At 40.2% G+C, this 576,716-nt stretch overlaps 1 protein-coding gene across 5 annotated transcripts; it reads right to left on the minus strand.

Moving 5' to 3' along the window:
- Positions 1 to 20,986: 20,986 nt before the first annotated feature.
- Positions 20,987 to 423,602, minus strand: PARD3B (par-3 family cell polarity regulator beta). Of its 5 annotated transcripts, XM_050340094.1 has the most exons (24): positions 423,410 to 423,602; positions 399,275 to 399,376; positions 306,230 to 306,398; positions 289,047 to 289,153; positions 260,992 to 261,083; positions 245,458 to 245,544; positions 241,784 to 241,909; positions 236,856 to 237,211; positions 235,075 to 235,214; positions 234,172 to 234,300; positions 219,669 to 219,854; positions 213,612 to 213,782; positions 210,257 to 210,386; positions 205,026 to 205,125; positions 202,885 to 203,000; positions 195,025 to 195,045; positions 191,257 to 191,301; positions 161,853 to 162,059; positions 160,647 to 160,875; positions 119,100 to 119,210; positions 102,257 to 102,553; positions 71,977 to 72,112; positions 51,426 to 51,505; positions 20,987 to 25,713 (listed from the first exon to the last, which is right to left on the minus strand). In XM_050340094.1, the coding sequence occupies exons 1-24, from the start codon at positions 423,527 to 423,529 to the stop codon at positions 25,359 to 25,361; spliced, it is 3,612 nt and encodes a 1,203-aa protein (XP_050196051.1). In that variant the 5' UTR covers positions 423,530 to 423,602; the 3' UTR covers positions 20,987 to 25,358. The 5 variants fall into 5 exon arrangements, with proteins under 5 accessions (XP_050196051.1, XP_050196054.1, XP_050196052.1 ...); XM_050340097.1 differs by lacking the exon at positions 245,458 to 245,544; XM_050340095.1 differs by lacking the exon at positions 195,025 to 195,045 and having other exon boundaries at positions 423,410 to 423,601.
- Between the last annotated feature and the right edge of the window lie 153,114 nt (positions 423,603 to 576,716).

The raw sequence follows: 576,716 nt of genomic DNA on the forward strand, positions 1-576,716 counted from the left end.
CTGCGCTGCCGTCCGCGGGTGCCGCCGGCCCCCTTCCATGCCCACGGCGCAGGCAGGAACCAAACCCGGTGGAAATAACGGCAAAAGAGCTGTTTGTGCGAAGGGAGACACCCAGAAATTGTCGGATGGGGGAGCATCAGGACAAGGATTGTCCCTGCTCGCGGGCTTTCGCCGCTGCCGGTCGGGACCCAGGAGCGCCGAGCCTCGGCCAGAGCCGCCTGCCAGAGCGGGGAGCGGGAGCGAGAAGCACATGCTGCCTTGCTCCTGGCACCCGCGTTGCGGTGCAAAGGCTGCTACCACGGACAAATGCAAACCCGCCCCGGGACTGCACCGCAGTTGGTTTCCATGCTCTAAACCCGTTTTCTGCAAGATGCTCTTTAAAAACACAAACCGAGAACAGCGTTCACATAGTCAGTCTAACAGTGCTCAAAAAGTTTGTTCGCCTTTGATTTGAGAAGGTTAGGAGTCCCTGCCCGGGCTGGAACCGCCGGGATCTTGCGTTTACTCCTCTCTTAAATTCACAGACCGCAACAGGCTGAATAGTACCTGGCAAGCTGGGGCTAACTCACACCTCCATGCTGTTTGAGAGGTGAAATTTCAAAGCATAGAAATGAAATGAGTCCTAAAACCCAGCATCAAAAAGCTGCTTAAAAACAAATTATTTATGGTTTTGATCAGTCTCTAGATTATAGATTCCGACTTTCAAATAAACAAAAGGATTAAAGCTACGTTATCTCAGTTTTTTTAAATTGGTAATTAGTGAAAAGATACTGGCATGTGGCAGAAGTGAGATACATCATTGTGTGGGTGAGAGGGAAAGTAAGAACGTTTCACTGGTATTCATTTAGGGTGATGAGACTAATTATTTTGTACTCTGCTGTCTATCAGTTATGGGTAGCATCACCAGCTCACGTCAATGAAATCACGATGCCAACCTGTTTAAAGCGCATTCACACGACACAAATGCATCGAGTTCCTCTGAGGCCTGTGGAAGTTCATTGACAGCAACAGATTTGGCCTGACAGACAGATCTGATATTTCAGCCGTTACCCCGAGGGCTGTAGCATCATCTTCCTTCTCTGTGTTTTGATACCTGATTTTGCATCTTCTGCATCTCAAATGTGCTCCAAAACCTGCTGAAGTCAATGCAAAGCCAGTGGCAACAGAGTCTACTGCCTTATATATTGTATTTTGACGTTGAATTATGCAACTATTATTTACTACTCGCTTATAGTTAGACTACTATCAAGCTAGCAAAGTGTGATTTTTTTGTGTGTATAAATAGCCCTTGCAAACCATAACACAGATATCAGAGCGTAATATAAACCCACAGCATGAATCATTCCTCTCTTAAGACACGCATGGAAAAGGAAGAGGTTACCAAGCCCCATCTCACGTACGATAGAGCACAAGGGCAGTATTTCTCCCCATAAGTTCAGTTTCCCCTGATTAAGGCCAATAGAAGAGTGTAAACACAACATTGCACTGAAAACAACTCTGATCCGATATTGAGTGAAGAGAAGATAACCCTAGGAAAGAAAATGGTGATGGGAAATGAAGGTACCTGCTGCTCCACAGAGGTTTCTCTCAGCTGTTTTTCAATAGCTCTCCACAAATCCAGCTCTCTGTTTTAGTGTCAGACCTCACGTTTCCTCTCCTCAGCATGCCTCTGTCAGGAAAGACAAGACACAACTACAGTACTGGGCAGGGAGACTGCAGTTTCTACCATTGCAGGTGTTAAGGGCAGGATGATAATAGAGCTGGTGACACCTACTAGTCCAGTTTAGGTACAAGAGTGTCAAGAATAGTTCTTTTGGGAGCATTTAAGACTCTGATCCTCTCTCAGGTTTGAAGGCACTGAGCACCAGGTGATGCTGTGTACCTTGAACTTACCTCTGCCTGTTTCCAGGGGTAGCTGCTGCTGCTGCTGCTGCTGTGGGCATTGCTCTGTGCCCTAAGCAAGGCTGGACCTCATCGGCTTTCTGTGCTGGGAAGTCCTGCTTCTGCCAAAGGGCTCAGGATTCTGGTCACTGTCCAGTTGTCCTGTGGGTATTTCAAACCCACAAGTAAGTGCTCACCAAACCCATTGGGAACTGCAGCATTTTTCCATGTCTGTATGTCAGAAACATCCACAAAACCTCAGTGAAAATGAGACAGTATGTAATTTAATGGTACTGTAATATTTAATGTACCATCTGCATTAAATTTGGTTGAAGGAATTTTGCAGCCCAAGCATTAGTCAGAGCTGTGTGATGCAGTGAAATTTCTCCCATCTCTCCTCCCCTCCAGCAGAAAGCCTTTGCCTCCTCAAACACTGTCTAGTTCCCTGCTGCTGACCCGAGGGCCTGCATACCTGGGGTTTTCCCTGGCTCTGCTCTTCTTTTCCCTTTAATTGCAGCTTCTTTTAAACATTGATCATACAGCCTCATTTATTTTCAGTCACAGCTTCCTTTTTCTAAATGAGTCCTTCTCTCCTCATGAGCTGACCATCAGGAGGTGTCTGTAAAGTAGGAAACCCCCAAGTTTTTCCTTAGAGCCTTTCTCAATCCTGATTTAAAATAAAACACAATTAAAACCAAGGCGCCATGTATTCCCATAACCTTCTCTGGGCTCCAGAGTAGCTGGACAAATAGGGTGTCTCCCCCAGTTTTATGTCAAAACATACTATTTCCAATGCAGATCTTGACAGCCTTCCAGAGAAAACAACACGGCAGGACTGAAGCAGGGTTAGGAATGAGAGCAGGGAAAAGTGATACCCAGCCCAGATAAAACCCCAAGTATTGTCAGTCAGCAGGAGAGCAGGGACTCAAACATTTTTGGCAGGGTATCCAAGGAGTGGGAGGGCAGGGCATGGGGCAGACAGTGTGGGTTGTCTCCCAACTCCTCACAGGACCACAGACTTTTTTTGCAGTTTTTCTCCTTCAGACAGCACTTTGAGATCCTCAGCTAAAAAGCTGTAAGTGCATCATATAAAATGTTTTTATTAGTCTATCAGGTGCACGATTACAAGATCTCTTTTTATAGCCACAAATAGCCAATAATTACCTTAGCATCCCATTAGTCCTAGTCTTCAACCAGACTATTTGCTGGGGAATTTGTCCGTACTCAGAAAGCAGGCCAGTACCCCAACTTGTAGAGAGCAATTTGGCACATTGCATTCAAGTCCATAAACTTCCAGTCTAGAGGTGGCTTAATTAACAACCTGCCCTGTTAATTTTTCATGGAGAGTACTATGTCTGCTAATCTTCTAAACAGCAGCTGCAGAGCAAGCTCAGAGGCTGCCTCTTCAGCTCGGGGGGTACTGTAGCAAGCAAGTGCTTGCCCACCCCCTTACTGCCCACTCACTCCCACTCCTGCCCATCCCATTACTGCCCACTCACCCGTTATTGCTCCCCTCCTTCTAACATGTCCTCCCCCATTTTTCCAGCTGCCAGACTGTCTGCGAAGCGTCAGGGAGCTCCTTTCTCCCCTTGGCTCCCCTGCTCACAGATATTTTGTACAGGAGGAGCATTGCTGCTGTGCAGAGGCTACTCCAGTGCTCAGGCTGCCCCGCTGCAGTGTGGCCTGAAGCTCAGGCAGCTTTGTGGGGCCCAGGTCAGTACTGCCCTGCTGCAGTGCCAGGAGCTGGCAGAGGGCTCTGGGGAGAGTAGGAGAGCAACCCTGCTGCAGGAAAAATGAGGGGAGTGCTGAGACAGCCAGGAAAGAAGAAATGGGAAAAAGGAGGAAAAAAGCAGAGGTAAAAGGAGAGAAGAGTGGAAAAGGGAGGTGGCAAAAGAAACAAAGACACAGAACAAGGGGATGGGGGAAATGAATAAACAGCAGAAAACAAGGAAGAGTACAGAGGAAGCAAACTAATGGAGTTAAAATCCATCATCGGATTAGCAGAGAGAGGGAGAGCAATTCCTCTTGGCTCTGGAGGTGCTGAGCCGTGGGAGGGGTGCAGACTTGCTGCTGGGGGCTTGCTCTGAGCAGCAGCCTTTGCTAGGGGGCGGGCAGTGGTGCCAACAGGGGGAGGAAAGCCCCTGCATCTACAGAGTTAATAAAAAAAGCTTTCAGACTTCAGCAGACTGACTAAATTAGGTGGAATATAAAGGTGCTGTATTATTTCTCAATACAGCAGTGGTATGAAAGGAGGCAATGGTTTCTTTTGAAGCAGCTGCTGTGTAATCCAGGGCTTTCAGGTGTACTTCAACCAAACCCTCTCCTGGTTTCAGCAGGTTAACTTCATTAAAAGCTCCATCTACTGCTTTAATGTTCACTAAAATCCCACTGGGTGGGTACATTAGGCAGAAATAACCCCCACAAGATGATTGCATGCTGTTGTTTGGCACAGTGAATGGACCTGGAATGGGAAATGGAGGAGGGGAGCAGGGCACACAGTGACCAATGCTGGAAGGACAGATCCTGAGTCACTGGAGTGTGCCAATGGCCTGGCCTTTTTTCAAAGGGCATCAGAAGGCGCTGCAGCAAAACCTCAAGCCTGCAGGGAGCCATCCCTCCTGACCCCATCTCCACAAATAATGCGCTTGATTCCCTCTCTGCTTTGATATGCTCCTTCTCCACACACTCACTGGTGCTGGCCCAACAGCGAGGAAGCTGTTGATCCTCCACAGCTTCTCTTCACCTGCAAAGAGGAGCCCATGGAGCTGTAAAGGCCATCTGCTCCTCCAACAGACCCTGGCAATTCTGTGGGCTTTGCTACTGAGGGCTTTGAATGGAGCTTGAGTTTCTTACCCCACTGTAACTGTGAGGTGCAGTTAAGTCTCTTGAAAAATCAAATAACCTCTTGCTAGTATGAGGTGACCCAAGCTCTCTGTGTTTGACTGCTAAAAGCACCCAAAATGGCCCAGTGACCATGGTTCCTACCTGCAGAGCAGCACATGGTCAGCTTCATGGTGGAGAAGCTCCACCTGGACCACACTCCAATTAGGATCAATAGCAAATTTTCCACAGACGGAATTAGAGGGACCCATTTGTGGACCTCTACTCAGTTACAGCCACAAACCAAGGGCCTCATTTAAAGACTGCTGAAGCTGGTGGGAGTTTATCTGTCAACTTCACTGAAGACTGAATGTGACTGGATGTGACCCAAGTGGTTGAGCCCTGCAAAGCCAGCATGACATCTTTAACTGTAGAGTGCTGCTGTTGGCTGCTGGCGGGCTGGCTCCCATATGTGAGTGTCATGTTCTGTAGTCAGCACTTACAGGGCTGTGTGCTCAGTGTTAGAAAGGGCCATGCAACAGTCTTACTAAAACACCTCCTTAAAAATCCACAAATTCTTAAACCAACAAGTCACTTAGACCTCCCCCTCTCCTGAAACTTGGCAAATAGATTCTTAGGACAGAAGCTGTTTCTTTTTTCTTATAAACAAAATGCCATTACCATGCTTTGGCTCTTGGCTTGATAGATCCTGGCAAGGAAATGCCTGTGTATATTTTAAAGGGAATTCTCCTTTGCTTATCATGGTTTAGCTTTTGACCTCACCCTTCTTCCCCCTCCCTCCCCATGCCCAGGCGCATTCCGGCGTTGACTTCCGTGGTGGTGGTGGTAAGTTGCACAGCCCTCCCAGCGACTGGGGTTAGACACTCCCTCCAGCAGATAGCACATTCTTCTGGAGCACTGTCATGGGGGAAAGCCTTGAGCTATGAAAGGTTTTCTTTCCCTTTTAATCTATTATTTTCTTTGATGTTCATTTTAAAATAAATTATTGTGCCTTATTTGTGTTATAGTACCTGGCTGTACAAGGACTGGGACCTCTCTGCTGTCCAAACAGAGAGTCAGAGACAGTTCTTGCCTCAAACAGTTTACAATCTGAAGAGACAAAGCAGACAAAAACCAAGAGCCAGATACAACGTGGATGACAAGCCTGTGGATTACTTTTGCATTTAGTTAAGTTGTAAACTGTTGAGGGAGAGATTGCCATTTGACTACGCCTGTGAAATATCAGAGGTAGGAACTTCTGATGCTGCTGGATACCCAGTTGTTTGGAGATGGGTTTTTAACACAGAACACTTAGGTGACGATGTCCCAGAAAGTCAGGGATTCCTAAGGGCACCACTGCTTTTCACTTGATGTCACCTAGCATAGGTCAATGACCTTAAAAAGCAATCTCATAACAGAAAAAGCCATGTATAATCTGCCAATAAAAGACAGATGAAAACAGATCTAGAGGATCCCAACTGATAGCTGGAAGCCAGGCTGAGCTATTTTCATCATAGCCAAGCACTCCTGTGTTTTGAGAACATTTCAAAGCATGTTTGGCACAGAACTTAAGTACATGCTTACCTTTCTAAAAATTTCTTAGTGTTGCTATGATTTTATTGGAGACAGCTCTGCTGGATGTATCAGCTGAAGATCATCTTCATAATCCTCCCTTTGACATATGTACACATTTCAGGTCAGACCTCACATTTATGCTGCTTCCTATACAAGAAATCTCTGATCTCGTAGGAGCTCTACTGCGCTTCCTTTCCCTTTCTGTGAACATTTTGAGTCACAGTCCTTTCCCTCTGGGGAAGGACTGAAGAGTAGATCTTTTTCCCAAGAGGTGTCTCCCCTCTCTCCTCAGGATCCTGCACAGAGACTCCATTGATTTTGTAGTGTAACTTCTTGTGGAAATCATTGGTGCTGAGGCTGCTTCACAGTCAGTAGGGTGGCACTGAAGTCCGAGGCATCGAATAACTGCACTAGATGGTGCTCCAGGGAACTGGCACCTGCAGAACAACAGTCAGGAAGCAGACCATTTTCTGGGTGGCTCCTACAGCAGGGCAGTGTTTTCACTCTGTGCTCAGCTGCCTTCACAGGGTGTTAGGAGCATGTGGGCCTCTGCAAATTCAGAGTGCGCTTCTCAGAAGTTCAAACTTAGGGCTTACCAGCAAGAATTTTCTTACGTAAAAAATGCACTAAAATAACTATTATCAAGCACTCCGAAATGAGGGGGCATGGGGTGGCCATGCAGCTTCAGATTCAGAGAATCAGTAGTAGGTTCTTTTGGTCTTTCTGAGCCAGACAAGTGACCCAGGACCCATCCCAGTGTAACCCTGTGGGCAGTACTGGACCTTTCCCGTGGCAGTACCAGACCTTTACTATACTTTGTTTCATTTCCACGTGAGCAAAGTGGGACTGCTAATACCTTTCCTCTCCCATCCCTTGTCTGACTTCTCTGCTTGATGTTGCACTCCTGAATGGTCTCTCCCCATGCACAGCACAGTGGGTCCAATGGCTACTGTAGTACAAACGATCCTCAGCTGCAGGTTTTTCTTTTTCCTCCTCAGTGTGCTACATTTATCAGCATCAACCATGAGCCCAGCACTGTCAGGCTTTCCCTTGCTCTCAGCACCTCAGAGCATTTGGGTTCACAAATCTTGCTATTAATAATACATTGTGCAAAGTTGGTACAGAGCTCAAAGTTTTCCATGTGTGTGCTGCAGTTTGATTGTAACTACGGGTATCATTATCATCAAAGAGACTGAGGAATGGCAGCTTTTAGTTAAACAAATGGAAAGCTGTATTTAGTCTCTTTTGCCACATTGTGATAGGAAAGAATAAAGGCTTTTAAATATATTTTACAGCTGCCGTTTCTTAGGTTTTTCTGCCTTACAATAGTCTTCGTGATTCTGACTGGGAAGTTGTTGCAAAAGCTTTTTGTTTTTAGTCCTCCTATTGAAATAATACATATTAATTGTCTCATTCCTGAGTTTTTTGTTGTGGTTGGAATTTCTTCACGGGGGGGGAGGAGGAGGGACAAGCTGTAAAGCATCAACAGCTGAGAGAGGATGCCCTGGGTGTGCAGTGAGAGAGGATGCTTAGATAACACACTGCTAGCAGAGCGTGAAGGAGAAGAAATGTCTCCCTAGAAAGTGAGAAGACAATTGGAAGAGGAGGCCGGGTCTCTTTGTGTGGAGCATGGCAGAGACAGAGCTGGGAAGGGGGAGCTGAAAGAGCTCAGCAGGGAAGCCAGGTGGGAGCAGGGACAATGCTAGAAAGGAGCAGCATGAAAGCATAGTCTTTGATGAGAAATAAGATCTGGACTCGTCATACTGTGGCCACCAGAAATGAATATCAATGAAGCAATTAGTTCTGTGAACACTGGGACAAATGAACACTGCTTTCCTAGAGGTGCTTAGCATGTGGTTGGATCCACGGATGTTTAATAAAAGTTCAACTCAGGTTTTTGCTGTCGTGATGGCACTAACATGGTCCCTCTGTCCTATCTCCCCTGCTCTTTTTACAAATCTTGGAGGAGGTCTGTATTTCTGATGAAATTGCCCAATGGTTCAAAAGTTGCTGTGGCAGCAGCAGAGAAACAAATGGTCATATACCATATATAAGCCTCTTCCTTACACACTTAAGCTAAAAGTATGTCGGTATATCCTACTGCATGCAACACAGTGCTATCCCAAAGGGCTACACATAGTTTAGGAAAGCCATGGTGGTTGCAGTTACCCCATTTTACATGACACAACACAGAAATACTACATCCATTCCAGGCAGGGCAGAGGTCCCCATGCTCCTCACCACCACTCACCTTGTTCCTCTGTGCTCTAAGAAACATTTTGACCTCTCACCTGTTGAAAAACATGAAAGCAGTGGCTTTCTCTTCCAAGTGCTAACCAAAGATGCCCAGAAAAGTCCATGTAAGCTCCCTTCTTCTCTCAGCTCAGTCCCATAGCACAGCCCCAGGTCCCATCCACACCAGGTTCTGGGGGGCTGTCACCCAATAGAGACTGGTTACAGTGCTGATGCCAAACAGAAGGTGAGCAGCAAAGACGCCCCATCTGTTAAACACATGAAAGGTGAATTGACGTGAGCTCAAGCCAAGTACTGAAATGTAGCTGTGAATCTGAAAGCTTTGTTCCAAAGAAACGAAGTCCCACTTTAAAATAAGTCCAAAAAAATCCCATCCTGCTTCCACTGAAGTCAATGGCAAAATTCCCACTGGTTTAACCAGGAACAGAATCAGGCCGTTTCTAGACAGATTTACAGCCAACACATGCTGTAACGCTTGCAAACTGCATGTGCTTACTTCTATTTCCATCCATGTTAAAAAATTATAGCAAATGCCTATGGATTTGTGCACATGAGTTATTGTGCTGCTAATGAGAGGAAGAATTACCCGAACATGGTTTAGATGGTCATCTGTTGCCAGCACAGATGAAATTGCTGGGTCATTCACCGGTCTTGTATTGCTGTTCATGCCATTAGCATTTCCATTAGAATTATTGCAAAATGTAACTAAGTTTCTTTTTCTTTTCTTTTTTTTTTTTTTTTTGCGGATGTGGAGGGGACTGTGTTTGTAATTAGTGCTCCTAAGGAATTGAAACCTAAGCTGAAGGCACACTCTTGTGCCACACTGCAGCCACTAATGGGACACTCCTCTGACAGAAACACTTCTGCTTAACTGGAGCAGTAGGAGAAGTTCTAGGTATAGAAACAAACAGAAACAACTTCTCGCAGCTGAAGGCCTCTACACTTAACGCAACACGCTCATGCACTAGAAAGCTTTGCCTAATTCTTCCCCACATACTCCTTGCTTTGGGCAGCTGAGTCCATCCCTCTTAAATGTTAAGAAGTTTGCAGCCTAAACCTCACACAGATCTTGTGTTTCAAAAATGCTGCCTGCAACGAGTGGGTTTCTCAGAAGCTGCTGTGTGCCAGTCCCTTTGATAACTAGACCTCATGTTCTTTGCAGCTATCATTACAAAAAAAAAAGAAAATCATTGCATGGCTGAAGCTTCCCTCCCCTCACTCCTCCCACTCAGAAAAAAACACCATCTATTGTTTTCCTGTAATTGATCAAGCATAAACATTCAGCTCTACAGTTTTACGACTAATCACTCTACTTCTAAGACACGTGTTCGCAGCTATGCAAGGCACCAGCTGCTGTCATTCCAATGGATATTAATTTATATTGTCTCCCACTCCCGTCCTCCCTGTGAGGATGCACAAAGGGAGTGGGGTGGTGGTGGGGGTTTTAGATGAAGACATCTGCTTGAAAGGCAGACAGTAGCCGTGCTGCTGAGATTGCACCTGGATTTTCACTGGAAAATCAGACACACTAGTTGCTTCCTGGCACTCCAGGCTTCAGTAATCACACAGGGTTTTGACTACAGTTATTTACTTATTTACCTCTCTCCAAGGGAAATGAAATGTCTGGACAGAGGGAGTGTAGCAGATTTCAGGAGCAAAACAAAGCTGATTGAAATAAAACATCACAGACGTGTGGTACAGCAGCAGGGGGTGAGGAGAGGGAAGGCTGAAGGCTCTAATTTTGTCCCCTGCAAAGGTTCTTTCATGATGGTTGGCTATGCTAAGCTCCTCTCTGGAGAAGCTAGCAACTGCCTAGGCTTGTGTGCAGGATGAACCTGATATCTGTAGCCTTGGGAGGAGGATGTGGAGAAGAGGAAAGAGGATTTGTTGGTTGTCCTTCTGTGACATCTCACAGAGACAGACAGAGGTCAACACTGGTGGCTTGAGCCAGTGGCCCTGCTGCAGCATACAAATTTTGTCTCCCTCTCACCCCACAGTCACCTCCCAATAATTGAACTTAAAAGCATCACACACAAATTCACAAACTCTCGCTATCTGCAGTGTGATGGCCACAGCCCTGCACGCAGTGGGCACATGGGAGGCTCACAAACCACCATGGAGTCTGCCACAGATCTCCTCTGGGGTTGCTGAGAGCTGCTTCTCCTTCAGCCAGCACCCTGGGGTAAAGCCCTGAGCACAGGGACACACCTAGACAGCCTATTCTGCTAAAGTATTCAGATGCTATCTCGCAGATAAAACAAAGCTGAGGGCTTGATTGTAAGGGATATGAAAAATTTCTTTCTCCTAAGAACAGGGCTGTTTCCCAATCCCTTCATGTTTGGCAATCAAATACCAATGTAACTGGGGTCACATTACACTAGGGCAGTCAGCTCTAAGTGCATACTGTGTTTTTCATGTCCCATCCTGGTCTGCTGTGTTGTGTTGCTGTTTCACCCACAGAGGCAGCACTTGAAGACTTTTCCTTATTATTTGCCTTGTGATTTTGCTTCGAAGCCCTGATCGAGGCTTGGGTCTGGTGCTATCACATCCTATGCAAATGACTAGTGAAAAGTTTACTAAGCAAAGAAGTTGGTTAAGCAGCTGTTCTGTGGCATTTAATGACACTAGTAAAGAGCTGAGACAGTAGTGTGCAGTTCAGATGTGAGGTGCTGTTTGCCCAGACTTCCTGCAGCAATTTTTCAAAATAAAGAACTCGGCTCAAACTGGAGACATATTTCACTCCTTTTAAGACGTGGATAGACATGAAAGTTTGGCATTCTTTTTTTTACAGTGTCTGAGCAAGCAGGGTTTCTGAGACAAATCTAAAAATCCTTTCTTGTTATTACATTACATGCCTGAATTCCCACTGCTGTATACCACATGAAGTCACTTACCCTCTGCGAGGTGGTGTAAAATAGTGCTTCTGGTGCAGAATTCATATCCAGGCATGCCTTATTTTTTGACCAAGGTAAATGAGAATGTGGGTGTGACATCTTTCTTCCCTGTTTTTTTTTTCATTAACTTAAGCTGAACCCATTGATTCTTTTGGTCACCTCAGAGCCTGTAGTTATGGGAGGTGACACAAGCATTTGGCTTTTGCTCTGCAAAATTTTCTCCGTTCCCTGAGCCCATGGCTTTGCTCCTCTACTCTCCCCTCAGGTCTCCAGAGATCTCTGCTTCCCCAGGGATATGCTGGTCCTGGGGCACCAGCCATGTGAAATGTTAGTGTTCCCTCTACATATACACCTTTAAGTAAGTCAAAGTATTTGGGAAAGAAATGTTATTTTTAGCATCCCTGTTCCTTTGCCACAGCCACTGTGAGGAAGAAGCTAAGGAGCACTGACCGTTGTGCCATTAGACAATTTTGATTGACTAGTCCCACTAAAATGTATGACTCCTCAAAAATTACGCTGGGAAGTAATACATTTTAACAGACGCTCACCACCCCCTTCTTTTCTATAAACAGAGAAGACATCTCGAAGGGGCAGGCTGCAGATGGTATTGTTTGTCTCTTAGTGACACTCGTATCCCAGGTTGAAGTTTCATGGGTAATTGTACCCAGGCCAGTGGAAAGACAATATCTCTGATGTAGCATCCATTTAAGGGGCTGCTTTCTAGCTGCTCTCTTAGGCAGAGACCTAAGGTCTCGAGGCAGATCAGGGAAGAGTCATATGTTGCAGTCTCACGTTCCCTAAAATTCTTCCTGCTGTATTTCCCAGTTCATTACCCACACTTTCTGTCAAGGTTGTCCAGATTCCTAAGTGCTCTGAGTCAGATGATATTGGGATGATTTACTGAGGGTGTGAGATGACAAACAGACTGGCAAACTTTTTCTTGTGGCCTTGGCCACTCAGACTGCTTGGAAAGAGCTTGGGGAATGAAAAAGGCTATGCTATGAAACATGCATAGCACAAATTTCCACTGTTCCAGCCTATTCCATCTGTATCTACACAGAAATCCTCACAGAGCATGCATACACTGAGGGGAGAAGCAGATTTTTTTTTTTTATATTGGATAAACTCTGAGATGTAAAGCAAGATCAAAATCTCAGAGTTTGCCCATACACTGCTCTGTTTACTGCACCCATGCAATACAACTCTGTGTAGAAACCTGTATTTGAAACAACAGTTGCCTTTTTTCTGCTTACCTGCATTTTGGAGTGTCAGTGATTTCTGTGTGCAGCCAGTGCTTCCCTCCATGCAAGAGTCTCTCTCTTGAAAGGGTTAATTGTGTTGTGTTTGTAAAGATCTTGGAGAGCTCCATCCTGCAAGTGCCAAATCATCTCTTTCTTGGTCTCACTTCCAAGCACTACAATTCTGTGGGCCAAATGCAAGTTACTTTTACACATACTGTAGCTCAGTCCAAGGGAGAGTAAAAATGCAGCTGAGATCTCCAAGCCCTTTTCTACACAACACATGGCACCCTCACGCTCTGGGGCTCTTCTGCAGGAGGGACTCACGTGGGTCAAGCTATTGAGGCACCAAGGCTATGGGGACACCTGTTTTAGGAAGGCACAGAACATCTGTAAAACAGCTAAACTAAACACTTCATCCATCCTCCAGGACCTCATATTGCAGAAGTGGAAGGGGGAACTTGACCCTCCAGGGCACAGGAAAATCCCCAAGTGCCCATGACTATGGACAGACTTCACAAGTGCCCAGGAGAAGCAGAACTGAAAGATGACCCTCTCTGTCCTTCCATCACTCTCCTGTCTTCCCACTGCCACCAACACCTCAGCATCTCTCCACTTGCACCATGGCAAGAGGGGTCACAAGGGACACAAGGAGCCTCTTTCACTGGCTTATCACAGGAGATGCAGATGAATAAGTGGCAGAAGTAGAAGGATGTGCTATGATGCCCAGCACTGCAGGGCTCAGAGTGGACATGGACCTGCTGGAGACAGGAAAGGTTGGGAGGAAGGACCTACCTGGAGAGGTTCCCACATTGCTCCCTAGACAGGGGTGAAAGGCTGTAGAAAAGAAGAGTGGAGGGCTGGGAAGGGGCCAGGCATGGTGCTGCAGCGGGAACCTCCTCCTAGTCAGTGTTCAGCCATGTTAGCAGCTCGCATGCTTGACCCTGGCTGATCAAAGCCTCAATAGGACACTGCCTTCATCTTCCTGCCCTGTCACTACCAGCGGGGGCATGAGTTATTTGTCTTTTGTGTGTGAGGCCCTCCTCCTGGGGACCTCATCTTCCCTCTAATCAAATAATCAGATGTGTTTATTGTTGTGGAAATCATGCCCTCCCCTGAAATGCCTGACCAGCAACAGCTTCCTGGCTTTGTCTGATGCCTGGATCCCACCTCTCTCCTGGTGTGGCCTTGGGGGGCTGCATGGGGGCAGCCAGCTGCTCACACCCAGCTCTGTTGTGCCTCTGAGGGAGGGGACCCCAGCAGACAGGAGTAAAAATGCACCCACGTGAGCGTTCCTCTCTTCATGACCAACCTCTGCCAGGGGAAAAAATCAGCCACATCCCAAGAGGAGGTTTGTATACTCGGCACTGGAACACATGAGTGAGGGAGAGGATAGCCACAAGGATGGAGCTTCCCCTGTCTCTGCACAACTGGATGAGAAGCCTGAAGGCTCTCCTTGCCTGGCCACAGTGGCTGTGGGGCATGCCATGCCAGCTGTGCACCACAGCCGGTCCTGCAGTGCCTTCTTGCCCTTCTGCAGCCTTGGCTAGGGGGACTCTCTGCTGCAGGGCCCTGCTGCTAAACTGTCTCATCTCACAGGCTCTCCTGCTCAGCCAACAATGTTCTTAATTTGTTTGCTGACCCCCTTGTCCCTTAATACACGTTTCATAATCCATATTTTAAAACTCTGATCCCATATCCTGTCAGGAAAAGAAATGTCCTGACTGCACAGCACCAGTCTAAATTTTTTGGGTGGGTTTTTTTTTGTTGAGTTCTTTTCCTGTGTTTACAGTCTCACAGTGCAACATTTATTAATCTGAGGATAAGGACAACTTAAAACATCTTGGCTTGTGAAGGCTGACAGCAGGGGTAATAGTAAACTGAGCCCATGGTCTGCATAATAATCTGCCAGTGCTGGCACAAAGCGCCAGGGCAGCACGGTGGGGCCAGGGACACCCACAGGCAGCCTCTGGCAACCCTATTGCCCTCCCCTGCACACAACCCTCTTGGACATGGCAGGGGTCTCATGTTTGTCCACCTGAAGCTGAATCACTGTATCTGGAGCCTGCCTGCCTTGCACAGGCACCCACTCAATGTGCCTGTCTGTGCTTGGCATCTGTTGGGCCTATTTCATGTTTTCACCCCAATCAGCGTTCTGGCTTGTGAGCTGAGGCTCTAGCTGTAGAAAGTGTGGGAGAAGGATAAAATAGAGGAGAAAGGACCAGAGTGAAGTAATTGGAAACGTGGGGGGTTTTAAATAAATAAGAGATTTCTTAAAATAAAAGGCTTAGCAAATTAAAGCAGACAAGCAGGTTACTGGGCCTCTAGAGAATAAACCTGAACATCCTGGGCACACAAAGCATCAAAGCATTCCCCAAAGTAGAGAGCCCTGAGAGCTGCCCTCTGGGCTTGGTACTCTGACTCAGTCCAGTGAGGTTGTCAGTAAAGCCTGCTTTCATTCCTGTTCCTGAGAGCACATGGACACGCGTGTGTGCCCAGGGCAGTCTTGTCCCCACGCTCTCTCAGGATGGGGCTGCTGATGGGTGTGTCACTGGCTTTCTACACCTAAGCACAAATCCAGCTGGACCCAACCTCACTGAAATCCATGAGAGAACAAGTACCTCTTGTTCAGCATTAACATCCAAGAGGAGATATGTAACCAAACAGCCAAAACAAAAGCTGCAGTCCTCAAAACACTGCCCCAAACACTGCCTGTGCAGGCCAAGGGCTCCTATTGTTCTCCCAGAGTCTGCAGGGCCAGGGAGGACCTGAAGCTGAGCTGGCAGACAGGCTCCTCTCTCATCTCTGAGGCTCAAGGAGCACCAGCCAAATACCACTGCTGCAGGCCAAGCCCATGACTGATACAAACTGTGTTGCAGGGTGATGTGAATCATTTGCTGGCATCCCTGAGCCAGCCCCTTCCAGCACGACAAAAAAGTCCAGCACACCCATGGTGACAGAACCGAGGCTGTGACAGTAAGCACCCTGACCCTGCTTTAGGACCTGCTGGCTGCCTCCTGGCTGCCCCCTGTCCTGCTTTCACAGGAATTCTGGGGAGCAGCCCTCTGACCCGAGGAAGCCCAAGCAGAACCTCAGCATGCCCTGCACAGCAGGGCCCATGACTGCGCTGCCTCCCTGGCACCCTGTATTCCCAGACCATGGAGGGGCCTGATGGGTGTGTTACCTCTGGTCTGCAAGAGGGAGAGGGGTCTCAGGGATCCCTAGTGACTCCGTGTGTAAGTAATCCCAGGAAGGAGAAAAAACACAACCTATGTGAAACCTCAAATTTTCCCCTCCTTTCCTAATGCTAAACACAGAAGAAAGTCCACAGGCGAGAGTCTCAGGAATTCAAACTTCGGTGAATGCTGTCTCTGCTCTCAGGAAACTTGGCCAGAAGTAAACGTGCAGAGGAATGTAACTGCTGCAGAAGTCGGTGTTTGACTTTTCAAATCCAAGACCCTAAATACAATGCACTCTGGCTGTGATTTAGTGTTCTTTTCTTTTCTGTTTTGCAGCAGTGGCAGTTTAACCACACTCCAACCCATCCTCAGCCCTCAGCCTTGTTCCCCTCACCGCTCCATCTGCTCTGTTGTGCCATCAAAGCAATTTAGGGGACTGAGTTGGGAAATGATCCATGTAAAAAACAGCCCAGCAAAGAAAAAACAAGTCAGTCTTTTTTTTTTTTTTTCAATAGCAGTTCAGTTACCTTTGTCCTTTCACAGCAATGAAAATCCCTACAATTGGGGAAGGAGAAAGGACATGGGGATTGTGATGGAATCAAGTGCTAGGAGGGAGGGATGGGGCAGGAGGGGTAGCCTGGCTGCACAACTGCATTAAATGCATGTTGGACTGAGGCCTTATTGTCCTCTTGTTATATATAAAGAAAAATGACTGGCCTGGAGGGCTTATTTACAACAGAGGGGAGAGAGGAACAAAGAAGGAGGGAAGCAAGGAAGGACATTCTCCGTGGTCAGGAGGATGTGTGCATATGCCTCTGTGAACAGACCAGGAACACCCTTCTTGAACCCAACATTCCACTAACTGAATTAGTTGAGACTTATTTGGCAGAATTTGAATACAGAGGTGGAAAGTGAGCATGGCTTACAGTGCCTTTGATTTCCTCTTCTTGCCAAAATAACCAGTAGGCTGTCAGGCAGCAATCTTAGGTTTACGCAGCCTCAGAGCAGCCTCATGTCTGCTCTAACTTATGCTCTGGTTTCAATCTCCCTAGAGGTGCCACCCGCCCTTCCCATCCTGGCCAGGCCAGTGAGTGCACTGCTGTTACTCCACAGCCCCAGAGCCTGTCCAGGAGTGCTCACCACTGCTGCAGCCTTGCAAACCCCTTCCACAGCTGGGGCAGGCACCTCCCTGCAAACTCAGCCCACCTCTGCAAATTGTCACTTACAGGAATGCAGGCATTGGAGTTACATGTAGCGTGTGGAATTGCTGCTCTGTCTGGAAATTTCCTCCTCGCTTTGCTGCGCGTGGCTCAGTGGGTCTGTACAATCATCCACTCGTGAACCAGCTGGTCACCGTTTATATTGCATACTCGCTGTACCTACTGACTCCTTCACAGAGGGGGAATGGCTAGAAATAAGTCAGAAATAAGTTAGACAAGTAACCTGCTTTTAGATCAAAAGCTGCAATACCTAAGTGTGTATATATATATATATATATATGCATGTATGCATGTATGCATGTGCATATCTATACCTAGGAGGAAGTAAAGGCTGGTTTATTTATTTTTATTTACTTATGAACTAGTTTCTTCATATTTTGTCTATTTTGTATTATCTTTTTATTCCTGGAAAAATTATGGCAGATGAAACCCCTTAAAATTGTAGCTTGCTAGTTTGAAAATCTAGGCTGCAATTTTTTTTTTTTTCCTTTGTACTCTGGATTGAAGGATGTGATGTATGAAAACTCCAGTTTAACAGAGCCTAGAGATTAAATCAGGTAAGGTTTTGGCAGAGAAGCAGGTACTTCTTCCTAACCAGTATCATGAATTCAGAGAAGAATGGGGTAGGTTTTAATATAAGTTTATTTTTCTTGCAATGAATTTTAATTACAGTTTTCATGACTGCTTCTGTGATTCATAAGAGAAAATTAAAAACCTACACCTTGAAACTTATACGGCAAAGCTGCTAACATCTCACAGCTCCTGGCATTATCTTGGAGAACCCTTCAGTCCTGTTTCTATGCCACATTGTTTTCCACACAAAATGTATTTTAAATAAAAAACACTGAATGTTCATTCCTTCTTCATATCATTTTTATTCATTATGTGCTGGAGGCAAAGGGCATGTTTTTATATGGAATCTTCACTGAATGTCTTATTTTGCAATTTTACTCTACTGTACATATTTCCCAATAAATTATTTTCTTTCAGATGCAGATATTCTCCGGGAAAAGTGAAGCAGGGCTGTTTCCTCTACACAAAAGTTTTTCTTTGCCATGAGCACAGCCAAGTTGTCTGGCTTGGGTTAGTTTGTCAGGCATATTTTGGGAACGGTTTGAGAATTAATTCTGTTTTAAAGACTATAATCACCTTTTTGGCCCTTGAAAGTGGTTCAGGATTTTTGTGCAAGGCCAGCAATAAAACAGCTTTTGCACACGTCAAAGGCTTGTTCTAGATAAGCAAAAAGATGGTGGAGATAAAATCTGTATCTTTCTTGCAACCTGTATCCACAAAGCAACTGATTCCAAAGTGGCTGCAGCTTGTCCCTGAATGTAAGGAAGGCACAGTCCCAGCCTGCACTGTGCAGACGCTGGCCCTGGGGGCCGCGTGCCTTGACTCTATCGCTTTCAGGTGCCAGTAAAATTACTGGTGTTGGTTACCGACACTCACAGATGGTGCAAGGCTTCTCAGTGGTGAAGGCAAAAGTTGTGTTTGGAGGTCAGCGTGGCTTTGGGGACATCAGAGATCAGGGGGAACTGTGGATGGAGGAGGCAGTTAGGAAATGAGACTTTGTAGTGTCGGTGGTACCCAGGGAGGTGAACAGAGGTGTGTGCAGAGCAGGCACTGAGATCTGGGTGCCAAGATGTGATCTAGGGGAGGGGGCAGTGATGTGTGACAGGTCTCTCTCTTCCCATACTGGTTGATGGGTTTCCTCAGAATTCCTACTTGCCCTTCTGCTTCCTCCCTCAGGCATGGGTAGCTTTGTGCTGCAAACTGGTTTTGATTCTGGACATAGTGGAGGGGTCTGGGATGCAAAATGGAAATTGGGGAGCAGGAGTCAGTGTATGACAAAGTGCCACCTTCCTTGTTGGTCCATGAATTTCACACATCTGGGACAATCCCCTCTTCTCCCCACCACTTATTTCCTGTTCAGGTCTGATGCTCCCTCAGCCTCCCTTCCCCTTTCCAACCTATTTTAATTTCTCATCCCTTTTCCTTTGCTTCAATTGGCTCTCCTTGTCACTTCCCACTCTCTTTCTTCTCACCTCTCCTTCCCCATTCCCAGAGCAATCCCATCTCTCTGGTTGCCTGTGTCAGACATTCTCTTCCAGCCCATTGGGAAAATCATCAGCCAAGATGGCCTCCCTGGAGCAGATCCTGTGCTTGGGAATTAGGATCCCTTCTCAGTCTTACTTGTTTCCCTACTTTCCCAAGGCATGCCTCAGTGCCTCCACATCTTCTCTGCAGGGAGGAGCACACAAAGCATAGGGAGTCTGAGCAACCTCCTCAGGAGGCCTCCAGAGCCTTTGAGCCAGAGGCCTCAGGGACTTATTAAAAGCCCTGAATGCCTCCTGGGAGGGTGCAGGAGCAGCTCAGCTCTACTTCAATCTTGGTAATGGTATTTTGCTTCCTGAAAGCCTCCCAAGCAGCACAGCTGCCATGTTCCTCATGCCTGAGAGGCTGCTGTGCTGTACCCTGGGTATTGCTCAACTGCTGCCACGTTGCAGCAGGTCACTGCATTTCTGCTGGGGTAACCCAGCTCTGAGACCCTCCATGCAGAAAGGCACTACATCCCACTCTGCTCACAGCACAATACAGGTCTCAGGAGGGTGCAGTCTGGTTCATTAAAATTAATTAACAATCAAATGGCTCCATATACTTCTTTATGCAGACAGAGCAGTGACTGCAAAATAGATTTTCACTTGAGCCCAGGTCCCAAGGAAGTGAGCGCTGTCATGGGGAAACCACAGGAGATCACCGCCAAGGCAGAAGGACCACCATCTGAAACTGTGCTCACTGAGTTTCCAGCTTCTAATACACTCCTACTTCATCTTTTTCTACTCTTTGTACGGCTCCAGCAGAAATAAAAACAGGTATCATTTTTATTTGTTCAGTTTTTAGCTGTGTCCAGTTTTTAGCTTGCACTTATGAGTGCAAGTTATGACCTGATAAATTCTAAAATTGGCATCTATGAGAATTATAATTTAATACATGCTAAAATTGACTGACTGTTGCCTCTGAACAGTTTTGGCCATAAATACCAAGACCTGCATTTAAAATGTTTTGGAGTGTAGTACACATGTATTTTTATTGACTCATTACTGCCATTTCTGCTCTACCTTGTGCTGTAAACCTGCAAATTTCTGTCTCTCTGTTTGGTTCTTTCAGTCTTTCCTTTTTCTTTGTAGTAAACTAAAATTTCCCTCTCAGAAAGGGTTCAGTCTTCCTTCTCCTTGTTCTAGTGACTTTTCACTTAAGTATCTGCTATTTTGAAAATTGCTCCATGTAACGAAACACTCTTGTCTGAATCTCAGTATAACCCATAGCTCTGATCCTACAAAGATTTATGCTTGTGCATAATCTGTGAAAAGTAGAGTCAACAGCTTCAATGAAATTACTTATGCACCTCAAGTTACGTACCTGTGCAGAACTTTCAAGGAGTCCTAAATCTCTGGCAAGGCAGTCCTGCAGCCATCCCAGCTGGCTTGACCTGGTACCTGCTACACGGCCACACAACACCTCGGCTGACGCCAACAGCAAGAGAAGAGCTCGATGTTGAGATGAAGCTGTCTGGGGAACTTTAGCAATGAACATGCAGCTGCCTAAGATGAAGTTCTCCAAGATGTCAAGGGACTTCTCTCTCACTTCTCTTTTCATTCCTGGCTATGGAATCAGGATTCAGGGTCTACCACTGAAGACAATGAAGATTTGAGAGGGAATCAAGCTAAGCCCTGTGATGCATTTTTTTTCTACAGAGCAGTGTATGGCTGTTGGTTCCCCCCCCCCATTTTTTTTTTTTTTTTAAAGTCATCTTACCACTTCTGATCCATCCTGGATCACACTTGATCTTCTAATATCAAATCACATCCAGGGCTGTGCTTGACTTCGTAGACACAAAAAAGAGAAAGACTCTACATACAAATACATAATCATATATAGTCTTAAAGCCTTTATTTTAATGCAAAATAAAACAGGTAAAATTTATATAGCCATATGTAACAAAAGATCAACATTTTTGACGTGGTACTAGAAAAAACCTCTCGAATTATGTGTCAAATTTCTCCCCCAAAACAATCACATGTGATTTTTAAATCAGTTTCACTTAAACACACAGGTATTGTCAGGATCATAATCATCTCTCTCTCCCTCACAATAACAGAGTAGTTACAAAGCCTTCTCTTCTATGCAGACATAATGAATAGTGCTTCTGATTTTGCACATAAGGCTTAAGGACCCTGCAGAACAACTGTGACAGAGGGCACAGGTGTGGGGCCCTTTGGAAGTGCAAAGCAGCCCCTGCTCAGAGCAGAGCGTCAGGATGCGGCCCTGGCAGAGCAGTCGGTAGGATTCACTCACAGCACTAACTCTCTGATAAACAAATCTGTGATGGCTGGGAGGAGGAGGAGGTAGCACAAGTCATCTGTAAAAAAATTAGGCAGCATGTGAAGCTATTTCTAGATCAGGAAGCTGGAGTGAATTGGAATTCAGGGCTGCATGCACTTTTTTCAAGGCAGGAGCCTTTTTTTTTTTTTTTTTTTTTGATGCTTAGTTCTCCCCCTTTTTTTCCCCCAAAAGGGCAATTGATACTTCTTTATGCATTCAAGGGGTGCTTAGAGACTTCTGCATCATAATATATCACAGTGGTAATGTTGACTTGCAGGCCAAGATCATGGCTCACTAGTGGGTGGTCACTCAGAAAATCCACAGGCTCTTTTTCTATCTCTTAATCTTTCAACTGCTGGGCCTGGCTGGCCCCATGCCAGAGCCAGAAATGCAGGCTGCACGCCACCAGCTCAGGAAATCAAAGCTTCCAGCTTCACATGAGCACGGGCCTCTCTCCTTCTTGTCTTGACTCCTGTTCACACGCACACTTACAGCACGCTGATCCTGCGGCAAACCCAGCTCTCCCTTCACACCCACTACGTCAGTAACTTTACTGCTGGACTGGCACATTTTGGATGAGGGAGTGTGAGGCAATTACGTGTCAAGAGCATTTCAGACTCATAATTTTCCCAAACATATGGACATATGGGGAAAAGAACAACTTGTTACTTAACGGCTCTTTTGGATTTTGCAAGTGTGTATTTTCAACCGTCAGTTGTAGCACCTCGTGAATTCTGCATGGTACATATTTTTCCACAATATGGTGCTAAAATCATACATTTTACACTGCAGAAAATCTGACTATATATACTGTAGTTACACATTATACTTTTGAAAATACCGTATCCCTACCAGATATTAAACCAGAAAACACCAATTTTCTCCCAGAACAATGGCTCCAGAGATTGATGAAATGCTCTGTAATACTTTTTTGGTCTTGTTCCCCCAGCTAGGTCATACTGTTCTTCCTCCTTAGCTCCTTACCTGTAGGATGCATTCATATATTTTATACTTACAGCACTTCTTTTTTTTTTTTTTTTTTTTTTTTTATTGGAAGAAGCTCTCCGCTGAGTTCTGCTTACTGAGCAGAAGCATCATTTAATAACCTGTTGGGTAAGATTAACAGCTCAGAAGGTGTTTGTTTGATCTGTCTGCCTCAACCAAGTGGAGCCGATGCAGTCACGGAGAGCTCTTAAGGAAAGATTCGGGTTACGGGGAGACAATTGCACAGGTCCTTCAAAGGCTATAAATAACCCAGGAGCTGTTTTCATCCAGATTTTATTTGGCCCTGGCTCATGAAATACTGTAAATAAGTTCTGTTCACTGTGCTATGATGCCATTTGAAGGGTTAGTTCAGAGTGATTTACAAAGGCAGTAGCTTATATTCAGAGCTGTTCTTAATTGTGGCCTGGCTTGATAAAGCCACTGTCGCAAACATATTAGTTTCTTTACAGCTGGATCAAATGTATCAAGGGTTATATTTCAAGGAGGGAAAGGAAAGTATTTTAATTTGTTTTTGCTTCACTTTCAACAGGCCTTTATAACACCAGCAGCTATCCTGCGGCTGCCAGGTCCTGGCTGAGTATCCTACAGCATTTAAAACTCTCTGAGAGAAGTACAAGGCTGTGTAAAGCACGTACATGACAGGCAGAGTTTCCTTGGGGAATCTGCCTTATTTATGGAGGGTACTGAGAGACATCCAGCTTTACATCCAACCCTCCCTCCAGAGGTTTTTCCCTCCTACATTACTAGGGAAGAGGGCAGAAAGAAATGAAACAAGAACCAAACGCACTTGTTTCATAATCGGTTGCATTCCTCTCCCTCTCCCACTCCCACCAAAGCTTCCTCCTGACTGGGTTTAAAGCTGTGCCTGCCCCTACCCCAGGGAGTCCAGCCTTCCATCTGAATCACAGAGGTGCTCCCCCTACTCAAAAGCTGTCTCCTCTCCCCTGCTTCCCAGCCCGGCTGGTGGGTGGAGGTTGGTGTCAATGCAAACGCTAGAGCCTGCTGGCCAGTCAGGCAGCTGCAAGTACTCCTCATGCCTCAGGGTTATGCCAGTCTCTCACCAACATCAGCAGCAGAGAAGAAACGTGGGCTGGGATTAAATGGTGCTTCTCATCAGGGTCACTACCTGCTGGTGGGAGACACTCCTAGCAGGACAAACCTTCCTGGTGATATTTAATACCTGGGAAATTACCTATGCGATTTAATCTGTTGCATACCAAAAGTGTCAAAAAGACATCAAAGAAATCCTTATGCTTAATCCTTGGCCAGGTCACAGTCTTTTCCTGATGAGGAGAGGAGGCCAAATGGTTTAGTAACACTCCCAAAAGGCAGAAGTCGAGGAATTAAGGACACTTGGAAATAATATATTTCTAGGTCACATGACTGCATGGTTTCCCTGTGACAAAATCCTTGAGACAGATCTCTAAGCACTCACAGCCCTCTTGGGCCAGGTTGCACAGGCCCCTGTGGCTGGGACATGCATTTCTGACCTCTTCCCAGGTTGGCTGGCTGCAGAGCACGCTCAGGCTGTGTGGGGCAAAGACTCAGGCATGTACCCCAATGTCCTGTTCCCCTACCTGGCTCTGCTGTGCTGCTGGCGCCTTCTCCCCACCCTCACCTTCTCTTCCTATGCACTGATGCAAATAACTTGCTACAAACAGCTATTCTCTCCTCTTCCTCCTGGGCCCCAGGGTCTTGAAGGAGTTGCTTTCTTGTATTTTCCTTCATCCCTTGCTGCGAAAAGCCCCTTCCCCCACTGACCTGATGGCTGGTGGCTGCAGGAACTTGTAGTTTGGCACTTAGCACGGCAGGACCAGGTGCTGCCAGAGGCTGAGCTTCACTTGTGGACTGAGGGTGGTCCCACACCAATAGGTGCCTTCCCGTGGCAGCAAGCAGCCAGGGCACAGCACGCTGCTGGCAGGCACTTCGCTGGAACACTGCCCTGATGGAGCCAAGGCAGCACTTAGAATGCTTAAGATACAGTAACTTAAGATGAATTATGGAGTTCATGCCCACAGTCACCTCTTCAGCCACTTCTTACAGGCCAGCTCCACTGAAACCCCAAGAACGACACTTCCTGACAGGAGCTGAGGATCTGATCTCCAGGGTTTACAGTTGAAGAGTGCACACTATATAACTAAGGAACATTCACAAGCACACACACACAGACACAGTTCTCAGGTGGCTGGCTGGCTGGCTGCCTGTCCTCTGTGAGCCTGCCCAAGCATAGAGGACAAAGCTTTTTGTCTTACTCCGAATGCAGCAGTGCAATAAGAGGAGACTCTTGATCACAAACTGCAAAAAATAAAGGCTACAAGATAAATGCTGCCACCACCAAAAAGAAAGAGGAAGACAGAGACCAGATGATAAATCTGGAACTGCAGCATCCCTAAAGCACAGAGCTGCTGGAATGTGGCCACTACTTCTGTGGTAGTCCCTTGTCAACTCATGATCACACACTGGATTACACAAGATCCCCAGCTCCATATGACATCCCTACTGCATGCTGTGTTCTCACTTAAAAGGCTTTACAATAGCGCTCTGAAGTAAACTCTGGTGACTCTGCTGCCCTTACACAGACAGCTATGTACTGTATAGGTGTAACTGGTTATTCGGTAAATAGCCCTGAGGTGTATTTAGTGTTGCGTTTCATTTCCAGCAGCCACTTTCTATTTCTAAAAGGAATTAAAAGATACACAACTGTCTGGTACCTCACATACTCAAAACACTTCGTACCTCACGTGGCTTTTAGTTCGCCTGTTAGAAAGCACCTACGCTGAGCCCAGCTCAGTAAGAACGACTCCAGGTCTCGTGTGCCATTCTTACAGGCAGCTATGCTTGGGAACAACTCTACAAGGATGATGTCCGATGGGACTCCTCCTGGGCCGTGCTGGCGAGTCCAGTGCATGGCTATACAGCTGCAGTCATGGGGTTCTTCTGCCTGGGATCCTGCTGCTTGTACTGGTAGTGGTCTGGACTGGTCCCACGGTGTCGGACAATTTCGTGATAAGCTGGTGCTCGGTGGGACTGAGGAGGGGAAGGTGGCACGTCCTGCCGGAGGGGTCCTTTATGCTGGTTTGTGACGGGCTGGGCCGGGTAATACTGGGGGTACCTCAATTCTGCCACTCTTGTGTCTGGCGCGCGGATGTGGTTCCCCTTAGATGGGTGGATAACAGGCTGTCCTCCTTGGTAGTAGGGAAGATCTCTCTCTTTGTATGTTACTCGTGGCCCTGTTAAATATTCTAGTGGCTCTGCAGGTCCACGCCTGAGGAGGAAAAAACATAATAAAGCACATAAAAAGGCAGTCTACTAGGCCAGTGATACATTATTGTACTTACAATCTATGTTTACTTTGGGAAAGGAAATGCCACCTCAAGCATGACAGGTCCCAATGAATCAAAAGAACTTCTGAAGGATAACAAGCCTCCCACCTGCACGCTACAAAAGTCAGTAACATCCAGGACACTGGAGGAAGGGTCCAGCACACATCACAGCCCTTTTACAATGGGGGAGCACTGAAGCCCTTCAGCTCCCAAAGTCAGTCTCCTGTGATCCATTTGCCATAATGGAAACAAAGCTCCTTTAAACAATGCATGTTTGACTGAATCTTATCTAGCCTGAGGATAAACAGATGAGTTGGGTCTGCAAGTCTGCAAATCCCATAAGCTTTACATGCACAAATATTCGCACTTTCCAAGCCATTTCCCACTATTCTCTCCTAACATGTCAGACTGTAAAACTTTCCAAACACCATAGTTGGAAAAACTGGAACTCCTGGAAGAAACACTAGGGATGTCAGGCTACAATACCTGTGTTTAATGGGCAAGCTGCCAATGGGGTTTCAAAAAACCTGTAATCTAGAAGGCCTGCTATTACAACAGCCCTGTAACTTGTCTGCATCAGTATGGATCTGACAGCCTCTATTTCGCGTGAAAAGCAACACGTGAACGTGTCGTCCCTGAGGATGTGCCATGGAGCCCTCTCTATCTTAATTTCATGATTTGCACTAATGAAGCATTGATATTTTTTCCTAGTACAACTTAACTTGTGATACTTTTAAAATGGCAAAAATAATTGTTCTCACAGACATGTCACCAGAGCATGCCCAAAAGTTCAACTCAATTAGGAGTTTTTGCCTGCCTGACTGCAAATGTCTTTGCACTTTAGGCAAAAGCATCCATTGAGAGCTGAAGGAGGACAACAGGGTTTTGACCCAAAACAGGGGCTGAAAGTATAAATCAGTTACACCTGCTCTGCGGCTTTGGTACTGAACTCATCGACTGTTTAAATATTCTTTGCATAGATCATGAAAAAAAGTCATTCTGGTACAGCAGATCAGGTGTTCAAAATTTGTCAATGACTCTCTTGTTCACACAAGCATTCTCCTCCTTTCTAATCTGGGCTCCCAGACTTCACTGAAACTTGTTTAGCATGTAGTAAAACAAAACATGTGGTTTTCTGCTGCACTCATTTAAGCCCATGGGGTAAATCATGGACACAGGCAATGAACAAACATTATCTGCCTTGAAATGAACCTACAATTCTCCTCCTGGAATAGCTTAATGCAAATGTTTCCTGTTTAAAATGGAAAGAGCAAAAGTAAGCATTCCAGGCCTTGGACTTTTAGGACCCTGTGCTCCCCAGAGACTTTCTGCTTTAAAAACAGAACATTATAAAAGACAGGCACTCCCAGCTTCCCCCCCTCACCTCCTGGTGAGACAGTCCAGACAAAGTGCTGAAGGGCCTGAAGCCACCCTCTGAGATACTAAACCACTCTTAAGTGCATGCATTGAGACAACTGCTGTCGCTGCTCACACACCTACGCCTCACAACAAAGTCTAATTTCCACAGAAGGCCAAAGAGCTGCTCCATGTATTTCTACGTGAAGTCTTTTTCACTAATCAGTCCCATCACACTCAGCTTTAATTCCTCTGTGCATAAAAATGTACTTCCAATCATAAAAGACTCTGCAACAGTAGGAACTGCTTTGTGTCAAGCAGCACACCAACAGGAACAAATGTCAAACCTACACCCATCACCTTTTAATATAAGGATAATACTCAAAATCCTGTACATTATGTTTTAGAGGATGTTCTCATCAGCAGCTATAATCAAGCAAATTCTTGTGAATCACATTACCTGAAAAGCAAGGTACCTTTTGCACAGAGCTCTAACTGAAACGTTGAATTATTCTAAAAAAGAACGATTTCAAGATCAATTGGTACAAAAAGAATGGTTCAGAATAGGACTGAGCTACAAACATCATGTACTGAGCCTTCAGTACACAGCTCAGGCCTCAACTGACACAAGAAGCTGCAGGAAAAAAGAAGGATATGTTTTGCCATCCAGCCAGAAGAGCAGTTCCCGGGAAAGCTCAGGTGCTGCAGTTCTAGGAATCAGTGTGACACTGCTGCCACAGAAGATGTTGTGTGCAGAGGGTAGTGCATTCAGGCTGCTATGACCTAGGACTGCCCAATGAAGATGAGCCTGACCAATCAAAGTGTGCCAGACATGAAAAATGGACCCAAGCTGCTTCAGCTTGTGCCATCAGGTCTCTACTGCTGTTTCCTATCCTACCAAATCCAATCCACCATTGGTTCACTTACAGGTAACACCATCTGTGGTTGTGTAAACCAACTGCAGATGAACATGTGAGAAGGGCAAAATCTTTCTTTAAAAAATAAAGAAACATCCAAGTTGTTCACTCTCAGGACCAGCTACCCTTCTCTGAGGGTGAAACATCCACAGGTGGTACAATTCTTGAGTGCCTTCCCCAGAGAAAGGACTTAGCAGCTGGAAGGAGAGGTTGCACACAGAGATCAGACTTGAATCCACTTCAAGAAAAGCCTGAGAAAGACCGAAGGCATGTGAGTTTTTTTAGCAGCCTTAGGGGTAATAAAAGCAAAATCTAATCAATGATTACCAGAACTCTTGCACGAGTAAAACTTTGGGAAGCACTGGTAACTGCCCAAAAGGCTGACCCTGGACAGCATGACTGAGGGAAATTTCTCAAAAGATATCTACACGACACTCTCCAGCTCACTTCCCCATGTGATCCCAGTGGGTGTTACGTATGCAGATACACAAGCTACAATGACAAGACTTTTCTTCCCTGTTACGCCCAGCAGAGCACGTTGGAGACGAATTATTTCCTGAGGATTCGTTCTTCCCCATCTACCAGCCATGCCTGATGAAGTCCATTCCTAGGAAGCTACTCACAGTGCAGTCAACCAGCCAGCCTAAAGAGTCTCCACAAACCTCTGTGTGACAAGCCTTAAAATACAGGAAAAAACAGCCCTTGCCTCCTCAAGTGTGTCAAATTAACCATAAGAAAGTCAATCTTTTTAAGGTAGAAGAAACAGCTGCAGATACCAAGCTCTGGCTATAGGAATGCTATCACCCTTAGCAGTTAAGTCTGGGACACTGGGGGCAGCAGGGCTCCTCTGAACCAACACCCTTTTCACTTGATAGCCCATGTTGTAAAAGTATATGCTGTTGTTTATCCTTAAAGAAATTGCCATAGCAACTCAAACCAAACACTTTCTACTTGGCAGCCCCTTGTAGATGCTGTGCTTGTTTCTGGCAAGAAGGAAAACAAGTCCCGCCTTTTCACTCGGCAGACACTACCACCTCTGAGGAGGCCCTAATGAAATCCTTCTCCCCTCTCTCACTGTTTTTGTTGGCTCCTGATGAGTTCAGAGTTCACAGGGGCATATCACACCTCCCAAGTGACCCACGGTGTGGGGGTCAAACCAATAACCTCAAGTGGAAAATCAGTGACCCAGGGGAGTGATCAAAAATCCACAAATTGGGTCAAGCAGGTCCAGCCACTCAAAAGGACCAGGCCAGGAGTGTGCCCTCAGAGAGGACATGCTGGGTAGGAGCTGCTCTGACCGTCAGCTGTTTTCCAGATTTTTGGCCAGTTGTTTGACCTGGGGATACAGTGCAACTAATGGCAGACAGAAGGCAGGGAAGCTGACACAACATCCTGGGAAGTCACTGATCTCAGAGCTCAAAAACTGGTTTTGCTGATAGTTCAGCTCTGCTGGCTCCTATTAGAAAGTGCATTATGGATGCAGGTCTAGCTAAAAGCAGAAGCTGCTGCTGAAGAAAGCACTGATGGGAAAGGAAGGAGAAGCACCAGGTTCCAGAAAGGAGAGAAACTGGCAGGGCAGTGTGAAAATGTACTCCTCAAAAATGTCACAGACAAGGTGCCCCTTAAAATGGTTTTTTTGTTGGTTTTTTTTTGTTTCTTTTTTAACTGAGAGGAAGCAAAATCTCACCTTCCCCTGCAGGGAAATTACAGTTCATACACACAGGTGGTTGCAAGTGTTTCACTGTATCATTTCATATTCTGGATAGCAGCTCTACTGGTTAATTGTCTAAAATTATTTACCAGGTAACAACTGCAATCCATTTGGAGCATTAAGAGCCAAAGTAGCCTTGTCCAAATAAAGCAGGCAACTTGTGACTGATGTTCAATTAACGTGTTGTTATTTTCTCTATGACAAGTAAAGCCTAAAGTAGTTTGTTTTTCTATCTCTGCTTTATTTATCTTCCAAGCACGGAACAGAAAATCTAGTATTTTCTGGTTTTGCTGCAGAATTTTCAAGAGCTTCTGGGTTTACTTAAAACTGAACCACAGGATTTGGAGTACTTAAGAAAGGCTTCTTTTACCCAAAATGTTATTGAAGTTAAACAGGTTCAAAAAAACCCAACTAAACAATTTTCGCTTTCTGCAGTTCCTTTTTTTTCAACCCCCTGTTTCAGTAATTCTTCAATTGCAGGAAATCTTACAGAGTAGACTGGCCTAAATACCCCATGCTTCAAAAAACAATCAGAAAAAAAGTAATTAAATTTCAGGTTTACTGCATTTCATGGATAACCCCCATTTGCAGGTCACCTTTAACATCAGCCAGGAGACACATGCTCGGGCTATCTAAAACGAAAGGAAATCAAAATGATGGTCTAGCTGTTCGTGCTGTGCCCCATCACGTTGGGGGTTTGAATTTCATCATGACAAAGAGTTTTTCTTCCCTCTATTCTATAGGGAGAGTCACAGAGGTCACCCTCTTAGTACCTGGTAAAAAGCAAGGAAGGGAATGCTCTCTTCTTACATCACTGTCTCCCTCCTTGCTGCTGAGGGAATATTTTGCAAGGGATATAATCTCACATGAAAAACTGTCTTCTTACTTTGTCAGGGAGTACTTCTTGAAATAAACTTCAAAGACAGCCACAGACTAAGTGGCAAATGGAAAGCCCACATTTGGCTGCAGTCTCTTTCATGTCTAAGCAAGACATACAGAGACTCTGGGTGATGGCATCAGGCAGCTCAGGCTGTGATTAAAGAACAGGAGAAAGCAACAAGGTCCTATCTGGGTCCAAATTCTCACTGAAGAACTCTATTGTATGCACTGTGATTGCATGCTGTTTGTTCTCAGCCAGGAGGATCTACTTTTAAAGAAGAAAGGAGAAGCTGATGTAAGAATTAAATTATGCAAGCAAACAATCTTACAGTATCAAATACATTGCACTGTGTCTTTATGAAGCTCTTCTCAACATGCACTCAAAACAACTGGCTGAAAACACCACATAGTTCCATTCTCTCCAGATACAGTATTAAAGATACCACAGTGCTGTTTGTAGTCAGTGGCACTAAGAACTTCTGTTGCTTAGAATTTAATGTGCATATAATGTAGAAAAAAAAATAAAGGAAATTTTAAATCACTGCAGGTTACAAAAAAAAAAATCACTGCATGACTCTGAGCTTCATTAAAGTTTGTACCTTAATAGGTGAGATACTCCTGTCACAAATATTCTTTGTCATTTCAGACCAATACTTCCCATAGCCAATGAAGGTTTTGCATTTAAAATCCACTGGGGATGAAATTTGGTGTTTTAGCACTGGGAAGAATCTGCAGCACAAGGGAGGGCTCAGTGGCTGCTGTCTGTGAGCAAGGCTTGTACCTCTCAGAAGGCAGCAGATGTCTAGCAATGTCATACTAACCTCAAACACACCATACATGATTATTTATGGGCTGAGCTGATGGAGGTGTTTCCTTCTCCTGTCCTTTTATCAACAATACAAGGCTAAAAAATCAGATAACGTAAATGAATACAATCCCTGGCTCTCATGTAGCACATGCCATGCAGAGAGAGCTGTTTTTAGTTTGAGGACTGTGTTTGGAATTCCTTCAGTGTCAGGTTTCCAGTTACCAGACCCTCATCCCTGGGCCAGGCACGACTGTGGTTGGACTGGATTAGCAGAACACTCTGCAATGTATATTACATAGCTTTGACTTCTACAGGCTTTGTAGACCCATAAAAATAATGATCACTTCATGACCTGCATTTCTGGGAGGGAAGAAGGGGAGGAGTGGTAGGTGTAAGAGTGGAAAAATCTTTCTTCCCTTTTGAAAGAATTCCTATTTGGTTTGCATTTAGAGAAGGAGGGATCCATATAAGTTTGTTTCAAATTCAAGCAAGAGTACATTTCAGATGCAATGCAGGCAGGCCTGATTCTCTCCCCTTGCATGCAGTTTTGCAAAATTTAAGTGGCATTAACTGGCCTGAACACAAGAGTTTATATGTACAGTTTCTCTCTCTCTCCAGTAATACAGCTTGAAATATTTCGAAACAAACAGCTAAAGCACCACGATCCCAGCAGGTAAGTGCGTAGATATGTTTACTCTAGTTGAAGTCTAGCCTTAAAGCAGCTGGAGAACTAAGTCCTTTATTGTTTGCAGAGGGCCACATTTTGAGAGGTGTTGGGCCCCAGCTGCTCCCTGAGCAGTTTTTAGCAATTGGAGGCATTTAGATGTCACACTCGCTTTTACACCTAGGACCAAGCATAAAGTTTAGTTAGATACTAGCTTTCCTTGCAGATAAACAGACTGAAGAAACAAGTGTAAACCAGGAAAACATCATCTGACAGGTTTAAAACTTTACTGTAAGATTATGCAAGATTTCTTTTGACAGCATGAACATCGTATTTTGCTGTATGCAAATAGATTGTTCTCAATCCTTAATGGTGCAAACTCTGTCACAGATTGGTTAACATCAGAATTTAGAGTACCATTTAATTAAACTCCCTCCCACCAGCAACAAAACTATAAAACAGTATCGCTCCTTTGCTTCAGCATTAGTTTATTTTCCAAAGTAGATCTCAGACCAGCTTCTGATAATCCCATCCTGCAGGCAAAGCTCCCCTTTCTTTCCTTCCCTAAATCCAACCTACAAATAGAGGAACTGCGATAATCAGGATTAAAACCCTCGAATCAACAGCAGCAAAACCCAAAATGTGCTAGCTGGTGCTCTAAAAATGCCCAATAAGCATTCAAAACAACCAGTGCAATAATCCTTCCTACTCAATTCCTCACTTGTTTTGTTCATATGCTCTCAGGCATGGCACATCTCTTCTACCAGGAGGCATAAAATAAAGTAGCACCTATTGAACAAGACATCCTTATTCTGTGATCTCTTCAAGCTTAAAGGGATCTTAAGTAGATTGGTACTTTAAGTAGCGAGTCATTACAACATGTGTCATTTCATATGTTACTCATTATTCAACACAACATAATACCATGTGAGTCATTAACCTCTTGGCATTGGTAACCTACTCTCAATGCTAAGCAGTCATGCTTGTTGCTCAGGAACCCCCATGCTCCGTCGGGGAGAGAGACCTGGCTGAGATTTTAAGGTCCCTTTAGTCTTTTGTTTTGCAGATCAGTGGGGGCCAAAAGCTCTTCCTACAGACTAAAAGAGTTCTTGGCCTTTGGTCTCTTGAGTCACGTTTCTGAGATGATGCCAGCCAAGTTACGTTGGAGGGGAGAAAACTTTTGAAAGGACATGTGTCTCTTAAGCAGCAAGAGAAGCAAATGCTTAGGTTTCTCAGTTGAATTTTGCATTTCAAGGCAACCTGAAACTAATAAAAAAATGTACTGAATGCATGGGCAACTGCTACCACTGGGGTGAGATGCTGAAGTGAAAACTGTGCTATGGTAATATTTGTTCTGTGTTACTGTGTAGCAGCTCCATCAAACATGAGGACCCTGCAGCTCTGCACGCCATGAGAAAAAAAGCCAGCTACTTCCCTCAAGAGCAGGCGATCAGTGAGATACAGAGGCAAGACCCCAACATGGGCCTCAGCACAGCAGCAGCACAACAGCCAGAAATACTATCTGGATCTCTCTGCCTCATCCTAACACCAACTGCAGGTCTCTGCTTTTCTGAAGGCTATCAGAGTAAAAATTAAAGGTCCTTTGGTGGTACAGGAGCTTTTAATTTGATTTAAGGGAAATTCTGCTGCTATAGTCAAAATCCCTCTTCAGAAGGAATCGATCCCACTCCTCCCGAGCACGGAAGCCTACACCCTTCTATCCATTCACAGCACTACTGCTATCCACACTGGTTTTGTGAAGTGCTTTCAGAAATACTTAGACCCAAATTCTACCCTGATCTCATTTTTCACATGAAATTAATTTAAAGCACAGTGACCATTCAGCTGTGCTGTTCAAATGATTTTCAACAAATAGCAGAAATCATTAAAAGAATCTTTCTAAGTAATAACAACCTGGGCCCAGGTCTTTACTTAGCCGCTGGGACCTTAACATGCTGTGTGATCTTTAGTGGGCTAGTAAAAACCTCTAAGAAGTGGTTATTAATGTTATTACCAAGCTTTTAGGCTTTTTTTTTTTTTTCTTAGAGCATCTCTCATTTAAATTAAAGCATTCCTCACAGTATTTTCTCCCATTGGCATGATAAAGCATGGCTGTCAATTCTGCCTCCAATGGCACAAACTGGGTAGTAAAACCGTGCTCCGATAAAAAAGGAAAATTATTTTTGAAACTGATTGTAGCTGGTCATTTTTTCCTCCATTTTGTTTCTTTCTGATCCAGACATTCTGCTAAACTCACTGAGATGTGTCATTCCCTTTTTTCCCCTTTGCAACAAAGGCATAGCTTAAGATCCAGAGGAGAAGAATGGCTACTTTTTGGGGGCTAGAGGGACCCTAAAACCAAGCAGCTCTTATTTCTTTCCTCAGACAGTATTTCAGTCCCCATTGTTCCCCTACTGCTCATGTACTGATTTGCTCCTATACAGCACAAACAACCTGTAAGTACATCCCCCATCTCTGTATTTTCTTTTGTTAGAACTGTTCATTTCTATACAGGCATTAGATAATACATTTCCTGGCTTGCCTAACTCCATTAACACTCTGGTAACCACCCATTTTCCAGCCAGCCACTAAACACCACCTTTCATAATCAAGCTTTAAAGGCTCGGGGCGTGATAAACGGCTGAAGTTGTAACTTTACAGCTGCCTCTACAGAAGTGTGTAAATCTCTAGATTTGGATAGGCAAATCAGTTAATTAGACTTGCATTAAGTCACAAACTTTGCGGGTGCTCTGACAGCAGATGTCCTGAAATTGAGCTTCAAATAACAAGGGTCAAACCCTCAATCCCACCGGGCTAGCAGAGACGGAAACGTCCCACCCGGTGCCCAGAGAGCAGTAGCTCTGACTGCAGCTGCTGTGACTTGCAGACGGCCGCAAGCGCCCCGCGACTGCCGCCCGTTCCAGCTGTGTTTATGCTGGCTTCTTCCTTCAGAGCTTCTACAGTTACACCAACAGCAGTGCAGCTGCAGCGAGCACAGAGACTCCTGACTGGATATGCTCTACCTGCTGCCTGTGGTGGAGACAATCCTTCTTTTACTACTCTGCATTTTCTGCCTGCTCAAAGCTCTCAAAGCGGGACCCACAAGTTGCAGGACAGAGCGCAGCTTCTCCCCTGTGGCTAAGGAAACTTTACGTGGATGACCCTAAGTCCTGTTAGCCAGTAAATATTCAAAGAGAGTGCTGAGATTTGGAGCTGCAGGCCACCAGCCTCTTCAGGGACACGGGGAGTAAGAGGTTAACCTTTGGTCGTGAGACCCAAGGGCCTGTGCTCCACCCCTGCACGAGTTATCTGCCCCTTGCTGCATTTAAAAATACTGTATGTAATTAACTGTTATCAGGTTGTTAAGCAGTGTGCTGAAGTGTGAACTTATCATTCAATTGTTTCCTTTATTTACAAAGTCCCTGCCATTCTCTGAGGCGGCAGCCTGGGACAGGCTGTTGACTTGCTCAGAGGAGGAGAGTTTAGCATACCAGATTCTGGGAGCAGAAGCAGATTCTGAAGTGAGACACAGACGTGAATCAGCAAACACCCCCTCAACATACCCTGCAGAATAGCTGCGCTTGAATGAGATGCTTACACCACCACTACCAAATACATCACTGTAAGATTCCTTTGAGACTTGAACCACAGAAGAGAAGCACAGTACAGCTCCAAACTCTTTTTTGGGCACAGGTGGAGTTTTTACTCACAGATATGATATTAGCTTTAATGCCTACAGATATACACAAGTCTTATGTTCCATTCACAGATTAAGACAATATAACTGTTGACTTTCATACACTTCTGGGCTCAGTTCTTCCTTTTTTCATTTGCAGGGCTTTGTTTCTTTAAGCAAATCTGGAAGTCAGAGGTCATCATGTTAGACCACGGCTGCAGATGGGTGGGCATGACAACAGGACAAGATACCACATCCACCACTGTCTTCTCTACCTCAGCAAGGCCTAGGTTTGGATTCCTGGAGCCCATGGCACACACCATGTTTTTTACCACTATCTCTTTCTGGCCTGGCTACTGTTCTCTTCTTTGCTTTCTTCCCCAGCAGCATGAGCCCTGGCAATGCCAGCAAGGAGTCCAAGATGAATAAGACATCATCAGATCTATGTGATTTTCTTCCATGCATTCTGGGTCTGGGGCAGCACCATGCACCCAGAAGGACTTACTAGCATGGTCTTTGGGAACTGGTGCAATCATCAATATTCCAGATCTACGTGCATCCCCTCTAACACTTGTAACAAACAAGATATGTAGCTTCTAGACAAATTTCTTCTGTGCCATCTGCACACTATGCTGCATGACAGATGACAAGATAAAATTTGCAACAGCAAAGTCCTCAGAGCACAACAACCATTTAGAGAGAGCAAGTACAGCCGGTTGCAAAAGTTCGATCAGCTTAGTCATGTATCTGGAACAAAAGACATCAGGATCCTGAAGCTGAAAGAGGAACACACAGCAGAAGACGGAAAAAGAATTCTTTAAAGACACATCAAAACATGCATCCTTGGCAAAGCAATGTCAACAGCTGGGAACTAGTGATACCTTGCAGAGGTGACAGCACAGCAGTTGGAACACAGGGGGCAAGCCAGCACTGAGATAAAGAGAGGCTTTGGACAGCACCACCTGGTATAGGTTTTAATTTCTTTTGAATGTTTACATACAGAATGTATCAAGGACTACCATGTGCAGTAGAGTCTTATGTGCAAGACATGATACTGTCAGCAGCTTCAGCTGACATTACGATGAACAGCACCACAATCAGAGAGGCACCCCTACTCCACCCAGGAGGGCTACTATGGTCAGAAAAAAGAGAAGGAATAGTGCTTCCTGATATGAACCTGGTAAGAACCTGGCAAAGATTCCAGACAGCATGTCTCAATTTGGCTGAGGGAAAAATTTTTAAATAAAACCACCCTCTTAACTTGAAACAATCTTTTACATAATGAATCAATCAATTATCTTTGCTCTAGTATGTTCAAATCAAGGGAATCATCATTGAAAATAACAACCAATTTATATAGCTCATTTAAAGCCACAGTAAGCTCAGCTGCTGATTCACTAATGAACAATAAAGGTCACTACTATAATATCACTAAGTATTTTCAGATTGTGTGATGTGATAGACTTGAAGTGGCATGTTCATAAAAAAAATCAAGATACTTTGCAGGGGGAAGTAAAGATGGAAAGAGATCTGTGCTCTGCATAGATACCAGACGGAGAAGAGGGAATAACTTCGATGCAATGAGGAACTTCGTGCCCCAGACTCATCTGGCCTCAGCCAAAGCCTCTGGATGTCAATGCAAGCATTTCAGTGATTGCTGGATTAGGCTCTTGTATAGGAGAATGGGATATGAAAGGGGAGGAGAGGGCAGGGAGAGAATGAGACATCTGTATCCTGGAATGAAGTCAGGAAGTTAAGGCCTGACAGCCTTAGTCCTCAAACAAATAGCTTGGGTGCTAGATGTGGGTTGCTGAAATGCCTCACTCCACATGGAAACATTCCTTTCCAGTTGTGTCTTTCAGGTAGTCAGAAAAAAAGACTGACGAAAATGCGGTTAATTTATTTTTGACTCTTTGAGTGCCCATGATCTAGAAAAAGGGAAAATATATGCAATTACTAAGAAACAAGACATTTTACCAGGTGAACAGCACACCTCTACTACATGGATGTTACATCTGCTTATTTTACATATTAACAGCATGGCAACTGAGGCAATGTAGTGAGTGGAGTGTGCCCTAATCTGCAGCATCACGTCGGTGACTATTATCAGAACCAGATGTTTCAGAGGAAGCTGCAATTAGTGGGCAATTAATAGTCTGCACAGGTCTTACAGCACAAAACAACCTCTCCTTTCCTCCTCAGATGCTGACTCAAACCAAAGCAACTATTAGTCTCAGTCCAGGTTTGCAGAAAGGTGCAGGTTTCAGAAACAAAAACATTTGATGGCACTTGTGTACTTGCAAATGTTGATACAAAACCCCAAATATAATAATATTTAACCTTGACAGACCTACTGTTTGAAACCCAGAGGCATAAAGCACAATATAGTAGAGAGAGCCTGTGGAGAGTTGAGAATGATGTCTTTGCCAAATCTCAACGTTAAATCTTCAACGCTGACTTGGGTTCCTCTTAAAAAAGGACATGTGCAAATCAACTTCCAGTAAGAGAGGATATTCTTTAAAAATACTTTACAACATTTCAAAGGACCCTCTTTTTAATGATACAAAAGTAAAAGAAAGAAACTTCATGTTATATTAAGCAGCTACGATATAAACCATTACTCAAGAACATCACTACAGTTTTTAAGTCAGTGAAAGCACAAAGCAGCAATATCATTCTGAGGACGCAAAATTGTCTCTGTATACTAAAGTCCCTTGAAAAACTTACAAAACTTGTGGTATAAGCTAGTACAACTGAAAATGAAATGTCTAAGGAGGAAAAGACCAGGGTTAAAGGTTCTCTATTGATTTTTTTCCCCCTCACATTGCGATTAAAGTGATCTCAGCTGGGACCTAGAATTACAGATGTAATTATAATTTCCATTTATATTTTTAGACTGTGTACAAAGAAGTGTAATAATGGACAGCTGAAAATTTTCCATTGTCCAATGTTTCTGATGAAATCTCTGTAAAACCGAGTACCACCACAGTAATCTCTCAATAATAGAGCTTGCTTCAGATGTTTGGTGACAAGAGAGAAGGGAGAGCTGTTACCCCTTCATACAAAGAAATCAAACCAAAATGACACTAAGGTTGTTATTCCCCTCAATAATACTAAAGAGATTCCAGGTTAAGACTACTAGCGAGTCTTTTCAAAGAAAAATTCAGATGATTCATTAAATAAGCTTCCTTGACATTATTTACAAGGTATTTAACAAAAAAACCATTGCATTAAGCAGGCATTATTTAAACCACATAAAGTGCAGAGAGTGAAAAAAAAGAAATTAGTCCAAGTACTACTGCTTGTCTGCCATCTGTCCTCCATGCTTTACAGTGCCTGTTTAAGCCTAGGTTTCCTGAAGGCCTCTGATACCTGAGCAAATGACTGCTATTGAAAAGCAAAATTCAAGGTAAAGCAGGTGCTTAAGTGCTCTGATGGATCTGGGCCTAAAAATTCAAGTGTAAACCCCAACTCAATTTCAACTGACTAATTGAATTTGCCTTTATTTTTTTTTTTTTTAATTCCCTTTCGTTGCAAACTGATCTGCTCTGTGCTTTCTGCCATCCAGCGTGGTGCAGTCGGTACCGCAGCACAGCCTGCACCACCGAGCTGCTCCCACTGGCCATTCCAGAGGGGGCTGCAGCACGGCATGTTGTAAAGGCATCCGTACAGAAAATGCTCAAACCCAGCACTGGTGTGTTCAGGCAGCCTAAATTCAGCCTAATTCCCTAGTCAGTGAGAAACCCAGGTGCCTTCAGAGACCCCATCAAAGCTAATTAGAAGACTACCAGAAGACTGCGCACAGAGAAGTCGCATGGGTTTTCTGAGCATGGCTGCTGGGATCCTCAGAGCTTTTAACTGATTCTGGAAATCTTTAATCGCTGAATGTATAGTTGTAAAGTGTGTTTGCTGTTTGAGGATCTCTAGAGGAAGGATTGTTAACATCCTTTTTTCTACTTGTTTTGTCCCAGCTGTTGTGTTGGGTGGTTGAGTTCCATTCACGAGCATATCACTATTATTTCCTTCAAAAATCACAACAAAGGGAAAAACTGTGATCATACCATGCTGCTAAAAACACAGTTTTTCTATACTGAAGACATCTCAATTCTCAGTAAACAAACATCCTTTTCCTTAAAGCACAGTATCTCAAATTAAACCAAAATTTATAGCAAAAATGCTTAATGAGGGACCATAACCTGGTGACATGTGGGTATATACAATAATTCACTACCACCTAAATCCAAGAAAAAAACCATTCACATGGATTTTCAACTGTGAAATCCCACTGAGATTGGTTTTGCTTGCCAGATTTTGCTATGATCTACAACAGACTTCTCTCAAAGTATCCCTCTTCACCTGTAAAACAACTTTTCTTTAAATGAAGAAAAGTGCCAGCTACTCAATATTCAAGGACCCGCTTTGGCTCAGGGTTTTGCTTGATAACCTGGGCTGGTTTTTGTTCACACATTTCCTGCCCTCTGGATGGAACTCTGGCTGCCAATTTCCAAAGTGCTGTTTCAGGCTATGTAGTGCACAGATCCAATCTCCTTGCTGAATTACATCTGGGGTGGAACAAAAATGGCAGATAATTCGCTTTCTATTAAAGTTAACACTCTCTTCCACTTGCTTCCCACGTATATTATACAGTGGACGTGTTTGCATGTTCTGCTCTATTTTTTCAGCTGTTGCAAGCACATGAGCTATCAATTACTCTCTGTGCAGAGAGAAGATGGTGATTTGAGGAACAGCTTCCAGTTTACATAACTCCTCACCTCATCACTGCTCAAACATTTAAATGAATGCTTTTGGGCAAGAGGCCTGAAGCAGAGAGATTCTTTAGGTGCTCTCTCCCCTGCCATTTCCCCCTTCATTGTATGGTTAATCAGAGCAGCATAACTCTTTAAAACTAATATTTATTCAAACAGCTGTAGGATCCCATCTGCTCATGCAGAACAGAGCACAGAACCAGTGGAGGCCACAGCAACACCACTCAGAAGCCAGCAGAAGATACGAGTTCTGTCAATATCTCTATAGACAGCCTAAGTTACATTTGGCAGACAAAATAATTTTGAGTACAGCAAAGACACTACCATCGTCATAAAGATGTGGTTAAGTTTTTGACATATGCATTATGCTATTTAATACATCTCCAAAATAAAGCTTGCTGAAAGTCTGACTAATGGTCTATGTGCTATTCAACACCAACCAAATGCCTACAAAGTTTTGCTGGCGTGTTCCCAGCATATCCATGACATCTTTACCTCTGGTAAAGATGCTCAATATCTTATGTAGATTTTCTCAAATAAGCATCAACAAAAGAACAGTATCACTGTGCATCTTATGCTTGTTTATGCCATATTTGAGAGAACTGTTCTAGTAGAAAATTTTGCACAGGTGCTAAATGGCAAAGTGCTAATTTACATAACTATTAAATGCTAGAACAATGCAATCTTTTCCAAGCCTAGAGATGAGGGTAAAGATTCTCAAGAAAGCAGGAATTAATCTTGTTAAACAGGGTACTACAGGAGTTTTAGCTCTATGTTTGCTCTTAACAAAGTTACTGGTCCACAACCACTAGTGATCTGAACATTTGCAATTCTTCAACAATTGAATTATGTTAATTTTTAAGGAGTACTTTTACTTCACTTATATTTGTGATAAGATTGGATGAGCTGAAGAACAACATATCGAGCAGGGAAAGATGTATTCCTTTTACTAGGATCTCCAGTCTGGAAACTGCTAACATTGGTGGGCAAAAAAAACAATTAACCTAATCACAGCTTATCAAATTACTACCAGAGTGACCCAGACAGCAAAGAAATCAAAGAATGTGCTCTAACAGTGGCTGCATTTCACTCTAAACCTACTGCTGATTGCAATAATTAGGAACACGTCCATGGATTGCAGTGGTTCTGGACCAGGTTCATTCTAGCTTCTACAACATTTCTAGTTGTTACTTAAGCTGGATCAACACATCCAAAGCATGACTTTCTAAAGCATCATAGTTTAAGAGCAACATAAAAGCCTTTGGTGAATATATGAGCAAAGGAATTTGGACAAAACCTTCTAGAATTTAGACAATTCTCTTGATAAGTTAAAGACTTCTGTGCAGAGAAATTAAATATGTCACCTTCTTATGAAATGGAAGCATTTTGGCTGCCAATTGTATGAGTCGTGTTGAAACAGCTGCTCTAGCAACTGTTTTTACTATTAAATTCTTTAGTGATTCTCTTATTCCCAAATTAGATACCTCTTCCCTTTAATCACCAGTTTATATAAAAGCTCTTTCCTCACAAGGCAGGGTTTCACCAAGGATAACAAACAACAGCAGGTCTGCTTAAGGCACTGCCCTTGTGTTTCTCTCCTGCTCACATCTCCCCCACCCTGTTCCTCGTTTCTCGGTGGGTGGCACACTGAGTACTCACGACTCTGTCCCCTACATGTTTGTAAAAGAACACAGGAGTATATTTGAGGTCGTCAGATTTCACAGCCTGTCATTACCTTGCAGCGTGCAATTAAGACTGTCCACATACAATTCACTTCCCTACTTCATCATCCTAATCTCCTTTCCTCTTTCTAAACGTGTACATAAGAATACCTATAACTGACTCATTTTCAATGGCTTGCTATTAGAAGCCTGAAATTTGCCATCGTGACAGTACAACGTCCTTGTTCTTTTTACCATACTTCCTGTAGGGTGGTGGGGTTTTTTTGGTGTGGTTTTTTTTTTTTTTCCTGAGCACGCTTTGCAAAGATGGGACAGAGACAAAGGAATGGGCTGAGAACTAATATGGAGAACTAACTGCAATCTGCCTTTGAGCAAAGGGTGCCATTGCAAAGCTGCTGTTTGCTCGCAAGAACACAGCCGAGCAGTGACAGAACATACAGGAGGTTCACACACAACACTGAGAGCTGCAGGAAGCTTACTCAAAAATTCCTGATCCGACACCCTCAGAATAATACATATTTACACCTGATAACTGTTGGCTTCCTACACTGCTCCTTTGTTAGCTGTTTTTAAAGCACGTTTGCTGACAGCCATCTTTCTGCCACACCTCCAGACATATTTATCAAGGGAATGGCAAAGCCAAGAACGGGAGTGAAGTTGTCTTACTTGACAATGCACTTTCTCACCTCTGCAGCCTAGAGCCTGCATTTTTTGATCGGTTTCTGAATTATAACCCAACATAAGCAGCAACATTTTTATTCCAAATATCCATACCTACAAAGCAGTCAGCTGAGCTTCCCAGTCTGGTGGTCTCCTGAGCAATTTCAATATCCATCTCAACAATGCAACGGAGGCATTTGCATTTTGGAGCACACATCTTATTCCCCAGGTTTCACTCAGCCCATCACTCTGTTGATGCATTCTATGGGATATATCCTTTTGGTTTTTAATTTAATCTTCTTTTTAATTTGCATTCACTTATCTTTTTTCCACAGATCCTTCATCTCAACCTAACCATTTTGTACTGACACTTCTTTCTTTCATTAATATTTTGTTCCCTAACAGTTGTTTTGTTCTTTTACTCACTGGAGGCATAGTTAATACAGCTTTCTCTTCTGAGGCAATGTCTCCATGACTTCATTAAATTTTATATTAACTCAAGCCCTTTTGTTCAAAGGCAGCATTTTCCTCCATCTCCTGTATTTTTAAGCTGAATTTTATGCCCTTAGTTTGAGTGGGAGGTCCTTATGCCTGATTATACACTAAAATTCATACCAGATCCATGTTTTCTGTAAATGTGACACTTGAAAGTATTTTTATTTACTCCGGATAGTATGTCCTTGCAAAAGGCTGGCTGTTTAGTTTCAAAATATTAATTGACTTTTTAAACTATTCCATATTGCATTAACTGGCTTTTTGCTATGAGGAGTTGACTGACTTATTAGGAAAATTGACAAACCCCATCCCTGTCTGCCTCCTTCTACACTTCCAAAGTATTCTTCTGGGACATCTGGCTTTTAGTGTTTTTTTTCAAGCTATGTCCCAGTTGTTACAGACATTTTCTTTGGTCAATTTTCTTTAGTTATTCCCATGGAAATTATAGAAGTGGTCTGACGGCTGCAATCCATGATTGATGTCACGAACCTTGACCTTTCTGACTTTTTAAAGTATACTTTTTCAGTATTTAGACATACTTTGGCTTGGATAGAGCCATCACATTCATTTCAAGTGATATTTCTATTTTATTAGAAAGCTGAAGGTATGTTTTACAACCAAATCTCCTTCCTTTTGTATTCACCAGAGATTTCTGAAATTGTGATTCTGTTTACAAGTTTCTTTATTCTTTTCAGTCAAATCTTAGAGACACAAGACCATTTTTTGGAAGGTCTATAATACATTGACCCTTTTCTTACCTGCTCTGCTTTTAATGCCCGAAACTCTCCCTGCAGAAGGCGTAACACAGGTTATTTATGAACTCTGCACAGTTTTGGAAAAATGTGTTTTGACACCATATGTGAAAAAAAGGCCTTCAGACTTCACATATGACACTGAGGTGATACTGGTACCGTGGCACACCGCAGCTCAGCAACTGAGACTGAGATGAAACAGAACTAGTTGCAACAGAGCACTTCCAGCTTTCTGCTGCGTGTACATATCACAAATCTGGTCCTGCTAGGGATTTGGACTCTGCCCTTCTCGAAATAGGATGACCTTCCTGACATTCTTAGATGCTGGGCAGTTTCCACAGTGATCAGTTTTATTATCTTCCAGAGTTAAGAAAAGTTAGTTAAGCAAATTTTAAACTGTTTGAAAATGGATTTAAGCTAATCTTCTCATGAGCACATCAGCTTGGTTCTCAAGCTCGGGCTCTAGCATGTAAGAATGATCTTTTTTTCTTTGCCTGTATTTCATCTTGGCTGGTTTATTGCAACGTATCTTGGAGGTCCTTGAGTAGGACCAGCATTTCCATTAAAATTGATTCTAAATTCACCTGCCAGCACTTAAAACCCAACTAAAACCATACACATATTTCATTTATAATGAGATCACCACACTGGAAGATACAGACAGACAAGATTTTGCTGCATTTTCAGTAAAAGCACAGCTGTCAAGATAAAAATCATATTTAAAAAAACATTCCTGAGTTACTGATACTACTTTAGTTGATTAAAACAGAAGAGAAAGTTAATAATCAAGTATACTGAAGAATGTATCCTCTGAATATTATTTATATTTCACATGACTAGGGTGATAAAGTTAGGTGGGCCATTCATTTTTTCACTCAACTTAGTTTTAATCCTATTTAAGGCTCCAAATTATCAAGTCTTCTTAGCTTTGCAATTATGTCAGGGGAATATTAAAAAAATATGATGAATGTAAAAAAAATTAAAAAGACCATTTACAATTGTTTCTCAAATATTCCTCTGGACAATTTTGTTTTAATCAGTAGGAGAAAGGAGGGAGATAAGGCTTTGTTCAGCTACCTGGAATGACAAAATATTTTCCCATGTGCTGCCCTTCACTGGTTTCCACCTCTTTGGAGGAAAATCCTGGGCACTACTAAAAATGCCGTTTATTATATTATACATTGAAAGTCAACTGGCTTGCTTTGGAGCTGTGTAACATATATCCAATAACATTGTTTCACTGACAGAATAAAACTTGGGTGATTCTCAACAGTGTTGATAAATTATTTCATTACCATTTAAGTTTTCGCACTCCTCCTTCCCCTTTATGAAAATATATCACAAATGCTCTTTTTAACCAGGTGAGCAATGCTCCAATTTAAACAGTACTAAAAGGCACCAGTGGCATTCCCTGCATCAGCATTGTCACCTTCTACCTGCCATAAAGCACAAGTTTGGGATTAAAAAAAAAAAAAAAAAGACATTCAGTAGAGCCACATAATTAAATCAACTGAAGAGAGGAACAGTGAAAAACAGAGAGGCAGGGTGTTACTAAGGAGCATCCAAGAACCAAGAAGGTCTCTGGCAGATAAGTTGGCAGGACAGCAGCTGTGGGACAGAGCAACACTGTCACTGAGAACCCCTGTGCCACTGCGTGGCACTTGTCAGGGAAGACAGGTCAACATCAGAACCAACCAGGACATCTCCTCCTTCAGCTGATGGCCACAACCCTGACCACACTGCTGGGTCAGTGCTGTGCAACAAACTCTGGGACACCAAGGAGGAACGTAGATGAAGTACACAGAATAAGAATGGGGTCTGATTTTTTGCAACATGGGATGGAATAAGTTAAATCCAAGTGATTCAAAGCAAAAAGAATTAATTGTGATTTAAACAAACAGGAAAGGAATTTTGATTTAAATAATTGATTTTAAACCTTGCTTTTTCATCTGTGGTCCTTGGCTAGACAATTCCCAGAGGCTGGGGATGCTCTGACAAGTTGATTTTCAGCTAATTATAGTCTGCACTAAAACTGTGATTTCTTTTTTGTTAACCAGGAGAATATACCATATACATATTTAAGTAATGTCAGTATATTAATTTCAGATTCTGCTAGACAATGGTGAATGATGAGCCTTATTTAATAGACAATTAACTTTTTCTCGTGATTTGTGTCAAGTCACTTTCTGATGATGTTTTTGGGATTCAATTAAACTACAGAAATCCTGCATTTTGAAATACTCTTGGTTAGTAAAACAAAGGCAAGAACACTCAAGTGCAAGAAGAGGCTAATGAAACCTGCTAAGTAATCTAGTCCTTATATTTGAGGAACCTTATCTCTTCATGACATGGGTATTACCACAACTTTGTTTTTGATCCAAAGAGCTGCAAATGTTTTTGACTTAACTCTAGAGGCTACCTCATAAATTGACTGCAAGGGTACTCTGGCCCCTTGAGTCAATGCTGTTTTTTCATGCTCTAAAGTGTGCTTAGTCTATTTAATTTATTGAAAGGAAGGTTAAAAATACTCAAGGGGAGGTATTTTTGCAGGCTTGGCTCCTAAAATCTAGCAGAAAAAATATTTACCATAGTATCTAGAAACTGAAATTGGGTAATGTCAGACCTCAAGAAAAAAAAAAAAAAAGGCAGGATCTCTTTAAACAGTAAAATAATTAACCTCTGAAGAATGTAATGTATTCTCTACAACGTGACATTCTAATTCCAGGTTAGATTCTTTTGTAAATACATTTATAAAAGTAATGCAATGGATCAAAATTGAAATTTAGTTTGATGCAGAAATGTAGAAGGTCTTGGAGGGCTCAGGCAGGGTGATTAAAACTGTCCTTTCTGATATCATACCTAGAAATGGAGAGTGTGCTGCTTTTAGCTACTGCCTTAGAAGTGCAAGTTACACGGTCAACCTGAACAGAAGCTTCCAGCATGGCAATACTATGTGCTGCCACTGTATGGCAAGGCTGGTTCCTTAATACACTTCCAAGTTTCCCAGTTTCGTGATTGTGAGCCAATTAGCAGTTTGCTCAGCAGTCCCCTCCCAGCCACAGCAATACAGCTGAGCCCATCTACACAGCCTGAACTCATTTTTCCATGCTAGCATTTCTTTTCTAAAGCTCTTACAGCCTTTCTGTTCCCACCCCTTTTCTTGACAAAAATGCATTCTTCAATAACATGAGGATTCCAGAGAAAGCCTGAAGTGCTAGTTTTCCGTTGGAATCAGCATTTCTTACTGGGAAGATGGCTGAGCTTTCTAATCCACACTCATCACGTCACCAGTGTGCCGTCTCAGTGTCTGTCAGTCTGCTTTTGGTCACAGCCAGCTTTTCCATCAATGCAGAAAAGAACGTGTCCTTGAACATGAGATTTCTCCAAACAAGGCTGCCATTAGCAAGACTGTGATTTACATTAAGACAGACTTCCATAAAAGCAAGCTCAAAAATAAAACTATGAACAAATAGAGCAGCTTCAGCTTCATATCTGTTCCATAGCTCCATCAGGAAAATATGCTACATTACACCAAGAAAACAGGCATTAAAAATAATTTAAAAGACATAACTGTTTTTCTGGCTCCCACAGCCTTGCCCTGCTCTTCTTCCCAAAAGAAGGGGCTAAAAGGTATAAGAATCAAGCCATTCTCCTCATAAGCAGGAGGATTTACAATTGCTTAATACTACTACTCTGCACTACTTAGCTGTAGCCTCAGGGCAACATGTAAGCACTGAGTGCAAAGAACTGTATCTCTCTTGCAAAGCCTTCCATTCTGCCTTTCCCACTTTGCTGCCTTTCGGCAGACAGAACAGCACAATGCAGTGAGAGATGAAGACCTGCCACTCTCCTGCCACAGCCACTTATCATCTAATTCAGATGTTTGCCTCTGTAGACATTTCCAGAGCAAGTCTACAGGATGGCATTATTTTACCTAGAAACTTAACTACGCACCTCAGCTCACCACTCCTTAGGCCAGTCACATACAAAGCCTTTCTCCAAAGGCTGCTGCTTTCTGTTTTCAGCCGTTAATTAAAAATGTAACCTTACACAGGAAGAGATCCTCCACTCAAAGGCAAAAAGGGCGTCACTGAGTTCAGAGAGACCAAGACACTGAATTTGCTGTTGCAACTACCGAAAAGGCAAACACATTTGACAGCTGAATTCCTCAAATATAGTTAATACAGACTTATATCACCTGAATTGGGCCCCTAATATATAGACTTAAATTAGCAGCTTCAGAGAAAATCAGAAAAATATACCAAGAAAAAAATAAAAAAGGTAAAGACACAACGATGTTTCAAAGCTTAGCTTAGTTTTCTACAACCCAGCAGCAGATTTGTTCAGATGCTGCTGGCAATCTGACTTCTCCTTCATGCAGGATGCATGCCTTTGCAAAGGAACAGGACAGTGCCTTAGGGGCACCATATATTCATAAAGATACTTGGCAGATGAACATTCCTCCTTCTTGCTCTCTGGGGAGGAAAACCAAAGCTCTCTTACTCTGTCTGTTCCCACACACACTGGCATAAGTCCTGCTGACTTTCAGGTGAGCAGAACAGTTTCACTATGCAGGTCCCATCTACTCTTGACATAGCACAGATCCCCTCCTCCCTCCTCATCCTGTGCAACTGGATGCAGTCCAAGTGCTTTCCTTTTGTGTGCCACACCAGAGCAACATGCAAAGGTCATATCCTCCTGGATTCAACACAATATTGCAGTAAGAATTTGTTTCCCAGCATCTACAACCCTCATCTGAAGCCTCTTTGAGTATCTCTTATTAAACTGGGCTTAAATGGCTAAGTATGCAGACAATTATATACCAAATGAGGCTTGGTGGTTTCACCACAGTGACAGCAGGAAAAATCAAGAAGTGAATAAACCCAAAGGCAGGAAACCATGAACTAATACTAAAATGCTGAGGAGAAGAAAGTTACTCTTTTGAGGAAATACTACCTCTGTATTTCTTTCTACATTCCATTTCTTTCTCTTATTTTTTTTTTTTTAATAATGCTACCCATTACAGTAGTTGTCATGGATCCTTCACTGAGAAGAGGTTGGCAAATGGGTGGCTTTTACCTGGATTCCTCTACACTCCTGGGCAGTCAGCCATGAGAACAAAAGAAATCACTCATTTCCATTAGTGGTTGGCAATGAGACTGCATCCCCTTCTTCTGGATTTAGACTTCACTGTAGCAATCTACTCATTTGTGACTGCCAGGGCTTAATTACTGCAGGAACATGAAACTGCAAAACGTACAAAACCTAAATATAAAAAGCAGCAGCTGATTGCTGGACTGCAGGCACACCCAAGGGTGTGATGTCCCAAAGCTCTGTTCCTGCCAGGGTGGAAACCCTCTGGAGACATGGCAATGGCATGGCCTGTGTGCAGCAGTGCGAGTGTTCGGGCCAGGAAGCACACACAACCCTGCTGAAGTGCAGGTCTTCTCACTCTCCAGCATAATCTCCTTAGGCACTGAGAGAAAAGACACTCTTCAGGCTGATCTTCAAAAGCTTAGTGAAGATTTGGATGACTTCCTAAATGGGGAGTTCCAGCCAGCTACATACTCAAACTTGTCACAAGAGCTAGAGAGTTGAGTTTCTAGCAAGTTAAATGGAAGTTTGGGCAAGAACACCGTGAAATTCGTGATGCAATTCAGACTAATCTACTTTAAAAAAACCCAACAAAACAAACCCCACAAAAACACAGGTTGTAGAGACAAGCAGTACACACACCTAGGGAACATGCTGAGGATGCAGCAGTTTGGAAAGGAACAGGATAGAAGGAATACTGAGAACACCTGCTACATAAAGAAAGGGTGTGTCTGCATCTGCACTGTTGTGCTCACTTCTGGTCATCCTCACTTGAAAGAATACTGGTGAAATAAAAACAATTTTGGGAGATGGAAGTTACTCACTGGAAAATTTCCATTTTACAATGCTTGAAAAAAATATAGTTGATTTTCTTAAAGAGAAAATGAATAAAAGAAGACATGACACATGAATACGAAAATTGCTGTAGAGAGTTATACTGGGCACCAACTATTCATTTAGTCTCATAATCCACAAGGAAGTACTCAACAAAACTGAAGTTTAAAATAACTAAAAAGAGCATGCATATTTAAATTACACCTAACTAACGTGCAAAATCACTGCTAAAAAAATAACAGGAAACATAAAAAAGATGTCTATTTACCCAGAAAAGTAAGAATATCCCTAGTCAGACAGAAAATACACACAAGACACACTGCTGTTAGAAAAGCCAGTTAATGCACAGGACTAATCTCCAGAAAAATGGCTGACACAAATATAATTTGAAGGCAGTAACTAACCTGCAGACATACCTCTCATGACACCTTTGAATGTAAATAGCTCAGTGGAAAAACAGAAATCAGCAAGAAGAAACAATTCTCTGATTTCCTAAATACCAGCAGTACTTCACAACAAAGAATCTCTTCTTAATTGTAAATAGCTATTTATGCTGTGCTTTTACAAATTATTCTGCTTGTAGGTCCAGGAAGTAGACTGGGCAACCCCTCTGAGGACCTGCCCAACCCTCTAATTCTAAAGGTGGGGTATTTTTCTGTTTTTGTTTTCCTCTCACTGGTTCCCACTACCTCTTCTAGCATCCTCTCATTCCCCTTTCTGGCTTGCTTTATCTTACACTCCGCTATTAGAACTCCCATAGAAACGGGACTGAAATCTCTGAAATGCTTCCTTTTTGTTATGCCCCACTGGTTTCAGACTAGAATTGCTCTTCATTGAGTTGATAAGGATTAAAAATTAAAAAAAGCCCTCAGAGAATTTACTCGCATTTCCACAGTGTTCAGTTAAAGCACAGAGATGCTCTACTGGAATAGGACTGCTCATCAGACAGCCCTTGCAGCAGCAGTGGGACTTCAGGAGCTGTGGCTGCTGTAGTGGAGGCTTTCCACAGCAGCACTCTGTCAATGCCAGCTAGAATTATATCACTACAAACTCAGTCATTTATGCCCTGCTACGACCTGTTATAACTCTTGCAGAGCCAGCTCCCTCAATGTCATGTTCTCTACCTGTGGATCATGACTCTTGCTGACATGTTCAATGAGAGACCTTTCTTTAAAAATTCAAAAGTCCAAATTAATAGTACAGTTATAAAGATGGTACTAAATCAGCAGCAAAAACGTGACAAGACAAAACTACAGAATAATCTCTCATGTTAGAGGCAGACATTGGGTGTGGGCTGCTTTTCCTACCCATCGGAAGGAAGGTGAATCAGAGAGCGTGTGTACGAGGCTTGGTGCTGTACCTGGGTAAAGAAGCATACTGCCTTTCCATCCCCTCGAAGTGAAGATTGTATGAGCTCCCATCTGGACCCTTTCCAGGCACCTGTGGAGAGGAGAGTAATTAGAGATGAAGATCAATTATGCAGCCCAGCTACTAACAATGCATCTCAAAACGATAAGCAGAGAACACATGATGCTGCAACATGCCAAAATCAACAAAAGAAAGGCAGGGGCTCAAAGAAGCTCCAAATCCCATACATAATCTTATCACTGCTAACAAGAAAGGCTTCTGTATCAAAGAAGTGTTTAGAACAGGTACAATCTTCAGAGCCTTTCCCTCATCTGCCTGCTAGCTGGGATTCTCTCTCTCCTTCCCTGGCCTGCCTTCCTCCTAGAATTCAGTAACATGAGGACATAATCTAATTAAGCACACCCTTTCTGATTACAGTGGCATAACTACCTGAATCAGAGCTAACATCTTAGTCCCAAGTTTGCTTTTTCCCCCTCCACTTGCATGTTTTGCTTAACTATAGAATATGATATAAATGGGCTTTCTTTCATTCTTAACGTGAATCCAGAAACTCTCCCTAATGCCACTGCAAAGCTAAGTATCCAGCTGGGAGTTAAGTGCACCTATGATCATCTGGTGCCATTTCAGAAGTGAAGCATTAGTGCACTCAGTCAAATGCCAGCTCGCTACTTGGTTTGTTTTCAAGATGGCAACTGAAGTTGGCTGGGGAGCACAATTCTATCAGGAAGGCTCCACCGGGTACCAAACGGTGAACTTCAATGCTTTTAGCACAGAGGAGCTCTCCCAATTTCACTCACTCAATGCCTGCTGATGGCCCAAAGTGTTAAGAGCCTTGTTAAAATGGAGCTATTAGTCTTTTCCTCCATAAATGGAGTAGGCTCTGACTGCCTTCAGTGTTTCCTACATTAGTATGTATTCCTATTCCGGTGCTGCTAGAATCAGCAGTTTTATAAAGCAATATACTAAGAGGCCATTTAAAATCTCCTTTCCCTTTTACAGATTAATAGCAGAAAGGAAGATTTAATGCCTTTTCAAACATTTTTAACAATTCATTAAAAAGAAAGTAATAAATCACACCAAGCTTTCGGCAAATGCCTGATTAAAAAAAAAAGAGAAAACAAAAATTAACATGTTTTTTGCATTCTACAGGTTAGAGTACATTTTTGTCAGCCCTGTAATTTATGCACAATACACCATTTTCACTGAAGAGATGTATAAGCCTCTACAATGAGAAAGGTTGTGCGTTGAGGAGTAGGAAGTCCTATCTACCTTTACAAAGCATTTCTGTGTACATTACATAAACCACGTCCAATGCAAAGAGAGGCAGTATCCTTTGGAGCTACTAGGCATTATCTTAGGAATTACAGCAGACAAATATTGTTATGCACCTTGCCACTCACTGAACATGCAAGACATTCATAAGTGAAAAAAAAATTATTTAGTACAGGCCTCTTGCTAGCTCTCCTTTCTGTGACTCAAAACAGAAAGGAGTCCTCACGGAACTGCTGGCCACAAGAATAACCACCTCTGACTTGAAATGACCCATGCTTTAGCAGTGCCTGACTTTGGATGAACAAAAAATAACAATAATTGCCCTACATTTCAAAAAGAGGGCAGTAGGCTAAAGGGATAATGCATTCATTTTTTGCCACAAGAAAAAGTGACACGCAGAGAGACTTTATAAAGACAGAGTCACTTAGGTGAAGAGTCGCAGCCACTTTGGCTGTTCTTACACTGCTAATTTCATCAGGTTCATAAGTTCCATTAATTTCTCAGGTATGCTGGTCAGGGAAGATTTCTTCTGTTTTACAAAGAAGATTGAGGGGAAAAAACCCAAATATATGCTCTGGTTCACTCAGCATAAAAGCCACACACTATATGGTCTAACTGCGGCTATAGATAGGTTATTAATTATGTGCAACGGCAAAACGTTTATGAGCTGAAGGATGAGCCTGGTAGCTGTGCATTCACAACTCCATGTGAGTTTTCTGCACTCTCACACCTAACAGGAGTAACAGCAGCCAGGCACCATGAAAAAACACAAATGGATTCGGAACCACGCCAGCATTGAGCAGCAATCCCCAAACTTATACCAGTCACCAAAAATATAAAATATTTACATCACAAGGCCTTTTTGCAGCATGAAAACTCCCCTTTTCTGATGGTTTCCTACAGACCAAATAGAAGGCAATACCCCCTGCCAGGTCTGTTTGTATATATGATTTGAGAGACAGTTACCATAGAAACACCCTGGTGGTGGATACACAATTTTGCTAATTTGGATCCATTGAGCGGCTGAGTCTCCACACCCTATATAAAACCCCCAGTGCACTGGAAAAGCATGCTCTGGCTCTGCACAGCTAATTAAAGGCTCAGCCATTTCTTCTTCTTTCCTTTCTCCATCTGTGCATGCGACAGTAAAAACCTATCATCTCTCAGCCTGGAGTGCCAAAATGGTGCCTGGAATCAAATACTACCCCTGTGAAAAGAGAAATAGTGAAAATAGAAACACCTCCTTCGTAGAATTTATTTATGTTTCAGAGAGAGTCAAAGCAAAGGGTTCCTTTGCTGCCTTCTACAACAAACTAAGCTAAAAATTGGCACAAAAGGTACTAATAAGGAAGATCAAAATACTCCAGCTTCTCCTCCTTTCCTGAAACAGGACATATGTTGGCCCTCCGGCCAGGTGTGGAGGTTTTAAACACATAGTTAATCATCACAACATATCTAGGCAAGCAAACAGTAACCGTATTAAAAAAGGATTAAAACCTGGAAGTCCACATGGATGGTGACCATGAGGTGGCCAGCAAGGCGTGGGAGCTGACAGAAGGCACAGTGCCTAGCTGAGTCCCTATCAGAGGCAACTGGAAGAGCTTTTGAGCTCGACAGCTCAGTCAGTAGAGAGAACCCAACAGCAGAGGAAACACATTTCACAAATATATGGTAACGCACAACAGAAAGAATGATCCAAAACATGCTCCTGTATTTTTAGGGTTTAAATTAACGACATCAACTTAAATAAGTGCCATCATTATGAACAGTTCATCTCTTAAGAGCGGCCTCAACTAACAAGCAAAACATGAATATGCAAAAATAATGGGACAGTGATAAACACAGAAACAGCCATCATCCTATCAGTGCAATTAAAAAAGCAGCACGCTCAAATTGAGGAAGGGAAATGCTGTCTTTATCAAAAGACAACAACAAACAACTCATGAAACTTAACTGTTGCAAAGAACTGGTATGGTCAAGCCCTCTGTGGGATGTAAAATTAATAAACTGGACACACATACGAATCAAAAGAACTAACGTTCACTTAGCAGAAGACAGTAAAGCCTTTGACAGGTTGAAGAGAGGTAAAGCCTTGAAGAGCCTGCCATTCCCTCAATGGGAGAGTAGGCAGAAACCTCTGTACCAGCAGGTTACTCTTCTAATTGCCCCTTCGGGAATCCCAGTGAATTCTCTGGAGCACACAGCAGTGGCCACACTTGGAGACAAGGTACCAGAAAAACTGGAGAGATACCACATCCATATAAATCAATGCCTTCATGGCCAGGATTTTCTGTGTGCCAGAAAGGTGTTTTTTCTACATGGATAGTAACATTTTTGTTGTTCAAGTCTCTTTTTTAAAAAAACCAGTAATTTCCACTAGCAAACAAAATTTCTGTGATAGAAAGGTGTCACTTCAGAAAAAAAAATCCTATGACACCCCAGCATCTGTAATTAAACCCCTGCCTATTCCCAGCAGCAGAACCAGGCCAGGGGAAGTGCAGACTAAATGTCAATGTGGGCACTATGCACCGCTCTCCTCTCTCCAAGTCCACAGCCTTCAGAAGGTGACCAACAGGAAAGGCCAAAAGGCAGAGAAGAATGAGTGCAGACCAGAGCTCTCTCCACTTCCCTAGACAAATGGAATCCATATTTGTATTAAAACAGAAAACTGTAGGAAGATTATTAGTTTCACATTTCACATGCAGATCCAAAACAAACAGAAAGGGAAGCCAACTATATATATTAAAAAAAAAAGATAACACAAAAGCAGCGCAGGTGTCAGTGCAAGGTATGTCCCTGGCAAAAAGAGTAACTGCAGGGCACTTTAAGGAGTTTTCTAACACATGGAAGTGATAAGCTAGAAGAGAGTATCTTTAACCCGCTAATTCTTTCTAGGAGAAGGTCCCAGGAAAATAATAAAAAGAGGTGATATGAACCCGCACCTATAGAACAAGCCAGAAACAATTCTCTTAGAGCATTCAAATATCTGCAAATAAATTATAAAGCATAAGTAGGGTATACCTGCAAGCAGGTGTCTTGAGTAAGTTTGGGATTTGCCTACAGGAGAATTCTGGGGCTGCAGAATAACAATTCTTTAAGGGAAGGGAAAGGCTTTATTTAATCCTGAAGCTTGTGACTATCTTGAAAACTGTACAGAAAAGGTTATGAGGCTGTGTTTTCTTCCCAGGAGATACTGCATTTCATTCCCCCTCACCTGTCTTACACTGCCTTCCTCCTAGAGCATTTGTTAAAGGCTACATTACTATCTGCTAGCAGGAAAGCCTCCCTTGCCCCTTTCTTAGGGATCAAGGTGTTAGAGGTTGGACAGTTGTTGTGGTATGAAAAATAACAACTATAGCAATGTTTTTATGAAGTTTAAGCTTCATGAAACCAGAATTGACTTTTTCTTGTGCATCCAGACACAGCTCAAGGGGAGGGTTCCCACACACTGCAAACAGAAATCAGCAACAACTGCTTGCCCCTACCAGCGGAATTCAGCAGGACATCGTGTTTTCACCTGCGGCCCTACCTCTTCTCACATCCCACCTGACTCCCTGCTCCAGGTCTGTCCTGAGTGAAGTTGGCACACAGAAGACACAAGACCATGGGTACTGCTCATAAGGAAAAGAGCAGTGCAGAGCCACTTTCAGGTTGGCTCTCTCAGAAAGTTGCAGTTACTGCTCTCTCTCCTTCAAGTATCCAGAGCTGCATATAGAAGACTTCATCATCTTTGCCGAGATCGATTTGTTAAAAAAATTGTTTTAAAGCTTATTAACTAGCTATAGGAAAAACACAGGCCAGAGTCAGAAGTTTCCCACTGTTAAAAAAAAGAATAATACACAGTGAGCATTGCATTCAGGCTTATTAATTTTTCACATATATGCTAAATATCTCTGCCCTTTTGTTTTTAACTCTTTGTTTTTCCCACTTCTGAACAATAAGCCTCCCGAACATTTCAATTATCATTAAGATCAGAAAGAAAATTAGAACTGTGTGCTTCCCACTAAATAAGTAGCAATAGTATAAAGTTTTCAAGGTTGATATGATTTTAACTACACATTTGTGAATCCAGGGCAAAACACTGCTGACTCCACTGGAATCACACCTGACTTACTTAAAATTATGGGAGATCAGGAAAAGCTTATGAAGATAGGAGTCATGGGACTCCTAACCTTTTCACTTATTCACTGTGTATGTTCAGAAAAGTCACTTGAGCTTGTGCATTGTGGTTTTCTATTCACAAAAAATGGCATGATACTAACACTATATTTTATATGTCTGACATGCACTGTAAGACAGGAGCCACCCCGGGAAGGCTGCAGAGTGAGGCTTGTGCTCTGCCATCACCCAAGTGCTTTGAAAATGCCACCCAGCTTCTGCTTTTAGCCTGAAAGTCTGTGTATAAACATGACACATAGAACTGCTGCATTGCTTAGTACATTTTTCAATAGTCTTGTGATCATCTGTTAAAGGACTTGATTCAGATGCTGGTTTGACCTCTGTTCTCAAAGCTCTTCTTTTGTCTGTGAGCGTTTCTAATCACATGGGTTGAGATTCAGCATGCCAAAAAGAGCCGTGGTATAACGGAATTTGCCCTTTAACCTTCAGGTCTCCCCTCTGCTGAGACACAGTTGGTTTTTGTTTTCAATTAAGTGAAAACTGAAGAAAAACGGAGAGGTAAAAGTGGATTTGTTCCCCACCCTGGTCTCAATGTTTCATACGCAGGTGAAGTATCAACATTCTCCCATTTATTTTTTGCATTTCAACAGTCTGCCTGGTTCTGGAAATTTAAGAACACAATTTGACTCACTAACGCTTTCTTTAGCTGTTAAAACAGTTGGAGTGATGTAAGGCAGTGAACTGGATGTTCCATGTGAAATGGACGAAGTTGATCTATGGGATCTTCTTAATTCCTTACTGCTGTGATATCCTCATTATCCTATCCTCAAAGACCTCCAGCATTTCCACAGAAGGCATGTTTTCCTTCATCCAGCTTTTTTATGTTTTGCATCAAAAGGTAAAAATTAAAAATTCTACCAGTGTCCATGATTCAAAAGAATTTTCCTGATGTTTTCCTTACATACACAAAGAGGGATATATTTTGCTTTCCTGGTTTTGCAATGAAAGTTGAAACAGTGATTTTGCGTTATTATAACACTCATCATTTCTCCCTCTAATTTGGATGGTTTTTAATAAAGCTCCATTGATTCCACTGAAAGAAATCCCTCCTGGCAAAAGCAGAACACACACGCTGATTGCTAAATATGCAGCAATTATCATATTCAGCAGCGCACTTTAATATCTTATTTATAGATGTATCTATCTATAATTTGCTTTAATTAAGTTGCATTGATTTTAATGGCAGAAGCAGTCCTCAAAGAAGAGTCTAATGCTATATGAGCCCATCGGTACTGCTTTGCCATTGTTTGGATGTAAGACAGCACACCTTTAATACTTCTTTTTGATACTCTTAGTGGTGTTTTTCTTCGCTAAGTGGCTGCAATGGCAAACCAAGATGTTCCACAGGAACTCTCAAAACTACCTCCACCTCTGAAGAAAGAGAGCACTTTCAACTTCCCTGTTACAAACTTGCTCGTAGGACACTTTCCAAGAATAAGGAAGGAAGCAGCATCTTCCCAGCAGGTCCGGTGACATCTTGTGTTCCTGTTCCTGCTCCATTTTACAGATATCTTGGGAGTGTAATTGTTAGAGATTCTCAAACCATGGTCCAGTGTCTTCAAGTTTGTTTTGGATAGTGTGGCAACTAAGTAAAACTGTTTTATTTTCATGTCAACAGAAAATACAGGGTGAATAATTTGGGAAGGTCAATCAGTAGATAGCTATAGTTGCCTGTTCGCAGCCCAACCACAAAGTCACAGTCTTGCAGACTCCTAAAGTTCTGTTTTCTGGGCTCAGTCGCAGGGATTGTTGAACTTTCTTTTTGTTAAGCACATGCTCACTTTAAGCATTTTATTTTTTTTAATAAAAAATCTGGTTAATCTGGTTTAGAGATTATTCCAAAGAACATTTGATGCTATTAGGACTGTGACTGAGTTTGTCAAAAAACATCTTGAAGAACAAAAGGAAGGTATTGCTCACTAGGAGAGTCTCACAGCCTTGGTTTCTGCTGGGTGCCACCACATATCTTGGCCCTGATTCAGGAAAGCATGCTAACTACTGATGAGGGGGGTTTGTTTTCATTTCAATAGCATTTGATTCCTCTTGGAGGCATTCCCAAAGCTAACATACACCTGCATCTCTTGGTGGTTCTACCTCTGTTTTGGGTCAAAATACACAGGAAAAACACTTGCATCTTTGTATCCTGAACATGTCTTCACACACCTAAATGCAGCATTCTAGTCATGATGATTTTGGCATATCCACCTCTGAAGTAACTCAGTAAGATATTACTGGTTCATATCATTTGAGACTCTGTCTCAGAGACTACCGAGGTAGCTTTATAACATTACTTATGCAGATCTTAATGTCTCAATCACTGTTAGTATTTTTTAAAAGTGAAAAAATAAGTGCTGGCTTTTTAAATCACTGCCTTTTGGAATATATCAGCACTAATTTTATAAGAATTGTTCATGCTAAAATGCAAGGGCATGATCTCAAAGGAAAAGTGCCAAAGTAGCTATGCAAGTACATTTTCAGTTTCTGGTCATCATTTTTCATTCACTGATTATTGCTCAAGTGTTGATTAATAGTTATGTTCATGCTGCTAGAATGCATTTCCCTTGCATGAGAAAAACATCCTTGTCCAAAGGAAAAAACAGATAGTAATCAAACCATCCTTCCTCTTCCCCATAAGATACACAGACACACACTCCAGAGTCACTGATGATCTTTGTTTTGCTGGTGAGTAGGTGTGAAAATTTTCACTTAGAAAATCAGCTGTATGCAATCAGAACACTACTGGGTTGGTCGGACTGCAATGCAATTAAATGTTCCTCTTGTGACTGTCTCTCTATACACCTATATACTCTCATGTGCACACACAAATGTACATACTGAGTCACTGTGCCTTCTCCCTGGGCACTGAACACCAGGATCACTGAAAACAGCAGTGTTCCATGCTGGAATTAAGCAGGGCTGATTATCTCAGGATTTACTCTTCCTCCTCAGTAATGCCCTACCTCTTGTTCAAGGAGGTGAAACTAATGGTTTAGATTTAGAGGGAGCGGAAAATTCTCTATAAAGGCAATAGTCTGAGGAAATACAAACACAGATGGGAAGTTTAAAAGGGAAACAGGCTGTTCCCATAACAGTTTAAAAACATGGCAATTGCCTTAGCTTAGTACAAAACAAGCTCTCAGCATTTGCTGTATCTTGCAACGTTAAGGAGAGAAAAACAGCAAAGATGGAGGTGAAGCCAAAACTGCAAATCGTTTTTGCACAGCCCCACAAAAATAATACTCTGGTTTCTGAACCCTCGCTTCACGATCCCCCGATCCCTGGTGCTGGAGGACTATGGTTTCCTGTGACCATGCAAAATGAGATCATTTCCTGGCCTGTGTCCGTCTCTGTGGGTGGCTTCTTTTTGCCTTAGTCGTATAATATGTTTTGGTTAATTCTATCTCTTAATTGTCTTTAATGAGCACCAGATTTGCGACACCCTCACTTGCAAACCTATTCTCCAAGTAGAGGCAAACAGAGGCCCTCGAATTGAGAGAAAACCTTAAAAGCAGCAAAACAAAAAACCCACAGCACCCATCAGCATTGATTCTTTCCAACTACAAGGAGGCATTTCAATTGCTCTTCCCCTGAACCAGGCCAATGTAATTAATCTCTTCCCAGCCACTAAAGAGAATAACTTAACCTGTCACAGAGATACATTTGTGGTGCAATATGCAGCATACATACGTGTGACTACATTTCTAAAGCAGGTCTCCTGTAGCTGTTCTACAACACTGTGCATAATTCCTCCCCTCCCCATGAAGCCAGTCCTCTGCCTTAGCCTGTTTGAAAGTAAGCTGCTTCTTGTTCCTCCCAGTCTTGCATTCTTTGCTTCTCTTCTCACTGTAATTAGTTTACAAGACTATTTATCCAGATGATTACTGCTTTTAAATGACAGTCGTCTTTTCTTTTGCTCCAATTCATTGTTGTGTATCATTTTGTCTTGCTATCTGAATACTCAGTTCTCTAAAGCATTTTCTCATTATGTTATCTCCTGATATAAGGCATTTTGAAATACTTTATGAGAGACACTGTATGAAGTAAATTGAATTGAATTTTCTCTCAAAGTCACTGGCTTTCAGCATCTTTCTCTAGCTAAGTCAGCAGAGTTCTTGGCACCAATGCCAGGGTGTAATGGCCATGCTTTGCAGCCCAGCTATGAGCTTGTGTTCTTTTTAGGGAAAATGAAATGGCAGCGTCAGTACCTGGAAAGCAAACAGGGGACAGCTCAATATTTCCATTTATGATGAGGATGGCAAAACGAAAATGTTTGGTGAATTTTTGAGGGTTTTAACGCACACATTGAGATAATGCTATTTTGCTGTGCCTATCTACATCTGGTCTTGCTACTGAATGTGCATGCAGGGGGTATATGCACGTGTATGTCAGGGGAGAGAAGAGGGAGGGAAGGGGGAAATAGCAGGGCATGGAACTAAATTGCAGAGCAAGTAGTGGAAATAGACAGTGAAAAGCTTCCTGCAGGCAGGCAGCTTCACAGGGGAGAGTGAGCCTTTCATTGTCTATAAAATCATGCCTTGCTGGAGGTCCTGAAGAGTAGAAGGGGTAGCACCTAGAGGCAGTAAATCCCTCACTGTTGTATTATTGCAGTCTATGCATTTAGCTACTGTACAAACCAGCATGCTGCTTCAAGAAAAGAAAAGGAGGAAGAAGGGTGAAAATGCCCAAAGGGAAGAGGAGGAAGATGACAATAAAATTGGAAAACAACTCCCTGCTGCAGCTCTCCCCAAGAATACTTCACATCAAAGAAAAACTGCAAAGTAAATCATCATGGAATTAAAAGTTAACTCAACTCCTTCCATTGTGATTTGACACCACTATGGAACAGTACCTCCAGAATTTGAATGGTTAGTCTGTAGCACAGGCCATTAAATCCACCTTAATCCTGTTAAACATAGATGCCAATAAAGAGAGGCACTCTTTTCAATGGCATTGTGACAAAAGCTCTCCACACTGCAAATTCAATATGGTTAACAACAAAAAAAAAACAAACCCAACAAAAAACAACAACAACAACAACAAAATCCCAAACCTGGATTAATACTGAGCAAACAACAACATCAGCATAAGCAGGCTTAGAGAGAGGAATTGCGTTCCATATGCTGTGGCATCAGGTTCCTCCGGATCTTCAGATACCAGTCTGTAAATGTTACAGACATTGTTTCTCCTGCTTGCAACTGCTGTTGGGTGGCGACCTTCTTTACTTGCTGATACCAATTTAGCAGTTGGTACAGTTTTTCTGTGATTTGGTACTGTCTGTTGTTTGCTGGTACCAGATGGATACCAGATGGGTAACTGTGGGCAATGGTTCCTCTGTGTTCCAGTCCCAAAAATCACTGCCTATAGGGTCAGTCTTGTCAGTTGACTCCTAAATGGCACTTCAAAGCAGCATTCTGAAAAACCTCAACATCTGTTCCTTACTCCTAATGACCTTAAAAAAATGTTGCAGACATACTTTCCTTTAGCCAGGAGTTACTGTGCATCTGCAGGAAAAATACAACCTTACAGATGCCTGCAGCCATCAAACTCACTCCTCGCTAATGGCAGTTCCAAAGCCACCACCTCAACTCTGAAAGTCAGCGCTGAATGTGAAGTATAATCAATATGTTCTTTTCTGTGGTAGCTCCACAATGTAGGAGTTCAGAGATATTTCAAGGCATTTTTCAAAACAGGACTTTTAACAGTGAAGTGGAAGAACAAGAAAACAAAAAAAAAGTGCCTTTGAAAGGCAGCAGGGATACCTGAGGGCTAAGTGGAAAACATGGAGGGAAAGCAAGGAAAGAGAAAGTGATGGAAGAGATCTGTTAAGTAATAATTTGTGATTGGTCTTTCAAAATGTTGACCTAGTTGTCAAACTATAGACAGGAGCTGAAAGGTCAGTTAATGGTGTTGAATACTGCCTATTGCAGTTCCCTCCTATGTTATTCCATATGAACGCTCCTGTTTCTAAGAAAGCAAAAAAAGTTTATTTAGGACAGTACAGGAGCAATTTGGTAAATTCGCTGTATGTGCTACAGCAGAATGCTGTCTTCAGAAAAACACAGCTGACATCAAAGCATGTTCCCCACCCCCTGTCTTGCTTCATGGAGAAGTTATGATAAACAGGTTATGTGTTCCCTAAGGTTACCATGGAAACTCATTCTTTTCAGGCCATCATTTGCAAAGGTAAAATTTGCATTAAAATGTGATGGAATTTGATTTTGTGCATGTGTGTGTGAAACTCAAGTGGGGTCATGCTACCACACAGTATAGCTATTATTTCAAACTGGGGAGCATACACTTAAGAGAGAGATCTATTAATCCATGTAAACACCTCAGTGACCAAATTACAGTTTAATTGCTAACTTGACAGGTATCTTCCTAGCAAATTAAGAGAAATACATTGAAAATTAGCTTTAAACGCAGATGTAAATGTTCATACTGATCCACTGGTGGGTACCACTAGATAGCATTTTGCTAAATTCCCCTATAATCATTCCACAGGAAAGATTGAATTTAGATTGTCAGAATGGCTTTGTTTTGATGATGGCAGACCAGAGATGGAGGGCACAGGCATGTATTTCAAATTATAAATTTTTACCATATCTTGAAGGAGTTATCATCAAATTATGACATGTAGAATATAATTTGATATAAACCATTCTTACTACAATACAAGAAACTCTCGAATCTCCTCAGAATACAAATCCAAGTGACTCACATTGGTTTGAGTCACGTCATAACTTCAAAGTCAAAACTGCACTCTAAGTATCTCCTACTCTGACTTTTCTTGGAATACCTGGTGGTGTAAATCATAAACCTAGTCCAGGTTCCTTGAGAGTCACTGCCATTACTCGTTGACATGTGCAGCACTGATGCTCCTAACACAGAAATGCATTATTTACTGTAGTAATTTTGACAATCATTATTCCAGCCGAGCAAGAAAACAAATCAACAGATTAAACACAGAAAAATCTTACAATTGGTGACCAGACTGGATTTTAGAAGAGGTACCAGTATTTGTCCTCTTGCTCAGTTTCACGCATTCACAATTTACATGCTGAATTTGATATACTACTTTAAGAAATCTATGCTACCCTTGGACACTGGATTATTCACTTATCATCTGTCTTGAACAGCAGGACCCCCTTGGAGGCAGCAGGGCCAGAACTCATATTTCTGCTCGCAAGGAGGACATTCCAATATCACCTGGATTACAGAAGACTCAATATCTCCTGTGATAGAGGACTTACGACATACAGTTCAGCTGGAATGACTCTACTTAATATTGGACAACATGACACTTAACACAGCAGTCAGGCTATTTGATGAGGAAAAAGCAGCAAAAACACAGACACCAGAGTGTGTTCTTTTCCTTTCTTAGTGTTTAGTGTCAAAAACACTTGTTTAGTCTCAAAAAAACTTAACTAGTGACTCAAAAACACACAAAAAAAGAAAATCAAAATCAATCCTTCAGATTAATTTGCATGGTGCCATTCTGCATTGGGAAATTTCTGCTTACAAATTCAATTTAATAAACAAAGCAAGAACATTTAAGAAATTTTCAAAAAAACTCAACTCAAACAAAGATTAAATTGATTACTAACTTTTGCAGAACTTCTCAGAACTCAGCACATTCGATAAAGGAATGTAGTTCAGTTCGATTCCGTATTGAGCAAGAAAGAATACGCTAGTGCTCCTTTTTCCAAGTGTTTTTTAAGAGCCAGACTTAGGGTTGGAAGTTGAAAAGAGCTGGCCTTAAGCAGAACAGTCAAACTTATGTACAGCACAGCCTTACAGAGTAAATGGAGTTCTCTTTTTCCATATTTTGTACTTTATTTTAATGCAGTCTAGATATTAGATTAGCATCTGCACTACAGACCTTAGACTGGGAACTAATAAAGTTATCCACCCAATCTCGCCGTGTCTGAGTCACTGACTTTCTTTTTCATTTTAAATAATTATAACAATGTCGCCTGTTTGTTGAGAAAAATAGAGCCTTTATATATTCATAGATAATTGCTTATACCCAGCACCCAGCGATACATTCTAATTAGTTTTCGCACCTTGGCTGTGAAGAAATCTTGAACTTTTTAGTGTTTTTTAACTGCAAGACAACAATGTAGCCAGAGCATCGACACCCTGAGTATTGAAACTGTGCCTAGGATGGAATTTAACAAGAACTTCTGCTATGCCTTTTGCAGTGAGGATTTTTAGCAAAACTCACGAAGACCCAAAGCCTCCACCTCAGATCTTGTGCTGCAATAATGAGAATTGCTGCACAGATATACAACAGAAGAACTCAATCCAGAAATCAAAAGTAATCAAAAGTCCATTATTTCAGTTGGCTTCTGTCACATACTTAACTATAACAAATACAAGATCTGTGCTCTGTAACAGCCTCAATGACACAGTTGTATTACTTGACCCAGCTTCTTTCAAGCTCGACCCTATTCTGCACACAGTGGGCAATCGTTGCTGTTTGCCTCACTGAGGTCATTCTGCTTTCCCTGATGTTAAATGGACAAATTTTGCAGTCCTTTGTCCAAATCACTCTCTATTTTAGCGGGATGTTATCCCTAGCAGGCAGAGCTGGACAGTAACCAGCATCTTTAAGAAAGGGGGTGCTGACTGGGACAAGAGCAGCCAGAAAACTCTTTGGATCATTGGTATTTTTTAGGGAAGAGATTTCTTTTTAATCAGCAACACACTCAACATGAACATGACCCAGAGAGATTAAACTGTAAGAATTGAAAAGAGAAGTCAACTTTGTCAGCATCTATTTGATAAATACACCAGATACCTGGTAGTAAAGGCCAAAACTTGTGCCAAAGAAAGGGTAAGGTTTGAGGGCTGATCCAATAAATACCTAAGTGCATGCTTAGTTTCAGACATGAATTTCAATGGCATTACAGACTTGTCTTGTGATTAAAAAAAATGAGTGTTGTAGTAATTGGGGCCCCTTTCCAGAAGTTGTAGCAGGCCTCTTAGTAATGGCCTGAGGAAGAGGAGGTCAATTTTAAAAGGAAATCTACTTTCCCCCCTCCCTTGTAGTTGGACCCATGAGCAGCTGTATTCGATTCTGTGGTATGTGGGGCACTGAGTTGCTAGGGATCAGGATCAACCTGTCATGGAGAAGTACCTATCACTGAGCCTAAGTAAGGGAAGGCTCAAAGAGCAAATACTGGCTTTAGCAACCCCAAGAGTGACAGTGTTAAAAACTCAGTCCTCTTCCAACTTCCCCACGTGATGCTGGCCTGAGATTTGACAGTGTGCACACATGCTCAGGGCAAGTGGCCACACAGTCCCTATCCACAGTGATCAACAAGTAGGCAGAAACCTGTTAAAGCCTATACTGGCAGAAGCTTGCCAAACCCGAAGCAAATTACAAAGAGGCAGCTACTGTGCTATCCAGAACTGCAGTCAAGCCAGACTGCAGCCTAGCTCCAAAGAGGCTGTTTCTGTGCCCATTCAGCTGTGCCCCACAGCATGAAGGCTGCAGAGCTGAGGGCTGACTATATGCACAAATGCAGTAACTGTTCAGCACACTGAACAGCATGGGTTACCTGTTGATGAATTCTCCTCATCAATATAATTACCAGTTGGAGGTTTGTGTCTTGCCTCCCTTAAGATATTGGCAAATCAGGCAAAACACATACAGTGGAAAGCCTCTAGGGCCCTTTGTATCATATCAAGATGATCCATGGCAGCTGTCATGATCTCCATGATGCCCCACTCAAGTTCTCTGGGCAACATCAGAAGAACCTATCCTAACTGAAAGAGATATGATTGCAGTCACATGTGTTAATTTGGAATCTCTCAGTGTTGTGAGCCTGCAAGGATGGTCACAGCCTGGCAGCACTGCATGTTTTTCTCTGATTTCCTTCAACTACTTGAATGAAATACAAGAGAAATGCCTAATGTTTGTCCTTTTCAGAATCACTCCCCTGAATCGGAAAACAACAAAAAGCAGCTGTGTGATGGGACACCTTGTGGAATAGATGGCATGATATATTTCTGGAATTCACATAATATTGTAGGGTATAAAAAGAACCAGTGGGCTTTGCCAAGATGATATATGGCACCAGAACTGTTTCCCCTGGTAAATAAGAGCATGTACATGGTATATCCATGAAGACATGAGCATTTCAGGCTCCCCTCTGGTTCAGATAATCTGTGCCAAATCCAACGTTTGTGTAAGTAGGAATGACTCCAAACAAGTTATAGGAGTCACTCTTTATTACTAGTATTAATGGAAGTGAATTTGGCTCTCCTTGCATGTGCCATTTGGAATAGTTTATTTTTCACATGAGGTTTGGCAGGGACTTTTCCCAAATAATTTCCCCTCAAAACTACCCCCAGAAGCTGGCCTGTACATTTCAAAATCACTCTGCTTAGTCTGGACACCTCTGTAGAATACACCCCAATCTGAAATCTTCATTATGCAGAGCTAAGTAGTGACCATAAAAAGTTTTTGATTGGTAAGTTAATCATACATCCTAATAAAGTAATTTGCGTATTCTCTTAATTAATATTTTAACAACAACAACTTCTGATCCATGTTTTTCAAAGCAGCTATACTTTAAATAAGTTTTTGTCCTTTTTTTTTTTTTAAATTTATCGTTTTCTACTAATAGTCTATGGACTCAAAGTCTGGAATTTGCATCAGTTTCTGCTATATGGTTTCACATAGCACATAAAATTGTCAGCTTCTCCCATTGCGCTAGAAGACAGGAATGTTACTATTCTAGAAGTTGGAATTCTGGTTCCTAACCATGGTCCAACACAAACGTTTGTGTGTTTTGGGAACCTAACCTATTTGAAATGCAACATCCTGAACCTGGAATTAATTGATCATGAGAAGTACAAACAGCTCCTTATTCATCCTGGAGCAGGCACAGAACCTTTTGACACATTATGGAAAAATAATGCAGTTATTAATGCTCCTTTCTTTGTTCTGGTTGATTTTTAGGTTTGGACCCCTGCCAGGCACACAATAAAGTACTTGGCCTTTAACACAGACAGGCATGATTCTTCTTTCATACTCTCAACATGGAACTGACAAATCTCAGTACATTGTGGATTCGTTTCAATGGAAATGTTCACAGCTAGTATCCAGAGAGAGGTTTTCTTGTATCTTTAGGTTATTTACAATCTTGCAAATCTATCGGTAAATAAGGAAATGGCTTTTAGAACCAGCTAACACAAGGTTTGGTGCAGTGAAGCAGATGTGGTCACTAACAGGTGAAGAACTATTTGCAATGTGGCTGGTATTACATACAATCCTTGAACGTACATTAAAAAGATAAAGTTTCAAGGATTTACTGCCACCCTGAAGGAAAGAATTGACGTTTTAAGTAACTGGATTTGTACAAAGTCTGTAAGACAATCCAAGTAAATCCTCAAATAGATGATTAATTCCTCATTATTTAAATGCCCTTAAATACAAGTGCAGATGCTAACTGCACAGCTTTGTCTTGACAGCTCCTTAGCTATTTCTTATGATCTGCTATTAGACTGTGACTCTAAAGCCCTGAAAAAGAATGTCTGTGAAAAAGCCTTCCAACTCCTGGAGAGACTAAGTTCTTGAAGCTTAATGCTTCCATAGTTCTCTCAGGGTGTGACTGATACTGCAGCTATGATAATAGTACATAAACATCCTCTGCCTCATTCAGTAGACCCAGATTAGGTTTGTACTGGATAGATTCATGAGTACTTTGAATATCTGATGTCCCACTAAGACATGAGGATGTGTGCACATGCCTAAACTCTTTTTTGAGCTGATACATCATAATATACTCTAGCTGTCAGAAAATTTTAGGCTAATCTCACATTACACCGACAACAATAGGTATTTATTTTCCTAGACAATATTTATACTTATCATCAGCCTGTCCTCTGGTTAACTAGCTGAGGTTTACTTTAAGCCTTGTGATCCACCCTACAGAATTTGGTTTATCATTTATCCCGCTTGTAAATCTAAAAAGAGAGGGTGGGAGAAGGGGGGCAGGGGGCAAATCCAAAGGATGCAAAACTCAACAACAAATGGAAGCACAATGGAACTGGAAAAGAATTTCAAAGGATCTGGCTTTATAGCACAGACAGTGCTATATACATGCATCTGTTTATGGAGACACACTAAACTGAATTATTCAGTTCCTTACAAAAAGAAAAAGAACAGACTGTGGGGAAGAGAGAGCAGAATGAAGGCGCAAGAGAGCAAAAATTCATCCAGCAACAGATGAGAAGAACAGAGAAGAATTGGAAAATGGATGAAGGGGGGAGGAATGGATGAGAGAATAGCAGGCCTATTTAAAATGAATTTTTGACCTTATTTTTAAAACATTTATGGATCCCAATTGCCTGTCATGAGATCATTTCCCCCTACAATGCTAGCTTTTCAGCCGGCTCTGCACTTTAACTTGATTTATCCCGCTTAAAAAAGTAGATTGTTAGAAATACCCCTTGTATTAGAAATTCTGTCCCATTACAGTGTCAGCTAAAGGCCACTTGTCAATGTCAGCTTTATCAGATAGAAATTTGCCTCATGAGTACTCAGATACTATTTTGGAGAACAAGACCCAGGGTCCACTTTTGAGGCTGCTGATTTGCGATGGGATAGTGTCTTCTCAAATTATCCTCTGCTTTTCCCAACTTATCTGCATGTTTCATGAGATGGTGGGAAGCGATTACAGCAGCTGCTGTACATTAGAGAGACATCTTGTAGGAAAGTTGGCTTAGGTAAAACAGTTGACTGAGAAAAGCAAGAAAAGAACTAATCGAGTCTTAAAAATACATAGAGAGACCCAGTATCTCTTTTCCAGCTGCAGCTTCCCTGGTGCCATAACCTCCCGTGGGAAGGAAGAAAACTTATACCAGAAGGTTTTCCTCCTCCTCAGCTGTCTACTGACTCTTTAAAGGAAGGCCTGACATCCTGAAGATTAGAGTAAGTTTTTATTTATTCACAATTAGTTATCTTCACTGATGAGTAAAGATAGAAAAAAACCAGCAGTTGTTCAATCTGTGTTACCACAGTACTGCTGAGGGTCAGCAGCCTGAGGTGGGAATGATGGCTTTGCTTAAAAAGTATCTGGGAGGACTCTTGTGATAAGATATTTTGAGACATTTGTTTTCTTTTTAGTATTTTGATTCTATTTTTGTTCCTTCTTTTCTATCTGAATAGATTGATGTAATGTAGGTATTTTAACAAATTTCAGCCATGAGTCAAAAGAGAGCAAGCTGTGGCTGCAATATTTTCCAGACTAAAAGACAGTGCCTATGAAAACAAGGCTGGATGGATCAATGGGTGATATTGTTGCAGAGAAGAGACCAGAAGTCTTGGAAATTTATAAACCACTTTAACAAGAAGAACTGTTGCAGCAACAAACTTCAGAGTATTAAAGCCCTCAAGGTAAACTCTGATTTTTGAACCGACTACCATTCCTCACAACAAAAACATTTAAAAATATTCTGCACTGGAAGGACAAAACACAACAATCCTGGTGCCACTATTATTAATCATTTCAAGATTGAGATACTTAAAGCACCCTTTCAGGTGCTCTGATTAAGGACAACGTGCCTCACAGGAAAAGCAAAGCTTTGGAAATCAGTAATCTCTGGGCATTATACCTAATAGGAAAGGCTTAGAAAGGATTACCTAGAAGAAACCTTTGTGAATCTTGTGAAACTACACTGGACCGTAAATCTCAACCTCCTCTGAGGATCAATAAAGCTTTATCAGTTTCAGATAAGAAGTAGAAATCCTCAGGTTGCTGAAGAGGTACCATTGACCCAGTCTGAGGGCTGTCAGGACCCTTATCACAACACAGAATTTCAAGAGAAAGACACATTTGATGCATATTCTTATTTTAGTTTACAAAAGCAATTCAGAAAAAGAATAGCAGCTACATTGGCTCCCAAATTTGGTTCACAAAATTTAAGGCAGTATACTACAGTTAACTGCTCCAAGGAAAGAATTATTTTGCTGAAGATGACAGTTTTGGTAATTGAATCAGAGTAATATATACAACAACAGTTTTGGAGTTAATGAACAAATATATATGATAATTTATGTAAAAACACCCCTTTCAACTCTATATCTCTCTGTGATTGCAGTAAAGTCTAGTCTTGCTTAGGATCTTTTGGACTACAACCTCAATCATTGCAGATTTCACTTCAGCATTCATGCTGATAGTTTGGAGACATTAAACCCAACAGTGTTAGTTCAAACTTCACATGTATATAGATTCTTGAGATTTTAACATAATTCCGTGTCTTTTAAAACTAAAATTTCAAATTTAGCGTGAACTGCATTTTATTAAAGTTACATTTTTGAATGCTGGTTGATTATAATTACTTCCAAAGAGACAGAGTCCAACTCTGAAACCTGCTCAGGCAGAGCTCTTGAGTACCCATAGACTATAGCTATTGCATTTATTTAACACATTCAAAAATTTGGCATTGTTAATTTAATCTCTGATTCTACCGTGGGTTATAGGTTACTCTTCAGCAGAGGGGTAGATAATACATCTTTGTGTGAGTCCTAGGTATGTAGAACAGGGAATACAGCATGCCTGTAACATAACATAACATTGGTAGAATATTTTAAGATCTTTTGATGGGAGAGGAGCAAATTATTACATTTAAAAGTTACAGAGGCTGTATCATGGCCAGATTGCTACTGTCCAGCACGCAGAAGGAAGGGCAAAAGTAGACATGCCTCTTTTTCCTCCCTCTCACTTTGCAACTAAGCACAGGGAGAGTCTGCTTTTCCAATATGTTTATTAACCCAGAGAATCACTGGATGAACTGCAAGAGTATCATAAATCCTGCTGAAAAGCCCTGATGCTACCACTTGTGACACAGTTTGGCAGTGACTCTGTATCTTGGGCCTAAAGAGAGGAAACCTGGGCCTAAATCAAACACAGCGAACAGACAAGTTAATTTTAGCCAAGTTCTTGTTATTAACATTTTCTTTGGTGGGCTGGCAAATACAAGTTAAGCTGATATAGGATTTCTGGAAAACAAAACCAAACCTGCACCTTTCACTAACCCTGAATGTTTCAAAAGCACTTTGCATCACGCTGTGGACCTACCCAGCGCTGGTCGTAGTCAGACAGCTGTGTTCGTCCTTCGTCGTCCTCATAGAAAGGCAAACCTTCTCGCCTGGCCTGGTGGTACTCCTTCCGCAACCTCTGGATACGATCAGCATTCCCACTACCTGTACAGCCACTGAGAAAGAAAAACAAACAGCAAATGAAATAAAACTCCTGCGAATACACCTAATACCTAATACCAGGTAAACACACAGAATTGCCAGACCTGAGACAAATGGCTTATGTTTGATTCGCCTGACTTGCATGGTGTCCACTGTATCACCCTTATTTTTGCTTTCTTGTATTAATAAAACTGCTAATTGTGAACTTGATCCCTGTTTTTAAAAAAGTCTGTCCCTGTCCAAAGAACTTAACAATTCCAGTACAAGACAAGAGACAACAGATGGATGCAGACAGATGGGGGAGCACCAGAAAACTTTTAACATTCCAATGAGCAGCTATAAATGGCTGTCATATATTAATAATAACGATGATGATGATAAGCTGACAAAAAAAAAAGTTTCCTTTTGCTCCCACACTAAATGTGGAATTTCCCTAAAATTACATTTGTTCCAGGTAAAGACTAAACTATTATTCACAGAGAATCACAGAAAGAAGTTTTATGTTATAAAAAACCAAACTCCCTCCCAATTATACAAAGAACTCAAACATCAGCCATGAAAATACAGAGGAGGCAAGAGAGACAGGAAAGCACACTTTTAAATCCTGACATCACCTTTTTAAGTGGTAATTAAATGGTAATCCACTTAGTTATCCACAAAGACTCACTTGTATGCTGAACTGCATACACTGCAAACTGCTGTGGTAAAACTGGTGGAGTTCCTTAGTTTACCAAGTTAAATACATGCCTTTCTGTGGGTTTTGACCCCGGTGAGCTTTCTAAACCTTACAGCTGGATTTGTACAATGGTGGAATTTCAAGCTAGAACCTGGAAATATTAAATGAAGTCCTGAAAATGGCTAAGAATTAAAAAAAAAAAATCGATCGTATTTAAAATTAATAAATTAAGTTTTCTGCAGCTATTTCCAGCCCTGCTCTAGTCAGCACTGGGGTGAATACTGACTGTATGGCTCAGTAGCATTTACTGGCATTCATGGGGAATTATCATACAATAATTTGTGGCTGCTTCTTAACTCAAACCATTGTTATTGCAGCACATCATCATATATTCTCCTAATCTACAACCCTAACTCTGTCTCACCAGCAGTGGACTACAGAGATAGAGATTTATTCACATAAGCACAGACTCAGTGGAGCATCTTGATACACTACAGTCCCCTATGAGTATGCCAGAATCTAGGGAAGCCTTTTATAGGATTTGCATAGCAAACTGAATTTGGACAGCACATACAAAATACTGGACATAAACCTATCAGTTCAATAGTAATTAGTTTCTAGTATCTATCAGCAATCCAGACCAACTGCAAATTAATTGCCAATGAAGGGAAATTCCATGTAGGTTGCAAATGCAACTGAATATGCAGTCAGGATTGGAAATGTTTACTTGTAGCATCAGTATGTTTCCATGAAAAATCAAATTACTTTCCTTTCCTAGATCCTAAGTTATCCATCCACTATATTCTGTGAAGTCCCAGAGGTTTCAAGCTTCTCTGGCTGACTTACCCAAGTCTTCCAGGGCATATGAAATTTTTCTCATGGTCTGCCAAGACAGTGCAGAAAGCTTGCACGAACTCTGTGGACTACTGAGGGGGAAGAAAACGTATATTCCCTTTTCCCCTTTATTCCTTGCACAGATAAATGCCTCCGCTCCTTGCATGAATTCTTGTCAAATAGTGGAGAACCATTTCCAGTTTGCAGAACACTGAGGTGTAGCTAATGGGGACTATCACTTACAACAGTGAAGCTTGGTCCACAGCTCATGAGCAGTACAATACCGGTGAAATCCCCTGACTTTACTTGTGAGTACAGATAAAGCATTTAATTAGGGCTGCTAACCTACAGATAAGGCCCAAAGTATTGTCCCAGTTGCTTTGCCAACATCATTGCCCAAAGCAGCACTAGCTAACAGGGAAATGCTGAAATACAGGCAACAGGTCTAGTTTGATTCCAGCCCATCTGACTCCCTGCAGCTCTCTGCAAACTGTATTAGCACCTGCCACCAGTGCCCTAATGGCTACATACCCACCTTCTACCTCCAGGTATTTTGTCTGAAGAGGTAACCTGAAAATACCACATAGGTTGTTTTTCCCCCCTTTAAGTCTGAGATAGATATATTTTGAGACAGTAACAGCAGCCTGTGCTCCACTGACTGCAGATCTGCTGTAGATGAAATTCTTTCTACTCAAACCCATTAAGCCAGCAAGCAGAAGTGGTGCTGCAGAGTTCAAGTTGATGATATATATTACAAGACAAGGCCTGACATATTGTGCTTTGGCAAACCTTTGCCACATTGTATTAAAGTACCAACCCCTAACCATGAGAATGAGTAGGAACGTTTGAATGAAAGATAGCAGCACATGCAAAGTTATCCATCTGGATTAGTGTGAAAACACAAGCATAATCTCTGTGGAAATTAGCAGCTCCGTGAAGTCTGATTTCCTGTGCTTCTCTCCTGTGGGTTCTCTGGTGTCCGATAATGGTTCACACTGCAGCGCGTCACCCCAGCAAGAGCATTCATCTGGGCCTTGCTAGCAGGCTGCTTATTGTCATAAAACTTAGTGTTCCAGTATCTCTTGAGCATCAAGCCACCAGTCAAGTCTAGTTAAAGACAGCCAGTAGGTTCAGAATTTGTTAGAAAGGTGGGGTTAACAGGTCGGAAGAGGGTCGGTCAGTACAACCACTTCACTTTTTCAGGATACAGTTAAAGCTCCACAGGTTTTTTATTTTTTTCTTTTCTCGACCACAGTTTATGTAAAAGACATTGGCTTTTGAAAGAGCTGCATTCTAGCTTACCATGAAAATTTTACCCACTCCTGGGTAAAGTGAGATAAATATGATGCCCTGTGCAATGCTCATGAAACAGTTCTGAATTTCAAGTTGGCTCCTGACAATTATGTGAATATATGAACCACATTCAAACTCACCAGATGAATTCAATCAGCACTGTGCAAATATCGCATACATAATCTATTAGTTTACCCCAAAGAAACTGAAGCATTGAATTCAAACAGAATGAAGTCATCAGTAATAAAAAAAAGAAACTGATAAGGCAATATTAAAAAAACCCCAACACAATATTCCAAGATTTGCAGAGAAGATCATACATTGACTGTAAACTATTCTCCCATCTGCCTATAAATACATAATTAAAAAATATTGGTTTGATCAGATAGCAGTTCTCAGACAGGGAAACAGTAGATGAATACCAGTTCAAATGTTTCAGATGCATGACTATTTATACTGAAAAGGAACCTGAACTTACAGAGGAAATATAAAAACAATACTCCAATCAAAGTCAGTTTATATTAAGGACACTTACTGAAGCTTTTCAGCAAGCCTAGTAAACACAGCAGACAGGTTTCTTTTACAGTAGTTTTACATTTAATGCAGTGCTCCGTCCTTGAGGAGATATAAATATTACAGTTCTCATCATATCTTCAATTTTGTGCACACTCACTTCCCTGACATGGCTCCACAGCTGCATTACACGTTCTTTAGAGAACCTTGCAACCACACATATGTGATCCCCTCCACCATCACCTGTTGCCAGGATCTAATTAATCTACCCATGGACTTCTCTGTGTCACAACAAGACTGTAAGAGAACCATCCACTCTGCATTCTGCGACTGATTTCAGAATGATTTCCTAAAGTTGTGCTACATGTAAGGAGACTGATTCAGAAACAGCTGATACTGGCAAGTTTTAAAATAATGTCTAGGTGAGCGGATAAATCTCTGAGAAACTTCAAAAAGAGTTTAGCCAAGAGTCAGGTGCTGATTTCAAACAACAGCAACAAAATCTGTCCAAAATCCCAAGCCATAAACAATATTAAGAGAAGTTCAACAGTTCTTCAAAAATTAGCTGCACACACTGTAAGGTTTTGGTTGTTTGGTTTTTTTAAATCTGACATGAACATTGAAAAGAGGAAAAAGCACATTCCTGTCAGCCATTCTGTAGTTTTGTTAGATACAGACCTTAAAACCGAAACTTTCTTCTCGCCTGGGAGAAAGATGAAAAAGTCTCAGTGATGGTTCTGACCCTCGCTGTTGGGGTTGTATACCAGAAATCAGCATCCTCTGCCCTGTGCCTGAACCTGTTAGAAGCACTATGCAGGTTACACCTTGCCCACTGCGAATCCAAAGGGACCTGCTGTGAAACAGTCACTCAAGTGGTACAGTTGGAACAGCCAACCCAAGACAAAAAGGAAACCATAACGTGGCACAGACTTAGCTTCAAGCTATATCTAACATTGTGCAAAATATGACAGTGAAATTTTGTCCCATCATCTCTGAAGAGATAGATGAACAAGCACCATAGCAATAACATTTTATATCTAATATGACAGACGAGTTATTTTTTCAAAGAATCAAAACACCATAATCAATATTTAATATGTAAGGCTCAGGTTTTGCACAATAAAATCTCCCTTCTGTTCTTTCTCTGAGTTGCTAATCAGGATTTCCATCATTCAGGTTAAAATGACAATTTTAAATTAGTGACTTCTTGCTGCATCTTTTCTTGATAACACAAAATTAAAAACAAGTGTTGCACATGCAGAGTAAGATGAACCACTTAAAGCTGTATATAAATATACATTTAAGGAGGCAATAGACATTTTGTTTCCAGTGGTTTTCCTAAACACATTAATATTGCTTTTTTGCCAGCCACTTCTATCACTGAGCTGACTGTCAGCCCCTAAGCAAACATCTGGTGCTTCCAAGTTAAAACAAAACAAGAAAAAAAATTTAAAAAAATTCTTCTTTTAGAGAATTTTCCAGTAACAAACAAATCTAAGACAAAACGTGATTCATAGACTCTAGAAAATGGACAATCTTCCATTCACAATCTGGTATAAAACAAAACTAATTTTACATACTGAAAGGAACACAGTGGTCTACAAAGATGTACAGTATAAGGGAGTCCAACAGAGAATGTAGGAATATCTTTCAGTTAGAATAAAACTTTCATTTTGAAGTTATAACAAATAAATATTCGAGTAAGTTACTCTTTCAGTTCCAGCCCTTGTCTTTCTACTCTGATGTATTACATTGCTCATGAGGATATTTCTGCAACCTCAATAGTAAGAGGGAATAAAAAGAAAGGTGGGAAGTGATAAAAAGAAAATCAATTATAAGAACATAATTCTACAAGATTTCAGCTTTCATCTTTGTCACCACTAAGAGAAGGAAACTTTAGAGAGAAATGAACATTTGTTGTTTTCATATGCACTTGAGTAAAGGAATGGTATTGTAATGAAAGACTTGTCAGAAATACCTTGCTGACATCACTGATATTGCCTTGCAGGTTCCAGGTTCGCTCTTTGATTTTCACTCAAAGCCAGCCTGAGTTTTGGCTACACTAGATTTGGACACCTGTGCAAAGTGACTGGTAAGATGACTTTGACCTCTGTTCCATTTAGACAGGACTATCTGAGAAGGTCTGTATAGATGGGCTGACACAAGAAGCATTGGATGGATGTGTTTCTCTCTATGTACATAATATACATATAAAGAATCATAAATAAACTGCAGAGAAACAAATGACACTAAAGAAGCTATTTACGCTTATTTGAGTTTATCTGAACCTGTATATTCAAGTCCCTGAATCTGACTCTGCTTTACAATATTTTAAAAAAATCATAAATGTGCTTCAGTGGTACATAAGCTGTCACCTTTCAATTCTTTAGGCTAACATAAAAGCAGTACAACCACTTCTGTCCAAAAGGTCAAAGCCTCCTAGGGCAGCACATGACCACCATTTGTCTGGATGTAAATTGAGTCCTATTGACCCTTTAGCATCACTACTGACCTCTTGACATTAGGAGCTTAGTGGAAAGAGAGAAGATGATATTCTCAGGTTCCTACAGACTCATTAGGAAGAAAGAAGGAAAGAGAACCTTGCATGATATGAATTAGCAGTGTCATTAACCTTTTCTTTCCCCAAATAGCCCATAATATGTTTATAGTAGCCTCAAAAGAACCATTTGAAGATTGAGACCAACAGATTTGTATCACTTTCAGTTTTTCCAAACTGTTTATAAAATATCTCTCAGTGGCTTGACACAAAGCATCCTTTTATGTTTCCCTCCCTTCACATGACACACACCACCTTTTCCTGTTTGTCATGGCAGATGGCCTAGACATTCAAATGAGCATCATCTTTTCAAACCAGGCCACTTCTCATCTCCATTACTCTCCTTTGTAACTTATAGTTGACTACAGCTGGCCAGAAATAACAGGAGGTATACCCTAATTTGTTGTTTTATGGAAACAAAACTGGCATGCTGAGGCTTGACTTCACTGTAAGCAGACATGGTATGTGCTACTCTTAACAGAAACACGTTATTTGCAATCAAGTAGAAAGGAAAGAAAAAAAGGCAGCCATTTTCTTGTTTGTAGCCAGAATGTCATCTTTCTTTTAAAGAAAAGACTTATTCTCTTTTTTTCTTCTGAATGTATTGTGTGCCTCATCAAAGAAGGCAATCATTAGATTTTAACTAATAAAAAAAAAGATGCCTTTACAGTTCAGGCTGGTTAATGGCCATGTCTGTTTCTGGCATGGAACCAGTTTACTGCTGTCTTGTTGATCTGAGATGTGCACTTGTCTCTGAAGGGCTAGGAAAGCAGGGAGATTAGGGACTCAGCTGCTGACAACAACCACCACTTTCTATAAACAATACACAATGAAAATAATGAAAAACAGATTTTCCTGGTATTTTCAGTAGCCTCTAGACAATGCAACAGTTTCTGGTTTCTTCACTAAAGATGATATCAATTATGCCTTTTATCCATCATGCAGAAGTCACGTGTGAGGCATAATTGAAGGCCTTCTCTCCAAGGTAATTTCATCTGGATTTACACGGCAAAGTACTTAAATTGCCTTTTTTGGCACTTTGTGTTACAACACAGCTTGGGAGGGGTTATTTTACTTTACTGATGTGAAGCAGCTGGCATATTTACAATAGATAGGTCACATCAACACAGAGCAGATTTTCAACCCTCCAAACCCCATTTGCAGCAGCTTTAACAATTCAACAAAGCAAAAGCTGAATGCTGAACTGTTGGTTAGAAATGTAACTCTATTTCTTAATGGCTATCACACCTGCCTGCGACTGGCAGCTAGGTTTTTTCACTTGTAGGCTATTTCTTTTTGCAATAAGTTTATTCAACTTATCGCTAAAGCTGAAATAATAAGTACTTTACAGACTTCCAATGAATTAGCCATTCAACAGTCCCTCAGGAATTCTCTTTACCACACACAAAGCAAAAGCAGGAGGGAGAGAAGGTGACAATTCTGTGCAGTCTTAATTTCTGCACTCCCTTGTGAGAGAAGAATCAAGGGTCTAAGAATTTTCTCACAGTAGCTGCTTCTGCCCATGTTCTAAAACAGATTTTGTTGAAAACTACAAAGCCCAGAGTAACTATCCATTTTCTCCCAGAAATTACCTCTCCACGTTTCACACTAGAGACTATATCATCCTGCTCTTTGTTCACACATGCCAATCTATGCCATCGTTGAAGTGGAGGCAACTAATCCTCTGTGTGGATTGCTTTTTTAATACCTGGCCTAGGTAGGAAACTGAACCTCAACTAAAACAAGAAAAAAAAGTCTCTGTGTCTGTAATTCTGTGACAGATATAGCTTACACTTACAAAAAAAAAGATTCACACCATATGCAAAGCATCAGGGAAAAAGCACAGATCTCTGAGCCAAAACACATCCAACAATGAAGTTGGCTTTTTTTGGGTGTTTTTAATGAATGGTCACTACGAGGATAACATTAATCCAGCAACAGGACTTTTACGGGAAAAAAATACAAATGTAATTTATCTTTTTTAACTGTCAGCTGCATTTCCAAAGCTTTAAAGTCTGTAGCTTCCAGCGGCCTTTTGTCTTTCTGCCATGGCAGGAATATCTTGGACAGCTGTAAGAGCTTTGTAAGCTATCTTTCTCAAAATCCATTAGCTAATTCAAGGAACCTAATTAGAGCTGCCATTTTGATGGAGCATATTGAATGCTCTGTATAAACTAGTAACACCATCAATGTTTATTAAAAATTGCAAGAACCAAAGCTCTCAGTTCCATATAAATATTAATGGACTGATACACAATACTTATTGAAATATAGATGGCATTATGACCACAGAAATACACACAGGTATACTTACAACCCAGTGTGATGCATTTATGCACAAAGGCTGAAGTACAGAAGCAAAACCTAGGGACAATTTTACACAAACTGTTGAAAATTGACCAGCTTCCATTTACACTATCCTTATGTGCATTAAGGGAAGCGAAGCACACTAAAGATGATTTGTTTCTTGTGTTTTTCCTGAGCAGTGTGCTGACAATTTGGAGTGCATTTTGAGCTTACCTCAAGAATGCACTCCAGCTGGAACCATTTTATAGCTCCTCTTAAACCAGCCACTCCAATCACTGTACTTTGTAGACATCTACACATATTCCAGTACTATACTGTTTAAGGGTATCCAAAGATTCAAAGGGAATTTGCACTGTAGAGTTAAACTCCAAATTTTGCTGTAGACAGCAACAAAATCGGTGAAAGGAGCCAGACATCTGGAGCAATGCTTTCCTACTTTCTGCTGCGTAAAAGCCCAACTATAATGAAAAAACAACTCGCAGACAACGATACAACACATGAAATACTGACCATTCTAAGAACATATCAGAGACCTAATTAGGTTAGGCTGTACAAGTGTATGCCTTTGGCTGCAGAAATAAAAAGTTTTCTGGCTACTTCACAGCTTTGTTTTTAACTTGATACTTCATAAATGGAACTGCAGAAAACCTCATATGTTACCATTTCAATCTGATGTACACTTCCATACGCATCTAACAGTGCCTGGATTCTATTTATATGTACAACTAAATATACGTGCACAGAAAAATCATCAGATTTGCTACAGAGAGACAGCAGATGTTCTTATTAAGCCACTGGCACATGCAAGGTGAAGTGTGTAAGCCTTATACGGAAAGCATTTAACGTTCCAACTACAAGCTAAAGCAAAGCAAAGACAACAAATGAAATTACTTCTAACACACTTTACTATGGGGGAAAGCAAGGCAAAATGGAAGCACCACTGAGTGAGCTCGAATGACATAACACACAGGGCTTCTCACAGAGGGGTATAATCCATATGCACTCCTCAGAACATCCTATCTCCGATATAACGATCCCAAGTTCACTTATGCAGAATACATACCAAAATGACACATGAAACATTCAACAGATGTGCAAGAGAAACGGGTTTAATTGTATTTTCTGCACTGTAATAGTGCAAGGGGTTTAAAATTTTACGACAGTCTTACCAAGGGGACAACCCTGAAGGTAAACTCATTTTGGTTCTCTGATAGGGCAGTATTTCCAAACTACAACTGAGATCTGAGCAGTTTCATAGGAACAGACTCAAAAATCAAAACATCAGTTACTACTAGCTTCTCTCAGGAATTATATATGGCAAATTTAGCTTGTGGTTACTGCTCAACAAAAACCCTGCCAGACGCTGAAGTGGTAGATGGATTTTTGCAAAGTTCTGCTGCCTTCAAGGCCAACCCTGTCTTCCCTTCCAGCTCCCTCCCTCCTTGGGCACCTCTGCCTGGTACAGCTGGGCTCCTCAAAGTACAGTTGTTTTGTTCGCATCTGCAAAGACTGGGGAGTGCACATTCCTTCAACCAGCTTTCATCACATCGACAGAATTAAACACTTTATAACCAAACTGCATTTTGGGGAAGTATTTCTGAACTCAGGGGCCTAAAGTAAGCAGTATAACTTTATTACTTAATATAACTTAATATTTTGTATTATGTGGGCAATGCAAGCTCCTGGACTTCCAAACATGCACTGTTTTCCTAGCTCCTTCTTCTTATAGCTGCAGCTCCACTGCATCTCTGATGGGAAATTACTCCCACTTTTCCACTTGCAGAAGACAGGGTTGAATTTCAGGTGTTTAAGATTGAGGGTAAGCACTACTCTCTATTAGTAACAAAAAAACGTTAAATTAAAATGGAAAAAATGAAGTAATGGAATCTTCAAACTACAAAGAACCATTTCTTGGCATACCTTGCCTGGAAAAAGAAGAGCGAGCCTGTCTCTGGGTGTTTGGCTGGGAAGTACCAGAAATGCTAAAGCAAGTGTTCTGGTTCAGGCCCATCTCTGTCTCTACACAATGATTCTCATATGGTTTCAACTGCCATGTTTAGAGACACACCTTACAAGTCCTTTCACATCTGTTTTTGTCTTGCTGCCTCAATTCCCGGTTCTCATCCTGACGTAAGCTTTTCCTTTCATACCTTTCAGCCAAGGGTGCTGATTTCCTCCACTCATTATTGGCTTTCCGTACAAGCAAGTCTCTGTCTCGCAGGCAGCTCTCCTTTCTGCAGTCCTTGAGTCCCATCTCCCAGAAGCACTTCCCAAAGCAGCCTGCCAGTGAGGATGGGGTTTCAGGTGGCATGGGACACCCAACAGCACTTATTCCACTCGGCACTGTTCAAATGAGCGTGCCCATGTCCGGCACGTTAACAGGCATCAAACTTGCAGTATCAGTAAACTTCTCTCTACTCTGAGGCACTCACACAACATCCCCAACTATGGCCTGTCCTAGGACCCCCCGTTATTCTCTAGCTGCTCTGGCCTGTCCTCTGTTCCTATTTTTGTCTTTTCCCTCCACAGCATTTTTTAGTGTTTCGCATTTGAATCAGCTCATCTTTTTCCTCCGTGGAAGGGAGGGCGTAAGGATATGGGAACACTGATCACGACACCTCATCCTTCATTCCTGCAACAGGAGTCTCTTTGGTCCCTGTAGCCTGGAGAACCTATTGCTGGAAAAACATATATAGGCTCTGGCAGTTCAGGACAAGCACTTTTGTTGAAGTTAGCAGCCAAGTTTCTATCATGTGTGTGGGAAGTACTCTAAATCTTATAACTTAGTCAAATTGTCACCATTCAAGGGGTGGCAAAAGGCACAGTCTGGTGTAAGACTAGGCTGCGTTCCCTTCCAAAATATAAAGACCCCATTCCAGCGTATGGAAAGACTACAGATTCTTGTTGAAAGAATATATGCTGCTTCTTTTTACTTTTTGCACAGATGAAACAACCCCTTTTTTTCTCCTTCCAGGCCCCCTCAAAACAGTTGCTCATCATGTCTCACAAAAATTCAGCTTCAGCACTCCTCTAAATAGGCATTTTCAACCCAAATGGTTGAAGATTGTCTATTAACAGGTAGAAATACAGTTTTCCAATGGAAGTTAAGCCAGCAGCTCCCCTCACACAACAGGCATAGCCTGGGTTTCTGTGGCTGTCCCCCTCCCTGCCTGATGGGACTGTACACTCCACAGTCCAGCGGCTGGCTGCGTGTTCCTGAAGGCAGCATAAAGCTGGCTTGCTCCTGGCATCTGTGGGATGAGCACTCCTTAACAGCCCCCACAACACCTCTGAGGGTACAGCCTGGTAAGCACATACTACTCCTGCATGTGCTCCAGACTAAGCTGTAGTCAGCTTAATTAAAAACTTAATTGATGAGTGCTACTTCCTTCACTTGTCCATTAAGATAAGTACAGCACATGGACATTTCAACCCATCAAAGAAGAGAAAACGCATTAATTTTAGTTTTCTTAGAGCTGTTAATAAATCTGACACTGTCTGGCAGTTTTCTTCATTTCCTACCATTTGACAGATACTGTGATCACAAGTTACAGAAGATGTTTTTCCTCTGAAATTATCACTCTAGTAATACAAGCCAGAAGGAAACTTTATCAAGATACCAAGAAGCTGGGTATCAGTTTTATTTTTAACTTCATGTGGCTGGTTTGTGAATATCTCAATGTGATAAAAAAATAAATTCCATCCGGTACTATTAAAAATCACATCCACACAGAGACACATTACAAATGACTGTATTACAGCAAATAATCACACCACGTATTTATCAGTAAAAGCCAGTATCCCTCTCATATAATCAGCCTGGCTCTACTTAGACCCCTTTACTGTAAGAGCTCCTGCAACTGTTTTCTTCCTCTTTCTCTCTCTCAAATTGACATTTGTATGGAATCAAGAAAAATCTTCCTTAATAATTTTTCATTACTAATGGCTTTTTTTGGTATGTGTATTTGAGAGGAGGGAAGGCAAAGGGCAGGAAAAAGGAGCTTTAAGTGCTCTGCAAATTATCCTCCTGAATCTGGGCCTCATAAATCCTATCAAATGTTATATTTCATCAATAGGCTGGAAAAGCTTTTTTCTCTGTAATGATGAAGCCTGGGTTTAAAATTTATAGTTTCATTTTAGAAATGGACTATAAAAAGAGTCTGACTTGGCTGTCCATCAACTGTAGCTGACATTAGCAAGTTAGGTGTGGACTTTCAAAGTGTTATATGTATTTTTTATTTATTATACATGTACATACATATATAGAGAGATATATGAGGACATGTATATCACTGTGGGTTTGTGCATGCATAAATTCACAGCTGGTTTTTAAAAAATTTTGTCTAAAACCCCATTTTCTTTCAGTGCAAGAGGATCTGAGATATTCAGCAGATTAGATTGTGAAGTGATAAAAGTGTCCAGACCAGAGTTGGCTCAAAGATCTGCAGCAACACAAGCAAATTGCATTTTGCTGCCCAAATGATCGAGATAAAGTAGTTTAATTTGTTCTCATTCGAGGGGTAGCAAAATGCAATTCAGCAATGGCAGAGCAAGGCTCAGAGGAAGGCAAGAAAGATTTCAGTAGGCTGTGGGGAGAAAAAGGGAGGAAGGCAGGCAAGGACCAAAAGGTTTAAGGTGGGGGAAGACAATTAGCAAAGGACTGATAGACTGGGGAAGAGGGAGAGCAGAGCTTCTGCACCTCTCATGCATGGAAAGGAAGGAAAGGAGACAGCCTCCCCTGTCTTCGTGCAACTCACTACCTCTACTCCCGTTCCACAAGCCCTGGAAACAATTCTGACTTCCCAAAGCTCCTACTTGCTCTCCTGCACTGCCCATAGTAGGAGAGTGCTGAGATCATGGCTCCTATTCCTCTTGCTGCCACCACTGATGGGAAGCCACGTGGGTGCCACGGCTGCTCTCTAAGAGCCCAAAAGCTTCCTCTGGCAGCCACAACAGCAGCTTCCTCAGATGGAGGAGGAGGTAGTCTGTGCATGCTGCCAAAACACCCACTCCTCTCCCCCCTTACCACCAGAGCCAGGTCTGCAAACAGTGACTACTACTCAGTTCCCCCTATGCTTAAAAACAGCCTTAAAGATAACATTTCTGACAGAAGCATTACTGCTCCCCCAAATCCTCATACTTGTAAAAGGAAACTAAGTTTAAAATAAAAACCAGATAAATAAACTGACATAGCTGCAGTCAGAGAAAGTGAAGTTCCATTCTGAATGCAGGAGACCCCCATCTCCCTCCATCTGCTACTAAAAAATGTAATTTTGTAACTCAAAGAATTAATGATGGATTATGTGAAAACAGCAAATCAGATCATTTGTTGAAGCATTATATGAACTAAACAGAGGAGCAGTTAATCTAAATCACATGTGGGATGGTTATTATTGCGTGTTGCCATCATTGCTGCTGAGTCTGGCTGTAATATTGGTTTTGGTGGCAACACATAGAAAAACCTGAACGTCCTGTTCCTCATTATAAAACAAGAAGAAATCTCACCCTGGGGAACATGGTCAAAGCTGACAAGCGAGTGCTACAGAAAAGACCGAGCAGAGGGAGTGGTTAATGGCAAAGGTATTCTGAATCAAGACCAAGAAAACAAATACCTTCTTCTGTTGCCTCTATTTGGTAACATGAACAAGATGAATAAATAAAAGAACCAACCTACCACTGATGTTTAGGACACGTGTGTACTGTGGCTTCAGATCACTCCTGAAATTCCCGTTTGGGAGGATGTTTGCCAAGGTTCCTGTCACAAGCCCTGCTGGGGACAGCGGATGGAGGCACTACAGCAGGGGCAGCACAGGAGCCCAGCTGCAGCTCCTCGAATGCACCCACTGCAGCGGCTCTGCTCATTCTGGAGGGGAGCTGGCTACGCTCACCGTGGTCAGCGATGGCACAGGCAAGGGATAATCACTCATTTGGTATGATCCAGCAGGGAAGCAGGTTGGTCCCTATTTTGCAAATCAACATGTGTTCTGCTTCTAGCGCTAAGATTCCACTGTAAATATACAAAATACATTGTGCATACACCAACTGATGAAAATGAGGGGAGCTGAAACTGCCTGTACTTCCAAAAAAAGGTACTTGTATTAGTGCAGGGTAACTTTATCAAACCTTGGCATATCTCTGGAATTCTATGTTTTTTACTGAAAGGTGGCATATGAGTGTCACACGAGCAGAAGTTACTTAATAAAAGAGAATCTTGAACTCTTTCAGATTCATACTAGTTAACCCCATTCAACAATGACATGCAGGACACTAAACCAATACTGTCATGACAGCATTTTCAAACACAAATGCACTCTTCCAACAGCACATCAAGAATATTTCTAGCAGCATATTTTTTCTGTAATTTTCCTGTATGTTTCTCCTTGAAGGTTTCTAAGTAACCAAGCAAATCAACTTATTCTGTAATTCTTGGACTTTTTCAAACCTGAATTAACTCTTTTACACACAAACATCTTTCTGCCAGTCTGCAAAGAGAAGCTCCTGTTGCTGTTCAAATCCTTAATTTTTTCCTTTTAAAATCTTTTAATCTGCTTTTCCCCTCCCCCCAAGGATGCTTTGTTTAGTGTTGTTATTCCTTCTTTCCTTGTCTCCTTATTTCCTCACTTCTTCCCTGAGACTCCCACTTTTCTTTCTTTTTTTTTTTGTATTTTCCTTGAGCTCTTACGAAACCCTGACCTGTTTACAGATAACAACTCACAGAACTTAAGGGCTAATGTTTTACCCTCTACTCACCATTCTGTATCTGGCTGCAGTCATCAGTAACTAGAATTCATCATCATCAATGGATTTTCAGTGACATGCACTGTATCTGCTCAGATAATGGCCCCACATATTGCCTTTGAAATGAGGGTGTGATCACTGCTTAGGGATATTCTCAAGAGTCAGTAATTGGCATTGCTGTGGGACACGTTTGCTTCATGTTTTGAAGGCAGACCTGCAGAAAAGCAAGTTTTGAAGTTTTGGGTTTTTATGGATGGTACTGCGCTCTCAGAAGAACACACCAATATTAACCTAAACACATCACCTTTGGATTGGAGCAGGTCACTTGCTAGGTGGTTTGGACCACAGGGGAAGAACTGGCATATGCTGCCTCTGAAAGGTCAGACCAACGCATGAGGGTACAGATCTTTTCAAATTCTGTAGTGAGAGCCGGACTAAACAATGTAGTCTGGGGTGGCCTCACTCCAGCTTCTGACAGGTATTTTCCTTGCCTCCCTGTAATTTTGAGATGGCCTTCAAATCTTTAAGACCACCTCAGGAACACCTGCAGACAAAACACCACTGCAACATCTCCACCAGAGGTACAACTCTCTTTGCAATAGGCTCTGCAGAGATGCGTAATGAAAAGAGAGTCCTGTTCCTGTACACAGCAGAGCAATGGAAACAGTAAAAGCAGGCAGAGGGGCACAAGAAGTATGGAAATAATACTGGTCCACAGGATGCCTGACAGTGACACTTGGAAGGAGGCAAACGTAACATGCCTACACAGGCTGCAAAGACAATTTCAGAGTTTGTGAGCCTCAACGCTGTTTAAAGGCACTACAGACAGAATAGATATTTTTCTTTTATTTAGAAGAACTAACCACGTGATAGGGCTACTGGACAAACTGGACCAAGCTGTTTTGGCGTAGGTAACTGTAAAAAGTATGCACAAAACACCTGTGAGAATGCAGCCTACAAAATTACTATTGTAGGATATTACAGTGTAGGATACACACCCCTTCACTTCTCTAGTTCTCAGCTTTATAAGTTTGCCAACCAAGCACAAATGTGGACCACAGTCTCCATTCCTGGAGCAGCAGATAGATGGGTATGCTGTATCCAGTTCAGCTCTGTACACCTGTCCCAGCTAGAGAGGAAAGCAAACCAGCCCACCAAGACTTAGGAGAAGGAAAGATAGTTTCTGCCTGCTATATTTTTTTTGCAAATGTCAAAGTTAAAAACCCCACAGATGTGCTCTGTCACTAACTTAAGCACACTGACCGTAAGATTTTTCCTTCACTCATTTTTCTGCATTCAAGTATATCCTCTATTAATGCTCAAAATTACCCTTCCCCCCCCTCCCCTTATCTAATTCACTGCTCCCCATGGGATAGCCATTAAAATTGATTCATGAATACACTACATTTACAGGCAAAAGTGGGAACAGAGAAACCCCCTCCCCATCATGTCACTCTCCAGGAAGGAGTTTGAGACACATGGAACAAAGAACTCTCAACTCTCCTGGCATACAGCTTAGAAATCAGAATGTGATTTCCAGTCTTTATCTCTTGCTTCATTACAGACAATATGGCCCTTAAAACAGGCAATTCACTTTGACCAGTAACATTTAAGGCTTTAGCTTTTAGTTTTGTTTTTCTGTAGATTCCCCACTGCATAAGGCAGCTCCCCTCCCTCCTCCCAGTCCTGCCCCCCAGCCCCAGCTGCAGCAGTGAAGACACTTAAAGAATTCGGGCAGCTGGAGAAAATGTAAGACCCCAGCTCTTGGGCCTCATCTGTGTTTCACTCCTTTCACTCCTGAACATACATCTGGATTTGACAAAGTCATGCTTATCAGATAGATCAGCAGATAGTCTCCTATCTGTGCTGTGGTGCAGAATTAGGTCAGAAGAGCATTCTGCCAGCTTGTGTTTTGCTGTTTAATCCTACATAAGTAGTTGTGGAGACAGCAATAAAAGACAACTTATCACACTAACCAAATTCTTCACCCCCTAATCCTGGTCAATTTTCCAACCTTGTGAGGAAAATGAAATAAAAATCACACATTGCTACTATTTAACTGCACACTCCAATGGCATAAAATTATGAGAATACAAGCGAGGCCAGGAGGCAAGTTTATTTTATGAAAATATATCATGTTTGCAGGCAAATTGAATGTTATAAAAATAAAGTCTGAAGAAACGTAGTTCTCAACTTTTAAGCTGTCTTCTTCTGTGATACCATAGCTGGGTCTTCCAGCTGGCCTCACCAGATGGCCACTTTGGCCACCATCAGAATAGCAGTCTGGAAACAAGTGCCCTACAGCCCTGCCTCAGCATCTTGGCTGGAATATACTCAGAGGCAGCAGTTCTGTACTCACAGTTCAGAGATATTCCCAGTGCACCTGCTTAAGAATTCTTGAATTTTGGGAGGAGATTAAAGCCAAACGCTTGGTCCAGTAAAGGTCAAGGAAAATAACAGAACATTGGTTACTAGCTTTTCAATGTTAATCATCATTATTCCCACTAAAACCGCATTACACTAAAAACAACCCCTCCCCACACCAGCACACAGTATGAAGATCTGCTCAAAAACAGTATATATAAAAGAAAGGAATTTTCTCTTAAGCAGTGGGTAAGTTCAGCTGCAGAGGACTCCAGCAGCTACAAACAATTTTTGTTTCATGGAAGCTGTACAACCATTCCTCTTCTTACATACAACTGTGCAAATCGGTGTGTTAGTGATGCTTTTGCAAAGAGGGTTTGACAACAATAGAGAGTCCCCAGCCTACTAAATAAGAAGTGACAACTCCATTTGAAAGCTGTCTCTGGATGTGTTTTATGTGCAGAAATTATCTGTGACAGTTCAGATCAAAATAGAGTTTTCATTTCATGTGGGAGGTAAATGGACGATAGAATAGGTTACTTTAAATGCTGCAGTCTAGTCCAATTAATGTTTCAGACTTTTCCATATTCTGAGCTCTAAACTTCGGGGTAAAAAAAAAGGTAAAACTCATTTTGTCAATAGCATGATGCAAAGAACAGACCAAAAGGTAATAAAAGTGGTTAACAAAAACAGTCATGCAGAAGTATGACAGAAAAGATCAAGTTACAGTAACCTGGCTGTGAAACTAATAAGTATAAAACAGAAAAGAAAATATCACTTCATTCTTTCAGGGAGAACCAGGCAGGCGAATCAATTCCGATTTCCCATCTCAATCAACAGAGATTTTGCCAATTATTTTGGTGGAAACAGGACTTGCATATCAGTCATCTCTCTGAGCAGCAGACACAAATCCACATGCTTTTCACACTGTGCAACATAAATTTACAATTTCTAGCTTATGTAACTATACAAATGGTGCTTTATAAAAAAAGTCAGATCCTAGTTGTTCACGTTTATTACCTGTAAATCAATCAGTTGTTTCCTGACCCATTTTAAAGAAATGTGTTTTCTTAAAGGTCTGGAACCACTGCTGTGTTACTCAAGCACAACAGTGGCTCTGACGGGAGCTGTGCTGATACAGTGCCTGTAGCTTTCTAACAATCTTTTTCAAAGTCAGTGTGGAAACCAGTACTTGGTTTTAAAAAGCATGGCTTTTTAAATTTAAGTAAAAAGCACTGATAGTAGAAAAGGTATGGACACAAGAGTGAGTGATCTCATCCCAAACAAGGGCCCACGAACCTTACATAATCTGTTTTGTTTATGCCACACTTTAAACAATGCATATTTTGATCTTTTCTGAGAAACAGCATTTTTCTTGGCACGATTTTCAATTTCCACCCACTTGGAAGAGCAGGTGTCTTTGTGTATCATTGCTCAACCCCGGGAATAAAGAAAACATTTTAAAAACATGTTCAAATTCTTTTGCTAAAGTCAATGGACATTAAGGTTCCATGGGCATTACAGAAGAACAGACTACTATAAATCCACTGAGCTAGCAGAAAAACTGAGACAAATAGTTCAGAAGATATGAGATCTCAATATCTCTACTGGCCAAAGACTGAACACTGGTAATCTTATTCCTCGGAGGGAAGTTTTAACACAAAAGAGAAATTAACATCTATCTATGCACTAGGGTCTTGAAAAGAAAAACAACAGAACAATGAAGCTGCTCAGACATCTGGTATATTTGCCACAGCTAATAGTAATGAGATAGCAGGCAGAGTGCAGAATAAATGCAAAAAGGTACGAAAGAATTCTGTTATTCCAGAAGCCACACAGACGTGTAAAAAATACCGGTACTCAGACTAACGAGTCTAAATTTTGGGAGGAATTCTCAAGCATTTATCATGCTTAGATTGATGATCTGTTTGTAGCAGCATTCAAAGAAAGAGACTGAGACTTCTGCCTATTCAGTTTTGGAGCCCGAACATGTCACTAAGTGCAAGAGACTTTTCAAGCTCTGTAGTAAGGAGGTCAAAGCATCACCACTGATGCAGACAGTGGTATTTACAGAGAAAAGGAGGAAAAGATCAATCCCTTCCCCCCAGTCCCCTTTACTCTCCCCCTCTCTGAAGCAGCTGCTGCTTAAACATTGCCATTGTATACAGAGGCACAAAATAATTGCCTCTTGGTTTGTTTGTTTGGTTGGTTTTTTTCTCAAATCAGGGACAGCAGAAGATGTTAAAGGAAAAAATACCTTATTCAGGTGAAGGATTACAGACTGCTTGTCATTTGTGTACTACCAATCAATAACAATTAGGAACAGGTTTATTACTCTGAAGCTGTTCCCCAGTCCTCCTCCACAACCTCACACTCTCTTGCCGTGTTATGGAATATCTGCTGACATGTAGAGCAGGGACAGAAGGCCTCCTCTGTCATTATGCAAGAGCAGAGCAGAAGCAGTCCAGGTCCCCTGGTTTGCAGCACACTTACAGCACACAAGTGCTCAATTAAAGCAATCCTTTCAGACAATTATTGAGCATTATGGTGACTCAGGCATAGAAAATAGCTCCCCTCTCCCCATCTTGCCACAAGACCGATCGCGTTTTGAACATGCTTCCATTCCTCCAAAGGTGCACTGCTGCTGCTTACATTTCGATTGCCAGGCCACGTCCAACACTTGCATTAGAAACATGTTCCATGCTTAAACTTACACGTCAGTCTCAAACTAATTGTTTTACACGCACTTATGTAAATACTGTAATGATCATTTACGGTTTATTCCCATTTACAAGGTAATAACCATATCTAGAACCAAGCTGGGATCTAAGCCTAAGGGCAGAAGTGTTTATAACAGATAAACTCCACAGCAGAAGGACATGTTCTAGCTAATACTGGTTTGAGAAGAAATGCCCCTAAGATACTATTATGCTGAACAATTTTATTTAAGATTAAAATTAAGTGATTGAAGGAATTAAACCATAAATAGGTCAAAGACTGAATGATAAGATGTTGTTTGAAATTTTAAAACATTAGTTGTCCCTTTCTCGTTTCTCCTTACTGCTTCCAAGTCACTGGAGGGAAGGGGCTAACAACCCCCCAGAGTGCATGTTCAACAGAGGGCTGTGACACTGCAAAACTGACACACAACTACTGGTATATAAGTAGGAAACTGGAGAGAAACAATAAGGGGAAAAATAAATTAAGAGAACATCTATTTCTCTACAAGACTGCTATATTTATTTCAATTTTAGCACTTTCTAGAGGTATCTCACACTCACTTCTCTTGCATATTTTTTATCACGAGCTGTTTTTTTTTGTTTTCTCCACTTCAGTTTGGGGGAAAAAAAAAAAAAGCTATCTGTTTTGCAGGCAACTGAAGAGAATAAAATCTTTCATGCAATCACCCTCCACTGCTTTCTAAAAATGGTCTCCAGACATCAAGGACAAGTTAGTGATAAAAAGAGATAACTAGCACGGCTATCTGAAGCAACATCATTTTCTCATGCCCCTCTGTCCTAATGAAAGAGCTCACTTTCTCTAAGATGCACACCACAATGTAGTTTAAGACAAGTTGTTTCTTTCATTTTCTATAAGAGTCTAACACCACTCTCCACAGAACAGTCACAATTCTCTTAGACCATCCCAAGATCAATACTGATACCTTGATCAATGTCAACAAATGCTCTGCTGTGGCATGACCTGCCAGAGAAACTGCTCCTTAGCCACAGTACATGTGGACTCCAGATGGTGCCAGGTCTCCTCACGGGAACGTAAGGACAGTCACAGAGGTTCAGAGTATATACCAACTTAACTACATCAGAAGACTTGAGCTGATGAAACAATAAACTATTTCTTGGCTTACTGTGACCCCTTGGATTACTGGCTGTGCCAGTGGACTTGTGATCATGGATTGAAAAATAGCACGCTTCAGGGTTTGTCATCGACTGTACGCTCTGCACAGCTGTCAGACAATAATCACAATTATTCTCTTTTTATTCAGCATCCTGTTGCCTATTAAGCCATTTCCATCACATCTCATCAGTCCTCCCAATATTTTTGCTAGCACAATATTGAGTGATTTTCAGCTTTTCAAACAGCATCAGTTTTTACAGTTTTCTGCTACCCAAAAGATCCGATCTGTGCTTTTGCCTATACTTTCTGTCAACAATGCTGCCTATTAAGTACTTGGGTAACTTTTTGCCCCCGGCTTCTTGACACAGGCAGGGAACAAGGCTGTGGATAATTTTTAGGAGCAGTTGTTTCATCCTGCTATTAGATGCTTGAAACTTCCATGAGAAGGTTCCCACTGACTCATTCTGAAGTCAGATCTGTGGGCCCCTTAGACCTTTAATATCTTATTATGCTGGGATTAGGAGTAAAATCTTAAAGATTTGCCAGTGTAAACTCCAGGTAAACTGGGACTGCAGAAAAATCAGTGTATAGTAAGAATTCCCTACATCTTATGGATGTGTAGAGATGACAACAGTTTCCATTGTAAGCTTTCCACTATACAGTTAAGCTGTGTGAGTAGCATACAGACCTAAGTACTTTGGCTGCACATGAGCAGTCATACTGGAAAACCCTACCAGAGACACTGCATTGTTCCTGGTGGAGCATAACCTGGCAGTGCAGGCAGGTCTGAGCTGTGCCCCACGGTTCCCTGTGCTGCATTCTTCTCAACTGCTTTAAGCAGTTTTCCTGGTGATCTAAGAAAACCAGCTAAGTTTGGTTTCTGATATATTTTGAGAATATATGATAAGTTGTGGGATGCTGCTTTGAGACTTCCAGGACTCTGTTATGCTCCTCTCTGCTTTAATGAGGAAGAGGGCTGGGGATTGCTTTACCTGTAAGTTGGAGGAACCTGTCAGCACAGGTCCCGCTGACCTTAGATAACTTCAAACAGAAGTGAAGATGCTGAAAAAAATTCTCATTCATGGCTCCAGTCAGTCTATGTCCATTTTCCCTGTCACATCTAGGAGTCATTTCTCCATCCTTACTGTACAGGTATCACTACTCTTAACTAAAGCTAATTAGTGTTTTGAAGCAGTCCAGTGATAAACCTTTTTTCTTCCTCTTCCAAACTTAAACACTTTGTCCACAGTTTCAGACTTTGGGGAAATGATTCTTTGTGTCCCTCTAAAGTTGACTATTTTTTAAGAATAGTTTGATAACTAATTTATTCAATGACAGTGCAAAGTCAAAACAGAACTTGCTGTGAGTTCATGCCCATGACCTGGAGTCTGAACATACAGATGCTAATACACATGAACTGGACTGTGCTCCTCGTGTCCAAATCTTCCACCTCCAAAAAGCAGAGATTCATAATATTCACAGACTTAAAAGTCTAGCACAACAAAACCTCATGCCCTCATATTCTTGTCAGTTTTACTAAACCAAGATTACCTCTACAATGAAAGAATCCCTTTCTCCCATTTAACCAGCAGCAGCTAGAAAAAACCTTAGGAGAGGATTTTTTTGAAAAGTCATTTGGAAAGAGTGTGAGCTCCCTGAGGTCAGCAACCTAGATTCGCCTTACAGTGGGCTGCACAGCAAAGTTTGCACAAGGCCAAGTCACCAGGGTTTTCTCTGAACAACTTACATATCCAGAAGCCAGGAGATCATATGGCAAAATGACTATGTCAAGAAGCTAGGGGAGAAAACAGGAGATGGTTAATAAAAAGACTGGGAACTGGGACGAGCAAAAGGGAAAACAAATGAAAAACAAACAGTTTCTTGGCAAAGGACTTGCTGGAAGGACAAGCCTCACAACTGTGAGCAGCATAATGACCTTCTGCTTGTTTCTCTTCTGTCAGGGAAATGGGATTAGGTTCACATTCATCATTTAACCAGAACTGCAGTACAGAATAAACCTGACTGAAACATTACTTTTTTTTTTTCTTAGCTAGAGCAACTCAGCAAGGCTAATGATGGGGCCGAAGAGACTCATTCTGACAGAAGACAACCTGGAGCAATGAAAAGCTGGGTATTTTGAAAATCCTAAAGTGTATGAAGTTGAACAGACTACTGGAGAGTAGTGGGAAAACAGAACCACATCAGACTTAATCACATCCTTTACACTTTAATTAAAATAAGATTTAGCAATTTTATTTAAGATTACCAAATTCTCAGAGGAAATGCATTTCTCTGTCTGTACAGCTATCAGACAACTGTTAACCAGGAAGAAGAAAACACAGCACACAATGCTACATCCATCCATCCATACTGTGTATCCACTAAGTAGACCTCTTTGTTCAAGGAAAACATCTACTTATATTGCTTGCCTACTAAATGGAAATATCAAATGCTATTAGGGTTTGCACTTTTAGTATGGAAGTGAGTGGCCTATAAACAAGATTTTAACAGCATCTCTTTTGAACAACTCAGTTTAATTAATCTTCAGCCATTAACCATTCATTTAAAATGCCACTTACGAAATCTTAATTTTGCACATTATCAGCTGGTTCACAAATAGCTATCTATGAGCAGAAGTGTAACGATCTTCTCTCTCTTTCTTGGAGCTTACCAGCCTTATAGTCAATTCTGGCTTCTTAATTAACCCCACACTCATATTAGCATTTAAAATTAAATGGTGTTTTGTTAAAAAAATCATTCTGCAGAGGAAAGTTAATACACATTCTGCTGCTGGTTAAAAAGGCAAGTATGAGGTTTTGGTCAAACAACATCCTGCATAAGACGGAATTTAGCATTCCTTGCTCACACTAGGAAACACTCTATGGCAGAAACACATGCAAGGCCATATGATTTCATTCCAGCTGCATGGACGATCTCATTTTGTCTTTATTTGCACATTTAAGAGGCTGACAACACCATCTGCATTTCCCTCTGTATCCTCTGGTATGGTCTCATCTTCCAGTAACAGACCTGGCTTTCTCTCCAGGGACCTATCTTTTGCATTTGCATCCAAACGGCTGAAAGAATAGGACATTACCAATAAATATGCAGAATTAACGTAAAATAATTCCATACAGTAATATATCACATAAGAAAAGACAGGGCTGGAGGGGAAAAAAACCCAAGGCAAACCTGAATGCTTAACACAGCTGCCAAAACTCAGGCTCACCAGCATCTGCAGCAGGACAGTCACAAGGGAGTTGTGGGAGTGCAGTATATAAAATTTTACACATCTGTCAATAAGTGAGGTGATCCAAATGCAAACCCTAGCAGGCAGGATGCACGCAGGCAGATTTGTGACTATTCCTGACAGAATCTTTCTGCTGAAGAATGCATGGCCTCGCACAAGCATGCACACATTACATGGCAGCAGCAGCAGCTTGACAACTTCCTTCTGCTTAGACACGCTCTCAAGCACTCAGAGTCACCTGAGTTCCATGAAATTTGGGGTTTCCATGAGAAGAGGAATGACAGAGCTCAGGTCCCAAAGTTGGAAGGTCTGGATGAGGGGTTCCTGGGAAGTAGCACAGTGAACTCTAACTGTAAAGTGCTTTTGCTTGAATGCTATCAGGAAATTTTTCCTCCCCAATATAGGTGGGAAATAAACCTAAGGCTTGTTTAAACATGTCCCAGGCGGACCAGTTACTCAGTGTTACCCCCAGTGAGCAGAGGGAGTATGCAGCACCCATTTATCCTTTCTGAGGAAGAAAATTGCTGGTAGAATTAGGATAAAAAACCACAGTACAAGTGTAGCTTCAAATGGCACAACCTACACTCCCATGGAACTGGTGGTCAAAGGAGTTTCTGGACTGCCCTGCTTCCATGAGCTGGACAGCTCTACTGAGAGCACCCAGAAACCACCAAACTTCTCCTGTACTTGCCAATGCCAGTCTGAATTTAGCTGCTGTCAGAAATCTATCAGCCAGGATGGGCAGTAAGCTGACAAACATTAAGTTTCTGGTTTTAACATTATGGGGAACAGTGACCAGAATGCAGTCAAAGGTTCAGAAGGCCCTATGGTATATTTCAGAAAGAATAAATTGCAGAGGAGAGTTTCAGCGATGTAGAGTAGTATAGGACAGGCAAATAGAATAGATGATTTTAGGACACCAAGTGGAAGAGGCTATATGGTAAGAGAGAGTACACATCTTGCTTGTACTTGTCACATTTTGTAAATCAAAATATTCCAATGCATGGCCATAATTCTCTCTCCACAGTAATGCAAGGCACAGTGGCAATGGGCACGTAGACATTACACAGCCTCATTCAACTTCCACCTTGCCTCCATGATATCCACCTTAAAGAATAATCATTCCTGAGTAAAGGACCACCCACTCCTACAGCAGTGCATTGCTTTTACGCCAGTCAGTGACAAAAGGTGTTGTAAATGGATGCACAATGAGCAATGCCCATGGTGCTCTGAGAACAAGAAAACTTCAGTTTCTGGCTTTTGAGATGTATAGAGCTAAGGAACATATCTGGGTAACCCTAGTTTGCCCTTTTTGAACAAATCCTTTCCTGTGCAGCTCTGGATTCCTATGGCCTTGGACTGAGCAGGATGCCTAGAAGACAAGCAGTAAAAAAGGCTCCCTCTGCTAAATTTCAAAACTCCAGACCCTTTTTACTCTCCTCTCAGGCTTACAGATAGCTTATATTTGCCATCTGATTCCTCAGGACACGCACAGCAATGTTACCCTTCTGAAGGAGAGGCAGACTGCTCAGTCTTGCCCCTCTGTCTCGTGACTCTGGCCAGCTCTGAGGGCAGGATGTGATGGATATAGTTAGGGTTGCACAGAGGTATGGGTTTCATTTTCCCATTTTCAACTTTGTATGCTGCTAGATTGAGCATTCTGAAAGAGTGCAAGCTGCCATAAGGATGCTTTCATCCAGGAAGGAAGATCCATTTTTCAATTAATTAATTAACATTGCAGAAATTAAGATCTTGCACAGTGGGACCCAACACAGCATCTTCAAAAACAAAAAAAAAAAGCTGGATTAGACTGGGGCTGTGGGCTTTAATCCTGTGTAATAAAACAGTGACAGCTTTTTATTAGTATTTTTTTTTTAAACTGCAGCAAGATACAGCTCTGAATCTATTCTTGCTAAACAAAGACAAACTGTATTCGTTTTTGTTAGACCAGCACTTTGAAATTCCCCAAGATAAGACACATAAATAAATGAAGAATCATACTTGGCAATGAGTTTGGCATCAGACTTTCAGTGTTTCATAGTTCTGGGCTGAGAAAATAAGTTGAGCAAAGTCTCTAGAACCTTTCCAGAGATGGAGTGTTTGGATATACTTGACAGCACCATCTTCACAGGAGGAAAAAAGAGGAAATTGTTTATTCGAAATGTTAGAAAGGGTTGCACTGCGTGACATGCCTGACATTTAAGTGATAATAGTGTTGTGCATCTGCTCTTTTGGCTTTGGTCTGACACCTAGGCTCTGCCATGGTGCAACTTAGCACTGTCATGGCACAGCCTTGATGACTAAACTCAGAGATGTGACTTGCCACCCGCTCCAGGAACATATGGGCCACAGATCACACAGCCTCTGCCACGGGCTGGGAAACTGTACAGCGTCTCAGGCAAAGACCCTGCGAGCTCCCCAGCTGCACAAGGTGGCTGTGCAGGCTGCACCATCCTTAGGGATGCCATTTGCATTACAGAAAATTGTGGCTAATTAGAAATAAACAGAAAAATGCTTGATTTACAAAGAAATGTGTGATTTTGCCAGCTAATTTTTTTTCCACTCCAACTTAACATTCACAGAATACACTGATCATGTTAATGCTTTTGCTATATTCATTAATAAGGACAATTTACATTTATATAGCACCTCTCTTAGTTAAGAATTCCAAAGCTTTCAGCAAAATATACACAAAAAATTACTTCTATTTCACTGAATATAGTCATCGTTGGAATGAAAATCAACAATTGTGAAGCAGTGCAGAAGAACGTTACACAACAGTTGCAAATAAGACACAAAGCAAAGCCCCCAAAAACCCAAAGCAAAAAGCCCCTGAGATGCCAGATGTAAGTGGAAGCAAACAGGACGTTAGTACATAAACAGCAGTGTGAAGCAGGTCTCTGTGTGCCCTGAAGAGCAGAGTTGGAGGCAGCAAACATATACTTCATAATGATTACAGCAGCAGACTTCATACATGTGCAGCCTATTGCTTTTCTCCATAGGGAGGGACATTCTCACTTTAAGCTGTGAATTTACCGTGAAGAATGAACCAGGAACACTCGATAGATTCTGGTGATGAGAAAAGGGGAACTAAATGCATGCAAATCGTGAACAGCTCTTATCTGACCACTGAGCTTCATACTTTACAAATAGCCTCCGACTTCTAAAATGCATTAATTATGTTAATACATTAGTCTGCAAAAGTAATATAAAATAAAAATTTATTTCTTGTTTCAAATGATGAGTTTTAATTCTCTATCATAACGGCACATAACTGGAATTCTCAGACCAAAATGAAGTAATCTATTCTGTGTTCAAATCCTCCTTCTACCCCTAGCCCCATTTACTTTAGTCACTGATCAAGTCTCCACGCACTATATTACAACTTGAGAGTCACGGGTGGAAGAAAAAGCCATCCATCTAAAGTAAAATTAATAGCAAAACTTTGAGAGAAGGCATGCATACATTAGCAAGACCAAAGCATAAGCATTTACATGACAAATATGTTGATAAATGTTCAGCCCTACAAGCACAAAATAACTACGGTTTGGCTTATAAACATCCGTTATAGCCCTTTCCCATCATTTTGAGGCAGACAAGGTAGTTTTCATAACTGACCCTTGGAAGCAGGTTGTTTTTTTTTAATTAACATGTTACCCAGGGATTTTTCTTTCCACATCTCTTTCTCCTTTCAATACTCTCTCTCTAGCACAGAATGATTTCCTTGCCTGAAGTTGCCACTTTATTCGACAACTGTTGGCTGAGACCTCACGACCCACTGCATAAATTCACATAGAATTATTCATGTTTGGCACATTTCTGCTGGTGAATAACAACACCATTTTGTCTCTCAGACAAAGAAAATAAAGATTTAAAAAAAAAAACCAAAGGCAGCCTAATAAGAATTCCACATTTCCTATTTTTTTCCTAATCTGGATAAACAGCCTCTACAAGCCTGAGAAATTCAACAAAGCAAAGTTGTTGGGGACTGTTGGTCTTTCAGTACAGAATCAACACAGACGGAACAGGCTCTCAGCGTGATTCTGATCATGGGCTCAGCTATGAGGTAACTTTTCTTGCCTGTAAGATGTTTTCATTTTAGTTTTTCACTGAGTTATCATGTTATCATGCAGCTACAGCTAAATCCACGCTGAAATCCAGGATCCAAACACCAAACCCAAACTTGTTTGGGATGACAATCTTGTCCCCATAGCAGGTCAAGAGTTCATTCAGTGTAATCAAAACCACAATACAATTGATCAAGTAAAAGAGGTCAGAAACTGAAATTATGAAACAACTTTTATAACAATGTCTTAGTCCAGCAGAGTTACTGCTGCATGTATTTATATTTGAAAGATACGCAAACCTGAATTTGGACTCCCACCCGCTGGGAATTCTCATATCTTGGTTTATTGAGTTAGTACAAACTCAGGTTTTGATCCCTTTACTACAACTTTTGTGTGACTGCAGTGACAATCGCCTCAAGACTTTTCTAGGAAGAGAAACCAGTTAGCTGGCAAAAAGCTAGGATCACTACCTCTTACTTCATGCAGTAGGGGAAGAGTTAATAAGATGGAAGAAAGAAAAAAGCATTGTCATTATGTTTGGAAAGAACTCTACCATACTGGATTTAGGTGAGAAAGAGAGAGATACTTGGCCCATTCCCTACTACAAACTCAGATTTATGTCAGAAGTGTTTTATTACTATTTATAACAATGACTCAGTAGACATTTTTAAAGTACTGTGACGCCACAAACTGGAAACACTCCTATATCTGTGCTGACAAATTACTCCAAAATTAACGAGTGTGGTATTACATAGCACAGATTGAGGCTATGGGGAGACACTACAGACTGTAATATGAACTCAAAGCATGCACAATTCCTTAAGGTCCCCATGTCTGTCCTCTGTCAGCTCTTCTTCTCACATAGACTTGTATATCTTGCCCACACACTCATATGTTGGTTTGAAAAAGCCAACACTGATATATTAATGCCATAATAGTAATAGTCTCGTGTTCTTTTAGCCCCAAATTCCAGAAGCAACCAGTTTTAAAATTATCATAACGGTGGGTACATCACCAACTCAAAGGAATTTCTGTTTTCCTTTTAACCCAGGAAAAAACTTGACCATCTTTCTTTAATGCTGGGAGTTTGACAGTAAGGATTAAAAATTGTTCTTTCCTTCCCACTTAGTTATTGGAAAGGCCATGAAAGGCAATCAGTCTTGTGAAGCCACACTTCACAGCCCGCATAAAAATGCCATGATTCCCAGTCCTCTCCCCAAACTAATTGAAAGGGTGTAATATCACACAGCTGGGGAAAACTAAGCCATAAACATATGCAATATATAATACTATCATACAAAACCTGTTACTAATAGACACTTGATGATCAGCAGGATCGACAGGGATCTTGAAAACTGAGATTATTTTTGCTGCAGGGTAAGAACTTTTCCCAATTGAAAGAGGAAAAAACACTCTCTCAGCAGTGCAGGAATTGGACTGGAGTCAGTTCACTCATTCTGTTTGAGAAATATGGACTTTTCTTTAATGATTTCTGTTTGACTACTGCCTTGCTCAGATGCTCTGGGGTTACTGCTGCAGCAAATCATGGTTTTGGGTAAAAGAAAATCCATGGCTTTCTAGTCAGTAAATACAGGGGTTTGGGGCCTCTGAACAGTCCCATGTCTGACTCCCCTGCCCCTGCCTAGGCCCAGGCTCCCTCCCCAGTAAGCTATCATTTTATGTAAGGCCAGGTGGCAATATTACCTGTCACCAGAAATCTGGGGGTAGTGCTGCTTGTTTATTTTTGCATACAGTCCTTCCAAATGTTCCCTCTCCATTGATGCTGAAGGAGAATCACGTGGATATACAAAGGTTTCTGCTACTGCTGGTGATGATGGTCTGTAGATGCTTGCTGATGGATAAGCCTCTCGGAAGTGGTTTACTCTGGCATAATTTGGATCCACCTCATCATCATCAATGTCAGGTCCTCCAGGACCAGCAGAATAATCACTCAGGCCTCTCAGCTGCTTTTGCCGTAACTCCTGATGCTTTGCACCAATCCTAATAATGAAAAATAAAGAAAAAATACAGAGTTGGATCTGCTTCAACAGCAACCATCACACAAATTTGAAACACCAACCCTGAACCCAACTGTTTAGAGCTTTCAGTACACCATGAAACTGATGCCAGATAGAATGGTGCACACAGCAATCTTGTTCTTTATCTCTGGCAATCACCTTTGTAACCAAGGTTGGTCATCGTTCTGATGGAAAAAAATTAATGCTGAATATAGTGTGGCTTTTCACAAGCGTACATGAACACAGACAGGTTTAATTCTACACCTACCTTTCCCTTTGCAGTTGAATATACCTAACCCAATTCTGAAACTTTTTATCTAAATTAGCCAGTAAAACTGTTAGTGCCCCTTGGTTACTTGACCCATCTAGATTCACCTAAATACATTAACTTGTGAAAAGTGGATTAAATGTGAACGTAAATGGAGAGATGGCACAGTTGTCTCAAATCAAAGGACTGCAATTAATTTGCTGAAGATTTAATTTTTCAAAAATTTTATTTTGGCTACATAAATGTGGAAATCACGCCTTATTATATAGGGGATAGGGACAAAGTAAAACAGCAAAGAAATTAATAGAAACTTGACAGAAATGAATTGGTACATATAAGTGAATTAAAGACTGTTACTGGCAGTATTCCACTGTGATAAAGCCTTAAGTGGTATTACAAAATGCTGCTGCTAATCAGGGCCATTGTGCAATCTCTTTGGAATAGTAAGACATATTCAGGTAAATTTCAACCCAAAATGATATTCAATGATCCAACATTCATGCTGGAGAAAAAAAATGTACAGCAAGGCTCTGTGAGCTCTTCTGTTAACTACTTAGCTACTCTTCAACACAGTGTAATTAAGTGCTCTGAGACGGATCTGGCAGAATGCTGACCACAATATGCAATAAACAGCATTTACAGAGAACAACAGAACACAAAGAACAGAAGAAACACACAGAGATGCAATGCCTGACAGAAGTCAACATTTGCTATTGACTGTATCTAGAAGTACAATAGCAGCATAGAAAGAACAGTATGATTTGTACCATAGGAGTGTAAGTGAAAAGGGTCTAGTAGACTTGGTCACCCCAGTAAAGCTTAATGGCCTCAGGACTCTGCATACTGGAAAATGAAGATGTTCTGGAGAAAGTCTTTAAAAGGCATGGAGAAAAAGGTTCCCTAAAGAAACAGATGAGCATACTGGGAGCCTCTGTCTGACAGACAGGAGCTATTAAGGGTAGAATGTGATTCATACTGCTTATTTTGTTTCATTAGAATTGTATAATCAAAATAAATGCTAATACTTTTCAAATAATTTGTAGATGAAAACGTTCACAAATAATTCTAATGAGAACAACATGCTGTTCTACACATATACTTGAGTACATCAATGTGTATCACACATGCTTTCCAGTTACACATCTCCATTAACTGTGCTAGGACATATCTAGAGGTGATGCTAGTTTTTAACACTTAAAATGTAATCATACTTTACAGTGGGATGAGCCTGCATATATAATACAGTCCTTGACAATCAGGGGGTGCTCACTATCCAATCTGCCTTCCCTTCTCTCTAGAACTCAATGACCCTCTCTCTAGAACTCAAATGCTGTGTGCTCCACCCTGAGTACTGCGTGCAGCTTTGGGTGCCTCAGTGTAAAAAGGACATCAAACTATTACAGTGTGTCCAGAGGAGAAAAACCAAGATGATGAAAGGCTTTGAGGGCAAGAGCTAGGAGGGGCAGCTGAGGCCACTTGGTTTGTTTAGCTTGGAAAAGAGAAGGCTGAGGAGTGAACTCATCACAGTCTACAACTTCCTCATGGGTGGTGGCAACAGAGGGAGACATGCTGATCTCTTCCCTCTGGAGACCAGGGATAGGACACAGGGAAATGCATGAAGCTTCATCAGGGGTGCTTAAGAATGAACATCAAGAAAAGATTCTCACTGAGAGGGTGGCTGGTCACTGGAACAGGCTCCCCACAGGAGCGGTCACAGCAGCAAGCCTGTTGGAATTCAAGAAGTGTCTGGATGATGTTCTTCAGTCATGTCATATTGTTTTGTTTTAGGTTTTGTTTTGTTTCCTGTGAGGAGCAGGACGTTGGACTCAATGACCTTTATCGGCCCCCTCCAACTTAAGATGTTCCGTGACTCTAGCAAATACTGAACTATAAGAACCACGTGAGAGAATAACATCTTCCTAACACATCATTCCAGGCCAGTTAGTTAATTTTGTTTCATTAAGACAACATTAAAAATACTCACAAAGCCTTAGTGTAATTTACTACAGTGGTCTTAGAGATGAAAGGATAATAAGAAGAAATATGCTACAATCTGTCTATATCCTTAACACATACATTGAGGCTTCCTAAGAATTTCTTCTTTATTCTTTTTGGAGCTTCTCTTCCCTGCACAATCACCTTCTCCTCCTGTAATCGTCACTCCACTTCTCTTTTGCTTCAAGTTTTCATGCTGCATACAGTCCCTACTTTGCACTGTAATGGTGGCTCAGGTTGGGAAGGCACCATCCTCTTGTACTACAAGAACAGGGTTGGATTTCCATTGCAAAAAAAGACTGAGACATCAGTGAAGCACATAGTGATGTCTACATTGATGTTTTCCATATTTTATACATACAGGCACTTCAAGAGAAAGCCTCTTGCAGAAGGATTGATGTTTTACATGTCACACATGGGATTATGATGGAAGAACTGTTGGCTCCTGCACCCAGTGGCCAGTACAACCCAAACTGTAAGTTTGGTGGGGTCCTTGCCCTTGATTACTCTGCTGCTCTTCTACTAAAATGTGTGAAGCACTTGGAGCTTGTTGCTGTCTTCCAGGTTAACTCTGAAAAAGCATCAAATATTCTTAAAACCCTGGGAAACTGTGGAGTGCTTCATCCTTAATTAGTGACCAAAAAAACCTAAACACAGAATTCAGTGCAGGTGCAAGTTTTATGGCACACATGGGTACATATACACGTGCTACACAGGCATAAAAATGGGAGGATACTGCATTTCAAGGAATGGTTTCATCACATGTCAGTGCAGAAAGCATGGCACACAGTCTCAGAGTTGTCTCAGACAAGTCACAGCAGTTTCTCAGAAAGTGATAAGCCCTAATGTTCTTTGGACCTGTGCATCACCCGTCCCTAATATCACCTAGATATTAAGACCCCTTTGAAAGCAAGAGTAGTGCAGCACAGCAGCATCACATGAATCTTGCTTTCATGTCTGACAGTAAGAGTAATTTGTCCTGCTATCAATACTGGTATATTCTGCTCAACAAAAGCTGGAATTAGGTCACCACAATTTTCTTTTGTTCCTGTGAATAAGCCTAGCTTCTTCAACTTCTCCTTCTGAATGCAATCTTCAATTGCTGTCAGTATTATAAGTCAAATCTTCTCAATTATTTCCATTCTATAGACCAGTCAATATCAGGTTGTATGAAATTCTTCATGATCAGTGTTTCATCTTTTCAATACATCTATTATAATTGCATTAATATTTCTTGTTTTCGTTTTACTCTTCCCCACAAATGTATACAATTTGCTTGATGACCTCTTTTTCAGTTCAAACTAAATGTTCGACATAGGGAAACAAACTATCAGATGGCTGCTTTTTCTTTCTTTCTATTTACCTGTCCTTCCATGCCTTCTCATATGCTTTTCACCTTTGAAATTTCTTCACATTTTGTGAAGTTTTTAATTTCCTCACTGTATTTCAGCATCATGTTTTCACATAGTTTTAAATCAATCTTTTCCATAGCACATCCCAGTAGGTGCCCAGGAATTCTTTACTGAGAAAAAAAGAAAAAAAAAAAAAAAAAAGGAAAGAAAGTGCTGTTCCTTCTATCACTCCTATAATGCTGAGCCAACTCCACTAAGCAGGGTATTCTGCTATATCCCACTCTAGGCATTCACCATTTTTGCACCTCCCTCTGCAGCTCTCCTTATCTGAAACAGCAGAATCTTTACTCCCCATCACAAAAAAAAAAAAAAAAAAAAAATATATAATCTTCCAAATTAACACAGCTATAATTGCAAGCAGTTCATTGAACAATTGCCATAAGAGAGCCCCAGACTGGCAGCACAGGATAGGTCTGGTTAAACAACTGGTGCAAATTTGTGACTAAAGATAAAACATCACTCAGCACCACAATGCTGGCAGTGAAACCAGAGACGAGGAGGGGTACAGTTCACCCATCTGAACAATTTAGAGTGGCACTAAAGTTCTACAAACTTCCTGATGAGGGAAAGGGAAAAGAAAAAACAAACAGAATAAAGGGAAGTTAGATATATTTCCTCTTGAGTATCCCATATCAATCCTGCTTGCTCTCTTCCGCCACCTGAACACTGTGCTCTCCAGTTAACTCACTGCACAACTGCACCAACTTCCCTTAGCAGTATTCCTGTAAAAACAGAGCCTTGGCACAGAAGCAGCCAGAGGACAGGCAACAGAAGTGCTGTATCAAAAAAGGCCTTTTTTTTTTTTTTAACTTGTGATCCATCTTCTTCTCAATAGCATCCAAACACATATCCTATCCTAACCTTTCTCTACAACAAATAATTTCAGAAAAAAAATATAGTTTGATAAAATATACAACCTCAAGAGAACTACAGGCAGCATTTTCAAAACATGTTACATTTGTCGAAGTCAAATGAAGACAGGATCTATATACCTACTGTACTTCTGGAAGTGGGACCTGACATTTTGAAAACACTTCTCTACAGCTCGTGTACTGTTCAGCAGCACACCCCCAGAGCTATAAATCAAGGAACGTTCTCATTTATCCTTCAAACAGTCTTCCCATCTGACGTATCTACACAAATCATACATGGTGACTTCTCATGTACTAACACATGAAAAGATGCACAAACCTAAAGTGCAGCAGCCATGGAAGGGTTAACAGCCCAAACCGCTCCTTCCAGCTGCAGCTCAGACACACACGATTGAGTTACTGTGGCTTAACAAGTTATTGTGTTTCTGCCGAGCTACTGTCAATGACCACATATGTATTCACCGCCTGTGACAAACACAATGTAAAACGCTTTAGTCTGACATCAGTGACAGAGACACTGACAGGCAAAAGCTGGATTAGAAGGCTGCAGCATACGCAGAGTGAAGCAGCTGCAGGAAGGGATGTGGATTACCTCAAGAAAACTCCAGAAGAGCTGAGCAGAAGTGACTTTTGGAGAAGACCCAGAAATGCTTTTGCGAATGGAATGAGAGGGCTAGGAAAAGCTGTAAGAGATACTTCTCATCTCCTGGCCCAGCAGTTGGAAGCCGGGTGGGTGGGTTGCTAGTGGGTAACAAGAAAATGCTGAAAGTTCTAAAACTCTTTAAAAATGAAAACACAGTACTTAATGTTACCAGCTCAAAGAAGGCCAGGGTTGTTAAAAGCTGTGGAACCCAAAGATGGCCTTCAGTGGGAAACAAACAGTAAAACACTGCCTGCAGCCCAACATGCAGTTCTGGGGGCCCAACCAGCCCTGGCTCAAAAGGAGCTTTGCACAGTGAGTCACAGGCTAACAAGCCGTCACCTTGGATCAGGACAAAACTTGAAGATGCATATCCTCCTGGCTATGCCACCCCCAAGCACGGGACAGGGTGCCTGCTGCCCCACAGGAGACAAGGCTGCACTTCACATCACAACAGTTTAATATAGGGACAACCAACCAAAACAGGCCCACAACAAAAAGCAGCATCTTTCCTGAGGTGTTTGAATTCTTCACGTGCACTCCCCATGAACTCTAGATTATCCTGTTTCTTCTGACTTGCCAGGGAAAAAGTGATGAAAACTTTTTTTTTAAATTTACCATGCACTGACCATGTGCTTAGTACTGAGCAGAGCACAAAGAATGACATGCTTTGAGCCACACGGTGTCTATCTAAGTACTCAAACACAGGACGGAAAATGCAGCTGCTAACCAAAACATTGTATTTCACAAAGGGACCTTATTTATACTTCAGAGGAATACAGCAACATTTCTTCATGTGGTGGATTAAAGGTAACAGACTTCGTGCAAGCACAAACAGGTACGTGAATGAGCAAGATGCTGGCTAAGTCAGTGAAAGATATTCCTAAGGGAAAAGTATGAATAACAAGCAAAGACAAAATGTGTAACAGAAACAGGGCCATAGGTCTTTTGGGATAATTTCTGTTTCGTTTGCAAGAAGAGTAGCAGAATAAAATCAGGTAAGCGAGAGTGCATACAATCAGTTTGAGCTATACCTAAACTCAAGAGAGGACCCAATCCTTTAAGTCTTTTGAGATGACTGAGATGCTAAACATTCTTCCACTGAATTAGTTGTTCCTTGAGGTCTGTAGAATAAAAGCTGCTTCATTGCTTTTTTCCCTCTAATGTGACTCTCCCTGAGATCTACATAGCGCAATGATTACTCAATTTACATCTGATTTACTATCTGCTTTCGTGTCTCATTTACCTAATTCACACACATATTGAGTAACTGGTTGGCTAGAGGATAGCAGCTTATTTCTGTAGGAGGTCACTTAGATTTCCATTGGGTTTAATGTTTTAATTCCTTTTTAGCTGGTAGTAAAATACATTTTGGTAACTAAAATCTTGGGGTTTTTTTCATTCATTTACATAATAGTGGACTCAATATATTTTGCCTTCAGATATTCATAAGCCATAATCACTGATGGGAATGGGCAAATTTCAGCTGAATATCTTAGGAGGTAATTTCAGTACAGTGCTTTTAATTTTTTTTTTTTATTTTATAATCGTTTTTCAGACAGACATGGTCTATAATGACATTAACAATCCTATTCAAACCTGCATCTTTTATCATGAAAAGACTCATTTTTCTTTTTTTAAGCACCATCACCTAACAAAACTCTAGAGACAGGGAACTCTCATTGCTAAAAAAAGAAAAAAAACCACATAAAAAAATAAATCCACCTCTTGCCAGTAAATGGAGGCATCTGATATGGACTTATCAAGAATCAAACAATATCTATTCAGTATTATCTTTCAGGGTATTCTACTGGAGGCATAGTTGTCAGAAACATCTTCCCCATAAGCTATGCAAGTGTTTCTTCATTCCAGCTCATTCTATTGTGCTGGATTTGAACATCTCCCCCATAATTAGTATATGTAATTGTAAACAAGAACAGAAACAGTCTCAGAAATAAAAAAAGGCAAGCCACAAAATCAAGCGAGTAAGAGACTTCAACTCAGGGTAACAAGATAGATCTTGCAAGAGCATTAACTGCCCCAACAATAAAAAACCACCAGGACATAAAATATTACCTGTCCTAGATAACTACCCCACACCTGTAAATACTGAACTGACCAGAGAAGCTGGAGGGTTTTAAGTAAAAAAACGGAGGACAGAAAAGCTTTAGAAGGAGATCGAGCTACGCTGACCTTAAAATTTAAGATTATGACAAACCGAAGATGAAACACAGCCCTTTCATACCACAAAGTGAGGAGTGTGAGCTTTGGATATTCTTCCATTTATTTCAGAGGTGACAAGGAGTGATTACCAACTTACACAGGATCCTGCCCTCCAAAGAAAATCCTGGCTCTAATGAGGTCAGTGTGTTTTCCCTCACCCTGTGAACTTCAACAAGAACAGGATTTTACCTTTGCTGTTAAATCAGAAAAAGTTTTTCTGCCTCTCTTTTGTTCACATTAGTTGTACAGTGGGTGAAATGCAGCAGATTACAGAAAGCCAACTATCAGAAAAGACAAGTATATTATAGCCTGAATTTTACTGCATTATGTAATTTTCTTTACTCACAACTACCCTAGAGTTATTATGTTGAAGTGATAATATCAGTAAAATTTAGGTTGTAAGGAACCCTCTGAAGGTCATCCTGCTCAACCTCCTGCTGAAAGCAAGGCTGAGTGCACAGATCAGGTTGCTCAGTCTCCTGTCAACAGGATGTTCATTGTTTTGTGACAATGTGGATTAGAGAGTGGAAACATTCCAGTTTGTCAAAATTACTCTTGACATCTTTCACCTGAGATGTTCTGATGCCTTTAAGAGCTCCTCCTGCAAAACAGCCTTGAGTCTGCAGGAACTTTGCAGCCCATAGGTAAATTGCAGGCCCAGTTCTTAGTGCTGATTTAAAGGAATTCTCAGGCTGCTGTCATTTGTACTTTTCCATTAAAAAGATAAATAAGGTGCCGTGCATATCATATCTGAGTCCTTTTTGTGAACATTAGCTCATTCTGGAACAAATGATCACGAAAAGAGAAAGTAAGACTTAACTTTGCTTATATTTTAGTAATTGAGAATTTAATGTCAGGAATGCACACAATAACAATCGCAGTTAAAGCCATGTATTCACCTCTCCAACCTCTCCAGCTGAGACATCAAACTATATCAGAGAAGTTCATCAGATCAACACTGAACAAGCATAAAGTAAACACAGTATACCTGCAGAAAAACCATGGGGAAAGAGAGACATCCATCTATGAACTTATTCACTGTCAGTGACTAGCTCAGTTACAGCAATTGCTGTAGTAGGTATCAGTCAGAACCACTGAGGATTGTTAACACTGTCCTGAGAAAAATACCAGAGACACTGTAATGACCATGGGAAGGCACGACATTGATTTGACAGCTCATGAAAACCCAGCATTCACAACCATATGCAGTAACATAGCTCAGGACAGACCCAGGAAGACTGGCAGCTCCTGAGTCCCTGGGGCTGCGTCCTTTAGTAAGTGGGTATTCTTGGAACATTTCATAGATAGATACTCATAGCTCCACTTGCTAGTGAGACCTCATGAGTTTGCATCTGCAAACTCATCTGTATCTGCATAACCACCCCTGCAACTGCACAAACATTATGCCTTCATTTGAATGAAATTCTAGTAGTAGAAGGAACAAGCCTAGCTTCATATGATATAATATGATATGATTCCATGCACATTTCTTTATTTTACACTTACAACATTGAACCTGGAACCTATTGAACAGAATCTTTCTGTACAAGAACAGGAACAGTCTCCATCTGTTAGTCTGGGATTCACAGGTTGTTTCTAATTAACAGTCCTTGATTAGAAAGCAAAATTCAGCTTTGACTGAGCAGTCAAAGCTTTAAGACTTTCAGGTATTTTGGTTTAAGATCACTATGGAGATTTACACATGCAAACAGATTTCCTGTCTGTCTATCCCCATGAGTCGCATTCTCATTTTTATCCTGTAGTAACTAAGGGAGTCTGAGAACAGGAATTCTGTGCTGTGGCACTACTTCAAAGTGCATGCCAAAGATTTATGATAGACTGTCATAAATCTCAAATGGAAGAGCAAGGAATGAAATGCAGCTTCCAAGTAGTTCTTATGCCCTTATTGATTTCGGAGTGGGCAAGAGCTGACCTACATTCAGTACTGCATCAAAGAAATCCCTAGGCCAGAATAGTCTGTCTCCTAGAAAGCACTCTATTACTCTGCTTGGCCAGTACCCTGGCCAGTTTCTCTTTATTAGCCTGGCCAGTACAAGTTTCTAACAGCAGTATTTCTGGTTCACAGAAACAAAAAGCCCATCAAGTAATAAAGCTCTATTATATACAGAAAAGAACCACACATTGGCCCATTTAAGCAAGCAAGAGCCAGGCCATTGCTCCTTAGCAATTGCTCTGACTTTTTAGGTGGGCAGCTTGTGCCAGGCACAGGCTCCAGAGCAAACCAGTGCCTTAATGGAGGGCAAACCAAGAACATTAAATGGCTTGAATGAGAATTTGTGTGCTTACATTTTGAGGGCACAGCTATGACACCTAGAAAGTGCTATTTCCATCAATCTGCAACACCTGGAATAGTACTGTGATAGTTAAAGAAAAAGGTCAATTCCATGTGCCATTCTGCTATCAGTTCCTAATGTTCTTAACCTGGGACAATCTGAGATCAACTATAGACCTAATAGTGTCCAAAAATGCCCTCCAGCAGTAGAAAAGCCACACAGAGCAGTTCAGAAATTGCAATTTGGGTCTAAATGCTACAATGAAACCTGTGAAAGGTAGGTGAGATCCATCTACCTCAGCTACTTATAACCAAACATTAATCTCCCAGTGTTCCGTGGTAGGTTTTTATTACATGTTCTGGTATGCAGAACAGCAGCAGATCTAAAATGAGAATCATTCAGAATCAATGGGTTGGGATTAATCTGTCCTCCTGTCCAGTGCAAGCACTGCCACAGTAATAAACAGAAATCTGATAACTTCATACTGTCAGCACAAAATGAAACTATGACCTTGACCTGTGCAACAGCATCCAGTAATTTTTTCATAACTTCAACATACCATACTACACGGCTATGATCTAATAAGAATCTAAAAGTAATTAACTGGAATTTTTGAAAACTGAAGCCTTAATCAAATATGTATTCTTATCAGGGTTGCAAGCCAGCAATAAATTGGGACATTTAAAAAACTGGGATCCAATCCAATCCGTGATCTGATCAGGGTTCAATGGTTATAATAAATTGGGAGTATTAAAACTGGGATCACATCCAACACTTTATTTTGTCTAAACCACAGGACCTAGCTGTGCTGCAAAGTCAGGAATACTCAATGAACAGATATACAATGTTGGATTAACCCTTAATAAATAATGATGCACAAGCTCAGGAGTCCCAAAAACATGTGGTTTAGCACAGAGCTTAATGGTGAGAATAGCAATTACCAGCATTTATCAGAAATCAATATGAACTATAAACAGCCATAATAATGCTTTCAGACTTGGCAAGTGGAATACACAGGAACAAAAGCTACATGGTGTTGGCAACAATGTGTGCATGTATGAGTGTGCTCCAAGATGTACTATGCATTTAAAAAAAATCATACTTTGATTTTTGCAACAGTCTGAAATTCAACTTTTGATTCAAATCAATTTGGCTTTTCTACCATACTGCCATGCATGCAGCTATTGTTTTCATTTTGATTTCCAGTAACATACGAATTGTTTGTAATTAAATATAACGAAACAAATGCTGACAGAAAGGGAATGAAGTTTCACTCCCAAGTACTCTCTACTATATAAGTGGACTCTAAATGTTTTTATTCCTGTAAGATGCATTTCCTTCGTGCAGGGATCTTGCAGCTGCAAAATTAAACCTCTGTTTGCCAAATCTCAAAAACATGTGTATTGATTTTTTAACTATGGGAACAGGCAACAAGCATCAGAGCTGATAAGACAAGAGAGAAATACTCTTCAATTGCTGGAAGGTTTCTGAAAAGTAAAGGAAATTCAGTCTTTAGTACAAAAACTGAAACCATTTAATTTTACACAAATTTGAGATACCCTGTAACTTAAGCATTCAGTTCAGACATGCAGAAAGCAAGGGCCAGAAGTTCCTTCTGTTTCTCTAACACTGTACTGAAACCTTACTACTATTAAAAAAAAATTCTCAATTAATTCCAGTGAGAACTACAAAACCAAGACTGTTTTAACCAAACAACATACTACTCCCACAAAAAAAGTGCAGGGGATTATTTTTTACATAGGCTGTCTCCTTATTAACCAACACTCATGCTACTTTTAAAAATCATATCATTTTCGACAAGGCACTTAATTTTGTAAATTTTATTCTAATGTCAAGTAAGTGTTCAATTCTACCGGAAGAGAGACTTAGGGTCTTAGTAGGAATATTCCAGTAAAATAATACTAAACAAAGAGGGAAAAATAGTTTTCTTTCAGTTGATAGACACTTTACTTGCATTTGATAGGCAAAGAAATTATTATGTGTAAAACTCAAGCATCTAATATATTTATCCAGTTTGTTTTACAATGATTTTCAAGTGTTAGAAAATCAACCTACAACCCCAAATGAGTGGGAAAAAAATGAAAGAAGGGATCAAGAAAAATCTTTTTGAGGGGAGAAAGAGACAAGACCTCTTCCAGTACTGAATAACGTAGCAAACATCTTGTTGTTAAAATGATAAATTCTGAGTAATTTACACAGAACACACTAAAAATACAGATTTGAGTCAGCTTGATCAAAATAACCCTCAGATATAGCATTTGCTTTTTCCTTTTATGGGCAGATTCTCGACCTTTGGAGCACATGCTTTATTACAGCCAAACTCTTTGAAGCATGAACAAAACGATGAGTTTATTTAAAATAGGGCCTCAGTCCAATGATGCACGTGACTTGTGTCAGGAAGGACCAAACACAGCCTCAGAGAGCTGCATAACCGGTTAAGTCAATACTCCTGAACCATCATGAACTTCTATCTTTTTCCAGTTAAGTTTCAGTGACATTGCATTGCTGTGGCACAACGAAAATTAAGGGAGGTAGAGGGAGAAGAAGAAAATAATCTAGAGGAGGTGCTGAATTTGTATTCAATTGGACACAGCTAAGGCTATTATTAAAGAAGGAATGCCTAACATCATAAGTTCCTCTTTACCACTTGAAGTTTGCAGAAGTAGCAGTCATATAATAAAGTCTTGGCTTTGAAAAGAAAGGAGGCTTGGGGCTGAGGTCTGGAATGAATTCTTAGCCTGACAGGGACTTTTCAGGAACCTGGACAAACAGCTGCACTGCCTGCATGGCCGATTCCCACCCACAGGGCACTTTTTTTTCCTGCCAGATTTTCTCTTTTCCACCTCAACTCTAAGTGCTCAGGGTCAGGCCCAAGCTTCCCTAACAGCAACAAACACAATGAGACCTTGATCTTGGTGGGGATTGCTAGGGAATATAAGTAGTAAAAAAATAATGATGTCAGCATTTCAGTGCAGGATGTGGAGCTGCTTCAGAGAACTGCAGCTACAAGACAGCACAGAGAGTTGTACTGCAAACTGAGACTAGGACAATGTGGAATGGAAATAGAAATTACTAGGCTAGCTAAATAATACATTTATTTTCACTTTGGGAGGTTAAAATCTGAAATTTGGCAGTCCATAAAAGGAGTTCCCAGGCACTTTTATGCTGAGGACCAATGTGCAAGCAAGTCCAATCCTTTTGGGGAATTATCTGCACTACAGAGTGAGCACTGTATACTCTGTCTGCATACGCCTACTAGCTCTAACACATTCTGGATGTGCCAGACTTGTTGCACATGCACTGTTCAATTCCTTTTCTGTGCAAGCAGGAAATCCAACCTGTTCCAAGCCTGACGGACTTACACTCATGCAGCACACCTACGTAAGATCTGATGTTTCCTGTCAGAGCCAGAGTCCCCGAGTTTGTACAGCACAGCCAGCCCATAACTGGGCAGTGAACAGATTTGATATTTCTGCATGTTTAAAGCTTGTCAAGATTTCTGGAAGAAGGCTGCAGCCTTTACAGAAAGCCTATCTCTGAAATTTTGTGAAGCATTATTGTGCTTATCCAATACCGATCAAAAAACTCTGCAAAACTATGAGAGATGGCCTACTCCTGTAAACTGAATACACGCTTCCTACTGAAAAATATTTCTCAGCTGAGATCTTGGAACAGTTTTCTGTTTTTTTGGAGAGCTGCCAAGCATATATTGCATGCAAAACCAACATCCAAACCCATGTGAGTTCCACAGCTGCTAAGATGCTGAAAAGCACTTGATCATTAATCCTGTCACACCCAGCCCAAAAATCAACTACTCCAAACTCTTCCACTAGTGTCCAAAATGGACAACACAGCCTGTGAAAAAAAAAATAAAAATGGTGAGATGAAAAATCATAGTATCATTTAGTATGACAGATCCTGAAATCTTTAGGTAGTCAGCATTGAAGAAAACTGTTTGGGCAAAAAGCCTGACTTTAGGACTGTAATAATTTGATTGAGGATCTGAATGAGAACTTATACGGCTGATCTCGGAAAAGTAAAACTAGGTGCATGTTAATTCTAGAAAGGTTAAATGTTAGAAAAACAATTTCTATTTTGTTTAAGTTGTTAAAAACTTTCTACATTTCTGTAGTATTTTCTACTCTTACGCCTCTAATAGTTCTAACGTACACTCATTTCACTCTAAACAAGAACAGATTTGAAAATATGACTGTGTTCTACTAAGCTTCAGTGAAGCTTAGTTTCATAAATATGAGACCAAGTATGCAGGATTGCAGCTAGTGAAGTCATAGAAACAGATGATCTATGGTGTGGATGTGCCACAGGATTTTCTTTGCCAATACGTGCATTAAAATCTTGGACTTGAATTATAGAATTACTAAATTATAGAATTACTAAATCTTGGGACAGAGCTATAAAACTTGTCTTACTGAGCATCATCACTATGTGAACAGTCAACAACTAAGCAAAAGGACTGAATTACCTTCAAGTCAGGTAATGTTTCCTTAGTGATTTTCATCAATTTTACAGACAGTTCTTACCCACATACAAGAAGTAGCTACTTCATATAATTTTCCTCTAAGAAAATACAGTCTCTTCTGTTTTATGATCAGCTCAAGAAGGGTTCAGTAGTCAGCCTGTAGGTGGTCTTATGTGAGCAAACATACAGAGCCATGCTCTTACTTCATTAAGAAGCTGAAGCAAATTGCTTGTTTTTACAGCATATGCTGCATTCCTTTGAGGATAATATAGAGAAAATGTCTTCACTCTTCTGGTTTTTGTTTGTTTGTTTTGGTTTGTTTGTTTTTGTTTGTTTGTTTGTTGGGTTTTACTTTTATTTTTAAATTTGAATCCTCCAAACATATAAGATGTACTACCTGATATAAAAGGGTGATATTTCTATTCTTGTGCCTTACAGAAGAATCAAATAAGTGAGTTAAAAATATCATCTTGGTTCATCTACTTCTCAACACACCTGCTGTTCTCCATTTCAGTCACAAACTCTTCCAGGTCAAAACTGAAATCATTACTAGAGAAACCAGAATGATGAAGACATTGAGCTGCCAGTTTCTAATGCAGCCGTACCAAGTTACTGTCAATCAGTGACTGTAATTAAAAAAAAAGCATGCAATGCTAAAGAAATATTAAGAACAATTATCTTGTGTCCAATTGGAACGTTAGACCCCTAGACAGAAGGGTTCATTCCTTGCAGCCTGCCAACATTTTAGTAAATGACACTGGCCCTTTAACAGATGGGATACATGCTTCTTAGCTTGCCAGGATCCTAATAAAAGACACTGGCTTCTTTAAAATGAAGGACACATACCTCTCAAATTGCCAGTATCCAAATTGGGAGTCAGCAGTTTAAAATAAAGGCACTCATCAATCTGGCAAAATCAAGGACACGGCACAGAAATTTTAAAACAAATGGTACAAAGTTTCTCCTGACACAACTTAGATTAACTAAATACTTAAAACACTGGCTAAGCATATCCAGTAGCAGCACTATAACAACTAGATACCTCACTAGCTGTTAAAATAGAAAAATAGTAAAAATTAGCAGCAGACTTCAAGAGATTTACTTCTTTCCCCCATCAAACCCATTAGCTCCCACTTAACACTGACTGACACCACACTGACCACGCACTGCACCACTCAAATGGAAGTAGGGGGTCTCTTCCCTGGGCACTGACCAGTACCACAAAGGTTGACCCATGTGGAAACTCTCTGCCCAAAAGGAACCACATCTGCCTCCATTTTCTCTGCCAGGAACAGGATGCTCCAGTGAAGGGAAGAGACCTCTCAAAGTTTTCCCTGTGCCCTGACAGTGCACATTACTACAACTTGGGAAGTTTTACAGCAACTGTAGACACCTCAGGAGAGCCAGCGAGTATGGGCTCTTTAGCTTTTCTAAAAGCAGCCATCAAATGGAAACAAAGACCTTTCTCAGCATATCATGAAGTGCTTGTGGATGAGTTGGAGAAAGGGAGAAAGGAGTTTTCTGAACCTTGTTGTCACTAAGAAACTGTTCCCAGTTTCTGAAAGGTAGACATGGGGAAAACCAGAAGCTAAATTCTCTTTGACTGGGAAAGATAAAGAAGTTGCTAAGTAAGACTGGGCATAAAAAAGTATAGTACTTTTATGAACAAGACATACTCCCAGGGCCTTACTTCAGAAACACAGCAACTCACAGCTGGCACACATTCAGCTTCTTGCCTTGCCCACCTTGCTCACACCAGTGTCAGCAGACTCCTGCCTCTTCAGACTCAACCATTTGAATCCTCTTTCTTTCAGGTGTCCCTCGCCATACTCAGCACTTGCTGCATAGATATTTCTGCAACATGTGGCTTTCCAGAAAACGCTGTGCAGAACAGAACAAACCTACGTACAAAACCTAGCATTTGATGGCACAGCCAGCTGAAGCCAAAGAGGTCTGAAGCACTGGAAAACATGGCAGAGGCTGTCAGGAGAGAAGGGAGGAGGTTTTTGCTGCAGAGAAGTGGGGGGAAAAACTGCAAAATCAGATGGCCTTGTGAATGGGTAGAGGGGAAACCGGTGTTGAAGGAACTGATCTTCACCAGTTTAGCAGAAGTTGGGATCTGAATGCTGCAGTGAAGTGCACAGAAACTGCAGGAGAACAAGCTCCTGTTGCACTGAGCCTAATGCTCTGGGTTGCCCGGAGCTGACTGCCAACAGGCATGGTCTGGAACATCTCCAGCCAGGCTGGCTGGCTGTTACTTCAGGCAATCACTTGCTCTGAAGTTTTTCACTCAATGAACAAAGATGCTGCTGCCACTTACTCACCTTTCACGTTCATCTTTCATTTTCTCCAGCTCCTCCTCTTTAAGCATGCCCTGCTTTGGATTCCCCTTCTGATCTGCTTTCCCACTTCTATCTTCTTTTTTCTTTCCAAATCTGTTAAAGATATCAAGGAAGGAGTCATGAGGAAATAATTACTAGAAGAAAAACCAGTACTTATCTACCCTATACCACAGAAATTTTAAGACAATCAAAACACTGGCTTTTTATCTTAGTCACTCATAAATTTCCCACATTGCAAAATAAGTTATCAGTATTACCTGGGCCATATGCAAGAGAAAGGACCGATTACCAATTGATTTGGACCCTGTACTTTTGAAAGCAATTGCTTGAAACAAGGTTGAAAAGCCCCACCAAACCCAAAATGCAAGGCATTGCAGGGCTGGAATATTAATATGGCACACATTAAAGTGGCTGAAGGTTCTTTTTGCCACAGTCAGCTCTCTGAAACTAATCAGCAGTGGTTGTGGTGTCAGCACCCAGACTGGACCACATGTTCTGCTCTTAACAGTAACTACTGCCTCTCATTTATGATTTACCCTAATTTTTGGATTTGTTATTTGCTTAAATGAGGATATATTCAGAAAGAATAAAATCTATGTTCCAAGAGCACAAAACGAGACAGTTCATAGGAGCTCTTTTTCAAACTTCTAGGGTTTTCTTTCTGCCTAGTAATATACTATCACGTAATATTTATGCTGTGAAAGTCCTCCAGAGGCCTCAGTGGGCTCAGGGCTTCCACTGTTGTTTTATACACTGTACAAATATGCATAACAATCCTGCTTTACACAGCCTATAAGGGGTGGCTGAACTGGGGAGCTGCGTTTAATTTCTGATGAAGTTAGGCAGAATACTGGGGTCAAATATGCTCATTAAGTATAGACCAAAAGGTATATAAAGCTTCCCTCCTCTCCCCCAGTTTGAAATTCTCAGTTCCACAAGTAAATGATCAGCCTGTGTCTTCCCCTGCAAATTAATGCATCCTTGCATGCATGACAATAATGTAAAGAAAAGTAATTATTTTTTAATTAAAAATACTATATTGCAAACTAATTACTCTGACTCAAAACTGCAAACCCTTCTATGAAACCCTGCAGCATTGCCTTGGTGATATTTTTTTATTTTTCCTGTCAGTCCAAACTGCCTCAAGTGGAATAGCTGAACTACTGTGCATATACTTAAGCTGTAAATCATCGACTTTAGGTTTCTCCGCTGATGAAAGCAGAAATTTTGCAAATACCAAGTCAGGCTCATAAGCTAATGATCCCAATGTTTTGTGAATTTAATTAATAATTCTGAGTTTGTGGTCAAACAAAGTTTTTGGGGAACTCTGCCGCAGGTCTCCCAGACAATAAGAACTTTGTTGGAAAGGGAATGATGGCTGTGAGAGACAGGCGTGTAGCATGTGGTGCTAATAAAAAGGGTAAATACTACAGGAGATAGATGGTGTCTTGTATTCTTTGAGGGATCCTTTGCCCAAAACATACATACATCTCATCTACAAACAATCTTCAGTTCTTTGTTTGTGGTCCCTACTCCGTTCAGTGCTTCCAGAAATACAGCATACTTTGCACACTTTTGCTTTTCCTGAGTGTAGAGCAGCACACCAATTTCACTGCTGCTTTCTGAGTTCTAGTGGTTCCAAGAGACTGTGGAGTCACAAACCCCATCCGAAGGTGGTGGTGGCAGTGAAGGCAGCAGAAAGGAGACACGAGAGAGAGAGGTTGTGAGTGACATGAGCAGAGTGAGAAGGCTCGTAGCTATGAAATGACCCAGGCGAAAAGAAGAAGCTAGATACAACTGCATATATTGCTCTCTACAGAGAGGCCAGGCAATCAAACAGTAAGTTGCCTGGGGATGAGACCAGCAGCCTGCTCCTGGAACACCCCTGCTTTCTGACTCTTGCGCAGGCAGGGAACGTCTCACGGCAGTTTTCCCAAGAGGCTGTATTAGCACTTGCATCTTGGTCGTAGTCCAACTCTGGTACTTTGTTTATATTCAGGCTGCCTGGTTTTCTCCCAGAGTTTCAATTATGAGTTTGTGGAGTCTCATATTCGACTGTAGCAAGTATTGATTTTGAAAACATTATTCTTGGGCATTTTGTATTGCTGCAGGGAGTTGAAGTTGGATATGTTGCATACTCGAGAGAAATGTAAAAAAAAACACCCAAAAAATCTTTAACGTACATTCCTTTCAAGTCTAGATATTATTTCTTGCTTACTAGGGAAATACATTTTAAACAAAATAAAGTGACAATTTTGATTGCAGTAACTGCCAGCATGACAACTTCCAGCAAAAACAGTGCTGTTTGCTGGTAGAGCTGCTCTTGTCATAAAATTGGCACGTTCCAGTGTAATTATAAACTGGCAATAGTGAGTTGGTCTTGATGAAAACAACTTTTCTTGTTGTGCTGCATCAAAAGCAGCGTGGCCAGCAGGTTGAGGGAGGTGATTTTGCCCCTCTGCACTTGTGGGACCCCATCTTGAGTACTGCATCTGGCTCTGGGGTCCTCCAACATATGAAGGACATGGACCTGTTGGAGTGAGTCTAGAGTTAGGTCAAAAGATGATCAGAGAGCTGGAGCACCATTCCTATCGAGACAGACTGAGAGAGCTGGGGTTGTTCAGCCTGGAAAAGAGAGGGCTCCAGGGCAGACCTTATAGCACCTTCCATTACCTACAGGGGGCCTACAAGAGAGTTAGGGAGGGACTTTTCACAAGGACAGGGAGTGATAGGATAAGGAGAAATGCCTTTAAAGTGAAAGAGGGTAGATTTAGATTAGGTATTAGGAAGAAATTCCTCATTGTGAGGAATTGTAAGACACTGGTGGAAGTGTTGAAAACCAGAGTGGATGGGGCCCTCAGCCACCTGGTCAAGTGGAAAGTGTCCCTGCCCACATTAGGGGACTTGGAACTGGGTGATCTTTAAGGTCCCTTCCAACCTAAACCATTATATGATTCTACGACTGTTTTTTTGCTAATTTTGGGTTCAGATAGGATTTGATCAGGCTTAAAAAGTTTGAACTGTTATACTAAGTATGAAGCATATTGCTCAAGGCTAGGGAAATATTCAGATGTGGGTGTTTTTGGCCTCTTTTTGCACACTGCTATACCATAAAAATCAATTCTCTTATTATTATTGGTTTTCATTCCATTCTCTTATTATTATGTTTTTCAGTTCAACAAAATCTTGCACAAACATCAGAAAATAAAAGCAGCAAAAAGTTTAACACTGTTAAGAAAAGTGATATAATGTAGACAACATTAAACCACAAAGAACCCAGCATCATCTCTGCCTGAATTTATATGCCCTGCCCTAAAATTTATGGTCTGCTCACTGATGCATTCTAATTACCATGGACTTCCAATGATAAAATTAACTTCCACCCATTCTAATGTTGCATGGGTTTGTGCACTACAGGCTTAGTGGTTCTCTACTGCTTATAGGAACAACAACAAAAAGAAAGGTAGTAAGAGTACTTGCTGCCCAACTAGGTTTGATCACGTTGTCATTGATATCAGTGAGGCCCTACACTGATTTCATCAAGGACAGAATAAAATCTATTGTCAAAATTATACTATGGAATGAATCAAATCCATATGAAAACTGAATGGCTTTAGGATTCGAAATTTTCAGTTCTCCAGGTAACAAATAATTGAACTGTGATAAAATCTGCCTTCCGTATTAATACTATTGTCAGAAGAATAAAAACATTAATGAGAAAATGTATGATACACAAATTTTTAAAATGTCTGTTTTGCTATACTGTGCAGTCAAATTCTCTCAAACTTAATATCTGATGGATTTATTACTCTGAAAATCTTATATATCAATGGAGAAATATAACTAGAAGATGTAAAAACAAATGATCAGCTGTATCCTCTCATTCTATATCCATCTATAATCAGTTTATGTCAAATGAAACCACTGGTAATCGCAATGACAGTAAGGAAATAAATCCATGTCTTTCCAGGTTGAGTGACTGCCCCAGTTCTCTGATTATCCACTGTATATGCCTGGGAAGTACAGTTAAAGATGTTACAACCCTATTAACCTTAGTATAATTTTCAGTTGGAAAAGGTAATACTCCACCTACTCAGAGCATAGTCCTCCTGTAAATAAAAGCATAAAGGGATTTTCTTTATGTGATCAGACCTTTGAGCACTTCATCCTTATGGGAAAACCCACATGCGACTGTTCAAAACATGCTGTGCAAAAGTGAGGCATTATCCCGTTTCTATTAATTTCAAAGGGTGCCCTGCAAACAACTAAAATTTTTCCCCTTACAAACATTAAGGGAATAAAGTATTTGAATACCAAATATATGTTGTCTTCTTGCAGTATTTATAGCCATTCTGTTGGCTATAGCATTAAAGCATATGCATGTTTCCTTCCAAGGATTCTAAGGGATAAAAATGAAAGCAAGCCTACTACAGACCTGCTCTGTTATACTTGGGATAAATGTCTTGCATGCAAGACCTAAAACTGTGGTCATGGCAACACTTCGTTTCCGTGTGGAGCCGGGGGCTTCCAGATCTCAAATGTGTTGATATTTGCTTCAAGGATTAAAAAGCAGGCAAGTCTGTAAAGTACCAGACTTCTAAGCAGGAGAAACATCTGGAGGGTGGAACCCCTAAGCAGCTTGCTGACTAAATTCAGCCATTTGGATTTCTTAGCTAATTCAGTTACCCCAGATCAGGAGGTGTCACTGCAGTAACAGGGTACATAATGAAAGCACAAACATCTGTGGGAAAATAATTCAAGAGAGCCTATGACACAGTCAAGCAAGATGCAAAGCCTAACACTGTCATAAAATCTTTACATCTCCAGAAATTATCTGTAAAAAACCAGAGTGATTTGTAAAGTACATATAAGAAAAGCTCTGACTCTTAGTCATTTCATAGCAAAATGGGGAAAAATGTTGAGATTATTAAAGCATGTCCCTTATGAAAGACTAGAAATAACCCTTAAAATTAAATTTAAATGTGAGTAAGGATGAATGAGTGAGAAAGCAAGATAAAGATACTAATAAGGTATGATTTTCAGGTCCACACAGGGACTATAAAAAGCTTATTAACTGCCACTACTACCGTGTGTTTTAAGTTATTTTATCACTCAGCTTTTATGGCAGAAGAAATACTCTAGAAGCAGCGCTGTGCTTTGATTAATCACTTTCATACATACACTTTCACAGAGTATTAAACATTGCCGTAAAGATCCTTAGTGAGTCAGACTTGTTGGTGATTACAGGCCAGGCTCATTTTACATTTATGTTAATAGCAGCATTAATGAAATACATCTTTCACATTTTAGTGTCTCTCTAAATACCTAAAAGGTTTGTTACTAAATGTTTACTTATTGGACAGAAGTATGCCATTGAGTATTACACCAGTGGGACCAAGAGCTTTGCAATGGCTGAAAAAGCTACAGAAAGAAAAGAATGTGGTTTAGTAAAATAGGTTTGACAATTTGAGAGTGGAGCACACACAGCAAGGGCTGGGCAACACTCTTCAAATCTTCACCAGTATCCCAGAAGATGAAAGTAGCTCTGTGACCTGAGTTACACTTACGTTAAAAGGACAGCCAGGAGGGGTAAGCATCTCTTATCCTTGCCCCTCTGCCAGGCCCATGCTTCCAGTGAGTGGATCCCATTCCCTCTGTGGAGGATTTAGCCCTAGAAACATGGAGATGTCACCCCCGCAGTGTACAAGACCTACTGCAGCAAGACCTCCCCATGACAACGCCTTGTCCAGGAGCAGGTTTTGACCCAGTCTCTCTGCTTTGGCAGGGTGAGAGCAAAGCCCTGCTCAGATGGTGAACACAGGAGAGAGCCACTTCTGCTCCCTGCTCCTGGGTGGGTAGTGCCTCCAGTTCTGGGGAAAGGGAGAGGAAGGGTTAAAATGGGAACACCAGCACCACCACTGGACTGGGCAGTGCTGTGTACAACGCGAGTACTGTTGGGTAAGCTGGAAAAGAGATTTGGAAAAGTAAAGAAAAAAAAATCCCTTTTTAGCTAGATTTGGTGAGGTTTGCTTGCAGGAAGGAGTTTCCCGACCAGGCTGGTGCCTCCCTGGTTTCCCAGTGCTGGGGCTCATTCCCAGGGCAGCACCAAGGGGAGGGCAGCAAAAGGAACAGTTTCTTGCAGTGAACAACAGGGAAGCTTAGGCAACCAAAACCAGCTCACCTGAAAAAGGAAAAATGACCAAAACTCTGATTTATTACATCAGTGGAGGTGTACAACAGATTGTTCAAGGGTGCTGTTCTACAATTATTACTTGTATTTCACAAATGTAGCTAAACTTCATGAATGTGAGTATCCTCATATTTAGCATCTTCAAATTATTTCGGGAGATAATCCACATTATTCTAATGCTGTGAATCAGAGTAAAACTGATTATGATCAGCAGGAAGAGAGAAGGTTACGCAGAAATTGCAAATATAAAGAAATCCACCTTATTATGCTCCTCTTACGTCAAAATAAAGCAAACAAGTACCATTTTTTAATTTCATTTAATTTATTTTTTTATTTACTGTATCAGACTGCTGGAGCTAGAATAAAATGACTGAGCTTCCAGAACCAGTCTAATGGGAGTAAAACTTATCTTTCTAAAATTCTGATTAAACAAAACCTCCCCCCACCCGTTTATTTCTTTGATGCCCAAATTAGCATCTTTTCTGCAGCATGCTGAATTAATTAGTACAGTGACAAAGAATTAGTCCAGATAAGATCAAAGCTGAAACCATATTTATCTGGAATTTGAAATTAAGAGCAGAGAGTATTAACCCTCAGCACTTCAAGGAGCTTTCCACATGGCATACTTAGTGAGCCTTCCATGAGTTCATTCAAAATAAATCAACAGTGCAATTTTTTTTTCCCCACTGAAGTTTTGCTAAAAGGAAAATAGATTTGCCATGAAGTCTGCTACAATGCGGAACTGCCTTTAATGCAGACCCTGTACATGCTACTTATTATGTAACTCGTAGGCATCAGTAGAACAAAGCAAACAAAGCTGAGAAAAGACAGTTAATCACATTTGTATTAATGCTTGGATCATCACATTGTTCACAGTTTTAAGGGCTAATGAAAGAATTCCCAGCACTGACTCTGAGAAGCTGCTTGCTGTAACACCTCACAGGTAAATAATCCATAATCTTCAGTGGAGAGGGTCACACACAGAAACGAAATGTCAAACAGAAGCCCTAAATTACACAGAGAAGTTTACTCTGAGAGTATCAACCACGTGGACAGCAATAAAAGAAAATCTTCATTGCTGGTATCATTGCCTTGGATATTATCCGTGTTTCAGTATCAGATAAAAGACTGGAGGCTGTTTGCCATGGGAAATACAACAGGTGGATCTTCTGCCTAGAGATTTTTGCAGAACAGAGGCAGTCTAAATAATTACCCCAAAATCTTCTCACCCATCTTCCCAAAGCCTTGGAGCCCCATAACCTTATTTTTTAAATGTAGAACTTGCTCTTAATTTAGATAGAAGTACTATATATATACTACAACTCATTCTGGTAATTAGGTACTAGGAAATTCTTACCAGTGGGGCAGTCCCATTCATTTGTACCATATATCAAATCTTACTTCTGCAGTATAAAAAATGACCAAAGAAAACCCAAGGAACCTGACGGTACCCTAAGACTTGGGGCACCTGAGTTGGGAGTGGTTGTTGGAAAACCACAAAGTCCATCTACTGAACCAGTGGAATGGAATAACTCTCATCAACTACTATGTAAATATAGACAATAGAAGGCAGATGTTAAGAGTCATCCTTTATACTTCAAGGAACTTACTTTTAGACAACATGCTGAGGTAGTCTGAGTGCTGAAGCATTTATGAATTATTGTCTATTATTATCTGACCAGGAAATTGAATAGCAGCTGTGCATCTATTTCCATGAAATGATGTTTTAATCATCCAGTGACCATGGTGCTAGTCTTTTTGGTCACCAGGACAAGAATTCTGCATCCCACATCACATACACAACAAAAGAAAAGTCTGCAGTAAATGAGGACAGCTGTGATTTACAGCTTGATCAGAAGGAGGAAAAAAATCGATTTATGGTCTGTCCAATGCAACAAGCCCTGCCTGTTTGTCCACCAGACTGTGGAATTACCCTCCAACCAAGTAAGAAATTATTCCCATATATTCTTATTTGTCCCTACTTTCATACAGCATCAGTCATTTTCCCCTTTTGCTTCCACCTTAAAGGCAAATAATTTTTTCTGAAGTGAATACTAATTCTGTTCCAGACAGTGCAGGGAAATATTGCTATACCTATTCTGTAGGGAGTTTGCAAATGCCAACCCGCCAAGCCCAGAGGAACAGGACAATCACACCCATGTCTTGGGCACGGGAACTCCATACTCAAAGCAAAGGAAAAGGACCAGATTATGAAGCCCTTGACTGCTTTCTTAATTTCCATTTTGTAATAACCCATTTTCTCATCTCTCCACAAAAGGAGAAGAAAAGAAAGAGAGAAGTAGGCAGTTAGGCCAGTTACTGATTTTTCTGGAAATTTGTTATTCTCTGTCAGGTAGGGAAAAAAAAAAAAAAAAAGCAGTTTCTGACTGAGAACCACTTGAAGGTGGTCTTTTCTGGGAAAAGACCAACTGAAAGGAGCTAAAAGGTAACTCTGAGTTCCAAACATGACAAGAACAGGCTGCTGAGTTTCTTCTTTTCTGTTTCAGGTTTTCTCCTATGCTGTGTGTCTCTTTCCCCTATTACTAGCCACATGAACCCAGAATTCCCTGAAGTACCAACTACATATATATGTGTAGTATATGTATGTATTATGCATGTTTATCAGGGGAAGGACTTTTCATTTTTCTCCTAACTCCCATGGTATTTGGTGCTTTTTCTTAGTATTTCAGCCACTGATGAGTCTCCACTTGCACTACAAAACTTCTTGCTCAGCCCTCTTGGCTATGGAAAAACAACATATAACTGTGACATTATCTGAACTGCGGATACAAAACTCACGAGGCAAATTAAATATACGACATTTGCAAAACAAAACTGAAAACCCGCTACATTTGCACTCAGAGTCATGATATTTCGAGGTGTCAGACTTGCTAATCATCTCACCACTGCAGTGCTCACCTTCTCAACCAAATCACGTGCCTTCCTCCCCTTACATGCCACACTGGGGATTTGTTGGGGCTTATCTGACTTTCATGAAGTGAAACTGCACATTGCAGGTTCCAACGAGATCTCCAAGGATAAACATGACCCTTGAAAAATAGCAGGAATAGAGAGGACTCCTCTCCCTATGTTTTGATTGAGACAATACCCCAGACTTCATGAAGACTCCAAACTCTAAGGAATGTAGTGGTTCTAACAAGCAGTTAATGTTGAGCACATATCATCATATCCATTCTAAAATGAAGAAACTGAGCCATGAAGAGTAAAAATTACTTGCCCAGTTTAAAAGGTCCTATTCTCTTTGTCTACTGATCACATCAGAGCTATGATTACATATCTACCTGCCTCATTTTCCAACCAGATTGTCATGATGCCTTTTCCCCTTGACTATGTCCCCCACATCTCCCCAAAGTTCTCATTAATTTCATTCTTCTCCCCTAACACACTCGCTCTCCTCCTCCTTGCTCCACACTCCTTTCTCATGCCCTGCTGCTGCACTGCTACAGAAACACCCCTTCCCAGGGATTTCTGCTGGAGACTGCACAAAAGGAATGTCTTGGGCACCAGCACTCTTGCCTCTGAGCAGCAATGGGCAGTAAAGACGTGCAGAGATCTCTACAGTAGCTGAGCTACCAAAATGGCCTCGACTCTGTCTCAGTGGGACGCATTAGCCTGCGTTTGAGCTCAAGCTCAGTCTTTGAGAAACTCTGAACTAAGAGACAGTTCATAGCGAAGAGATGCTTTGCTTTCGAAGGGAGACTTATCAGAGAGAGAGGGATGGCTCTTAAAAAGGAAAGGGAGATTGTAAAGGCAAAGAAAAGACCTATGTTGAGTTGATTTTAGGTTTCACAATGGACTTTTAAAGTTAAAGCATCAAAAATTCCACCTCCCTGCCTCTACTATAGCTGGCATTTTTACAAAGCAGTAACATTCAAAACAATGCCAAAGTAAGAGAGGATTTACATATATACTGTATTTTGAAAGATGTGTTTTGGCATAACAAATAATAGATGTTTTTGCATTTTTTAACTGTCAAAATCAGTTCTTCTGATAAATAATACCTTCCCTCCCTGGCCTTGGCTATTGTACATTACTAATTAGACATAGTAGTTTGTGGTTAACATCCTTCCCTACAGATTTATTATTAGCTTGTATATTCTTTTCAGTAGAACTGTGCTAATGGTAAGGTCTGCTGGAGGCCAACTGCATGAAGCCACTGGGAGGAGAAATCTGTTTGCCTGTCAAAACAGTGGCTATCAATTAGAACTGTAAATGTGATTCCTTTAAGTGTCTTGGATGGTAGCAGAGAATTCCAGTGATGGATTAAGGGGATGAATCACTTTCATATTGAAATAAAGGAAGCTTTCAAACAAACAGCTATCTACATGAAACAAATTCACCACTATTTTTGAGCAAGTCTAGCAGAACCTGTTTGACCTGCCAAAATTCCCCTCTGCTATTTTCCCAGAAATCCCAGCTTTTCAGTGCTTTATGTGGCATACTGACAAAATTGATACTAGATTATTCTGTGGTTTTCTCACGAAAACTTTGCTTAGGATAGCTACAGTGATAGAAGAAAAAACAACGATGCTGCTGAAAGACATGATCCATAAAAAAGAACCAGTGAGACGATGCAATTCCACTGTTCACTGATTCGGGTTGCAGTCTTGGCACACAGATAGCAATTTCCCCTTTGATACAAGCACCCAGCTCTCATTAGCATCACTAAGAGTTCTATGGACACACTGATGGGAATACGTTCCCCCGTATTTCACAGGAAATTAACACCCCTCACTTGGGGACTGAAGGAGGCACTGTCTGTCACTCTCAGGCGTCCTCTCTGCCAGTTAATTAAGCAAAAACCTCTGCCACAACTCTCAAGAGGAAGCTCTTCCCTGTTTTCCTCGGTACAGCAAACCTGACACAAAGCAAAATGTCAGGAGAAGGAGCTCGGAAATGGTGATGTTCAGGGAAGACAAAGTTCAGCCTGCATTTGCCAAGCTCTTCTGCCATTAGGGTTTTGTGGATATTGAAAATAGTTATTAGAAATCAAATTGATTAGTTATAGCGGAGTTCAAATTTTAAGAAAGATTTAAGAAAGTATCTTCAGCTCTTTGTGGCTTTTGGTTGCTGGTTATTTTCAGCAGGAGTAATCCTAGATGGTACATATAAAAACCAGTCAGTAAGAACTGCTAACCCTCCAGGACCGCTATTTTCATGCCAAAAGAGTGACTAACCAACAGAGGAAAAACCAAAGGGCTCAACCACATTCACAAAACATGGCTCTGGCAGCTGAAGGACAACGGTTCAGGATAGGGAAGGTTTCATATAGTCATTAAACAACAGACTCCTCAGGCTGAGAAACTAAACTGAAGGTATTAAAATTTTTCCTCAGTGCCACTTTATAAATAAAGAATAAATATCAGAACTAAGTGACTGAAAGTTTTAGTCAACTACATGAACTACACAGCTCTGTCATATCTGTTTGCAAAAGTATTGCTCATGAACTATGAGCCAGAAAATGTCTTTGTCAGGTTTCAGTGAAAACCTGGCCATCACTCCTGTTTCTTGAATCTTAAAAGAAGTAATTCTGGTGTAATCAGATAAAGAAATACATTTTACTGGACAAAGTCTGAGAAAATCCTTAGAATAGTGTTTAAACCCACAAAATACTTTCAACTTTGCTGGCTATTACAACCACGTAGCTTGAAGTTGTTGGTGTTTGTGTTACCAGCCAGTTAATTTTTGTGTGACAATGCAGAAAAAAATCTATGCTTTCTTGTTCAGATACAGCAAAGCTTTGCTCACCACACAAGAGCTTTGTCTTCTTTTCTCATTGCCCCCACAGCTCCATATCCTACGGTTATATTCACTCATTCAGCTATTTGCAACACCAAACTACTGGTGCAAATTTTACCTAGTGACAAAATTGAGCACAGATACCTTAAAGATTTTGAATGTTATCAGTGTTAGCTTAAAGAAGTTAGTCCAAAACAGAGCTTCATTACGAGGGTGATAAAACAAATGTTAAATTCAAAGCCCACATCATCATAGAAAGCTGAAGAATCCAGATGAAGTCTATCATTCATTTCATTAAAAGTTTTGTCACAAGAGCTGCCAGTATCACTGCATGAATAAAAACTAAATGGTGTTGATAAAAAACTACTCCAGGGTGTACAGTCAGTCAATGAACTTAATTCTCTTTTGTCTCCAAACTGTGCTTGATACAATCACAATTTTTCTTGAATGTATGAGAGATTAGCCATCGTCCATCAAATAATTTGTAGAGAAAAACTCTGGCTTACAAGTTACCCATGAATTACTGAACACAATCAGTATTCATTACTATGAACATTCTGCTTATTCATCATCAACTGCAACTGATCACATGTACTGTTTCTGTTTCTTAACTTGATAAATCATTGTTTAAAAATTACCTTCACAAATAGAGGGGAGGAGAAGCCACACTGCATTTCTTGGAAAACATGTTTTGGCAATGGTCCCAAAAATTTGCTCCATAAAAAAACCCCACAACCATATGAACAAAAATTTCACCACACGAGTGCTCACAGTTGATGAATTACATTTAGCTGAAAGTATTTAATCTGTAAAGCAAACTAGAGACCCGACTGTGAAACAACTTGAGCATCTGCATTTCCATTTCTCTGGCTGCATCCTATCATAGGAAAGAGTGAAAAGAGTGCTTAATTTATCAACTATATGTACCACTCATCATTTGATTCTTCTATACCACTATTTATTTTGATTTATTAGATACAACATTTAAAACAGATTTTTTTGTCATGATAATCTAGTTGCCTTTGAAGTCTCATGCTATTGTTGTGTATCTAGACAACTGTAACAAAGATGTACAGTTTTAGATGAAGTTGCATTATTAATTTATAGTGCCATGATGATGTTATTTTGTCATGGTCCTATAACTAAAAAGCCCAGTTGCCTGGCCTCAATTTTGTTTTTCTTCTTATGTGGGCAAAATGAAATCCTTTTACCCCTTTCCCTCCAGTCCAACACTTTTCTGCCATTTTCTGTCTCACTTGTACATGGTTGTTCACTTGTACCACTGTCTCTTTTCCAGCTGCTGCTGAACAGACAAGTATCACAAATATATAAATATAGTCCAGTGATCCTTGAAAAAAAAGAATTGCAGGATACAGGAATATAAGGCAGAAATCATGGTCAAATCCAAGGTCCTGAATTTCAATAACTGGAAAACTGTACATCTGAAAAAAACCTTCCTCCAAGTCCACTCACAATAGCTGGAATTAACAGCTACATCTTTTGTACTGTTGGACACACTTCCTCTAGCAATTAGCTGGCATATTCTCTAAATAGGCAGAGTTGTAAAAGTCAGCTAATGCCCCAGTACTTCTATTGGAAATCTTTAACCAAAATCACTAGTATTTAAGAGATTGGTTGAAATTTGGTTCCAAATACGGTACTTTCTTCTTATGCAGAGGATAGTGAGAATTTAATCTTACATAATGCATCTAGTACTGTTCAAAACAAATGAAAAAGGAAAAGTAAAGACATGAAGATACCTAAAGGTTCTCATCTTGCTCAAAAAATATCCAGATGGTGGAATATATGCACCACTCATGATTTGATCCTGAGTCTGAGAAACAAAATGCCTGGACAAAGGAAGAAACTAAACAATATGTTTAACTGCACTGAGGTGCGAAATATTTGTTTTTTGTTGATTTGAGTATAAAGAAACTCAGATGTGGTATTTAGGTTTAACCAAAAAAGACAAGGAAAACATACACATTGCATGAACAAGCATCAAATATCTGCATGACTTCTGTTGCAGAGAAAGAATGTTGGCAAAAGAAAACATTAGTATTGAGATATATGCCCAATATCACTACTATCTCCGCACCAAATATCTTGACCTGCAAGTTGACTTTAGGTCTGTTAACTACATTTTTAAAAAACATATTTAGTGGACACCACATTCCAATTTGTCTTACTAGCACGCCTACTCAAAACCAAATATGCACAGAGGCATGAACAACACCCTGCCTGGGAAATCCCAGATAAGCTTTCCTTGTCCTCATGGTTCCAATCACAGGAAATGCTAAGAAATGTTCGTTTTCCTGAGGCAGGGCCAAAGGAGAAAGGTCTATTTCATTGTAGTCCATCTTCATAATTCCCCCAGTACATGCAATGTTTATCATTTTATAGAACAGCTGCTCAGAACAAATGCAAATATCATGTTTGTCCTCTGGTATTCAAGTTCTCACACCAGAGAAACTACATGTCTCCTATCAAAAAAAGAAGGTATTTCTCAGATGAATTATTTTCCCAAATATCAAACACATGGAGCAAACTGGTTGAAAAATACGAAAGAACTGCAACTTTATCAGGACATAGAAAAGTTCTTCTGAAAGGAAATCCATTCAGATAAATCAAGAAAGGTCTCCCTTATCATCACTAAACAGTAACTTGAGCTCAGGATTAAACTTAGCCAGATCACTTGTGCCATTGATAACCTATTTTTTTTTTAACCAACCTGTATAATATCCCCTGATGTTCCAGAAATAAAGTATACTCTTAGATCCCTTCCTTCCTGAATCATAACCCTATCCAAGAAACTAGTGTATTCCTCTTTTTCTGAACCTGATACCTAACCCCAAATCAGGACCCAAAAATAACACTGAAATCTGTATTCACAAGATGAAGAATCATCAGTCCTACTTAAATTCTTTTTATTACTGCTCTTCACCCTCAGCCTCTGGGTCCTTTGATAGCCAGCAAGAAGCTCCATTCCTTGAGTTCTCCTTTCAGATCCAAACTGGAATCTATTACCAAAATTGGCTCACCTTTGCCATGTCTAATCCATGTCACTGCAAGGTATCTTTGTCTTCACCCAGCACCTATAGAAGTCAGCTGGCATACAATTGAGTTCATTCCTCATTCCTGTTCTTCCCCATGCCCTTCAGGCTATTGGTAATTGTTTCAGGCTTTCCACTTGACACTTGCTCATCATGCTAAGACCAGCTGAGATCCTCCACTTGGAGACTGACTGGAACAATTTCTTTTCTAGTGCACTTGGAGAACTGTCAGGTCCAGACTTGAAACTGCAGTCAGAAGCTGATGGTGAAGTGATGCTCAGAGAAGAATATTCTTTAAAATTTTTATTTATATCTTTTGTATGTGATCAAGGACAGAGTGGGGGAGAAAAGGGAGCTGATGTAGATTGATACTACAGTCAGAAAGCATACAATAATGACTATGACGGGTTTCAAAGCTTTCCAAAGCTTTACAAGATGAACCCTATAACAAGGTAAGTGCTTTAAAACAGCACTAATTTGAAAAGCACAAGCTATCCTCTTATTTCCTGGAAAGTCATCAAACACTAAGACAGAAAAGAAGGATGAACTCAGTGGGATAGCTCATTGTTAAATAAGAACTAATCTGGTTTCTTTCATGAATTTGCCATCATGTAAACTGTGTGATCTCTCCACTCTATCAATAAAGCAAAAATTTAATCCATATGAATAAGTTAATGTATCAGTTTCTATGACTCTTTAAAGATCATTAAAGCCTGCAAAACTAAAAAAACCCTGACATTTTCAACAAGATTTTGCCACGGGTGAGAAACATGCCCCTCTCCCCACCCTTTCTTAATTTTGCTTATATAGCAGGATTTCCAAAAGCACAAAATTTGCCCCCCCCCAAAGCTAAAGAACCTGTCAGTTCTATCCTGCTGTCCCATGTGCTTTTTAAGGTTTTCCACCAAAGCAAAAATCACTTTTTTCCTGAAGTGTCTTAGAGAAGTGATTATTTCAGCAAGAGTAGCACTTCTGAACTGAAATGGATAGGACCCTATAGCAACAGATTCCTTTGTACTTGGAAGGAAACCCCATCAGCAAAACAGCAAAAAAACCCACAAGAATGGATGGTGGAAACTTCTTTAGCTGCCTGGATCCTTACAACTCTGAGTTTCTTCCATTTCTGCCTGTCACCCTCATCCAGAACAAATTGAAAGCAAAAAAAGAAAACCCTGTTGCTGTGCACAAGGACATTCAGCAAGTCTCCTGATCACCTAGAGAACGTGACAGGCCACAGGCTTAGCGAGCACTCCAGCTGGAACGTGGCAGCAAAGGGGCTGCCAAGGAAGCAGTAGGCTGCAAACAGAATCCTTCCCATAGAAATTGTTCTTCTGGGCAAAGGCTGCAGGTCTTGAGGTAAAGCCAAGGTTGAGGTAACAAGCTGTATAGCTACTAGGAGATTAACCAGTTTTCAGCTATGCTGCCTGAATACTGATGCACTGCTATCAACAAAAGTCATCATTGGCACAAGTGGAACTAAAATCAGAATAAACAAGGCAGTTTAGATCTGACATAAACTGTATAGTAGAACTTGCTTTCTGCAATGAGCAAATTGTGCACAGCAAAGCTGAAGAAAGGTGAATATAATAGATACAGTCAGAACTTTTTTGGTCCCACCTACTTTTACTTCAAGAAATCCTTAGAACTTGTCATCTGAACTTTTAAACCCCCTCCCCACATGCAAGACCATGTCTTGTTCAACATCACACTGAAAAAAGATGTTGCAAGGCTGCTGTCCAACTTTCTTTTTCAACATCCCACTCCTAGCAGAATGTGTTCACAGTGGAAATGTCTCACTCCACTTTTATCCAATGCCAAAAGTGTACCTATACAAATCTAGAAGTCCATAATGCTCCGTTTGATAATGATGCAGAGCAGGCAGACTTGACTATATTCCATAACTCTAGCCTAGCAAATATTTTCTCCTCTTACTGGCTCATTGATGGTGTAGAATTCTCAAGAGCTGCAGAGAATCAGCTGCAGTTGGATACAGGGGATCAGCACTAGCCACTGCTTGGGATCTCTCTCCCAGTGCTGTGCTAAGAACATATTACTCCCAGCTGCCTCAGATATTTTGCTTGTATTCTGCTTGTATTTTGTCACTGACACAACTGCAAAAACCCCCGATCCAGATCTTTCCCATCCTTATAATCCCAGTATCTCCCCCTTTACATCTTGACTCTGCAGCCTGTAACACTGGAGAGTTTCTCTTCTTATTATTGAAGCTTGCATTAAGTACTTGACCTTCCCTTCAAAGGATTCAAACGATCACCTGCCTGACACATCTCTCAAGCCACTCAGCACAGCTCCAGCCAACACATGGCTCAGCACTCCAAAAATCAGGGCTGGCACAGCAGTACTTGCATCAGCAGGCACGGGAGGGCAGGGCTGCCAGCCAAGCACACTGTGGGCTACAGCCAGAGACCAGCACCATCAGCCACCCAAAAGCAGAGCACACACAGCACCTTGAACCAAGCAGTGCACATGCAGCACAGCTGCAAATGTGTCCTTTCTCAAATCCCTTCTGAAGCAAAAGCAAACCAACTAGCCCAAATAGAGAATACAACTAGAAAGTTACCACTTACAAGTGTCAGAAATAAAGGAAACATCTCTTTTTCAAAACACTATTACTACCTCTCAGGTAGTTAGCCCTGCCTAGTATCAGGTACACAGGGAAGGATGGTCAAGACTGACTTAGCAATTTAAAGAGCTACTTCTCCCTGTCTAATTAAGAGACAATTAGTGATCACTGAAGTTATAATCTCCCCTGACCCTCACAGATGCAGAACACTGTAAGTCAGGAGGAATGGGAAGTGAGCTGTGGTGCTCTTCATGGTTGGGAGCTGCTTGCTGGCTGGAGACGCTGCAGGAAGCATCTCCATGACCAGGGCACAGGGCAATGAGCCACCTGGAAACAGAATCCTCCGTGCTGGTATGCATGTAAATGTTTGCCTACTTAGCTGTAAATGTATTTAAATATGCACATAATCATACCCATATGTAAATACTCCACATTTTGCAGTACACACTTATTTAAATATGTACACACTTAAATCATAGAAACCCAAGTAGGTGTCTAACTTCGCCCCTTCTCTCATCAATGTGGGCCCAGTCCAGTTCCTTACGAAACAAACTGGAATCTGTAAATCCACTGAACATCAGATTAGGTCTCAGAAGTCCCCAAGGCTCACTCCTGCACACACACTATCAAAATTCTCCAACAGCTTAATATTTCCAGAGGCCACATATTACAATGATCAGTTCAGACAAGGGAATATCAGGACACAGAAGCCTTGTGAGAGGAGAGGTCTGGGAGCTTCAGGCTGGTGAGAGAGGAGAGATTTCCGCCTGTGCTCCTTTCAGCACGTACTTTTTCATCAGATAAATATAAATAAGTAGTACAGCAGTTGTTTAGTGAGCAGCTTAGGGACATATTGTTCCCAGTGTCCTAATTTTCCTGACACAATTGGTAAATTTAGACATCTAATTAACAGTCTGTGCCATTTATCAGGTTACTTGTTGCTGGGGTTTTTTAAGGCCGTCAATTAAGCTTTCCATACCTTTGACATATTCTTCATTTCCAGACTGAGGCCTCTCAGAATGATTATGAATTCTTCTAACACATCCCCACTGTGTTTATTTGGGCTTTACACAGTCCCAGGGAGATGAACCAGGGTCATCTCTAAAGCTAGTCTCAAAGTAATACTGTAACACCTGCATGTGTGGGATGGAGCAACCCAAGCATGAGAAACAATGGAAGAATTTACAGTTCATCTCTAAAAAGTCAGGTGGGGTACAAGGTCATCCAGTAAGAGCCATATTATAAAACATCTTCATATTTGTTGACATTTTCATAATTCTATTTGCAAATCTCCCATTTTAGGCCTTGCTGTTACAGGCTTATGAGTGCACATTTTTACCTTTCCTTATTTACTCTCTTTTGTGTCAGTAGCTCTTGACTCTAACATGTAAGATTTCCCATAGGAAAATTTTTAACCCAGGTGGTGACATTATTAAATAAGTCCCTTTGATCACAGAAGGAGAAAACAAAAGTAAGAGAATTCAAATATAAAGGAAGATCTTTTACAAGTTCAATGCCACATGCACATACAAAAGTAGCTTGCAATGCTATGACAGATACACAAGTCTTGTTTTCAAAATGTCTTTGACCAGACTAATGCTGCAGACCTGCCTGAATCCTCTTTACAAGCAGTGTGTTTATTATTACTCGAGAGTAACAATCATATAGCATAAAAAGCATACCCCCTCACTCACTCTCCCCACACAGGTAATGTAAAATTGGTCTTCAATTTTATGCTTAGCTAAAAAAATACACCTAAATGTGCATATGCATCAATTTTCTGTAATGATATTCCAGTCTGAGAGATGTAGATACAGCGTGAAAAAGAAGTCCCAAGAAAAAATAAAGTTCTCTTCACCCCTGACCTGGATTCTGCTCCTGGACCATCCTGATAACTGTCAGAAAATTACTACCAGAAGCAGGCACAGGGAAAAAAAACTTTGCAAAAGTAGCTATTCATACCTGCTCAGATGAGACACAATATGTTTCTTTATTATGTCCGTAGTAACAACCCAACTAAAACCACCGAGGTAATTTCCTTCAGCAGCTTGTGTTGACGACATGAACCCTGTTTACAGAAATGCAGGACACTAAAAATCAAAAATGCCTGCAATGAATGTTTAGGAGGCAAAACCACTCCATAACATTATGCAGTGCCAAAGAAAGCTTCGCTACATCTTTCTTTTTTATACATATGCTTTAAATGTTCAATTTTTAGGGTGGAGTTGCTGTTTGCTTTGGCAGCTTCTATGAAGAAAATAGAGCGTGCAGCCCTCCCGTAGAACTGGAAGAAAAAATTCTGACAAAGTTTTTGTAGGAGATTAAACGCTTCGTAGTGAAAAATCCTGTCTGACATCAATCTAACATCAAGTAAGAAAGGCCTCCCCTATGCCTCTTAGCAGATCACCTGACCTCCTCTGACAAACAGTCTGACCTTACGGTCTGCAGCTCCAGGGCAGAGCAGCATTTCTGCTCTCCTGGGTCCCAGAGCCTTGGAAGGAGCCATCCAGAGCTACCCCTGCACAGTCTGCTGGGGAGCTGCCCAAGGGAGATGGGAGGAAACACAACCACCCTCCTCTCTTCCTCCACTCCACCACTAGCAGCATTGCTGCTGCCCTGTGGTAGCTGCAACCTTCTGGGAGAAGCCAGGGCATCCACGATCCTTAACTCTGCAACAGCTTTGAGTACTCCAGGCCCTCTGGAAAACAGTCTTGGTGTCAGGGTTGGGTGCTCAGGGAAACTGAACTGAGTTTTCAAAAATATCACTAATGCTCTTCAGTGCCTTCCTCCCCCCTTCTTGAAATATCTTTAGCTGGTTCAAATGCCTGTATTCTGCCTGGAAATGAGGGTACTTGGACATAATTTAGTAATAATAAACTGGGCAACCTATGAGTTTTAAGGCTTTCTGCTCCAATTCTTTTAGTAGCTTTCTTGTGCTACAGACAGATTTCTAAAAGAAAAGCAGTTACCCAAGTTTGCTGGAATTGTGTTGCACACATGCTGGGAATACAGTCTGGCTGATATAAAGAGATTTGTAGCATTTCCTATCAAGATGATCACATTGGAGATAATCACAGAACTCCAGAAATTCAGGTCATGAGGAACCTTTTTTTCTGAAAGGGATAGAACACTAGGACTCAAAATAGAGAAAGCATCTTACAAATTTAAGCAAAAGGTTGCCACCGGTGGCTAGTGAAAATCTACACCATGTCTTTGAAGAGAATAATTATCACTGGTTGCCAAGGTGAAAGGTAGCACCTTTGACTGCAGAGTAACAACTAACTTGGGTTAGCAGAAACCTTAATTGAAACCATTGTGTTTTACTCACTCTCTGTGGTTGATCATGCCTAGGGAGACTTCACTTCCTTCATTATATAAAGCGTGTGGGAGATAAATGGAACAAAAATCTCTAGGATAGTTAGGTCAGATGACATACACCACAGTGACACATTTTCCTCTATGAAGCCAGAAATTTCCAGTCCTCAGACGTGACAGATGTGTCAAGTTTACTTTTCAGGGAGAAAAAAGGTGCTGTTATAGTTCTGGCTAACCTTTGTAAAAACCCTTAATTCACGGAACAAGCGTGGAATCTTGCCTGGGAAAAGCTGATCTCCTGCTTCATGCCTTGAAGCTACTACATGCCTTAAGTACCCTGACAAGGTTTTGAATCAGACAATAAGGATGAAAGAGAGGAAGAGAATCTGTTGGGGCACAAAGAGGGAAGAGGGGGTGGGGGTGGGATGAGAACAGCAGATGGTAACATTTGTTACATTTCACTTTTGCAGTCCAAATAAGTCTAAAACCCAAAGCAACTATGTTGCTCCGATGTAATTAAGAACCTCACTAATATAAAACCCCTTTCTTTATGAGACACAGCAGAGTACAGAAGGTTGCCTCTGAATGGCCACTCCAAAAAACCACCCTAATCAAAGACACTTGCCAGCCTTATCAAATACAGATGTACAAAGTTTGAGGCTGCAGAACATCTCTGTTAGCAACAAAAATTGGCAGTAAGTAGTGGGTAGATTCAAGTACCTTAAAACAGAATGTAACTCTTTTTCATACCAAATCCTAAATAGATTTGGAGGTTCTTCAAAGTCCAAACACACAGAATAATGTTGAACACATGCCTGACTTCAGTGTACTTTTAACTCAAATTCAAGTATTTAATCAACTAGTCCAGACCAAAACTCTCTAGTACATGAGAAATGAGTATGAAGTACTGAACTTTGTGGTGGAGGGAAAAAAGCAAAAGTTGAAGAGGATCCAGCTACATTCAATGCACAAAAAAACGCCCAGTTTCTGCCACTGTTAAGACCTTGAAGACATTAGTTTTTATAGTTACAAGCATGTTCCAAAAAACTTATGAGGTGCTGCACTTACCTCTGTACTAAGAGAAAACACTCTTTTCTTTGGAAAATACAACAAAAAACTCCACTTTCTAAAACACATCATGGGTGTGTTAAGACTTCATTCTATATTATGGGTGAAGAATTAAGTACAGCTACCCAGAGCACAAAATATAACTCAAAAGTAATGGACTCTGTGATAAATTAAGACGTTCCTTTCATAGATTATTGTGCATTCCTGTCACATTAAGGCATTTTGAGCTAAAAAGCCAACCTAGAGATTGATTGGACTATTTTTTCAATAACTGAAGGGATTATATGCCAACATTTATATTCCAAACAGTTTCCTTAAACCTCATTGAGGATATTTTTCTGAATGTTAAAATGAAATAAAATCAGATTTATGATTAAGCCCTGCATTACCAAGCAAGCAAGTTAAACTTTGGAGCAATGCTACAAAAGAAGAAGAACAGTATGTGTAACTGACTTGTGTATTTGGAAAAAAGTAACAGTTACACCACTATAAATGTTAATATTCAAAAACTCCTTGAATCCCTCTACCTCCCAGCAGTGTTTTATTAATATATAATCCACCTTATATACCTATGTGGATGTTAAAATAACTGGTGTTGATAAATTTGCATACTGATATTTTTTACTAAAATTATTACAACACTCCCTCCAAGATAGATTAGCTAACCCTTAGATGCGAAAAAAGTCCACTAAATGAATTTTACTAGATATTTGTTTGCTCTTCAGCCCACTTCCTAACATCCACTAAGAAACTCAGCTGCCTGACCTATGCTGCCCAAGTTCCCTAAACGAATACTTGGGAGAGGCAAACGTACAGCATAAAACAGTAAAGCTAAAGAGATTACCAATTTCTCTCTTATTTCCTGCTGATCATTGCCAGACTATGTTTCTGCCCCAAAGTGCAGGCTTCATTATTAAAGATGGACAGAATACAAGCATATTCAGCGGAGGCCGGCTGTTCAGGAAATAGCTATAATTTGGTAAATAGCATAATAAACACTTGAGCATCCTTGATGCAATGGGTAATGAGCCAGTGCAGTCCTAAGTATGTACATAACAATGTTAAGATTATACTGTATTTCACATTATATATCTACACACACTTACACATGTGTAGACATGTCTGTATAATATTTGTTTCTCTCCTGACATAAATTTATTACTTTTCCCTCTGTACTCAACTAGTCATTTGTAAAATAAAGCAACATTTTACTTTCATTCTTTCCTCTTTCATTTCATTTCTAGTATACCTACATAAAACCATCAGAAGCTTTTGTTCATCATGGCAACCAAATGCATTACACTCTGAAGCACCAGAGATCCTGGAACTAAATGCAATCTCACAGCAAGTCATCAGCATGTCTAGAGCCCATGCAGTGGAAGGCGATTTAAATCCCCGGTCTGTTCTCCTTGCCACCATGGAGAATAATGACAAACCATAACATATCCCATTCATCTAACAGCTGAAAGGGTAATGAATTACAGAGATAATTCAGCCACTCATTATTAAAAGATTACAACATGAAAAATGAAGTGTTTTTTTTTTTTAAAGGCAAATGATCATGTTTTCATAAAATGCAAATGAAACTATACAATATTATCGATTCCCAGCTATAATGTAAGGGGTAGCTTTTAACAAAGCCCTCATATTGAATAAGATTTCAAGTTAAGAGTTCTCTAGCCTGAAATTCAATCCCAATTCATAGTGTTTTACTCTAAATAGTGAAAATACCAGTGTTTTTTAACAGGAGTCTCTAGAATTTCTTGTCATTTTTCTCTGACAGCATTACTCAGTTTTAATGAAACTGCAAGTGCACACAGCCAGTTTTGCTTAATATCATACTTAGTCCAGATTTAAACAACAACAAAACCAAAACTCCAAAAACCCAAACATAAAAAAAAAAAAAAAAAAAAAAAAAAAAAAAGAAAAAAAAAAGGAAAAACACCAGAAAAAGCACCCCAAAACCACTACCATCACCACCACAAAAACCACCCAAAACCCCCAATAACAACAAAATAATCACCTTAACTCCCCCCCCACCCTCTCTTCCCTGGAACACCCCTGCCCCAAGTCAGTCTACATTACACAGTGCAAACTATGAAAAATGTAACTGGAACAAAGTCTCTCCATGACATGCTGGGCTTTTAAGCCTTGCAGTCCATGGTTTCAAGTGAAATATCAGTGGCTTCATTTCAGAACAAACCTGTTAAGTTTTATAACCAAAAAAAGTTATTTATCAAACAAGCATCAAGCCAGCCCTTCCATCCAAAGGATCTGGTTACCCATAGACTTTGCAGGTTAATTCAGTGACAGATGAAATATGTACATAACTGAAACTGCTCCACATGTACTACGGGTAAATGCATGTTTCCACAGGAGACTACTCAATCATTAAATGCAGGACACAGCATCATCTAATATAAAGAGACTTTTTAATACAGAACATCTGTAACCTTTCTATCAGCTCCATCTAAATGTCTACCCAGGGTCAATTAAAAAATACCTCCAAAGCTTGATTCATAACTTTTTCATTTTCCCAAATACATTTCTGCTGTTTGCAGGATACGAATTGGGAGGTGGCGAGAGGTGGGAGGAGAGGAGAAGGTCTACAAGAAAAATTAGGTTGTCAGAAAATGTCAATAGTCACAGCAAATCTTCTGTAAATGATTTCTGAAAGTCTGTTTCACTTGATGTAGAGATGAACAGTAACAAGTATAATGCCAACTCTCATTCTGGAAATGAGCTGCGAAAGGCATCTGTGTACGGACACAAATTGTAACCAGTTAAGACACAAGAAACTCCTGCATTGGGACTTCTATGGGGCAGCCTTTGAAAAACATTCTTGGCCGGCATGGGCAGGGAAAACCTGGAAAGCTACTGCTACAGGGCTCAAAGTAAGGGAATGAAAAGTGATCATTTTATCTATAACTGCACTTCCTTTGTTCATTCATTCACATTACACAGTAGACTCCTTTTCAGTGAAGGATGGATGCACTTCTCCTGCTGTCCCTTGCCTAACAGGTCAGGCCACTGTTGTCACTGTGAACACAGGATGAGGCAAGGGGGACCCAGAGAGGGGAGTACTACTGAGGAAGCCCTTAAATTAGTACTCCTCTCTTTAAAGAAGACCCACAGCGTCAGCTTCACCTGTAACAAAATAAGAGGCATAAAGGAGGGCAAAGATATGCCTTGATTTTCATTTTTAATATTCCCTCTCCACTCCTGGAGGGTTGCCATTGTTCTTCACTACTTATTTTATCTCATAACCTTTCAGCTGAATCTGCTGAGTGGCCTTCCTATAAGTATGTCTTATTAGCCCATGATATTTGGTTTTACTTTGCCAGGGTTCTTACTTTCCTCAGAACACTTTGAATGCCACAGTAAATCCTACCAGATCCTCACAGGCTGCAATAGGGACTTGACTGGCCATCAGCATCTGTTTTTCACAGCCATGAGTAATGCCTTTTCAGAAGTTTATTATTACTACTACATATATTCTTTGGATCTCTAAGTTGATTTCCCTTTAAAGCTCTTTTTAGCTCTGCTTCATGTTCTAGAAATGTCACAGGTCAGATTTTTGGAATTAATAGCAGCGATGACTATACAGAAGAGCTTACATTTTTCAGTCCCATCATACACACTTTTTATTATGTTAAACCTTGGGTTCAGTAATCAGTACGGTCCTTTTCCTGAAGTACTATAAAATACCATTTCTCTTTCCTAGGATGGTACACTCCACTAAGCAATCAGAGTGGAGAGGTTACCAGTTTTTCCTACAGTAAGCAATTTTTCTTTGTTTTTCAGTAATGTCACAAATGGATTTTTTAAACTGTCAAGTTTTCTTGTATTTTCACAATAAGCTGTAAGGGGATTTTAAACAGAGACTCTTCAGACTAATATCCATCTCACTCCTCATTAAAAATGGTCTGAAAATGACAAGGTAGAATAAAAATGCACATTTTAACTGACCCAATCTTTTTCTTTTTCAGAATTATTCCAATAGGAACATTTTAGTTCTGAAACTGTTGTTTGAACCCAGGCAAGGTATTGTACGAAAATCTCAAAATTCCCAGGGAAAAAAAGGCTGTTTTCTCTCCTATCCAACACTGAATGCTACACAGCAGAAATAGTGTTTCACAGCTCTGCTTCCTCCGGGAATTCTGCCATATATTAAATAAATAAAATAAGTTTCTCCAATTTTATTCCTTTTAACTGTAAACACCAACAATGGTAATAAATGAAAACCTGCATTTTATTATTTTTTACAAATTACAAAGGCTAAATTCCATCTGTAATTATTCTTGTGAAACATCAGTCAAAAGAATGGGATTGTAAAGATGCAGCTAAAAGATGAATTTGGTCTCAGACATCTTTGTATACTGGTGAGAATAAATGAGTAGCAGAAATATCTCTAAGTTTAGACTGCAGTTTTCAGGATTATCAGTTAAAATGTATTTCTCAATTTAGAAAAAAATCTGATACTGAATTACTGGAAGAAATACAGAACCTTGATATACTGGTTTTACGCTCACTATTTGGGAAAGAAGTGGATCTTACGAGCTCTCACAGTCTCATGTTAGGATTTCCCCAGCAAGTCTGAAAAAATATTCATCACTCCAAAGTCCACACAGAACTGGGACTAGAGTTAATTCTCCTACACCCTTACAACTCAAAGGAAAAAAATAATTAATCACAACTTCATGCTGGCTTACTTCAATCTCACACCTGTATATGCCCAGGAACGCTTTGTGAGTCTCATCCAGTACAACACTTCCACGAAATATAGCAAACTTTGACTGGAAAATTTTGCCATAAAGCCATTACATGTTTGTATTTCTGTGGTTTAAGACCAATCCCTATCTCTTCACAACATCTGCCGGTTTTTATTTCAGGAAGAGCAACAGGATCAAGGATGTTCTCCACTATTTTGAAATAACTGTAGCTTATGAATATTTCCCAAACCCTTCCCTCTGATCACTCTGCTCTACCTCAGTTGGTATTTCCACTACATTTTCTGCAATCACGTCTGGTCTCTTGTGGAGCTGATCTCTATCCCTTCCCCTTTTACCATGAAACAATAAACACTTTTACCCTCCATCTCATCACTAGCCATGCAAATTCAGTCTGACCACTGGGAATTTTTTCTTTTGTCATTTAAATGCACAAACTGTACCTGTGCAAACATAACAGGTTATAAAACCCGCTTGTTACAGTACTTTATCAGCTCCCTTTGTTCCATGTTTGAGAACTGCTACTGTTTATAGACTTTGTTAAAGAGAACAACACAATTATTACAAGTCCAAGTTCCAAAATGGACAGATGCTGAACTGAAACTGCTGTATTAAAGGTCTGTAACGATCTTTCTTTGCTCAGTCAAATGGATTGTCATCTGTGTTGATTCAATGCAACTCCTCTGTGCCACTCAATACAATTGATCACAAGATGCTTTTATAAAGCATTTGGTTATCCTTGAAATTTGGTACCCAGGGGTCCTGGAGAATACCCACAGCTTGAGCTGTCCTTCAGTGAATACCTTTCTCTGTAGCTCATAGTAAAATTGTTGCTCTTCTTATCTTGCTCCTAGAATTCCCCATACGCATTCAGAGAAATTCTGTTTAAGCCTCACTGTCTCATTCTTGATAGCAACATCCACTTGGTAATTTTAATTAAATCTCATGGCTTCAATTATCTGTATACAGACACTGTACCAATTTAAGTTGCTTTTCAGCATGACTTTTTTTCCTTATCCCCAACGTTTTATTTTGGTCTCACTCTTCTGTTTGGTCAGCCTTTGAAACTAGGTCCTTGAGAAGGCTACCAACAACAATTTAATTAATTTATTTTTTTAAAGTTCATTTTAAGTCAATATTTACAAACCGACTGAAAACCTCATACTTCAGTGCTTAATCTAAAATCTTCTCTTTTTCCTTATAAATTAGTGCAACATTTTATGCAACCAATTTAATTCCATAGTTTTTCTCCTCTGATCACTGATGTACATGAAATTTCCTCTCATTTGTATTACAGATTTCCCTATCAACCTTTATATTGTAAGGCTTGTTGTAGGTCTGTAACTGCTCTGCATGGTGGTTGTTAAACAGAAACCTAGATGTTCAACACAATTTTCCTTTTAGTTTTGTGGAAACTTAAAGGTGGAGTTGGTCTAAACATGATTGGACAACACAAAATGTTAGCCCCCATAAACAAGAACTTCCCTCTACAGAAAACCATGCTCCCAGTTTCAGTCTGATTTACATTTTCTAAATAAAACATATAAGATTCCTCACAACAAAATCTGTTCAAGCAATGACAGCCCCAATTCACCAAGCTGTCGTCTCCCTGGAACAGTCACACTAGAACTTTCTATTGAGCTTTAATGACTGTGCAAAGTCATTACAATATTACTTCAATAAATATGGTATCAAAGCCAACAGACACCAACGCCATCACGAGCAAAGAGCCTCAGGAGAGTGACTTAACCTTTGACCAGCAAATTTGACCAGTTACAGGCAATTTGTGTCCCAAGGTACACAGCAAATGGCTGATGTACACAAAATAAACAAAGACTGAGAAAGACAATAAACTGACAGCCTAGATCAACAAATGGTCTTGGTGTCCTATGAAGCCATTAATACAATACTCTGTTAAATGTGCTTTTTTCCAGGTGTGGGCTGTTTCAACATCTTTGAGTGGCTGTGTGTCCTTGAGAAGATGAGGCAGATACAAGATATAGTGATGTGACAAGACTATTCTACTGTAAAGAAGCTCCTTTTAGCTGATATGGCCCTTAAGCACCTCCTTGTTCCCCTCCCCCAGAGTATTTAGAGTATGCAAACTCATAAATCCATCACCTCCTCTCCTAACCTTTCACTTTTTTCATTATAGAGACAGAAATAGCCTGTCAATGAAAGAGACCCAGCCTTTACTTGATATTCTGGAAATTAATTATACAATACTTTCAAAGATTTTTGTGCTAATACATCAATTTCATAAAAATAGAAGAACACAGGTAACAGGTTCAAATAGCAAGGGTAGAAAATGTTGAGTTTCTACATCTGAAGTGTGAATTATACTCATATACACAATCCCCACAGATGACCAAGAGACTTCTCAAGAGTTACCTGTGTATTTTAATTTTAGTGCCACTGTAGCCTTTTACTATGCTGTGGATGCATTTTTTTTTATTAAAGACCTAGAAGACAGAAGCATATATAATACAGCTGTAGTTTATTGCTTTGTTCTGGTGGATTGAGGCCTTAACACTGAGGTAAGTGTTAAGCATCTAATTATTCCAAAGCCCAATCCTCACTTTTTCCTGCTCTAGAGGATTGCTGGTTACTTCTCTTTTTGTTCTCTTTTTAATCTTCCCCAGTGAAAGATCATTTTGCCTCCACTTTCAACTCCATACAAGTGCATGGACAGGAGCTTACGGTATAATGCAAGTTTTCTGCAGCAGGTCTAAGGCCAGTAGTGATCCTTCTATCCACTATGATAGGAACATCATCTTTCAATTTCTTTAAACTCTAGCCTAAAACCAAAAAAGATTAAACTCATTCTCTCCAATCTGAATATCCCCACAAGATAGAGGAAGCTATTCTGGTATTATTCAAACCAGAATAAATGCTGGGGTGAACTAAATAAATATACTCTTATTGGAATAATTTTGTTAGCATACTTTAGACTGCCTAAAACTTCATGTGCTTCTAATTAGGTCACTAGAGCACATATTTTGCATGAGTATGGCTTTTTTCCTCCCCTCCAAGCATGAAGACAAGTGTAAGTCTTTGTAAAACACTGAAATATCTCAAAGACACAGATTTTAATAGTATTTTCCATGCAGGAGATGCAAGAAAACCAAATTTGCTTCATTACAGCACTGAGGACTAAAGCCAGTTATCCACTCAGAATTAGCAAGCTGACATGCCAAATCAGTTTTCACTACTCACTGGGTGGAACAGACTTCACGGGCAGGTCAGCAAATTGTGCAGTTTCCAGAGGATCAACACCATAGGATTTACAGGTCTCATCGTGCTCTTACAGAAGGAACACTGTCAGCATTCACACTACACAGATGTAAATACAACTTCCACTTTACGGTTACTGAAATCAGCAAACATCTCACATGTAGGAACAAAGCAATTAACACCACTGCTACAGGCAGAGAGAATTCAAAGCAAATCTATACCTAGAAATTTCTCTGCATATCTTCCCAAGCCATTTCAGCCCAGAGTTCCTGGAGCTTTGCCTGATCCTCCCTACAGCACCCTCCACTGCTGCAGATGACTGATGGTTTGGGAAGCAACAAATGACAACCGAGCTAAAACAGCCTAAATAGGAATTCAGTACAAAAGAGATGGGGCGGAGGTCTTCAGAGATGAAGAGGTACATTAACCTATTGCAGCACTTACAATCATAATAATCTGCCTTTTTAAAGGAAAGAAATATTTGCTAATTTCTTTTTGAGTAACTAAGATTAAGTCACTCTCTGGTGAATGTATATGCACACATAGTCAATAAAAATCTGCAGCTGTATTGTGGAAATTTTTTCTCAAAAGCAAAGTAGTGCAGTTTGATTTCGTGAAATCTTCATTTTGACAAGGTTTTATATAAAAACTTGTATTTTATAGTGCAAACTGCATTAAATCAAACAGAAAAAAAATCAATCATTTAAAACTATGTTTTGCTAAGATGACTAAATGAATGAAAGTGAACTTCCTTGAGACTCTTTCCTTTGCTGTCTTTTAGGGAGACTGAATAATCCAAGAGCATGTGAATGGAAACAAACACTTCCAAATGCAGAAGAGGATATGGAAAGCACATTTGTGTGTGTGTGTGGAGGTAAAAAGGAAAGCTAACTTCTTTGAATTGTTTATTTCCTCAATCTAATTTTAATTAAAACCAGAACATTAGGATGTCTGTTATACTAAGCTACTGTAATACAGATTTCCACATTACAGCATAAAAAAACTATACAAAAAGATGATAGAGGTAGAATGAACAGTGCCTGACTCATTACTCACTGGGGTTCTCTGACTACAAAGAAAATAACAAATAACAATGGTGGCCTTCTGTCACCAGAAAATAGCTTTACAATTCTATTTACATATTACTACCAACCAACCTGATGATAATCTGGGGTTAGTGTGAGGCCAGGTATTCACTCCTTTCAAATAAGGGACAATGAATGGCACAGGCATACAGCTCATTACTTCAAACCTAATACTGAAGTTAAATGCTAAAGAACTATAGCAGATACTTAGTGGTCTGTGTATCTTAGTGGCTTATATATGTACTACATATACACGCAGAGACAGACAATTTTTCAGTCAACCTTCAAGAACCACATATCTCAGAGTTCATATAATATATAGACAGAGGATGACAGGTTTTTTCATGTCAGCATTTGGTTAACATTTTATATTTGCCCAGTTTACTTTTTTTTTCTTCTTTACTGTTTCTTCTCAACAACAAAATAATGAAGTGGGAAGCTGCAAGAACAGAAAGGGAAAAGGGAGAAGACATCTTAATTTTCACCACTATGAATTATTCCAAGATCTCTAAAGAGCAAGATGAAATTCTTTCAAATGTCCCAGGAGCCAAGCCAAGATCCCAGAGATGTCATTTCCACCGAATAAAGGACGCAAGCAGAGGAAGTTTGTTTGAATGTAAATATTTCTGTGAGGAGAACAGTCAATAGCATAATTGGTAAATGCCAAGCAGCAACATGACCACGGAAAAATCAGAGCAGTTGCTCCTTATGACAAGGTGCAGAGTAGAAGCAACACCAACAGGGGACAGAGCCCAAACTAAGGAACTCTTCTAGGCTTATTAATGAAGGCTCTGCATAAGTTGGGTGACAACTAGGACAATGGACAGCCCAGGGGACAGAGTCAGCTAGAGGGAGGAGGAGAAAGTAAAAACAGAAACCTGGTGACAAACAAGCATTGTTGAGGCTGAAGGGCTAGAGGTGATAGGAACACCAGTTAACTGCTGAGTTAACAGCTGAACGAGCTAGAACTGCAGGGTAAGAATCAATCCTGCACCTTTGCCTTCACATCCAAACAAATGAGGAGAGGTGGAGGTGAATGGGACACAGACAAATACAGTGCAGAGCAGTAAGTTGTAAAGACCTTTTCTTACTTCTGGTGCACTGAGATGGAAAGCAGGAGCTGGGGCAGAAAGAAGACAAAACCTTTACTTCATCACTCAAGCCTTGGCAGTGCTCATTAGACATAGTGGAAGTTTTGCAGCAGAGACAGCTCTCAGGGAAGTTGAAGGGCCACATAAAACACTCTCTGCCCAGACTTGCTGCAACACGTTGCAGTAGGAAGCGTGCTGCTGAGACAGGCTGGCTGGTAAGTGTTTTGTGGTTGCTCTAACCACTGTGTTACCACACTGGTCAGCCAACACAAACCAAACCAGGAAGGAAACAAAGCTGGGGCTGTGCTGATGAGGGCAGGCGTGAGCAGTCACAACTGGATCAGCAGCGTGATCCAGAAGAGAGACTGATTTTTTTCGTCCATGTTGCTAAAATACTGGATCATTCAATATAATCTGGAAGCAACAGGAGTCCAAGCAGAAAGGGAAGAAACTTCTGTGGCCAGGTCTTCAGTGTGCTGTGTGAAAAGTGAGCAAATTCTAGACACTGTCCCACTGAGTGGGTTTAAGGTTCACAAAACAGATGACATCCCATATAGGGGATTTTGTGAAAGGGGAAGATGTTGCTAGTTTTCATGACGACAGAGTAAGGACATAAAGAAGAATAATCTGCAGAGAAAAAATTAGTTTGTCCATGCTAAATTTGAAATGACAAATCTCTATTTTTTCTAACATGACAACATAAAATCAGGGTAAAAGACAGAAGGTCAGCTATAATTCTGAGGCATTACATTCTAAATGCATTTTCTGAAAGTAAGAGTGTCTGCAGCAAAAAGGTAGTACAGAGAGGGGGAGGAAACCCCAGCTTGCCATCCCATGCACTAGCAGCAGTGAGACTGGATATCGGTGAGCAACCCAGTCCTCTGGGTCAAACAGTTCTCAACAGCTCAACAGCAGAAGGTTGAGCCTGAAAACCCGGATTGGCTTGCTTTGTTCTGTTTTTCCAAGGAGAGAACTGACCAAAGGTTGCTAAAGATGGATGGGAAGCAATAATGAGACAAGGTTACAAAGATAAAGAGGGATGCTAAGTGGAAATAAGACACTAGGCAACAGGAGATTAGCAAATGGGAAAAATCGGAATCCCTGGGGAAAAAGTAAAGGAAAAGACTAACTCTTCCTCAGAGAGAGATGAAAGAATCCTAGCAATAGAGAAAAATTAGTTTGAGCAAAATCACATGAAAGCTTGCTACTTTTTCGTTTTCATTTTCTTAAGAATAAAACTTTTTGCCTGCTGTATCGTTACAGGAGTAGCCAACTATTTTTTTAATGTATTTAATTGTTAACAGGTTTAGCTGAGCAATGGTAGCAGGAAGCAGGGAAATGTTATTTTTATTTTTTACAAACACAGAGAATAACTTTGGTGTAAGAACTGTGGTTCAGAGCAGCTGAGTTAACCAGTGATACGCAAGAAATCAGAAGCAGAGCAGGCATTTGAAACAAAGCCTCTCTCAGACTCTCTTCTAAACCTTTTCCTATCTAACCCCAAACCTAAAACCTTTCCTATCTCCTAAACCATCAAAAAAGAGGGAAGAAAGAGCCAGAATGGTTCAGGGGGTCAGTTTTTTCTGAAGCTAGCATACTTCATATGCTCTGAAATTGTGACTACCCCAAAAGGAGCTTTGTTCCTTTTATATGTCAGCAAAACAAAAGGTCAGCCTATTGAAATATTGGTCAGGTCTGACTTTCTTCTATTAATAACAAGTTGAGACACATTTTTTAAAGTAATAGTTAAATAAATGGCCACATGTCTGCAATCATTTCAACTTAAAATGTCAACTGGATTTGAGATGCCATGTGCATTTAATCAATGACTCTGCATTATAATATAAATATTACTTTGGTTTGACTGCTTTGTGTGGCATAAATCATAATTCAGTGAGATGAGTACATTTAATTTTCTCTACAGATGGCTGTTAATGGCAATACCTATTAAAATGGCACCTGCCAGCGCTCTGTAGTTAAGGAATCTGTCAGGAGTCCCCTCCTGTATCACTTCTCTGTTAATTGTTGTCTCTCTCCCTAGCCCCCCCATTTACCAAGTTCATGTCACAAGAACTACTGAATCAGAAAGTCAGCAAAAACCTGTCGAGTTTTTTTGGTCTCTAGGTAGAACTTACACTCCACACTGTATTCCTGAGCAAAATATGTATTTATTGGTTAAAACACAGCTCAGGAAGCCCTAATTCAAATTCTTGTGAGCATGACTTTAAACCCTCAAGGACCTTTGGCCATAATGCATCTGTACTACCCACAGAAATACCCAGTGTACAACAATTTATATCGGAAAATCTGGAATTCAAGTTTTATCCTCAAATAAGAGATAGATTTTAGAGCAAGTAATAGCCAACTATAGATAAACACAGTGCTGCAGTGCTCAGTATTCATCAGGAAAACACTTTGCTTTATAGGACTCTTCTTGCAGGAGGATTTCTTGGGAGACAGGAGACAGACACTTAGAAGAAACATGCTGCCTCCAGGAAATACCTGGAGTCTACTTTTAGCAGGTGTGCTATGCACAGAGGTCAATATTAAATTTAAGTAGAATAATGCACAAAGTTAATCCCTATAGACAAAGTACACTGCTTGGGTGTTTGGCTTTTTTTTTTTTTGGTTTAGTAATGGCTTGAATAATGATATTTCAACTTGAAGTGAACATGCAACTATTTCACAAAAAGCATGCTCCCTGCAAACAGTTTGCAATTTCGAGTCCTTTTAAATAGTCAGAGGGAACTTTCTGCTCTGATCTGTTAAGTAAATATAAATCTTGTTATCCAAGTTCAGTAATGAGAGTGAGGGGTCTATTCTTCTTCACTACACTTGCATACATCTAACGTTAATGAGATTTATGCATGCATATTAAGGGGAGAACAGATGCTTAATTAAACAAATCAGCCTTCAGTAGGCAGTCCACATGATCATTTTTAATACAAAACCCCCTTATTTTCTCTATTTGAGTCTGACTGTGAATGCATCCAAGGAGGAAATAATATGGTGGAGGAAAAGAGAAAGTCATACATGTAAAATAAAATGCTTGATTTTTTTAGTTTAAAATACTTGACAAACTTGAAGTACACTGAATTGATTAGGTATCTCCTCTCTCATGTTATTGCGCTCTTTAAAGCAAAGAGGAGTTTTATTTACTAATATATATATCAGAAAAGTGGGAATTTTATTAGGCAAAAGGAAATCAAGGCCCCTAAACAGCTCATCCGCCTCATTAACTGATGCTATCTATCAAATACACATGATCCATCCAGGATCATTTTCCAACTGAGGGCAAAAAACCCTAAAATAACTTTAGCCTAATTAAAACATAATTTATTTTAGCTGCATATTTTTAATCCATCCATGTCTATACTGATTTCCAGCATCATACACACATAAATACATTAAAACATTATGTGCACTGGGTATCTCCAAAAAGTCACATCTTTATTATTTGGTCCCTCTTCATTATATTGCTACCTTTTCTTCTGTAACAACTTCTAAGGGCAATGGAGAGAAGAAAAAAGACCCTCTCCATAAGTTATCACAGTGCCATACTTAGTGGAAGTCAATATCTGTATATTATGCTATCTACTCTGCAATACCATTACAGGCTCAACAGTGCTGGTTGTAAAAAGTATCATTCTGAGCACAAGGCCTATAATAGTAGTAATGAAAAAAGGGTCATTTCTGTCTTCCAACTAGAATGAAAAATTAAAATCACTAAGGCACTTAGCTCAAAGGAAAATTGGCAAATTAAAGGGACAAAAAATAAAATATTCATGGCTCATATTGTGAAATGGGAGGTAAATAATTTAAGATGAACTATTATGTGGGAAATTGCACTCTTTCTGAAGAGGAAAAAGCAAATCTAACTAATACACACGTATATATTCCTGCTTCCTGGGCTTGCAGTTACATAAATATGTGCACAAATACGCAAGTCATGGTTGATGTGCAGTATTGGTGGGGGATAGACATTTTCTCACCTTACTAATTTAGAAAACATTTGCTAGTGAAATAGTCAGGTTGACAAGCGCTGCTTTATATGAAGAAGGTTGGTTGTTTTTTTCTTCCTGAATGCAGCCTAGAAATGAAGGCTGAATGAGAGGGTGCTCTCCCACTGCACTCCATTTCAGCATAACTCTTTACTCTGAGTCACCAAGTACATACTTGCTCTTGCATTTTTATACCACAAAAAAAAATTATGACTTCAGCCTCCCGGTCTGTGCCTGGGGGAGCTACCTATTAAAATGCCATCGGTGTGGCTGTAGTCCATTAGCTATCTTACCTTCATACCCATAAAGCTGAAAGGGCTGCCCAGAATTTTTACTGTCGCTATCCAGAAAAGGTAATGGGAGAGCCATAGACTTATGTTTATTATACTCCAGCACTGTAACAACTGCTATGGGATTAGGATACAGAACAGCATGGCACAGCAGAGGTCACATTTCCCTGGTGATTTAAAGTTTCAGTCTTCTGCCAACTTAATTTAGAAACACAAAGCCTACCTTTGTTAGAAGAGAATATTTTGATAGTATTTCAAGGCATGGCAATTAAATAACTATAGATCACAAATTTAAAATCTGGAGTTCATCATGTAGCAAACTGAGGAATACTTTTTTAATTTATTTTATTAACCTCTTGGTTAGATCAGCTTTGCATTCCTGGTCCTAAGGATAACGTGCTTTCCATTAGTGTTCAGCATCAGCGATTTTTAACACCCTGCACCAACAGGTTAATTAACCTTCCAAACAGCCTACAGAGCCCACCTCACAAAGCTTTTAACAGTTCTGAACCAATGGCACTACACACTACACCTTTATTCAAAGGCACAAATATGCTGTTTCACTACAGTGTTTCTCCTGAAGATATTAAACACCTTCAAAAAAAGGCACAGGGAAGCTCATTTAAGGTCCAACAGTCTGTAAGACCCACGGTGCCTTGAGAGAATCAGTCAGCTCAGTGTGAGAAAAGGGATGAACCAAGAATCAAATGTGGCATTGTGAAATCTTGTTGATCTTAAGTGTCTGCACAGAACTCAGTATTATTTCTGTTCTGACAAAGATTCAGTATAGATGCTAGACATCAGCTTTTTCCTGAGACTCAAGTATATATTTACTTCACAGGTCCAATAATAGAAGTATTTAATGTAGTTGTTTTCTTGATATGCAATATCAATTTACAGAGTTGTCTGTTGCCTAGTGGTGGGCTATTAGTGAACAATGATGGCACAAAGAGTCAGAAAACATAAAAAAATAAAATATAAAGCTCTTTGGCCAGTGTTACATAAAATAGTTACCACAGTCAACTTCTGTTGTTCTTTGGACACACATACACACGTGCAGAACTAAGGCAGGCAGTACATGCATCAGAACCAACCAACCAAGGAAAACAAACACTGTGCAGTTGGCACCACGGTAAAATAGCACTTTGGATTATAGAGACTTAACTAGCCAGTATCATCTGCATTTCAAATCTCCAGTACATTAACCTACTTTGCCCCAAATGCCACAGTCATTAATATGCTGCAGCCAAGAGTTTCAGTTAATACGGGGTGAAAAAACAGGACTTTTTAAAAACAATGATTACAAAAATAAAAGCATGATTTCTTGATGGTCTCTCTGAATCACAGTCCCCTAAATAAAGCTTCAATCAAGGAAAAGCTTAGCAGGGAAGCAATCATTCTTCTTTTTGTATGTGTAAAAAAAGACCAGAAACTACAAGTAAATAGCAGCTGAGCAACAGATGAGGCACTAAGTGAAATCTGTTAGCAACTGCTAACAGCTTTGCTATTTTCTGTTGTTAAATTAAAAAAAAAAAAAGAGGCAAAAACCCAATGCAGTAGCAATTCCAATATGTTCAAAAATCTCAGATGCAAAAGACTAAAGCTCAACGCTTCTTGTACTACAGATAAATACTTGGGTTTGGTTTTAACATCTTGAAATGCTTTGTTATTGATTATAAGGCAGAAGCCAGCAAATTCACATGGCCATACCATCAAGGTAAAACTTTTTACAGCTGTATATGTGACCCAGCAAGTATAGCACAAAAATCTCACCACAGACAAGTGTGACTTTTTCAGCAGCTGTTTCAGCCTCAAGTTCAACTTTCTTTTATCCTTTGACTTTTTCAGCAGCTGTTTCAGCCTCAAATTCTACTTTCTTTTGTCCTTTACACCTGACCCCATGTCATTCGCCAGAAAGTGCATGCGTCTTAATTAGCATTGCACTTTCTGGCAAGATCTCAGAAATATTTCCATTGTCCTGGTCCTGGAGCTTTCACCACAGATGATCAATTCCTGCTTATCTCAGGCCAATCTTGACATGAGTTCAGCAAGTCAGTTTTTCTGTTTGGATGCGTCTACACAGCGCAGCAGCCCTAGGCAGGCACAGCTGAAACAGCTCTGAACAAAGCTGCCCAAAAACTACACACAGTATGAACGTAGCAGAACGGGGCTTCCAGCTCCTGCAAGGATCAATTAGTCACAGGGCTGCAGTCACTGGATTAGTTAAAAAAATTCATGACACTGCCCAGTCCCAAGCAGATATATCCTTTTCCCTCTCTTGCCAGTTGCCATTGTAACTTATTTTCACTTGGCTCTTTCTCTTCTGTCAGTCGAGCAAGAATTCTGTTCCTTTTTCCTCCTTTTGGTGATCTCACAGCACAACCACCACTGTATTTTCAACAGGTACAGATTCCCTTCTCCACTGAGCTTTCTGCTCCCTTACACTGTTTACTTTTCTAATACCTCCTAGAGCAGGTTCCCTTTCCAATTTAAATTCACCATGTCAAAAACTGAGCTCATCTCAGTTTCTATACACTTCTCTCTACTTCTTTCTCTTAAGCTACCAAGAATTAGTAGCCACCTTGCCTGCTGCAGAAGCTCACAACTTTTGTCAGCTTAAACTCCTCTCTTTCCTTCCACAGATGTTCTACCAACACAACATGCCAGTTTCATCCCCATAACGTCATAAAAAAATCTGGATGTTTCTTTCCATCCACGTTGCTAAAATACTGGATCATTCAAACCTTCTTACTGCAGTCTCCCCCTCCCCAGCCATCCTGGCACCCCTCACCCTTCACATCAGTACAAAACTCCAGTTTGAAAAAACACCTTTTGAATCTAAAATTTAGTCGGTATTTCACCCATTCTAAATTCCACCATTAGTTTCCTATTTTTTCTTTTAAAAACGTTCAGATTAATTGGCTTTGTTTTTCATGTCACACACAGCAGTTTCTCCCTGAAAAAATACCAGTCTGGATTTGATCATCTCATGCAAGACATATGGTCCCCAATTCTTTTGTAAACTCACACTGTTTTCTCTTGTTCGATCTTTACTTCACAGGTCAGCACCCTTCTTTCACATCTATCATAGCTGCGATTCCCTTGGACTCTTGCCTTTTCAAGAAGGAATTTCTTTTCAAGAACAGTTTTATAAATTCTAGAAAGAAACACCAGCAAGAACGCAGAACCCCTAAAAGTCTCCCAGCTGAACTGTTAGCTCTTACCTACTCCTCCTACTCTGTTTATTATAACACGCTGCTTCCATCTTTGTTGTTTTGTAGAGATTTGCAATGGTGTGGGAGAGAAATAACCATTCAATACCCATTCCTTGCTGCCATACAGATAAACATTATGAACAATTACTGTATGCTGGAAAGATTATCCATCTAAACCAAAGACAAACTTATGGAAAGAACAGATATATAAATCTCATGTACTATCAAAATGGGAAATATATTCTGAAATAGGGAATCACCAAGAATGGTAACCTATCATTCCCAGCTTTGTGTATTGACCATTATCAGAGTTTTTGTCAACTACAATAGCTTGTTTTGGATTCTGATGTGATTCCAGTGTTCCTTCTGGCTCAGGCATCATACCCCCCGTAAGACTTAGCAATTCAAACTTTTTGAATCTGCCATATATCTGTTATATATGAAACAATACTTATCCTTTTGCCAGAACTCTGTGCCACTGCCCTTCTCTTCCCTATTCACACCAAAGAGTTAAAAAGAGAATGAAAATAAGACACACAAGAGTCACCCACCTAATTATTCAGTGTTTTGACTACTGTTCTATGGTAAGCCTTATTTCTTTAAACAGTGTGAACACAAATGCATGTGCAATGCACCGGTGTGCATACAAGTCTCCTCTGTATTCCTAAAGAGGCCCATTTGAAAGCAGACTGGTATACCCACACGCCTTCATCTTAGGAACACTAACACCTGCTGAAATGATTGAATGCTGAAATTTGTCACATAAACATGCCTATATACTTTTGACATATCTCTACAGAGTTCAAAAGTTGATAGGACAATTTTTAGAGGATTCCTATTGCTGATATATGGAAGAAAATCAGTTAAAACCTTCCATGTTGATATAACACAAGTAATTTCACTCCAGAGGACATAGCACCAGAAAGCTGTAATGCAAGTTCATATATTAATGTCCTAATAAAGATCATTATCAGTGAATGATCTTGCAGATGAATGTCTCAGATTACTAGTTAAATGTAGCTTTGCCTAAACGACGACTGTGGCTTTTATACATATCTGCTTTGTCTACAATACAGCATGCCAAAAAACACCAGTAGCTGACATTAAGTGCTCAGGGTCACAAGTAACCACATGGTCATACTAATAAAGACTAACATAAAGACTAACCTTCTCCAGGCGACCTTAAATTTCATCACATATCTTATATTAATTGCAAAGATATATTTAAATGGAAACAATTAATTCCTCAATAGAGTCAACAGGTACCTGAGGCAGGAGTGATAACAACCAGAGTGCCTACAGCACCACAGGTTCCAGCAACAGCAAGGAAACAGCTTGAAGAACTCTGATGATTCCAGAGTATATAGCCAGGGAACAAAGAGCCAGAGAAGAAATCCAAACACTTGCATGCTGGGCAAGGAGGACAGTGAACTTTTGTGCACCACAGGCAATGGCTGAAGCTACAAAGCAAAAATTTTATTGTAGCCAGTGGTTTTCAGCAACGGCAAATGTTATAGACTGTTTACAGTAACACAAGGAATCCTGCTCTCCCTGCAGCCCAGGAAGGAAGATAAGCAAGGCAAAGGTCCGAGTGTGGGAGCGGGTCTTGTATTACTCAGAAATATTCCTCACAAATCCTTCCCCACCAAAACACACTTGTTTTAAGCCTGAAAACCCTGAATCTTTTCTGACATATGGGAATGCATTTCAAAGGCACAAAAAGACATTTTGTCTGCCAAATGTCTTCTGCCGCAGCTACAAGTTTGGTGTAAAAGTATAAACTGCTTTCTTTCTCAATAACATCAACATTATTTGAGTCCAAGTGAAATAATTTTTCCACTACTTTATGAAAACATCATTTGTTTCCTATCTTATGATGAGAATGGGTGGCTGTTTTGCTTTGTAAAATGCCATACCTCAACATGACACCAAAGCCTTTCTTCTTTTTCTTTTCTGGATCTTCATTTTCTTCCTTCCTTTTCTTCTCCTTGATTTTAGATTTGCCCTTTTTCTTCTCTTTCTCTCTATTTTTTTTATCTTTTTTTGCTTTGCTTTCTGTATCTTCTGTTTCAGGGTTCCCCGGAGGGACAGATTCCACATTCTGAGCTTCTTGACCACAGTGAGAGCTCTTATCAGAGAAACCATCTGCACAGAATGAAAAAGAAGCAGTGAGGATGGCTACGGGCCACTGAAATGCAAACACGTGAACTACAGCACGAGTGTCGACAAAGTGCTCAAATGACTCAAAACACTCATTTAATTAAATAATTTTAAAAACAGACTAAACAGATCTAGTGGATTCAAGCAGATTTGCATTGCCAATCAAATAAAGAGTTATTTTAGTGAATTGTTTTCTAGTTATTATTCCTGACTCAAAAAATCCTGACACGGTAAAGCACTATTCTATTTGAAATCTAGCTTGTTAACCTCCATCAGCTCAAGAAAACCAACGTGCTAGGACGCAAACATTGAGAGTTTATTTCAACATGAGATTCCGGTGACTGACATAACCAAGCTACGTAGCAAAATTATTTCATTCACTCCCTGGAATCTTTCTATTTCAATGGCTGAACAAGAAATAGATAAACTATTCTGTCTGGTTGGAGAATAGTTGTGCTGTTGCTATTTGGGGGGCTCAGCATCCAAGCACAGTTTTATGCTCTATGCTAAACGAGATGTATTTCCAGACTGGGGTTTATAAACCCATGGTGACAGAATGAGCAGCAGGGTGCTATCAATACACTCTGCCTTATCTACAACATGAAACAAATTTCCTGGTTGGAAAAGGGGGAATTGTAAAACAAGCAAGATAATTTTTAATGTAATCTGAAGAAAGCAGCTGCTTCTTGAAGTTGAAAAACATAATTATTTAAGGATTGAGTTCTAAATCCTCCAACCCACCCCTGCCCCAAAGGAGATCAGTGAAAGACTTTACACTAAACCCAGTCAAGGTTGGATGGGGTACTGCAAAGACAGCTCTATTGAGTGGAAGACGTGAGCAGCTTTTATAATGTGATCAGCTTCAACTGGACTAAATCACTTGCTCATGGTGCTTTATTAAGCTGGGCCTCAGCGGTGCTAAGTGATGGTGGCTTCCTCAATAAGTGCCATTAGCAACATACCCTCTTCTCCATCTTCAGGTCCATCGTAAGACTTGTCAATGGCAGCTCGGAAACTCTCATTGCATCCCCGACCCCGGACCACGTGAGGCCTGGGTCTGTGAAAAGGGAGTTCATTCTTCCTAACTTCAGCCACCGCAGTCTGAAGGCTCTCAAGAGAACTGGACTTCTTTAATCCCAGAGTAGGACCAAAATCTTTGCCAGAATAGTCTGGAAAAAAAATAGTTAAATTTTTATACCAAAAAGCAGACAGAGAAATTAAACTAGTCAGATACATTTAATTGTGTTCTTTATTACTTGGGGCCTTTGAAATAGTATGCAATCAATGTAATTTGTTCTAAAAATAACATCAAGTTAAACCTAGTTCAGCAGATATCCCCATTCGGACTTGGAGGGAATGGCACATAATTTACAGACCTGACAAAGTGATGTGCAATAGCTGGCTCGCTCTGCACCCCTGTAAAGCCCGTGCCAGTGATAAGAATGGAGTTGCTTCCTCCCACACTGCAGCAATGTCCAACTGGACACTGCTAACAGTCTCGAGGACAGCATTATCTTTAGACTCACAAAAATAAACACTGCTACACAATAAGGGTTTTGCTTTTTAGAACGAGCAGGTTGTATGAATGGTTGATATTTTCAAACACATTTCTCCTGTGAGAAGATATTATTAGTTCTCTCAAAGTCTTATCCAACCTTTTTCTTCAAGCTGAAACTGGTGCTGTGATGCCAACACGCACAGCAGGTTTTTCAAGAAACAAGCAAAGTACAGCTTAATGAAAAAGATGTTGCTGCCTCTTTCCTTGTTTGTAGGCTTAAGAAAGCACTTCATAGAAAAATAGAGCAAATACCTTTCCAAGTCTCCCAAACCTTCCCTCTCTATGAATGTTTGATTATCTGACCTTAGAAAAGCTTTATTTTATGGCAGCATTTGTGTTAATTAATATTAGTAAAATGATAGTAGAATAGGTAAAGGACAAAGTTCAATGCATACGTGCACTCCAATCAACGAAGAAACTCACAGTTTAATTGAAAAGCCTCTGTAGCATCTACTTAGTTTTTATATGGCAGAACAGTAAATGTGTCATAGAAACACTGAGGAAGAGACTTTGCCTTGCAATATGTCTTCTGTCTTTGAGAACACAAGTGCTTTTGCTTTCAACTTTTAAGTGATACTAACACAAGCAACAGGAGAACATAACAGAAGCCCTTCACCTACATGCCCATGTACTGTCACTCCTGAAGGGATTCAAGGGTCACAGAAAAGAGAGATATGTTAGTACTGTACAATGTGATTTTACCAATCCTACAGTGCAGGTAATTCTGAACTAGTAAAGTGTGATCAGTGAATTTTAAAGAGGAAAAAAGCTAAGACTTGGCACCAAATAAAGACTTGTCAGTAGTGCCTACATAAAGCAATTTACACTTCCATTGCATGCAGACTGATATGTAGCTAAAAACAAGTGGGGGATTGGGTGTATATGTGATAATGTGTGGAGACAAAGAAGTTTAAGGGAAACCTGGCTGCTCGGTCACACAGTGCAACCTTCTTCTGTTCACTAATTGCCATTCTGGAGATTACCATTACTGCCAAATTAGCAAGTGCTAACACAGAGTTAGAGAAATGACTTGCATACAACATAAATATGCTTAAAATCACTAAAAACTTGTGCATCAGTAAGAGGCACTAAGTAGTGCCTGTCTCAGGTTGGGAAGGAGCAAAACCAAGGGGACCATAATGGGGTAAAAGATGGCAAAGTGAAAGCCGTTGATCAGCAGAGAAAAAGTTTTCACATTTTTCAGTTGGCAGCCTGCTTTGGTGGACTGTTGGGCAGGAGACAGGGCACAGCAGCCCGCTGGTAGGGCTACAGGCACCAGCCAGGCTGGGCCAAAAGCCAAGGGCTGCCCGGGGAGTTGGGTAAAGGCTGTCACGGGCTACAGCTCCCACCTCTGCGGGCAGTGGGCACCCAGCACACTTGGTGCGTATCAAGCCTCCAAGGAGGGGTATCCACTGGGGATGGTTTCAAGGCAGCTACAGTGTCTCCAGGGAAGCACTGGCCATGGCCCTGCCTCCCCACAGCTCTGGGAGGTCCTGCAGCTGGTGCCGACTCCAGGCTGTTTCAACAGCCACCTGTCCAGCCAAAGGAGCTGTGTATAAAGCCCACACAAGGGTGTGTAGACATGTATCCCAGTGCAAGGTGTACTGCACTGAATTACTGCCTAAGCTCTATTACCTGAAAAAAAAAAGTCTCAGGTTAAATGCTGGTTGGTTACAGCCTGTTTTATATAAAGCTGAGCCAATTACTCAGACTGGAAGGCTATCCTTAACGTATGAAGGCCATTCCTACGGAAACCCAAGCCAACACCTAAAGTTTGGAGTGACACACTCACATGTTACACGGAACAGACAGCAAGCTGTTTGCTCACCCTCCCCACACACACTGTGACTCAGTCCTTAAGCACCTGGTCACACTATGAGGTGTCCTCATTTATTCAAAAACTTACTGAGACCCCTCACTCACAGATCAGTATTAAGCATTTACCTGACTCACTCTAAGAATGTAATAATTCAGTCTTAAACTTCACCAGCAACAGTGAGAACTTCATATTTTTTGCAATTCATCTTTTATTCCTTTTTTCCCCTCTTTCATCACAGGGCTGCAGCAATCACATATTAGAGCACAGCTATAGGTACAGGAGCTGAGGAGATTCCCTAAGCAGGAAGACCTGCCCCCCTTGCTTTCTCAGCCAGCATCCATTATTGGGTGCTTTGCAGAGAAATGCACAAGACTCCGTAATGGACAAGTACCACACCCCAACTAGGGAAATTTCCTTCTCCTGCCCATCCCAGTATCTTTTCCATTTCTGCACACATTTAGAACTGCCTTAAGCCTGAAAACACAAATTTTTCCTCATGGGTAAGAAAACCTCCAAACCAACAAATAAACAAACCCTCTCATCTTTTACAGGTTATTAACAAGCATTTCTGGGGACACGTGGTGTGTGTTTGTATCCAGCCCTACCCGATTTTGAATATGGAAATATAGTTTGGCAATGAGAAATTCAATTGTTTACTGTGCAAAAATGCTTCTTTTTATGAATTTTAAATCCTTGAGCCCGCCTTTTACTGCTTCTTGTAGTACAACGATAAAAAGCCAACTGAGGCATCCACTTGATTATTTTTATAAATAGTAAATTACTTTATGCATCTCTACTGAATTTATGAGAGAAAACAGCTGATGTCACCACCTGCCTATGACTGGCTGAATCCAAACTGCAGGTTCTTAGTGGTATCTGTAACTGATCATCCTTTAACCAAAAGATGCTATTACACATACCTTTATTTTCTGCTTAATGTCAACATGGCTAACACAGATATTTATTTTTTTTCTTAATCTAACAGTAAAAGTAAACCTGCTTTTTCTGTTCTTTTATTACCACTATTATTGGTTTCAGGTATTTCCAAGATTATCTTTTTGCTACATTTGCACATTCCTTTCTTTGTTTTATAGCCCAGCAGAAGGAAATATGCCAAAAGCAAGATGCCAGTCATGAAAAATCAAACGGAAACAAATGACACAGCCTTGTGGGCAACGCAAGCCACCCCAAAGGCACATGCAGAGAGAGTGGAAATAAGAGAAGTCATGAATCACTGCCACTCTATATGAAATACAGCTCCTAAGACACCCTAAAGAGTAAACAATTTATATATTTATCATTAACTTTGTTTTTCAGATAATGTTTCTTCTTGAAAACCAAAACTGTAGGAATATGTCTAAAGGAGAATATTTAGAGGAACACATCTGTGTGAGCTAGACTAATTTACTATTTATATTTTGAAAGATATAGTGAGATAAAAAATAGCTATAAAGGAAAAAAATAAGGAAAAGCATCACTGAGACTGAGAAAATTAGAATAAACATGAAGTTTATAAATAATTTGGCTCTGTTTTTACCACATTCCTGGTTCCTATTGCATTGCACATGATGGAGGTTCATGTGGTACTAGGGAAGAGAAAATGGTTATGAAAACAATGAGTCTTCTGCTCTGTGCACACTGGGATGCTGGAGAGAACACATGATTGCTTTTACCAGGCAAACAACTGTTTGATCATGAAGCACTAATGCTGACTTCTTTAGTGGTAAGACTCAGAGTGAGATGTGCCAACAGCTTCTAAGGAAGCAGGCACAGCTCAGTGCCTGCTCTGCTTTGGACACACACCCTGAATAACATTCATGGTGCCCAACTTGGCCTCACTGAACTCAGGTCTTCCTCAGCCTAACTGATCTAACTGCTCACTCCACAGGATTGCAACATAACATGGGGACTTAGATTACTCCATGTTCCATTCTTTCTGAAGCATTTTGTTTAATGTAGTTTTATTTATTTCTAGTAGGACTCACAGTATGCACAACCACAAAGGATTTCTTCCTCTCACTTTTATTTTTATATTCAGATACTTCCTCTATCATCAATCTATTCAATGCAGAGAATGATGTGGGAAGGAGGAATCTGAAAGCCATTATATCATTTAGCTTGTGATTTTCAAATGAAGAGCTCCAATACAACATTTTTGCAGAAAAACCTTTGATTACACTGTAGCCTTTTCTTCAACACTAGTTTATACAGGTAGCACAGCAAAGATTGTGAAGTGCTTGATAAAAAGCAAGAGAAAAATCACTATCTTGCACTCCCATATTAAAGACAACATACATTGTCTGGCTCATTTTATTATACCTCAATCCAAGTATTCCAAATTAGAAGCAGAAATACTGAACGCAGAACAACCCCACACCTGACAGAAAAAAAAAAATCTAATAAAGAGAAATCAAAGCATGGGAGAATTTAACAAGTTCTCTGATTAAAAGAGCCAGCTACATTCTTCAGATTTACAGATATTTCAATCTATTTTACTACATATAATGATTGCAATTTAGCCCACATTTGCACAAACTGCAATTTCAGCTATGAATAATGACAGTTCACAATTTGGGGCCCAGAAGGTATGCTGAGCTTTAGCCAGCTGAAGAGGAAATGCTTGGAATAAGGCAGCCATTTGACAAGAGGTGAAAATGCACTACTGTCACCTTAGAAACCTACGCTCATCTCACTCCTTTCTGTGGTTTTATCACTAACAAACAACCCTGCAACAACACTGCAAGGAAATGTGTTAGTATTTCAAAAAGAGTATGTACAGCATTAAATACGTCAAAACCGCTAACGAGTTCCACAGTGCAACAATATTAAAGCTAAGAATTAGGAGTAAAAGTAGAGGTTCAAGCAAAAGCCTCAGTGAAATGGCACATGCATTTACCAGGTCGGTGCTGAACGCTGAACAAAATGCAGCCGAGCCTTTCTTTGCACAAAAACTCTCTGATCTTCTCTGATGAAACCATTTATTTCCTTCATTTGGTTACACAAGTTTAACCTCTCACATAACCTTCCACTTCACAGTATAGCTCTGCATTCAGTGAAAAGTTTTCCTAGGCATCTGAATCCCTAGTTCTCCAGTAGATTAGTTTGCACCAACTAGACCCTCTAGTTGGTGCAAAGTGAAGCACTTGCCCTACAAAGAGGTCCCAATATAAATCAAGCTACCATATCTTCTACAAACCAGGGGCTTTCTCCTCAGGGATATTTATGCATATTGACTTCAGATATATGTGTTACAATCTGCTGGAGGAAAACTGCTATGGGAGAAGCAATTCAGAGAGGAAAAAGTCCAGTTTTTAGGAAATAGCGATTTCAGGTACCTTGTAAATTGATCAGTTCGGAACTGAGCAGTAGCAAAAAATATTCCAGTGCCCTGTGATTGCTTTACTTCTGCTTCCACACCTGCCCTCTGAAAAGGTCAAATCCAGCTTTAAAAGGCTGGAAAACACGACACTTTCTGAGATTATTTGATATAAATTACACTTCTCAAACTAAGACAACTTTTTTGCTCCCAGGCCAAAGTTTAACATGAAGTAAAGAGTCCCTGCACTAATATTTAAACAAAGTCACTTTTACTGGTATGAGACATTACCTTTAATTTGTGGGACAGATGGGGAAACTTCTTCAGCAGAACAGAAGAAAGCAAGCCAAAACTTAGGTTAAATTCATGGTTACGATCTACTTTGTTAAGCCTTAAGCCCACTTTGAAATAAGCTGTTAAATTATTACTCAGTCTTAGTCATTAAGCCTGAAATAATACTTTTTTAAAATTACTTATTTAAATCAGAAGTAACAAATTAGAACAATGCAAACAGTTCATATTAAGCTTTGTGTTTTCGTCACTAATTCAAAGCCTTTTTGAGTTCTTTACATGTGAATGCAGAAAGAAATTCTCTCATAATAATCATGTTATTTTCTTTTTCAAAGGGTGGTATGTTATTTCTATGCATCAAGTTTTGGCCTGGACACATTTTTATAAATACTTATATAATCTGCATATTAAAGATTGCTTTAAGCATTGTTCAGGGATTAATTTAGGCTATTGAAACAACAAGGAAGATGATCGTTGTAAAAGAAAAGCCAAGCCAAGGCAACAAGGAAAATACATTTAAATATCAGCAATTTACTTGCAATTAAAAAATGAATGTTCCTTATCTGTGAATGTTAACAGTAAGAAAAGAGAGATTTTGAGCAAAATAACCAGGAAAAGGATACCTTTTGCTAATAATGACACTGCTTTTGTTGCTTTTGTACACCTGCTCACACTGATCAGTGAACCCTACATGCTTGAGATATTTATGAGCTCTTTTTACTGCTAACCCCATCACCACCAAGCTGCCCAACAGCCGCTCTAATTTAAGATGCTCTAAATATCGTTGCCATGGGTGACACACGAACATGGAGTAAGGCAAAGCTCTGCTAATAAAAAGGCTTTCACAGCATTTCAGTCCTTGCTCATAAGTAAAGTTAAAATTTATGGCTTTTAAAATACTGGATCTGAGAGAGGTCAGGTTAAATGGCTGCTAGTAATAAAAGGAATCAATATGCCACAGCATCTGAAGCAGCCAGCAAACTAAATAAACACTTCATCCAAATCCACTTGGCCCTGAATTAAAAGAACATAAAATACTGTATTTATTTTGTTTGCCCTCCACCAGTCTGTAGTTTGCATCACTACATCCGCTAGAATTCTACACAGAGCAAGCAACAAACATATGTTGCCCAAATAGCAATTAAACTGTGTGTCAAGGCTAGGAGCAATTAACTGGGCATTAACCTTATCAGGAAACCACTTCTGGATTAGCCAGCTACAAACAGGCAAACATCTCAGTCTGGGAAGATTCTGCAACGTGTATTTACAAAAGCTTCAGAGGACTCAGACTTTCTGTCTCAGGCACATACAGAGTAAATGAGCCATTTCCAGTAATAACCCTTAATTCATAAACCCTGAACAAAACCAGAATCACCTTGTCCCGTGATTAGTGTGTCCTATTAGCATAGGAATGCAAGAAAATTTGTTCCTTACAGCACTTTAAAATAAAGCAGACTAAATAGTGAACTTGCATCTTTTGCTCCTAAGCTACATTTGGTTCAGTTTATAGATTGACTTTCAGAAGAAGTTATGAAAATCTATTTCCTTCTGTTTATCCATATGTATTTCAAAGGAAAGTACATAGGTTAATTTTCAGTTAAAAAAATTAATGCACATTTTGCTTGAAGTTGCCATCAGATAACGTATTAAAAAGGTAGATACATACCTGTAATCAATCCATCTCTGTATACACACAAACACAAAGGCCATTCACAAAGGTATGCATATTTTTGACATTGCTTTGTGGGTTTAGTAATATATGTTTTGAAACAGTTTTGAAAAGTTCATGCCAAAAATCCAACTCTTAAACGAGAATATGCAGAATTTTGTCAAACCTACTATTAACTAAGAGAAACAGTTATCCAGCACATCTCAAAATCCCTACAGAATTTGAAAGGATTATTAAGGTTTTCAGGAAAAATCCCCAGCAAAGGTTCCTTTTTATTTCCTAGTGAGATTTTTAAGACCATTTGAATGCTTATAAAGTTGATAACAGTATTTTATTATAGATGCCTCATAGTTGAATCCATAGTTGAAGTGATATAGGGTCTTTAACCAAGATATACTTTATAGGCTTCAACTTTTTTTGTTTCCCCTTAAACTATGCTCTGTAATGAAACTTCTCTCAGTCTCGTTCCAGAGATGAGGATTGTTTTTAGAAAAATAAAATCCCCCAAAGAATACACCTCTCTTTTGCCATATCTGAATAACAGAGGAATGGGAAAAATGTTTCCAGCTGGGTAATAAATTTTCCCCATATTAACCAATATACTCAAAAAAGACTGAAAGGAAACCTTTCAAGCTCTGCACTCAAGTAGGCTCTGAACTACATCCTTCACTGCAGCTTTGAGGGAAGGAAAGCTCAATTTCTACATCTACATTCCAGGTTCTTATAACATTAGTTGGATATATAAGATTAGTATACTTGGCCATAAACTTGTGCCTGAAGTACAGGAACAGAAATGCAGATGCACTCCCACAGGTACACGATATTCCATGTGCACATTTTCAGCAACTACAATGATCCCATCTACCAACTCACCAGAAGCTAGAAAGGAATATTCACACAGGCTCCTCAGCCTATGTGTTTAAATAAGTTGTAAAGTTCAGTAAGAAACTCGAGAAGATGGAGGGGTTTGTAAGCAGAGAGAACATAAGTAAAAAAAAAAGACTTTAGTACTGAGACCTATTTTGTAGGTCTTAAAACATGAAAAGTATTTTCAAGGCTTTCTTCCAGAAATCTGAATCCTTAGAAGAAACACACCCATTTCACGGAACTAACGGCAAGGAGATTTCCTTCTAAACAGCTGCAGCAAAGGATTTTGCTAAACTGTTCTGTAGTGTGCAAAGACACAGACTCACACCCAATAACATCTGGCTGCCTTTTTAACAGACATGATTCACAACTGGATTACACTCCCAGCCTTCCTTAAAAATAAAGACAAAATACTACTTTAGCCATACTGGTTAACTTTGAAACCTAGTCTGTACAATTTCCTGCTTTACACTTTACATATGTTTCGGCATGTATAGTACAACCCTTCCTTAAAAGGTTTGCAGCTCGCTTGCTAGGAATGTCATGATGTGTCATTTTAATGAAAAGGCTGTATTTTAAAAGAACACTGACAAGGATGCAAGACATCCAGTAAAGATGGTTGCAAAAATCTGTGTCTTTTGAAAACTCGTTCCAATCTCATATATTTAACAAATGTGCACCTAGCCCTTAATATTCTCCATAGAAAAGGGAACCTCCCCAGATCCCTACGTTTAGTTTTTCCTGCAGCAATTTTTAGTATCCTAGAGATGGTATGCTATTAATTACTGAGTTATGTGTTTAGGATCTTTTCAATATGCAGTTCTGCATTGCTACAATGTGTTTAAACAGCAAATTAGAAAAGTTAATAGAATTGCTGCATGGAACAACTTAGAATATGATTAACAGCAAATTAATATAAACTTTTCTTACCCATTTTTCTTGCCTGTGTACAAATGACATTACTTTGTTCCCTTTCACTAGCCCAATAAACAGAGAGTAGATTAAAAACATGCTCCCAAACATTATATGGTACCAGATTGCAGAAATGTGGGGTCAAAAGAGAAGAAATGGTCATTCCAACACTTCTTGATGATGTCCAAGAAGACCAATTGACCAATGGTGACATTTCTGGAGAAATTAGTCAAAATACTATCCTAAATTAAGATAAATTCCAAATGCCTCCAAGTTTACCAGGAATGTGAACAGCCACAGTGATATCTCAACCAAGATATTACAATACAGGTTAACACAGTCAAATAACATTTTAATACAGACAAATCCAAGACGGCATATCTTAGAAAAATAAAGGTTTCCTCTAAGCTGAGACTTGATATTACTAGACCAGAGCCTAGTTATGAGTAGATCAGGATGCCCTTGGATAATCAGATTCCTTATCAACCATGTCAGAAAACTGATACAGTACCATGGATCAGGTGCAAAACTCATCATGGTTGGATCCTTGGATGAAATTTCAAAATCTGCTATTACAAAGGTAGGAACAGGTTCTCACAGGAACCTGTGAGTTTTTTTCAACAGGAAGTAGTTTTTTTCAAACAGGCAGTTTTTCTTTTAAACAGACAGCAATCCAGTCAAAATACATCAGTACAATGAAATATCATAAATTAATAGTGAACTGTGATCTTGGCATAGAACAGGGTTCTAAGTAATTGATATGAACTACAATTTTCAAGAGCCTTACTCTAAGATCAAAGCCTAAGTGTGCCCAAAGTAACAAGGACTCCAGAAATGGAACACATTGGGTCATTCTCAATCTGGTTCAAACCTAGTAGTCAAATCCTCAGCTGGAGTAAATCAACACTTTTCCACTGTCTGCCAGCTTATAGCACCTGTATCTGTCTTTTGATCATTGCACTCTGCAAGCTCCATACTCTGGCATTACACATCCCTGCCCACAGAGAGTCTGGCAACAAGAGCTCATTCTGTGTACGTGACACCACGAGTGTCAGACGTTAGGAAGTTCAGCCTGAGGTGGAGTCAGAGCAGTGATTTGTAGATTTTAGCAATCCAGAAAGACATCTTCAGCTACACCCTGGTCTTGCTAAAGGACTAAGAAGAAACGAATGGGTTCATATGCCTTTCAGCAGGAACCTGTTTACTCTTTGAAAGTTCTGTTTTTACTTAGTTCAAGCAATCAAATGCCTGGAAAGAAGTAATAGCTTTAGAAGTATAAAGAGCACAAAGACACATCATCATAGATTATCAGTAGTTTTGAAATATTACTTTGAGCTTTAAACACATCATCATGTGAACTTTCTGAGGCAAGAGCACCTCTGCCAATTGCAGTTCACAAAAGTAGTTTGTTGCAGTCTTTTCCCTGGATTATTTGTTATCTTGTGTGTGCATCTGGTGAGTGCAGTCCAGATAAAAAAATAAAAATAAATATTTTTGGAAGATAACTTATCCATGTTACAGTAATTTTTCACTGTGTTCTTTTTCCTAGCTCTACGGCATTAAAAAAATTTAACAAGTATTTACATACTTCTAAAAAAACGCTTTCCAAATAGTGTGCTTTGATTTGTTCTGTTTCTTATTTTAAGTAATGGTTTCCTCCTTTGCTTATGTTTTGCTGGGTCTTCAGTCAAGACTGATGGAATCCATCCAAAATAAGATGGACAATGCTAACTGCTGAAATACTAATCTGCAGAGCCTTAATCACAGCTTTGGTTTTGGTTTACACTGACATTAACTTTAGCAAGGCCTGACCTCTATGCAGAACACCTTCACTGAGACAAAGTAATGACATAAATGCACAAAGTATGAGTGACTGTTGATCATCACCCAACCAGGAAATAAATCTGTGCACAAAGAAATGCTGTCAGATACACAGCTCAAATAAACAGAAAGAACAGGTATTTTTGTTACTCTTTTCTGTTATGCTAATTTGAGAGTTAGCAGGTTAAAAGTTTTCAAATTCTAATCATGGTTAGGCTTTGCGAACGAAGATTTGAGAAGGGCTCTACCCACGCTTGCTACAAGCAAATTCTAATATGATATTGAAAAAGACATATTGCCACTTAATACTCTGAATCATTTGCAACAATACCGATCTTCCTTTCTAATAATCTCATTTTGAACTTCATATTTTCTTTTTTTTTAAGACTAAAAGGATAGCACATTGATCCTCCTTTGCCCTCAGAATCCAGATATTGAGTATAAACATAGTTTACTTACATATGAAGGCAAATATATTTGGTTACATATACAGTCATACAACACAAAGGTATAAAACTTCATTGTTTAAAAATACGTTGATTTCTCATCTGCATTTCTAAATGCCATGACAACATAAAAATTATATACTACTCTTTGTGTTGGTTGCCCACAAATATTTTTGCCTTCTTTCTTTGACTGTGGACCAATATTTTCTCCACATTAAGAGGGAAATTTGGTTAATCTGTGTAATGCATGACATTCCATTTCCTCAAGAAGACAATGCATAGCAAGCCAGACTGTGTCTCAGTATAGACTTAAGGCAATCAATTAGTGAGATACTAATATGATTCTTAAAACTTCACACATATTACCACATGGTTCATCAGAACTGCTTGACAGCCTCTTCCCCCAACCTTTAATGAGCATGTCAACCCTCATCTTGGATAGTGAATGGAATTTACTTCAGAGCAGAAAACTAAAATCAGATTTTGAAACACTGAAGCTAATGTTATTAGAATAAAAAATGTAATGGTGGTTCTACCATATCCTTAATTGGCCCCCCTGCGAAAAAGCAGTCCCACAGGAAGGAGATGAACTACTAGTTGGGTTCAGATCTTGCTGAAAGAGTAAAAGAAAGAAATGGGTAATCAGTCATAATTTCTCTTCACAGTAATAACCCTGATAAACATTTATGTGAATAATATTTTGTTGTTGTGGATACTAGGAGTTCACGTGTGTTCAAAGGGAAGCAAGAAAACTCAAGAGAAGCAAAATCTATTGAAGATCTTCAGATAAATAGAAACTATTCTTACCTTCAGTCTTTAAGTCCCTGAATATTTGAACACAATGAGAGCTCTTGGAGAAAAGTAAGACAAACTTGTCATATCTTTGTATTTCTCATAAGACATTTGACAATATCAGAAAAAGGACACAGGCCATATAGACTTTTTTTTCTGATCCACTATTAATTAAGTATTAATTAATTAATTAAGTATTCAATTTCCTGGAATATGTTACACATGAAACATGTTCAGAATAACAAACAAGAAATGCCACCCCAAATAAAGATGACGCTGCTTCCTGTTCCTACCAGTTCTTCATTACAAAACACACAGAATCTCTCTAATCATAGGCCCAAATGCCACTGTACTTGGTGTTATATCAACTCCAAACAGAACTAATATTCAGTACCTCTGATAATTTTTGGATGCAAAAATACCCATATTCCTGCAATACAGGTTCTCTTTTGAGTGGCAAGACTATAGATCTCTGCACAGAATTCCCTTATGTTCTCTTAAACTGTTTTTGGCATTTGTTTATTTCAAGTCAGTTCTGAAAGAGTGGTCCCTTCTTGCCTAGATGCTCTTCATAGAATGGGTTAATTTTTTTCAACATAGATTATTAAAAAACCCAACAACCCTTAAAGCTGTTTTAGCACAGAAGCCCTCTGATTACAGGTTGGTGTTTTGTGGCAGCTTTAATACATTCTTATTGCTGACTCCGTCATTCTTCAATGTCTGTGCTCTTAACTCTAGAGAAGACTTAGATGATATTCCTGTATGCTAAAGCAGATCACAAACACTGCCTTCTAGTTCATTCAGTTTGATCTAAACTCAGTTACCCTGAGTAAGAACTAATATTGATATTGCCTTATGCTATATGACTGTTAAATTTTAATCACTACGTTTTCTTAGTCTAATTAAGCAATTAAACTGCTTAACTGAAATCTACAGGCAATTGATTTATATGAAGGTACTAAGAAATTCTATTTGAAGTTTAAGAACAATTCCTTACCAAAGGTTACAAACACATGAAAGCTCAAATTGCAAAAATATATTTCAGTATTAGTCATTCCAGTATTGTTGGAATTCTCATTGTTAATTAACGCTATTTACTCGAGCAGCTATTCCTGGCTTCCATTTTCTAAAAATCACTAATAAAATGAGAACTCTTTTTTGCTAATGCAAATTACAGGGCAAGTGAAGACTCTTCATGCACTGTACATGTAACTCATCATTAAACTTGGAGAATTATTGCTTCTGCTTCTTTAGCTACAAAAGCTTCCTTAAAAATATCTAAGTTCCCTTCTTCCAATTTGGATGATAAAGTGCCTTCTGTCACATAGGTCTGAAGGAGTTACTGTTTCAGACACGTGTTGTCACTAAGGTCTGAGGTACACTGATATGAGCAGGACTGCCTGGGAGGTCAGTAACTGCTCAAAAATGACAAGGGCAGAGTTCCAGTCTACATTTTGATCACTTTACTGTATCTTTTACTCTAGGCGAGAAGGTTCTTGCATCTCCGGTTGACATGGAGTACAAATCACCAGCTGACATGAAGTACTAAACATAAGGAAGAGTATCAGAACTTCGTCAAGATTCCCATAAAAAGCCCAACCAACCTACCAAAACCACCCCAAAACCACCACAAAAAGAAAGTTGTGCTGATCTGCATAAATGGTGCTAGGAAGCTGGGGGGTTCTTGTCAAACACAACTTCAGTGAACATATTATTTTGGCTTGAAGCCCTCAAGTATACATCCACATTTCTTAACACCAAGAATGTCCACTACCTACACCTCCCTCCTCTGTTGCTTTGGCATCTTGCAGGGTGAAGGACCAGCACAAAATGACACATTGCACTGTGCTGGCTGCTGAGTGCTCAGGTCAGAACTTCACAAGATTACTTGTGAGCTCTTCCATGAGGGGAAGAGGGGTAGAAAAGGTGAAACTAAGCAAGCAGAGAGTCTATGGGATTTTATAAAATATTAAGCACTTGCTCGCAGAATAGGAATGTTTTAAGGTTTCAGCTTCAATCTTTGTGCCCCACAACCCATGACGTTCCCCTCTCCCCTTTAATTATAATAGCCAAGATAATTAATCTTCTTACACTGTCGTTCTATTATGTTCCAAATCCAGAGGTTTGATCCAGCACTAGCTATTTAAACTTGAAGTGATTCTTTATAGCCTATGTGGTTTATAGACTACAGTAGGATCTTTCAACAGTATTTGTTATATCAATAAACATTTTTATTTGTTTACACATACAGTAATACTGTACCTACTATGTACTAAATAAAATGCATAATTTATTTGCATTTTCCCATCTGATTTTCTGAAAAGGCTCATAAAATTTTAATGAAAGTGGTTAAAGCAACAGACTATGTATTAAAATCGTATTCAAAAAATGACCTTAAAGGAGTACTCCTAAAATTGCAAAGTAAAGCACTTAGGCTTGAAAAATGCCGTGGTAGAGGTGTCCACCATTAACTTATTTCTCTCTTTGTGCACATTCTAATTGACTTACATTTTATGTCACAAATGCATCATGACGATTTTATTTACAAAACTCCAGTTTCTTTCTCTCAGTAAAGATCTGATCTTTTCTTTCACATGTAGAGCAATCCCCCCCACTTCATACTGAGCACACACTTAGATAGCTGCTCTGAGGTCAGTGGTAAAAAGCTTTCACGCCTCTTTCTCAAAACCTTAGCAGCAAGGTTTTTTTAATAAACATTAGTGACGTCATTTTAAGACAAACGTGTACAATCTGTGTCTCTGTGACAAGGAACTGAAACAGGAGGATGAAGATCAATTTAGGTTCTCATTTTAAGATTCTCAAGGCTTGATTCCCCCACCCTCCAACTCCGTTTTCTGAATATGTAACATCTAGCATGCCCTGGGCTCACAGCACTATTGCTGCTGACTTTGGTTGCCACCTGAATACATTCAGCACTTGTGCAAACCAATACACACCCCAGCCCGGCACCGAGGTGCAGAACACACCATCTCACTGGGTGTGGTTTAAAGACACCTTCTGGCCCCCCACAATCCTGAGGTACAGGAAGAGTTAGAAAATCATTTGAGCAGCACGTAAAGGCTAGAAACAGAAATGATGTTTCTTTTTCCCTAAGATCATCTACACCACTAACATCACATCTCCCAGCCAGAATAAACCAAACGGCAACACACCTTTCCACTTCAACAACAAATGAGGCGAGGGCTGGGCCCACCACCACAGCCTTCATTATCCTGAAGCAGATCCCTCTCATGCTCTGGCAGTAAAGTCCCTGGAAAGTGTTAGGGTTTGAATATATAACCTCACACCACCAGCACCCACAGAAAGGATGTAACTTGCCTTTGTGGACATCCTTACAGCCAGTGCTACCTACTTCAGACACTTCAAACCTTCAGACTTACGTTCTTCTAATAGAGTTTGTATATAAGGTTTCCTACATGTGAGGGTTTGGTGGTGGTTTTTTTGATTGTGGTTGGTGTTTTTCTGGTTGTTTTGTTTTCAGTTTGGTCTTGTGTTGGTTTTTGGTTGGTTGGTTGGTTTTGTCTGTATTTTAAAAAGTAGGATTTTTTATTGCACAGCTGGTCGCCACAATTTTTTTCCCCACACGGTTTCCAGATCCACTGTCCTAGATCAGCACAAGATAGTCTCCCCCTCTCTCTCAGTTATGTCACTCTTTCCCACACTGCATCCTCTCACATAGTGACATGGCCAATCTCTCTTTTTCCCATTCCCAGTTTCGTTCACTAACTCCTCCCATCTTCCCTAGTAGCTTGCTATCTCTAGCCATATATTCTTCCCTTTTCCTCTCCTAAAGAAAAACAAATATCAGAGTTATTTCAGGAGACAGTAAAAGAACAAGCTCTGTCAAAAAAAGCAAATAAACCCCACGCTTCAGTTGACACTTGAATGGAAAGTTTTACTTCAAACGGCTCTGGTTTCATAGAATCCGTAAGGGGATGTGTCACACATGACAATTAACAGGTGATAACATAGTGACTACTGCACACTACACCCATACTCTATATACAAAGAGAAAAGCAAAACCAAACCATGAGTAAAGGAGAGCAAAGGGTTTTTTTCTGAGACTTCATGATTTATCCATATTTCCTACAGAACAGCAGAAAAAAAAATGACTGCAAGAAATCATTTTTCTTCCGTATGTTTTCTTTTTCTTTAATGTGTTTGCTCTCTTACTATAAACTCAGACTGAAAATTATTCTTTGTAGCTATTTGGTGATGTACATTTCAGTCATAAGCAGTGAGTTATTTGATGCAAAGGCTGACAAAATTTAGTCCTGCATGTAATGTTCTTTTTATTCCCCCTCCCCTTTGAAATTAACCACTGTGCTATTTTTTTAGAAAGGAATTAAACTCCAGAAGCTTTGATCGAACAATTTTGTCATTTTGCTTTTGGAATTAGGCATCTGAGCAGATTATAAAGTAATAAAAAAAAAAAAGGCATCTGATTAACTACACTATATTGGATTTCTCTTTTATAACATCTCTGTTTGTCAACAGCAGCATTACAACTGGCAACTGAAAGAAACAACCCTTTTTTTGAACACAGGAATTTATGCCAACTACAGATAGCAACAAAAATTGTAATTACATGAAAGACCCAATCAAATCAATGCCTGATCCTCTCTTCTGGTCCTTCTGCACACAGTAAGTTAACTTTTGTTTCTATTTGCAATCTTTGTAAGTGCAATCACCCTTCAGTAATGGATGCAGACTTCTAGTGCTGAGTTCTAGTTCTGTTCTGTTTGTCCCTCTCCCCTTTGCCAGGTCCTGACCCCAGCACTGGAATGGACATGATCCCTATTTAAGCTTTCAATGCAGAAGAGTCAGGGTCTTGCTGTTACTATGGCACTAAGGAAACTAGCATTTTGAAATTGGGCTAATTGTAGAATTAGTGTCTTCCTCTCTCTCCTGCTTTGCCCCGAACCCACTAGTCACACGATACAGAATGGTTCCTTCCTATGCTATTCAGTCTGTGCACTTAGCAGCAACAGAACAGGAGAAGGAGATGATCTAGAAAAATAACCCACTCATATAACCCAACTGAAACATGCTGTGCAGCAACAGTCCATGGGACTCGACTATGCCCTGCATGCTCCCCTGCTTCTTGGAAGTCTGGAGGTGAACCTTTCAGGTCACAGATTTGCTCTCCTCACAGACAGATATCCATGCCACAAAAGTTTCTTTTAAGTATGAGAACCAGCTTGAAGACAGGGGAACTATTAAAGAAAGAATTTTTACAATAGAAGGTGAATAGTCAAGAAGCGCAGAATCAGATATAGATTAGCCTCAGTATAGATGTCACATTACTGGAGGGGGGGGTTGGAGGTAGGAACTGACATTTCTTTTAAAAACCCCAAACAAACACAAGTTTGATCTTATGTCAATAGGAATCTGCTGTGCAGGTACCAATCATTATGCTTATTACCTGCAGGTCATCCCAAACCCATTGGAAACTACATCACCCCATGCAAGACTAAATTAAAGCTAATGAAATGAAAAAGCTAAGTAAATGAAAACTTTCATCTATCAAGACATCAGTCAGAAAAAAGGGTAAGCACTAGAGAAGGTATTTTTGAAAGGGCAGCATGGTACCTTGGTCTGAGATAGAAGTGAATTACCTGCTGATATTTGATGTACCTCAAGGAAGTGCTTTCTACTCTTCTGCGAAATGCTTTCCATTTGGGTTGCCACTGCTACATACAAAAAACCCTCTCCTGCTCTGCTCTTAGGCCAGAAAAAAGCATTTCAGTAGGACACTTAATTAGGGATGATACTCTGGTTATTTTCAGAGTGCTGTGTAGGTAAGCACTAAGGAGCACTGCAGTATTGAAAGACTCACTAAAAATAACGCTGTTTCATGAGATATACAAATAGCAATGTAATTCTTTTCTTCAAAGTTAATTTCTGAGCCATATTGCACTGCACAGCTTTTATTACACAAAGATGTGTATTAATAAATAGCACAAGCAACCCGTTTTATACAATGAAGCCTCATTTCAAACACTGTAGCAGGCAAACACTGTACAAGATACTATTCCAGAAGTGAGCTGGACAAGAAATATCAATTACCTTCAAAATCCTTTTTATTGACATGGCAACATGATGGGACTTCAAAATAAAAAATGAAGGAGAAGAATCATTCAAAGTGGAGAATTATAAATGCTTCTCGGTCTGTATTCAAGTCTCAGAGGGTAATGCAAGTGGCAAATACACAGTATTACAAAATTAAAAACAAAAAAACCAACCAAACCAACCACAAAACCAAAACCCCAAACAAAAACACAACAACTAAATCTTCTGTGGGGCTACATAATTTTTAACTTTCAGTCAACTAGTTCAAAAAACCAAAAGTGCACCCTTCTTCTCTTCAGACAGTAGCTCATTTAGTTCAGTGCTCTTCTTTCTACATCTCATACTTCATGCTCCAAAATGTAAGTTAGAGGGCCAGATGTATTATCTGGGAAGTTTTCCAAATTCATTAACTCCTTGGCACCAGTGACTTCAGGATACCCGCTGCCAGCACTGAATATTATGCCCAGCAAAAAAACATCTCTTGGAGGGAAAGGATTAATAAAATGAGACATTCAGCAGTGGCTGTTGGTCTCTTTGGTCACAACAAGCAACTAAAAGAATCACAGTAGCTGCCAACACTGATCACAGCCAACTTTCACCACCTAGTACTCTGAAGGTCTTTCCTGACTATCTGCAGATCATTCACCACAAATGTTGAAAAAAACCACAGGTACTGCTTGCAGGAACATGAAACCAATAGTAAGAGAAAAGACTGGCAGGAAGGCTGTGACTCCAGCTCTAACTGCAGAGGGGGGGAAATGTTACACAGGGGTGCTAGAATCACACCATCACTTTCTCCTCAAGTACAGAAGATGCAGACTGAGCAAATTTGTTTTGATTTCTGAAATGGATGCAGTGCCCTAAAAACGCAGGAGAGCTGATGGATTCACTTGCTGTTTTCAGCTTTCTTCTTAGGGCCAAGGTAGGAGTTCCATGAAGGAAACAGCTTACTATCAGTCATGTAGGCACTTTCATGAGACATTTGTTCAGGCATCATCACCAAAAAAGCCCTCTAATTTAAAGACCAACACATAGCAAGAGGCCCCAAGGATTTTAAACTTGTTTTGTTGGCTGCTGTGCCTTTGAATCTCCACAGTTTCACTAAAAACACTATGATTTCTTTACATTCTTTATATTTCAAATATACTGTTTCTTAACCTTTGCTTAGGTCTAATGCCAGCTTTCTTGTTTGTTTTTTTTACCATCTCCAATCACTTCAAATTTAGTAACAATTCTTACTGCGTGTGATATTCCAGGATCCAGAGATACCAAGATGTCAGGTCCTAATAACCACTGCTGCAATAATGTAGCATCTATTATCCTGTGTGAAATTCTGCATTAACACTTCTTCTTCTTTCAGACAAAGCTTTATTTCTGCCTAATACAGCACTGCTCATGTAGACACATCCACTATTTACAAGCTCTCCTATGCTCGTGTCAGAAACAACCTGGAATACAAGGCATTAGGAAGTTCCAACTCAAAGCAGAAACTTTCAGCAAAGACAAGAAATGTGGCAGGTTCAGCACAGACCATCACAGGGGAAAGTGTTGTCAGGCCTCAGGAAGAGAATACGTGTCCCAAACAGCCTACAGCTGGTAACTCCTGCCAGCACCGCACCATTTACCAGAGAGAGTATTTCAGCTACACCAGGCACAGACTCTGCAGGCACACTGCTCCTTCAGCCCACTGTGGGCTGACACACACAAGGGAATTACCACACACAGATGACCACTTATTTCAAATACTAGCAGGCTTTAAGTGGATGTACTCATCACAACCATTAAAAGTCTGCACTTCATTTTATACTACTTAAACATTTTGGGGTTTTTAATACTCTCTTGACTCACTTCACTGAGTTCTGCACAGCAATACTGACCTAGGGGGAAAATAGCAACTGTGGAGTGTGAGCAACAAAACCCACCCCCCAGCATCAGCTAATACAATATTTGCCCAGAATCACTTCAGGAAATTAAAGAAAAAAAAGTGGAAAAAAAGGAAGTAGAGGAAATATGAATGTATCAGTACCTTGGCTGGAAAAAATTTCTGTGTGTTGCTTTTTCTTTATCCCTAGTCACTTTTCCTACTTCTGTATTGCAAAGGAGCTGTAATACTGGGTAACTGCTGAACATGAAATTTCCCAAGTCACATTTAACAAAGTTCCTATCCCTTTCTCTGCTCCTAGAGCAAATAATACTCCCCAAAGAAAAAGGTAATGCTATAATTCCCATATTATTGAGATGTGATTGAATACAAGTAAATCTTTCACCTCTGTTGTATATTTTTGAAGACTGTAGTTTGGATATCTGCCAGACCAGGCCTTCTCCTCTGGGAAAAGGCTGTCCTTACTGCCATGCAGACTTTCCCCCTCCAAGTTTACACACATTTAAAAATAAGGCATTCCTTCCATGCAGAATCACTCTTCAGCATCTTTCTCTAATAAACTAATGTTGCAGCTTCAGCAGGCAGTTCCTCTGCTATGTATTCACAGGGGTGCTCTGTATAGTTCCAGTCTGCAGGAACTTTAAAGTTTCATTTCATGCTGGTCAAGCTGATATATCTTACTTTGGTCCCCTTTTAGGGTACAAGCTTCCTTCACAGAAAAGTCTGAGTTGTTGAAGACTTTCCTGGTAGATGTACAAGCACTTTTGTTCTTAAAGAGGGAACATGAACAGGACTTTGTTGTTCAACTTAAGCGTTGTTTACTACACCTTTGTAGTACAGATAATTAACTTTTTCTGGATGAGACAGAGTGAAATTAATGCTTCTGCTCAACTCTTACAGCACCGCTTGTTCTCTGGTTCAGCAGCTTTCTGTGATCAGCTGGATTGAAGGAAACCCTACCCAGTCCCTGTGGTTCTTAAGGAAAATTGTCCTTCCTGTCTGAGCTCCCTGTTCACTCCATCTGGCACTTATGAAAGCTTCTCCCAGCTCGTCAGACTCAGCTGCTCCTAAGGACTGCTCAGTCTTCTCTCATTCCTTGGGACAGGACCAGGCCCAGAGTGTAGCAGCCCGAACAAGACTAAGAGACAGTCCGAGCACTTTAACAGCAAACAACATCGCAGTCAAAAATACACAAACCCCACTGTCACTGGCCATTAAACAAACCTTACAGAAGCTCACTTTCAGTTTCGACTACAGGACAATAAAAAGAGACTCACGCTCGCTCCCCAACTTCTTTTCTTTCAGCACAAAGACACCTCTGAAGATCTGCAAATCTTCTTTCATCCACACTTTTTCCCTTAGATGTGTCTACCAACACTCTCCACCCCAGTCAACTTCCTTCAGCTTAGGCTGATCCCAGGATCAAAAAATGTCAGTTACAAAACCATTCTTCTCTTCTCCTCAACTTCCTTTTTCTTGCTCCCTTGACTAAACCATAAGAACGCTATTCCTTTTTGTAGAACTATTTTTCTGCTAGATTAGCTTCCCACAACAGCTCATCATGCAATTATAAGAATAATAAAGCTGGCATAGAGAGAAAGGGGGCAGAAACATGTGGCTAGGCATTTATGAATACAAGGTTATCATGGGATCCTCTTCAGGAGACAGGAAAACATTAAGTCAATCATACTATTTAAAAAAAACTCAGTTAAAGACCCCTTGAATTTGCATTTGCAATGCAGTTGGTTTAAATTCAGCTCTGCTCCAGATCTTAAATCTCACACAAGAACAGTGAGGGAAAACAGGCTTCTCCTGCAAGTTTGTTATTGTTCTCAGCAGATCAGATCTATTCACTTTAATAACTACAGTTCAAAGAAAGATCAACGGACACTGCTTTGCCATATCTTCATAAAATGCACACTGAGAGTCACAGAACATAAAGCATTCATAAAATCAAAGTGAATAAGTGATTTAAGAAAAGATTCTTGCAATTAAAGGATGAGACAGCAGGGATGCTCTTGTTCAGTTTGCACAGGTTTAATGCCACTTTTAATCCTGGACCACTTGGTCCTGCTGCAGAGGAAGTGATTTTATTCATGGCAAGTAAAATAGCCTTAAAAAAATCAAAAAAATCAAAAAAATAAAATCAATGCAAGTTTGGCATTTGAATTTAGTAAGGATATAGTTCGACATGGCAGATAAGGGGATTTGATAGGCAGCTGCCTCAGAGTCACAGTTCTCACATCCATCCACTTGCTGAGTTTCTCTTCTACTGGTATGCAAGATTGTCTCTCAAATGAGTGGTTCAAGGAGATAAACTCAGCACTACTCACTGTTGTCTGTCTTGTTATAGTTCTTGGTTGGTTTAGCTCTCTCAACCATCTCCCCAGCTAAGCTGTGGGACTGGAATAAAGAAGTAATGGAAACCAGGCAGCTGCAGATAGGAGGTACGGTGACCGAGACTGCCTTTTTTGGCAGTAGGAAGCTTTTAGATCAACATCATAACATCAAACAGCACCCTCAAGTGAGGGATTTTTATCTACAGATGAGTTTCTCAGGACCTAAAAAACCAGGGGTCACAACAAATCATCATCACACAGCTAATAAAGTCTTAAAAAAAAAAAATAAAAAAAAAAGGAAAACCAGCTGTCATAGGAATAGTTACAGCTGGTGAGTTACTGGGGGCATAAAATGGTTCTTCTTGGAGTAAAAATGAGTGCTTGTTTCCCCCCATAGAGGAGAACCATCTAACTACATTATCTGAGAGCTATATATCAGCCACATAGACCTGGCAGGAAAGGAGCACTGTGAAGAGCCCCAGCCTGACATTCAGAAAAGATTTTGACCAACAAACAGCTTTTCACTAAAATTCAACAATACAGAAAATTCTGTTAATTTAGAGAAATGGTTTGAACCACAGGAACTGCTAAGAGTCCAGCCTTCCTTTTCCTGAGTCAGTGAAAAAGCAAACTTCTCATGTAGAAATACATACAATTTTTGTGCAACTAGCATTGTTAATCAAGCCTCCCCACTCCCTCCCAGCTTGAACCAATGAAGATAGAACAATATATAACATGGAAACCATTATACATGCTAAAAATAAAAAATAAAATCCACCACAAAAGGGGTAGCAAAGTCATTTTGGCATAGAGTATTAAGGATGTTAATGCATCATCCTATTTGAGTGGGCAAGTTGTGTTTGAAGAAAAGAAAAAAAACAACAGTAGACAGAGATTTGACCTGCAGAAAAAAAGGAATTATATTTTTTGTTTCTCAGCTGCGTGAGCTGATACAGATTCTCAGATGACAACAACTTATTTGAAATTATAAGTTCAAAGGAACACTTTATTTGGAGAATCATAATCAAAGTTGATAATGATGATAATAACACCACCACCACTACCAAAAGAAAATAATCATCCAGGGAGAGAAGCCCAAGGTGATTGTAACAGTAAAAGAGTGAAAAATCTTGCAAAAATATTCCTCACAATAAAACATCAAACATTACCCACAGCTTAACGAGGTAAAAAGCTGACAGAGGCATGGGTTGGGGGTGATTTAGCATACAGGAGGAGCATTATAGAAAGATACTTGCATTTGGTTTTGTGCCAGTCAAACTAAAATAGCACCAAGCATCGACTGGCTGAACTAAGGGAAGAATCACACTGCACAGCTTGCAGTGACACCACAGTTTACTTATGTCCAATACCCCAGCCAAGACACAAAGGTTAGGCTACACTGGTATTGTGAAGGTATCCTGCAGACTGCAAAGTAGATAATTCCTCTTCACATTTGAAAGAACAATTGATGCAGCCTAGTATTATGCTCTTATGCTCAAAGAGAAATAAAATCAACCTTTTTTCTCCTCTCACAAATGCAAAGATAAGTGTCAGATTCTATAGGCTATATGTTTTCAGTTAGTGGCAAGGTCCTTGTTTGGACAGGCACTTCACTTGCATACACCAGGCAGCTCAGCCATTTACACGAGTCTCTTCTATGTGGAGCCAGTTATTATATAAATCCTCTTGAACTCAGTTCTAAACCCGATGGCCCCCTTTGAAAAGCTCAGCTTTAATGACATCTACAGCAGCAAGAAGGTTTGTTTAATAAAATTACAAGATCTGGCACGAGGAGAGGAGAACAGCACTTCCCTATGCACCTCTTCAACACAATTGTGTTACCTGCAAATCAGAATCAAACCAGAAGTCAAACTTCTGGTTTGGTGCTACAGTGGCACCAGTCTCAAACAAGCCCAGCAGCATGCACTAAGCCTTCTGTAGTCTTTCCTAACCCCACCGTTAACCCCCACTGGAATCCTTGATTAAAACGAAGACTTTTGTGCTACATAAGCACTGGATTTTGCTGGTGTTGTAATAGCTCGATCTTTGCATAATTTCTCGGGCTAAAAAAAATAAATTGAATATGTTCTCCAGGTTTCTCTGCCCTTCCAAGTCCAAACTGAAGCTGTGGTAGTAAGCTTAGCCTTGTTATTATTCACACTTTTACCAGAATAAGCTTTAACACACTGAATTCTGTCTGCACCAAACTCTATTTTGTCCCTGTGAAAAACTACGCTGGAGTGCTTAAAATCACAGGTTATGTTTATATTTGCAAATTTAGCAGTGTCTGGCCACACCTGTGTTTATTAGAATTAATCATCTACTCTACAAAAGTCAGAAGAGCCCTTCTGCTCACACAAACACGTCCTAGAAATGCCTCTGGAGTTAGGATATGCCAGGCACGGTTTCTTGAGGCAACCTGAAGCCATCTTGCAGTGGAGGCTCAGAGCACAGATGGGGATCGTCCCATGTCACTCAACTTTAAAGCCAAATGGGACATTGAGCTTACACTTTTGTAGATGCAACCTGAGCATCTCATAGACTTATTTTACCTACCAATGTAACCATGGCTTTTGCAACAGGATGAAGAGCCTTTCCTGAAGGTAATGAAGCTTAATTTTTTTGTACTTTTCATACCCTATTGCAGTAGGTCATATAAAACTTCCCAATAAACCTAACTTTTCAGCCATTCCTGTGTCCTAAACCCTAATCTTAATCCTCATCCTTAGCCTAAACAAAACCTCAGTAAAATGCATTTAATGCAGAATACATGCTGGCATTAAAGGATGCAGAGAAACACTAAGACCTTTAACCTGCCTTACTCCAAACTCTCTCTGCTTCTAATCGGAATGGCCATTTAATTCCAACCCAGTTACCTACACATGAAGTAGCACAGACTGGAGGTCTACCAGAGGTGACAACACTCAGGCCTCATCAAATCTGACCTTGCAGGACTGAGCTGTACACCCACCTCTTTAAGCTTTCTTTCCCAGAACACAGGTCCTACCTATAGGCTGAACAGCAACCTGGAAACTGCACAGTCATCAAAATTAACAGTAAGGGGTAGAACCTGACAGAGGCATCCTTTAAATTATCCCAATGGGCCTTTTCCTACTCCAGTCCTAACCGCAACTCTTGACATAAGTTGTGGTTTAACCATAAAGCATTAACTCAAATCTAGCTTGGTAGCAGAGCAAGTCTGTATCCCTCAGCCTTGCTGGTACTAATCCATCGCCCAGTCACATGTTCCTCACATTGCAGCCAGCGAGAAAATAAGATCTTACTCATCTTGTCTCAAAACATAACCCCAGCCAAAAGCATGGTCTAGTGACATTAAAATAAAAATAGGAAAGCTTTTTTGACCATTTTGCTAATTAATATGTCAGAGCTCATAAAGACAGACTCATCAGCTTTTCTCCAGCACTGCATCATGTGAAAGAGCTGTGTCAGCAGAGACCTCAGCAGACAGTCAATACATACTAAAAAGTGTTCTAAGCATTAAATCAGAACACAAAATAGGATTTCAGAAAAGAATTAAATAGTTGCAAAGAATTCAGTACTCAATTTCAATATTTCATGTAAATCAGGTTTTATTTGATATGCAAGTCTTGCCCTTCCTCATGAAGGGTATCCTCCTAGCTGTCCTAAAATCGCTTTTCTAAAAAGCTAAGTGTTCATGAAAAACTAAGCTAAAGTTTGCTGGTTTTTCATCTTGGTGAATTTTCAGGGATCTTCTCTGCTTTACAACTGAAACACCACTTGCCTGCTTCTCATTCTCATCACTGGAATTGTCATACCATTGTTAAGCACATAGGAAGGTTACAGAGGACAAAATTCCTCCTTAGAGGATTTGGAGCAGATGCCTTACACACACACTCTGAACTCTGGTTTTTTCTAGAAAGGGATGAGTAGGCTCCATCGATACAGCATTCCAGTGCTTTTGATGATGGCATTGTGGAAAACATTCGCAACAGTAAGAACACCTGTAAGCACTGTGGGAATCTTCCATCCAGCAGGATGATGGACAGGTCAGGTATAAGAAGCAGAATTCACAGATGAATTTCTGTGAGGGTGACACACAGGAACAAAGCTGCAGCCATCTTCCCATAGAACATGCTTACACGCTCAGGCTGTGTCCAGACATACTTCTAAAAATCAAATCTACTTTCTAAGGGAAGAAAAAAGGTACTGTTTGTGGGTGCAATATATAAAGAGACAGATGTAGAGCTACAGATCCTCCTAATGTCTTGGATTTATGCAGAATTGTGATATTGCTTTTTGAAATGAATGCATGCCTCTAACTCCTGCTGCTGTTCAGTAACATGTAATATGTGAGGGATACAGTAGCTGTACCAAAAGCTGAGACTAAATGCTTGAAGAGCCACTGCCCCAGAAGGAATAGAAGGGATATTTCCCTAGAGAGAGTTACTCAACTGCATACTACAAAGAACAAGTCATGTTGAAGGAGAGAAGGGATAATTACATTGATTGTTAGTAGGTGATAATTAATTCTGTGGAGAAACACATTTAATTTCCTGAAGTCTAGAATAGGATGGAAACTCTTCGTTTTGTAATGAGAAAATAATCGTGTTTTGCTCCCAGCACGAGGAGCCGCAATGTCTCCCTGAGCACATTCCTAAGGTACCTACAGGAAGGCAGCAAAACCAACAGTGTTAAAACTAGAGTTCTGTGATGTGACTGAATGCCAGGAAAATGCACATATGACACATCATTCCAAAAAGCATAGAGTAAAAAGGGACCAGGGAAAAAGAACACCTGAACATTCCTGAACAAGCGCATAAAATAAATATTAGAATGGAAAAATGTGAAAGACAAAACTGCAGCTTGATTTCTCTTTATGAAGGGTTAGGAAACTGAACACAGACACATTTTTCAAAGGTATTTGAACAGTATTTAAAGTGGATAGGACCAAATAATTTACACTCTGACCTTCTCAGAAGTTAGCTAGCTCCTTTTATTCTGAAAGGGTGGGGGAGGAACCCAAAAACAACTTGTGGGATCTTTGTATCTATTCCTTTGGTGATCTGTTGACCACTGAGTTTAGTCCATGAAAAAAGATCCTAGGTACCTGTGAGAGGTCTATGAAGACTAAGTAAAGCAAATAAACCAAAGTTCAATAAACATAGTCCCACATTTTCATATAAAATGTGTAGGTGTCTTCAAACAGAAAACTTCAGAGTCACACTTTTCAAGAATCTGCAGAAGTGTGCAGAAGTAAGATCTAACATACTAAAAATGATATTATAAAGCTTAATGTACCTTTAACAATTGATTGCCAAAGAGTAATATTCTTACCAGGTTCCCCTCCAATGTTCTTTGATAGCAGTGAATTCCATTGATCTTTGGTAAACTGCACGATGTTGCAATGTTTGTAGCAATTTTTCTGAGCAGGGAAAAACCCAAGGGCAACACCCTTAGCTTCTTCAAGTTGACAAGATCATTTCTTTGAAGTTTTCACATTCCCAAAACAGAAAGTTGAAAGAATTTTTTCTTCCCAGGAGTGATAATGTTACAAGACACATGAACTATTCCCCGATTCAGAAAGAGAATCCAAGAAGTTCACAGACTTAGGAAAGATGCCAAAAAAATTTAAAAAGAATTTGTCTACTAAGTTCAGGAAAAGGTCTTCAGATAAGGAAAATCCACACCAGAGAACGAAAGAAGGACATCCAGTTGCACAGAGAAGGAATACCATAAACAATCGAAAATCTCATAGTCGACCTTCCTTTACATGAATTCTGCTTCTTAGATCTATCAAAGGAGTGGAAAAAGGCAACATATGATCGTGCTACAAAAGGGCAGCCTGAAACTTCAGGGTTATCTAACATCAGAAGAGAATGCTGAATAACTAAGGTTTTCAAGGAAGTTCAAGGTTTCTCACGTCAGCTTATGAAAAATTATAATCTTATGTGACATTGCCCTGAAAGTTTTTTAATACAACAACTGAAAGTTGTGCAAGAGCACAGTGTGGTTGGCAGAACTTATGTAGTAAGTAGGTACAGTAATGACAGCAGTAAAGACTAATTTTTTTTATTACTACGGCCTGAAAGTTTGAGAAAAAACAAATTATTTCTACTGCACAAGCACAATGAAAGGAAAAGCTTCAACACTCTTTTTTTTTTTACTCTGTGGAATTTTTTAGTGTTGTCTTCAATATTCCTGCTAACGGAAGTATAACTCAGCATAAGAGGAAAAAGCAAAGAAATACCTGTACTTTTACAAAATGTGTATTGTTTAAGTCTCTACACTCCACAAGATATGTTGCACTTGCCCTTATCTGAAAGGGCATATTTTCCAGTTTACAACACCTGCACTGAAAAATAAAGTTACAACTCTTCCTGCAAATGACTTGGCTACATACACTGCCGGGTTAAGAGCAACCCATAATTCATCATCGTTCAACTTGGAGTCAGTGCATACAAAGTAATGCCTTAATTTGCAACTCTCTTAGTCGCCACAGTTTCTGTAAGCTGATTTCATTTACTGCCCATACTACTTTCAAGTTGTTGACTTTTTCTCCAGAACAGGAGGACAGCTTACCCGATTTGTGTCCGGCCAACAAACCAACTTTGCTTTCATCTGCCACTGGAGAAATAAAAGAAAAGACACAAAGGTCAGAAACTTATTTAAATTCACAAGCCTTTGAAACACTGTCAAATTATTTCAGACACAGCATCCTAAATCTTTAAATTACAATAATCTGGAAAAAAGTGCCTTTCTTTACCTAATCCACCTGGGGTGCTTCAAAGTCCAAATATCTGAATCAAAGCCCTCTGAAACCAATAAAAGGACTACCAGCAGTCCTTGTGGGTTACAGATCAGGACCTCAGCACTTACACACTCAAAACTGAGTTGTCAGAAGAGCAATTGCATTTGTAAATAACTCATCTTGCCAGACAAATCACAGGGCATAGGAGAGTTGTAACATTTTCAGATCAAAGACCTCAACTGTAAAAAGAATCCAGATGTGGAAACCTTCCCATCTGCAAGACATCTCAGTGACTCACAGGACCTTCTGCAGACAATAAGCTCTCCAAAAACCTGATCTTTTCTATGTTTTGTTTTTATCTGCAAATCGTTAACTTTGTAGTATTTCACAACATTTTATAAAGATGTTTACAGTTGCAACAGTTTGCAGAGAGAGTAGTAGAAGAGCAAATTCTGAATGTAACAGAAGTAGTAACATTTGCTCAGTAACTTTACTTCAGTTTATTATCATATATCTCAAAAAACTAATTAAAATACTCTCCTGGAGGGCTGAGGGGAAGAACCAATCACCATTTCTTAAAATGAATTCTATGCAAAGAAACGGTGTTAATGTAATGTTAGGGATGATAAAACAAGTACAGGAAATGAATGTTAGGGTTGAAAGCTTATCCTTCAACTCTGCCTGCCCATGCACTCCCTTATAACTCGCCTTAAAATGTAATCTCTTTATATGATAAAATAAATTGTAAAGTCATACCAAAAATACTACAAATGCAAACTTAAGCTTTGCATAGTGGTCACCATAAAAGTTTATATAAAGGGTTATCTGCAACAAAACAAGAACCTGTTATTGTCTACCTAGGAAAGAGCAGTGCAGTAGTTACTGACATTAAGGAGCTACTACTGGGGAAATAATCACAGTAAACATTTTCTTATATTGCTTCCCCACTTCACTTTTAGGGAAGCTTTTACACTCAAAAATCAGCATCAAATTCAGGATTGGGATTCATAACTGAAATCATGAATCCACAATTGACCACTATAACTCTTTTCCACTTTTGTAATCAAGTTGTCACCTGATTATCAGTAAATTGACATAGTGTAGTTTTTTTGTAGGACATAGATGTTAATGGAGTGAGACCAATGCTGTTTGTAGCATTATGTAAAGATGCTGCTAAAGAAACCACCAGTGGGGCTAGAGAAAATTAGAAGTGCAACCAAAACTCAAGGCAGTTCTGCACTCCTTGGCCTTTAACCTTTCACCTAGTCCATGGAAATGATATCTATTTAGCTCCTTGCTCTGCAGCTTGATCCTATAATGCAAAATGACTGGACAAAAGTTGGCTCTAAGGATAGTTCAAACTCCTTTCCTCCTCCCTCCCCCCAAATTTACCTCTAAGCAAAACAACTGTGGAAAACTTTGGTCCCAAAGGTTAGTGTTTTGACAACTTATGATTGTGTGAAAACAAGGGATTATAATGGAAACTGATTTGCAACCTTAATTATAGCAGTCACTAATGGCAACCAGTATAATACATGATAATTACTCGGAGTAGGTTATGTTACAGTACATAGGAACTTAAAAAAAAAAAAAAAGTACCAAGGTTCACAGTATTTTTTTAAAACTGTGCTGATGGCTTGGCTTGCCTGAAACTAAGTTTTATATTATTAAAAGGGATAAATCCATTTAACTTAATCATACTTTACACACCAGCTTCACACACACAAATTAGATTTTAATACTGGAGGGAAAAAAGGAAGAACAAAATGATTAGAAAATGAAAAATAATCTTACCAAAATACAATGTTAGCATTATAAGTTTAAGCACACACATGCACAAAAACTGGAAAATGCAAATATTAAAGTTTTATATCAAAGTTGAAACAAAATATGTGTGCTCCTCCACAGGGTAGTTTTCATTTCATGGGATATTATGTTTAGGCAGTGCCTTCTAGGTTTGCCATCTTTCACTAAACTGAACAGGAGTGGCACAGACAAGTCCACTCCTTCCCTTGGTTCCTCGGAGAACAAGGAGAAGATAACAGAAAAACACAAGAAGGCTAACAGGAGATAAATAGCATGGATGTCAAAGTAGAAAACTTTGTAACTAAAGACTTCATTTAGGAAGTACATAGGACATCCTGTTCCAAAAAACAGCATTTGAAAACACTTCTCTGCACGTTGTTAGAAGTTGACGCAATCATTCAGTTGTGATGAAAATAGTCTTTCTCTAGATATCTGTCTTGGCCTTTGAAAAAAACAAGAACTAGGTGGAAAATTCCAGATTTCTACTAGCATTGGTCTTTGTAGAAAATCACCTGGAAGATGTTACACAAGGAAAAAATACCATCTCCTCTTAAAACTCTAGTAAAAAGAAATTCTAATTATTTTTATATTGCAACATCAAAAAGTAATTACATTGCAAATAACTATGAAAAATTTCAGCTCAAGAGGATCACACTTGGGAATGTGCAAACTGTAAGTATTTTTATGAAGACACTAGAATTACTATATATTCTTGAGCTAGAATTATTAAATGCATAACATTAAAAAAAAAGTGAAAACACCTAATTTGGGGACTGCAAAGAAAAAACTCAAAAATCTTGGAAGGACTCATGCAGGGGAGTAAATACATTCATAAATAAGACAACACTTCTCCTTAACTTGTGAATAAAACGAATACTTCCCATTTTGAAATGTCCTGGGAACTTCAAGGGATATTAGTTCATGAAGTTAATAATGTTTGCCCATAGAAAACACACTAGCTCTTTTAAAGTAACACCTATAATTTAGGAACCACGTTTTCACCACAGAAGCCAGTTACGTATTCACTGTCAGAACTCAAAGTAATTGCTGAAATGAAAGATGACGGAAGTTCTACGGCTATTTAATAAAAGCATGGACGTTTGGGGGACTAGCAAGACCACAGATTATGAAAGATGGAATATTACTAAACAAAACAAATCTGCCCAGCTGACAGCAAACAACTGATAGGGGTTTTTTTAAACTATGCCAACAACCACTACAGATAATAAAAACCCCAACTCTCTATGCCACGAATAATCAGATTTTATTAGTATTTCCTGTGGTCATATTGTGGAGTGCTGTTTTGCTTGAAGAAAATAAGGAGTATTGTTTAGCAGCAGTAAAAGCACCCAACATGCATCCATGTCCTTCCACATCATCTTCTGATTGCCCTGCTCAAGATAACCAAGGTAGCCATTCTATTTGAACTGTGTGACTTTCAATGGTTTCATAACAAGCCGTCAGTACTTTTCAAAGTTTGTGTCAAACTACAGCCCAGGCATATTTACAGGTCAACAATCTAGTTCCCAACTATGGTTCAGAGAATCACAAATCAATGCTGCTGCCTGCTGTGTTAAATGATTTCCCTTCTTTTGCCCAGTTCAACTGAACCATTATAGTATTTTTCCCCAAAACAAGGATTTACTTCTGTTCACAAGATACAGGGTACTACTATTCAACTTAGTGACTTTTTTATGAAAGATCAGTTTTGCACATTGACTAAGAGTTACTCAAAAAAAATCTTCTAAACATGTGAAATCACTTGGGTTTCTGCTGGACAAACTGACACGTACCTTTGAAGACCAGCTGCAGTTCTGCACTCAGAAAAGAAGCAAACAAGGGTTAAAATTACAATTAATGAGAAATAATGAGACACCAAAACACCAAAGAATTTCCTAGAAAACCAATTTCCTGATACCTTCATTAGTTAACAGGAGACCAAATAAAAGGTTTCTTATTGTACAATAATCAATTCACAAGGGCTGTATTCTCAAACTGTGTATATAAAGGACACTTCTGTACTTTTTAGAATCTATCAGTTTCTATGGTATAAACACATAAAAATAAAGCAAAGTCTCAAATTGGTCACCTTTTTTTTTCTGATGAAGTGTATCCTTAGCCCTTTCATCATAATGAAGGCACTGCATCATCAATTAGTTTTAGTGATAGTGCCAACGACATAATTCTCCTGCCATATTTATTTTCTTGGTGAAGCATTTCCCCATCTAGGAGTGGCATAAATCACTTGGAGAAACTGTCTCAATTGTTGGCTCACAACCACCACTTAGAAAATGCTTCTTCCTGTTCTAAGTTTGCCCCAAAGTACCACATACAAAGACCACAGGTTTTTATACTAAAATCTAGAATAGCAATAAAATGTGTGTATCATGAAGAGTAAACCTGCACTGTCTTAAAATATTTTCCTTCACTAATTCCCCCTCCCCACCTCTCCAGTGAAACTTCAATAAGGGCATGTGTTCTGGGGTCACAGATATCCACCAGCTACCTATTCTTGAAGGATTAGGAGTCCTTGATAGATTTCTGTTTACTTCAGTGCTGAAAAACACCAAGACTAGCAAAAAGCTTGCTCAAGGGGCAAGGATAAATTATATTTAGTAGTAAGAAAGGTAAACCTTTTTCAAAATGGCATCTAACACAACATTTGGGATGTCCTGTTTAGCACATTCAAAGGCAGGAATAAATCACATCCAATCCAAGATTCTGGATTCTTTTTCTCTCCTGTACAAGGTTTTCTCTAATTAGATTTTTCAGAACAATTTTGTTAGAACTGATTTAATACTTCAATTCAATTGTGTTCAGAGAAGATCCCCAAGGGAAACATCTTGTGTGTCAGCACATGAGAATGAAAGTTCTTAAGGTTGCATTCACTATTACTACTACTTGTTGTTGAAGAACCAGCAGTACAGTTGATCCTGTCCACTGGACACATTTAGCTTTAAATGGAAGCTTTTCTCCTCGCAGAAAATAACATTGTTTTACAATTTCCCAGCCAGCATGATATAAATTTCTTCACTTTCTTGTAGTGGTACAACTACTCATTCTTGAAGGTTACACTGCTAATTGAGGCCATCACGGTTTCTTTTACACTTTTGTTCTCTTCTCTAATCCTCTCTCACCTCAGTTCCAGAGAAACTGCACAAGGCTAAAACTCCCCCGCTACGCATCTTTCACATGTCATTAACACTTCTTCCAAACTCCTAGGGTTAAACTACAAGTTCCTAATGTAATCTGTCATTCACTGCTTGAAAACATTGATAGGGAACAGATTTAAGACAAACTTCAGACAACAGATTTGTAACAATGCTCTTAAAAGTTACTTCATTATCTTTCTTTATAGTAGGTATACATTAATGTAATTGCTATTTTATCCCACCAACACTTTAATAACTCAAACCTACACTAAAACAGTGTAAGAAAATACCACCTCAGCCATGGGTTACCATTTTCTCAGCTATGTCACCATCACAGCTCATACAATGTTCTCAGTCTGCTCCACAGTAAGTTTCCTCGAGTCTTAGACAAATTTCTACAAAACCAGTCCAAAAAGTTGATGTTTTCTTTTGCCCACTTCTGTCTCTATGCCACAGCTCATCGTCCCCTCAACTGCATCAATGCAGATTTGGTGTAAAACTGAATAACAAAATTAGCTGTGTTAAAAGTCTCTTTTCATACAGAATAAGCCTCATTTCAGTCTCATTTCAATTCAGTTCACAGCGTCCCTATCACTTCAGAAATTATTTTGTTTCACTTCCTACTTATAGATCTTACAAACAGAAATTTGAAAGTTGTCTGAACTAAGAAAACTGCGTCGTATTCATTTCTAAAAATTGATTCTGCAGAGTGGTCTCAGAAAATACACATCTAATCTGACATTACTAGAAAGTTACTTACGACATAAGCTAGAATAATTTTAAAGTCTCTCTTGACCCTTGATCCTAAAGACAATCACAGCCACAAGCAATACAGTTTTTCCTAAACCCATGACATTTTTGTTTTTGGAAAGTCTTTTCAAGAGATGAGTTGTTAAATTAGTCTTATAAGCCAGTAACATTGAAAAGACTGTTGGAATTCTGATACATCTTCTCCATTTCCTCATTAATGTTCTAATAAACCTAACTAGCTCTTAAATGCAGTTCTGAAATTTGTTTCAAGTCAAAGCAACCAAATAAATGTATTCCATACATACAACGTGGCTAACAAAATGACAATTTTAAAATATCAAACCACCTTTTGGTCCCACTAATACCATTACTCTCACTAGGGACCTCCCAAAATGTATTCTTTTAATTTTATCTGAATCAAAACATTGCTTAAAAGAGTAATCTCCATTAGCTCTGTCTGGTCCTCATTTGGCTATGTGTTCAGATATTTATTTCAGGATACAAAATTACACTCAGAATAACAATAATCTGGTTCAGAGCAAACCATGAAGCAGCTAATAGCATCTTGATTGCTTTTTCCACATCCTTCTGGATGTGAAATACTGGTTTCCCTTTGTTTTGAGGTGTTTTAAAAGAATGAACTGTAATTGAATGCAGCCGTTCACTAACAAAGAAATTAACATTTAGTTAAATATTGGCTTCCTCGCAGAATATCCCATAACTTATATCTTGCATATTTACTTGCTAATTATTCCTAAATACATAAGTTGGCCTATATTTTAATAAATACGCCCCAAGGTTAAGGGATTCCGAGTATGTCTAATGATGTTTTAGCAAACAATATTTCACTCACATTTAAGATCAAGTAAAGGACATATACATTTCTTCAGGCTATAGAGATTAATCAGTTAAGATTTACGGGTTTTTGCTTTTGATAGCGAAAGGAAGAGGGAATTAAGCAGCACCTTGGGATAGTGGTCATGGGTTATTATACCAACATCCTCAAATATCTACACAGTACGTTGGCTGAATTGATACGAAATGAAATTGCTATATATTCATATGATTCAATTTCATGTTGCTTCAGGTTAAAACAAGCCACACTTTCATGTGTTTGCATACAATTCCCCTGGCTGTAGTTTTTACAGTACATTTATGCATAGCTTAAATCACTCCTGTGCATAAAGATTTATGGAAAATAGGGGTGTTGGAAATGGATAATAAGACACCTCCTATCCTTTCATTTTCTTAGAGCACACCGATTTACACCTTCCAATACAAGACGAAAAAAAATTTTCACGTTAACATTGCAAAAATTACATTTTTAAGATAGTTAAAAGAACAAACACTACTGAAAATAGATTCTGGTAAAATATTATATAGAAATTCCTCTCTAGACAACTGTGGTAATGTAAGGAAAAATGTGTGCATATAGGAGACTGCTAAAAACAAAGGGAAAATCATCCTTCCAATGACTTGTATAGAAGCCATTGATTTCTTCATTTTTCATCTGCCCTGAAGTTTCAAAAAAAGTGTTCCACATCAGGGGGAAGGGTCAACACAACATTTATTTCTATGATTTTTTATTTTGTTTTACATATTTTTAACACTATGCTACAAGCACTAGTCCAAATGTGGCATGCAGTCCAACTCTGGTCAGTACAAACATTCACTCCAAGTCGGACTTTCTTTGGACCTGCACAAATTCTTGAAGTCACAGTTATAAGAAGGGTCTTTGCTTTGTTAACACATGGACGGTTGTGTTTGAAGAACAAAAAAATATATGCAACTGAGTGGATGTATCAAGTGCAAGGATTAGTAGAGGGGGGGCTGTGCAATTTTTATCACCACCAGGTTCAAAATAAAACTTTGTAAGGCAAAGAAAAATATGCCATAAGACACAGGAAATGAACTCCACCAGTGATCCAGAAAGTGCTGTCATTATCTCAACACAGCAGCAGGGAAGAACATTAGGACTTACAGCTGATATGAAACTAATCTGTACTCTATCGCTCTGAATGAAGCTGTAAATTTTGAGGAGCATTTGAACACCGTGGAAATGATGGATGCTAAACCAGGGAACCAGTCACCCTCCCTCCATATACTTTGCACAAGGGCACCTGTACATGTGAGGTAAGTTCTGCTCATATCTGCAAAACCAAAAAAATGATCATTACCACTAGACCTGCCTTTTTGTTGGTTTTATTTTTTGTTTGTTTGTTTATTTGTTTTCTACAACGGTAACTCAATAAGTCACACATGACATTGATTTTTGTTTTATTTTTTAAAATAGGTCGAAGCAAAGACAAAATCGTCTGCAAATAAAGTGAGTTCTTGAAATACACCAAGGATTCCTGCTATTCATGAATTCAGCATGACTTGTGTCAGTTCATACATGCATGTCAGGGAATGCACATGGCAGAGCACAGCACAGAGCCCTGCCCAAACAACCAGGTGGCAGCGGCTCACGTGCTCTGCTCCTGTCCAGCTGCCCAGTCACCAGTACGGAAATGCACCAAGTGTCAATAAACTAAACTACATCTGCCTTACTGGCAAGTAACCTACAGCTTCTGCTGCATGTGCCAAGTTCCTTTCATTGCAGGATTTGCTCTGGAGAGTGACAATGACAAATTGATGCAATGTGTTAGCAGTACTGAACAATTTTTGGTTACCCATTCTTATTACCTGAGATTATTCACTGAGGGTATTAATTTATAATATTATTATTTTGTAAATAGGTATGACTAAAAAATAGATTAAGCACTCAAGGTTTTCTGAGCCTAAAATATTTAAAACTGAAAAGATAAACATCAGTGTTAAATGGGTTTCCGTTGTGTACCCATGTAATTATAGACTAGTCTTTACTTAACAGATTTGCCTCTTGTGTACACATCAACCCTCATCAAAGCCAGAAAGACCCTTATTATACAGATCCACTACTTCCCTATTTTAGTGAATTTATTATTTTCACATATGGTCCATAATCTATAGTCATATCTGTATTCTTTTGCATTTAAAATTTTCTGTTACCTACCTTTGATGATCCTTTGGATGCCAATGTCATTATGTAATTCATATCTTTGTAACCTTATAATTAGGCAATGGAGGCATTATGTGCATTTCAAGGTGAAGTAAAATGTTTCATAAGTGAACAGCAGTATAGATTTCACATTTATGCCCTGTATTACACCAATTCTGTTGCCTGTTGAATCTGTGATGTTATTCTGTGTCTCTAGACCGAATCTCTGGGTGATTTCCTAGATCTGTGGAGACACCTGATTCAGAGACAACTTGGTTTGAAAAGAAATAAACTGCATCTAAGTCACATTTTCTAAGGTCTCAGACCTCTCCTCCTGCACTCCAATTCCGTGTTTTTTCTGTTCATTGTGTTAGATTTTCTTTTTTGAAGGGTCTGACAGAACTTGAGAACAAAAGAAAAGCAGTAAGCCAACAGCATTCCATGACTCCCGGAGAAGGAGGCCTAGCACTTCTCAGAGGGGACACCTCCTCTTTGTTACCAAATTTGCTGGAAGATGAAAACAGCAGCACTTTCACTTTTTTTTTCCCCCCCCAGCAAACAGTGCACTGAAATCAATAATGGATACACAGCTGCACATTGGGATGAGAAGTTATTATGGGTCATGACTGCAGTTAAGTAAGAAGGAAACAAAAAACAAGTCTTCTTTCCCAAAAATCTATTTTGGAATGTGAATTACATGAATGCTCTATTTGGAAGCACATTTTTATATACCGAACTATTGGGATTTTATTTGTATTAGAAGCCCTTTATATTGCAGTTACTTCCCTCGAGATTTTCATGTTTCTTTTCCATTTCCTGTTCCAGCCAGTGGCTTCTGCTTAAATCTCTCAAAAGCTGCAAAGTCAAGCATGGTACTTCACTGCTTGCTAGAGAATGACTGTAAAAGGTCCTAGCTTTCATCTTCCTCAGTTTTATTGTTTTTAAGCTATGTGCAAGGAATTTTACTTCATCTACTGTGATTTTTGAGACAATATGGTACAGTTCTCTCAGAGTGTCTCCAGTTCTCTACATGATTATCTCAAGTAATAGATCCATCTTTACATTTGTGCCTCCAATCAGACTGATTATCACTCCTTTCATTTTTTACTTTCAAAACAGAAGGTGCATTTTCAACAGCTACCTTCTAACAGGCAACAATCTCTGAAAGATCTAAAAGACGTATTTGTATAAATTGTTTATTTTATTTTTGCACCCAATTTTATTTTAGTTTGTAGCCACCATGATTTAGTGACTCATACATTCTCAAAGCATTGCTTCTGGGTGCCAGGAGCAGACTGCTTTATAGAATTTGAAGTCTAGGTCACCCGGCAGTTCTGACTGTGCTCTCAAGTGCACTCCCATGGCCTAATTCTACACTGGTGCTTGTGAGCATTCTTTCCAGTGACTTCTGTGGGAGCTGGAAGCCAACCTTTCTAAAAGACGACTCAGTAAAGTTGAACATTAATTTTTCTAGCAGACTACACACAGTGTATGTTGGGACTCAAGTCTGTAACTGCAATCATTTTTTGAGGAGCATTTCCATTCTTAAAAAAATACCTAATCCATTACTCTTAGTCAAAACAGTGGAACAGAACTGCAAAAGGGCTGGGATGGTCATGCAGTAGCATTAAAATTCTGCCTTAAAAACTCTCTTCAATTAATTCATATCCACTCCTATCCCACATTAATAACTGTCTGGTCCTTACATGCTATTAGAGGAGTAAACACATTAAATGTTACATTAAAATATTCCATTAAGATGACAATAAAAATCAAGAATAAAAAACATAAGACTGATCTAGAGCATTGCACAGAAAAACAAATCAGCGAGGTAACAAAAAGCTACCTTGAAACTATATATGAAATTAATAATTTTTTATTATCATTGTACAAAATCTGATCTAACAAAGCGCACAAATATATAATTAAAGATATCCTAATGGTAGGTCTCAAGGCTTCCCATTCAAATCTTGAATTTGGAAAAAAAAACAAAACAAAACAAAACAACAAACCAACAGATAAAATGTGGCAAAGGAGAATTAAAAGGAAAAAGAAAACCTTACTTGGTTTACTTTGAGACTTTAGAAGCTTGTGAATTTTTTCTTGAACCCTCATTAAAATATGTTTTGGTTTCCAGCTGCAATAACCCTTCAGTCTTCCACCTGCAAACGCTTTCCTGGTATTGAAAGAACCTTTTACTTTCTGCTTCACCCACCCTGCAAGCTTTTCTGCACAGCTCTGATGGGTAAAGAACCATAACCTTACACTCTTCAAGCATTTATAAAAATCTACTGCAAGGCTTTGATTGCTTGTGTTTGTCATTGGCGATGAAGAAATAAACAACTTGTCTGAGGAACCCTTTGTCCAGTGCAGTTTCACAATCATTTGTATTCTATAAGAGAAATTACTTTTGGTATTGCTGTTTTTGCTGCATATTTTAGACACCCAAAACTTGCACAGCAATTCTTTCTGCTTATATTTCTATCATTCTGGCTTTTCCTCAGCTAAGATTTCAATACAGTGGGCCTTTACCAAAAAACCCCAAACTTTCTTCAGCTTCAAGAAAAAGGATACTTGCAAATAGATTCTACAGGAGGCTCACCATTGTCCCTATCACTGTAGCTCCTCTGCAGAACTTACTCCCTGATGTTAGTGTTAAAGAAACAAAAGCAAGAAGGAGAGATAGGCTAAGGCTAAAAAGCTGACCTGTATGTCACCCCACCCCTTCTTACCCAGATCCATGCTTTTTGAGGCTTTCAGATTAATTGATTCAGACTGCTTGGCTGGTGTCAAAGATCTGAAGTTGATGTGCTGATCTGTTAAATGCACTGCTGAATTTATGATGGGGCTGCAGGAAATAAAATTTAAAAAAAAGATATGCAAAATATTAAGGCACCAATTCAAACCACAAGTCAACTAATTAAAGAATGCACAAATATACATGTGTTTCTTCCTCTAGTTGCTTACAGCATGCATTTTTAAAATCAGATATTGATCCTCAACTTCCTTTTCTGAGACTTAACACCTTCAGTCAGTTGTTTTTCATCACAGATGGAAATATAAATGTAAATGATTAGTAATGATTTTTTTTCCATTTTGCTAGTTCTATCTAACCCCTGCATTTCCAAATAACATGCTACAGAATGCTGGAAAAATACTGACAATATACCTGGATCAATTCTACTTCATCTGGTAATATAAAATTATTTTATAGCCTTGCACCACTTATGTAGAGGCTGGAGGTCTTATGGAGGGTGCCATGACCTTCTGAAGAATTCCAAAGTATCGAGGGTTTGGTTAGTTTGGGGTTTATTTTGGTTTAGTCTTTTTTTAGTTCTTCTACTTCAAGGCAAATTTCTAAACATTTCAAAATTCTGCCTGAGTGGAACTCCAAGTAACTTTCAGGTGTGGGGAATCGAAACACTTCAGGTTAATACATTTGAAATCTTCCATGTCTCTTTTTGATTAGAAACAGAAATTACTATTTTTTAAAATACTTTTAAGCAAAAAAAAGCAGTTTGAAAATTAGAAACATTTATTTCGAAACTGTTCAATCAAAAGGTTGGTTTTACAGCATCAAAATACTTTCCCAAATGTTTTGTTGAAATGCAGTTTCAGTGAAATCAGTATGAGTTGATACTGCAATTCGATTTCAAGAGAACCAAGTTCTAAATGGAAATACAATACAACACTGAAAAGGTCAGGGTGGGAGAAAGGGTCCGTAAATTCATCATCCTTGTAATATATTTAAGAGAATATTTTTCTCCTAGCTTGTTGAAAAAATTAGGAATGGATTCTAGCAAACAACTGTAGTTGAGAATTTACTGCTGAATTACATTAATCTGTGTAGACTTTTGTTTACCATGTCATATATATCTGTCTGGGACACCAGAAATTATGAAATTACACTACTGAAATTATGTTAGCAAAAACAAAATAGGAGAGTCTCACATGAAGAATTCAAGGTATCCATAATAAAATATATCTACTCTTTCAGACAACATGCAAACATTTAAGGGTAGTTTTTAATCCCATCCGTGCACACAAGGACAGACACGTGGCTAAAGTTTGAGCTGAAATGCATATTTTCCTAATATTATTGCAATAGATGCATGACTATGAAAACTGAGTACACAGAGATGAATAAACAGTGTTCAACACTGCATTTCAGCATCACAAGTAGGACAGGTTGAAATGAAGATGCTTCGATTTGAGTCCTGCGCTACTTGAGACAGAAACAGCCATCGTGAACTTCAACGTGTTTACAGTTTTTTCTGAACCTCCAAACTTCTGTATTTACTAAGGAAATTAAAGCTTTTAGCTGCTATCAAGCACACCAGCCTTTACAAAAGCATCTGAAAAATCTACTTAACGCACTTACAACTGGTAAAATCTTCATTAATTCTTCCCTTACACATTTCATTGCTCAGACTTACTGCAGATTCATTTTGTAATCCCAAGAATGTCTTTGGCTGACATAAGAAGATTCACTCTCCTACAAACTGTGTTTGGTTAGGACTTTTAAAGATTTAAGAGACTTCAAACTGCATTTACACATAGCATCCACTGCTACAGTTTTAAATTAACTTTTTTTTCTTTTTTTTTTAATAGAGATTATGCTTTGGGATTCTTTTTGTTTTGCTGGGTATCATATATCATGGAGAGCAGGCATACTGCAGCCTGTGAATAACTTAAATGAACACACTAAATTCTAAAATAACATTCCCAGCTTATAGTAAAGGATCTTGCAAGTGATGAAAAAGAGTGGTACCAAAAAAAAAAAAAAAAGATATTTTACAATCAATTAGAACTATTATCACAACCACTAATCAGCAATTAGTGCTGTAACTATTAAAAAGAACTGAAGTCCAACCTATGATTATAATTCTCATTTAGCAGATCCTCACTGGGATGTGGTGGGAGAGGTGGAGGGGTTTCGTTTTCACCATTGCCACGATCAGACACTGAAAACTCTGAAATAAAATTTAGAAAGGGGTTAAATAAGCCACAGAAACAAATACATTAGACCAGTTCACTGACTGATGACTGGACTGGAAGGCCTCAAGCAATGCTGAAAAGAATCACAAATTATTCAAATCCCTAAACTAACTAAACTAGAATTAAAATCACACCAAGCAGAAAATGTACCCCTTGGGATTTCCTGAAGAGTTGATTTCCAGATTTGCATATGCATAATTAAAGGTAAATATAGGGAAACTTTGTACTTATAGTGAAGTTGAGTGCAAGGCACAAATCGCTTTACTCCATTTGAGTGGATTTTCACTTCTACATAGCTGCATCCTAACTGATTGTAGGTTCATGCTTTCATTCCCTTTGATGGGGAACACTTATCTCCTTTCATGTACAGAAGAGAACACATTCTCAGCAAGAAGAAAAATTTCTGTTATTCTATGGCAAGAGAAGAAAGAGGCATTTCTTAATTACAGTCTTCACTTTCGTACCATTTTGGTAACTCCTCCTTTACCTTTACAAAAAGCATTCAGCTAACACCAGAAAATTACTCTTTACAAAGACAAACATGAACTACTCAAACCATTCAGAGGTTTGCTAAGCAACACCACTTACATAGCTGCAATATTTTATGAGACCGCCGTGCCCGCTGTAGGCAAGTTCATTACTGTTGTGTAAATTCACTTCTCAGTCTAAAGGTCTCATCTTAGAAAAAGTCCCTACATCTTGCAATGTAGAATCTGTTTTCGCCCCTCCAAAACTTACTAGGAAACATGGACATTTTCTTGGGTTTCAGTGGCAGGTAAGCAATCTAACAGTACTGATGGACCCCACTTTCACGGGGGCTGTTCTGTTGCATGGAATGTTGGTAGTCTTTTTGCACAACTGTGTGTGAAAGCACTAATCTGACTCGAGAGAAAAAGGGCCTACAAGGAGAGATCATGGCAGAAAGCAATAGGTCATATTTATTTGATAAGAGCACTGAGATAGTTCCCATAAAAGAAAAAAAGCAAACAAAAACCCCCAATCCAAACTAATCTACACCATTATCTCAAGGATCCTATAAATTCCTCAAGATTAGAATGACAAGAAATAGCTCCAACCCTGTATCTCAGGAAAAGTGTGAATGTCATCAGAAGAAAGTGAAGATGAGCAGATGAGAAAAGTTTTAACGAGACCTTAAAAAATATCAATTGCCAGTCTGACGTATAAACCAGATATGCTATCTAACACATGCACGCTGGCTTCTTGCACTGTGATCACATTCTTTCAGGTTTGAATGTAAGGACAGGAAACAGATGAGGAGTAAATGGCAAGTTCTCACAGTAGAAACAATTTAGAACAAAGGGGATCTCATACTGTTCAATGTAATTAAATGATCTGTAAGATGAATCAGAAGATGAAAATATTTCCCCATACAAAAAACCACTCAGAACCATCAAAAAGAAACAGACTATGCAATTCTGCAAAAAGATTGCAGCACAGGTAAAATTCCCTGTCAGAGACTGCAAAGTGAAGCACATGGGAGCAGGGGAAAACCCTGAGACATACATGAAGGCTGTTACTGTAGGGATTATCACTGGAACTGTATATTAGATGTGCACTGGACTGTTCTTTGCAGATATGTTTAGTGAAGTCAAAGGGAGACAGTCATTTACAAGTCCAAAGAAGTCCAAATACTCCAACTAGAACTCAGTTTTGAAATAGGATCTGAGGTTTCATTCTTTTATCTGAAAATCATGTAATACAGCTAAGAAACATATTGAAAAGGTAGCAAGGGTAGTAGGACACATGTAGAAGCATTACTACAAGGACCAAGGATTAGGATTGTTTAGTTTAGACTAAAAAGAAATAAAAGGGGATACAAGGGAGTCTTTGAAGTTGTAAAGGGTATGCATATGGTGAAAAGGAAGTTCTTACTATCTCATACACAGTAACAAGAAGATAACCAGTGTAACTATCAAGCAGCACACCTAGGACAAACACAAAGTGGTATTTTTCATGGAACTCATTGCTGGGAGAATGCTTTGGGAACAATTTTTTTTTTTAATATTACAAAATGTACCAAAAATTGGAGAGACAGAGCCTCTGACTTAGTAAGTCCCTAAACCACTGACTACCCAAACTAGGAAAGAGATACCTGATGGACAAAAAAGAATTTAAAAAACTAAAAAATCACACACACTTCTGCTGTGCTCAGCCTCTTTGAGCAGACACCTACAGCAAGAGGCTGAGTAAATCAGGTAGTTTCACAGTGCTTGAGACATCATTTCACCAAGGCTGTTTGGTGATGGGTTACCACCGGTATTTTTCTTGCAGTAAACAAATGTTACACACAGAAAAATGTCAAGATTTCCTTACTGGATTGGAAATGATCACAAGGGACTCCACCTCCCAGGAAAATGGGAGTAGAAGCCTGAGAGTGAGAGAATTTAACCTAAGGGGCAGTCACTGGTTCCATGTTCAAGACCTCAGGAAATGACCTTAACAGATCCAGGAAAATCAGAGGAATTTCTGAGCCACTGAGCAAGATGTACTCAATTTTCAGACACTACACAGAGTAACAGAATAAAAAAGATAAAGTGAGTAAAAAAAGATTCTGTCCACAAGACATATGCAGTGTTTACAAACAAAATCTAAAAATTAAATAAAATCACTAAGAATTTAATTTCTTAATATTCTATCTTGACATTGCCACATATGTATGAAAACAGATATGCTTGTACATCCAGGAGGACTCGGTCTATGGTAGTGGAGAAAGTTTGATTGTTCTACTACCTAAACTGAGAGATGACAGCATTTCCCCTATAAGTGTTTACAATGTAGAGTTGTAAGAAATATATTAGAACCTCTAATGAAACACATTCCAGTAATCTTTCAACACCAGAAATGTAAAGCTGCTGGCACTGCAGTATCAATTCTCAAAGAGGTTGTTCTAAAAAACACTGCGCAACAGCTTGGCAGAAAAAGAAGTGAGGACCTGAAGGCAGCAAGTATTATTCATGCAAAAATAGAACAAACACTGGCATTTCAATATTGGATCAGTATCCCCTCCCCCTTTATTTAAATATCCACAGGCAAGACAAAATTTAATGTTTTGGCTATAAGCACTTTTCCCCACACATTAGTTTTTCTTGCTCATGTATAATAAAGAAGACTCTTAAAACAGACAGCAATATTAGCAGGCCAAGCTTCAGTGTATTTTTGCTGAGTTTTTGTAAAAATTTTATTGGTAGGAGCAGTGAATGGTACTGGAAATAACTTATTAGAAAACATTAATTAGGAAAGTGACATTTTATTAAACATAATACAACTCCTGTCATTAAATTCTTACATTAGATTCTGTATTATGTTAAAAACCTCTGCTGTCTTTTATTATTCTTTGTAAAAATGTACCAACTGTACTTCTATATTCAAGATCTGGATAGCACAGTGTGAGCATGTATAAAGGACTGCTCCTGCCTGTCACTAGGAGCTCACTAGGCCTTTGACTCACGTCCTTAAACAGACACACAACCAAAAGCTCATAACTGAGTTAAGAGAGGATTGTGATCAGGTGTGGTGTTTTGCCTTTATAGATGCCTTGAAAGACTGATGACAAAACTGGGAAGACCCGGCCATGGCAAACCCTCCCTGTTCCAGCAGCACTCCAAAGCATTCTTTCCAAGCCTGACATGTTCTGTTCTGAGGCCATCACATTTCTTTTGCCATACTGCCTTCTCACCATCATTCTGTAAGTAAAAAGATGCCTATTGAAAATGATTTTATGATTGGGCTGCAAACTAGTCACTTTGATTTTTGGATTGCAATTGTAGAACCCTTACCAGAAAATACAACTCTTCCACACACTTCGTTTTGAATTTAAGTGACAAGTTACCTGTTGCCATTCACCTGTATCAATTACTCCAGAGCATTTTTTTATATGGTTTTTAAGGAAGTATTTAAAGGTATTTTTTCCTTTCTGATCCTTTGGTAACAACTAACTCTACAAGGCAGGCTAGATCCAAGATAGAAACTCCTTTTCTCCTGTAACTACAAAATCAGCATGAAATCCACACACGAGAAATGCAAGGTAGATCTAAATAACAGGATCTGATCTTGGAATATTTATAATGCTTCAGCCTATACCTAATCCTTTGCCTGGAATCACACTGTCAGAGTATTTAAGTCAACACAAATAATTTACCCTTAAATTCTATGGGAGTTTTTCTTGCGTTTTTCAGATAAGAGCTCTTTGGTTTTGACTAAAAGCGCCCCACACACTCATCACAGCAGCCTATGGAATTACTTTTTGCTGGGCACCCTGATTCCACAGCTGTCTAGGGAAGTGGGAAAAATCATGCATAATTCAACTACATCAAAGAAAATCTTTTTCTCCTACTGGAAGGTATTTAAGTATGTGCTTGGCTTGAAGGATGAGAGCACACTTAAAAGGAGAGGGGTCAAGACCATCTCAAATACTTAAAGTTTTCAAATAACTAGTACCTCGCTGAGTCAGGAGCAAATTGGACAGACAGTACAGTAGGCCATCAGAAATGAAAGAAGATGGGAAAAGAAGTGGCCTTAAAAGCTCTTACTTATATGCTTACATATGCTCGTACATGTATATTTTCTGTGCACAATGTACGTGATTACTTCATTTTTTTTAATGAGTTCATTAATATAATTCCAATTTGTAAATTAAGGGAATGTTTCTAACCTAGGAAGAAATTTTACCTCAAATCTAAAATAAGCACGTGTACTTTATGAATATCATGTTTTAGTATAAATTAATTTAGCTTATAATAACCTGGGACATAATCTAAAAATTAACTGCAAAAATCATTGCGCTCATTAAAGACATATAGAAAATAAACATTTTGACAACATATATTTTGCACTCATCATTTGTTTTTTATCCAGCCTTACGTGTTGGGGCAGCGAGCTAGAAACTGTTACTTAAACTGGAATTTGTGCCAGGAATCTAATTCACAACTTCTGAGTCAGCTCTCCCACCCTCTCTGGATCTTCAAGCCTCAAAGTAACATAGTGTGCACTTACTCTAATTAACTGCTTTTCTAGTGGTTTTGGATTTCAGAAAAAAACACCACAAAGCACTCTCTTTCAGCACAGAGAAGGATATCTAGAGACTACCTTGAATTCCCTCCTGAGGACTGCATGTTACGAATTGCTGAAGAATAGCATCGTTCCGTCGGGAAGCAGCTGCAAAGTTATGACTCCCATCAAAGGCTGATTTTTGAAAGACTCCCTGGTCTGAGCGTTCCTAAGGGAAAAACAGAACCACATGTTGCAACAAAAATTTCCATGTTCAACAATGCAGAAAGGCACCCAGCGCTGCAGACAATGCACAGATCCAGTGTGATGTCACGTGTTCACTGCACGCTGCTTCCTCTCAAACGAGAAACTGGAGAGAGCGCTGCAGAATTGCTGGTTTTGCTGACCGTGAAATAAGACAACATCTAAGCAATAACAACCATTAAGAATGATGCATAAAAATGAAGGATTTTTTTTTTTTTATGACCCACAACTGGCTTCATTCAAATTCTCCATCTGGGAGGGCAGCTTGTGACATTGTCAACACAAGAACACGGGCAATGCCAATGGTATTTTTCTGCCAGCCAGCTGGTTCCCTTCTCTCTGAGACTGAGTGCATATGTTCTGATGATCACACACTAGAACAGTTTTGCAAGTAAGGAGTTACACCAAACTCCCAAACGCAGGTCTTCTGGCTAGCAGCTAAACAAGCTCCTGCCACACCTCTAGTCAGCTTTTCTTTTGAGTCATTTCCTACCCCCCATACGTGCCATATCGCCTAATTTATTCTCCTGAGCAGTTGCTCAAAGGAAGAAAGTTGGGAAAAAAAATAAAAATAAAAATCACAGTTTCTAAAACTGGGACAGACCCAGAAAGACATTTCTGTACTCGTTATTCAGGGAAAACCAAAAACCCACACAGGGGAATATTATGGCTAGTTTTCAAAAATACTTTTATATTTCCTGAGATTTTATTTTTTTTTTTTGAAGGAGACTTTAACTGGCTTCTATTTTTAAACTGCATGTTCATCATGCCAGCAAATGTTATACTAGATATATTATTTTTTAAATTTCATAGTCACATCTACAGAAGAAATACTTGTATCTAACCCATGTAATTTATTTTTAAAACGATGCAGGAGGTGTAATGTATTGGAAAGTGATTGCCAGCAAACCAACACATAGGAAACAACAGCATGTTACAACACCTTGTTTTCTTTTAACAACACCTTGCAACCTTGTCTTTCAAGCTTAATAATAATAAAAAATGTAACTTGATAAAAATTAAATAATAATAATCATAGAATAAGAACAGTTAAAATAAACATAATAAAATGGCAAAAAGCACATCTCAGAACACAAACCAATGCTGGGATGCTCATGGTGACGATACGGCTACAAATGCAGGCTCAGTGGAAGGCAGAACATGCAACTCTCTCTCAGAGCAGCGTAAGTCATTTGAAAAGGCTATTCTGAACCTCTGCACAGAAACACACACACACCACACAGTCATTGACAACTATGTTTGTTCTTGCAACTGGAAACCCTTTAGTTTACATAAGATTCTTTACATTGTAAAGTCTGCATTTACTACTTTTCCACGGATACTGCTAGCTAAATTAAGTCTTACAACCTCCAAACCATCCATTGGAGACTTATACGGAGTGGGATAAGGAGCCTTAAATTAAAATCAACAACAAATCTGCTTTTTCAGCTCTTGGTAAATGACACAATCAATATCCCAACAACTGATCAGTAACCAGCCTAATTCGAGTATTCAGCTTATAAAACATAGCTGTCATGGAAGACCTCCATTAGTGTCCCGACCAATAAAAACAATAATGCATTTCTAAACATATTCTCCCTCTACCAAGCTGAGATGCAGTACTCTGGAAGCTGTTTTGGGAAAAGGAAAGAATGGGCAACAATGCATTTCTGCTGCGTTCTCCAGACTCAAATGGAATTACAATTGAACCTAAAGACTACCCTATAAAAATTAATTCCTGTTTAAAATGAATTTGATTCAATCAAGACCTCATTACGCATTCTTCATAGGGCATGAGTCAAGACTATTTACTCCCTTCATACATCTGGATAATATTCAAAACTATACACTTAACTACAGAAAGCAGACTCATACTTTTATTAGGTCAACCTGATTGATTTTGATTGGAAGGTTTTTTAAAAGAAAATTGACTTTTGCGAAATAAAGAAAACTTGCAGGAGTGAGCTTTCTTTGAAGGTGAGCTATCTTTCTTATATCACAAAAGTGCACAATAAATATAACATATACTCCATAATTCTTCCTTACAGCGTGATGCTGTCACATATAAAAGCAAAGCAAAAATGTGTTTTCATTTAACATATGCCAGATTTTCATCCTCTTCTTACCTGATATTTTTTGCAAATACACCCACAAACATGATTGTTTGCAACATTTTAAAATGTTCCAGTCATGCTTATTAAATAAGAAGATAGAAATAATACGTTGGAATTCTACAATGAGATTTATTACAACCTTAATTCATATCCCAAACATACTTCTATGTTCTTTTATTTTTAAGAACTGTACAGATGTTTAAAACATATTAAAATATTTACTCAAGGGTTAGAATTAAAACTGGGATGAGTAGAAAAGACAGCCAGTATAACATGGATATTGTCTATGTAAAGATGAGGAGAGACTGTGCATATGTGCATGCATGCATAAAAGAGGGAGCGAGGGAGATCATAAAACCAATCCTTTTCAAAATAAGAGGCAATTGGCAAACATCAGTTTATACAAGGTCTAGAAAACGTAATAGTTAAAAATGTCTTTCTTCACTTATTTTGTTATCTTACTTCAGCAAATTTTATGTTAATCAACTCAGAAACCCATCCTGAAGGGATCTTCATCTGATCAGGAAAAGTAAAATATTAATTCCTTGAAGGTCCAAAAAAAAAAAAAAAAAAAAAAAAAAAAAAAAAAAAAAGGAAAAAAAAAAGACAGGACTGGAAAAACACACTAAAAAAATAAAGCACTAATTAAACTGAAAAAGCAAGAGTGAAGTAAAATCCAAGTCACACTAAGATCACTAAGGTCTCTGACTGTAACAACAAATCAAGTCAGAATAATTTAAACAGTCTAGATCCCAGCTATTGCTTTGAGGAGGTAGCAAATAGTCAAAACTAGATCGACGTATTAATCCTAAACTAACCCATTTTGGAATCACATTTGCTTTTGTTCTAACACTTGTCAAATTAAAATAAGAGGCAACTTTTAGCCTGGTCTCAACAGGAGCAGCAAGACCAGGAGATATCAACCAGAACATTGTGTGAATCCTCTCTCCATAAAGACAAGAATTCCTTCAGCCAGGAGAAGCTCTCTGTGACCAAGACTTGAGCTATCATCCCTTGTATGCAAAACCACTGGGACTGGAAAGACATTTGTCTAATAAATGCATTTACTGCTTCACCTCTGTCTGCATCTCTAGTCTCCGGAGAACTACCAGCTGGATCCTCCCACGAATGTTCCCTTCCATGGACATGGAGCGCCTCAGTGTTTCCATGGCCTCGTGATTTGACTTGCCCAGCAGTGACTCCCCATTAACTGCAACGAGTTGATCATTTACTCGCAAACGACCATCCTACAAGCAAAAAATAAAAACAAAATTTTTTAGAAAAAACCCACAAGAATTAATTGTTAGGCAGAGGTTCTACATACAAGAAAGCAAGATGAAGACAATCAGATGTTGTTTTCTATAATTCAAGAAACAGGAGACTGCACAGTGCCGGAAATAACTTTGTGTCCAGTAATTGGTCATTTTTTCTTCTATTTACTACATTTTGTAAAGAGCTCATAGTGCAAACCCAAACAGAAGTGCATGCACAGACTGCTGCTTTTCTCACATGCAGTTTTATTCGTGTCAGTTAAAACCAAAACAAAACAACCAAACCCTCAAAAACAAAATAATGCAAACAACAAAAAGAACCCAACCTCCCCCCCAAAAAAGGAAAAGAAGCTTTTGGCTAGGTAAAAGGGTCCACACCACACCATTTCAACCACAAAGGAGTACTGCAACTTATTTTCCCTGCATTATCTCCTATAAGGTCTGTTAAGAAACAGCTTCAAAAATATTGTCTTACAGTCTCACTAGTGTCTACCTTGTCACAGTTACCATGCCACCATATGGGCTGGACTACTCAGTTCAGAATGGTCATTGAGACTTAAGCATCCTTATTAATTAATGCTGTCCCCATATTACAACATCCAAACCTGTTGCCAGTAATAAAATTAGAGTTGGGGCATATCAAGTAACCTGTGCTTTGAAAAAGTCATTCAGTTTCATTTGCCAAGGCTAACTGACATTTGTGAAGATAACAAAATTGTGGACACTGCTATTTTTTGATTTAGGAGTCCAATTGCTGTTGTCTTTATGATCTGTGATTTATTTCTTTTCATAAAAGCATGTGCCATGGACTTCTCTCTTTAACAAGAAAACAAGGTCTATATAATTGAGACACAAGAGTTTCTTTTAAAGCTTGTCAAGTTCACAACTATCAGGTTGGCATCAGACCCCAAAAAAGAAGGAGGAAGAGTAAAAAACTGAAGACATCCAGTATAAGGCAGTGAAGGAAGAATAGCAGGGAAAGCTCTTGCACAGGAATACACTGCTTGGTTAAAATTAATCCAGTGAGTTCATAGATTCATCACAAACTCTTCATAAGGCACTCATCCGAACTGTTTACATATTTCATGCATCTGAGTATTCCAAAATAAATACACTGATTGTCATTTTTTCTATAACTAAGATGTTCAATGAATTATTCTGCCAAGTCTAAGTCATTTTTGCTTGAGTGAGTTGCAGTAGCTGTGACACACCCAACTTTATACTAAGTGTTATTTTTGTTGGAACTGGGCATCGTTAGTACCACGGCAGAGTACAGACAACCACTGAGCTGAAGAAGAAACAGCATATACCAGACTCCAAAATAAACCAGGACGGACAAGAAGATGGAAAGACAGAATATGGAGGTAAGTCACTCAGTGAAGGGAAATAAAGAGAAATACAACTTTTCTCAGGAGAGTGTGGGAATGAAGGATAGAAAACAGCAATGCTGTTCAGAAGAGTTACTGAAATCTCTCCCACCCCTCTGCTAAATATTTCATGCCAACTTAAATGTACATACAGCCAAAGTAAGTAAGTTAACCCCACTGTTTCTCTACATACAAATGATGCCATCACACATGCTAAAGTTTAGGGAGAGAAGAGTTAACACTGTTGAACGGTGAATTTTATTATTTGCACATGTTGTAATTCCTTTGCGTTCTATCAAAATTTGCTGAAATGAATGGAGCTATTCACAGCAACAGGAGTTTGAGGAAAAATGGTGGGGTTTTTTTGGGAGTTTCTGTAAGGCTTCAGAAATTTTACAAGTCCTCATGTGCTCCTCCTACTGTCCCACATGTTCTTGGATTTCTTTTTTTCCTTTCTGTGGATAAACCACCATATAAATATCCATCAAAGTTTCTTTCTAGTGTACAATGTCAAACTCATCTTGTCATGACTACATCTGCTGACTGTGTGTATTCTTATATGAATCACTGAGCCTCAGAAAGCTCTCAATTGGCCCAATTTCTAACATTCCTTGTGATACTCCTGTATGAGACCTTATATTTAGGTACATTTTAATAATGTTAATTCTTAAAGAGCTTCTTGTGAGGCATCCTCCCTTCTTCCCACTCTGTTACGTGCAACATTTAAATGAAAAATTCAACATTTCAACTGTGATCAGAGAAAAAAGGTGTGCATCCTTTACAAATGTTGATCAACCACACTTGCTAAGTCACCTGTACAAGGCAGGCTGGAAGACAGCTGAACGCTGTTTTCACACAAGTTCAGGTACGAGTTATTTCACAGTAAAACCTCTTGCCATTTCAAAGACCAGGGGAAAAAAAATCCCAACGTTTAAAGAGTTTTCAAACACAGATTTTCACATCCCTCGTGTTATGGCCTGGTTTGGAAGCCTGAACTGCAAGAAAATCTGCTTGGCTCAAAACAAGCTAAATGTTGTTTTAACACATTTCCTCTTTCATCTCTGAGAGGTAGATTTCTTTGTGGCTTTTCAGCAGAAAAACAACATTTGGCATTTCAGCAGAACAGTTTTCAAATGCCATCTTCTGAAACCGTGAGTGAGCTATTCTAATAAGGGGTGATGTTGCTCCTCCCTTGCTTATTCAAAAAATGCTGGGCTTTTTATGAAGACTCACAGCAAGGGATAGAACGTACCTTCACACGGCTACCACATCCTTCTCACAGTCATTCACAAGACTTGGGCTTTTCACAGTAGAGCAGGAGGATATAATGCCGTGTTCTTCAAGGAGTTACGTTTTTAATCAATGCACTCCTAGTTATTTCCCTTATCACATCAATGACACTTCTCTCAGGAATTCCCTGATGGCATTTATCGGAATTATCCAATTTCCCCATTCACTGCACACAACAAGCAATGTTTACTGCAGCAGCACTCAGAAGGACCAAGGAGGTCTGGGCTACACCATGTCTGATTTGAACAGTGCACATGTAGAAAGTATTCCACCATTTCTTATAATAGCTCCACTGCAGCAGACTGCAAGTACCTGATCATCAGGAATGCACCACAAGTGAAAAGCCAAGATGTCTCGAGATGAACAAGGCTGAAAACCTTTAGGTTACGGAAAAAGATGCTGCCTTTAAACTCAGTCAAATGTTGGTCTTCTTCACATGAAAGGCTCTGCATAATTACAAATATCAAGTATTCTAGTAACCTCTTATCTCAGGGATGATAAAAAATAGACACTTCAAAAATTATAAAAGGATGTTAGGAAGGGACATAATGGTTCAATCAGCAAAAGCAACTGTTTTCATTCCTGCAGGATACAGTGTTAGAATACCAACTAGGAACATTAAGGCATTTTTATTTCTTTTGGTGTTGTATCAAGAGCAGTAAATAGAACTGAGTCTTACTGTAGCATGTATAATGCTTCATGCATTGACATTTTCTAAAATCTTTATGTAGGACAAAAAAAATCATCAACTACAAAATTAAAGAACTAAATTTTCCATTACGTTTTTTTACAAGTCCCTTACCATACTTTGCAATGCCACTAACACATCAGAGCCGGATTAATGTGCTAACTTATCAAAAAAACTAAAACACCAGACATTTGGTTCAAACCAGTAACGAGTAACAGTAACCAAACAAGATGGTCTGCATCTCGTTCATTACTCTTCACTCTAAAAAACACATTGGTAAAAGAAATGTAATGTATCAAAACCTTTATAGAGCATTAGAAGGATTAAGCATTTTCTTCATCAGTGAAAGAAATGTGTTGAAATTTGATGTATTACTTGTCTGCTTTTGAAGACAAGCAGTGACTGTAGAGACAAGGGGATAAAGTTCCCACTCATATTAGCATGATACACCAAAACTGAACAAATTTTAAATTCTAAATGCAGAAGTGAGAAATAGTGAGAGAATTCTCATGTCAGGGAGCCTTATGATTTCCTCCTGTGACAGTTTCCCAAGAAAATATTGTACACTGAAAAGCAAATGCACATGTCTTAATCCATAATAATCCATTTCAGAGAGTAACAATGAATAGCATGGGAAAATGCTCTGGACAACTACCAGCTGGAAAGAAAGGTTTTTCATTTCAAAACTTGCTCCAAGAAGAGATTTAAAATAAGGACAATAGGACATCTTTAAATATTTATGCACAAATATGTGCACACTTTTAAATTTGATACAAGGAATTTTATTAATTGTTAATACCCACTGATTAGGCTGTGTTCTATATAAAGGTCATTAAACAGAAGAAAGACAGCTGTTCTCCATTGCACATGCAACAGTGACTCTTAAAAGACTGCCAAAATGACTGCATTCTGTGAGCACTTGTATAAAACTCAGAGCAAAGTTTCTCTGAGCAGTTCTGGTTGAAGCTACAGCCTCAGCTACTGCCTCATTTGCTCTGGAGCCTCCCTTCAGATCTACGACCACAACAGAGTTCTGAGGGGTGGAAGGGTAGAATAGAGAAGGGGTCACAGGACCACAGGACAAAATAATCTTCTAGTCAAGATGACTAACTGTGCTGGTTTACTTAGGAGTGAGCACTGAAGTCCTGCTTTATTAGTCTGCAGACATCACAAGCCAAAATCAACTGCTCTGGAGTGGGTCACTATGGGGGAACAGAGAATGGTAATCACACAGAGCTGGAAAGGGTTGCCTTATGTGTCTGTGATGTGACCAGTCAGGCAGCCAGCCCTCTAGTGCTGCCACAGCATGGATCCAGAAGCTTTGCTGTTCAAAACAATGAGTCTATCTGTGGCAATACACACTGTCACTGCAACTGGTGTGGACAATTCCTCAGGGACACAGAGCTGGGAAAGCAAAGAGGGAGCCTCACTTCCACAGTTAAATGAGTCAGACCCTGTAGCAGACATGCACATAAATTGAGTTTATCCAGCCCTAATTTGGCCAACTGTGCCTTAACTCATTTCTAATATACACCGAGCAGATGAAGATCCAAGCTAGGACAGGTAAATAACAGAAGCAGGGAACTATTAAGCATTCAGATCAAAGCTAAACCCTTGATTATTGCTATTTACTAGCTGCTGTAAATAGATGATCATGAAAGTTTTAATGCTGTGAATTGTCTTACTCAGCAGGCTGATGTCAGCAGAGCAATTTACATACACTGAATTAAAAGGTATTTTTATGGAAAAGAAAACTGCAAGGAATTGCTGAGATAACACAAAAGACAAAAATTACATTATGGATCTACAAGAGTTAAACATATTAGCCCTGAAAGATTAGGTCTTTTGTTTCTAATTTTAAAAAAATTTACATTTTTCAAGTTGCATTTGGGGGAAAAATACAGTCAACAGATACTTTTAGAGACTAAAAAATAATTCAAACACTTTTCAATCATAAAATATACAACAGTCCTTGTACAGCCTTTAGAGGGAACAGAATATCTCACAGCACTGTCATTTACCAATTTAGTATTACCAATTCAATCCACCTCAGGAACAATGGGTAACTTCTGCACAATAGATGTCAAGTTCAGTCGAGACACATTTTTAGAATGGTGGTAAAAAAAAGTATTTCCAATTAAAAGAAAATCATAAGACAGTTTTTTATTTACAGGGACAGTGTAGATATCAGCTTCTCTGTCACTAAGCCTATTGGCACACAAACGTTTTTCCTTTCTGTAGGCTGTGGGGAAGCTGGAAGGCAGCCTCTACTCATAACTACATCCTTATCCTTCTTCCCTTTCGCCCTTTTCTGCAGCATCAGAATGTCCCCCACGGTTTCCACCAATTCTCTTTCACTGTGGTAAACCCTCCCACACACAACACCAGAACCACAGGACAAAATATTAGGAATGAGTGACCAGGGAGTTCCTTCCTAGAATGCTTATCAACAATTCAGTATTCAACATCGAAATGACAGAATTCTAACAGTCATCTTCTGATGTGCTTCTTCCGTACCTTAAAAGCAGCACCTCCGTGAATAACAGATTTGATGAAAATCCCAAGATCGGCTCCAGTCTCACGAGATTTGTTGCCTTTCAAGCTCACACCAAGTCCAGCAGAGCCAGAATCATTCAGAGGAATCTCAAAGGTCAGCTGCTCTGTGGCTTCTGGAGAAAAAATACTGCAGTTTGGCTCTCCTTTCTGTTGGAGAAAACAAGGATGAAAGCATGGGTGAAAAGATGGCATGAGTTGTATCCATGGGCTCATAAGACAAGAAATAGTGTTCTCTTTCCAGAAAGCTTGAAGAAGTAGCCTTATTTATAACCAACAATGCATTTAGCTGGCATTTTGCCACAAGATCTGCCCTAAAATGTTATTTCTAATGATACCTGGGAATATGCCTAAATAGAAGGTAAAATAGCTTAGTTCCACATGATATAAAACTGATGTTGCAGCAGAATATAGACAAGACATTTAAACACAGCTGCATTAAAAATGTAAGCCATAAAACTCTCAACGTCTTTACATGCAGCTCACAAACTGTAATGATAGTTCTACTGTTAAATCCCATTCCCCCCTGAAAATTGAGTTTCATCCTTAAAAAATTATCCTTCCCTTAAACCTGTCTGCAGAGGAAAGCTGGTGTAACAAAAGTGAGGGTGAGAATTGAAAACACAGTAACTTATTCTACACTAACTCCCTTTGTACATACTTTTACTCCATAGAGGTTGGATTGTTCGGTTTTTTTCTTTCTGGTATAGGCTGATCCCAAGATTTTCCCTAGATTAGATTGCTGTTTACAAGACTGCCAAGTCAAGCATCCATAGCTATGGAAGGTCAGAAAGGGTTAGGAAGGTCTTTTACTGTACACGGTATCTGCAGTTTTGTAGGGTTGTATGCTGTTGTTGGTGGTGGGGGAAGGGATGTGTGGTTGTTTGTTTTGTCATTTTTAAAGCAGGTTAGAATCATGAAATTAAAAAAAAATCTGCACAAATATTTATTCTGGCACATCTCAAAAATAAAATTAGAATAAGGAGACCTATTATGGAATAAAGTGTTCATGGAAGGTGTTAGTGGAAAAGACCTTATGCATCACATCCCATTTTATTCCACTCTTCCTTATCCATGTAACTCTAAGACAATTAATTAGCTTTTGTTTCTTGTCATCTGGACATTTTCTATTCTTTGAAACAGCGGTGTTAAAAAATGAATAGGAAAAAAACTAGGAAAAGGAAACACAGAGACAATTACAAGTTGAAAGATGACTGGGTGCTGCCTTCAAGAGTGTCAAAATCTTATGTTAAATTATCGAGTAGAGGCCCTATGTGAGGATACTACACATAGTGTAGTATCTGGGGCAATCGTCCTTTTACCTAATGAGGGCTCGTCTCCAGGGCCTAAGCTGCAGTACCTACAGTATCAATGCAATTGTCGGCAAAGCTGCCAGCAGTGCAGATGTTTTCTCAGCAGCCAGAGCAGTCCCATGTATTCAGGTATCACACTGTCCGATCGACAAGGAGTATGATACCAGAAATAAGCACAGAAATTAATACTGAAGAAACAGTAAGTACACCTTCATTTATTTCAGATGCCCTTTCACTGATGAGAAGCAACTACTGGCTAGAGAGGAATCACATCACCCAGAGAACTATGACCATCAATCTCAATCCCAATATACACCATGTTTAAATTTTTCCTGGAATGTAACTACATGATATTAAAGTCAATACAATTTGCCTAACTGCCAAACATAAAAATGACATAGCACCAACACTGACAATTGTCTTGATACCAGCATTCACCTCCAGCACCTGTGCTACTCATTTGTTCTTCTGTCTTTGTTCACAAGAAATATAGAATTCTCAGTTACAAATCCATCAGTTTTATTTCATAGCTGTCAGGATATAGACAACCTGAAGGTAATCCTCCAAAATCTATAAATTCATAACAACTGTGAAAAATATAGAATGGTAATTTCTAAACACTCCTGGTCTGACTTCAGAAGAACCAGTATAAGGAAAAAAACACTATTACTGCCTTCTAACATAAGCAGTTTGCATTTAACTTTCTCAAGGTTTTGGAGGAAGGATTTTCTGCCCAATCTCTCGTTTTTTCAAATTGCACACACTGTTGTCAGTCAATTCAGAAGTCTCAGATCAGAACTCTACTCAAATGGTACATCCTGTCATGATCTGGACAGCAGAAGTTCTTCTCAGGGCCCCAGGCATGTGATGCCTCCTGCCTTCAGGACAGGACTTGGTATTACCTTCCTGGTCCCTTAAGCAAGCAGTTCTTGTGTGCTTCTGCTGTTCTTTCACTTTAATCCATGACACTTGCATCAGACTTGTCCCTCCTCTATGTCAAAACTGTGATTTTGTCTTTCCCAATACCACTAGAAAAACAGTGAGGGGGGTGTTATCACAGGATATAAAAGCTCTCAGTGCTCATGCCTCTCTTAACCAGAGCAGTCACAAATTGCTTGATAATGCTGCCTCAATACAAACTTGGATTTCATATAAAACTGAATTTGGTCACTTTCAGATAAATTTTTAATGGGAATAGCTGAAGGTAATCCTTGGCACAAAGGAGATTATTCTGCAAAAAAAAACCTTTCAAGGAAGAGATTGCACAGTATTTTTGTCAAGAAAATTTTTGTATTGTTTTTGTTAACTTCTTTCTCAGGAGCATCTTACTTGTTTCACTCTGAGCTCCGAGATGCACATTCATTTCAGACTGAGGACCTCAAGCATTTGTTACCACAAGCTTGTAAAAAAACCAAGGCAACAAGATCTATACCTGTCCCTCAGACTAATATGTGAAAACAAACCAGGCAGATGAGCCTCACTGAATTTGAGTCAAGTACTGGGGAAAAAAGACTGACCAGGTGGTCACTAGAAGTCTCCACTGTAAACTTACTAAGATAATGGTATTACACAGTCCAATTTTAGATTCTGATGCAAACAAATTCTAGAATCATAGTCATTAAAAAAAAGGTTACAGAGCTGTTCAGTGTTCTAGATTTCCCAATCTGCTTTAACATAACCATGCCATGCATTAGCCCTTGCAAAGTAACTTACCACATCACTGCCTGAATGCTTGAATGTATCCAGCAGGACACCAGAAAAGTACAATATATTCTTGCCAGTATTTAGTTTCCTATGTTTTCCTTGGTACCTAATTTGGAATCTGTAACATTTGTCTACCATTTCCCTTGCTACAATTCTCTGTGAAACAGATAATTTCATCATATAAAAACCACAGTAAATTTAATTTAAGCTGCTTTTACCTACTACCAGGGAGCTCTGTAATCTTTTTTAAAGTCCTTCACAAGTTTCTTGTTCAATATAGTCAATCATTAAAAAAATGTCTCCTTCTCATTATTTATATTCAGCCTTATTCTAAGATCCAGAAAAAGCTTGTTTAAAAATAAGGTTGAACTCTGCCTAACAGTACTATCAAAATATTTGTTACCCATGGTGGAAGCTGAGTGACAATTCAATGATTGCACAGGGACAGGTAAGAGGAAAGAAGATGCACATCTACAAGTCAGTGATTAATTGATTGTAAAGCAAGTAAACTCTGTCTTTACTCCCTTAAAATTTTCATCTGCTACTCATTGTATGGCATCTGATAGCAAAGGCCTGGTAGTCAGTCTACAACACCAAGACTATTTGGTACAAACACAAGATGGAAAGCTTATTTGTGTGAGGATGCGAGAAGCAGTAGAAAAGAGCAAAAACAGAGGAGAAAAAAAGGGATGAACGAAATCTAGAAGTTTGATTTCATCTTCTACTTGCTATTTTGTTTCAAATTATTATCCTGATGATAGAGCTCTTCCTAAGAAATACCTTTTCGCTGATGACCAAAAAGAGCTCCAGTCATCCTTACGTTAGCAGCTCATCAATTAACTGCTTCATCTGGGCAACTAATGTAATGAATGATGGCCCCTGTTCCTAGAATCTGTAGGTATGAATATTAAATACTGATAGTGATTCACAGAGCTGGATTCCCACTGTTTCTATTTCCCTGACTTTGCTAAAACATTATCCCAAGACATCAATACTTTACAACAGAGCAACCACCATCAGTTGAATTATGGTCTGGTAAAGGAAATCCCCTCCAATGCACTAAACCTTGAATTCTATTAGAAATACTTCTTACCTCAAAATCATCCTAGAATCTAAATTCACTCAAATACAGAATGAATTAAATGAACTGCAACACAAATATGTTTCTAGTCTAGGAAAAAACTTACAGTTTAATGTTATAAATTACTGGGTCAACAACCACATCATGTATTTTCCATAACAGATGTATCACACCCCAGCAGTTCAGGAATTAAATGATAGTGTATCACTAAAGCTATTCCCTACTGCAGACATTGGAAAGTAATTGAATGGTAGTAGGATAAACAAGAAATCTTCACATAAATCAAACTCCAAATAGTCAAGTTATGAGTGCTCAAGATGGGTAAAGTTTTGGGATGGCCTGGCCTGTACTTTTCACAGAATCACAGAGTGGTTGAGGCTGGAAGGGACTACAGTGAGTCATATGGTTCAACCCTCTGCTCAAGCAGGGTCATCCCAGAGCACATGGCACAGGATTGTGTCCAGACAGTTCTTGCATATCTCCAGTGAGGGAGACTCCAGAACCTCGAGCTCCTTCAGCCTTTCCTTGTAAGAGAGATGCTCCAGTCCCTCAGTCATCTTAGCTGCCCTCTGCGGGACCCGCTCCAGGAGCTCCACGTCTCTCTCGTACTGAGGAACCAGAACTGGACACAGCACTCCAGCTGTGGCCTCACCAGGGCTGAGTAAAGGGGCAGGATCACCTCCATTGACCTGTTGGCAGTCCTCTTCTTAATGCATCCCAGGATACCGTTGTCCTTGGCCACAAGGACACTCTGCTGGCTCGTGGACAGCTTGTCCACCAGAACCCCAGGTCCTTCTCCGCAGAGCTGCTTTCCAGCAGCTCAGCCCCAGCCTGTGCTGGTGCCTGGGGTTATTCCTCCCCAGGTGCAGGACCCTGCATTTGCCTCTGTTGAACTTCAGACAATTCTTCTCTGCCCATCCCTCCACAGCCCTCTGGGCTATCAATCCCACCTTTGTACCACCAGCAAACTTGCTGAGCAGGCATCTGCCCCTTTCATCCATGCCACTAATGAATAAGTTAAACAATACTGGACCCAGGACTGAACCCTGGGGGACACCACCAGTGACAGGCCTCCAAACAGACCCTGTGCCATTGATTACAACCCTCTGGGATCTGCTGTTCAGCCAGTTCTCAATCCACCTCACTGTCCACTCATGCAGTCCTCATTTCCTGAGTTTGCCTATGAGGATCTTGTGAGAGACAGTGTTGAAAGCCTTGCTGAAATCGAGGCAGACAATGTCCCTCATCCATCCAGGTAGTTGTTTCATTGTAAAAGGCAAGCAGGTTGGTCAAGAATGATTTACTTTAAGTGAATCCATGCTGACTACTCCTGAAAACCTTCTTGTCATCCATGTGGACAGAGTCCCCTGAGTCCTCTTTCTTGCTGTTTCTGAAGACTGGGGTGACATTTGCTTTCTTTCAGTCCTTGGGCACCTCTCCTGATCGCCATGACCTTTCAAAGATGATCATGAGTGGCCTCATCAGCTCTTTCAGCACTCGCTGATGCATCTGTCAGGGTTCATGGACTTGTGGATGTCAAGTTTGCCTAGGTGTTCTCTAACTCAAACCTATTTGACCAAGGGAAAGTCTGCTTTCCAACATTCCTTTACCCTGGTTTCCTGGGTCAGAGATTCCCGAGGGCTGGCCTTGTCAGTGCAGACTGATGCAAAGAAGGCATTCAGCAACTCTGACTTCTCTGCATCCTCTGTTACCAGAGTCAGCCCTCTGCTTAGTAATGGGCCCACATTATCCTTGGTTTTCCTTTTGTTATTGATGTATTTGAAGAAGCCCTTCTTGTTGTCCTTGACATTTTTGCACAGATTTAATTCCAGACAGGCCTTGGCCTTCCTTGTCTCATTTTTACTTACTCTCACAACCTCCCAATATTCATTCCAAGTGACCTGACCCTGCTTCCATCTCCTGTGTATTTCCTGCTTACTCTTGAGTAATGACATGTGTCCTTTATTCATCCACACATGGCTCTTGCCCTCTTTGCCCAATTTCTTGCTCATTTCTTTCCTTTGGGATGGGTTCACTGAAGGCAGAAATACTCTCAAATAGTACTCTCAAATACTCTCAAGCATCAGTCTCCACTTCTCACTTTGTCCTTGCCACTGTTCACTTTGTCCTTATTGGGCAGTTCCTTCCCTCAGCTTTGCTAAATCTTAGCCTGTCATCTTTCAATGGCTTCCACAGCTGCAACAAGCTCTGAACAGTCCACTCCAGATATGAACATCTCTGTTCCCAGGTGTCTCTGCAGCTTGGTCGTGTTTGTTCTCTAATATTTATACGAGTCTGTGAGCCTCAGCTTCTGCTCAAAGTTCCTTGCTGGTTGTACCATCCAGATTCTAGAGAATTCCCAACCACTCTCAATTGCTTGGGGAAGACAAGGCTCTCTCTCTCCTGGACCAGAGGGCAGCCAGCAGATATTGTCTAAGGGGCAATCCTTGGCCTGGTGTGCAGACTCAGCGGTTAAACACAGCGGACAAACAACCAAACAGATACCATCCCTCACAAGGGAAATCAGGACAGGAATGTTTTAATCTACCTATACACCTGCATGGAACTCCAGTAAAATCAATTCTGACATTTACTAAATCACCACAAACCAGACAGAAAAGTTCAGAAGAGTTTACATGAAGGTGAGAGAATAGAGAGTTTGCTAGATTTGAGAGCAGAAAGCCCTGATAACATAGTACTAAATAACATGCAGCAGTGCAGACTGAAAACCTATATCCAAGGATACATTTGATTAATTTATCTTCTGCCCATGATTTTTAATTTTTAGAAGCATGTCTATACTGCAGGTCTGATTTCTTAACTAAAAGGCTATAATAAAGGATTCTTAAAAACAACTAAAATGTTACTGCTGTCACCAATAAATTCTCAGTAGTTTAGAGATCACACAGAATGTACTTTTAGCCTTCTCCTACTCCCACAAAAGAAAAAAACTGCTCAGTTCACCAATACAACCAGAACTGTAACCTTTGCATAAAGTACTGTGTATTTTATTCTTCCCATTTCTCCTTAGTCCACAGTTACATCTACACAATATTGTGTTAACCCTCTGTCTACCATGGGACACCACTTGCAGTTAGTCCTTTCATCTAATTTTACAATGCCTGGTCTCATTGACCACAGCACTTTTAATCTGTGGATTTATGATAATCTAATGCTAATCTCTCACTGGAAAGGTTGCCTTATTTATCCTTATTGTTCTTTTGCCAAAAGAGAAGCTTACAAAAAAAAAATTAGCTCTCATTTAAGGCAGGAAGGAAATAGCATTTGTTTAACACAACGAGACCTTTCAGTACCTGTCTTGTGCCCTTGACCAACACACTATTATGGCCTCTCAATATGCTGGCTGCCCCTTGCCTGGCTGCTCGTTTCTGATAAGAGATGTCAACTCCCTGGGGTGCCATTCAGAGCCAAGCGCAAAAGGCAAAGGACCCAGGAGGGTTAGTTTCAAAGGTTTATGAAGGAAATAAGACATTTGCATCCTTCTGCAATTACTTTCCGAGGAAAATACTTAAATTGTGGCACCATGTAACTATTATTAGCAGAAAAGCTTGAAAAGCTTGAAAAGAAGATACTCCCTTACCCTGTGCTCAATGTTCTTTCCAAGTGCTTCGCCACAATTAAGAAATACTTTGCTGACAGTTCAGTCATTTGCTCACTATAAAACCTACACTGTATTTTGCAATAGATATACTGTAATGCTGTTGAAAATAACACTCAAAGGTAATACAGTGTTGTAACCTTGTCACAATCTAGTACATAACTGAAGTCATTGCTGCATGTATTCATCTTTAGCATTTCTGACAGATGCTTTCACATCGGCTTCTTTAAAATCATCTGTACTCCACACTGCAATAAAAACTAAATGGTCACTAATGGCACACCCTGCTAAGACAAAAAAGTCAATAGCAAATCCACTGAGATATGTTATACTGTACTTGGATACTTTTAACATTAACACTACACTACAAATTTGTGACAGATAGAATGGGTCTGGTTTGAAGTATGTAGACTTGCTGGAATTAAAGCTTCAAAAAGTGACAAAACTGGATTCAGCTCTTCATCCAATGCATATACAATGCATTTCAGTTAATTACTTGATGTCACTGGACACATCAGAAATGGAGATTCTCCAGTTTGCTTGACATGCCTATTTGAGAACCCATAGCAGGTTTTACCCACAGAAATGGTCTGTTCTCGCAAAAGTTCTGTATTTGCAATTTGGTGTGCATTGCTCTTCAACTTTTAAAAACACAGTCTGACTTAACCTTTTAGGTTACATAATTGTAGGATACAGAGGGAGAAAAATTAACTAGTTCAGTCCTCAGTCAAGGCAAGTGTCACTGTGAAAACACCCATTTTCAGCCCACATATGTGGTTAGCCATGTGCTTATGCACCCTACTGAGCTGGAGCCTCATGCAGTTAATATACCTCGGCCCTTAGAACCTAAAATCTTATCACACATGAAGATGGAAGATTGTGTGCTATTTTCAGGGTGATTTAGGATTGCTGCTACTGTGTAATTTCAGAATATATTCTGGGCAAACTGGTCAGAACACTGTGATGTACAAATCCAACTCTCTACTCATTTTACTGGTTACTGTTTTAGAGGGATGGTAAACAAAGCAATAAGCAGTGTATAATTCTTTTATGTCTACTTCAAACACCACATGCACATGTTTTACATTAAGTCAGCCTAGGAATACTTTTTTCATGGATTCTAAAGCAGAAAGACTTTTGGAAATGTTCATATGGAATAAATCTGGTGACCCTTGTAAATGGCAAGGCATTACAGTTGCCACCAAGACTTAACAAATGCCCAAATACTTTGGTTTTATTCCATGCAAATACTATAGATCTGGATAAATGCATATAAAATATATGAAGACTCAATTTCTGCTAAGAGCCAGATTTTATATGCCTCTGTTCTGATGTACACATCCTTATGATTTCATAGATCAAAGTGGGCTGTCAAACAATTTTGGGCAACCTCAGATTTGAGACTGATGCTATCAAGTAAGAAGTTTTCATTTCCCAATGCTCTGAGGAAGGGTTCTTAAACTTAGGAGTTGTGGGCAGTAATCCTATAAGCAATATTATCTCATGGTACAAGTAATATTATCCTTTTCTCTCCTTACTTGTATCCACTCTAACTTTTTCTTTACCATCAGGCAGAGCACCATCAGAGGTTCTTGCAGGCAATGAGTTTTATGACCAGTTCTTTCAGACCATCCTTTTAAGGTTCCTCATATTTGCTGGAAAATAGGAAGAGTGGGATCTGAAAGACACATCACTGCTGGATCGTAACGCTCTGATGGGCTTGGCAGAGAAAGCAATAGCATTCCTGTTACAATAAGGTGTCTGCAGCCTCGAAAGGTTGACAACTGCTACCACATGGAAAATCATGTTTGCTGTGCTGGTAGTTATAGGGGTATTTCACTGCATATGAGAGATCAAAGAAGGGTCACTTTTTAAAGACACATGAATTACTCAAGCAATTTATTTCCCTTTGATAAATTAGGGAGTCCCACTAAAACCGGAGATCAAGGGACACTTTGTGCCACACGGGAAAGATTGTCACGTTCCTTCTTAACCGTGATCTCTTACTACTCTTGTAAAGACCATAGTAACTAATCAACAAACCTCAATGCACAATTTCCAGTACTCTAAGCTGTAATGAACTAGTAATCATCTTCTGAAACACAATGAAAGCTGAAAACCTTCAAGGGGCTGCACTACACAATGTTTTCTCTTTAAAAATATTCATTCATATATAGACACAGCCTACACTCTTTTCTCAACTATTCAAGATGAAGAGAAACTACAGGTCCAAAAATACATTTTCCTTCAAAAGCTCTCAGAAAAAACCTCAGGATTTAAAAAAAATCTTGATAGTTTACAAACTTATTCACAATGAAATGTGCCACGTTTATCCTTCACTTCATTATGCAGAACAATTCAAGAACTCCATCTTGCACATGCTATTAAAATCCAATGTATACTTCTTTTTTTCCTATCCAATTCATCTCCCTTTGAATAGAGATGGCACAACAGAATTGGTACTTGCTGGAATCCTGTTCTGACTGAAATTGTTTGCCCATCTCTGGGTAACTGAGCACTAGAATCACATTTTTGACCTACAAAAACAGGTGCAAAAATGGTTAAGTCTAGGCTATAATTTCACCTATTATTTCCTGCACATAAAGAGTCAAGCAACAATTAAAAGGAAGTAATAGAAATTAAGCTTTGATTATTAGAAACAAAAAGGCCAACTGGTTTTCCTTCAGGCATGTAAGTTCAAGGCAGTGGAAGGAATTAACTAGGGGAAGACTAAAACATAAAAGTTAATCACACGGTAAGTAGAAAAAAAATGCTTGATTGAACTTGCCACTCATCCTGCTTCCTTCTATCCTCTATAGTACATGTGTAAACAAAGACTTAAAGACCAATGCTCCATTCAATAAATTGTTGTTCATTTAGCTTTTGCTGTAAAAATGCTGGTTTGTTCCCTCTCACCCTACATTCTTCACAGATCAGTGAATATGCCAAGAAACCACAGAAATAGTGATTACAGTTGAAACTGGTAAGTCAAAGATATCTTTAGAACAAAAAAATAAAGCACATGCAAAACTTACACTGTATGTGCTCTAACTTACAGAAAATGCATGTAAGTATTTTTGGTGCTAAACTCTTTCTGGCAATTGCAGACCAGTCATGTTCCTCTGCTTATGTGCATCACATAGAATAAAAATTGCAAAGGGTCATGGCACAGAATGGGTTACACCAGAGCTGTTCTCATTCAAGTACCTTTTCTTTTTTTACCAATGCAGGGATAAAGAAAGAGAAGGGGGAGTAAGAGATCTTTATATCATTATTAAAAGAAATGGCACCTTCAAATCACACGTTTTCCCTAGAGAAAAACCACGATGCAACAAATACACATGATCAAAACACTGTATTTTCAAAACACAACAGAATGATAGCCACAGTTTGATGTGCATGCCATTTACTTTCAGAAAAGCTGGAAAATCTAAACCCGTTCAGTTAAGCCAGTTTCTCTCTGTAATATTCACCATCCTTTACACAGTTTAAAATCCAAATGCACCTTAAAGAATGCTCTAATCACCGACCACTCCGTAGACTGTGGTAATTAAGTGAATCAAAATCTTCCCCCAAGTTTTGGAATTAGCTCCTTACTTAGCTGCTACACTGTCAACAGCTGGCATGAATTACTGGGAACATTTGGCTAACTGGATAATAAGGAGGACAGCCTGTGGTTGGTCCAAACATTACTTCACTGATCTGCTTCAATGTATATATAAAAAAATCTCATTAGATCCTCTTTTTTTTTTTTTTAAGGAATAACAACCCTACAAAGATTGGATTTTCAATTTTATTCCCTCATTATGTGCAAACAATGTAACTGTATAACTCTCAGATGTTGCACGGGCTAGTGTAACCCAAGCCCCAACTCCTTATAATTTAATAATGCCTGTCTGCAACACTGATTCATCCTCACCCATATCACATCTCCACTGCTGTGGCAAAGCTTTACTGCTCTGAATATATTTTTCTAGTAGCTAGAAATTCATAAGCATAGATCACCGTAACAAAAACCCCAAACCCTGCTCCCATCTATCTTACCAAAGAGAAAATATTCATGAGACCAAGCTTTCTCCAAGCTGCAGCTTTCAAATTATATTATTACACACCCATGCAACCAAATGGCACCCACTGTGACTTTGTTACATTATTTGCTTTGTGCCCACGCAGTTATCAAATTCGATCCAGAAATCCGTGCAGAAACCCACTTCTAGTGGAGCCACATGGTCAAAAGAAGGTTTGTGCATGGCCTCTAATGGGTCCAACTTCCAGAGGCATCTCTGCCGCAGGAAGCTGCAGGGAATGGGCACATTTACTAGGTCCTTCTCCTTTTCCTTTCAATAGGAAACAGGGAGTCTAAAGAAACTATCTCTGATTACAATCCTGGACAACTGCTCAAAGCAAGAACGAGTCTGATATAAAGCAATTACCCTGTTATTGCCAGGCATTAACAAAATCCCCAAATATTCAGGTAAATTCTGCATGCATGTTACACAGAGCATTCAGTTACAGCTGTCCTTGAAAAACATTGGATTATCCATTGCCTTTCCTTCCAAAAACAAACATTTAAAATGCTGGCATTTTTCTCCTCTTTGATCAAAACAGTACTGTAACTTTTGAGGTAGAAGAGGATTAGTCCAATGTAATATCATGCCTAAAGCTAAAACCAAACAAAAAAAGCTAAACCAATTTTAATTTTTTTTTTTTTTTTAATCTTTGCTGAGACTGTTCTCAGACATCTCATGAATTCTAACAAGCATCATGTTAGCATCAACATCTGGTAGCTTAGTGGTATGGTAACCCACACTTCTGCTGCGAGCTACCAGATGTTGCTGAAGGGCTTTTTAATTTAGAAGGGCTGGGTCCATAAATTTATCTAATGTATTTCAGTAATTAACATTTGTATTATGTTGAACTTTGATTGGGATAACAAGAAACACAGAGCAGTATTAGAATTCACATATCATCACTGCTACGGTGAGGGCCATCACTTGTGCATCATTTTTTCACAGAGAAAGCAATCTAAGCGAAGGTCAAGCCAGAAGGATAAATGTGGCTACTTTCTGATTTCAATCATGCCAGTCATAAGTAAATCACCTTTTGAAAGGTACTTAATCCTTGCTGTAGAGACTGGAATTTAATAGCAGGCAATTGTGGCAGGTAAAAATTATAAATTGGTTTTAGATTCTTCCAGTCTTTTATACCCACACACTGCTACAGCGATTTCCAAGAGAATTTGGACTATGACAATAAAGAATAATGCATAATTTGGGGGGAAAGAGGAGAGGGAAAAGATGAATACACACTTCTTTAAAAAGTACATTTTCAAACTAATCTTCTTTATAACTTAAAAAATCAGCACAAAAAAACTGTTGACAGGTAGCCTTTTCAAAAAATAAGTTCTTATCTAAAGAGCTTGTGCAAGAAAAGAAATCCTAAACAGAATAGATAATTCAGTACTTTAAGATTCAGAAATTTCCCTCTGATCTACACAGACACTGACTGTACTAAACAGAGCAATACAATGACCGACTTTGGGGCTTTGGGAATCACCAACAACAAATGCCCACTTAGAAGGCTGAAAACTTCCATTATACTCCTTAAAAAATTGCACAATAAAAAAGGAAAATTAAAACAGAAATAGTTTTTCTAGGACACTTTACAACTGCTCTACTGCAGGAAAAACTGAGCACCAGCAGCACAACAGAAAAGGCTGACATGAGAGAATCTGAACTCCCCTCCAACTTCCTATCCTACCATAGGCAACCCTGACCTCAACAAGGTCCAAATGGTAACAAGGAAACAAGAGAAAAACTGTCAGCAGTGTTTTCTGAGGAAACATAATGGAGGATTTCTGTAGAAGATCCTGACAACAGTCTAAAGCCAAAGGAAAAGCAAGAAGGCGGCATCTTAAGAAAAGGATGAAGGCGGTTTGTGCTCTTTAAAGGAGATAAAATGAGACAAAAGCAGGAAATGCTGTCCTTCCCTTATCCTAAGAACTTCTTAATGAAAGGTCAAGTATAGCCATCAATCAAGATAAGGAAGAGACAACCAAAGGATGACCTTGTTTGAGGAGAAACAAGTATGTATCAGACAGCACTTTTACACTGATGCAGTCCTCTGTCTATGTGAGAGAAAAGAGAACACAGTTTCATGCCAGTGTTAATAAAAAAAAAAGTGAAAATTAAGCACTTGAGATGGAACAAAGACATGCAAGAGCCTGTTAAGTCAAAGACTAACAGCCAAGGAAAAGCTTGCTTCCAAAATTCACGAGGAGTGCAATGGAATTCTATTCCTCACCACTCCTGCAGTTGGGCACCTGGCTTAGGAGACATCTCCTAGGGGCAGCCACCCTTACTAGTTGGTTACTCACAAGCTGCAGGACTCACTACATGTGCTCTGAATTTCTGGTTTAAAGTTTGTTGCTTTTCTGAAAGAGAATAATCAATTTTCAGTTATGCTTGACCTCACACTTACAAAATTAATTTACAGTATTCCCCTGGGAGTTATGCTTATAATATGTCATTTTTGGGGGTGAAAACTCAGAATGTGTGAAATCGCATCTAAAGTAGATAAAAATCAAATATTCCTCAAAATCAAATGAAGGTATATACACTCCTCAAAAAGAACGCCTATGTGGCTACCCTTTGCTGGCTTTCTCTGCTGACAACAGTTCATTTCTATTTCTTGCCATAGTTTTAAAACAAGCAATAGTTTCAATTCTTTGGGAAAGAACAACAAGTTTACCAGCTCTCGAGGTAGAAAGGCCTCCTCCTGACGAGCCACAATCAAAGAGACAGTTTCCCCTTGCTTTGTGCTCCTCAGCATAGCCACCAGCTCTTCCTGGGTCCTGCCAGTGATGTCCCGTCCATTCACCTACCAGACACAAAAGCACAGAGGATGTCATATCTGTGAGTATGAACTGCCTTTCATCGTTTTCCCCTCACCTAACACAGGTGTCACTCAGTGGCTGAGAGCAAAGAACAATCGGCAACAGCTCCCACGACGTCTCCCCCTCTGGCCCTGCACAGATCACTTAACCTTTCCCTCCTCATTTTCACCGTCTGTTAAAGCAGCTCCGTAGTACTTACCCACCTTGCAGGGGGTTTGTGAGGCTTAATTAGTTTGTAAAGCACTTTGAAGATGAAAAGTGCAGAAACAAGACCTAAGTATTAAAACTGTTTACCTTAAGAGCTTTTTGAGGTTAGTAAGTAGAAATAACCCATTAGATAATGAGATTGTAACTCACAAGATATCTGAAAATTTTAAACAGGCTGATTGGAGAGAAATTGTCTTAGAATGAGCACTTAACTACCTTGATATTAATTGGAGATTTTTGGACTTGGTTTAAGAGGCAAGACACGTTTTGTTCCTAAACTGATTCATTTATCAGCTTGAAGAACCAAGATGTTATCAGGTTCCCCTTGTTCAAACATCCCCTGGATCCTTGTGAAAAGAACCGTTTTTCCAACTAGGTGTGTAAAATACTTGTTGACAAACAGCATAGAAACCATAAGACTGGCTTTTTTTAAACCAAGGGCAAGAACTGTAGTTCTATACATCAACAGTATGCATAAGGAAATAAAAGATTTATTACAAAATTAGCAATCAATATTCAGCAATGCAAACACAATGGATGTTTATCCTAACCTCCAGGATTCTGTCTCCTGACTGCAAACGACCATCTTTTACTGCTGCACCTTTTGGTAAAATATTCTTCACAAAGATTGGACCAGGACCATGTACTGAAGAGTCTCTCGTAACCACAGTGAAACCAAGTCCTTCTGGACCTAAAACGTCAGATAAAGAACTCCTAACATAAATTTCAACAAGCAAATGATGATCAACAAGCAAACAATGTCAGCAACGTATCATAGACACTCATTCAGCTTAGCTTTTAAAAAAAAAAACAAAACACAACAAACAAAAAGTTGTAAATGAGCCAATTTTCTGCAGGGTCTAGAGAAGAAGTCTATCTACGTCCAAATCTTCCTGCAACAGCTACAGATGGAAATACTTTTGGTAAGCACACAATAGTACAAAACAAGGAAGAACTCTCTTTTTAAAGCATTTGCCTTTTCGTTAGATTTAATATTAGCCTTCACATTAATGACAATAGTCTTTCATAGAATCAGAGCAATTGGAGTTGTTTATGTATGAGCATAAACATAATCTAACAGGTTTTACCAAAACTTGGTAAATGGGGAAGATGTCACATGATTTCAATGCAACTGCTAACAACGTGCTGTTAAGAAAGGACAAAGTGGTATTTCAAAGCTTCCATTAGTGAAGATGTTTGCTGCTTGGAAGCAAACAACTTCAAGTTTAACAGATAAATGTTATACAAAATAATTAGGAACTGAAGTCAATATTAGTAGGTATTGCTTATAAGCCATCAAAATCACCAGGAATAGCAGGGTTCATAAAAATCTTTTTATATTGCGCAGTATTACTACCCACGTGGTAAGTTTTCAGAGATCCTTCAAAGATACCATCACGTCAGTATCACACTGCTATAACTTCTAAAAATATAAATTAATGTTTCTAAATCAAAAGCATTAGATCTAAAATGGGGGAAATTCTGAAGTAGGTTTTGTTAGTATGAAGCTGAAGAGTTCAGAAGTAAAAATGAGTTAAGAAATAACAAAAATTAAGAAATGAGATCTTGATTGCATTCATTATGTGTTAAAAGAATAAAGTTACAGACAATTTTTAAAAGGGCCACTTCTATGATCAAATTTAACTCTCAGACAAATCAGAGACAGAAATTAAACAGAAAATATAAATGCTAATTGGGATCTGCTTAAGCACATTTTACTACATGTGCATAAACCTGTTACTCCATGCAAAGACAGGCAGCTGCAAGGAGCAGCAATTAAAGGCATACACACAAAATTCTGCCTCTTGACAGCTGAATAAATATGACAAAAGAAAAAAATATTTTCAGAAAATAAAAGAGGGAAAGATAGATAAATTTGTAGTCAACTTTCTGGAAAACAAGAAAGAGAGCAGAGTATACTTTATCTTTGAAGGAATGTTTAAACAGCGATGTGGTCAATTAGCAGATATGAATAAAATAAAGATCACCAGCAAACAGTTCAAATTTTTATTCTGTACTTTTGAAAAGGCTGAAGCATCTCTTAATATCACATGTTGTTAATGAAATAGCTTCCAGAAGTGTCTTAAAAATCAGTAAATCTGGATAACATATATCCCAAATTTGACTGTTTAGATATCCAATATTTCCATATACCCCAAAGATGACTGTTGAGAAGATTACTGTTAACATTCCTTTACCTTTTTTAAGTTTTGGAACTTTTAAATGGTAAATAACTTCCTTGTACTTTTAATGTCACTATTTGAATTAAAAGTTAACGTATCACTATAGGGAACATAATAGAGAATTAATCATATAATCTCCAAAGACTTACCTTTTTTCAAGTCTATCTTTATTTTCTTTGCATTTTTTTTATTACCAAAGCCCATAAGGGGAGATAGTGAGGGAGAAGATGGCTTTCTACCCAGACGGGGGAGGTTGGGGCTCTTAGCTTGTGGCAGCGTTGCCTGTGCACCTGCCTCCAAGCTGCTTGCTCCAGAAAGATTAATTGTTTTCAGAGCGGGTTTTGGATGAACAGGAGGTGGTATCTTTGCTTTTGGAACTCCTTCTTCGTTATCCAGAAAAAGAGGAGCGATAGCAGACTTCTCGTACTGCTCTCGGTTATAGGGAGGAAGGACTTCTAAGATGACACTTTGAAATTTCATTGCCTGACGGAAGATGTCCTGAGCCCTTTAAAAGAAAGGTATGAAAATTCACATAACGAATCAGAAAATCTGGACGAAGCCTAAAGTTGTTTATAGAGAATAAGACAAAAATTTACCTTACCTTCACATCTACATGGTCCCTTTTGTAAAAAGCACACATGAAATAAGATTTGTAAACTACAGCATTTACTTATATTTCAAGTAGGAACAGCGTATCTGTCAGAATTCCTAAGCTGCTATGAAAACGTATCAGCCAGAATAAACTAATGAACACAATTCTTCATTCAGAGCATCAGGAAGGGAAGTTCTGATGGCAAAAGCTCATCAAAAGACTGCTGAAGTTATAGCTTGCTATTTCTTTCAAATGCTTGTCCGTTACGTATTTTCTTCTTGGCACACTGAGCATTTATGATCAATTGTTCTTGTGAATACATCTACTCCTTGCAAGCTCAGCTCTCCGTCTTTTCCCTGAGTCCAGTCTAGTGCGCCTCAGATTCCTTCATAATCCCCAATGCAACTGCTGGCTGATTCCACAGCAATAAAGAAGGATAAGGGTATGGGATAAATGGACATTTTCTGAAGAAATATTGTAACTGCAAATAGTGCAACAGAAAAGGATGATGGCATGGGATGCACAGAAATCAGAAAAAGATCCTGTGACCAAAAAGGTGAAACTATTTGTGTGTCTCTAGATAAATTGAAAAATAAGTAAGTAGATATTACTCCCATATTTCAAGCAGTAACCTCTTGCTAACTGGATATGTTGGCCTCACTTAATCTGTCTTTACAGATGTGCTCAATTGCAACACCTGAAATTGTGTTAGAGCATTTAATACAACTGCTCCGCTGGATAATGATAGGACAAGGGAGAATGGTTTTAAACCAAAAGACAGAAATTTATATCAGATGTTAGAAGAAATCCTTTACTCAGAGGGTGCTGAGGCACTGGAACAGGTTGCCCAGAGTAGCTGCGGCTGCCACATCCCTGGAAGTGTTCAAGGCCAGGTTGGATGGAGCCCTGATCCGGTGGGTGGCATCCCTGCCCTTGGTGGGGTGGTTGTAACTAGGTGATCTTTAAGGTCCCTTCCAACCCAACTCTGTGGTTTCTGCAAACTGATAACATGGTAACAACACAGTGTTCAGGTTCCCATGCATTGCAAGGCAATTAAGACAAGTTGGCCAAAAGAACTGTTCATAAAACCTTCCCTGGATTTTGAATAACCTGCAGATTTGGTCAATCAGGCCACGTTACAAACATTGAGTTCCAAAAGAACAAATGAGACTTCTCTCTTTCTATGCTTTCCTTTCCTACCTCCTGTTGAAGTAGACAGATTTTCTTCCATTCTGTGAGTATAAACAGAAGTAGTAGCTGAAGCACATTTTGAGAATGAAAAATCAAGAACTGCTTAGCTGAATTGGGTCAAGAGGGGAAGTAATGGTTACATTAATTTTTAAATAAATCATGCGGTCCTTATAAGAACACTTTACTTACCTCCTACCTTTCTGTAGTGTGCTTGTCAGTCTAAATCAGTATTTCACTTGGCTTTGAATTTATACTCAGTTATGTAAGAGGAGTCAGTGTTGAAAGTACTTCTGCAATAAACATTTCTGTACAGTGATACAGAAAGGAAGCCACCACAAATGTTACGATCTTGAAAACACACCTACTACTTTCCCAGATCAACAGAGCCACAACAGTGCCTCTACCTTGAAGCTCTGGGTGGCAGGAAGGAGGGGCTGTTCAAAGACTGTTTTCTGTAGCATGAAGACATTGAAGTCAGGGGTCAGTCCCAATGGATACTGCTGTGGGAAAGAACCATGTGGGCCACACTGAGTGTATCAGCATTGGGTCAGAATAACCACATTCATTGACAGGAGACACTGCTAGAGAGAAACCTCAAACTTGGAAAAGAAAGGTAGCAAGGTTGTAGGAAGGTATTTGCTTGGTATCACCCTCAAGGATTAGGTTTCAGAGCTGTAATACCACTGTCCCCCAGTGTGCCTGCAGAGGTTATAGGTTATCTGTTCACCTATAACCCATGAAAATTTCCAAGGACAGCCCTTACCCTGATAGTAGAACCCCTGGCATGCTTCCAGCATAAGGATATAAAATCTTAAGTAGGTTTCTTTCACACCCCATCTTCATCCTTGCAAGTAGCCTCTTGGTCATATGTTACAACGTAATTTAATAACTCAGTTTCAAAAGATTAATATTTAAAATACATGCAAGAGAAAACATAAGATCTCCTTCAAACAAAAAATAGCGGGAATAAGTCAAGACATCCTATGGGAAAGCCTAAATGCAGTCTTCAGGGGCAAAATAACTGGCTGCACTTCAAAGAGAAAAAATAATGAATGGAGAAATTTACATTTCTTGAGACCCCAAATGCATACTTTAAAGAAATAAGGGAATCAGTTAAAAGAGGTGCTAGAAACTCTGCAACACAACAGAATGTAATTGAATAGATTAGCAGCAAATGAAAAAGCAGACCAACAGTCCCAGTATATAACTATAATAAACATGGGAATACAGAAAGTAGGTTGCTGCTGTTACAGCTGCAGAAGCAGCAATCATCAGGAGCAACACTAGAAAGTCTCTGCTGAAAACTAGAAGAGACAGCATGTAGCAGTCTCTGCTAAGTGTTAAAACAGTTTTTACAAGGGTTATGCAGAAATGTCAATCTGAAACTAGCCAACTGATTTTCCTCTCAAAGGAGAATCTGATTGCTATTTCTGGGTCAATAGTCATTGGGACAATACTTTGTCACATCTTTTACAATTACTGCATTTCTGTAACTTGGACTTCTGTCAGGTTATGTCATGCCAGATGAAAACTAAAAAGGCATATTCACTGAGATTAGTTTCAACCTGGAAAGCAGATTTTTTTAGCCATTCACAGTCAGGGAAGAGAGATGTTGTAGATGGCTGGTCTGGAAGACAATTCAGCAGAACAATGTAAGACTTGGGAATAGACTAGAGCTCATCCAAAATATTCCCCCCAGTCCCCAAACAGACGCTGAGTTCTCACTACCCACAGTTTTTCTCCTCAGATCCAAGGCCACTGCAACCACACTACTTGATTTTGTAACATAAGAAGACTTAGACCACCTAAATTAGGATCTGCTGTGAATTACCTTTAAGTCACTTTTCCCTCTCCCAATGAGAGAGAGATTGTCTAACAAGACTGGTCTCTCTAAGCTAGCTGTCATGGTAAATGTTTCTTCCAAGTCCCAAAACTTTTACACAAGCTGGGAGAAAGCAAAGTGTCCTGCATTTCTCATTTTGAAGAAAAGTCTTGACAGAGAAATGGAAAGTTTACTGCATTATTTCTAACTGCCCCAAAACGCAGTAATCTTACAGAAGAATATGCAGTCCTTCACTCCACAAACATCTCGTGGGATGAAAGCCTCTGAAGATTAGATTACATTGAGAAGAAAACACAAAAAAGCAAATATATTTGTAAAGAAAAGATCACATACAATTTTCAGAAGCGAGGCTTTGATTCAGTCAAAATCTCATTTGAGAAATTTCATTACAGAACTGCACAGGTGAGGAAACGAATGTTTTAATAAGATATCAACAATTATGTTCTGATAAAGATGATATCTTGGGTAGGAATTTCCATGGATGGAAGAGAATGGCACGTTGTACTGTATAACAGTACAATGCCTTTACCACCAAATACGCAGCAAGCTGTAACTGAAAAGCTATCAGGAGGCAAAAAGCACAGTTTCAGAAACAGGAATACCTATGCTACAGAACTACACTGCTTTCATGAGAACCTATTTTGCAAATATTTATCCCTAACTGTGAAATTACGTATTTGATTTTAGTCTGGAAGTCTTGAACATTTGGCTTACTGTTTAGAAAGTTAAGCCTTGACTCCCTTGACATCTCAATAGGTTTTTGTTATATTATAAACAATCACTCAGCTGTCTAAACATATGGATTAAAAGCAAAAACAAATTACTATTTAATTACTACAGCAAATATCTGTGATATTTGAGAGGCTATTCTTTTGTGTAACTATGTCACATTAATTGACAGACGATCAAAACAACCTGTTACTTAAAAAAACATTTGAAATAGATAATAAATGTCAACAGACTTTTAATAAAAGTCATAAGAAGTGAGACCTGCCATTTAGCTCAACTAATCATAGTTTGACAGTATTAGTATTTATAAAAAAATTAAATGCTCAAATAGCTGCAGTACAAAAAAAATCTTATTTCATTTGCAAAAGAATGTTAAAAACCATGCTGTGAAGTTGACTTATTCTGAAGGTCTTATGAGGGAAAAATTACAAGGAAACTACGGTAAAAATAACAGAAGCACTGGAAAGTGAAGATAGTGATTACAAAACCTAATGCTACTCAAATTAAGGAAGCCCAGTAAGTTCACTGAAACTACAAGGAGATATGTGTCCTCAAACTTCACCTTATTTGGAGGTTTCAGAAAGAAAATTGCAGTGTTTCTGCCACGTATCAATTCTACAGGTATTTTCTCTGAAATAAGTACAAATCCCCTTAAGAATCACTTAAACACAGCATTGTATAAAATCCTGGGTAGTTAAAAGTATCAGTAAAGCAGCACTTACTGTGCAAAGGTTTTATCTGTAAGGTCCACGTGGTTAATCTTCACAATGCATTCATTTTCATGGAAAAGACCATCACGCCTAGACCTGCTGTTTTCTTCAATACCACGGATGAAGAGTCCCAGCATCCTAAAAAGGCGAAAACTATCCTTATTGTGCTGATACAAACTTATAGCAAGTAAACATAGATATTTAATCTCTGTGTAGGAGATGACAGAGTAGACGGTTATGAAGTGCTTAACCTAGAGAAAGGATTTCCAGCTCACTTATTAACTAAAAAAAAGGGGATTCTAAGAAACACCAAGAAAAATTGCTGGACACTAATGCTATACCACTTGCTAGAACTTCAGAAGCATCAACTTCTGTGGGTCATACTTGGAGAAAACAGAGGAAAACACCTATATTTCCACTACAGTTAAAAATTTCAGTGTAGCTTATGCAATATTTTTCTGCCACTAAAATTACATTGCTCCAAAGAAAAGCATAAACAGATTAAAAGTAATTTTCTACTTTAACTATAATAAAATAAACAGGATTACAATAAGATAAAAAACAACTGACATTTCTACTTCTGAAAAGTTTGTGAAACCTTTTAGTTGCCAAAGCCCCTTGCTTTGATACAAGACAGTGATACTACAGACTCCTGTGGCAGGACAGCAGCAGAATTTTAAAACCCAGGTTGTTTGTTAACAGGCTAAGTGCAAATGAACACAGAGGTGCAGCACAGAATAATGCAGGAAGTGAACATGTGTGGGTGATGCAAAATCCCAGTGTTGATAACTCTGCTGGGAGCTCCAGGCTAATCCTGACCTAGCTGGAGCATCTCTGTATAGCAAACTATAATTCAACATAGATATACCCAATGATACCGGTACAATGCCCAAAAAACCCTGACAAATGTGTGCTTGTGAAGAACTTTTATAATCAATCTTTGTCCACTAAATTTCCATACCATATCAGCATCAAAGGCAGATGACCTTTAGAGACCATTTTCTATTGGTTAGACTCCATAAAATATTAATGTGCAATTTTCAAGGTGCCAGCACTCCAATCTCAAGACAGAAGTCTTGTATTTTTGTCTCAGCTTCATGACTGCCCCTCCTGTATAAGTCCATTCAACAGATTTGCAGCGTGCCATTAACTATTTCAAATGACACTATATTCACTGTGCATCTGATTTTAGGTTTACTGAATAATAAGGTTTAAAAATTTATGCTTGTGCCCTATCAATTACTAAGTGAAACCTTGGTTCCTAGTGAATATTACTTCTTCAAAATATCTAACAGGAAAAACAGTGTTTTAATAGCATAAAGTTTCTCTTGCAAACCGTGTTATCCTTCATCTAAGGACTCGAAAGGACAGTGGTGAGGAGCCTCAGCTCTTTTGATGACACCCAACTAGTGACAATCAAAAATCTAAATCCTAAGAACTAATGAAGTATAATTATTTTAAGATGCAAACCAATAAAAGTAGAGAAATAAAAGAAATTACAAATTCAGCTGGTTGCTCACTAATCCTATGTGCTTAGATGCTGGATCCATATAGTGCAATAGGACTGCCCACTTCTCTGAAACTTGTTGTGTGTGCTGTACTGACTGAGTAGCTCGAGTTATGTACGCTGTGGCAGCCTAAATTCATTCCTCCATTACTTTTTTCCACAGCCTCAATTTTAGCATTGTTTTAATGCACTATTAAATTTTAATTTCCTTTTTTTCATGATATTTAAGTGCAAAAGAAAGGGGGGAGGAAATTATTTCCATTACTTTTGTAGTTCTGTAAACACTAGGATTTTGTAAATTAGTATAGTTTTTTAATGACCTCTTAAAAAAACTTTGGTCTGTGGCAGCACAAGGCTAAAGCCAGCATTACCTTATTAGAAGACAACTTTACAACTGAAATACCAGACCAAGTTAGTCATGGCCAGCATGTCCCTATAAATTCTATCATTTTATTAACAGAAACAAAAGATGCTCTCCTGTACTTTCTCATGTTATGATGAGTTACAGTTTATACACGAGTCTCGGGCTTGATTAAATAAGAGGATCAAGCGATTTAAGTCACTCCACTGCTTTACCAAAGGTATCAGTAGGGTTCTGCCAAGGGTCATTAAAATTTCTAGACAACTGTCTAAATAACAAGTAGTTAATCTCCCAAAGACTCTTCTGCTCAAGGGATCCCCAAAAGCAATTGTAAATAGGGACATATTAACATGCATGCAATTTAGACCAAGGAATGCCACTTCTTCATGCTTTAGAGGCTGCACTCAACACAGTGATACTTGAGTACAGAACTGTATTTCAGTCACAATAATTACTGATTTTAATAGCTTGCAATTTCATCCCTTTTTTTTTTAATGTATGATCTTGAAATACAGTGTACACACTACAGCCTTCATGGCATGCCTGTAGAAAATCTGCATTTCACAGTGGGGTAACAAACAGAAGTGACTCTTTCAAGACAAACAGGCAGCCTGCATAGCCAAGGACACAATTCGGACCTCCTACAGTTCCCATCGAAGACCAACTTTCTTCTTGAGACAGTGATGACATTTTTACAGGCAGCAGGTGGACATTTCCCCTTTTGGTAAATCAAACAGTCTTAACTGATTTGGGTCCACTTACAGACTCAGATCTTGCCAAGAAAACATTTATGCACACAGAATTACAAGGTAATTCAATCCTTCACATTCTCTGTCCTACATGGAAGTTGACAAGTAAAGAAACATTTAAGAATTAGACAAATTTTACTTTTGTAATAATTGTCTTTGTGTTACAGGCAGCCATGTTACTATAAAGTAGAGTCATTTATGGCTCTGGCCATTTCCTATCTCTTATTCACGGTCTGCCAGGCTCAAATTAACTCTCTGGCTAGGCGTCTGTATGTAAAATTTCAGGCTAGACTTTTTTTTTAAAAAACACATCTGAGTTACGTAGCTTGGAAAACAGTTATGATGAAAATGCTGACACAGCCTTAACTACAGCACATCAATACGAGCACGCTGCTGTAATGGGCTTTTGTGATCCCAACGGACTACGTTAAATCATTTATAATTAAAGTAATTGCATTGTGACAAAGAAAAGTTCATGGTATAGTGCACATTTTATAAGTGCTATACAACCAAATCTGAGAGATGGCTTGAAAAACATGAGACATGAACAGGCGAGTAGTTTTTTGATTTTTTTTGTCTGATACATCCCTAAGGAAGGACCTATGCAGCGACATCCAATTGGGAAAATTCAAACAAAACAAACAATAAATTGGAACAAACAAACAAAAACCCAGCAGCACAACCAAACCCAACTAAACACCACACAAAACTGCAGTCTAGCTTACCATTCAGAGAATAAAAACAGAGACAATTAAAGGGACATACATGAACAAAGAGGTTGGTATTGACTGAAACAACTGGACTTGGTGCTATGGTTTAGTTGACAAGGTGGAGATCAGTCAAAGGTTGGACTCAATTATCTTGGAGATCTTCTCCAACCTACATAACTCTGTGTTTGCCTAACACAGAACTCAGGCTAGTTAATATTTTGGTAACAGAAAACAGTGTCATAGACCAATTCTCTTTTAAGTATTTGTTTTCCTTATATTAAAAAGTAGGTATTTGAAGACAAGCACAAGTGAAATCCTTTCATTAATATACTTCTTGAGCAATGTAGAAAATATCTTACCTTCCACTCAAGGATGAAAAGAAGGGCACTACATGTATTCCCAAGGGTCCACCTTCCCCAGAAATCTCCACTGTTTTTGTCATCTCACTAAAAAAGAGCACAGGGAAGCACATCTCATATGCTTATTCACAGAATTCTCTATGTTAAAAACAAGTTCCTGATTGATCAGAGGGTGGAAAGGGTAGAAAAAATATTTGACTCAGAGTTCACTAATACATAAAAATATGATGAAAAGTAAACCAGCTCCGTAACTCTTTAATTTTTTTTAATATTAGCATTTTTGTATTTTAAAAGGGAAAGAAATCAGTTACTAGATATTTTCCTAACTTAACTCCCAAACAAGTTAATTAGAATATTAAAGAATAAGCTTTCAAGTGAAGAGAGACTTCATCATCAAAAAAAAAAAGAAGGGGGAGCAGGGAGAGGTTATTCTACATGTCCTTAATTTATGCTCCACATTAGCTGCTTCAGTCCATTTCCCCATGTGGCCACATTATAAACATGAAGATCACACGTTAAGGACATCAAGCCTATAAGCAAATTAGTCAAATCATATTTAAATATCTTGATTTCTGCCCTCAGTTGCATACAGCCTCCCTGACAAAGAACAAAACTAATTGTAATCAAAAGTGCAACTCAGCTCATTTTATCAAGAAGTTTCCTTCCTCAAACACCGTTATCAAACCCCTCTATACTATTTCTGACAGATTTTTTTGCTGTTTCATTTCCTATTGAGTACAGTGACCTTATCTCTATTCTGGGTGATCCTCATTTGAAAAGGAAGGTACTTCAATTGGCTAGAACATTTAAAAAAAAAAAAAAAGAAATTAGTAGCATCTGTATTTCAGCAGATCACGCTCCTTCTCTCTACACTAGCGTACATCTTCTGTAACACCCCCTACCCTCAAATCCTACTGAACACCATCAGCAGGACCAGTGGACAGTGGACAGCCAGTGAGTATTTCCACTCGCATCAGAACACTCTGACACTACAAGCTACAAGCTCACCACGTGCACGCCAATCCTACAGCGCTGACAGAGCACGTGAAGCTGAACCAAATGGCCACTTCATACACTGCCATGAGTTAAAGGCTCAGTCTAACTGATCCAAGTGCAGGCTGACAGTGGGGAAAATACTTCTGACATTCCTCCAAAAACCATACAATGGATCTAGAGGGCACATTTCCAGAGTAAGATGACCAAGCTGATGCTTCCACACCACCCTGCCCTCCCCCCTCAAATTATTTTTCCCTAGTACAACAACCTCCTCTGGGATAAGTTGACTGTTTTTGCTGACCCACAGTCTTATGATTGTTTGATATGATGCAAGAATCAGCAAAAATGCACCAGTATAAGGAAAGACTCAGTGACCACCCCTGAAGTGGTAACACACAGTTACACCACATCAGATACAGCATAAAAACTCGTAGCACAGCTAAGTCCTCTCACAAGGAGCACATTTCCTGCAAATGACAGAGTTTTGGGGAGGATTTTTTTTGGTAAACTATTCTTCCAAAAAGGCCAACACTGTAATGAATTTATGTTCTATAAAAATGAAATAGAAGGACCCTGAGCAACAAACCACCACTGATCCCAATGTAACAGGTTTACATACTCATGCATTTATAACACAGGTACCATCGACAGGCATTTCCATTTTTTCTTTCCTGTATTGCCCCTCCTCATCAATCAAATTGGGAAATCCTGACAAAATCTTCCTTTAAGTTTTCTTACATATACTTTTTTCTAGGGAAACTAGTCAGAAAAGCTAATCAGGGTGGTTACCAAAAACCTTAACAATGAATTCATAGGAAATTAACTCCTCTTTCAGTTCCATCTTCTACTTCCTCCAATTCTCTTAATACACAAAGAAAGATAATTAAAGGGCACTTTTATTGTCTTTTGAACTTCCACAGAATCAAAACGCATAAGTAAAATAAGTAGTTAAACCCTATAGATCCAGAAAACAATCAGAAGTAGTGAATGGTCTTTCATTTGTAAAGAGAAAATTTAAATAAGTTACAGTTGTCCCTAGATAACCCTGTGTGTTGCTTAAGTATTTCAGGGAAGAGTTGTCTTCCTGAACAACTGTGAAGCAGAGCAAGAAGTTTTTTGAGGGCTATCACGACAGACAGGTTCACTGTCATATTACATCAAGGCATTTACAGTTAGAAGTAGGCTCAAAGCCAAAGGAAACACACAAGTGTATTCATGAATAATTCTGACATGAAATCTACACACTGAGAAAAGTAGGCTTCTTTGTGTAAACCAATAGCCCACATGTACATTGCGTGTTACTTTTAAACACTGGAGTACATCCTAAAACTTATGGATGTTCTAAATACGCAGAATAAGACACTCTGTACGCATATATTAAAAAGGGTACTTTGGAATTACAATTTCAATCAAAACTCTATGAATCTAAAGACTTCTCTTTCTCGAATGTGATTCTTAACTACATCTGAGAAGAAAACTTCCCTTCAAACCAACTTTCAAGAATCTTTGAGGACATGTTATTTTTATAATATACCTATGAAAGCATGACAGTTGAAAATTTAAAAACTGTGACATCTGGGATTTGGTTTTTTATTTGTTTAGCAACTTCAAAGATTAGAAATTCAGACAAATTTAGTATCATTCACTCATTCTGTCCCTCCCTGGGCAGGTTTAATCTGCCCACAAGAACAGCTGAACTCACCAGTGTACTATTCCACATTGGCTTACAGTTTATACTATACTGGAGAAAGTATTCAGGATTAAGGCATACCTGAATGAAATCCTAAATAGCATGAGCTTTACGAATACTAATTACTAAACTCCACAGGCACAAGGGACAAAAAGATGCTGGGACTGTTCAGTTTGACAGGGTCAAGTTAAAAAAATTTAAAAATGGAGTGGGAGAACGTAGAATTGCTTTCCATTGCAGGTTGATAGCTGTGATATTGACAACAGAGGGCAATTTACAGATTTTCTGCAATATGCAACACCTTTAAATAGCAAACCAATCCCCAAAATAGGAAAAAAATTAAATTCCAGAAGTTAGTAACCCACTAATGACATATTTTAAATCTCCCCTGCAAATCTGAAATGCCTTTTGCAGTAAAAGAAAACACAAGTCTGGCCTATCCAGTCACTGTACAAGTCATGGAGTCCAATTGCTAGATGGGAATGAGAGGCTGGAAGCACCGGTGAGCAATTCACAGGGGGTGCCTCAGTGTGTCACTGTTTGTGTCTCCTGCATGTTCTTCAAGGAGCAGACAGAGTTCCTACCTCAGAAAAGACTGTCCTTGCTGAGTTTGGAACCCAATCTCTGTGGAACACACACAGATATAGTCTTACAGCAGTCAAAATAAGTGAACTTTTAAAGAGCATTTATGTGAGTGAAATTTATCAGGACTGCAGGGTTCACCCCAACCAGAAACACAGCGCTCAGGTTCCTTCAAATGCACACTGGCACCTCCCCTCGCTGCGCTGATGGTGCCCCAAAGGTCTCCCTGAAGAGAGAACACCTTCCCAGCATGACCTGATCCAAGCCCACATTCTACACTGTACTATTGATTTTTAACCTGAGGGAGCTGTCATCATTTTATATTCAAATTCCTCATGGCTTGATGTTATTGATTTCTGACAGATTCTTTACCGTCTATCACATTTGTCAGGAAGGTTTGCCATGCATATTATTAAAGATGTTGATGAGCACTGTTTAGCAAAGAGAGAGAGAGAAGGCATACATGTGTGTAGTGAGCATGCTCAGCACTGGTGATATGGAAAGCAAAATTTAAATGGAGTGCTGCACATTCAGCAGTGCATGTTTAGTGGTGAATCAATCTGATCCTCAGGTTGGCAGTGTCCTCGCTGTCGAATACTATAGCTCCCTCTCCTGAAATCTGTATCAAAAATTAGCAGTTTGTCAGTTTTGCAGGGGGAAAAGATCTGTCAGCTGAAAGCTTCTCTGCAAACTAACCAACAACACTGATGAACTGATCCCAGCCACTGAGAAGTCAGATGTTTAAAAGGAAACTCTTTCCAGAAATAAATGTTTTGGAGTTTTGCAGCAGGGCCTGGTTCACTAAGGTACTTTGACCTTCCTCAGTTAAAAATGCTAGGAGAATCTTGGTAGCGTTTCTCTTGGAGAATGCAGCAGACACAGCCTAAAGTAGATTAATTGTTTTGCAACACACTGAAGACAGTACCTTGGAAAACCTTTCTGCATGGGTTAGTGGGCAAAACTTGTCATCACGTGTATGTCACAAGAATCTACCGCCTGAGCAAACACAGATCAAGTGTTTATCATTCCAGTGGCATTTTCCTTTACAATTTTACTCAACGCTTTCTCATGTGTGTTTAAGAAAAGGTACCGATTAGTAAGATGCCATATCTGAAAAAAATCTCTTAGTGCAGGATGTCAATGTTTCCCTTGCAAACAGAAAAGCACAGCTGATGTTCTGAACATGCTTTGTGGTGTTTTATTGACCACAGCCAAGTAAAAGGCAAAATAAATGTTACTCAAATGTAGAAAGTTCACAGATGAAGTTATTAAGCTGCATCTCCTTGCTTGTTTTACACTGTGCCTCCAGCCCCACCAGCCAATTCCAGCAGAGAATCCATCAACCAAAGGTGTTGACATTTGGCAGAGAGCACAGGCCTACAGGTGATGTCAAGTTCCCAAAGGGGACTTGAACAAGGAAGCATCCACGGATTGATCCAAATAAAGAGGGTGGTGACTCTGTCCATGTACTTTTTTCACAGACTAAGCCAGTACAGTTACTGACAGTAATAAAATATTTATACCCATTCTTCCAGAGTAGTCAGCAAAACTGAAGCTGTCAGACAGCACACTTCCCACCCACCTCCTACCCCTTTTCCACATTTTTCCTTCCATCTTTTCAACTAGGTACATAAAGTCTGTTGAAAGCCCTGAAGAAGAAACTGGAATTCCAGATATAATGTGGACATACTCAAATGATGAAAATCCAAACAATAAACAGGGATGGAGAGCACCCTGCAGGGAGAGGAGAAGGCAGCTGAAGGTGTAGTCAAGGATGATTTCCAGGCACAGTTAAGGAAACTGTTCACTCTTTTACAAGAGACAGGCAAGCTTCAGCTGCTCCATTCTACTTAACTAAACAAACCACAAAGTTCAAATATTTACTATGAAATAAGGTCAGAATCTTCCAGTTTCAGTTTAAAGAGGAAACAAATCACCTTCTCCAAACTGAAATGTGTTAATCCCGATTTTTTTTTCACACTAACATTAGTTAGTTCTCACACGATTAACTGTCGAAAAGTTTGGAGAGAAACCAGACAGCCTGCAGGCACCAGAGGTTTGTGTCTTTTTTGTCTTTAAATCAAGTTGTTCCAGTTCTCTGTTGTTGGACTAATGAAAGACACAGTAGGTTAAAGAAGGAAAATACAGAGAAGGAAAAAAATTCTGCAGCTACGCTTTAATTATGTATCTACAGTGCTTAAACCAAGGAACTGACCCTGACCTCTGCTAAAAAGAAGTGGGAAGACAGCAAAACAGAACATAATGAAAACACATAATGAATTATCTATGCATAAATTACCCTTTGAGTTCCAGCTAATCCACTGCTATTAAGCTAAACATCCACTTCCAAGCAGATTCATGTTTATTGTTTCTTAACACTGTCATTTTTACTAAAAAAAGCAAGGCTTTCAAACCCAGTATTTCAATGTACAGTGTGTGAAGGAACTCACTGTTAAAGGTTGTGACAAATATCTACCTGACAATCTATAGAGTATCAAGATCCTGTTCTCTAAAAATCTTTCAAATCTAGTAGAGAACATGAAACGGAAGCAAGGAGAAATACAAAGTTTTATACACTGATGGCATTAGCTTGGCTTCTTTTACCCTGAACATTATCTTTACCAGCAAATAAACAAAATAATTTTTAAAAAAAGCCACCTCTGGAATTTACAAGAGGATTTTCATTGTTTATTCCATTAAAAAATGTTCCAGTGACCCAATGTTTCAAGTCTCTCCTATAGCAAAGTTCAACTCTCAAAATGTCAAATTAAAATTTTCAGACTCCCGAGGGATACAGTCCTGAAAAGATTCCCAGTACTTCTCCAGTGAGATGTTTTAAGAGGATCCAGGCAAAACTTCCCACTAGCCTCTGAGTGGAGGAGCTAAAAATCCTCCCTATGGCCACTGGTTTACCCAACGTGCAACTCATTTCACCTACTTAAATCAGTGAACTGATGTTCTTCAAATGGAACAGCTTTCCTACCTGAGTGAGAAGTATAAAACAAGCCAAGTCTGGAGCCTTTAAATTCAACTGACTGGGCTTCACAATCATGAAATATTAATCATGGTATTCTTTTTTTTTTTACGCTTCCCTCTGAAATACCCATTTATTGGCTGTGCTTAGAGAAGGAACTCTGACCTCAGACAGGTTGGTGCTCAGATCACTTTTTTTAGCTGATGAGCTGCTATTTTGCTATTTTGCTTAAGTGCTGTAAGACTTTCAAGATTACCAAACTCAGTGGCAGGAAGGATTATTTTCCAAAGAAAGCAGCAGGGACAATATTGGTTTTCTTTCTTCTCTAGCATGGAAAAGCTTCCATAGCATGAAGTAGCTCACAATTAGGCTGAAGTATCAGATTTATTAACATCACTGAACATGGTTTATTTAAATGGCATATTTAAATGAAGGCTTAAGGTATCTTGACTTGGTGGTCCTTCATGGCCCTAACATCTTTGAAATACAACAAGAAAGATACCTGAATAAATCAGAATTCTAAGTAACACTTTCTTTCAGAATAAACAGTGTAAAAGGAGTCAGATACTAAGATGCTAGTTTTACTACTTGTGGACCAAAATAATTTTCTTATTTAATATTATTTTATTAATAAAACCTTCTTTACTTACATTCAATCAAATTAAATAACAGTAAGATAGATGGTCTCTAGTGACTTACTATTTTCCTTTATAAACCTATTACTCCTCATGAAAACACTTTTGGAAAAACAGTTTAAAAGACTTCACTTAGAAGAAAAAAGCCAAACAAAAATCAAATTCACTGCCTTAAAATTTAAATTCTCTGACTTTTATAATTCCAGTGAATTCCACAGAAATATGAACTAACTCTGCTTTTAAAAATGTGTTCAGAATTACTCTAAAGTTTCCTGTTTGAAGAAACTGAAATATATTACAATTACTTTGGCATAATTCACAACTTTGAGTAAAAAAAAAAATCTACGTCGTACCCATCTCAACTCTTGCAGGCAAAAAAAAAAGTGTTTTCTAAATTCTCCTTAGGATACAGGAACTACAAGTAAGGCATATTTTGATAAAATTATTTTACTGTGACTGTATTTAAAGAAAGGTTGATCATTTCTCCCTATTTTGGTTTGGTTTTCATTTATTTGGTTGGTTTTTCTGAATGCATCAATGTCAAGATTAAGATAACTAATTTAAAAAAAAAAAAGTTGTAACCAATGCAGAAAGATTCTTGGGAATATCCTGTTCTGGTCAGCTGTCCCTCTGCTCCCTGTCTGTTCCACGCTCTGATGTCAGGCACCGATCAGGTGAGTCCCTATCTATGTTCTTTACCACTTTTCCTTCCATACTCCTCTGTCAAGACAGTTTGCAGAATTCAGCAGAAATTGTAAGAGAGTTACAGAAATTTAACTTATTATTGACTGTTTTTTAACAATGTCAGAGAAGACTTGGCCATTTCAGAAAACTGAATAACTCTGAAGAACAGCACGGAGGTTTTTCTCGTTGTCAGCATTTCCAGTGGCCACTGAATTATGAAGATTAAAAGCAAACGAGTGTCACAACCTTCTTCTGAAGAATGCCAAATGCAAGCAGTGAATTGTTTAACTCAATAAACAATAATATGCTCTCAGAAAATTCCTAAGAGGACTCAGAGGGTCTAAACCACCCTAGTAAAGGCATAAGGACAACAGTAAACATGAGCATAGTGTGCACTGAGCTTGATTAATCCCCGTTACAATTTACCGAATCGAGAGACAAATGAGTGCATATATTTGGTGATGCATAATAATTATCTCAGGTGAAACAAGCTGTAGAAGTCTTTAGCAACATTAAAGAGAAAATAAGCATTAGCAACTAAACGAAGTTCTATACCTGCATGATGAACACTAATCAGCTGGCGTGTAACTGAAAGGCCTGGCAGGTGCAGGGAAAGCTGGAAGAGCACTCCAGTTCTTTTTCCTAATGAGACCATTCTAAAAATATGTACCAGTATTAGCAGGCAAGAGAAGAAATTGCAAAATGCACTAGGTGACAAGGAGGCCTCCAAAAGGGAGGAAAAAAACCAGACAGAGTGAGTTGAAAACCACAACTGTACCAAAATGATAAAATCTCCCAGAAAATAAATGAAATTATGACACAAAGGACAAGAAAAACTAGAAATTATCTCCCTTGTATAGAAAAGACTGATCTTTAATATGTTCTAAAAGAAAAGGTGATCCTTCTATGCAAATCCTGGCATGGCCCAGAAGACCAGCAAGTTTCAAATCCCTGCTCTTGCAACTTCCCCACAGGCTTTGGGTACGTATTCCTGCCTCTTTCCCAGCCCTCAGGTAGGTAAAATGGGAATATTAACATCTGTTTTTTCTGAGGTGTTTGTGAGTACAAATGTTCTCAGCATGCAGACACTGCTTATTTCACAGGTTTTATTTTATACCGTTTTGACAAACAACTACAAGGTGCAGAACCATAGCAAAGGATTATTTGCTATCATCAAAATCGAACCAGAGTAATTTGTCCCATTTTAGCTGTCACACACAAGTTTGCCATGTAACACATCTTAATTTCATTATACAATGTGCTATATATACCACTACAGTTCTGCAACAAACACAACATACTGGACAAAGGACTGAATTCCTTTACCTACCCAAAAAGGTGGGTTTAGCACAACCTGAATCACCAGTCAAAACTGAAATTTCAGCTTACAGTGAGGCAGGAAAAGAGCAGCATGGAAACATTTTGCTCTACATTCACCAGGTCAAGTCCTCTAATGCCACCACCGAGGACCTGACTGACCTACTCTGCGACACTGTACTGTAGCCTGGCCTGTTAACTTGGTGTAACAAATGCAATCTGAAAAATCTTTACTTTTCAGTTTCATTTCAGTCATTTAGAATTTTCCCTGTGATTTCAGGAACAATAAACACTGTTGCTCATTATTAAAACTCTTCAAATCATCTAATTTCCCCTCCTCTTGTTTCAGGTATGCAGCTCTCAAGTTTTACTGTATTTGCTTCCAATGCAGATTATAGATTTACCTAAGTTTCACTTAAAATTTAGATGGGTTCAAATTAAAGTCACTTCTCAAACTGTCAATGAGACCACCACCACCACCTTCAGAAATAGCAGAACTGGCCATGTCTATTGGTTATAAATGAAGAGAGGAAAAGGATGCATTCCGTCTGACTACTCTAGTGAAGCCACGTACCGGGAAATATTATAAATATTTGCTGTAGTTTTCACAGTGTATAAACACAGAGATAAAAATCTACTACAGGATATAGAAAGTAATAACCACTCAAAACCTGTTGGCGACCAGGTTTATGCGAACATGGACGACTGGAGAAAGAATAGAGACCAAAACACCAGTTTTGAAGCATGGAAGGTGCTGAGAGACAACTCGGAACAGAGACTCTAATAATCACCTCATGGACTGTTGCGCAGTAGCCTGTGTTTCTCTGTTAAACCTATTGCTAGGTTGTCTACCCTCCATTTTCCCTTTTTCTCCCTCACAGCCAATAAGCCCTGTCAGGCTTGGCAACACTTCCCCCATTGGTTAGTTTACCATAAGGTACTCTCCAATCATGTTCTCCCAAGTTTTCTCCTCCCCAGTTGACACCCATTCCTTGTTATGTAATCCCTGTTACCCTATAGAATGTAGCGGATTTGCATGCTCCGCCTTGTTACCTCCCCTTTTCCAGACAGTTCTTTCCCAGAGGGTATAAAGACCCTCCATTTTGTTAATAAAGTTGGATTAGCCTTTGGCTTCCTTGGTGTTCACACTGTCTCTGTGTCTTCTTTGTGGGTCACAGCTGCGGGTGAACTTTACCTTGGAGCCCTTGCTATTGCCTAACCTTCCACCTCACAGGGCAATCTGCAAGAACCCTCTCGCTAGTCTGCTCCTTTCCCAAAGAGCAAGGCTGCGACAAATGGCGCCCAACGCGTGAGGTTGTCCTGTGAGATTTTCTTTCTGGATCGTCTCACACCAACCTTCGCTGGGTATCAGCTGCGGGAGTTCCTGATACGCCGCAGTCCGGCAGCCTCCCCCGGCAGAGACTGGACAGAAAGTCCCCCTCATCGACGGAGCAGGCGACCGCCGAGAGAGGTGAGCTGCCGGGGAAGCCCCTACCCTCCCTAACCCGTCTCCTCAACCCCTATTTCGGCGTTCTACCATCGCTATGGGATCTGCTCTGAGAAAACCTGAACGCCCTCTCTACAAAAAAATCAGAGCGATAATAGATTTCCAGGGACACAAATATGACAAGGCTTCGCTTAAAGCCCTTGCAACCTGGATTAACAAACACCAGTTCTATCTCCCAGAGGAATTTAATATCGATGACTGGGACAAACTTGGTGCTACCCTTTGGAGGGCAGAAAAGAAGGGAGACAAAATTGCTGCCAAATCTTTAATTGCCTGGCGATTGGTCTACATGCTCCTTCAGGATCGCCAGAAAGGTGGACTCTCTACACCACTTGTAAATTCTGCTACTACACAAGATGGCGACCCTAAAAACTACCCCCCCTTCTACTAACATGGCGGGATCGACCTTCAGGGGGGAGGAAGGACAAAATGGCGCGGGGACAATTCAACACTGCATGTCACGCGACGATAATGGCGGCGTCGGGAGACACTTCGTCACATGGGGCCATGAGGGAGGAGCCGTGGGCGGAGTGGAACTCAAGGACTTTCGGGAGGGACCACCTCACTACACTCCCACTGATGTCACATCCTCCTTTGTCTCCGCCCCACATGATGTCATCAACACTCCCACACACCACCACGTGATTGCCTCCACCCACGTCACAATGCCACGCCCCGTTTCCGGTAGTAAGACCTCCCCTTCCGGAACAACATGGCCGCGCCCATACCACCGACCCTCAACACCTTCCAGCTCAAGGCCTACCCACCACTTCCACCTAGGCCTACCACTAAAACCACCACTCCACCTTTCCCTACGGCACCCGAAGAGCCACACAGGCCTGAGCCTCTGGCCAAGGCACAGGTCCTGCTTCCACCCGTGGCCTTCCAGAAATTTTCTTTTAAAACAAAACACGCCCGCCGTTCTACCATACGTCACACACATCATCACTCACCACCCTCACCTCCAAAGGAACAACACCAACACACTGTTAGACACACATTAAAGATCACACCACCCAGTCTTCCAGTGTCACCTACTAATTCATCCTTATCGGACACTGGTTCGGACAGTGAGGAGGAACCGAGACCACCCCCTCTTACACAAATTATTAAAACTGCTAAATCTAAACCATCTACATTTCACTCACGTTCCATCAAGTCCCTTACAGCATCCTCCCCTACCATCTCTAAATACAAATATAAAACACATACTAGGGATGCCGGGGACATTCACACTTTTCCGGCTACTGCCTCTGCCCAGGACCCACTTACACCAGGCCCTTGGGTGGATATTACCCATGAGGTTGTCGAAGCACAAGAAAGAGCGTGGAAGGTTTTCCATGAGCAAGCCTCACTTGCCGGAGACCTCGAAATGCTCCGAGCCTTTCCTATTGTCAAAGAGGACGGCCGACCACCGGAATGGCGTCCGATTTCTTACCCTGTTCTTAAGGATATTAAAAAAGCAATCACAGACCATGGCCTGAATTCCCCTTATACCTTAAGCCTCCTTGATTCTTTTTTTAACTCCTTCGACCTCACACCTAATGACATTAGACAGGTGGCCACTGCTTGGCTTCCAACCCTACAATACGCTGCTTTTGAGGCCGAATGGAAATCTCTTATTAAAAAATATGTCAAGGAGGGAGGAGATATTCGGGGAATGACTCACGAACAGGCCATTGACCGCCTGTATGGCGAAGGAGCATATACATCCAATTCTAAACAGGCTATGACCCACATCACACTCATCCACAAAACCAGCGAGTTAGCCTTCAAGGCCATCAAAAAAGTGGCCAAAGTTAGCACTAACACCCCTTCATATGCACTGATATTTCAGGGACCAAAAGAACCATTCTTTGATTTCGCTACTCGCCTGAAAGAGGCAATCAGCAAACAAATCAGTGACATTACGTCGCAAGACGTTCTTTTTAAATCACTAGTTGTTGAAAAGGCGAATGAGGAATGCCAAAAGATTTTAAGACCACTAAAAAATCCCACACTGTTGGAAATGATAGAAGCATGCCGCAATGTGGGATCTACAAAAGAGGACCTCAAATTAATTCTATGTGCTGCTAAAAATCAGTGCTTTAATTGCGAAAAGCAGGGACATTTAGAAAGACATTGCCCCGATAACCAACCCCCACAACCCGTACCACATAAAAATCTACCTCGGTTTAACTGTCAGAGGTGTGGGAAGGGGAAACATTGGACCTCTCTTTGCCGATCACTGACTGATGTAAATGGTGACCCTCTTCCACCAAAGTCACCGAAACCCCTACTTAAAAAACAAGTTACTTTTAACACTCCTCCACCACAACGCAAACTTGAGGATGATCAGGGAAACTCCTCCCTGAGCGCCAAGAGGGGCGCAACGACACCAAATACCTCTCTCAGCAGCCTCTCTCGAGCGCAGTCAGAACCGAATCTACACTGAGAGTCATTCAACACATTGCACTTTACCCTACCACCACTCTAACCACTTTATCGGGAGAAGAGTGCACACTTGCAACCATGCCAAACCAGACTCTTAACAAAGAGGAACACTATTTAGTTCAACCTGCGGAGGAAGCCTCATCTAAAGGCATCATTGCCCAAACAGAACTTCTTCGTGCTCGTGACACTAATATCTTTAACGTTTCCCTCCGAGTTCTCCTACCTCCCACAGAAATCTCACAGCAGGAACCAGTGGCGATTTTGATACCCATTTCCCGACTGTCCCAGCTGACGTCGGAGGCGAATCGTCCAGAGAACACCACCAAAACCGTTAATTGGACGACCACCCTTACGGACGCTCAGCCACTACTGACAGTAGACATTTCTTCACCTTTAGGCACAGCCTCTATTCGAGGACTATTGGACACTGGTGCAGATGTCACTATAATTGCCGCTAAAGACTGGCCAGGTTCCTGGCCGATCGAGGACACAACTGTCAATGTTTCGGGGGTGGGAGGCTCTCAGAGGCCTCAACAAAGCCGACATGTTATAACTTTTACTGACAAAGACCTTAATACTGCCACTTGCAAACCTCTTATTTTACCGTTGCCAACAACTCTCTGGGGAAGGGACATACTTGTTCAATGGGGCGCGACACTTAGAACAAATTTATAACATTGGCCACTGGTGAGCAGCTGCTACCCAAACTTAATTGGCTTACTCTCAAACCTATTTGGGTAGACCAGTGGCCCCTTCCCAATGACAAGCTGCGACAATTGGAAATGTTAGTCAATGAACAATTACAGTTAGGACATATCGCCCCGTCAACAAGTCCCTGGAACTCCCCTATTTTTGTTATCCAAAAAGCGTCTGGCAAGTGGCGGTTACTTCATGATTTACGCAAAATAAATGAAATCCTAGAACCAATGGGATCCTTACAGCTGGGGATGCCAGCCCTTTCGATGCTTCCTAAGGATTGGCCCATTGTGATCATAGACATCAAAGATTGCTTTTTTCAAATCCCATTACATCCAGAGGATGTGGATAAATTTGCTTTCACCATACCATCCCGGAATGCCGGAGAGCCGAATAAACGATATGCATGGAAGGTTTTGCCGCAAGGCATGAAGAATTCTCCTACCCTTTGCCAATTATACGTCTCTAAAATTTTATCCCCAATTAGACTCCAAAATCCATCTGTTATCATCTATCACTACATGGATGATATTTTAATTTGCGCACGATCTAAAGTTGAGGTTAATCAGACCCTAAATTCCATTGTAACAACTTTGAAATCCTTCCATTTGCATATCTCACCTGAAAAGATCCAATGGGACTCTCCATGGCAACTTTATGCTCTCTCGTACAATTGGATGCGATGAGAAACCAAACTTGTGTTGCTTAAATTTTCAGAATTATCCAAATGCGACCAAATTCTCTTATTACAGCATTACCGAACTAAAGAATTTACTCACCGCGGCTAAGGTTCCCAATAATTTTTACTCTAAAGATATTTTTGAAAGCATAAAGATCCCCTTTTTACCAAACTGGCTTAAGCAAATTTTACTTATATGTCTTTCTTCAGCATTTACCTATTCCCTCTCTTACGTTAAAGATTCTGTTATTAAGCGTATTTTCCCAGCTTCATTACAAAACAAAAAAGGAGGAGATGTTGGCGACCAGATTTATGCGAACATGGATGACTGGAGAAGAAATAGAGACCAGAACACCAGTTTTGAAGCATGGAAGGTGCTGAGAGACAACTCGGAACAGAGACTCTAATAATCACCTCATGGACTGTTGCGCAGTAGCCTATGTTTCCCTATTAAATCTATTGCTAGGTTGTCTACCCTCCATTTTCCCTTCTTCTCCCTCACAGCCGATAAGCCCTGTCAGGCTTGGCAACACTTCCCCCATTGGTTAGTTTACCATAAGGTACTCTCCAATCATGTTCTCCCAAGTTTTCTCCTCCCCAGTTGACACCCATTCCTTGTTATGTAATCCCTGTTACCCTATAGAATGTAGCGGATTTGCATGCTCCACCTTGATACCTCCCCTTTTCTAGACAGTTCTTTCCCAGAGGGTATAAAGACCCTCCATTTTGTTAATAAAGTTGGATTAGCCTTTGGCTTCCTTGGTGTTCACACTGTCTCTGTGTCTTCCTTGTGGGTCACAGCTGCGGGTGAACTTTACCTTGGAGCCCTTGCTATTGCCTAACCTTCCACCTCACAGGGCAATCTGCAAGAACCCTCTCGCTAGTCTGCTCCTTTCCCAAAGAGCAAGGCTGCGACAAAAACCAGAGGTGATATTTAAACCAAAGAAGATGATTTTAGGACTATATGGTTCAGGGAATGGTTATTTATTGAGATATAATACACAACCTAAGAACAGCCTCTATCTTAAGACATGAAATACCTGCAGGACTGAGTAGAAATCAAAAAGGGAGTATACAATAGTAGTATTATTTCTCCCTTACCCTTACACTACATACAGCACAAAAAAACATTTCATATTCATCAACAAGGGTAAAAGTCTGTCATGCACAAATATGTGCTTCAGTATATAAATCAAAGGATGGTGAGGGAGGAGGAGGAAGAGGCCATGGCAGTGGGAAACACCACGAAGATTCAAAAGTGCAGCTGGAATGAGAAGTCAGTCTTGTCTTGCATGCTGATAAATCACACTTAGGTCAGCACCAAACAGAAGATGTTCCTACCTGACAGGGAGTCGGGCCCTCTGAGCCAACAACAGTTCTGTGGGTCCAGTGAGGTTCATCTCCCCATCCTGAAAGGATGCCTGAGAAGCACTCTGTTGAGAGATTTCAAAGCACATTTTGAAACTACGTACATCATTGTGTGTTTACATTTTTTAATCAAATACTTGAAAGTCAGTCATAAAGTAGCATCGCCTCACTGACAGTGAGGACTGAAGACCCATTCTGCGTGCAGCATCTGTGACAAACATTTGGAGAAACAGGAGAGTACCTAAAGTCCTGCTCCGCATACCAAAGTCCCACCACCCTTCCACTGGAGAAGTTTATGGTACTACCTTCTTGTCTGTCTATCCAACCTGAATGTCACTCTTTCCCACCCTGAGCCTCCTCCTTTCTCACAGTAGGTCACACAATAGATCACACAAATCTTCGATAAACCAAAATGCCTTTTTTTTTTTTTTCTTTTGTGCTCTGCCCCTTAGTAGCATTTATCTGGTAAAGATGTATTTTCACAGTAACTTCACCGAAACAGAAATTGTGAAACCATTTGGCCAGACAAAAATACAGTGCAGACAGGGTCCAGACATGAACGCTAAAGCCCTTGAAAACTATTATTTAACTTTCCTTTTTGTGATCCTTACACTTTCAGTGTTTGCATTTTTTTCATACTGAGAGAGGGAAATAGTTACCAATGAGATAAGACCACTGTCAGCAGGTGATGTATGAGCTTTAACATACTGTACTTCATCCCAACCCTTATGGCAATAATGTAAACAGAGCAAATTCTCTAACAAAGACCTTCTTTGGAGAGGTCACTTCTGTCAAATCTGCAACAGGAATATAACTGGAAGACATAAATCTTCAGCTGTCAACACAGAAGAATAATTCAATTCAGAGTTTGATCTTAACTCGATAAAGCCTAAAGTTAATCATTACTTTTTTGTTGTTGCAGTGGTACAGTTTTCCAGTGTATACACTTGCCATATGAAGTTGTCTCAAGGCAAAAGGTAGCAATGCTATAAATTAATTTCAAAGAACAAGGCCAACTTGATAGGTAATTTAATTTTCAATAAAAGCTCTACACTGTATAGTAAAAGTTCCAATTTCTCTCAAATGATGGCTCTACTCAAAAGATGGCTTTTAAAGTTTGGTGTTTCCAGTTCCTCAAAGATTTGTAGAACTTATTTTTAGCTTATAAGTATCATGAGAGCTGGGGGCAAGTGTGGGTTGCCTTGCGTTTCAAAATAGAACCAGGAGCAGCCTTGCAAGCAAATCTTTAAAAAATATAAATCAAATTGGATCCCCTTTTAGTTCACATGCTGCTTTTGAACCTATAATATTAGCAGAGATGCTCTTTGTGTGTGTATTAGAGCAGAAGCCAATAGACTTGGCTTCAACTGCAAGACCAATACAGCTCAAAGTGAACTACTGTCACTAGTAGAAGAACCATTTTCAAAAACTATGTATTGAGTAACTTCCAATCACTTTTCACACGCCAAGGAACAATTCATGCTATGTGAAATATATTCCATACTAAGCTTGCACGTCAAGAATTCAACCTCAATCAGTGCATTACCAACCGAAATCTGACACACAGCCTTCATCTGTTGACTTCATCTTGACAAAAGCTTTAAAAAAAAGTGTTTTGGTAGCAACATATGCTGGAAGCAGACAAACTTCTTAACAATAATGTCCCCAACAAAGCTAACCTCCTTCAGCTAACCACAGAAAACACTGGTGCTACAAAGGCTCTGCTTTTTGGAAAGTTGAAGATAGTCAAGCCATGAGTGGATTTAGGGTTGTGAATTAATTGGACTCTTTTCTTTCAGACACCGGCTGCAACACAGTGCAAGACAGAGAATATGATAGTCATGAACTCAGAACTTTTTGCTACCTGGAGCCTCCCTTGCAGTCTACACAAGTCTGCATAGGCTATGTTATTTCTCTGTTTCTGGTTACTATTGTTCTTATTGTAGTGAGATTACATCTATGCTTGTCCTCTGCCTCCACTTCCTGAGAAGTAGATTTCACGGTAAGGAAAAATACTGATGTTCAGAACACAATCTCATCTCTTGTTTCTGTTGACTGAGTCACAGATTTTTAACCACAAGGAACGATTTTTTGATGAAAAAGTATAACCTCATATTTTGATCTGCTGAGTGACACAGGACAACATTGCTAAGAGCACAGTTCCACCCCAAGATAAGTATGAGGTCGTTACAGAAAGATGGCAACTAAGAGCTTTCTTTTCTGCTAAAGGCCAGACCAGAAGAAAGTATCTTGAAGCTGGATAAGAGGATTATTATAGATACCAGGGATGTTAGACCTTCAGAAGAGGTTTTGAAGAACAGATTTATAAACATGACACAAAGGTTTCAAGGCATGTCCATTCCTGTGCCAGAAAATAATGGTCCAGCCTTGCAAGGCACCTGACAGTAACACACATTTTAATCTCTCCACAAGATAAAACATAAGGAATCAGAGGATAAAGTTTGGAGTCCATATCCACAATTACAGCTTATTTTTTTTGTTTCTTTTGTTCGTGTTTTTTGTGTTGGTTTGTTTGCTTATTATAGTGGGGGAGTGTTGTTTATTTGTATTTTAAATTTAAGGGTAAAAGTTTCTAAAGAAAACTTGACCTCTCCTGAGCTGGACAGAAGTGTGTTGAAGAACTTCAGAAAGGAGACAGGGAAAATTTCAGTATCAGAGCCCCCATCCTGCACACCACTGCCTGTTCTGATTTGAATGCATACAGTGCTCACACATACCATAGATTATCACATGCTCAAATCAGTAAACACAAAGCCTGATATATTTTAAGGCTTAACTGATCAAGGAAACATGAATCATCACACTGGCATTATAACTGAGCTCTCTGAGAATGACATTAGAGCTTCAGCCACATAACAGTCACTACAAATAGACAAATTCCTTTCATACTTCAGCATTTCATTAGAAGAACAGTAAATTTTAACACATCATCTGATGAACCAACTTGATAAGAAACTAAAAATGCACAAATGAAGAAACTATCAAAAGACAATTGTCCAATACACACAGAAGTGTTCAATCTCTTGTTCATATTTTAAGTTCTGTCACCTTTTCAATAGTAGCAGGATTAATGACACCGTCTACCAAAGCTCGACTCAAATTCAGTTGACAAGGTAAGCTCTTTACAGTGACGGAATTTCACTTAGAACAGAGGAATAAAATGCAAAACAGTGTGGTAAAAACATAAACCAATAAGAGTAGTGGAAGCTTTTTAATTTATTTACATATGGATAATTTGAATTAAGCAAGTCTTCTTTCTTAGTGCATATTCTTCAAATTAGGACTGAAGCAGAAGAGAGGGATTCTATTAAATAATAGCCCTCTGCAAACAACTGCAACCCCAGTGCTAGAAAGAGTCTCACATTCATTATGTGACAGCTCTCAAGATAGGTAAACTTGTCCATGTGACAGCAGAAGGAGTGACAGAGCACATACCAGTAACATTTTTACTTTGTGAACATGCAGCCTTCTCAGTTCAGCAGGCAGCACGGACATGTATTACCCCCAGCAAGAAACGCTGCAATCAGTCATGGTCTTACTGAGCTTAGGGAGTATGACAAATTCTCTGGGTTTTTCCTTTAATTTTGGAAAATGCTCATTTCATAAAAACCACAAAGCATCTGAGGGGAAAAGCAAATAGAGGCACTTTTGAACAGAGACATGAAAGTATCCATTTCTGGCTAGAGAAAGAGAGAGGGAAAGAGAGAATTGACCGAAAATGGTCAAACCAATGTTTGTATTACAAACAAAGAAGTGCAGCCCTGAGCAGCCAACAGAGCAGAAGCTGCCAACCAGCCCCACTGTGCTGTTTTCTCGCTGTCACTGCAACCCAAAAAAACTGGATTTTTGTATCTTCAAAAAAACTGCACATCTGTTTTGTAACTGAATTCTGGCTATAATGTAGTTTGAGTTACATTTTAGCTAAAAAGACATTTTTCGTTGAGGTTCTTTTGCAGCAAAATTCAGCACGTTCATGCAAGAGCAGACTTAGATCACCTAGCCCAGAGAGACAAGTTCAGAAATATTCACAGGCCACCAATGGTTACAGAAGGGCCCCACCTAAATCATGTCAAATCTGCCAGGTAGGCTCAGAATACAATTAATTCTTTAGAAAAGAAGTAAGAATTTAAGTAGTATATGATTGACAATATGTGACTTTCAGAAAAGCTATATAGAAAAAAATCCTCTTATTTGAAAAAAAAAATTATTATATAATAACCAACATGAGACAAGTCTCAAAACTAGATAAATTTAGAAAGCATAGAGTTTAAGTAATAAACAGGAGAAAAGCCTGAATGCAGGATACACTTGGAATATAAAATGGTTATCAAACACTAAGAATAAACTTAAAAGAAATAAATACAATCTATTCATAGAAGAAATACACATGATATGTACTCAAACTAGGAGTGAAGTCAGTCTGGTATACCCAACAGGAAGTATCTTTATCTGAGACTTTCTTTTAATGACAAAGTTAGAAGTGAAAATGTTATGTCTGAAGTTCCAGTTTACAGTATTGTATTCCCTGAGGGCATCAACTTTTTAAAGCAAAGAAAAGTATCCAAAGGGAAGAGCAGAAGGTCACAGAGCAGGGTGTCAGGCTGCAGAGCTCACTCTCCCTACCTGGCCAACAGCAAACCTTCTCCCAAGAAGGTTCAGTGAGAGTTCATAACATAAACAGTGGGATGCAAGGAAACCTGGGGGTGAAAGGGATGCTTAGTTTACAAATGCAGGAAATGTCTCATCGACTGCTCTCACAACAGACGATTTTAATTACCATATTTAAAAATTGAACATTTTTAGCAACCCTTTCAGGATCACGTGAGCACTTCTGACAGCCAGAATGAGTCATAGCACTATATTTAGCTTTAAAAATCAACACTTTCATAAATATTCCCAAACCAATTAGTGAGTGCTATAAAGGTGTTTACCTTTAGTTAGAACAACAAATGCAATACATGACATTGCACACAGAGGACCATCCCCAAGACCACACAACTCAAGGAACACACACAAAAAGGCCCCTTTTTGTTCAGTAATAATAAAACCAAGCACAGGTTAAAATATGAACCATACATCTTGCTGTAAAGCCCAGCAGTTACACATATTGCTGGTTTCAACTTTTGGCCAATTGTACCTGATCTCAAAAAGGCTTCTTCATGGCTCACTTGGTCTTTTGGGACAAAACATAAGTTGTGTGTGTAGGTGTGTTCCTAAAACTGTTAAAGAATAACCACTGCCCTTCATGAGGATACTCCTGCCATCCTCAGTTTGCAACAAGAAGAATGCAGCACACCACAAGCTTTAAAAAAGTTTCAGACTTAAAATTAGTCTCTTGATTCCTCCATTAGGCCTTAAATCCACAATGGGGCTAATTGAAGCTGTGGCACTAAAATCCTACATAAAGAAAACATTTATCTTATCTTTATTACTTATCATGTACAGAGTCAGGCTATCTCAAGGCCAGGAACAGTCTGGCAAGTGAAATACATAACAAGCTTCCAGTTAGCAGAAACCTGTACTGTAACTGTAGCAGAAACACATCTGGGCTAGGAAAATGTTTGTAATTGAGGTATCCTGCTTTGGGCTGGGACAGAATTAACTTTCTTCCTAGTTGCTGGTGCAGTGCTGTGTCTTGGATTTAGCATGAGAATAATGCTGATAAACCACTGATATTTTGGTTGTTGCTAAGCAGTGCTTACCCTAAGTTAGGAACTTTTCAGTTTCTGCTCTGCCAGAGAGGAGGTGCCCCAGAGGCTGTAAGGGAGTGTGGCCAGGGCTGCTGACACGAACTGGCCAGAGGGATTATTCCACACCACAGAACATCATAGCCAGTACAGAAACTGGGGGAGTTGGCTGGGAGAGGTCGATCGCTACTTCCAGATTAATTTATTATTTTAACATACAGCTTTCCTTTTTCCTTCTAAATAAGCATAATGAAATATCAAACATCCTTTTAAAACCAACCAATAACAGAAAATTGAGTAAGCTGCTCAGTATGCTCCTAAACATTACAGAGCCCATTGGAAAGAGAACATGTTGACCAACAGACACACCAGCTGTCATACTTACACAGATGTATTTATAACCACAATTAATATATCTCAATTAAAAAATTCCTATTCTCACAGTATTGCTATCATCAATACATTAAGGATGGAAACCAATACCAATCAGACTAATAAAATGCTGCTAAACTGAAGGAAAAGTATTATTGTTTGTTACTATATATTTCTTATTTTTCCAGCAATCTGCTTGATTTAAATCACTCTGCCTCTATAAAACATGTTAAGTATTTCTAAACAACTTATAATACTTCCATTTCACTTACTGATTAAACTACATCATCTTCTCAACTATTCAGAATGTAATTCATTTGAAATGGATAATTGATGCAATTGTGCAGTATCTACAAATGCAATTAATCACTTGCTAAAGATGATTTTTAGGCAGGCAATATGAAAATAAGAATCATAAAGCTTCTTTCAGTGTCAATTAAAATGTATTCTACTGGACTGGTAAAAGATATTTTTCAGCATCAGAATAGCTGTACATCTTCAGATATTTTTAATAACATGCAAGTGGATTCATGTTTAATTAGCACAGCACAAAGAAAAGCCATAACATAGTACAGCTTTTAGCAATTACATGACAGTTTCAGGAACCACAACAGCATTATTTCCCCCTCAACTACCAATGGATTTCTTGAATATTGTAGCGAGTTGTGATCTTGGCACTTAAAAGGATATTCTAAACCAATGGCATAAATAGATATCCTCCTGGGAATCCATCCGAAGCAAGGAATTATTCCCCCAAATTGTTTGTTAACAAGTCTCTGCTGAGGGTTATCTGATGATATCACAGCTGAACTGGTGGATAACACACCCTCTGTTGTTCAATGCAAAACCAGAGCTGGCTGAAACCCCCTTCCCCAGCAGGTCCAGCTACTCTGGGCGACTTTGCACTGAAGCAGATCAGGAGAAACTTCTGCAAGTAAAACACACCTTGCCAGTGCCAACCTGCAAAATGTTCTCCCTCACCCTTCCTGCTCGACCTACTCCCAGCTTATTTCATCTTAAACATTCAAAAATCTAGATGAGGAGCATTCTCTGAATGGAAAAAGCAATGCTCTGAGTCCTACACAAAGAGTAAATAAAATATTTATTATTAAGAGCAACAAGGATTACTTCTACACCTGGAGATCATAACTGTTACATATAATTTTGGTAACAGAACTTCAAGAGTTCTCTCATGAAAGATTTCTCTATCACTGAGGAAAAAAAAATCACTAGTTATAATAGTACTGGAGAGTTAACATCTTCCTTGGCAGTTGTTTTGCATGGGTGAAGGGAAGGAAGAGGTGCAGCTGGAGTGCCTAAGTGCTTCAATTTCTGAAGGCCTGAGAGAAAAAGAAAAATGGAAAAATTGCCTCATTTAAAAGTCTCCAGAAGTAGCTTTTCTGCACATAAAACTCTGGACTTAAGCCCAACATTTTTAAGAATTTCTAGGCTGAGGTGTGAGCAATGTCTTTTCCAAAACAGTAGAAAGCTGCTTTTAAAAGCATTGATAGTATATTGATAAATATTTGGATTTAGCACCTCTACTGGCCAAGAATCAATTCTTAAAATAAAAGGAAATGTTCCAATAAGGGTGACAAAAAAAAACCCAAACCAAACAACCCACACACCAACACCAACCAAAAAACTACTGGAAATGTAAGTAATATGGTTCATGTTCACAACTTTTAGGAGATGTCAGTACTGGAGTAACTATTGAAAGGATGGAGTAACTGGCCAGCCATATGGCCACTGGCACCTTTAAAACAGAGGATATGTTTATTAGCCCTCTCCCCATTCATCAGGCTGATTTTAATTGCCTATGAGCTCTCTGCCTGCACTGCCACACAGCTAGACACTACAGAGCAATATTAGGATGCTGTGCCTGAGTCAGTATTATTTGCATCTCAGAAAGATTATTAATTTGAACTAATGCATGCTTAGAGCATTTAATATATTTTGGCTGACCTGAGGCATGCTACTGTGTTAGGATATTAATATTTGTGTTTTATTTACCTTATGTTTTTATCATACTTTAATGGTATCTTAAGGAATGTTGCTAAATTTACTGTCCAGAAATACATGGGTGGCCTTTTATTTACAGAGAATATTTAGCAGTGCTATCAACAACATAGGGCAGTGAAGAAGTAGGTGTTTCCAAGCTAAAACTTGTGATTTTTTTTCTGTATCACCCATTTGGAAACAAAAATATGTGTTCAATGAGCGTACATAAACTTTGGACATTTTAGTTACTACATAAATTATTTGTAAGCAATTATTTCCATAGCAACAAGCATAATTTAAAAAGTGCACTATCATTAGCTCTACAAATGCACACTAATCCCTTCTCTTGGTTGGAAACTGCTATTGAGCAATTAATATTGCAAAACCAGGAAATAAATTAATGTTCCTACAAGAAAATCTACCAAATTTTCTCAGACCAAGGGAACATCAGCATGAAAGTAGTACTTAGAGGACATCTAAATCTTACCTAGACAGTCTAATGTGTGATGGAACATTACCATTTCCCCCACAAATAGCTAAATGTACAAGTGATACTTTAGCCTTGCACCTCTATTCCTTGCAATGAATCATTTATTGAAGTTACCTGTCTTTTTCATACACATTAAAATTATGAGTATCTTCACCACCACCAATGACAGTGGGAGTGAACATCAGTGGTTTCCAAAATTTAAAAATGACACTCATTTTCAAAGTTAAAAAAGGGGTCTTCATTAAAGATAGTAATGGATATTTTGCTGTTAATTCTCTTTATGAATGGAGCATATAATGAGATGCATTTAACAGGCTAAATTGGTCAACAGGAACCCATACATCAACTTATTCTGTAACAGCAAGGATAACCAAATTGTTACCATTCATTGGTCTGCTAAGTACCGCCCACAGCCTGCAAGAACCAAAATTAAGCTTTGTGTTGCATCAGAAATCTCTACTCACTGCTTTGGAAATTAAACAGTAACATCAGTAAGATGCTGTAACAATATAAAAACGCTCTTTCACTTTAGAAGTCACTGTCATAGCTATATTTAAGTCAAGAAGGTAAACACTGCAGTAACCAACACCAGATGAAACTCTGAAAAAGACAGAGCCGATCACATTGCCCAGATCTCAGATCTGCCTGTTTGTAACACACCACTAATCAGTGAGAGCCTGAGATAGTCCCTGCACCAGTAATCAGTGGATCACTCACATCCAAAGACCACTACAGTCAGGACCACCTGGCCCACCTTTCCTCCCAGCAGACAGAGCTGTGCCCTGGAATGCAAGGCCTGGCTGGGGCACAGCTCTGCTCCTCCTGCTCTGCGTTTGCCACTTGCAGTGCATTAAGTTTTCCTCAGTGTGCAGTGTGTGTTAGTAATTGCTAGTTATGTTACTACTATTCCTCATATGGGATTATCATAGTGAAGCAACAGCACTGATTAATCAATTAGCATGGATTCATTAGAGAAGAGATGAAAGATAGGGTAATGTAATTGTGTTTACTGAACAATGGATGACAGTGTGCTTAATGCTCAGGATTTCTAATAATACACAGTCACCTAGAATGATATATACATAACATTAGGAATATTTAGAACATCCTCACTGCAAAGCCAGACAGACAACAACCAGACTGTGACTCCATGTGAAAGTAATGCCAGGGCCTGAAGAATGCATAGAGGGGAGAGCACACAAGACAGATGGCACACTCACAGGAATATTTCACCTTTGACTACATCTTTGTAGAACAGCTACATCGCTTCCTATAATCCAGTATGCACAGGCACATCTGCACAATACAGTGGCCAAACAGTGTAAACCACCAAAAAACAGGTATCACAGAAACATTAGCCAAGACACCTTAAGCAGAAGAACATGAAAAAACCTGACAGAGCTCCCTTAACAAAGTGAACAGAAGCATACTAAGGTAACTGAGAAGCTTTTTCTCAAGATGTCCAAGGTGCACATCCCTTACTGTTTTTCCTTATCAACAGTTGAACACTGAATTTACATCAGCAACTAAAGAACAAGAACACCAAACTCCCAGACCCATCTCTCAATATCTGCTCGGTGCCATTTAGGTATTAATGCAATAGTCAAAGGCCCTCCTGTCTCATGGTGGTAGACAGACTGGCCAGCAATGCGTGTGGCTATCAAATGATGAGACAAGAATTAAATTCTTGAAAATGCGGTGCAAACAAGATGCTAAAACATAGCTTCTGCTGCACTCTGCCTGGAAGGAAAAAGACTAAAAAGGAATGTAGAAGGTTACAAGGGAAATGCTTTGCTAAAAACCTAAGGTAGAAAAAAATGCCCTCTATACTCCATGAAGTCAGAAGTCTTCACGTAAATCAAATACCAGGGTCCCAGGAGAGACCTAATCTATAGCATGACAAGGATCTGAATGCTCTCAGAGACCCACTCATCCAGTATTTTCCCAGGATGCTTCCACAATGTCCCATGGAATCACAGTTTGTGATCAGTGTAGAGCTTCCTCAGCTTGTAATGCAGCCCCCGAATACAAGGTACTAAGAATCACATTGCCTGTTTAGATCAAAGGCACTTGCATTCCTGCTGGGAGTTAAGTATTTCTCCTTAACTTTGTGGGCTGAAAATTTATTTGCTTTTCAAAAGGATCACACACTGAGTTTATGAAAAACTTACCAGTTTGTTTCAGACTAACAATGTGACTACTGACTAATAATTTGAGCATCGTCCTGTATACATCTTAATATTTAACCATTTTCTCCATACTTTTAGGGATGTTAGAACTCTCAACGAAAACTCCCCAACGCTGTAGCAAGGGAGCCATCATGATGGCCTGAGGAAAATACAACACAAATTTCTCTTGCCAGGTCTTTATTTGACAGGTAAGCCCTAGACTAGAGATACTCACAAATTTCTCTGTTGGCACGCTTTAAACCCAAATCTAAGAAAGAATTTGTCAGAGAAAAACCAGGCCATCAGTCTTGAGGATGTTTCTAAGGGACGATAAGAACATCTTAACCTACACAGCGTTAAACAAGTGAATAAGGGTTAAAATGTTGCCTGAATCTCTTCAAGGAATTGAGTTGCCTGCATCCAAGTGGGAGAAAACACACTGCCCTACATAAAGCCCTTGATCTTGATCACAATTCTCAATGGAAATTAAGGCAACTGCGTAGCATTTTAATTCTGTTGAACTGTATACAAAACCTTGTTTTAGGATCTGAAAGTACAGGCACAGTGTTACCCTGAATTTATGAGTGGATATTATTAATAAACCTGAGTTGGCTCCTGTGAGCCAAGACATTACTATCACTGGCTTATCTTAAACCTAGCAGGCAACTGAAACTGGAGGCAGACCACCTGAGAGTACATTGTTATTTCCAATAAATCCTTGTGAAGCATAATGGTATTTTCAACCTCTCCTAGGATTTTTAAAAGTCATCAGAAAATAACCTTTCATGAAATGATCTGGTTCTATGTTAATTATTAACTACATCTTGAAATAACAGCACTGGTTAATAACTAACTTGACAGCACTAAAAATTGCAGTGGATGAAAACTGGATTTATCACATGGTTGAAAGGAAGCTGGGTGAACAAAATAACTTAAGCAAAGATATATCAGCATATTTTCTGGGAATAAAATAGAACAGTAATAATAAAACCTTAGAGATGAATTAAGCTCAGGTCATTTTAAAGAGCAGAGTTTTACCTACTAACCAGATTATGACAGGCCTCCCAGAACCATTTTTTTTTTTAATCATTTGAAGAAAATAAGCAAACAATATCACGTGGGTAACTTCATTTTAACATTATAAAGATATATTTATCAACAAAAAAAGCATTTTTAAGGTTACAGGTGGATCTGGTGGCACTACAGTAGTTGATTAACAGCAGCATCTCTAATTGCAAGAACAAAGGTCAGAGAACACATTGGTGTTGCTTAGGTGAGAACAGCAGGTGATGAGGAGAAATGAGTCACTCTTCAGAAGACAGAAAACAGCATGAGTTATCAACTGTCCTATTTCTTACACGTGCTCCTGGACAAACATGCCTGTTTCCATTCCATGTCTGTTTCTTCGCTTTTGAGATAAATACAGGGAAAGCATATCACCAGAAATGCTGGTAATAAAAAGGTCTGCCAGCAGAAATTCCCAATTTTTGTTCATTCCTGTTTTAAAATAAATATTATCAGTTATATCAATGATTTCCTAGAAACAAAGTATCACACAGACGTGTGATATTAGTATATTTACTATATCAGTGTTTGCTGCAAAGTGGAAGGAAATAGATAACCTGTCTCCTTGTATGCTTTTACGGAGATTTATTGTTTCCTAACCTCTCCACACAAGGTGCTCAGGTTGGTTTCAGACACACAGAGAAACTACACTCTGAGACGAAACAGTTCCCTTGTCTTCAGTTCCTCAGAATTTAGAAACCAAAAGTAGGCACCAAATAGCAGAATGAATCAAGTATGGCTATCTAGGCCAAGGTCAGTTATGACAGAGCCAGGAACATGATAGGAGCAGGAAGGATGAAAAGGGTCAGCACAGCTGAGGTCTTTATGATGCTTCTCAGCTAAGACATGGGAACCTCGATTGATGTAAACACAGAAAATTTGAGCAGCCTGAAAAGTTAATGAAGTTTAATGTATGTGAATTATTTAAGCTTTAAAATTTCAGTACAATATGCTTAGATACAAAGCACAATGCAGTTTTAACTACCAGTTAAATAGTTCAAATACTACTACTTATGAAGAAATCCAGTGTTAATTATCCAGGTTATACTTACTCCACAGTATAACTTACTTTATTACATTATACGTACTCCACAACCAGAAATGCTGGGAGACTGGTGGCATGTTGGGGTAATGGGGTGGTAGTGGGTTTTGTAGATTTCTTTTTGTTGTGGTCGTTTGCCTCACTCCTTACGAAAACAAGATTACCTATGCCAAGTTCATTGAAATTTACCATTTAGAAAAGCAAATTTGTAAGTATTTTGTACGGTGAAGTTCCTTCCACTATCACAGAAAAGTAAAGTTTTTTCTGAGGATTTTATAATTGTATTAGAATAATCCAAAGCGCTGCAAGACTTTGCCTGCATCTTTCATACACTGACACTGCTAATTGCACATCACTGTAATGTGTTCTAGGTACTCACAAGTAAAGGTTTTATCTTTTCTTCTAGAACGAAAAGGTGACAAGAAACAGCTTCAGTGAGTTACTCTATGATGGAAAGAATTGGATAGACTTTCTAAAGAAAAGCCTCTCATTCAGAGAATACCAAATTCAAAAGAAACCAAACGAAGCACTCACTGCTTTCTGCTGAAAATAAGCTTAACAGCCCAGGACCTGATGCATCCTGCAGGCAAGAGCAATACATCTTAGACAAAAGTTGCTCTCAGAAGAAAAGAAGATCATAGAGGGAATGGCATTTTTTCAAGTATCTGTGCGTAATCTCATGCAGGGCTTTAAATTTCAACAACAAAAAAAGCATAGTGATTTAGGCTTAATATTTTAATAGGAACTACTGGATACATGAAACAAAACAGAGGAATAATGGGATAATACTGATCTGTGTTTCTAAACAGATGCACTGCTGCATTTTAAGCTACTCAGTTTCTGCAATACACATTCACTCCTGTGCAATGGTAATGGAGCGATCAAGCCTGAAGATCACAAATACAGGGGCCTGGGAAGCTGAATTGCAGCTCAAAAACTAGTCTGAACAGTTTCCTCAAGCATGAACTGCCTACAGCACAGTGTCATGCGCACAGAAGTAGTCCAGGTTCTGAGAGGACAGAGATGAGGTTTTCTATTTGCTATATCCTCTCCCAGCAAATCAGTCTTTCCTGTTTAAATGGTCATAAATTTCAATAAAGACAAGTTTAGTTAGTAAACTTTCACTGGAACTTAAAATGGGAACCCAACTAGAACAATTTCAGGGATAACTACACTTGATCTGGACTGAAGATTTGTTTGTGTCCTTCGTGCAAAGTATCCCCATGGCTGTATCCAATTCCAACACCTACAAGCACCCTCAAGTCTGGAAAACACAAATGGAATGAGAGAAGAAGCTGAATGCAAACTGAAATAAAGTTTGAACAGTTTGGGTTTGTTTGTTTGTTTTTTTTCCTCCTCAAGCCTGAACTGCCTTACACACTTGTAACAATTAAAAAGGAACTGTTTACCATACAAAAGCAAATATTATTTCTGTTGTTATGGTTATCTGGATATCTGATAGCCTCAGGCAACCCAAAGGGGCCCCAACAGCAACAGCTCAACTTAAAAGTCAAAGGGCAGACACCTTTGAAGTGAGAGATGACACAGAAACAGCAGCAGACCTTGAAGTTTGGTCTGATGAACACTTCAGAGTAAATCTCATTCATCCTCACAGTCCTCTTGAAGGCAAAACAGGCACATTTGATCACCAGTGATGCTAAATGCCAGAAAACCTAACCGCAAAACACTCTTCCCACAAACCCCTCATCTAGGGAAACAGCAAAGGCTAGCAACAGTTTGGTTCACAGAGGTTCACAGTTCTGGCAAATGGTACTGGGGAATTATTATTGAAGTTGTTAATACCTGTTACCTAATTACCTTTTATTTTATTCTCTGGCAAACATGAGTGACAGAGAACCTCTCAAGGAAAATATTATCTGTGTCTAGTTAAGAAGATCCTGTAGATTCTTTAGCATCCAGGCTGAACAGGCATAGAAGTTTTTTAGATATGAGTATGTGAAGACTACTGCTCATAAGCCTGTTCCAACCAATGGTAAGGACAAAACTGGACTACCAGTTCCGCATTTGGCTTGATTTTTAGAGCCCTACAACACAACTGAGGACACAGATAAGGTACTGGATTGAAAATAAATGCTGGGTTCTAGAAGCAGGTAGCTGGAAGCCTGCAGTTGTGTCTCCCAGGTCTTTACTTGTATTCTGCACCAGTGATGATACTGCCTGGCACAGGAACAAGAAAATGGCAACTACCTTTTTGCTGGGAAAGGGGAATACAAACCACCACTCCATGGGTAAGACTGTGGTCTCAGGAAGGGACCTCACCCTCCCACTTTAGAGAAATCATGCGTTTTTGTGCAATTGCTGCATCTCAACAGTAAGGAGGTGCATTAATGTGGATAAAAGGTGTCCAAAGGGGTGTAAAAGCTGTTTTGCGTTACACGTTTTCAAAGCTGCGCGAGGGACAAAGACTTGTCACTCCCCTTTAAACCAGAGGTTAACAGTGATTGTGCACCCAAGAACTGTAACAGTGAGAGCATATTTGCCACTGGCATTTTTTATTGTATTGATGTAGACAACGACTTCAATTTGTGGTCAACAGACCTCTAAATTCCTTGACTACTTTTAGAATATCATAAAAAGAAACTGTGAAGATCTAGCATAAGCTATGTCTTTATTGGAAAATTTCTGGGAGCCTACAAACCAAAACCAGTGAAGTTATAAACCCTACTTCAGATTATAAATTGGTTGGCATTTCTGACACTGGCAAAGACAATTACTTCTTGGGTGTTGTTTTTTAGTGAAAGAACAGACAATTCTTGATTTTTTGTTTTTCAGAGATAAAAATGAAATATACTGAGAACTGCTGCTGTTTTTCCTCCTGGATTCACTTCAGATTTATTTATAACAAGGCTTTCTACCTCTACCTGCAAATGTCACACTTGAGCTAGTGACTTTTATACAGTTTCTTGGTTTAATAACTATGGTAGATATAGCACATGTTCTGCGCCTGCCCCTCTCTGAAAATAAACAAAACCTAATCAGGTCTAAAAACTAGCTTACATCTCACTGTTCAAAGCAAATAGAAAGAGTTGGGCACAGATAACCTAATTTTCACCTGTTTCTGCTTACTGCATATACACTAACTCAATTTAGATTGATCTGCTAATGTTTGCAGACTTACTGCAGTGGCACAAGGGTACTACATTCATTCAGCTTATTTTTAAAAAAGACAAACCAAGATGAAATGTTGTTCATACTCCTTTTTAATTTTATCTTAGCTCTTTGTTTATCTCTTCACTTCAAAGCACTTCCAATATGAGGCACAGTTTCAGTGTGACAACTTTGTAAAATTAAAATAGAAAAAATGTGCCAGCATCAATCTGCTTTACATTGGAAAGCACAACAGCCTTGAGACAGAAATGACGACTTATGAGAACAAGCTATAATGAACCCAGAAGTGCTATCTGCAGTAGGAAAAATATGTTAGACTGAAGGCTGAACACTCTTGAAACAATTTGTCTTCTTCAATAGGAGCCTCCCATTCCCCAGTTGCAGCATATGCAGCATACAGTCATCTCTGACTGCAAAAGCAAGGGAAAATTATCAATATGAATCCCCCCAATCCTGCTGGTTAGCATTTCTTATTTGAATTGCAGCTACTTCAAGTCCAAATTTTAAAACAAATACAGCACAGAATAAAGCTGAGTCTGCCAGAAGCATCCCCCACCCATGGCCTGTCAGTGGCTGGGCAGGAAGGCAGGACACCACCCTGGCAGCAGGAACCCTGGAGGACCACCCCTTACAAGACAGGGGCAGGTGAGCCAGCCAGGGCACAGGGCTGGAGGGTGAGAGCAGGGGCTGGACAGCAGCTGCAGACACGAGGCTCTCAGAAAGGCCCCCAGGGTAGGGTCAGCCCGTCTGTGGTGACCCCCAGGAACAGGGCAGGAAACTGCCCGGTGCCCAGCATGACACCAAACCTGCCAGCTGGATCCCCAATTCCCCACTTCAAAAAGCCCAAATCTCAGGGCAGGATGAGCACCTTAGTCAATGTGGTCCTGGTTAAGAGGGAGGTTAGAGAGGGTTAAGGGTCTGATTCCAACAGTACCAGTCAATGTCCATGGTATATGCCCAGGCAGACAAACCCTTCTCAAATTTCAGTATTGCTGGAAGTTTTAGTCTCTAGTGAGCTGTATTCTCAAACTCCTTTGCATCCTTTCATTACCTGTGAACTGCAACATATTCATCCCATTGCTGTTCTTTTCACAACAATGTACCCAAGGAACAAACCCAATTCTCTTCAAAATCCTCTTAACAAAGGGCACCGCATGAATATATATGCTACATATGCACAGACAGCATTAGTGGGTAGCATTACCTTATATGGTTTTCCAAAGACATGCTTTCCCACTAAAAAGAGCTTCTAGTAGGCTCTCCTAGAAGGCTGAGAAATTGTCCTTGAAATTTTTTTTTGCCTTCAAGAGCTGGTGAAAGACATGAACTTCCTTTCTAACTTCATTGTGTACCATTTTAACTTGATAAGCTTCATCAAAAGCCTAGAATATTTAAATTACTTAAAAAGCAAAATAAACCTGTTATAAATTGCATATATCAAACCAAAAAGTATTTTCTCATTTGATTCTTGCAGTCCAAACTAAATAGAGTTGACAACCAGCCCTAAATGTGCACATTTGGTTGTTATAGGATAAATACTAGCAGCAGTGGAACAGAAAGCTAGACCTGAAGTAGTCTTACTTACTAAATAAATAATAAAGAAGTATTTTTGTGATAGTCAACATCATAATTATATGAATATGTAATAGTATGTAATGAATTCTAAATATTGAATAATTTTCACAAAAATTAAATCAACATAAACCTAGAATATGCATGTTAGACTGAACCTTAACAGGTAACCAACATAAGACACTAGAAGTGTCTGATTAGGATTAAAGTAATTTTAACAGAATTAACATCAATAGTTTGATGTTTTAGACACTTGTATGGTATTATAAATACATATAATTGGCAGCAGATTAATTTCCCAAAAGTGTTATAATCTTTTGGTATACTGCCAACATTATTTTTAAAAATTATTTTATTTATGAACGCATGCATCTGGTTCAAATGAACTAACTTTACCTGGTAATATCAGTATTTGTATGACTGGTGACATTAACACAATAGTATCATCAACATGCCTCTCAAAACAGCCTTTTGAAAGTGACAACTACACACAAGCTAGACATTGAAAGGTAAAGAGGCAGAAAATCACAGCCGGGCATTAAGCAATCATCTGGTTCAGTGTTTTGTAAACTCAAGGAGTGCTTTGTTATTATTAACATGGTAATCCCTAATCTAATAGTATTTCTTCTGTTGGCAATTCCTTACTATGTTCTGAGATGCTTCAAAGAGAAGAAACATATACCAGAGATTCTCTTCTGTGCATTAACTAGACTATCAATTTGACCATTGCATCCTGGTTATCAATTTGTGGATTTGTCTATGAACAGCAATCCAATTTTCCTTCTCTTCTGCACGAGGGGATGGAGCATTTTCTCATGCTTAACCACAGGGAATCAAAGATAGACAGAATGGCCTGAAGACTGAAGTGGAATTGACTTTTTACCCCAAGTTAATCAGGTCATTTAGAAGTTTAGAGGGCAATTATCAAATAATAAAGACATTGTGTAAAAACTTTTCTAGCCCGTTCTGATTCTCTGTACTCTCCTGAACCTCCTTGGCAGGGACTTGACAAGAACTTATAGCAGTTTGCATTTTTTCCACAAGAAGCAAAACATTCTCATTTTAGGTGTTCTTACCACCATAGAGCAGACCACTTCAGTCATCACCGTTTTCAGGATACCTTTTGTAGAATATTTTTCCCTCAGATGCACAACATTACTGAATTCACTTTCTCCAGCAGAACTCTGAGAAGGTCCAAGGCGGCACAGAGTATGCACACAGGAAATGCTGGTCTTTGTGCCAGAGAATCGTCACCAATATCATTACTTTAAAAACCCCCACATCTTTGCAGAGGCACACAGCAACATCTGATACCTCAGATGCAGATGCTTCGCAGATCTGAGGAAAATATTCACATTCTTTTAAGCCAAATAAACAGTTATGACTGTACTCTTTGGTTGAAAAGAATACCACTACGGGAACTTCTGAGCAACAAACACATTTGTCAGTAAGAAGTGCAGTATTTCACAGCCTTAATTTATTTTTAAGATGAAACATTCATATTTTGGCTATGCCTTTTAGAACCAAAATGAAGGGGATATATTTCTTCCTCCTGATAAAGAGATTTTTTCCTTCTTTGTGGCTTAAAATCCATTTAATCTGTGTTTTTTTGTTGCCTGGCATCTCCTCCTTTTATCATGCTTGCAATTTCTCATAGAAGTGTTTCATAAAATTCTCCTTGGAATACGTCTCTTCTGCATCAGAAACAAAATGCATTTGGGCTTTTAAGGAAAGTGTCAAAAGATGAGGCAGTGAAGACTAACTGGTCCTTGCTCAGTAGTGCTGCTTGCAGAACTCACTTTACCCCAAAACAATGTATTTCTGTTTGATTCTCATTCTGCTGCTTGAAGGACAGAAAAATTTATGCAGACCATAAAAGAAAGGGAGGTGTGGGGGTGGAAGTGAACACCACATCTGAGGAACCTTCACCACATTCCTCAGACTGACATGAGGCCAGCTGAAAAGAAGGGGTTTCCTTTTGTTTCTCTAAAGCTGACAGATGTACTATGAAATTGATTGTACTTGGTAATTCCAAAAAGCAGAAAGGAAAAGGAGGAGGCCAATTTATCTCCACAGGTGTTAAACATATAATCATCTCTGATGCACCGCTATTAGGTCAATTGAGCAAGCACGCTACAAGAAACAGCAGCTCTTTTATTTAAGGTCCAAGTTCATGTCACTCTAAGACAGCTGCTAAATAGGCAACAGCATGAATGCAACACAGAGAGCAATCCTGCTAACTCCATGGTACCGTGATGTGCTCTCAAAGGCACCACGAGGTGCTTCAGTGCAGCCACGGTACAGTTCAAATACAGCAACTATGGTACTTCAGCATCCCTTGGCACTGACACGAAGAAGGAAGCTTTTTACTTCAGTTTTAGAGAGGAGCTTGAGAAACCACATTGAAACCTATACTAAATCAAGGTTTAAACCAAGGTGAATTAAAGACAAAACTTATTGTTACTAGTACTTTAATGCAGACAACTAATTTTTAAAAAAGCACAGGCCACTACTCAACTTGATCATCAAGGAAAAAAATACCAAAAAATCTTACAGAAGCAGCCGTTCCTATAAGGTCTTTCTCAGGGGATAAGTGATTTTCTTTTCCCTCCCTTATGATACTGCTTGGAATGTGTAATACTTTGAACCGGCAAATACGGTTTTTTAGGATCTGAAATACATAATAAGAACAACTGTGCCATATCAAATCACAGGTCCATCTCTGAATGCCAGTGTGCCTCACAAACTGCTAATTATTGTCCCTCATAGTACAGAAAAACAGTGACAACAATTTGCTCTTGCATCAAGACAGTTTAGAATAACTCTAGTCACTGTCTTTAAACTGAAGATTTGCATATTGACTAAGTTGTTTATTTCTTAGGTTTTATTTACTTAAAGTTACTTCAGAGAAGTTGTACTGTTCATGTTACAACAAAAGGTCATATTAGACTTACAGGCCAGAAGAAACCATCACAATTACTAACAAAAACCAAAGGTGGGATGTTTGTTCAAAATCCTGAAGCTCATTGCATCCATTTTACTCTATATTCACAGTGGTCTCATTTTATTATTCCCAACTCCAACACATCAAACACCTGCAACACCAAAAGCATGCAGTATACAGAAGTACTAAAATATTCCTCCCCTCATTCCAGGTACCAGCGTCAGTTGTTTCACGGGGATGGAGTAAATCAGGACTTGCTGCCATAAAAAACCCACCAACCGAATGTGCAAGTTTCAAAGAGCACCATGTTATTGTAACTCAAAAACCTGTAAATCCAGATTAGTTGAGACACCAACTACACAGGAGAAGAACAAATCTCCAGTTTCCAGCAGATTGGGTAATTTAATGTTGAATGGGCCTTGCCTAACAAAATAAACCAAAAAAAATTGCACCTCCTTAGAATATGAATAACTGTCGATCCTGTGAGAGAAGCAAAGCCACAGATCTCACTTTTGGAGAGAGACAAATATTAACCAGAACAAGAGCAGAGCCTCATATATCAGTGCACTGCAAGATGACATATTAAAAAATCCAAAATGAGGGTTTTTCCTAATATCACAGCAGCATTTTGGTCTAAGTTAGTATCAAAGATCTCTGCCATTATTCCTAGAGAATTATGCCTACTAGACTTCTACATGTAAGAAACATGTTACTTAGTACTAAGCATTTCAGTAGGACACTGACTGAGAACCTCTTTTCTTTCATCTAAATGTTTCTAGAGCTTGACGGTAAATGATATGCATGAGCCATGTTGACTGTCATCTTCCACTTTTGACTGTCAGACATAGAAGTAACTTGCTAATGTTTCATTCCAATTTCAGCACCATGAGCCTGTTGCATAAGCTGCCTGCTAAAAGCTGTTCCAGATGGAATGACAGTATTTTGTAGGACCCCAAAGACGTAGCTATAGAGATGAATATGTCAACAGCATTGACAGCATGACCTTTTTTCCTTTTTTTTTTTGTCAGTGGTTCTTATTTCCACCCTATAGTTTTTCCCCATTCCTTATAAGCTAGGCCATGCAGGAAAAAGGAAGAATTTCAAGTCCCTCAGCCATCTTCCTGCAATCACATACACCTGAGTGCACAAGGCAGAGGACAAATGAGGAAGGTTTATAAACAGTAAGGTATGTTCAAAGTTACAGCCAAGGCCCAAAATTTATTTTAAAGAGGAAACAAAACCCAGTCTCCTACTAACAAGCTCCAGAATGATGCAGAGCTTTGATGATTTTCATTAGAGATACTTTCCCTCATGAATAGTCAGTAAAATGCCGGTACTCCTCTCATTAGAATCAGGCTTTAGAAAACAACTTGTTAACAATGAATAACAACTTCTACTGATTGTACCATTTTCACTGATAATTTATATACTATATTAACATCAAAGAGCATTCATTATTAGCTCTTATTAAAATAAATCACAAAAAGTCTACTTATCTTTCTCAAATAAAAATATGTAAATTACACCCACCGCTCATCTTAAACAATACAGGTAAAACAAAACACTTTTTCTGATATGTAGGCTGTTCAAGGAACACAAAGAGGACTTTTCCACACACATAGACACACACACTTCTTTGCACCCTCAAAAGAGCAAATTACCACAGGGCACTTCTGTCCTTTTTCAGATGAACAATTCAGTATTCTGAAGTATTACAAACATTTAATTTACATTTCTTAGTTTTTCCTCTACAATATAATTTCTTTTTGACACAGAGTGCCACAGCACACAGTACAAGGAAGAGGAAAAAAAAGCCGTGCAGGGTTGAAAGGCAACAGAAAGAATGGAGAAGGAATGGCTTTTGTTATTTCGACAGCCCTCAGCTCGCTGCAGAGTTGGATTTATAATAGGTTCTTTAAGAGCAGTAGTTTTCCATGGTGTAAGAGTGCCACACAGCTCTGGTTCCTGCAGTGCCTCACACCAACAACTTCAAAACCAACTCACTGCAGATGTCCCTATGATCATCTAATCAGACATCAAAAGCAATACACTGACAAGCTGCTGCGCTGATTAGGAGTGTTCTATATATGCTGCACAGTGCAAACAGACACAGAGTAGTTGCTTTAAAAATGGATTCACCCACATCAGAATTCCCTTTTAAAAAACTCAAACTGTTTGGAACTCCCCAGCTGAATGACAGAAAATCCTTTTAAAGCTCCCCAGATCTTCTGTTCAGTTCCACACTGCAGTATTTCAAGAGCAAGAGTTAAATTATTGATAGGGAAACCTTTATCAGGGAAAAAAAAAAAAAAGTGGCTTCCAGAATTTAAAAACTTTGCTATTCTGAATGACAGCCTGAGACCACACCACATCAGGGAAGCAGTCTTGCCTTTACCCTACAACACACATGGTAATATCTAAGATGTATTTCCACATCTACTTTGATGTCTAATTATTATATGTCAACAAGCATGGATTTAAAGCATTACAAGTGCACCATCCTTCCAGCACTGCTAGTTCCTGAAAAATTACAGTGTTCTCCCAATATCTTATTTCCTTCTCAGAGCCCACCTCCTGCAATATTTAAAGAGGGCTTTTAAGAAAGATGAGGACAGACTTTCCAGTGGGGCCTGTTGTGATAGGGCAATGGGTAATGGTTTCAAAACAAAAGAGGGCAGATTTAGGCAAGATACAAGGAAGAAGTTTTTTACAGTGCAGACGGTGAAACACTGGTTGCCCAGAGAGGTGGGAGATGCCCCATCCCTGGAAACATTCAAGGTCAGGCTAGATGGGTTCAAACTGCAAGAGGGAAAATTTAGGTTAGACAGGAAGAAGAAATTCTTCAGTGTGCGGGTGGTGAGACACTGAAACAGGTTGGCCAGAGAAGTTGTGGATGCCCCATCCCTGGAGATGTTCAAGGTTGAATGAGGCTCTGAGCAACCTAATCTAATGGAAAATGTTCCTGCTTACTGCAGGAGGGCTGAAAACAGATGACCCTCAAAGGTCCCTTCCAACCAAACTGTTCTATGATTCTATCTCATAGCTTTGGGAGAATTTCAAATTGAAACTCTAACACATGCAGAAAGTAAAATACCTGACCTAGTCCAGTGAACATAGTGGACAAAAGTTCTACCTTTCAGAATGAAGGCAATACAATCCTTATGGCAGTGCAGTCTTTTAACTCAAGTCTTAGCAGAAGCTAAGCTATAAACCCAAGCTATAAACTCTATAGAATTATTCCACCACTGTGCCAAAACATGCCCTACTTTTGAATAGCATAATTAGATTAACTAATATTTCTGCTTTTTTCTTAAAATAAAATACCCAAGCACTTTGAAAGTACTACTCAATCTTTATCTCACAGCCAAACTCTGCAGCATACCTTTATGCTTACATATGTAGATAATACAGTACAGAAAAGGAACAAATCATGGAGTTGCATCCTTACCCATGTGGACATTATGCTAATTCACAGACTCTTAATCAGGAAGGCTAATATATCACAAGCACAATTAACAGCCAGAAGAACTAAGAGGAGGTTTTGACCCTTTTTAACAAGGGCTTCAGACATAAAAATGTTCTGATTATATACGAACCTTATTCAAAATTGCAAATTACATGTCCACAATGCATAAAATACAGTCAATTTCAAGCCACGTCTAGGCAAAAATTGAAATTGTATTGAGCCACTGGAGTAGCTCTTCAATTGATCCAGCATCTCATTGTATCTTTAAATATGGATAAATACAATTTAATCAGCCAGTCTCATTGATTAACTCCAAGATAACCTAAGTATTTATTCAGAAAACATGCAGGTATAAAAGAAAGTCATGCAGAACACAGCATACCCATAATAATCAGCAAGTTAACAAGAGGGGGAGAAACTTTAGTCCCACCATAATTAATGTAAAATTCCCATCATCTCAAATAGGATCACAATCCTCCACCTCAAACTCATGATCAAGTCTTACAATAGTAGGTATGTCTGTCCCTGGGCAAAAAGAAAGAAAAGTAGAAGTCACAGTTCCAGAAAAAAAAGTTCAGGTGTTTTAATTATACATTAGCAATTACTACCTGGATGAACTGGACTGAGCAGAAGCAGCAAAATGTATTCTATTCCCTAAAAACTTCAAAAAACCAGGGTTCTGTGATTCTAACTAGGCAGCTAAACAGCTGCCTTCATAAAATAAAAAATTCACTAACAAATACTTTTTCTTCAATAACAAATTCAGATGTTTGTTATCCCTATTTCCCCTGATTACAGTCTCTAAATTTTTCAGTGGCAGCTATCACAATAAGGAAAGAGAGGCTTGGATGAAAAAAGAAACTCAAATTTTGTACCATCTGTTAAATGACTTCCAGTCTGAGAGAACAGATGCTGGACTTCACTATCAGTTTTTGATTGATCTAGAAGTATTTTGTTAATTGGGGTTAAAACTACAGCTAAGACAGAATAGGTGTCAGGGAAAATATGAAAGAATAGACCAAATTCTTCTCAAACTACCTGGTCACTCAGAAAAGGTTTTGTTATTTTAGCAATCATTACATGGCATTAAAAAAACAAAACACCTTTCTTTGAATAAACAGGACAGCATCTGAAAAACAGAATGCACGCTCTGCTTAACGCCATAAATACTGTGAACAACACAAATGGATCACCAGAGTTCAACCAGTTCACCTGAATGGGATAGCAATGTTCTTCTCTTATATTACTGCATGTTTGCTGTTTTATTTCATGCATTACTTATCTCACACCTGAACTGCACTTTCCTAGAGGTAAGTCAGTGCTGTCTTCAGAAAACCACATGGCAGTCACCGCTCAAAAATCTGATCAGCTACTGGTGTATCCGTACACGCTGTACGACAGCACAGCACCCAACTACAGGTATTTCTACACAGACCTGAACTGCCAGTTCCACAGTGTGCCAAACACCAAAGTACCACAAGTGCCAGAACAGTTAAGCTAATTATGAAAGTCAGTTTCAATTACAAAATAATTGCTAAGATAATTGTGGCATAAATACAGAGACTTAATTTTCACTACATGCACTGAAAAATGTTTCATCTACCAACAGCTCTGGGTTTTCTATCTTGCATGTGACCGCAAGGAAGCGGTTTAATGTGAAAAAACCACTGTTCTGTGACAAAGGAAATGCAGTAGTAATTTTAAATTTCCAGCAGCAATGTACAGAACAAATGAATTTTCTCTAAATACTGCTTTAACAGTTGCGTGAAACAGCATAGCTATATTCAAAAAGCAGGGTTCACTAGTTTGTGCCATGTTTTTTCATTTGTCAGATATTGATTTTTCTCTATGTTTTAAAACAATCTGTAGCTAATATAACCTATGTTATTTAAGCTTTCTGTGCTTCCCAGAACATTATGCCAAAGCATATTTCTGTATGATTGACGATCAGAGTTTTAGAAATGGTACTGTTGCAAAAATAAGAGCTGGTGTAATGTATTTTGCTGTAACTGATTTTCACTTAAAAAAAACAAAACACCAACCCAATAAAAAACCAAACCCCAAAAAACTTTCAACCTTCTGGGCCTTTCCTCCCAGCCCTTATATGATATGTAAAAAAGAAAAAAAGTTCTTCTCCACCCCTGCTACGTGTCCAGCTTTGACTGTCACCCCTACAGCTGATAGAGGGACGCTCTGTATTTTAGACATAGAGAATTCCTTTAGGCCTAGAGGATTCCTGTGTACTGATGCAAGTCAGTGAAGCATGGTGAGGTTTTAACCTCCAAGTATTACTGCAATTCTCGTGTAATGGCATAAAATGCACTTGTCACCACTAAAATTATACTGAAAAAACCAACTCAACAAAACGCTATCTTTCTCTCCTCGATGGTCAAATATAAAGCATTCAAAACATGTCCTGGAATGAAACAGATTTCACTTATTTTCCCACTTTTTTTCCATTTTGATGGTTATAAAATACCACAGTATCACATACTGAAATACTACACATTTCTCAACTTTGTAAAGCATGTATGATCTGCACTGTTAACCAAGTATTCTTTGTACTTCCATTTATCAGACTAAGTCAGTATTTCATTAATATGTAAATGCTTGCAGTAAACATCATGAAAAACCTCTCAGCTCAAACAAATCTGACAAATGATGCAGGACTTTGACAAAGTTCAGCCCCCTTTAACATCATAATGTACTGGAGAGTCACTAGGACTATTAAAATTGCACCACTTAGCAAATAACACAAGCCATTGTAAAAGGAAGTGCATGCAAAAAATGTAGGTGCACGTGCATTTGGCCATGCAAAGAGAAGCAATGAACAGCCAACTAAAATCCTGTGTTGGCCTTCAGAATCACAATGTTAGACAGACCCACATAACATCATTAATGTGCAAGTCAACTGACTTTGTATTTATTTTTGTATTTATTGCCTTTGTTCACATGAACTTAACTGGAAATATTGTCTTTCATATACCTTCAGCTGAAAGGTTCCCACCTCCAGCACATATCCCTGAGCTCCAGTTCTCTCCTCCTACTCCCTAATGTGCCGATACAGCCATTTGTGGCACCCTGCTATAAACTAGTTGTGATCTATGCTGAAATATCCCTCTTGCACCAAATGAAGAGACTGGGGGGTTCTGAGTCTTTTTGGTTTTGTTTTGAAACAAAACAGTGACAGATTGCTTTGCACAGCTGGGCACAGGGAGTCAACTACAACACTGTATAGAGAAGCTAAAGGGGAAAAACATAAATTTCACAAGCAAATGAAAGCAGCACCATTCATTTAAGCCAGCATTTATGTGGGCTTAAGTAGAGCAGTAGACTCACCAGAGTTTTCTAGGTAAACACCAAAAAATAGCTCTATTCTGCCTGATACACTTATATGTCCCAGCTGTCATTCAGAAGCTCTTAAGAATTTCATCTTTTTATAAGTAATGTAGAACACCTTTTCCACACACAAACAGAAAGCTTTACATCTTAAAACTACAAAGTGAAACATGTGGCCTAAATGTGACCAAGACAGCATCACTTTTAGAAGACTGAAGACAGCCTGTAAAAACATCTAGTTAAGAATTACCACCTCCTCACTAATTATGGCTTTGCAATAATATTTAGTAGTAACTATATTGAAATAAACAAATTTGTCTTCAAAAGGGAAGAGTCAGGTGTTAAAACAGGAAAGTGAGATGAAGAAAAGCCTGGATATCAAAGATGACAGAAATGCCATGAGAAAAAGGGTGCAAGAACAAAGATGCAACAGCAAACTGGACAATACAATCCTGAACAAATAAAAAAATTCCTAAAAGTTCAATTCATCTTCCAGGGCCTTATGTCCCCATTCAGTTTTATGTAAATCTCTTTAGAGACTAGCAGAATCACTGCTAACTGATTGTACCATGTGAAATAATGATTTTTTTCCAGAGGAAATTACCTCCTTTACAGAAAACAGATATGATGCATTTTGTTATTGATCCAAATTCAGCTTATAAAACTACTATATACTAACAGGTAAAAAAAGCTTGTAGGTCTTAAGAAAAAGGTGAGTTACATGACACCTACTGCCACGACATGCTTGAGGCTGTGGTCACTGGGATGAGAAGCACTCGGGAAATCAGCAGGTGCACCCAAAGCTGGATCACTGCTCCTTCGCACTAGAAGCGGCGTTCCTACGAGACAAAATAAAATGCAATGGTTCAAGGATGCTAAATAAGCACAAGGGAAAGCTTCTTGTGGTTTAAATTAGAGATGTGTGCAACACTTAAATATAAGTTTGTCTGTGGTAATATCCACCTGTTAAATGGCTAGATTTGATAGGGTTGTGCCATTTAGTATTTACTAAGCTAGAGAAATGATAACGCTTTTAAGCGCTGTTATACAGACTTTCTAAAACTGCTGACAAACAGGAGAAAAAGGCACCTTCTCAGAGAAGCTCATGAGTAATTGCACGTATCGGTGACCACATGTACCATCAACTTCTACCAGGGAAATCATATGGTTGGTCTGAGGAATAACTGTGAACACAGGAAGAACTAGCTACTGTTGTTGGTCCTTACAACTGGTAGTGGTTACTCAACCAGAACATGGACTAAAGACTTTCACTCCCCACTAAGGACAGCTCTCATTGTGCTATTCTGCATTAATCCACCCAATTGGGATGTCACAATCTCATCTTCAACTCTTCCTTGGTTTCTCCTGGTGTATGTCCAAGGGCTGTAATGAGCAACTGCTTTGTCTTCCACACACCAATTACACAAGCCCACACTTAACCTGTACAGAAGGTCACTGACTATGGCATGAGCATATACATAGTCATAAATTCTATCTCCATAAGCGCACAAGATGCAATAGTCCATCATCACCACTACACCTCTGTGCTGCCCCAGCCTGAGGCATATAAATGACAGAGCAGGCACAAGAGGCAGCTGAAGGATAACTCCCTACAGTAACTTCATTTAGTATTTAACACACCTTGGGCTGGCTCTGCAGAAATGGCCTAAATACAGATATAAAGAGGGGGAAGAAGTTTCATTCACAGCAGATCTGTCTCCCACTACTGGCTGCCAGGACTGCCAGGGAACAGACATGGGCAGTTGCAGTGGTTTGAGAAAAGTTATAGGGACTAAACAACTTCCACCTGTAGGCATCTTCAGTTAGACTCACCAACTATTCAGGTCTATTGCTGTGCTTTCTGGGAATAACCTCAAAGACCAGTCAGCAGCTTCTAGCAACACAGCCGTCCGGTTAACAGAGTACACTACAGAACACCCTTTGCAAAACTTCCGGGTGGGCCGAGAGGGAAAACGTATTTTGGATAATGTGAAAAGTTCCTTTCTCATATTCCTAAAGAAAATTTAAAAAAACCACTTCTTTTTTCCTACAAGCCTTTCCAAAGTAATTAATTTATAGGCAAAACTAAAAAAAAATATTATAGAACATTGGTCTAAGACAGTAATTCTTCAAATGTTTCAAGTGAGTGAAATTAAGATTATAGCTGTCAGTTATAATACTAATTACAGTGGCTGGGGCTGATGACAGCCATAATTACTAGATCTATAAAAGGATTTTGAACATGCAACAGTTTCCTCATTAGATGCTAACAAAGCTGGAGTGACTGTACCACATTCACTTTCAGCACATCTTTGTCATTACAGTTGGAATAAATATCAGCACCTGATGTTGAGGAACAACCAGAGAATCCAATGACCTTACTCTTCCTTATAGTGAGTAACAGTTTTTATATGCAGGTAATCCCTTCTGTGCTTACTTCTGCAGGAAATCAGTAAGAAAAGCAAAAGTGAGGCTTAAATTTGTGTCCTGGTATTGAGGGAATGTTTAAAAATCAGAAAGTGAATATTGTTTTTTGTGCCAAGTGATTACCATCTTTGCACCAAGAGCTATGTGTGTTTTTACAAGGAGGTTTTGAATAAAGGGTTTCATCACCAAACATTACTCTTGTGTGATTTTCTAAATGTGTCAGCATGTCAAAATGAACCAAATCTCTCCACTCAAATAATCCTGTTCTTCCCATGAAACTTTAGAGAAATTTGTTTCCTCTCTAGGCATACTTGATAAGAAGGTATATAAAGGCTAAACCCAAGAAGCATTGAATTTTTAAGTTACTCTGTTCTTTAAGATAAGCGCTTATTCATTAAAATAAATTTTTCTGTATATGACCAAAATGTTTCTGGTGGCCTGTAGCCAGTTTTTAGTTTCTCCTCAATACAACAGTTTGAAAACAGATGCTGAGACATTTTTGTGTGATTCAATATAATTTAGTCTCCAGCTCCTCTTGACATAAACACGAAAAGTACAGAGAAGTGCTCTTGCTAAACTACCTGAAAAACCCTCTGCATTGGTACTTTTATTTGTAAAACTTACACAACTCAATGGCCACACTGTTCCTTATACTCTTCAAGGCCACCATTCCAGCCCCTTTCCTCGTTTCTGTCCTCCCTTTTCCACAATGAGAAATGCACACAGAAACTCAAAGGGGTACAATAAATTCCCCACAGTCAACTGAAGAGGCCAAAGATGGAAGAGAGGGGGACAAGTGACCCCATCCAAAACAAAAATCACTTATATCAAGCTCCCTCCTCCTCCCAAAGCCAATACTTTGAAATTAGATTTTGCCTTTTTCCTGAGCTGTCTTCTACAACCAACTGCTCATTTCTTTCCCATTCCTCTGGCTGAGAAAAGGATGAAGGACCTATCACCGTGACTGCTGGGAGACAGGACCCCCATGTGTTCCAGGGCCTCCCAGTAGCCCCAGCAGGTGAAAGAAGATGTCTCCTGTCTCACACCACTTCAGCACTTCTCTCCGCTCTCTGTGTTGACTGTTGCAAGACGCTGATTTTACTCCATTCTCCATCCTCAGTCCTGGGATCTCCTTTTACTTGCTTTCTGTCACTGTTTTCCAGAGAAACTGCATCTTCAATTTTCAATTTACAGCTGTCTAAACTTTGAAACTAAAGTCTGCAGGAGCAGCAGGATTATAAAGAATACTGTCTTACAGTTTGGGAAGATGGCCCTGCAGCTATTTGCTCTCTTTTTATTCTTGCAAGTTTTTGCTTATTGCCATGAGACTATGAAATTTATGGCGCTCATCTGGAATGCTTCCCTACTTGCACAAAAACAACTGGATTTTTTGGCTATTGTCTATAATGCTTTCTCTTTTCTCCCAATATGCTGCAAATTTTAGGGTCCTACACATCATTTTCTTCTTGAAAAGAAAACCAAAGTCTATTTTCTTCATGTTTTGTAATATGCATTTACAGACATCTAACAATTTCTTGTACAGAAATACCACACATCACAACATCTCTGGGAACAAGTCAGCTGTAGTCTTTAGCTAAAATTATACAAACCAGTCCATCTGGCCCTTATTGTTTTACATGCACACACCACAAAAGCACAAACCCAATCTTTTATTAGACAATAATAAATTGAACCAAGGTAGTCTCTCTGATAGGAGAAAACACATATCAAACAGGAAGATCGGATTACAGATTTGAGAAGAAGTGGTACATTCCTCCTTGGCAGGGAGAGTCCCTTACCTGTCACGAGACAGCAATTCTCAGCAGCTCCCTGAGCTGACACACTCTCCTCCATCTCCCCTCATCTCCTCTGCTGCTCAGGCTGCTCCCTGCCATAGGAACAGCATTCCAGCCTGCGCTTCTCCCATGGGCTCCTTTCTTTTTCCAGCCTTTCCCTGCCTCCTCTGTACTGCATACTCAGGTCTCTTGAATGCAAGCCTGCTCCCTTGCACTCCAGAGAGAAACCTTCCCAAATCCCACTGCCCAGGACTCAGCCTGACTCAGGAGCTGAACCACATCCACTATACAGACATATCTTGAATTTGTTCATCACCATCTTCCTTAGATGTGAATAAAATGTAAAGAAAACCCATCACCAATACTATTTATTGCAGACATGCTATAGACAATTATACACATTTTCTTAAGAGATTCTGTCAGGAAACAGACCGTTGCCTTTTTCCTTACTTCTTCCCTTTTGTCATGGTGTGTTTCCATGTTATTCTACTCACGCTTTGCACTTGTGCTGAACATTTATAACAACCAGTGTAAGCTCAAACACAAAATTCATCTTCCTCTGAATGATGAGACACAGAGAAACTCCTTCCTGCATACCAAGTTGCTCATAGAAACACATTTTTTTACAAACACTACTATTTTGTCCAGAGCAGCACTTTGTATGCTAAACTTAGGAACTCTGTTTAAAAAAATAGTCATCCTTGTTTTGCAGCATTGCATTACGAGTTTACAGACAAAAAAATTCAAACACATGTCCAAGACTAAAATTTTTCTCATGATGGCAGCTTTTTACCTCAATCACTTCAGGGTGTGCTTCCCCTTCTTTCAAAATCTGTGCCATGTACCTTTTATTATGGTATCACAGCACCTTCTAAGCACACGTGGATGTGTCAGCCTTATGCACAATACATACTCTTTGACAAAGCTGATGAGATGAAGCCCTGCAGTTTTCCTTACTTAAGGTAAACTCTATCACTTAGTTTCAACTGCAGATCAATCTTTTCCTTTTGCTAGCATCACCCTCAAAAATTAGTATCTACACAGATTCACGGTTAACAGTGTATTTTCCCTGAACTCTTATGTTTTGGAAATATTTTTTTTTAACTGCAAATATGGTTGAAACAAGCATATGGTAGAAACCACACTTAGATTTAAATTGGTTGCATTAGGGGGGAAAAAACCCAAAACAAAACAGAGGAGAGAAGTTCTGCAATTTGTACACAATTAAAAACTTGCATCAACACAATGGCAAAAGAAACATCTCCATACCAGATGTAATCCTATTGTCTTAGTTTGTTTTGCTTGTTTTTGAAATGTCCCTAAAAAAGCTGTACACAGGCATTAACATACCTTGCACAGGAGTGTGCTCTGCCTCACTTGAGCCCTTTGGCAGTTCAAAATCATCATCTGATGTTAGGAGGAGCCTGAACTAACCAGAATTGAAGGTTTTAAGAACATTGTACAACCGCAGGTAAACAATGCAAGGTCTGGAGCTCGGGATCTGAACATGGTCATGGGGAACTTTGGTGCTCCAGTTGTCCCTGCTGAGGTCCCCCTAAGCTCTACAGGGTTTCTAGGCTCTGAGTTCTGGCATCAAATTTAAGGCCTAAATTTAGACAGCTGAGTACTGCTCAGGGTGACCAATATGACAAAAAAAGATTATTCCTATCCTTCCTTAATTTTGCTCATTTGTTCTAAAGTCTCAGCTCAGGAAAGCGCAGTTTACCCCCGGCCTGAAATCCTTTTATTCCTTGAGATTTAGGATGTAGGCTGCTGTTACTGGGACAAATACAGAAAAATGCTGAAGACAACAAGCGTTTATCACCCAGGAGCATTTTTGGTAGGCTGAGCTATCTATAATGCAGTCAAGTTACACACTGAAAATCGATTTTAGCATTGCTTTGGATGCAAACACTCTCAGATGATTTTAGGTAAGCTGACAAACCAAGCAACACAGGAAGCACCAGCAGATGCGTATTGGTGTTATATTGCATCAGTGACAACTAACATATTAGAAGATTGGTTTATTTGTTTTTCCAGGGAACAGGGAAGAACTGTTTGGGAGGAGAACAAAAGACACACTTGGACAGGATTCCGTAAGTGGGTAGAAGAGATTTCCAGAAAATCACCTACACAGTTAAAGTCATAATTTTAAATTCTGCTGTTGAATATAAACATGCTGACTATGATGGGAAAGGAGCTGTCCATCAAGTGTGTATCAACCTGTCAGCTGCTGAAGGCCATACCAATGACAATCACCCTGCTGCCTGCTTCCAAATTACACCTGCCTGGGCAGAGAAACAGATTATTTTCTTACCTGCAGATGCCTCCAAATACCTTTTCATAACTCCTTTTGAGTAAATCATAACAACACATCAAGCCAGAGTTGAAACAAAACACCAGAAATACTATATGCATACACACACAAATGTGAAATTGCACTTCAGTGTAGACAGTTTTTGGCTGGAAGAGCTCTGAACAGATACCAAATGAACAACCACCATGTAAACCGAGAAGTAAAAATTACTTTTAAACTGGTTCTGTTTTGAAACAGGCAGGTACTGGAGACAAAATTACAAGCAAGATATTAATTTATATTTAAATACATAAAGAATCATTAATTTATGCCTATTTTTCTTCTTTTTATCTGAGAATTTTCACGTTAACAGGTATACAGGCAATTCTTCCATTCAGTGCTTTTTGAGAGCACTAAGCAATCAGTGTGGGTAAATTTGGTCACCTTCAGATTTATTGCTTAACACCACCTGAGGCACCATGTAATGGTTCTGCCATGTACTTCAAAGGTAGCTGACACGAGCTTGTATGTTCTACCCTGTGATAGGACTGTACAGCTTCTTTTATTTCTGAAATATGTAACGCTCTGACGATGTGACTTCTATGTTTAAAGCCAACTCAAATTGCTCATAATAGCACCTATCAATACAAATTCAAATCTAAAGCTATCTGTTCTTCCCAAAGTGCACACTGCACTTTTTAAATTCCCATGGATACAAGATTAGACTAATGAACTAGGATGATGTAACAGTTAAGACAATTGACTTAAATCTACAAACAGATGAAAATCCATTTCCAACAAGGACTGCCTTTTACATATCAACCCAGTGCAGAATAAAGTACTCCCCTACCACTCTAAATGAGGTGTAATTTTTCTTACAAACTAAAATTAAAGCAATGGCCTACAAGTAAAACTCAGTAATGGTTTTAAACAGGTATTGTTTTGGGGTAGTGTTCTTCAGTGTCAGGTATCTCAAAATAATTACTTTCTCTGGTTGCATGTGCTATAAAATATTAAGTCAGATTTCAGATATGATATCAAGAACTGTTCTCACAGTTTTTATGACCAGAATGAAATTTCTTTGGTCTGGATGTTGTCAGAAACAGGGCCAGATGAAAAAACTATGGAATGTTTACAGCTTTTGCAGTTTCAAAGACAGACAAGCAAGAATCACCTGCATACATTATTTCAGTAATAAAGTTTATCTAGATCCCATTTTCAGGATCAAAATCCACATTCCTGTGACAAGAAGTTAACTGCTTTTCCTCTTAAGGCACTAAGACACGTATTCATCTACATAATACATACAAATAATGCTAATACTTTCCTCCCATTTCAAAATTCTTCTCAAAAAAGTTTCCAGCTGAAGGACAGGGCTTGAGTTTGGATCTTAACCAGATATTCTCTTTGTGCACTTAAGGACACAACCCATGCCAGACATGAGCAACTTCAGGATCTTCCCTATCAACACAGTGCCCCTATTTTCAGCTCCTCATCAGACAGACGGGGAGCGTGTAGACTTTCTGGAGTCCTGGGAGCAGCAGGACTCTGCTCCAAAGGGTCCTGGCTCCAGCTACATGGGAGAGACTGAGCAGAGGGGAAGGAGCTGCAGCAGAATCCTCCAGGCATAAGGATCAAACAGCTCACAACAGGGAGTTGTGATTTTTTTCCCCCCAACTCAAGCTCAAGCAAAGTGTGCAACTCCTTCCCTTGCTGGGCAGACTGATCAGAGTTCTGTGAAAATACACTGGTTATTACAAAATACAAGCAGCATTTTCCACTATGGGCCAGGATTTCTCTTTCTCTTATACAAGTGAAGCATCTTTATGAATCACACAGCTGTTTTGCATCAACTGACTGATGTACATCCTCCAATTCACAGCTTCAGACACAAGATTAAAAGTTACAGTCACTTCAAACATTTTGGGTTTTAATTATTATTTGGAGGGAAAAAATTGCCTTACACTAGAATTTCCCTACGCACGGGTGCACACACACACAAACACAGACACAGCAAAAAGGATTCATCTTATTAAACAGACTGGGTTTTTTAAGCACATATTACCTGTAGTTACTGAATTTAAATACATCATTTTAGGGTAATATATCCTATAAGATTTTAAAACTAATAGATCTCAGACTCTCGCACCTCATTTTTATTCACAGATTGAAAGGTGAAAATAAGTATTTCTTCTATTTCAATTCCCAGTCCATTTCTCAACTTCAAATGAAATACTTAATGAACTGTACTAGTTGAATAAACTGACACAAAGAAAATATTCTGTGCACCTGCAAAAGAGGCCACGCTGCCAAAAGCTGGTTTAGCACTTCAGCTAACATCAGTTACAGGTGCTTATGCAGTCACTTTTCCACGGTTCAACGATTTAATTTTCTTTAAAACTTTGGCAGCTAAACTGTACAGCTTGAATATCACTTTGGCAGCATTTTATTGCTAGTTGTAGAGTAGCAATATAATTTTTTTAATATTTTAATGATATTTTAAAGGACAATCACAAATTACAGTATTTGTATATTTTTGTAGTATTTAAATATTACCTGTGTTTTATATATACGATTTAAATTAAGAACGTTTTCTGTTTTTCCTTTCCTTAACAAGAGATGTGTTACTGTTATTATCTTCTATTTCGGTCATGGTAAACTAGTTTTAGTCTCAAATTTCAAACTTCCTCCTAATGATTTTAAAGGACATTTAGATGAAATAGTGAAACCTCCTGATCTTGAAGTTTTCTGTAAGGTTTCAAGGAATAAAAATGTAAGAACAACTAGTGGATCCACCTCACCCAATATCCTGCACCCAACAGTGCAAAGACTGGGATGAAAGAATAACAGTGTTGTATCCTACCAGCTTGCAAAAAACAACACTTGAAATATTTCCAAATCTGTGTGTCATCTGGACATATTTCCAGACATTGGTGAGCACCTCCTGTGAATTTGTCTCATCCTATTATAATTCATTGATTTTTGGCACGTTACACTGAATTACACAGTTTAGTTGAATGCTCCATGAAAAAATCAGTTTAGGGTTGTTTTGCTTTGTAATCTGTTGAACAATAGTTTTGTTTGATACTCTAGTTTTTTCATGGTGAGGAAATTCAATAATCATTCCCTACTGATCTGTCTTAATACTTAAAATTGTAAGATTATTATTTCTACAGGAAAGTTTAAAAGGACTCAATCACAGAGGGTTACCTGTTCCTTTTGGTGGGAGGGTTAAGAAGAAATTATAAAAATACTCTGCAGGATTTATCTTTCCTAATACTGCATCCTTCTTTTCTTAATGTCTACAGTAAACAGACCTCACTCTAATGAAGTAATGATTTAAGAAGACAGAAAAACATAAATCAACAGCCAGGGGTCTATGGGAAAATTGTGCAACATATTGGTAGGGAGGTGCATCTTTTTTGCAACTATGTTCAGGTGTAGTAAATACCACAGCTCCACATTTTAATTGGCTGATATTCTAGATATCTGTTGTGAGAAACAATCATAATCTGAAGTGGCACTTAAAAGAAGAGGGACAAAAAATGAACTGTTAACTAAGGCTCTTGAAAGGGTAAATTCAATAGAAAGTAATGAGAAAGAACTACATGGCAATGGGCAAACTGATTGAATAGACTCAACAATTACTTGTAACTTCTTTAATGATGACATCTGCATATGGGAACATGTTCATATAGAAGACAACAGTAAACAATCATTAGTGAATAAACCACCTAGAGAAAAAGCATTAAAACTGTATTATTTTGGTTTTTTAAGGAAAAAAAGGTGATCTACTACCTCAAGACCTTTAGTTGAAGTCTTAGTTCTTTTAACATAAAAAATTTCAAACTATGAATCAGCCAGGCTTCGCAGGCTCATTTGCCACCTGAAATACACACTTTGCCTCAGAGCCAATACACCACAGAGTACTGAAGGGAATTATAAACACACACTCTCCTCTATCTTCCCCAGCACCAGAGTGTACTGACAGAGGTGGCACTGCAGCTTTCCTGTGTCATATTATACTCCAGCTATTCAAAGCCTTCAGCTGCAAATATTTAGCTTACCAAGTGGGTTGGTCTGTTCCTTTTTAAGAGATCTACCTCTGAAACTAGCTACACATCAGAACTATATACAAATACTCACAGAAACAGCAACATAGAATTAGTAAATAGACAAATCTGAGGAAGAACACTGCCATCAAATAAAGTGTGTCAAAAAGCACCTCTTGACTTTTGTAATAGAATTTCTTCCATCATTTTAAGTCCCATTCATTACCTCCCCCAAAACCTTCCCTGAGGCAATAAAAGGCTGGAAATTAACATCTCAGCTAGAGAGCTGCTGCAGAAAAGTCTGTAACTTGTGATGCAAAAATATTTTCTCTCTACTTAACATATTTTCATGGGGATTCCCCTCTTACTCCAAAGTAAGGCATATTAAAGCAAGTGCAAAGGGAATAGAGACGGGGGGAATAATTGATGAGAAATAATCTTTAGGGAAATCAGAGACAGAAGGGCTATTAAAAAGAAAAGGGATTCTTTGGTAACCAACTCTGCACATAAATTTATTACCTATACTAGTATTAAATTCCTGGGTGCAGTGAAAGGAAGGAAAGACTGGCTTGTTCTGTAAACAGGCAGCCCAAAAACAGAAACACATGGAAATGTTATAGGTATCTTTACAGAAAGTATTACTGTATTCTTTTGCTGCAATACAAAGATAAAGCAAAGCTCATTTCCATGAATCAAGGACAACTAAGTAAGACCAAACTTAAGTCATGAGGTCAAAATATACCAAGCTTTCACTCTGACTGAAATGAAAAGTTATCTTCAAACCTTTAGCTTGCATGAGAACAGAAACCATTTGTTTTAGAGATGCAAGCAGACTTGAATTGATCATCACAATTCTTTTAAAGCAGATTACACTGAATGCTGCAGAGGAGAAGAATCTATCAAGTATGGTGTCATCCTCACAACACCTGTGGCAAACAGCACAGGGCAACGTTTGATATCACTACTGTGAGAGCAGCCTTCCAGGGCAGTGAAAGAGAACAGCTGTACTTCCTTGAGGAAATAAGCAGTAGTCCCTCAAATCACAGAAGGCAGCATGTGCTTCTATAATGCCTTTCTTTTGAAACTTACCAATTTGAAAATGTTAGTTTTTCTGCAGCCGTGCAGGAGAGAATTGTTATATGCATGTAGTACACTCCCATGTACTGACAAACATCAGAATGCTCAGCCAATGAACTGACATTGCAAGATCAAGATGAAAAGAATAGCTTTCATGTAAGAAGTGTCTGTCCTACTTACTCTGACACAGCATGTATACTGTGTACGAGGCATTAGTAACATTTTGTTTATCAAATTAATAGTTTCACATTGTATGTTTTCATAAATCTTAAAAGACACAATCAGGTGATTTCCTCTGTATTTAAAAACAGTCTGTATAACCAGAGTATCTCAACACCAACTTGAAAAAGAACTAATCAAATACATGCTGTTTAAAATGCCCCCAAGCCTACTTACAATGCTTACACTTCAAAGAGGATGAGAAAGAGAAGAAATTCTTTCTGAGCTCTGAAGTTACACAGAAATGGACAACATCCATACCCTGGGGGCAACAATTTAAGCCCTGTCAGACCTATCAAGGGAGAAACTGCCAAAAACTCCTGGAAGAAACCTTCCCTTCAAGTCCCTTGGACTTCAAACTAAGACACTGCCAATTGAAGCACCCCTGTTGACTGACTTAGCCACCCAAATACAAAGGGCCATTCAAAGTAAGTATTTTAAACAATCCCACGAAGCACAGTTTAAGCCAGAGCAAGCCCAAACCCACAGGAGTACATTAAGCTAATTGAGTATATTCTCTACTATAACAGTGGATAGTTAAATGTTGAGAAGACATGGCCAGAACAACTGAATCAAAATGGAAAATCAAAACTTTCTGGGTTGGCATTCTTGTTATCCTGTACTACCCAGACCTTCTGAGGGTTGAAGGATTCCCAACAATCAGTTTTCAGGAAACAAATGCCCACAGCAAAGACACTGAGTAAGGTGTCCAGAACCAAGAACTGACTGCTCAAAAGCACAAGTGCCTCAATGTAGCTTGAACTCCAACTACTATTGCCATGTAAGCTTATTTTAGGAGAGAGACCAGAATCAGCTATTCCAACCATTATTTACACCGAAGTCTTCCAATTGCCTAGAACAATGATCAGATGGGAGCAGGTGTACACATAAAGGAAGAAAATCTTCTCAGACATTTGCTATAAAACCAAGGCATTCAAAATTTGAAATACCAGAGTAAGACCTTCCAATGGAAAAAACAGGACACTTGCCCTACTTAGTAGTGAAAGCTTCCAAAGGGAGGAGCTAAACTCCTGTCACTTACAAGAGAATTTTTTTAACTTGCTCTCAGTAAATGTTATAAGCAATTATTTCTTTATCTAACCTAAACTATAAATGAGCACTAGTAAAGGCATAAATTCATTAAGAACCTAATTTTATTGTAATAGTCAGCAAAGTAACCTAATTATATCTGCTTCCTTGTATGCAGAAAGCCTCAGGATTCTTTAAACCAATTCCCACAGAAATGGAAAAAGAATAAATAAAACAACAAACAAAAAAAAATGACAGATACCTACATATACCTCACTTTTCCCCCTACCTTAGTATTCAGAACAAGGATCACTGAATACTGCCTTTTTCCAGGTAAAATCCTGACTACTTAACACCAAGGAGACGACCAAGAAAAAAGCAACAGCTAAGTTTGTGTGCACTCAACCATCATCTCCCAAATGAAGCAAATGAAACACTGAGCCAGTCACGAAGGCATTCCCAGCTCCAAGTGACTTGTCTATAAGACGGATTCTCTGTAAATAAATTAGTGCTCTCCTTCCTGCCCATATGGACGGAAAAGGAAAAAAACAAATTGAGTTAATGAAAACAACTCCCCCTTTCCTGTTCCAGGACCTGCCACGTGGGGAAAACCACTACAAAATAACAGCAAAGCATTAGGTGCAAAAGGAAAACAGAAGGGCCATTGGCACGCTTACGGGTGCACAGAAAATGACAAGAGGGTTTATGAGGGCCATAAAGTCTTTCACTGGGGTGCAGGTTACCTTACAATCACATGGGCTGAAGTCATACTACAAAGTATTCAGCATACTGTGATTTCACTGCTCACTGCAAGGTTTTGTCTTTGCACAGTTTTATAATTAAGAAACATGGCAAAAAATGGCAATGAAGAACCCCAACAGGATTTGGGGTTAAAGATGTTGAAGTTTACTTCTATTCAATTCTTTTTAATGTAAATTATCTTTTTCAGCATTTAGTTGCCTGTACCATTCTTTAGAAACTGTTGTCATGGCCACATCATTAGTGTACTCTGGGAAATCCTGCTCACAAGAAACAGTAATACAAGACAAGCTCTGCTGCCAACTTAGCAACTGTGTCTCAGTGTTCTCATCCACACAAATATCAAAATCAGTAGATCAATTTCTTTACTGTTTCAAACAGCTGCCTGGACATGTTAAACGGTTGTGTGATTCTCTAAATTTTGTAATATATATTAACAGGTGATTTATTACCCTTTGTATTGTAGCATGAAACATTTTCTTTACCCAATCACATATTCTGTCAAATTGGGATTTTTATTTACAGCAGGACTGTATTTATTTCATTGTCAACTGAAACACATACACCGAGATTTTCAGTATTAAAAGACACTGTCAGCAACAGGACCTGATAATCGAGCTATGTGGGGGGAAGGAGGGAGGCACTCAAATGTTTGCACCTCACCTTATGTTAGGGACATAGTGGAGACAGTGTTCATGAACAGCAGAAGTCTTAAGATTTTTTTCTTAAATTAAATATAAGAACACAAAGTTTCACCTGTTCAAGAACAGAGTTAGCTTTAAAAGCAGAGAAGTGTTCATTTCAAGGAAAACAAAACAAATGGCTGAATAATTCCCTGAACTGAGATATATACTATGTATTGAGACAGTAATTTGATAGTAAGTAAAATAAACTTTTTTTTTTTTGCCAGTATGTGGAAGCAATGTAAAATACAAGGTTATTTCAGCTTTGAATCAAACATAAAATTGCTTTTAATCTGGCTCACTTTCCAACTCATACGTGATAATGCATGGGAGAAATAAAGGGTAGCCAACTACACCATAGAAAATCCATGATTTCAGACAGTCAAGTTGATCAGTATTGTTAAGTATCAACCAGGAAAAACACACAACCAAACCAAACCAAACAAAAAAAAATCAACAACAAATAAGTAACAATCTAATAGGAAAAAAAAATCTCCATCTCTATCTAGCCACTAAAGGCTTTAACTTAACCAGAGCAAATACACAATTCATAAAAAATAAAAAAGTTTCAAGGCAGTACCTCAAGTGCCTTTTCTAAAACTGGTGCCAATTCCCTCATGCCTGTCAACAGTGTTTAGTTTTAGGTGCTTATTAAGCATCAAGCACTACGTATTCTCCAAGCAGAGCACTGAACACTGTATCTATATAAAACTCTGGATCTGGTTTCACTAACTACAAAACATCCAACAGAATTTAACAGGCAAATTGCTCCGCAATCTGACAATTCCTATAACAACGGATCCCCTGCATTGCTTACCGAAAGGCATTTGGGAAAAACACTCCGAAAGGTAAGCACATGACAGTTCTTGAAGCACAGCTCTACCATGGAAAGCAACACTTACTTACTGCATATATATTCAATCACATCCTTGTTCCCAAAATAACAACGGCTTTATAAATTAATATTATTTATTTCTGCTAGCAAGTGGGAGTCAATTCAATAATTAGATAGGAAGCCAGACTACTGTGGTTCATGCATCAATGATATTGATGCAACCAAATTGTCCTTCTATTTCTTCATTTACTTTTCAATTTGCCTCTAATGGAAATAGGGACATAATTTAAGGTCTAAAGGCAAAAATTAAGTTCACAGAACTGTAAACCATGATGTAAAATCTAGAAGAGAAAACAATTACATTTCCCAGTACAAACTGAGATATGGGACTAAAAAGTAGTAAATTTTAGGTTTACCTTTTAAAATAAACCAATCTGAAACAAAACTGATGAGACAAACACATTACATTTATGTCCTCCTTTTTTTAGGAAGCAAGCACCCATTCTAACTTCAAATATATGTTAGTATTGCACTGAAAACAAAATAGAACCCTTCTCATGTTATAGTTTGCTGCCTTTATGCTCTATAGTAGAAGGATTTTATAAATGCTATGAAATTAACTATGTGGTAGCTTACTGGTGAGCTCAAGACCTTGAGCACTTAACTGCTTTACATAAAATTGTGTGAGGCTGAAGTACTCTTCTCTTCAACCCTCCACTTATGTTCAACAGTATGCTAGACAAACCACCTTTTTTTTTTTTTTTAATAGTACTCAGAGGTATTTGGAGAACAATCTCTACTTTCTGAAACGTGCTAAAATGTGATAACAGTGTTACTTAAAAATACGCAATAAATGGAAGTGGCAAACCTCTCAATCATCAAACCTAGAGCTACAAACTTTTCCACACCTCATGCTTACCAAAACCACAGCCAAATACACACGTCAATAATGCCTTGTCTCAAGATTTTTACTTATGAGAAATTCCTGTATGTCATTAAACATAGAAAAAGATTCTTCTATTCTAGAACATAGAAAAAAACAGATGTGATCCCTTAACACAGAAATTTTACTCTAAAAATTCTCATGCAGCTTGAATTTCAGGATTTTCTACATCAGGCACAAAAATTAGCACAGTCTTCTGTTAGAAGTTAAGCTACACAGCCTCATCCAGTGAGCTTCAGTAGAAATTTTGTTCTAGCTAGCTTCTTTTGTTAATTAGCCTTTTCCTTTAAAAATATAATTAAAAATAGACAAGTGGCCATTCCATTGCTCAAGTTGTAACCAGACCGTGAGAGTAGCACAACTAGAGATAGTACTTCTATCCTTACCCCCCGAGGTTTTACTGCACACCGTTCGGAGGCTGCCAGCGGCACTCAGGAATACGGGGTGAGCTGGGAGATGGGCTCTGGTGGAATGCAGAGAAGGCTCTCCTGAGCATTATTCATTTCCTCAATGCTGTTTTACAGGCAAACTGTAAGAGCATTCACCTTCAGTCTGGTTTTGAAAGCTTCTGTATCTAGTGCTTAGGTGACAGCTTAGCCTACTTTCAATCCAAGCAAGTATTTCAAACTGCTTTGTGTTCAACATACAAGACTCTAGCTCTTTATAATTGGAAACCAGTGTTTGAACTCCTGGCCTTCCAGGCACACTTAAACAACACAGGGGACCAGAGCTGTAACAGTTCATGTAGTACTCTCTGATGTAAGAGGGAATTAAGCAGAAGCCTTTCTTAATGACAGCCTGCTCACTTGTAAGTGAGAAAGGCAAACAGACCCAGATATACAACTTCTTCAAAGGCAAAGAGCTGAACTGCTTGCAACCAGCATCTCCTCCTTTCCACCTCCCACCCCCAAAACACGGCTCTAGCTCAGGTAATCAGTAAAAGTATTTGCACACAGCAGTTTTCCACTCATTGAACCCAGGTTCATCAACAAAAATGCTGGGGTTTTTTTTTCAATTACTTTGTTATTTGAAAATCCATTGCACAGGTTTCATCTCGTGCACTCTTACAATATTACAATGAAGGACTGTCAGCAACCTACCCAGTCAAAGAAGGGAGAAAATAAAGAGACCCCAGCTGTATGGATGGGCAGAACATACAGCAGGATACAAGGCTCAGGTGCAAAACTGCCATGCTCAGCTGCAGTCCATGTGGTTCAAAAGCCCAACTCTCATCATTACAGAATCGCAGAATATGGTGAGTTGGAAGGGACCCACAAGGATCATAAAGTACAGCAGTTGATCCTGCACAGAATCATCCCCTTGAGTCACACTATGTGTCTGGAATATTGTCCAAACGCTTCTCAAACTCTGGCAGGTTTGGTGCTGTGACCACTGCCTTGGGGAGCCTGTTCAGTGCCCAACCACCCTCTGGGGGAAGAACCTTTTTCTAATATCCAACCTAAACCTCCCCTGGCACAACCTCAGGCCCTTGCCTCAGCTCCTGTCACTGGTCACCACAGAGAAGAGATCAGTGCCTGCCCCTCCTCTTCCCCTCACAAGGAAGTTGTAACTGCAGAGAGGTCTTCCATCAGTCTCCTCCTCTCCGGGTCAAAAGACCAAGTAACCTCAGACACTCCCCATATGGCTTCCCCTGAAGGCCCTTTGCTGAATTATCTTCACTGAATTGCAAGGGAGACAATGGGATGCTAAAAAACCCACAACATTTAAATACATAAAATCAGACTACAAACATCCACAGAAAAAAAAAGGAAAAAAATAACCATCTAAGATATACATACCCAGTTTTAGGGCAGAAGGAGTCACTTCAATCTCACCAATGGGCTGAAAGGCCGCCAGCTGAGTCGCCACCTCCGTCTCAAAAGAGTCTGGGCTGTTTCTGTCTGTCAAATTGCCATTGGTGCCATCAGTCTTATGGTGAGTTTCTTGTTCGTCATAAACAGCAATCAGCTATCAAAACAAAAGATAATACAGTTTGTATATTTAAAGTATTCCCAGTCTTCACTCCTTTAAAAAAAAAAAAAAAAATCAAACTTATCCTTCCTTTTGAGTACAAAAATAAAGATGTTATTTCAGAACAGCTAACAACCAACATACAGATTCCAAAAAGCATGCACTTTTCTGTTTAGACGTATGATTTCAATATAACTAAAGTATATACTTCACACTGCCCTGTGCTGACATGCATTTCTCAGAGTTAGCATGCTACCATTAGTGAGCATTTTACATTATTCCAAAACACTTGCAGATGAACATGCTTAAAAACACAGAACAGCATTTAATTCTTGGAGGTAGAGGGTGTTATTATTCTAAAAAAATTTAGTGCTACTGACTGACAGGCTGCACAAAGGTAGCACAACCACAGAAGCTGTACTAAGAGAGCAGATGCACGTTTTATTTATAAGAACATAATAATTACGTTCCAAGGACAAGACACATCCAGCACAATGACAGAGTGTGAAGTCTCTCTAGTTGTCCAACCTACGCCTCTGTAAGGATGAGTTTCTTGGTCCAGCTATGTACACATACACCTGCCTGCACTTCTCTACCCACCGTGCATCTATCACTTCCTCCCATTCTCTCCTGCAAGCTTACACCAGGTACGCTGTTTCCAAAAACTGTGCCTCAGTCCCTGACTCTTCCACCACTTCAGAAACACAGGAAGGTCAAGAGTAAGCAGTGACAGACTGCAAAGTCTGATGTCCAAGGTCACACTAATGTGGACATGAAAATGATAAAAATCACCAGAATGCTTACTTTTTGCCTCAGCTAACCTGGCCTTTCCTAAGGATCTTCCTTTTGGTTCCTATTGATACAAAGTGATCAGACAATGTGCATGCAGCTTCATCAAGGAGGGACTCACATACATATGGCTGGGTGTGTATTGTGTTACAATTCCAGGAAAACTGTTAAGTGTGTAACAGCTCTGGGAAAACAAAACAAAATTATTAATTCCCTATGAATCTAAATGAAGTAGAAGACATGCTGGTCTCAACCAACAGGACACTTGGTACCCCAGAACTCTCTCCAAAACCAGAGGAGCTAAGAGCAACATTCTTCCTATGCCATCACCTGACATGACGTAGTTCTTGTGCCTAATAATCACTGTACATATTTTTTCATCCTAAGGTGCTCATTTATTTTACTTTTTCTGAACTCCTTCAGATTATTCTAATATTTTTCTCCACTAATCATGAAAAATGCCACAATGCAAAAAACTGGTTAGGCAGTGTCAAGATATACACAGAAACAAGTTTAAAGGATCGATTTACTACTTTTTATCTCTGTGTTATTTTAAGGTATGCATACACACGCTTTCTATAAAAATATTAGTACATCAAATCTCCTCTGACACTTCCAAGAAGTGTCAACAATTATAGCCTATGGAAAACAGTATACTGAAACACACAGACAAACGTTTAAATAAACTCATTTGCCCAAGGGAAGAAATGAATGTATGAGAGGGAAAAGAAAAGAAAAATCCTGAAGTGCTTCTAAGGAAGAAACTGACATTTTCAGGTCTTCCACTCATTTATAATTTGGTTGCTAGAAATGTGTCAGCTCATATTTACCAGTGCACATTTCAGAGACACACAGAACCCCTTAAATAATTACGTAGAAAACTTGCTCTCTTTTTCCATATGGAGCCTGTTTCCTTTCCATGGCCTTCTAGCTTCTACAACATACAATTTGATTTTTATTTGTCCAAAGCATAGAGGAAAGATTAATTCCAGTAACAAGGATAACTCTTTGTGCCTTAGTCCTGCATAACAGGGTAACTACCCAAGTGTTCCCTCTGCATTCATCATCACCAGGTCATCATTATGCCCCACAACTACATACAGCCAAAAAGCCTAACTTAGATCCGGACACCAACAGACCACAGTGACTTTTCTTCAGTACCAGGGAAAAAAACCAAACCAAACCAAACCAACAAAAAACCCTACCCTATGATGTCTTTCATTTGTTTCTGAAATGACTATTCATGTTATTATGGAAGTCCATCCTGATTCACTAAGTTCCACAACCATTGTCCACCAAACTGTTTGCTTTCTCTGCCTCACTTTTGCTGAGGAAGTTTAAGTTCTAAGAAAGAGGCTGTTACTAATAAAAAGGAAACTGGAGATTTTGTAGGACCCTGGCACTGAAAGCACTTTAGGTAGTAGCAGGATACAAAGTTCACTTGAGCATTTGCAATGTAAAACAGAATAAATGGGGCTCAGCTGTGATTTGATGGGAACAAACAACTGAATTCCTCAACTAAACTGAGTTTGCCCTTGGTTTCACACCCTAGCATATTAAATGCTGCATTACATTGGAATACTCTGAGCTTACTGCCCCAGGATGTTGCAAAGATGGAAAGGAGTAACTGGTTAAAAAAAAAAAAAATCAGCAAGAACTGTTAAATGGAAACATGCAAGCACTACCTCAGCCTCAGAAGCCCCCAAAACATGTAGCAGTAAAAATCAAAAAGGTAAACCAGGAGGAACTGATGCTAAAAGCACCCTATTTCTATGCACTTTCTGGGAGTATTTTCCACGGGTTGTGGGCAGAGAGCAGAGCAGCAGTGTGGCCCTGCACTGCCCCACTGCAGGCTCACCTACCACGGGACACTATTTGCATACTACAGTTTCTAAGCACTGTACTTTTCTGTAGTCTCCCTGAGTTCGAATGAATCCTTAGCAAAAATGATAATATAAAATGATTTTGACAGGCAAGTCAGGTCTCGGGCTCCTGACAGCTGTAAGGTATGGCAGCTTACCTCCGGCCAGCCCCAAGAGACCGACTGCGTCATGGCCCTATCTCAGCCATTTCCCTGGATCCCCGCATGGCTGCTCCTCACCTTGGTGCATCCCACCACCTTCCCAGGGCTGGTGGTCACATCCCCACTGTTCCTTTCCAAGGGCCCCTAAGGGAGGGCAGGGACGGGGCGGGCGCTGCCCCTGAGGGCGCCCTGAGGGCTGAGGGAGTCCTGCGTTTGAAGGTCCCGCTCCACACGGGACTCAGGGCATGAGTGGGCACCCACCCCACCTGCTGAGGGCTCAGGTTAAAATAAAGTTTCAATTGCAACAACAATGTCCTCTTGTCAGAGAGGTCCCTGGAGCACCTGCCCTGGTGTTGGGTGACACTGCCCAAGAGCTAAAAGGCTACAAGTTAAACACCTGGTCACAGGCTGGGTTCAGGCAAACTGAGGGGCAGAAATCACACTGCCCAAAAGAGGGTAAAATGACCAGGTCTTCTCCTGCCTAATTATATGGAAGGATTGTAAGCGGTTTGATGATTGTGGCAGCTCTGCAGCTTAAAGTACTGTCACTTACATTCACTGATCAAGAAGGTTCAGTGGATGGAGACCCACCGGCTCCACTCCCCCTGCAGCAGAGGCATGAGAAGAAGACACCTCTGCCACTGCTCCCCTTCCCAACCATACCCACACCAGGGATCTGTTTCCACACTGCAAGCCGGAGCAGGGAGGGCACAGGTGCAAGCCAACATCCGCAATGCAGCCTGGCAAAGGCAAGGAAGAAGAGACCATCTGAGCCAGACTACGTAGGCCTGACACCCGCCTGACAGCGGGGAAGTCTCTTACTGCTGTCATCCTGTGAGCGACTCCTGTGAGAAGCTGCAGTTGCCTAGCCTACACCCAGCCACTATTTTGACAGATTACAAAACCCAAAGAAAATGTATTTCTTCACAGTATGGAACACACCAGTAATTAAGTACCATGATCTAGAGTTTTTTGCAGAGTGTGGAAGGGAGACGCTACAGTACTGCATGTGGAGGTAGCAAAGGTGCAATGTCTTTCTTCTCCAATGAAATAAACAGGCATTTGTTTTCTAAAATGTTTATTTGGGACATAACTCCTGCAGGAGCATCTTATCAGTAGCAAATCTAACTTAAACACACTGCTAATCAATCAAAGTATTATAAATATCTGCTTCAGCCTTTCAAAGAGAATGAATACAATTAAGTTTATGCAAATCAACTACTCAAAAATAATTGTCATAATTGACTTCTCATTTCCAGTATGGAAAATTCTTTAATTGGAACAGACTGCCGAACTCTTCTGATTGAAAAGAATTTCAGGACGCATTAAGAAACCCCCACAAACATATCATGAAAACAGCAACACTAGTTTACTCTTTACCAGTTCAATATTTACAAATACTGAGAGTTCAGTAGGTCAGCTGATTTTTTGTGGGTTTTTTTTTAAACACACCAAAATACTACTGTAGATATTTGTAAACTGTATAAGTTATGCAGTTTTGTACACTTGCTTTAGTCCAGCATCTCCTTTTTTAAAGCTTATTAAAAGAACACAAATATTTACTGCGAAAGACATGTATGTATTTCTGTATAGGTGAAATGGTTCTACCTCAGTATTACTGCAATCTCTTATAACATCCCACCAGTTACCTAGAAAATCAAAATAAATAAAATATCAGAATTTAGCACTTGTCTGTCACTTTTGATTACTAAACTCTTTCCTACCAATGCTGACGTAATCACAACACAAGGCAGCAATAATGAACACTTCTACTTTATTAGCATTTTTGTTGCTTTTAAGTGGCATCTTACTACAAGACACTGTAATACAGCCAAATTTAAACTTTGCACGATGCCCTATGCCACAGCCCTTTCAGTAGTTTAATGATATTTCAATTGCAGAGCTTGCAGAAAAGTAAAACAAGATTATGTAAAATGTCTCTATTCCCAAACAGAGAGCAAGACACACATTCCATTAAGATCAACCCTCATAAACAAATAGGTGGGTAAATACTAATAGCAGACAATGATGTTACTGACTGAAAGGGACTGAGCACGAGGCAGCAGTGTGTTTTACCCTGGGGAACTACTGCATTTACTGTACTAAATATATATATATATTTTTCAATCTTTCATTTCAAAAATCCCCATGAGAAAAAGGATTCCCTTACCCCTGCTCCCATGAGGAATGTTACATTTTCCAGGGGCCTCTCAGTCCTTCCAAAACTCACTGCACACACCCTGCACACCCAAGGTGCAGCAGCCTTGCTGTCACTCTGCCTGCAGCAGCTGCAGACCGTGTTGGAGCGCGGGGCTCGCAGGCGAACACACTTCCCGTGTGCTCAGACAGGCACCATTCCCACAAGAAGCAGCAAAAAGAAGTCCTTCCAAATTCAGAATGAAGCAGTTTTGTTTTAGTGCTTGCTAATTAAGTTCAATTAGATATGAACAACTTCATGGAGTTTCCAAATTTCAAAGAAAAACATCCTCACCTTTGAACATTACAGATCTTGCTTTAAGGCACCTGTTTGTTAAGCCAAAACCATCTGATTTTACATTGCCCTATAGATCATTTTAAGAAAAAAGGTTTCATAATTATTTCCCTTCAAACTACACTTCTGACAACTAGATTACTGTTAATAAGGTTAAAACCTGTATATTTTACTAGCTTTTCTGTACTGAATTAGAAAATAGACACCACTATTTCTTTTCTGACCCCAAACACCAGGCATATACACAAAGCACTAAGGAAGAAATGTCAAAATAAAAGCTTGTTTGCAATTGAATTAATCGGTTTTCAATTACTGTTACGATAAAATCACTAAGAGAAGTTCTCAGTCACAGGATAGCATCAGTGCATGATTGAAAAGATGCAATTTTCCACAGCTAAAATTATATAGTCAGAAACAAAAAGGAATTAAATGCTTGACTTGTATTAAATTTTTCATTAGGCTGGACAGAAATTTTTGCTCAAGTCTTTTTCATTTTTCACTTTTATCTACATTCTTCTCTCACTTATGGACAACTGAAAGTAGTAAAATTGTGGGTTTCTTCCAGATATATTTGTTTCCTGTTCAGATAATCCCTATCCATGACTTCAAATGCTTACTTGGGAAACAAGGCTGTTTATTTTAACCATATCTTTACTTCTGATGGCCAGTGCTCCTGATTCCTGTGGGAGTGATTGTTAGTTGCTTATGAAATAATGCAGCTAAAAAAATTCTCCCTTTTGGGGGTTCATTAATAAAGACTTTTCACAGAAAGCACCTGCATTTTAAACAAAGAGCTGTCAGGAGGGGTGAATGAAAAGCTTGGTGACTATTTCATTGAACTTCATGACATAAGGAAAATGTCTCAAGCTAGAGCACAAACTGATGTTCACCACAGTATCACATTACCTTGTTCTCTGGTCACTCAGTCTGGGGTCTATAGGACTAATCTTGTATTTATCCCTACACACACATGACCAAGAGGCAGGACACACTATATATGACACACTGATACCAGAGTACAGCAGTGTTCAAAATAACATTTTAAAAAAATTTATAAGATCAAAACTTCACTTGTCCTCAGGTGCTTGCACATGCAAACAACCAGACACAGATGGAAAAGGGCTGCAGTCGATAGCAGCCTACATATGACTAATGCAAAAAGGGAAAAGGGATCAAGGGATGCTTTCCTGGGTTTTTTTCCCCTCCTTTCTATCAGCCACTTTCCCTTTTCAGTTCTATGTTTGGCAGGGACAGTTCTATACTCCAGCCATCTAAGACACTCAAGCACAAGCACCAACAAAAGGCAAGGGCAAGGTTACCTCTTAGCCTGCAGTTTGCACCAGGCCATCTTAAGTTCAAAGTCGGGCACCTACTTTGAGGCTGCTGTGGCCCAACTTTCCTCTTTCCCCAACCAACAGTGCTACAACACCCACCCATGGTGGGGCAGTTCAGGGAACTAAAGCAGGAAGAAAAGCAACTCTCCATCTCCAGCTGCTTCAGCTCTGTGAACCACACAAAGCAAATTTCTGTCAACACATCATTGAGTTAATGTTTCCTTAGACTACCACTGCCTGTAATCTTGCAGTAGTGACTGATCTCTGTCTCCTCTAACAAAGCTGGGCCAATGTCTGAGCCCCCACTCCCACGCCAGCACACCCGAGCGCTGTGCGCGTGTCACCAAGCGTGAACACAACAGCAGGAACATTTCTGCAATTCTTTCAAGGAGTTCACCTTCCTAACAGAAACTCTTCTACAGGCACAAGTGATACTTTGAATTTATGCCCATGAGGGGACAAGTAGATTTTACATCAAGGCAAAGATGACTTGAGAGTAAAAGGTACCATATGTTGAAACAAAAAAAACTTCACGAAGTCACTGTGAAAGCTGCTTCAGAACTCCACAAACTAATTAACGCAAAATCAGATTTTATATATTACTTATGAAAAAATCCTGTTCAAATGGTTAAAAGATGAAAGACTGGTAACAGTGCAACATCGACAGAACTACGGTAATTAGGGTACCTCAAAAATGGATGAAAGTGTTATTTAATTTTTCAATTTAAAGCTTTCCTGGAGCTCTACAACCTTTCTTCAGCATTCTTTCAAGGTATTCTGGTATATACTGATAAGTATTTGAAATGGTATTCTTACATAATAGTATGCCTTGGAATTCCTTTCACTTAAAGGCTGTCAAGGAAAAATACCAATATACACACCATATGGCAATCCTTCCTTCACACCTACATATGAAAACAAATTACAGATACATTACATGAAAGCTATGGTGATTAGCTCATCTTGTTTACCTACATGCCAAAACGACATACACCAAAGTATCTTCCCAAAGACCGTCTGACACTTTTCCTATCCTTATTATTCAAAACTCTTTTTTAGTACTGTCCAAAAGCAGCCAGTACAAACATTGGTAGCCTCTGCTCTCAAAAGTTTCCAAGGACACAAGGAAAATATTAAATTGGAAGAGATACACCATGCCTAGGAGACCAGACCCTGCTCAAGCCCCAGCTCTTCCAGGGGGAAGGGAAAGGAGTTTTTGAAAGGTCATGGGAAAAAAAGGCAACAAAGAAACAAACAAACAAACAAAAACCCACATCACAAAAAACCCTAACAGAACAGCTACCTGATTGATGAGCCCTTCTATAATTCTTCCTGTCCAACCTATTCCTCCGTGGGCACACGTGACTGTACTTTAAACAATGCAGCTGATTGGGTACTTAACATTGATATTTGTGGCAAAGTTTGATGAGCCCTTCAAGCATGACTGAGATGTAATTTTTTAAGCCACTTAGTAACTACTTGAGAGCTGTTATGGAGATCCATAGTACAATACAGACATTCCTTGAGGGTTGACTCTGGGTAGCTTCCCTGGCAGATATAAATGCTAGTGCTAAAATGTCAAGGATTTATAATTATGATGGCGGATGCATAAAACACATAAAACAAGCCTTATTAGGGTTGATTGAAGTAAATATACCAAAGGACATTTCTCCTTTCTTCTGTAAAAGATTCATGTTCAATGCTATTTGTAACCTGTCACACTCATTATGTTTTCATGTGAAATAGCTTCTGAGTTTCGCTAGATAACAAATGCCCTTTGCTTTTTTTCTTCCTCTATCCAAGTGAAAAAAACAAATACAAGGAGGACTGCAAGACTGATTATTTCCTTTCTGCTTAACTTGAAACCAAGTACTTTCACCTATATGGACTTCACAGAAGATGAGCTAATTTAGGAGAGTCCACTTAAAATGCCACTATAAAAATGTAGATAATTAATATGAAAGACGGCATTACTTACTAGAACCGTGCTTGTCAAATGCACTTATTGTAATCAGGCACTGAAAAGGAAAAATTTACTGTGCCATGAAATAAGACAGTCTATACTTAGAAATGAAAGTGACATCTTAGTTACTATATTGTGGGTAAGCAGCAATAGGTGTTCACTCTCATAACATGAATTATAGCAATTTCATAATAGGAATTATCATACCTTAGAATACTACTTCAATCCTAAATTATCAGCTTAGTTACACAACATGACAAAACCCACCTGACAGAACAAGCATCCTTGTTGAACAGAGAACCCACATCACCACTGGATACTCCAAGCCACACATGGTGGTGAAGTGAGGCAGATGGGTGGAAAGCCAAATGAAGAGAACTCAAACTGCTCCCAGCTCCTACTGCAGCACAGGCATTCCCACTCCCACTTTTAGCAGGCACCTTGCCTGCCATTCACTTGTCCACCATCGATCTCTTCTCCCCACCTTCTCACACCTTTCTAGATGCTTTTGAAGTCCTGGGAAAGCTGATGGATTATAAAAGCACAGACTGTTGGGCAGTCCTGATTAAAGGCATAAATAAATGCTTAAGGGAACTGCTGCTGAGCATTTCATCAGAAGAAGAAAACTGAGCAGCTCTTGGATTCAAAGTTTCTTCATTGTTGGGGCATTTTAACCGGTTTTCTAAGGATCTCAAAGCAGGGACAAGCAAGCATCAATCCAGCCACGTGTGAGATGGCAGCAGACATGTGGCTTCACACTTGCTAGCACCCACAGCACCCTCGGTCTTCCTTTCCCACTCCCCTCATACCCTGTGTATACTCTTCAGCACATCCACATGCATGCTTGCAAACTCTCCCAAAATTCCCACAAATTATCTGATCATGAGGATGCCATTTAAGGTGGCTCAAACATTTCACAGCTTTGTATAAAACAGGCAGAAGCTGATTATGAAGTTTTGAGCCTCCTTAGCTATAAATGCTTGAGGAAAACAATGCCCTTCAGTACACTGCCAGATGTACTTGCAGTACCAACAATTTTTACTTGTTCTTACTTTGCCCTTCTAGTGTCTCAGCTGCACATAATGAATACTAAATTTAGGGAAGCAGAGTCCTCCGAGGTAGGTTGCTAACCTATTGGATTACAGAGACAAGCGAAAATCCTCAGAAATTTAAACCAAAGTAAACTGCAGTGAAGAGACATTAAAGCATTTCAAGTAAGACCAGAGGGTATAATGGAAATTCTTAGGAATTTGCATGGCACTCTAGGCAATCATTTATGATGTTAAAAAACCAATTTGTGTTAAGCACTTCAACCTTCATATATTTTCCAGATTCCCGTCTAATAAGTAGGGTCTACAGAATAACTTAGGTTGGAAGAATCCTCTGGAAGTCACTGGTCCACTCTTTCACTCAAAGGAGGGCCATGCTGGCACTTGGCTCAAACTTTAAAGCGGGCTCAGGTTGCTCAGAGGCTGACCCAGTTATGTGCATCTCTAAGGATGTGGATTTTACCAGTATCTGGGCATCTGTTCCAGTTCCTTGTAGTGCAATAACAAAGTTTCTCATATCTTAATAGGATCTTCCTTGTGACCCCTAATGCCCATTTACTCTTGTTTTCTCACTGTGGACTTTCAAGAAGGTAGGGTGTAGTCTCCTCCACACTCTCCCAGTAAGTAGTTGTAAACAGCAACAAGATCCCCTTTATCCTATGAAGGTCACTCACCTTTTCTCCCCAAGTCACGTGTTCAACCCCTGACCTGGTTGGTGGCCCTGTGCTGAGCTTGCTCCAAGTATGTCAATGTCTTTCTTGCATCAAAGGAGACACAGCTGTCCAGCTGTGGCCTCACAAGTGCCAAACAGACAAAATTGCTTTCCTTGGCTACTGTCTTGAGTGTGCATTTAGCCTTCCTAGATATAAAGCCAAGACAAACCCAGATCAACTTCTACCAAGTTTTATTTTCCCTCTCTCTCACTGATCTGACAGCATTCACCATGTGCAAAAATAAGTTTTTGCTGTGGCCCCCATTACTCAGTGACAGCATATGAATTAGCTGTTTATTCGCATTTAAACAGCTATGATCTTTTTAGAGGACATTATAGGATGGGGCAATGAAACTTCAGAAGTACCAAAAAAAAGCAGCACAAAAATACTTGAATTGTAAAACCCATCAGAAAGTGTAAAACCATCTGTACAGCATAGCACACACAACAACTTCCATTAGCACAGACAGGCTTGATAAATCTTGGGATGTTGCCACACGTCATGCAGTTCTCACACTGTGTTTCTGTCTGTGCAGAAAAACATTTCAGTATTTACAACTGCCAAGAGTCCAATTCCTACTGATGCCTCGCTTAGTGAGACTGCATTATTTGCCCTGTCTCTGACAGTTTATATGTCAGGCTCTAGAAAGGCAAAAGTAAGCTTACAAAACTGGTTGTCACCTTGATGAGGAAAGGTCTGTCCCTAATGATAAACTAATGCTATCAGTCTCTCCCAGTTTATTATTAATTCTGTCAATAAACAGCATTCCTAGGCAGTTTCTAATGCATTATAATACAGCATGCACAGCCCTTTGAAAAAAATAGAAAACGAATCCCTTTTGCCTTTCACACAGTGACCACATTTTCAGAAATCATGACCTTATATGCTTCAGCAGTAGAAGCCAGTTGAGCTTGGTCTAGAGCAACCATGTTCCTAAAGCAAGTTCCTAAACATCATTGTCCTTTTATGCATAAAATTTGAGACCAAGGAAAGTGAGGGGAGAGAAATTTAACAGAAACACAACAGAAATGTCACCAAAATCCTCAGAATCTATTTACTAATTGGCTAATTCACACGGCTTGATTCATCATACTCATTAAAAGAAGACTACAAGTCAATCATTGTCACTCACAGAAGAACTGTGTTTTCTTTTTAAAGGCAAACCAGTTTAAGAACTCCACAACAACTACAAAGTTATGCTGTCCCAGAAGATCAGTAACATCCAAAATTGTGAAATATTCTGAAACTTTAGAAGCAGCATAGTGGTTCCAAACACTGCAGTTCCAGAAATATACATTCCAAAATGAACTACCAGAACAAGAGGACTAGAAAAAATTTATTTTGGCTTGACATCGTAATGCACCATTCCTGTGAAAACAATAAAACTAGAAGTAACATTCCTAGAGATAGTCACAGCTCTGGCAATAACAAAAAACCCTTCAGTGACAATTACTCATTTCAGCAATCAGTTCACAACAGACATCCTACTGCTGCCTTGCTCATTATATTCCTTAGAAGAACGATCTATGTATTATAAATTTTAGTCATTTTTTTACCCTAACATTAGCTGCCCACAGCATAATTTCATAGATAAGTTTCTTAAGTCCTTAGTAAACAAATTAAATGTTGACATCGTGTTCAAGATCCACACTAAAACTAAACATACTTTTGAGGTTTCCTGAGAGTTAAATTTCATATTTCAACTGTGAAGAGTGGCATTTGCAAAGCTGGCAGTAACAATGCATGTAAACATGGATGTTACGTGTACCTTGGACACGAATGTGTTTACAAGCAGACAAGATCTCACATAAATACCCTTCCAACACCCATGCATTGATACTTGTTATTCAAATATTAACACATCCTATTAAAACAGAATGCACAAGAAAAAAATAACCATAATTTGAAAAATTACAATACTAATACTGTTCTTGACCTTCCACAACAGTATAGGATCCAAAAAGTAAAACCAAAGTACATTTGCTGTGATTTTATAATTGCTCATTAGATGGATTTTGACACCAAACTCATTTCCAAGTCTGAATTTCAATACCCTATTAAGTACAGTGCTGAACGTTTACTTGATGCAAAGTTCCGTGTAACAGTTAGCTATAAAAATGGGGACTGCAAGTCTGACCTCTGAGCAGTGATTAAAATTATCTTAACATTTCTTAAGGACACTATCTTCTGTACAAAAAGCCTTGAAAGAAAAGGTAACTTTTCTGTTGTACTGAATACACTGCAAAACACTCAGCATTGTTTCCTACCTACGCTAATGAAACTAAAATTTTTTATTAAATAATACAAAACACTGAAGAATATATTTAACCAACATGTTGAATTCAATTAACAGATTGCTATTACTCCAAAGTACTGTTTTAATGGGATCTGAAGCTTTCTTTTTTGGGAAAAAATAATCATCATTCTTAGGGCATAGTTTAATTTTGATTACAGTAGTTTGAATATTCTGCAAAACAGTGATATGTCTTAGGAATAAACGACTTCAGACCATTCAGATCATTACTCAAATTTCAAATGTGGTTTTTCAGAGAGAAGCTTGTTCATCCATTTTCCACTCCTCATTACAAATTATAAGGGATCTATTCATAATGCAAAGCATTTCTATATAAAAAAAACCTCAAAGTAAACGATGTGCTCCACTTTCAAAAGTAAGCTAAACTACTCAATAAACAACATGATGGGAGAGGAGTAAAATACTTGCAGCTAACAGAAAATTCTCCTGAAATTTTTCATTGTCATGCATGTTCAAAATATTGAATATCACAGTCATCAAAACTGATGGCACACAGCTAGCTCAGTATTTTAGTCTCCTCCAGACAAATGGTCATGGCTATTCCCTGACCTACCCATGTTGAGGTCTCACCAGACCCTGTAAAGGAGAATTCATGTTTTCCCAGCTTTACTACTAGGACTTGAATGGATTCACAGTAGAATCGCATTTGCCTTCCTCACTGCCACATCACCCTGTTACCTGACATCATTCCAAGGGTCTGAAACACATGAATATTTGAGTTGGTAGAAAAAACCAACAATATTGATTCAGTTCTTCATTTACTTTTATGGAAGTTTTTTTTAACATTTTTCTTCCAGTGTGAGGAAAAAAACCCCAATACCCCATTATGAGAGTGACATTCTTGCTCCTCTGAAGCAGTTCCTGCATATGTACAGCTTTCTGTTCTTCTGTGGCTATACCACACGGAGCACTCAATCCCCTCCAGGTAAACATCATTTTCATAATGGTGCACTGCTCTTTGAGGCTTTCCAGGCTTTCGAGAACCCAAAGGGAAAAAGATTCCACAGAGCAAAATTCCAGACAAGTTACCAAATATATTCACTCTGCCTCAAATCCTTATCCTCCAGTCAAATTATTTTCTTTCCAAGTGAGAGTTTTTCCACAGTTAGCTGAAATCAAGTCTCAGGGGTTCCTATCCAATATAAGTTAAATAGCTTTTTATTAGCAACTCAGCAAACATGTACATTGAAGAATTCAACACTGGTCTTCAGGCAGGTCCCCAAAAACAACTTTACTCCTGATTTAAAGATCTGGGTACCCAGACTACTTTAAAAAAACCCAAAGCCAAACCAAAACAAAAAACCAACCAAACAAACCCCCACACACACATCCACAAGCCTACAAAAAGAAGAGAAACCAAACCAAAACAACATAAGACACACACACTGTAGCAAAGAATGGGAGCCACAGATGGCAAGCCCCAGGATGCCCACTATCCACTTTGACCCAAACTGGAGAGAGATGTTTAAGAGGAAAAAAAATGCCAATCCTTTCTCCTTTCTCTCACAGTTTTTAATCTAGAAGTTTTATCTGGGCACCACACAGTTTGAGGCTGCAGACTGGTGCCCAGGGGCCAGGTCCAGTCTGGTTGCTCTTACTGGGAGTTCCATGGTCTAACACCAGCATCATGCCCGAAGGGCATTTCCATCTGCCTCCCTCAAAAGATCCACACCCAGAAGTGCACTCTCCACATCTTCCCTGCACAGAGCTCCAGGGATTTCAGAAAAGCTGAAGAACAGAAAACAACAGAAGTTAATCTACTCCTCAGCGACATTACGCAACAGAGAAAAATCTGCCAAGTGTCTACTGCACGAAATACACACTCTGAACAGAAGTTCTAACCACTTTTGTGGTAAAAATTTATTTTTGCTCTTTGCTTTTTCCTATACATGATCTTTAGGCTACCTGGGAATAATGAAGTATTTATCAAAACGAAGTTTGCAGAGCTGTGCTTTCAAGTCTGCTGCATCCTCTTATCAGTAGTCTACCAATAACTACTTAGTCCTTGGCCACTTGACCTTCAGGGCTTCAGTACAGGGAAGAGAGGTAGGCTACTGCCTCAGCTGTAAGGTAATGCAAATTAGACTAAAAAGAGGTGTCAGAATTCCACAGACAATTCCTACCCTCCAGAGAAGTGCTCACAAGTAGCATGTTCCTGTGCAACATTTTAAGGAAACTCAGACTACTGAAGAGGGGAAAGCCTAGAGCTCACCACACAGAGCTGGAGTGTCCTCAACAGAGGACGTGACGAGCTACCAACAGCCATAGATGCCAATTCTTTGCCAAGAGTATATTCTCATTTCAGTTTATCTAGGCAATCCAATTCAATAGGAAGTACATTCAAAATGAAAAATCATCTGAGCACTGAAAAACAGGAAGCTCACTAGTCTGTCTGTCCTTCTCACAGCCTCTGAAAAACAACTAAACTCAAGAGCTGAGCACCATTAGCTCCAAGACCAGAGGGAACTGGTCCTGGAGCTCCTCCTGAAATTCCTCCTGGTCTCATCATCTTTATCAGCTCCATAGTCTATCACGCATCATCTGCAAACTGCTTCTGTCCAATATATCAGTGTTAAATGCAAAACTCTTCCCAATATGCATCCAGAATGTTTCCCATTTTTTCCTAACTAAAATTCATTTTAGTTCTCCGCAGTTTTAATTGAACTTCAATTACTAAAACTAGCTTGACACAAGCCATGAAGAAGAAATTAATAGTCTACTAAATAAGAACTGTCACTCAGCATTTCCTAAGCTAAATGTAAAAATTAAGACTGAATAAATGTATGCTAAGTATCATTGCATAAATATGCATATAATGCATTTTCCTCTTTTAAAAAAGCATTAAATTTAATGTAAAGACATTTAATTGCATATCAACATTTTAGTGATGATCAATCACTGAAAATCAATGATTCTTTTAAATAAATGCAGAAATATATTTAAGTCAAATCCAATTATATTTTTGTTTACTTTTCAATCACTTAGACTTCAGGCAATTCACTCTGTGGCTATGGTTAGGAAACAGGATCTCAGGACATAACCCAACTGACTATTAAGGCATTTTTTCCTTCTGCAATCAACACAGTTGTTATGCTGACAGTTAAATCAACTGGTCCCAAATTTCTCATCCAAAAATGCATCACTGAGGGTTTACCCACACTCAAATCTTTATACAGATTTTTTTCATGCCATTAAAATATTCCAATCCCATTAGAATGCAAATATAAAGGGGTAGAGAGAGCACGCATAATACCATTAACATTCAAAGATTTCTTGGTCCCCCATTATCAGATATTAATTCTCACATTAACTGATGCTTTGTTAAAAAAAAAAAAAAAAAAAGAACGAATCCATTAGCAGCTGCATTAAAAGCGAACAAAAGAGGCAACAACTGCTGATGTGATTATGCACCTAACCCCTTCTGAAAGTTCCCATATCCAAGAGCACCAAACACGGCGCTGCTTCAACTTTCATTACGTACCAGGGTTGTAAGTACATGTTACTGAAAAACAACCTTGACAGGGTTTCCCCCCCATACTGGTATTTTTAGCAAGCTTTGAATAACAATCTCTCATTTTTAACAAGCCTCTGGATGGTTTCCTTTATGGTCTTTTAAAGCCACATTATGGTACTTCTGGGGGGAAGAAGAAAAAATGCAGTTTTTTCACAAAAGGAGCATATTTCAGTTTCAACACAGTTTGCATTCTCTCTGTGGAGAGTGAGTACACTGTGAGTACAGAGTGAGTACACTGTGAGTACAAGACCCTCAAACCAGTACTATGTAAACAGAAGTCATGTAAATTCACAGCACATCTCTGTTGTGGCCATATTCCCACTCACACCTGCAGGAGTCTGCCATTAGTTTTCCTCATCTTGGACATGTGTTGACCAACTTAGTTAGTCCATAAATCTCCCTGAAACAAGGTCACCCAAAACATCAGCAGAAATGCCCTAACATGTACTGCACATCCAACCAGATCATAGTCCCACCAATATTCAGTAAGTTACTCAACTAGAATTTCCTCAGGTATTATTAAACAAGTTAAATATAAATAAATAAATATAAATAAAGAAAGAACACAAGTTAAATCATCATACCACTAATGGCAGGTGATTTATCTATATATTGTGGGTTCTTTCTTCCACATCATAGGAGCCCGAAGCCTACCAACTAGTTATAGCCCCTCTGAAAAGTCTGGCACTTCCACGATCGCCTCACAGATGTTCACATTACCAATTAATCATCACCACAGGGAGTCTCGGCACAGAGGCTAAGGGTTGAATATACTCACTTCAATCTTGCTTTGGAACCCTTTCAGTATTTTCCAAAACAAAACCAAAATATAAGTGAAAGAAACCAAAGAATTCACATCCACACTCAAGTATATTATGCAGCACAATGAACTGCCCTATAGCTGTGAGGTAAAATGATTTTAAGGTTCCACAGACCACCAGTTCTAGCTCCACTATCATTATATAGATTCAGATGCCTTTAACAAGGTAAGCTAATTATTCATGAAACTTAAAGTAAATACAAATACTGTTGAAGCATTCTGAAAAGGAACATGAAGTAATTACTTGCAGCTCTGCTAGTAAACAGGAATTATTTTGCATCGTATTAGTTTATTAAAAAAAAAAGAAAATGCATTGAATTAATGTAGTAGAAACAGTGTAGGACAATATGAAGAATTTCCCCCATGTTCTCAGTGGATGATCTATTAAAGTTATTAAATGTTTTCTATTTCCATGAATAAAAAATATGCCAAACAGCCACATTCCAATTCCTTAATTTTAAGTAAATCACCTAAATCCTTCATATCCAGAAAACTGCATTGGTTTTATTATGCTTATTTGTTGCTAACAGCACACTTTATCTATGCACTAACAATGCAAGGTCCCAAAAATAATCAAGTACAAGAAGTGTACTGTGTACACATGTGTGTATATATGTATTTAACAAAGACTTGTGAAGTGCAGCAGAATTATCATTCCTACTCCACCAACAGACATAAAAGCACAGTGAAGCTGATTTATCCAAGATAGAACAGGATATCCATGACAAACCTAGGAGTTAAGTCTACTTCTCTTAAGTCCCATGAAATCATCTTTTTTCCTCACTATAATTTTTTGTCAATAGCTCAAGTGTTTAATAAAATCATGATATTAATTTAATATACCAAAGAACCAGTGTGCTCTGTCAAATCACTTACCCATGACTGCCCACAAAACCAATGAAACATCTTGGAACTGAAGGTCCCTCTCCATGTCTTATCCAACAGGCCTCAACAGCCCTGCATAGGTCAACGTGAGCACCCCTACTGCAAAGAGCAGTAAGGAATTTTAACCTGTCCTTTTAAAAAAGGAAAGAATTTCAACATCATGGTCCATGTTGTTCGAAGCACACATAAGCACCCACCACATAAACAGAAAGGTATTTGAAATTAGAATTCTTTATTCAGGGTTTCAGGTGAAACTTCAGTTCTCAAGAACCCTGAGCTGTCACAGAATACACAAAACTGCCTGTTGTAAGAAATAACCTCATTAGAAACCCCCACCATGTAATGACTTGCACTTTAATTACTTGCCAAAATGCTTTATTGGAAGCATATATAGTCTGTCTGCATAGACATGCAAATATTGTTAAGCAGAATCCATGTGCTCCCCATAAAGCATGTTCTCCAACTTTGGATTTCTTTGTTTGTGTGGGAACAGAATTCCCATACCAAGAGATGGGAAGTTTAGAACTGCTGATTCACTCTGCAGAAGCTCTTACTCCTAACATCAGAATGTACTCCAAAATAAAGACACTCAGCCCCCACGCTCATATGCAGACAGTGCTGCTAGACAAAAAAATCCCAAATTGTCTCTGTGGCTGACAAGCATACTCTAGTCTGAATGTTTTCCTAAACTATACATTTCTCAAAATTCATCCATTTTATGACAGATCAACACTACAGCCTTTCCCAAATCTCATATTTAAGCACACTCTTTCCAAGGGAAAATAAATTTCAACAGTCTATAAAGCAGTTGGGTCTTTCACAAGCCATCATCACTGTTTCTATACAGTAGCAGAACAGTAGACAGCAGTATTTCAGAGTAGACAGAAACACGCAGAAACCAAAGAAAATGCTTAATTCAGTAGGCCAATACTAACTAAACCAGATTCTTGATATGCACCATAGGGACCTACAGTTTCACAGTGTTCTACAAACATGCACCTTTCTTTGCTGGAAGAGAAGGATTTCAAAACAACAACAAAAAAGCATTTACAGGTAAGTGGGAAAAAAAACATACTACGAAATATAATTTCAATACAGTTAAGGCTTAAGTGTTGCAAACATACCTTTGAATGAGTTGGGTGATGAACACCTACAGCATGCTCCAGCTTTCAACAACAGACTACCAGATCTTACAGAAATTTTAAACATTCAGGACTCAGTTAATAGCAGCTTTGAAAACTGCAGAGATGTATGAATGAAAAAACATGAAGTTGAAACACTTCAAACTGAAAGAACTGAACACTCCCATTAAAAGTCAGTATATATGAAATATGTCCCACAACTTAAACAAAACAAGCAAAAAAATAACCTGTACTTAAAAAATGGGGAGTGGAGGGAAGAATAGAAGCAGCTTCTCATAGTTTGATCACAAAGAAGAAATTAAATTATAAGTGACACCATTCTAATGAACCAGAACTGATTACAATCTTTTTTAATGAAAAGGTATGCAAAATCAACAAATAAAATGGATCAGAGCTTGGTAAAGATCACTAGTTTAGCCTCAATGTTATCTACTGCACATCTGCCACACCACATTATCTTACTACTCAAGCATCATTTTTGCATTTTAATGTAGTAGCTCCATCAGATTAATGCCCAAGACATTTCAGCTGTGTTTCAAGTAAATAAGTGGACATACAGGAATATTATGCATGGCCTGTATCATTGACACTAAGCAAAGAAAATGTGATTAGCACCAAATTGCATCTGACAGGGGAATCAGAAAGCTGTCAAACACAATGACATGGATTCAGTATTTAGAAGGTAAAAGGGGGAATAAAGAAGCTGGCCAGTCTGGCATGGAGACAGCAATAAAACACAACAGCTATGATAAATTAATTCATTTACTTATGAAAAATTAGAGGCTTCCACACGCAGTTCTCATTTATAATCTTGTCAATCTGGCAGAGTAAATAGAAAGCCTATACAATGCAAAGTGAGATGGAGGAGGAAAAAAAACAAAAGAGGGGGAAAAGAAAAAACCAGATTTTTGCATTTAATCTAACAGAATAATGTCTTACATTAAATCACACTGGATCAAGCCTTTGATAGGAGTGACTAATGCAAGGATACATTATAGCAGGGGTTACTGTGTGTACTAGAGACACGGGGTGTTCAAACAACAGGAAGGTTTGAGATCAAACACTAGTAGCCACACAAAACAAAATGAGCATTTTGCTTTTTTTTTACATGCAAGAGTGACATTACTAATAGTCTACCAAAAGGATGCCAGAAAGAGCTAAGGAGGCACAAGTGGAAGTAAATTCAGAGGACTGGTCCTAGGGACAAGAATAGTTTTTAGAAGGAGGTCATGTCCTCCTAACAGCTGGTATGGCCAAGGCAATCTGCCTTGGAAATCATTTCCAGGTAAAATAAGCTCTGCGACATCCTGCAGCTCTGTCTCTGCAGTGCTTTCCAAGATGTTCTCCCTGGATCACCAGGTAGACCCAGCAGCTAATACCTCAATACCAATACGGACACAGCAAGTTTTTCAGCTGAGATCATTGTTATAACAAGGAGATTAGAGAAATATTAGCCTTTCAGAGGAATATTTTGGTGTCTGGAAATTGCCAGTAGGGTGAGTTCTGACCAGAAAATAACAAATTTACTGCTAATGAAAGAGAAAACCACCCCTATCTAAACAGAACAGCACAGATCACCACCACAAAAATGTAAGGTCAACTGTCAGCACCAGTGCAGAGGATGGATTTTCACCTTCCCACATTTCACACTTGGACTGATCCCTGCAAATCTATTAAAATCCTCTCTGTCCTAAGCCATTTAAAGTAAAGTCCATTCATATACAGCCCTGAATACTGGAAAGATTGTTCCAAAACCCAGTGAAAAGAGCTGCCCCTACCACTTGCCAGACATTTACTGTACAGCAGCCTAAAAGGACTCCAGGAGATCAGGCAGACAGTGTGCCCCAGAAATAAGTTTTGATGCCTGCTCCAAAAAAGGAAGCATCAAAAGATAAGCCAGTCACTAGTAGCATTTTCCCACTACTGACTACACATCCAGTTTATAGGGGATTGACAGAGCAGGGCAGACGAGGCCTCTTGCTGACAAGCACACGAGAAGTCTGTGGCAGCACATTCTGTGGCAGAGCCGGAACCTCAGCTCATTATTGTTTTGGGCTTAGCCAAAAACACCCTTCTTCCTATCAAGTGCAGTTCAATCTACAATGACTTTTATTTTATTTTTATCAGAACATGTGTAGTGGTGGAAGAAAGAGTGAGGATGGAAAATCTCACCTCTAAATGAGACACAGCTGCAGAGCCAGGTCTGTGCCACCACAGCAGTTGTGTCAGCCTCGTGACTAGCGATGCTGTTACTGCTTAAATCCTCATCTCCAGAGTTAAAGACAATTAGTACTGCACAGGGCTGGTTTGAAATCTGTGAGATACTTGAGAAAGATACTTTCTAGTTCACTTAGGCAAATCAATTGCAATTAACCTATTTTCAGAAAACTATTAACCCACAAGGTTTTGACTTTTGTACCTTTGCCACATATGCCACATACCTCTAACCATTATGGTGGTTTGTTTGCTTTTTTTAACTAAAATATTTTCATTTTGGTCTACAAAGAACTTTGTAACCACTTCAATATATATACAATTCAGTGCACATATACATTCTGTTTAACACCTTCTGTTGCAAATCCACAGATTAAAAGTGTTGCAAGGCCAGCTGGGGCTTACTTGTGAATTTCTGCAAGATTCTGATTTTCTTCCCCCATCTAAACTTAAGTATGCAACCCTTATGCTCGAGGAGTCAATCCTCCAAATTCAGCCTTTGTGCTGGCTATATAAGAAGACAAGGAAAACAAAGGTAGCCATTGCCTAGACACCTAAGAGGACAGTTAAGCAGTACTAGGGGCATAATTGATCTCCCACCTGTCCATATTTGGAGGCCAAGTGAAAAACTGCATGTTATTGAAATAAAAATTTATTTTCCCAGTGTCCTGCATCTTCACAACAAAACCAAACCAGTCCTGTAGCATTCCTGTAGTGGAATATTTACTCCATTATCATCTGGAAATAATGTGTTTTCCACTTTCTTTTTATATATATAAAAGTGCAAAAGTAAGGTTTCAGAATTAGCCAGTACTTCAAGTTCTCTGCCAATTTGTGGCCTGCTTTACTTTTCCATCACTGAATTTTACTCAACTTTTTGATAGAAGACGATCTTCCTGTACTTTATGAGACCAACACTCAGGCCCAGAAGAGGGCACAGAGCAACCCTGGGGAAGCCACAAGTCAGGCTACCCAAGAACATCTATGAACTGACCACTCAACCTTTCATCAGTCAAACTCACAACCATGACCTCCAATTAATTTTTAATTCTTTCATATCTGATTTTTACAAAGCTCTGAGAGAGGCAATTTGAAGGGCTGCACTGTATGCATCACTGGCAACACAACCAGCGGAAGCAAACATAATTATTAAATGACCTCTACATCTAAAATTTTAACACCCAATTTCAAAATTTCAGCCAATTTCACGCCTTAGGTAATGAAAAACCTGCATATATACAAGTTTGCATGACCTATGGGAACTTAGAGCACAACCAGAGTAGAGAAAGGTAGAAAAGAAAAAAAAAAAAGTCTGATGGCACTCTGTGACATCAAAGTTACTGGCTAAATCTCCATACCAGATAATGCCTGTTCATGATAAGCTACTTCACACCACTTAACTGCCCTTTTAAAGCATGTTAAGAGTACACTTTCCAACATAAATACATTTTTATTTTGACACTACCTGCTGCACTATGGAAATGTTGTGTTAAGCTCAGAACTAAGCCATAAAAACCGGGTTTATGATTAAATTCCTTGTACTGTGCCCTGGAGCAGAGTTTTTGTGGGTTTGTTGCTTTTAAGGTGCACAGTTAAAGAAAACAAGGTATCTTACTAAACAAGTATGTTAAAAAAATAAGTTTTCCCACAACATCTATAGCTCCAAACACAAGAAAGTATAGACCAGATAAATGCCCAGTCCCATTGTCCCTGAGAATTTCACAACTGGTCACTGTACAAAGCATCATCAGCTGTAATATCTTGAGCATTTGATAGTCAATCAAAACAGATTTTTGAAAACATTTTTCAATTTTCTTTTCATCTGCACTATTGCAAGAGAGCAACCTTAGCCCATAGGGCTGAGACAAGGAAGACATTGTAGACAATTCAGAAATGCTGGAACAAGAATTTAGGAACAAAAGAGAGCAGTCATGAATTAACCATTCTTTACTTCCTTCTCCTTCTCTTCCTTTAACCTATTTCACTCTCTCTATACTTTCCTGGATGTTTCACTTGTTAAGAAACTTATGAATTCGTTATCCTTTTTTTCCTCAAACTCCAAGAGAGGCACTGATATTAAAGTCAGCTACAAACAAGTACTAAATTGCAGTCCAGGTAATTTATCTTCATTCCTAATCCACAAGTTCAAGTAACCTCAGCAAATATCTAAATATTTTGAAATATTTAAATCTAAAAACTATCTAAACCCAAAAATTTCTATACAAGTCCAACTAGGGCACAGATTCTGCAGTATTTGGCCTATTTAATTAAATCTGGGGACTTGACCTGATGCATAGGGGCATTTGGAGAACTGTCTGCACCAAAAACTGCTGGTAACTGCAGCTTTGCAAAGTGCTGCCAAAGCCATTCCAGCAAAAAGGTCTGTATAACTCACGGTAGGAGTGTAGCCCAGCCTAGTGCCCTGGCATACAAAGTATCTCACACCTGACAGCACAGACAGCAGTAACAGCACACTGGCAGGTGACTTTCTGAAGGGGAGACGAGACCCTTTCTGCTGCCCCAGGAAGGGAAGCAGAGCTGCCCATTGGTGCTGCTCACCGGCACTGTGAGAGGGCACGGAGAGCACCCCAGGGGCACAAATGCTCATCCATGTGCACTTGAGTTGCAACAGCAATCTGAACCCAAGTGAGGGCAGAAAGGACTAATGGCATCACCAGGGCCCCAAACAATTTTAACATTTAATCTCTGGCCCAACTGAAATATAAATTTTTCTATATTCAGCTTAAGAACCACTACTTACCCATCCCTATCCACTGCTGACAGCATCCACTGTCTTCCCTCAAGTTTCTTCAGCACTTCAAGACAAAATTACATCAAACAGATGTCACTGACCAGGGGTTGGAAAAACAAAGCAAGAGGACTACATGTGTACCTGAAACCATAATCCAGCATAATCCCTGATCCCAAAACAGATGATCCCAGCTTTGGGTATGCCTGGAGGCTAGTAAAAAACCTGTCAGTCTAAAAGTTTAAGATGTAAAGTGGGCTCAGTGGGGTATGAACACTGCACCATACCATCTTTTTCTGCAGAGCCCACACTTAAGGTACAGAACAATGATCTTGGTATCTGACAACAGCTGAATGGTGAGGCAAGCAAACAGATCATTACTCATTTAAGAAAAACATCCCAGAAGGAAAATTACAAAGCATTAGTTTCTGCCTCACAGGGGCACGTAAGGCAGGTCTGCACTGTAAGGGATGACAGGGTATGGCAGAGGCAAATGCCCTCATCCCCCCTGACCCAGCCAGCTCAAGGTCATGGTCACAAGGCACCAGGAATGGCTGGGACCAATGTCCTGCCCTGGCCAAACAAGGACTCTGAGCCTCCATGCAGAGTGTGACAGGGCCCTGCTGCTGTACCTTCACCAATTTTATTTCCCAAATCAGTGAGCTGAAAGGAAGCCCATGGATAAACGTGTTCCTTCCAACTGAAAGGCATGATGATGTGAGCAAGAAAATCAGTAAATAAATAAAAAGGCTAGATGAGTGGGCTTGCCCCAAATGGGGCAAATGCCCTTGGTTCTCACTCCCATGCCAGCAGCAAGTACTGCAGCTGGCACATTCGAGAAGAAAAATGACACATAAACACTCAGCAAGGTGTTTATTTTACACACAGTGCTTCTGTGACTACTAAACATCCCATTTTTCCCATTTCCCCCAATTCATTTATTCCCAGTATCTAGCATTATGGTTTCAAGGGTGGCCTGCATAGATTAATCACTTTGCCTATACAGCAATGCCTTAAAATTCTTACGCGCTTCCAGCAAAGAATTTAGAATTAATTTTCCTGGAGAAAGGCAACCTGACAGTTCTTTTTAAAAACGCACTAATACAGAACTAATGACAAGGAAATTGTTTATCTTCTCTGGTTTGCAAACATTTCTTTATATCAAATACAATATTAGCTAAAAAATGACTATGATAAAGTCTTTTTCATTGAAAGCAAATATATACAAATTGACAGATAAAATGGCAGTCAAACCAAATATTTAATTTTAAAGGTGAAACATTAGCTGACAAAAAAAAAAAATAAGGAAATTGTAAGTTAAGACTTTCTATCTTGACTTTTCATGCTATATCTAAACTTCAAACAAAGAAAGCAATGTTGCACCACTCTCCTTTACAGCAACCATATAAAATAAGTAAGGCAAAACAGAACTATAAGCAGAGTACAGCAATACCTTTTGATTTCTCTGGTTTTGTGAGTTTGCATCCAAAAAGGAGCATAACTCTGCTGTTAATTTACTACACTCGTGCTTTCCAGTCTTCCTATACCATTGAACAGCACCTTCCCTGAGTTTGCTCCAGAGTGAAGAAAAAAGTCCCATTTCTTGAGAAACGATTACGACAACTGAAGATAAGCGTTCCAAGAGAGGTAAAAAAGCAGTATCAGACAGATAGAAAAAGCCAAACATAAATGGTTTTTAAGTAGATTTGAATACTCCAAAAACATAATTAAAAATTGGGTGCATTTTTCATAAGTTAAGTAATCTCTTTATCCTATAGAAAGTAAAATCCGTAACCATTTTTTACCTACTTGGTAAGCAAGTGCACCCAGTATTTCAAGTATAGAGTATTTCAATAGTTCTTTGCATAGAACAAAAGTCTGCTCTGAAACTAAGAGTAATTATACCAACTGAAGAAAAATTTCCGACACACGCAAAATATATGCATTAGATCAAACACCAGAAGTGCATCTTCAAATGAAAAAACTTGTTTGGCAATTAAAAATATATTATTTTAGTTTTAAGTCATTAAATCACCAGATGAAAATTTGTGATAGGGGATGATATAAAAAAAATCCAAAAAGAATTTACATTGTCTGGGTGGGAAAACTGTGAGTTAATGGAGAAATTGAATTTTCGCTATTTAATAGAGGACACAAACATTCTGCTTTGACATCTGTTCATAGGTTCTACTGCAGCAGAAAACCAGAAAACCACCAGAATTTTAGCTGTCAAAACAAATCCTCAAATTAAAGAAAGGAGGAGGAAGTAAGTGCTGAACAATTACACACTTTCAGCATCACAAGTCTAGCATTTAGTCAGAAAAAGTATGCAAGAAGCATGGATGCAGCTTTAACACTCAGCCAAATGCTAGAAGGATTACTAAGTTGGAAAAGCACTCAGACACCACACACCCAGTTTTACAACAACTTACTGAGAACTATGAAAAAACCTGGACCCAGATTCAAGTGTTATTTATCACTGCCATGGCATCTAAACACATGCTCAGCTTCAAGCACATGAACAAAATCCCCCTGGTCGGGACACAACTCACAACACTGAGCACTTGCTTACACGGCCCTGTGGACAGGGTCAGTACAACTCTCCTCTTCTGATTTACAACACCAGACCAACACAGTGATGTTGAGGAGCGATTACAGAACAGCCAAGAGAAGGTACAGAACTCCTTTAAAAAATGTTCAGGATATTGCTAAATTCAAAATACAGCTTTATTTATCACTAAAAGCAATTATTTATTCTTCACAGAATTTAACATTTTGATTTCTAACCGTCCTTCTCAGTTTCAGGTTCACTTTTTGTATTGTAACCATCCTTTTATTTAAAGTGTTTGGTAAATCGCAATGTTATGATGTTGATTCTTTTATTTTAAAATTAATTCAAAATTAGAAAAAAAACAAACCAAAAAAAAAATAAAATAAACACCCCACACAAAACCTGAATGCTTAATGTAATTACTGTCCTGAACAATTCATAACTGGGTTTTAACAAGTTTCTTTTAAGGGCAGAAAACAGGAAAAAGACACTGGTGAAAATGCCACAGCACCATAAATGAATTGGAACATAAGGTGCTCAACTACCCTACAATGCCCTAGTAAATAGTGAACCAGGATGCAGATTACAAATGCATTTCACTCTCTTCCAAGCTTTTGACATCACAGGACCCAACACTATCACACTGCCTTTGAAGACGGCCACTAGAGACCAATTTGAGAAGAACCCCACTGACTACAGCTTTAAACAGATTTCCAAATTACAACAGGTGGTGTTCATGTCATCCGAGCTGCCCTGACTTCCAAAGAAGACAAGGACACCACTGCAGTAGCTACCAGTACCACTGAAGAGTTCAGAGATTAGAGAACAAGCAACAATTTTGGAATCAGAGCCTGCATTCCAGCCGACAACAAAAACAGAAAACAGAAGCAGAATCACATCCTGTTCAAATCTTCCTTTTGATGTGTTATAAACAATAGTTTAAAAGAGAAACTGTCACAAATGTAACTGAAGTGAATAAGACATATTGGAAATGCCACTTTTCCAAGTTTTCTGGTAAAGCAGCACATAAGAACTGCAGTAGGCATCTGGGGAATACAGAACTGTGCTGCACCATTATCAGCAACTCCTCAAGGGCACCCAACTCATCAGACCACCTTGAAATGTACTTTTCGTTCTACAAAGACAGAAGACAGGAAATGGTCATCGCAGAAACAGACTCTTCCACCAGTGCCTATCTTTTAGAAGTGCAGTGTTTTCTGTTCATATGAGTGACAAACTTCTTTGCATGCACACCCACTGTTTCATACTTTCGCTATGGAATCGAAAACTCAGTACTGTCATGTTATTAATCCCCAGCAATACCTACAATCAGCAGTTACTACTGCATCTGTAAACAGGTGCAAGGTAGTGCATATTTTTCCATATTTTATGAAATGTATTCCATGATATTAAGGTGGATAAATCAACTGCTCTTCTCCTTCACAAATTGAATTTGATACCAGACGGCTGGCACAAATTAGGTTGTGATCCGATCCAAAATGTTTCTTATTAAAAATGGAAAATTCCCAACAGTACTTCATTTTTTTGGTATAACTGAACCATACCAAGCAGACAGGGAAGAATGCTTTTCTGTTTAACTGATCAAATTAAACAAGTAAATCCAGCCTGAAAATAATACCCTGAAAAGTATAACAGCCGTTCCTTTTTGCTCCATCACACAATATGTTTTTGCCTATAAAAAGGGGAAAATTCACAATTAAGAAGCTCTGCTTCTTAGCCTGGAACACAGAAAGGCCAGTCATTAAAAAGAAGGCTTATTTAATTTGAAATCATGTTACATTCACAAAGGTCTGAAGTATTGGACTTAAGCATCACTTTTTTCCCATCTTTCACATAACTATCAATTTAGAAATCCTAATGCAGGTTCTAGGGCTAGTTCTGCTGCATGCGACCTGCTGCTTCTTCCCCCTACCCCTCCTCTTCACTATAGGATTTTAAGAGCAAAGTTTTCATCTACATCACTTGTTTGGGTTATTCATTTGCTGGTGACACCAGGAGTAAGGCAGAATGGACACCGTGCAGCAGACAATGAGCTATTTCCAGAAATCATCCTTGGCAGCTCCCGTGAAGGCTCAGCTCTGGGAGCAGTGGAAGTGGCCTTCCAGCACACCAGGGCAGGTTGCTGGCACTGTCTTACAGGTGGGAGCAGGAAAGCCACCAGATGGAGGCCAGAAGTTTGATAGCTGCAACAAGTTCGGGACTTGAACCGAGAAATGCTGGGTTTTGCTTTAAAGATGCAACTTTGTCTTTCAGCAATGTCTTTTCCAATTAAGTGCCTGCTCCAAAAGGCCGGCAAATAGGCAGGATGGTGCTGAGCAGTCCCCAGGGAGCTCCAGCAGTGTGGCAGCGCCTCACCGTGCCCAGCAGCACAGCTCCCATAACCCCCCTGTACTGCCGAGCATCGACATCCAAGCTGTACAAGGTTTGAGCCTTGGAGCTCTCCTCAAGACACACCTCAAGCAATCAAGGGGCCTGCACTGAAGCAGATACAGCAGAACAATCGTTTCTGAAGTGAGGAAAATGTGGTGTAAGTGCTTTTTTCCTTGTGTAGCTTCGATACTGCAGCCTGCTCCCTCCTTTGTGGTAAATTCCTTCCAGCCATTCACTTGAATATCATACAAACCCACATATTTTAAAGCACTTATTTATATATTTTCTCAAGTTAAATTACAGAAAAGGAATAATTCTCCATCAAGTCAAGTTACCCAGAGATCAAGATTTTGATATTAGATGTAAATAGCCTTTTTATCAAAAACAGAATAGCAAAAAGTGTTTGTTTTCATGTCTAATAACACAGCAATCTTTAACACAGTGTGGTAATTGACTCAACATAAGGCAGCCTACGAAACTAAGATTCATATCTGCCTTGGGGAAAAAAATGTGTATTTCAAAAAACAATTAAAACAATTTATGCCAACCCATCTGATCACCATCTCCAACACTGCAAAGTCAAACTATCCATAACTTGCTGTGAAATTTGGCAGAAAAATAACTTAGCTCAAAAATCTGCTGTGTTTGCTGTTTTCATTATAGAGACCTTTCACATAGCCTATGCAACATCTATGTTTACAGACCCTGGGTGCTCGTATTATTAAACATCAATACAATCTGTGTTTATATCATCTCCACACTAATCAGATCGATTACTTCTGATATATTGGCCTGTCACACCACTGTAATACTAATCAAACAAATGGAGCTGCAGGGAGATGGAGCTGATATATAGGTATTTAATGCTGCTTTTTCCCTTTTTTTTTATGCTCATGGGCACCAGTGCCACAGGAAACAACAGAACTGCCAGAAAATCAGCAGCACTACAGAAGCAGCATTGCATCGTTTTGGTAGGGGCCCTCCAATAAGAATATAACCCAGCACAGTACAACAAAACCAACCTTGAATGAGAAATGAGGCTGCTGGTCTCGCTTCAGTTCTAAGAGGCAATTAGAGCACACCATTTGAGAACACCCCAAGAGTGCCCGAGGGTAGCAGCAGGACACTAACAGTCATTTGCCTGGTCAATCCTTACAGAACTTTCTCAAAAGACATACAGAGATAACCTTGCAATTAAAAACGTCTTTGTAAACATTATAGTTTGGCAAATTTTTATTACAGCAACCGTCTTTCACAGTTAATCACTGTCTACTGTAGTATTCCTCTACAAAGAAATTTAACTTTCAGAAGTCATTATCTTCTGAATTCTCTTTCATCTCTAGAAGCAACTAACATTATTTCTAGAGCTCTATTAATCTCATTTACAGCTTGTAAACTCAGATATAAACTATATCCATCATTGAGGCATACTTTATAAGTTACAGCGCCATTAAAAGCATTCCAGTTCATTTTTAGGTCTACTATTATTTTATCAAGCTGTACTCCATCTTAACATATAGTATGAAAACCTAGACTATGAAAACTTCTTCTCATTGTCCCAAAGTGAACTGATAAATACAGCAGGAAAAGTAAAGGCTTAATTGTTTTTGAATGCTCTCTGATCTGCTTTATTTTTTTTCTTCTGTGTGTAGAAATATTGAATAACTTTTTTTTAAAATAAGTTCTTCTTTTCAAAGGTGTTTGTGAAGATTTTTTTCTTTCAAACAGAGTTCTTTGTAATAAAATCAGCATCCATCAGAGCTACCATGCACACAGATTAGTCTCTTCATGCAGAGACACTTGTCCACCAAGACACCAGGACAGGTTGCTTTGTAGTGCTGGCTCACATTTCAGTGCTCCCTGAGCTGGTGACCAGCACCTCCAGTACCTGGCCAGAGCTGACAGCAAACTCTGTAACTCCATTGCATTTAAAACCCTATGATACTGCTCTTGTCTGTCTGTAAGACATGTTTACTGCACTGAATCCTTGATATCATTCAAGAAAACTAAATATGACTGTTTTTATAAGCATACATACAGTGCTGTTACAAATATATTATTACTAATTTCAAAGCATTTGACTTATTTCATCTGAATAATCTCATCAAAAAAAAAAAAAAAAAGGTTTCAGCAAAAATAAAACCTGAATAAATTGGTTTGGTTTTACTTCTGCTTAAGTTAAATACAACATGACAAAATCCAGAACATTATTCAGAAGCTAACCTTGACTTTTCAGAAACATATCAACAGAAACTTTTAATTTAGAAAAAAAAAAACAGACTGTGTTCCTAATTTTTTTACATAAATGCTTCCAAGTTGCTGGAGCAGTAAACAAACCATAGCCAGACGCTATTCATTTGTGCCAGAGGAGTAGAAAACACTCCGGAATACTCCCAGACCTCAAAAGAGAAGTAACAGAGAAACTATTTATATGAAGACAGTATGTATGCCTGAATTCATAAGTCCTTTCACTGAAGAGCTGATGAAAGCCAGTTGCACCCCATTAAAAGCATGTTTCTTAAAATGACAAGGGTCACCAGTCTGCTGTGAACTCCAGGGGCAAATGTGGACAAACATACTGCAAAAAAGCCTATAGAGGAAGAGGGAACAATACAAATGCTGAGCTGCTGAGGTAGCCACGTGCTTCACACAAAGAATTACAAATAAATAAATACAAACATAGGGACATTTTGCTCCTCTAGACTGTATTCTAGCAGCGTGTTTCTGCCTCTTCCCTCCCCTTTATTTTTAATACTGATCACTAGAGCATAATGAGACATTTGCTGCTCAAAAGCTGATCTACTCCTGCTGCTTATTCCTCACCTAATATCTCAGCCTACCACAGGACCATAATTAGGGCCATGGAGATGATTAGGTTCAGTCATTAGGACTAGAACTGGGCACAGCCTGACATTTTCCATTAGCCTGGGGAGAGACACAGGGAGGGTTTTCTCACGTGAGTCTTCTCAATTTTGCTTTGCCAAAAACAAAGCCTTCCACTGTCCACCACACTTCGTTTTGAATCTTGCCTCGGTTACATTCCAAAACATGGATTAACACAAATTTGGTTTAAGATGATTAAACAGGGCCTGAAGTTTCAGGTTCACAGGGAAATCAAGCGAGTTTTTTCTAGCTCCATTGTGCAAGTTGAACGCCACTCTAATTACGCTGTCAAACTGAGGATTGTGAACTCTTAATAAACAGAAAGACCTGTTTTCATGCAAATTTTGCTAGTAATAAAAAGGTAGGAAGAAAAATATGTCAGCAGAATTGTTCTGGTAAGCAAAATGTTTTTCAAATGCTTTCATGGGTTGTCAGCAGCACTAAGCAGAAACAGTTACCAGGGTAAAGTCTTGCAGCAGCAGCTGAAAGTTCTCAGTCAAACGTTCTACTTGAGACCAATACAGCAGAAAGCAAGAGGTAACAGTTAGAAACACGGTCACAGTGGTCTGTGTGTCGGATTTATACAGAAGCAACAACTGTGCATGAATGGCTTTATCCTCATTAAACAATATAAACTGGGGCTGGGGGGGAAAGAGCTTACCGAAACAACCCAGCACGCACACGTGCTCTCATCCCTACACATCACCTACACTGACACTGCCAAGTTCTGCAGGACACAGCAAAGGCCAAAAACACTTCCAAAGCCAGTTCTCAATATACTCACCCAGCATTACTAATAGAGACTGGAACTACAGGAAAGTAAGTGCACTCGTAGAAGACAAGAGCAAGACTGCCACAGAAAAGTCTCCCATTTCCTCCAAATAATTCTCCCATGGCCACAGCAGAAGCTGAGGATGGTATAGTATCCAAAGAATAAGTAAAATAAAACTGAAACAATTTGTTAATTTTTTACCTTCTAATGTAATCTGATGGGGGGTTAGAACAGACAATATGACAGAAGTTAATGCAATAATAATCTAATGACAACTTCATTTTTACCCAGAATTAATAACAACTTACCCTAATTTAACAAAGAACTTTTCAAAATATTAAGCTACAGATCACCAAGTGAGACCCAGTGAGATTGCAAGTCTTGGGGCTCCTGGTTGCTGAACAAAACAGCAGTAAGGAAAGCATTTACCTACTGCACAGGGGTGCTGTGACAATTAATTAATGTTTGTAAAGTGCACTGAAGCTGAAAATTACTAGATACCATGCTAAATATTAATTACCACAACTACAACCCAGAAGTGGAATTGTCATAGTGCTCTCAGTGTAAACTCCGCTCATTGAACAACCTGGAAAAAGTTCTCAGCCCCAGGCTGAGGTGAGCACCTTCTCCCCAGCCACAGGACACAGCTGCTCAACACGCTGTGCCTGGCACCTGGCCCTGTGCAGCACTCACACACTCACATGGTCACAGCACACCCCAGTCACCTCTGGCCTCTGGCGTGAGCAGAGCTGATGCACACCACCCATCCGGCTACAGTTTCTCATCTGTGCCTTGCTCCAAGCCCTGAATCGCTAGGAAGAGTCCGAAGGCAGTTTTCAAGCATGCCAGCGGTTACGGACCCCAACACTTAATGAAGCTGCCAGAGCCCACCAACTGTTTGTGATCCCCTCCACGGAGATGTTTTGGGAAAGAAGAAAGCTTTTTAAAGACACCATAGTTCTAAACCCACTGGAAACTGTCTCATGCCATAGTTTCATAGCTTCATCATCTTTCTCCTTTGTGGCATATAGCTCTTTAAAAGGGACTAAAACAAATACAAGTTAAAAGTGAAGGAAATGGCATTTTTAGAGCAGATGATAAAATGCAGGAAATCAGCAAGTGATGCAATCCCCGTGGAAATAAAGATTCTATCAAAGTATTTTGCACTGTCACCTGTTTGGAGTATTTTAAACAAAACGCTTTCAAAGGGAAGACAAGGAACACTCCCACTCTGGGCTGGCAGTTGCCACATGCGCTGCACAGGGAATGCAGATGATGATACTCAACAAATCTGAAAATTCTAATCAATATCACATCCATCTCATTATGTCTTTCTCACTGAAGGAAATGCTACAATCTGTTTGCTCTCAGCCAACCACAGGCATATGTATAATCAATAACTTGCAGTGATATGAGGTCAACTCATGCAGCAAAGATACTTCCAGTATGGTTTGAAAAACCACTTAACCATTCTTGTTAAGTAAGTGAACAACCTATTTTGCTTCTAGCTCAGTCACTGTATTTTTTTTTTTAAAGGAAGATGATAATAAAACATTAATTGAATGTGTCAGTAGAAGGATGTCACAAGAAGCATATCAATACAAAGAGACATTGCAGCACATGTGCTTTAAAGTAATTGCAGGATGCTGGCTCTGCTCCTAAGTAATTATTACATTAGTAATCTTATTCCCTATAGAGTTATGCAAATCTATTTATTTATTTTAAAAGATAACTTGCCCATGGGAAAGTAGTTGGTGTGCAGCTACACATCAGCTGTAAGTTTCTGAAAAATAACAATGAGTTTTACTTCACTGCTTGTAAAACATGCATTTTGCTGTCTTCCAAAAATATTGCATGTAACACTCACGTAAGTAGTCAGAGGCAACATGGGCACACAAGACTCAACTATACCGATGTCCTAAAGGTACATTAAACATTTTAAAATCTCCTTTCCCTCCCTCACAGGAAAAACAGCACCCATCATTTTCACGCTGTTTTGAATGCCCTGTAAGGAAGTGGTACGGGAGAATTTAGAAAAGAAAAAAGTTTCAGCTGGAAGTTATACAGAAAAGGAAGATAGCAGTTTGGTAAAGGAAGGTAATAGCCCACACCCTTCCTTTTTACAGAGAGAAGAATTTCTTTCCAGCTGGGATTTTCTACTCCACATAAGTGAAACGCATCCAAACAGTTACACAATCACCACATCTTTTCCTATTAAGGCAAAGAAAACACTGTGCAGTTTAACTGTTGTAAGCAGACTGACTTGTCACTCCCTCTGCAAACCAGAATCCCTGCTCACATCAGTATGTGTCCAATTAAACATGCACTGTGCCTGGCCTTTGTATGCAGCTGGCAGAGATCCTTCTCCAGCTCATCTGGTACTGGCAACCAAGAAGCGCATGACAACCACGCTCCAGAGCTCAGGATCCCGAGCCACACGATGCACAGAAGCCTCTAGGCGGGTTTCTCATCTGCCATCTTTTAAAAATTAGTAGGGAAAACTCTTGAACACAGACACAGATCACCAGGAGTGCATTATAAGCCTATCAGAATTTCATCAACGAGAATCTAGTTCTATACCTGGATGCCTACCAGATGGTCTTCCCAGCCTTTTGACAAGCTAGTGATCCTTCCTTCTGGAGTGTGAGACAGTACATGGAGAAACCTGCTTCCTTACCTAAAGCAACTCGGTTGATCCATTCCCACAGATCCCTGTTCGCTCACCTCTTGAGTGCTCTTATAAAAGATGCATTTAGCCAAGCTATGAAACCACAACAGAGATTCTTTATTTATGTAACATTTCAACAATATGCAGTGTTACTAAAAAATGGGAGCTAACACTGCTAACATTCAAATAGTAAAAACTAGAACCCAACACGCATAAAGGACGTTTGATATTTTAAAACCTGTATGTAATTGAATAGGGGTTTTTTTCCCTTTAAGAATGTTTCACCAAAGATAGGAAGTTTTTTTAGATTCCCACCCAGTTCCTCCTTCCCAGTGAAAACTATCCTAAGAGACAGAATGGAATCTCTTACTCAAGGAGTTGCCAGTTCTCAAAACACATTAGTGCATATCTCACCATAATTGATCTTATCTTCAAACTGAAGCTGTGGGACACATTTTAGGAGATAAGAATTTCAGCTTAGACCTGAAGGAAGTTTTTGCAATCTGGAGAAATGCTTCCAATCATGAGGGTACATTCCATCAACCAACAAAATCACCAAGCAAATGAAGACCTTCCTTTCTCCTTTTCATAATATCATTTAAAGGCACATCAATCTCATGGCCAAGGGAGGGATTAACTGCTGAACACAGAAAAGGTTTTTTTAAGAGTGGGTGGCAGAACACTTTAAAAGGATGGAAGTTAAGGCAGAGCAACAGCAGGACATAGATGTATGTGCACACATACACATGCATTAGAAAAACATTAGCAGATTTCTTCATCTCTAAAAGAAATAAACAGCACAAATAATCATGCTAACAATGAAGCTTGACAGTAGGAGCATACAAAATAAAAGCTAACTATTAATAAAGTATCATTAACTCTTCCTCTGAGCATCTTCCCAGCTCTAGACAGTACATTATCACTACATTAATCTAGAAGTACTCATGCAGCAATAAATCACTTTGCTGATTAACTATTTTTATCTGTTCTCTATTATTTCTCTTCCACAATGGAAACAAACAGCCAATGAACAAATACCAATTTCCTTCTCTTCTAGTCATAGTATTTAAAGAAAAACAAGCTTAAATATGTTGTTGAAATGGTACATTGAATTTCCTTCATCAATAGAATTAAAAGACCCAGCATCCACTTAACACACCACCTTACCCCTAAGTCACTACCAACATCTCAATCTTTTTGTTTTGTTTTCCGATGATGCAGTGACCAGCTGTGCTCCTCTAAGGATCCTGGAAAGTTATCTGACATCATATCACAAATTTTATTCCAGTATGAGGAAAACGTGCAAAAAAAAAAAAAAAAAAAGCTTCAGGGTACACAGACAGAGCATGCACAAACGTACAAAATGCCAGGCCTGATGTTCCTCCTTTCTCAGCCAAGTGCCATTCAGGATATTGCTAAAGAAGGGAATGTATCTTCACATCTTGCACCTCTTTGCATTCGTGGCCAAACCACACACGTGCCCAGATCCTGGTGCTGGAGAGCAGAGCAGCAGCTGGGGCTCCCTCACTGCACAGGGTCCCTACGGCTCCAGGGCTGGGTTTGTGCTGCTGCTCCGCTGCGCTCACAACCACCCTGCGCAAGAGAAACTCACGCACTCCAACTTTACACCACTAAACTCTCTCAAGTGGACTTTGAATCACAGATAAATGATAGGAAGCTAAGGAAAAGCAAATTTAAAAAAAATCTGGAAGACTTTTGCCTGGACAAGATTTAAGATCCCCTTCTAACATTCAATATAGCTGATTGAAGCTGAAGCAGTTCGCAGATTATTTTCACTGGGTTTGTTTTAATCTAACTTGTCTTCAAAGTACAAAAAGAAGCCTGTTCATCATGACTGTAAGGCCCATCAAAAGAGCCCAAGGCTAAAACCCAAACACATTGAAGCCCATTACAATCTATTAAACAATCATCCTGTCAAAACCTCTTTACTGTGGAGCTGTTAACTCTGCATATTGCGATGACAAACTCTGGAACTCAAATTATCTGCACTGGTGTGTACATATTCTCTTTTCTAAACAATATGCAAAAAATCCAATTTGAATTGGCTAATTTTTGTTATTTTTAACTTGAGAGAACATAATTTTATGGTGTTATCAGACACCACTTCCTCTCCTTCTTTACAATCAACTAAATTACGATTTTTGGTGCAATGAAAATTACAGGAGGAGGTTTACAGCATGCACTCTTACACACAGGTGTGAATAGGGCAGGAACAACAGAGGAGAGTCAGCACCCACCAATTACTGCCTTCTACTGAAATTAGAGTACCCATTTATTCTAAAGGAAAAAGGACTATAAATGTTTTTTTTCTTTGTTTAAAACACTCATTCCTTTGTTTATCTCTTTGATAATAACTTCCTCGTAATATCTTTCCTATGAAACAAAGGTATCACCTTCAACAAGGAGGAACAAGAGGTCGTAGATGAGTCTTAATGACTACACCAAGCTTTTGAACAAAATCAGGAGCTGAAGTCAGTTAACCTGCAAATACACCTGGCAGATCCTCAGAGCTCAAAAGACAGTAGAGCCTGAATCTCCACAAGTCCCACCACTTCTCCCTCCCCTAATAAAAATAAAAAAAACATATTTAGGTGCTTAAATAGAGGCTCTGGTAGTTAAATTCAGCTAGTCATGTTTAAAGGGTCTGTCCAATCTTACTAAGGAAGATGCCCTTTTCTGAATACTTAAAGACAGATGCACATGTACAAAGTTATATATGTCGTAATATTAAAGAGAAAAAAAAAAAAAAAAAAAGGATTGACTATTCCAGAGCTTTAGCTACCTGTATTACAAGACCACGAGGGAATCCACATCATCTACTTTATACATCGTATTTCAAATGCTAAGGTTAAGATCTCTGCCTAAAGTGACAAACTTTCAGCTTTCAGAGTACCTAATTTACCAGGCTTCTAAAACAGGCAGTTAGAAAAAAACCTCACTCTCCCGTGGATGCTAACACTTGTTACAAGGAGACCCCGCTGTAAGTGTATTTTGAAGCAGTTACAAACTTTAAATAACTGCAGATGGTGTCCATCCATTTCAGAGGTCTCAGCTTCTGTCTACAATTTAAGACACGTCTGTTGACCGTGCTGCCCTGGTTCTTACCCACACACTTGGTCAACCAGCAGAGCTACACAGACCAACCGAAATTCTCGTCTGTGACTTCTGAGTCACAGAGTCGATACAGCTGAGCACAGTGCAACACACACCCTTGAAGCACACAGACAGCCACAGCGACCTCCAGCAACCTAGAACAGTCCTCAGATTGCCACACTCTTAACCCAGACAATTCAGATTTTATTTGTGGTTTGAATCGAGCTATCCACTACCAAAGATCTTTCAAACATACTCAGAGATACCACTATGTTGAAGCTTGCAGCTGAGCTTCTGCAATGGCTTTTATTCTCTCAACAGAAAACATGGGACCAGCAGAAACTTCTTGTATGTGTAAAGAATTGCAGTGGAGCTCTGATCTAAATCAAGCAAAAGAAACAAACTAAAGTTGCACAATATTGTAATATTTGCATACAGTAACCAACCAATATACAGCAATTATTTATAACCTGTAATACTCTAATGCTTGAATATAGTGCTTTAGAAGTCTCTCAAATTTCTTCAGAAGTTTAATCATTTTATAAATCATTCATTACTGTAAATACTTTTTAAAAAAATCTAACAGGCTAATTATAAAGTGGGATATGAAATCTGTGCAGATGAAAATAACTGTAGCTGAAGAATGAAAACATGTAATGAATATTACCAAATAATCACAATGACTACCTACATTATATTACAGACACCTTAATCCAAAACTAGGAAGAATTATTTGACTAGGATCAGGATATAAAAAAGTGCTGGCTTTTGTTCAGTACCCTATTACACAGTGCCCTACACAACTCCAAGCCTCACTTCCTCAAAAGCATTTCATGCCTGTAAAATAGGAGCAATGTGTTGTCAGCAGTGTCAGGAAAAAGCATTAAATTCTGTACTCATGTGAACACTGTGCAAGAATTGAGAAATATAGGAAAAAGAACAGGTAATCCAGAAAAGAATTCCTATCTTCCTGAAGAAAAAACTGCTAATTTCATATTCCAGATGAGCATTTGTACATGGATGTCAATGCTGATGGTCTATTGCCATCAGACATACTGAAGGCTGGACTCTGAGCTACCTCATTCAAGATGGTCACTTTAGGGGTGATGAGCATCACCTGGAAAAGATATAATTTTGCACTCTGATTCCCTGGGGTGCTGTCTGCTTTCTACAGATAGAAATTCAGCCTCTGGGCTTGTGAAGATAGCATCTTTTGCAATATTCAAACCTCATAAATTTGGAATGCAGAAAGCATTTTTCTATTACTTTCTATTCCTGTGTAGTCCACATGTCTGTCCCCTCCCCCCCATCAAGTAAAAATTACAGCCAGACACAAGGAAAAATTAAACCAAAGAAAAATACTAATATTTTTGAGAGTTTAAGCAGCCTGTAAAATATCTAATTGATTCCAGTGGTGTTTGAAAACTTAAAAAATTGTGGAGCTCACCATCGTGATTATCTGCATATGTTAACAGCTAAAGACCTGAGCAATCCAGTTAGAGTATCCAACACAGTAATTTATTGCAATTAACTACTTCAAAGGTGACTTTTATCAAGCTATCTTACCAATAGACAGGATTCTTACTTGAACAATGAACAAAACATTAAGCACTTCATGTTACTTTCCTACCTTACTTTCCTAACAAAGCAACAGCATTGTTATTGCAAGAGGAGAAAATAATGGGGAAAACACAAGTTAAAATACCCAGGAACTACTAAAAATTAGCTACTAACTATAACATCCCTGTACTTTCAGGACACAATTCTGTAAGCTACCCTGACCCTTTTACGACTGCAGGATCTTCAACAGATTCACCAGGTCTGTTGTGTTAATAATCCATTCAAGTACCATTGACACTTTCTGCAGAGTGTCCTCATGATACCTCAGCTGACAACTTGAATACCACCTCAAAGAGGAGCAAATCTCAAAAGAAAATGTGTGCCTTCCAAGGAGGGGGCCTGTTGGTTACAGCACCCTTACTTACCAGGGCTGGGTTAAACAGTGCCTCTTCCCTTACCCAGCATTTACGGGTTATAAATGTGCTTACTCATCACACACTTCAACAGACAGAGGCAGCCCAAAAGGAAACACAGACACAGGAGAACTTGGAAGAGTCTCTAGCACTGTACCTATTGACAGAAGATCTTATAGCTCCATCTAGCTCTGTACGGCGGAAATCACTGGGACACCTAAGGATTTACGCAATAACACAACCAAAAACCCCAGGAATCTCAGCCATCACACTCACACTGATGTAGGATAACATTAGTTGTACATACACCAGCTCTAAACGGGTACAGTTGTGACCATTCTTAAAGGTAAATTATTTAACCACTTGTGCATGTATGTCCATTCTCCATTGTAACCACTCTCCTCTCAGCTCTGTAGTTCATTTAGTGGAATGAATGTGCTGTCCACAGATGGAACGAAAGTGAAGTGTCACCTTTTTGACCTAAAACACCTCTCAGTCCCACTGCTTCCCATGCATTGTAACTATAGGTTGTCACCAGAAAAAAGTGATCAGGTCTTCTCCAGCAAACCCAGAGAGACAGAAACAAAGAGGTGCACCAACCCCCTGTGGCCAACCACAGGCTCTGTCCTGGCTGAGGACAGAGCTCACGAGACACCTCCCGAAGCAGCTGCAGCCGCAGAAAAAGACTCCCACAGGTCCTACCCACAGGGTCACTTGCAGGGGGGGATATCCAGTTTCAATGGAGAGCTGAAACAAGCAGGTATATACCCATTTACACCAGGACAAAACATCAGTAAGGCAAACACCAAGTCACTATTTCCCTCCCTTTCTGAATAAAGGTTAACTCTTATAGCTAAACAAACTCACAGTCTCTGTGCCTGATCTGAAGCACTATCATTTTGGTTCTTTGGAGTGAAAACATCTTATGTAAATAAGAATATGTATAAAATACACTCTGTTTTCCCTCCATTTATGTTGTTGCTTATTTAATTAACAGCATAAATTCAACTGTTTAAGTTTTCACATTAAAGATTCTTCAACAAGTCATCACAGTGTGTACTTGTATCAAATGTTCCTGCCACAGGGAAAACTGTATCCATTATAAATCCAGAACTCAAACTGAAGATCGGGATAAAATACTGAATAAGATTAGTTCAGGTAAAAAAAGGAATAGAACTCTGCTAATTTTCTGTGAGACCCATTGCAGGTAACTGGGTTCTGCCAATTACACAAAAAAACCCAACAGCTTCAGTGATAAAACACAAAATTAATTTTCTTTGTTTACTGATACATAGAATTTCAATTATTTTCAAAAAGAGAAGGCTCTGCATTTTTGAGCAAACCTTCATGAGGTCTCCCATTTCATAACTGGTATTAAATCTTAACAAAACAAGAAGAAACAGAACTATCAGAAAGAAGAAACCAACATCTTTCATGAAAATTCTTGTGATCCTTTTAGACTGCCAAAAAGAGTTTCTGTAGCATCATGTAACCACAATTTTTTTAGGATTCTCAATCAGTAGCATATTCCAATGTTCCTCTCATTCCTCCTTGTGCAACAGATTGCTGAATGATCACAAAGTAGCCTCAGATAACAACATGCTGTCAGTTGTTATTTAGGAAGTTCAGTCCCTCTAAAGAAAGAGGAAGATCTCCAGCAGTATTTTGAATTTCACATAAACTACCTCAGATCTGCAGTGTATTTACTCATAAACAGAATAACACTCTTATATTTTACAATACCACGTACCTCCATCCCCATTTGTGGAAAAGTTTTCATCACAGATTAAAAATCTGACACAAAATGTTAAGAGGAATACACCAAAAATTAGCAATCTTCAGGTGATGAAAAAAAAAATCTTTTTAGCCCTATTAGACTCTCTTTTATAAAATACTTATGATTTGGATTGTTCTCATGCTGTAACTAAAAGAAAACCAGTTCTGCTAAGCCAAATAATGGAAATACAAATCTTCACAAATTCTGAGAATGAGCTGACAGCACTGAATTCAATTCCACTGTAAAGCTCACACCAAGTGGCTGGATGAGAATTCTTCAACATCCAAGGACATGGTGCCTTTATCAACATAGACTGAGCTAAACAACAGCAACTCTGCCATCACAAGACCTGTACAGGACAGCTGTAAGTGCTGCAGGAAGTGACACTGGAACACTCCGGTGTCCCAGAGAGATCACATAAGCACCTACGTGCAATCAGTTCATCTCATCTTTCAGAAATTCCTAACACAGATGAGAACAACTTATTCTGTGCCACCACTCCAAGCAAAGCTGAGAAAAACTAAAGACCTACTGAAAACATAACCTGCATTATATTCAAAACTGCAACCTGGCTCCTAGAATACAGCACTGCTACAGTGCTGTTCTCAGTCACAGGACAAGGAAACATGGAAACCTGACCGCACGTTACTATCTGCATTCTTTGGAACAAAAACAGAAGAGGAAGGAAACCAAAACCTGCTATTCTAAAAATTCTGATCTCTGACCATGTACACAGAGCTAATCACAGAAAACCTCTCCCACAAAATCTTTATAGCCCAGTTCACCCAGTTCTACATATTCAGCTGTAAAAATCTTCATGAAATACTCTGATTAATTTTCCACAGCCATCAATATTGCGAACACAAATGCAGCTTTCCTTTTAACCTTCTAGATTTAGCTCCTGAAGTAATTAAAGCTACCTCAAGAGTACCACATGCTCTCACCTTGCAGTGTGAAAGAAGTCCTTCCATACTTTATCATCTCCTTTTTTTTTCCAGGAGCTCTAGAAAGACACCAGTAGACCAGCCTTTCAGCCTTCTTGCCTTGCAGGATTCCACCTGTCTTAGCTAAGCTACTGCCTGTCACCATACAGGGCTAAAGGTACTAGAAAAAAATACCCAAGTGCTTTAAGGACTACATGTTTGTGCTTAGCATTGGAAGTGTTAAACATCATACATTGATTAAAATGTCAATATTTATTCTATGTCACATCTGTTAACTTGAGACAATTGGGGGTTTTTTGGGTTAGGTTTTTTTTTAATCTGTTAACAGAGAAAAACAAACACATATGACTTGCAGTAATATCAAATATCAGCGTGGACCTGCTGTACAGCAAAACCTAACAGGACCCAGCAGAAGACACACAAGATAAATAAAGGAAGACATACAAACAATCCTATTGTTTTCTTAATCCCCAAGGAAAGTTCTTTGAAGGACAAAGTCACTACTAAAAGCAATCCTTTATTTGCCACAGCCTTCTCTCTCTCTGGGTTTACACCGCAAGAACCAACACCAAAGCTGCAGTGAGTGTCACGCAAGAATTCTCCCACACAGAAGAGATCCACCACTGGCTGACTGCACACCACTCAAAAAGCACCACAGTAGCTGATCTCCCTCTTCCCCAACATCAGAATTGGGAGGGGAAAGAGAAAAATCTGATGTAACTACATCACTCAATAATCCATCAGCACTTTTCATTTGTAAGCTACATTTATATTCAAGTTCTAAAATAACTGTTTTTCCATTCTCATGACTCTTTGCAAGCCCTGTGCACTGCAAAGCACAAGTTATTGCCTCAATAAAATCCATCAATTTCTTCCATGTATCCAGCAACTTCTCATCCCATAGCCCATGGCATCTTACAGCACTGTTCCCTTTTCCCAGTGCTGCCTGCCAGTCTTTGTATTTCACAGTTCTCTTCACCCTGAGACCACCCTGCCCCCCTCCTTCAACTGTATGCACCCTAAAAACACTGCAGAGGCAGAAACATTGTTCAAATGCAGTCAAGATCAAATAGATGTATTACTCCTGAATTTAGAAACAAAACAACAAAAAACCCCACACCAATAAACCCCTACAATGAACAGAAAGCATATTCACTGAGAAATTTTAATAATGCTAAAGATCTCAAAAGAATTTATACCACTTTACTTTTTGAGGTTTTTTTACTTCAGTTAAGGGCAAGTATTTGACTAAAACTACTGTTGAGGTTTAATGTACATTTTACCAAAACAAATAAATTTTACTTAAGAATTAACTAGGCACTGACAACCCCATAAATCCTGATTCAGGCTGGGCTCTGCTAGTCTTCATACTAATCTGCTTAAAATTCCTGACTTAAGAACAAACAACGGCCGCATTACAGACTTGTAACAAGGTTAAGCTTGAGAAGTTCTATTAATACCTTCCCTAAGGCTACCAGGAAATTCCTTAAAGCAAGTGATTTTTTTGCTTTGCTGTGGATTATGCTCTAGGGTAGTTTGTTGGAGCTCCCATAAAATGATGAGTTTATCTTATGTCTGCATCAGCAGCCCGTCTCCTTTCAGGGCTCATCGGCTGAGATGCTCATCAGGAGTCACAGAATAAGTTAACAGAAAAGCCTGGAATTCTGCCATATTCACTCTATATCCCACACACAAATTAAGTTTTAACTGACTGTCAAGCATCTGATTTATTTCTGAGAAATAACAGTTTTATCTGTATAAATTCCAAATTCTCAAGAACTAAAGCCCTTAGAAAAAAGTGGTGATCTGCTGTAATGGATCCATGATAACGGTGTCTACACATAGTTAATGCACTGACACATTTCCTGAGTCAGAAAGGGTAGGAGCAAAATCAGGTTGACCTTCCTTAACACTTACCTTTTGCATTTATTTCTTTAATGCTTCCTCTCTATCACAACTGTAACGTTTGGAATTTTAATCAAAAAACTTGCTATAGACATGTAACTCTAAATGAACCTGAAAACTGAGGTACCAGTTTACTGTGAGACAAAACTAGACATGCCTTTCTTTTCAATTGCTCAGGTCACAGCCTGAGTCTTGCAGAATTACTGCAAAACAGCCACAAAATAATTTATTTCAGTAGGGTTATTAGCAAAGTTCAGAGCAACCAAGAGAATGATCTCAAAAGCTTGTAAATAAAGCAGCTGAGCACAGCTTAACAGAACCTGTCAGCTTGGCTGGACTGTGCAGACACCTCAGTGAGCAGCTCCACAGCTACTTTAAGAGGTCTCACTTCATGAGCCCACGACTAATACTTGTTTTGCCTTGTTCTGCTGTCCAGAGAGGATGTCTGTAACTATTTCAAACAAAGGAACAGTCGTTGAAGTTCTGTGAAAGAGGGGATTTGGTGTCCACAAATAAAGCAACATTTTTGTTCTACTAAGTGATGAGTCTGAAGCTCAGTTGAGTGGCTCCCTGGGTGCAGGGATGGGAGCCAGCTTTTGGTCACCTACACAGTGCAATAAGTAACTTGGGGAGGGGGATGCTGGTGGTTGCTGTTTGGGCAAGGGCAGTTGGGGTGGTGTTTGTTTTTTAAACTGAACAGTGCATCTGTGACTTCCCCTGCCTAACTGGGTTGGTCCATCTTATGTTAAAGAGCCTGGGTTTGTGAGATGCTCTATTTGATAAAAAACCTGTAGACTCTTGGTCATGAAATCTATACAATATATATCAATCCTCCCCCTCTCCCCCAAGAATAAAATTTTTAGGCACATGCTAAAAACCTGGCCACGTTTCTTTGTTCTGAAAAGCAATGGTGATCTTAGAACTGTGTGCCTAATAGAATGAACTCACTGCTAGAGACCACTGGTGTTAATTACTTAGTTGTGTAGACTTCCTAGGAAGTGTTCAGTTTATCCACTGAAACCCATTTCAAAAGCATTTCTGCACTAGGGCTATTCATAGGTACAATACACATTACACACCTGCTTTAGATACACTGAAGTTATACTAAGTCTATCCAGGAGACCCAACATTTTTCATTTGTGTTACTATTTGGAAGTCTATCTTTCCCACTTAGAAATCAGTAACTGAAATAGAAGGGGAAATTTTCCATGCTGAAACAGTAGTCTAAATACTCCAATTAAGTTTTGCTCTTTCTTCTTGCCTAGTAAATGCAGTGTTAACCAATGCATGTTTGAAATTGAATTAGAGTTTTCCAGAAGAATTCACATATTTGCAGATAGTGTCTGAAAGATTTATAACCCAATCAAAGTACAAAGAATCACCAGAAGCTGTATATATCTACTATCTTGTCATGTTAACAGTGTATCAAGAAGTATCAACATCCCCCAAACACAGACCAAACTACTAAATATGTTTTCCTAATGTATATGCTTTTCTGTTATAAGGAATATACTGTTAATATTTTTCTTTTTTTTTTTTTTAATATTTATTCAAAGTTAGGGTTTTCTTCCTGGAATAGCAACAGGATGAATATTTATCTTTTCAGTGATGTCAATATTTCTACTTGCAGTGATTTTGGAAATTCTATTCCATTTAAGACATGTCCAAGTAGCTGTCATTCATTTCTCACTCAACACTGCCTTTTTTAGGTACCTTCAATAGTTAAACTGTTGATTAAATGGTCTGAACCAAACTGATAAAATTCTTGGTATGCCTGTTCTACTGGGAAGCAGTTACATAGGACACACTACAAGAAAGCATTTCCAATGTCCTTTTAAGCTAAATGTACATTCTACAGTTAATAACAACAGAAATTATTAATGCCCTTTCTCTTTCAATAAGATTAATACCATCATAAGCAGATGTCAGAAAAACTTCAGATGTTCCTGCTTTGAGTCTTTGAAAGCTTCTACACCAGAACACGGATTTTAAGGCATGTGCAAGGAGGTCCAATAGATGGGTCACTCTTCCGAAACCCACTGACTGACAAAGAGCAGATGTGGTGAGGAGAAAAGGAGAATACAGGCTTGAAATCATGACATCTCTCTTGGCCTCAGCTTTCACATTTCTTTCCAACATTTTCTTTCTTTTATACCTGGACTTGTGGTATCAGTGTCTGACCAGCCATCAGCAGCAACACGATGCATCTGAATACCTTGTTGGGGCATAATTTTCAATACTGAAGAGCCTCATTTTGCTTAACAACTCGGCACTAACATTCCTTGGCAAATTTAACAAATTCAAGCCTTGTTAAGTGACTGCTGAAACCATCTCAGGAGGAAAAGCACAGTACAACTGCTGGGAAAGGAACCTACAAACATTGCAGTAAAAGGATGATTTTAAACACAATTATATTTTAGCATATGAAATCCTTCATCTCATGATTTCTTAACTTTTTTTTTTGAGTAATACATGTGAGATTTATTTGCTTCATTTAGATTAATTTAGGATGTTCATACTGCAATTAAGTTATATGCACAACTTATTTAAGTTAGCACGTAAAAGCGGGACAATTAGAACTTTTATACAATTAAGAATTAGGATCCTCTAGAGGACAGTCTGTCTGCAAAACTACTACTTGTCCCTGCTACATTAAGGCAGAAGCCAAAGGCAAATTGACTTTGCCTTCTGGGAAATGTAATGATCCCCAGAAATTCTTTGCTTAGAGTTAAGTCAATTGCCATTCATTAATTCCTTATTCCTGAAAAGAGGTTCTGCTCTAGCCTCACCTTTCTCCCTTCAGCTCATACCATCCTTTGATGACAAGTTAATTCTCAAGATTTCATTTTTAAAAACAATACGTGCGGGTCAGAGTGCTGCAAAGATTTGCCAGGTTCAAACAATTCCATATTTAAAGTGACTTTTTATGGCACTTCAGTTGCTCTTGCACAAACTGTGTGCAGTACTGCTGTACCTTCCGCCACAAGGCTCTTCTGCTTTTACTTTTTAACAACTGCAGTCATAAAAATTAGTGACCCGGTTTTAGTGACGCTTTGCACAATTATTATGTAAACTGCAGTTACAGTGATGTCAACTCAAAGGAGCACCAGTGTCAAAGGAGAGTCCTGCTCTAAGTCTGAAGAAGCCAGTATGACAGGACACACCGCAGCCCACCGCTTCAGCTTAGCTGCAGTGCTTCCTTCACTCTTGCCAGCTTATTATTTTCATAACCATTCCATTTTATCACTGGTTAGAAAAATTAAGAAATCTAGTTCAGGTTGACTCTCTGCTGAGCTGTGTTTCTGTCAGGCTGCCAAAGAATATGTCAAACGTAATGGGAGGCAGAAAGCACACCGGGAACACTTACACAGGAGCAACTGAGCTGAAATTTTCAATTCATTTCACTCATAAACCTTTCCATTAAAAGTCAACCCAATAAAAACTGTTTCAAAACTAAGCTTAGTGCCACATTTTAACACTGCAGGTTCTAGTCCAACTTTTCAAGGCAACATCATTAAAAATTAACCAAATCATTTCATAATTCATCTTTTCCGGTGGCTTCATGGTACAAGTAACAGGGATCACTTGGAAGCAAAGCCTCTCTTCATGACCCAAGATCACAAAGTGATCTTCATCTTACTGATAGATTGTCCTTCTGACTTCATGAGTGGAGTTTAGTGCAGGAAAATAAGATGTAAGAAGATATTTGAAAGGTGTTGGACATGTCTTGTCTCACTAGCACCACAGCACTACATTTTATTGAATTAAATTAAATAAGACTACTTTTTAAAGTTCCTTCTTCTAATTTAGCTAGCACTGAAATGTGACTCCAATGTTGCCCTGAGTAGATCTGACTTATACACAGGACAGTTTTACAAGCTGCAGGGTGATTATATCAGGCTAAAGTATAATTACAGGTCAATGAGAAAAACTGTAATGATGCTCAAAAACTTGCCTCCACAGCAACTCAGCAGCTCAGGCTTGCAGTGTGAGCTCATTGAACTGCTCATGAGTCAAGGAACCAGGACTTGCTAGACACAGTCCCAGGGGACCCTGCCACACCAGCTGTCCCTGAGCCAGCCTTCCCTCCAGAGTCACACACAAGTCATAGTATGGAACAGCCCAATATCCACACACACAGCACCATTCTGAGCCATGAAAGCAAAATCCTCAATAAGAATATTGCTTCTCCTTAACCAACTACAGAGTTCATACTGAACCAATAATATTAGAATAAATATTTGAGACTCCGATATTAGAAAGTTTTAAGAACCTTTATTAAATCTGTAATTACTTTGATAAATTTTTTATAATCTGTGATTTACAATACGCAACATTGCTCCTTTTAGATGTACCTTAATTATTAATTCTATGTATTTGCTTATCTCAACCAAGAAGGAAATTCCACACTACTAACCTAAAACTGATGTTGATGAAGGCTTCAATCAGTAAAAAGTAGCTTCAAGCTTCACTACTGCTGGAGATACTCAATTCTATCAAGTATTAGAATTCAATTCTATCTATTTAGAAGAATATCACTTTGGTTTGGTTTTAAAGCAAAAAAAGACAAAATAGCTAGATCTACTTCTAATTCCACAGCATATAAACCAGGTAGACATGAGCTTTCAGGCCTCTTCTTTCTCTGCTAACTTTGTCAACATATTTAAAAATTAAGTAGACACCCAGAAGTTCTGACTCGTGTTTTACAACTCCTGAGACTAAATTTAAAAGACCATGAGAAAAAATAAACTGTCTATTATTTACATTTGTAAATTATGATCATCATAGCATGGAATCTCTCCTGCAGCCCTGACAAATTGCCATAAAATTTTTTGAAGTAATAATTTCTAAGATTTTCTTTGGTCTTCACAGTGAGTTTTTCACATATTACACTTCCTGTGAAATGAATAGGACCTCTGGAAATGCAGTGTCTTAAAGGATATTACTTCACTTAAACTCTATATGCCTCACAATGCTTTATGCATTATTCCTAACAACATCAGAATATAAGGACATTAATTTCTAAATTTACTATATTTTATTATTAATGTTGCTACACTGAAATCAAAGTAATTTAAGTAGAAATACAGTTCTCTGTACAGCTTCCCAACCCTATGAAGGGACTGCAGTTGATAAACCCAAGGTTGGTCCTTTTACTTTAGCCAGCCTGGCAGCCTCTGAAAGGCAGGAGAGGACTGTCTGTCTGAAGCCAGATGTTGTCAGGCAGGTAACTCCCAGCAAGCTCCAAGCTCGCCTCTGGAAGCCAGCCTCCATATTCATGCAATATCTTCAGAAACATATTTGTATGAAAGCATTAAAACCCCATTAGGCTCCTAAAACAAAACAGAATCACCCCAAAACCCTAAAAAAAAAAAAACCAACATAAAGAGTAACATCACCTCTATTGCTCCTCTTAAGTGCTCACACCAACATCATGGGAAAATTCCTGAGTCCAGATACACTACAAAACCAACAAAACCAACCATAATCCTACACGCTACCACTGACTGGCACATACAAACAGCATGTGCATGCTGAGGCTACTGCCACTATTAGTGGCATCCTGTAGCTACAACATTAACAAGTAATGTTAAGCCTGTTTCAGTTTTCCAAAGTAAAAATTAAAGTGTCATCAGATCTTCATCCATACTGAAAACATCTAACTCCAAGTACAAGTCTTCCAACAGAAGCATTAGAGTGAAATCTAATGAGCAAGAGCTAAAACAAGGTAATGAATTCCAGAGTGACAGGAATTTCAGGCTCAAGTGTTCTCTCATTGAAACAAATGTGGTTTATCTCATGCTTAACTCTGAACGTCTGCTGGATAAAGACCGAAGTTTAGAATTTGAAGAAGTCTTAGGAGCGGGTTTTGATGTCACTAACAAACGTGAGGTTTACTTAATCTTACCCAAACAGCACTTCAGAGTTTGGCTATGGATTATTTACCATAGTTGCCTCTTCCGTAGCATAAGCATTGAGTTAACCTAAAAAAAATCACGTAATTGCTTCCGTGAGATATTTAAGGCACATTTACAAAGCCAGGTAAGTTTAACAGAAAAGGACTTTTTGAACTTGCTTTTGAAGGTGCAGCTGATGTATTTTTTCCTCTTTACTGGACACATATGTAACAAGTCTTCACACAATTAGTAGGATACTGATTTATCTTTATTATATGTGGGTGAAAACCAGAAGAAACCATCGCAGGTAAGGAACGTGAAAGACCTAGAGAAGGAAATTCACCAAAATGTCCACTATAGTTTCATTTACTCCCTTATGTAACAGTAAGGGACTTACCAGCACTCCAAATCCAATTGCCTCCGTGCAGTGCTGCTCACCTTTGGAAGTCAATTTTTATCACTCGCTGAGTCTTAAACTCATGTTCTTCACTGAAGCATTTAATTCAATGCAAGTGTTAACTCAGATCTGGAGAGAGTGGGGCAGCAGGGGAAGGAAAAGTATCACTGGTAAAGCACCGTGTAACTTATCAGTAGAAAAAGAAACAGCTTGTAACACAAGCAAGTTCACTGGTGTTCTGAAAACCTATTTCCTTGGTATTCTCCCTACACTTCAAACACACACAAGGAAGGTATCCACAACTGGATTCTAATGGAATATATATAGGTATATATACAGGTAGATATACCTTACAAAAGGTTCATATATTGTTTTCTCTTGTTCAGTTTTTTCACCTTTGTCCTCAGGGCAGTATCATTTGATATGACATATCAATATAGCATAAAGTACATATTCAAACCCCAGGATGTTTTAATGCTACAGAGTGAAATGCAGGACATTCTAATTCAACTTTAGAAGAAAACCTGTAATGGGATTTTTAAAAAGATTACTGCAGTAGTAAATTTGTCAGTGGTGAGAAAAATCTACCAATTCTGGATACACAGTGTCCTCTGACAAAAAAAGGCTCAGACTGTGAAGTCAGGACGTTACCCTGTTGATAGGAGTGGATAACACACTATCTGGTCTTCCAATTTGAGAACACTCTTAACAATACTGCTTCAAGAAGCTTTTGTTACAGATACGAGACACATGTGGAAATCATGATCAGAATTCTGAATTGGAAAACACACAGACCGACAATATTACCCAAATATTCCTTGTTAATACTACTTTATTGGCTTTCATATTTTGATAAGATAAAAATTAGATCATTAAACATTAATAAGAAAAAAATCAGCAATGAGAAGGACAATTAGATGTACTTGTAAGTTACTATTTTGACAGGAGCTGCTGATGTAAAATACATCACACCCTTGCGAACTGAGACATCCCATGGGATACCAACCTACCAGAATCTTAAGCACTGCACTGCTAGGAAACCAGAGTGAGCAGCAATTGGAAACAAGTCACAAAAAAAAGGTCTAAAACGTTGAAAGAGTCTGACACTTCCTCCTTTTTCCTTTTCTTTCCCTCTCCCCAGATTTTTTTAGATGAAGTGTCCTTTTGATACCTGCATTTGTAAATTCCTCAAGCTCTATGGAGCCAGCAGTTGACAAGCATCTGTGAATTCTTTGTATGCTCTGATCCAGGAGAGCACAAGCTAGTCCTGCTCTGGAAGCAAGAGATGACTGTCTTTATAGGAAACACCACACGTGCTGAGGTGTATTAGCAAAGCCCTCAACAGCTGGAAACAAACACACTCGGGTTTCTTACACGGTGTCAGATACTCACATCTATAGACTGATACTCACTGACATTACCAGGAGAAGGCAAACACGCTGCAATTGGAGAGAAGTACAAAGGCAATTACAAACACGTAAAAATAACCATATTAATAAGGGAGAAATCAATAAATTGAATATTCTCTTTATAATGGCACAACCAAAAGAATCCCAAAACGGGATCCAAAGGCATCAGACAGAAAACAAAACAAAACTTACCTATCATCAGGGACATTCCACAAACCATATAAAAAGCCCCCAGTGTCTGGTATTTACTGTATTTGAACTTCTACAACCCTTCCCATGCCATACTTTTGAGAGTGACTATTGTGATCACAGAACCACAGAAGCCACTGGGCAAGGACAGCAGGTATCTGGAAATTGGCACCTCCATTACAGATGTTTTTACTGCAGAACCCAAAGCCTGTTCACACTGAGCAAGGAGACCACAGTGACTGCTAACACACAAAAGAACATGGTTTAGAGATGGACACCTTTTTCTTTCAAACTGGTTTTATAAACTAAATCCCCACAGAAGAGCAGGGTCCTTTCATCTACTACAGCAGAGACCTCTAAGATCTATCTTAATAGACACTTGTTTTTCAATAACCAATCTTAGTGAGAAGCCAAAGAATAGTGCACTGAAAGCACAGATTTGGATAGACTCCTTCAAAAGGCTGTAAGGATGTATTAAACCTAATCCTTAGGGGAGAAAATAAATCCAACATCACCTATAGTGATCTGTCATGTTAGATCTTTCACTTAAGATGTGAGAACATTACGGTGAAATTAACTAAACAAAAATATTTGTGAATATTCAAACATTTCAAGTGATGTTAAAGGAGCACCTTAGACACAGTACAGAAAAAGAATGTATTCAAAGACGGTAGAAGCTACAAATAAGCTTTAAAAACTAATATGTACCATTTGTCAAACTGACAGCCTAAAGTAGCTCACTTGTGACAACTGATGCATGCTGCATAAAAAGCCAGAAAATTAAAAACCAGCAAAGAGTCAAACAATAAATTACAATGTATCTGTGCATCATGCTTTTCCCTTTTATCAAAGCATACTATCTGTTATGCTTACTCCCCACCCCTTACAACATCATTTTAGAGATAACAGCTGTACAAGTTTAGGACTAAACAAATGATTAACTACCAGTGGGAAGAAGAGTTTAAAAAAAAAATTAGTATAATGGTATTTCATTTCCTAACCCAACAGTTTTTTCCTACTCTGTGAAACGATGGTTTGCCTCTGAGAAATTGGGCAAAGCATTATACACGCCAGCTATGATATTGAACACACTGGGTGTCGATAATTTATTGGTAAAATGACACTTTTGAGCTAAGGTTAGATATTTAATTTATAGTCCATAAACATTAATTGTAAAAAACTAGTTAGAAGGAAGTCCTTTGCATCAGTGGAATTAAAAGGAGTTTAGGGAGAAAGAGTATGGATTTTCAATCCAAAAGGCAAGAACTTTAATGAATTCTTCTAGGTTGAATACCTAAAGAGAAAAAGGAAAGGACACAAAGTCTAGCAAAAATTCCAGGTTATGTTCCTAAGAAGAGATAATCACAACTTGTTTCCAAGTATTCCTTAATTTCTATGCTACTGCTTTTCTCATGAATTGAAGACATGTGAAATGGGCTCCCAGGAAAAATGTGCAACTGAATAAGGCCGATTCCAAGTAGGAGACTCAGCTATTAGAATGAACCTGCTCTTATGCTGATTATGGGCTTATTTGGTCAACATAACATAAATGTCCTAACCTTTTGGAAGAATTAGAAATATTCTCAGTGATGATGTCAGAAATAACTAAAAGGAAGAGGTAAGTTCCTTTTGGAGAATGGTGAGTTCAGAGTTAGAAAACTTCTTCGCCTAAGGTTTCATGTGTTCTTCCGTGCCACACTATTTAACTTTGCTTTCACTGGGGAAAGCCAAGTTCCCTGTGTAGAGAGTCCCCAAAAGCTCACAAAACTCAATGCTATAAGTGAAAGATCACTGCATTTCCAACCTCTATTGCTAAAAGGCTAGAGGTGACCTCTAACTTGGGTATTCTGGGAGGTTCAGGGGACAACACACTGTTCTTATTGCTTTGTTTCAAATACATCTTTCACCTGACTACTACTCTCCTTCTTTCCTCCTCAGTCTCCAATGCTACTCTGCATTCTCCAGGAAGTCTCAGTACTGGACCTGCCAGGTCTTGCTTGAATCAAAAAGAAAAAAGTCTGTCATCTAAACTAGGAAGTTCTTATCAAAACTCTTCCAAGTTCTTGACAATGAAGTGTTTAGTAATTATTTAAATTACTCCTTCCTGACTTATCAGTATTTTCATGCCAATACTTACACAACACATACTACACTGTAATTAAATTTCTATTTAATAGTCTTAATATTTTTCAACGTTGTGATGGATTGTGTTTTAAACGTTAAACTATGAACTGTGATGAGGGCCCACCCAGTCATTCTCTCTCTTCTTTTACATTGTAGACTTCAAGGAGAAAATTTTTCTACATGAAGAACATGAACACCATGAAACTGCTTCTCTTTAAATACCAAGAAAGCAGGACCCTAAATTCCTTTTGTCTCAGGCAAAAGCATCGCTGGACAGAAAAAAATGTATTATTAATAAATTAGTCTTTCCTACAACTGTTGGTTAGTGCTTACTTGACTAACAAAGTGTGAAAATGTACAAAACCCATTATGCCCTTCTTCCACAACTAAAGGTCTACTTAATTCTTCACTGAAAGTAAGAAATAAATACATGTCATGTGGTCCTAACTTTTGGCTGACTTGTTTCCTTAAAGCAATGCCTCGCTCCTTCCCCTGCCCTCCCTCTCCCCTCCACACACCCCCATGACTTTTTTGTTCATAAACTACACAGCACAGGAAGACACTCACATGAATTGTCAGCAAGTTTTTATCCTCCCCAAACCAGCAAATCACTATCTCCTTCAATCAGTATCTCCTTCACTGTAAAAACAGCAGCCTTGTTCATAACAATCTGGGTATTTACGGGACCACTCCAGAATCCTTCCTCGGGCCAGTCCCCACCCAGAGGTTATGCAGGGATCAGCCATAGTTACAATCTACTCAGGGTGGTATCTGTGCAAACAACAAAACCAAACATTCTCACTGAAATACAGGAGCCATCATTTTTAATTTGTTTTCATAAACTCAGAGGGCTTAAAAGCAGAGTAGTACCCCCTACCATAAATTCTGTAACTGATTAGCGCTAAAAAAAGAGCTAAAAAATACTCTCACAGGTGCAAATGCACTGGTATGCATGAACTGAGCATTCTCTTACAAAGATCAGAATCTGGACTACCTTTTAGAGCCCCTGCTTGGCTGTGTGAGTGTCTACAGAGACAGACTGACAACACAACAGACAGCATGAGGGTGGAAAGCCACTTGTTCAGATTTCCCCCTTGAGGGCAGGGGAGAAATCAAGGAAGCTACAACGGTAGCAAAAGAAAAAATTTTAAAACTTTTCTGTATGCAAGATATACTCCAAAATGCACTTCCTTCTACTACTACTTTTGAAAAACATCACATGATGAAGTCTTTTGCACAGGCTGCACTTATGTAATGCATTTTAAACAAAACAAAATCCTTTAAAAAGCCTACTGTTGCCTTTTTTAAAATACAGGTAACAATAAAATTTGGAATTATGTACTGAAACACTTGGAAAAATATCTGGTCATGAAGTCTGCTGGAGCCAATTAAAAAAAAAAAAAGGTGAAAAATATCTAATCAATATTCTGATCTGGTAATTCATATGAAATTGATGAGTTACTTATAATCTGCCAAATAAAAGTCATGTGCAGCAACGTCTACTCTGAACAAGTTCATTATATTCTCCAGCTAATATACACACCCCTTTATCCACCGTGACCACAGGGAATTCCACTGTCCCTACAGGTACCTGGAAGCACCTGCTTGCCAAGCATTCTGTTATGAAAAAATTCATAGGTATACAATTAGTCACAACATTTTACAGTGAAGAGAAACATTAATGTTAGTCAGAGCTGTCTTTTACCCCCACCCAACAAGTAGAAAAAGTCAGTTTTGATCTGCATGTCAACTCTACATATAAAAATATAAACACTATAGAACAGGGGTTTGAGATACTCATTTGCACAATGTTTAATAACTTCATTTCCTGCACAGCAGTGAAGACTCACTAGGTTTCCCACACTCTGTGTGCTTATTCCAACTACAGAAACAAGCCTGAAAACATATTCCAAAATTCCATTAACACCAGATAGCTTGCATTAGTTCTAGATACAGTAACTTCTCCACAACAGCAAGCATGGATCATTGCTTCATTCACATTTATTAAAGCCCCACAGAATTACTTATTTAGACTCCTGTTTGTTTTCAAGAAATAAACAACCACTTAAGATAGTTACTAGTAAAACTAATGAACCAAATATATGTAAAATGAAAGCTGTAAGAAATGAAAATTGCACCCAAACAAATCAAATATGATACCATCCCTTAAATTTCATTAAAGCATCTACACATTGTCAAGACTGCTTGTGCGAGGAGGGTTGGTTCGGCTTTGTTTGCTTGTTTTTGCCATTACCCTACAAGCTTTCCTCCTTCAAATGAACAATGCCACTTTTCTCACCACTGTCTCAGTGTCTCTTCACCTCTACAGTTTCACTGCTTGGAATCAAGTCTCTGTTGTTCAGATCTGAACATCTGTGCTACGCTCTGGTGGAAGTTTCCCTGGTGTGCTGGAGCGTGTCCAAAGGGCAATGAAGCTGGGGAAGGGTCTGGAGCACAAGTCTTATGAGAAGTAGCTGAGGGAGGTGGGGGTGTTTAGCCCAAAGAAGAGGAGACTCAGGAGAGACCACATCATTCTCTACAACTCCCTGGCTGTAGCCAGGTGGGAGGTGGTGGTCTCTTCTCCCAAGTAACAAGAGGAAATGGCACCAAGCTACGCCAGGGGAGGCTTAGATTGGATATTAGGACTGGATAACCCCAAAAGGGTTATAAAGCATTGGAACAGGCTGTTCAGGGAAGTGATGGAGTCACCGTCCCTCTGGAGGTGTTTAAAAAATGTGTACATGTGACATTTAGGGACATGGTTTAATGGTAGACTTGGCAGTGCTGGGTTAACAGCTGGACTCGATGATCTTAAGGATCTTTTCCAACCTAAATGGTTCTATGATACTATGACCTCCAACTTCATTCCGAAAAACACTTGCCTACATGACATATTTGGACTTAATAAAACTCAATTTGAGGAGAGAGTCTGAATAGTGGAGTACTTCATTAGAAGGAATACCAAAGCTACATTAAGAAGTCAATATAAATACTTCTGCATCTCATCAGTATAATGAAATTCTTAGAGCTATACAAACACATCAGTGAGCTGCCTCTCTCCCCCAAAAAGTGCTGACTACCTGAGTTAGAAACTGTAGAAGTTCAAAGAAAAATAGTCCATGGGGAAAACAGTAGATCCAATGTAAATTTAAAAATAAGGAGTGGAAGAATAACTAGCTTGTGAGAAATAGGCCATTTCCACACGATAGAAGACCAACTTAACAGTGTTTTTCATTTATGTCCAACAGATAATTATACCATCTACATACACTTTCTAACCTAGTTCTACATCTCCTTATTAATGAAACTTTTGTCCAATTTAACAGTTTTCCATAAACTGTAATTCACACAGACAAAGGTACTTCTGGCATTGTTTTTGACAGCTATCTACACAGTTGAGCTTTTCTTAATAGACTGTAAGCTTTGTTTTGTCAGAAGTCCAAGAACGAATTGCACTACACTAAGTAAAAAACATGAAAGGAAAAAATAATGCCTGTAGTCCTGGGGAAAAAAATAAATCTGGGCAGTTCCATAGCAAAAACTGAACATATCAAATCCATTCCAAGATAGCAGTGAAATTAAAAGAACAGTAAATAGACACAATGTAGGCATGGTATCAACTTGAGGCAGTGATACAGTATTTTCAAACAAGATTCAAGTAAAGGGCATCAGTGTTATTAAATGCAAAGTCTTTTCTTCTTATTTTAATGAAGGGGAAAGAAAAGCTCTCACATTTCACAGATGAAGCCATGTCTCCAACAGCCTAGCGCACTGCAGAAGACTGCACTTGGTTGCAATTCATGGGATAAGGTCTATTCACACTTACAGCTAATCTGATATCGTCTGTCACATCCAGCTTTTCCACTCCATGTCAACCCTTCAGCTGATGGGGGAATCCAGTTATCACACAGCCAGGCTAGCTCAGTCTGTCACAACATGAGGTGCAACTATTTAAAACTGCCTTCTCAGAAGGAAAGCCCAGAGGAAATCCTTGGGTGTGTGGAAACAATCTTGTACTTCGGTCTTAGTCCTCCAAGATGCAGTGTTGGAACACAGTCTTTCAGACAGCTCTGCAGCACAGCATTAAAGCTTTTGGCATTAACCACCACCCCAGAACGGTTTTCTTCCGTGGAGCCAATAGACTATCAAAATCAAACATGCCACGTAGCAATCCCCAAACCAATAATTTTTATCAGAGAAGTACTCATTAAAGAAGCAATTAGAAGTAGCTAACCCATTCCTGAATCAAACTATGCATTAACCACAACAGTCAGAGGCATGACCTTTCCTCTTCACACAACATGGCTACTTCTCACAATGCCTGACTCAGAAGCAGCAGAGGTGCTACACTTAAGTTGTAATATCCAACCTTCACTTGATTTATCTCCAAGGAAGAAAATAATTGGATGTCACACCTACTAACTCAATTTCATTCTGCTAATTATTCTTTAGTGATATTTTTTCTTTTCTCCCCTCATCACTGCATTCTGAATAGGATTAATGAAGTCACTAGCAAAATTATTTTGAAGACTATTGATCACACAAACAGAGTAACTACTCCCTCAATATCTCTTCAGAAAAAAAACCACAGCATATAAAAAACATATCAGGTTTGACAGATTTATATTGTAGTCTTCAAAGAACAAGATTCAAGACATCTCAATATCTACATTTTTACTTTAAAAATGCTTAAGACGTAGTTATGACATTTTCACACCACTGGGGAAAAAAAAAAAACCAAGAACAAAACAACAAAACCACAAAAAACCAAACCAACTTGTGATATAAACACCAATGAGACTACTTCAATTCAAAAAACCAGTCCTAGTCTCCGCACCACAGTTCCCCAGTGCTGCGCAGGTTTCTGCATAAGGCAGGTTTTTGTTCAGTGTGGTTCCCCAAGAAACCCACAGAGGGTGACTGCCAAAATCTATGTCCTATTTCTGTCACTGAGAAAGAATATTTACAGGAAAATACATTTATGACTAACATTGTATGCCAAATATGTATTGGATTCAAGTTTTAAAAGCAAGAATATGACTATTTTGTCACTTAACCTGGTGATCCAAAGGCTGAGCTGAGAGCAGAGAAGATGCCTTGAACAGAAAACAAATTGTCCTTATTTGGTTTTGAATTTTTTCTGGGTTTTTTCAAAGAAAGTTTTACAGAGAGTTATATCATCACTAAATCTTTGCACAATTCTAATGACGATCCAATGCCTAAATGCCACAAAGTATTTAATGTACACAAGTGCTAATTAACTGCTGCAACCTTCAACCCCAGGACTGAAAGGCATAAAAATTAGCAAAATAAGCAATCCTGTATAAAGACTTGGTGTTTTGAGGACGTGGATTTTCATAAGGAGGACAGATCCAACAGTTAAAAGGCACATAAGAAATCAGTTGCACAATTTACCAAGTTAAAGCATACAAAATGAAACATCCATGCACATCATCATAGATTTGCAATTACTACATGTCATTATCCTTCCCGAGGGTTTGACAGGTCAGCAGGATAACAGGTTCCCAGGTGGACTCTCCTGGCTGCTCCATTTCATTTTGGGCAGCCTCTAAATGCACTGAGCCGTGGGTGAGCTGTGCAGGACACAGGAGAGGGCTGGCAGCTGGCACGAGCTTCCCCTCGCCCCGTCCACACAGAGCCTCCACTACAGGACAGGCAGAGGCTGAGCCTGCCCAAGGAAAGCAGGGAGAATGTACACAAACCAGCCTTGGAGGTAACATAAAAACTCTTCTTTGGCACCAGTAGGATTCCAGAGCATTTGGTGTCACCCAAGAAGTCACTACTGGCTGCTGAACTGAAAACAAACTTAAGAACTGGGCACAGCAAAATGGGGTTTAGGGAATGCTCTACCAGCCCTCTCTACATTCTGCCACACTCCATGTTTATATTCATTCCTTTTAAGCACCTTCACTATTCCAGTTTCTGTTAGAATAAAACACCCCAGCTTTTGAGATCCACAGCCCTGACAGACAGATTCCCCTTGAAATGCTGGCAGTGATAAACAATAGTATTACCTCCAAACTTTGCCCAACTTAACATCCCTTCTCACATTTGTACATGCTCCAATTACTAAAACATCACTATAAGATTAATATATCCATAAGAATTAAGTTTGTCTCTCTCAACATCAGTCCAAGGAGGTAACCATTTATACAAAGTATTTACGTGAAAGCACCCTGGAGACACAGGAGTTGAAGGGACTGCTTTGTCAGCAGCCAGTCCTGTATCAGTCAGCCAGTGGCATCCTGCCAGAAAAACACCTGCAGACTGAACAACCTGCAATATAATATGAGATACACAGAGAGGAGAGCAGAAAAGCAAAACAATGACAGCATTAATTACTCAAACAGCTCAATGGCTCACAAGTGGGACAACATTTATGCCAAGTTAGCACAGGCATTTCTTCCCACTGGCAAATTTCAACATTTTGATCCTGCCATCAAAACAAGTTTCATTTCTACCCACTGCCTTGCTCCCTGTATTCCAATTACTCACAAACACAGAGGATGGTCTCGTTCAAATCCATCGATCTCATCCATAGCACCATGGTTTGTGATTTATTTCCTTAAAACAACACCACTGCTGAAACAGCTTTTCTCTCTCTCCACTAGGGCAAAATCCATCCTAACATGTTTGAGCAGCATCTTTATTTCTCATGAGTATGTTGTGATACACTCTCCCCTGCAATTTCTGAGCTCTAGCAACACCGAAACCATCATGACAACCACACTGCATTTGCTCTGCTCATACATTCCAGTAGCTGACCTCCCCACATGGGCCTGTGCTACACGTACCATGAAATGGTAAGAGGATCTTTGAATACTCCTCCCCTTCAAATGAGGTTTCCTTCTACACTTCAAAAAAAATTATAAAGCAATTTAAGTCATGAAGGACTGAGTTGTTTGGTGGTAGGTTTTTTTCCAAAAAAGAAAAATCCTTTATTTTTCCAAAACATAAGCTGGTAACAACTCCATTTCATTAGCTGTAAAGCACACAATTCCCACTTTCAAACCTGCTCTACTTAAAGGCCCTCTAACGTTCTACAGCAATGATCACATTTGACATTTCTACTTGTTCTCTTCTATTTCAGAGGCACACCTACCACTGTTTCACAAACTGAGACAGAATTTCTTTCAGTACCTCATTTACCAGCATAAATCAAATCTAGTATTAAAAAAAACCCCACACATTAGAAATATACTGAAAATAAAACAGAAACACTGAAGACATTTTATTTGCTATTTCAGTAAATCTTACCCTTAAATTTTAAATCTGGTAGAAAGGGCAAAGACATAAAACGTTTTGTACACAATAACTTCAGAAAATATGCAAGTTATCTTGGGGCTTTTTGAGTGTTGTCTAGTAACTTGTACAAGTAATCTAAAACTCTTAACCCTGTGAAAACTAGTAGTGCTTTTATCACAGTGCTAGTAGAAGTTAAATAACCAGAATTTTACAGTCTTCATAATTTTTGACACCAAAATTTTTAGCCGCTGACTCTGGCCAACATTCTTTAAAAATATGAACTCCATAATTTAAGCTAATAACTACGGTTGCTGAGGTTTCTATAGTTACTTGTGAAAGGGTCACAGCTCTCTGAAACGCATGCAGTCTCCAATAATAAGCTCCATCATAAGTACACCGACAACCTTTAATGATTAATTAGGCTAAGCCCAAGTTCCTGGTAAAGTACAGAATCCCAATATATTCATTACCTGATGAAGCAGCAAACAAAACAACTTCAGATTTCCAGACAAAACTGTGACACTAGGTTGTATTTTTACATTCTGGTAGGAGAAAAAACCCACATCCATGAGCAACCTTGAGAGCCCCTGGCAGCAGTCAGCACAGCAGAGCCCCCACCAAGGCATCACCAGCTAGAGTGATGACATTTGGGAGACACCTGTTTATTTTCCAACTTTTCTTCTCTGACTCTTCCATAGTCAGTGTGATCTTGCATTAGCCTCCCCGGAATTTCCTGAAGAATTGACAAACAAAAGCAGTATCTGCAGTGTGCAGAGCACTTAGGAACAAACTGCTCGACTGCATAGAAATCAAAGTTTATCAGCAGATCAAAGTATGGGACAATACCTGTCAAAAGACCTAACACATTAAAACAAAATACAATGCACTTGTACATCTTTGAATTACTGCTCTCATGTTGGTATTTTGATTTTCTATTTTTTTCCTTAGTTTTTTCTTTATTTTGCTGTTAACTGAATCACGCAGAATAGCAGAATAGAACAGTAATTACCATTAATCACTCCCAATTATTATATGTTGGTATTTGCTTGGGAAGGAAATGGAGGAGTCTTGAAGAAAACATTCAAGTAGGCAGAAGTTTAAAAATAAAAAAAAAAGGCAATCAGACCACAAATCTAATGAAATAACATTTTGAAGCTGTGCAGCACAAGAAATAACACTCCTTTGAATGTTCGTGACCAACTCCTTTATTGTCATCACGCCTCATCTGAGTAAGAGACCACTTTCACCTCCAAAACTCGCACTTGCAAATGCATTTGTGACATCACAGAACTTAATTCTGCGCTAACAAATGCCACTATAGGAAAATGAAGAGCTCTGTCTGTCCACGAGCTAAGAACTTCCACCCCATTTAAAGGGCTTTACCCTTACACATGCCAGACTAGATTCTGTCAGTGTGTGGATCAAGCTGACATATATTATTATTGCAGTACCAACATATATTATAGACACAGATATGTAGATATACACAAAGAACAGTATATTTACTTGGATATCTATACATCAAGATACATAATCTAGTATATATATACACATATAATTATGTATTATATTTGATAAGTACCTAATATATCTGTAATACAAAGAGACAGATATCATATCTAACATGTTCTATATTATGCAACTGTACATATCTGTATTTTACATATACAGATATATATCTTAGTTATAATAGATGTTTGCATATTACAAATGTGTGTTTGTATCTACTATGTGTATTACATCTAATAAAAAATTACATTAGATTCCTGTAAGAGGAATTGGTTTTGATCTAGGAATGTTTTGAAATGAAATTATAGAGATGGAAACAACAAAAATAAAAACAAGAACTCAAACCTGCCTAATACCCAACATTCAGAATTTGCAGGTTTAAGAAGGAACACTGAGTGCAGTGAAGCCACACTTACCTATTGCTGGATATTACGAACTTTTTGGTTTCTCTCATCTCCAGCAATGCCATCAAGTCAGGGCCAAAAGAACCCTTGAGTTCTTTGTTGGGGGGCAGGACAACTGGGGAGCAGGTTGTTTGGGTTTTGTTGGGTTGTTCTACTATTTGGAGGTTTTCTGGTCTTTGTTTGGTTTGGCATTTTTACAACATTAGTTTCAATGAGTGTTCTGCTTATTTTTGTGTATTTTTAAGCTGAAAGATTACATAGCTAGTTAAAAAGCCGAAAACACAACAAAACAACTTCTAACCTGTCAATAGCACATCAATTTTGAAGTCAACAATAGTTAATTATTCATTTCTTAAATCCTCTGGGATAAAGAGATAAGTTTGCTTTGCCTATGAATTGCTCTAAATATTAATTTTTTGCTTGCCTACTAGGACTAAATCAAACACAGTTAAAATGGTTACTGTGGTTACAGTGATGGATCAAGAAAAAATAGAAAAAGTTATCTAACCCTCAAAATACAAATAAAAAGCCTGCAGAAAACAGCAAAGCACTACTGGCATTTATATGACAAAGAAAAATACATATCCACAACTCATGTAATTTCTGAAAAACAAGGTCCCTGACCACAAATCCCCAAGAGGCTGATTTTTTTCTCCAATATTTATAAAATAAACATTTACACTTTTTCTTTCAGAACACAGCCATAAATGTATTATTGCACCTTCTTTACAATCCTTAAAAAGAAAAAGGAAATTGTTCATCCAACAAGTGAGGGAGGGGAAGAACAACGGCAAAACGGTGACATATTCCACCCAAAAGCTGGAGGAAGATGTGAGGGGGAACAAGGAATACAGGACAGATACACTTTTTATGTTAACCTGCTAGAGGCAAAATAGCATTAGCAGAGTTTTCAAATGAAATGATGTTGTCACAAAGCATTCCATCCGAACAGTTCTGCACAATGAACAGCGTTGCTCACACAAGCAACACGAAAGGGTAACTGCAGGAATCCACAGCAACTATTAATAAAACCAAAACCCAGCCCCCTCAAAATAGCACCCTTTTAAATCAAGCAGCAACATTAAATGGTTCTGCAGCACTGTAATTAACCAGTATCTCAAAGTCTGGGGTGCTAAGAGAACAACTATCCCAGGGCTGGTTTCCTGGCAGCAGCAATGGCTAAACCTTCTCCCAGCTTCGGAAAGAGCACACGCGGCACCACCGACCGCAAGGGACAACGACACTCCAGACCTCCTGAAGTGGCAGCAAACCCAGTAAAACCAAAACAAGGCATGAGGGAGAAACTGAGCTCATTTTGAATTAAAGAAATTGCTAAAATAGGGTAACTGTTTTAATAAGCATTGCAGCCAAGACATGTAGCCAAGGCGGGGTTTTCACAAGCACATAGACACAACTCTGCTACTCCCTGTGAGTATCTACAAATCCTACCAATTTTAGTTATTTACTTAACAGTTCTGATTTACATTATTTCGGTTTTTATCTACTGCATAGATGATTGTTTATTTCAAAATAAAGTTCCTCAATAAAAACATTACAATTCACATCCTTATTACAGTGCAAAAAATTATACAGGGCCAAAAATTGTAAAGTGGGTTTTTTAATACCAGAATTTTCATGTTTCTTGTGATATGTCTTCGCTTTAATTACCATGGTTCAAGAAGGAGAAAATCATCATCCACTGCTTCTCACAGATGATTGTTAATGAAACAATCATATTCATTATATTTTAAGAAAAAGTTTGAGGGTCAAGCATCCAACAGCCATACAATAAGCATTAAATAAACCCAAACAGAGACACAACCTTGTATATATACAATGAATTTTCATTAAAAGTTAACATTACCTTGTACTTTTTATTTTAGGGATATTGAAGTAGCAGTCCCTTGTCCCACTCCCCTGTAGAAACTAAGAGTTCCAGCTAACACACACCTGTAGTTTGGCCAGCTTCTGACTGACCTTGCAGCTCCCAGTCTGGGGAAGCACAAATATTTCAGTAAACACCAGGCTTTCTAAATTATACACATCATCAGTCAGTCATCCAAGGCTGGAGCTGCAGACAGCTGTCTGCACACCACCTATCCTCCAAAGGTTCACCAGCTCCTAGGAAAATTCTGCATGTAGTAATCCAAGTATGTCACTGAGTGTCTGCTTATGTTTTATCTTCATAACATCGCATCATGAAGCTTAAAAAATTCTCAATCTGCTTTCAGAACTTTACCTGCCTCATTAGTCTTTACTTTTTTGGCTCTACAGACTAGGAATGACCAAAAAAAAAAACAAATATAAACTATTAAATGCAAGCTCTAGAGGCTGTGGAATTAGACATCAAGCCCACATTTTTTTATTGCCTGATTATATTGAGAACATACTACTCTCTGACAATTCTAGATAGCTTTGTTTCCAATATTAACATGTTTGTCTTGAAAATGAGCCTGCCTTCTCTCTTTTACTATTGTCTGAAGATGTACATAAGGCAAATATTGGATATTGAAACAGAATCTAATAAATTATTTCTAGTTTGCTAGTTTGGAGAGAGGAATAGATCCAGAAGTCTTTCATAAGGAAATATGGAAACAATTCTAAATTCCAATCATTCCAATAATGTAATCTCTGTCCTGCTGCACTGTTATATCTAAATCATTGTCTCTTCCATCTGTCTAAGTAGCATTTCAAATACTTCTGAGAAAAGGCTGGTATCTTCAAGCAACTTGCCAAATTCTGGGTCACTCTGTGACAGAAAATATTATACAGAGGAAAGGAAAATATGTAAATCACTTGAGGCACTTTGTCTTTTTGCTCCCAAGTTCATTATTTATTGTCTACATAAATGATGTTTAGAGCTAATGCTACAATTAAATTGTTCACACAGTAGTAATATCCAGCATTCTTAGACAACAGGTACCACCCACAATACCCACCAGCCTGTTGGAATGCCATTAACCAGCATATCTCCAGGAAGGGTAGAGAGATGTATTCATTTTAGGCCAGACATTTTACAGATGTTGAACTGTTTCTTTCATTATTAGTTTTTCTGCTGCCTCAGGACAACTGTCAAGAGTTCTTTCCACCTCTTACTATTTCTTCTAGAAGTAAATATAACCTTTCAGTGCTTCTATTTTCAACAGAAATGGGAGTCTATGAAAAATGGGAGAATATAAAGAACATCACTGCTGTCATTTTGAAGCAGCCCAGCAGCAGAAGGGGTAGGGAGGACACTTGGTGCAAAGGGTCTTTTCGGTCCATCACCAGTGTAAGAGATTCACTGCATTACAATGGGCCAAACAAATCTCCCCTTTTCCTATTCTTCCTCTGCTAATACTCTACTTCAAAGTCCTACACATGAAGGAAAATTTCCTATGGAATAACCGGCTGTTTCATTCAATAGGAAATATTTCCACTTGGTACAACACACAGTCTTCACTTCAAATTCTCTCTGCAATTAGAGAACAACGTGATTTCAGTGCAAATGAAGCCACAGTTCTGGGTTATCAAAAAGTCCTTTCTATCATACTAATATTTTTGGATTATAAATACAATATGGAACATTTCCAGGCTTTTCAACAGATTTTTCAAAGGTGGAGAAATCCTACATGAAACACAAAAGCAAACAACTGCTTAATTAAAAAAGGAGTTACTGTAACAAAACTATTTTTAAGCATGAGTTACACAAGTGCTGACTTATTAGTCCATTTGGTCTAAAACAGGTTCCTATCAGGTTTTCCTTTATGATAAATTTAATCACTTGTAATCAATCCAAGCAATTGAGAGCATGCACACAGTTATACTAAACAAAGAAGAACCCAGCTCACAGTTCAGCAGTTTTAGACAAGTAGGACCAACAACCATGAAAAACCCTCCCCAGGGACAGCAAAACCATACAGAGCTTTTACCCTAAGATGCTGACTCAAGACAAGTAAGAGAGTTAGCATGGGAATAATAAAACTGAAGAGCTCCAAAACTCATTTCATCTTGTTATTTATAATATGATACTAGGACTAAATCTTCAGATTTTATAAGCACCTACATCCAAGTTCATTTAAACAGCAACTTCTGGTTTCATGAAATCTGACATCTGTTTTTGCAAAAGAGGCAGATGAGGAATTTGCAGGATCTTTACTGTAAGGTTCCACAGGAATAAACTGCTGACTTGTAGCACAGTAATAATCATCTAAAAGGTGAGTCCAATGCTCTTGTCATCCATCATTCTGCAAAAGTGTTTTAAGCCAATTCATCTATAAACAGAATCAGTGAAGGCTGTATAAACCAAAAAATTCTGCTTTTAAGCCAATGTTCTTCAGACACATCTCTATCTGTGGGCTGTGATAAGCTCCACAGGATCTTTGTGAGTGGACTCCAGGAGAAAAGAGCAAACTGCTCCACGGAGTCTCTGTTAGGAGACACAGGACACGAAACAGTAACAGCAGACAAACCCAAGGTAGCAATGCTGCTCACAAGCCAGCTGACCCCTCACCAAATGGCAACACACTGCCCTCCATCATAAATGGAATTTCCCAAAGCTACAATTGAGACCAATGCCCAATAGAAAGACCAGAGCTGTGAACTACTGCAACACTGGTGATTTGTAAAGCTCATGAAAATTAATTTGAAAGGTGAAATTAATTATGGGCAACCCAAATATCAGTTAGCTTGTGTACAGAAGACATCAAAGACCTTCATTAGCTCACTCATTTTCCGTGAAAGTTTTTAAGAAATCTCTCAGGCAAATAACCCCAGTTCAGCACAAAACAAATCTGTTTTAGTAACAAACTCCAATTAAGGGCTGTAAGTTCCTCCTGACAACACTCAGTAAGGGCTGTGTTACAAGGGTTGAGCAGACAGAGTCACAGACTGGATCATGCCAACAGCACGTGATAACCCACAGCAGGGGCAACAAGAGAGATCAACTAATATTAGGCAGTCTAAGAGAAGGAAGAAGAAAAAGTTTATTTCTGATTCAAAGGAGTCTGACATGCCCCTCTTTTCAGTAGCAACACTTTCTTCCTCTGATCTGCAGATGAAAGCAAAGTGTATATATGGAAGGAAGGGAAATCCAGAAAGGAGGAGAAGAAAACTGAATCCCTAAAAGTGATTGCCTTTATGCATCTTTACACGTTTACTTCAACTAGACGATCCTGCAAGTAACTACTCCATTCTCCTGGCTTGGCAACATACAATGGCAGCTCAAAAAAAAAAAAAAAAAAAAATGTTCATACTGTCATACAAGAAAGAGAAAATACTACTAGGTCAGGCACAGAAGAAAAGCTCAACCTGCTCATGACAGCACAACGATGCTCCACAACATAAACTTCAGCCTAAAAAAAATAAATCAATCTTCTTGTTGTTGTTTGGTTCTGTTTGGTGGTGTTCTTTTAAACTGAAAAGGCTCAGTCAAGATAGGATACTACTGTGACGTATCCTAGCAGGACAAAGGCTTCCTACACTGCCAATAACACATCAATTGAGAAAACAGACCTTGTTTAAAAAGTGGTGTCTCCCTTCTTACCCACTGATGCCTTAAACCAATGGAAATAGTGTACTTCACTCGCCACTGCACAGCTAGTGAGAGGAAAACCTGCTGTGTCTCTGACAAATTTTAAGTCTGCAATAAACTGCTTCAGAATTCTCTGGAAAGCACAGAAAGTACATCCTGCAGCTGAGTGACTCCAGCTTTGACAGTACCATCCCCTGCAGATGGCAGTACCAATTCTGAGAGATACTCCTTTGTCTACAACTTACCGGAAAAACAGGTATTAGTATTTGCTTCCAGCTAATTGCCCAGCTCATTTCAAGTGATACAGGAAGGAAGTATCCAATCTACAGGAGGCCACCATATGATTTTTAAGTTTCCATCAAATTCTCACCATTAAAAAAAAGTCAGAGAAATACCAAAAAATACTTCATTTTGCTAACATTGACTACACAGAAGTTGAAAACCCCACAAGGCAGCTCTCTACTCCTCATAGTTAGCAGGTAAACAATGTTTTCAACCTCTCACAATTCTGCTCCCAGGTGATGTTTGCCTGTTGAGATTTGCTACTGTCAATGACTTTTTATAGACGTTCTGTTAATTCTGTGTAATAAAACCATTTTTGCATGTTCTGGTTTTGTAAGCAGTGATGTTTACACCCCCACACACCTTGTGAAAGGGAACTACAACAAAAAGGAGCCAAGGGAACACAGGAAAGAGCCAAGACAGGCCATGGGGAGAAATGTAGAACACTGCCACAGTGCTCTGGGAACAGCACGAGAAAATCTCATCTGTCCTTTCAAGAGAGAGCAAAGAAGAGGTGATATTTTTGAGAAGAGTACTTCAGTTAATACTTCAACACAACCTAAATGCTTCTGTCTGATCCACTGGTTCCTTTCTTCAGGCACAGAGCAAGGGAGAGGTGAGAATATTTTGAACTCCCAGGTTTTATTTGACACATCAAAACCCAAAATAAAACTTGAAATCATCCTAGCTGGTGGTTTACTCCTATTTTAGACATGACCACCACATGACTTACTGTGAACTTGCAAATCAGTGAATTTAAACATCATTCTAAAGGTGAAGACTCAAACATTGAGGGCTGGGGGCAAGACTTATTAGGAAGTACAGCATATTAAGAAAACTGTCATTCTTAAAACATGTAGCATAAAGCAGACATTTTTCCCTAAAAAGATAGAGATATCAGTACAAAACTATCATGTATGGGCTCCAACAAGCTTTGCCTTTTTATTGCACAGCAAGATATATACTCTCCCATACTTCTGTTGTCTGAAATACTCCTGATTTTTGTTGTATGTGCTTAACACCACAGCCTGCTGTCAGCAGAAATCAAGACAGAACAGAGCAAGCCTGCTGCTTCTGAAAATAAGTTGTGACATGCCTCACGTGATTTTTTTTCCTTCTCTTAAACTGGCTTATGTGCAAAATTAGACTGATGTTTAAATAGTGTCAGGCTGTCAGAGGGAGAAAACGACAGTGCTACTGTGACACAAAACATGACAAGAAGAAAGATTAATCACTTACTCGGAAGCGAAAAGTTGAATACAAAGCGCATAACCATGTGCCTCCAATTTGTTACAGCAGGTGAAAGACTAAATGTTGATCCCAAGATATGCTTCATAAATTCCAGTTAACCGAAAAAATGAGTTTATTATAACAGCAAACACACTTTGACAACGAAGATGATGGAGTTGAATGAAAAAGTTCCCCAGTACAAAAACATTTGCTTCGGGGTCAAATTCTTTACACGTACACCTGAAACAAGTTCCACTGAGAAGAAGGGAGGGGGCAAGAACTCAGCTATAAATAAAGCCAAAAAGAGTCATGGCTACAATCAAAGTATTTCAACTGTTTATTCCACTATTTTGCATCAGTAGTACAGCAGTACTACCCAAATACCACCTCTATTTCCACCACATTTCCATTTCTCCCTGAAATGCATCCTTTTGTTGGCACATTTCTGAATGATTCCTCAACTTTTGTGCAAGTGGGTCATGCATTAGTTTATTTATTAGACATATCTGAAGCCTGACAAAGTTAGTCAGCATTGCTGTTAGGGAATAGGTTAGCAAACTGCAGAGGAAACAAAAAGGGAAATAGGAAAAATGTAAACTAATTAACATTAAATGTATTCATAATGATGCGGTGACAACCACAACTTCATGATTAAGGATTTTTAATTCTTCAAGTGATAGGATATTTCCTTCCTAACTGCAGCACACATGAATTTCTCCACTGGATTGAAATATGAAGCATGGAAATAGCAGGTGATGTGCTCAAAAGCAATGCAGCAGAAACCAATACAAACATATTTCCCCTTTTAACAGAAGGTTCTTGCCCCCCTGGCCCAAACGCATCTAACAACTTCTTTATGTGCTCTGTAGTTAAACTACTCTCTGTAAAATAGTTCCCTATCAACCCTTTTTCCCTTTCACACATTTCAACCCAATTAAAGACAAGAAAGATTAGTGTGAAAGAGACAGTTAATTTTAGAAAATTTATGCATAGACCCAAATGTGTTTAATTACTTCACTATTTCCCACAAGTAGGAAAATCACTTTTAAGTAGGTTGCAAAACAGCATTTTAAAAAAATAAAAGCTCTGTACTGGGTTGCTCCTGTCACCGACATCAAGTGCACAATGAAAGAAAATTTAGCTTCTTAAACACTTATTTTTCATCATAATTTCTAAAGAAAACCACAAAACATACTCAAATTGTTCACATAATGTCTTGAGGACACTATAAAACTGTAAGGAGCTTTGCAATTAAACTCTCCATTTCCTTCTGTGCTGTTCCCTTCTCCTGAGAAAGGCTAACACCAACCCCATGCCTGGTCTAGTTCAGTTTGCTCCCCCTCTGTATTTGATAACTAGGCAGCTCTTCCAGAGCCCACAAGGACCCTGGGAGAGGAATACAACAGAATGGCTGAAGGATGCACAGAAACTTTCAGACTTCTACAAAAGAGACCAAGACTGCATTTACAAAAGGTTCAAAGACTATTTTTTTTCAGTTACTTAGTTTTGCTCCAACCAATGCTCAAAGTACGCAACACAGCATAGCTCATCCACAAAGCCAAGGGCAGTAAGAGTTAAAATCTGACCACTTTAGAACCATCCAACTGCAAAGAGTTGGGAGTTTCCACTGGGTTTTTTCCAGGGAAGGAATTAAAAAAAAAAAAAGAGAGACAACAAGATGAAGATAACAGCCAAGCTCAAAGGGAAAACCCTATACTTTTAAACAAGGTTTGTTGAGTCAGACATTTGAGAACTTTAACTTGAAGGCTCTGCATCCTCTGCATCCAAGCTTTAGGTATCATATGGAGCCAAACCTGCGAATGTCAAAATTCATGCTGTTTGTACCTGGAGAACTCCACATGACTCTTACCAGTTTAATTATCCATTTTTCCACAGTCAAAATATACGTGCCATAAATTCTCGCATGTATAGGCCTACACAATCCTTTGAAGTTGCCTCAACATTGTAGAAAAGAGAAAGAGCACTTAACAGCCGCTAAATAACCAGGCTTAAATTACTGGGAATCAGGAGCTAGAAAAATTGGAGGCCCACTCTTCAGCCTTGGATCATTAAGAAAATAGAAACTCATATTTTGTTCAAATCTGCCCTCATCCATTCTTACTTCACTATCAAAAATACTTCAGGAGCCTTGACTAGCACGAAGTCAGGCAGTTACATCACAGTCTTCAAAAACTTTGAAAAACATGCTGTGCACCACTTCTTTCAAATTTAAAATTTGCTCCATAGCATAAGGATCAACAATGTTCATTCAACAACAGCATATTGAAGATTTGTGAGGAAAGGAGCATGTGCTGAAGTACAATGCACAGCTCAAGCTGCCATCCAGAACCAAATAATCCACAGTCATTACCTAAATGCATCACAACGAGGTCCAACTGATTCGAGTGTTCAAATGTTATCACATCCAGGAAACAAAATAGTTCAATTCACCTAGACTTTTTTCTCCAAATGTTTCTGTATTTTTCAAAGATAAATGATCTATTCACATGTCATTCAAAAAGCTCTCTTAGCTTGGCTTATTCAGTTCCATTTTTAGCTGGGGTAGAGGTTTTCAATTGAAATATATAGCACAAACTCCAAATAATATGTAATTAAATTTCAAGCCACTGCAGAGCGAATACCTTTCTCCAAACACTGAAGTTTACCCAGACAAATGAAGAGATACTGCCTTGTTACAAAATCTGGTCAAAAAAAACCCCCAAAACAACATTATCTAAAATATACAAAGCATATGATCACACTGTTGAAGTGTGAAGTTTATTTACATTTTGTGCTGCTGAAAACCAATGCATGCAGTAACAAACAACTGAACTAAATAGAAATTGTTCAACAAGCCTTTTGCAATTAACAACTAGGAAGAACACATCAATACCTAATTAATAGAAAAGGCAATTCTTGTACAAGTTCAAAGACATGTCTCTTAGATCCGCTATAAAAAACTTTGTTACAAATTACTCAGTACTAGCAAGCTAACAAAACAGTAGCTATTAGAAATAATAAAAAGTGCTAGATGACTCCAAACTGACAGTTTTTCTTCCTTCTCCTGAAAACGTTTAATTGCTTAAAATGTCAGAGCATTCAACTTGATGATTAATATTCTACTGCTTAACTGGGTTTTCAAGTCTTCTTTCACAAAAATTTTCTTTCTGAATACACTACATGTACAGAACTATTTGAATATATGATGCACCATGCTTCTGCCAGAAATACTATAGATTATCACTCACCCTGTTAGCTAATGAGCAAAAGGGGCAAGAAGTATGATGCCACTGGCACTCGAAGGTCACACACCAGGTTACAAAGGCATGGGAAGAGAACATGGGGGAAAAGGGACAGTGGCCCAAGCCATCCATAAGGCACACCAAGTGACAGCACAAGCCTTGCCTTGTGCCAAAACACAGACTTCTTACATGGGAACTTGATCACATAATTAGCAGCAGAGCTGATATAGGTCGAAGGCTTATAATGAGGCACCAGTGTACTCCAGTGGAATCTCTACTCTGACTTTAGATTTACAAGAGGACAAAACCTTGGCACACTATTCAGCACTGCCAATCACTCAGTACGTGCCACTACCAGCAGCAGGTCCCACTGCACACTGCCCTGTGACACCCTTACATACACACCCCTGAATAACACCGAGCTGCCCTCACCCACACTGGGGATCTGCAGGTCTGGGGAGGAAGCAAAGGAGAGCATCCCTCTGCAGAGAAGGTGACAACACAAAGACAGAAAGTCCCACGGGGAGGTTGGGGTGGGGGGACATTCATTCTAACCCAAACACAGTTCCATGTTAGCAGAACATGAGGTTGGACCCACCCTTCACAGTATCCATGAACAATGGAAAACCCACAGCCCTGCAGCTGTATTTGAAGCGGATCTTCTCCACACACAGTAAGTTTTACTATTACAAACACTTCTGAAAAAAATATATATGTATTTAAGAAGTTCCTTATGTGCTCCAGTACTTTGCCAAAATAAAGCAATCTCCTCTAAAACTTGGCAATCTCAGCTTGGATAAGCAGTTGTTTGCCACTCCGACAGAGCCTCTCAGACTTTGTGTTAGACTTTATTAAAGAAATTGTCTTGTCTGCAATATGTTCATCCAACCAACTGTCCTGTATCTATTTTTCCTGGCAAGACAGCAGCTGGAAACAAGGGAAGTAACATGAAAAAGTGAACAGGAATAAGGAATATGCTGTGAACATTTGGGAGTTCTGTGGAAAACATGATTCAAAGGGATTTAGCAATGATAACACATCAGTGAAGGAGACTACAGCTTCTCCATGCTAGTAATTCATATCACAAGGGCCATCCAGTCTTTGAGCCTTTAGCAGCACAGAAGAGCAAGCAAGTAGGTACCTGATGCAAATGATATAACTTATACAATTAGTAAGACAAATACGAGTGTAACAGTTCTGAATGTCACAGTAAAATATGCAGAGCTAAGCCTGTATGTAAATGCACACACACAGAATGAAGAGAGAAATGGAAAATAGTTGCAGGGAAACTTTCCCCCCGAGTGATCCAGGTTTAGCCCATTCAGCTTCTCCAAAAATTCTGAGCTGATGGTATTAACGAAGTGTTTTCTCAGAACAAACATTTAGGCAATGCTTGCTTATCAGAAAGCTGGCACTGGGCATCTGCAAACCGGAAAGTAAAGTAATCCATTTAAAGAAGTGTCAGTAACCAGTCCTTTGCCCAGATTAACACATCCTTTTCCAAACTGTAAAACAGGAATTGCCTAGTACTTGCACACTTAACAGAATACTGAAGGTGGGGGAGGAGGCTGAAATTGGAGAGCAAATTCTCTGGGTTATAAGAGGATGATGCAGAGATGGAAAACTCTGAAATCACTCAAAATCAGCAAACCCTTGTTCCCTAGGCCAGCTAAAAAAGTGCTGTTGCTATTTCCATAATGCAGCAGTGGTTTGGGGTTTTTGCTTGAGATCTTTTTGCTGTTGGTTTGGGTCCTTTTTTTTTTGCTCCCTTTTTGGAGAAAGGGCTTTGGTGGGAAGGGGAATCCAACTGTATGTTATCAGTCCATAGGCTGGTTGCTAGGTATAGACAAACAAAAAACCAAAAGGTTGTCTGGTTTTTGGTGTTATTTTCTTTCTGTCATTTGCTTGGTTTTGGTGAGAGCTCTTCGTTTGCTTGGGGTGGTTTTGGTAGTTGTTTGTTTAAGAGGGTCAGAAAATGGCTTACTCTTTTTCCCTCACCTTACCTTTTTACCTATTACCTCAAACATTTTTGGTAAATTTTCAAAATTGATTGGCAGCAAATAACATCCTGTTTCATTACACTGTAGCTTTCCTAGATCTGATACCACTGGCACGTATGCCAATCACTTTTCACATCTCAAGTCATCCCTCATGAGAAAAACCTTGGATGGCTCTGCTGAACACAAGAGCAAAGAGACAAAGAAAAGATCAGCTGTCATCCCTACATAGTAGGGATATTCCATTCACTACCTTCTCCATCCAAGGCCAAGTTCTGTATCTTGTTCCTAATTTCCCTCAGAAAATACGTTACATTGTTTGGTCAGACAGGACGTGTAACATCCAGTCCTGGCAATTAGGGGCAACAAGCAACACCACGTGAACACCACGGAGGGCTAAAAGATGCTTTGTTTGTGACATGAGCAGTCCTTAGACATTTTTCTTTACAAATGTTTGCACTTTCAGAACAATACACAAGGAATAAACAGTTCATCGCCTTCAGCAAATAGTTTGGTTTTCTCTTTATCAGATACAGTCAATAATGTGTCTTCCATTAACTGAATGAAAGTATTTTTCACTGCTTCAAACTGTACTGCAGAATACATTCACCAGGCAACTAAAATAGTGTTTATAATGTGTTTGCAGTACAATTCTAGTTTGGGGTTTTTTTCCATTCCTAAGGAACATACTGGGGAAAAAGCCAAGTACTGCAAGTCCTGATAACACCCATTGTTTACAATAAAATCAAATGTTAACACGATAAAAATACTTCAAATGCTGTTTGTTATTCTTCTTCAATTCTACCTTATGTGATTTGAAGATATTTAAACCATGTTTACATTCTCAGCTATCCTCCAAGAGTGACTAGTGTTACTAATTAGAAAGACAACAGCAAAAGGAATAGTATTTACTCATTTGCTTTACATATTTGGGACAACTTCAATATTACCCCCTTTACTAATTTTCACTTTTAAAGGAATGAATAAGCCGGAAAAAACACTTTTCACTTAAATTTCCAAAAGAGTTCCACCACATATGTCTTTATATGTCTTTAATACAGCAATAAAGATGCACATCCAGGACTAAAATATGTGCCATGCTTTGGCTACCAGCAAGCTGGACACATCATCCTCACCTGTCCTCTTCTGCTGGGGGGTACCAGCCAGGTAGGTCTGCTGCAGTATTTGTGCACATTCACTTTCAAGCTCAGTTCTACTACCAGAATACAGTTAATTAGAGCAGAAAAGCAGGCAGCTCACAAACACCCTATAGCTAACATTTAAAATGATCCAGATCATTCTTAAATTTTTGATATAACTCTCCCGGTGCCTGCTGAGAGGTATGTACAAGTTTGGGTTTTGAAAGTCATTGGTCAATTAAGTATCACAGCACATGGACTGTCCTTTCAGTCAGCCCACAATCTCTGTTTCCAGCTCTTGTACTACTTTTCAGACCTCTAAACTGTAGAATTATTCATATCCTCATTAGTTTTAATGAAGAAAAGCTGAGGTTCCAAGTGCTGCAATTATCAGGTTTTCCTCTTCTATATGTGAACAATCATCAAATTTTCTAAACTTTGAAGCAGCACAGCTAATCAGCATAGCTACAAAAACTTTTCTGCTGAAGCACAATCTTTCTCCACACAGTTTTGGTTTTTTAGTCCAAGGAGGTGAAAGTCAACTCTTCTGCAGTGTTTTTGACTTCATGAAACAGTTTGTTGGTTGGCAAACTACATTTAGATGAAGCAGTATATAGGTTTGTGGATTTTTTGGTTTTGGGTTTTTTTGGTGGGTTTTTTTTTGTTTGTTTGTTTTCAAAAAGCCCCCACATCTATCCTAAAACTTAATCCTAAAACCTCCTTTAAGAGCCAGATCTGCAGGGCAGGATGAGAGGTGCTGTCTAGAAGGCACTTTCTCCAGGGAAAGCAGAGAGGACTTTCAATCAAGCTGGGTACAAGAGTAACAGCCCAGAACAGAAAAGTGCATGAAGTGGTACAGGACAGTCCTTATTACACTCTGAATTACAATTTCTAAGTTACTACATAACTTATTCACATATTCCTTTCCTTCAAGAAATAAATGGAATTTCCTTGATCAGGGGACCATAGTAAAAATTAGACTGTGAAGTGCCAACAACTCTGAAACTCATGAGCTACTACGGCAAAGAAAGCCCAGTTCAACAAAGCAGCGCAGTCAATGGAGTGAAAGATGGTCCTACTTTCCCAAGGACATTTATTGTCCTATTCTGGAGCAGTATTGCTTAGCAACACTGAAGTTCTCCCTGCAGTGGTTGCAAGCAAAGAAGAGGAGCCTCAACTCCTTATGTATCCCCAGAGCAGTAGGACCACTTCAGGAACACCCCCAGCAACAGCTTCCCCTACCCAGAACCGCTGCCTCTCACCCTTCTGGCACCAGAGCCCACAAAAGGAGTTACTTTGTAAAACTGCTCCGGGTAAAATCAACAAAGTTTCGCATTTGTGTCAAACTAGTTTAAATGCAGAACAGCTCTGTACAGCTCCGAGGGCAGGAGCAGCAGGACTGGGTGCAGACAGACACCACCATCTCTTCCAAAAGCAAATGCACACTTAGGCTGGCTCAAGGCTGCCAGCAAACCACAGCCAGAACAAAACCAAGCCCAAGAAACATTCCTTGTCTTTGAGTGGTCCCTCTGGAAGCAGAGCCCTCAGACACTGAAGAAAAATCCCCTTTTCCAGGGACAAAGGCAACCTGACAGGCTATCTAAGCACAGCTGTACACAACTGCTGCCATCTTCACTTTCACACAGGAAGGTCAGGACTGCATTCTAAAACAGTTACAGGGAAATGGGAATGGGAACCCCTCATACAAGACAGTAAAGAGACCATATATAGCTACAAGTCCTTTGTTGTATCCCAAGCTAGTTTTGAGGGAGCTTGAAGGATCAGTGAAGCTTTCTGAGGAAGGGATTCTGAGTACAAAAATTCTGTGCCCTTGTAAGCTTTTGTCTTCACAAAAATAATTTTTAAAAAAATCTTTTAGAGGAGAAAAAAATAAAAAACCTCTGTTAAAGTGCACTTCACATTTAATTTTTCAGATTAATTGCTACTATCTCCAAAAGAATTTACTTTTCCAGGTTGTGTTTACACATGAGACTCAATAGAATTCTAGTTATGAAAGTGTTACTTGAATTGCCATTAAGGGAATGCTGCTGCTGTACAGAATAACAAAATAGAAGCTGTCATCCAAAAGGAGAAATTAAAATTCTTCACTCCTTTATTCAGCAGGTACTATAACCAGCTAGCAGACAGGAGGCACAGAAATAAGAACTACAGTTCTATACAAGGATTACAAATAAAGCCAGTGGGTAGTTTTAGCTTCATATAAGATCTGATACCTCCAAAACTAAATACACCACACGTGGTGATCAAAGCTCCTCACAAAATACATTTCATACCCACCTTCACCAGTTTAGCTCCAACGTCACAAAGGTAGAGTATCTTAAGACACCTAGTTCCTGTTGCTGCATTGTTTGTCCATCTCACTAACATGGTTCTACACTGACCTATAGCAACTTCTTGTTCAAACATGTTTTTCCTTGAGGCTTTGACTGCTATGTGGCAGACATTAGACACAAAGGAAAGTTTGAGAAAAACCTTCCTTAAAGGCTGAATACAAAACGATGTAAGAAACATGTCATCTAAGAAAAACTTTTCAGAAGTGTTAATATAAAATGCATTAGCACCATATGAAAGACTCCTCAGACTTTAAACACGTAAAACATAAAGATCAGGAAAATCTCAGTACTCTGAAATTCAGTTCTTTGATTTCCTATCAGCCAGCAATCTTTGTGTAGTCCCAGGAAGGCAAGCAATCATAACTTGAAAGTGCCACTAATATAACCTGGGTCAAGCTATACCCAGCAGTTTAAGCTTAAGACCTCAATCAACAGCAAATGAGGACATTTCTTCAGCAAAAGAAGAGCAAGTCTTCATCTTCTCTAATGGAAGCTCTTCCAAGAAAATGATTAGAAACTTGATTGCATTAACTTGATTGCATGATCTAAGGTAGTGTATTTCACTATCCTCTTGAAGATTACACCTTAAGTTAAAAATGCATTGGAAAAGGTGTACTTAAAAAAAACCAAACCACAAAATAATTACTATAATTACTATAGCCTGTTAAATAAACATGTCAAAGTAGAACTTGAGTTCATTTAAAAGTTAGCTCTTATTTGAAAATTGCTTTATTAGGAGGACAGTAACAAAAAAAAAAAACCCTATAGACTGAAAACCAGCTACTGTGATCAGAAATCACACACCACATCAAGAAATACAACTTAGCAAAAAGACAAGTAAAAGGCCATGCACAAAAAGAATGCTGTTCGAGGAAGCCACATAATGCACATCTGCACACTTGGCTAGCTTTTAATGCATTTTTGTCTTTATTTCTGATCGTTGTTTGTCTTCAACTCAACTTTCAACTAAAAGAAACAGAAGAAGCAACAGAAAAAGTATCCACAAACAAAGCCATCAACAAAGGTAAAGTGAAAGTTAAAAAAAAATAGAATTACCCTTTACCCCATTTTTGACATTTCATGCCATTTTTCTACCATAAGATACATGCATTTCAAACATATGGAAAGTAAAGCCTATATTTTATTCATCAAGATTCAACTACAGTGATCAAGAGCTTCTTTATCCAACATTTTATCCTATGGTTTCTTCTGGCATAGGAAGCCAGGGTAAAATTACCAAAGAGCCTTGAATTGAATATCCTAGAGGCAGTCTAGACACCCTATTTTCTTTGCAAAGGCAATGGTAAGTACACTTTAAAATGTTTTTTAACATTTCCTTTGTTCTTCCATCTGTTTTTGAAGCAACAGGAGAAAAAGTCCTCAAACTCAAGTCTTCAAATTACTATAACTACGTTTTGCTATTAACACCATCACAGAATAAGACAGTGACCAGGAAAGCACTAATACTCAACAATCATAGAATCATTTTGGTTGGACAAGACTCTTATCAAGTCCAATGATTACCCAGCACTGCCAAGTCCACTAAACCATGCCCTTAAGTGCCACATCTACACAACTTCTAAATACCTCCAGGGATGATGACTCCATCACTTGCCTGGGCAGACTGTTCCAATGCCTGACAATCCTTTTGGTGATGAAGTTTTTCCTCATATTCAGTCTTAATCCTTCTCTGGTGCACCTTGAGGCTATTTCTGCCTGTCCTATCACTTGTTACCTGGGAGAAGAAATAGACCCACCTCGCTACAACCCCCTCACATTGGTATAGAGAGAGAAAAGGTCTCCCCTGAGCCTCCTTTTCTTCAGGTAAAGACCCTCAGCCACTCCTCCACAAAACCTGGAAGCCAGTTATGAACAATCAGTTCTGGTTCTTCGCAGAAGATACTTCTGAACTCTCAAAAAGATGAAGGCATGTTCTCCTATTCACACATTTTCTCAAAAGGTATTTACTGCGCAACCGGTACATCAAAGGTCTGCCCCTACAGCCTTTTGGGCACACCATCCTCTCCGCTCCCCAAAGGAGGCACCAACTCACTCTTACTTGGCACTTCCAGTAGAAGTCTTCAGCCACAAAGCTGCCTCCTGAGCTGAAGTATGGAGCCAGTACCCTTCCCAGCCTTTTAAAGTCAAACCATGGCAGCTTTCTGTTAGACTCCACACTGCATGTATCAAGAAGTTGGCACATAAAGCTGGGTTACATGTGTGCATTTTTAAAGGAAACTTATACAATATTTTCCTCAAACACATCAAATGTGCCTTCAATAAATAAGGGTTGATTTCTCAAACCTGCATATAACAATTGAGTAGGCTTTGTTTGTTTAAATACTTTCAAGAGATATTTGCTTTCACAACAGCAATAGCATTAGGCCATCTCACCTAGAACACCATCCCCACTGCAACCAGAGAGTTCCAAAACACGAATTCCAAATTGTTTGCAATTGCTGAAATGTAAACAAGATTCTACCTTCAGCTTTCCAAAGCCTCAACTTTCTGGAGGGAAAAGTCACAGGAATCAGAATAACAGAACTTAACCCAAGAGTTGTGTACCAATGGAAAGTAACAAGCTTACTACACTGAAGCAGTTTCCCAAAACTGTACCAGGACCAGCTCAGTTCCTCAGGCCAGGACACAGTCACTTCTGAAAAGGAATGAAATATCAACACAAAACTTCTTCACCATCATGGTAACCACCATGGGTGTTTAAGCCCTTGTACTCAAAGAGTCTTTGGAGTCCTAACTGTAAAACCGAACAACAAATCCCTATCTCAATCCATATGTGGATAAGTGAAGTAATAGCATCATAAATAGTTGAAGTTGCAAGGGACCTTTAACGATCATCTAGTCCAGCTCTCCTGCCATGGACAGGGACATCTTCAGCTGCATAAGAAACCCCTCAAACCTGACCTTGAATGTTTCCAGGGATGGAACATTTCCCACCTCTCAGGACAATATTTTCTAGTGTTTCATTACCCTCATTGTAAAAAAATTTCTTCCTTTTATCTATTCTACATTGACATTCAGTTTAACACCATTGTCTCTTGTCTTATTGCAACAGGTACTGGTAAAAAGTTCATCCCCATCTGTCTTTAGGTCCCCTTTAAGTACTGAAAGGTTGCAATGAGTCTCCCCAGAACCTTCTCTTCTCCAAGTTGAACAGCCCCAACTTTATCAACCTCCAAAACATACCAAAATTAAATCACTATGTGGAAGTACTGAAAAGCTCAGCTTACTTTATAGCAAAACAACTCACCAAATTATCTTACTACAATAAGTTTAAGTATTTTCACAATGCATATCACTCCCTTGGTAAACATTAATGTTGTGCTTATATGCACTTAAGCATCAACATGTGTATACAGGATTCCAAATATTTATTACATCAATGAAAATCATTAAGAAGGGACAAGGGTTATGCTTGCACAAAGATTGATATTAAGCTCCTTTTCATCAGGTCATTTGAATGTTCATGCAGATCTCCAGTGGTGGCCAAAAGCACTTGGAATGACCTCCTTGCCCCCAGCCCCGTCCCTGTGAAGGGAACAGGCAGGCAGACAGCTTGGCTTGTCAGAACACCAATCAGCTCCAGTGCTCAGTGCCCAGACCACAACACACATTGTCAGGTTGAGAGAAAGTGTTACAGCTGCACAGCTGAATACTTCCCAAAAACTAAGTGACCCAGGTCCCAAACATTCTGCCTGCCCTGTGTTTTTAGTACTCTTTGAAAAAGCAAAATACAAATCAGATAGAGGGATCAACAGAGAATCAAATTAGGAAAGCACAACTTCCAGATTCACGTCTCTTACATAAAGAGGATTTTAACTCCGAAAATCCCCCTTTTAGCATTTAAATAGGCAATCTTATTCCAAAACTATCAGGAATTTTGTTAGTGTCACAGATCTGCTGTCACAATTATTTAATTTTTTTTTTATCTGAGAAAACTAATGGTATACTTACCACAAATGGAAAAACTGTGGTGTTACAGATGTTCAGATAAAGAGTTTACAGTTCAGAAAGTTCAAACACAAATTTACACTGGAAAAGCTAAAACTTTGGAGTCCATCTGGTAAGACCCTTTATACCCACACTACGTTAAAGTAGGTAGAGCTGAAATAAGTAACCCTTGCAATATGTTCCAAGAAAATTTTTCTATTTTAAGAAAAATTACATTATACAGTGCTAAATATGTAAAAGCTTATAAATTTTCCTAGGATAAACAGGAGGTTGATTAATGCACACAGGCACCGTGTTATGGCTCTAAATCTATAAAACTAAATTTTCTTTAATAACCCAAGTAACATCTGACCAGGTGTCTGTTCTTAAAGCTATGAACTTATCTTGAAGCATATTGCTAGACCTGAAGTTTATTACAAGAATGCTTCCAGTAAAACCAGGAGCACATGATAGTGTGATTGCACACCCCAGAATGTAATACCACACTTAAAAAATGGTTATTTTAATGATTACGCTAATGAGTTCTGAACTTCCAACCCATGTGCATACAGTTTCATAATTACACAGCTTGAAATCCTCATCAGCAAATCCAAATGCTCCTGAAATCCAAATCATTTTATAATCTTGAATAATGCATGGCACCTCTGCAGCAAGAAATTAAAACAAATTTCATAAAAATGCAAAGCTTCGTAATCTGTATTCTAAAAGAATCTGCATTACTGAAATAAAGTGTTGTTTAGTAAGTACTAATGATAGTGATTTTTTGCCCCCTCCCCTGGTACTCACAGTTCAGATCCCACTTCAAAAATAAACAGACTAACTCCCACCAAAATATCCTTTTTTTATAAATATATGGTGGCTCACAGCACACCCTACTACACAAGAGTGAAATCAGACATCTGTTTCCTAAACAAGCACTGGCTCAAAACGGCATGAAACTTTTTCTTCCTGAAAAGTGTGAAAACATTTTCTTTTAAAATCGGCTGCAGCTTAACTGGTTTGCATGCTATTTTGTCAACAGCAAAAACAGAACTCCAGCTAAGTTCATCCAAGGGCCAGCAAATCAAGGCCTACAGTTTTTCTGTAAGAACTCCCCATCCCCAATGCCTTTGTTTGTTTGTTTTTAAACTATTGGTAAATCCTAGATAAACTCAATGGAAGCTTTTAGCAAGCATTGGTGCTGTCCTTTTGAACAAGTTAAACAGCCTGCAACTCAAGATGACAGGAAAAGCCATCATCACAGTCAACACAAAATCAGAGAATCATTGAATAGTTTGTGTTGGAAGAGACGGTACATCCACAACTTCTCTGGGTAAGCTGTTCCAGTGCCTCACCACCCTCACAGTAAACAACTTCTTCCTGCTATCTAATCTAAACGTCTCCTCTCTCAGTTTAGAACTGTTCCCCCTTGTCCTGTCACTATCTGCCCATGTAAAAAGTCACTCTCCCTTGTTTTTACAGGCCCCCTTTAAGTACAGAGAGGCTGCAATGAGGTCTCCTTGGAACCTTCTCTTCTCCAGGCTGAAGAAGCCCAACGCTCTCACCCTATGCTCATTGAACAGGTGCTCCATCCCTCTAACCACTTTTGTGGCCCTCCTCTGGATCCTCCTCTCCAACAGGTCCACATTTTTCTTGTGCTGAGGAATCCTGACCTGAACACAGCAGTTCAGGTGGGGTCTCACGAGAGCAGAGTAGAAGAGGGAGAAACAGCTCACTCAACCTGCTGGCAACGCTTCCTTTGATGCAGCCCAAAAGGACAGATACCCTGTTTTGTCCCTGGACTTTCCTGTGTCTCACATCTCCATATTTTAAGGTGTAAAATGAGTAAAGGCAGCATTTAAAATATGGCCTTTCTAATACTTCCCTTCTTTGGAGACACTTAATGCAGAGTTAATTATCAGATACCTGAAGAGCTTCTAATGGGACTCCTTCAGCAGAACAGAAGTGGCATGGAGGTTTCAATCACAATTCTGTCCAGTCTTTATAACTTCAACACTCAGAACTAGCTATGAATATTTGAGTAAACAAATACTGTCAGCAACAACAATTTCATATCCTAATAACTCTGATTATTGGAAATTACAACTGAAACCTATTACAAAGTATTTATACAAGGAAGAAACAGAGTACTCTAAATGTAACAAATACGATAACACTGTATTACACTTTCAGAGGTTGTAAACATGTTATAGGAGCCCCTGGTGGTCTAGTGGTAAAGGCGCCGCGCTATCACCGCGGAGACCCGGGTTCGATTCCCGGTCAGGGCCACTCCCGGGCAGGTGGGGCTCGTTAGCCTTAAAGGCAACCCACCTACGTCCTAAGGACCTCGCTGCCACCGTCCAAGCTCGCTTGGCCCCGGCAGATGAACCTTAGGATTAAAGGGTGGGCTCAGTTCCGCGCACACTGTGTCTCACCTAAAAAATCCAATGCGCAGGCTGGAAGGTGTAAAGACCTTCCCCGGATCTTCGCTCGCGAAGACTGGCCATTATTATTATTAAACATGTTATTCAGTATAGAAGAAGTTAAATCCATTTTAATTTTGACCAATTTAGGGTTTGAAAGAAGAATGCATTAGTTGTTACCGTTTTGCTAATAAAATTTCAAGATTTCTGCTTGTCTGTAGGATCTCATTACTGAAACCACAAAATATGAAATACAAAACCAGAAGCAGTAAGGAAGAGTCACAGAGACAAATAGCAACACATATTCTGGCAGAGATACTAACCCAAACCTACAAATTATACAGGGGTGGGAAACCACAAAAAACAGGTTAAAACCAAATCGAAGAACATCAGCCCTTACATACCAGTTTGCCAAATTTTTGCAACTTCATTTTCCTCATCTTGAGCATATCAGGTTTTTTGATCTACTAATCCCTTATTTTACCTCATTAGCAGCAAGGAACTAAACATCAAAATTGGCTGCCTCTGGACAGCCGTTTTTCAAACAAGCCATTCAAACTTATAAAGTGTAACCAAGACTCTGCCAGAAGCACTAAGTGTCACAAGTCTGTAGCCTGGATTTGCTGCCACCAGCAAATTGTTTGACAGTCAGTAAAAGCACGCACATTAAAGCAATAACTTGGCCATTGTATCAATCAACCAAACACTGAGTGTCAAAACTGTAGTCCAGAGCAATATGAAACACCTTAGAAAGAAAAAAATGTTGTAATTTTTTCTTCTTTGATGCCTTTTTGAGGCAGATTTTATGAACGACAGAGCATCCAAGTTCTAACACACCACTTTGAACTATCCTGTGTCCATTGAACACTTCAGATGTTACCTCCACATTACATGAAACATTATTAAACTGCTTTCTGTGCTGCCAGACACCTCTCACGTTCTTAGAAATACAGGATTTTTTTTTTAAACTTATCCAGGGAAAAGTTGACTAATATGCAACAACATGTAGAAGACTCTACATAAGAAACCCACTGCAGCATATATTTCAGCAGGTAAGAATTCTCAGCTGCAACAAGTCTTACATTTCTTGCTGTGTTTTTCCTAAACAAGTATAATATACTCTTGCATAACAAACAAAAGAATAAAAAGAGCTCCATTCTGCACTCCAGTTACCAGCAAGTTACAAAACCCTAGGGAGTTCAATTACACAGAAGTCTAGAGTTTGAACAACATTTCCCTAACTTAAGTATGCATTACTTGCATGGATCATGTATTTGGGAATCAAATCATGCAACAAAAAGATCTGTAAAATGTAGCATTTTCCAGCTCTGTTGACACTCCACCACTGATTTACAGGGGAGGTATTTAAAGCACCAAACTAACTGCATGAAGAGAAATTACCTCAGAATACTACAGCCCTTAATTTATTTTTCAAATTACCAAGATATTTCTGCCCACTAGCCTCCTTTTCATTCTGACTTAATTGACATTTTTCAACTTGATGCAGGAATTTTCATTATCACCTCCTACTCTACAGTCACAGTTTCTGTATTTACCTAAAGGTTACTTCAGCTCTGATTTCCTTCTTGATTTCATGAGGAATTTGATGGTTGAATACAACAGAAACTGTTCAAAGGTGGAATTAGCTCAGTACAACTTAATTTAAACACACACTGCACATTAGAGTGTGCCATCACTTTCACAGTCAAAATGACAACTCTGAAGGTCTACAGAGTCAAACCCAGGTCAGAAAATAACTGCTCTGAGTGGTAATCCCAGCCAGCCATTGCTCCCAGTGACTAACCTGCCTGGAGACAACAGAAAAGTTCAGAATCCACTGACAGAAAACATGCCTGTAATGTACCTGGAAAGACATTTCCTTTGTATAATTACATCAGTCTTGAAGTTCACACCTGCTTCACTTTTATTGCTTTGCTGAAACAACTGCTCCAAACCAGCCTCACACTCACAATACCGTCAGTGAAACTACAGCTGCCGGTAAAGTCCTCTGTCTGAAGTGAGGCTTCAAAGAGTTACTCAGGATCCTCTATAAAAATGTCAGCCAGATCTTGAGCTTCCTATCAGGAGCATGCATGGGCCCAATAACCATTTTGAAGAGGCAGCAGCTGATTTCTCTAGCATTTGGAGACCATCCAGGAGACATGTGTTCTCGATACCGTACTTCTGCTCGTAGTGAACTGAGATGAAAGAATTCAGTGATTGTGCTGTTTAATATTTCATTAAATGCTTAGCTAAAATAGGTATCTGAACTACACTTAATTCATACCATTTACTTGATATCACCATTACAAACACTTAAATGACAGTTACAGTCACTACAAATCTTGAAACAGTGTCACTGTTTCTGCATTTCAGTGATGTTGCTTCATGTCCTTCAAAAGCTTCTGCTGCTGTTAAAAAACACAAGTCACCTATATTTAAAAAAGGAGATTCCCAATCAAACACTGATGTCTAAGATCACACTGGCATCCAGCTATTTCAGTGTCAGCACAGTGCCCATCACAATCACTTAGTCTTTTTTTTTTTCCTTCCACTCCCAAAAAACCAACCAACCAAACACCTCACACCACAAACCCCCTCCCCCTATCAGCAGTGAAACTGCAAACAAAAAGTCTCTGAAGAGGTTAAACCTACACCACCCTCTAGGATGACAAGCCTACATCTTTTGCCAGCAGCACTAATCAGGAAATGCATCTTCACACAAATGTTCAGCAGCTTTGATGGACGAATGGTAACTACTGCAGTACTGTCCTTGCAAGCACAGTCTTACAAAACAACACCCACAAAAACTCCCCCAAAAAAACGAAAAAGCAAGCCAGCAAAGGCAAAAAAACAAAACAGAAAAACAACAAAAAAACACACCCAGAAAAAAAAATCCCAAAATAAAACCAAAACAACCTGAACAAACAAAAACAACCCAGTACCCAACAGCAGACCATCACCTGCTTCAGAAGGGCTCTGCTGATAAAGGCATACCCTTAAACATATTTTGCTGGTATTTAATCCTGTCAAATTATGAACATATATATACATAAAAAGTGTGATAGCATATTTTCCCTGTAGACTTCTATGTGTATTCAGAAAGCAGAACTGTTCTGTCTAGGAAAAACTTTTCCTATAAGCTAAGCAAGTTTTAGCTTAACACAGGCCTTCATGACATCCTTTTAGTCTCCCCAGGTGTTTGTGAGTATTTAATACATGACTCCATATAAAAAACAGAGGGAATCTAGATGGCTCATTAAGTTTATGCCTTTAAGACATGTGCCAAGCACAGTGATAAGAAGGGAAACACTTTGTACTCCATCTTTTGCACAGCAAAGATGTGTTCTCAGGACATTTTCTTCCTCAAGAAAAGACATTTCAAGTGAAAGATCTGTTAAGAGCAGCATTGGAAGAGGACTCCATTTATAGCTTCAACACATCAGAATCAGACAATTTAAACAGCATGTTTTTATTCAGTTAACAAAATGTGGGGGTTTTAATTAATCCATCATTCAGATTATCGGGACACAAACCAATTGCTAGATAACCCAGTGAAAACAAACTACTTTAAAGCTATTCTACAAAATTATGTCAACTGCCTTTGACATCCAACTCAGGTCACAGGTTATTGTTGAAGCAGCAGCAGCAAGAGGAACTCTTAGCAAAGCGAACTTCCGAAGCATTTTCACATGACACATTACCAAGCAAATATAATACTAATTTAGACCTGGTTTATATGCAAATAAAGCAAGCCACTCTCTCCAACATGCTTAACTGTGCAGTTGACAACTACTAATATCATCCACAGCACTGTCTATTTGCTGAACTTTGATTAATTTTGAGTTCAAGAGGAAGTCCTGAAGTTAACATAAGCAGACCTCAAAACCACTGCCACTCCCAATAATGGGCACTGCACATCCCACTGCCATCACTTCAGTGTTGGGAACAGACCATTTATTCCATCTTTTTTTTCCTCTCTCAATCATTCACTAACCCACCACAGCACTTGTTATTTACCTCCTGAGTAGTTGTGCCTCCTTAACAGTCTATTGTTAAGGACTGTCAGAAGCTTCTGAAATTCCAAACAAATTATATCTGATATTGCTCTCGCTGTTTTGTTGTCACAGCAAAATAAATCAATAGATTACAAGGACATTTTCCTCTGAAGAAGCTGTGTTAATTTACTGCTATCAAAGTACAATCTAGAGCAGATTATATCCCTTAAAAAAGGCATCAGCTTTCCTCTGCCACTGAGGAAGATCCAGATGGTTGGCAATGCCAAACACACCTTCATTTAAAGGCACTGAGGTTAAGTGCAATGCTTATTTTTATAGAGAGTGACTGATTTAATGGGAAATTTATTGCTTGGATGCACACGGAAGGATGACAAGGACAAGAGAGCAACAAAGCTGTGGTCTATTCATTTATCACACATACAGATAATCATAACCAAAGAGAAGCAGTGCACAGATAAATGTACCAAAAATTCCTTCATCTATTCAGGGATTTTAAACAAGTTTGCAGGTCAGTTCGACCTGAATATCTCCTCCCCTCCTTTGAAAAGCTTAAAGATCCCCTAGTTGAGATTCTCAGTGTGAAATAACACTGGTGAAGGCTCAAAGGCCAACAGGCCACAATGAAACTATCAAAACTATTTGTAAGCCTTTTATGGGCCTGGTTCTTTGTTATCAGATCATACCAAACCTTGCAAGTAGGTAGCTTGGACAGCTCATTCCACACACTGTGGTGCAGTTCCACTCTCAAAGGAAAGCATTCTTCGACCTCTCAAAACCAGCAGATCCCTTACATCATTCTCCCCTACTTTACTCAAAAAAATCTGATTCGTCACTGCAGCTGCTGCTGTTCAGCAATTCTCTCTTATCCCTGTTTCACCAACCCCTTCTGAAGAAGACAAGGCGATAGTGATGCACCACAGGTAACTGAGACATCACAGGAAGAGAAACTGAGGAGCTTGCTCTATTCCTAAAACATCTCAGATTACTTCTGAGAGTAAGATCCCAGTTTTCCAGTGGCTTTTCCTTAAGACAGCCTCAGAACTAGTCTCACCTAGCACTTTTGTAACTGAAGAAGCTTAAACCCGCAGCTGTGTGTGAACTAGAGGCTTCATTAGCAACACACACTCAACCAGTGACACCCACCAACGAGGGACAGCAAAGGCTCTGGTCACAAGTTCAAAACTGCATGGCATAGCAAATACCCTGAAAATTAATGCTCATATTTGCATAAGTGTTCCTCTATCAGTACTTCAAACAGAAAATCCTGGGTGGTTGTGCTAATTTTCATTAACTGGTGAGACCAGTGGTGCATTTCCCTTTGATGCAATAACTCATTTTATGACACCTTATGCTTATGGCCTTATCCTTGATACACGGCTGTGTCAAGTTCAGAACCCAGTCCTGTAATCTCCAAACACTCCTGGGAAAAAAAGTCCTATGGTGCTTTAAGTATATTCTCAGTAAATATGGACAAGCAAGAAACACAAGTATGATAAGAATATATATCTAACAGAGATCCATTGTTTTTAAGAATTCCCACACAAACTGCTATAAAATGACAGCCAAGTACACCTTAGACTATTTTCTAAGGTATTGAGAAACAGCATCCCCTTAATCATAAGCAAAATGTTGCACTTTGTATTCATTGAAGAATCAACAGCATATAAAACTAGCAATTCTGTTTGCAACACAGAGAATTATTTTTTAAGTCATAAAGCATCTGATACTTTAAATAGACAAAGCTATTTGTTTAAAAGCACCACATATCCCATATTTGGATCTTAAGTTTCAAGCCACTAGATACTTTTTCCTCTGATTTTATGAAGAAAATAAATAGAGTCAGCAAAGTTTTACAAGTTACGCCCCTTCTCCTCTGTGCTGAAATAAGTCACCAATTAGTTTCCCAAAACTAAATTTTTCTGTTAATTACAAAAAAAAATAAAAGGGGCTTCTTTGCAGCTACTACTTCTCTACCCAGAAAAGAAATCTACTTAATTTGAATTGCAAAGTTAGAGACTCATAGCTTTTAAAATTAATAACTGGCCTGCTTAGACTTTCGGTAGCAAATCATAGGAACTCCTCCTGAAACTCAACACAGCTGAAACAGCTGTTCTTGTCATCACAGGATCTGTCTGTTTATTTTGTCACATTCAACCATGACATTTGAGTGATTCTCAAAAACTTGATTCAACGCAAAGGAAGAGATTACAAAAGATATTTTAAGTGGCATAGAAAATGCCTTGCAAAACTCACATTCATTCACCATTCTATTTTAATACAGGCATAAAAAGAAACACAGAACTGCTTGAAAAGGTTAAGTTCTAAATGAAATGCTAGGTTTGTCTTATTATCTTCACTGCTTTGGTCGTGCTTCCTGCTCCCCCCTTCTACTCCAGAAGCAGAGAAATATAGCACCTATGGACAGATGTGTTTAAAAATATTTAACACCTATTTAACATTTCACCTGCCAGATGTCCAAGAAGTGAGAAAGCAGCATTACTTGTTTGAAAAGACACATTGAAAAGCAAAAGTAGTATTTTCATCCAAACTCTACCTTATCTTTGTCTTCCACAACATCTGCCAGCACATCATCTGGGTCCAGGATTCCTCCATCTGTATACTCCAGGTGGTGAATATTTACCCAGGAACTTGGATCCTGTAAGATAAATCCAAGACTTTTTAACCTAACCTTGCGTGATTTCAGTGCTATTGGACAAAGCAGCTTTGTATCCCACTTGCTTCCCACCTACTTCCCTCCACAGTGAGGAGGCAGAAGCTTGGAGCCACTACCTGAAACTGAGAGCGAATGGAAACTGCAAGACACTACCTAGAGAACACTGTGCAAAAGACCTTCAACACATACTTTTTCATTTCCTTATCATTTCTTGCTTTATTTAAATAGGTAATTTTAAAGAAGCTAATAGAAGGTAACTTTTCTTGGTGTTACACTACTTTACAGTTGGAATACTTTTTATTATCAGCACAAACACATAAATAATATATATATGGATGGACATGCACTATTCCTGACAGAATAAAGCTGAAGTTAAAAAATAAACAGCTAATTAGAATATTTTGCTTTCAGTGTTCACTTCTATTTGTGATTGAGCAGCTGCCCCAACCCAGATGTGTCACTGAAACAGAAACAAAGGAAAAATTACTATAAAAGCTCTAGTGTCTCAACAGAATGCTGCAAATTGGCAGGACACAAGCCCAAGACACACAGTCACCCTAAACTATGTTAAACTGAAGAAATTCTTGAACTTACCTTACTTTGGACTACAACAATTACAGTAACTTAATGATTTTTGTTAGTGGCTACATCAAGAGAAGGGCTCTACATTAGAGATGTAGATGCCACTGCCTCACTGACCTTTTGGAGCAAGTGTGGCCAATCAAAGATTTTTTTAAGTGACAAGAACAACAATTCACACTGAAATACAAGAACTAAACCAGAACAGGATTCAGCTTCCTTCGAAGAAAAATACCTGTTAATGGTTTAGGTACTGCTCCCACACATACTCTGATTCAGGAACACAGAGTATGAACACACTGTGAGCTTTTATTCTCAAGGACTCCCCAGTTACAATAACTACCACAGGCTACAGCAAGACTGAACACTCGCTGTTTCAGAAATAAAATGTGAAACTGGCTTCTATAAACTTACATGAACTTCAACCTGGAAAGTTAAAAAACACATGCAGGGGACAGGGAGCTTTTTAGATTTGCTTGATGAGGCAAATAGTAATTACCACTAGATAGCCTAGGTGGAAGAAATTCCCTCTGGACAGTCACAGAAGTAATAAGTAACATCTGACCAGCAAAATCACTCACCCATTCCAAAGAAATTCAAAGTCATGCATTGGATACAAAGTGTCTATTCAAAAAAACTCCCTAAAAATCTATGTATCAATTCCTTCTGTGTTTCTTTACTCCCACCAAGAGTCTAGACAGCTTCACTAAATAAAACACTGATGTTTTAGATAACTCTCTACATAAAACAAGCCATTATCCACCTGCAGATGTTAGAGTTGAGTATCTAAAGTCCCAAACAGCATTTCATCCACATGCACATACAGACTCATGTTTTATACATTATTTAGAGCTCAGGAGTAGAACAGGTCCAAAAAAAACATAACCGTGGTACATCCAAGGTAGAATCATTGCCAGAGAAGATGAAACTTGCTAAGAAAAGGAATGGTCTTACTTTAAGTTTCTTACGCTTTACTAAGATACAACAACCAAAAGAGTGTCAAGAACACTTCAGGTTTCCATGTGCTTTAAAACTCCAAGGCAGGAGACTGCATGTCCAAAGTAACTCTGTACTTCATAAATATATCCCTGCAGTCCTTGCCCAAGTGACAGCTTTTCTGCTTGCAGGGTATGCTCTGAATGGCCTGCAAGTCAGAACCCAGCACGAGCAGTAACAGAGCTGGCAGGCTGTTGCAGAGCTACACATGGGAAGGGTCGGTCCCAGACCACATTTGTTTGCTTCAATGACATAACACTTCTTACCTGTTGGCAGCAGAAAATGCTGGATTTCTCAGTTTACAATCAATGCAGGACAAGATGACACCCCATTTTTAGTCAGGGAAGAGATTAAGGACATATTTACTGAGAAGGCATTTGCTGAAAAAACTATGAAATATAAAAAGAAAATATAAAATATTAAAAATAAATTAAAAATATAAAAATATAAATAAATAAAAATATAAAAATATAAATAAATTAAAAATAAAAATATAAATATATATATATAAAGAACTGTATTCTAAAATGCTACGACAAGTTTCTGGGGCTTTAACTGTTTGTTGGGTTTTTAGCTTTTTCTAGCTTGAGATTGAAGCCTTATTCTAGTGAATGACATGTCTAGAATGATTCCTCACAGTACCTTCTTCACCATCATCATTGAAAGTTCATACACTTAAAGAGAAACAACTACTTTTGGAAAAAAAAAAAAAAAGAATGCATCTCTTGTAAAAATAAAACACTATAAGAGCAGCCTGGAAGCTCAGGTATGGTAACCATCTGTCTCAGCTCCTAAATGCTCTCCTGTAGAAGGGTCATCTTGAAGAAAACACATCTGTGGTTCCAAAAAAATCCTAATATCACAAGTGGGGAGAAGTTCTCTTACAGCACAGTCCATAACCCTCAACTGAGGTATAAAACCAACACCTAAATATGTAAAGAAAAGGTATGAATAAGTTACCTGGTGTAATGCATACCAGCACTTGCCAAATGAATATTGAACAGTTACTCTAACGTGCCTTTTACCTTAGGGCTGCAAGTCATGTTTGTGTTTAACATCAAGCCACTTAAAAGCTGTTTATCATCATTTCCTTTATGTGTGGGAGAACACTTTAGGAATTACTATGCAAATATTTACCAAATGTTAAATTAAAGCCGGGTCACATGAATGCACAAGTGCGATGCAGGCAGAGCAGTGACATAAATTTTAAGAAGTGGGCTTGACATTCATGTTGTCACAGAATCTTAACTTAGCTGTTGCCACCTAATGCAACACCTTCACTGTTCAGATAGCCTAAAATAGGTTCAAGAAGTCTTCTCTGCATTTATTTTCAGTCAAGACACACATTCAAGTGAAAGACCAATCAGTCTCCAATTAAAGACTCCCACTTTTTGTTAGTTTTTTATATACATCTATAGATTCACATTTTTAATGTATCAAAAAACTTGGAGCGTTCTTGATTCTTCTTGTTCCATACTCAGCTAAAAAAGTATCAGTCTACTTTTCTGAAAAATAAGCAACATACTTAATAAAAGTTGCAGTCTATATCGCAGTATTTCAGATTGTTAATGAGCAAGAGAATCCTAACAAGTTTAAACACATTTCAGCTGGACCATCAGTCAAATAAACACCACCACTTAATGATTTCACAATTAATTATTGTTTGATGCTGTTATTTGTTCTGCTGTGCAGAATGCATAAAATTAATTGCAAACACTATACTGGAATTTTTAATTTCAATATAGTAATGATAGGATGCACTAAAAAATTCAGCAGTAGCAATGACTTGGACTTGCCCCACAATTACTTCTCAGGCTGATATTTTAGAAGCACCTCCACATTAATGCTTCACTAGAGCAAACAGACTTCAGTGAAATACAGCATGAAAAAAGGATGTATTAAAAAAATGCAAATCACATATGCTTGCTCCACACCCACAGCAACAGAGTAAATGCCAGGTCGAATCTGGGGGGAAGGATTGGTCTCTGGCCACACTGTTTTCTGTCATTTAGATAGTATAAAAGTCAGATTAAAACCCCCACAATCATAAGTTATTTTCCAATAAAAGGGATACTCAAGGTTAAGGTCAGTAAGAGATAAATATTTTTATCATTTTTAGATTATATATTGCAATGTGATCTATTACCTCAATATATTAAGAAGTATTTAATGATTTCTATAAGCATTCTAAGGCTACATGGTGTATCATTATCCACAGCCAAAGAGCCCTCAGCATTAGTTACTCAAACCACAACTTGCGCAGCAGAGCACAAGAAGCGAATTGGAGAGGAACAGATGGATGAGATCGGTCACAGCCTCAAATTTCATCTCTAAATCCTCCTCAAAATTTATCACTGAATTAAAACAGCCTTGAGCATTTCTGGTTTGTGTACCAAAACCACCTCCAAACAAGCTTGAAGTGGCACTTCTATTGAACCTGCATTTCAATTGCCACCAACAGGGCTGCCCTCATCACTCCCGGGGAAGAGCGGGGCTCTGTTTTTATGGCAATATGAACACTGAGCTTCCAAAATCCAGAGTCGATCAGGAAGCAAATGTTTGCACACTACATACTGTCACTGCTAGTTACTACATATTCCTTGGTCACAGTGCAGGGATTTCTCAAGAATGATCTGGAGCTGAACAGTCAGATCTCAGCAACAACACAACACACATGCACCTAAATGTCCTAAGATACCAAAAAAGAAAAAAAAAAGCATCACACCCTGTCCTTACAACAGGCAAACAACTATCTCAACTCTCTTCATATGTATGGATGATGAATGATCATTTCATACAATATTGCAGGTTACAGAGATAACATTTTTACAGAATAAAAGCAATCCTAGGAAGCTTCTGTAAAAATCAAGGATGAACAGCTGGCTGCAAAGGGGTTAAGTGTGTTCCAGACACACACTGAATTTAGCAGTTCTGAGAACGGACCTGACCAGAACAAGCCTCCCTAACTGAAGTATATGGGTATACATCATATAGATAGATAGACAGACATTTGTAACTGAATACAAATTTGGTCTTTTTTTCCAAAAACTTTGAAAAATAGAGAAAATCCAACATTTATATTCCACTGCTGAGGAAGTTGCCAGAGTTTAGTTTGCATTACAGTACAACAGAGTAAGTTACAAGCCCACATTTCTGGGTCTCACTGTTGGAGATGAATTCTTACCTGGAATTAATTACATTGTCTTTATAGCTCATAGTTCAACTGCATAACATTAACTGACATTTCTAACCATTTCCAGTTAGAAATTCCAAACAGCAAAAACCTTCAAGATAACACAAGGAAGAGAAACCCCACAGCACAGTGAGACAGTAAAAAAAAATTCCTTGTGTATTCCATAGTATTATTGTTCTCCTTCACCAAAACTATGAATCTACTTGCATTAGAAGTGAAAATGCTTCAAGATGCTAGAGAAAAGATAAAACTTCTTTATATCCTTCTACCAGCTGGAGTGACACACATTCTCTCAAGTTATTAATATTCAAGAAAGATCTATAGTGAGTGAGCTCAAAAACAGAAATTAAAGCTGAGGTAAGGGCAAAGGACAAGGTAGCCTGCTCAGAGAGAAACTGTTTTCAAGCATCCAGCAATAAAACTACAGGAAACCATATAGCAGAAATAGTCCTAGAAAGGTGACTGCAAAAGATCCTTCCTACTCTGTCTTCCCGTTGAAATGAAGCACTATAAAAATAAAGCCACACAAAAAAAGGTCTTAAGAGAGGGATTCTACCTTAACTGGGGGGTGATAGAGAACAGAAAGAAGTTCATTCCAATCAGTCAAACTTCTGAGTTCACAGAAGACAAAGTTCTTTACTTTTCATGGTAAATTTAGCAGGGTTGACTAACAAGCTTTCAACCCTTATGCCAAAACATGACCACAGGATGTAAAGCCAGTCTAAATAATATATCCATGATGCTTTGCTTCTGGCTAAAGCACACATTTTTATTTTCAGATAGGTTAAGAAGCTGTCTTCACACAGTAAGATCACACAGAAGAAACTTTACTCCTCCTAAAAGGAATAAATTAAACCTTTAAGTGTGAGCTGAAACAAAGATTGTTTTCTTCAAAACATTGTCCCATACTATTTACAAAATCTCTTTTTAGACTATAGCAGAGGAAGGTATTCCATGTAAACAATCTAAAAAAAATTAAATCTCATCCTATGTATTTTCATACACACTAATTTTTTGTTCAGATTCATTCACTTTATCTCTTAATACTAGTTGAGAAAAACATATCCTTCCCCAAGTTTGTTTTTTTTTTTTTAATCGTGATTGGATGTGATACAGCAAAATGGTGCAGTTACAAAGTAGTAAAGGAGTTCTGAAAAAAAAATTACATAAGGTCACTTTAAATACTCAATTTCAAAAGTTTCTGGTTTTGAAGGTGCTAAAAGCCTGGTGTGGAAAGGGGAACTGATCAGATCAGGTCAGCACAGAAACAAATTTATCTTTGTCACAAAGGTTGGCTTTATCTCAGTACACTTGGAGTTCTTGTGAAGTCTGGTCACATTGTTTGCTTTGCTGGCTCTTTAGGAGGGAAGTGCAAAGAGCACAACAAAGACAATCAAACAATTCATGCATAAGGCCTGTGGACTACTGCAGATACGTGACAAAAAACTGTTACCCATCCAGGAAAGGGTAGGAAAATCTTCTTTTATCCTTGCAAGGCACAGTTGACAACCGAAATGCATAACTGCTGTCTAGCGTTGGGAATAAGACTAACACAGCACAAGTACAGCCCAGCACCAGCTTCATATGTGACACCCTACATGGTCCAAAAAAATCACTAGCCACTCCCTAGTCACCAGAAGGGCCTAGAATATTTCTTGATCTTTAGCCATCTTCAAATTATTATGGTCTGAGAAATTAACAAGACAAGATATTACTGTAACTACCAGTCATAACACAACAGCAAGGGACTGATAATCACTTCTGTCTCCTTCACCTATTCCCTTCACATCACCATACATCAAACTTCATTTTGGATGTACGAAACTCATCCTTCTCCCATTCTTACACTTCTCTTTCCTTCTCCAATTCACTTGTATGTGCAGTTAACACACTGTTTCCCTTGAGTAGATCTAACTGGTACACATTGGTTTTCTAGCAGCCACCTCGTTACAGCCAGACAGGCTCAGGCATCACAGAGCTGTCGAGGTGAAGATGAGTGCTACAAGCAACCTGGCACACAGGTTATACACACAGTTTCATCTGCTAAACGTGTCCCAGATCACATTTTAAGATAGAGATCCTGCTGTGAGATCCTGGAGGACAAAGCACAGAACGTAAGCACAGTGAAAGTCCCTCAGATAGGTTATAAAGCAAAGGGAGCACAGTGCACAGGTCAATCAACACTTGCAAACTGTAGGTCACAGCAGAAAGGAAGGACAATGAATCTCTTCTGTCCCTCAGAGACAGTGTTTGCAAAGAGGGACTAGAATATTTCTTATTCCTTAGCCATTTTTAAAAGATTATGTTTGGAGAAATTAATAGGACTACGTATTAATAATGCAAAGTCTTCATTTTTCACAAGACCAGGAAGGTACTTATTCATCTCACCAGTGAACTCCACTGTCATTAGAAAGCAGAAAGAGGAGAGAGTTAGTTTGTACTGGCAGTTGAATATGCAGGGGGAAAAAACACCTACCTTGCAGATTAGGTTTGAAAAGGAAAACAGAAAAAGCTGCTGATATCTTCCTAGCATGGAATTCTCAACAGCCAGAGCACAGATATATAAATCCAAAATGACCCAGACTATTTTAACTAACACTCTAGCTTTGATTTGATTTGCAGCACTGGAGCCCTTCAAAAATAAAAGCATTCTGATTTTATATTGAATCTGACTGTGAGTGAAAACCACTCTCTCAACACAGCCCACTGTCTGCATATTATCTGAATACCTCAGATGTAGAGAATACATCAGCAGAGGATCACATAAACCCACCTTTACACTACCCTCCAACACTTTAAGAGACTATTTCAAGTGAAGAACAAGTATACCTGCTTTGATTTTCCAAGGAAAGTTGGAGAGATGCAATTAGACAGCAGTCTACACACTGCATTTGTAACAACTACCATAAATCTTCCTCTTTAAAGCCTCAGTTGAAACTGGAGCACTCTGTATGCCAGGCACTGAATCCAGGATACTTATATAAATGTAAGAATACAAGTGTAAACTGATCTTCCACCATAAACTAAAATTATCCTTTTAGTTCATCAAGTCCATTAGACGAGACTGCTTCAGCAATGCAGAAACACAAAAGACTCACCCTTGCGTAAATAAATGCAACAGTTCCAGAACAAAACATCTCTAAGTAAATCTACAACATTTTAGGCTTTAACTTCCATATCCCAAATTCTGTGTCACATATTAGCTACAATATTCAGAGTAGTATTGTTGTGCTAATAAGCAAACTGCTACACAGCCCCAGGCACCTGGCAAATAATTAATTAGCATTGAGTCTGGCTTTTTGTTTAATTATCTGAAGGTAATACTGGGAGGGCTATGGGACCACAGCCATGATTTCTTAAAATCCAACATAAAGTGAGCAGACAGAACTGTAAAGCTACTCCTTCAAATTGCCACATGTTTTTCTCCCAGGAAGGCGAGAGGGGGAACTTAAGAAAGTAAGAGATGTATGTGTATAAGAGTACTGCATTTCAAAAGCAAAGTCCAGGTTGAGTGAAAAATGCTATTGTTTTGCCAACTAAAACTGATGACACCTTAAATTCAAGCCATTTAATACAGCTACAGATAAAAAAAAAAGAGGTTGACTGTAAATCCACACAACTTAGTTTGTGACAAACTAAAGTATACCAGATCTTGAACAACAAATGATAAATGGTTTAGCACCTACAACAAGAGCAGCCAGCACTTCAGTCTTGCATCTAGAAACCATCTAAGATTATTTTATTTACAACTGTTTGGGCCTTCCTTTGATAAAATGATTAATGCATTTGCAGCTGACACTGGACTGCTTATCAGGAGCAGCTGGGAGCTTCAAAGATGTGATTGAGTAACACCAGGCTCCAAACAAAACAGAATACAAATGCCCGTAAGACAATGCAGATCAGGGATGCTGAAATCCTGTAAAACTTTAACATAAACTGACCTTTAGACAGAGCTCAAGTGAGAAAAAAGCAGTATATCCTTAACTCCACATAGAAAGCAATAAGACATTTTTTGGAATTTCACAGAGAACAGCAGAGCTTTTCTGCTGCAGTACCATCTTATTTCCTGCATGAATCAACCACCGACTGAGGCTGGGAAGGAATTTTGCCAGAAGACTGCCAGACTTGCAGCCAGTAAGACCAGCCAAAAGCCAGGCCACCACTCCCTTCTCACATGTCCAGAGATGGTGCATTTCAGCAGTGTCACCAATTCCCACCAGTATCCACTCTAATCAATTCTCTCCGTGCTCTCTGACACACACCAGCAGGTACAGCTCATTATTCTCTTTAGAGAAGTGTAAACTGTGGATCTGGAGTCTCTTTCCTCACTCACAGAAAATCCATGACCTTTCACAGTACGGTCAGTGACTGTGCTCCAAAATCAAGCCTTTAGGGACAATCACAGGCCCAGGGCTACAAAGATGGTGAGCCAGCCAGGGTAGTTATAAACACCCAAAGCATTAGAGGATGTAAGAACAGTACCTTTGATACAGAAGTTCATTACAAGAAAAAAAAAAGAGAAAAGGTGGTGGAGGAAAGTTATAGACTTGAAATGGCATATGTAGGGGGGAAATAAGGAATTTTCAGCCATACAGGTGTTGGAGCAAAGTCCGTAGGTCTTTGTTTTGCCCTCACATGAAATACTCAATGAACCAGCTTCCCTTCTCCCTTTACTTCTCAGTAGCAAAAATGACTACATTGAGAATATTCTGAAGGCACAACTAACAGTCAAGCACTGTCTCTGATTCCAGTCAGCTTCGCTGGTTCTGGCTATTGGTTGAAAGAAAACGAGAAGGAAGTTTAAAAAGTAATAAAAATATTTAGCAGGTTAATATGACACTGGGGGAATTATTATATAATCTCTCTTACATTTCATGCTATATTGACAAAATTTCTATTATCACAGTGCAATGTCAATAAATTTTAGTATTTGACTTCCAAGATACAGCAAATACACCTGATAAACAGCCAAAACAACCTCTACCTCTAATCATAGTGCAGAGCCAAGTGATAGAACTGGATAAAACCCAGGCTCATGAGAACAACATAGAAATATCATAAAAACAAGGCTCCTGAGAACAACTTTCACCTTCACCCGACTGAAATACAGAACATGCCAGAATTAACACATCATCAAAACTTTATGACATATGCCTCATGAAGTGGATTTTGGTCAGATAGAAAACAGATAAGAGAATGGGATTATTTACTCTTTTCATTTAAATTTAGTATCATCAGTGTGCAGAAGGGTTCTTCTTGCCTGCCCCCATTCCAAAGCACAAAAAGTACTGCTTTCTCCCGCTACTCCAGGTGTCTTGGGGAAAACACAATTACAGAGTTGGGAAGGAAGAGCTTCAGAGATTTAAAAGGAAAAGAGAAAGCAGCAAAGCAAAATCAAAGTCACTGCAAAACATTTAACAGACAGGGAGGTCTAAGTAAGTCAAGTGAGACATTCAGTCCAAATGTGAAAAATGATACCTGAGGCACATGTTCCAGTTACAGTTTGGCAGCAACTTTCTCCAATCCAGAGCTTGCAAGAGGGCCTCCCTACACAGTTTTAATCCAGTCAGTACAACCTCACAATAAAGTTAAAATGCAAACAACAGCTAGAAAGCAAACTTGATTAAATGCTGCATTTGCATACATTTTGCATCAGTCCTAAGATGCCATTATAACTTTGATTTTCATTTGCAGCCTCATGTCATCCATCACTGATACAGATGAGTCCAATTCATTTTTCAGTCAGCTGCCTCATCCATTCTCTCTGGGCTCCAGAACTGTATCCACAGCCATTAGCTCCACACACTGTGCCATGCTCAGCACCAGCAGAAATAAGAAGTAAAATTAAACAAAGCCTTATTGAAAATGCCTGCAGCAACAGGACCTAATACAGCCATTGTTCACAAGAACGCTCAAGGCTAACCAGGTTACAGGAATGTTTTATCACAACCCACCGTCCTCAATAGGGCTGCCAGAGTAACAGTTCCCTTCTCATTAACAGAGATGATTGTATCTGTTTCCCAACTCACGCACACAAAAACAGGTAAAAAGCCGGTCACTGACAAGTTCAGCCACAAGATGCTGAAGGCTTTTCAGCAAAGTAATTGGATCTACTTCCGCTACATTTTATCACTACAAGTGGTGCCTTGAAAAGGAAACCAGCACATGCAACGAAGCAGTTGATTCTCTTCTTTAAATGGCTGCTAAGTAAGGACACAGCCATTGTCAGTTAATAGAAAAAAATGATAACATCAGAATTCGCTAGTCTAATGGTCACAAAGTAAGTGATTTCACCTCCTGCAGAACCTGCAACAGCTTTGGCTGCATTATTAAAGGCATCTCTTATACTATGAGCTTAAGGTCCAATACCAAACCAACCAAAAAACCAAAACAAACAAACCAAACCAAACAAACAAAAAATCCTAAACAATACCACTCCCCCAAAAAAAACCCAACCAACCAACCAGAAAAAAGCCTGAAAATTCCTCAAGTGAGCTTTAGCAAGATTACAACAGTATTAAACAGTTTGATCATTAAACTGTAGCTTGTATCTTTCTATGGAACTCACTTCCCTAAAACATCATAAAAATATATGACTCAAACTCATAGTTTAAAAATTAAACCTAGCTTTATTCCCAAAAAGAAACTCCATCTCAGAAAGCCTCATGTATAAAACTTTTTCTCCCCAGATTGCAGAAAAACACTTGTTCACTAATGAAAACCAGTAGGACCAAACTTATCACGCCCAAGATGTTTCACAGCTGAAGCAACACCACTCGGCAGAATGTTAATAGTCTGCTGCAACCCATCTCAAAACTACCACTGTGTGCAACACAGCACATGGAGCTACAGCCTGCACTGTCCAGTCTCCCTGTGAACACTAACATCCTGGGTTTTGCTGCACCATCAAGTTGGGTGGGGGTTTTTTTATCCCTATTGATAAGCCAAACAGTTAATCTCTAAACACACAATGCATAAAAGGGATCATTTCAAACCAGAAAAATGGAAGACACTTATAATCACCACTGCATTCACATCTGAATGACAGCTAAACATAAAGACACATCAAGCATTCAGCCATCTGGAAAGAAGCTGGTTGTTTGGTTTTTTTCATATTGTCTATTCTCAAACTCTTAAGGCAAGAGTCAGAGGTTGACCAAGACTTCCATTTAGTGAGATGCTCGTTTCATATCTACAGTCATTAATGAACTGCACCATGAACAATAGGCCAGACTCCTCCACTTTCATTGCATTCAAAAGGACAGTTGTGTCACACCAAGACAAACACTGTGTGCGTACTGCCAGATGTATTTTACATTTGGGACATCTGAAATTACAAAAACAAATTCCACCTAGTGTTGTCCTAACATCTGTGAATATGGCTCATTTAATGAGATTATAGCAATATGTATTTTGTTCTTCCAGACAAGAAAGAATATGATACATACACGACTTCAAAATTCACGATATATAAACACAACCAAGGTACTATCCAGTCTCTATTCAAAGTTAAATGGTAGTAAAAGTTGCTGCAGCAAAACAAATAAGAAAACACACTTCAAGTACACCTACCAGAGACCCAGGACAACAAGAGGAGGAGGACACAGTCCACCTTTAGCACTAAACTTTTAATAAGACACGAAGGGTCTAACAAGAAAAAGCACCCCAAATGTACAAAAGCAAATCACCTACTCCTTTCAAATTCTGACTTGTGGCAATTACTCTCCCACAACACACAAAATCCAATTTAAACAGAAAGTGGGCTAAGCCAACATTTCTCCAGACTCAAGGATTAAGGGGCCAACACTGGCACACTCTGATCCATCTTACTGCAAGTGCAAGTATGTGAAAAGGATAAGCTTTTAGAGCAATTAAGTTTTGTTGACAGTTCTGAAAAAATAAGTGGATTGAACACACCAGTAATCATAAGGAGGAAAACACCCCCTCAAATAACATATTTAAAGCACACAGGCCATGAGTGTTCTTTCTAAGCACTTCTGAGTTGAGTATTCAGAGCAAAAATTAATTCTTAATTTTGCTCTTCACAAAGTCAGTAGAGTGGTTTCTATGAGGGTTTTTCAGATACAGTTAGCACCTCCCATCAGTCAGCAGCTGCCTGAGGGCTATCCAAATAACTGTTCCTGAAACATTAATACAGAAAACTTCTCTGGATTTTTGAGTGCTACTCTTGCCTCACATAGATGACTCACCATTTACCACTGACAGGACAAACCCTAATGATAAGATTTATTTTTTTCCACACACACATCTACTTTTTTCCTCAAAAAAAATTCATCCTCCTTTTTCATTACAATCTAAACAACACCTGCATCATGACTACTACTATGCAAACATTGGCCTTTCTCTATGTACAACATTAAAATGTCAATGAACCTTCTCCTTTTTGTCACCCAACACAACTATTTCAGATTTCCAGCTCTTCAGGGAGTTTTCTTTTTGTAGCTTGTAATGCCAGGAACTCCTGAAACATTTGTTCAGGATACATTCATTACAGCCAGCAGGGGAAATTAATTGTGAATTGGCAGCAGCTCGGTTTTTCAAATGAGCCTAATTCTGTAGGAGCTGAGCATGTTAACTCCCTTCAGTCCTTGAAATATTTCAGCAAGTCTTTCCACCCCACACAAGGCATGGAAAGGTTCAATTCAAGGGAGTGATCTCCTCTCCCATCTTCTATTCTTTGAACAGACAAAGAACAGGTTGAGAGGTGACAGAAATAGAAGATGAGTCAAATTTTCAACACCAACTAAAGAAATACATATGCCTTATTTGTTAAATCAGGCAACTGTGACAAACAGACTTTGGAAAAACAAGCACATAAAGTAAATTTTATATTGGCATACTGTGGTAGCCTATTTTATAGAATAGGAAGGGGCAGAGGGGGCAACCCAGAGAAAGACAGACAGTTTGTATAGAAATCTCACTAAGTAACTCTCCATAGTAAGAAACCTAAAGAAAATACAATTGAAGTCAATGAGTCAAAGCAAAGTATGCTACAGTTTTTGCACACTAGAACAGACCGGATATTTCCACAAATTAACTCACTCAGTGTGAAATAAACCAGCTTGTAAAAATAATCTAATAGATTGTTGACAGCCCCTTACTGCAGCCAATTACTTTATTTATTCAAAAAAATCATTATTCCTTACTAAAATCAGTGTTATAGCCAACAACTTTTTAAATCAGTATGCGTGGAAGGAATGTGGTTTGGAGGCAAACTGCACTTCCAAGTTCACAATGTATAAATATTTGATGGATGCAATACTATTTCTGCCTCATTTTTTTCCTGAAAGCTTAACAAATACTAAGTTTTTTTTTTCTAAAAGGAAGCCCTCTGGAGTCTCTACTCAGCAAAAAAAAGAAAAATCCTGTATGACTTCTGGTTTCCATACAGGCTTTTACGTAGATCAACCCAGAGTTCAAGTTAAACTAAAACTTATTTAAAGAAATAACTTAAGGAGTGAATGGAAGACTTCAAGACCATGTATTTTAAAAGCAGAAGCTTGTTTCAGTTTAAAATAAATTGTACAGGTGAGATGCAGTACAATCACCCATTTTACTGCTGATAAAGTACAACACAGACTAGAGGACCAGAGGCAGTCAGTCACTTGGTTTTGTCCTGGACAGACTGAGGGACAGTTTTCATTGCACAACTACTTCTGAGAGAGAAAAAGTACAACTGATCTGTTCTAAACTTAAACTGCTGCAAAACAAACATCACCTTGATCAGAATTAGTGAAGCACTTCAGGGGTTCTACTTCTAGAAGAGCTACAGACACAGTCACAAGACAAGTGCCCTCTTTATTGCTTCCCCTACTTCTGCACTGTATTTCTGCCTCATCTGTGTGGTGTTTAGCATCTAGGATTGATCAAAAATAATTCTGAGATGAAACCACTCCATCAAAATCCTTACTGAAATAGTTAAGAAAGGCATACAGAGAAAAAGTTGCAGCTGGTAGAGAGAAAATTTTAATAGTTGCTCAAGCAGGGATCCATAAGAAAGATGTTCTGCAACTCACCTCTAGGCAGGAATAGCAGGGTTGGATGGCACATGCAATTCTGACAAGGTATGAAGGAAGAACTTAGTTAAGCCAAGTTCCAGGTCACATATTGTCTTCTTCATTCATGGAACTCATCACTTACAAAAGGTCTGAATCCAAATCAGCCCACAGTCAACACTTCCAGTAACAGCAAAATCTTAGGAGCCTTAAATTTGCAGTCTGGTTTCACCACTGGCTTGTGCTTGGAAATAAAAGAATTGGCAAGCAGAGAATGTTAATGGAAAGCTGTCTAACACTCAAAATATTATCCACCAAATGAGTATCACAGAGAATGAAAAAAAGAAAAAAAAGAATTACCATCATCATTTTGGACAAAGGTCAGAGCAGGCAAGCTGTGTCACTAAGAAATGCCTTCAACAAAAAATGCCTGACCTAGAGGAATTGAAGTGAATGGTACCTACATTAAGCAGTGGTTAGCCTCCTTAAAACATGGAAAAAATGTAAGAATTATAGCACAAATCCCCTACATACAATTCTGGTCTTAATCACCATTAATAACATCCAGCACTGCAAGACTAACAAAACCAAAACAAACAAACAAAAAACCAAAACACAACAAGAAAAACCAAAACAAAAACCAAAACAAACAAACAAACAAAAACTTCTAGTTTGAGGAGAAACACAAATAGGGAGCTACCTTACGATGGACATCACCAAAATCTGTAAAGACACGAGGCAGTCTGCCTGTCCAACAGGCACACCAGCCAAGAGGAAGCTGCAGAGCAGGTACAAACACCTTTTCAACCAGCCACCTTCAGCACCAGCTGCAGATCATCCCTATACTTACTGGGAGGGCAGAACCCTGTAATGGCAGCTTTCAAGGACATGGGAAAACATTACCTTACCAGCACCTCTCACAGGTATAAAAAGCCCAAATGAAAAAGAAATAACCCTCAAGTGTAAGATGGTCTGCAAGTGGCTGCTCAAGAGTTTGGACACAGAACAAATCCACCGTATACACGGGACTAACCCATCAGGATTCAAAGGTCCAAACAGAGACATGCTGGATTCTACCTTCTTTTGAACTGGAGCTAGTCTTGGTTGACCTGTACATTGATACCCAAATTAAAAGACACAGGAAATGATTATATAAAGTACTTTTGTCTCCTCTCAGAAAATCTGTAACTTAGATATTCAGGTTTGCCAATAAACAGCAACTCAACTGTTGATGGATTGATGAGAAGGAGATATGTTCTACGACAATCTGAAGGTCTTCTAAGGTTTTAGGAAAGAGAGATTAATAGAGAAATTGATTAGTCAAAGTACAAGAAGAAAGCCACACAATTTTCAGGAATGCAGATCTCAGTTTCTTCAGATTGTATCTAATTTTCCTTTAAGCATTCCGTTTTCTTACACTGATTGAGAAATTACTTCATATTTTTGTAAAGGAAAATGATAGGGAGGGTGCATGTTATGATTCACCAGTAGCTAGTATTCTATTGGTAATCTGAAAGACATTTTATCAGATAATCTACTGCAAAACCATTTGTCTCCATGGAACCTCATCTTTGAAGTCAAATCCCTGACCAGGAAAAATAAAAAACAAGAGAGTCCAGTGCCAGGTGTTTGCCCCTACCCATCAGACTGCACTCCGTGATTCCAAACACCAGCCTTTGTTAGAGCCCAATCATTCAGCATCCTCCCCATCTACCCTTCATACCAACGGTATCCTCACCACAGGCTATAAGAAGTATGTTCATTCAAACATTCTGTAGTTTTCTTTGTCCTACATATACCAAACAATAAAGAAAAACAATGAGGTAAGAAGTCTCCCTGTGGCAACAAATGCTGCCAGTGCACTCTTATGAAACCCATGAGCAACTTGTCTAAGCCTCCCAGTTTGGGAGCATTCCCAAGAGCAAATCCAGCACTGGAGTAGAGCTGTGGCACCTGCCACAACAAAGCAAAGTCATCAGTTCTGAATGGATGTACTTACTGGTGACATAAAAATTACAGGTTTACACTGGAAAGTAAGAGATTTTGATTACATTAAAACACTACAACAGTTCACTTTAATGGAGGTGTGTATAGCACAATCATTAGGTATAAAAAGAAAAAATCCCAAACATTTACAGAATCAAGTCTTACATATTTTCTCTTTAAGTGAGGATAACAGTCCAAAAAAGTTCTATCCGGTGCAATCAGTAATTTCTTATAACACAAAATTTCCTTTACAAATAAGTTAGTGAAGTAATCCTAAGGACATAATAAAGTACTGGTGATAAGACCAACAGATCTACCAACAACGTACAACCTGAGGGGAACAAAAAATGCTTATATTAATGACCATATTACACAAATACTGCAGTCTTTTATTTCCCCACAAGTTCTTGTAACATGGTGATTTTATAAATTTCTGATATGAAGCAGCTTTCTGAGTTTACCAATGTATTTGGGACACTATATGGCCAGTGGAATTCACAAGACCATTTCTATCAATAAGTCTCTCACATGAGCCTGTCACTTCTGTTTAGTCAGTTCCCTGACATAAAATGGGTATGCCCTTATGCATAGGCAAGATTCAAGAATGAAATATAAAAATACAAAGCAGAATCTGTTTTCAATTACGCTAATTGCTCAAGACCTTTAGCATTATCATATTCATTAAGGATGAAACACAAGCATCTTAATAGGGGGCTAAAGGGAGTTTACAATAATGAAGCAATAGGTCTTCCCGCCTAGGAAAGTGCAGTTCTGACATTCTAATCATTAGGAAAGCCTAAAGAATGTTGTGCTCAACGGGGGAGGAAATCTGCTGCCTCAGTAGCAGGATGGGAGACAGCACAGAATGTTGGGCTTCAACTGGCCTATCATAGTGAATGAGTGAGGGGGAAAGTACAGCCACTTAACATGAAACATTATGCCCAAATAACTTTATTTGTTAAAAACAAAAACAGTCTGGTTTTCAGAAAATATCAATAGAACACAACCCTCCATGTTCAGTTACTTAAGAAAAAAAAAAAATCACAAAACATTGTGCAGCAAACAAAGCACCTCCCGGTTCCACCCTGTGCCAGAAATACCATTTGAGGCTTAAATTCCTTCTTCACAAATTCCTACGTGTCGACTTGGAGTTCATCTTCAACTGGGCAACAGCAACAGGAAGCAGACACTGCTGAGAACTCTGTACTGCTCTTTAATGGCTTCCTCCTATGACTGTGTTATTTAGTTACTACACAAAGCTTTGCTGTCTCTCAAGTAATAACAACAGAATAATACTCAGAACTTGATGAATACGATCTGGGAGACAAAACCAGAAACTCAGTACTATCCTATACACTGAAGTCTGTCCTGCAGTATTTCCAGGAGGAGTTATTCTCATTTTGCCTATTGAATTTCCACCAGTTTTATCCAGCTCTACCCTTCAACTGAGCTCCCTGGAAACACATTCACATCAGCTAACAACATTCAGCCAAAAGCCCAAGTTACTGGCAGTAGTCAACTTCTTATTAGGAACAAAGGGATCAAAAATGTTTTTTTCAGGTTACATAAGTACCTAATGTCCTAGAAGACATTTGCTATGACAAATCTGACTAAGTCCAATGGTAGTTTTTATGTTTGGATTATAAACACCTGGGAGAAAAGGAAAAGGAGACTGGAAATCTACCAAAAGTCTCATTACATCAAACCAGTGGCTACAATACAACACAGCAGCAGATATTTTATGCAAAAGCAATTAAAAGGCAGGCACCTTTTTAACCCTCAATTTTTCTGGATCACTGTAAAAGTAATCCTGGAAAACCTTTAAGAGACCTGAAGTTCTGCCAGTTGAAAGCTATTTCCAATCTCAGTGAAATGTCAGTCACCACTAGTGTTTTTAAGTCAGTATACAGTTTCTTAATCATTTGTCTCCTTCCTTTTTCTTTACTCCTCCTGCTTACATGGCCTGTCTTCCCATACAGGAGTCAAATTCACATGACAGCAATGGGAAAGCAGCGTATCAAGTTATATTCTCATTTTGAGTACAATATCACAGTGGACAAATCCAAAGGCTGAATGCAGAAGTGATAATCAAGCTGTTCACTGGCATACAGTTTCCAAGACTCACTAACATACTGCAGCTGATTAAGCAATGCTATGAAAAATATGGGAATTAATAGTTAAAATATTTTCTAGGTAAAAAAAAAAGTACTTGAAGACAGAGCTTAGAATTGTTTTGGTAAAACAAAGATTATGAATTCACCCCATCCCTATTAGAGCAAAAAATTAAATAAGACAAACAAGGATAGGGAAAAAAACAAACCTAGAGGTCAAGTCCAAGACAAAGTGCCAAAGTGCTACACAGACACAACTCTATTATTCTGCCTTTATAAAGGACTAAATACTTAACAATTTGTCCAAAACAGAAACAATGCTCATTAAAAAAAAAAGATTTCTTTCAAAACTTATCACATGTATCTTCCAAAGAAATCTTATGTTTTTGCAAACTTCTTTTGTAAGCACAGAGTTTGGAGTCAAAAGAAATCATCATTCTCCCTTTCCCCAATATATTTAGAGAAACTGCAAGAACATTTAGTACTCCTGATTGCTGGCTGATTTACAACAGCAATACCTAATTCCAGAAAACTAATTGTCATGTGGCTGGCAAGCAGGAAAAGAAAGAAACTGAGAAAGTATTTTATTAGTAGGGCTCAAAACATTATATAGGCAGCCAATCTGAAACATTAGCTCCTTAAATACATCCAGTTTGGGAATGATCATCAGTGCAACCCAAACAACCCATTTTTTTCGCTCTAATCACAAACGCACCATTCTTGAATTAACTCACTACATTATTGCTTCCTACTCAGTCTGACTGCCAATCAAAACCAGCATTACCATTCCAGAATTAACTGCTGGCTTCTGTACATTCTCGTGAATGGAAACACAAAACAGAAACTGTCATGTCCATAACAACTGGAGATCAAGTCCCTGTGAGACAGTTCAACAATTATTTGATTGTCTCTGCTGGCATTTCTGAAGGGAGGCCCACGAAGGCTGCTGTGTGAGCCACTCAAAAATGTAACTGTGCTTAAAATGACAGATTTTAAACAACAAATTGCAGTGCTTATTAGTTTTGCTACGTGGCTTCCATGTCCCACCCATTCAGCTGGTGTCTATGAACAGGGCTTCAGAGAGCAGATTAGTCACTTCAATCAAGCCAACTAACTAAGTGCTGTGTATGCAAACACAAGCAAATTAATACACAGGTGATAAACACCACTCCCCCATCTCTGGCTCCTCCAGGAAGATAAAAAGCATACGGAACAGCAAAATATGTTATACATTTTCCTCAGAAAAGTTTCCCTGCAGCTTAAAGAAAAGTCACTGTGGAATTCACTTGCCAGCCTCAGCCACTCTTTTCCCTGGGCATACCTCACTTTCTGTACCAGCAGCATTCAGCTCTGAGTGAGCAAGTGAGGATCCTCAGCTGAACCAAGGGTGCACTACAAAGCTGGTAATTCAGACATTGCCTCCAACCTGGGGGAGTGGCATTTCAAGGGTAGAGGTGTGAGCACAAAGCTGTGCTCACCTGGAGTGCATCTAGCCCCACATGCATTTTAAGGAATTGCTTTCAACAGGACCATGCAGACCCAGACAACATCACAAGATCACATGGAAACCTTCCGTGCTGGCCCAGAACCTCTCCTTCTCCCTCTCATTCACATACTCAGGAATAACAAACAAACAAACAAAAGGTCTCTGACAATTCACCGCAAAACTATCAACAAGGTACCCTGTCCTGCATCCAAGGCTGTGCCTCGTAGCTACACAGAAGCAAACACACTATCAGGCACAGCAACTCAACTATTTTGCAGTCCATCTGCTCTCACTCAAGCAAAGAATCCTAAATACAATAGATGACATGCAACTGCTCCCCAAGGCACCAAAAATATCAAGTTAGGGACTGGGCTGACAATAAGGAATCATTAATCCTACTGTATCTACCTGTCAGCAGGAAGGCTTAATGCACATTGCTAAACAGCAACAAAAGCAGATCCTGAGTCACAAAAAAGTTCCAAACTTCATTTTACTGAAACTTAAGTTATTTTCTTAGATGACAGTCACTTCCCTGAAAAATTCTTTACAATTTTCACAAAGAAGTTGATCAACAAAAAAAGCCTTAAATATCTAAAACTATTCACATCACAATGATACTGTAGTTGATATTCAGCTGATACCATAAAACAAAGTTCATCATTCCAGAGTTATTGGTATCCTCCAATGAATCAGACAAAATCTGCCCATTCAGTACTGCAACAGTACCTCTAAAATCCACTAAATTCAGCAGCGTCAAAAAAAATAATCACTGCCTGATTTTTCAACTGAAATTGGCCTGGTGTTTTGTTTCAGTTAATGAAGCAACTTTGTTAACTGAGGCAGCTGAGCCCTCATGACCAAACCTTGCCAACACAGCTCAATCAAGAAGGCAAATCAAACTTGCTAAGGAAAACACAGCAGGCTACAATAACCAACAGCCCACAGAGTTCTCAGCTATCTACCCAAGTCTCACAGAAATGAGAGAATCATTTACTTCATCAACTTTCCTCTCATTACAAGTATAAAGAAGTGCAGAGTAGTTTAAACTAATTCAAAATTTTTCTATTTTTATTCATATAAATTCAAGTATTTTACAATTATACATGAATTAATAATCTAATCTTTTATCTTCCCCTTTGCCAGACAAGTGACTGCTGTGTAATAGCAAAACTAGACTTACCAAAATTCAGAGCTTCTCACACACACTTTTGTGGTATTTGACAGTACCATAAGAAATAAAAAGATCCAAAAGCTTGTATCATAGCTACCTTTTTCATTTTCCATTCTGCAACTATGAAAGATATTCCTTCTATCAGTTCTCCTCCCCTCTCCAAATACTTTAAGCACTTTAACAGTTCCATTTTCCACTTCATTCTTTTAAAAGATTTTAACACTGGAAAAAACACTTACAAAAAGAACACTTAACATGCCAACAGAAAGAGCAGCATTCTGTCACAGAAAGAATTCTAAATATTTTGAAAAGAAAAACAAATATTCAGTTATCTTTAGCACAAACCTGTTTGCATGCACACCTCACAACAGATTTTAGCTGCTGATTACTTTGAGATAACGCCATGCTCTGTAAGATTTTGTTTGGTTTTTTTTTTAAGAAAGTTAATTATAGGAGGAGGCAATAGAAGGAAAATGGCAAAACACCCAATTCATCATGTTAGATCAGACAAAAAATACTCCAAAAGGTAATAAAATTAATTGGTTGAGACATCTGTATGATCTATTTTACCAACCCCAAATTTTCCCCCAGGAAAGCAATTTAACACTGAACAATGCTTGTCAAGATAAGAAGAAATTTGTCTATTTATCTTTTTGGCCAGTTCCACTGCAAATCATGTAGGCTGGAAGCTAGCTAATCAAAGCACTGCAAGAGAACTGTTTACATTTCCAGTGAACTGGGGGGAGAGAAGGTGCAGAACTCAAAAATCTTTTTTTCTAGTGATTTGAATGAAAACCTGCTCTGCTTTTCAGGCCCTCAGGTTGCTCCCCCCACCCTGCCTCTTAATACACCCTTGTAGAAGCTCAAGTAGAACTCAGCATTACTTAAGGAGATCAGTGATTTTTGAATTAACTGGCCTGAACCCACTTTGTCCACCTGCAATCCACAACTGCGAACTCAAAACTTCTACAAGGAAATAAGCCAGAAAAAAATAAAGTTTTATTTGCAAAGGAAGAAATACAACAAGGTCAAAAACATGAACTCTGGTCTCTGGCTGTCCTATGACGATTTTGACCTCACATTGAAGGGCACATAGGAGATGACTGCTCATTATAAAATAAAAATTCTTTAGATACTACTTAATAGCCAATTGGTTACATAATCATGAGAAACCAATTGAACTGTAGTACATCTTACGTGTCCAGCATTTATCTGAACCTTTCTCACATTGTTGGAATTTCTATCCTATATTTGTTTACTGAGCTTTCAAAACGCTCAGAGCTTCACCTAGAAAGGCAAGGCACCCTTCTACTCCTTTCTAAGGGAATAAAAAAAGTAAATAGAAAGGAAAAGGCATTTGAAATACTTATACAGCAGCTTTATAGGCCACCTTCAAGCCATCATCATGAGACTACTTACAATTTCATCACAAGTACAAATCCAAGCTGGTATCAAATTTTAAGCTTCCAAATTCAACTCAGTTGAAAGTAATTCCGATTCTGATAAAACTCCTCTCTTGAAGGGGTCTTTTAGTACTCTGAACTTCAGTGCAAAAGATCTCACTGACTGTTGGCTCTGACAACCCCAAGAATTCTATAAACATCATGCAGTTATTACACTCAGGCAACATCATTAGGAAAAAGACTTTTCAGACAAATTATTTGTCAAGCTCTGTGTACCTCAAGGCAGGTTAAAGCATGACACTCAGAAGGGCTAACACGGTAACCTCAGCAATCTGTACAAGACCAGTCTCAGCTGTTCATGATGGATTTAACATATCAGTGGCAAGTTTTTCTCAAAATAAACCTGCAAGAACAAGACTTTACTTCCAGTTTAGCATTCAGGATATCAAAGAATTGACTGGGCTCATAAGAAACCAGCACAGGGTACAAAACAGATCCCATAAGACTTTGGCTGTACTTTTTACTCAGATGTCTTAGGAGGATGGACAATCCTGCAGGCCCTCAATTCAGGACTTGTAACTGGAATTTCTTTCACAAAGCAGTATTTGCATCACTAGGCCTTTCATCAGTATTGAACAGCATCCCATTAGCCTTCAGCACCTGCCTCTTGGACGAAACTAGAAAAAAGTATTTTTACACTCAATTAAGTACAACCAAAGAAACACTTAGAGCTCCTTTCATGTAAGGGAAGTCACCTACCCATGCAGACATCACCTCACTGGGCAGCTGCTGCCAGAAAACACAAGGTTTAATGAAAATAACTTAATGTTACGCTTACGGCTGTATCAAGTTTGTTAGTCAACACACACAGCAACACCAGCCATGGCTGTGCAGCTGAGCGGGACACGCTCCCAGCCCGCCGGCACCAGCTGCGCACACGCGGTACCTGGCACGGGCATCCCTGGCTGGGGCCGTGCCCGCGGGCCCCCGGCCGCGCAGCCTGACCGCCCCCCCGCCCCCGCCCCGGCCTTCCCCGGCCGCCCCTCGCCCCGGCCCGGCCCGGCCGCCGCTCACCTTCTCCTGGGCCTTGCGGTAGCGCTGCAGCGCCTGCTGGGTCAGGTCCCGCACGCGGAGCTGCCCGTCCTTGCAGGGCACCACGATGCCGGTCCGCCCGAAGCACACGGTCACTTTCATCTCAGCGCGCCGCCATGCCCGCCCTGCCCGCCCGCGATCGGCGCCCGGCCCGGCCCGGCAGGTGCGGCCCCGGGGGCGGGCGGCAGGTGCTCCCGCGGGGCTGGGGCTGCGCCTCCGAGCGCGGCCAGCGCCGGCAGCGAGGCCCGGCCGCGGCCTCTCCTTCCGCCGTGCCCGCCCCGCCCCGCGCGGCGCTCCGGGAGGCGCGGGCCGGCCCGGCCCGGGCGGGGCGGCCGCGGGCGGCGGCGCCGCTCGCCCGGGGCACGGAGCGCCGGGATGGGCTTAAAGGGCCGCGGGGCAGCGCTGCGCGCACGGCCGGGACCGCCGCGACCGCCCCGCCGGCCGGAGCGCGGTGCCCCCGCACCCTGTGCTGTGCGGAGCGGGCACCCGGGGCTCCCGGGCGGCTGCACCCAGCGCTGCCCGCCCCGGAGCGACCGCCGTGAAACACTGACGCGCAGCAGCCCGGGGCACCGCGCCGTGCGCGGGGAAATGCGAGGCAAGGAGCTGTGTGCCCGGACAGGCCGGATACACAAAGCACTGGCTTTATACCGCGGTGGGCACAGAACACTCCTGCGGCACACAAGATACACCTGGAGAGAAATTGTGCGTAACGACCTGCAGCGTGGTGCAGTGACCAGCGCATCAGCACAGCCCTTGCCCTACGAAGCTGTGGAACACACATATGCACAGCTGCCCACCCCGACCTACCGAGACAGTGACACAAAACCTCGCACACACCTTGCCACTACACACAGTGACCTGCAGGCACTCCACAAACACTCACTGCTCTGCAAAGCACATTTTTCTGTACCACGTGGGTAACCAAGTAGTGCTCCCTCTACCTTACCTACCACCAGACCACATACAACATAGTGCAAATACTCAAGACAACCTGACACCACTATAATCATAACAGATCAATCTACACACAGAAGTGTACAGCTGAAAATCACTGCAAAGAAAAGGCAGTATAAAAATACCTCTAAACCACAGCATGACATCAGACAGCACAAGGGGACTATTGCTGCAGTAGAAATACCCCCCAACCCGGATTAGCATTCAAAGACAGTCCAAGCCCTGTGCTGTATGATGTAACCAAATGACGGTACCAGAGATGTTGCAGTGGAAGTGGCTGGAGGTTAAAGTGAATAGTGAAGTTTTGGAATGAGATGGGAACAGAGCCAAGTAAACTCCAGCAAGTGGAAAGTTCATCCTGATTCCTTAGGAACAGGCACAGGTGGAGCGTGGGACTGCTGCAGTGGTAAACAATTCCTCCTTGCTTTTTCAAATCCAGATGTGTATGCCACCAGCCCACAGCATTTCAGAGCAAATCACAGGGAAATAATCTATTAAACCATATATAGATCTGCTTTCCCTGGATATGTACGTGTGTTTGCATACGTAAGTGAGCAAATGTGCATCCCATATGCTTTGAACCAGAGAAAAATTACTTTCTTTTTCCCCCCAGAGCAAAGAAGCAGTGGAGAGGAACCAGAATGTTCTAGTTCTTCAGAAAACACTGTAGGGAAGGTAGCACAGCTTGCAGGCCAGCAGCGCCTCCAGGGTAGGTAGGGCAGTGCTGGGGGCAACTGAAAGGTTCCCTGGAGTCAGCCCATTCTAGACCCACTGCTGTGTCCCTGCCAGCTCAGCCCTCAGCCAGCTCACCGCTGGCTCCCAATAGCAGAGCAGGGCCCAACGGTTTCTTGTACTCAGCTTTTACCACTGTAAAGCATTCCTTGTGGTAAGTGCTTATTCCTCCCAACTGCTGGAGGGACCAGTAAGCTAGGCTATGAAAATTATTCACATGAAAAATAATCCAGGAGAAAAAGGGAAGCCTTGGTGTAACACCTAGCAATTCTATAAGCTGAGTTTGTGTGGAGGGAGCAGCAGGGGTACCTGGGGCAGGGAGCAACAGCTCCTCAGCCCTTTCTCTGCTCTTGAGAAATGGTAAGGGGGAGCAGTCCCACACAGCAGCCTCAGAGCTAAATCAGTGGGAGCAGGAGGCAGGAGGAGTTCAAGGCACTCCTGTATTTCAGCTGCTAACGTGCTGGTGGGAAGCCTTGATCCCTGTGCTTATATGGTTTTGGCTACAGAGTACAAGGGATTCTTAGGTTAATAATTGACTATGCACATAAAGGCCTCTTTCTCCTTCTCTCTCCCTTTCCCCCTCTCCCTCTGTTTATAAGCAAGGTCTGACACACTCAGGAAAAAATGTGGTATGATTTTCTTTTTTCTCAAATTCTGAAAAGTGCAGGTGATATGCACTGTAACATCCAACTGGAGTTGGATGGAGCTTGTTGACAGAGAAAGTGTCTTGAGTTAGACCAACTGATATGTCTGAAAAAAAATTAATCCATTTTTTCCTCAGTGCCGTACCTGAAGCATAAACAGCAGGTTTCAACATGTTTATGGCTAGACTATAAGGACCTATAGCTGTTCCAGAAAGAAAGAAAAGATTTTCTTTAAATGTGTGTGCTTAGTACTTTACAGAAACTGAGATTGTATTTAATTACTGCACATCAACAAGGGGGAGTGAGGAAAGGTTGCAGAGGCATCACCAGTGTGTTTACTCTCTGACAGTATTTATTTGAAAGTTATGCATGGTATTGCTAATAAGACATTATTACATTCTGGGTGCATCACACGCTTGTTTATGTTGAAACAGTCTGAAAGCCTTTGAAGCCATCTGGTAACAATTAACACCTACATATCATATAGTTACCTGTAACTGTCTCTGGGATAGTCTGCACAACTTTTTTTTTTTTGCTGTGTGGAGCACTTTTCCAAAATTAAGTTCCTCCAATGCTGGTAACAGTGTGACAAGAAAAGCCGTCATATTGGCACAGCTAAGAAGCCAAATATGGAAGGACCAAGAGCGTTGAACTGGAATTCAAACAAAATACTTGAGAAACTACTCTGTCTGAGTTGCAATAGGGTGTGTTCCGATCCGCTTAGATGCAGAGGGGAACCAGCTTCTAAAACATTCTCATAAGAGAGATTAAGGCACAAACGAGGCCAGATGTTGAATCCCAAAATTATAATTCAACTTTATTTTGTAACAGAAAAGAGCAGAGAGAAAGAAGAAAGATAGAAAAGTAGGAAAAGCTAAGGGTAACTGTTAAAAGCACAGGACAGAATTTACCACCACCATGAAGTGCTGCTGGCTTGCAAACTGGTAGATCTCTGCTGGGCTTCTTCCCTGGTCTCCTTGTAGCCTCTGAGGAAGGAGCCAAAGCAGCAGAGCAACAGGCTGGCAGCAGCTTCCAGCAGTCCCCAAACAGCCCCCCAGCAGTCCCTGGGCATGGCCCTAAATACCCTTGCCGTGGTAGCCCCTGGATTCCCACTGGCCGGTTCACCAGTATCCAAGCAAAGGTCGCCAGGTACCAAGATGGGCCCTGAGTGTCCACTGGCTGATTTCCCAGTCTCCAAGCAAGACCTGACCTTACTTGGGAGAGTAAATCCTTTCTGTGTTCTTGATTGTAACAACTTTTTATACTTTTTGCTCCTCTCCCTGTCTCTGCTGGCTTGCTAGGTACCTCCCGGAGCTTTTGCAAGTAGCTCGGCTCCTGCAGCAGCCTGGCTGTGGCAACACGGCTTTTTAGCTCCATGCTTGAGACAATGGTGAAACAGACTCCATCTTTTAATCAGTCTATTACAGGATGAAAGAGAGCTGAAGGTAATTTTTACTTATGAGATCTCTACATCATTTGTTCCTGCATGAAATCATCAGGAATTATGACAAAAAAAAATACTTTCCTGAGAAAAAATACCCCGTGAACCTTGGAGAGCTGAAGGCTTCCAAACCCCAAAGCAGCTGCTGAGCCACATAAGCCTCTTCTTGCTGGACACACAAAACCTCTAAGAACCAGGTCCTTGATATCATCCTCATGCCCACTTTAAATTTACTCAGAGTAAAATACAGCAACTTTGAAAGCTGGCTAATAATGAGGTCTTGTATTTACTACACTGTTGTGCATTTGAGAAGGGCTGCCTGCCTGGTTCTTTAACGGAAATCTAAACCATATTTCATTCTAAGGAGATCATCATACAGCTAATGCTGTAAGCAGCATAAACTGGCTTTGCCCCCCAGAGGAGGACTTCTGCTCCCTCCTGGCCCCAGCTGTTTGTTCCCATCCATTCCCTTTCGTGTGCCAGCACACACAGTTGTAGGTCTGTGCAATGAGATGCTGTGGAAATTAATTTTTTTGCCAGATTAGCTTTCAGCCAAATCAGTTCTGCAGAAACCAGAAAATCAGGAGAAATCAGAACTCAGTTCTATAATGGGGTTTAAAGCCTGTGCTGCCCCCAGGGAGGACATGGCACAGCAAGACAGCAGCCTTTTTTCTTTTGATTTATACCAGGTTACAGTACTTTGCAGGAGCTTAGTTATGAGTTTCAGACACAAATACATATCCATGAGATAATATTCATGACATTCATCATTCATGCATCAGTTCCATGAGAGAGGATGAGCAGATTTAACAACTTACTGTCACTGAAGGATACTACCCTTGCCTTCCTCCCCTCCCATCATCCTTTCCCACCTGATGCTTCTTGGGTATCTTCATGAGCTTTCAGTGCCCCAGTCTGATAAAAAACTAACAGAGGAAAAAGAAAGGATTGTTTTCTGCTTTGTTGGCAAGCTAAGGCCACTCAGGGAACGTTCTGACACATCCCAGAGCAGGCTAGAGGGCAAGGGCAGGGCCGAGCAACTGGGAGCAGGAAAGGGAGTGGATGAGACCTCCGCTTTCATCAACCACAATGAGTCCTTTACCTAAATGACTGCCCTAGCTAATCTTCTGCACTTTTCATGTACTACACCTGACTGCTTTGGCATCCCCTCTGGCTTCTCTGTACACAGGCTGCAGGCTGTCAGGTCTGTACAGTCAGCTCCTGATCTCCTGAGCATTAAAGGGACACTGCACAGCCACCACACAGGGTGCTGACCAGGTATAAGCTCCCTTTACAGCATCCTCATCACTTGTGCTAGATCAGCCCTCCATGTGAAAGCACAGGGCTCCCATCTCACCTGCACTGTTTCCAGGACAGCAGTGTGGTCCCATCTCCATGCCTGACCTGTGTCACACTGGTGCTGCTGGGAGTTCCCGGTGTTCAGATCCAGTAGTGCAGTAGTGCAGCCCCGCTGGCATCCCTGCCCTCCCTCCTGGCCCTTCATTCCCAAGTGGTTCTGCATTAGCACAGTGCCAGCCAGAGGAGTAGAATTTAAGACTTCTGAATTCACGTTTTTCCAAGTTGAATGGTTCTTACGCTCTCTCTGCTGTAACTGGAAATTGCAATAAGGATAATCAGCATTTTGCTTTTATGTCTGAAAGACTTTATCTGAAGATCCCAAAAGAGCCAGCAAATGTCAGTGAAGATTTGCAAACACTGTGCCAGCAGACATGGACTGGTTAAGCAACTTGCCTAAAAACACAGAGGATTTTTTCCTATTTTTGCTGCTAACAAGACAACACAAGTTTTGACCTCTAGTTTTTGGCTCTGAGCAGTGTCTCCTTCCTACACCATCACCCGTTAGGCATTTAACTGTTTGACATCAGTAGCCAGGGTTGCCAAAGGAGCTGCTCCTGGAGCACTATTGGCTCAGCCTCTTTTCCACCATTAATAAACCGTGTAAGAGGAATACAATCAGTCTGAGTTCAGGAACTTTAAAAAGTCCTAAAAGAGCCTTAAGATGTTATTATTACTGGTATATTTTGTTCTGGGGCTTCAGACTAGAATGGATTTGGGGATAAACTTGAACCAGATGAAAAGAAAGTAAAAAAACTTCATCATTTAAATCAGTCTCATAATCCCTGGAGATCTGGTTTGTGATATTTCAAACTTTTTTTCTGTTAACACAGTAAAATATATTTGTTTGCTACTTACTGAATGTTGTTACCAGTAAACCCTTCAATTACTAGAGGCAAAAAGGGTCATAATTCCTGCTGTTTATATTTTGCATTTCTCCTAGCTTGGATAATGAAAATCAATAAAACCACTTTCACTGGCAAGTCTCAGTGGTACAATGTTGGTGAATAAAGGGAAATCAAACTAACAAACATGCTTGAGAACTGCAGTAGAATTTTTAAAAAATACAATATAAAAAATCTGTTTACAATCTATATAAAATCAGGTTTTTGCAAAAGTTTAATTTGAACCTAATTTAGAGCTGAAATAATAAATAAAGATATTGTGAGACTTGCAAAGCAAGATGATTCTCAGTTTCCATTCATGATGCCACCCTTAGTTCACCTTGGATCTTCTTTCTGCTCATATAACTATATTGATTTAGCTCAATAAATACATTTTTTTAATATCTATGTTCTGTAAGGATCCGAAAGAAGAATGTGCTTGAATATCCAGTATCATACCCCCTATACTATCAAAATAAAAGTCTGGAGCCAGATGGGAGAAATCCACTTTCAGTTAGTCTAAGTGGACTCCAGATGAGAGAGGATCCCTTCTCCCTGATGCCATTGCAGGAAAGGTAAGGGAGGGCTGGCAGAGCCCTCTCCTCAGCTGGGCAGGGAGCCAGGCTGGAAGAACCTGTGCATGAGGAACCTGTGCAGCCTTCCAGGTCCTGCTGGCACCGGGCTTGCCTGTCAGTGAATGCAGGGCTCTGAAAGAAAAGGCTGAGTGCAGAGCAGCCGAACACTGAGGGCCAAACCCCACCCCACAGTGTGGAAAGGAATGTTTTGCTCATCGGATAATGATTTGTTTACAGTTAATTAAGCATGAGAGCTGTTCATAACAAGCTCTGTTTACAGTGTGGGCAGGAGAAGGCTCTGTCTAAATAGGTCCAAAGGATATTAACATTCTTAAAAGTTAGGCAGGTTTAGAAATTAGTCCCTCAAAAAAAAAAACAACCAACAAAACAAAACAAACAAAAACCAAAACAAAATTTTAAAAAGCCACAAAAAAAAAAAAGAAAAAAAGAAAAAAAAAGCAACAACAAAACACCCAAAAAACCCCCAAACCACCAACAAAACAAAGGGATGTTCAGAGAAATCCAGAAGGAAAGGAGAATCTTCACAGAGCCCTAGGGGAGATTTATGTATAAAAGTTACACGTTTAATGACTCCTCTAAAATGGTCCTCAACCACAAAGTTATCTAAACATCTTAGTGATACAATCACTACGACATACAGAAAGAAAGAAAAGCCTTTTGAAGCTAACTTAAAAGCATAGGTGGATATAATCCTAGATTTCTTTTTTATTTGTGTTCACATATCTCAAAAAAATCTTACTCACGCATGTTTTCACTTTGACAACTAAATTCTGCTTCAACTTCAATCTTCATCTCATTTTGTATAAAGGGTGATTTTGTGGTTCCTGCCCGACACTAAGATCCCATTTATCACTTCATCAGAGTTTCATTCTTCTTCCATCTGTGCTGAGACATCCAAGAAGCAACACAAAGTGCCCTTCTGCTCCTCAACAGCTCAGAAAGACTCATCACTCTGTGGAAGACATGTCCTGTGTTAGGGAATGTTATCAGGCAGTGAGATGGCGAGGAGAACGCCCAGCTCTGGGCTCTCCCTGGTTCTCCATAGTAAGGCTAAACTACAAAATGGAGGTTTATAAACTCTGTGATAATGTCAGCTGTGTGTTATCTGTTGCCTGGGATTTGGTCTCAGCCACCCCTCCATGATGATCTTGCTCATCTCCAGGCAGCTCAGTGTACAGAGTGTATGGTAAATTGAGGTTATGCAGAAGCACATAGATTGCTCTGAAAATCAGTCAGGCCTATTCTTTTTTTTCACAGGGATTTTTGGACAAAAATCTTTAGCAGTTGCACATAAGGAATTCTCCTCTTGAGCTACAGAGATTCTCCCCTTTTACTACAGTACTGATCAAGGAGACTCAGGTTAAGATCCTGGGGTCTGTCAAATTAGTTCTGATACAAAATATCAAGTGTTTAATGTGTATGTTAGAACCCATGTCCATGGGATGTTCTTCACGGCAGCTCTGCAGTGGTGATTTGCTCTCCTGACCACAAGGCTGGACACTGTCACCCTTCCCCAGGGTGCTCTGCATCTGCTGCACAGCAGAGCTGCATTTCCTTACTGATCTGAGCACGGGGATGTTAGGCTGGCTCTCTGTTCTTCCCACCCTAAGGCTACTCCTGTAGCAATGCGATTTATTCATCTCTCCTTGCTCAAAGCTGTGCCTAAAGGCACAATATGGCCTTTGATTATCAGAAGGAATAAAGCGAGTTTTCAAGGGCCACCACTGGTTTCTATTTAATAGTAAGTAATTTCTAGATTCTCTTTACTTCGGGCTTTTAACACTCATTTCTTTTACTTTGGGATTCATTATTTGGGGCTTTATTGCAGCCATTGTTTGTGGCTGCTAGTGGCAACATCTGTATTTGCTGTAATGTGGCCAGTATCTACAATTTTAGTTCATATATATGATTTTTAAATATCTGTTTCACCCCAAAATCCATGAAAATACCATTTACATCACAGGTAAAGGTGAAGGTTTATAAAAGCATTCTCATAAATTCTCAGTTTACTGTTTACTTTCTCTTGCCTTTTCCCTTTCTTCCTTCCAGGCTATTTTATACTGCCCAGTCATATGAGATACACATGGTAGAAGATTTTACCCATTCATTCCCCAAAGCTGAAGGATTTGCTCTAAACATGGAAAAGCTGTGGGCTCCCAGGACAGAACAGCCTGGGGGCAACTCAAAGAGAGAGGAAATTTTGGTCTCTGAGATCACAAATCGATCTCTTCTAGCAACACGGCAGGGAGAGAGGACTCAGTGGAAAGAGATGCTGTGGCTGCTGCCAATTGCTTTACCTTCAGCAGCTGAAGGAGGAGGGTTGGATAAGTGTCTGTTCCCCTCCCTTGACCACAAAGGATTTATTTAAAATGCATGCCAGAAGGAGGATTAGAGCAGAGTCCTCCCTCCTCTCCTTTGTTCAGGAGGAGGAAGGGAGGGTAAACCCTTGGCTATTGGAGTCTGGGCTCTCCCAGTACTCACAGCCTCCTTCTATTTGCCTTCCCCTCGTACTTTGCCATCACTATGGAAAAGGATTGCTTGATATTCCAAGAATGGCATTGTGCTTTGCAGGAGTATCAGAGTCTCCAGACTGCTCCATAAATTGTACTCCACTTACACAGACAGTGCCTACAAAACTATCTGGGTCAGGCATGCAAAGCAGCCTGCCTTTTCTTTAATGTTTTACTGTGGACGCTCCCCCACATGATCCTTTTTCCAGATGGCCCCTAATCCTTGTACATATCCAAAATCCTCCAGCTATGATTTCTTGATCTCCTCAACAACAGATATTTTTCTTTAATGTATGCAGTACATAGTGTGCTTTCTGCTTCTACAGCACTTTGCAGTATTTCCCAACAGCATTTCAAAAATCTTCATTTTTTTCTGTTGTATTCCAGCTTTCACACCTAAGGCTGAACATTAGTGAGCCAAGCCAGTGGCATGTAAGCCTGACTTATGGTAACTGATACACACCTTTCCTTCCAAGAAGCAATTCATCTATCCAGATGTTTTCTCCAGCTGTTTCTGGAACAACCACAAATTCATCGAAAAGGAAATCTAAACAACAGCAATGCTGTCACTCTCTACCATCATAATCAGTTTCTCCTGATTAAGCCTAAGCTTCCTATTTACCATTTTTCTCCCCATCCCTCCTATTTTTTACCCCAGTGCAGCACATCTACAACCCAAGCGCTCCCAATCCTTTCATTACTAGGTATGGAAAGAGTGGCCTCAGCCCATCTGCAGGGATTTGAGCTGCCTCTGAAGTGTGGGAATCTGCTTCCTCTGACTCCAGCTGGGCCTCGGTAACCAGCACGGACATGCCTTTCAGCCTACAGTTCAGTTCCCTCCTCTGAGCTCCTCATGCTCAGCTGGGGCCCCGGTGGAGGCAGCAGCCTATTATCAGTAGGATGAGTAGTAAAACAAGTACTACTGAGACAGTTGGTGCTCCTGGGACTGGTTTTGGACAGAGCATGACCAGTAGGCAGGAGAAAGCTTTTCCAGCCATCATATTCAGTATTTTGAATGACAGTTTAATCTTCCTATAAAAAAAAACCAAACCAAAACAAAACAACTATCAATAGTTAAAACTTGCCCTTATTTTCTCTATGGCTAGGATTTGGCCCTGAGCATCTACAACTACTCAGTATTCTGGCTGCAAAGTGTATTTTGTTGCTGTTTGTGTAGTATCCAATATCCTGTCTTTTGTATTCTCACCTCCTTTCCCCTTCTTTCCAAGGTACCCAATAACATGTTCTCCTAACAAGCATATAATTATTTAGTTATTGCACTGTTTTATGATTGCATTGTTGGTAATTGCTCAATATTGCAAGTGATTTATTAGTAATTGCACAGTCTTTCAGATCTGTCTTCAGCAAGAGAACAAATAGCACCTTGCATCAATAGACATCAAAGTCTTCAAGAGGGATTTTTCTTTAATGATCTTTTTTAAACTATCTTTTCTACTGCAGCCCTGAGGGCCAAACTTTCGTTCTCTCTTTACACAGTAACTCAAAGTTTCAATCCGGCCCTGCAGTGGAAAAATACATTACATCAGTCTTTGAATAGGATTTTATTCTGTAGTCCAGCTATCACCTTCTTGTAGTTTCATCTGCATCTAATGGGATTTTATGTGGTGATATATATTCAGACTGCATAACTTCTCAGCCACTCAAATTCTTTTTAGAGATTTTTGACAATAATTAAACTGCAAGTGATTTTCAGATATTCCTGCCATTTAGGCCTTCCCACATTGACTTCAGTGGGAATTCTCAGGTGAAACAGATGAGAATTCAACTTCCCTCTCATTAATAAATGCCTTCTGGTCACAGCTTGCCAATCTTTGTATAAAAGCCCTCCGTCATTTTATCACACTCTTCCTCCTAAGGGATTTCTCAGCTTTCTACCAGCTACAGCAACAAACTCTGTCCACCTAAACTTGGCTGTGTGGCAAACAGGAAAAGATTTTCCAGCTCCTCTCAGAGCGTCTGGCGCTGTGCCCCAACTTTCCTCTGCCTGACACTGACTGCTGCGGCCTCTCCCTGCCACCAGCGCCTGCTGGGAACCCTGCTCTGACTGCTCCCGGGAGCACAGAGCCAGCAGCAGCACTGACTCCCTCAGCTCAGCAGTTTACATTCACCCTCTCCTTGGTTAAATCCATCTCAAGCCCACATCCCCTCTCCCAAGCCTTTCAGCACGATCTGGCAGCTCGTACACACAAGGCTGAAGAGGCCACCCAAATCATCCTCATCCTGAACAGGCATTCCCATGTTTTATGGAAGATATGAGGAGTGAAGGGACACTGTGCAGTGTCCCATTACCAAGGACTTCATGGTGATGTGCACTGCACAGGGCGTGATTTAAATCTGCAGCACAGACTCCTGGCCATGCCGGAAGGATGCTGTTTTGGAGGATCTGAGCTGGACAGAACAAGTTAGTCCTTCACGGATGGCTGCACTGTAGTACTATATTTGTCCTGATTAGTAGGGGTGGGTGGCTTCAGGTAAGCACAGGGATGGGTAAAAGAAGAGGAACCTCAGCCGAGTCTGGAAGGTACCTGAGAACTTTTTGGTACTGAAATAAACAGTTCATTTTTCTGTCCTCTTGAGCACCAGTCCACAGTCTGACATCCATCTGGAGCTGCACATTCAGAGTTTTCTTGAGCTACTGCACCCTTAGGACTGGTAAGTACCTAATGCACCAGCTACATAATCCCACAGCTGTAAATAAATAGATCCAGGACACAAATATTTCTTACTGACAGCTTTCCCCCTTGATCCAGCAACAAACTGATCTTTACTTTGCTAGGGAAGAAAATCATTTCCTATTGAAGTCACTGACTTCAAATGGGAACTGTGTTTTTCACAGACTCTTCCAAAATTTTATTTTCAGAGGTTTCCACACTACTGAGTCATCACATGTCTGCCAGGGACAAAGCTGGCCCCACTCAGCTTCTGCAAGACTGAAGGCAGCTGGCTCGGGCACTGTGCACAACAGAGGAGGCATCGGACCAAAACTAGACACTTGCAAAGAAAGGTTAAAAAAAAAAAGAACAACAGTATTCCACAAAGCAAACCTACTGTCAGTTTTACTAAATGTTACATTTGAGGCAAACAAGGTTTTACATCTGCTATCATCTAATTGGATGAGAAAGAAGAACCTGAAATTTGGGGGTAAAGTGCAAGTAATGTTCTTGTTAGCTGTAGTCAAAGCCAAAGGGGTTTTTCAGAAAATAAACCAAGATTGTATCTGTTTAGACAACGTTAAGTATTTACTAAGTGCTGAATTGGTCTAAAAAGCAAAAAAAGCAAACTTTATGGTTCTAGTCACTGCAAAGCTAATGCTGGAGGCCATAATATTGATATTTACAGTAAGATACTCCATTTAATAAGAAATAATATTTTTCGACTGTAATTATTTTGTCCCAGCATGTTTAGACACATTGCAGAGATCAATAAGGATCAAAAATACAATCTTATGCATGATTTAATTTCATTATATTTAAGCAGTAATTAAAGGACATGCCAATTTAAGCAAATATTGTTTAGTGTTATCCATTAACATCATGCTCCTTGCTTTCTTTCCTTTAACCTAACATGGGAGGAGCCTGGTTTTCAGAAACCTCAAAGCCAGCTACCCTGGCCTAAGTTTGAGAAGCACAAGTGCATATCTACCACCTCCCCAAAGCAGCTAAATTTGGATTTACTTGTGGCTTCAAAATCTCAGTTATTTCTCCTGTGATGAGAACATTACCCTGAAAAACTCTGCAGTCAAAGCCTACACACGCTATCTTCTGTGCACATATTTACAGACACAGAGGGGAAGTTTTCAAACTGGCATTAAGAACAGCTTCTCACCCCTCCAGAACTCAGATTAAATGGATGGCAAAATGCTCTTTTGCCCTCTGCTATGCTTTGGGAATGAAATACACCCACTAATTCCACAAGGAGAAAAGCAAACAAACAAACACATGCTGATTTCTTTTGCTTGCTGTTTCAACAGCTCATTTGTATTTTTAAAAATAAATTATGATCTGGTCATACTAATTTTGTTTGTATTCAGATTCATCATTAAATAACTTAGAACACCAAATACTGATTATAAATACTATGAAATAATGTCATTGGTGCTTTAGATTCTTTTCAATTAATGCAACAAAGCATGGAAATTCTTATTTTTTACTGTGACTGGCCCATGAAATCTTTCACTCTTTTTTTTCATGATTCCTGTAGTGGATTTTTCACTATAATGGTAACAGTTTTTCATCTGTTTCCACAGTTTCCTGCAGCAGTTACAGTTTTGGCCCTGAAGTTGGTTTTATGGCCACATGAAAGTCTGTTTCTGCAAGGTCTGAGTGCTTTCAGCAGGTGGCTGAACATCTCCCTGCTCAGCAGAAGGGTTAGGGCTTTCACAAGGTACTGCAGAATCTGGGATAATTTGGGGAGACGTTTTGTTGCTGTTTTGCAGTAGCTCCCAGGGAAGGCCTCCCAGCACTGCCTGTGGGCAGGCCCTGGTAGGAGCCGGCAGAGAAGGGTGCGGTGACCTCAAGAGCTGCCGATGTCTTTGCGATGCCCTGCTGCCACTCAGCACCTCTGCACCCGGGTTTGGAATCAAAGCTGCTCCTTCCAGCAGCACAATTATCTTCTGATCGCTCTGCCCCTCGGTTTGTTTTCCCATAGGCAAAGTATGAGACAGGTTCTGGCACACAGGCAGATGAGATTCGAGGCAGTGCCACCTGTGTGCCACAGAGCACGCAGCCACAGAGGTTTCATCCCAGGTGGGAACTGGGGTATGTGCCTGTCTGCCAACACCCTCTGCTGTCTCCTCAGCTCGGCTGAAATCACTCAGCTTCCCAGCTCCCAGGCTGCCTCAGCAGTGCTTGTAATTAGGAACATCTTTCAGCTTCAAAACTGAATCCTGCAGGGTGGAAACCACTGGCAGAGACAAATAGAGACAGACCCTCTGTTGCCATTTCGAGAGTCAGGAACACCCTCCAGTCAAGAGCGAGCTTCTCCGGCAGCCTCCAGCCAGCTGCAGGGCTCAGGTAATGGTTTCATTCATGTGAGTGCAGCAAGGACAGGAGGTAAGGAGCAGAGACACAAGTGAAGCTTTCTGCATTCTCCCCCACAGGACTTTAAGGAGGCTGAACTTGGTTTTGTTCAAACTTTTTCAAGCTGAGCGCAAGAGATCAGCTTAGGGGAGCCCCAAAGCGTGGAAAATTCCAGCTCCGTTGTTTGCAGTTTTATTCAAGTTCAGGCTGTTTGGGAGCACAGGATTCTTTTTTCACTGAAAATTTTGCAACTGCAGTTACAACAGCTGTTACCAGGCAACTGACATAAATTAGAACAGTTTGAGCCAATGAAACAGACAGTTTATTCGAGTTGCTTGGTGCCCAAATACCATAATCATGAGAACAGCATTAAACAGATAAATGAAATAGTACAGAAGAGGAAAGGAGTCAGAGTGAGGAATGGGTAAAAAAAAGCAAACCTGACTGCAAGGAACCCAAAAGCTCATGTATAACATAGCAGGAATAGGAACAGGAAACCTGGAAGGGAGCAAAAAACCTTGGTAAGGAATGACAGCTCAGAGAAGCTTCTAAGCCACGCCATGTATGGCACCTTGCTGCAATGGTCCTTTGTCCCAGATTTCTCTGCTTTTCTACTGATTTTCTGAGACAGCAGCACTACAAATATGTCCAGATTTGCTATGAGAATCTTTTTCTGGAGCATGGATACCAGAGCTGAAGCCTTGCCCTGCTGTCACAACCTGTGTGGTACATACTGCCCATTACCTCATGTTGGAGTAGCAGCAACACTTCAGAGCCCCTCTCCCAGCCATTTTCCTCAGGATTGAGATCTCATGTTGCTGTGGTGAGAATGGTGTGATGGGAGAAACGTTTAGGGTCACAGCTGTGTGACAGACATACCAGAGACATACAGTTTGGTATTTGAGGACACTGTTACTTGAGCAGTGTGTCTGCTCTGGATGTCCATACTTCAAAATGGCTGTTGAAAACTATAGAGGCTTTAGAAGAGAGCTGGGAAGGGATGCTGCAATACAAAACCTGCATTGTAGTCAGAGACCACCTAAACTCATCACACCGAGGAGGCAGCACCACGGTGATCTTGCACGTCTGTGGCAAAGACATAGAAGAGACAGTTCTTTAATTGGGCTGGATGGAAGTATAACAGGATCCAGTGGGCAGAAGCTTCATATCATGTTACTCATGAAATACCAATAAATAAAATAATGATTTCTCCATTAAACTCCAGCTCTCCTAATGGAATGCATTACAGGAAAGTCAGTTTTGCGTAAGAAAGCCGTAGGTGTCGTATTAGGAGGTTTCTCATGCGGTGCCTCACCGTAGGGAGTACACTTCAGAGACTGATGACATTATTTAATTATGCCAGTGTGTCACTATTCTCCAAATTACCTGCACAGGGTGTTAACGCTCTGCCTCCCTCCATAGGAAGCTGTGCACGGCAAATGGCACGGTTCAGAGTACAAGGGCAACTGCAAACAAACATTTTTAGCAGTGCTGCGTAGAAAACTGGTGTTAATGAGCAGCGATTAAGCACACAAACCGTCAGAATGTAATGATTAGAGATTTAGAAGCAAAACATTAAAAGAACAAAAAGAAACGTTTTCTATTTTGGATGTTGCAAAATGTGAAAGATAACTTCTCTGTGATATTTTTTTCGTGGTTTTAATGTCTGCTGCAACAATTGAAACATGCTATGGAAGTAGTTTAGGTTTTTCTAATTTATCTGACAATTTTACAAGGAACCATGTTTTTTTAGTCATTAAGATTTTTGAGGTAATCATGTAAGGCCAGACAGAACATTTTTGGTCCTTTGATTTTTTTTGTTGAAATTTTGAATTGACACAGCTAGATTTGCAATACAGTATTTTGAATAATTTAAAAACGCTCACTTGAAAGTTTTACATCAGGCTACACTCTTCTTATCAAGAATTTCCAGATTAATGGCTGGCACACTAGAAGCCTTAACAGACTTCTTAACACTTTTCCTTATAGGATGCTCTGTTCTCAAGAGATCCTTGGGAAGGAGGGTTTAAGTACAAAGTTGTACTGACACATGTGGGTCTTTTCAGAGAGTCTCTGAAAGAAAGGTGCTACTACCAGTTTGATTTTTTTTTTTGAAGTTACTACAGAGAATTGTGCTAGAAAAGTAGTACTGGTCAGCACTATGCAGTCTCAGGAGCTGTAACCTCATTGTTAAATTTCGAAGGGGAATTTCTATTCAGTTATGTCCATTTCCATAGCAGGGAGTTCGGTGCTGTAATCACCTGCCCTATTTGTGCTCCCCTCAGATCCATTATAGCATTTAGAACCATGTCTTCTTTTATTACTTCTTGCATTTCTGGCAGAGGCAAAAGCTTATGAAACCACAGGGATAGCTTTGAAAATGAAGGATTCTTTTGGGATTGATGGTATATAGTATTCCTGATCCAGTGGGCATACTTGAAATGTTGTCAGGTTACTTTCTTTCCTTGAGTTTGTCACAGTTTTATGGTCCTAACCCCACAGCTAATGCAAACTTCACCCTTGTTAGCTAATGAGCTCAACTTCAGATAAAACTGCGAATGGGTAAAACAGTCTCACGATACTTAATACCATGCCCAGAGCCCAGCAGATGGAGTCAACTTACACATAACCATTTCAGCTTTTTTAAAACAAACAAGCAAGCAAGACCTGCAAGTATTAGGGCCAGAGACTTAAGGCATATGTTTTTACTGTGCTGTAAAGGCTCAGAATCCAAAAGAACATATTTCTTTTTTTTTTTTTTCTTTTACTTTAATTTGAATTTTAGGACATTTTCCAATTCTTGGGATCATCTTGCTCAGCTTTGGAGTTGTAGCATTCTTTTGTTTGGCTGGGGGCTTTCTGGCTTGCTTTTTTTGTTTGTTTTGTTTGCTAGTTTGCTTGTTTGTTTTGTTGTGTGTTTTTTTTTCAGCTTGTGTATTTTTTTCAAAAGAATCTTAATTTCAAGCACATCAGACAAAATCATGAGTTACCACAGCAAGTGGTGATGTATAAATAAACCAATCTATTTATGCATGCCTAGATGACAGCTAAGGGCTTTACTGTGGAACTTCATAAGAGAACAACACCACCAGCAGTCCATTTGCATCTGCCTCCTCTCTGCCAATAGCTGGAACCAACCTCTGCCAAGCTGTGGCCCTTCTTGCCCTTCTTCAGCTTTGGTCCTAGAGTAAAAGTCAGTGAGAGACACTTCTCTTTCTCTGAAGCTCTGTTTATCCGAAATGAAGCAAACCCTGTCACCTTCTGTCCACCAACCCTGTGTAGAAGTAGCAGTTCCTAGAAGAGCTGCATCTATACAGACACCACTCCTGTGGGCAAAGACCCTTCCACCTCTGCTCTCCTGGCCTCGTTTAGCTCTCCAGTCTCAGCTCTAAACAGCACAGATCCTGGCCCAGTCTTACTACAGGCTTATGCTCTAGCCAAGTTGTCGTCAGCTACAGCAAGGACAGCAGAAACTGCTCTGCTCTCACAAAAATCAGCAGGTCTGAGTTTTGAGGCCTCTTGACTTTGAAGATAATTATTGCAACCCTGTTTCCTATCCATGGCACGCTCCAATTTAGAAGAAAAAGAAGCAGGCTGGCTCAGAAAGCCCTGTGCTACTGACCTCGGTGCAGCGTGTGCAGGCTCTGTGTCCGCGGCCTCGTGGCACACTGAGCAGGGAGAGCCAAAGCCAGGGCTGTGACCCTGCTATACCCACTCCCACCCTGCCAGATGAACCACATTTGTATGTGCTGTTTGCCTGTGTGTTTGCACACAAATGAGTGTAGATCACCTAAACCTGAGCCCAGCACAATTAGCATTCATACAAATGCAGTGACTTTCTCTGCTCCTGTCTGTGGGTCCGGCTTCCAGGCTCCACCAGAGCCCGCAAAGAAAGCAGCCCCAAACTGAGAAAGGTTGCTCACCTGCCCATTTTTACAGATGTGGGAATGGGATGCATGTGTCCCAAGGTCACACTGAAACTCCTGAGGAACGGCTAGGTATGTATTCCACACCCAGCTGACACCTGCAGGTTTAGCCAAAAGAACTTTGGTGCACTGGTGGATTTTCTGCTTTTTGAAGAATGCCATGCAAGCACAGAGATCCTTCTCCAAACTCAGGCTTGGTTCTGCATCTTCTGGACTGTGACACACCCTGCTCTGAAAGGCTGACAACACTTGTCCTGCATTTCCCGAAAGATTAGAATGTCATCACTTGTGGTTAAGAGCTTTGGACATGTTGAATTACTTTTCTGATTTTATCTCTACATTTTTTCAAGAGCTTAGCATATTCCAAACATTAATCTTCTGTGCTGTCTTGAGGCAATGTGACCAGATAATGCTTTGTCAGCTAAGGTTGGGACAAAAATGCCAGGCATGACTTAATAAATATATAAATTAAAAGGAATCACCCTCTGTACAAGTCTTATTTCCCATATATGTTTGGTGACCCTGTTAGTTCAGCCACAACACTGCAGTCTTTGTAGACATCTAGCAGAAGCCATTCATTCTTTCAGAATTAGGGCATCTGTAGTAAATTTACAGAGACAGACACATAAAACAGTTTCCAAAGAAACCTCAGTATACAGGAGTTACCTTTCACGAGTGGGGAGCACTCTGAAAGGACTGATGGCATCAGTGGATTTTCAGTGCCTTTGAAGTTCAGGTCCCATTGTGCTGCTGACTACCCAGTATGGGCTGAGGCAGCCACTGCTCTGCAGAGCACCTCTAAGAGCAGTGCCAGCCTGGGGACAGCTGCAGTGACAAGAGGACCACTCCACATGGCAAAGGCAGGAGACAAAATGACACCATTTATTAACAGAAACCGCCCTGAACCTCAACTTCTGTTTGAGTGTGGAGCTGCGGCAGCAGCAACAGAGGATTGAGTAGATCCCCAAAATATTTCATAGCTTGTATTTCTGGGACAATAGGCTCTTACAGGGGGACAGCAGAAGGTGGGGACTTGTTAAATGACCCCAGTACAAATGCCTTGCCTCAGCAGGAGTGACCCAAATGTGCATCTTGCTCCTACTGTGTTTAGTGCTTCATATATCAACAGAGATATTGACAGTTCCTAAATCCTTCACGCTGGGGACAGCAAACATGAGGCATATGCTCAGTCAGGCAGAAAGAAGCAATCCTGAAGATTAACAGCCAAATCTGGCACTCCTTCAATGCCCATACTCTATCAAAACTCCTATCAAAATCAATACAGTTTTTAAATGGGGACTCAATCATACTACTGTTCAGAGTAAAGGGGCAGCTTGTTATCGCAGTCCTGGAGCAGACAGGAGTTGCTGTACAAGTCCTGATGGCAGTTAGTAGAGGTGTGAAGCTCATGCATGTCAAAGCCTTGTACATGCACGCTCACCCTACACTGGCCTCCCTCTAAGAGAGTACAGGCTCAGCATCACAAGCCTATGTGTTTACAGGCTTATCCTAAGGGACAGAGGGCAGGAACCATCCCTTTTGACTGTCTTGGGTGTAAGATATAAGACTGTTTGAAATAGCTGTACCAGTTGGGTTTGCCCAAGTTCACGAACAACAAGAGAATGTGGAAATGCTTGGGTGCAGCTTTTCCCACTATGCTGCTGCCTTTAGTCCAGGAAAATGATGATCAAGAGTGACTGGGGCTTTGTGCTTCCCAGTGCATCTCTGCAAAGCACCATGTGGCCTAGTTGCAATGAAGGAAATGCAGGATCAAGGGCCTGCTCCATTTCCTATGCTTCACAGGTTATTTTCCACGAAGTTCCTCAGGTGAGATGAATTTGCTCTGAAAGGCACGTAACAAAATGCTCTGTTCAAAGGCCACCTTAATGCACAGTGAAATGGGGCCTACCATTGTAGACAGTGATTGCCACAGAAATGGTAACAAAAGCAGTATTTCAGTGGGAGAAACAAAAGGGAGTCATTGCTGAAAAAGCCCAGGAAAATCAGTGTAGGCAGTACAGAAGATCCTAGAGGAACAGCTGCACCTAGTGAGAAGGGGAAAGCTACAGCTTTTTCCAGAGATACACCAGAATCTCACATCCCCAGTCCTATAACATCTGGGGAAGAAACTTAATTTAGTATCTAAAGTTTTGGGTTAGAATAATATAATTCACTGGAGAATAGCTGGCTTGGGATATAATCCCTGTGATTTAAATGCAACTGCAGGGGGCAATTTCCAATAACAAAATTATTTGTGCAATTTTGCAAGTGTCATATTCAAACCTGAAGGAACCCAGACAATGTCAGGTGTTAAGCCAAAGGCAGAGATGTTTTCACTTAAACTTTGACTCTGAGCACCTCCTGGAAAGAAAATATAGCCAGAAAATCAACCATCTGCTAATGTGCACAGGTAGCTTTGAAAGTGAAATCAGGAGAAAAAGGTAGACACTAAACAGAGGAAATGTCAGAGAAGTGAGTAGCACAAGCAAGAGTGACACCCACCTCCTGAGAATGCATCTGTTTCCTCTCATGTGCAGGGTGTACAGTCTTCTAGGAGGTGTGCAGTTCCCACATCCTGCCTTTATATGCTTTAATGTTTTAGCAGCTGAGTGACCCCACAGGCATCTCTGCCGATGATTACAAATCCCCTCCTCCCTCCCTGCCAGGGACTCGGTGTGTCTAGGACACCTGCTATTCCCAAGATTAGGGTGGAATCACTGGGTAAGTATCAGCTGTGATATAACTTTTCTTTCATGTTTAATGTCCCTGAAACCACAGTGCAGGCTTTGCCTCAACGATATAGTAAAAGCATAGGCATTCAGCATGTATAATTTAGAGGCTGAGGTTTTGGCCTCCAGGGCCTTGCTTAGCTGATGATAATCCACTTGACAGGGTGATTTTTTCCCTAAATGATTCAGCATATCACATCCCTTTTGTCCTGCTTATTCAAGGAGAAAATACCTAACTGAAACAAATAGCTTGTGGGGTGAGCCCAGAATGGTTGGCTTTGGTTCCCTCACAAGGAAAGTGACCTTGCAAGAAGGCAGTCTCACCCATGCTTGTGTTACCCAACATGGCAATGCCCTGCCTTTCTTTCAGGATTGTAACTGGCCCTGTGGCCAATTACAGCATTGCTGCCCTCTGCCCTGGCAAGCAAAGGTTGAGAGGTGCCCTCCCCAGCTCTGCTACGGTGATTCCACATGCACGTGCTCCAGGGTGCAGCTGGAGCCACGTGGATATACCCAGTGGATGGGGCAGGGGAGGCTGTGAGCAGCTAGAGGGGCTCATATGCCTTATTACCTGCTGTTCAACTTGTCTAGAGAAGCAAGAACACAGAGCTGGCTCCAGGGCAGCAGATGAACTGCTCACACAGTTCAACCCAGGAGCCTTGTATTTGTCCCTTCTATGCCAGTGCATTTCTCACAGTGAGACCTCCTATGCCTTAGTGTGTGCACAGATTAAACCTTTTGCAAAACTAACATTTCAAGAAAAAACACATTCTTCCCTTCCTGACCCCCCTCCCAATACACCAGTGCAGAATTGCTTGTGCAGAGCAGATTTAAGTGTAAAGGTACATGCCCCTGAGCGGGCTCATCCAGCACGAAGCAACTCAGCCATTTTGAAGCCTGAGGCTCCTGGGAGCCCTGCTTGGCTTTCTATTTTTGCAAACACTGGTTTCTAGGCTGTGTTTAATAATTTCTGTTATATGTATCTCCACAGGTGACCCAGATTCATTCAAAAAGCCTCTTTGTTTTAGATTGTTATGCACATATTTAAAGACGGGCTTAATGGCTTTCTCAGATCAGGGCCACATCAAAGAGTTTTGTTCCTGAAGAAGGAATGATTGCTTGCATTTGAAGTAGCTGTGCACGTCACACAAAGCTTGTCAACCTGATGCAAATTCATCTAGGGATTCTCTGGGTTGCTGCTTAGCCACTTAAAATGTACATCTGACGTAGTCAGGTTTTTTTTTTAACTTTTGAAAATCCCTGGTAGAGCAAGTGCGTAACTTTGAAGGCTTCAGCCTGTCTCATGTGATTCCTCAGATGAAGGGACAACACAGCATTCCCTTTGTATGGCAGCTTGCTCTTCACAGCCACGGAGTCCCCAGCTTCCTCACGTTGCCTACAGTTTTAGGTGACTGTGCCAGACTGAAGTGTCAACTACAAGAACTGGAGGAGGGGTTGCTGTGTGCTGTTGCCTTGCTATAAAATGCAAAGCTGAATCTGGATGTTTTACATTCAGTTTACTCTTTGAACTAGATGGATGGTTCTTCCTCTCATCTCACATTCCTTCTGAGTATTTTCCACCGTTATATGGTAGACTTGTTACACAGTGATACCGCTGTGCTCCAAATTCTTTCCCTTCATATGATATTTCACTTAGACTTCTTACCTGGCCTTATGCCATTTCTTAACTGTTTCAAGGTGTGGGTAGGAGACTTGACACATTCCTTAAAACAGTACATATGAAAATCTAAACAACTAATATCCATGCCAAAATACTGCTATCCCCATTGCTCATCTTTCCAAGGGTGCACTAAGATAGCTACCAGATATACACTGGTGTGAGGATTGGCTGCAGGGTGTGTTTTGGCAAAAACGGTGATCTGTTAGTCAAATTGAGAAAGGAGCAGCACAGAGTGTCAGAACAGAGGGGCTTTACAATTCTGCTAATGAATTGTAACATAACTGAAAATGCAACTTCACCTTCACAATCTCCATTTATTTTTGTTTTTGCAAGTTAATATAAAGTATGCCCAGAAATGAGAGAAGAGGAAGAGGCGAGAAAATCAGGATCAGGAAAGGATGTGGTTTCATTCTTCCTTTTACAAAGGGATGCAAATGATGCAGAATGTATTCCCTTCTTAGCCAGAAAAGTTTGGACACCACAAGTCCCACATCCCAGGGAAGGAACTGCCATTGGAGATGACCATTTATTTGCATAGTCATTTCTCCAGTGATGCTTTTTATTATATTCAGCAGAACAAATACTGTCTAGGGCAAGCCCCAGGCACGTGCTCTAACTGAGAGCCCACGGAATCATCCTGTACATGAAATACTTCAGCAGTCCCAAGTACAAAGTACAGCTGCAATCCCATGAGAGGGAACTGAGTTCATGTTCCAAATACTTAGAGCCTACTTAGAAAATACACCTAAAAGAGGTCCCTGCTTAAAATTTACCAGTTCTGAGAAGGATTTGAACCAGTCTCTTGACATTCAGGGAAAGGTTCTTGGGCACTGAGCTACTGAACAAGAGGAGAATAACAATATCATTTCATCCTCAAGCAGTTTTCTGAATTTTAGGTCTTTGTCTCCCCTTTCACAGATTTTTTTTTTTTTTAACTGAACTAAGCAAAATTTTGGGGAAGAGAAAAGGAGTTATTTTGTTAAGCAGGACAATAACTCTGATCTGAACAAATTACAAAAAATGGATGACAATTTTTTTTTTAATCAATTATTCATGTTGGCCTAATCATGGAGACATTTGATGAACTCATAATTTTCTACAGTTACAGAGTTCCAATAAATTTGCACCTGCAAATTTAACTGTGTAAATCAGCATCCTGATTCTTTGCCATGGCTACAGTTGCTGAGAATGCTGTAACTTCTTTGGAAAATTGGATTAGGTTCAGGGACTAAAATACAGGAATGCAAGTATATAACTAACCCTGAAAATAGCCTACAGGAATAAACACTATATTTGTGTGTCTCTTCTCACATTTATTTAAAACAAAACCTTTTTTCCATGTGCATCTTTTGGCTAACTCGTAATATTCCCCAGTCAGAGCCTGGGGGGCAATGTGTGGAGAGGGAGGAATGATTGTGTTATAGCTGTCCTTATGAGTCTTGGCTTCAAAACCACAAGCACACTTCTCAATGCCAACAAACTTACAAAAGCTGTTTGAGATTCACTGCAAAATTGGAAACACATTTGACTCCACCCCACAATAAGATAACTGAATAAAAACTTCAGATGCAAAGCACTGGAAAATGTAATACACAGTTTCTTGCTATCCACCCTCGACTCACCTAACCTCAAATATTTAACCCAGGCAAAACTGAGAGTAACAACTGATGCATTTTGTTTTATCTGTGGGAAGGTCTTAAACTTTAGACTGCAAAATGGGTCTGTAAGGTTGTTCCTGAATAAACTACAGCACTGTATTGAAATGAGCAACATGGCCATGAAGCTAGATGAACTCAGTGTACAATAACACCAAATGATTCTTCAATAATTCTCTCCAAAATGCTGCAGTCAGATAATAGTTTATACTAATCCATAGGTTTGGGATAATTTAATAATATTACTGCTATTTCTACTTCAAAGAGAGCACAGATAAAACAAAATAGGTTTATTTTGTTAAATCACAGTTATTTTTCTGTAATTTACATGCACCTTTTTATTCTACAAAGGAAATTTGAGTTAATATCATTCCCAAACTGTAACGTATAAATCAAGATCTATTCCTGAGAGCAAGACCTAACACACTAATAAGTCTCTTTTCACCTAGAGGCATTCCTTCTCAGTTTTAATAACACAAGAAGGAATGACTACACAGCTACAGAGCAAGGAGGGAAACATTATTGTACACATAAAACCAGACAAAAATACTTTAATGAAAAACTAGTTAAAATGAAAATCTTATACTATTTTCTGCCATTTCATGAAACATGCCCTTAGCTGGACTATGGAATAAAATAAAGATGAATCTTATTTTTATTATTATACAAGCCTCCATCTCAGGAACTCATAAGGAAGTTTAGTAGTGACACAGTATCTTTGTGGCATGGGTAAGTATTACTGTTTCCAGGAGGCAGAGGGTCACCCTGGGAAGCAGCTTGGGACAAAGCATCTCTCATGTATTGAAATGGCCATGTCATCACGGAATCACAGAATGGTTTGGGCTGGAAGGGACCTTAAAGACCAACTTCTCTGACATGGGCAGGGACCCCTTTCACTAGACTAGGTTGTTTAGGGCCCCATCCAACCTGGCCTTGAACACTTCCAGGGATGGTGCAGCCGCAGCTTCTCTGGGCAACCTGTACCACGGTCTCACCACCCATATAGTGTTCTTTTTGCAACAGTTCTATTTAAGCTTTTAATACTTTAACTGTAATTTATTGTTTTCATAAGAATTAAAAGATATCTATTGATCAATTCTTTCCAGTCTGGTTCTTAAAGAACTCCAGTTCCAATAATAGATATGGGCAGATCCAGGGTTAGGGCAAATCCCTCATCTCCTTGTAGCAGCTGCTGACTCTCAAGGCCAGCCCCAGCCCCAGATATGTGGACCCATGGCCAGGGGAAAGCAGCTCTGCACCGGGCATGCAGCTGTAGAGGAAACCCCCACATGTGGAGCAAGAGAGTGGGTAGGCGAGTGGGGCAACTTGAGGGCAGTGCTCAGGATGTGGCAAATCCTCTGTAGACACAAATGCTCCTCTATTTCATGTGCCATTGGGGCTCTTAGAAGCATTCCTCAATATCCACAAGAATTTTGCTTCAGAGACCACTAGAGAAAGTAGGAATTTACTCTAATTCACAGCCCTGTTTTATTTTCAATGCTCTGAAAAGAAATTTAGACAGTCACCCAGTATAAGGCCAAGGAGACTTCAATAAATACCTAATCTGACCTCCCACACAATCAAACAATTCCTGCTGTGGGTACTCTCCGCCAGCGATACATGAACTGTGCAGCTTTCATAACTAGAACTATATAGTGCTTCTTTTCTGTTGAGAGAGCCTTAAGGCAGACAGATTATGGATGTAGGCCTCAGAAATCTCTGTGAGGTAGTTCTTACTTCAGAAAAAGGTAAAGAAAAAATGCTACTGGGCAGATCAGCACTTTGTCACCATTCATTATTAAAGGAGGCAAGAACAGAAAAGATCAAAATTGTCAAATCAGTCCACTGCTAGTCCCAGTCAGATGCTCTATAGCTTCCTTGCACTTTGACAGCCCTTGTATGGCTTGTTATGCTAATAATTTTTAATTGAATTCTATCAGCGATGATGCTGGCAAAGCGCTTACTGTGTACAATTGAGTTACCATGCTCTGCAGGTCTTTCAGATGTAACCAGATATTGTATCTTTTCCTGTTGTTCCCATCTGTAAGCTTTAGGTTATCCATCAGTGGCAAAGCTGATAGGCCTTTAATGTAGTCTGTGTGGAATCAGATGTTTCTATTTCCTACTAGCCTCGAAGTGACCCTGTGGCCAATGGCAGGCGGGCACTCTTTCATCTAATAACACCCAGGACACAAAATGCCAAACTGAAGTGCTGCTGGCATTCAGCCAGCTGCTTTCCATGTTCCTGCAGAAACAGGTCAAGTAACATCTCTCCGGGTGTGCTAGTTCATTGCCTTTCTCTTCCCTCTACTTGCAAACACTGTGTGGGCACAACGTGCCTGATGCAATTGGCTCCCTTCTGTCTGTAAGACCCTTCACTGACTAATCTACACTGCCTGCACCTCTCAGGCTCATGCCTCAAACCTGCTCCAGGCCCAAATTCAAGCTTCTGGGTTGAGAAAATAGAGAGACCATAAATCATGCATTACATTAGCTCAGAGCACGAGCCCAAACTGTCTTTCACATAGTTTGAACTATGGGCTTGGGAAGGGCTGGGTGTCCACTTTCCTTGTGGGCACTGGCGAAGCATACATGAATTATTCTGGGTTCACTGTAGCAGAACATGGTCTGGCATCCAACATATTTGGGTTTATGTTGCAAACAGGACCACCTAAATATACTAAACTAGCAATTAAATTGTTAGTACCAGGAAATCAGTGTCTTTTCTTAAGACAAGTTCACCTTTTCCAGATTTCAGCTTCAGGCCTGTTTTTGAAAAGTTTGGCTTTCATTTTCTTGAAACCTTAGAGTGTTACAAGGCAGAAACAAAAAAACCCCAAACCTATAAAAATAATAAAACTAGAGATGGGGGCACATTTTACAGCACATTGAACCATGAGCAAACAGTGTAAATTAGTGAAAAATAAGAGACTACAGAGTGCTTATAAAGCCAAACCAATGTTTTCCTGGGATCTGAAAAAAATCTGCCTAATAATAAATGACAACTTCCATCCCACAGCAAAGCAATAATTTAAAACTAAATTTACATCATAATTAGCCTTTCAAAAATGCAAAGAACTTCAATATAGATGTCCATTAATAATCTCACTGCTGTCAGGAAACCTTTTCCACCCACACATGCTACTTAATTAAACTCAGAGTTCCTTATTCATACAAACAGAAGGTTATGAAGAACAGGTGGTTCCTAATTTGAAGATAATGGATAAGTGATTCTCAGTATAACTTCAGAGCCTCAGATTGTCTCATTTTACTTGTACCCTTGAAAATTTTACTTTAAGCTCAGTTTTGTTTTTCTGTTATGGCCATGACGTAGCATGTCTATAAGAGAATACAGTCCATGTTTGAATAAAATGACACGGATCACTTTTGGAGCCATTAAAACTGCTTGAAATGAGCTGACTAGTTACAGCTCAACCTGTAACATGTTGCATTTTGGTGAGACCACAGGACTGTTCTTCTCTCACACACACATGGTAGATAAGTTCTTGGACATTTTGGAAGTGTTAAACATTTCTAACTCCTCTCCAGGCTTAAAATTCATTTTCCGAAGACAGACTTGCTAGGATTGCCTTCTCACACAGCATCAAACCTCTGAAATGTCTTTGAGGTGGATCTAAAGAAAAGACTTGAGAACAGTCTCCTACCCTTACGTGGCCTGAATAACTTCTTCCCACACAGACTGGCCATTCGCAAGACAAGCTCCAGTTCCATCAAAAGCCTCTGTGCTGCGGGTGATAAGCGTAGTGATGGGAAGGTTGGTGTACAGCAAGGGCCTCTAAGGCTGCTTGCAGCTGGAGAGTTCCCTGCTGGTCTGCAGGATACTGAGAGCATCCTCAAAAGAATCAGTAAAACTTCAGCTGGCTGGTAGGAGAGCTTTGTGCTGTCAGAAGGGTAGCAAGGGGAAGAGCGTGGTCTGGAGAGAACAGGTGTAGCCAATGAACAAAGAAGTCCATCGGTTCTGTGCCGGGTTGCCAGACCTAACTCAGCCAGCACTCTGCTCTCCAGGGATATCCAGGTGGTGGCAAAAAACCCACACAGCACACTCAGAATTGTTCCCAGTGTTTTGAGGGTTCCCCTGCATGTTGCCATCGTGCTGTGTGAAAGCAAGCAGCAAAGCTCAGGCCTCGGGCTGGGCGAGTGCTGCTGAGCTGGCTCTGGACAGAGTCACTGAGAATGCCCCTTAATCAATTAGTATTCAGTCTAATTAATTAACCACATGCCAGGCTGTCCGTGGGTTGATGATGTGCACAGGCTGCACAATATTTATGGGGAGTTCTTTGCCTGGTTGTTTATATCTGGAGAGAGCACTGAAACCTGCAGGAATAGGCTAGATTAGAGGGAGCTTTTACTGCCACCTGCAAATTTTAAAGCACTTTATGTGGGGTTTCACTGTCTTCAGCTGACAGAGCATGAAATGCTGTAAGAAATCAAGGCAGGGAAGAGCTGTGTCTGAGAGTCGGCTCTCCAGACACTCTATTTATCTGCAAAAAAATCACTTCACTTTAGTTGAGGCCTTTTTGTTGTGGAGAATTATTTGAGAATTTCTGGTGCTGCAGAAGTCAGGTTGCATCTCTGTACACAAGGATGACAATAATAACTTCTAAACTCTTTGTATAGGATTTGGAGGTTCCCTTAGAAGGCCCAAAAATGAAGGGGAGAAAGGGTACTGAGTTAGTTCCCAGACATCACCCAGAAAGGCACCACATTTGGTATTTCAGCTGTACTGCAATGACTAATTCAAAATAATGAAGTATTTAAAGATAGAGACTATCTATAGTGGAAACAAATGAGTCTTTTATACCCAGTTCTAGCAGCTATTTAAAGAGAAAATATAATCCAGTATAATCAATGGAGTGAGTAATATTTACTGGTTGAGTGATGAAGGGCTCCCTTTGGAAGAAAGGATATTTTTATGTATGACTTCTGACAGCTAAGGTAGCTGTAAGATGCAGTCTGAAATAAACAACCATTTTATTTTAAGAAAGCAAATGATTCAAATCTTGTAGGCAAAGACACAATAACACCTCCTCTAACAGTTTATTCACTAGCTACTGTTTCTCTTGTTCTGCCTCCCACAATGAGTGAGGCAACTTCTTTTTTTCAGTAAAGCTTCATCACAAAGTTGCTTTTAAGTGAAAAAGGCAGAGATCATAAACTGTGGTGTCACAGGTTACCACCTAGCAGCTGTAAACTAAGTTGCACTGCTTTGCACAGCTTGGCTAAGTTGGGATCCCTCAGCATGGGCAGGCCAAACACACCAACCAGCCGTGCCTGTGGTTTAGCACGTACAGGTGAAGGTGCCATTACTGTGTGCCAAAGCCAGCTCCACAGAGTGATTGCCTTTTATGTGATGAGACTACCCCTTACTTGCATCTATTCAGAGGAATATTCAGATAAAACAATTTATCATACTGAATTTAAGGGTGCTCAACCAAATAACTGCATTTTGAGCCAGTGGAGAACAGACATACCACAAGAACCACACATACATGTGCGTGCAATATATCTGTCTTAAACGAAAGGTTGTTGGAAGTTTTTAAGGCTGGTTTTTGTTTGTTTGTTTGTTTGTTTTTTCCTAGAGAGGAAAGACTGTACTCAGAGGTATTTTCCCTACTTCTTTAATCTACAGGCCCCTTGAAACACACACCACCTGTTTCATGTCAAGGATGTGGAGGCCTTTACCACCAAGAGAGTCCTGTGCCTAGTGCGTGGCCTACACTATACTTCTATATCATCCATATTTTTAAAATTCAAATAATCCTTATATTACGCAGCACTCAGAAGGCAGATAGAAACATAACAGTTAATGCTAGTAAAGCAGGTGTTGTGTATTGAAATTCCACTGTCAAACTATAAGCATGTGGTAAAGGCATCAAAAGCTGATTGTTTCCTTCATCTTAAATTAGCTGTATGCCCATCAGGTGATCTCTGTTCTCTGTCCCTTTATTCCTACCCACACTACTCTCTTGCTCCTAATAGTCAGCCTTGTGTTTTCTCACAGTTTTACTCCTCCTGTTTGTGTAGCCATACAACACAACAAGGCCAGCTGGAAAGCCCCAGTTCCGTTAAGAAGAAATAAGAAAATCAGATGAGAGCTTTGGGTTTGTAAGATCTCTTGAACCCATTGTGGTGTTGTTTGTGGATGAAGACATGTCTGCTGCTATCACTCTCTTCCTTGCTAAACAGGGCTTCAGCATTCCTCTGGAGTATAAACTCCCCATGTTCAAGCCCATGCTTTACAACTGTGGTACAGACAGCAAGCCGTTTATTTAAGGAAGTGAAGAGTTCAAAACCTGTGAGAGTGGAAAAGATGTGTATTTGTTTTTCTTTTTGGCCAGGTCTCCAAACAATGTTACTGAAGTCTCAAAGAGAAGTTCATGCACTGAGAAGCTCATTTGGCCCCTTCCCACCAGCACACTGGTTTATGTAGTGGAAGAGAGCACCTCCCTACAAGCCTTCTCATTCAGATAGCCAGTTTCTTCTGAACCTCTGACATGAAAACCCTAATCTCCCCCCTACATATTTTATTACTTTGATGATTTTGACCCTGTTGAACACAAACTATGAGGCCTCCTTGCTCTCCTCTTCTTACATTCTTGCTGATTCTTCCTTCTAATTGTGTTTTTATACACATGTCTTTATATATATATCTGTGTGCCCCAGCCCATCAAATGTCTGACTTCATGCTTAAACATTACCCTGAACAGAAATGCTGTCTTGAGTAAGGGCCTCATTTTGGAACAGCCCCAACTTCTAGTCCAACAGACTCTTTTCTTTCCTTCAGAGCCCTCTTTCATCTAAGTGCTCATTTCATAAAGCTTTCTGCAATCAATTTCCTCCTCAATGTCATCTCCACTTCCCCCTTTATTTAAACTATTGTCCTCTTTTTTGCTTCTGTCAGATTTAGAGTGTAAGAACTGTGACCAACTCTGCATGCCTTGATGGCACTAATAATGTATCATTATATATAATGATGTAATCAGAGAAAGTTCAAGAGGCAGTTCAAGCATGGGGAGGCTGGAACTAGCCCATCTTCAGATGTGTAGAGCCTGTCATACAATTTGAGATAAAAGGACAAACATGTAAATAAACAGTTAAACTATGAAGGGGGAAAGCTAAGGGAAAGCCATGACATTAACCTTATATTAACACCATATATATTGTGGGAAGAAAGAAGGGAAAGTGGATCTGAAGTTTCCAGTTCTTCCAAGTAGTGTTATATCACTCAAGATTTTGTGTGAGACTGTTGCATAACGGGAAAAACTTATGCTTGCAGGACACATTCCAGCAGCAGCCAGGAAGAAAGGCACATTGTGTAGTTTTCACCTTCTCTTGCCAGATTCCCTGTTATTATTTTAGGAAGGCAGAATTACAAGCACACAATTTTCATAGATTTTTGAAAAATGCCCCATTGATTAGATTTTACAAACTACCCAGAAAAGCAACTCCGAAATTAATGGCAGGCTGACAAAATCCATATTAGTTTGTTCACAAAACCTCTTTGTAACTGTCAGCGTGTGGACCCCATGGCTGTAGGACACACTGTCAGGTTCTCAGAAAGATGGAGGAACATCGCCAATTCATTTTTCTCTGTCAAACATTTCATTTATTATTGAGTCTGTATGCAAGTTAACATCTCTCTCCTGTGCCAGCACTACTGCAACAATAACCATTTTTGTATTTCACTTGCCAGAGAAGTTTGTGCTACCCATGCTCTGGTACAAAGGAGACGTTCATGGCAGTGTGCGCTTAATGAATGGGCATAATTAGTGAGAAGATGTCTCAGCAGGCTGGTGAGGTGGCAGCACACTAGATTGCTACATAAAACGTAGAGCTAAATGACTCCCACACCTGGAGCTGGTGATAAATATGCTTGACAATACAATTGCTGGTCTCTTATCATGTCAGTTTGAGTTCACTTTGCTACAGACTAGAAGCTGGGAGAAGCCATGCAAGTGCCCTTCCTCCTGCATCCCTGGGCTCCCACCCATTTGCCTTGGGCAGAATTCCCTAAGCACTGGCAGACACCTGTAAGGATGTCAATGAGCCCCCAGTCTTTGATATACGGTGTTCTCTTTCTTTGTAGCAGATTTGGGAAACAGGCACTGTGTCTTCAGCAATTCCACCTGACTTTGGCAGCTGAGAACAAATCTCCTTTTGCTGGTGATTCAGGGTAAGAGGCTTTGGAAAGCTTGGCAGCCTGGAGAACACTTCACACTGCTAAACCTGCCTCACAGGCAGTGATCTCGGGGAGGGGGGGGACAAATGATTTGGGGAATAACCATCTTGCCCTCCAGAAGCAGATGTTCCAGAGTCCCCATGGTACTGATGATACTGGAAAAAGAAAGTGTAAAGAACAAAGACAACTAAGAACAAGATACACCTCTGGTAGCATAAATCTTGCTTTGTGAAGCTGGGCAAGAGGAGATTGGTCTAACAGGAAAAAAAAAGAAAAGTTGGGCACGTACTCATCAATATGAAAACAGGCAAAGCATACACTGGGAACTCTTCATTCTTCTTAAAGACAAACCAGAGCTGAAATGACACTAAAGCTGGGCATCTCTGTATTTTGCAGGGTAGGACTGCACCCGAGCCATTGCCGTTTATTCAGCATGAGAAGGGATTTGCTATGAATAGCACAGGTAGGCATGTTGGCTCACAGCCCTGCCAGCCCATTTCCCTGTGCTGCTGTGCCCCCAGCTGTGCCATGGTGGAATGAGCTGGATTGTGCTTCGCATCTTGCGGAGTCAATCACAACCACATTCTTGGGCCTTTGTTACGAATGATGTTGTAATAAGCATAAAGAATGCAGCTTGCAGTTTGAGATCCCGGGATGAATTTGCAGTGCTGACAGCTAGAGAAATCATCTCTTGATATATAATCAGAGGGAATTTGATACAGGAGTCACTGCGAGAGGATAAATGTGTCATTTTTAGACTCACTTTGACTATAACCCCACTTTAATTGCAGAAAATACAAAATAAGTGCCAAATGGAAGTATGAGAAGCAATTTTTCTGTTCATTACTGACACAAAATAAGCCACTAGCTTATCCTTTCTGACTCTGAAAATTCAAAACACCCTCTACATTTTAAGCCCTACATTTTTCCCTAGAATGAGAAGTAAAACATATCTGCATATTGTTACAATTATAAAGCTGTAGGAAAAGAAATCTTTCTTTTCTGTAAGATTGATAGGCATTTTCCACTAAAAGTTAATTTTGAATGAGAATATAAATTATAATTTTTATGTATGCCATTCAGTATGAATATTTTTAGTCAGTATGGACATCTTTCACATTGTTCAGGGGAGACAAAAGAAGACCACAGCGTGTAACAACACTTATATAGCAGTCCTTCCAGCTATATTTTGGCAAGCAGCTACAGCCTGCAGAAATCAAGCCGCCATGGTGTCTAGTCATCTTTACATCTTCTGGGATTGACGCAGTTTAAATAACTATAGCTGAAACATCTTTCTTTGGAAAAACAGTAAAATTTGGGGAATACACTTTTCTTTCAAGACACCTTATATACATTTTATATATATATATATAAATACATATATGTATGTATGTATATAAAAATAAACCCCTGCCGCTTCTGATATCTGCAAGGGAATTTAAACTACAGGAATTATGTATTTGTAAGGTACTTTCTCATTGCATAAACTATCCTACAGAAACTTTATTTTTGGTAAGACACTAAGATATGGTGAGATACTATCTTGACTACTCAAGTTTTAGACTTGTTTGGATTTAGAAAATTGGAAGTGCATGGATCAATTAAGTATGAATTAATGTGACATTCTAGTATGAAAAGAGATGCTTGGAAACCAATTGCAAAATAATCAGTTTAAAATGTCACAGAAGTTAAAAATTACTCACAAAAGTACTAGTGGTGAAACTTGGCCTTCAATGAAGTCAAAGAGATCCTTAAAACCAACTTCAATTAGGGTCAGGTTTATAACTCCAAATATTTTGACATTTGTCCTGGCTTGTTCTCCACCATCCCCTGACCACCCCTTTCCTCCCCATTTTAACTCATCTGTTTCAAGCTCGTTTTCAAGAAAGGTCTGATCCTGAAAATGCACACACATATTTGCACCTTAAGCATTGCAGGCAGTCTCACTGAGGCCAAAACCATCGGTTAACCATGCATACTCCTCCCTCCTCCTGTCCCACCTTTCCCCAGTTGTGTCTACACTTTCTTTCCTGACACTCTAATTGGGGGCTTTAAACCGTTAAGTCTTCAGGATATAAATTATATCATCTTGCATGTTTGTGAATTGCCAAGCACAAGAATAGTAACCGCTCGCCTTTGCTGGCAATCCTATGACACTCTTTGTAAGGGGGTGGAAGCTCTGGAGGGCTAATTAAATTCAGTGTGGGCGATCACATTCTGCTTTTCTAAATTCCTCTTGCTTATCTAAATTCTTCATGTAGTTACAACCTGATACAATATTTCTCCTCACTTCCCACTCCAGCTCGCCGAGTAGCGTGACTGTGTGCTTTCAAACAGCTGCCGCAGTCCTTCCCAGAGCTCCATTCCATTAGTGGCTGACACATCTTCTGGCTGCGGCGGCTGCAGTGCGAGACACGCATCTCGGTGTGTCTGTGTATGCGTGTGCGAGAGAAACGGGGTATTTTATTCGTGTGGATTTCTTTAAAACGTACAATAAGACACTGATTCTTAAACTATGCTCCGCGGAGCACTTGTGGATGGCCCATTACGAGTTGGTATGTCACATGGTATTCATTTGCTCCTTGTTTCCAGCTGCTAAATTGCACTGTGACACTGTTAAATATACGTTAAATACTTTCCTAATGTTACTTAAGCAAGTAAATTGCTTCCATTGCCTGAAGGAAATTCTGCAATTGCAAGCATGGGGTGGAAAGGAATGGAAAGGGTGATCAAGAATCTCTCTAAATAATGTGATCCCTCAGGTTAATGTGATCCAGCCATCGTCGATTCCTGCTCTCAGACAGAAAAACTACCCTTTTCTAGCAACATTTTATGTGCCGTTCAGGGCTGAGTCCCACTAACCAAGCCATGTTGTGGGCCAGACCTCTGAAAAGTGCTAGTTCTTTTCTTTGCTTTTTATTGTCCAAAGCTTTCCAGGATGCTTGGCACATAATAATGAAATCTCTTTAGGGGAGTGGATCAATGCTGTTAGCTATAGACTGAAGTACCTGGAATGTGATGGGTCACCTGGAAACCTTGGGGTAGGGTGGAGGGGGACCTACAGTAACACTCTGTAAGGACAGAAGTCTCACCATGTTGCAGCAGCCTGGGGACCTGAAGGCAGAGGTGCTCAGAAAGTGAGGTGTGATATTACAGTCTCTGGTATCACAGTACTCAAGATACATGTCTGTTTATGTAATGAATCTGAGCATTTCCAAGAACAGATACCACAGTCCATATGCCGGTTTCTTTTTCTTGCTTTCCGTTTCTTTTTTTTCTTTTTCTTTTTTTGAAGCAAACCAACAGCATATAAAATTAGACTTACCATGCGTGTTCTGCTTATGTTGCCGTGACCCTAAAGATAATGTGGAAAATGTCGACTAAAAATGTAAAAAGTGAAGGCACTTTCTACACACACATTCCTTCCCCCTCTTCATTTATATAAGGACTAGTTCAAGGCAGAAAATAAGGGACTTCTTGCTACTAACCAGCCTATCATTTTTGCCCCCCAGCCAAGTCTCGGTGTTTACAGGGAGTTTCCAACACTGTGGACATTAGCCTGTGCAAACAGCATGTTTGCTGTACAACTGTGCAAACACACAGCACATACATAGTTCAGGATGTCATGCCATGGCAGCCAGGCTGTGTGCTGGTGGGCCACGTGTGCTTGGGCAGCACACAGCAGATTTGGTTGACTTTGGCAGGCTTCTGCTACTCTCTGCTTGCATTAGCATCAGAACATGTAATAGGCTACTCAGAGTAGCTGTAGAAGTTGTTGATTTTAGATTTTTGTTTCTAAGTGAGCAGTTGGGGTTTGTGTCCTGTTACAGAACAAGGACCACAGATCACTAACACGAATATTTGAAGCTTGTACACTTCCATTCTCATTATGGTGTTTGTCACAAAGATGAATTAATGTTGTGCCATTTTCAGTTCTCATTACAATCTTTGTCATGAGATGAAATATTAGACTCTTAAAGTCTCTATGAATCATAGCAGCTTGCTCTACTATGTTGACCTTTTCAATATTCTGTGTTTGGACTGGCTGGCATTTCCTCTCCTCTTCCTCTGTAACAGCCACACTAAACTTGTGGGCAGGCTGCACTGGGCTTACCAATGAAAATGCTGAATACTGATGAAGTCAACATTGCATAGTCATGTCTGTATTTTGAACATTGCCGAATTTGAATTCTATTTACTGTGCAAAAGGAGGCACTAAAAAAAATGACCCTATGAAAAACCTTAGTTATTGCTTCTATAAAACACTGCTGCACATACACATCTCTGTGAAAAGAAAGTAACTCCTAAATACATGTAATGAAAAAGAAAAACAAGCCCCTAATGTATCAACCATTGTTTGAAAAAAATAGAAAAAGTACGCCACAAATCTGTTGTTAAATGGCTCTAAAATTGTCATCCTTCCTTCTTCCTTTATTTACCAGTGCTGGTGTACAATTTCCTGCTTTCATTACAATGATGATGGCAACACCGCACAAACAAAGTCTGGACTGGGGCATTGCTGAGTAGCTCTCCAGTGTTCTCTAATAACTTCTAGTTCAAATCAGCTTATATCAGACTGTTGTATGATACCCAGGATATTTTAAGAGAATGCTGGAAATTATTCCATTCCTGAATTGTCACAGAGGAGGACAGAGTTCAGATGAAAGTCAACATAATAGCTCAAAATGCTCTTATAAAATGTCCCTTTTTATGCCCATTTTATCACAAATATGTGTTTCATCCCAGCTGTGAAGTCACAAGATGAACATGACTAAGGGCCCCAAACAATCCTACTTCCCTTATAGTTCTATGCCTGTTGAAGGGCATTTGAATCCCTTGTGGACTGTCGAGTGCCTATGGACCACTGCCTCACTTTGACAAACAGCCTCAGTGCAGGAACATGACCAGCTCTGTGGAAGGCTGTGCTGCACAGCCCCAGGGCCACAGGCGGTGACAAGGACAAGAGTGCTCCCAGAGAGGCTGAAGTACTCTGGCCATGCAGAGGAGTGGGGCTGCATCATTTCTGGTGCAGGGTTTAATGCTCATCTTGGGCCCATCCTCATGGAGGAGGTAGGGTACAGCCCCTGTCCCAGGGCTGTGAGAAAGACCAGAATTGACCCAGCATGGATCTGAGACCCCTCTTAAATGCCTGTGGTTTCTGATCCATTTGTCACATATACGGAGATCAAAACGCTTTTAAAAACAAGAAGATTTATCTATTGAACTTAAAATCTGTGAGCTTGAAAAAAACCTTACTATTTTAAAACAATCTGTGAAGTAAAAAGTTAAATGGGTTGGAAAATGTGCCATTTTAGTCCATGTAACAGCAAGATGGAAAGGGGCACATTGCATGTGTGAGAGCACAGAGCGTGGGCTCAGCTGACCTGAATGTTGTTTAACACGTGCCCACTGCGGGCAGCCCACTGCCAGACCACTGTGGCCACCCATTTAGTGCAGTATCTTTTCTAGGGAAGCCAAAGAGCCTGCTCCTTGCCAACGAGAGCACACCCAGGCAGGTGGGTGATGCCCACCTTCATTACACTTTGCATCCCTGCAGTGCAACTCACCCCTTTTGCTCCTCCTCTCAGAGTTACCACAGAGGGTGCACAAGAGCAGCTTGTGCAACATGCTGTCCTCTCCCCAAACTGGGAAGCACTCCCCTGGAGAAAGACCTACCTATAAACCTGGGGAAGGTCCCTCCCTGCAATCCACAGCTCCATTCATGAGGATAAATTAAAATTATGAGGATAATGGCTGCCTACAACTGCCTCTACATCCCTGCAAGCCTCCCACCCCAGATGAGGGAAAGAGTGAGAGATAACTCCTTCCTGCACACTGCCACCCTCCCCCAGGAGCAAATGCAGTCTCACTCTAAGACCCAATGCTCATGGGATGGAAATTTTAAACGTTTTTTCCTGACCTCAGTGGAGAACTGCTATTGAAGTTCCTCTTCCAGTCAGGATGCAGGGCTCTGACAAGAAGCTCTGGAACATGTGGAAGATAGCACCAGCCTTTGCCTTACCATTTCATTTCTTGGTCCAGCAGTCACACAGTCCTGGCCTGGTGATATGGCAACACATATTCCCTTCTGCCAAATCTATTGTGAACTGCTGTGGTGTAATAAGAAACTTACTCTCCCACCCAAAATCCTTATCCTATCTAGGATTCTATATCTAATTCATAAGTATGGACCAGCTTTTGAGGACAAGGACATTCTTGTGCAGGTCTCTGTGATCATTTCTGCCTCACTGGCTGGACTTCTTAGCTGGACTGGGCTGAGAATATGGGGACACTTGTTTCAAAGATGATAAATGGACACACATGACAAAGCCAATTCCCTAACAGTACAGTCAACACTCCATATAGGAGAGCTGTCCTATCCTCAAGCTGCTCAAGCAGAGCCAAACACTGCTCCCTGGTAGCCCTAGAGACTGTTTTACAGAAATTCCTTTTACAGTCAAAAGGGCACTGACTTCCTTACCTACCCCCCCACACATAGATATCACAGGAGCTGAGTCCCTCCTCTACCTGTAGGATTGGCAATGGGGGCTCACACAAGGCCTGTCCAACTCCACAGCAATGTTTTTTATTTAAAATCCAAACATGCAGCTCACGTGCAGCACTAGCTGTGAAATAATTCTCCCCCTTAAGTAAGCTCCATCAGTGTTTTCCTTGTTTAGTAGTAACAGACCTGAACATATAAACAACCCGTGGCATGCTCTGGGTTAGTCAGTGCCAGTCAGTAAGAGCCCCCCTCCGAGAAGACACTACAGAAAGGAATACTTCTAATTTAAAATCCTTCTAAGTGCTAGAGACATTTAAAGCATTAATCAGCAATTAATACAAATAAGAAACTCAATCTCTCACATCATTAATACTAATTATGCTTTATAGTTGCGTTTTCTGAGTAAGATGACAGGCAACATGCATATGGAGGAGGCTGCTTGACAGAGGTGCAGAAATGAGAGGCAGCTAAATTGATGGAGAAAGCAGTGAGATGTATTTTCAAAGGCCTTTGGCTTCCTAGAGCGGGTGAAGGCATTTCTAAAAGAGCTGGAATTGGGCTACAGAATGTTCAGGGGCTCAGACAAAGTGCCACTCAGTGTGGGTGTCTCAAGTTCACTCCTGACATGAAGTGATTGGTGTTTGTTGTGGGACAGGTCCTGTGACTGTGAGTGTTTGATAACCTCAGGACTCAGGCCCAAGGTGTCTCCAGCTGGATACCAAGCACTAGGGTAATTTTGGGAAAAGCTGAGTTCAGCCTTTGCCACAAGTAATGTGACACTGGTGACTGTGAGGACATAAGTGATGATGCTGAGGACAACTGAACTAAAACTGGGCCAGTATTTTCACACCCTGCCTCTTTAGCAATGGATTTCCTGTCCTGCATGGTAAGTGTCACCAAATACCACAAGTCCCTGTAGAAAGAGCTGCACTCTTTCATTGGAAAGGTGAGGATTTTATTTCTCAGTATTTTGACATGTGAAATGATGAGTGGCACAAGGGCTGCTGTAAAAATCATTCTGGGATTAATGTGCTTGCTGACAAGTTTGCTGTGCCCAAGGAATCAAGAGTCAATTTCTGCTAAAGCAAACAAAACACAAATTAAAGGTTACATTTACCCCATTTTTTTCAGATTAGGACTATTATCAAACTCAGACCGTTACACCTTAATGTTTTTCCCTGCTTTCACTTTACACCTTGTATTTCCCTTTAGTCATTATGTACTCCTGCACTGGTCTGGTGCATCACATGACACACAACTTCTAAGCAAGGACAAGAGGTCCAGAGCTTAGATCAATTACAAAATGCATAAACCCTCAGCATACTAGTCAAAGGAAACATGAACTATGCTTATGACAAATGCTTTCTGTCTGGATTCCCTGTTGCTTCTTCTGGCATGGCTCCAGCTGCCTGTCCTGTCAGGAGGAGACTTCATTTAGAAAAGTCAGCAAAACCTGGAGAAGTAATTAGCAAGGTTGTCTCTGTCTTGCCTAGTGTTGTGCTGAATTATACTTGTGAAACTAGAGAGGTGAAACTTGTGAAACTTGTGAAACTTTCTGTTAATTGAACATGGAAGCCAGTTTTGACCTGGTTTAGGAGTGGCAGAGAATCTTAACTATAAGCTCTTAAAGGTTGGCCTTACACAAACATATTTCAAGTTCACAGGTGGTCTCTGGACTCCCTGTGCAAAGGAAAGATACCCCTTGCATCAGGAATAAGATGCAATGAATAAGAACAACACAAGAAATACTTTCTGCCAATCGATAAAACACAGCTATCCTAGATGAAGGGGAAGCAGGGAAATCATCACACTTCTTTGTTGGTAAATACTGGTTAAAAGTGATTACTTGAAGAACACCTCCTGTTTGCACAGACTGTGTCCTGCATCAGGTTGCACCTATCCCTCAGGGCTGCCAGATCAGTGAAGAGACAGTGCCAGGGCAGCCACAGAAACTGACACTGCAGTGCCCTGTGCTCAAGGCCTGTGAAGGCTGTGCACGGTGCTCCCTTGCAGGCAGCAACAGCCATCGTTCCACGGCACTGCTGCACTTGGCTGCTGGCAGCAGCCCTCCAGAAGACTGAGCATTTCAGCCTCAGAGAAATTCTGTACATAACTTTAGGCAATGGACATCATGCTGGCAAGAAGTAGCGAGGCTTCTTATTCTTGGCTCCATCACTGACCTGCTGCGTGACCTCAGGCAAATCACTTCACTTCTGTGTGCTTCTTCTACTTCCCATCTTTCATCTGTCTTGTCTGTTTGACTGCAAGCTTTGGGAGGGGGATCGTCTCTTACGATGAGTATGCAGCACCAACCACAGGAGAGCTTTAATCTCTGTTGGGACTCTGAGCCACAGTACAAAACCTACAGCTGTTCTGTAGTCCATGCTGCCTACATTAGCACTTTGCACAAAAGTATTGCAGAGTGGTCAAAATGGGCCACTACTCCAATATTTGTCACATCAGCACTTCTCATATCACTGAGATTGTACCCTGGCATTTTGTCTGCAGAGTAGGCAAGACATGCCACCTAGCAGACCTTCTGTATTTTGATTGTTGACTCTACATGAAAAGTGAGATTATGAATGGGGCTGCTTTGCCTTGAGGATATGCTTTGAATGTGCTTTTCTACAAGGGAACAGACATGCTGTAAGGAGGCTGCTGCTTCTATACATGGCCACCCGAAATGCAAAAGAAAATGGACTTCTGTGTCATTCCATAGAAATAACTGTTAACAAATGGATGAGTAACAGTGTTATTACTGCTAATGTGATGAAAACACCCACTTTTACAAGATACAATACTATAGGCCAAGGAAAGACTTGACTGGTAGATACCCTACTGGGCTGGGTTTAGTTGGCTTTAGAAGGTGCACGCTCAGCACCGGTGTAGTTCTGGCTATAAATGAGTGAATGCATTCAGTGTTTGTGTACAGACAGAGAAGAAACAAGGGAGAACAAGACTGAAGGCGACGTGCCCAAAGAGAAGTCAAATGGAGAGATCTCACAAGTAGAACTACCCAGTTGCTATGTGGACCTGTTGCTTCCCAAATTTTTTAAATACACTCATTTCTTGCAGAACCCTAAGCTTTCAACATTCATCTATAGTTAGCCTTCTTTCCAGTTTTCTAGGGCAAAGAATGTGTTATGTCTCCTGAAAATACTCCTTTATGATCTGGAGCTGATTGAAAGATCAAGCTGTCCTCAGGTAGCCTGAATCAGCCCCATGACACCTATAACAATCTCCCTGAAGAAACTCTCACCAGGCATAACTTTCTTCTCTTGTACTTCATGCTTTGTGGAGTCCCTGTAGAAGGTACCCTTGTTCAAACTCTAAAGCAGCTTTGGGCTTTGGTAAAGAACAGCTGTCAGCAAAGACAGCAGATCATGTTATCACACAGCATGATGCTCTGCAACACTATCATTTTACAAATTCTGCTGCTTACCATTGTCCCATTTGTGAAGGTGCTTTCTGGCTTTCTCTCCCTGTGTTGTGACAGCTTTTGTCTTTGCACCACTGGTGCAAAACTAAAGAGATCTCTGAACAAGAAAGCAGTTTTGTTCTTCTGCAATAGAGAGATATGCCAGGCTTTTCAGATGAAAAATAAAATATAGACATGTTTTTGAATGCCCTTTTGTTTTCCCTAAGTTTTACAACCTTACTTATCTGTAAACAAAATCCTCATATATATTTTTTTTCACAGCACACTGCATAAATACAACTTCATGCATCTGGGAAGTTGACAGCTGCCCTATGAGATAGAGTGTGACAGTTTAAAATCAGGGAATCAATCACTGAGATTTAGTGCCTGGATGCTGTTTCCACCAGGATGTATTGCAGGATCCAGGAGCTCGCTATTTGAGATATGCCATCATAAGTCTGATAGATTAAAGCACCACATCCAGGAAACAATTGTGTAAGAAAAAAAATGGTGTCATAGATCTACCAGGTTACAGCACAGACTCCAGGAGCCAACCACGGGAAGGCAGGGCTGTATCTCTGCTCCCAGAAGCAGCCAGAGCAGCACGATGACAGTTCTGTTCTCAAACAGCCCCATTATGACCTAATTAGCATACATGAATTGCAGATTTAAAGCATTAAAGTGATGTACAAATCATTAATTTTTTGTCAAATCCATGTCAGCCTTGTGTATGCCTTCCTATTTTAATGTTGCATGACAGTGAAAGGAAGTCTAATCCTCTGTATATAAAGAGGAGAGATTTGGTGTAGCTGATATAATGAGATCTATTTAAACACTGGATGTTTTGCAGATTTGAGTGTATCTACTCAGAGAAGAAAAAAAAGGCCACATATGTCCCATTAGGGTTAATTGTGAAAGGATGTAAATATATTCAAAGCCCCAAGGGCAGTTCTGCATGTTGTCTGTATGAAAGAGAAGATATAAAACTTGTTTTCCATCAAGACTTCTTTTTAGTTTTGCGACAAATAAAAGGAACCACCTGCTCACACAAGATGGACCTGATTTTCCGAAGAGATGAACACTCAGAAAAATCAAGCCCTCACTTTGGAAACCAAGTCTGAGCCACAGTTTCAGGAACAGCATTCAAAAAATTCAAACAGATATCAAAATCCAGCCTCCAATGCATCACAAAGAGAATCCTCACAAAAAGGGAGGAGAACTGCTTTAAAGTGGAACTTCCTAAAGTATTAATGCTTCACAGTGACGCTGGGAACACTGGATGTCACCTGCAGGTTGTGGCTGGCTGCCTCCCTCGGCCACTACAAACTGTTTGTTCACGTGTCAGGATGGATCTCCACCTGTCCTGGCCTCATGGGTTAACTTCTTTCTTACTATCCCATTTCCCTCCACAGTTTTAAAAGAGCTCTTGTATCTTATGCTCAGGACAGATGATGCAGCTCCTGTTCTGAGCTGAGAACTCTATTCAACACCATTGGGCAAACCCTTCTGCCACCCGATTAAAGTGTCACCCAGTCCCCTTTCAGTGAGCCAGTTATTCCTCCACAACAACCGGCATTTCACAGGCATGACCGAACATCACATTTCCATCAAACAAGCCTGCATATTAGACTGACTGAAATCCAGATGGATAAGCAGAGAGGTCTTCACTGACTGTCTACTCCACCCCTCACATGACCTGGCCTGGGGATGGATTGAATTGCAGGGAGTTGCTCAGGAGGTAGGTAAGAGGAACAGTCTTGACAGTTATGTTCAAGTATCTCATGCATCAAAAGAGAAGTATATCGGCAGCATTAAGTACAGAACTCCAGATACTGGCTGAGATTTTTACAAAAAATTATATAATTAGGCACCCAGTTCGAATTCATAGTACCATCCAGGTACTGCAATCTTCACCCCTGTACCCCTTTGAAATCACCTGTAATCCCAAACCAGGAGTTTGGCCAAGCAGTGTGTGTGTGTGTCTTTGTTTTAGATCTGTGTGTTTCTGCAGTCGACAGCACTCCTGGGCAGATGATTTCTCTTACAGTTCACTAGAATGACTTTCCCAGCAGCAAATAATCAGCAGTGTAGCTCATCTTTTCTGACAGGAGTTGAGCACAGAGATGGCTCTCCTCAGGCTAGCAAAAAAAGGATATAGAGGAATGAAAGTGCCATGGAGAAATGTGTTGAACTGAGGGGAAGCCTGTGTCAGCTCCACACCTGGACAGGTGCTCAGCACTTACCTCTTGAGTGCTATTTCAGTAGCTCAGATAGTAGTTCTAGTTGGGTCCACTGGCCCACTATTCCTGTCTGACTATTTTCATTGTCCTTGTGTTCCAGAAAAAAAAGAAACAAACTCCTAATTTAAATAAACTATTATCTCTCTGCATGGAAATGCTGGACATGTGCAAAAATTTTGAGAATGTCTTCTAAGGGCACATCTACATGGCAATAACCCAAGTCATCTTTGTTCAGAGCCAGATCATTTTCTGTGATCACCGTGACAGTGGCTGCAGGAGATGAGTGAGAAGGGAGAAAGCTGGTGTAGGTTAAAGACAGCTTTGGGCTTAGCATACTGGACTGGGTTTAAGAAACAGAGAACAGACAATTTTTTGAATGATTTTTTCAACATTTTAGGAATCACAAAGAGAACAGGTCCTCTGTTGGGAAGAAGAGCCTTGATGTGTCAATAAGGAATCATCCATCAGCACATGGGGATCCCCACACTTTAGATGTGTGTGTGTGTGTTACAGTGACACTTGGGCACTCTCAGCATAAGGGTAACTTTGGGGCTAAGGGGGAAGGGAGCATGGGAAAGGCTATACTAGGAACAAGGAATGGGAGGAAAACCTACGGATTTCATTTTCCCTTCGAATCTTGACAGATTTAGGGAGCCCCTGAAGATGGTGCAGCTCTCACAGAATGATTCTATGATTCTATTCTGTGATTTGCAGTCTGAGCAGTAGTACTGTGTTTTAAAGTGAGAGGTGGAAATGAGAGCTGCACAATTTCAGAGACCGTAGGGAGAGCAGAGGCCATCTCTGAGCACAGCCAGCACTCAGCAGTAGGTACAGCTCCAGGAGCTGAAACTAAAGAAGTCGCCACGTCCTTGTGAAATTAATCCCTTTGTGAAGGGCTAAGGCATCCAAATGCCTTAGAGAGCCTTCCTGAAATCCTCAAGGAAATCTGTGAGCACGTAGGGCTTGTTCTGACCTTCGTTCACAACCTGGTATCCCAGGGAATACAGTTGCAGGGACTTTCTCCCTTAAAAGACATCAGCTTTGAAGTGGATTGGCAGAATGCAAATGAATTTCTGAGTCATGCAGACCCAGCTTTGGCCTTGCTCCTGCTGCTAAGGACAAGCTGCTTGGCCCCTGCAGAGCAGTGGTTTCATTGCTGCTTGCTGAATTCCCTGGCCTGTTCATCATTTTCTTCTCTGCACTTGCACACACAGAGCACTGTACAGAACCTAGCCAGGTAACCTGCCAGAGCAGCTGCAAAGCCTTTCAAGTGTTTGCAATACAGGCCTGAGCTGCACCTATTCCAAAATCTCTGTGCTAAGATGCTCCTTGGCTGCCAGCTCCTAAGTTCAGGATCTTATGGAGCTATGGGAGAACAGTCTGAACAAAAGGTCCACTAATGAAGCAGCAGAATCAGCTGGCTCCAGGGACTTGTTTAATTCCATTAACTTGAGAGTTGATGCAATATCTCCTGCAGTAATTGGTATGTTGATCTTGTCCCTGTGCTGCAAATGAGCGAAGTGTAAGATCTCCATTTCATCCCAGAGCTCAGATGAGCTAGCCCTACACTGCATTCTGTTAGTGATCTTCAAAAGGCATTATTTATAAAAGTAGCTTTCTGGGATGCTGTTCAATCCATGCCCATTATCCATGCAAATTCCTCAAGCTGTATTGGGTTAGATAGCTGCTGGTATAGCTGGAAAACCAACCAACCTGCAGAAATCTTTGCTTAGTTCTTTATTGAGCACAATGTGGTCAGGATTAGTCAGTCAAGGCATTGGATTAGCACTATTGGTAGTCATGGCAATTTCCATTTGTGTGACAATCCATGTCACCTTTCCCATTAAAATTCATCTTAAAATACCTATAAGAATCCCACAGTCCTCACTGAATCCTAGGAATATCTTACGTTATCATTCAAACTAGAATAAATCCAAACACATCTGAAGTTTTATTCAAATAAGCTGAAAACCAGAGTAAGTCCAATTAAAGAAGAAAAGCATTAAAAGCCTGGAAAACCAGCTGTGTGCATTCTAATTTCGATCTGGGTCTTGCCATGATTAGTTACACTTCTAAGTCTTATAGTTCTTTAAACAAATAAGGGAATTGTTCTCTCTGATTCTTTTTCACTCGGTAGTTAAGCCTGGAAGGCCAAGATTTCACCTGAACAGAGGTGAAAATTTCTGGTAAGGACAACTGCATGGCTGCTAAAGATTCTGCACACTTCTGTTGAGGAGCCAAAGGCTTGCTGTACGAGGCCACACCACTGACCCTGGCAACCCAGCTTGCTCACATCCTACTCAGAGTTTCACATTCAATTTTTTTACATGTAAATAAGGGCTTTCTTCAGCTCAAGCCTGTTTCCTCATCTTGCATAGTCACCAACCATTACTATAACTGTGCTGCCAAAATTACTACTGTGGGCGTGCGGGGGAATTTAGACCCACTGATTGTTAACAGCTTAAATATGGAAGTGGAACAGGAGCTGACGTCCTTCTGCCCAGCCTCCAGCTCTCTGCTCACTGACCTCCAGATGAAGGGCAGCAACGAGCAGCGGGAACGTACTTACATCTTGAACTGCCTCAGCTGTTTGCAGCTGACCTGCATGGCTGCATCCTTTTATAGCCAGCACCAGGTAGGGAAAAAAATATGAGTTCTTGCTCTTCTGCTTCCCACTGGGAATTACTGCCTTAACTCAGTGTTCACATTCAGAAGGCCTCTGCTTCTGAGCTCTGCCCAGCCAAAAGATATCTATTTTGAAATGCATCAGGTGCCTACTGCTAAATCTCTACACACAGCAGCTTCATTAAAAGATTGGAAGCAAATAATAGGAGTGGCTTGATTAAAGTATGTAATAAGCAAACACATTATTTTGTGTGTTATCCCACTTTTCTACACTGGGCCTTTCTTGAGGAAACAAGTGTTCAGCTTGGCAAATTTTTCCGTGTGGAAGTGCACTCATTAAAATCTAAACTATGGTTATACACTTGTTATCTATCCCTGAGTTATATATCTTATATGTATCTTAGGTCAGCAGAGGGGAAGGGCTGAAAAATGAAATTTGCAGACTGTTTCCTCCTCATTCTGAAACACTTTGGTTCAGAAGATATTGGTGTTTAGAAATGCAGTACATCTATAACAATAAAATAAAATAAAACCTGGTATAAAAAGATATCTGTGCATATGAGTAGTAAAATAATTTCACACCTGAGCTGGAGACTCTTTTTTCCATGGCAAGGAACCCAAAGATGCTGAGGATCTGCAGATACCACTGAGGCCACTCAGACCATTGGAAAACCACATCACTTTTTCCTGGGCATCTGAGAGCCAGGAGCACCCCCAGCACCCCAGCCTGAAGCAAACCAGGATGTACCACTCTGAAAAAGCTGTAAGTGTCCCATGTTATTCCTAGAAACTATGGCAGATTTAGTCCTAAATGTGAAATCACAAATTTGTCAGGTTTTTAGAGGTGTCCATTTCAACACACAGCCCACTCATTCCTCATGCACAGCCTGTGTCTGCCACGCTGCAGTTTGCTCTTGGTTTATGCCTTGAACTCCCCTTCCCCACCGCTGTGTCAACAGCCAGCCTTCATTTCTACCGTCTGAACCTTTTGTCATGTTGTGTGATTGCACATAAAACCCTTCTCCTCTAGATCTTGTGCTAAGATGATTTTTGTAGTTCTGTTGCTAAAAAAGTCCTATGTTCAACTATAAGCTAAATAAAACAACTTTCTTGCCATCAAATATTTAAACCCACTGTGCTGGCATGGGCTCAAAGTGAGGGAGTGAAATACGGCTGAGAAAAAAACGGGAAAACCAAAACCCTTTATCCTACAGACACTTCCATCAATAACTTAAATTATGCAGCTGTCCTCAAATAGATCAGACTCAGAAACAGCACAGCTCTAAGATGCAGAAGGAACCTGATGAAAATACATTCATTTGAAAATAAAATTTCTTCGTGTATTCCCAGATATTTTGTGAAGCCCAGGACTGCCTCAACCACTCTGAGAGGCTACAGAGGCTGCAGAGCTGTGAATGTTTTTTCTTAAATTGCATGTGAGGCACTGGGGGAGTTGATATGTTATGTACTCAAAAGAAAGGCTTTTTTGAAACTGAGCTCAAGTGAACTGCAAATTCAAGTCAGCAGGGTGCCAGTGCCCTCTGTGCTTGCTGTCTGTGTCTTTAAGAACACAGAGTCAAAGACTTCCAGCAGAGACATACGAACACCATCTTCTCACTGTCTCCTGCACTAGCAAGGGATGTTGCCTCATTGCCAAACCTGGGAGTGTCTTTGCAGATCACTGGAACCCTCTCCAGGCACTTCACCTCCCTCCTCCAGCACGGTTGCTGTCCAGGGCCCTGGTGCACGGTGCTGTCTGCACCCAACAGGCAGAGGGGCTGTGCTGGGGTTCTGCAGCTAAAGGCAGTTTCCAGGGAGTTCCAGGGCAGCTCCCACCTGCGGGGAGTCCACGATGTGCTGGGGCACCTAAAGCCCCGGTCTAGGAAGAAGCTGCCCAGCAGTCATTGCTGGGCCAGCAAATAATCGAGAGGTACATGAAGAAGAAGTGGGAGTTGTCCCCTTCCTTGGACCCCATCCTGAGCATCTCTCTGCTCTTTAAGGACAGGGAGTAGGTCTAGTGGTTCTTGACCACAGGAAAATGTTGACAGGTGACATGCAGGGTTGGCTCACCTCTATCCTCAGGTATTAAAGGCTGTGAGCACAGCCGAGATCACACCAGTTGTGTATACACAGTTAAATGCAGGTTAATGAGGCCTACCTGTGCCCATTCAGAAGTCACTGGGACACACTGGCTCAAGTTCTCAAGCTGTTCAACAAGTATGATGCCTGCAGGCTTTTCCTCTGCAGTGTGCCAGCTGAGGGACAGAAAGAAAGGGAACAAAATATCACAAGTCTTCTAAAACAATTGCCAAGACTGAGAATGCAATGGGGGAATACGGATGCAATTCCTAGAGACAGAGGTGAGGGAATGAGAGAAAACTCGTGGCTTGCCTTCCAGTGTTTTGTCAGAGAAATGACTGTTGGACACACAAAATTGCACACTGCATCTGAGTTTAGCCATATTATTTGATAGCTTTTCTTAGTGATGCCATATGCACAGTTCTAAAAAAGAAAGGACTGGAAAAGCTATAGGAACAGTGTTAATTTTTTTTATACAGGGGGAGGAGGGGGGCATTCCTAGATATTTTTATTGAATATGAATAAATCATGCTATTGCATACTGAAAATGGACAGCAGATTAGGTGCACGGTCTTAATTTGAAGTATCCATTCAGACTTTCTTGCAGAAATCTTTAGTTACTTGTTTAAGAAAGAATTAGTCTATTTAAAAGCACATGAGAAGGTCTCACCTATCACCATTCACAGATTGAATCTGTCCAGAGCCAGCTTCACTGGTAAACACATTTGTGTCACCAGCACAATACAAGGGTCCTGCACATAGGCCCGTGAATCTACCATTCAGTGTATACAAACTAATGCTTGGAAAATAATTTTACAAATGATGGACTATGCAAAATTTTCTCCTTCCTGACATTATTAATATCTGTGTAGTTATCAGACTGCAAATAAGTTTGAATCAAATGCAACAGCACTTTATGATAATAGAGTGTATATATCAATGTACATTGTGTATAATTGGTGCCATTTGAAATGATGAAGTGCTACTAACTGATCTTCATAAAATAATACTTTGCATTTATATAGTACCTTCCATCTGAGATCTCAGAGCTCCTTGCAAACATTACTGAATTAACTCTCTCGGAGCCCCTCGATTAGCTATCAGTCTCAGTCTACAGATGTGGAAACCAACGGCAGAGAGAGAAGAGGATCATATGAGGAAACCAGGGCTCTAAGGGCAGGCACCTCCTGCCTTGTAAAAATACTCATAACCTTTCTTTTTGAACAGAAGCTGTAAGCTTTCAGCACCTCTGAAAATCAAACTACTTTAGTAGTTCTTTTGGATGCAAATGCCCAATTTAGCTTAAATGATTCCTTCAAAATCCTCCAGGAAATGTGTAGGAGAGCTGACAAAAAAGATCCAGAAAGCTTGGCTCAGGGCCCTGTTTTTGGCTGAGGGGCTGTTCTCTGCATACCGTCTGACCAGTGACCATAGTTTGTGAAACCTTACTTTGCCTTTTCATGCTCCACCCTCCCTCCCCAGTTTCCAGCAAAGAAGTAAAGGCAAAAGATATCTGCAGCTTGCCACAGGAGTGCTGGATCCACTTCAAAGGCACAAGAACCCAGGACCCATGATGGTAAGGGAAGTCTGACAGTCCCAACCTCAGCAGATTGGTGAGGAACTTCAGAGATATAAATCTAGTCAAATTAACTAATCTGAATAAAAACACTCTCTGAAGAAACAATCAGACTGAACTGGGATAATTTCTCTGAAAGAGCAAGTCCAGGTACCTGCTTGGCAGGTATTGAGTGTGGGTATGGGACAAGCGGCTGGAGGAGAGCTGGAGTGGCACCAAGCCCTTAATCTGGGTAAAATGCAGCCAAGGCAGTACCTTTGGTTTCACATGGAAACTGGGACTTTGCCTTCAGCGTTACATTCACATATCAATGTCCTGACTTGATGCCTCTTATTTCGTAGCTTACAGTGCCTTATCCAGATCACTGGAGTCTTTTGAGAGGTGTCTCCTCTCTCATCAAGCTGGGTCAAAGACATAAAACCATCACTTTATCTCAGATGTCAAAATATAGTCCTGAGACCTTGAGGAGGCCTGTACTCGGACCCTTCCCCTCTTTCTGGCACTGATGTTGCTATGACTGCAGAGAGCTGATTTCCCCTCAGGTCCTGCAACAGAAGAGTTCTGTGACAGGAGTTTGCACTCTCTGTCCAGGACTTGAGGGCAGGCAGAGAGACAAGCAGGCAGATGCTGATCAGGGCTCCAAAGGAAGGTGCTGATGCATGACTTGGTGAATGGCAGTAACCGCTAACTTGCAGTGCTGCGCTGGCACCTCAGCCTCAGCAAGGAATGATCCCCTCCTCACCCGGGGAAAGATAAAGGATGCCACTCCAGAGAGAGCATGCACACTCACATGGGGAATCAAGAAATAAATAGCCAATAAAATAAAGTCAGTTATAAAAAATAGTAAAGTAATATAATTGGACATGTTTCTTTCTACTCTATACTAGGTACAGAGCCTGCCATTCCATTTTTTTGTGTGACCTAGTGCACTGATCTGTGTTTAGTGAATTTGGCCTGTGGCTTTTCTCTAACTTGCCTCTACTGTCTTATTTCTTTTTTAAAGACAATGCATTCTTTGTCTTGTTTCTCAATTTATTGTTTGAAATAAATATTTATTAAGCAAATACGAAATACATCAGAATGCTTTGCAGAGCTGCCAAGAGGTCAAAGGTCTGGGATAAAAATGATGTTGAAACAATAATTAATTAGCTGACATTCTCTTAGAAAATTTGCTTTGGGAAAAGCTATAGTAAATCAAGACAACAGACAACGTGACAGAAAAATGAGTAATGAGGGAAAGAGGGATAGGAGGAAAAAAAATCTGCATGGGTAGATTTATTCACTTTTGAAAATGATCTGATCTTTCTCAATCGTTGTCCTGGCCCTCAAACAAAAATCTTCTCCAATAAATAACTTCAAGCTGTTTTTCAGTGACTAAGCCTCAAAATGTTCCATCCTGAACACGTTCTTATTTACGGCATGCAAAACTGATTAACATCCCTCCAATGCATTTGTAGGACTTGTGGTCTGCAGAGGCCATCTGTTTAGGGGAATTTCTGGGATAGCACTGTCACCTCTCCAGCAGGACTACCAAGAAGCCTGAAATCCCCACCATACTCTATACACAGCTGTAAAGATAATTCAGGAGCTACTTGGGCAAAAAAGAATTTGTGCAACTCACTGGGCAAATATGTCCTCTCTACCTCCACAGGGAACCTTTCCTAAACCTTTTGTTCTAAATCACCTGTTACTTTACAACATGTTACCAAACCTCTGTCTGGAAACAGCGTGTGCTGCAGCTCTGTGGGAATGCATTTGCTTTGCATGCTGTTTTCCTTGGAAACCTGCCTCACCTGTCTTCATACTTTGTGCACCCCTACCAGGACAGGATAGCAGCTTCTTGAGATCAGTAAATATACTGGGGGAAAAAGGAGAGAAATTGTGTTTGTCCTTTAAGTGTTCACTGAATTGGGATGAATTTGCTATGAAATCCCTGTGGACACACCATGGTTGTACTTCTCAAAGCAGAAAAATATCCAGACCTACTAAGGTTCATGCCCTAAAGATCTGCCCAGATCTGTATGGTTTATGTGGTGATCAGCCAGCACTTAAGAGCAGCAGAAGGGAACCAAAAGATGGGACTGTCAGCGCAGTGCTGAGCCCAGGGTATTTTGAAAGTCCCTAACTGAGTATCTTCCACAACAGCACACAGTTCATTGGCCAGTCTGAAACTGGAAAGGAATGGGAGAAGAGTACAGCATTCTTTTCATGGCAGTTCCCTCTTCCAATGCTACTGCCTGAAGGCTGAACTGCAAACCACCAACTGGGGAGCAATAGACTGGCAGCAGGAGGAGGAGTTTCCGAGTGTTGGTGGATGTATGCTTGTCTGTGCCTAGGAAAATATTCAAGGTCATGTTTTCCCCTTGCTGAGGAAAGGAGTCCTGTGAATAGTCTGGCTTCAGTCTATTCAAATCCCCCAGCTTTTCTTGGAAGTGGAAAGCTCAGCAGCTGCTTAAGAGACCCTGAGGATGTCTGACCAACATGTTTATTTATTTATTTTTTAACTTCCTCCTATGCTTTGTGACAGCAAATAGATACAATAAATACCTTTCTGTGAAAGAAAAGCAAGGAACAGATCCACTTGGACAATGTTCTGCTTGGATATACAAAAACCTGCTGTGATTTGGAAGCTTAGATGTGCCCTAACATGCTGCAATTATTAAACCCCAGGTATTAGGGAAATCACATCTGTCTGTGTTGCTGAGCTGAATTAGTGAGGCTGGTTTCATTATCCCATAAATAGGCAGTTCTCATGTATTTCTCAGATTTATATGTGTGTTGATACTTAGAAGCAAGTTGTCAAAAGCATTTTTTTCAAAGGTGGTATTTAGAGCTAATAGAAAGTACATAGGGAAAAACATAATCCAGAATTTGTAGGTCTAAATGATGGGATTTGCAGAGCTGCCTCAGGACTTTGTGGCATCCTGTTCCCATTCAGGATGAATGTATGAATTGTAAAATGCAGCGAGGGCTTGAACTTCTTTAGATTAGGGGGATGATCCCCCACCTCAGCTCAAAGAACATTCCTCCAGAAGACAGGGGGAGTTCTGTATGGATTAGGGGTGTAGAACTGGTTTGACAGGTTGGTTGCATACAGGGGTTTTTAGGTTTTGATATCCTCCATATGGCAACCGCAGCTCTTTTGCCTCTCTCCCCATAAGTATTCCCAAAAGAAGCCTATTTTCACCTGAGTAAATATTCTGCTTCTGTCTTCATTTTTACACATGAGTGTTCCACTTTGTGCTAGAAGCAAGCTACGGTAGCAGTACTCTGGGGATGCTGCTCTAATAGATTCACAAGGTTGACTTGTTTAAGTGGGATTTCATTGTATTACACAGAGGATTTTTTCCTAAGGATGTGATTATTCCAGGACTGATCCTACTGCTGTGATATGACCACATTTGGCACTGTGCATGCATGGCATGGGATTAGTCTTCTGGCACTGTATAAAATGACTTAGACACGTTGTCTTACTTATTAGCATGTGGTATTGCAGATCATTTTACAAAGGCAACAGCTGCAACCATTACTCCTACAGTTATGTCATAATTCGGTATGTCAAACACCTCTGTATAGTGCAGGCAAGAGGAACATTTATTCGTCTCACTTGTCAATACATTTATTTCCATCTTCTTATGCTTTCCCTTTTTGCAGTAGTAAAACAATCCACTCTCCGTACAGCAAGCTTTCCTAGGAGCTGATGAGAGGATGCAAAAGGGAAGGTACTCAGGAGCTACGAAGATTAGCACATGGCAAGACCTTATACAGAGTGCATTCACACAAATTGACATGATGAGCACTATTGCTCTCACTGCTGTAACAGGTACTTCAGCTCTTCTCTATACAGCACAATTATTTTTGTGTTTGGCACCACCGTCACATTTACTGCAGTCATTTGCTACTGACTTCGGCTTCAGGGAGCCAGAATCTCTTGAGCATCTGACTCTGCCCAGAGGCTGGAGAAGGACTCAGCAGAGGCTGCATGCTCAGGTGGGCAGGTGGACTCCCCAGCCAGCTAGCTCTGAACAATGAGGTGCTACCCCAAGGAAAAGAGTGCATCAGCTTCAGCATGTGCAGACCTTGACTAGTGCCAGGTAGGATGGCTGCCATTCAGATAGGAACAGTGTATTCAGACAAAAAGGCTCTGGATTTTAGGGGCCTCTTTGGGACTACCAAGTCTGTTGTCTGAGTGCAGGGACATGAGCCAGTCACTTCTGATGTTTACACCCTGCCCTCAGCCTTTCTCACAGCACTTCTGCCCCATGACACCAACCACCCAGAACCCAGGCTTGCTGAGTGAAGGAGAACGAGCTGGTAAACAACACCTGAGATGATACTTTCCTTCAATTTCTCTCCAGGTAATAAAATTCCATGAAGTCACAGGTTCAGTGTGACCCAGCTGCATAGAAAGTCTACCACAAGATGATCTCAAGGAATGGGAAGTTGATATAAAGCTTTCTTCTGCCTTTCTATAAATTCAGATTGCTGCAGGAAGTTAGAGGAAGCCTTGCTGGGCAAGTTCAAGCTGCCTTGCTCCTCTGCAACAGGTTGGCTCCACTTCAGTCCTGTATATTTGTGTCCCTGTCCCTGCTGCTGCTGAGAAGCACACAAAGCTCAGTGAGATGAGCTTTCTGTGTGAGTACAGCTTCATCTGCATTGGGAAAATGAGCTGTTCCCTCTGTAACACACGTTAAGGCCTTCACCGAGGCAGCCAGCCCTTTTTGGCCTAAATGGGTAAAGAGCATTCACAGAAGACACCCACCAGCAGATCAAAGGAGGTGGACTGTCAGAGCAGCCATGAGGAGCAGCTGGGGTTGGCCACAAAGTGGCTACCACTAGAAGAGACTGTGCTTTCAAACCTCCCTTTCTAGGAGGGAAGCTGCCCCAAAGTCTGATCTAGTGGACCACTGCAAGAGACAAACACACTATGACTGGAGCTGCTGTTGAGAGGAGACAGATTCTGCCTTGAGCCCTCTCACAATTTATGTTAGCCCAGCATTAATCACTACAAGCTGGCATTTTGCAGCAGTCTTGTCCTTTGACACCCCCCTCCTCCCTGTGACTTATCTATTTGCTTTGAAAGAAGGAAGAAGAGGGAAGGGAGATAGGGGGAGCGGAAGAGGATTCAGATTGCAACTTGCAGGAGCTGACATTTTTATTGTCTTTTAATTAAATAAACCTCAGCCACAAGAGCACATGCATGTACCACTCCTCCTCCTTTTCCTCTTCAAAACTCATTAAGTAAGAGGACCACAATCAAACCAGGAATGCAGGGTTGCCTCTCCTACTTTCAGGTTCTCATCTGCATGTCTTTGCCTGGACAAAAGGTCACAGCAGAACAATGCAAGATGGCTATGGCTGTTTTTTGTCCTGTCATCAAAAGGCAATGACAGAAATCCAGTATGAGTCCCCTATTCCTCTGCAGTCAATGTGCAAGTGTGTGTGTGGGAAGTATGCAAGTGGGGGGAAGTGCTTTCAGAAATCCCACTTTCTTCTCCAGTTTGATAACAGCCCAGAATATCTCTGATCCCACAGATGCACTGGAAGCCACAGCCAAATAGGAGTGTTGCAGTGTTCTCTCACGCATTCATGTTGCAGTGTCCTCTCATGAATAGCAATGCCCAGCAGGGCAGCAAGCACAGGATCAGATGCTCACCTTACTTATCTTTTCCAGACTAGAATTGGAATGCAGGTGGGATCCTTTCTGTAAGAAGCACCTTACTCTAGTGCCTCATGGGCTGCTTCAGGGCATTTTCTTTATAGGTTCAAGGGCCTTGAAGTCTCTGAAAGCCTCCCCTTTCTCTGCTGACAAGTAAATGGGATCTCTAAGATTTGGCTCTGCAAAAGGAGAAGAGCTGCATCTGTAGAGATCCTGTAGAGGTCTGTAGCTGTTAGTTACCATCACTTGGAAGGTAAGTTAGAGCAGTAATGTTAAAATCAGGCTTGGGACCACAGTGATTCAAGGGTAAGCTCTTAGCTAATTTTAGAGTGAACATGCACAAACACGTGTGTGCACGTTTGTGGCACCCTTTCTGTGTCTTGGTCACTGCGACACATCTGACTTGTAATCCTATCCACACTTCTGTGTCATGGAGGTTCTTGTGGGACTGGGCCAAGAGAATAACTTCATCCAGTCCTCTGTGTAGGCAGTTCACACCAAGGTTGCTCTCTGTCAAAAGGTGCTGCCCTTGCATAAAGGAAAACCCGTCACAGGAGAAGAATAGCCCGAGGCAGAATAGAAAGATGCTGGCACTGACCTCCAAGGTGTCCCCACACAGTCGAGATAAAGTCCTTGAAATGATCTGTCACCTTTTTCTCTTTCCACCCAGGATGTGTGGGGAAAAGGCAGGGGGTCACTCCCTCAGCTCTGAGAGACACTCTCCTGCCTGCCTCCGGAAGCTCGTGAGGGCCAGGTGGATTTATTTGTTATTGCATCATTTTTCCTTGCAGATCTGACAGCTCGTAATACCTCTGGTGCCTGACAGCCCCACTCTTCTCCAATTGATAAATAATGTCTTTCTGATTTGAGCAACCAAAGAACATCTTGAGCCTGTCACACTGGAGAAGATCCATCAGTCTCTCGTGCCACAAGTGAGGTGTTTGAAAAATGCTGTTTGTGCAACCATTCTGGGATATTAATTCCTGGCATCCCACTTGTATCTTGATTGTTTCTCAAAGAACAACAACATATTTTAACTCTTTGCAAATGAACCAGCGTTCTGTTGTTATGGTAACTCATTCTAAAAATAATGTAAAGCAAAGACCACCTTTAATTGATATCACCAGAAGTTGTTATGGTAACTGGAATTTTAAAAGTAACTAGGTTAAACTCAATTTCATTTTTATCCAGAGCTTTTCATAAACAAATTCTGATTAAAATATCAGGTTTAATTTAATCAGTTAATTAATGTCACTAAATGTCATTGATCTTATAAGTCTCATTTATATTCAGTGATAAATTACCTAACTTGCTGAGTTCTAACTATTCAGTCATCAGTCTGGTAGTCTGGAATCGGATGACTGTACAATTTATTTTTGGTCATGGAGTGGTTAAAATGGAATGCACTGCTTTTATTTCATGTGAGGGGCCTAGTTTTTTCCTCAGTAGCATGGATGCCATCAGGTAATCCTGCTATTAAAATCAAACGTGTGCTCTATGAATGAAGGCTCATGCCCTGCTCATTTCTGTATCTCTCCAAAGCAAGTATCCTTCAAACCCCTCTCTACTGTCTGTCTCATTTCTCCACAGTGTCCAGACTTTCTGTCTTTGCACCCTCTCCCCCAAGGCTGTCACATTTCTGCCCAAATTATGCTCTGCTCCCTCCTCTGTCAGAACTGGCAAATGATTTCCTACCCTAAGCCCCTAAATCAGCAGTGACATTTCCACCAGTGTGGGCTTATTTTCCTCTTTCAAGATCTGCCTGTCACTCCATTGCACAGTCTCTGCCATTTGTACCTGTTATACCTCCCTGTTCTCTTGGAATGTCCCAGACTGTCCCACAAGTGCTTCGCTGAGCCTAGAGTTACTTCAGCCAAGCCCAGCTCTCTACCTACTTTTTTGGCAGGCTTCTCCGTAACCTTCTTTCACCCTTTCCACCAAATTTAATAACCTTGTCCCTGCTATCCTCAATCTGAAGGATTGTGTAGCTCCTGGTTACCTGTCAATTCTCTGCTCATTTTTTCACGGATCAATAGAGTGAAAGGCCAGAAAAGGTTCATGATGACCATTTAGCCTAATAGGCCATAGAATTTTATCCAGGAGTTTCCATGTTGAACCTATAAGTTCTGTTTAAACAATCAGTGTGTCTTTTACAACGGCACCTAGACTTGATTAAAAGACTGCAGCTAATGGAGAACCATCTACATCCCTAGATAGCTTGACCCAAATATTTAACCCTCCCTGTTAAAAATAAATGCACCGTATCTTTCATCCAAATGTGGCCAGCCTCAACTGACAGACCTCGGACTTCCCTATGGACTTGAACATTTGAACAGTTCACCTCAAGGGAAAACATTACTGCAGGTCAGCTTCCCTGAGGTAATCACCCCTAATCATGCTCTTACCTACAGCAAACTACAATAATGGTGAGATTATTTATTAGGGGAGCCTGTTTCCTGTGATAAGAGGGGTAAACACACACTTGCACAGAGGGGACAAACAGTTCCTGAAGAAGAGCAGGTATAAGGTAATCTGGTTTTCCTGATGGTTTATATGCTTTCCTCTCTGGCTGCAGTTTCTTTCCCATATGGGAAGATCAGCATCAGAAATTTCCTTATGATATTGATGCTTGTACAAATCAGTCAAATTACTTCTTAACTTTCCATTCGACAGGCTAGAAAATAGTTGCAAGAGCTTTTAAGACTCTCATTGCAAGACAGAATTTCTTGCAGGTTTTTTTGTAGTGCTTTTCCAGTTTTCTGCATCCTTTCTGGGTGTCTGAGCACTAGCCCTCCCAAGCCTTACTAAATACACTTGTTTACTTGCCCAGGGGTTAAATCAGTCCTTGTAGCACCAGCTTCACACTGGGAATTCACATTCATTTGTTCGTCCAAAATAGCCCCTACATCCTTTCCAGAATTTCTGCTTTCTAGTTCACAGTCTGAGACTGAAAATGCATCCTGCATTCTTGGTTTGTGTGTATGTGACCTTCCCAGCGGCTCTGTGTAGACACCAGCTTTCTAAAAGAATCCAGCTTACCAAGCAGTCCAGATCTTGCCTAAGGAATGCTCTGTCCTTATTAGCATCACTTACCATGCCAGAGATGTTTATTTAATCCGCAAGGTTTACTGGCAGTGCCACACTCTTCCACCTCAGTTGTAACTTCTTTTGCATTTGCCTCCAAGCTTTCAACCTTGCCTCCTTCCCTGCTCTTACATCTCCAGCTTTCTAAATCCTGACTCCAAAGCAACAATTTCCCCAAAGCAGCGAGCTGCCTCCGGAGGTGCAAGCAAATAATAAGATGGAAGAATCCCCATTTAAAAGAAATCTCCAAAATGACTGTTTAAGGGAAATACATGGAAAAATGCCCTTGTCAGTCACAGCACATCCCAAGGTACCACATCCACTCTTCAGTCAGTCCCTGAATATTCTCTAAACTGTTTCAGTCAGGTCCCTGAGTTGCAGGGCTTTTGCATACAGTTAATACTATCAGCATATTATTATAAATCATACTAACAGCAAATGCACATGCAGGATGTGGTTTGTAAGCACAAGTGTGCAAACAGCTATGAATCAATCTATTTGCCTTTTTTGATGTACTGTAATCAATCTATAATCCATTTGTGGAAAGGACTGTGTTTTGTTCTTAAGAAATGAAAAATTCTCCAAATACAAATGATTTCATAGCAAATCCTTCTCCAAAAATTAAGCTTTTAATTTAATAACATGAATTAGAGAAAAAAAAAATCTTTCTCCCTCACAGCTGTCAGAGAAACAGATTTTACTTTAAATCTTAAAAAATATTTAAAAGGCCCTGAACAAGCAAACATAAAAGCTGCCTTGTCTTCCCTTTAAATGTTTGCTTGCCATTCATGACACAATTTGCTGTAACTGTCCTGCTTAGCTCCCTCATTGAAATGGACATTTCTCAATTTCTAGGAACCTCTCTGCTCCCTGCTGCTGTTTTACGTCCCACACATGCTTTACATTACATCCATCCTTTCTCTGCACGCATGGTCTTCAGCAGAGGTGAATGCTTACACCGAGAGTAGAGCATTTTAACCAGTAAAATTCACTGAATAGCTGAGGGGAGCATGTTAACTGCAGCCCTGCAAATTTATGCACCAAGTATTATTTATTGCTATTGTGGAACTGATGGAGAAGCCACATCTCTTGTGCCATTCTTAAAATCTGACCTCAAATCTTTAGTCAGTGGATTTACGGAGAGGAGATTTCTTGTGTGAAATGGCAGGGAAGGAGTCACCAAATATTACTGGTTAATACCAGTGACTAAACACCTTTGGAAAATCACAGATCACCAGACTTAGTCAGAGGTTCTAGATAAAGTCTAACATCTTCTACCACAAACCCATACTGTTTATTAGTAGAAAATCCCTAGGAGTTTAGAAAATTCAGATGATTTTTTATGTTTTATGTTTGAGGTGCACATACCAATGTGCAATCCATTTTCTAAACAGTAATTAGGTTAACAGAACATATTAATCATTTAATATAGTCATTACTGATGACTGAAATTAATCTTTTCCCTGTTGAAGCTTTTAAGAGCCTCCCCCTTTATTTTTTTTCAGAGAACTTTCAAGTTTTTGGCAAAAAATCAACTCCTGAGTATTTGCATTCTAAGATATGTCTTTGGCATTTGTGGTTTAAATATCTACCACTCCCTTCTATTCTGTCCCTTTGGCTCCATGGCTATATTCCAAGTGTCATAGTGTTCTGCCACCACTTTCCTTGCTGGGGCTCTGTTGCTGTTACAAGCACGATCTCAGCCCAGGGCAAGCTAGAGAACAGCAGGTTTTGTGAGGGGCATCACAATTTTAGAATGAAGACTTTTGGGACTTGTTCATATACTTCATATAAAATAACAGGATAATTCTGCAGAAAGCAGACACCTTTCAGCTCTGTTTAAATGTCATTTTCTTTCATAAAGGAATTTTCAGGGCAGATTCGTGGAGGAGCTCTGGTAGTTATCACATCAAATTTTATAAGTGCTGTTAGAACATAAGGTCTCCCTTCCTGCACAACCCAAGCCCTGGAAGTGTGTGATGATGTACATATGAACCTGACACACAAGACTCTGGCACCCACAGAAGCACTTTGCTGACCCAGCAACCTGACTGAAATCTTTTACTTACAGGTATTAAATGTCTGTTCATAGCAGAGTGCAGAAATAGTTACTATGTATTTTTCCCAGTTCACACAGGGAGAGGTTTGAAGCCCTGGCCAAGCCAGACTGTTACATGAGAAAAATATTTGGAAGCACAGATCCAGCTGAATGAAACTGCAGCCAGACCAGGTCTGTGTACAGCAATTGAAGTTACCAGGGGCACAACAGCTGGAGGACAGGCAGGGGAAGCCAGAAATTGCTCAGCTGAATACTCTCCAGATCATGTTTGACACATTATTTATCTTCTTCTTTTACAGGTGTCTCCTGCCAAGGAAGTGGGGGAGAAAAGTATAGCTCAAAGAGATATTTACTTTCCCGTTGAATGAACAATTTTGAATGAGCAAGATCAGTCTACAAGGATGAATACACAGCCCTGTCTTGCTAAAACAAATAAAAAGAAATTAGCTCTTCAAAAGTTCTTCTGCCTCCAGGAGAAGCGATGGAGCTTAATTTCCTCTGTCACTCACTCGCCCCTCAGGAGGGGACCTTCTGTCAGCCACTGGACCAAGAGCCTCCACATCAGACAAGTTTCTTCAGAAGTGACACGCATAGATGTGTGTGTGGCTGCAGCATCCACCAGCAACCCACAGCCTCTGAGCACTCTGTAAATCAGTTTTATGGTGGCACGAAATCCTTTCTTCCCTGTGCCATCATCTGCTGTGCATTAGTGTGCTTTGTGGGATAAGGACTAGCCAAGCTTCTGGCCTCTCTGCCTGTAATCCATTGCCTCTGCAGGGCCACATCCACTCTGCAACCTCAGCACCTGAGGCAGTGCTAGGCCTGCCTCTTGAATGTGGGGGCTGGAAGAAGCCGGAGGATACACTGGAAATATGCTGGGAATGTGACTTACACTGGGACCCCAAAAGGTATACTATATAAAAATAGTATACACGTATAAAGACATATATAAACCACAGTTCATATTATATTAAATATTGTAATATCTAATGATAATCCATGTGAATATTTTGCAAAGTTTTGTAATCTGCAGGTGTGGCAGAATATTTTCCAAAATATTGAGGTTAAAAAAGATTCAGTTTTGCTGTCATTGGGCTTCCATATTACCTGGCAACCAGACAATCCTTACTGAGTACTGCAACTCTGCTCAGGACATTCTGCCCACCAACAGATTTTGAATTTGGTTATATTCTCTTGAGAGAGACAGTGCAGCTCCTGGACATACACTAGGAGCACGTGTGTGACTTGCCCCCCCAGGCCCAAAGCAATCCTAGAGTAAACTTCCCTGCAGAACGGACTTTAGATGCCTTCTGGATCTGGGCTAAACTAGTCTATCTATCTCTTCCTTTGCTACACTAGCAATTTCCGGTCAGCTCCCAACCCTGTCTGCAAATGCCTGAAGAAAAAGAACTCCTTGTATTTACAGAGAGTACTGTAAGCAAGAGAAGCATGAAGTTACAGAAAGGATTTTCACTCCTTCAGAAATGAATAATGAGCAAGAAGAGCTACCCAGCAGAAAGAATTGCCCTTGATTCAGTGGATTAATTTGCTCAATGGCATGAAATAAGACAATTTAAGGGAAATCAGAATTAATATAAAACATTTGTCTTCAGACACGGTTAAACAAAAACATGGAAGAGTACAATAGTCAACAGGATACAGAGAGAGGTTTAGACTGTAACACTGCAGCAATCCTAAAAAAAAGGTTTGATGCCAAATATTGTGTATCTGTTTTTCCTTATCACACCACAGTTGCTATATTGCTAATGGGTAACTGTAGAACCCTTTTATAGAGAGGCAGACTGACAAACACACTTCTTCTGTTTATGATTTTACCTAACCTAGTAGTAGCCTTTGCTTTAGAGTAGCACCCAGGAAGAGAGGTCATAGCCTGGCTCAGTGTTTTGCAAGGTGCTACACAAACACAGACTACAAAGACTGCCCTTGCCTTCAGAGAGTTTACAATGTGCTGTCTGTTCTTCCTCTGCCATAAAGTGCTACATCTGATGGGGAATGTCCACAGAACCTTTTCATTTTTTCTCAGGATGCAGCTTTGAAAATCCCACCGCTGCATTTTTCAGTGTTGTATTATAAGGGACAAATCTCTGTGAGTCACAGGTCTCCCCTTATTTTTCAAGTCACTTTTCCTTGTGCTTTGCACCTGTTCTGTCACTTGGTGAGAGGATGACACTCTCTGGTGGGCCTGCATACACAGTGTGGTGGAAATAAAGCTCCAGGGTCTCCAGTGATGTGCAAGTTCACATTCCCACACATGCATAGGTGATCTGAATCCATAACTAGCCCTGGAAACAATGGATGATAGATTGCCTTGGGCCCAATTTTGCCTCTGCACACAGTGCTACTAACACTGTAAGCTGGTCTTTGGCCACTGTGAGCATGGCAGAACGGCCAGCATGACCTCCTCCTGTGGAAATTAAGTTGGGATAAATCACTATGGATGGGCTTAAATACACTGCCTACATTTTTTAAGTCCTGCTGTCTAGCAAGTGTTGTCCCTGGGCATCTTACCAGCAATATTTATGTATGGATGGACATGCTCCCCATAAATATCATTGTTCATGGTTAAGTGGGTAAATGTTAGAAATAACAATAATAAAGTAATCTATGTGAAAGGATGACTCAGCCTAATCACATTCTGGACATTTGGGAATCCACATCTCAATGAAATGGCTCTGTGATGGCTCACAGAGTAAGGAAGAACAAGAAAAAAAAGTACCCTGTTCCTCCTAGCTGAGCTCAGCAGGGTATACCAGCACTTTAGCAGCAGGAGGATTCCTGGCCATGCACTGTGCCAAGGGCTGATTTCAAGGATGACTTACACTATGCCCAGAAGAGCCAACCTAAATGGTCCAGCTGACTGTAGATGGACAACAGATTAATAGATCAGGCCTTGAATGGGAAGAGATATCATTCATGGCTCCCAAGATGAACATCTTGTTTGAATGCAACTACACAGAAAACATGGGGTGGTTCTCTGCCTGCAGGCCCACATCTCCTGTATTCCCTGTGGTGGCCTGGGGAATTATTATTATTACCCTGCCCAGAGGAGAGCTGCAGGCTTGGCTCTCTCTGATCCCCACGTGCTCCATGGCTGGCCATGACAGAGTGTGTTACACAGCCTTTGAGAGCTACTGGGGGTGCTTCATGCCTGGGAGCAGCCTGTCCTTCACAGCCGCCTGGACTATGACTCAGGCTGGCAGGGGCTTCTCCTCACTCACTCAGCCTTGTGTGTGCTGAACACCTGGTGCCCCAGGGCTTTCATCTCAGCCTAGCACTGTGGAAAGGGGCAAGCCTCTTCTGACACTTAGAAAGGGGCAGGGGGTGTAAGCTTACACCCCTCCCTCCACTGCTAAATCAAACCAGCCCCCAGCTCTGTCCTAGGAAGGCAGGGCAGCAGGGGAGGGATGTGACCCAGGCCTGGAGAGGGTTAAGAACAACTGATCTGCGGCTGTTACTGGCTGTGCTTTGCTCTCCCAGCTGGGGGAACAGTCAGCAAAGAGATTTTTAAACTTCATTTTCTCTGTCTACAGGTGCCTGTCTTCCAGTATTAGTCTAGGGAACTGCACACCAATTACCTCATATATTCACTGAAAGTGCAGTACAATACAACTTATTGTTATATAGTGTCCTTGATAGAAAGCCCCATGAAATGCTTGACAGTACTATTGGGTCCATAAAAGTGTGCGTGGTCATGAATACATGTGAAGGTTCAATCCCTTGCTCTTGATTCCTGTTCTCTGCTGGAAACCACTCTGCTACAATTCTCTCAATTTCAGCAGTGAGAGGAGGTGGAGGAAGGGAATATCACTGCTCTGTGTCACTGTCTGCAAATGCACGAGGACACAGAAGGGCCATCCTGCTAGACCTGAGATAAATGGACCCAAGGGACACACAAAGATGTGCAAATACCGAGGCAGAAATGCTGACCCAGAGCTGAGCGCTGGTGCCTGGCCTGACCCTTGGCACCATTAGGGCTCCCAAAGTGAGGAGCTCTGTGCTGTCACTGCAGCAGAAGGGATCAGATTTTCCAGGGCAGTGTTTTGGCTCAGTCACACACACTGTACACAAGCAGCTTAATCTAATCTTTGCAGCACTCGGCAAATGAAGAGCATAACGTTGTATCATGAATCACCTGTTTTCTCCAGCACTGAGACCACAGGAAAAAAAAATGGATTTTGCTTTCCAAAATTCAAATTATTTGTAACTGTTTGACTAAACCCATTTCTAAAAAATACAATAAAATGTCAGTGTAGCAGTTCTATCACAAGGCAGCTGAAGCTGTATTCAAACAGCCAATTGTGAGTCTGAAAACAAACTTACCTGCCTAATACAGCATCTATGCTCAAAAAATCTGTGATAGATTCACAGTGTGCCTGACTTTCAGGGCTGCTGGTTTTGGAGTCTCTCTGTGCAGTCAGTGGAGAGTGACAGGCACGAAAACTAACAAGCCATCAGAGGACCCTGGGGTGCCTGGAGGACCACTCCTCAGCTGAGACAAGGCAGCCCACCAAGGAGAGGTCACCCCACTACCAAGGACTCAACCGTGCCAGGGAACACCTATGGCAGGTAGGGCAAGTCAGGACAAGGCAGGGAAACGCTGGCCCTTCCCACTCAGGTACCAGCTCCCCACCTCATCCTACACATAAAGTTTAAAATGATCCAGCAGGTGATATTTTGAAGCTTCTGAGGGGCCACTTCTTCTCTGGGTGTTTCAGAAACCATTCAGGACCCAAAGAAGGTCAACCAAAGGAATTCTTTCTGTTGCCGTCAGCATGGCTGCAATAGCACCCATGTGCTGCTGCTCAGACCCAGGGATTTCCCTTGGCTTTGTAGGAATATCTTGCAGAATGAGGCAGGTGAATATTTAGAAAAACTACACAAATACTTTGATTTCTTCTTAATAGGCTGTTCTCCATTATAGCCCTTGAGTTTTCTTCACAATAATCAAAGCATAGACAAAAAAAATTTCCCAGACTTAATTAGGCCTGATTTTCATTAAAGCCTTATAGAAATTCAAAAAAGAAAGAACGAAAAGACAAGAAAGCTGAAACCTCAAAAAATTGCCCATAACTAAGCCTCACATATTATTATCCACACAAATAGGCAGTCATCTCTCAAATGTTTACACAAGCAGTTGTTAGTGAATTGTATTGCTGAGCACTGGAAAATCCGAAGAAGAATGATCCAATACCATTTAAAAAGAAATGACAATTCTTTTTGTTATGTGGTGCCCTGTATGGTGCTGGGAGCCCCTGGTGCTAAATGTCCAGGAGAGGGTCTGTCTTGATGATCTAATAAAACCTGAACTCTGCAAAGTGTTATCTGGGCTTGGTGACTGGAAGGTGCAGAAGGGAAGGGTCCCCTGAAACTATAGTTATACTTCAATAAATTAGCAGTTCCAGAGGGAAAAAAAGGGGTAAAAATACTTCTAGGCTGACATCAGATACAAAACATTGCTAAACTGAAGAGTGACAGAAAGTTTGCTTTGTATTGAATGAAAATTTGGTTTCAAGAGTTTTGTTGATTGTGTAAACTAAATCAAAATAAAACGGAGGTTCAAAAATAAAAATGATAAAAATGTCATGCTGATAACTGAAAAACAAAACATCAAATAGATAAAATATCAAATAGAGATAATTTTAGGGATTTTTTTTTTTTTGAGCACAGCTAGTAAAAGATGAATTTGAAAATTACCTTGCTGTTACAAGATCAGGTCATTTAATTGTCACCCAGGGAACATGTGTGGTCCTGTGCGACTCCAGCCTAGGGCTGATATCTCTGCAGGTGTAGGGATGGGAGACAAAGCATGTCACTGTGCTTCTGGAGAGCCCTGCTGTTTCTGTATCCATCCACCTTGGTTCTGCCCAGTGTCATCACAGTACTGTTGGAGTGGCTTGGGGATGGTTTGCTGGGTGACGGAACCCTCTAATTTGTTTCTGTGGTTGCTGAGACCGGATTCAGCAGTTCTCAGCTGACCAACCTTCTCAACTTCAGCATGAAGAAAGCAAGGTTAGACCCAGTGCCCTTTTAGTTTACTTGTCTGGTGATAATTGAAAAATGAATATTACACAGGCAGCAGAGGGGGGCTGCAATGGGTTGGATATAATCAGCATCCCAGTGCATGTCCACATTAGTCCTGTCTTATTTTAATTCTTATAGTATTTCTCTTTAGAGCCGGCTCATTACTGACATCTATTCAAAGGCTGGAGATTACATCCAAAATCAAAGTAGAAAAAAGGGATAAAAAATTAGCATAAGGCACTGGCTTTTCACCTCCCCCTGCTTCTTTCTATAACAAATTAACAGCAAAGACCTTTTAAAGCACCTCAGGCAGGCACCCTTGTTATCAAAACTGTCCTGCTGGTGAGAATCAGGCCCTGGGCACAGTTGCATGGAGGTGACTCCCAGTGCTGGATCAATAGCTGGCAGGGCCCGTCGGTAAAGAAGCTGACAGTAGTGTTGCAACCTGCTTGGAGTGCTCAGCATCCCAATTCTCTGCTGCATGCAACCATGGCAGGCCCTCAGAGCAGGAAATATGGGGCACAGCACAGTGGATTCCTCCCTTCCTTCATTTCTGGCTCCAGGTTTATGTGCTGAGGTTCAATGGGAATTTCAAAATGTCGGTGAGCAGGAAAAGAAAAGAAGCGAGAGAGAGCATTATATCCTGCCTGTCTGTATTTCATAATGTATTTATGTGGGAATGGAAGGGGGGTCCTGGGGCATCACTTTGTATCTGGTTTGAAATGTTTTTTTTTTTTTTTTTCCCCATAAACAGAAAGGTTTCAAAGGAGAATGCTAAGCAGAACAGAGAAATGACACACCATTTATCCAGGTTTTGTTAAGTAATGAACTAGATTCCTCAGTGATCAATCTCTCCCTTTCAATTAACAGTAATAAATTCCTCATAAAATATTCTAAACAACGGTGGACTTTCTTCTTGCTTTACATTATTTATGCAGCACGTTTGCTATTCTTATCCTTAAAGCAACTTTATATATTATGCCTTGTTTCTCAGCCAGAAAAACAACTTGCCCCTGTGGAATGATGTCGGCAGTCGGTTCTCCCTGCCCAGCTGATCCCAGCTGCGCAATGCACACACACACACTGCCCCTTAGAGGTGACATCAGGCACGGCCACAGGCAAAGATAACAGCTATTGAGATGTGTTTTGATTGCAACATGTTTGTGCAGTTTTGACCAGCTGCCTGGCTTAGCAGAAAGATCTGGATTTTTTAATTTATATAACGAATATCCATATCATGATCTCAGATAAGCAGTGCAAATCATGCATAGCTCCTTCGACTTCAGTACTGATTTTTTGCAACGGGCACATCTGGTGTCAGGTTCACGACCCCAGCTCCTGTTCCTAAAAACTCTGTTACATAAAGATAGAGAATTGCAACCAGTGCCAGCTCGCCTTTCCGGATGCTGCTGCACATGGCCATGCTTAGAATAAAAGGAATCCTATAGCGACCAGATGCAAATTGACATGTTGCCATCTCCCTTAACAAATGAGTATGGAAATAATGAGGAAGGAAACAGCAGGCTAAGCCTTTTACTTCATCGACTGCTACAACAGCCACTGACCCTATTTCTGCTCAGCTCTTTTCCTCATGGAAAGTACAACTGTGACAGCCCAGCCAGGCCTCGGCCACCTCAAGGGACACTGTCTCATGTCAAGTGCTTCACTGTCTCCTGTCCTGATAGAATGATAAAGAAAATCTGTCTCATTCTTTTCATCAGCAGCTGCCTCTGCCCTCCTGAGCCAGGCAGAGTGGCACACAGATAGACAGAGGAGCAAATGAAGAGCAGTAAATGCTTTCTTGTGTCCATTTGCCTGATCTGACAGTAATTTCTCCAGCTAGGATTTTATATTAAGCAAACTGATGTGTATGTGTCTCCTGTGCAGGGCTGGAGGTGGGGAATGAGCAATAAGCTGTGTGGGACACGAAGCCATCATGTAAACATGCTGGGAAAAGAGGCATTTAATTTAAAATAAGAAGACTCGGGAGCTTCAGGCAGGCAAGAATTACAAGCCACTACCCCAGCAAGAGTTAGCACAGCATCCTCAGGGGATGGACTTAGCACTGAAATTTCAACCTGCTGCCCTTTCACACTGTGGGAGGGAGAAGGCAGCCATGCAACAGAGGGCTGAGGCCACTTCTCATTGAAAAGGAAATGACTTCGTAAACATGACTTCACTTGGCAAGGCTATGGCTGGGAGTATAGGTCTGCTGAGAGATGGGAGAGAGACCACGAACCAAGCAGGAGCAGAAAACACCTGGCCCAATCTCTGCACAGAAAGCCAGGGGGTAGGTGCGTAGGAAAGGGGTGGTTTGTCCTGTTTTGGCTGTCCATACTGGGACTGGAGGCACTCTGAAATGGAAGGGAAAAGTACAGCCCCAGCAGGGTGGGATACAGGCTCTTTGGTAACACTAGTCAACCCTTGTTCTACACATTAAAATAATGACCATTTGCAAGTCATCTCTGGAATTGTTCTGCCTGGCTTCAGTGGGAGGAAGTGGGATTCATTAATTCTATTAATTCCCATCTGACATTCCCTTTTATCTGGTGACCGGGGTCAACCTACAAGGGGAACACCCAGCCAGTCATAAACAAAACAGGAGGTGTGCATGTGTTTGTAAAGAAAGAGTTATAAAAATGCTACTTTTCTTTGGAAAGAAACTTGTTAAAATAGATTTTAGTAAGTATGTTCTTGGAGACTGTCACTCTACACAAAATTAATCCAGCAGTGCTAGAGACAGAGGTCAAAGGAGAAGTCCTCTCCATAGGTGTTCCCTTTCCCTGGTGGGGATGGTCATGCCTGGTCATCCATTATGGTTATCCATCATGCCTGCACCTGGATCAAACTGTGGACCAGTGTGGCTGAGGATATCCAGAGTCTGGAGGTCAGCAGACCAGCCAGTGCCAAAATAGGTCCCTTCATACTTGTAAAAAAGCCTCCAGCACATCTTCCCTTATCACACCACTGTGCTTTTCTTTCTCTTCTCCCTTTAAACACGCTTTTCTTCCTGCAGACATACTGTGGGAGAAGCCTTGTCTACAAACGCTCATCCTCAATACAAGACCTGAGGTTTCTGAGGGAGATAATGCAAAGTGTTGCCATACACAACACTCAACAGACTTCCACACTGACCCTCATCAGGCCTGAGCAGGGGCTGGAATGCTTCTTGGGCTGCTTTTCTTCTGCCAAGGATATGCCATTTGCATGTAACTGCCTTTGCTGCAGAAGGAGAGCCCACCCTTCGCCTCAGGCTGCATCTGCATGTCCTTTCCAGATGGCAGTGGAACTGCGGGCTGGTGGGACTGCTTGAGAAGGAAGATCTGCCAAACACTGGTTAGGGAATGAAAGAACCAAGTCACTGACCCAAGCTCCTGCTTGCACAGGAAACACCACCACACAGATCCCTCCATTAAATACATCAAGCCATTTTAAAATGACAAAATTCTTTTCCAGTACCTCTTGTAAGGAGGCAGAATGTAGTACTAACACACCAGCTATCATCAGCCAAACTCTCTCCACTACAATAGCAGCTGCAAAATATTCATTGCGGCTTGCAAAGAAGTGACTGAATGCAAACGACCCTCAAGGCTCCTTGTGAGGCTGTGCTGGCCACACCCTGATCCCCAGCCTTCCTCCTCCTCCTCCTGGGGAGAACAATGCAGCTTTGTCAGCACCAGGAGGAGTGAGCACTAGCAAAGTACAATGGCGTTTTTTATACTAGCTTCAAGGCATTTGCGGTTGGAAAAAGGAATGCATTCATCTGGTAAGAGCAAGGAATATCTATGTTAGAATTGGGCTTTGCCCACAATTCTGATTTGACCTCCAGGGAATAGATCTGAACATGGATCACAGTCAAAACATTTTAGCTTATTCCTCTCTCTTTGCTTCAGCTAATTTTGAGAGCCTGTGCTCGTTCCTTTACCTTCAACTGCAGCAATGATCTAACCTTAAATGCCTTTAATGTCCTCCCTAGCTTGGAAAACTTATTCCTGTCATCAGGAAGACAAGTGGAAACACAGGCTTGCTCATTGCTTGTGAACAAACTCATCTTTAATCCTTGAGGTCCATTTAGCCAGGAAAGAGTTAACACCCACACCTCTCAGTCAACAAATTGGCTTATCCAGGAAAAAGAAATATCCCAGAAAATTGGATGTCAGTAGATTATTCTTCTCCAGATCCATGGATTAGTGTGCTTGGAGAGGGTATCCAAGTGGAAAAGAATGTAATAGCACTGTATGTGCAGGGAGAGCCTTCACCTCCACTCCAGCTCAATTACACATTTCTCTTATCACAGACATCACATGATGCCTACCCTCATGCCTTTTTTTGCTTAAGCCTGTTATTGCATTTCTATAAATATTGGAAATCCTCTTGAAATGGTGAAGTTTCTTGCTGCAATGGATCATATGTTAGCTAAATAATGTTGTTTCCTCTGTTGTCCCCCATTCTGCTCTTCCAGTGTCAGTTCCTTATTTGCTTAGTTCCCTATATTAAGTGATTGCAGCATCCATCCTCCCTTCAATACCTCCATCACACACACACACATACAGGTTTCCACCCACAGCTTAAGGCCAAACTCTTCTCTTGGATTCTCTCAGGCCAGCCTAGAGCAAGTGCCACAGGCCTGAGGACAAATGAATGACTCTGGACTTCCCCTAGGCAAAGGGAAGTTTGGAGTGCAGAGAGAAACCAGGAACCAGCATAGCTGGTGCCAGCTGTGCCTCTCAGCCTGAGGCTTTACCATAGAGGAAATGGAGCAGTCAAAGGCAGGGTGACTGAATGACAACATCTGCAATGGCAGCTCTCTTAAGTTATCTTGTGTCAATGTGACATTTCTTCTTAGACCCCTGGCTTTGGGCTCCAAGAGCTTGTCTGACATTCTCTGTTTTCCCTTTCTGCTGTGGGCTTTTGAGTTTGTTTGCAAATTTTTTCTTGCTTGCTTGTTTTTTTCCCCCCATTTAGTCTTCACAGTTATGGAAGAAACCTTGAAAAAAGAACCATATATAATATAAATCAAAATAAGATTTAGTTTGCAAATGAGAGGCTGATTAACATCAGGAAGAGGATCTCTAGCAGATGCAGGAAAGTGACCCTTCCCTTCTCCTCAGCACTGGTGAGACACAGCTGTTCCCAGTTCTAGGCTCCCCAGTACAGAGGCAGTACATGGGCATCATGGAGTGAGTCCAGGGATAAGGAAACGGCAAAGGAATCAGAGCATCTGCCATATGGGGGTGGCTGAGAGAGCTGGGATTATTTAGCCTGGAGAAGAGAAGGCTGAGGGGCACCTTACCGGTGTGTATACACTCCAGAAAGTGTCAGGGAGTTAGGAATATGGATTCTGACTCTTCCCAGATGTGCCCAGTGACAGAACAAGAGGCAGTGGGCACAAAATGAAATACAAGAAATTTCATTTAAACAAGAGAAAATACTGAGCACTGGCAGAAGCTACCCAGAAAGGCTGTGGAGTCTGCATCCTTAGAGATACTCAAACCCCTGACTGGGGGCGGCCTGGAGCACTGTGCTCCAGCTGACCCAGCCAGCAGGAGAAAGTGGGACTGGGATATCTCCAGAGACACCTCCCAGCCTCAGTCTTTCTGTGAAATACTGTGGTTCTCTAACAGTATGCCAGAATTAAGATTTTAAATGTTAATTTCTAGCTTTAAAGACATGTAAAATTCTGGGAGGGAGCTGATCTGCTCTTTTTCAGAATCATTATTGACAATATCACGTTATGTTTTGCTTGAGCTGCAGTCCTCCCTCCTAAGCAGATGGAAGGAAGCTCTGGGACCAGTCCTAGCCATAAACTGCAGAGCCTGTTAGACATCACCTATGACAGCTGCTCAGGTGAGAGGTGAACACCACTTTAACCAAGCAAAGATGCATCTTCAACCTTGCAGCATGCAGTGCCTGGGTAGCTTCCAGTGCGTCTTGTATGTTTGCCTATTTAAACAGCTACTCTTAAAACTGAACCTAGATGTGGAAAAGGGGAAAGATGTTAAAAATGCTAGACTAAATTTGTTTGATGTTTGTCTCACAGATTTGCAGGAGGATTTTCATCAGCATTATTGACTTTTAAAGGTTTTAAATTTAATTTTTAAAGTCTGATAAGTGTAATCAGTAGCTGTATTTATTACACTTCATTATTTTACCTGTTTGCAGAGATTAAAAAAAAAACCCACTTTCCTACTATAAAAAAAATTAAAAGCGGTAATAAGCCAAATTGAACTATTACCAAAAGAATCAGACTTTCCTCTTCTTTTTGACTATCTCACATCACACATACAAACTCTTTAAAAGAGAAAGTGGTAGAAAGCATTTTGAGATGTTAAGGTTCTTAGCAGTCCAATGCAGAGAGATGAATCACAGAATCATAGAACCATTGAATGGCTTGATTTGGAAGAGACACGAAATATCACCTAGTTCCACCCCTCCAGTGAAGGACAGGGATGCCACCCACTAGATAAGTTTGCTCAGTGCCTCATCCTGCCTGGCCTCGAACACTTCCAGGAATAGGGGTCATCCACAGCTTCTCTGGGCAACCTGTTGCAGTGCCTCACCACCCTCACAGTAAAGAATTCTTCCTAACACCTAGTTTAAATCTCTCCTCTCTCAGTTTAGAACTGTTCCCCCTTGTCCTATCACTATCTGCCCATGTAAAAAGTCGCTCTCCCTTGTTTTCAAAGGCCTCCTTTAAGTACTGGAAGGCTGCAATGAGGTCTCCCTGGAGCCTTCTCTTATGCAGGTTGTTCAGCCTGGAGAATATTCAAGTATCAAGTTATGAATAATTAGAGAACTTAATCCTGTATTGGGTATATGATTCATAAGAGGGGGATACTTTTAATTAAATAAGTATATAAATCTACAAGATCAGAAGTGTCCCTGATTTGAGATTGCTTGGTTTTCTGTGTACCTATTCTGAAACACTGCAAAGAGTCCGATTTTGGGGAAATGGTGAGGATTACTCTTCTGAGAAACTGTCTCTGAGTGATGTAATCCAAGCCCAAGGATCAGATGGAGAATACTGTCCACAACAGAACAAGTATTGCCAGGGGAATTGTCCCTTGAATTCTTTATTTGCTGAATTATTGCAGAAGAATATTTCTCCCTCCAGACACTCGCTGAGTTATAATTTGATCACAGACTTGAAATTGCATTTGGAAAGAATATTCTAAAAAAGGGCAGAGATGGAAAATACTTTGGCTTTTAGAAGTTCAATACTGAGTGGATAGCTGTGATTATTATTCTGCTCAGCAATTAACTATTACTGTACACCAGAACCGATTAAGAAAAACATAAGTGCTCGTGGAATGAAAAGAGATTCAAATTTTCTTTCATTTATTTAATCTACTTTTTTGTGATCTCAGATGTTTTTTCTCCTTATATTTGGTCACAGTTTTGAGTAACATGATCCAACTGATCTGTCCTAAGACACTTCAAGCACAAGGAATTCCTGTGTGCTAGGATACATTCTAAACTTGCTACACACACTAGTGTAGTTCATTGTGGAATTGAGGGAAGTGTCTTGAAAATAAATGGTGCCTTCAGGTAAACCCACCCAGATGCTCGAGAAAGAAGTTCAGGTAGGCTGTCCTGCTCAGGTACCTGTAGTCACTCTCCACTGAGGTCACACGCTTTTTTGGGAAAGAGGGTCATTTCTCAACATCTGCAACATATCAACTATGCTGTTTGTGCCCAGTAAACAAATAATTTGAATAACAAACGGAATTGTTTCTAAATATAATGTTTCACAAAGCTTACAGAGATGCCATCTGCTCTGTAAGGTGGAAAGCTGGAGTGTATAAAAACTTCCGTGTATGCTTAATTTTACACCCTCGAGCAGCCCCAGGGACATTCAAGCACAAAAAATTGAGCAGATATGTAAACATTTGCAGAGCTACAGCTCCATAATTGGTAATTTTGCAGCCACAGTATTTTTCAAGGATCTGGAGAGAAGTTCTATGGCAGAAGGAGCCTTGAGGGTCAACAAAAACAAGCTGTGGACAGCTCATCTCCACTTCTATTCAAGTGCTTGGCTTAATTTGCCTGTCTCCAAAACTCACCCAATTTGTAGCGGAAGGATGGCACATTCCCAGCACTCTGGCATCTGAGAGACAGCAGAACATATCTCACTCCTGCTCAGAGCTGGAAGTGAAAATAGAGTGTGAGGAATCCAAAAGGAAGTTGCTGAATGCGTGGCAGATGTTGTTACATTTGGCCTAGCAGTACTCCATGTGGCAGGCACACGACTGGTGATCTTAGCCAGAGAGGTTAATGGTGATGGGCACTTTTGTGTGAGGGTTTCCTTTCAAAAGAGAGTGGAACAAATGTTGTAAGAGAACTAATAACGGCAGGAATAATAACAACAAAATTAAAATAAGGGGAAGAGAAGCTCAGAAATAATGGCATGTCAGCTGGGAAAATAGTGCATCAACAGCAAAGAAGAAACATAAAACCAGGATGATAATATTATGGGAAGAGATATCTCAAGACCACTCTATGTACCTCCACCCCATTTCCCTGACTTCTGGCAGCCACATCTCGCACAGGCAAGTCAGAGTGAGGAAGCGATGCACACTGGTATGAATCATGGCTTTCTAGGCCATTATTCATAATGGGAGCTATGCCTGAGCAGAGGTGCATTACTCGCATATTGAAGATGATTTATGTGGGTTTTACGTAGCTGTTGGGCTTTAATTATTCACTTGATTATCAATAAAAAATAAGCAGTGAGCAGTACAGAATGTTAACATGTCTGAAAGGGACATGCAGCCACTTGTGTGAAACCAATGTGCACATGCACGGAGGTATTCCTGCCCTGCCAGTGCCAGGTACCGGCACAAATTCACAAGCAGGATTAGCACATTTCTTTTCTTTTCTTCCCTATCCCCTCCTCACCCTTTTCACAAACAAAACCTGCCAACCTGTTCATCAGCTCTGATCATCACGCAGACAAATGTTTCAGCAGAATACGTGCCAAATATCCATTGATACTGGCTGAAATTCAATATGATAAAATGAATTGATGCTGGCGGCCCATTTGGTGCAATGCAATATCTGATCAATAGCAAGTAATTGGACATCATTTTCTGTAGGATAGAAAGCTGGGGCTGTTACATCACTCTGAGTTATGGATCATATTAATCACTGCCTAACTGTTTCATCAATGTAATTTCTTTTCATCAACATGCTGTGGCATTTAGAATGTTGGACGTAAAACCTCGATACTGTATTAACTTGAAATTAAAAGCTGTGCAGCCCAATGAAATGGAACATCATTACCATGGGTGTGAATAGTGTTCTCACATCGTGGCACAAAATTATACAATTGGCACCTTTAACAAGCAGAGTGAAGTGACAGGGGAAAAAAAATCAAATGGCAAGAATTTGTCTAGACTGAGGGTATATACAGTCACACAGGCCTTCCCTTGAGTTCTTGCTCCTTAATTGCAGTCAATGCAAGACCAGCAGGAAGAGCAATCTGTGTTTCTTTTAAGCTTTTGCTAGTTTACAGGTGTTTGCAAGTTGTGGGACTTCTGAGGATATATGAACAGGGCAGGTCTAGTAGAGGACAAGATATGGTCTCTCCATCCCCCTTCCTAGCATGGAAATAGAAATTCCTATTCCTACTTTTCCCATTTTAGCTTTCTTCAAGGCTCTCTTTGTACTCCACCATAGGTATATTTGTGTAGGTTGGCACTATTGCCTTCTATCAGATGACTCAAAGTCACTCTTTCTCCATCACACACTAGCAGGAATCCTTACTCAGCATTTGGCACCGAAGGAAAGCTTTTAGACTAGTCAGTCAGAACTAGTGCCATTGGCTCTGCCACAAGCCAGAGATGAGAGACAGCTCCAGTCAGACCGTGGCACAGTCCTGCTCTGAGTGACAAAAAAGCTTTTTGAAGGGCACACTTCAGACACCTGCCTGGGCAACTAACTGCACAGCCTGGCACTCCACCACTGAACCCAAACCTCATAACACGTACTGCTGTTAGCAATAAAATCATCACAGAAAACTGAAAGTAATTCAGGTTGATCCTGGCTTGGTCATGGAGCAAGACATATCCTCCCACACTCTGATTTCTGTGGGAAATAAACTGGGGAAAGTAAAAAGATGTTTAAGCCAGACCCCTCTTTCAGACTGTAAACACAGCACTCAGTTTATGTCTCGCCCAGGAGCTGAATGACCTAAGCCCGTAAATAAAGCTGGCAGAGAACAGACTCAGGTCTCTGTTACTACACAGAAAAGCGATGGGACTGTGTCTTGCCTCAAGAGTGAACAAAAAGGCAAGTCAACAGCAGAAAAAAGCTGACAACCAGATCTTATTCTCAGAGCACCTGCATTTCCCACTGATAGTGGAGCTGTGGGTGCCTGGCAGTTCTTAAAATGTAACCAGTTTATTTATCCTGTCTTAGGTGAGAGCTTTTTCTCTGTTCTCTGTTTGGTGTGAAGCCTGTTGGGAAAGACAGGATGAGAGCAGATAATAATAATAATAGCATTTCAACATCTCCAGCTTACGGTTTCTTGCCATATTTGGTGATTGTTTTCTTCAAACTCCAAACTCTGAGTCTGTGGGAATCTTAGCTTTCTCTTAAAAAAATGCTTTCTGTTCCTTTTGATGGGGTAAGGAAAGCCTGAAAATCTCTCATCCAATAGAACTTCAAAATTATAAACCTTAAAAAAAGAACCTTGAGAGTAAATTACTGTTAAACATCTGCGTTTTTAGTGACCTCATGACTTCTAAGAAAGTCTTATTGTTAGGTTTTAAGTGCTGGGAAAAACTGACTTGCACTACAGCTTGCAAGTTGGATAAAATCCTGAAAGAAATACTTTAAAGTGTCACTGGTCAGAAAAAAACCCTTGAATCATGGAAAAATGGATTTTATGGGAAATTTTCTGTTCTTTGTATTTTCTGCCCTTCCATCTGGAATTAGAAACACAGCAGACTCAGTTCAGGGGTGGAGGCAAAAGAGAGACAGATATTTATTTATTTCCAACCCTGCTAAGGAAAATGGTTTCTTACATGATTAAATTTAAGTATGTACCAAGATCCTAGTAGATTCTGACTTCATATTTCAAGTTTCTCAATAGAAATGTTTCGTTTATGTAGAGAAAAAGAAAATTGTTTGACTACTGCTTTCAGAGCTGAAAGATGTTGGATCTCTAAATAAACCCTGGCAGGAAGTATGTGAGTCCAGCTCAGTTTTGGTTTTAGCTAAAGAAGTCAGAACCTCATATTAATGGTGAGTTGAGGCTTTAACTTCCTCTACCCTCAGTGGCAAACCTACACAGTATTGTGTACTGCAGGAACCCATCTCCCACACCAGCAATTTCTTCACTGAATCTGCACGTGAGACATTTTAAAAGTATTTCAAGATCAGAGAGTGTCTGTATAGACAAGAACACAGGGCTATAAGGGAACATAGTGCAGGTTTTTTTTTGTCTGTGACTGCTTAGAAGGTTTAAGCATCTCTAACAAAATCTTTCAGTCTCCTTTCTCCCCATTTCCACTGCTGACCCTGTCTGTTCCTGCCTTTAATGGTACTTAAATGCTAAATATGTAAATGCGTGCCTGTTGTTTGAGTGTTTTTATTCATACTGTTCCATTAAAGCTTAAAGTATTCCTGAAGCCACTCTTTAGGGAGTGCTCCTTCTGAGCAAAGTCCATTGTAGTCACTGTCACAGAGCAAATCATCTGTGCACACACATGCACTTACACACACAGCTTTCTCTTCATTTTTCCACTTCCCATTGCTGCCAGTAGCACCAGTAACTCTGCTGGTATCTGTTGGTGCCTTGCAATGGAGAGCTAATCATGACACTGGCAGAATGGGAAGGAGCCTCCATAAACCCCACAGAAAGTCAACCGTAATTGCTTCATAGCTCCACCTACTTGATTCAAACTCCCCTTCATCCTCTGTCTCTGCTTCTTTTAATCTAAAATAAGAGCTATTCAGAGTGCAAAGACATTTGCTCTTTGTCTATGGAAAACAACCCCCTGTAACCCTTTTGTCTCTTCATGTCACTCAGATAATCAGCCACATCATCTCTTCAGTGACAGCTCCCCAAGTGCACCTACTTTCTGCTCTACTGTTTTACTCCTGCATTTGTAAGAATGACTTATTTTAGCAACTAATTATACTAAGAGCCATACAAAGATAGGGCCAAAAAATGTAAAACCACTTATAGAGGGAAATGAAGACACTGTTATCTTTAAAGGAAAGAGTCCACTACTAAATTCACTGATGTTAACCTGCTGGGGTTACCTGCCAGAAAAGGTCAAGATGTAATTACGATGGCTGTGCTGAATGTACTGTATCCCTGACACATGAGAATCTGTGAGGTCTAAGTATTTTAGCAGTACCCAAGACAGATTAAAACTCTCGGAGGACATTAAAAGCAAAGTAAATGGTAACGTCCTACCTAGGGGATGATGCTCAAATATCCTGCAGGGAGAGCACACCCTGGAGCTCTGGAGCAAGAATCTGGTGCCTTGAGATCTCTTCCTCATTTCACAGTGTATTTACTGAGCGGTGGATGGGCAGCTTTGCTACTCTGTGCTCAGCTCCTCACATAGAGATGTCATGATTATTTAAACCCACCAAATTCTTGAAAATCTAAGAGTAGATGTCGCATTGCCGAAGACTATTGTCCTTGTTTGTGTATTACTCTTATTATCAGTGTACAAAATGGGACTTACATAGTGTACTATGGTATTTATATAGCACTCGTCACCAGGCTACTTGAGCTTCCTCAAAAACCAGACATTAAACAAACCTATGTTTCCCCCACAGCCAACTAAATCATTTTTACTGGCACTTAGAGAACTTGCACACTCCTGTAATTATTGTCACATTGTCTCTGTCATTCACTTGGTCATGTTCAGGAGCACAATTCATTTCCCCCAGTATTAATGAGTAATAAATAATTCATACAAAAATAAAAAAGACACCTAACAAAAGAGACACGGACATACTTCATGTGGTGACTGCATTTTATAGTCTGTGATGTCGATTTCTGTGGTAAAGCCCTGTAGAATTTAAGAGAAAATGAAAACCGTTCCTTACATTTTGAACATCGTATAGAATAGAATACAATTAACGTCTTTGTCAAATAATATAACCTGGTAGGATGGCTTAAAAGGTTTGCAAAAGACAACCCTCTATTTCAATTCCAGAACAGAGCATTGCTGTACTTCTACAGACTCTTATAGATTTCATCCCTCTCAAATTCTGCAGAACTTTCCAAGAGGGTTTGCATATGAAATGAGAAAAATCATGGGAGAAAAGTTACTGTAGAGAGACACAAAAACATCTGGCCTAAATTTACTACCAAACGCTGTCTTGGGAAACTTAAACATGGTGTGACTATTCAGCTTCATGATAAAGGGGTCAGGTGTGCTCAGAAGAGGGGTAATGGGATAAAACCAGAGAAATAACAGGAGAGTGCCCAGAAGATACACAGTGAAAGTGCTTTGCCTGCCTAATAGTGACAGGTGGAGTACAAAGTCCCTGGCTACTGCAGTTGCCCCTCAGCTCAGCAGAGGCAGCAACCAACCATTTTGTGCAGTTGCCAGACTGATGCTTTTCACAGCCTGTGAAACACTCCTTTACCCCAGGGATTCAAAGGAAACGTCTGGTCCTTACATGAGAGACAACAAGAATTATTTTGAGCATAGAGGGAATCAGAAATCTTTGTTCAACTGGTGTGTGTCTGCCTAATGTACATGGGACCTCTCAGTTGTGTTCTACATGAAAGAGCTGCATGGTAACCTGCCATGAATGCTATCCATGCCTACACAAACCAATCCCTTTCCACTCAACTGCCTTCTTACACCAGTCCTGTTTTGAGTGTATCCCTACATAAAAGGTCAAACTTGACTTTGTGTTTTTCTGTGGCTGCTCAGCTTTGTTGTTGTTTTTCAGGAGAGTGGCAGAATGAAACAGAAAATACTTAATTATTTTTGTTCATTCTCCTATAAGCTGATGCAGTAGGGAGTTAATCTTGATCTAAGCTATAAGAGGGATCCTGGACAGAGGGGGCTTCAGTGCAGTTAGACAAGAAGAGGAAGCAAATGGCTGGTTGGTGTTAGAACACAAATACTGTTTACATTCTGGCAGACGAATACAAAAGTTAAAAACAATCCCTTGAAAAACGACACAACACAAATTCAAAACCACACAGATATGAGATGTCAGAACTGTGCAACCCTAATTAACCCTCCTGTGTGCATGCATTATCTAATTGCATAAGCATATATTATTTCTCCCCAGAGGGTCTGTGTCTCACAATGCAGAGGACAGACTAAAGCCACCGTGCAAGAAGCTGCTCAATATTTTCCTTTCTCCTTCTGTTTGTAGGTCCCAGGTTATTTACTGAACACTATTCACTTCATGCTGAAGGTAGGATTACTCATCTTATCATGGGCATTCTTGTCACATTCCTGACTTTAGCAGCTGTGGACCTCACATAAATTAACACATTTGTTTTCATTTGTGTAAAAGGAGGGCTTGGCATTATCCCCATTTAGCTGAGGAGATCACTGCGGAGAAATTTCTCTGAGAAATTCAATTGCTCTCTCTGAGATGGTTAAGAAAGCTAATGAAATATGGTTTCACCGTGAAGAGATCTGTTCAGTTTTAATAATAAGTGATGCTACCAGTCCTGCATAGATTTTGTATTTTTATCCTAACCAATGTAAGCTTAGATATCCTCATTATTCTTAAGAGTAATTAACCCATTTTTCAGAATCCCACCAATTCCTTTGATTGAACAACCACTGTGAGATGAACCCAAAAAACAGATTTGTCTTACTCTGCCACAGAACTATCAAGACTCCAGTTGACCTGGAATGAAGTCCTTTGCACCACTGAGGCTGACTTTCTTAAACTTCTGTCACCTAGTTCCTTGCTACGCTAACATATCTCATTTGTCTTCTTTGGTCTCTCACAACGTCATTTTAATGTTCTTCAGGAGTTCTTATATTTTGGAAATATATGCCACAAGGGTAAAAATATTTTTTTCCTTTAATTTTAAAACCCCACAGTTTTTAGAAACACCTGTCACTGTTTCTATCTCTCCAATCAGTGAGCAGAGCGGGTGTCTCTCTCAGTGGGAGATGACAATTTGATGATACTTCATCAGTGTGGGACTCCTGCTGAGAAGCAGATTGAGACAAAGGAAATGCCTCCCAGCATTGGAACAAATAAGAAATCAGATTTTCTAAGTTATTGTTAGGTAAGTTCAGTTCCTTTTATTTTTTGAAGCAAGTCTGCACGTTTGTGTACTGGCATTAATATTGGCCATCTCATGTTTCTCTCTCTCAACTGCACAGGCATCAGTGTTACCAGCAAAACCACAGTCCTCAGAAAAACAGCAGGCTGAGATCCAAGAGCAGTACTAAAACACCAGCCTCACCAGAGATTTCCTGCAAACCTCAGGTAAGGTTTCTTTAAGGTCTCGATTCACTGAAGAATAGAAGCCTAGAGCAACAATCCTTTAATCAGAAAGTTTATCTTGTTCCTGGTGCTATGTGTGTTTTGATTTGTATTTTCAAGGCTGTCTGCAATACCAGGAAGGACAGGTATGCTTAAAAAAATAATGAAAAAAGGCCTTAAAAAGGATGCATTACTACTGGAAAGCAGAGAATGTAAAAATAAAAGGCAAAAGAGTTGGGGAGGGAGTGAAAATCCGAACCCTCTGAAATCTATTGGAGATGACAAATCAGAGGGAGCCTTCCCACTCATTCTTTGGAACAGAATGCCCTATTGCCTCTTGGATTGTTCACAGTGAAGAGAGTCACAGACTCTCTGCAGGCTGACAGAATATTCAGTGCATGAATGGCTGGCAACAAAGTGCCCAAACTCAGGCCACATTAAGCTGATGGAAATTGTTGTTGCAAATCCTGCTGGTCATTCAGTGTGATAGGGTTCCCTTTTCTTGCATTATGGGCAACTGGGACCTGCGAAGTTACCTAGCAGAAAGATTTCAGATCATCTGCAGCCATCATCTGGACAGTAAGGAACAAGGACCATGAGAAGTATGTGTTAGCCACATACACAGTGCTGCAGGGTTATGCAGCATGGTGTGCGTGCTCTTAGGATGATACAAGTGCACTTTGTACTCCTACACACAGGGAATGAACTGGGCCCAGTTCCTCTTTCCTACTGGGACAGTTTCTGTCCCTTTGGTCAGGCATTGGGCAGTCCTTGATAAGCAGGACTGAGTATATTGCAGGGAAGAAAAGCTGTCTTTCTGGGAATTTAGGTGCCACTAGAGCTGATGGAAGTCCAACCGGAGAAGGACTTTTTACAAGAGCATGTAGTGACAGGACAAGGGGGAATGGCTTCAAACTAAAAGAAAGTATTGTTTAGATTATATATTAGGAAACAAAATCTTTATGGTAGGGGTGGTGTGGAACTGGAACAGGTTGCCCAGAGAACTTGTGGATGCTCCATCCCTGGAAGTGTTCAAGGCCAGGCTGGATGGTGCCTGCTGAGTTGTTTCTCTCACATGTTCTCACTCCTCTATCTGACTGCTGAGGAACCTGGTCTAGTGAAGCATGTCCCTGTGTGTCCCCACGGCAGGGACGTTGGAACTAGATGATCTTTGAGGTCCCTTCCAAGCCAAAGCATTCTGTGATTCTATATGAGGAATAACACCTGCTCACTTCTGGCCAGGCTGTGGGTGGCCCTTCCTGGGTCAGTGGAAAGTATGTTGCAGAGACAACGTAAAAAAATCTTTCTACTCTAAATGCATCCTCCTCCTTTCTTCCTCTCCTTATTTCTCCAAGTCCCAGGGACAATTCTTTCCTGGTGTCTGCACTCATTTCAACAATCTCAAGTAAAGGTGGAATAGAGATGTTTTGGTTTTTTTCCAGACAGAAGCATAGTTCATGTTGCATTTCTTCTGCAGGCAGATGTGTCTCTCAGGAGACCATGAGTGAAGAGTATAGCACCATCAGCAATAGTTTGGGTGCATGGTAGAAACCTGCCCTACATCTTCATGGTGTGATGTCTCAATCCTGTTGACCCATAGCCCACACATCTGCATTTTTCTGTAGCTTTGTTGTACTCCTTTCAGTTCCTCCTGGGGTGCCAGGTCCTGAACAGCTCACAATACAAGCCACAGCTCATGATGTCCAGCTGCCTTTTACTGTCATAAACAGGCTGATATTTGTTTAATTTACTGAAATAAATGCCTCTCCTAGCTGTTTGGAAAGCAAATCCCTCCTTGCCCTCCAGCTGGTATTTGCTGTACTTGAGTGAGCCTGGTAAAAGCTTGGGTTATAATTTAATGTTGTTGTATTTGTGCAGAACCAACAAGCCTTTCTTAAGGTCTCTTATGGTTTTTTAAGCCAAGGAACTGCTCTTTTCCTTGACAGAGCTCTACATTGCCTTACCAGCACTGCACACAGCACATCTTTGATCAGGGACAGCAAGTAAACAACATATTACCTGCAGCAAAATGTATTGCTGAGCATAATAATATACTGCTGCAGGATCTTGCTGAGCTTTCTGAAGCTCCAGGTGGAACAGACTTACATGGAACCTCTTTTTTACCATAAACTGTGATGGGTTGACCCTGGCTAGATGCCAGGTACCCACCAAAACTGCTCTGTCACTCACCTCCTCAGCTGGACAGAAGAGAGGAACTATAGTGAAAAGACATGGACAGGACAGGGACATAAGGACAAGGAGAGATTATTCACCTGTTACGGTCATGGGCAGAAAAGAATCTGCTTGGGGAAATTAGTTAAATTTGTTACTGATCAAATCAGGGTAAGATAATGAGAAAATAAAGGCAAATTTTAAAACACCTTTCCTCCCACTCCTTCCTTCTTCCTGGGCTCAACTTTAGTGACAAATTCTCTGCCTTCTGTGTCTGAGTGGCACAGGGGGACAGGAGGATACAGGGTACAGTCCTTCAGCAGACCACTCCAGCTGGGATTCTCTCTCTACAGGGCAACAGGTCCTCTCAGCAAAGGTGCTTCAGTGTGGGCTTCCCACTGGGTCACAGCCTCTTTTTAGTATCCATCTGCTCTGGTGTGGGGTCCTCCAAGAGCTGCAGGTGGATATTTGCTTCATCATGGACCTCTGTGGGCTTCAGGGGACAGCTGCTTCACCATGGGCTTTACTGTGAGCTGCAGGGGAATATCTGCTCTGGTGCCTGGAGCACCTCCTGCCCCTTCTCCTTCTCTCACCTTGGTGTCTGCTGAGTTGTTTCTCTCACAGGTTCTCACTCCTCTATCTGACTGCAAATGCAGCTGCAGGGTTTTTCCCTCTCCTTGAATATATTAACCCAGAGGCATTACCGCTGTCGCTGATGGACCTGGCTTGGCCAGTGACAGGTCCACCTTGGAGCTGTCTGGCATAGACACTGTTGGACACAGGGGAAGCTTCCAGCAGCTTCTCAGGGAAACCACCCTGCAGTTCCCCAGTACCAAAACTTTGCAATGTAAACACAATACATTTACTGACAATGAACTGCTTGTTGTCCTCCTAGCACAGAGCCACTGAATGGCAGGAGCTGTGACTCTGTTCTTTTCCATAGGTCTTCGCTGGAATCCTGAGGTGGACAAATTTGGACTTGACTGTAAGAAGGCATCAACACAGCTATGTTGATATCCATGCTGAATGATTCCAGAGAGACTACTTACAATTTCAGTGCTTTTGAGCACAGTGATGGTCTTGCCATTGTTTTCAGCGTCAGGAGCAAGTCCAAGTACTGAGACAAGCTGCAGAGGTACAAGGTCAGTATGGGTGGTGGTTAAATGAGTGGAAGCTTCGAAAGTGGACCATGACCTAAGTTCCAGCTGCAAGTTAATTAATAGAAACATCCATGCTGTAGAAAATAGTACATATTTCCTTCTTTCATAATTTGTATTTGTCTACTAATTTATTCTTTTTCATGATGTCAAGAAGAATTCAGGCTGATGGCTGGCACTATACTGTATTAATCATTAGCTTTCCAAGAAAAAATCTGTCCTGCAGGGTCAAGATCTATTCTTCTGCTTACAGTTGCCCTAATCCTATGTACAGTCCCACTCTCTTCTTCCTGTTCTTGTCTGCCCATTCCCCCTCCACTTCAGTGCCTCGTATATTTTAGGGATTGTCTGATCATGTGCCTAAGTCAAAGAGGTTTCTTCCAAATGACTGCTTTCATTCACAGTTCTCAGTTCATGTTAGTGAGGAACTGTACAGAAAGGAGTGAAAACTTAATTGAAAGGGAATGATTTATAGCCACTGTCCCAAAACAAGTAAGGTAATAGCTTTGCTGTGTTTGACCAGGAACAAGCTGCATTCATGGTTTCTGGGGAGCCAATTACCTGAGAGAATTGGGAACCAGGGGAAGTCCACCCCCAGAGTGTTCAAACTGAGAGAGTACCCAGGGACATATAAAGCAGAAAATCATTCTTTCCTTGTATGTAGCACTTTCACACTACAAACCAAGAGATGGGAAGATACAAAACACTGTATGAGCTTGCTTGAGAGTGAAGAAATCACTCAGCCCTTTCATTTCAACCATTTTTCATTTAGGGTGTATGAGTGCACACATGAAACAGCATCAATATTTATGCAAATATCCGTGTTGTTTACATGCGAAACATTATACTGTAAATAAAGATCACTTCCTGGTGAAGAACACTTCCTCGATTTGGAAATGAGTACGGCCTGCTGGGCATCCCAGTTGTTAAATGAATACATGCCAGAAGAGCACCACAACTTAGGTGAATATTTGACAACTCACTGTGCCTCCAGAATATAACTCTGATAGATATTCTGGAGAGCCCACTGGTGCCATATCTAGGAGTAAATCATGCTTCAATTATTCTGTCCTATAGCCCACTGCAGCACAGGGAACATTCTTTGCCAGCAGCTGTTATCAGTATTCTTGGAGCTCTTGACCAAGATCATTGAAAGCCTAATATGAGAACAAAAAGCTGCAAATTATTTCCAGAGTATGTAAAAGTTAAGGCAGAAGACTGTAAAATAAAGAGAAATCTCTCTATTAGATAGAGCTGTCTCAGAGTCACTTCTTCCTTTAGAAACCATGATCTGCAGTTTCATTAATCAATGAAAAGATTTTGACCATTAAACTTAATTGATACTGAAGTTAAAGACATGAACCTAAAGAATTTTGCTATTTTCTTTGACAATTAGTTTTTGGCATTGCATTTCTCTCCATCGCTGTATGAAGCAAAAAACATCACAAGTACTGAGGAAGCAAGATTAACATGTAGAAAGGATGAAGCACTGTGAGAAGCGACATCTGGGGCAATGCAAAAGATGTTTCAAGGGGTGTAAACAGGCAGAAGTAAAAACAGAAAATAAAACCTGACTTTTAAGTAAAATTAGCAACAACTTGGATTTATATAGTGCTCCATATGTTCTAGATGAATAACACCCAAGGCGTTTTAGAGTGAAGTAAGGTAAAAAGCACTCTTGAGGCGAGAAAGTAAGAAAATAATTAAATTTCTCGAAAATGTTTTCAGCTTTGAGTAGGTGTAATTCTTCCCTTTAGATGGCTGTGGTAATGGTGCCGAGGTGCTGTTGTTTTGCATAATTGGCTTTGGATGGGAGCCATGCTGCAGTGAAAGAGCAAAGAATGCTTGTAGTTGAAATGCTCGTTCTATTTATTATTTTTTTTTTTTATTTTAATGCTGCAGCAGAATTGTGATTGCTTAGAAAAATCTAGCTAGGAAAAAAATGAAAGCATTCAGCTGTTTGAAAATGCCATTGAGTTGGTTACGAGAGAAAATAGGCCTCGAGTGGGAGAGGAAAGGAGACACTGCACAATACGGGGAGTTTTTCCCCATGGTTTGTGTGGTTTTTACCCCACCTCCCCCTTTGCAGTGGGGCAGATTTAGAAAACAGTTCTTGATGATTGTGCCTAGCTGGATTTCTCCAGCTCTGAGTATAGTGAAAATTGTAACAACCTTGTTTTGATAACAATAATAACAAAGGACTGTCAGGAACAAAAAGAAATATGGCACAAAATAACCTGCTGTTTAACAGTCCTGAGCATGAAACATGAACGCAAGTGATGCTTGTTTGTCTTGTTACAGAATGAAGAGTTGCACAAGTATAGCACAAAATGGAGTACTTTCCTTTTCTGCCACTCACCACCCCATCAGCCAAGGCTTGCTGAGTGAGATGTACTTGTGCTCCCCCTGTTCCATTTGTTCAGAAGAGAAGTACCATGTACACTTGAACCTTACTCTTCCACCATGACTTTACATTTTTCACAGGAGAAAAGATCAGCAAGTCAGTAATTAGTTTGGGCCATCACCGGTTAAGTGCAGGTGGGTGGGTATTTTGGGTATGGATATTTTCCTATTCAGAAGCTGTCATACTGTTCTTGCTACAAAACCTCCCCATGCTTTCTGACATAAAAGCCATGCTCAAACACTGGGCCACTAGTCCTGGAGGCCTGTATGGCTGGAACTTCAAACACAGGCCTCATAACAACATTCAGATTTGTCAGACTGTTGTGGGATTCCCGGAACAGTGAAACAGGCAACCATTTCACTTGTTGGCTACATGCCAACAGTTGGAGTTTTACAGCTTAATAAAGCAGTCATCATGATCATCACTTGAATTTATCAACTGTATTGTCCCGAAGGCCCCAGTCACAATTGGGGTCTTTCTGGGGTACAGGCTTTTTATAGACGGCAGGAAGATACAGATCATGTTTCATAGAGACAAAGATTTATGCACGAAAGAAGTTATCAAATGACTTCTGTTTTGGAAAGGAGCATTGATAGTCAGTACTCAGACTGTCCAGCTGGCTCAAGGGTCCTTCCTAATTTGGAGCAAGAAAACTTGCCAGCTTTTGAAATTAATATGTTATTATTACTAGTATCTTGTTTTTCTTGTCCTTCACTATGTGGATAGCACAATCCTCATCAAAAAGGAAACCAGAAGGGTGCACACAGGCTGCCAAAGATCTGCTAGAAAAGGATTCTTGGCTAAATTTTTCAAAGCTGCTTGATAGGATTTCCTGCTGACTTCAGGCCTGTAAATCCACCCTTCGCTGCACGAGGATAAAGGAGAGGCTACTCATCAACATTTATTTAGCTTTATGGTCAACTTATGTTTTGCCTTTAAACTGGGGAATTTTAGGGCCAAAGCTACCTTCCACCTCTTTAGTGGTGGCCCAGTCTGCTGACTGTGCCTTTATGTAAGATTTAGAGTGAAGGCAAGAAGCCCTATCCACAGTCCATTGTATAACAGACACCTGCAAATTGCCACAATCCTCAAAACTCATCTGATGGAACGAACTGTGCATCATAATCCAGCTCCTAATGGCAAGGAAATATTATTCACCATCAGTAGCTACCCATTGCAGGAAATAGGCAGCAAAACTGAACTGTGTTTTAATTTCTTATACATAATATTCAACAGAGGAAGAGTCATAATAATAATCTAGATTAGGCCAGTAAGGCCTTGATTTTGTGTTTATATTTATTCAGCACGTGGAGCAGATATAAGGTCAGTGAGAGCTAAGTTTTTGTTGTGAACTGGTAGATTTCTAATTGTCTGTTTTACCTCTGCAAGGTGTTTCTGCTGAGTCTTCACACTAAATATTTCCATTAACTTTCTGGTTAATTACTGGTAAATTATTAGTTCTGATCAGGATGTAAATGAAGTAAAAAAGATTGTTCCTCAGGATCATGAAGACTTAAAAGAAAATCTGTCTTGGAAAGATCACCACAGCTGAGCAAAGCACATAAGAAAATGGTAACTCAGATTTATGTTACAGTCTTATTTTTGCTTAACTACTTAGACCCTAGGAAGCACAGGAGAACCTTGTTCTAGTTCCCATCAGCTTCTCTGGGCAGCACATCAGACTACTAAGGCAGTTCATGATGTTCTGCTGAAAAACAGAATGGGACTTCTCTAACAACAAAGAAACAAAAGTGAGGGCGCATTAGTTAAACAGTCAGCCAGGACATTAAAAAAGGTACAACCAAAATAGCCACAAAGCAACTAAACTGCAGTTTCCAATAGGCCGTAGGCTTCAAATCAAACGCCACAACACCTTCCCTGCAACACAACACCCATAAGCTTGCTCCCTAAGCCAGCTCGAAGAAAAGCAGAGGTACGGTGTTGCATAGAGTCAGGAATGGACAAAAAGGTAACTTCCCTAATGCAAAAAGAACTACCACGTCCACAACACTCTATCAAATGAAAATTCTGACTTTTTGTCCTATGGCCACTGAACACTGTAAGCATCCCTCTCTTTTTTGGTTGATACAGAGGCTGTCTCTCTCAGGTTTTGTCTTTGCTGGGGGCATGCTGCCTCCGTGGCTGCAGCCAGCTTTCCCTTTGTTATTTCCCTGCATGGTAAGCAAGGATAAAACACATCCTCCTTTACACAGAGAAACTTCTTTTCTTTCTTCTACGCCCACTGTGACTCTGACCCCACACTTCCAGTTCCAATGCATAGCCCAAAACGAGACAAATATTGTTCTGCTGGTCTCCACTCCCTCCATCAGGTTTTCCCATTGCACCTACCTGAGACAGGGAGAAGTGCAGAAACAGAAATGGCTTGTGCTCTTTGGCTCCTTCTGTTCTAGCCAGCAACACACTGGCAGTAATCTCTTCTTCCTACGGAGATAAAGAGACATAATTAAGATAAACTAGACCTGCTGTTGTGCTCCCTGCTGGGAGGTATTTTAAGAAGGAAGACATGCTGGCCTCTTTGGAAAGATTTGTGAGGTACAGATCAGCTTTACCATTTGGAGGTAGAACAGAGGCTTTTGGTGTGTTCTGCTTAGAACAATACAACTATATATATTTTTTTTAATTTTTTTTTTTCAGTTTTGTGCAGGATTCAGTGATTGGACCTAGTGTAGAACTTCCAGCTCAATACTTTTGTGCTAAAACCAGGAGGTAGGGAAAGGCCACTTTCATACCCATGGAAGGAACAAACCTCACATTATACTAAACGTATGAGGGTATGTTAGGGAGTTTAAAACTTCCTTTTGCCTTCCAAACTTGCTTCTTGTGAGATGTGATAATGTGGGGGTTTAAAATATTTAACAATTTGCATTTATCAAAAAAAAAAGGGGGAAATCATGTACAAAGAAAAACACAAACATGTTCAGAATGCCTGCCGCCAGCAACAGCTTGGCATTTGCCAGTACTTAAAGGTTATGTCTGTCATGTTTAGATGTGGCATAAAGTCTTTCACCCTTTCCCAAGTAATTGGACATCATACTGATAGGTAAAATTGAATGTGTTATGAACAGCTCTCCTATAGACTTACAGGGCTTATTGACAGACAGTGTTTGGAGAGAAGGCCTAATATTATGCATGAACATGTCATGCTGGAATAATTATGCAACTGCCTGCTCTCCTTGTGCAGTACATTGCGAAAACCCATGATGGTTCCTGCAAATTCATACCTTCTTCTGGTTTTGCATAAACACAACTGCTGTAGTTAACAAGGGGAAATACATTATTAAGGTGAATGAAACATTTAATGAAGAATAAAGGTCTGAATAATTTTATATATGTATATAAAACTGTCGTGCTTTCAAGGTGTATGAAAGTGACTTCAACCTACACACCTTGTGTAAATAACAGCAAATGCAAAACTGGCTCTCACTGGGGAATCTGTGGTCATTGATTTCCTTCTCCTACTTTGTTGCCTGACTGACGTGTGGAAAAACTAAGGTAGTCTTTTGCCTCTGGTAAGCCTGACTTGTGGGTTTTGGTTATTTTTTGAGGTTTGGTGTTTGGTTTATTGCAAGTTTAACCAATGTGAAGTACCCCGTCTTAGTCTAAAATAAGAAATCCTTCTGGATTGTTGCTAAAAATCATTGACAGCTGACTATAATCTTGCTCTCAACTGAACAGGCTAACTGAAAACCTTACGGTTTAGGGAAGAAAAATGTTGGTATAGGGAAGACATCTCTTGAGCTGAAAAAAGCTGAGTTCTGGGAGGATGGTATTAGGAGGATGAATTAGTATCCTTATGCTTCCTCTGTTCCTATTCTCTCCAGGTATCTGTTCACCGACACACTTGTAACTATTTTGTTGTTTTTTTTTAAACTAGTGCACAATGGAATCACATTTGGAAATAAATATTTCAAACAGCAACACAAGAAGTATCTTTGAAGAATGTATAATCCCTGAAAAAAATGACAGCATTCTTGCTACTGTTTTCTTTCTAAATACAAACCTGACTGCCATATTGCTGCTTCTGCTGTGTGGTGAGAAAAGTTCATTTTTTGTGTGAGTGGCATGAATGACAGTCGCCTTGTTTTGATTTCTTTCTCATTTAGGATTCTTAAGCTTACAGACCTCCCAAAGAAAGATGCAGTAACTGCATGCCTGGCTCGTGACACCCAGCTTAGGACAGAACTAAAATGGCCTCTGTGTCATTTATAGTGGAGGGGAAGCCCTTCAGGTGCTGAGTGTGTGGGTCAAATCAGGTCTGCAAGCCACTCTGCTCCTCAGGCTGCCCTGGCCACTGTGTCATTGGCCATCTCTGTCTCTCTCTGTGGAGGGGGAAGTTTCCATTGTTAATTTTTAGCTGTCATGATATCAATTACTTGTTTGCAGAAACATGTATTGCCATGAATCCCCTGGCTCTTGGACTTGGGAGGAACAAATGCTTCTGCTAATCTGGATGTATCAGTGGTAAATTCCCTTCCTTCACCCTTTTCATAAGCAGGGTTGTCAAATTGGTGGTCACAGAGAAATTGCCTTTTCTCAGTGGGTTTGCTGTTACTTTTGACCAGGCTTTCTGCTTGTGCATCCCTCCTCCCCTTGTGTCATGCTGAGCTGGCCACTTCATTTTTCCCAGCTGTTGAGGTGGCAGCATATTCTTGTTCTCCTTCTGTGTGGTTGCTTTGCCCCTGCTAGCTCCAGTATGATCTGGATCCCTGCTCCCAGCCCTGCCAAAGCTAGGTCTGACAACAAGCTGCACTGGAAGGACCTCTGGGCTGGAACAAAAAGGTTGTTCTGATATCCCTGTAACACAGCACAGATCACAAACTGTCTGGTTCCCGTGGTGTCTTCATGCCTCAGGCAGAATGCTGAAAGAGAAGGTTTTCTGCTGCTGCCAGTCTGATTCAGCTGGCCTTCTTTCCTTCCCTCCTCTGGTACACTTCTTTGGGTGTTCTCCAGTGTGGCTGGCACCAGCAGCAGTCCTGCCAGAGCACAACTGCTCTCAGTGTACCGGAGTGAAGCAAACCCATCTCCCTGTACAGCTGCAGCTCACACTGCAAACGCAGATTACTGCTGGCAGAGGAAGCAGAGACAGCCAGGAATGCTCATGATGTGTACCTGCTCTCAGTCATCTGCTCGCTGCTAAGCTGCCCCAGCAGCTCTGGGGTTGCAGGAGTGGGATCTCCCTTAGCTCTGTATGTCCTGGTTCTGATCCCATCCTGCTCTCCCGCAGCCTCCACTCCCTTGTTTTCAGAAGTCTGTGTGTGCTCATCCTGGGCCCAGAGGCGGGAGAGGTGGCGGAGCAGCTTGAACTGCAGGGTTCCTTGGCTCAGAGCTCTGGTGAGTCCCACCCCAGAGGGGAGCAGTTCCTTCAGGAGTCTGGGCCTGGAGTTGCATTTCCCAACTATGGCCCAGTGTTTAAACCCACCTAATTTCCAGTGCAGTCAGACTCAGGGCACATGGAAGGTCACAGGAGTGAGCCTGCTCTTGCACAGTTTCCAACCAAGAAGTGGCAAGTAAGTCTTTGAACTGAACCTCTGAAACAACGGGATTGCTTGCTCAGGGTAATCACTTGACCCCTCTGTCAAGTATCCTACCATGTGAATCTTTCCTAGTAGTGCAAGCTAAACAGCATAATGTTTGTTCCATCCTTTTCCCATTAATTTTGAAGCATTGTGTCCACTTTTCATGCATTCATTTTTTCCCTTTTCTTCCACTATTTGCATTTGCTTTGCAGCAACCAGAGCATATCCATTTTTGACATTAGTTAAATAAACGCTGTTAGCTGATGAGTATGAATCCTGCACAAATGCTTGCATAAGAAGATAAGTTTTCTCAAAGCTGTTTGCTCAGGGGTAGATGGCTGTTCTAATGGTGTGTTTATTGAACAGTGATTTATCTGTTGCAATTATTTGCCCTTTAGGGCTGGTGATATTATATTAGTGGGTTTGATCTCTGCCAGCACCTGGATCCCTCCTTGCAATTAGCAGTGATACACTGTGTCTGCCACTCTGCTGCTCACCCCCTCCTCTTTTACCACTTCCTAACAAAAGGATGAACGTAGCAAATCTCATCCTAAAAGCAGTAAAAAGGAATAATGTTGATCTGTACCTGCTTCTGTATTTAAAGGGAAGGACAGATTACTCAGAGAGAATCCAAGAACACTTTCCTTACATCAACAAATAATTCATGATGTGTATATGGGTATCCAGCAACTATATTATTGCAGTAGTGTGACAAATACTGTGAAGGGGACAGCAAATGGGACATATCATTCTACTGTCTTGACAAAGATTATAACAGGAATGGGAAATGGGACAAATATAACTCATTCTGGAGACAGTCCCTGAGCTGTAATCTCATTTTTTCTTCAGCATGAATTATACAGCAGTGCAGAGGATGAAAAGGTGATTTGCACCACGTTGTATATTTTAATCACTTTTCTTTGCTACTAAACAAATAATTCATTGTGAAATGCTAATAGATGGGTAATATTAGTTTTTGAACTGTGAACTAAATGAGGAGAAGAAGGCTGTATAATCCAAGAGTTCTGCCAGTTGCATTAAAATTCAATAAGGGTCAAATACATCTCAGGTTTAGACAAAAAGAATTCCTGCATACTCCTGAGAACTTTCTGCCATGTGTCAGAGTGAAGCTGAACTCATGCCCTTGCCTCCCTAAGTTTGAGATTTTGTCTCCTGGAAGACATTCCATGGCCAGAACCCACAAAAATTGGGTGGCTGGTTGGTGTGAAGTCTTGAGCTTGAAGCTATGGTATAAAAAATTTTGGTCTCTAAGTCCCATTGGACCTAATTCTTCTGGCAAGGAGAAAAGGCAGCTTGACTGTTGTTTATGCCAACAACTGATTTGGATGCTGTTTGATGTGGAAAGACAATGTTTGAAGCTTCCCAAGGAGTTTAATCCAAGGCTGAAATCCTTAAATAATCCATTCTCCAGAGGAACAGCCAGGAAGCTCCCTAAGGTACCAGTGCTTTTCCAGAGCTTGACTCCTGGGTAAGAGCACTTCTGTGAGAGGCTGTATTGAAGACAGGAGGAACTAACTATTGGTTTGTGTGCTAAGTTTTTTTTGGAGTTGCTCACTCTCTGTGTAAACCCACCCCTCCCTCTGCCCCCCACTGTATAAAATCTCTTAGGTTTCTTCTGCCTGTCATTCTGCATCAGACCAAAGGATGTGTTTCCTCTTTGAGCTCTTTGTTTGCTGCTTGTAACTCCAAGGCACCGTGCAAGGGTGAAGGGCTGATGTGACCACCCATGAATTAGGCTGCTGTGACAGCCAGCAACAGCAGAGAAACAACTTGGGTCGTGAATTTATGTAAATGGAATTTCCAGATTCCTGGTGGCTAGAGGGCTTGAAGTGACAAGTAATCCTTTGTGGAGGTAGATGAGAATATCAGGATTCCCCTGGTGTGCAAGCAATCATGTCATATGGGGGAATGCTGGAGGCAGAGTTTTGATTTTGAGTTTGCAGTGCACTCTAATGACAGTGCAAGCAACAGAGTGGTTTGTGTGAACCAAAATGAGAGCATGTGAGCAGTGGAGAAACAGTCTGAGCTCTTTGTGTGAAGGTAGGAGGTCACTGGGTCTAGAGAGAAGAACTGCCTTTGGAAGCCTTAGGAACTGAAAGCTAGTTCTGCCTGTCCTGCAGTCAGGGGACAAAACATGCCAGATATGTTTCTTCCCTGGGGTTCAAACTTGATTTTAAATTTAGGACCAGATTTTCAGAATCTGTTGAACATAACTGTGTGCTATGTGCTGATGTTCCTGCACAAATCCAGCCTTCACTGTAAATTTCTTCAAACCGTCCATCCAGTTTCCACTACCCAGTTCAGCCTCCTGACATCAGTGGAGTGCTGTGGGGTTAACTGGTTAATGCTGTAAACCAGTTAATTCTTGCTGGGTAGAATCAATTTCTACAGTTCTTGGTGGGAGCTGAGGGACAAGAGAATTCTTTTGTGTGACACTGAACCATTATTTTATTGGGAAGAAGGAGGCCTTTAAATGAACGTGCTCAAGTTCTGCTGGAGATTCCAGGTTACATTTTGATTTCATCAGTTTTCCAAGACAGATGCCGAGATTAAACCAGCAAAGGTAAGATGAGGAGGACTTTTGCTTTTAAGTTGAAAGGCTTGTGGACAAAACAGAATATATTAAGACTGGTCATCTTCTCCAGAGTACAAGAGCCTATCTATTTTTGTTGTATTTTGAAATAATAGGAAGGATTTGGACAAAAAACTTCTATTCAATCATCCTTTCAGGAAAAGAGGTCATGGAAAACGTTCAGTGTCTGAAAAACCATGGTGGTTAGCTTAACATGAGTGAAGTAAGAGGGGTTATTTAGGATGGTTGCTCTAGGTCAGACTAAAATTTATTCGTCTAGAATTGAGAATTGTCATTCCCTTGAGTCCTGTCTGTTCTCCAGGCTGCAGTGATCTCAGTTTCTCAGAGGACAGATTTGAAAGCAACATGGCTCAAATAATGAAATATTGATTTCCCCTTATTTAAATATTAAATTCCCCTTATTTAAAACCACATTCACTCACATGGCTACCACAAGATGCACCTCCCCACACCATGTATAATAGCTGTAGTTGCTGGAGCCCAATGAGCCTGCACAGCCAGGAGTTGCCTCCTTAGAGAGGAAACACTATTCCCTTATAGCAAAAGGCACAGAACATATTCCCAGGGCAGTCAGGCACTCAGCTGTGCCTGAAAGAAGGATACAGAACTGAGGCAATCCTCAACATCTTCCTGATGCTTTGGTGTGGGAAAGGCTTACCTCTCTGAGTGTGGAATAAGGAATAGATCAGAACACAGAAGATCACAGTATGATGAGAGGCCTGCAGTGATGTCGTGGAAGAAACGCACCCCTGGCCAGGCAGTGGGAGTCATTCCAAAGAGCTTGCATGGACCCATCTATTTCAAGAGAAAGTATTCAGGGCTCTTGAAGCCTTTCTTTGACAGAAAAGTGCCCATGATGATTGTTTTCTTTATAGTCAAAGAGCAAAAATAGTGAGAAGAGCTTCAGTGAGTTTGATCACTCCAAACTTCATCTGAGTTCACAGCCATTTAGGTACAGGAACAAAGATCAGGGTTTCTTTACTTTCTACATTGCCTGGTAAATCAACTGATTTTTGTCTAGATTATTGGTGTGTTAGGGCCAGTTTACATGGTCCTGTGGTGTTTAAGTTTCTGAAACCAAGGCCAGGATTTGGATCTCAGTGGCTGGGGCAATCTCTAAGACTATCTGGGGATGGAAGAAGCTGCCACGGCTAATCCATTACAAAGGCAATAGACTCGTGTCTTAGCTACAAGGCATGAAGGTTTGGATATACTCTTTGAGATAACCAGGGCTAATTTTTGGCTATCATAGCAGAATACTACTTTTCCCTTCAAAAACTGCTGAAAAAAATGTTATGTTGGAATAATGAACCCAATAATGTCCTGTTGTGGTGTCCACATGCCCTATGGAGACAATGGTGAAAAGCGGTGGTATGGTAGAAAACATCTTTTGTAATTGTGCTTATCTTTGTTTCAATTCCAAGTCCTTTGATTTCACAGCCTGGCTGAAGTCTGGACTCCAGAGAACAACAGCTCAGCATAATGCTGGCAATGGATTCAGTTTTCTCATCCCTTCCAAAATGGGTTCCCAGGTGGCCCCAATGAAGGTTCCATAGGCTCTTCCCATCTCTGCTAAGCAGCCTATCCAAATTCTAGCTGCTGCTTTTCCTCTGTCCGCACGTCAAGGGCAGAAGCACAGTCAGGAAGGGTCGAACGTCAAGAAAGGAGCACGGTCCCAACACGGGTTTGTGCTCAGGCCCCTGCTCAGCCTCCATGTTTCTGCATTGGGAAGTGCTGTTTTCAGTCTCTAAAGCCTTTGTGTTTGATATTACAAGAATTTGGAGACTACACAGATATAATAGTCCTTTCTCCCTTCCTCGCTTTCTGCTCCAACCTGCTTTTGGTCACTTCCATTCATCTGTCCATGGCTAACTGCCTGGATTCATTCCTTCATTGAATACATTGCCTTGTGTGAACAACATATGTGACAAATAAGTAATGTGACTCATCAAGAGGCACGGGAATGCAATGTTCCAGCTACTGAAGGACATTTACAATTCAGCAACTTGCCACCTTTGTGTCACTCCTAAAATACTGTAAAATGTAAACAGGCAGATCTAAAAGGAGATGCAGGAGTACAAACTTGCCCAGAACTCTGCTTGTTTGCATTTTCAGTTTAAGTAAGTAAACTGTACTGAAATCTACTGACACAGCTTTGGCAGTTTTGATTTACATTTTCTCTAAGGCCCAGTAATTATTTCCTTAGAATCTTATCTGGGATTAAAAATATTTCTATTTCAACCCACACCTTTGAAAACGTCAAGCTCTTTTTGGTTTGTGCAAATCTAATTGTTTTTTCCCCTCTTTTGTTATGAAAACCTTCTGAAGAGTATTTGGAGGTGACATTAATAGCTTGTGAAGGATGCTGAAGTATACTTTTGGCGTAAATCACCTGTCAGCCTAAATGGTAGGTCACTCTTCCAACTACAGATGGGAAAACCCCTGATTTTGAGAGGTAAAGCGGGATGTCAAGTGAGCTGTGCTAATCCTGCAAGGATGACTCTTCCTTGCCCTATACACCACAGCTCCTGGTTATGTGCAACAAGTCTCTTGCAAAAATTCAGTTCATATTCTGCAAGCTCTGAAGGTACCCAGCCTGAATTGCTCGCTGGGACTCAGCAGCTGAGCTGCCGGCTGCTCCAAAGAGCAGATGGGGGCTACTGCTCTCACGCCCCAGGCAGAGCATTGCTTTAATCTCACAAGGCAGTACAGGAGTAGGGAGAGGCTTCTCATATCTGCAGAGATTTCATCACACTCTGACCCTAACCTTTGTTTCTCACTACAGAATTTAGCATGAAGCTCACAGGCACATAAATTACCCTGGAAAAAAACAGACAAAACAATTCTTACTTTGCCTTCCCTGCCAAACCAGGTACTCCAGCAAGAAAAGCAACCAGTCTAGTGAGACTCTCACAGTTTTTTTCTGGGGACCTTCTCACACCCTCTAGAGAACCTGATTCCTGAAACAGAGTTTCTTCTTTGACATGGGTTGCAGAAATGGCTTTGGGGTGTGCCGAGCTCAGCTGTGATACCCTGTGACAGATTTCCTAACTGTAGCTGGGCAAGCTGAAGACAGACTGTCATTTCATCATTTTTGGACAGAGATCCCCCCTTTAACACTTAAATATTATCCACATACTGGTATTCTGGCAAGCCTGCTTTCATGCTAATCTGTTAGGATGGTCCTGTTCCCACTCATAATGTGGCACAGCATGGCAGCTTCAACCAGGCAAGGATGCCAGCCTTGGTTGGATTGTGAATAGCCCACAGAAGAGGCTCCTGCTGGTGGAAGAAGTGCCAAATTAGGCCACATGCTCTCTCATTGGAATGCACTGTGCCCAAAGCTGCTTTGGTATCAATTATGGAGGGAGTAACACCCTTTTTCAGAAAAGAATGTGCTAACCCCTTCATTTTGCGTGCTCTGCCTCCCCTGTTCCATTTCTGTAAGTTATTTCTGGGGTTTACATGTATAAAAAGAGTATATTCTTCTCTGACAGCTAAGGAAAAGGTCAGATAGGGCTGTTTAGATTATGAGCCCCAACTGTGTTACTGACTTCAGAGTTGTCTCTTTCTATTAATCCATTTACTGTTAAAACAACAACACTGGGTGCTGCATAAACACTGGTTCCAAAGACAGTTTTTGCCCCCAGTGTCTAACTGTCTAACTGTTCAATGTTTCCTGGCAGCAATCCAGGTGTCCTGTGTTCCTGCACATCTTGGCTACCCCCAGAGTGCTGTTGAGTAGGTAAGAGATGTACTCTGCATGTATCCCTCTGACCAGTACTTTCAGGAACTGCCAGGATTCACAAATGAAGCATTACTCAGGACAGAAGAGCTTCTGGGACTGCCTTTCTCTAGTCAGGTGATCCTACAGCTTCTGGCAGGCAGCTGCATAAGTAAGGATATCATACCTATCAAGCTAAATGCAGCCTGCCAGCCTTAGCGTAACATTCCATCAACAGTCTTGCATCAGTGCTCAATTGTCACTTGTTTTTCCGTAGACTCATGGTTGATTCTTCCTTTCCAGCTATGATGCTGTTTGTCCTTTCTGTAAACACCATCCTTTTTAGAAAGTGATATGAATGGGGAACAATATACCGCCAGCTCAAATGGTTGCCTTTCCACACTCACTCACCACAGGAACCCTTTAATCAGCAATGTCAGCCAGGGACAGAAATCTCATAGTTGAGAGATAACAGTTATTTGCTGGCAACTTCTTGTATGATAAGCCCAACAACTGGGTGATTACACACTTTCTCAAATAATACAGGAAAATGCCACACCACATTTCTGAAAGTACACGTTCCACCATCTTTAATCTGCATAAGAATTTTGTCAAGATATTTTCTCCTCCTGTTTATTTTTTTTGGTGCTCTGGAATATGAATATAATTTTTACATTCTTGAGCTATCCACCAGCTTTTTTGCAATGAGAGGCTCCATAAAGAGTACAAAGTCAATACTACAGACAAAGCGCAGCTGATTAATGGGGATAGATTTCTGCCATAACTAGGCTGCTTAAGGTCACAGTTAAACAATTTTTCATAGCTGCCTCATCCACTGAATTGCACTCGCATGGTTGCACTGCTAGTTGAAAGGGAAATGAGTGAATACGTGCTGCTTGAGTAAATTATTAAAATACACATGATAGAGCAAACTATTTCTGTGAAAGCCCTGCTAATGAAGAGAGACAATGCCTTTGCAGCACTGAAAGTACTGTAAAGGACACAGGTGAAAAAATAACATCTCTACACACTGACAGAGTGTTTCTAAGGTGTAGAGAAGAGATTTGCGAAATAGTAAGGTTAGCCTGAGTCCACCTGAGTTCCTCCAGAATGTCTGGGTGGTGCATCTTTATAGTTACATCAAGGTATTTGGGCTGGTTTAAATATGAACCTGTGTTTTCAGCTATTCTTGGGATTCAGGGCAAGCCAGTCTATCTTTCCAGACTTTCAGTGTGAGACAACAAGTTTTGGGATGTGAAATTCTGGGACCTGACATGCTAGTGTGTACTCCCAGGCTGTTGTCATGGGCTGTCATGCTGGGCAGCTGCTGGGCCATGTCCTTGCAGGTAGATCAACTGCCTTTTCTCCACTGCAACAGTACATGGTGGCTGCAGCAGTGTGGAGAACCAAAGGACCTGGAGGGTCCCAGAGTGAGGAAAGAAGCCACACTACAGCTTAATCAACCACTGTAGACAGCTAAAACAGCGGGTGAGAGAAGTGCCTATTAGGATTTAGATCCTGTATTTCAGGTGTGAGGCCTGATGGATAGGTTGTTAAGTTCTGCAGTGGTCTGAGATACACTTGAGATTTCTCTCTCAGTCACAGTATTTTGTCATGTTTGTGCCACCTCTAACAGGTGGGTCTTTTGAGCTGAAATCTTGCATGGCAAACAAAATTATTTGGGGGAAAAACTTTCACTGCCTTCCTGGTTTTGTATTCAAATCTAAGGTTGTTTTCCAACAGGGGTAATTTAATCCAAATGTGGTTTTATTCTTAACCTGGTATAGGGTCAGGGTTTGTGGTTGTTTTGCTGGCCCTCTGTGTCAGGGACAATGAGGGCAGGCTGAGATTTTTTCAGCATTGGGTTGCATTTAAGTGAGGAGAAAGCCATCTAGATTATACTTGTTTTACCTCTCCCTCCTGTCAGATGTTTATTTTTCTCTTGCAATAGCAACAGCAGGTGCTTTTGTGCTTGCACTAGGAGTAAGCAAGAGACAGACCTACTAGCCTGCTGAATTTCATGGACTGGTTTTCACAGGTGAGAAGAGAAAGAGATAACATGAATGGAACTTAGATGCTCTCATCTCCTTCTTACTTCTGTCCTGCAATTGAAGGTAGTCATTCCCTTTCCTTTCCATTGTATTCATTGACTCTGCCTCTTCCTTCCCCTTTGCCTTGACTTCCCTCCTTTCCTTCTCTCAAGGTAGATGTTGTGCAACACACTCAGGAAGGACCATGTGTTATTTCTGATGGTTAGAGCACAACTGGCCATGCTAATGCTTCCTATGTGAGCTGAAATCGGGCCCTTCTCCAAGCTAGCACATGATGCAAACCTGACCTGGAGACCTCTTCAATAGCCCCTGTTGAGTCTGACTTTTTCTCTGGAGGATGATCTTTAGTGATCTTCATATTCAGTCATCAGGTTTTAATCTACAGGTAGTGTAAAAGGAAAATAGGTCTGGAGATTGCCTGTGGAGATGAAAAAGGTTGTCTCTGGCTTCAGAAAACCATGAATCTTTGTAAGTCTATTTGAAACAGTAAATCTGCATTTATTCGTATTGGGTAAAGTAGACAGCTGACACTTTCTGATTCCAAGACAAACAGATCCTGTGGATTTTGCTGGGTGAAAAGGAGTTATTACTCCAGAAGTGGAAATCCACATAGCTCCCAACAATGAGACTTGTATCGGTGAAACAACAAAATTTTAAGTGTGCTGTGTGTTTGGCTGGCAGGTTCTGAGTTCCTTTAACCCACTGACACCAAGTCAGGGCTCATGTAAACAGACTTACTGCAGACTGGTTATCTGGGATCAAAATTTGACCTAGTGATATCTGGTTAGGCAAATATTTCTCCTTCTTTCCATATACAGCTACATAACAGTTGTGTTATGTTATTTTGTATGTTAGACGTTAATTTTGTTAATAGAGATTTTCAGAGGTAGCTCCTTGTATTGAAGGATATTTGCCCAAAGCAATATATTTTGAACAACTATATGAGGTTAGAGAATAATAAATTTAGTAAGAAAAATATGTGCTTGCCACATAACCTGCAGTTCCCAGTAATGATTTTCCTTAAAAAACCCCAACCCTACAGTAGCAGAAACCCTCCATCATATAGTGACTTGTTCTTTAATAAGACTAAGAATGTGACTCAAATCTACATAATTTCCCAGTTTCTCATGTTCCCTCTCCATCTGTTTGTCTCTTGTCTCCTGAAGGACAATATCTTTGCCTATTATGAATATTGTTCAAACTTCTGTAACTTAGTTGGGAATTGCTAGGTGCTATGCAGTATCAATTAAAAAATATTATCCTGCAGTGTAGGGTTTGATTAATGTTTTTAATTCTCAGGAGGAAAGACTAAATTCCTTCATAAGAGCATTCAAGTTGATTCTCACCAATCCACAGAAAATTGAATAGGTGAAATATCGCAGCTCGAGCTGACATATGGAGGAGTCATGTGCGTTTGGAAACGAGGTGGAAAGTAGTCTGGGAATATTCTTCCGTTTCAATGCCAATCAATACTTTCTGCATTAGCACGGTGTAACTAGTGCCTTTTCTGAAGGCCCCTCACTGGCAGAACTGCTCTGGCATTCGTGGAAGCATTAAGCTGACAAATGGTTTGTACTGGGATGGCAATGCTTATCTTTGCCAGAGAAACTACTCAGTAGGCACAAGAAGACTTGTATGCTTGGTGTGTTATTTGGGGTCTTTAAAGGACAGCCTCCAGAGCAGCATGGTGTGGCAGGAAGGGTTGTGTCACTGAAAAGTGTCCCACTTTTCTTGAGTGATACACAATTCATCAGGTGCAAGACATGTTTTGTGGCACCACTGTTCAGAGGCCTATGCATTAAATGTGTGTTAGTAATACATCAGGCTTCCATGAAACAGGTAATTTGAAGTACCTGAAAGTCGTGGTGACAGTATTGCTGCTGTCATGAAAACTGACCAACTCTGCTATTTCCATGAAAATGATGAAGCCAGTGATGACCTAGAAAGCAAGGTACTGGCTCATTTTCTTGCCTGTCTCTGTAGTTTGATGCTAAATGGCTTGTGTGATTTACAGTGCTATGGCCAGCAGCCTGCAGGTTTGCCCACAGAGGCATGAGCTAAGCAGAGTGCTGAACTTGTTCTACTACAAGAGTTGTGATGTGCTGTGGAGCAGTCAGCACATAAATAACTGCACATACCAATAAATTTGTGTAACAAGCAGGAATGGCACATTGTGTTCTTATTTGCCAAGGGATCTGGAACTGATACACCTTCAGTTGCAGAAATGTATATTGTAAATAGAGGTCTAACCCAGCTGGGGATGCTGGCAATTGTCTACAGGAGTGACCACCTTGGGCTCTGGCACATGTTCCTTTTTCTTCCCACTCATGTTCCCTGGGACTCTAGTGTGGCAGTGGATCCATGAGCAACCACCTTAAACGGTTAGATAGGAACATGTAGGGAGTCCTGATTACAGGCAAGGAATGATGACCTCCTGAGGCAGGCTCTGCCTGTCTTGCTGCTTCCTTACACTAAGTCATATTCCCCTCTATCTGAGGACTTCACTGCACAGGATTTGCCCTGCAGCCCAGCCTGTGGCTGGAAGAGCTTCCTTTTCAATGTGACAGCCTTGTTGCATTGCCACTGCTTCTGTGTCGACATGTGTCAGACAGGAGAGCTCACTGTGTTCTTTCAATAGCCTTTTGTGGCTCTTCCGCCTCTTTTTGTTGCAAAAAAAAAAAATCCCTAAATCCATTTCCCTTCATCTGCCAGCAAGAAAGCATCTTGCTTTAACCCTCTGCTGGCTTTTTATCAATGTGCAGTCTTGGTACTGAGTGGCTCCTCTTCATGGAAGTGGCAGCTGTGTCCCTCCTTGTGGGTCTGTTGCTGCCCTGGTCTGTGCCTTTCTATGAAATGCTTTCAGAATCCCACTTTCCTGGCACTTACGGCTCAATTTGTGCAGAGTGGAATTACACCAAGGCCTGTGAGTGAGAGATGCAACAGCAGAAGGCAAAGCTGGGAGTAGTGGGAGCAGGTGTCTGGCACCTCATAGAGTTGGAGCTAGTTCCCTGACATTTAGAAGGGATAATGGCTGCGTTGTTCCATGCCAAGAATTGGGAGGATGGGATTTATCCAGCCTATGCCCACCTACTTTCTGCATGTGGACATTTGTTCCCCCACCCACCTAATTAGGAAAATAGAGTGTAGAAAATGAAGGGGTGGGTTTGTTATTTTGTTGTGGCTGTTTGAAAGCAAAGTTTGCTTTGCAGCCTCATATTACAGTCCATTGTGGGACAGTATTGTCTCCAAACCTGGCATTAGTGTTGGCTTTCCTCAGGAAGTCTAATGGGAGGCAAAGCCATGCCACAGACTGTCATTGTGGCAGGAAAAAGGATCAGAATCACTAGAATGAGCATCCATACTGATAGTAAATGCTTGGGAGAGAACTGCTATTGGAGAAATAACCCCTGAGTAAACATGGAAAACCAACACTTTGACTCTGCTGAGTATTTCAGTACACAAAAATAGTTCTCAGAGCCAGGGAGTTTCTGATACACTCTGATACACTCTGCAGCCGTCCAGATAACGTTTAAAATTTAACTTCCTTGAAAAAGGAACTTTACATTCCTTTAACCATTTCCCTTTATCCAGTAATTCCTTTGTTTGCTTCTTCTGTTTTGGCCCCAGATAATTTGCTGTCTAATGGTAGGACATTCAGCATCGTTAGAGTGTCCAGGGAAAACCTATTTGCGTAATTTGCCCTGCCAGCCATTATCCTGTTTCATTCACCCTTGGGTAACTTATTAGCTACACAAGCAAATAGTAAATAGTGGGTTTGTTTCACCCAAGAATTCTTCATCAGTCAGGATCACAAGACTACAGAAAGGGAGAGCTGGAAGGGACACTGAGCAGGCCATCTCTTGCCCTAGGGCAGGATTTCCTGTAGCTACCTCGTTACTGGCAGATGACAGTCTAATTTACTATGTAACTTCAGAAGAACAGGATGAGAGAGGAGTACATAGTGGAAACCTCTAGTTCATGACAGAAAACAGATCAATTGCTTCTCAGCCTGAGGAATTTCCCCCTTCCACAGAAATGTGTCTTGGCTAGCAGGCAATGGGGTATTTAGAGGTGGGATCCCTTCGGAATCTCTCCAAGTGATTGTGTATGTTTGTGGGTTCAGAGAGATCACAACATTCTAATCTAATGTACAAAACACTCATCAGGGAGCTGGGATGTAGTCCTTGCCCCCTTATTAATTAGTTTTTGAGGGATGACTTCCCAAATCTGAGGTAAGTTCACCAACAATTGCTGAGGGACTGTTACACTGGTGACAGCCTGTTCTGTCACCACTCTGAATCTAACCCTTCATTTCTTTTGCTTCTCTTACATGTCCTTGAAAATAAAATATCCTATTTTGGCTCAGATGGGGCATTTGTTCAACACAAAGGAAAGATGATGAATTTAAAAACAAAAGCTTCGGTTCAATCCAAATAAAATAAAATATTTACGCTTTTTTTTTCTGGTTCAGCTGCTGAGCTGAAAAATCACTTTTTGCAAGCCCTTGATAACCACTGGCTGTCCCTCTAAATTTGTGTCAAGTGGTTGCTCCTATTTCTCTTTCTCCTGGTAGTCTTAGAGCTGATCTTGTCACAGCAAAAGTATCTCTTTTCTACTTGCAGCTGCGCAGAGCTGTTTCGGCCTAGTCATCAGCAAGGCAGAGAAGAGGTAACTGCTCACCTCTGCTGATAGTCTAGAGGGCTTGTGACAGAGCACGCATTGCAGCCTCTCAGCTTACTCAGCTTTAGGCTATGATTATGAACCTGATCTTTTTTTCCCTGCTGAAAGCACAGTTATGTCAAGCACTGGTAGCTTGGCTGGCAGCATTTCTTCCTCAGGAGCTGCCTTCAAACCTGGGCATATGAGGCAAAAGCCAACAGGGTGTGGGTGAAAGAATTGCTCCTTGAAATATGTAATAGCATAAAATTGTGTCAATATTTTGTCCTAATTGTCCCCTGTAAAACCTGGGACACAAAGACATAAGCATCTGTAGCCTGTAATATGACAAGCCTGACTGAGGTACCAAGATTCTTTCTGGAGTATCCAGGGAGAAATAGGCCTCTCAGAGAGGTGTGTTTAAAGTTGTGTCCCCTTCTACAACTGGGGTACCACGTTCCACACTGCCAGATGAGACATCTGCCCACTTAGGCTTTTCAAGTCTGTCAGTTGTATTTTTTCCAGCAATTCCTTAAAAGCAAGTCTTAATCCAAAGTCTTTGCTGAAAGAGCTTGAACCCATATCTGCTATCTCTCAGGGAGTTTCCCTGTCCTTCTGATCAGATTCCTCATCGCTCATGGTAGTTCTACAGTTTCAGCAAAAGTATTTTCCTAGAATTATCCTGATAGTTAAATTTGTTCCAGCAAAGAGCTGGGACCCTGATCTTCTCAAACAAGGAAAGGAGTAGAATCCAGAGCCTCCACAACTTGTGTCTGTACTTTGAACACTGAGAAGATCCTTGATTTTTCTCCAATATAAAAGGAAGGCAACTTACAGCTACATTTTCTGTGGAGCTGGTCCTGCAGTAATGCACATGAGTGCTCTGAGGTGCTAGTGTGAGTGCTGAAAAATGGAGTATCAAGGGCCTGGGGGCAGTAACACAGGGGGATTTCAGGTTCACAATCAGTGCATTTAGTCATTTTGGGGGTCTAGGCCTGGGGAATTTTATTTCAGAGTCCACAGGGAATGCCCAGTTCCTGCTGGCTCTCAGCTAAGGAAGTAGAGCTTTAATTTATGCTGAAGAGAGCTTTCTTGGAGATACGAGAAACATGAAGCCTAGCATGGGTGCCAAACCTGCTTGTGCCTTGCCATAGTTTGAACTGAAGGATGGCGCAGTAGAAGGTCTTCTGTAATATTCATCCTCCACCCTTTTCTGAGATTAAATCCAGCCTGCACGAATTTTTTTGGCAGTGATTTTGCACTTAGCAATTATCATACCATATTAGGACAAAATATTCAAAGTATGTAGCAATGTGGGACTTTATGCTTTCCAGCAAGCCAATGGATGTGCTGCAGCTGAAGAGCATGATTTTTAATGAATGAGACCCTGGCTACACTACTTGTTTGGCGTCGGTCTGCCAAAGAGTATAGCTTTTCTTAACATCTTTTTGAAGGGATTCAGTGAAATTTATAGCTTTTGGATTAAAAGAGTCATTAATAAAACGGGCTATAAAAGTCTGAGTGAATGTAACCAACTCCTATTGAAAATGTGCTGAATAAAGCAGATGTGATGGTCAAGTAATTGGCAAACAGACCACCTGTTGATTTTCTTGTCAGTGTTGTTGCTACCTGGGGTATGAGTCTAGTCAAGGAGAAAATAGAGTTCTTTTAATTAAAACAATTCCTGCAATGTCGTTTCACTTAAAATTGACCATGGCTTTTTAAAGAAGATTGAAAACAGTCTAATCAGGGCTTGATTTGGGTCCTACAGCAGGAGGAGAGGAGCAGGCTATCAAAGGGAGTTTCACAGGGCATATGTGAGAGAGCTAAAACATAGGTGTTAACCTTGGCAGTGGAAATTAATGAGCAGCCCGATACTCCAGAGTGATTCCTTCTCTCCAGCTGTAACTGCACGAGTGCTGGGAGCTGTTTCTTTCTGTGAGCCTGGGGGAGGGTGGGCATCTGTGTATCCCTTAAGTCTTCCTGAAATAACAGCTGTAATCAGCAGCACCCAATTCCAGCTCATCAGGTCCTTACTTGCCTGTGCTTAGACGCTTTCTACAGCCATAGCCTAGGTAACAATACAAACCAGGAGCTCCTACCGAAGGCAGTTTGATCTCTATGTAAATCTAACACTCTTCCCTAAATCCGTGGTAGAATGTAGTTATGAACATGTTTGCAGCTTTCTGCAAAGGACAATAATGCACGTAGCATTCTCAGCTCCAACACATTTTACAAGCAACACCCACAAAACAGCTGCTTCAGCTTCTGCCCCAATACAGCTACCCTGTGCAGTGAAGTGGTTACCCGACCATGCTAGCAGCTGGATTTTAGGAAGGAAGTGGAAAATGTACCAAAGTACATCGGTTAAAAATGCAGGCCACAATGAGATAAGAAATGAGGATGCAGTGATCAGCACTTCTGTCTTACAGTGTGGAACACTGCCAGCTTGAATTCAATGGTACCTCAATCGATGAAAGAATGAGAATCCTGAATATTAATCCACAGGAACCATGAATGTATTTGTTATGATGTTCTCAACCAGTAGGGGAAGCAGGTGGGAATGTGAAAACAGAATTACTCAGAGCATCTGAAGTGAGTATACTTCAAACACCACTTAGCATCTAGTCTAGACAAAGACAGGCATGTTTAAAATGGTCTTATCTGCTTGTGGTTAACCACAGTTGTTAACTGTGGGTTTTCCCAGTGCACATCCATTTGCAGCTTTGCTGGGTCTGGAAAGTGCCTTCATAAAGGGAGTGCAGCTTGAGAAAGGAAAACTTGTCAAGGAGGATAATGATCAGTACTCACTGATGTGTCTAAATAATACCCAGTCTCCGAATCAGAAGGGGAGAGGATTCTCTGTTGCTCTCTCCTTCTTGTGGAATGGATTTGAGCAGGCAAATGACATCATGGGAAGAGGAAATGTGTGAAATGGAGAGACATGAGAAAAACTAAAGCAGTGAAGTGGAAGACTACAGAAGAATGGAGACACACAGGCAAAAGAAAGTCAGGAAGCTGGCAAACTGCAGGCACCTGAAATGCCTTATACTGAGAAAATAGAAACAAATCAAATGCTCCCTTCTGCTGCCCCTTGTAATTTTCCAGAAATCTTCTGTAATTTTCCCTGGAGTCCCATGCTGACAGCTGGCAGATGCTGAATGAGAGAGGGTCCCCAGAATGAGTGATAGCAAGGTCACAGCTGGAATGCCTATGAAGAGACTGATGCAGTGAATCACAAGCAACTTCTGCTGCCACGTAGTGGCAGAGAGAAAAGCTGCCACATGGCAGTTCCTCCTTTGTAGTCCTGGTCCAAACGTTATGTCTTCGTATTTTTATTGGTGTTGTTCTCTGGTACCAAGTGTGCTAATTTTAGGAAGGTAAAGTCACGGAGAAAGAAGACCTCAAGCAAGACAGGTTCTGCAGACTTAATTTAGAGTGCAAGTCACTCCTCATAAATCACATAGCACTCTCCTATGCCACAGGTTTATCCACAAGTGTTGCTAAGAAGGTGCTTAAAAGCTTGTATTTCAGAGACTATGTATGAATAGTACCTCTCACTGCTATGGTTGCTATAGTAAACCCTTGTTCTTAATTGAATACTATGGTAAATAATACTCTAAAACTGGAGAGGAAAATAAAAAGCAAGAACTCCATTAGGAGTTTCCTGAGCTACTTGAAATTACTGCTCCTTTTTCATGTATTACAAGTATGAAACGTTTTGTGTAGTGGGTTATAGAATAGCAACACTTGCACAGTTGTGATGTTTTCTTTGCATAATTTCTTGTTCCTCAAAACTTTTCAGGATATAATGTGGTTCGGAACACCTCTGACAATAAGGAAAAGAGCAATTAGTGGGATTAAAATCAGACATTGTTTTCTTAAAATTACATATGTTTTAGACCAAATTTTGGATGAAAAGAACATGCAAAAGGTTGAAATTATCCTTGAAATGGTCCATGCTGTAACTGTTACCAGTGTAGTTAGAGTAGAGATAAATTCTCCAATGTTTTCCCTTGGTGTTAAACTGTAATAATCCATAAGCACTGAAATTGGAGAGCTCATGCTGATGGCAGCTTTGGAGTACCACACTGTCCAGAAGAGAAAAGCACCTGGTGTACAGAGAATCTGTCAGGGTATGTGTGTGGAGGGTAACAGGACATAAGTGGATGAGAAGCTGAGAACTGCAGCACTGCCTGGTTACCTGGCAGTGGAGAGGAAGAACCTCGAAGGGCAGATGAGCTCTTTGAGGGCTCAAGGAAACATTCCATACGTCAGGATAAACAACTGTGAGGCAAAAGACTTACAGGCCACTGAGGGGAAACAAAAGGAGCAGTGAGGTTAATAGAAGTGGATCATACTATCATAGGGTAGCAAAGCAGTGGAAGAAATGAAACAACGTGTGAAATGCTGTGTTCAGAGTTCGTAGCATGAGGCAAACAACAGATTTGTTCTTAAAACACTGGAGTGCAAAAAAGCTGATTTGGGCCTGTTTTATGCTTTGATCAGACCCTGTGTGTGTCCTTGGTCCTCTGCCTCATCTTCTCACCTGTATATTTGGACGAATGCTTTCCTTTTTCACAGGGCTCTTGACAGAGGCAAACATACTGTAATTTGTGAGTTGTTCAGATGACGTGGCAACATGAGTCATAGATATAAGACATCTTTTGTAGGCTGCTGCTCACTCAAGGAATGGAAGACATGTTTAGTCCTTACCAGCTAACACACTTCTTATGGATCTGCATCCTCATTAGCAGACAACATCTGTTTCTTCTTGTAATTAGCTCACAGTTCAATAGGTAGCTCTAGTCTCTTTTACACCTGGACTACAATCAACATGGAAATCACAGAAGCACATGTCTCTCTCCTTCCCACTTTAAAGCAGTCTGAGTTACACACATTGTTAAACACCTAATAGACAACAACTGTGTGTTCGAGCTGTCCAGCACATGTGTGAAATAATGTTTTGTTTTGGTTTTTTTTCCTTTCCTGATGGGCTTCAGTTCCAAATGTGCTTAGGCTTCTCTGGCTTCTGTATCAGCTTCAACCCACCGATCATGGATTAGGCCATAAAGAACTGTTTCCAGCCACCTGCACAATGGACAGGGGAAGTGAAGTGAGGGCTGCTGGGGGGGTAGTGTGCACCAGCTGGCCCTGCTCCTGAGGCATTATAACTGGATTCTTGGGGGTAGAAGGGTGTGAGGTCTCAGGTCATTTCCTGCCAGGTTTGCTCTGAATGGGAGAGGGATATGTAATTGCGCTGTCTCCCTGTACCATTAGTGTCAAGACTCATTAGGAACCCAATCTACTCAGTGGCAGTAGGCATACAAAAGAAAGAACTAGCCAAAGTCTGCAGACTGCAGAGCAGGAGTTGGTGGAGGAAGCAATTGTAAAATTCCCGTCTGGATAATTAGAGTCAGCAGGGAATCAGATTGGCTACAGCAGGGCTTTCATTTTTCCCCTTGCTGTTTTAACGGGATTGGCAGGTGCTGTTTTATTCCAGGGGTGAGGTGATATGCCTGTGTCATAATTCTCAATGAGAAATGATCATCAATTTGCTGCCATGCTCCTGGGGTGAGCTGAGCAGGCAAACTGTGATTACTATTGTTATTAGTATCTTGTTAGCATGGAGCAGGAAGATTGTTGTGGGCAGTTGTCATTGGAAGGGGCCAGATCTGTGCACACAAAAACATGTTTCTGACAGCTTAGCTATACTTGGAAAGTTTGGGTCTGCTGGCTGTTTCATTCCCTTTAACTGGGATCTGTTTGTTAGTGAACAAAAAGATGGTTAGTGAACTTAAAAGATGGAAAATTTGTTTCATGCTTAAAAATTGGCAGCATATTGGCATGCTTTATCATCAAGGCAATTTAATGGCGCTACGACACAATAAACCAAAATGGACTCTCTTTTTTTGGATGCACTGCTTACTACTTATCTGTGTGCTTAGTGAGAGCTGGAAGGAGACTTGGCAAGCGATTCTATCTGCACGCAATGCAGTTTAAGTCCTGCATCGAGTCCTGCATCAACAGACGGATTCACATTGACTTCTTCGGATTCTGACTCAGACCAGTGGCCCTGCATGCTCTGGTAGTTGCCACGGTAGTTAAAGTACAACAGATAGGGATGTGCTGAGAAGCATGGCTGCTGGGAAGAAAGATTTTCCTAGCACAACATTTGTTCGATAAAAGTTTCTAGAGAGAAGAATTTCCATAACAAATTGGCTGCATTTACCAGTCAAAACAGGATTCTCTCAGCAGCTTTGCTTAGCTGAATTCTGCATCTGAGAGTCAAAACTTCTTCTTCCTCGCTCCATCCATCAAGAGTCAAACGAAAGACTGAAGAAGTAAAACTTTGCAGACAAATTTGTTGATGATACACAAGCCAGCATAAAATGCATTTTGCTTCTCTTCTCTGCAGGTATGTGGTCCTTGTGCTAAGCTCTTGGATTTTCATTAAAGGATGTGAGACTTATTCCCTACTGTTGGCAAAAAGGTCCTGCTGTGGGCAGTGGACCACTTTCCTGAGTAAACGTACAGTACAGGGTTTGATCCACAAGGAGGAAATAGGTGCAATGGAAAGGTATACTGGTTTTTAGGCACTCTTTTGTAAATTGTTGAACAGGAGACAATATTTCTGTCCAGAGATATAGGCCAACATTGCAAAAAAGGTTTTGTTCTCTGGGAAGTAAAGCTGAAGCCTTTCAAGGTATATTTTGTGGACAATATTGGGGATAAATGAAAGTGTTATCCTGAAGAGCTAGTGTTTGGATTCTGTTGGAGGTGTTGGTGACCCTGTTGTGTTCCCATTTTCCCCTGTTCTGAGACATTATTCTGCTGGCCAGCCTGTTCTGAGGTGTTTTTTGGCCTCTGGACACATTTTCCTAAACCTAAGCTGGAACTATGTCTTACTGGAGGCCTAATGAAGCCAGTATGTACTCATGACATTTTTCAGCTTCAGTAATTCAGTATTTTCCCACTAAAAGAGCAGTTTAATTTAAAAGGGTGAGGAAAAATAAAAGAGATCCCTGCCAGCTCTACATTTCAGAGTGCAGCTATGTTTTACGAACCTATTTCAAATGCAAACAATGAGATGTGTGTTTCCCTCGGTGCCTTTCCTTTGAGCCTCTGTGTGTCTCTTCAGCATGTTAGGTCACTGGCAGAATAAGAAACTAATACATGAAAACCATCCCTTCCCCTCATCTCCGGGTTCCTGGCTGGAATGAATCAAGCTCAGAGCTATAAGCTGCTTAGACCTTCCAAGCACTGTCAATTAAATGATGGCAATAGTAGCTTTGCTGGCTCCTGGTTTTCATAGCTAAGTGTCTTTCTCACAAGTCAGAATCTGACTGTCCATACAGATATGTGTTACTGCAGACTCTTTCTTAGGCCCATTTGGGTTGTTGGCCATCCATGGTAACTTGAAGTTTGACTGAGTCTGTCCTCCCAAGGAAAAAAATGCATGCCTGCTCCTCCCATATACCCCTCTCTCACTTAATTGACAACTACCTCTGTCAAAACAAGGCCGACCCTCTTCCCTCCTCCCCCTCACCCATCCTTGGCGGGTCCTCTGTCTAGATGGCTTTAAATCTGATTGGGGATTTGAGTGTTATTTGGATTAACTCATTAGCGGGGCTCCATTCTGGCAAGCCTGCTAATCTGTGGCAGTGGTGCATAGCACTGTGACAATATTACACTGAAAATGAGAAATCTAATGAGATTAGCATTTTATGTATTCAGACAGGGCCTGGGTGTTTGAATGGTCTGCAGACACTTGGTGTGAATCACAGTAGGCCCGGGAGGAGACGAAGTGACTGGACTGTAACACAGCACCCAAACACATTGAAAGGAGATTGCAAGGTGCACAGCAGTGTCAGTAGCTTGGCTGTGGAGAATTGAAACATCTCTGTCCCCATCAGCCGACTTTGGCTGACAAGCATTCTCCCATATGTCCAAGAGATTAATTTCTTTTCCTAGGGATGGAGAAAGGCTGATGTGTGTCCAGGGGATCATCTTGCAAGTTAGTCCTGCCCTTACTAGTGTGGTGGGGGAATGTTTTAGTAGTTACTTTTCTGGGGATGAAGCCTGCTGACTCCCAAGTTGTTTTTACAGAGCACTGGGATGCAGTGCAAGATATACTTGTTAACTTTTGTGACTGCCAGACTGCTCTATTCTAAAATGACACCCCTGAGACTATCTGCCTGGACAAATTCCAGTCGCGCTTTTTCCTCTCAAAGGCATTGTTTTCACTTCAGGTTTAAACCAAGAAGAGCCAATATCTGCAGCCTCCTTTGACTGCAGGGAGAGGGAGAGCTCTGGCTGGTTTCTTAGGAACACCTCGTAGAACAAGGTAGTCCCCAGTGCTGGGGGCATGGGCTCCTCCAGCTCTACCACCTGACAAAAGCTTTTGTAGCCTTTTGCAGGTGAAAGGAGACGACTGGGAGAAGCAGAGAAGTGTTGCACCAGGGCTCGGAGTCACTACTAAGTGCTGTCCTAGCCTGCCACCCAGTGCTGGCTTCTGGCACTCAGAGCTGCTCATGTGCTCCAGCACTGCAGCTGGTACCTGGCATGGAACCTGACATGTTCTTCCTGACCCTGCTGGAATATTCCTTCTGGAGTTGCTGAAACAGATGGTCAGGTCCTGTTAGAAATAAGCAATATTTTAAAATGGGCTGCCTTTGGAGAAGTGTGTGACAACTTCCTCAAATTCCTTCTTGAGTACTGTGAACTCAGCAAGTAGGTGGTGCCTCTAGGGTGCTGTGCACTTGGCAGGTGATGGACCACTGCTCTAGCTTCTGGTTTTAGTGCACCTTAAGCAAGAAGGGAAGGCTACTGTTTCTGGCTTTTTGGTTTTGTTTTGTTTTCAGGACAGCTTAGGAATGATCCGAGCTGCACAATCTCTCAGACTGGTGATGGATCCAAACCAAATACACCAAGAAAAAGATGCTGAATTTGGCTATAGTTTTCAGGCTGCAATCAGTCTGTCATCTTTATAAAAAAAACAGGTAACAGAGCTAGGGAAAGGTGATAATTTGTAAAGATACTACAAAATTACTTGAACCCCCCAGAAGAAGGGGAGGAAGGAATATTTTCTTGGAAAAGCAAGAATGGCTAGCAGTGCTGGCTGGGCTGTTCCAGGGAGAAGATGAAATATGGTGGTGGAGACGACGATTCATTCACATGGCTCATCACATCCACAAAACTGTCCCCCTGTTATGAAGTCAAAAGTGCTGCAGGGGAAAAGATGTTATTGTGTAAATTCTTCTCACATAAAATCTGCAGGAATAATTAACGGAATTGTTTTATTTTTTTTTTTTTTGGAAGCATTTGGATTTATTTTTTTAAAAGGAGTCTGTCACTTTGGCGTTGAATAAAAACTAGTAATTGAGTGGTGTCACCAACAAAAAAAGTATTGTATGCACAATCAATAGCTTTAATTGGGTAAAGTAGGTAAAAATCCAGCACAGTACTGGAAACTGTCTGACTTCACAAACAACTGACTATTGCTTATTATGGCATGGACTAAAGCTGCCACACCAGTGTTTTATTGGCTAAAGAATGTAATAGAGCAGCAGCCTTTGTGACTGTGGCCTGACATTCAGCCTTGACAATGCTGCCTGGATTTATCTAGGTGAGCAGATATATTGAGATTTTGCTCGGCAGTGTAGGGGGTGGCAGATGGGATGAGTGGTCATTTTTCTTTAAGTAGTGAGACAGATTTTGCTGCCAACTGAAAAGGAAGGGGCAGAGAAGAAAGAATGTAATGAAGTGTCCTTGTTTTGAAGTGTGTGAGGTGCAGAGAGCCAGCAAAATATAGGAAAAGGTGTGTATAGAAGGAGAGGATGAAAATCAGATGTGTATTTACTCTGAAGGTGCTTAAATGCTATTAATATGTATTGTAAATCTTCAAATACTCTGTTACCCAAGCATTGTATTATGTGGAAGCAAAAAAGCCCTACTGCTACTGATTTGCATTTTGTTATTAATTCTGAGTAAAAGAGAGGTAAAATTTTCAGCAAGATGCCTTAGCGAATCTTTATGTAATAGTAACAATTTATGTATGGGGAGCAAATACCTAAAAAAATTAGTAAAATGAATAGAAATGTAATTCAGAGCAGCACTAGCATTTCATCTTCATGTAATGATATGGGCAAAACCTGCATTCCAACACTTTGCAGTGAATTATGGGACATGGTAGGGCTTGCAGGACTGCAGAAATAAAACACGATCAGTTATAATGTCCCATTAGGAAAAGGTGATGTAATGAATTCTTCTTTCATGGCCTAGCAATGACACATTTAATTTGCTAGGTTATTTACCCCCTGGATAAAATTCATAATCTCTCTCATAATATGAAAATATCTCCTTAGATACATTCGGAGGAAATCTCATTAGAAGGTTTGGCTGAATGTATTTTTCTGAGAGAGATGAAAAGGCAGTGAGGTTCATCAACAGGGAAGCTGGACTAGGAGCCAGAAAACCTGTGTTCTGTTCCTGATTCTGCTGCTGTAAAATTCTGCGTGAGCACCCTTGGCTGCTGAGACTCTTTTCTGTGACTCTTCCAATTCCATCTGTCAAAGGTCAGCTGATGCTTTAAAGACTCACTTATTTAAGATGCCTAAGCCAATCCAGCTCACTCTGGGTGAAATGTGCTGGAGTTATTTAACCTGTCTGTCAGGAAGGTAATCTTCAGTGGGAAGGGGATGCATAGCAATGGAAAGGCCTGACAAGTACAGCTATGGCTGGGAGAGGACAGATGTCCAGAACTGTGAGGTATCAACAACCTGAGACAGACATGTGCACAGGAAGCCGTGGCCCCCATCCCTGAACTCAGCTAGGATTTCTGGATGCTCCAGGAAAGCTGTCACTAATGGGATTGTTTCCTTTTGGCTCAGTGCACAGGTTGAGGAGTTATAAAGAAGACTGTCCTGTACAGGTCAAGTTTGGAGCTACTACGCCTAAAGAAATTACTCTTCAGTGGCTTGTCTGACTCTCATATTTTTCTGGACTAAGGAAGTAAGAATGAACGAAATGGTGTTCAGCAGAAAGAACTGCTTTTAAAAGAAAGCTATTTTAATTTGATCTTCTTTTTAAATCCTGAAAGGAGGCTTGAGAATTCTTAATATCTCACCTGGAAACACTGTTGGCTTGCTGATTTAAAAAAATACATTAAAATCACCCCAGAATAGGCCTTGCAATTTCTCATACTATATAGCATATCTGTCTCTACTAACAGGTATCTTCTAGTACATCTCTACAGGTCTGTAAATATTCAAGATTTAGCTTTAATGAAAAATACTGTCTCTATATAAAGAAAACATAACTGTTTATATGCAAATGTTACAGTGCTATCTTCTTAGTTATCTCAGTTTTTAAAAAATCAAACCCTGGCCTTCAGTCCTATTTAAACGTAATAAAATAATAAAAAAAAAAAAAATCACTTTCTCTCCAGAGATCCAAAAAGCTGAATATATTTTCCTAGCTGATTGATGCTTTTCCATTTATTTTTAAATGTAATTTTCCCCGGGAAAGGAATTGTTCTCTTGAATGTCAAGAAGGAAATATTTCCCAAATCATAGGCTTGGATTGGCTGGCTCGAGCCTAATGAGATAGCTCTGTTGAGAGGGGGTAGGCTGGGGAAGCAGAGAGCGGAGTGATTTGTCATGCTGGTTTTCCAGCCACTGCTAAAGAGCTGCTTTGTAATGCCAGCCTGCCAAATCTCCTGGCCACAATCAAATTACTCCTCCACATGCACGCACATCCACACCCTCGCCCTTTAGATCTATCACTGACAGAATAGTTATTAAACAAAAACTCAGCCCGGGGAATTATTAATCGCCAGGCTTCATTTCTTTATCAAATGTGGTGGCCCGGAGGGAGAGCTCTTTAGGCTTTCAGAAAGACCGTAGCACATTAATCACAGGAGGGAAGCGGGGTGTGGGCTTGGCATTTGTAATACTTGTCAGATCAGAAATAGGAGATACAGAGATCAAAAGAGATGTTTATGACTTGGAGGTGAAAGTGCTTCACTTTTCTTGTTCTTCTGTAAGTCCCTCTTTTTTTACTGTTTGTTTTGGCGTTTTGGTTTTGGTTTTGCCCTGGTGGTCTCATCCTAGAACTCTGTGGCTACACCTCTGCTCACACACTGCCCAGGAAGAGAAAGGCCATGAGTTATGAATGCAGGTTTCTGTGCAACCAGTAGCAAAACAGTGGCCACTGCTTCCAAGTGCCTGCCCACTGTAGTCCTGCACTTGTCCAGGCACTGGTCAGACCCCAAACTGCAGTCAAAGTTAGGAAGCTGGGGGTACTTAGGTGCTTGTCCGTGTAAACTAATTATATAAAGGTATCCAGCTCTGAAGATTAGTCCTGAAAAACATTCCTGGCTTCTTGAAAGTTTAATACTGGGTTCATTATTATATGCAATAAATAGATATACACATACACTTAAAAAAGATTACTACAATCACACCAGCTCCAGACCACATATGTGGCAGATTAAGCCAATGTTGTAGGTTGCCTGTGGCTGGAAACACTTAACCTGTGATTAGTTAAAGCATTAATTAGCATTGACCTTGTTCACTCTAATCCCAAGACCTTTAGCCTCTGCACTATGTGGGGAGGTTGTTACTCCTGGCAGGGTACCCTGTGAGGAATGTAATGTAAGGTGCTGTTCAGTTGACATATTTTTTCCTCATGAAAGGAGACCTTGTTGTAACTCTTCAGCAACACTGCACTTTGCATTGGTGAATCTCTGTCACCTGAAGAGATTCTTCAAACTACTGACTTCAAGAGTAGGGTTTGCTAGTACAAGTAATATCCACTAATGGACACATAATCTTTTCTGCAGCTGAAAACTCCCTTGTTTCTTACTAACACCTCGGCTTGAAATACATCATAATTTTAGCATATATTGTAAACACATGTGCACTTTCTATATGACCTGGAGCTGATTATCAAAATAGCTTTCTTCTTCAAAATAATACATGTATGTATTTACAGAAAGACCGTATGACTGTGTGAAATCTGAGTATGAGCAGGTAAAATCAACTTAGAGATTTCGTAAATAAATACCAGCTTTCCCTCTCTTAAGATCACACCTTGAGCTTTGTTTCACTAATTTTCTACCAGAACTGTACAGGGGTTTGGCTGCAGTGAGAGCACTCCAGGTATATAGAACTCCCCTGTCTCACAGGAACACTTAAGTGGAAAAAAAAATACTCTTTAATTCTGTGGTATGTACAAGAGGTTGCAGAGAGGATCTCAAGCTCACTGGAGAACGGGCTGTGTGTTAATACACACTTATAGCATGGCTGGCACCCAGCCTGGTTTTGTACAGCCCTGCAGTTAGCTGGAGCCTCTAGGCATCACTGTAATATAAATATTCTGGAAGAATAATAGGGTTATTTGTGGCTCTTGAGGGCAGCTAATGTATGCAGCATGTTTTCCAAGACTTCATCTCTTATTTTTCCAAGCATCCAGCAAGAAACAAGAAACAAACCACATTTGCTGTGCACAGACAGAAGGAATGAGAGGAGGGATGGATCACATCAAATGGATTTTGAGAGAGCCACAAAACACTTGTTGCGTGTTGTCCCGACACTGCAATATGATATTTGCATTGTGATGTTGTATCAATATGTGAGACGATCTGTCTCCTTGGGAGTCTCATGTCTGGCAAGGCAGTTCCCAACTCAGAGGCTCACTACTTTTAAAAGGATTTTGTCTGTACATGCGTAAACAGCAGCCAACTCTTTGGGATCTCCAGAGCAATCTGTGCAGGTTTAAGCACCAAAAAAATTTGAGTGACCTACAATTCCACAGGCAAACAATTCAAATGATTAATTGTATGCTCGAGTATATCATTATATATCGAAAACCATGGCAGCACACTGCTGTGAATAACTACTGTGAACATCAGGCTGTCTTCCTAATGACTGCCAAGGCAAAAGAAAGTGTATGGACTAAGAACAATGCTCAAGGAGTCTGATTTGTCAGTCAAGAAAGGCCTGAAACCTCCACACCTTTGGATAGACTTTGCACAGCAGGAACTTTCTCTGTCTGTTTACTGTTAATTGAATCCAGCACTGAAGGAATTGTGTGCTATTGTTAAACGGGTTATCCCCTGGGTGATATCTTGATGTTTTGACTGTGTTTTAGAAGATGACCAAGTGTGCTGTGTTACCATTTTTATCCCCAAGTTATAGTTTTGTGAAAAACAGCATGTAGATGTTATAATTCCCTAACTCCAGAAATATACTCCTATGAACTGGTTTTGCTGTGATTATCAAGGTATATTGCAACTACTGTGCAGAGAATCTTGGAGTCAGTGGGATTTGAGTTAGGATTCTGCAGTAAAAGAGGAATTATTAGAAGAGAAACTCTGCATAGGAAATAGCACCTTTCCTTTTTTCTACCACAGCTCTTTTCCCATCTCTCTGTGAGGAGCAGTGCATGAATGAGGGCCTGTAGTCACAGTGTACATGCCTCTAACAGCTCAGAAAACTAAGAGGTCCCAGCAAGCTTTGGGGTTCAAATATGTATTTGAATGTTTTTAATTAACAACATCTTCCTTTAGCTCTGTCCTGGTTTCCTTTGTATCTGCAGAATCTAACAAGAGATTCCTTGCACTTCGTGCTTTCCTTGCATCAGATTACCTCATGCCAGCTGCTCCACCATGACTGTTCCCGGGCTATGTCCTGTTCCCCCAAGGCTGAGCTGAGGTAATTTGCTCTTCTTTTAGAGCAGAGTTGTGACCTCAAACAGCACTACAGTTAAGGAGTGATAAGATCTTGCACACAGGCTGTTAGTCCTAAATAGCTGGTACACAGTAGCACAAGTATAGGGCACTCAGACAAGCCCAGCAGTTCCCACAACAGCAGTAGGATCCGCACCTTTCAGGTGAGGGTGTGGTGTGGGCCTGTGACGTGGATACAGTGGGTAGGTGGCTGAGGACAAGGAACTAGAGAAGTCTTGGGACTGGACAACAAACAATTTCCTTCTAAAGTATTTTTAAAATTGAATTCATTAGCACTGAAACAAGGTTTTATCACATCCTGCACTTTACATTTAATGGCAGTGGCTGATAGGTCTCAATGCAGGCTTAGCTGCAGACTTGGAAGAACTCTCCCATGTCTACAGCAAAACTATCTGCCTTTTATTAATCAGTTCCTGGTAGAACTAGTCTTGAATTATGGTTAAAAGCAGGGTTGTGTCTACATTTATCTGCTTCCAGGGCTTTAAGTTTCAGTGTAGGTCTCTGGCATCCAAGCTAAGAATAATTAATCCTAATGATAGTTGTCACCAGTCACTTCACTGAGTTTATTTTTCCTTTTTATTTATATATTATAGAATATATATATTCTATATTCACATATATTAATATATTTCTATGCATATTTATTTATATATTTTTATATATTGTAGGTATAAATATAAGTATAAATTGATTCTAAAGCATGAGCCACTTCACAGTGGAGAAAATACTTAAAGATACTTCAATACTTAAAGAAGCTACTCGGATTGACAGGTAACATTCTGCTGTTTCTTTTGACAGAAATATGTGGTCAGGAATAATTCTCAATGTTAATACTTTCTATTCCCATCTATTAGTTGTGTTATGGCAACACTTAGCAGACTCACTTGACCCAGAATCCATGTTAGAGGTAGTGCTGGAGAGACACCTAGCAAGACAGTCTGCAATGCAAACAGGAGTTGGCAGAGGAGAGAGAAAAGGAAAGATTCATTACTGTCACCAAGCAGGTGAACAACAGCCAGAAACAACCCTCCCTGGGACAATCCATGCTCTGCTGGAGCCACAGACTACCACTGTGACATACAGCTCTCTTTCTACTAATTTTGTGGGACATCTAGGAACCAATTTTATTTCTTCATTAGTAGTTCTGTGTTTCCACTGATTTATCTTCAGCAAGTGTAAGACCCTGTGTAAAGGCTGGACTCTACACTACCTCAGCTGTGAACAAGGTGAAATACTGCTGAGCACATGCCAAGGAGCTGTCTTGCACAGAATCACAAAAAGAGGCGGGTTATGAATCCTCATAACCAGAACAGGGTCTGTTCCACCCTCCCTGCCTTGCCTGTTTCGAAGAATGGTAGAGACTCCCAGGACTCTGCCTTCAATTCCATCCCATTCCTCCACCATTGCTAATGCTAGAAAGTTATACACCTTTATTTAACTTCCTTTGCTTCAAGATGAGCCTTTACTGCTTGTCAGACCTACCTACTCTTTTTTGCCCCTTTAAAACTATTTCATACTATTTGATCTGTCATTTCAGTTTATTCTTCTGTTTACCTACCAACTGCAATCCTTTGTTTTTCCCTTCTGCCCATGGATGTTGTCCCTCTGCTTATTCTCATCACTCAACTCTGGAACACTTCCAGTTGGGCCTCATTTTTCTTGTCCTCTTGATAATACTCTGCAGCTGGGGGATGGGACTGAGAGAGGGAGTGGGAATCCTATCTTAGTGAAATCCCTGGTATCAAATTTTGCTAAGGGCAGATGGAGCAAGAAGGGAAGAAAAGCAGAAGTCGGAGAAAGTGACCAGAGACCTTCTGTAGGTTTCAAGTTAATTTGTTGATACAAATTTGGACTATTTAGCACTGAGAAGTGCCAAACAATGCACTTTACAAAAAACTACTGAACACAAGTATGTATGTATGCATGCACATGCAGGGATTATGTTTTACTCTGTTGCAACCTCTCTGGAGTAAAAAAAAAGGATGTTAATGAAGACATCATCTCTATATGCAGAGCTTGTAAAAAATAAGGAAACATTAGAAATGTCAGATTGTATGAAAAAGGGAAGAATAATGCAGAACATACGAACATATTAAAGTAGGATTACATTGATCGGTGTTATAGCTCCAGCTACTGCATTCAGTTGTGGTTGCTTCACTACTAAATGGCCATCATAGAGACTAAGACAGACATAGAGCCCTACAAAATTATTAAAGACATGAAGGAATGGGAGAGTCTATGCCAGATGAAGTTAAAAGAGACTAGGATGACTTAATTTGAAAAATGCAAAGTAATAGAGAAGATAACAGACAAGAGAGAATAAATTTCATTCTGTCCCATGGACTAAATGCAACTCAGCTCTTGATGAAATAAAAAGGCACAAATGTAATACGGATCAGAGGAATTGTTGTTCCCAGTGCAGCACAATAGCCAGATCCCTTGGTCTGACTTTTGTGTGCCTGACACAATTCATTGCAAGACAGAAATACAGCAGTGCTTTTAAGCTATTTCTGATAAGAAGATCACTGCTTTGTGTCACGGGCCAGAGCCGCTGCTGCAGGAAAGCTGGCTCGTCTGGGTGGCCGGTGCTCCCATCTTGCTGAGGACTGAGCCCTGGCTTCGTTTCCCATTAACTCCTGCTGCAGACAATCGTACTTTGTAGTGTCACTCATTGCTAGATTTGCAGTGCACTTCCCTAGTCACAGGTTTCTAGTACTCTCAAATGTGTCTGAGCTAATAGTTGCCAACTTCAGTTGAATAAATAGATCTTTCAAGGGAAGTGCTTTTTTATGTTGTGTTTTCTGTAGAGACAGAGACAGCGTTTTTCACCTTTTGTTATTGTCGGTACAATGTAAGCACAAATATTTCTGAGGATCAAAATGTCTGATGTACCTTGGGAATACATTATCTATCAAGAGTAAAACACAGGTAGTAGGGAGGAAAAGCTCTTAATAGTCACAACTCTTACTTGTTTCATGATTTAGCAAACCTGCCTCCCCATGAGACAATCTGTGTAGCTCCATGTGACCACTGTATCCAGTGATTTATCTTGATTCAGCTAATAAAGCTACTATCCAGAATATGCCAGCTGGTTTGAGAAAAGTTGAGGTCAAGGAAATAAAGCTTGAGATTATACCCGTTCAAAGAAGAGGATAATTGAAATCAAGAGGAATTTCGTGGACTTCCTTGAAGTGTCTCCATTTGCATTTACACTACTGTAATAATTTTGTGGCTGTTTGAAGCTCCTTTTCCATCAAAAAACTCTTCCTGTCATCGTGGGAGCATCTCTAAAGCTACCCGATTGGGCTTTGGTTTTAATTAGGCTCAAGAAAGGATATTCTTCTTAATTAAAGTTCCTGATTGAAGGAGATCTAGGAGCATTCCATGACTGTTGAAAGAGAGGATTAGGAAGGAATTAACTCCCAAAGTGCTGGTTTTCTGGCCATCTATGGTATCCTGCCAGAATTCAGTGCTAATTGCTTCATGAACAGAAGGGATAGCACAGCACTGTCTGGCAGTAGAAGCAGACACTGGTCCTTCCTTGTGCACCCTGGAGATGCCTTTGGAGAAAGGAAGAGAACCTTTATTATCACAGCAAGGCTGGTTCTATTGCCATGACCTTGTCTGTGCAGGAGGACATTTTAGTTAACTCTAGGCTTTCTACTGCCCGTGAGAGATTACTTTTATGTGGCTCAAGGAAACTAAGTGTAATTGTGGAACCAGGAATAGTGGGTTTGTTTACCAAGAAAATCAGTAAAAAACTGCAGGCTGTTGATAAATTTGAAGACTTTAGTGGCACAGGGAAGAGATATTTAGGTAATGAAAATACCAGGTATTTGAGGAACTCTGTACACTTGGATGATAAAATCAGCAAACTGAAAGAACCTTATTTAATGGCTTATAGAGAGAGGAAAAAGTTTGAACTCTGTATTGTCAAAAACAGAGACTAAGGCCATAAAGCTGCACTTCATGGAGATACAGCATTTCTGAGAAAGAGTAATTTGAAGTGGTCATCCTCCAGGGACTTAGACTATTCAGCTAGAGGGAAGCATTCAAAGGAAAAACAGCCAAAGTTCAACACCAGAGAATTGATGGAGTTCTGGGTTTAATAGACAGTGGGATTATTCAAGTAAATGTGATACAGAATAAAGTTATAAAGTGGACATGGCAATAGCAATAACTGAAGATAAACATTAAAGCAATACTAGCACCAAAATTATATTTTGCATTTGCACATGCCAAGTGCAAAGTGGTGTGTCTGGTTGCTCACAAAAATGTATTGGTAAGGACTGGACTTTGAAATCACTCCAAATGAAATTACTACATTTTCAAAAGAGTCAGACACTGTTTTTTGGTGTGGTTTGACCATCCCAGGTCCTTAAAATCTCTGTGCACTTTGTAACACCCCCCTAACTACAATTGAGGTGATTTTCCTTGGCTCACAAATCAAATTGCAGTGGCAGAACTGGGATCAGGGTAGAAGAATTAAAACTCTCAGCACTCCTTATTCTTGCCACTAGATCAAACTCGTGCTTCCACACTTCAGCACAGTACAGCCTTCATTAGGAAAAACCACTTTAAACAAACAGATGAAGTGCACATAATATTTTTATTCCTCAAAATCTGGAATACTATATGCCATTAACACTGAGTCATTGAAATTGCTCCAAAATGAAATATTATAGTGTGTTGTGCCAATGCCTTGAAAGTCTTTGTGTTAAGATTTCAACGAGAGAAACCAAAACAAAACTCCAAACCTGAAATTTTCAGTCTAGGCATCACATTTCAGTCCTAAGGCATGGGAAATATCAAAGTATTACAAGCCATCATGTCCACACAAAGAGGTAGATAAAAGTCTAAAGTCGACAAAGATCAGACTGCAAATAGGATACACATTTAACTGAAGACAATTAACCACTGGAACAGATGGTAAAGGGATGTGGTAAATTAATCGCCTAGAGTCTTTAAATCAAGATTGGATGTCCTTCCTTCTGAAAGAGATGGCACAGTTCAGCTATAAATTATTGGGCTTGAAGGTGGTATTGCTGGGTGAAATGCTCTGGACTGTGTCATATGCAGGAGGTCGGAGTTGATGAGTGTAATGGTTCATCCCTCCAGACCTTGCTATCCATGAATCCATTATGTTAGCTTGAAAAGTTTTATATTTTAACCAAGCAGTTACGGACTGTTAGGTTCACAGTGTGGAGGTTCTAAATACTCTTTCATTCTATGTTCTAAAGGGTCTGAAATAATCTTTTTAATATTGTTTAAAACATGCACATGTAAAATATGAACATGCTTTATTTTTAACACATTGACTCCCTTATCTCACTAAAACAAAAACTGGTCTTCAGGGAAATGCTGGTTGTATATTCCCCCACATGTTCATTGCCCCAGGTATTGGGCTGGTAGGTGGTAGAAAGCTTTCTTCTCCATGTCTCTCTGGAGCAATATGAAGGAAGTGAAGTGTCCTAGGTTAAACAGGGGTTCATCACACTGACCCATCTCCACTTGTGACTGCTTGAAATGTTCTGTGACAGAGGGCTATCCCAATGCTCATGGCATTGGCAAAACTGTGGTCTGCTGCTCCCTAGTCTACTCTTTTTTGCCAAAGTACCAGCCTACCATGTGATGGTTCTTATTTGTCTCTGCACAGTGTCAGGTGAATGAATACACTTTTAGGATCTTTTAGATGAGACATGGGGTCTGGGATTCAAATGCCTGAACATAATACTATCTCAGACACTCTTGAGCATCCTGCCTGAACTATCTCAGACACTCTTGAGCATCCCTGTTGTTGGGACAGGTGAGAGTCTCTATCCCCATAGGCTTCTGGAACAAAAGCTGGAAACTAGATAGAATAGCCAAAGCCACATGGAGTATCATGAGATGACGGTATTAATGCCCTGATCACTCCTGAAATGTTTTTGGTCATTAAAAATCCCAGTGAACTCTTGGTCAGTCCTAAGAAACTGATCTAAACAGGTTGCAATTTGGAATATTAGTGTCTGCCACCCGAATTTCATTCTCACAGTTTTATTTGCTTACAATAGCCTTTTCTTCCTGTCCTGAGCTCCTGGGTTGTGGTGCTGAACACCTCTATGCAGCTGTTGAATTTCAGAATGAACCCATCTGTGGTGATGCTCTTGACAGATACATTGTTTTGAAAAATGTTTGGGGATCAAAAGTATATCTTAGCATATCTTCAGTGCTTGAGATCCCAAAGCACTCCATGATAGTTATATATAGAAAATCATGGGGTTTCCTCTCTTATTACAGAACAAGGTTTTTGAGACATGATTTATGATGTTTGGGGTTTCTGGTTTCTAACATTCAACTTTTCACTTTTCAGAGACATTTGAAGGTTCATTCAAAGAGAGACTTCAGAGCCCTTTGTGAGTCCCAAGGTGAACAACTCATGGTAGAAACTCACCAAAATTATAATTTACTTCTTAGAAATCTTGGTCCTAGTGTATTTTCATTGTCATTCCATGCACGTGTTAATACCTTTTGTGATTATGAAAAACAGCCTTTCATGTCTACAAGGCAGTTTTTAGTCAAGCACGGGGGAAATAACATTTTTAATATCTAGCCCCCTAATGCTGTTTCAATTAAATCAGTTTCTCTCCTCTCCTTTCTCTTTTCTTAATTCTGATTGACCCTTCATACTCATTTGAATTACATTATTTTTCTGTCTTTGTCTATTCTCAAAGTTTATAGTCCCTTGGTTAGACAACCATAAACATTCAGCTCCTCTCATATATAACGAAGATTAAAGCTGTGTATATAAATCTGGCAGCAGAGTAGTATTTTTGCCCACTCTGGAATTGTAGCTGTATTTCTTTAGTAATGACTGAACAATAATTCATCATATTAAGTTTTCCAATCCCCACATAAATATGTAAACCAAAATTGCAACAAATATTTTTGCTGACCAGTGGCTATTTAAATACCTGAGAAACTCAGGTGAACAAATGGTGCTATTGATTCTTTCCATGTTATTACAAGTAATTATGTTTCACTTGTATCACAATTAGAAGTTGTACAAAAGAGCAATAGTAAAGAAAGGCCATTGAGTCAAATTCCCTCCACAGTATCCTGTATAATACCTGTGCTGTCTTGCTTAGGTGTATAGTAATCCAATTTGCCCTGTACTACTTCCAGCTCATTTATTTTCTGAATCCCACACATACTCCTACACATGCAGCTGTATTCAGCTTTGTGGTGGATCCCACAGGTCTGCCCAGGCAAATATGTGGGTATGTGGATGTACGTATGGTAGGTGATATATGAATGTGCTGTAAAGGTTGCTGTGTTCAAGCTCCCTGCACACCATTTTGAAAGCACTGCTAACTAAGATAAACTTATCTCATCTGCTCATGTTTTCAAGGCCATTGCTGGCTGCAGCACCTACTGCTACTTCAGGTCCTGTGGGAACACGGGAAATCAAAGCTATGGACCCTTGCACAAGGTTTGCTGTGGGCTCTGCTTTGTTGATGGCACCCCACAGGGTCACAGCAGGGTTCCTTATGGCAGCCCTGGGAGGCAGTCATTAGGCCTAACACTCTGTAGGGCTTCAGGAGCAAAGCTCACCCATCTTTGCTTGGAATTGTTTAAGCACTGCACCAGTACAGGTTATGGCCTATAAGTAAACAGGTCTGTCACCGCCATCCAGACCTCTCATACACGTGTAAGTGGTGGCCTTATTTCCAGATGACCGTCCTTTGACAGTCTGCACCGGCAGCTCTCTCCATGGCAGTCTGTCTTCTCCTGCTTCCTAGGGCTGCTTTTTGCTCAGTTTCCCCTTGTTCCCTCCTTCTCAACTGCACTTTCCCTCACAAAAATTCCTCGGTAAGCTCTAGTCTTTAACTCATTTCAGACCCTAACAAGATGCTTTTTACCTATAAAAACCAAGACACTTTGTCACTTGTCCCACTTTATAGTGCTTTATGTAGCACTCCTGTCCATACTGCACATTAACTGCCTTTTACATTTCCTGCTGCACCTGCGCCTCTCTCTGCCCCCAGTGCCCAGCCAGATGGGAAACTGTATCCATCTCCCTCACACACACAGGACCCTGCAAGCACAGAGCCTGGTCTTGCTGTCAGATAGTTCCCCCACAAAGCTCTTCACTTTAAGTTAGATTAAATGCCCAAGGGGTTTGGCAGACTCATACTCTCCGTTTTCACCCACTCAGTCCCATTTTTAAAATTCTGTACTCCAAACACAAATAAAGAGTGATTGAAGCTAATCTCTGCTTGATCTAATTTTGGGGTACAGACTCTTAGTCTGCTGAATAAGCGTGGATGACCTATCTCCTAGAGAGAGTGCTTTCAGAGCCTGAGCTCTCCTACAAATAAAAATAAATTATAGCTCCCTGGTTGCTAAGAAAAGGAAAAGAAATTTGATAAATACGCTGTGTTTTCAAACCTGGATCTATAGGGAGAGGTATTATTTTGTACTGAGACACATAATGTACCAAGGAAAAAAAAATAGGCAAGGTTTTGGACCCATAAGTATTTTTCTGAATGTGCAGGCAACCTGCTCTGTGTTTGAGCCAAAATTTCATCTGCACTAAGCATGTCAGAGCATTACTTCTCCAGCTTCATTTCAGTGACTGGAAATTGTTGTAAAGACAGAAAAATGCAGGTCAGAGGGAGAAGTCCTCCTAAAGTGTGTGTGTGAAAAATACAAAAAAATGAAAAGAAAAAAAAGAAATAGAAAATAGAGGATGGACCATTAATTGGGCCCAACCACAGCAGTCTCGCAAGAGGAAGCTCTTTTCCTTCTAAATCAAGTCAACAGTGAGGTAAGCAACTAATAAATAATAGAATCTCTACAGCAAGGCCAACTTTACATCTTGTTGCAAACCTCCTGTCAATATGGGAGATCTGTAGGAAGAAGAGAGCCTTTGATTTATTTACCCAGGGACCATGATTAGAATTACATTCCCTTAAAGGAATTTGTCTTGTTTCCTCCTCCATCAATGAACTGCTTCTCAGAATCAGCCCCTGACTACTCTTTCCCCAGTTTGCAGTAGCTGGATGTTTATCAGATGACAGCTAAAACTGGCAAGCAGCATAGTGTCTCTAGGAAAGTAATTCAGGTTGGTCCCTCAGGCAGTGCTTCAGGTTCTAGATCCATATATAACACAATGCTCTGGGTGTGCAGTTTGGTTCACATAGAGGAACTGGCTTTTGTCTGCTAAAGGATGACACCAGACAGTGGGAAGACACTTTGTGAAACCTGCCCTCAGGCACCACCAAGGGACATCAGACCTCATCTTCTACTCAGGAAGAAAGAGATGGATGAAGCTGGAGGTCAAACTACCATCCAACTCCTTTAATCTTAAAAGTGTCTTGGCACTTGGGCAGCACCTGATGCAGCTTGAAGACCTGAAGGTTCAAGACCTGAAGGCTACTTCCTTCTATGCTTTGGCTAAAAGAAAATGAAGGATGAGTTCCCAAGGATGCTTAGGCCCATGTGTAGCTCTGGTTGAAGACCAAAGGTCCCCCAGGTCAAGATTTAAAAAATGTGATTTTTAGGGAGATACTACTTAGTATTATAAAAACTGCACTTGCCTAAAATAAAATAATTCTTAAAAAAATGCAAGCAGCATTAGTTCTCTTATAATTTCATCCCCGACACATGGAAAAATATTTTAAGGTTTGGAATGAGAAAACCAGTCCTCTCCTTCACAACCGTTATTAACAGCCAGATCTGAGTTACAACCATGTGGTCCAGCCAGTACTGAGCTTTGCTGTCAATAAAATTTTATTCCTAGTTTTGCCATAATTCATTGCTATGAGATAATCATACCTTGCTTTTGTGTTTCTGTTTTTCTTCCTATGCTAGAATTCGGGAGCTGGGAATCTGTTATTAGATGCCTGGACCAAACTAGGAACAGGAAGTGGGAAGCTTTGTTGAAGTTCTCTACTTACTCAATGAGCAAGTGCTGTTAAACAGCATTGCAGCTGTTTGTCCTGGAGTTGGGAATAGGAGTAATGGGAACAGCATGCTTACATTTTGTTGCCAACTGGCCAGGGAAAAAGAATATGTATGAAATATATGAATTTAAGGGGTTTTATGTGAAATGTGGCCTGGTTACTAGAGACTTGGGATAGCTACGCTAATAATGTAGACTTTTTATGTGACTTGTGGTGAGTTGGTTAATAAGTTTTAAATTAAAGACGTTTGTATTTACACACCTTATGGTGCTGTTAAGAATGTAACTCTCTAAAGGCTTAAGGTACCCAGAAGCTGGTAGCAGAATGTCAGCTCAGTGCCTACAGCACACACATTCATAGAGGGCTGTGACAGCCCAGCTCTGTGCTCGCTCTTCTGAGAGTACGAAGCTGTAAGAGGATGTAAGGACCAGGCTCACAACTGTGGTATTTATGGGTACTCAAAACCCACACAGGAGACTTTACCTCATTCTGCTTATGGGCTGGTTTCTTAACATGTTGTGCATGCACAGGAAGGGAGAAAGCGAGGGCAGCGAGATGCTATATGAAATCTGGATCTAGGCTGTGCCTTCATTTCAAATTACAGCATTGAAGTGGTTTCCTTGCAAGACAGCAGTTTGAGATCAGCATTTTTGTCTTTGACCTCAGATTGCTCAGGCCAGCACTGGAGCAGCATGTATGGAGAAAACAATACATATTGAAGTCTCCTGCATTATTCTCCTACTGCTGGGTTGAGATTCTTGTGTATGCATGTAAGTCTGGGAAAAATAAATCTGAATGTATCTTTGTGGCTTTCCCCCTTGACTTCTGGGTAATCGGGACCCTTGTATATTTTCTTCCTTTGTAATACCCCAAGATGCAACTCCCTTTGGGAGTTCCCTAATCTGTGTATCAGTGGCAATCCTATAATCCCATATAATTGTATTAGTCTCAATAGCAGATTAGCTCCAAGTGCCCCTACAGACAAGAAGCTGTCAGCTCTGCTATTGTTTCCACTTAATGTGATTCCAGTCAGCAAAGAAGAAAAGCAGCTGAGAGCCCTCTGTCTCACATTACAGCCCACAGTTTCTAAACCAATTAAGAAAAAGGGATTTACAGTCAACTGGATTAAGGGCTCTGTTTATATTATACCATATTTCTTTTTATAATACCTTCCATTTTCTATCTAGCTTTGTAATCAACTACCCTTTTTTCTGCCTTTTGAAACACCCATCCATGTCCTTACCTATCCATTTACCAATCCATCTCACATGTAGGATTTCAGCCATCTGTCTGGTTAACTTCACCAGCCTGCTTTATTGCATATTTGTTTAGGGAACACATGGTGCATAAAGCATACCCAGTAATGCTGAGATTAAAACCAATGCCTGATTTCAGATCAATTTCAAGATGACCTCACTAATATAAGTACATTTGTGAGACAGTGTTTGGGCAAATCTCTCCTTTCTGCTAGCTAAAACATTCTACCACCACCCTTATCAGAGCCAAACAATGCTAAAACATTCTACCACCACCCTTATCAGAGCCAAACAATGCTGGTATGTAAACAGCATGACAGTCAATCATTATTAAGCAGGAAAATGGTGCCTATAAAATCCTACAACCCTCACAGAGGAAGAGGTGAAATGAAAATCCAGCAGGACCGTGTTCATAAGATGAAAGATCATCTGCCAGTTTGGTCCTTGATCTGGTCAGCTAAGTAGCAGATCAAGGATAGAAACTGACACTTTTCTCTCACAGAGATGTCTCTTCTGCTATGACAAGAGGTAATGATTTCTGGAGGATGTGGGCTAAAACACCATCTGAGAACTGACATCAGCAATCGAGACCCTGGGATCTGGTCACCACTATGGCTTGTGCTTGTAGAAATACATACAAAAAGTCATGCATAAGATACCAACAGTAATTGTTTTCTTTTACTTGATCAAAATAAATCAATACAATAACATTAACACAATCCATATTGCCCAAAATATCTCTGTTACCATCCTTGCATTCCCTTGAATTCCTAATTCAGCATAAATTCACACTAAGGGACATTATAGCATGTTCAGGTGACTGTGATTTTATGTGCTTTCCTAGATGGAAGTTGCTTAGTGAATAGTTTTCTTAATGGTTTGTTCTTATGACAAAACTAGTTTGGGGGTGTCTTTTCTCTGAATGAAGATTCTTTTCCTATTAAATACCATTTCTCAAAAATATTTTTCCCAATCATCTTAATATTTAAACAGGTTTAAATTTTAAATCTCACTGTACAAATCCACTTAGATTTTTAAATTACAGTAATACCTCACAAGGTTTCATTTTTAAGGCAATGTAATATGTATAATTCATTCCATGAATCTTAGATAAGGTTGATATTATGATACAGTGCAATTTGCTGCCTTGCAATGAAGCTTTACAGCTAAGGTGAGTTCTCCCACTTCAGGCTGTAGCTTTATTACAAATGGCTTTAAAAGGAATAAGGATGAAAAATGAGAAATTAAGTGTTCCAGTAGCTGGAGAGCTCTACAACCAGTGCCTGTTTTAGCACTTGTGCTTGTTCATGGAGTGCTCACGGCAAAGTACTGCTCCACCTCGCAGTTTCCTTGGGGCAAGGAGACTCTTTCATTGAATGAGTTGCCTTCATTACACCTTTGAACCAGATATTTCAGAGGAAAGCTCAGGGAAAAGTATAAACAACTGAGACTGTGAAAGGATTGATGATGGCCAAAAGAATAAAGCAAAGAGGCAAAAGTTTTTAAAAGCAGTGATGAGTTTCAGAACTTTACCAGCTGGGTCCCAAGTGTAATGCATTTAAAGATGGTTCTTTTTCTTTTTCAGCTTAGTATTTGTTACACCTAAAGCCACCAACCAAGTAAGAAAAATGCAGAAGTGCCTGAGTTCCAAATAAGCCAATGAACTCAGTGCATGCAGACACCCCAGGCCTAGAATTTATAACAACACCAGATCCAGGTCTTTTCTGTTTGCTGCTGCAACACTGATCCCGGTGAGTACTATTAGAGAGTTTGCTGAAGTTTCCCAGTATTCCAGTAACAATTGCTTGCACCCCCCTTTGATAACTACTCAGCAAGGAAAATTACTCAAAACCGGGCACCTAAAAATGGAGATACCTCAAATAACAAAATAATCCTGACCCTGGACCAGCTGGGTGCTGCTTGTATGACAGCAGTTGATTCAGGAGCCAGATGGTAAATGAACCTTATACTGTTATATGATGATGGAAAATCATTCAGCATCCAGATGGAGCAGGATTGCCAGTTTGACAGTCTTAATGCAGGCTACTTAGCACCTATTTTTCAACAGTGGCATAGTTACCTCCAGTGCTTAGAAAGATTTTTTAGGCAGTAGGAGTGTACACTCTGAGCTGGCCTAAGGATGTAAGAAGGTGTCAGTCTAATGATGAACAGTTGCCAACCCTTCAGCATTACTCAGATTGTCAGGCCTTGGTCCTGGCCTGCCCTAACAGAGCTGCTTCAATCATAAACATTCACAAAATTTATTAGAGTAGGCACAAGTTGTGAGCATAGCTTCTAAAGCTTTCAGGCAGTAGCAATCTGGAAAAATGGATGTTTACACAGAAATCCTGTACTGTGCATAATTTGAAGATGCTGCTGCCATGATGTATTTCTGTCAGCCTGCCCAGAATCAAATCTCTTAGTGATAACCATGGAGAGATAGGAACATCCAGCTCATCGTGGGGAGGTGGAATCTACTGAATACAGAAACACTTGGCTGGCAAAGAAAGGATAGGTAGTGGAGGGATTATTAAAGAGATCTTCCATATTCACCTTCAAGGATATTTCTGGAAACACTCCTCTCTCTCTATACTCTTCTCCTTTTTTTAGGGAAGACCACTTGAAAATTTCTGAAATGCTGTACCTGTTTGAAAGATTCTGTTCTTACCTCATTTTTCTTGAAAGCTTTGTGTAGGAAAAAAAAAAAAAAAGCAGTATGGTGACATTAAAAGAGGCATGACCAACACCTAAAAACCAGATAAGGGATGTTTAGTACAAGTTTAAAAGTGATATATGCAGGATTTTTAAAATCTGCTTTGCTCTTCTGTACAATGAGAGTGAGAAAAGTTGCTTAGATTTTTAAGAGTAAGCTAACTTCAACCTGCCTTTGACATCAGGAATATCAGGACTGGCAGCTTTTGTTTCCTGTACCTTTGTAGAAAGTATTGCAGGAAGTTTATCATTGCATCTGTACTGAAACTTCAGCACTGTAAGTCAGTATTTTTATGGAAAAAACAAATGGCAAATGGTTTTAAACAAGTTGAGGATAAAGCTCATCACCTGCTGACTGTTTGACTTCCAGTCTAGTGGTTTTTACACTGTGATGATTTTGGTAACTTTAGTAATTAGGTAATTTTGGGGATGAATGTACCTGAAATTTTAACACATGAAGGGGCTGTGGTTAGAGTTAGGGATACTCCTTAAAGAAAGCAAACATTTTTTCAGACTCTTGTGTTATATCATAAGAAATAACACAAAGCCACACCACTGTGCATTTTGTCTGATGCCAACAGCCTAGTAACACAACGATAAAACAATTGTTCATTGTTCCCTTTTTTTGGTTACTGGTTGAGACCCCCCCCTCTGCACAGTATTTCTGAGAGTCGCCTCCAATCCATCTCATCTCAGCCAAAAATAGGATTAATACTGCTCAGATTGCAAAGAGCATAAGACAAACAATTATTTAAGTATCTTTGTATATGATAAAAAGTGTGGGAGGCCTTCCTCTACTTTTTTTTTTCATAGCATCTCTGATTTCAGTTCCTTTCCAAAGAAGTCTACTAATTATTAGATCCTGTTGGCAGAGCAATGGGTTAAATGTGTCTGAAAGGCTTTTGGGCAAGGTAGAGTTCTTTGCTGAGAAGTAGTCAACTACAGTGGTAATATCTGCATTATGAACTAAATAAATGAACCTGAAACGCAAACCCAAAACTTATCTTCTTGTACCCACAGTGTGAAAAAGTCAGTCATGAGAAATACACTCTCAGCCTGTTTTCTGTGTTGAGTAATATTGCCAATATACTGATGTCTACTTCATAATGTTCCCTCTTGCATTTACTGTGTGTATTCTCCTGACTGCAAAGTTTTTCCTGACTGCGTTTAAACTTTCTGAACATACACAAGTGTTATATCTTAGATCTAATAGTTACTATAAAATCTGTAAGTAATAAAAACCAGGCAACCATAAAAGCAGTTTTTTACCTTGATTGTGATGAAGTTACAGCTTGCCTTTATGATTAATCTTTTATAGGTAGTAAAGAACACAGATTATATGGCATATGAACACACAGCAAACGCCACGTAGCAGCCATCTAATACATATCACCAGAAACAATTTAGCAGTAAATTTTTTCCTGTTAACTAATAAATGCCACAAACACCCACCTTATATGTAAGTCTTGCTAGCTATTTCAGGGCACACAGTCAAGTAATTTAGGGACATGGATTGGATTTGGGGAATAAAGGAATGTAAAAGACAAAGAGTGCCAGGCAATACAAATCTGAAGATGCACAGGAGACTTTAATGTGTGATTATCCTAAAAATACTGAGTTTCAGTGTGCAACGCCCTAAGGTAGTGCAAAACAATGAGAAAGTGTCATGGACTACGAAGAGGCAAAACTCTGTTGCCTGAATGAACAAAAGACAGCACTGAAGGAGAAGAGCATTGGCAGTGAACAGTTTGCTGGATGCTTACAGTGCCCTGGCTTTTAGCTGGCTGTCGTAAGATGCTCGTGATAGAATAGATTTTAAACAATAAATGTAAGTTAATTATGTTCCAATAGTATTAATGTAAGTAAAAGTACTCAAAAACTAAATGGCATGAATAGAAATGCTTCAAGTTTTCATCTTTACCATGATTTTCATTCCTTTATCTCTCACAGTGTTCAGATCATTCAAGTTACAAATACAGTCAGTAGAGAGTTTTCAAATAAGTAAGGGTGTATATTGATTAATTTACCAAGACAGGTTTGTGTAGTAAGCACAGATAGTTTTTGTTATAATGCTCTTGCCCAAATCTATAGAAAACAATTTCAGTCCCTTAAGATACCTGGGCATGAATGTTAACTGGTAAACCCCAAATTTTGAAGTTTGCTATTGCTCTGCCTGTACTTGAGAGCCCAGTGGGGTAACAAGGGAGACAGGGACTGATCCTGAAAAGACTCATTCACTGCGAGAAGCAATAGCAAATAGTTTGTGATTCAATACATGTTGATTTATATTTTTCTCAGCTCTGTTCAACCAAAGGACCCTTTCCCAAAATTGTTTCCACTGTTGTGTTTAGGATAACCCACTGACTCAGGAGATAATACAAGGCCAAGGTCTGAGAAGGAAGCAAGATGAGCAGACTTACGTGGCTAGCAGACCTCTGGTCACCTTCAAATTTATCCTTTTCCATTCCTCTCATGATTCCTCAGAATGATGCATCCCAGCCACCAAATATTCAAGGAAGCAGCAGCACCTGACCCATTTCACGCGTCTGCCCATAGCACAAGGGTGTGGAGGACAAGTTTCAGGCTTCCCACCCTGCTGCAGGCCTTCAGCATGGCATCCCCTCTGTGTCAAGTGCTGTGGTGTGAAAATCTCTCACAGCGCAGTCATCATGGCTCCTAGAATTCCCCCTGCAGTGTGTCATCATGTAGCGGGGAGGGATGGGAGCAGGTTCAAATCAGTCAGTGCATTCTCTCCCTTTCAACACCATAGCAGTGTTCCTGCAGCCCAGGTGAAGCCCACAAGATCAGCCCTCACAGGTGTACCTCACACCATGGTTCTGAGTGCTCTGGGCTCTGCTTATCTGTACTTCCTGCCTCATCTGCTCCTTGGGACTTTCCAAGGAGCTTTGCTCCCCTCATGTGGGAATGGCCACTGTGATTGCCCCTGTGAGTGGTCCTGTCGCCATCCTGCAGCCTCTGTGGGCAGCAGAGACTTGAGGAAATGCTGCGATTCCCCACTTTTTGCTGTGCTGGCTCCACTGCCTGCCACAGGCCTGATCCTGCCACCCTTTCTCCCAAGGTGCCACACCCCTCGCCACAGGCCACAGGCACACAGTTCACTTGCAGCTGGGCAGCTGCGTACACCTTCACCAGCAGGGTGCCAGGCAAGCACCACTGCCCATCCACAGAGGGGCTGTTGGGAAGTTCCTGACACCACAGAGAGGAGGAGTGGGCTCCACCTGAGGAGATTACTGCCTGTGTTTTGCTGAGGAGATAGCAGCCGGTGCTATGCTGAGGAGACAGGTGCCAGTCCTGGCTGAGTAAATAGCTGTCAGTGCCTGCTGAGGCCTGAGCGCTGCCTCCTTGAGGAAATGGTCAACAGTGCCTTGCTGAGGTCCAACCACTGCCTCCCTCAGGAAATGGTCAACAGTGCCTTGCTGAGGTCCGAGCACTGCCTCCCTCAGGAAATGGCGGACAGTGCCCTACAGAGGTCCGAGCGCTGCCTCCCTCAGGAAATGGCCGACAGTGCCCTACAGAGGTCCGAGTGCTGCCTCCCTCAGGAAATGGCGGACAGTGCCCTACAGAGGTCCGAGCGCTGCCTCCCTCAGGAAATGGCCGGACAGTGCCCTACAGAGGTCCGAGCGCTGCCTCCCTCAGGAAATGGCCGACAGTGCCCTGTTGAGGAGATGGCCTCAGGTGCCTGCAAAGGTGGTGGATGATGCCTTGCTAAGGAAAAGGATGACAATGACCCTCTGAGGAGATGGATGGCAATATCCTTCTGAAGAAATGGCCACCAGTGCCCCCTGAGGACATGACTGCCAGTGCCTGCTGAGGAAATCGCATCTGGTGCCTGCCCAGGAGATGGGCACTGCCCTTCTGATGTCCCACTGAAGAGGCTGTTGGTGCTGGGTGGCTGATGACACTGCAGGAAGGGGCCTGCGTGCTCTGTGGCAGCCTCAGGTATGGTCCAAACAGCATTCTTTTTTTGGGGGATCCTTCAGGAGTAAAGCTGATCCACATAAACCCTATATGTTCACAATGTTGACAAAACAGGGAGGAGCTTTTGTTTGTTGCTTTGCTATGGGTTTAAACAGTCCATTATATATATATATTTATATATATTTATATATATTTATATATTTTATATATATATATCAAATGGTGTTTAAATATTATATATTTAAACACCATTATATATCCTTCACAAAGCAATGAGTAACTGTATGGAGAAAAGAACTGGAGCCATTGCAAGCTACATAAACCAGGAGGCATAGGAAGGGCCATGGTGACAAACCATGCTGAACAGAAATGCCCATCTGAGGGCTGCTTTCTACAGATTGTGATTTACAGAAGTGGTTGAACTATTTGAAATAATTAACCTATTTAATGAATTGAGTTTCATACTCACTTTTTAAATTGTCACTGAATATGCTCTGAGTTTGGTAAACATACTCGCAATTAATTCAGAAGTGGCTGATAAGGGTTGTCATCCAATACATTTCTCATTAATTGTTTGCTGCTCTGCTTTGAAAGCAGACTGTTTTACTCTATCTGTGTGTTTGATGGCCCAAGTTTATGGCATTCCCCTCAGCTTTCAGGCCTCTTTTTCAGCTTGTTGTTTGAACAATTCCTCCACAAATAGTTCATATAAATATGATATATCCACATGTACAGAGTTATAAGCAATGTTAGAGCATTTTGAGCAATTTTTTTAAAGCTATAAAGTAGCTAGTGTGAATGTTTGCAGAATAACAGAAGAGGATTTGGATGGAAGTGGAACTACCATTAAAAATAAGGCATTTTGTTCAAACAAATGTGCTCCCCCTTTCCCCTCCAGCTTTCAAGAAATACATAGATATTAGATACTTAATCCTGCTCTATCATGAAATAATTCTTACAGTGTTAAATAGATGCAACTCTGCCATTGTGTGACCAAAATATTTTTCATTTATGTAAATGTAAGGCCTAGGTGAAGAGTCTCTGAAGCTCCTCTTCATGCCAGTACCACAAGGTTCTAGGAGTGGGAAAGAGCATGTGACATACCCCATTGCTTCTCCTCCACGGGTGAATAGCATCAATCTGTATGTGATAAGCTCTATGTTGGATTATGGGGGCTGCTTTTTTCATTACTCTCTGAAAAACTCTCAGAGAATCTAGAGTCCTTCATCATCACTTTGTGTGTTTATACATATAAATAAGAAACAGACAATTCCTTTCTATTAACTGTAGCTCCCAGATTGCAGATATATTTTTCATACTCACTTCCTTTCCCAAACACTTTTTCTTTCAGAAATTAAAAGCATATGAATTCAAAAGTATCTCAGAGAAGCAGCCAAAAATCAGGTCATAGGCGCACTCAGATGGTGGAGTCTCTATTACCACTGTTGTTTGAGCTGAGGAGATAAAAATCTCTCTGAGTGGCTTTGCGTTCTCTGACTTCAAACAGTGCCGTTAAAACGTAGCACAATTCTTAGGATTCCTGAGCAAAGCAAGGTTGTGTCTCCTTCCTCTGCACTGACTATTCTCTTCAAAGTCCTGGAGCCTTTGGGGTGTGGTGTCTTATTTTACTGGTTGCTTTATAACAGTGATAAAAGGTTGTGTTGTTGGAGTTAAATATCACTTAAGAACTTCAAAGCTGCTCCTTTGAGAGGAGGGTCTTTGACTTTATGTCTGGGTGGAGGACACACATGGAAAGGGTTACCATGAGAAACAGCCTTTCCCAGCTGCTGCCTTTCTTAAATTACTGTTGCAGCAGCAGCCACAGTTACTCACTTATGCCAAACATTGTTTTTTGGCATATTTCAGCCTGATCAGTTCCTTGCGGGAATTCCCACTAGGGTGGAAGGGATATCCAGCTTGCTGAAGAGTCTTTTAAATAATTTAAGACAGCTCTGGTAATTTCTGTAGCTTAAGTCAAGACTGGAAAATGGAATCTTCCAAAGTCAACAGCCATATTAAGTATGGAAAGAGCCTTGCCTGTGCTTGTGTAAACAGTAGTTCCCACACTTTGAGTAACTCTGTTTTTCTGAAATGAGAGATACCTGCCTTTCACATCAGTTATCTGTGTGGCTTAAATAACGAGTAGTCATTGTTATTTTGCCTTCTAATTTTCGTTGTTGGTGTTATAATTGTTCCTTCAAGAAATAATTTTAGATTTTTCTTAACTTCAGCCTTGCTATTTTTCCCGAACTCACTACTCAGGTAGAGCAAACAGAGAAGCCCAAGCCCAGCTGGTCATTCTAACAGCTTAGTAATGAAAATGTGTTTTAATTATATTCAGCTCCTGCACAAAAGACTTAGTCACTCAAAGTTAATAAGGCGTAATGGCTTCCCGCCCCACAGAGCGCTCGGCCTGCCGTGCAGCTCCTGCTCTGAGGCAGCGTGTGATGGACAGAGTGGGGAAAGGTAATTGTTAGCAGATCTGAATGCCTTGGATTTCACTTGCTCATTTGAAAACAAGCAGGGCCCTTTTAACAGCATTCAGGAGAATTTCTCAAAAGAGCAGACTCCTGCTCCAAACAATTATTAGCACCATGTCTTCATTATGTCAGCTGTAATGACAGTTACAGCTCCTTTTGATCTGCTGGTGCGTGGCCTGGTGTGGTGGATGGCACCAGCAGGCAGCTGGATGCCTAGGAGAGCAACAGTCTGCTCCATGATTCCTGTACACTTGCTAGTCTAGTCTGGATCAAAACCTGAACAGAACAAGACAGGTTCTCTCCAGTCTTTTCAGACTTTCTGTGGAGGTACTTTAGTTCTGTTTGCTCACTGCAAGCCCAGCACAGCCCAGAAGAGGCCGGGCTGAGGAAGAGACACAGCCAGCCAGTTGCCCATGGCAACTGTAATCCCATGGTTTTGCTCGTTTGCAGTCTTCAGAAAAGCTAAGTCTCTAACTGATGATGGCTCCTGCTTTTGCTGAGACAAAATGTGTGTGTGTGTGTGTGTGTGTGTGTGTGAGAGGATGTCTCTTAACTGTGGCATGGAGAACAATGGGGATGGCAGAATGATCCCTAAGGGCAGCAGTGGTTGTTGGCCCAGCTACACTGCAGCCAGCAGCAGTGGGGACAGCAAACCCAGATTTTCAGGATTTTTCTGTCTGGCCTTACTATCCCACCTTAGCTGCATGAGAGCACCCCCAACCCTCTCCATCTGTCCTTGGGTTGGGAGGGTTCAATTCCGCATTTGTTACAGGGAAGCCTTGAGCTGGATTTCAACTCAGATATTTGATGAGCTGAGTTTCCTTCTAGTCCAGGAAACTGAGCTGGAATCTAGCTAAATATAAATGCCCGACCAGTCTCTCACTTTCACTCTTAATCCTGAAAGGAAATAGGAGGAAATTGCTCTTAGACTGTACAAGTCAGGAATTGCTGCAGGAAGTTCTTTTGGCTGGAATTCAGAAGGCCAGCCTAGATAATCAGGGTAAGCCTGATAGAAATCTATGAAACATCATGATGGAGGTGCTGGAAATGGCTTAAAATTAAATCCTAGATAAGTCTGTTCCTCCTTTAATTTATTTTTTATTTTTTTGCCAAGTAAACCCTTTCTTGATTATAGTTAATACCTTCTTAAGAGATCAAAAGAATTATTTTAAAGGACACTGCTTACTCACAAAATTCATTATGGTAATGCTCTATCATACGTTGCCAAGCTGCTCTCTCTTTGATTTGCTGCTGTGGCCTTTTGTCTGTTTCTGCAGTTAATCTACATTTTGTTGGTGTCAGGTTTTTTTCATCTTTTACTTCTCTGTTTTATTCAGTATGATAGTCATCCTATGGAATTACACCATCTAGTTCTCTTTTTTTAGTTAATTTCAGTTAAAGGTGTTTATAATTCGTCAATTACAAAAATAGGGAGCTCTTAATTAGTTATTGATAAGGACATTTACTAATTTTAAATTCAATAATGTAATCTAGTAAACACTGGTTCCTGTAATACAGGATAAGGCTCTCATAGCTGGGATTTATTTGTATACTTTAATGGATTTGGCTTATTTTGATAGGGAATCTTGTGATAATTTGTTCTTGTCAAACAGTTTGGGTCGTGTTATATGACACATTCCATGTGAGTCAAATTTGACAAAAGCCTTTTTCTTCAATGTCTTCACATTACAGCTTTTCATTGTCACACTGCTTTTTTTCTAATTTATTTTTAGTGGATGTTATACTTATGAATGGCAGGAAGATTGACAGCCCTAGACACTCCTGCTTAGTATGAGAAGAGGACCTCGATAGCATACACATTATTCAATAGACAGCTTGAAATATGAAACAATGCCAAAAATCAATAAGATATTGTAATTCCTGGCTATCAACTGTACCCAAAGGACAGCTTAGGTCACAAAGGTGTGAGGAGAGTCCTGTAACTTTAAAGAAAGAACTTTGAGTAAACTGATGAGGTAAAACTTTACTGAGGTGCATGTGACAGTCCATGCAGACAGAAATCTCCCGTAGTGTGATTAGAGGTGGACTAAACAGGTTTGTGCAAACAGCTTTTTTCTCAATAAATAGATACTGCATCTATGCTTGCTAACGGAGACCTTGGAGAAATCTCTTGGGAATTTCTTGGAGAAATAAGTCAATGAAGCAGTAATAACAGGGGAATTGCACCAAACGGATATCAACTATTTTGGGTATGGCAAAAGGACATGGCTTTAGAGCAGCACTTTCACTGCATGTGAATCAATTGTTCCTGCTAGTTCATCCAAGAGGATGGGTGACTCTAATTAGCACAGAAACATTCCTAGTGGGAATTTATTTAATAATATAAGACCATGTAAGCTATTAAGTAAAAAAATCCCACAATAGTTCAGTGTCCATAGAGATACCAACAACTTAGTTGGTGTTCCATTTTAAGAAGGGAATTTCAAGAAGTAGACAATATCAGCCAAGAAAAGACCTTTCACATAACAAAGGATCTGGCTGAAGAGTCAAAATGACATGAAGGAGCAAAACCTGTGAAAGCAGCTGAAGGTGTGTTGGGAAACAGAACAGAACTCATGTGCTTTTGCTTTTCCCTGTCACTGCAGTTTCTGCCCAGGATGTGTGACCAGAAATGAATAGGGTTCCACACTGAAGCATACCCTTAATTTATAGTGTAGTGTTACAAAAATATAATTGTTTTTCTTATCTCTTTCTCATTCATCATTAATGTTCTTTTCTTTTCTTTTTTTTTTTTTTTTTTTTTTTTTTTCAGAAGTGACCAGATGTTTTCCACTGAGATTGGCTCAAACATACCTAGGGGTTTGGAGTTTTTTCCTTTTTTTGCAGAAAGAGGGGGAGTTAGTTTTTTTCCTAGGGTAGTTACAACCAATTTATAACCCAGCTGTCTTGTTAAACCTGTCAGTGTCCTCAGGTGACAGAACAAAAATGTGTGTGAGGTTCAAATCTTTTCTTACCATTTCAAGGTAACTCATGTGAAAACAGTGTTAGTGTTGGCTGACTGGAGCACAGGTATAGAATAGTTTGACTTTCCCATTTAAGATCATGTAAGGGGAGTTACTCCAACCTAAACATATTCATAAGTCCTACAAGTTCTTTGACTGTAGCAAGAAATATGGACATTCTAGAAAGTTACAAGTAAAGGTACATGGGAGACAGAGGGGGTTTTCTAGCAACTCAGCATTCCGCCAGATAAGCTAATATTTGGGAATTACTTCAGTATTCTGGTAGACCAGGTTAGTGGACATTAGTACTTATGAACGGCAGTAAGACTGACAGCCCTAGTGGACCAGACTGCATTTTGCTTGATTTAGAGGTATATATATCTTTAGAAGTCTGTGCACAGTTTCAACTACAAAAGACTTGTAGTTGTGTTAGTTTGGATCTTTGTAATAAACCACAAGAATTTCATGAAGCCTCTCCCTTATTTTTGCTCATTTTTTCTCTTACGAATTTTCAGCTGAGTTTGGTGCCTAAGGGGCTCATATCAGGATTATACAACAGACTTTTGTCACAGTTATGTTGTTTGGAGACATCATCCTTGACAACATTAGCTAGTAACACTTTTCAGCCAAAACTTCGCTGGCCACTGGGGCTCGTTTCACAAGTGTGACCTATAGAACATAGATTTGTATGTTATAATATCCAGTGTGTAGTATACAATGGTATTCCAATGTGTAGTAAAATATAATCTTATACGAAGCAATAGACCAGGCTCAGTCAGGCTTGATGAGATAATGTATTCTTTAAAGATCTGTAATGTTGAGAGGAGGAGCAACTAGATATTTAAATCTGCTCTGCTCTTTTGCATGCCAATAATATCCAGTATTACTACTTCAGGAATACAATTTTACATACCTACATCACTGCCTCAGTCTTGGGAGTCAGTTTAAGGATCTGGTGCTCACATTGTCCAGATTTCTGAAGTACATACCTCTGCAGTGCTACATACATGAGATTGTTTCATAAAAAACACTGTATTTTTTTCTCCCTTGTTCTCAGCAGGCCTGCTTATACCTGCAGGCTGTAAACAAGGATTCTAGTGGAAGAAAAACCATGAGCAAGTCTTTCCACAGCATTAAAACAGATTTGGAAGAATTTCAGGGGCAGGAATACCACAGGGAAAATGCTGTGATGACAGTGCTACTGAAATGGGCACCTCCTGCCTAAGACAAGAGGTAAATATGTATTCTAGGCCTCAACTCTGAAAGACATAAGGGTGTCCTGTGTCTGCTCTTTCTCTTTGGTTTGTTTTAGATCTTTAGAAGTGCTTAGCCACTAGACTCAGTGATTTAATGAGCTCTGAGACTGTCTGAAACCAGGTTTTCCCATCTGTGGTACATCCTTTTCTATCTGCACTAGTGTTGACACACAAGTTGCCTGGCTACTTGTCACCAGCTTTTTGTGGGAGATATTTTCCTGTGAAGCTGCTCCTATGAGTGCTGCCTCTCACATTTCACTCAGAATGAAGAGGGTTAGTGAAAGCCTGTCATTTAAGGTGTGTTAGCTCACCTGGCTAGTTTTGACTGAGGCAGCTCAGGACTTGCTTATGCAAACAGCTCAGTTGATCTGAGATGGGGAAGTCAATATTGCTGCACAGGGGACATGGTGGGGAAGTACAGGTGGGAAAGACAAACCATGGCTTCCTCGGCTGCCATCCCAAAAGGATCTTTTTGTTTTGGACTTATCCTTCACACACCTGTGTAGGCCAAAAGGAAAAATTGGGGGAGGGCAGGAAGGGATAAAATGAGGTGCTGCTTTCTCACACAGACTGTATGTTCTGTATGGTAGAGTCTCAGGGCTCATGTATTCCCTTTCCTGTTCAAAGCAGAAGCTGTAAGTCTGAGTCTTTCCAAGCAAGGCGGTGTGTGCCTGCTGCACTTGGCTCCCTGGCAACCCCCTGGCTGCAGTGTGCTACTGGCAGTTCCAGCACTACAGCTCTTTATCATTTTCTTGAAGGAGCAGGGGCTGGAAAATCAGTAGCTTTAGTATGCATGCCACTGTCTGCAGAATTGGGTACTGACCCTCTTTACTGTTACCAGTAAAATTAAACTGATGCGACAGCCTTGTATGGCAGGTTTCCAGCTCTCTGCTCTTCTTGAGGTGGGAGGGAGGGATTGCCCTTTCCTTAGAGAGAAAAAGGACTGGATACTTTCCAGGAGGGAAGGAAAATCCTCCTGTGACCACTTGGAAATTGTAGATGAATGTACCTGCTTCTGAAAGAAGAAATTTACTGTAAATACGGTAAGGCAGAGATAGGAGAAATAAATTATAGAGTATAATAGGGGACATCCCCTTTTCTCTCCTCAACAAAGATAGCATTTCATCATCTGTGTTTAACCATAAAAGACATTTATGCTTCTCCCTTGCATATTAAATAGGAACTGTATGACTCATGTGTTTCTTAGAGTCAGGGGACTGATATATCCCTGCTCTTGGAATTTGAATTTCTTACCACGCAATACAGTGCAGTAGCAAACATGCCAAGAAGGATGAATCCAGGTGGAAAGGAGGGACTGAAACACGTTGCCCCAGGTTACAATATCACTTGGGAAAAATATTTTGTCATCAGTGTTTATCTGCAGTTGTGAATAACAGAGTTGACAACATCTCCCCGTTCCCCTGTGTGATGGTTGGTTTTTAAACTAGTGTCAGGTTTGGAAAGCCTTGCATCAAGTCAGGCAGTTTTTTTCTTGCAAGCCGTTGCTCTTAGGTACTTGGGGGCAGCTGCTTTGAACTTACTTGGGGGAGGAATATGTTCTCTCCAATATATTTAGAGGAAAGTCTTAAAACAAAAACCTGGTGGAAAAGCAGAATTCACATTCTCAAGTTTACTCCAGACTTCAGGGTGACTTCAAGCAAGGACACATCTGTTTTGTTTTGTCTCTGGTTCTTCCTGTGCAGTGATCTCAGGGAAAGCTAATGTCCACCATTAAAGGCACTGGATATCTTTGATGAATCTCTATGAGCAAAGCATTTCAGGCCTTTTCACTGCTGTTCCCTCACATGCTGGCTCCGACGGGAGCTCTCACAGTGCAGGTCTGCGGCTGAGGCAGTGGGCTGTGCTCAGTTACTTTCAAAGAAAGATGTTGTGGAGCTTACAGTAGGGCTCACCCGTGCCTGTCCCCTCCTGTATCTTCAGCGGGTTTGGGAATAGTCCAGTCCAGAGAGGTACTTGGGGCCTTAGATGGAGACAAGCTCAGGTATGGTGGCATAGAGTGACTCGGCACTTGGAGCAGGTGAGATTGCCCTGGTGAAGCACAAGGGTGCTGAGAAGCTCTGCTGTTTATATGAGCCCTAGTGCACCAGGGCCTTTGCAGACCCAGGCAGCTACAGCCCCTTGCTGGGACAGCACTGATTCCTGCAGGTCTACTCTAGGTCAAGGAGCAGTTAGAAACTTGCAGGCCAACAAACTTCTTTCCAGAACCAATGGCCAGGGAAGCCTTTGAGCTTTTGGGGAAAGGAAACAAGCCCAAATCAGGAGAAATACAAGGCAGTACTGGGCTTCTTCTGTTCATACTCTGTTTTGTTTAGTTCCAGCTCAAGCCTTGTGGATGGTGAATGGTAAACTGAACAAAGAGCTGAAGTCATGCAGTAACACATTTATTTTTTGCCCCTGTTCAGCTTCTTGCCTCCTCTTTTCCTCTCTGCCTGAGTAGTCAATATTTTTCAGGTGTGAAGTGCTCTGTTTCAACATCAGCACTTGTCACCAAAGCTGATTTCTGGTAGTATTTGGCCTCGATCTCTCACTTAGTACTTCCTAAAAACCAGAATGGAAGCTTCTTAAGGAGCTCTTTTTAAATAATGTTAAGTGATGATTTAAGAAGCAGAGGCAAGATAGGGAAGGGGAAAAAAGGCATTTTCTTCCAGTGCTAAATGGTGCTTCTATATTTTAATGGCTTCTGAAGTCAGACAGGCACTGTTGCTTGGTCCCAGCTGGACACTAATTCCTGCTGGGAATGCCTCGTGGCAGCTTTCAAAGTGCTCTGAAGCTGAATCTGTAATTGTGACTCAGAGCAGATCAATTCCCTTTCCCTTCTGCAGTGAAATTTAGGTTCTGTTACAGACATGAGGATCCCCTGAGGTACTGGCAGCATTAAAACAGCAGAGCCTGCCCCACAGCAGAAACCAGTTCTACACAGTATGGTAGCTGGGGTTTGGATAGATGCGTTAAACTAAAAGAAGTGCAATGAAAAGAGCTTAGAATAGCTGAAACTCTCCTTTCTGCATCTGGTTGGTCTCACAGCACTGGCCATGAGGGCTTTCTTATCCTTGGGGTTATGTAGCCAAGGTTAAGAACAACTTTGAAATATTTCTCCTTTATTTTAAACTGTGGCCTGCTTTACTTTTGTCATACTGTTATTCCTCTACTACTTGTTCTTGCCTAGCCATGTAGCCTCAGGTTATCCAGGAGGATCAGTTGTAGCCTCTCCAACAGTGGCGTCCCTGACATCCTGTGAGAGTAAATCAGTCAAGCAGTCTTAACTACTGAAAAATAAAACAGCGTGATTTGTCTCTTATTAAATGCAGGGTCAACTATAAAATATAGAAGGATAGGTCTAAGATGTAGGTCTAGTCAGCACTCAGGAGTGTATTGTCCAAGGACTTAAAATCCAAACTTCTGAGAAGAATGAAAGTGCTACTCTACCTCTCAGCTCTATTACTGGACACCCCCTCCTAGTACTTCACACAGGGAGTTCTTCTTCTTTTCAAAAGCTTTTGAGCAATGGCGCACTTAGTAATACTGCTACTTAAAGTATTCTGTTTGGAGTCCAAGTCGGATTGGAAAGGAGCAATTCAAAGCTGGCATTTCAGGCTATATGCAGACTCAAGCAGATCTTTTAAGCAGTGATGCTTAGGTTGCTTTCTCACAGTTCCCTTATCAATTGTTACACCTAGAAATGTGCTAACAAATGGAAAGTGAGAGTCTTGTGTACAACTGAAACATCTGGCTGTGTGTGTCATGTCCCATTCCCCATCCTCCATACCCTCCTGCCCCCAAAAATCCATGCCTCCTCTTCTTGGGAAGTGAAATTCTGTGTTTTATGATAATTACGACAATTTTCTGGCCTGCTCAGTCTAAGAAGTGTTTTTATTTTCATTTCAAAGGAGCCATGATTTGGGCTTCTTTTATACTAGACTGGATGGTGAGTGCTTCCACTTCTAACTGATGACATTTGTGACTTCAGAAGCTCATATTCGATATTAAGGATTTTGTTATCTGGTCAGTGCTGCATTAAAATAACTAAGAAAGCTAAACTGTGCAGCAGAATTCTTCTCAGGCAGATTCAGCTTATATTGCTCCTTCCAGTGCACAGAGCACGGTCCACTAAGCTTTTGAATATCAAAGCATGAGACACTGGTGTCTGTCATTGAAAAGCAGCTGTTCCCATAGGAGAGCTGGGGAGTGGTGGACAGCAGTGTTGGGATCAGATGTGCTGTCACATTAATGGGTTGAATTTGCAGCATGGTGCTGTGTAACAGCCTGCAGAGATGCTGCAGCTCATAGTCCCTGGAGTATTTGGAGGAGAGAAGTTAGAGGGGGAAGCCGAGTGTAAACAAGCCCCACTGGACATAAGCATAAAAGTCAAACAAAGTGGACCAGGCTTTATAGTTACAGACTATGCAAACTGTACACTGAATAATGCAAGACGTGGCATTATCCCCAGCCTGTCACTGAGAAAGCCTGTTGGATTGCAGTCATCTCCAAGAAAAATCCACTCTCATTAATTTCAATAGTAGCCTCTACAGGGCAAGATCATCTGCCACTGGATTTTTAACTCTCAAAAGCATAACAAAAACTAAAATTACAAAAGACCACAGTGTCCACCCCACCCTCATGTGCCCCTCCTGCCCCTCTTCCCTAATGCTTGTCTTCACAATGACAGTGAAATTGCATTCCACTTCCAGCAGCAAACCCTTTGAAAATGTATATCCGCCTCCAAACATTTCCATTTTTCCTAAATGTGCTAGAGACATTGTCTCATGAGCTGCAGTAATTATCTTGACAGGTCAATTATTAAAAAAGAAATTAAAAAATTAAATTTGAAACATGATATAAGAACTTGGCCACTGGTTTTCCTTTTAACTGCTATTTCTCTGCAGAATACTTCTGGCACCAATTGACATGGGAACTGCATTGCACCAGAGAGGGAAGTTGTCTTCCCCTGTTTTGATGCCAGATTAAAGATAACTTCTAGGTAGAGATTCCTCTCTAGATTTGGGGGCATTCAGAGCAGGAACAGCGCCCAGTGACACACGGTTGATTATAGTACCTGGGCTAGTAATCTAAATACTCATATCACTTAGTCTTACTGGCCTGCCTGAAAGAACTGCCTGTTCGGGACAAGAAACCTGGCATGGTAAGAGAATGGATGGAGATAAACACTCTTGCTGTATTGACAGGGGTTAAAGGAGGATGTGAATTCCCACCTATCTGATATCAGAACAATTTAATAATATCCACATATCAAACCTTATGAGGGTGTTTTTTTAAAGATTCCCTCTGAGTCTGTAGGTTGGTAATATGTGAGTAGTATGTACCTATTAGATACATGCCTACAAGAAAGCTCTATGGGGGAAGCAGTTCATCTATTTGCTCATTTCTCTTGCAAAATTGACATTAACATGCATTATTGCAAGATAAATACTTCAACACATCACATCAACAGCTATTGAAAAAGGTACCAACTGGAGCCCTTAAGCTTCTACACCAGTGCAGGGATGGAACATAAGGAAAAAATTGGGTCCTCAAGGTGCCTTTCAAGTCTGATTGAGAAACTAACTTGACAAAGAATCTTCTGAAATCTTGTTTTCTGCTCTGCTCTGCTCCTCTCCTGGGTCCTGGGATAATTTGTAATTCAAGCTTTTCAAGCTTGGAAGGAATCCTATGCTATTTCCTTCAGACTTATTCCTTCCACATGTGAAATCTAGTTATTTAAACACCTCATCTCCTTTCATAGCTGAGGCAGGAAAAATAGCCAATGATCACTGATTGAATCCATATTTCCACAAAATTCCAGTTATTTTGTTTGATGCTTAAGAAATAAAATCAAATGAAGGTAGTTAAAGCAATAAGTACACTTTTAAAAAATGTAGTGATGGTTGTGGCAAATGAATCTGTACTAATCTGGACTTGCAAATAAATCCCTAAAAACCTACTGGCCCCATTCCTGCGGTGTGATATCAAGCAATGAATTTGAAACCAGAGACAGGTTTAGTAGTAAGTGCTGGTTCAGCTTCATAGGATGGGAAGCAGCTCAGAATGAGTGATGATGTATTTTGGCTTAAAGGTTTAAGAAGAGCACAGCATAAAGATTGAAAATAAGCTCCATTACCTAATTACTTGGAGCTCAGTGGGAACTGAGGATGCTTAGTATCTTGGAGCAATATTTTTCAGACTTCTAAGAGTTGAGCTCTTCCTCACAAAAGCCAATCATGCATCTCCAGTGCTGCCTCATGTGGTTAAGGACATAACTGTAACCCAGCTCTTCCTAGTGCTACGCTCTTTCCCCATTCTTATACACCAAGAGCTGTGAAGGAGCTATCAGCGATGGAATGGAAGGTACTACAGTTCAAATCTGAACTTCATTTGAAGTGAGAAGAGCAGATCATACATCTCAGAGTTGATGTTTCAGGCTCTCTGCAAGCTCCAGCAGAAAATGAAGTAATTGCATGTGAGTTGTGTTTTCACAGTTGATTGGCTGGTGTATTTGTCTTTCACAAACACTAAAAAACTACCAAAAAAAAAAAAAAAAAAAAAGGAAAGAAAAGAAAAGGAGAATGTTGAAATTTA

This window comes from Myiozetetes cayanensis, unplaced genomic scaffold (assembly GCF_022539395.1).
Source record: "Myiozetetes cayanensis isolate MyiCay16 unplaced genomic scaffold, myiCay2020 scf9, whole genome shotgun sequence".
NCBI lineage: Eukaryota > Metazoa > Chordata > Aves > Passeriformes > Tyrannidae > Myiozetetes > Myiozetetes cayanensis.

Excerpts from the sequence above, each read along its gene's own strand:
- PARD3B (XM_050340094.1), bottom strand. The coding sequence starts at position 423,529 with ATGAAAGTGACCGTGTGCTTCGGGCGGACCGGCATCGTGGTGCCCTGC. Across the intron at positions 306,399-399,274 it reads TTGTGGAAGACAAAGATAAG|CTGATTGCTGTTTATGACGA; the intron begins GTAGAGTTTGGA and ends TTGTTTTGATAG. Across the intron at positions 205,126-210,256 it reads TCCTCAGGAGGGAATTCAAG|AGTTTTCAGTGTCTGATCGT; the intron begins GTAGTCTCTAGA and ends ATTTTATTTCAG.